The 576716-nt window shown below is 39.6% G+C and overlaps 3 protein-coding genes, 3 long non-coding RNA genes and 2 pseudogenes across 31 annotated transcripts in view; 4 read left to right on the forward strand and 4 right to left on the reverse strand.

Moving 5' to 3' along the window:
* Window positions 1–5349: 5349 nt before the first annotated feature.
* On the forward strand, window positions 5350–79139 carry SOHLH2 (spermatogenesis and oogenesis specific basic helix-loop-helix 2). Of its 4 annotated transcripts, none has more exons than XM_035717720.2 (11): window positions 5350–5481; window positions 15418–15632; window positions 23994–24055; window positions 24132–24236; window positions 26016–26115; window positions 27785–27895; window positions 47641–47788; window positions 47938–48029; window positions 49101–49222; window positions 54089–54345; window positions 78431–78956. In XM_035717720.2, the coding sequence occupies exons 1-11, from the start codon at window positions 5434–5436 to the stop codon at window positions 78599–78601; spliced, it is 1431 nt and encodes a 476-aa protein (XP_035573613.1). In that variant the 5' UTR covers window positions 5350–5433; the 3' UTR covers window positions 78602–78956. The 4 variants fall into 4 exon arrangements, with proteins under 4 accessions (XP_035573613.1, XP_025318275.1, XP_035573635.1 ...); XM_025462490.3 differs by lacking the exon at window positions 78431–78956 and adding an exon at window positions 55776–56794; XM_049100838.1 differs by lacking the exons at window positions 5350–5481; window positions 78431–78956 and adding exons at window positions 14530–14684; window positions 55776–56794.
* Window positions 79140–101611: 22472 nt separating this feature from the next.
* Window positions 101612–442519, forward strand: DCLK1 (doublecortin like kinase 1). Of its 12 annotated transcripts, none has more exons than XM_025462498.3 (18): window positions 101904–102138; window positions 107097–107491; window positions 124299–124645; window positions 277928–278027; window positions 345974–346090; window positions 362170–362264; window positions 377081–377165; window positions 379990–380098; window positions 386683–386740; window positions 387222–387341; window positions 391345–391491; window positions 402771–402904; window positions 404648–404725; window positions 405101–405197; window positions 407624–407704; window positions 417821–417934; window positions 423387–423460; window positions 436848–442519. In XM_025462498.3, the coding sequence occupies exons 2-18, from the start codon at window positions 107116–107118 to the stop codon at window positions 436903–436905; spliced, it is 2190 nt and encodes a 729-aa protein (XP_025318283.1). In that variant the 5' UTR covers window positions 101904–102138; window positions 107097–107115; the 3' UTR covers window positions 436906–442519. The 12 variants fall into 12 exon arrangements, 11 of the variants coding, with proteins under 11 accessions (XP_025318279.1, XP_025318287.1, XP_025318288.1 ...); XM_025462496.3 differs by having other exon boundaries at window positions 101906–102138; window positions 377081–377168; XM_025462494.3 differs by lacking the exons at window positions 101904–102138; window positions 423387–423460 and adding an exon at window positions 101612–101742 and having other exon boundaries at window positions 377081–377168.
* On the reverse strand, window positions 145923–163930 carry LOC112669406 (uncharacterized). The gene is made up of 3 exons (XR_003142229.3): window positions 163582–163930; window positions 159691–159799; window positions 145923–146232 (listed from the first exon to the last, which is right to left on the reverse strand). It is a non-coding gene; the product is annotated as an uncharacterized LOC112669406 (long non-coding RNA).
* LOC112669405 (uncharacterized) lies at window positions 154267–239859 on the forward strand. Its single transcript, XR_007405721.1, has 5 exons — window positions 154267–155762; window positions 155909–156206; window positions 233086–233233; window positions 236698–236901; window positions 238557–239859. It is a non-coding gene; the product is annotated as an uncharacterized LOC112669405 (long non-coding RNA).
* On the reverse strand, window positions 248348–259629 carry LOC112669404 (uncharacterized). 2 transcript variants are annotated; one of them, XR_003142226.3, is made up of 4 exons: window positions 259521–259629; window positions 251468–251564; window positions 251151–251223; window positions 248348–249390 (listed from the first exon to the last, which is right to left on the reverse strand). It is a non-coding gene; the product is annotated as an uncharacterized LOC112669404 (long non-coding RNA). The 2 variants fall into 2 exon arrangements; XR_003142227.3 differs by lacking the exon at window positions 248348–249390 and adding an exon at window positions 249402–250741.
* On the forward strand, window positions 264703–267318 carry LOC112670079 (biogenesis of lysosome-related organelles complex 1 subunit 1-like; annotated as a pseudogene).
* A 27273-nt stretch (window positions 442520–469792) lies between the features above and the next one.
* LOC118349989 (40S ribosomal protein SA-like) lies at window positions 469793–470555 on the reverse strand (annotated as a pseudogene).
* Window positions 470556–515546: 44991 nt separating this feature from the next.
* The window catches only part of NBEA (neurobeachin), a 674158-nt gene continuing 612988 nt past the window's right edge, over window positions 515547–576716 (reverse strand). For 5 of the 11 annotated variants that reach the window (XM_049101416.1, XM_049101413.1, XM_049101411.1 and 2 more), the window contains 11 exons: window positions 560663–560830; window positions 543557–543619; window positions 543146–543235; window positions 540507–540699; window positions 538656–538727; window positions 536366–536521; window positions 535678–535848; window positions 522180–522281; window positions 520346–520542; window positions 519206–519357; window positions 515547–517407 (listed from right to left, as the gene is read on the reverse strand). In XM_049101416.1, coding sequence (XP_048957373.1) covers window positions 517317–517407; window positions 519206–519357; window positions 520346–520542; window positions 522180–522281; window positions 535678–535848; window positions 536366–536521; window positions 538656–538727; window positions 540507–540699; window positions 543146–543235; window positions 543557–543619; window positions 560663–560830 — 1455 coding nt within the window. In that variant the 3' untranslated portion in view covers window positions 515547–517316. The remainder of the gene's footprint in view (window positions 517408–519205; window positions 519358–520345; window positions 520543–522179; window positions 522282–535677; window positions 535849–536365; window positions 536522–538655; window positions 538728–540506; window positions 540700–543145; window positions 543236–543556; window positions 543620–560662; window positions 560831–576716) is intronic. The other 6 variants (XM_049101414.1, XM_049101417.1, XM_035721158.2 and 3 more) reach the window with 3 other exon arrangements.

Raw genomic sequence — 576716 nt, forward strand, 5'->3', positions numbered from 1 at the left:
AAAAGTCAAAAGCTTTTAGTCAAAGTTTATGGTTTCTTGGCTAATATAACTGCATCAAAATATTAGCCAGTTCCATGTATAATAATGGTAATTTCAGAGCATGATTCATTTCTTTGGCCTATATGTCTCTCTACCTAATGGCAGCTAATATGTCAGGGTGAATATTTAATACCCATAATCTAATCTTTGCCATAGGACTGTCTTAATGGCCTCCTGTTGCTAAGAACCCTTCTCTGTCTTATCTCTTGCTTTTTGGGTTCTAAAAGTATTGGCTTTTTGAACCCTTGAATGCCCTTCGATGCCCCAGATTTCAAGATTCTCAGACTCTATTTCTTTTCTTAATTTTTGCGAACTGGCTAATGATATCCTAAGCTCATCTTTCCTTCAAAGGCCGGCAGTAACATGCACCACAAACCGTGAGTAGTAGGTTTTTGTGATCTTTTCTTCGACCTACAGATTTGGTAAGCACTTGGTCTGCTCTGTGTAACAGGGAAGTCCAGTTCTTCTCTTTCACACATTGCCCTGCCTCCCACTACAGATCTGCTAAGTTAATGCCACATCACTTTCTTTATTTTGGCATTTTGTTAATACAGCACCCAAATCCAATTGATTCTGTATTATGTCTATAAGAAACAATTCCAGACTTGAGAGGCTTAGCATAAAGGTTTATTTCTCTCTCAGAGCATAATCCATTTAGGTGTTAGTAGCCAAGAAAATCTATCAGTGAGTAAGCTTTGTATCTTGGGAGAGAGAAAAGAGAATGGGAATGGGAGAAGCACATAAAAGATTTCAAAAATTATTGGTAGTCTGTTAGGCAGGGTCATAGGTATGTACACATTCACATACTTTCTATTGTACATCTCTAATATATGTACTCTTAGATCTGTACAAAATTTTCCATAATAAAAGATAAAAATTACTCCTGAGTTTTTTTTTTTTTAAAGATTTTATCTATTTATTCATGAGAGACACAGAGAGAGAGAGACAGAGACAGAGGCAGAAAGAGAAGAAGATTCCATGCAGGGAGCCCGATGCAGGACTCCACCCTGGGACTCCAGAATCACGCCCTGGGCCGAAGGCAGGCACTAAAAGCCACCCAGGGATCCCCTACTCCTGACTTTTAAATCATTAGTGTACATCTACATATTCACCAGGGAAGTGTGACCTACATGTTTTTTCTCCTTTGCCTTATCCCCTGCCTTCACATACAAATACATGCCCTCTCCTTTAAGACTCTCTGACCTGTTTGTGAAGAAGAAATTCCTCAAGACTTCAAATTGGTGGTCATGGCGAGCAAAGGCAAAATTAGTTACTTTGTAACTATGTGATCTGCTCAGGTAGCAGAGCCTTAATCAATTACCCTGATGGGAGCTGCTTCTCTAATGGCTCTGCTGTGGCACTGCCCTGGGAGGATGCTCTCCCAGATAATCAATAAGGCCAGCCTCTCTCTGAAATGTGTATTTCAGAACCCCCTCAACCAGAGTTACAGGTGTCACTTTGGTATAGTTCCACAGTCCCTGACAAAGACTTGTGGTTAAAATGAGGCATCTGCCTCATTTTAATTCAGTAAAACTAACTCCTGTTTTTGAAACAAATTGGTATATTGGATGATGAGGATACGGTCACCTCTTAGTACAGTGGATTGCAGGACATCACTGGAAGTTGCTGTTTTCTGACCTTTATTACTGCCTCCTTGCAATAGTTCCTAACTCATTGGGGGAAAACATGTATTTATTGACCACCCTTTATATACTAGATATGAAGTCTGATAAAACAACCTCTGCCTTAACATTCTAGTGAAACAGAGTTCTACTTATTGAGCAGAGGTGTAAAATGAAATTAGGAATTCTTTGAGACCTTTCCTGTTGTCTTCCCAGATTTTCCACAAAAGGAGAAAGTGAGTCAGGGTAGTGTGGGAGAGACCCCCCAAGCCCAGGCAAAGGAGAATGCTCAGGGTAGGCGGTTGTCAGAACTGAACCTGGCAGTTAGGGAAATTGAGCCAGAGGCAAGGAAGCAGGCATGTGAGCAGGAGAGGTTTGAGCTTCTCTGACACAGGGATCAAAGGACAGGTAAAATTTTTAGACTGAGGTCAGAATCAAAGAAGATCAGGGCAAAGATAAATTAGCAGCTGGGAAGGTTAGGAGGAAAAATCCAGGGGAGTTCCCAAATCAGTGACCTGCGCTCCCAGAGGTTTGCTGGCAAATACTGTTCTTTAGAGGTCGCTCAGGATGCATTAAGCCTTCAAATGATTCATCCCATTGGCCCTGCAGTGGACACTGTTGGGGGGAATCCCAGGACACTGTCAGGGAATAGAAACAAATCTAGTCAACTTGATTAACAGCTGAATCTAGAAAGCCAAATAGGGGCAAGATAATATGGGCCCTAATGACACACTGAGGAATGAGAATTTGATAAACATAGGAGCCCTTGCACATTTTTAAATATGGAAAGGAAGGGATTAAAACTGATCTTTCATCTTTCCTGTGCCACAACCAACATTATTTATCCTATTTCCAACTATAATACCAAGCTTGTTATTTTGGTGCAAATGATATTTTCCCTTCCTTCAAACTTTGTCTTTTTCTTTCCACTGTGAAATGAGTGGCATTATGAAATAGAGGACAATCATAGACAGCCAGAAAGACCTGAACCCAAGCCGACATATACCAGTCAGCCACTGAAGAAACTCGTGCATTCAGCTAAGTGCCTGCTATGAGCCAGGCCAAGGTGATAGCAGTGGGTAGTACAGATAAATTCTCTGTGAGAGGGGAGAAAGATAAGTAATATATATATATATATATATATATATATATATATATATATATATTCTATGTAACATAGAAAAGTGTTATAAAGAAAAATAGAGTAAGAGGTTAAATTCTGATAGAGAATGCTTAAGGAGGTGACTGACTTCATAACAAACATTTAGATGAAATGGAGCAATCTGAGAAGAAAACAGGTAAGAATATTCTAAGCAGAAGGAAGAACAAGGACAAAGTGTTGCTTTGCACTTACCTGGTATTCTCAGAAGAAGGCAGTGTGACTAGAGGTCTTGAAAGGTCATAAGAATGGTAAGAGATAAGGTTGGAGAGTTAGAGTCAGATGATAAAAAGTCTTGTTGGACATGGAAAAGAATTGGGATTTTTTTCCCCCGAGGGGATGATTTTGAGAAAGGGAGTTAATACTTCAGTTTATATTTTAAAAGATTATTCTGGCTATTATTTAATGGATTACCTGAAAGGAGGAGGGGGAAAATGGTACACATGGAAGCAAAAATCACCTTCCTCAGTTAACATTTTGAGAATATCCTTGGTTATAATTCTATGTTAGAACTTAATGTTTAGTCAGGTTAGGGTAGACTCCCGGATTTAACATTCCAAAGATAGCATAAGCATGGTGTTCAAAAGTGTGTGTATTTATTCACTTCCAGGTTTCAACACACAAAAAACGTGAGTTCAGTGCATTATTAAATGTAAAAAATTATTAGTAAAAATGATTGCAATTAGTTAAGTCTGGTTTTCAACTTCTGTGGTTATAGTCCTACTTACGAGAATATTGTTCAGCATCTTTGAAAGGGAAAGGCAATTAAGTAATCTCTGGGGTCTCGCGGAGTTCTAAATTTCTGTGTTTTTAAGAACCAGCCAGGTAAGCAATAATACTAGACATGGCTTTATATACATGAGTTCCTGTAAAATAGCTGGATGGAAAAATTCCAAACATTTAAGCATAGGTTCTTTACAAGAGCTCATTTGAATAGACCGTGTACAAACCTATTCAGCGTTGTATATATATATTGTGAAAAATACACAGTTGGAAGGGAAAATAATGTAAAGCATATATTATGAATGCTAATAACCTTAAATGAGCAGAAAACTTTTTTAAGAAACAATTTTGAGTTCAAGTTTTTATATATTCATGAAAGAGAGAGTGTGTGCAAGCAGTGGGGAGGGGCAGAGGGAGAGGAAGAGAATCTCAAGCAGACTCTATGCTGAGCGCAGATCTCAGCTCTGGCTGAGTATCAAATCCATGACCCTGAGATCATGACCTGAGCTGAAACCAAGAGTCGGACACTCAACCGACTGAGGTACCCAGGCACCCCTTGAGTGCAAGTTTTAAAATATATTTCTCTGTGTAGAGCAGTGCCTGGATTACCATATAGGGTGTAAGTGCTCAAAGCTGCCTCTGTTCACACCCCACCCAGTGCTTGGGCACGACTTCACTTTTGTCCAATATTGGTGAGCAAACTGCCTCAGAAATATTCATCTAAATACCCAATTCCTGATTAACTGGAAAAGCAATAAAGAGCCAAAATTCATGACTATTAAAATGTGTTATGCTTCCAAAAATATTGCAGAATGATTCCATCAGAAGCTTATCTGCACCTTTTTCTCCCATCAAAATCAGAGAACCATACTATTTTTGCACGCTCTTCTGGTCAAAATCAGGCCTTCAGAACACACAGCACCACCTGCTCAGGAAACCAAAGGCTTGCCAGAGACAGCAGGCCCTGGTGATTCAAGCAGAGCACGTTTGTATTATATGTTCAAGTGGGATGAAGAGTTTCGGGAAGTCCAAAGTGACAACCAGATATTATCCTCTGCCTCATCCTCACGCCCCCCACCTCCAGCTCACCCAACCCAACCCAACCCAACCCAATTTCTGGCAATGGAAAAATCAGAAAAGTAGTAAAGACCTACAGAGAAAGGATCCCCTACAGGCCCTGGCACTCAATGGCTCTCCATAAAACTAGGTCTAGCCAAGCCTGAATAAGGCGAGCTACGTAGCAGCAGCTCCCGGAAGACTTGGTGGCCGTCTGCCCCTCTCTTGGGAATACCGGGACGTTGTCGCATCACCGGACAAAATGGAATTAGTGATTTGACAAGAAAGCGTCGTAACAGCGCTCGCCTCCTCTAGCTTCTACATATATATTTGTCTGGGACAAGAATTAAAAAAAAAAAAAAACGCCTTTGCTCAACTCTAATATTCAAACTGAAAGATTTCCCGTAAGACACTCCAAAGATTTTCCGAGCAGCCCGAGGCGAGGCGCTGCTTCCGCTTCCTCCAGGCGAGGGTGGCGGTTCTGAGGGCGGCGCTGGGTCTGTCGCCGCGTGGGTGGGCAGCGTGCGGCTGACACGGTGCACCCCGGGCCCCGGACCCCAGGACCCCCCCCCCCCGGGGCCCCTCCCGCCCGGCCTGCGGGCCTCGGCAGAGCCGCCTGCAGCTCCCCGGCGCCCAGGCCGCGCGGCAGGGCCACTTTAAGGCGGGGGGGGGGGGGGGAGGGGGGGGGCGTGCGCGCCGCAGCCTCGGCCTCCAGCCGTCGGGGCGGGGGCGGGGGCGGGGGCGGGGGCGGCCGACGCGGCGGCGTGGCCGAGGCCGAGGCCGAGCTCCTCCTGCGGCGAGGCTGCCCCGGGACCGGCACGTGGGCAGCGGGCCATGGCGGCCCTAATTAGCTGCCCCGAGCGCGGCCAAGTCTCCGGCCAGGTAAGAGGCGGAGGGGAGGAGGAGGGGAGGCGGCTGCGTCCACGAGGGCGCGCGGGCCGGCCGGGGGCCCGTCGCCGCACAGGTCTCGCTCATTTCGGGGGCGCGAGGCGCTCGCTCGGGGAGGGCCGCCCCCGGGGCCGCCGGGCGGGATGCCCCGGGCGCGCCGAGCCCGGCTACACGGACGTGCCTGTCAGGCGCTTGACGCTCGTCGAACTCCGTTTTTCAGGGCAACCAACCATCCAGAGGGCTACCGGGAGTGAGACTTAGCAGGTATCAGGCCGGCATGTGAATGACGACAACTTCGGTGTTACTTTGAATATAGGAAAGTTTATTTAACATGCAAAAGTTTATTTTGGGCATTCTTGTCTCTGCACAGCTTGGCATGCTTTTTTCAGTTTGCTCACGGGCATGGGGGCCAAAAAGTCCTCGCGTGTCCTCCTCAGGCTTCCATGCACGCAGCGGGCGGTTGTGCCTGGAAACCGAAGCCGTCGGCGGGAAAAGGCATCTGCGCTCTTCACACGTCCTCCCACCCTCCCGGGATCTCAGAAAGCCCGCTGGCCTCTTTTGAAAGCACCTGATTTATCTTCCCCTTAGCAGAAGCACAAAATCATTTCCATGACGGTTTTAGATTTAAAAAAAAAAAAAGAAGAAGAAAAAGGTGATGACGAGCCTTCCTGTGAGGAGGAAGGGCCTCACCCACCCCAGAAAGCAAGACAAGATGGTGCTGGGCTCTCTTACTTCAGGGATCTTGATAGAGGAGAGGCAAACCTTTTGGGCTGCCTGAAAGCCGCTTGCCCTTAGAATGTTCTGCGTGCTTCAGTCTCCTCCCTCTTTAGTTAAGCACAAGCTTCCTGAAATTACCACTGTGGAGTGGACCAGTTTAATACAGTTTTCTTAATCATTTCAAAATGGAAGCACCCATTTAAATTCAAAGGAAAAATTGGTATGTGAGGGTACAGGATTAGGCAAAGCTGCACAAAATGGAACTCTGAATAAAATCTGATTATCTAGTAGTACCTAAATAATCGAGGCTTCCTAACCTTGGAAAGTCTGAAGCCCCAACTGAACCTTTTGTTTGCATTTGAAGAGCAGCCTGTTCAGTTTCTCCTGATAGAGCTGTTTAAATCCCTTGACTCCTGGGGAATCTAGAGGCCAGCAATTGCCCCGTGAGAGCATCAGCCCATGCAGCTGCTGCTGATTGTCAGCACTGCTCCTGGTGATAAGAATGACATAAATAACAACTCACTAAAATGTAGGAGTGATTTGCTTTAAGCACTTCAGCACCTGCTGTTACTAATTAAGGGTTTAGCCCGCTGCGGATTGCAAATGGAAATCCAGTGTTTTAAACACTGTAGAGACTGGGGTGCCCTGTGTGGTACTGTGATTTAGAAATCAAACTGAGTGGATAAAGAACCACTGGTGACGACGATGTGGAAATAGAAAAACTGCCCACACCTCAAAGATCTACACCAAGGTTTTAGTAGTGTTCATCCTCAGGTGGTGGAATTACAAATGCTTTTTATTTTTTCTTTAGGCTTCTTTTGAATTTTCCAGTCTTTCCCAGTGACTATGTATTGTTTTTGTTTAAAAAAACATAAAAGGTGCAGTACGCAATTCAAATAGAAAAAAAAAAAAAAACCCACCTAATGAAGTCATGCATCAGGTTGTGTTGCTCACAGGTGAAAATCTTGGACATCCTAAAAAGGCAGTTTCCCAAGGCAGAATATACTAGAAAGTTTTGTTCATTTTCCTTTTATTATTCCTGTCAGTAGATTCTTCTCATTACCTGTGTTCATGTTACACTGCCAACAAGATATTTTTAACTGAATATTCAGATTTAATTTGAATTATAAGCTATTCAGTTAATTTGTTACTTTGGGATAGTGGACTAGGGCAGTGTTGTAGTTTGTTGGTTAACATTCCACATGTGCTATGGCACCGATTTTTGTAGAGCAGAGAAGGAAGCCTTTGATGGTCAGTTCTTTGGAAGTCAGTTCTTTCCAGAGCTGCTTTATTTCATGCTCCCTGTGAAGTACCTCACACCACAGCACACAACTATAGACCCCTGTGCAAAACAGCCTGTTAGTGGTGTTGCACATCCTTTTCCCTTTCTGGATCTTTCCTCTTAGATTTCTCCTGGGGTACCTATGTCCTGCTCTTTGGAGTTTCCTCTTGACATCTCTTCATACTAGCTGAGATATTCTGGGGAAATTAGACCCTGGGCCTCTGAAGGGAATATTGCAGTCAGAAGCATCAGCGTTAGTAGGAAATTCAAGTTAGCAGTTGATTTCTGTTATTCATGGCTTACCTTTTCTCCTCTGTGGGCCTTATTTCCCCTTCTCTAGGGCTCAGAGCTCTAGGGCAAAGAGTCATTTGACTTAGAGCTGTTTTCAGTGCTTGTTTACCCCTCTAACTCCACTTCCTCTGTTCTCCATCAGATTGAATGGATATTTTCTGTGCACAGGTCTGGTGGTATTTGAGAAAACATGGCAATAACTACCAAACACAGGGCATTGTACTAGCATTGTAATGATCTTGGATTTAAGTATTATTGCCTTCCAGTTGAGGATCACAGTGTTTTACTGAAAGCCACTAGTAGGTGGCTGGACTTGGTAACAGAACCTGGTCTATGTGCCTGGAAAGCCTTTGCCCTCTTTGCATTGCATCCAGCCGTTAAGAAAGAATCAGTAGTAGCTCTGCTGGAATTGAGCCGTATACGTGTTTCTTCCTGTGTTCCAAAGACTGAAAGGTATATTGAGCAGCAGAAAAAAGGATTACTAGAATGTCAGCCCCATGAAGGCGGGGACATTGTTCACTTTGTATTCCCAACACAGCATCTGCCTTGCAGTAGGAGCTCAATAAATATTTGTGGAGAGAATAAATAGATTGCAATAATATTTAAGCAGATGCAAAGTGGCAGGATGTTTGAAAGGAAATCTTGGTAGTAGAAAGTTTTACAAGTTATTCATAGCCCAGGACCCCTTGGTTTATATATATTATTTTAGTGCAATTATTAATAACACCCCCTTTCATTCTCAAAAATGTCTCAGTTTGGAAGGCAAATGATCACTGTGTCTGTGGTAGATTAGTTTTAGATGGTCATAGGTTGCTTCAATTAACCAGGTTAATTAAAAAAAAAAACCTGTAATCGCTCCTTTTATGACCACTTGTTAATGACCATTTTAGTTTTTGGCATTTGATTCACAAGGGAATATATTGATATAGAAGAAATCCTGTGCTGCAATGGAGATTCACAATCTGAACTCAAAAGTACCACAGTAACTTTGATTCCCACACTGCTCCTAAAGTGCTATTGGAAATGAGAGATGTTTATAAAATGAAAAGGGAACACTCTAGAAAGATCCTGATACTCTATAGTGTAGAAATTCCAAAGTGTTATGCTGTCTTCTTAGAACATAGGGCATTTGAAGGAAATGGAAGGAAATAAGGCTGGTGACATGGGTTGATATTAAGCTATTGAAAGGCCATGCTAAGGAGTTTGAATTCTTACCTGTTTGAAACAGGGTTAGGGTTAGTGAGATTGGCACAAATCAATCCTCTGGTCCAATCCAGACCCCAGAGTAGGACATACTTAATTAAACATGTGCTGATGCCTTCAACAAGGAAATGGGGGGGGGGGGAGTGTGGGGCTGGGTGGGGGGGGCGCAGATATTCCAAATTAGAAGTCCAAGAGTGACCTAACCAAATGCAATATATAGTTCTTCCTGGGATCTTGGTTTGAACAAAGTAGCTGTTTTCTGGGAAAAAAAAAAATTTCACAGGAAAACTTGGAATTTAGAAAGCAGATGGGATCAAATTGCCACTAAAAGAAAAGAACAAGACCTGCAGCTTTAAAAAGGTCTAAAGAAGAGATGCAGAGGGAAAACAATTCTAGTGGTAGCCCAGACTGAATGTTAGAAGAAACTGATTGAAGTTGACCAGATGGTGCTCACCTGGTGAAGAATTAGCTGTATGCAAAGCACAGGTGGGTCCCTGGATTGCTTACCCCTTGGACTCTCCCAGTGCACACCTACTTCATCCTGAAGAGAATGAACTGTGTGTGGGATCCGGGTTCCTGGTGTTGGTAATTTCCAGACCGTTATCACTGACCAGGAGGAGTAAAGGAACGGCAGCTCTGCCCAGGAGGGAAATAAAATAAAGTGCTTGGCTTTCAGAGTAGTGCCTTCCATTATTATTTTGACAACTAGCTCCAGCCTCTCTGGTCTCTGGGTTTACTGCCACTGTCCTGACCACTCACACCAAACCCACAGTCGTGTCTTTGAAGGAAGCAGCCACTGGGGACACTACTTGTACATGTCAGCTTAGTCCTTGATTTGTGTTTATGTTTGAATAATCTAAATGTTTGATCTCCAGACATTAACAGAACTAGATGCAAATGCAGATACTAGACACAATTATTCCATAGACAGGGTATTAAGGGGACAGAAAAAACTTTTAAAATTCTAATTTGTATTCTCAGTGAGGATATCACATCCTAAAAACAGCCAGTTATGAGGAATTACCAAAAAAGGAAAATCTTAGAAGTAAGTGACCAAACACATTAAGTGAAGTCATAAAAATCTTTGGACAAGTGAGCTGATGATGTTATGAAAGGGACTCTCTTTGAGAGAAATGGAGACATGAAGAATCAATGGTGGATGTTCCGCATTTAGAGGAAAATTGCCAGGGAGGGATGAAAGCAGAGGGAATTGAAAAATTGAAGGAAACTTCCAGAGCCAAAGATCCACACTGAGTGCCAAGTAGGATGAGTAAGACTCATACCCAGACACACCCTAGAAAACCATCAGAACCCACAGCATAAAGGGAAAGGCACTGGAAGGAAAATAAAGCAGCTTATTCTTTTCATCAACAGCTGGATGCTAGACGAAAATGGACCAATAGCTTCAAGGTTCAGAGGCAAGGGATTTTTGACCTTGGAAGTATTTACCAGGTAAAACTAGCACTGAGCTGTGGGCCCTAATACCACTATTAAGTAATAGAAATAAGGAGTTTAATTCCCAAAGTCTTACAGGAGCAGCAGGAGGGGAGAAAGGAAAATTCGATCATCCTAACAAAAGGCATGGGAAAAAAGAAACAAAATTACCATTGATGGGAATCCTGAATCAACAAATGAAAGTAATAATACCGTTTCATATTAAGTTATAAATGTTTCGCAATTAACATTGATTACTACATGATCTTAGTTAATGTATATTAGTGCCATTAATGTAATTAATTAAATTCCTATGTTAAAAACAAAAATCACAGATTGTGAAAAGAAACCTAAAAATTCGGATATATGCTATTTACAAAATTTACACAAAATCAAAATGATATAGAAAGGATCAAAATAGCTTTGGAAAACTACTGTGTACCAGAAAAAAATTTCAAGTGGAAAGCATTAAAAAGCACAAGGAAGTATGTTTCAAATAGTTTTCTGTCCATATCAATTATCAATGTATGATATATATTTAAAATGTATGATATATGTTTAAAATGGGAAAATAAAATAAAATAAAATGGGCTATATAAACATTGTAGGTTATATGTAACATTGTAGTTTATATAACATATGTTATTATATAATAACATATAATCTAATGTGAATATGTGAACATGTATAATTATCATGAACTTTATATATATTGAACCCAAAATTAGATAGAGTCTATAGTTGGATAAATTGATAAATTCACAAACTATAATTAGGAAGGAAAGATTTTACCACATCTCATAAACTGAAAGGTCAAGTAGACCTAAAATAAGAAAGAAAACATTAAGTTCTGTCTAAAAAATACAGAATATATGCCCAGCAGAAAATACACATTATTTTCAAGTATCCATGGAACAAACATTAACAAAAATTGTTTACTATACCACAAGAAAATATCAACAAATTCTAAGGAGTAGTCATGTAGAATACATTCTCTGTTGGCAATACACTGAAATAAGAAATGACCAACTAGTCAATAGTCAAAAACAATTAAAACCCAAAACCCTAAACTCTTGAAAATTAAAAAGATTTTTATGTAGGTGTTTAATGTAACTCTTAGGTTAATATAGGAGTAGTAAGTGAAATTACAAACTAGCAATGAATGAACATAAACACAATATATATCAAGATCTGTGGGGGGTACATCAGTGCCATTTGGGGTACTGTACCATCCAAAAGCACTTTCTGCAGTGGTGACAATGTTCTATAATTAGGCTGTCTGATAGGACAACCACTTGCTATGTGGATATTGAGCACTTAAAATAAGGCTAGTGCAACTGAGGTGAATTTCAAGCTTTATTTTTGGTTAACATAAATTTAGATAGCCACATGCGGCTATCATGTTGGACCACACAGTTCTATAGTCTCTAATAAAGCATCACCAAGAAAAAGGAGATAAGAAATTTAATTATATATTAATCTTCAGTTAGAAAGCAAGAATAACAATGCAAGTAATAACATTATATACATTTAAAAACATATCCATTTGAAAAGAGATAAAATGGATTAAAAATTATATTTTAAAAATATAAATATAAAAATTATATTTTAAAAATATAAAAATTATATTTAAAAAAATATATGAACAAAATTCACTTAAGGTAGAAAATCTACATTTCTTGATAATCAATAAGGAACTGTAAAATGTACTCTAAAATCTATCTTCTCTAAAAGGCTTCAGGCCCAGATTCTGCAGACATGTTTATCTAAATTTCAAGAAGCAGATAATTCTGTTGTATAAAATATTCAAGACCATAGAATAATATTGAAACTTTCTGCTTCATTCTCCAAAGCTGGCATAACCCTGATGATACCCAAACCAGATAAGGCAATATGATAGAACAAAAAATGTATCCAGTTTCACTTAGGAACATAGATGGAAAAATCTAAAATGATACCAATGAATTTAGTCCATATATTATAGGCTTATCCCAGCAGGACAATTATGGCTTGACATTAGAAACTCTATTAATGGAATTTACTACCTAATAGAACATAGTATAAAGGAGAAAAAAATATGATCATGTTGATACTAAAACATTTGGTAAATTTCAGCACCCGTTTCTGATTTAAAATTCATTAACTTGGTAGAGGGTATTGACCAGAAACCTTCTGTATTATATTCAGTGGCAAAAACATATGAATTATTCCCACTAAACTCAGGAACAAGACAAGCATGCCCAATGTTACTCTTGCTATTTGCCATTGTTTTGAATGTTCTAGCCAGTGCTTTAAGATTAATAAGTAAAAAGTATATGTTATGGATATAGGGATAAAAAGACTAGTCAGTCTTATTAAGGATTTGGGGAAATGGTACTCATAAACACTGTTGGCAGGGAAATAAATTTTTCTAGCTTTTGGAGAAAACAATTTGGCAGTATCTAAGTTGAAAAACAAAAGCTTACCTTCTGATCTTATAGTTTTGCCTCTAGGACTAATGCCTATTTGTAGAAAGATTATTTACTTTTCTTTTAAAAATAAACAGCTTTATTGAGGCACAATTCACATACCGTGCAATTCTACTCATTTAAAGTGTACGATTCCAAAGGGGAAAGGAGAAAAAACGAGTGGGAGATATCAGAAAGGAAGACAGAACATGAGAGACTCCTAACTCTGGGAAACGAACTAGGGGTGGTGGAAGGGGAGGTGGGCGGGGGGTGGGGGTGACTGGGTGATGGGCACTGAGGGGGGCGCTTGATGGGATGAGCACTGGGTGTTATTCTATATGTTGGCAAATTGAACACCAATAAAAAATTATAAAAAAAGAGTGTACGATTCCATGGTTGCTATTATATTCACAGAATTGTGTTAGCATCATCAAGGTAAATTTTGGAACATCTTCCTCATCCCAAAAAGAAATTCTTAGGGGTCACTTCAACCTCAGTATCCCCTGGTAAGCACTAAAGTGCCTGTTGTCCCTACGAGTTTGTCTACTCTGGACATTTCATATAAATGGAGTCATGCACTATGTGGTCTTTTGAGACAGGCTCCTTTTACTGAGTATAAGGTTTTCAGGCTTCAACCGTGTTGAGAAATGTATCACCACCTCATTCCCTTTTTAAAATTGTGGTAATATATACATAACATACTATTTACCACTTTTGCTATTTCTCAGTGTGCAGTTCAGTGTTATTAATTATATTTATGATGCTATGCAACCTTCACTATCCATTTTCAGAACTTCTGAAAAATCATTCCAAAAAGCAACTCTGTCCCATTTAACACTAACTTCATTTTTTGTCTCCACCAGCCCATAGTAACCACTATTCTACTTCTGTCTCTTTGACTTTACCTACTCTAGGGACATAAAATATTAATGAAATAATTCAATATTTCTTCTTTTTTGTCTGTCTTATCTCAGCATGTTTTCAAGGTTCACCCATGTTGTAGCATGTATCAGAATTCCCTAACTTTTTAAGGCTGAGTAGTATTCCATTCTGTATACATTCCACATTTTTCTCTCTTTTTAAACATTAATCTCATTTATTTCTTTGATTCAATCCTGTCTGTTTTTCATAATTAGATCCTTCATAAATCATCCACAGTTATCTTCAATTTAATGAGACTAAAGATACATATGTACAAAGATATATTTACAAAGGTGTTCATTATAGCATTGTAAGAACAATGGTTTAATAAATTATCATCATAAATGAGGAACATTGGATCAAGATGACAGATGGGCACATGTTCTCCTTCCACTCCATATCCCACCAAATGATAGAAAACATATATTGAAGAGAATAAATCTATAACAGCCTGGAAAGTGAGGATGTTCCCAGTCAACTGGCATTTCTGAGGAGTATACACACACACACACACACACACACACACACACACACACACACACATATGACTGACATAGAAATCATGTGGAAGTGTGTAGACCAAACTATAGACAGTGGTTGCCTCTGAGGAGGGGATTAAATGGTTAAATGAAGACTCATCTCTTTTTTTCTAAACAAAAGAAGGAAGGAAATTAAAAGGCAGATAGAAATGAGAAGTGCCAAAGTTTTGCTTATTTTGAACTTGACCGATTTCTTGTACCTTAAATGTTCCTTCCAGCAACCCCTGGGAAAGCAGGCTGAAGGGGAGAGAAAACCCCATGATGGACCACCTTAACCAGCATGCCCTGCGGAGTTGTGTCTTTGGCAAGCTGCCTTTCTTGGCATTTCCAACTCTTTCACCCACTTCTTTGGCTTCAGCTCTGGTCAGCAACCAAATCTGTTTTCTCGCAAGGACCCTCTGTGGCCTGCCACTTCCAACTGTCCACTCTTTGCATGAATTCAAGCATGCCCCTTTGACAGTTTTGGTGGATTGTGTTCAATAACTGTAGAGAATAAAACATAGGAAAATAGAAGGTGAAGATGGAAATTATATTTTTCTTACTTGAAATGTCCTTGAAAATAACCCCAAAAGGAAATAAAGATGCTTTTTTGGGCTCTAAAATATTGGGGCTTGAATAGCACGTATTTTCCATCTAAAGAAAAGACTATGAGTGTCTCTTGGGATTTAGGAATTTAGATCTTACTCTGTTCTCTGGAATGTGCATTCATCAAAATAAATGGTTTGGGAGAGTCACCAGTTTGTTTTTCTCACTAGTAGGTGGATTTTTCAGCAGGATGAGTGACTGGGAAACGGGCCTTACAAATTCTATCTATTGTTCCTAGGATGAGAAAGAAACTGGTGGGAAAGTCACAGCAGAATAGCATTTGTAGGCAAAACTTTTAAAAATAGCATGACCTTCAGATCTATTTACCACCCTAGTACTGAAGACAAGAAATTAATAGTTCCCGTCTGTGAGCTCCTTAGAGTTGACCAGTCTACTTGCACAGTCAGTCATTGTGTTGTCACCTTTATTTATTGTATCCTCTGGTACATGACATCTCCTCGATGATCAGATACTAATTATGTGGTACTTCTGCTTTTTTCTTCTCTTTCAGGCAAAAATAGACCTCTTATTAGTTGGAGATGTCACTGTTCAGTACCTGGCAGATATTGCTCAGAAATCCTTTTCAAATATTGCAAAAGTCACCATAACCATGAGGGATGTGGAACAGGCAGCAGTACTTCTGGAGAACTGCCCATTTGATGTGGTTTTCCTGAAGATGACTTCTTTACCAACTGCCGAAGAGCTGGAAGCAGTTGAATTAATTAGGTGAACTTCAAAAACCTTGACTCTGTTATCTTTATAATAGTTTTTATTGAAACCCATTTCTATTTTTTTAAAAACCTTAAAAGAAGGTACTGTTTATGCTTTAATTTTTAAGATGAGATGTTTTCATGGGCAGAATAGGTGTACACATTGTTTTTATTGCCAGTTTGACATACTATTATAGGAATTATCATTTTAATTAAAAAGTAATTGATGTGGCTGAGAATGTGAGAATTGGTTGTAGAAATTTATTTAGTATATAGTACTTACCTTATTCTCATAGGTACTCCTTTTTAATAACTATGTCATTTAAAATGGCACATCTTTTCAGAGTTCATTAATTGTGATGGCAGATACTAAAGCAAGTGAGCACTTTTAGTTCTATGTCATGTTAGCAATGGACTAAAATTGTCTCTTTCAAAGATGTCCTAATGTGAAAGAGCCCTGAGGCTCTCTGAAGCTGTTGAGTCCTGATCAATATCACCTTCTAGATTTTTTGTTTCATCTTGTAGCTCCATAGACATTCTGTTTCTATTTGATCCACTCCATGCTAGAGATCTGGAGTGTCTGGTGGTGGGAGAGTTAGGTGCTTTTTTGGCGTGGCTATACGACCTGAGCTGAAATCAAGAGTTGGATGCTCAAGTAACTGAGCCATGCCAGTGCCTCCCATTTTGGATGTTTTTAAACAAAGTTAGGTCAAAACAAATGTGTTCCCCTTCTACAAGAAAATTTGATAGAGAAAGCGTAAGTGCAGATAATATTGAAATATATAAAGACTTATAATAATTACAAGACAGGACTTTCAAGACTAAAGGAGAATGTTCAGAGACAATATTATTATCCCTGAATGAAAAGGAGCAAGCATATTACATTATGGGAAAAGAAAAGTTGGAATGGGAAAAAGCCAAAGTGATGAGTTTCTTTAAAAAGAGAGATGGGTAGATGGATGCAGCTCCTGGGGTTTCTAAGAACAGGTGAACATCTGCATTTCTTTTGGCTTTCCACTGAGAATGTTAACCTTAATCAAACCAGGCAAACTACCTCAAAGTGGATTTCACTTCCAAGTTATGTTGTGAACTGTCCTCCTTCTGAAGATCTGCCTATTTTATTAACATATCTTTAAAAAACAACTCCTTTACAGAGTTCCCCTGGCTGGGACCTCATCATAATAATTGCATTTATTATAGTATTCCAACATGTTTACAACAGTGTTATGAGGGTGGTAGAGCAGGGTTTTGTCATCCCTACATGACAAACAACAAAGGGTGAAGTGATTTGCCTAAGCGCCACATGACTTATTTTTACAAAACTCAGACTTGAACTCTTTTTTCTCTTCATGTTCTTTGTATGCATTCAGTGTATGCCAAACTTCCTATGAACTAATATCATTTTGGAAGAGCAAAGGACAAATTAGTGTGGCTGATCTCTCCCTTCATTCCAAGAATAGGAGCCTAGCCAGGTCCCTCTGAATGTAGTAAAGGCTTTGTATTTTCTCAGCATTGAAGCTACATGTTGAACAGGATAAGATTAAAGTTCTATTTAAGAACAACTTTTATGTCTTGTTGCAATTATTAAAGGCTAGGTTGGAGAGAACTCCCTCCCTGATGCTCACCTGTGTGAGTTCTCCCCACTGGTGGTTTCTTTGCTCAGAATAACACAGCTAAAGACTTCTCAGCAAAGAAGAGAAGGTAGATGAAGTTACTAAATATACAGAAATGCACATGGTAGTTCTAATATTTTGCTATAAAAACATTTATTTGAAAAGAAAAGGAGGATCATTTGAAAACCCCTGGATGTGTTTTTCTTGTCTCTTGTTCTGTTTATGCCCAATATCTAGGACAGGTCTTGACTAGTAAAGTACTCAGTGTCTTGCTGTGGGTATGAGTGAATACCTGTGTGGATATGTGGGAGAAATGCCATCCGGGGCAGACAGTGCATTCTTTGCACAGCTTTTGTCTTCCTCCCTAAAAAGGGGATAGTTTCTTTGGAGAGTCTTTGCCTTTCATGATGCTGGCCTCAGAGGCTTAGCATATCTCTGGAATTCCCTTTCTTGCCCTCAGAACTGTTATGAGTTTATGACATGAATTATTTAAACTCTTGTGGAGCATGTTTATATTTTTGAAACTGTGTTTTTTTTTCTTAGAGCAATGAGTCTTGTGAACTTACTGCCCCATTTGTAAGGCATTTAAACCTTTATCATTCCTAAAGCACTGTATCTTTTGAGTTTGAGCTGACATTTAATGTGTAAACCAAAATGAAATGTCTTGTTTAGCTTTTCTTTTGCTGTATTTTAGATTTTTCCCTTTCAGATCCTTGTTGCTTTGTAATATCTCAAAATCTGGATGACCTTGCAAAATATGCAACTATTTATCTTTCATTTCTCTCTCTGGGTACTTTATACATTTCATCAGTTAATGGGGAGCTTAATATAGAGTAGAAATGTCCACACTTATTTGCAATATTAGAGCCCATAATTACAAATCTATATAAGACATGGATTTCTATTGAAGAATGAAGTATATAGCCTGCTAGCTATAATGTTAGACTTATTTTAGAATAAAATGTAAACAACCTATTTAAAAAGACTGACATTCTTGAGGATTATGGCACATCTGAGGGGCACCTGGGTTGCTCAGTTGGTTGAGCATTTGCCTTTGTTTCAGGTCATGATCCTGAGGTCTTGGGATGCAACCCCGTGTTGGGCTCCCTACTCAGCTGGGAGTCTGCTTCTCCCTTTCCCTCTGCTCCTCCTCCTGCTTGTGCTCTCTCTCAAATAAGTAACATCTTAAAAAAAGAATTCTGGCACATCTCAATTATAGGTTAACATTCTTAATAGTACTCCCCCATTTGATTTCATATTATGAATACATTTTTATTGAGCCTGATGAACTCAAAGCCTACCCATTGATAAAATATTGTAAGGTAGTTGAAGGGTTCATATGCTTGGCTTCAGAATTCCAAATTTGAACCACGCTCAAAGAGCAGATACTTGGGCAGCCCAGGTGGCTTGGCGGTTTAGCGCCTCCTTCAGCCCAGGGTATGATCCTGGAGACCCGGGATCAAGTCCCATGTCAGGTTCCCAGCATGGAGCCTGCTCCTCCCTCTGCCTGTATCTGTGCCTCTCTCTCTCTGTGTGTGTCTCTCATGAATAAATAAATAAAATCTTTTTTTAAAAAAAAAAGAGCAGATACTTGATAATTCAGATACATCCTAATACTTTATCTCCCAGAGGCAGGTATGGAAAATTAAAATATGTTTTAAATTCATCAATAATGTATGGATCCTGTCTAAAATTGTAATTTTTTTTTCCATTCCATGAAGTGTCTCTGCAGTTCTTAGAATTCTGTGATCCTTGTGAGCTCCGAGCAGTTCAGCAGTAGCAAAGGAATGCAGAATGTGGTTCCATCTGCCCTGGCTATAAATCAAGTTTGGATCTGATTTTATTTTTCCCATGTAGTTTCAATTGTCTGATCGTTAACTTATTAATTCACTAAGAAAACCTAATCTTGTGAGCTACAGGGATCCATGTAACAAGCTGTCTTTTTGTATCCCCAATTCTAAAACATCTTTGTCTTGACCATGCAGCTCAGTAAATATTATTACCCAATTGACATGACCTAGCTCCCTGAATGCTTGATGATAAACAAAATAACAACAAAATATTGAAGTAGTTATACTAAAAACATTATTCTATAAATTGATGGTTGACTCTAAATGTGGTGACCCTGACTTACGAGGTTCACAGCAGGAACTGTTCTGAAGAATAGCATGGAAACAGAGCACACCAACCTTCGCTATTAACCAGAATAAACTCTCAGAACTCAACTATATTTCATCACAGGTGCCCTATTAGGAGCAAGTGAACTTAGTGCTTTCACATATATAGTAAAGCTCTCAATTTTCTCATTGAAAATGGTTGTTTTAATTAAGTTATTAGCAAAAACCATTATTTGTTACAAGTCCCAGATAGGCCAGCCAGGTTAGTTTGGCTGCATTTGCCTCACAGATGGCATAAAGGATAGCTGTACTCAAGAAGGCTACCACCCAAAAGGGACACTGGCTTTTGTCCCTATAAGTCCTGTGACTCTAAAGGAAATTATTTTAGGAATTTCCCCTGGCTTCATAGAGACTTATAAGACACCACTGGTTCTCTTTTTTTTTTATTTTTATTTTTTTAATTTTTTTAAAATTTTTTTATTTATGATAGTCAGAGAGAGAGAGAGAGAGAGAGAGAGAGAGAGAAGCAGAGACACAGGCAGAGGGAGAAGCAGGCTCCATGCACCGGGAGCCTGACGTGGGATTCGATCCCGGGTCTCCAGGATCGCGCCCTGGGCCAAAGGCAGGCACCAAACCACTGCGCCACCCAGGGATCCCCCACTGGTCCTCTTATTAGATGATAGATTTCAGAGGCCATGGCTTTCTCGAGGTTCTTTAGTCAGCCGAGTATACAACTCAGCTCAAGTACTTTATATGATCTTTTTAACTTTTTTCAGCTACCAGGGACCAGACCTGGGGATAGGGGCTAGATTGGGCATCTGTACTGCTGCACCTTGAGCTTATTACTGCTTCCAGTTCCAGAGAATACTAGAGACAGGCATAGAAAAAGGGACACTAGAATATCAACATCCAGGCTTATATGTAGAGTATGGTCTTAAGAACCGTCATGACATTTAAATAGTGTGTTGTATGAAACATAAGGAGAAATGAATGCCTCCCCCCAAAGAATTGCAAATTTTTAAAACCCAAGAGATTTCAACTGAGAAGGTACTCAAGGTCTCAGAACCTGCAATTTGACTTTGGTATATGGAAGAAGTGCTATTAATTGGAGTGGATGAAAGATTTTTGCTTTATTTTAGTGTTGCTTGGTTTTAAGGGACATTCATTCATTAGGAAGAGAACTTTTTTTGGTGATCCTGGAAACTAGAAACTCTTAGCTTGTTGATCTGTACAGAATGTGAATGAACAGCTGGGCTCCAGACTGGTGTGTTGGATTCTGGGAATTCTATTGATTAGTGGAGCTCCCGTACAGCATCACAATTAGGGTTTTACTGGCAGGGGAAGTGTTTGGGTGGGTAATTGATTCTGTACAAATGACAAAAATCCAGCAATTCCAACTCTGATATAAAACTTGAAATTTGAATGTCATCATGAGGCATGTGAATACACATATCCAAATCTAACCTATTTTTGTGCCAATAACATCAGTTTGTAAAATAAAAAAATAGAATATTTTTAAAAGCAAAGACTCTGTTTTATTTAAAATTCTATAATGCTAGAGTATTTAAGCTTATAATTTATTCTTTGTGAGTCAGCAAAATATTTTTTATTCCAACAGTTTGGCTAAACCATCTTGTACGTTTCTTTCTGTGGTCCTATTTGTTCAGTCCATTTTCCCCTTCCACTTCTGTTTCCTCATCCAATTGTCATACCTCCATTATACCTCACTTAAAAGCATACATGAAATACTTACGCTGTGGCAGGGGATGTTCTTGTCACCCACTATGCCATCAAAACCTCCTACCACCAATATGCTCATGTGCCTTTCTTACCTCCATGTCCAGTCTGCCAGTTAATCCTTATCAATCCATGTATGCCTGTTTTGTTGGTAGTATTTCTGCCCAAGCTTCTCATTTCCTCATTCTCTTCTTTTTTCTGTTAGCCTAAACTCCTCAGAATTCATAGAGCAGAATCAAGCCTGAAGAAACCTCAGTTGTATGCATGTCACATGTTAGCAATATTCTGCTTGTTTGAAGTAATTAGTAAATATTCCGAGTTATTTATTTCTTTAAAGAAAGTTCTTCGTCATGGCTACTTTTCTCTACCATCAGTTCTTGCTGGCCTAACTGCAATACGGTCTCCCAAATCCACCCTTTGACATCACCCCCTGTCCATCCCATCATAGACAGAGTGGTCTTTCTAAGATGCAAATACAGTCATGTTAATAGCTTAATAGCTTCCCATTGTCCATTTTAATAAAATACCAAATCTTTAATTTGGCCTAAAGGCCTCTGTACCTTCTCTGGTCTTATGTGTCTCTTCCTCAGATGCTCTGTACCACTTTGGACTTCTTTGACTTTCTCAGACTTACCTGTTCTTTCTATTATAGGGCCTTTTCCTGCAGTCAGTTCTGTTTGTCCAGAATGTACTTTACTTCTTATCTGTTTCTGCTCTCCCACCCCCCCAATTCTACCTTTTGTATGATTAACCCCTAGTCAGCCACAGAGGCATTTCTGCCTAGAAGCCCGAGGCTGCAGAGTAAGGTCGTTCCACAGGTATAGACTTTCCTGGCCCTTGCGGCTTTCCTTCACAACACTAGGCACATATTTGGCTACTTAATTAATTATCTACAGTGATTTGTTCAATGTCTGATCCCCTCAAGAAACTATTAACTCCGTGAGAGCAGAGACCTGTCCATGATATCCCCTAGAGCCTAGCACAGAGTCTGGCACACAGTGGTTCTCGATATATGTGAGTCAGGTATATAAATTACATATACAGTTGAACCTTGAACAATGTGAGGGATATGGGCACCAATTCCCTGCACAGTTGAAAGTTCATGTATAACTTTTTTGCAGGGGATATTTTTTATTGTGATAAAATCACATAACACAAATTTTTACCATCTTGTCCATTTTTTAGTGTTCAGTTCAGTAATGTTAGGTGTATTCACATTGTTGCTGATATATGTTGTCATATATCTCCAGAACTTTTTCATCTTGCAAATCAGAAATTCTGTTCCTTTTAAACAACGCTTTTTTTTTGTCCCTCCCTGTATCCCCTGATAGCCACCATTTTACTTTCAGTTTCTATGAATTTGACTACTTTAAACACCTCATGTAAGTGGAATCATATAGTATTTACTTTTTTTTATAACTGGCTTATTTCACTTAACATAATGTCTTAAAGGTTCATCCATATTGGAGTATTTAACATATTTTCCTTTTTTAAGGCTGAATAATATATTCCATGTATGCATATAATACTGTGATGGTTAATTTTTATGTGTCAGCTTAATTGGGCCATGGGTGCTCAGACATTTGGCCAAACATTCCTCTGTAAGGACGTGTCTGAAATACTTTCACATCATGTTCATAGCAGCACTATTCACAATAGCCGAGAGGTAAAAGCAACCCAAATGTCCATAGAGAGATGAATGGATAACAAAGTGTGGCTATATTATTCTGGATTCTCAAGAAACAGAACCAATAGGATGGCTATCTATCTATCTGTCTATCTATGTATCATCTATTTGTCCATCTACCTAGAGGTAGAGAAGGAAAGAAGTTGATTTATTTTAAGGAAGTGCCTCATGCGCTATGGAAGCCAAGAAGTCCCAAGATCTGTATTTGGTGAGCCAGAGACCCAGGAGAGACAATGTGTAGTCAGTCGAATCTGAAGGTCTGAGAACCAGGAAAACTGATGGTATAAATTTCATTTGAAAAGCTGGCAGTCTCAAGACCCAAGAAGAGCCCATATTTCTGTCTGAGTCTGAAGGCTGGAAAAGGCCAAGGTCCTAGCTAAGTAGGTCAGGCTGGAGGAGTTCCTTCTTACTCAGACTTTTTGGTCTATTTAGGTCTTCAATTAATTAGATGGAACCCACCCACTTTAGGAATGGCAATCTATTTTACTCAGTATATCTCAATTAAAATGTAGTTCTCATCCATGTATAACTTTTCTTTAACAATTAAAATGGTGGCATTAATACAGAAGTTTAGTAAAAGTAGCATCTCAAATTTAGCTATGTTTAAAAAGACCACTTTTATTCTTGCTTAAAAAAGAGCCTAAATCTTATCCAGATTCCAGACCTAAGCACTAGTTTACAAGAAATATAAGAAAAAAAGAAATATTTAAAGAATGCTGTGGAGATGAAATCATTAAAATGCAGAATGTGAAAAATTCTGTAAGATAAATGACCCTTTTATTTATTTATTTATATATATATATATATATATATATATATATATATATATATAAAGAGTAAGATAAAAAGAACTAAAAACAGAGGAAAGGGAAAATTGAATCTTGATTTGTATAAACTAACAGTTTAAAAAAATCGTAAGATGAGGCAGCTGGCTGGCTGAGAGGAACATGCAACTCTTAATCTTGGGGTTGTGAGTTCAAACCCCATGTTGGAAAAAAAAACAAAAACAAAAAAACAACAACAAAGAAACAAACCCCATATTGGGTGTAGAGCTTACTTAAAGAAATAAAAACTTTAAAAAATAAATAAAAAGTAAAAAGGGATCCCCAATTTCTAAAGAAATAAAGAAAACCACTCTAGTTTAGTTCTTAGTAAGGTAAAATATCGAATCTCAATTTTTTAAATGATGATTTTGCTTCATTTTAACACTTTTTTCCTCTCAGATTTGGCAAGAAGAAAAATACACATTTGCTGTTTGTTTTTATAACCCCTGAAAATTTTAGAGGTATGTGCCTGCTGGACATATTGTTTTTTCTCCAAATAGAAATCATAAGGTCAATATTTAAAACAAAAATTCTTAGGTTGTGTTTCAGGGCATGGAGCTGACATTACTTTAAGTGAACCACTGACAATAGAGAAAATGAGTATTGTGGTAAAATACTGGAAAACCTATTTCTCAAATACCGGTGAGTGAAAACGAGATTTCCAAAGGTTTGAAAAGTTCTAATTAAATTCTACAAAAACTATATTTATACATTTTTAAGTTGGTTTTCCATTGATGCCTTTTATTTGCTAAAGGTTAACTGTATGCTGTGTACTGTAAAGAACATGTAATTACTATTAATTATAGTGGAAAGGGGAAAAAATGAAAATAAACATGTTCTCTACCTGTAACAAAAAAAATTTACAACTTCCAAAATTTAAAATGTGTTGCCCAAGGACAAATGCAGTGTTGTGGCAGGCACAGGGTGTTTCTTTTTAGTGCCCCAGGTGCTGCCATCATTTCTTATTCTTCAAAATGGAATTAATCGGGATTCCTGGATGGCTTTGGCCCAGGGCGTGATCCTGGAGTCCCGGGATCGAGTCTTGCATCGGGCTCCCAGCAGGAGCCTGCTTCTCCCTCTGCCTGTGTCTCTGCCTCTCTCCCTCTCTGTGTCTATCATGAATAAATTTTTTAAAAATGGAATTAACCATGTCGTGTCATTGTATGAGTGTCTAAAAGGCAGGGCCACTAATTTTGAATTATTTTATACTTTCTGCTTTGCAAAACATTTGCTCATAACTTAGTTTACTTAAGCTAATAGGATGGTTGTCCCTCTCTTTTAGATTTTTAGACACAGATAATTAGTGTCAATGCTTCCGTTAGATCTCACATTTCTAAACTCTTCACCTACATTGTATTATGTGTATCACCAGCATCTAAACACTTAAGCTGATTAAATTAACTTTAATTTGACTTATAAAAGGACAGACTCCAATTTCTTTTTTTTCTTTTTTTCTTTTTTCTTTTTTAATTTCTTTTTTCTTTTTTCTTTTATTAAATTTTCTTTTATTAATTTTCCAATTTCTGAAATTAAATTCTACTGGAGTCATTGTTGGTCAATGAGTATGGTTTTTCTAGGCCTGAGATACTGATGGAAACTTTTTAAAATTAAGATAATGTTTTTCTTAAAAGAGGCCTGAAAAACACTTTAAGGATTATCTTCTATAAACTCACACTCCAGATGATATAGGACACCCCTCCTTCTTTCGTGTGTGTGTGTGTATTTGTGTGTTTTTAACATTCAGGGAAGATTAGTGAGTCTGTTCTGTAACATTCCAATGACTCTCAACCACTACAGCTTCAGAGTTCTTTCTGGAAATGGCTAACGGGTGACCCAGATCCTCTTTGCAACCTCTCATTTGGCTCTTGGTGGAAATAGAGCAGCTGCTTATCACCACCTGTTTAACACCCTCCCTATTGGTCATAACCACGTCTGCTTCTGGTCATTTCATCTTTGCTTTGAGGATAAGCAGCTGCAAAAAAAAAAAAAAAAAAAAAAAAAAAAAAAAAAAAAGACAAAGAAAAGAGAAAAAAGCATCAGATGTCATATTTTGACAATACAGCTGCTTACTGCAGACCCATACATATTTTCTATCCTTGACATTTACCTATAAATAAGTTAATAAGTAAACTCATTTGAATGTGTTTTAAGCACACCTGCCACTAAGTTTAGAATCTAGTTGAAAGAGGATGTCCTGGAGTGAGCAATGTATATTTTCATTTTGTGTCCTAACTTGGGTGGTTTCATGTTTTACGAACTGAAATCTATAAATTGCTTTCTATTTTAAAAATATTGCTTTGTAAAATCTTTTGAGTAAAAAATGGCAACTGCTTTTTGATTAGGGCTTGTGTGTATGATTAACATTAACCCCCCTCCCCAGTGATTTTAGAATTAAAATAGTCCCTACTTTAAAACTTTCAGTTAAGAATGAATATTCTATGAAGCCCGAAGAACCTGGATTGCCCCTGCAGAAGTCCTGCAGTGAACAATTGGGATATTTTTCTACTGATCTATTTGCTTGGTTAGTTTTTGTTTTTGTTTTTGTTTTTACTTTTTCATAATAATAACTTTTACTATATAATTTCTGAAGAACTTATTGATTGTGGAACACTAGTTCAAGTGCTAGGGGTGATGCAAAAGGAAGAAGAGTCTGTGTTATAAAAGAGGAATGTGACTTTTTCTGTGTTTCAGTCCTGATCTGGGATGGAGGGTAGTGAATACTTGCAGAAGTATTCACTTCAATCTAAGGAAATACTTCATAACAATCGTAGTTGACCACAGGGACCAGGGTGAATTGCAAGGTAGTATGTTCCCAACACTGGATGTATTATAGTCTGGGTTATCATTAATCAAAGTTTAATAATAGCAATGGTATTCACACTTTTTGGAAACAGTAGAATCTTCTTCAAACAAAAATTTTACTTATAACCCCAGTATTTAAACAGATAAGAGTGGCCCAAGATGTTATCTACCTATTACTAAGCTTCTCACTGACGTCTTTTTTGAATTCATAAATCTATCCCCCCAATTACTGAAAACAACCCTTAAAAAAGGTCTCTTTGTCTCTGTCCCCATCTCTCCCTTCCTGAGATATTATAACTGGTATTCAAACCTCCATTGGATAAGCAGTTGTCTGGGGTCATACTTTTCTAATGCTGATGTTATCTGCTTATAAAAATTCAGTTTTTGTGAAAATTTTTTGTTCACTGTAAGCTGATTTCCAAGGAGATTTTAAATGGAGCATAGGGCTACAAAGAATGAATGTAGCTACCAAGGACATTGGTGATGATGATGAGAATTTTGAATAAGTCACTTCCGGAATTTGTAGAATGTGACCATCAAGTATTTGTAGAAATGTGACCATATACTATTTTGAAGGAAAAGACTTGGCAACCAATAAATGTGGTCAAACCAAAAATGTGCTCACTTAAGTAGTACAGAGATATTAATAGGTCTCTTAATCTTATTTAACATTTTAACCTGAAAGAAATTTATTGTATTAAACCTCATCTGAAATATAAGTTTGGGAAGGATTTTGGAAGGCTTTGTGATTTTCTTACATTACTTGCAACTTCTTTTTGAACCTTTCTTGTCTTGAATCTTTATTTTTCCTCAGAATCCTACCACTACAAGTAGAAATACATTTTCAAATCAAGTTGTAGACCTTGGAATAAAATGTGTTAGGTTATAAGTTTCTTAGGGAAATATTAAAAAAAAACATTCATTAAAATGCTTGGAGAAGCTTTAGATAAATGGTAGACCAGAAGATATCTAAATGGAAGGAACCTGACCTTTGCTGATCAAGTTGGAATAGTGTACTATGGCCCTTTAATCCTTTGTGTTTTTTTCTTGTAACACACTTTCAATACAGTCGTATAATTTGGAGTAGTCGTAATCAGTGAGGTCAGAATATTTTAATCCTGCTTGTGTCTGTTACTCTTTGTATATTTTAGAATTTTGATTAGTCATTGGATTTATGATGATCTTGATAATAAATTCTTTAGAGTCTTTGAAATAAAACATTCTGCACCAAATAAGTAAGGTAGTGAAGTGCTTTGATACTTACTGCACCTTTGCATGAAGCAAGGGACTTTGAGAAGTACCTTTGATTAGTATATTGGTGCTTATTGTTTAATATTGCCTGACAATTTTCCTCTTAAATCTGTGACATGATTTTCTCTTGTTTCTAGCTCTGAAGCTCTAAGAAATGACATTGGGCTCGAATTAAAGGCTCCAGTGCCAAATTCTGAGAAAAGCAAAAAGATTTCTCTTCTTCATTCAAGCAAGGAAAAGCTGAGAAGGTGAATTATGATACAGTCTGTCTTTAGTATAATCCCTTTTACTTTCATGAATTTCATAATTTTTTGTAGTACTGTTAAAAGTCTCCATGAAACTGGTAAATCTGGCAACTAAATGCATGCCACTCATTCATTCACTTATTTTTTCATTTAGCAAATAGCTGTATCTGATATGTGCCAAAATATGATTGGAGAACTAAGATTTAAAAAAATTCTTGCCTTCAAGACCTTAGTCTAGTGCTCAAATAGACTTTTAAATAGGCTATTACATAGAAAATTATGTTTTCATAAATGTCATGATAGAGAAGAGCACATAGTAAGCACACTGGGAAAGTCACCTAAGACAGAATGAGGGAGGTGGAAGGCTTTGTTGAGGACATGATAGCTAAATTGAGCTTTAAATGAAAAATGACTATTAATTTGTTTTAAAAGTCAGGGGAGGATGTTTCATGTAGCAGGAATGGCAGATACAGAGGCTGACAGTATAAGAAAGTTCAGTGAATTTATGAAACTGAAGGTGTATCCATGTACTTGGCTATAATGGCACAAGTGGGAAGAGGCAGGAGACGAGAAGTAGTAGGTAAGGGTGTTGCACGTCATGTTAAGGAATTTGAATTTGAATCTGAAACTGTTGGGGAAGCTCTGAAGGATTTTTGCAAAGGAGTGTTAATGATAAGATTTGTACCTAGAGTGAACACCCTAGCAGGATGTTAGTGAATTGAATCCAGAAGCCTGTGGAATCTGTCAGAAGAAGTGATGAATCCTTAATGATGGTTTTAGAAACAGGAAAAGGTAGAATAAACCAATTCCAGATATACTAAGTGGGTAGATTCAATGTAAGCTTGGATGCAGGAGGAGTCAAGTGTAACTTGCAAGTAGATGTTGCATCTACCAGCTGACTGGGAAGTCCGGTAGAATGGCAGTCTGGCAGTGTGAGGTGATTTTTGCATTTGTTGGGTGTGAACACTCCAGGTTTACATGGAGCTGCTCAGTCAGGAGTTGGCCTTTAGGTTCTAGAGAAAGATTTAGGCTACAAATATGGACTTAGAGTTTCAGGATACAGCATCTACTTAAAGCAGTGGATGTAGGGATGGATATGATGACTTTGTAGAGCATGTAGAGAAGAGATAAGTGGAAAAAGGAGGACCTTGGGAAAAGCCTATTTAAGGTACAGGCAGCAGAGAAGAAATTGGAGAAAAGAGAGATCCAGAAGCCAAGAGGGAGTGGAATTGAGAAGACCAGAGAGAAGAATTTCCTAAAGGAATGACTGTTCAAGAATATCACGTGACAGAGCAAGTAAGGGGAGAACTAATAATTAACAATTTATCTTAGGCAAAACCTAAATATCATTGGTCTTGGCAAAAACATTTTCATTAGCATGTAGGGAAGAAGCACCATTGTGGAAAGATGGAAAATGAAAGGTGGGAGCACAAATGAAAGTAAAGAGAAAATGAGGGTGTGTGTTATGTAAAAGGAGATATATAGAGTAAAATGAGAAATTTTGAAAAGATTGAGCCAGGCTTAAAAAAAAAAAAAAAAGATTGAGCCAGGCTTGAATAGGTTTATTTATATTCCAAAAGAAGTAGCTGGAAAAGATGTATTTATGGTATAAAAAATGAAACAAAAATTTATTCACTTGAAAACATGACTTTATGGATTAGCAATTTGAGTAGGGCTAACTGGGCAATTCTTTGTTGTTGTTGTTAAAGATTTTATTTATTCATGAGAGAGAGAGAGAGAGGCGGAGACACAGGCAGAGGGAGAAGCAGACTCCCCGCAGGGAACCCACTATGGGACTTGATCCTGGGACTCCAGGATTACGCCCTGAGCTGAAGGCAGATGGTCAACCACTGAGCCACCCAGAAAAGTGGGCAATTCTTTTGCCTACATGACATCAGCTGGGGTCGCTTGGTAGTATTCAGCTAGTACATGGTCTAGTCAGGACAGTCCAAGACATTATGTCTGGAGCCTCTGCAGAGATGGCTGGAAGTCTAAGCTCAGCTGAGGCTATCAATTGAAGCTTCTTCAGCATGGTAGTCTCAGGGTTGTCAGGCTTCTTACATGGTAGCCCAGGATTCCTAGAATGTTCCAAGAGACAGGGAGAGAAAGCCGCCACTGTCTTAAGGCCTGGGACAAGAAACTGGCTCAGTGCTATTTCTCCCATGTTCTACGGGTCACAGCAGTCACAGAACTATCCCGATCTGAAGGAAGGGTACATGGAACTCCACCTCTCAGTGGGTGGAATGTCAAATAATATGGAGAGGGAAGTTGATAATGGACTTGGCATCCCTAAGTAGATAGAAGCTTATGGAATCTAGAATCAGGTGGGAGGATACCTCTTCTACTGAGAATGGAGAGAAAGAGCTAAAGCCAAATGTGGATAAAGATGAATCTTTTCATGGGGGCCAGAAAGGAGGGAGAAGTTGAGTAATTTCTGCCAAATGACCTCCATTATCCACTAAAAACTAACCAGAGGGTAAATGGGTTTGAATTGGTGAGATGGGCTGGTGGATGGGCTAGTTTGACCCAAAAGACCTTCACTCACAGGTTTGCTGCTTTGGCTGAATGAAGGTAGTGTCTGCTGGCTGGTGCTAGCTAGCCCATAGATTTCACTGATCTGCACTGAATGAGAAAAATACAGTGCAATGAGTATTTTTATTTTTATTTTATTTTATTTTATTATTTTATTTTTTATTATTTTATTAAATTTTTATTTATTTATGATAGTCACCCAGAGAGAGAGAGAGAGGCAGAGACATAGGCAGAGGGAGAAGCAGGCTCCATGCAGCGAGCCTGACATGGGACTCGACCCTGGGTCTCCAGGATTGCGCCCTGGGCCAAAGGCAGGCGCCAAACCACTGCGCCACCCAGGGATCCCATCAATGAGTATTTTTAAAGCAGTATATTATACAATTTATATTCTAAGATTGTATTTTCCATATTTTATTTGGTGTTAAAATTATGATATTTCTAAACGGTTGCAATGAGAGGATATTGGGAGATGCTACCTCTCTTTCATTATTTTTCTTGTTGAGATCTAACATTAGAAGCCTTTTATTGGTCCTCCAAACTTCTGTGTTGAGTTTTTAAAATTTTAATGGTTGATGAAAACTAAAATCTGAGAATCCCTCAAAAAGATGCTTTGGAAGCTGTGTACCCCCATAGCATATTTAAAGAACTAGAAGTCTTAGTTTCCCAAAAAGGAAAGCTATAACCAGGCACCCCATCTTTCCCTTTAGTGATTTTCTTGAGACATAACAGAAAGTAAAGAATCTGTCCCTATTTTTTTTTTTCCTTTTCCTCCTCTTAACCCTTCTGAGTATACCTGTGAATCTTGAAATGGATGCTTCTACTCTGTTTCCCTTCCTCCTTCTCCCCCCAATCAGCTGCTTTACATATGCTTTTTTTTTCATTTTTTTAAATATTCTATTTATTTATTCATGAGAGACACACAGAGAGAAAGAGAGAGAAGCAGAGACACAGGCAGAGGGAGAAGCAGGCTCCCTGCAGGGAGCCTGACATGGGACTCAATCCCGGGTCTCCAAGATCACACCCTGGGCTGAAGGCGGTGCTAAACCACTGAGCCACCAGGCCTGCCCTCCATTTGGTTTTTTAGCAGCATGAAGTAACATGATGTTGACTAATGTTAAGGAGATAATGGTTCCGGCTAATGGTTTTGAATATTTTCATTTGAGAATTTCTTTTTAAAATGAATCTAATAACTGTGTTTTCTTTATCAGAACAGATTAAAAATTGGCTACCTAATTCTAATATTCTTGGGGAAATCCCATTTGTCATACATGTTTTAAATACATTACATATGTTTTTATCTTGTTGAGGTATACTTTTCAGACTGATGCCATCATTTTGTTTGTGTGTCCATGGATCTAAAATGATGGTGATTTAATAATTTTTGGGATGTCTACTCACTTGAAAAGACATGAATATGAGATAGTCTTTCACAAATGAAGGCTTAGAAATTCAAGGAAAGTAGAACCCCAGGAAGTTCTCAGAGGGTCCCAAGTCCTATCTGGCCAAAAGGCCTTCCTCTGTGAGACATATTTGTACAGAGGAGAGACCCAAGGACTTAATTTGGGCCGAGATCTTTGGCCTCGGATCCCTTACAGCTTCTCAGAATCACTCTTAACTGGGGGAGAATGAAACCAGGTTGGTTCTTTTCCTGACTTATTTGGATTGGATCATAACCAAGCTGGCAGCTGGCAGCTGGCTGCTGGCTACTATGTTAGATGATAAAGACAAAACATGCCCTTTGACCTGTTGTTGTCTATTGCTGTTCCTTACACAAAAGAAAAAGAAAAAGAAAAAGACACTATTAGGGGCACCTGAGTGGCTCAGTTGGTTAAGCATCTGCCTTGGCTCAGGTCATGATCCCAGGGTCCTGGGATCAGCCCCACGTCTGGGCTCCCTGCTCAGTGAGGAGCCTGCTTCTTCCTCCCTCTGGTGTTCCCCCTGCTTGTGTTCTCTCTCTCTCTTTCTGTGTCAAATAAATAAAATCTTTAAAAGAAAAGAAAAAAGAAAAAGACAAGACTCTGTGGTGTTTCTGGAGCCTGTTAATCCTACTTTGTTGAGCCAACAATGACCTCCTTCAAAGTTTCACTAAACATTTCCTCCTTATTTTTGTCTTCTGTCTTCTTTTAGTTAAAAAAAAAAAAATCATGGTATAATTAACATACAAGGAAATGCAATGAAGTTTCATACAATGATATCTTCAGTATATGTCTTTAAAATCTTTTTCATTAAGTTTTTTTTTTTTTTTTTTTGTCTACCTTTCTACTGGGTTTTTCTGGGGTTTTTTTCTTACTAATTTTTAGAAATTCATTGTATGTTCTGCTACTAGGCTTTTGCCAAATATCTATATTGCAAATATCTTCTCTCAGACCATGTGTGTTGATATATACCTATTTTTAGTTAATACATAAGACTTGAAAGAAATTCTGCTTGGAGAGGTCACTTTGAGTTGTGTCTCGCTCAAAGGACGAAACTTTACATAATCTATTTGCTCCACTATCACTTCAGGATACAGGTCTCCTATTTTCCTGCCTATCCTAACCTCAAGTTCCTAACCTTGATGTTAGAGCCAGAAAAATTTGAGAAGCAATGAATAAGGCTAGATCCATAATGTTTGCTAATACATTTCATAACCTTAGGAATATTAGAGAATTTAGGATAAAGAGTTCTACTTGATTGATGTCAGAAGATTAAATTGGTGTTTCTAAGAAGTCAGTTGCATGTATTTAAGTGTATGGTTTGATGCATTTTAAAGAGATGGTTTGTTACCCACTGCTCCTAAGAGGATGAGGTATTAGTCCTATTCAAGGGCTACATAAGGAAGCACCAGGGTTGGTCATGAGGGAGACAAATGCATACACCCATCTAAACCGCAACATTTCCGTTATATTAGAATGTTCCCCTGTGTATTAAGCATGTCTTTTTATTCTGATGGCTTATCATCGGGAAACTTCCTGACCATGGGGAGACTGCCCATCCCAGGGGTAGCCAATTTCTAGAGATAGTAAATGACTTGCCAGTGAGCATGCCTTGCATATGTGCAAACTGACCAACCCAGAGACTATCCGACACCCACCCCCTCTATCTGGCTCTTATGCTCCAGGCCAATATTCCCCTGCCCTTATCACCTCAAAATGATGTGCTACCATGCAACTTGGGACACCCCTACATCCCAGAGCCTGCTGAAATTATTCAAACTAGCCAGTCCAAAGCCTGCTTGTGCCTACATTGCCTGTTCCTTCTCTCAGAAACCACAGTAAAGGCTCTTGCCCTCATTTTCTTCTGACTCCTCCTGCCTCCTAACTGCCTCTGGTGCTTTACCATGTGGCCCTATGGGGTGTGAAGTGGCCCCCTCCTTTTGGGAACTGTCAGTAACCATCATTTAAAGGCAACCATCTCCTGATCTGTTGGCCTCACCGTACCTGAATGATCATAACACATGCAATTTAAATTTCCTCATGCTCTTTACTGGTCTATCCTTTCCCATCCTCTAGAGGCAGATACTATTCTGATTCCTATCACTATAGATTTGTTTTGCTTGTTCTAGAACTTTATGTAAATTGAACCATCAATATGTACACTTAGGTCTGGCTTCTTTCACCCAGCAAACATTTTAAATTCATTAACATTGTGTGTCTTAGTGGTTTGTTCCTTTTTACTGTTGAGGAATATTCCATTGTATAAACATACCATACTTCAGTTACTAATTCTCTGGGTTTTATCTATCAAGAATAAAGCTACTATGGGGGAGCCTGGCTGGCTCAGTCAGTAGAGCATGTGACTCTTGATCTCAGGGCTGTGAGTTCAAGCCCCATTTTGGGGTTAGAGCTTACTTTAAAAAAAAGAAGAAGAAGAAAGCTACTGCGAACATTCTTTTATATATATTTTGTGAACTTAGATTTCCATTTCTCTCAGAAAGAGTTGTGTACTGCAAGGTTGGTGTATGTTTCTCTTTTTAGGAGACCTCCAACCAGAAATCTAAAATAGCAGCACCATTTTGCACTCCCACTAGCAATATATGAGAGTATTAGTTGCTCCATATCCTCATCAACATTTGATATTTTTAGTCTTTTCCGTTTTAGTTGTTCTTGCAGTTGCACAGTGTGATCTGTGATTCTAAATTTGCATTTTCCTGGTGATTGATGAGGTTGAGCAGCTTTTCGTATGCTTTTGGCCATTTGTATCTCTTTTTTTATGAAGTCTGTTCAAACCTTTTGTCCATTAAAAAACTTTTGTTCACTTATGTTTTTGTTATTGAGTTGTAGGAGCTCTTTAATATTCTGGATTCAAATCCTTGGTCAGATTTATGTCTTGAAATATTTTCTTTTAGCTCAGTGTTCATTTTTGTGAACTGTTACCTCTTTTGTTGAGCAGAAGCTTTAAAAATTTTTGACAAAGTCCAATTTATCAATATTTTACAATATGTATTATACTTTCCTGTATTAGTAATCATTGCCTACTACTAAGTTGCAATACGTGTTGTCTATAAGATGTTTTATAGTTTTAGCTTCTATGATTATTTATCTTAATTTCTATGGGATGAAGTATTGATATTGTTTAATTTCAAACATTTCAGATTTTCAAGATTTTTGGAGAAAACATTCCATTCTTTAGTGAATTGCTTTGGTACTTTCATAAAAATCAATTACCAGAGGGAAGCCTGGGTGGCTTAGTGGTTGAGCATCTGCCTTCAGCTTGGGTCATGATCTTGCAGTATCAGGGTTGAGTCCCACATTGGGCTCCTTGCATGGAGCCTGCTTCTCCCTCTGCCTCTGTCTCTGCTTCTCTCTCTGTGTCTCTCTGATTTTTTTTAAAGATTTTATTTACTTATCCATGAGAGTCACCATATAATTATATATATAATTAATATATATAATATAAAAATATTCATAAGGTCACCATATAATTATGAGTGTATTTCTAGATTACCTGCTCTACTGATCTACTTCTCTATCTTCTTCACTTCAGTATTACATTGTAGCTTTACTATTCTCAGAATCAGATAAAGTTCTCCAGCTTGTTCTTCATTTTCAAGTTGCTTTGGATATTAAAAGGTCCTTTGAATTTTCATGTGAATATTAAAATAAGCTTGTCAATTTCTTCCTTTAAAAAATCCTGCTAAGATATTGATTAGGATTGTGTTGAATAAGTAGATCAGTTTGAGGAAAAATTGGTGTTTTCCATTTCGGTCAGTATTGATTCTGGCCATCCATCTCCATTTTTAAAAAGTCTTTATTTCAACAGTTTTGTAGTTTATTAAGTTTCTGAATGTTTTAGCAGGTTTTAAAATTTTTTGTTGTAAGCAATTTTTTATTCATATATCCACAATTTTCATATTTTCAATAGCTTTATCTATTCATCACTTCTAGTCATTTTTTGTGGATTTCTCACATACACAATTATGTTATCTGTGAATAAAGACATTTTTTTCCCCAATCTTTGTGGCTTTTATTTCTGTTTCTTGCCTAATGCCCTGACTAGGTTCACCAGCTTTTTGAATTAGAAGTGATGCAAGTAGCATCCTTGCCTTGTTTATGATCTTGCAGGGAAAGTGTTAAGTCTTTTCATTACTGATGTTGTAGGCTCTTTTTATACATGCCTTTTATCAGCTTAAGAAAGTTTTCTTCTATTCCTACTTCAAGTGTCATCATGAATGGATGTAAAATTTTGTCAGTGTGTTTTCATTATTTATTAAGATGATTATACAGTGTTCTCTTTTCTGTTAATGTACTGGTTATACTGATTATTTTAAAATGCTCTACTCTGTCTTGATGTATTCTCTTATTTGTTGCTAGATTTGGTTTGCTAATATTTCATTAACAATTTTTGTATCATGTTCATGAGGGTTATTGGTCTCTAATTTTCTTATGTCTTTATTGGATTTTGGTATCAAGGAGATGCTGACCTCATAAAATGAAATAGAAAGTCTTTCTTCCTCTTCTGTTTTCTGAAAGAGTTATGTAAGATTGATATGTTTTATAGAATTCAACAGTAAAGTTATTTAGGCTTGGAATTTTCTCTGTGGGAAGTCTTAATTAAAAATTAAATTTCTTTAATAATTGTAAGACTAGATTTTCTGTGTTTTTCTTCTCAGTTGGTTTAATTTATGTCTTTCAAGAAATTTGTTTAATCCAAGGTGTTAAATTTATTGAATGACTTTTTGTTCATGATATTCTCTTATAATCTTTTTAATGTCTGCAGATCTCTGATGATATTCCTTCTTCCATTTCTGGAATTGATAATTTGTGTTTTAGTTCTTCTTGATCAGTCTAACAAGTGGTTTATTAGTTTTACTGGCTTTTTTCAGTGAGCAAAATTTTTATTCATTGATTTTTTTTGTAGTATTTGCCCATTTTATATTTGGTTCCACTCTGTCATTTCCTTTTTCTTCTCTATTGTGCTCTTTTTTCTATTTTCTTAGGTAAGAAACTTAAATCATTGATTTTAACCTTCCTTCCTTCCTTCTTTCCTTCCTTTTTTCCTTCCTTCCTCCCTCCCTCCTCATCCTAAAGATTTATTTATTTTAGAGAGAGAGAGTAAGCAGGTAAGGAAGGGGAAGAGGGAGAAGGAAAGGGGAAAATCTTCAGGCAGACATCTTGATGAGTGTAGAGCCCAACACAGGGCTCAATACCACAACCCTGAGATCATGACCTCATGACCAAAACCAAGAGTCAGCCACTTAACTGACTGGGAAAAAAAAAGTTTGCAAAACATATATAAAAGAATGTTTATGATAATTAAGCAATTTTTATTCATATATCCAAAATTTTCATAACTAGCATCTATCTAGACTTATTTAACCAACTGAGCCACCCAGGTACCCCACCTTTTCTTCTTTTCTAATAAAAGCATTTAAAACTATAAATTTCCTTTATAAAAGTTTTTTCTTATCAGTGCTTTAAATGCATTTCATAAATTTTGACATATTAGATTTTCACTATTATTTGGTTCAAAATACTTCTCTTTCTCATTATCCCTTGTAATTTTTTCCTTGACCACTGATTATTTAGAGTGTGTAACTTGTGTAACTTTAATTTCCAAATGTTGGAGATTTTCCAGATATGATTTATGATTTAATTACATTATCATCTGAGAGTATATTTGGTCAGGTTTCTATCCTTTGATATTTTCTGAGATTTGTTTTATGGCCCAAAGTATGGTTGCCCTTGATGAGTATTCCACATGCACTTGAAGAGAATATGTATTCTGCTGTTTGGGAGTATAGTGTTCTAAATATTAATAAGGTAGAATCGGTTAGTAGTGTTTTTCATATGTATTCTGTATCCTTATTGATTTTCCTGAGAGTTAAAATCTTGAGTGATGACTATAGATTGCTTTATTTTTTACTTCATTCCTGTCAGTTTTTGGTTCATGTATTTTGAAATTGTTGGTTGCCTGTCTTTTTTTTTAATTTTTTTTAAATTTTTATTTATTTATGATAGTTACAGAGAGAGAGAGAGGCAGAGACACAGGCAGAGGGAGAAGCAGGCTCCATGCACCAGGAGCCCAATGTGGGATTCGATCCCGGGTCTCCAGTATCGCGCCCTGGGCCAAAGGCAGGCGCCAAACCTCTGCGCCACCCAGGGATCCCTGTCTTTTTTTTTTTTTTTAAGATTTTATTTATTTATTTGAGAGAGAGAGAGAAAGAGCACATTCAGACATATGAGTGGAGGGAGAGGCAGGAGGCAGAGGGTGAAGCAGACTCCCTGCTGAGCATGGAGCCAATGCTGGGCTCCATCTCAGGACCCTGAGATCATGACCTGAGCCAAAGCCATACACTTAAACTACTGAACCACCCAGGCACCCCAGTTGCCTGTCTTCTTAATGAACTGACTGTTTATCATTAGGAAATAATAAGCGCAAATTATCTATACTAATACTTCATCTTAAAATCCACTTTTATATTCATATAGCTTTTTTATGAAAGCATGGTTTTTCTTTAACCTAAATATGTCTTTATACTTAAAGAATATCTCATGTAAACAGCATGTAGATGAATCTTATTTTCCTTTTAAATTTGCCCATTCTGACAATCTCTACTGTTCAATTGGAATATTTATTTTATTTACATATAATTACTGTTAAGTTTGATTTTAGGGACATGATTTTTCTGTTTTCACTAGCTCTATTTTCCTTTCCGTTTTTCTCCTCCATTGCCTGCCTTCTTTGGGATTAATCAAGTATGTTTTAGCATTGCTTTTTATCTCCTATATTGGCTTTTGAGCTGAAGTTATCATTTTTTAGTGGTTCCTCCAGGGTTATAGCATGCATCCTTAACTTACATAGTCTACTTTGATATTATGATACTTAATATACAATAGCATATTTCCACTTACCTTCTATTTTTGTTATAGTTGTCATTTTACTTTTACATATATTATCAATCCCACATTTTTATTATTTTTGCTAAATTGTAAGCTATTCTTCCAGTTATGTTTTGCTATGTAACAAATTGCCCTAAAACTTGGTAGGTTAAAACAACAGCCTATTTATCATATATTACAATTTTATGGATCATAAATTTGAGTATCATCAATTTGATTCTGTGATTCTTCTCCACATGGTGTTTAGTGTGGTAAGTGTTTAGCTGGTAAATGGCCTGTCCAGAGAACTCAGTATCTACAGAGATATTCTCTTGGTGGAGGGTGGTTGAGATGGGTTGCTCTCTTTCCCTGTAGTCCCAGCACCTCTCCACATGGTTTCTCCAGCCAGCCAGCCAGACATCTTGCCTCAAAGCTCAGGGTTTAATGAGACCAACACTGAAGCTATGTCTTCTTAAATGCTAGTCCTAGAACTGTTGGTAGTCACTTCTCCAGGTATCTTTGGATTAAAGCAGGCACAAGCCATCAGAGATTCAGAGGGAGAGGAAATTGATCCTACAACTTTATTGAAGATAAATATTTTTCAGTCATTTTAACCTATAACTATTGTTTTATCTTTTAGCTCAAATTTTAGATTTTTTTTTTTAGTAAGACAGTATCTTCACCATTTGCAAGATTATTTCTGAGTTGCAAAAATTCTTTCTTCATGTTTTTTCTGTATTACCATGTTTTTCCCCTGTATTCTCCCATTCAGTCTTGGCTGCCACAACCAGACAGGTAGAAAGTGTGAGAATACTTTGTTCTTGCATCTGAAGTAGAAACCTCAGCAGCAGACATAACTGCTCCAGATCTGTCAGAGGCCTACTTTTGGTTTTTAAGATATTAATAAATTAGAAATAAATCAGCCTTTTATGTATGCCACCATACGTGTTATGTCTGATACTCATCACTTATTTGTGTAAATCATATTTCCATCAAGTATTACTTCCTCAAAGTAAATAATGAAATAAGCTATTTTTACATAAAGGACAAATTGGAGATTTTGATACCAGCTGACCTGCAGGGTGAGAAAACTAAACGATATTCTTTAGGTTAAATGGAAATGATAGCAAATGAAAAGTTGAATCTTTAGGAAGGGCTAATAGAATCAGAAATGATAAATATGGGAGTAAATATTAGAAAACAGACAGTTTTCCTCTATGTTTAGCTAAAATGCATCAGACTGTTATAAGTGAAAATTATTATGTTGTGGGACTGGTAATACTGTTCACTCTTCAACAAAACAAAGGTTAGGGACACTGATACCCATGCAGTCAAAAAATTGTGTATAACTTTTGACACCCCCAAAACTTAACTACTAATAGTCTACTAGTGACCAGAAGCCTTACTCATAATATAGACAGTTGATTAACATGTAGTTTTATTATATACTGTATTTTTACAATAAAGAAAGTGTTATTAATAAAATCATAAGGAAGATAAAATACATTTATAGTACTATACTGTATTTATTGAAAAAAATCTGTTTATAAATGGACCCATGCAGTTCAAACCTATGTTGTTCAGGGATCAACTGTATATGTAGATGTAGTACATATGACAACTATAGCATGAAGGATGAGTGGGGCAAAGGTACTTACATCATTGCAGAATTTATGTATTTTATATAATGTCATAAAATTTTAACTCTAAATAGACTGTGAAAAGTTAGATATATAGTGTAATCCCTGAAGCAACACTAAAGAGATATGCATAAGGCATAGCTTTGAAGCCAATAAACAAATTAAAATTGAATTTTAAAAATTATCTAAAAGAAGATAAGATAGGAAGAACAAAAAAGCCAAAGAAACTACAGGGGAAAAAAAAAAAAACATAAAACAGTAGATCTTTATCCACCTGTATCCAACTTCTAGCACAGATTGTCTGAATGAATAGAAACAAACAAACAAAAAAAAACCCCAAGATTTATCTATCTGTTGTCTCTAGAGACCACTATAAATATAAAGACACAGTAAGGTAAATAAATAGAAAAATATATACTGTGAAACATATGTATAAGACTAGACTGGCTACATTAATACCAAATAAAGTAGACTTCAAGACAACCAGTATCACTTGAAATAAAGATTAGCTTTTCATAATGATGAAAGAATTGATTTATCAGAATGATACAACAATCACAAATAGTATATGAACTATGTATTTGAAGCAATAATTCACAGAATTAAAGATACAAATATCAGCAAGCATTATTGGAGATTTTACATCCCTCTCTCAGCAGTTAATTAGACAACAAAGATCAGTAAGATATAGATGTGAACAGTATTAACCACCTTGATCTGGTAGATATTTATAGAACATTATATACAGCAACGGCAGCAGAATACGCTTTCTTTTCAAAGACACATGGTACATTCACTTAGATAAATTGTATGCTGGGGGGTATAAAACATTTCAATACATTTAAAAGAGTTGAATTCACAAAGAGTATGTTCCCTGACCACAGTGAAGTTAAATTAGAAATCAATAAGAATTAGATATAAAGGAAAACCTCAAATATTTGAAAACATAAAAACATACTTCTAAATAATCCATGGGTAAAAGAACAATATCACAAGAAAAATTAGCAAATATTGCAAACTGAATGATGGTGAGAAAAGAATATTTCAAAATTTGTGAACTGTCAGCTAAAGCAAAGCTATGGAAAACACTATGGCTTTAAATGTTTATATTAGAAAAGGCAAAAGGTCTAAAAATCAATGACCTAAGAGTCCATTTTAAGGAGCTAAAAAAAAGTAGAGTAAATTAAATCCTAAGTAAATGAGGGGAAATCCCTGGGTGGCTCAGTGGTTTAGCGCCTGCCTTTGGCCCAGGGTGTGATCCTGGAGTCCTGGGATCGAGTCCCACGTCAGGCTCCCTGCATGGAGCCTGCTTCTCCCTCTGCCTGTGTCTCTGCCTCTCTTTCCTGTGTCTTTCATGAATAAATAAATAAAATCTTAAAAAAAAAACAAAGTAAATAGAAAATGGGGAAATCAGGCAGATGAGGTGAGAGACTTTTACCAATATCTTGAATGAAAAGTGAGAGACTTTTACCAATATCTTGAATGAGGAATTATTGCTATATATCCTGTAAACATTTAAATATAAAAAGGGTATATTTTTGAAGAATTTTATGCCAGTAAGCTCAGCCAGTTAGACAACATGGACACATTTTTGAAAAACACAATTTACCAACACTGACATCAGATGAAGCAGAAAATCTGAATAGCCCTATATAGTAAAGAAATTGAACTTGTTATTAAAAACCTTACCAAAGAGAAAACATTAAGCTTAGGTGGTTTTACTGATGAATTCTGTCAAACATTTAAAGAAGTAATATCAACCTTAAGTTCTTACAGAAAATGGAAAAGAGGAAATAATTCCTAACCCATTTCATGAGGCCAGCATAACCCTAAACCTAATGAAGATATTATTTAAAAAAATAAAACTACAGACCAATATCGCTCATGAATAGGGACATAAAAATGCTTAACATAATTTTAGCAAATCAAATCAAGTAATATATGAAGATGTAATACATCATGACCACACCAGATATATCCTAGAAAAGCAAAGCTGATATAACATTCAAAACATCAATCAATGTAATTCACATTACACAGAATAAAGGAGAAAAAACATATGATTAACAGATTCTGAAAAATTACTTGACTACATTCAGTACTCTTTCAAGTTTAAAAAACAAAACAAAACAATCTTTAAATCATACATGGAAGAAAACCTTCTCAGTCTATTAAAGGGCATCTATGAAAACCGATGGCTAGTATTGTACTTAATGATGAAAATCTGACCATGTTCCTTAGATCTGGAAAAAGTAAGGAGTGTACATTTGTACTACTTCTATTCATCATGGACAAAAATGTCCTAGCCATTGCAGTTAGGTAAGAAAAAGAAAAGCATACAGATTAAAAAGGAAGAAGCAAAGCTTTCTTATAGATGGCATGAATATTGTGTGAAAAGTGCAAGGACGCCTACAAAACAACCCTATACAACCAAAAGATTAATATAGCAAGGTTGCAGGATATAAGGTCAATGTATAAAATTTAATTGTATTTTTATACATGAGTAGCAAACAATTAGAAAATGAAAATTAGGACACCTCCGTGTCTCAGTTAGTTAAGCATCTGACTCCTGGTTTTGGCTCAGGTCATGATCTTAGGGCATTGGGCTCTCTGCTCAGGTCATGATCTTAGAGCATTGGGCTCTCTGCTCAGTGTGAAGTCTGTTCGAAATTCTTTCTCCTGCCCCCTACTTGCATTCTTTCTCCTCTCTCTCAAAGAAATAAAATCTTAAAAAAAAAAAAAAAGAATATGCAAATTAAAGATAATTACCTTTTTTAAAAGATTTATTTATGTATTCATGAAAGACAGAAAGAGGCAGAGACATAGGCAGAGGGAGAACCAGGCTCCCTGCAGGCCAATGTGGGACTCTATCCTGAAACTCCGGGATCATGCCCTGAGCCAAAGGCAGATGCTCAACCGCTGAGCCACCCAGGATCCCAAAAATAATTACTTTTACAACAGAGTAAAAAAAGCCTTGTAATACTTAGGAAAAAATATGCAAAAGACACATAGGATCTATACATTGATCACTCAAAATATTTCTGTGAAAACTAAAGAAAACCTAAATCATGCATTATACCATAACTACAAATTGAAAGAATCATTATTGTTAAGATAGTAGTTCTCACTGAATTGAAATATAACTTTATTTGAATATGAATCATAAATCCAGTAGGGATTTTTTTGGGTAAAAATTGATAATCTGATTTAAAAATGGAAAAGACCTAGAATATAAAAGGACTTAGAATAAGGCAATCTTGAAAAACTACAACAAAATTGGAAGAAACTATCTGACCTCAAGACTTAATATACAGCTACAATAATCAGTATGTTACTATCATAAAGGTTGACCAATAGATCGATGGAACAGAGTATCCTAATACTGGGCCCACACATTTGTGTTCACTTGATTTTCAATAAATCACCAGAGCAAACTTATTGGGAAACAAATCTTTTCTATAAATGGTCTTTGAATATCTGGATATCTAAATGGAAAACAATGAACTTTGACCCCTTACTCATACCATATAAAAATTAATTCAATATGGAGCATAGACAGATCTATATTATAAAACTAAAACTATAAAGCTTCTAGAATAGCACTGTTTAGTAGAACTTTCTGCAGTGTTAGGAATGTCCTCATTTGCATCCATTGTCTAATGAAGTAGCTGCTAGTCATTATGTAGTTGTTGAGTTTTTGAAATCTGTCTATTGTAACAGGAAGTTAATTTTAAATTTTATTTAACTTTAGTTTATATTTAGATAGACTAATGGCTATATATGTCTATGTAGACCGGTCTAATGGGCTATATTGGACAGGACAGCTCTAGAAGAAAGCATAGGAAAATGTCTTCATAAGCTGAGGGTGGGCACCTGTTCCTTAGACCTAGAAAACAATAACTATAAAAGAAAGAATAGGTGAATTCGACTCATCAAAAATGAAAACTTTTGCTATCAAAACATACTAGTAAGAGAGCAAATCGGCAAAATATAGATGGGGAGAACACATTTGCAAAACAAATATGCTGACAAAATTCTGGTATTACAAGATACAGTGAAATGATAGGACACTTGCACCCCAACGTTCATAGCAGAGTGTCCACAATAGCCAAACTGTGGAAGAAGCCACATTGTCCTTCGACAGATGAATAGATAAAGAAGATGTGGTATGTGTCCACACACAATGGAATATTACTGAAGCATCAGAAAGGATGAATACCTACCATTTGCTTTGACATGGATGGAATGGAAGGTACTATGCTGAGTGAAATAAGTCAGTTGGAGAAAAACAATTATAATATGGTTTCGCTCATATGTAGAATATAAGAAATAGTGAAAGGGACCTTAGGGGAAGAGGGGGAAACTGAGTGGGGAAAAGTCAGAGAGGAAGACAAACCGTGAGACCCTGACTCTGGGAAACAAAAAAAGGGTTGCAGAAGGGGAGGTGGGTGGTGGGATGGGGTAACTGGATGACAGGCATTAAGGAGGGCACATGATAAAATGAGCCCTGGGTGTTACACTGTATGCTAGCAAATTGAATTTAAATAAAAATGTAAAATAAAAAATAATAAAATTCTGGTATTACAGATAATAAAGAACCCCTAAAGATCAATACCAAAAAGATCTGCAGTTCAGTTAAAATGGAGATAAAAATACTTGAACAGACACTTCACAAAGGAAGATATGCAAGTGACCAACAAGCACCAAAAAAAATGCTTAACATAATTTGTTATAGAAATGCAAATTAAAGTATGAGGTACTACCATATATACCTCAGAAAGGCCAAAATGCTAAAATTAAAACTGCTGACAATATTAAATGTTGTCAAGGATTTGAAACAACGGGAACTCTCATACACTGATGGTGGGAGTGTACAATCATACTATTTTGGGCAAAGTACTACCAGTTTCTTATATATTTATAAAATTAACCCATTAATTCTATTCTTAGATATGTTCCCAGAGAAATAAAAACATGCATTCACAAAAAGATTTACAGAATGATCTAGCAGTTTTATTCATAATGACCAAAAACTGGAAACAGTGGAAGTGTTTATCAGTAAGAGAATGGATAAATAAACTGTGGCATATTTATACTATGGAATACTATTACTCAATAAAAAGGAACAGATTACTGATAATGAACAAATCTCAAAAATATTGTGCTTAGTGAAAGAAATCTTATATCAAATGGCATATGCTAAAAAAAAAAAAAAAAAAAAAAAACAAAAAAAAAAAACAAATGGCATATGCTATAAGTTTTGACTTATATGAAGTTCAGAGACAGGCAAAACTAATATGAGATGGAAAAATATCAGAAATGTCCCTTTTGATAAGATTGGGAAGGAATATAAGGAACTCTCAGGAGTTGTGATAATGTTAATTAGGGTTTTTGTTACATAGTTTTTTGCATTTGTCAAAACTCAACCTTTAAGATGTGTATATTTGTTTTATGTAACTTTTATTTGAAAAAAATAATTAACTTTCTAGCTAATATGTTTAAGAGTTTAGTGTCTTAAGTTTACAATTTACTTTGAAATGCTTCAGTATAATGAAATGGATCACTGTACGGCCAGTGGGATGATTCATATGTGACAAAGCATGTTCATTGTATATTCTAGGTAGGTGCAGTATATATATGTTCTCTTTATAAATCCTTCTTTCAGCTTTTAAGCATTAATATCTTAAATTCTTTCAGTCTTTCTGTGTCTTTGAACATTTTCCTAATAAATGTTGGAAAAAAAAGTAATATGATTTTTTAGTGTAAAAGTGACTTGTACCCAGCAAAAATATTTGGGAAATATAAAAAAATGAAAAGCCCAACCATCCAGAAATAACTATTACTTTATGGTTTTGCTTTCAAGTCTTTTTATGTGCTTTATTTTTACTTTAATGTCTGTGATCATATTTTATATATTTCCTTATGTTTTATACTTATATCCTATAAAATATTCTGTTTTTCCCGAGTAAGGTTTATAGCATATCATTTCCCCTGCCAGATAGTATTCTACTGAGTTAGTATACTATAGATTACTTAAGTACCCATCTATTTTGTGTGTTTAGGGTTTTTTTTATGTCTTACTGATATACCACTATAATGGATATTGTTTCGCAGAAAGTTTGTTCTGTTTTAGGCCCTTGTAAGTGGAAGTACCACATCAAAGGGTATGAAAAATTTCAAAAAGAAAAAGAAAAAAAGAAAAAAAAATTTCAAAGCTCTTCATACACATTTGTCAAATTGTTGACCTTTTTTCTAGAATAGTCCCTGAGATACCTCTATAGAACCCTAAAAGAGGTTGCTCAAAGTTTAGTTAAGACACCACTGACCTAGAATATTTGAGTTATTCACAGGCTATATATCAAATTGCATTTTCTTTAAGATTTTTTTCTGAGAGAGAGTGAGAGCATAAAAAAGGGAGGAAGACACAGAACTCCTAGAAGACTACCTATTTTTTAATGGATTTTTTTTTTTTTCCATTTTGAGGCCACAGATTCCTGCTGGTAATTGGCAGAACCACCATTTGACTACGTGTGTGTGTGTGTGTGTGTGTGTGTGTGTGTGTGTGTGTGAAGGTAATGAACAAATCTGTTCAGCACAAAACAGGTGTTTAATAATGTTGGTTAAATGAATGCATGCATAAATGAAGGTACCAAAGGCTTAGATTTACATTTCCTGTGCATTTCCTCTCAGAACTGTGAAAGACTTAGGTTATCAGGCTGATACTAGCCTGAATGATGTTCTCATTTGCATATTGGTTTTTTGTTTCATTCTCATATCTACCTCATGAAGAAAGCAACTTTCTGATTTTTCTTTGGCTCAGAACACAGAGTTACATGTAAAGCCCATGTAATTACAAGATACTAACTGATCTGTTTTTGGAAGTGTGGTCCAGGTCACAGTGACATGAATTGTCTCTTGTTTTTGGTCTCCTAGGCTCTAGTGTGAATCACAAAAGCACTTATGTGTAGCATACCTCTCTATCCTCTGAGGGAGGTTTCCACAGGCAGGGTCATCCTCCACACTGCAGCAGGCCAGGGGCAAGGGAACTGGGGCTACCGTCACCGCAAACATTGTGCTTGACAGCAGTGTGAGCTGATGCCCTAGGCAGCTTTGTGGTTCCAGGGCCTGGGGAAGCTGCTGGCTTATGGGGACATGGCCTTTCTGTGAAAGAGACTAGATGGGAAGGGAGGTAGTTCCTCTGAAAACAAACCCAACAGGAAGGATTGTTTGTCCTTGTGTATAAGGAAGAAAATGAGACTATCCTTTCTCTGCTTAGAGAACGAATCAAGTATTGCTGTGAGCAGCTGCGTACTCTGTTACCATATATAAAGGGGAGAAAGAATGACACGGCTTCTATTCTTGAGGCAACCGTTGATTATGTGAAGTACATCCGGGAGAAAATCCCTCCAGCTATTATGGGCCAGGTATCTGACTCCAAGCCCTTGAATTTTATCCTCATATATAGTGCTTTAAAGCCATAGTTTTATTTTTTATAATTGGAAATATATGTGTGTTTGTATATATGAAAAAATATCTGTATCTAAAAAGAGATTTCTCTCTCTCTCTCTCTTAGATTACGGAGGTACTTCAGAGCAATAGGAGGTTTTGTAAGAAACAGCAAATGTCCATCCAGCTGTCCTTTCCAGGCACAATCATGGCACAAAGGTATGATGAGGGCTCTTGTGCATTGGAAGTTGGCTTGTTACTTTCCTCTGATGCTAATGCTAGAAGTATTGTAGACAGACACTGAACCCACCTGTAATGAAAACTCAGGTATTTCATTAAGAATCAGTGAGCTTGGGAAGCCCCGATGGCTCAGCGGTTTAGCACCGCCTTCAATCCAGGACATGATCCTGGAGACCCGGGATCGAGCCCCACATCGGGCTCCCTGCATGGAGCCTGCTTCTCCCTCTGCCTGTGTCTCTGCCTCTGTGTATGTGTGTGTGTCTCTCATGAATAAATAAATAAAAATCTTAAAAAAAAAAAAAAGAATCAGTGAGCTTGGGGTACCTAGGTGGCTCAGTCATTTAAATATCCAGATCTTGATTTCAGCTCAAATCATGATCTCAGAGTGATGAGACCAAGCCCTGCATTGGGATCTGCCCTGGCCATGGAGCCTGCTTGAGATTCTCTCTCTCTGCCCCTCTAAGCGCCCCCCTCACCATGCATACACACATGTGCAAGCACTCTCTCTGTCTCAAAATCAGTGAACTCTTCCCATTGCCAATGTGTGTCATTTAGTCACAGAGATAAAATATATAATATTCTCAGTCCCATGATCCTTTCATCATTTGACTCACTTCTATTTCTTCTCTTAAAAATTCCAAAGATCTTAAAGTAATGTTTTATCTGTAGTGATGATCATGACTGGCAGACCCACAGGGGCAGGATGCATTCTAGCATTCCTCTGTTATAGGAGGTCATGGGCCCTGGAGCAGTCCAGACCTGTTTTAGTTGGGGGTTTTTGAAGAATATGCTAATACAAAATGTGACATGCCAAATGAATGTCCCTTATTTAATATTATTAGAATACATAAGCAAGGAAAAACTATAAAGCAAATCATTCCTCCATACCTGAAATTATCATCATGAATCCTATTCAAACCATTTGTTCTTATGCCTAAATCATCCATAGTTTAGGCTCTGTGGACTTGAGTGATAGTAGAACAACTGAACTCAGCAGTGTGCATGTTGTCTTCCTTGAGAATTGTATAAAGTGTTTTTTTGTCATTTAAGGGAAAATGGTGTGTTGACAAGCACTTATTCACCTATGAGAGGGATCAGATTCCTGGCTAATAAGTGCTTGAATGTGTACTCTGTTCCTGCCTCAGGGGGCTCCTTGGATGAACCTGTAAGAGGTGAGTTCCACCTGATAACCTGTGTGGTTGTAGTATGCTAGGGTTACTTGGATGTCCTATGCACTCCTGTGTTCCTGTACATTCACTGCTGTAGCCGGGGAAAGGAGTAGGGCTAGAAGGTTATACCATGAGTCCTTTTGGTGTTGCCTGTTTCAGGTACACAAGATGGCCACAGGCATTCATATGGTGTTATCTCAGAAATTGAGCTCAAAATTGACCATTGTTACTGGAAAGCTCATCATCTTTTTATGGAGGAGTAATTGACATATAACATTATATTAGCTTCAGGTATACAAGATGACGATTTGTTATTTATATACAGTGTGAAATGATCACTGCAGTAAGTCTGCTTAACATCTGTCAACAAGATTATAATATTCTTTTTCTTGTGATGAGAACTTTTAAGATCTAGTCCCTCAGCAACTTTCAAATATATAGTATAGTATTATTGATTGTAATCACCATGCTGTACATTATATCCACATGACTTTTCTATTTTGTACCAGGAAGTTTTATACCTGGTTGAAGTATATACCAGTTTGACTGGTTTCACCCATTTCATCCCCCAAGCCCCATCTCTGGAAACCACCAGTTTGTTCTGTGTATCTCTGAGCTTGATTTTTATGTGCTTATTTTTTGAGATTCTGTATATAAATGAGATCATACAGTATTCCTCTTTCTCTAACTTATTTCACAAAGCATAATGCCCTTAAGGTCCATCTATATTGTCATAAATGGCAAGATTCCATTCTTTTTTATGGCTGAATAATATTTCAGTGTGTGTGTGTTTATAGATCTATATCTATCACATTTTCTTTACCCATTTATCTATCAATGGATACTAGGTTCTTGGCACTTGTCAATGATGCTGCAATGAACAAAGAGGTGCCTATATCTTTTTGAGTTAGTATTTTTATATTCTTTGGATAAATACCCAGAAATAGGATTGCTGGATCATATAGTAACACTATTTTAATTTTTTTGAGGAACCTCCATATTGTTTTCCAGTGGCTACATCAATTTACATCCCCACCAACAGTTCACAAGTATATATATCCTTACCAACACTTATTATCTCTTATCTTTTTGATAATAGCCATTCTAATGGGTGTGAGGTAATATCTCATTGTGGTTTTGATTTACATTTCCTTGATGATTAATGATGTTGAGTATCTTAGCCATTAGCCACTTTATGTCTTCTTTGGAAAAATGCCTATTTAGATGCTCTATCCATGTTTAAATCAGTTTGTTTCTTTGATATTGACTTATAGGAGTTCTTTATGTATTTTGGATATTAACCCCTTACCAGATATATGACTTGCAAATGTTTTCTCCCATCCCATAGGTTTCCTTTTCATTTGATTGATGGTTTCCTTTGCTGTGCAGAAGATTTTTGGCTTGATATTACAGTCCCACTTGTCTATTTTTGCTTTTGTTGCCTTTCCTTTTGGTGTCAAATCCACAAAATCATGAAGACCAAGACCACTGGTCTCCAAGACCAGTGTCAAGAGGCTTACTCCCTGTTTTCTTCTAGGAGTTTTATGGTTTCAGGTTTTTTTTTTTTGGTTTCAGGTTTTATGTTTAGTCTTCAATCTATTTTGAGTTAATTTTTGTGTATGGTGTAAGATAGGCATCCAGGCCCTTTTGCATATTACTGATCGATGATAAGCACATTGGTGACTTTGTTACATGAATAGAATCTAAAGGAAAGGGAAGTACTCAAATTAATTGAGTACTAACTATGTACTGAGCATTTAGCATATTGACTATTTACCTCCTTCACATCTTTGCTAACATGTCACCTCCTCAGTGAGTCTCAACCACTCAATTAAAACTGCATACTCCTTTCCAGCATCACATAGTGCATGAGACTTCTTATATACTTTCTCTACTCTATTTTTTTCCTAGCACGTATTTCCTTCTAATATTCTTTACTTGGATATGGTCATTTTTTTAATTAAAATTATTTATTTATTTATTTATTTATTTTTATAGATCTTATTTACTTACTCATGAGAGATACGGAGTGGGGGGGCGGGAATCAGGCTCCCTACAAGGAGCCCCATGCGGGGCTCAATCCCAGATCCCAGGATCACACCCTGAGCCAAAGGCAGATGCTTAACCACTGAGCCACCCAGGTGTCCCACTTGGATATTTCTTATTGCCTGTCTTCTCCCATTGGAATAACAATTCTGTGAAGACAGGGAAATTTTTTTTTTTGCCTGTTCTGTTCATTGCTGTATTTCTTCTACCTAGAGCAATGACTAGCATACAGTCTGTACTCAAGAAACCTTCCCTATATGCATATTCCTTGTGGAACAAGTATTTACCAACTGGGAGGCATGCCCATGTACTTGTAGAAATAAGAAGATAGAAAAATGCAGAGCCAGAGTAAAAGAACACTGCTACCAGCTTGTGACTTTTCTATTCTGAAGGTTATTCTTCACTGAGAGCCCAGTAAGGTACCAAGCTGCTAATCTTCATGTTGGTTGCTAGGTGACAGGACACGCTTACATCTGTCTTCCGTGCCCAGGTCTGAGGTCACTCTTGTGCTGACTTCTTTGAAAGGATTCCACTTGTTTACTTCACCTCCCCTTATCTGGGAATGTTCTTTCCATGCTGTGCCTGGGGAACTCCCTTAGTTCTCAGCTTAAATGTCCCTCCTTGAAAAATGGGGGCACGAGGATAAAGATGCTTCCTTGTTCTTACGAAGCTGGCAAATTAGTAGCAGAGAAAGTTACAAAAGCAAATATGATTCCTGTGGTACTTTGAATGCTATAGTAGAGGCACTGTGCATGATATGTGGACGTAGTCAAAGCCATAGGAACAAATGATGTTACTAGGGATGCTGACTAAAGTCAAAAGAGAAAGAGACCAAAAATAGAATATAGCTCTCCTTGTTCTAAAATCAAATTAAGCTTCAGGGTGTTTTATTAGTTAATTTAGACTTCTTTCCTGACTTAGGGGAGAAGGGAGAAGAAGAAAGGAAAAAGTAGCCATGAGCCATGATTAATCTACTTCAAGGAGTGGTGGCTGAATATCACCCAGAATGATTATGTCACCTTGGATTAAATTAGCAAGAGGTCAGGCCCCAGGCATATGCCTGTCAGTGTTACCTCTTGGACATCCAGTGCTTACTTCTGCGTTCTCACTATTTATGTTCTGCAGAAACTCTGAAGCACTGTTTTCCTGGTGCTAAGTTCAGGCCTCTCTGTGCCCCAGCGTCTCTCAGTTTTCATCACCTAAAGCAGCTGCTCCCATGAAGACACAGATATGCTAGGACCATAGACTTTACGCCATGTTCAACTTGGAGAAGACCTTGAAGGTCGTTGAGTCAGACCCTCCAATTTGAATTTTATTTATACATGGTTTTCTATTTGGAAAGCAATATTAGTCCTTCATGAGCCCAGCTATCACTGTTCATTTTTAATATATTTCCTTCAAGTCTTTTTCTGGGTATATTTTTCTACAATAGTACTCACATTGGACATCCCGACTTTATTGCCTTCTTCTTGTACTTAACATCATGTTATATATACTTTAATTTTTTATTTTGTAGCCCTTATCACCATTTTAATTAATTTAGTGGTTTATCAAATAAATTCTAGAAAAGTCTTCTTAATGATCTTCCAGTTGCTACTTTTAGTGTTTGTAGTTTTGTGGGGAGAGTGATTCTATCTATAATATAGGAGATATTTCCCTATACATAGATTTTTCTATATTTTGGACTTTTCCTTGGGCTAGATACCTGAAAGTGTGTAAGGAATGAGTTCCAGAATGTCAGCACATAATATAGCTCATAATGCAGGTTGCCAAATTGTTTTTGAAAGAGTCCTGGAACAGTTAAAATCAGTTAAGTCTTCCAAAGTCACTTTTACCACCTAGGTCAGTAAATTGAAGGCTGGATAAGTGAAATGACCTCGTGATGTCACCAGGTGTCTGTTAATGTCTGACTTGTAACACAGAAGCACTGATCTAATTCAGTGTTTAGATTTTATTAGGTTCCCTTACCTGTTTTTTTCCATAAATCTCTGTACATATTTGCCAAAATGATTTTTCACAAATATGCTAGATACATTTGTATGTAAAATAGACAAAAATGTCTTTACTTTCATTATTATTAATATCCAAAAGAAAATAAGTAGGTATTCACAGTGTTACTTCAGATTCAGATTGGTAACATTCATAACATATTTTTAAATCTTTTCATGCATTGTAGTTACCGTATAGAATATAGATATATAATTATACAACCCACTTCGTTGAAAGAAAATCAGCCAAACTTTGTGACTGACTAGAGTTCTATTTTCCAACATTCTTCCTTGCTTTGTAGGGGTCATAGGGATAGCCACAATTTTCATTATGGTGAAAGCCACACACACATACATACACACACAGGCACAGATATCTGATGCTTCTCTAGACTCTGTCTTTTGGGGCACCTGGGTGGCTCAGTGGATGAGCATCTGCCTTTGGCTCAGGTCATGATCCCAGGGTCCTGGGATTGAGTCGTGCATCAGGCTCCCTGCAGGGAGCCTGCTTCTCCCTCTGCCTATGTCTCTGCCTCTCTCTCTCTCTTTATCTCAAATAAATAAATAAATAAATAAATAAATAAATAAATAAATATTTAAAAAAATAAAATAAACTCTGTCTTTTGATGACATAGTAACACTGATTTATAGTATGTGTGTTGCACTAGCTGCCACTGCTAAAAAGTTGACTATTTTTCCATCAGCATTGGAATATATGAGTAGTATAAATTTATAACATGAGGAAATGAAATCGAGGACAATTGATTTCAATACAGTAATTCCAAGTTACAGAGTTGTGAATACTGATGGGTATTTGTTTTCTATTTTCTTAAAGGTCAGTCCAGCTCTACTTCAGAGAATGCAATTGGTGATATGTATAAAACTCGAATTCCCAGCAAAGCTCTCTCTCTTAATTCTTTCCATGCTGTCAGATACTATTCTAAAGTCATCCCTTCCTATGATGCAGCTGCCATAACAAATCAGAACATTTCAGTTCATTTTCCATCAGCTGTTCCTAAAGTCTCAAAGTTTCTTCCTCAGCACTGCAATTCTGTGCTGGGCCAGACGTGCACAACACATCCCAACTGTCTGGTAAGTCCTCTGGGATCTTCAATCAGATTGGATTCTTTCATTCCAGCCATTAGGGTCCTCTAGCTTGCATTTCATTGTTAGTAGTCTGATCAGAAGTCTTTTAGATTGGGACCAGATGCATTTAATGCAGGCTCTCACTCCCCATACTGCAGGGCTGGTATTTAGATATCCAGAATTAGTAAATCTGGATGTGGCACTGCTAAGTGTGACCATTAGTGGCCAAGTGGGACCTGATTTCCTCCAGAGCCCCTCCAGCCCCTCTGCTTCTATGATGCCACATCCCATTTCACCAGCCTCCCCCTCAACTGGCCCCCTAACTGGCTGCTTCTTTATCTCTTTGGCTGGGAGTAGTCAATCATACTAAATGAAAATCTGATCTTCCAACATGAATTGGGCTGATTTCAGATTCTAGATGTCCTCGTATCACAGATATTTATGGAGCATCCATTCTGTTCTAGCATTGTGGTAAGCACCAAGAATATAGTGTATAGAAAGATGTGATCCCTGCCTTAGTGTGATAGGGATGCAGACATAGAAGCAAGCAATTGTGATGCCCCCTGGGGCATGTAGAAGGAGCACTCTAGTATATGTAGTATAATCTAGAAATATACTATCTAAGCTGAGATCTGAAGAATAAGAATTAGCCAAGTAGAGCTATTGGGAGTAAGGAGGGCAAAAGGATTCTAGGCAGATGAATAGGTACATATAAACAATGTTATTTTTTTAAAAAAATGTTTCAAGTTTTTATTTAAATCCTTGTTATATAAACAATGGTATCTTTATTTTTTGGAAGAATTATCCCATTTTAGGAGAAGATCCAAACCAGCCTGGCCTTTTTAAATAGACTTCTGATAACCATAATATAGTTACTAATACTTTTGCATATTAATAATAGCTAACATGTTTTGAGCACTCAATAAGTAATGTGCTAAATGCTATGTGTACTTAATGTGGATGATCTAATGAATCCTTGAAACAATCCTTTGAGGTAGGTGCTATTATTATTTTCCATACGACATCTTTAAAATGGGAATAATAATGACCTTCCCAAAAAACATTTATGAGAAAAATATTTTAAAGATAATTACAAAGAAATTTTGAAATATAAATTATCTACATTTATAATACTGTTGCTAATGATCATCAGTATACCAACAGTAAAACCAGGGTAAATGAAAAAGATTGAAACTTTTTTTCAAGTGTAGACCTATACTTCTGTGTGTAGTTTTTTTGTTGGAGAATTGTTGTAAGACAACAGTTACTTTTAATAATAATGAAAATACATATTTTAATGGACTTATTCACCTGAAGATTCCACATGATTTTATAAATCATTTCATATTGCTTTAGGACATAGAAACTATATTTGTGACATTATGAGTAAGAACAGGCCAGGATTCAATTAATGTGATTTTCTTTCCCCTTTGCAGCAACAGTTTTGGGCATATTAATAGCACATGTTTGAAATTCACACTCTAGACCACCTGTTGGTTGCAGTTTGACAATACAGGAAGAATGGAAAAGACTGATCTTGAAAGCTACACCCAGAGACCTAATATCAAAAGAGTTTGCACTCTGTGGCTTCTGATAAATGTGCTAAAAGCTTCTGCAGATAGATAGCAAAAGTGCTAGCCATCCGCTTTCACTTATCTTCATATATACTTGTATCTCCCCCAGCCAGAGCACCACAAAAACAAATGGCCTGGTGACCTGGACTTTTTTTTTTTTTTCAAAAAAGATTCCACAATTTATGATCCACTATAAGGAAGGTCCAGATTAGAGAGGTACTTTGATGCTCCAGCATGAGTGTAGATGTTGCAATCTGATTCTTATTTTTAGTATCACTGTGAATTACTGTCTCTCATTTCTAGGTGGTATCTTTCTAGATTTGACATTTTAGAGAGCTTCCTTTGTTATTCACTATTCAAACTAAGATATCTTAGTTTGAGAGAGGTGTTTATCTCCTTACTTGACTCCTAATGAATAAATTAATGTGTTTGTTTTTGCATTTGATAATCCCTTGAGTGAAATGATAGCTAATAGGTAGATTTTTCTTTCTGGATCTTCATTTACAGCCTAATAGATCTTTCTTTGTTTTTTACCTTCTCCTCCCTACTGGTATTAGAAAAGACTGCCGAAAGTTAGGGGAGAAAAATATTTGTTTTATATTTCACTGAAATGTTCTTATGCATTATATAAGTTTTATTGTTAAAGAAAATATTCAGTTTTGACCCTGAAAATGGTAATCTATCTTTGTTTTGTTTAATAAATATGTGTTCCCTCTTTTAGTAGTACAATGTAGGGAATTTAATTTTACTTTTTGAAAAGTAAGATTAGGCATAGCCTAATTTTTATGTTAAATTGTATAATTTTTCTTTGAGGATGCCATGATGATGGAACCTGTAGATGTTTGACAAACTTTATAAAGGAACTAAAAGTTTCCAATTAAGATTCTATGCTTATTATTACAAATGTGTGCTTGACTGTTTATATGCTTGTTTTTAGGAGTGATTGCTTAGACATTGTAAGAAAACCTGTTGAGGTATTTTGGGCACTTGAGACCACTTCCTATGTTCACAACTGGTCTTTGTTGTTACTGGGACTTTTACTTTGCATCAGAATTTCCTTAGGTGCACATGTGGATCATGAGAGACAGCCTGTGGCTGGGAAGTCAGCAGAAGACCTCAAGAGTCCTGGCTCCTTGCTGTTCTCAGACCCCCTTTTCCTTTCAATATGAAGAGCAAGGCTACTAGATTGATTGTTAAAGCTCTGTTTTTTCCAGTGCTGCTTCCCATGATCCTGAACTTCATGCAGGTGTCCAAGTTTGTTTCTAAATTATGCTCTTCCAAGTAAGTTCAACTCTCAGCCAAGGAAAAAGAAACAGTTGGGCTTTAGCCCATTAAAAAAAAAAAAAAAAAAAGCAGGACTTTCCCTTGTAGAATCAAGTTGGCTGGTCATGAGACAGTTGAAGTACTACTTTTGCAATGAAAAAGGTGCAAGAAGTTTGCCTAGAAAAAGTGACAGCTTGCAGGCTTCACACTGGTGATACAGCAGACACTGGCCCTGTCTGAACAAGGAGTAAGGGTGGAAACAAACATTTATTGAGCCCTTCCTGTGGCCAGAGAAATTATTAGACTTTTTCCCAAGAGAAAGACTAAGGTTTTAGTCTTGATCACTTCTATATTTTCAACATCAGCCATCTTGCTGGTTGGATGAATGGACGGATGCACAGGTGCTTGGATGTGGAGCCAAGAGGTGTAGGGTGTGAGTTTGAGTAATGACTATGATAGAGGAAAGCAAGAGACATAGTCAAGTACTTAGGAACCCATGTGAAGTAAAGATAGATGGAAGAATGAAAGTTAATGTGTAGCCATCAGTATAGTTTTCATTAATGGTTTATCAATCTGATTAGACGTATTTCCTTCCCCTCTCTTCAAATATATGAATTAGATGGTCTCCCAGCATGGCAGAAATGACAGTAATTGGTAATGTTTATAAACACAACTTTCGTATGTTTAAAGGAGAACACTCAAATATTGAATAATTCAAGAATTATTCGGTCACTTATTAATTTGTTCAGCAATTATTTCTTTGAGAGGTACTGTCTTAAATGCTGGAGATACAACTATAAATGAGGCATAGTCTTTTTTACCTTCTATATCCAGGAGCATGGAGTCTACTGGAAGAGACAGGTAAAACATATTTATGGTGGAGTTTGGTGAATGCTGTGACAGGGGAGAATATGAGTACTACTGGGGTCCTAGAAGCATCATGCATCTATTCAGGAAACTCACAGGAGGCTTTCAAGGATAGTGGCATCTCAGATAACCTCATCTCTGAAATTAGTGAAAAAGTACTTGCCTCCTAATGTTATGAAGGTTAAGTGAGATGTGTGTAGAAACCCCTAAAATGTGCCCTGGAACATACAAAGCATTCAATACCTGTATGTGATAATCGTGGTGATAATAATTAAGCTGAGATTTTAAGAATCCAGAGGCATAGCTGTAGCCAGATGGTGGAGATGTGGGGACCAGTGAGGAAGATGAGTTTTCAGGCAGTGAGAACTGCATTTGCAAAGGTACCAAGGAAAGGACTGCATAGAACAAATGGGGGAGTAAAGGAAATTCCACAGAGCTATTCATGGAGTTCAGGTGTGGGATGGAGAAAGACTGGAGCAAAGAGACAGCCAAGGGCCATGTGATATTGCCTTGATTGAACTTATCATGGTGCTCATTGCTGTCATAATATTGATGTAGTCAGATTTGCATTTTAGGATCACCACTCTGGTTTCCAGTGAATTAAAGGCAAAATGAATTGAAGGGGGCTAAAACCAATTAGGGAAAGGAGGTAGCTATTTTGGTAATCCAGGCAAGAGATAGCCAGAAATAAGTCATTGGCAGTGGGAATGAAGAGAAGTAGATAAATCTGGCTAATGTTAAGGGGACAGAGTTAGCAAGACTTAGTAGATGATTCAGTATGGGGATTGTGAAGAAGTAAAGCTAACAAACACATGGGTTTCTGGCTTTGGTAGCTGGACAGATAGTATTAAATGACCACTAAGGGAACACAGGGAAAGAGCATTTGGAGGTCTGGTACTGGAAGATGACAGTTTTATGTGGGGACATGCTGTGTATAGGATATCCAAGAGGCATTCAGATTTGTGTAGCACAGGTGGGAGATCTGGATGAGAGGTAATATGGTTTGGGGAGTCATCACCCTGGGGTAGAGGGAATGTTAAAGTTGGGTGCTTACTTAGATCAAACATTAGATGGTAGATTGGCCCAGATGATTCATAAGGGCCTTCTAACCCTGCAATTCTAGTATAATTCATCATAAGGAGTCACTTGGGCAGGCTCATAGTGTCTCATGACATTGTAAATTACCAGAGGTTCGAGATATTTTGGTAAAACCCTCAAAGGCAAAGAGTACAACTTGCCAGTGGCAACTGTATTTGTTTGCTGGTTGCTTTTTGAATTGTGGGAAGTTTCTCTGAATCTCTAGTTTCTGAAAAATTAAAAACTTAGGCAGTACTGGTTCTATTTCTAATGTGACAAAATAGTAACAAACTGCTGAGGCAAGCAGTGCCTACCCCTCTTTATGGGGCATCAGTTTCACTTTGGTCACCTCCCATCTAACTTGCCTCACTTATTGAAGTGACTTGCCTAGTCTGTGTAGGTGTTCTAGTGTGACTCCTATATAGGGAAATCACTTTGGGGAAGAGATGGGGGCAGCCTGTTAAAATACAGATTCCCAGGCCATACCCTACAGGGTCAAATTGGTAGACTTGGCTGGGCTAATACTTGGGAATCCACATTTTAACATGGCCAGATATGTTGCAGGTATCTGATTATCCTACTTAAAAACCCAGTGCATATAGAGGCGCCCGGGTAGCTTAGTTGGTTAAGCATCGACTTGATTTCAGCTCAGGTCATGATCTCAGGATGGTGAGATTGAATCTCATACTGGGCTCTGCATTCGTCAGGGAGCTTACTTGGGATTCTCTCTCTCCCTCTGATTGCACCCCCCCCCCACTACCACTAATGCATACTTTCTCAAAACAAAACAAAAACCAATGCATATAAATGGATGCAGATGCCTTAGAGGACATGAAAACAGAGAGTAAAACCGTACATCACTGACTTCCAAACCTGGCAGTGCGTCATACACACTTGTGGATTTATGAAAACTATATATAACAGAACTCCTATCCCAGAGATTCTGATACCATATTTCTAGAATGGGGCCTGGTACCCTGCATAGAATGATTAGGCAGCCAGGTCTGGGAGCCACTGTTAGATTTATCACATGCATGTTAAGGGCAGATGTCAAGAGGTGAAGCACAAGGAGAATAGCTCTTCTGAACTGGACAAGTCAGCACTGAGAGGATAATTACTTCTAGACTAGGTGATTGAGAAAGATTTTGCTGAGGAAGCGGGTTTCAGAAATTGCTTTGGTCGGTCAGAAAGAGAATTAAGTAAAAACATTTTTATGCCCTAAGTATAGTTGTGGGAAAACTCAAAGGTTCGAGAGTAGACCAGAGGGTTTTTAAAGCATGACTAAAAAGAGTAAAAACCCAAAAAAGGAGGGTAGGGTTTTGATCCCTTTAGTTCATATTAATGGCAATGGAAACTGCTTATGTGAAGGCAGGTGCTTTCTCATTATTATTAAATCTTTCATGTTTTATAAAATTACTCTAAAGGTACTGTTAAAAGTAGAACACCACTTTTGCAAAACAATGAACATTGGAAAACGTCATTTCTTTGAATACTCGACATTGACATAACAAAATCTTGAGGCCAGAACCTGTCAATTTTCTGTGCAACTCTTGGGCACACTATTGATTTTCCCCTTTCCTTCTGCCTGTTACATGGGATAAGAAAACAGGAAGCCAACAGATCACCTTGGTTAATCGGGTATCAAGAGCTTGTTTCATCACTGTGGAAATATGACACTCTTATGGAAGACAGTGAAACTTCTTATCTCTGTATTTTTCAAGATTCTTTTTACATCTCAGAATAATGTTCTTTCTGAAAACAAAAAACAGGAAGACACACACACATGACCACATTACTTATGTGTATGCTGCTGAATTTAACTCATCAGACTCCAGAAAAAAAAGGTTTTTTTCATATTTTCCTGGAAGCAAAGATTTCTCAAAGTCAGATTATAAACAAGGTGGGCTTGGGGATCCCTGGGTGGCTCAGCGGTTTAGCGCCGGCCTTTGGCCCAGGGCGCGATCCTGGAGTCCCGAGATCGAGTCCCACGTCGGGCTCCCGGCATGGAGCCTGTTTCTCCCTCCTCCTGTGTCTCTGCCTCTCTCTCTATAAAATAAATAAATATTTAAAAAAAAATAAAAATAAACAAGGTGGGCTTGAGCACTGCTGGGAGAAACTTCAGGGAAACAGACTTCAAAAATACATAGATAAACTTGTTCTGAAAAGTCTGCTGAACCATATATCCTAAGAAGTCCCTGCAAACGTATATTCCTTTCCACTTATTTCTTCTCCAAATAGTATTAAGGCTAATGTGAGGGTGTTGGGAAGGGGTGTGTTTTATCAAACACTGAATTCTGTCTCCTTTCATCTTGTCTCAGGCTGTTTTCTTGTGTCTTTCAAAATAACAGCCAAAATCTTTAAAAATTCTAAGGCTTAGGCCTTGTAAGACCCCATGCCACTTTTAAACCCCAACAATAGGTCTCAGTACTGCAAGCACTGTGAAAAGTCCTTGCCAGTTATTTCCCTCCACAGACCTGAAGTTGAGCTCAGTTTTGGACTACAAGCTACTAGAAAATAGGAAATCTTTCCCATAGCCATGTGCATGTTAGGGTAGGTACACAGAAACAAGAATAAACATTGATTTTCCCCCCTACTGCTTTGGTCTCATACTGCTTTTCTCATGTTGTGGTATTCTAATACTCTTAAACCTGTTGTTTATAAAGCATTGAAGGATAAAAAGACTTGTAGGATTTAATTCCCTTTCAGAAGGGAATATTATTTTTTAAAAATATTTTTGGAAAAAAATATTTTGGGGTGTTTTTTTGGCTTTTTAAAAATATTTTAAATTTTATTTACTATAATCAAAAAAGAAGGCCAGTGTGATTGAAACATTGGTTTTCTCTCCTTGTGGAGCACTCTAAACCTTACTCTTTTATGACATATAATTGGCAAAATAATTACTTTAAATATCTTGCTAAAAAAACACTCCAGACTTTTTCCCAGAATAATAGGAAGTTCAATTCTTTTATAAGGTTAGTGAGTCCAGACCTGGACAAAAATGCCTCTAAGTTTTCGATAGAGTCAAAGGAAGGGGGATCCCTGGGTGGCGCAGCGGTTTGGCGCCTGCCTTTGGCCCAGGGCGCGATCCTGGAGACCCGGGATCGAATCCCACGTCGGGCTCCTGATGCATGGAGCCTGCTTCTCCCTCTGCCTGTGTCTCTGCCTCTCTCTCTCTCTCTCTCTCTTTCTCTGTGTGACTACCATAAATAAATAAAAATTAAAAAAATAAAAACAAAGGAAGGGTTAAGGAGCGAGATACCAATTAAGTTATTTCTTTTTCTTTAGAAGTAAAAAATGTTTGAAAAATTTGAATATGAATGGATTATCTTGGCATTAAAAAAAGCCGTTATAAAGGGTTAATCCTAATCTTAAGTAACTGAGAAATGACTGCAGGGTTTGCTCTGAGCTCAAAATACTCCCTTACTTTGAGTCATGTGAAAAGAATTTTTTTTTTTTTAATTTATGATAGTCACACAGAGAGAGAGAGAGAGGCAGAGACATAGGCAGAGGGAGAAGCAGGCTCCATGCACCGGGAGCCCGACGTGGGATTCGATCCCGAGTCTCCAAGATCGTGCCCTGGGCAAAAGGCAGGTGCTAAACCGCTGCGCCACCCAGGGATCCCATCATGTGAAAAGAATTGTATATGGAGAAGGGGATTCCTTTCTTGACCATTATTGCCCTCACTCTCTGTAGCAAGAGCTGAGTTTCAATATAAATATTATTACTGGCCACAAGACTTCCCAGCTCCTTTTTAAAAACCTAGCCACAGACCCTGACTGGCAGAGAGTGTGTTTGTACTTAGTATCACTATCAATTCTCCCTAAAATGGAAAACCTACAACAAAGGATGCAATAAAATGCTGCTCCCAGGGTGGCATTGTGTCAGTCCAAGGGGCAGTTACAGGGAGATCTTGTTGAAGGGTTTGTACTTACAACCTTGGCTCTGGTCCAGCTATGGCTGGGAAAAATACTCCCAGTTCTCCAGCTTTTCAGCAAATGATGTAAATTCACTCTACAAAAAGGCACATCCTCTGGCATTGTTTGGTGGAGGTGAACTTGAAGGTGCCTGTATGAGTGGTTTGCTTGTTGAGGCTCAAAATAGTTTGCAAAAAGAGAGTACCTAGCCAGGTTAGCTGCATTAGAGAAATTGAGTTAAAATATTAAATCTCAGCCACTAGAATTGGCTTTGTGTCATTTGGGTATTTTCTTCAAATGCTAATGGAAGCTCAAGAATACTAATCAGATCCCATTGGCAAGCAAGCTAGTCACAGCAGGCTTCCAACTGAAAATTATTTTTCACTGTCTACACATGTATCCTGCTACCCCTTAAAGGCAAAGCAAACCCATTGGTGATTGTGTTCCTTCTATGGCCAGTCTAGGCTTCCCACAGTATGTCCCTAATACGACTTGCTCTATTACATTCCCTGGCCCTTAACTCTTTGTCAGCAATGCCTAATGCTCTTTTCTGTTCAGCAGTGGGTGACTGCCTTACACATGAGCCCCTAAGCTTCCCAGAGTAGTCTTGGGAAAATCATGAGGTTAGAGGTCAGAGTGGCTTGATTGAAGCCTAGTTCCACCACTTATTAGCAGCATAAATTTGAGCTAATTATTTACTTAGTTACACCTGTTTCCTCTTCTATGAAACAGGGGTGACAATATTCACTTAGCTGATCAGGCTCTGAGAACTGAAGATCATACTTATAAAGTTCTTGGCATGCAGTAGATCCTCCCTAAGTAGTAGTTGCTATTATTTTGCTGAAGAGTTTTTGCTTCCCTTCCTACAGCCTCTCTGCTCATGAGGACACTCTACACAGGAGGAAAAAGAATCACAATTCTCAATATCATTTCATGCCACTCTTACAGCTTTGTAGGACCCTAAACAGTGAGGGTTTCTTTCAGAAGCTGTCTCCCTTCCTCTGTGACTAGCCAGAAAGCAGAACAACACTTATATTTGGTACCCTCATCCCCATCCCCCACCACTTTCCACACCTCCCACCAGAGTCAGGCTGAAGCATTTTTGTAGCAGGGAGGGAATAAGCAATTTGGATTCTCCACCTGACTCTAAGGTTAATAAGGAGCCTACTCCTGGGTTTTTTTTTTCCCCATACTCCTGAGTTATTAATCTCCATGTCTAGGGTTTCTTTTGCACCATCATAGGCCAGCTTTAGGGGCTCATTTATGTGAGAGGCAGCATGGCATATTTGATCCCCAGTTCCATTGCTTCTCTCTTTATTCAGGGTTCATGAGTACTCAGTTTCTCTGAGCCTCATTCTTATCATCTAAGGCACTAATACCTAACTTGCAAGTTTGTTCCCAGGATTAGAGAAAATGCACATAATATATCCTCATTGAAGATAGCACCTTTCCCATAGTAGGAGCTCAATAAATAATTGCTGATTATACTTTTTTACTCTTTATTTTTGGATAAGCTTTGCTCTGTCCCTTCTTTGCTGAAAGTATGCAGTATCCCACTGGTCATTTCCCCTCATAATTTCTGCTTTCTTGCCTTTATTTATTTAGACCCACAGACACCATCAAACAACACTAATCATTGGTACCATTTTGATCTTTTCAAAGACTCATTTGTTTTATAAACCTAACTTAGGTTTATAAAATTCAAACAACATTGTATAACAGAGTAAAAATCTCTTTCTTCTGAAATCCCGTTCTCTCTGGAGGTAACCATTCTTAACAGATTGGTATGTTTCCTTCTAGATTTTCTTTTATGCACACAAAAACATATGAATTATGCATGTGGAGAGACATTTAGATTTCAAACAAAATTAGAATCATATAGTATTGTTCTGCATTCATTTTTTCCCCTCCTTGTTTATGGGCATTTTCCATACTGTTATGTCAAGACTTCATTCTTTTAAATAGCTGTGTTCTATTTTAAGAATATCTCAAAATATAGTTTCCCAATGACAGAGATTTATTTTTTCTTCAGTTTTAAGTTTTCTTTACAAACTATTATAATTATATCTTTGCATGGTTATGAAAATGTATCTGTGTGATATCTTTAGCCAAGAAATACTTATTGAGTACCCTCCACATGAAGCTTAATTTCTGAGGGGGAATACCTTAAATAAATAAATTTAAAATGTTATATTAGCTAGTCATGAGCTGTGAGTGCACATACATGCGTGTGGGGAGGGGGCAGAGGGAGAGGAAGAAAGAATACTAAGTAGGTTCCATGCCCAGCATGGAGCCCCATATATGGCTTGATCTCATGACCCCAGCATCATCCCCTGAGCCAAAATCAAGAGTCAGATGCCCAACTGACTGCACCGCATAGATGCCCCCAAATTTTCTTTTAAAAATATCATTCAGGGGGGAAAAAAAGAACCAGGGAATGTTGGCTCGGTAAGGAGGGTGGGAAGGGCACTGTAAAGAGGATGATTGGATTGGAGTATGGATAAAAAAAATAATTGGCACCACAGCACTAGACAGAGTGTTGAGATGTAAGGATAAAGTAGGGGGTAGGATCAGATGTAGTGGTTAGAGAATGGGATATTCAGCATCATGCATATGGAGTGGGTGCTCTTATTAGTGTAACCTTTGGAGTGTTTTTTCTCATTCGTGAGAAAGTAATCATACAGGGTTATTGAGAGAACACATACACCAGTAACCCCAGCCAGGCCTCATTTATCCAATACTATGAGCAATGTCCACGATAGCCAAACTGTGGAAGGAGCCTCGGTGTCCATCGAAAGATGAATGGATAAAGAAGATGTGGTTTATGTATACAATGGAATATTACTCAGCCATTAGAAACGACAAATACCCACCATTTGCTTCGACATGGATGGAACTGGAGGGTATTATGCTGAGTGAAATGAGTCAATCGGAGAAGGACAAACATTATATGTTCTCATTCGTTTGGGGAATATAAATAATAGTGAAAGGGAATAGAAGGGAAGGGAGAAGAAATGGGTAGGAAATATCGGACAGGGAGACAGAACATAAAGACTCCTAACTCTGGGAAACGAACTCGGGGTGGTGGAAGGGGAGGAGGGGGGGTGGGGGTGAATGGGTGACAGGTACTGAGGGGGGCACTTAACGGGATGAGCACTGGGTGTTATTCTGTATGTTGGCAAATTGAACACCAATAAAAATTAATTTGTTATTTAAAAAAATACTATGAGCTGTTGAGAATCATATTTTGGGATATGAACACTCCAGAAAACAAATACTCAAATACAAAACAAATTTATGTTTTATTTTAGTAATTTTGATAGAATTCTTTCTAATGGCCAGTAAACTGAATAGCTTAGATCTTATCACTAAGATAAGACTGTACTTGAAGAGAATATGTGCACAGAGAAAAGTACAAGAGAGTGAGAGAGATTATGTGAGCACTTTAAAGAAATGCCAATGTTTTCAGAGATCAACCATTTCCCAGGAATTAGATTTTATAAGGTAATAAATTTCTATTTTTATAGCAGATGTAGGAAGGAGACTCTGGTTATTTGCTGATTAGTTGTTTTATTTCCAGTCAATAGCAATATGTAGGAAACGAAAGAAACAGAAACACTGTAAGAGGCCCAGATTAATGTAACCCCAGATACAGAGTTCAGGAATACGAAGTAAGTGCCAAGTACTTGATGTGCTGAGAAAGACGGATAAGTCTTTAGATTGATAGAATGTGACTGGATCCAGATGAGTCCTCCTCTTGAGTTGAATGGTAAGTATGTTTAAAATGGGAGGATAAAGTTAGCATTTCAAGTCTGTTAAGGGAAAGTCGATTATTCCAGAAACAGTGATAGCTATTTGGGAGAAAAGATAGAAGCAGTAAAGCTGTATTCCTACCACATTCAACATTATTAATTCCTAATATATTAAAGAGTTAGGAATTAAAAATCAAAACCAAAACAATTATTAAAACAGATGTTTTTGTAAACTTGAAGTTTTCAATTAATATAACTGGCAAATGACTTGTTTCTTTAGTATAAAAAGAGCTCTTTAAATCAAAAAGGAGAGACGCCTGGGTGGCTTCGCCGTTGGGTGCCTGCCTTCGGCTGGCTCGGGTCGTGATTCCGGAATCTGGGAAGGAGTCCCGGATCGGGCTCCCTGAGAGGCGCCCGCTTCTCCCTCCACCTGTGTCTCTCTTTCTCTCAGTCTGTGTCTCTCATGAATAAATAAACAAATATTTAAAAAAGAATCAATAAGGAAAAGACAAGCAACCAGAAAGAAAAATGGGCAAAGTTAATATTTTCATGCAGAAGCATATGGAAAACAAATGTATGGGAAGAGGTTTATGATAATCATTGATCAGTAAAAACATGAGCTATTGTCCCACTACTAGATCTGGCAAAAGTTACAAACTTTAGCTCCGTGTTGGCAATAGAGTGGGGAAAAACTCATATGTGGAGAGGAGTTTAAATTTGCATCACCTTTTTGGCAATGTTGGTTAAGATTTTAAATGTATGTATTTTAATTCCACAATCCCATACCTAGGAATTCATTATAAGTTCAAGATCTCCCCCAGAGGTGACATAAGGGCCATAAAGACAGCTGTCACCTTTCTTTTTCCCTCCAATCACAGCACAATCTGCCCCACCACTAAAAGTGAAACCAATCCCCAAAGAGCCAATAATTAGAAACAATTGCCCGTCAAAGGCCACATGGACTAATTAGTCCCATGCCTATTTAATTGTCTCCACCAGAAGAAGTCTTAAGGTTCTCGTGTTACTCTACCATCATTGTAGCTCTTGACATTTCCTATTTGGACCCAATCTCCCACCCCACCTTGAGCCCAAACTCTCTGGAATACAGTCATCAGCAAAATCCTTTGTACCATACTCTTTTCTAGACCTTTCCCTATATCCCCATCCTAGGAACTCTCCAGTATTAAAGAGGGAGAGGGGACAATTGCTAGAGGAATGTCCTTAGTAGTCAAGAGGGGATGAGTGTCCCTATATACAGAGTAGATCTCGTAGTACAATAAACATGCTTTAATATCTCCCATTTAAAAAGAAAAAACTCCAAAGAGCACCTGGCTGGCTTAGTTGGTAGAATATGCAAATCTTGATCTTAGGGACATGAGTTCAAGCCACATAGGGCAAAGATTCTACTTAAAAAGTGAACAAACAAAAATCTTTTGACTCCACTTCCTTCCCCACACTCCAACTGTCCACCCATAGTCACGTCCTTCCAGTTACCACTCCATTTCTCCAGTCTCTTTTAAAGCTTCTTGAGAGAATTGTTTTATGCTTGCCTTCTTCATCACCTCTCATTCTCTCTCTCTAAACATTTTTACTGAAGTATAATTAACCTCCTGGAAGGTGCACTAATAGTAGGTATGCAACTCAATGAATTATCATAAAGTGAACATACCCTGTACCAACACCTGTGTTAAGAAATAGAACAGTCTACAACCCAGAAAACTTATTCCCTCTTCTACTTACTATACACCCCCTCTTCTCCCAAAATAACTATCATTACTTTTAACACAGCACATCATTTTGCCTGTTTTGAAAAATTGCTTTGGAATAATATGTATTTCTTTGTGCATATTTTCTTTTGTGCATTATTATGTTTGTGAGATTTATTCCAAGTTGTGGTGTGTATCAGGGGCTAGATCATATAGGACCTAGCAGGGCCTGAAGATTTATTTTCTGAATGTAATAAAGCCCTTGGAAGGTTTTAAGAGAGGAGCAACAGGATATGATTTTTGCACTAAAAGTCTCATTCAGCTACTACCTTGAGAATAGATTGAGCTGGAGAGTGAGGATGAAAATGAAAGCAGAGAGATTGGTTAGGAAACTGCTTCAACAATCCGATCACATTATTCTCCAGCTCTAAAAAGAAGAGCATTTCAGGTCAGTCCCTCAGTGGAGCTAAACAAAGCAATAATAAACCAAGCTCAGTGTTGGACTGCAATAATTAGGCCAGCTATCACAGTTTAGGCCCAGAAAATAATTAACACCTTCACAACAAAAATAGCCTTTGGAAACAACTGTAATTTTAAAAATTAAAATAGGATGATTTATGGCTGAGAATAAAATAGAAGCTTCAGTATTCTGAAAATTTGTGTCTTAAAAGCAAAATTTTTGTGTTCATCAAACACAAAAAACATACTCAAGGCCAGGAAACCAAACTAATTTCAGCTCCAAGGGAAAAGGACAGGATGATAATGCTCATCAAAAACTGATTGATAAGCAGTGTTAAATCTATAGATTGCCTGGACATACATATGGAGATACAATAACATACTATCCAGCATTTTGCATTACTGTTTACAATAATTCTTGTTATGCTTAGCACTTGTGGCAAAGGACAAAAACAAAGGACAAAAACTTGGTAACAAGTGTTTTTATTTTTATTTTTTTATTTTTTTTAACAAGTGTTTTTAAATGATTTGGTTGAAACCAAGGATTATGTGTGGTTGGGTTTTCATCTATGACTGTACATTTGGTCTTGGTCCTGAGAGTTCTCAACTTTTGAAATGAAAATTTTAATGTTTTTACTCAGATCCAAATATTTTTTCTGTGTTGGTTTTCATAGCACCCTGGATAGGAAATCAGGCTGAAACCTGATGGATTTTATATCTGGGAATATGACAGATCCCAGTTTAAGTCATACACAAAAATCAACTCAAAATGGATTAAAGACTGAAACCATAAAACTCCTAGAAGAAGACATAGGTGGTAAGCTCCTTGACATTGGTCCTGGTACTTTTTGGATTTGACACCTAAAACAAAGGCAACAAAAGCAAAAAATCAACAAGTGGGACTATATAAAACTAAAAAGCTTCAGTGAAGGAAACCAGCAAAATGAAAAGGAAGCCTATGGAATGAGAGAAAATATTTGCAAACACATATCCTATAAGGGTCTAATATCCAAAATATAGAAAGAGCTCATACAACTCAATAGCAAAAACTAAGGGGGGGAAAAACAATTAAAAAATGGGCAAAGAATCTAAATAGACATTTTCCCAAAGAAGTCATACAAATGGCCAACAGATACACTAAAAGACACTCAACACTGCTAATCACCAGGGAAATGCACATCAAAACTATAATGAGCTATCACCTCACACCTGTTAAGATGCCTTTATCAAAAGACCAGAGATAGCAAATGCTGGCAAGAATGTGGAGAAAAGGGAACCCTCATGCACTATTGGTGGGAATGTAAACTGGTACAGCCACTGTGGGAAATGGTATGGAGGTTCTTCCAAAATTTAAGAATAGAACTATATAATTCAGCAATCCCATTTCTGAATATGTGTCTAAAGGAAACAAAATCATTATCTTGAAGAGATGTGTGTGTGTATATATAATAAATTTATATATACATAAATATATATTTATATACACCCTAATATATTTATATATATATATAAAATATTTAGTCTTTAAAAAGATTTTATTTATTTGAGAGAGATAGGGAGAGAAGGCAAGGGAGGAGCAGAAGGAGAGGAACTGTGCTGAGCACAGAGTCTGATGTGGAGCTTGATCCTACAATCACAAGATCTGAGCTGAAATCAAGAGTTGGATACTTGGGCAGCCCTGGTGGCTCAGTGGTTAAGCACCTGCCTTCAGCCCCGGGCGTGATCCTGGAGACCTGGGATCAAGTCCCACGTTGGGCTCTCTGCATGGAGCCTGCTTCTCACTCTGCCTCTCTCTTTCTCTGTGTCTCTCATGAATAAATAAATAAATAAAATATTTAAATAAAAAAGAGTTGGATACTTAACTGCCTGAGACACCCAGGCATCCCAAATTATTTAGTCTTAAAAAAGAAATCCTGTCATTTGCAACAATATGGATGAGCCTAGAGGGCATTATGCTAAGTGAAATATGCCAGACAAAAAAAAGATGCTACTGTATGATATATGTGAAATATAAAAAAAGAGAAAAAACCTCATAAAAATAGTAAAAATGTGGTTTCCAGGGGCTAGGATATAAGGAAATGGGGAAAGGTCGGTAAAAGGTTACAAACGTTTAGTTATAAGATGAATAAGGTCTGACATAGTGACCAATAGTTGATAACACTGTGTTGTATAATTGAAATTCGCTAAGAGATTAGAACTTGTATGTTCTTACCAAAAAGAGGGGCGTTGACAGAGAGAGACACACACACATGTAAAGATAAATAAATCTAGGAACATGACAAATAATACTAGAACATTGCTGTATGCAACTGTAATTTCTTCAAGGCACTGATGCATTTTTTTTTGTGGGGAAAGCTGTTTCATATAATATCAACATTATATAAGATTAGCATTCTATTTATATAATTTGATAAATAAATCTCACTTATTTACCAGTTAAAGATCTATTGGTAATGCATTTAGCTTACTTTATTTTCAACTTCTTTCCACTTCGTAGAAATGCTCCTCTATGTAGCAAAATTCTTCAAAAGGATTTATACTTTGTGTCTCCAATCTCTCTAATTCTCTCTTAAACCCATGCTACAGGGGTTTGACCCCAGTATGGGCTTTTTAAAAAAAATAATTTATTTGTGAGAGAGTGGCTGGGGGGGCAGTGTGCAGAGGGAGAGAATCTCAAGCATACTCCCTGCTGACCTCGGAGCTGGACTTGGGGCTCGAACTCATGACCCCAAGATCATGACCTAAGCCAAAAGTATGAGCTGGACACTCAACCTATTGAGCCACCCAGGCATCCCAGGTTTTTTTTTTCAGGTAACTCAAAACCTGAATATTGCTCTCCCTATATCAACTGCTCAGAATCTTTATTTTTTCTACCAATCAACTGAAGACCATGCTTTTGTGTATATCTTCTGACCAAAAAAGAGGAATCAAATGACACTCTGAAGCCAGGTTAAACATGAAGCCAATAGTGCAAAAGCTTTGGAGTCAGACAAACCTCCATCATTTATGAGGGGGTTACTACCAGCAGGTTGCCTTACCCCTCTACACTGGTCTCATTTGTGAAAATGAAGAGTTAATAGAGCCTGGTCATGGGAAAATTCAGTGAGAAAACGGGCCTGGCACACAGTCACCATTACGTGTTAGCTGCTATGATTATTGCTGTTGATGCTATTATTGTTCCCATCTGAGGCCAGTGGGGGCAAATGAGTTTTGTGTCAATGGATACCCACACCCACCCCAAATCCTACTGGGAAGCAGCTGCCTCTACTTCTTTTTCAGGCTGCTTTGTTGGACTTCCCGCCTGCTGCAGGCACCAATCAATAACATGGATGGAGCCCTGTGTGTGAGATGAGGCAGGGGGAGGGGGTTTGTAAGAGAGGGAGATGATCACTGAAAAAGTAACAGCAGATCTATAAACCCAGCACCCCATGGGTGCAGGAAACGCTAGCATTTAATTGGCCTTTCTCCATTTACATCTGGAGTCTCTAATGAAATGTTAAGCTTTGTAAAGACAGAGAATGTGTCCTTTCTTTCTTGAGTCCCTCCACACAGCTGATTTTAGATAGCTAAGTCAACAGCCTTTAGTCTTTTTTCTATTGATTCACACAATGGATGTCATTTACAAGAGTACTCAGGTTCACAGGGATGCTCAAGATTTTGTGACATTCCCAACATACCAGCCACCTGTAATTCCTCTTAATCCCATCCAGAATGCAAGGGAGAGTGACAAATATAGGAATCCACTTTAGCTCCAAATCACTTTTCCAAAAATGAGTATTTTTCATGTCTATCTTTATTGTTCATAAAGATTTACTAATTTACTTTGACACCTCACACTAACCATCACCATTTTGACAAGCAACTTTCTGGATGCAATAGGATTAAACAGGCTAAGGAGCTAGCTATGAAGAGGTGGGAAGAGAAGAGTATGGGAATGTTTATCAGTGCTTCCCTGCAAATGTTACGGGGCTTTTCTTTTCAACTTGACCCTCCTGCAGGAGCAGAAAGTTTCTTGCAAAAGGGGCTTAAAGGACTTTTCCTTTCTCTTCAGCAGATCACAACCTGCATAGAAAATAGGAATTTGTTGCTCAGATGGGGGCAGTGATTTCAATGGCTGGTGTCCAAGATAAAAAAGAATAATCTCAATGTTTATATGATACCAACATCTGAAAATAATGTTTGGCAAATATTCTTGCATGATGGGAGAATGAGAAAGGCACAAAATTATTACAAGAGGGGGAGACTTGCTGTATCAGGTCAAAGAAGATGGCCAAGAGGGTTGAGGCCCAATTAACAATTGTGTGAAAAGACACTGGATCATAGAGAGGGTTGTGGGTTAAAGCAAAGCAGAAGCTGAACTCCTGTTTATCCCAACCAGCCCTCTTCCTCCCTCTTTGTGAATGAGCCAGAAAACTTTTGAGTCATCCTTGATTCCTCTTTCTCTCAGACCCTCCATCTGATTGATGAGCAAATGCTGTCTGCTCAAGTTTTAAAATGTTACCGGAACCCGACCACGTCACACCATCTCCTCTGTAACTGTTCTCAACCAAGTCACCAATATTTCCCACCTCGGTTATTGCAACAGCCTACTAACCAGTCTCTCTGCTTCCCTCCTTGCCCCTTACAATCTGTGTTTTTTTTTTTTTTTCCCCCACACAGTAACCAGAATGATCTTTTTAATATTTAAATCAGATGTCATTCCTTTACAGACCTCCAGTGGCCTCTCATCTTGTCCATTGAAAGCCAAAGGCTTTGCCTTGGGTCTGAGAGACCTTAGATGACCTTGACCCTTGCAACCTTTCTCACATCATCTCAGACAACTCTTGCCTCAGACAACTCACTCTGCCAATCCCAGTGGTCACTTTGGTGTTCCTTGAACAAGCCTACCTCAGGCACTTCGCACTTGCAACTCTTTCTACAAATTATTTTCTTCCAGAAATTTGCTTGGCTAACATTTCATTCAGGTCACTGCTCAAAGCCTTTATCACCAAAGAGACTTTGCCCTTCTGTATGGGCACCTGCCTCAGCAGTCAATATTGGTGAGCAAATTAGTAGTGTTGACCTGTGCAAAATTTCTAGAAGTTTATTTATATGTTTTGTTTTAAGGACCTCAAATGGAAAGCTTCTGTATCAGAGATTAGTTAAGTTCATTTTTTTTTGTTTATTATCCTCAGCGCTTTGTTGCTTTTCCATTAAAAACTCCTTCTTTACTTATTTTAGAGAATGGTAATTTGGGGACTTTTGGAATTTAAATCCATTTTTAAACACAGGTATGTATTTTTGTAACTTGTTTTTCACACTGCCACTGATTGTGTTTCATCCAGCCTTAGTTCAGAGACCCTTAATTACAGAAACCACAGGGAAGCACATGACGAGGCTAATTGTATTGATGAGAAGGAAAATATCAAATTAATAGACCTAATGCTTGGAATCTAAGATACTTATGAAGGGCTTTTTTCCCCCCGCTTCTTCAAAATATAGGTAGGTATAATGTTATGTGGAGTCGGGAAAGTCATAACTCATTTTGACATTTTTTTTAAAGATTTCGCTTATTTATTCATGAGACACACACACACAGAGATAGAGAGAGAGGCAGAGACATAGGCAGAGGGAGAAGCAGGCTCCAATGCAGGGTGCCCAATGTAGGACTCGACCCCGGGACTCCAGGATCACACCCTGGGCTGAAGGTGGCGCTAAACTGCTCAGCCACCCAGGGATCCCTCATTTTGACAGTTTATTTATTTATTTATTTATTTATTTATTTATTTATTTTTTTCATTTTGACAGTTTAAACCCCCAAAGCTACTTATTTATGAGGCTTTGGGTATTTTGTATTTACCTAATTCAATCACATGGTGACAGTTATGCTTGGGTGTGGATCCCTGCAATCCCTGCATGGAAATAGGCATCCCCTTATTGTGTTCACACAGACCTTTTGCATCTCAAGGGGGATTAGCAGCTGCTGTAGAGTCTGATAAGCCCAGTTCTGAGAAGGGAACCCTAAAGAGACCCTGGTATGGTTGGAGGGAAGGCCCAGCAGTGATTTCCATTTGGGGAGCCTGGGCTAGAGCACAGCACGCCTTCATTAGAGGACCTTCCCACCAACCAGGCTGTAGATCCCTCACCAGCCTTCTGGCAATGCTCCATGCTCAGGGCTGGGGGAGGATGACCAGGCTTATATGGCTGCCACTGGCAGCATTCTCCTACTCTAGGGAGACCCCATGATGACCCCTGCCCTAGGGCCTGACAGCTGGGGGCCCAGCACCTCCCACCCCCGCTGTCACTCTTAAGTGGTCAGTGATTAGTAATCAGCTCCAACATCCATGTGGGAGGTGCCCGACCCACCTTCACATGCAGCCTGTGAACCAGTGCCTGGAAATTTCCTTCACAGTCTGCTTTTGCATCTAGAAACGCAAGGTTATTAAAGTAATATGTTTGACTCCTACCCCTGGGGCTGGGGAAAGTGACCACCAATTTCAGGGAAGAGTTATTTCTTTCTCTGCCACCCTAGTTGTAGTGACATTCTCTTAGTTCTGTTTTCCTGACCAGGAAGATAAGGAAAGAAGTACAGCTGTACCAGCTGATTATAGCCAGACTGGGGAGGCATCCATGCTAGTTACCGCCAAAACTCTGCGTGACCTGGGGCCAGTAATCCTCAGCTTCTTTAATTGTGAAATAAAGCATTTAAATAAGTTGTTTAAATTTTAGTTGCTTTCTGAGCATTAATCAGACTCCAAAAATTGAGGCATTTTCTCCCACTGAGGTCAGATATAGCAATTCCATCTGCTGTTTCCTTATGGCAATATTTTTATCAGTGTCAGGTAAGGGACAATTGACCAATTTGCCAGGTATCGATTTTGGTAAAAATTTTTATATTCTTTTTTCTTTCTTTTTTTTTTAGCTTTGATGAGGTATAATCGACAAGTAAAATTATAATATATTTAAAGTGTACAATGATATACATAAACATTTTGAAATCATTCCCACAATCCAGTGAACACGTCTATCACCTCACATATTTACCTTTTTGTGTGTGAGAGAACACTTTTCTTCTCTTTTAACAAATTTTAGGTGTACAGCACAGTGTAATCAACTATAGCCATTATTAGATCCTGAACTTTATTCATCCTACAGCTGAAAGTTGTGTGCTTTTACCAACCTTTCCCCATTTCCCTCACCTCCTACCCCCTGCCAATCACCATTCTACTCTCTGTTCTATGAGCTTGACATTTTTAGGTTTCACATATAAGTCATAATATGAAGTAGTTGTCTTTTTCTGGTTTGTTTCGCTTAGAATAATGCCCTCAATGTTCATTCATGTTGTTGCAAGTGACAGAATTTCCTTCTTTTTTAAGACTGAATAGTATTCCTCTGTGTGTGTGTGTGTGTGTGTACGTACACACATTTGCTTCATCCCTTCATCTTTGTCCACAGACACTTGGATTGTTTCCATACCTTGGCTATCATGAATAACGCTATAATGAACATGAGCATATAGATACTTCCTTGAGATAATGGTTTTGTTTCCTTTGGATACCTATCCAGAGATAGGATGAATTCTATAGTAGATCTATTTTTAACTTTTAAGGAACCTCCATTTTTTCCCCACATTCCCACCAAGAGTGCATGAAGGTTCCCTTTTCTCTACATTCTTGCCAGCATTTATCTCTTTTGTCTTTTTGATAACACATATCCTAACGGTTGTGAGGTAATAGCTCATTGTGGTTTTGATTTGTATTTCCCTGATGATTATCAACATTGAGCATCTTTTCATGTACCTATTGGCCATTTGCATGACTTCTTTGGAAAAATGTCTATTCAGGTTCTTTGCCCATTTTAAATTGGGTTACTTATTTTTTTCTATTGAATTATATGAGTTTGTATATTTTGGATACTAAACTCTTATTGATATGTAGTTTGCAAATATTTTCTCATATTCCATAGGTTGCATTTTCATTTTGTTGATGGTATTCTATGCTATACAGAAGCTTTTTAGTTTGATATACTCCTACTTGTTGATTTTTGCTTTTGTTGCCTTTGCTTTAGGTGTCAAATCCAGGAAGTCATTACCAAAACCAATGTTAAGGAGATTACTACCTATGTTCTCTTCTAGAGGTGTTACAATTTCAGGTCTATGTTCAAGTCTTTAGTGAATTTTGAGTTGACTTTGTTATTGGGTAAGATAGACACCCAGTTTCATTTGTTTATATGTGGATATTGAGTTTTCCCAAAATCATTTGAAAAGACTATTCTTTCCCCACTGTGTATTCTTGGGGCCTTTGCCAAAAAAATTAATTGATTTTATATGCTTGAATTTATTTTATGACAGCACCAGCTTGTTCTGATTACTATAGCTTTGTAATATGGTTTGAGATCAGGAAGTTTGCTTTGCCTAAAGTTCAGGGTCTTTTGTGGTTCCATACAAATTTCAGGATTATTTGTCTTATTTCTGTGACAAATGTCATTGAAATTTTGATAGGGTTGCATTGAATCTGTAGATCACTTGGGTAGTATGGACACATTGTAAATGGAACTAGTTTCTTAATTTCTCTAGTAGTTTGTTATCAGTGAATGGAAATGCATATTGATATTGGTTTTAAATCCTGCAACTTCACTGAATTTGTTTATTATTCCAACAGTTTTTTTTGGTGAAGTCTCTCCAGTTTTCTATATATAGTATCATGACATCTGCAGATAAAGACAATTTTACCTCTTCCTTTTCAATTTGGATGACTTTTATTCTTATTTTTATTTTCCTAATTGTTCTGGGTAGGACTTCCAGTACTGTTAAATAAAAGTGGCAAGAGTAAATATCCTTGTCTTTTTCCTGATCTTAGAGGAAAAGCTTTCAGTTTTTCATCATTAAGTGTGATGTTATCTGTGGTCTTGTTATACATGGCCTTTACTATGTTGAGGTATATTTAATTTGTTGAGAGTTTTTATCATGAATCTGTATTGAATTTTGTCAAATGCTTTTTCTGCATCTGTTGAGATAATTATATGATTTGTATCTTTCATTTTGTTAATGTGTTATCACGTTGATTGATTTGTGAATGTTGAGTCATCCTTACATACCAGGAATGAATCCCACTTGATCACAGTGTATGATCCTTCTAATATACTATTGAATTTTGGTTTTCTAATGTTTTATTGAATACTTTTGCATTTACTGTCTTGATTTTTCATATTGCGTTAGAGTTTCCCAGCTCACTCAGCCTTGGGACAGAAGAGGAGAGTTAATAGTCATCGTGGGGTTTGGTTCTATTTAGTTACATTGAACCTTTCCCAAGCAAGGTCTCAGGGCTCATGTGCTTTGTTCCTACTGCAACTCTGCCTCCATCCCTGGCTTCTTGGTACTTATTCAGGCCAGGCCCCAGAGGCAAGAGTGCTTAGCGTCTGCATAAATATTTTGCCTTTCCCATTTGCTCTTAGGATAGTCTCCATCTTATTCTTTCGTTTGTTCATTTCATTAATTTCAGAAACCCCAGAATCTGATCCTTGCCTTCCTCCATCAAATTGGAAGAAGCTCAAGCCTCCTCCAAGGTGTTTCCTGCAAAGCGACTCACACAATTGCTTTTTTGAGTCAAGCCTCAGGGAAGATCCCTGATTCCTTCATCAGTACCTCCATCCCCTGTGAACAGTCCATCTAATAGCTTACCATATTCCACAACATCTCTTTAAGTTCCCTCAGCATCTGGAAGGTTGGCCTCCTGGAAGAGACATTGATTTGGGACCCATAGACTAGACGGAGTTCCAGCTTTTCTAAATAAAACTTTGTGACTGGACACATTCCTGGTCTGAAACTTAGTCTGCTCATCTGTAAAATGGGAGTCATAAGAGTTTTATAGGAATCGAATAAAATAACGTGTGACAAAGTAGTCTATGGATTATTTAAAGCATTATACACTGGTTTTTGTTTGTGCTTATTTTTGTTTGTTTTCATGTAGTAGAGTGTGGTAACTAGAAGCACAACTTCTGTTAGACTTCTGTTTGAAGCCAGGCTTTACTATTCACTGATTTTGTAACTATGGATAAGTGACTTTAACCCCTTTTTGACCCAGCTTTAACATCTATTAAATGGAGATAATAATATCTGTATTTTAGAATTATTGAAATATTAAGTGAGATCATTTTGTTAAGTACTTACTATAGTTTTTAATATATCATAATAAATAATAGTTGCTTTTTTATGCCTTCATTATAAGAATATTACTGATTCTGAGGATGTTTTTGGCCTCAAAAATGGGTCCTTTAGACTTTTAATGTACCTCCTTTTGTTATCCATATCAGAATTCTTATCTTTAGAAATAAATGCATATAAATCTGTCTCACTTAATTTCAAATACTTTTGAAAGTATTTGAAACTATAGAAAGTATTGAAAGTATAGAAAATACTTTTTTTAAGATTTTATTTATTTATTTGAGAGAGAGAGAGCACAGAGTAAGAGGCAGAAGCAGACTCCCCCTTCCCCCCTCCCCACTGAGCAGAGAGTCTGATGAAAGGGCTTGATCCCAAGACTCTGGGATCATGACTGAGCCAAAGGCAGATGCTTAACCCACTGAGGCACCCCCAAAATATTTTTTCAGTAGTTTGAAAATACATAAAAATACAGTGCCCTAGCTTCTTAGCAGCTGAGATTATTTAATTTGACTATTCGTTCTTAAATTCAATCAAGATTTCACTAGGAAACTCATGGAAAAATCAATCCTCAGAGACTGGTGTTCTAAGGGAAGGTCTTTCTTGTGGGAATAGTGGACCCGAAGTAACTATTTTGAGAAAAGAGTTGAGCAAATGAAACTAACGAGCTTTTGCCTAAGCCCTTTTGCCAATACACCAAAAGGCTTCATAATTAGGTAAGTGTGTGTGTCAAGGTTGTTTACGGAACTTCTTGGGGGAAATGTAGTCCTGCAGTGGGATGGGACCTTTAGGAGATGCTCTCCTGGGGCATGTCTTTTGTGTCCACAAGTGGCCCTTCTGAGGAAAATGAGACTCTGACCATGAAGTATTTGCTTCTGGAATAGAAAACTGTAGTTACTTTTGCTCATGCATCTGTGGTTAGCTGAAAGATTGCTGGGGGCTGGCTGCTGTAGCACCACCTCAACCGGGAAAACTTAGTCTCTGCTCCATGTGACTTCTTCAGCAGGCTTGTTTTCTGGGCATTTGCAGGAAGCAAGAGAATAAGTGAAAGGTGTGCTTATGTTTGGGGCTCTGATTTCAAAGTCTCTTTTGCTGCATTCTGTTGGCAATAGCAACAGAATGGAAAGCCAGCCTAGATAGAAGAGGAGAGCAAATAGACCACTTCTTGATGAGAGGAACTGCAAAATCACATTGGGAAAGGAGAAACAACGTATCACAGCCATTTTTGCAATCAACCACATATGGTAGAACTGCTATGTTGCTCTCTAGATAAGCTGTAGTAATTTTTCTTCCCTCTTGCTGTATGTGAGAGTTTCTGTTCCCCATACATTCTTGGCAACAACTTGCTAGGATGCAGTCAATTTTTTTATCAGTCTGATAACAAAAGCTAACTGGTATCACATTGCTATTTGATTTTAATTTCCTTATTGCTAGTGAGGTTGAGCATATCTTCATATATTTATTAGCAATTTGGATTTATTCTGAGAATCACCAGATCATATCCTGCTAATTTTTATATTTGTTTGATTTGTTTTGCTTGAGTTTTATGAATCCTTTCACATTCTAATTCTTTAAATGCCATGTCATTGAAAATTTCTCCCTTTTCATTTGTCCTTTTAACTTTGCCTCTCATGTCATCTGCCATAGGCAAAAATGTTGTATGTTTATGCAGTAAAATATGCCAGTGTTTTCCTTTATGAGTTGTGCTTTTTGTGACTTAAGTCACTCTCAATTTTAAGACCTTTAATATATTACTCTATTTCTTTCTAAAAATAATTTTAAAATTTGCATTTTATATTCAGTTCCCTAATATATCTGGGATTTATTTCTGTATATTGTATAAAGGCAACGATCTAATTTTACTTTCACTTTACCAATATTCTCAATCCACTTTTTGAAGAGTGCATCTTTCTCCCACTGGTTTTTGATGCCATCCCTGTCACATACCAAGACTCCCTATGTGAGTGGGACTGTTCCTAGATTCTGAAAGTTCCATTGACTTATTTGTCAGCTGTGACGCAAACAATGTGCTGTTTTATTTATGATAATTTGACTATGGAATAGTTTCTTTTTTTTTTAAAGATTTATTTAATTTATTTATGATAGTCACACACAGAGAGAGAGAGAGAGAGAGAGAGAGGCAGAGACATATGCAGAGGGAGAAGCTCCCCATGCACCAGGAGCCCGACGTGGGATTTGATCCCGGGGCTCCAGGATTGCGCCCTGGGCCAAAGGCAGGCGCTAAACCGCTGCGCCACCCAGGGATCCCTATGGAATAGTTTCTAATAAACAAGAATACTTTCTATTCTTTTTCAAGATTGCTCAGCTATTTGTATATCTATACTTTTCCATATGAATTCTATATATCCCAGCATTTAAAAAATCTACTTTACCTTTGACTTTTCTATTCTGAAATACAGTGGGCATACATCCAGCAAATGGTGGTTTTCACTGGACACATAGAGTTTATTCCTCCCAAATTCATAGTCATTCCTTGTCAAGGGGACCTGTGCTCAGTGGGAAAAGGCTGGAATTATATTCTGCTATACCACCTCTCATCCTGATAGAGCCATTTCTGTTTTTCAATATTCCTACTTGCTGAATAATGCTATTAATGTAGAATCTTAAAAACACTAGGAATGGTTCTTTAAAAGATAGATAATTACTATAAATCCTATTTCTAATTAGAGCCCTAGTACTTTTTGAGTTCATATATAATTCCTCATCTCAGATGTCTCAGAATTTAGCCTTTTCACTTAGTCATTCAGCAAATATTTACTTAGGCTCTATTACATGGCTTGTTATTGTTTTAGGTTCAAGGGTAGAATAGCTTACACAGCAGTTCTTTAGGAAAGAAGAGACAAGATTATTTAATTTTATATGTGAAGGAACTAAATCACAGAAAAAACTAAATCACAGAAAAAAAATCTGTTAAACTAATTTGATTCAATACAAATTGCTTTGGCTGAGTGCTGACAAAAGTTCCATCTCAGACTATAGGGCAATGTGTTAGGCACTCAGGGATGGGAGTGTAGAAGATGAAGAAGAAACATCTTCCCTTCAACGTGGTCTCATCCAGTGTGACACCTTACAGTCGATATGTAGACATTACCTTGAATCCATAGAAGACCACTCACCTCCCTTCTGGGTGGATTTTGATTTCTTCCTCAAGCAGATAGACTCTAAATTGGTTTTTGAAGAATGGAGTATCATTGTCTGATTTCCAAGGAGATTATCATGTGAGACATATTGAGGGCCAGAGGAGATATTGGAACAAAAAGTACCTTAGGGAAAATACACATTAAAATACACATTAAAAGGAAAAGAGGATGTAGGGCCAACTGGAATGGAGCAAGTATTTAGAATAAGTTCTCCTTTACTTTTAGGTTAGTAAAAGTGAATGGATTAGGAGACCTGACATAAATTAAAATCATGTGCTGGCTCTCAGTGCTTTCTCATTACAATGCTAATTTCTTTCTAGAAGTAACTCCAGTGTAATCTCTTCTTCAACACCTTTTATAATTCACCACCTAGACTTAACCATTCTTCCATTTATGCCTGCTGTACTCTATGCATTTTTAACTCACAGCATCCATAATTGTCAACATACTCATTGATGTGATATCTCCCTGAGAACATAGACTGTATCTTTTAGGCTTTGTGTCTTGGCAACTAGCACAGTGCCTAATGTTGAATGAATTTTTGTTGACCAACTCACCAATTAATCCCTATTTTCTACGTATCCCTATTTCTGCGTATTTAATGCATCTTATGAGGTAGTAATCTGTAACACTGATGCAACACTTTGGTCACAGAATCTTGTGATTATGTGGGTGGTGATGCAGAGCATGATGTCATTCTGAAAAGAAAGCTCTAGAGAGTAGATTTGGCCAACAGTGCACAGAGAATGGTCTTTGAGCCACATGTCTCAAACTAGTCTAGGCTTTGTTGAAATTTATAGGAGATATTTTCTTAGTAATTGGACATTTTCTTCCTAAACTCATATACTTACCTTGTTCTATAACTTCAAACTCAAGTAACTCAAAGTTGTTTAAAAAAAGGTCTAAGAATACCAAATAAGTCTGGTTTTTCCTATATTTAGATTTTCTTCTGTTTTTAGATTAAACATTCCTTCTGCATTTCCCAGATACTCTTTATGACATTTGTCTTGAACTTTGAATGAATGATCATTTTGACATAGATGATGTGACACAGCTACGAAAGTCATTAACTATATTTTCCTTTAGTAAAGGGAAGTTGATTTTGTCAACTTGATAAGCACTCACTAAGAACTTGCCATGAGTCAAGTGCTATTTGAAGGAAGAGGAAGTATATTGAGATTAAAATTTTTTGAAATATACCCTTCAAAGAGCACACTACAGTTCTGTTGGAGAATCAAGACCAAGCTCAGAAAGCTGCAAATAAGACAAAATAAAAGCATAAGGCACTGGGTAGCTCAGAATATAAGTGCTAGAAGTGGGGTGAAAGGATCTTGAGAGGAGGTAGGACAGATTCATGGGCTTTCGAGTCAAATAAATCTTGTTATGAATCCTAGTTCTGCTATTACTAAGTAGACATGTAACCTAGGGCAAGTGACATAACCTATAAACCTCATTTTACTCATTTGTAAAGCTGGGCTACTATCTACCTCAAAGTTATTACAAATAAAGAATAGGATAGTATATGTAAAGCACAAGTGTCTGATACATCAGGGGGCTCAATAAGTAAAAGCTACTTTTATAAATAAGAAAATTACAGATTCTACATTCAACTACAGTCACCAGAAACATAGTTAATAGTGATAATACAAAAATAAAAATAAGGGACGCCTGGGTGGCTCTGTGGTTGAGCATCAGCCTTTGGCTCAGGTCGTGATCCCGGGGTCCCGGGATCAAGTCCCACATCGGGCTCCCTGTGAGGAGCCTGGTTCTCCCTCTGCCTGTGTCTCTGCCTCTCTGTGTGTCTCTTATGAATAAATAAATAAAATCTTTTAAAAAAATTCTTTAAAAAAGTAAATAAAAAATAAAAATTAAAATTAAAAAAATAGTGATAATAATAATAAGTAATAGTGAACCCCCATGTGCCCAGCATTCTGTTAAGTACTCTCTGCATTTTCTCATGTAATGCTTATAACAACTGTATGATAAGTATTATCACTTTACTTTTAGAAAAGGGAAAAACCTAAGGGGAGTTGCTTACATTTTAAAAAATTTCACAACTAGTAAATTTGACTTTTAAACAGGTCCTAGGTCTAATTGACACTGGACAAGTTTAATCTTCATTCAGGATCAGAATTTGTTATCTGAGATTTGAATGCTGTTGCTAATCTGTACATACTTAGTCAATCTTTGGACTTCAGTTCCCTTCTCAGTTTGAGTAAAATTTAACAAAACCAAAGGCCTGTTTTATAAAGTCAGATTCATAATGAATGCCAGTCTGCTCTTGGACTCTTACTGGAAATTGAGGATAACCTGGTAGCTTGATACTATTGCTAATCTCAGTTTACTGATTAGGACCTTAGGAACAAAAGCAGGCCATATTATGTTAAGACCTCCTCTGGAGACTAGCCATGATCAATACTTATATTAGCCTCCAGAGAGAAAACATTTCCAAGCAGACACATGTGGAAAATTGGGAGTGGGGTGTGAGGTACCTGCTAGGCTAAGAATGAGATTAAAAAAATGTAAGAAAAACGAGATACACCATCACCCCACTTCCTATCAATATTAAAGAAAGTGCACTTTACAGACAGAGGACTAGTAACTCTGTCCAAAAAGTGCTTTAAGATAGAAAAATATCAAATCAACATGAAGCTACTGTAAAAAGAAAATAAAATCAAACATTTCATCTAATAAGTATTGTTCTCCAGAAACTAACAATGAAGCAGTAGGATACCATAACACTGTACTCTAAACTGAACTAAATAGTCTCTAATAAGCATTTTGAGATATTAAAAATACCCCCAATCAAAACTTATAAAACTAAAAACAAAAATGGACAAAACAAACAGTGGGAAGAAATGCAATAAAAGATGCTCAAGCTCTGAAAGAAATCCCACAGATTATTAGGGACTAAGAGAGAGCAGAGTTGAATGGAAATCTAATGAAGATATTTAGGCAGGAAAACAACAAAGAAAATGAAAATGAGGTAAAAAGATGTAAAAAAAAAAAAAAAAGGAGAACCTGGGTTGCTCAGTCAGCTGAGCATCCAACTCTTGGTTTTAGGTCAGGTCATGATCTCCTGGGTCATGGGATGGAACTCTGTGTTGGGCTCCATGCTCAGCAGGGAGACTGCTTGAGATTCCTCCCCACACACATCTGCTTGCTCTCGTTCTCTCTCTCTCTCTCTCTGTCTCAAATAAATAAATCTTTAAAAAAAAATTAAAATTTAAGGGAAAAGTGGTAGAAGTAAACAACAGGCAAAGAAGGTCTGATACATATATAATGGAGCCCCTAACAAAATAATGGAACACAACTAATGTTTAAAAGTATAATATAAGAAATCCTAATGAAGATAAGAGAAAACAAGTCTACTTAGTGAAAAGGTTTAGCAGGTACCTGGAAAGATTAACTGTGATAAATAACCCTAGAAAAATAAAAGAAAAACCCTCAGGACCTCCAGAACAAAAGATCACATTACCTATAAAAGTAAGAAAATTAGGCTAGCATCAGATTTATCAAGAGCCATATACAAAGAAAAGAAATAGTGGAACAAGGTTTTCAAGAAACTCAAGGAAGTAAAATGTGAGCCAAGGATTTTTTTTTTTTAAATCCTGCCAAGATGTTCTTCAAGTACCAAGACTAAAAAACCAAAACAAAAACAGTTTTGCACATGCAACAGCTCAAAGAATACAAAGAAGTACTTTCTGAACAATCTGCTCAGGATGAATTCATCCAACCAATGGAGAACTGGGGAGACTTGGCAGAAGATGTCAAGAATTTAAGTTATTTAAGTGTAAAGCGAATATTAAAGCAAAGATGGGGACATTGGTGGAAGAATAATATAAAGGTGATATAGTCTGATGACGTAGAAAGAATGTAACTAAAAAATGAAAGAAGATAAAAGTGAGATCATTGACTGACTCTTTTAATTGGTGAGACCTGAAGGATATGATTTTAAACTGACAAACCTGTAAGAGGTTAAAGAAGGAAAAAAGGAGATTAATGGCACTATAAGTGGTAAACACACAAAACACTCACTAGAAGAAAAATGCAAATCTTCTTAAAAACCAAAACAAATCAGGCAAGGAAGACACGCCAAATAAAAATTAAAGCAACATAAATCCGGGATCCCTGGGTGGCACAGTGGTTTGGCGCCTGCCTTTGGCCCAGGGCGCAATCCTGGAGTCCTGGGATCGAGTCCCACGTCGGGCTCCTGGTGCATGGAGCCTGCTTCTCCCTCTGCCTATGTCTCTGCCTCTCTCTCTCTCTCTCTCTCTGTGTGTGTGTGACTATCATAAATAAATAAAAAATTTTTTAAAAAAGCAACGTAAATGCAACATACTAATACACATAAAATGATTTAGCATAATTGAGCCTACACAAATCTGATATAAATAAATGTGAATGGGTTTTAACTCACCCATCAAAAGAGAATAATTTCAAGTAAGCTCCTAAAGCAAAACCCAACTCTATGCTGTTTACAAGGAGCATAGCTAAAGCACCTCTACTTTAAGCCAAGTTAGTCTCTGGGCTAGTGTAGACCTCACTCATTATGCTGGTCCCCTGCAGAACTGCTCAGGCTGCAGTGTGCCTTGCTGCATGATCCCCAAATGTACTGAAAGATGCTGGAAAAAATATCTTGTGTGATTTAAAATGTTTTAGCCCATGGTCTTTATTATAGAGCCCTGTGGGAAAAATTCCTGCTCAGCTCTTATTTTAAGAACAATTTTATGTCTTTTGAGTATTGTGTTAGTTTTTAGTTTTAAAAGCATGACTCTCGGGATCCCTGGGTGGCGCAGCGGTTTGGCGCCTGCCTTTGGCCCAGGGCGCGATCCTGGAGACCCGGGATCGAATCCCACGTCGGGCTCCCGGTGCATGGAGCCTGCTTCTCCCTCTGCCTATGTCTCTGCCTCTCTCTCTCTCTCTCTGTGACTATCATAAATAAATAAAAATAAAAAAAAAATAAAAGCATGACTCTCAGAATGCTTGGCAACAAGTTTTATCTTAATTGGAAACAAGTGCATATGTCATTAGTTTTGTTTTTTCAACCTTATTCTACTCTATTTTATGTGCTCATCTTTATTTTTCTTGTATAATTTCCAGCTCTTTTATAATCTTATTATATTATCTTTTTTAAGCTGCCTTAAATACTTTATGGAAAGGATGCAGCATAAAAGAATAAATAAATGAAATGTTTCAAATGTTACTTGCTATTACAAATATTGAAAAGATTAGGTTGTTTGGGAAGGAAATACAGATTTTCTGCCTTAAAAGAGATCTGTGGCATACCAGTCCCCTCATCCAGGCAGTGGGGAGTGAGAGGTCTTCTGAGGTCGCTAGGAGGCTCTAAGATGCTTCTCGCTATTTCATGAACTACCTCCATCAGTACTTTGGCTTTGCAAACACTTGTTTTGTCCTCCCTGTTGACTTTTATGAGTGGAAGGCTCACACTGAGGCAAGTTTTTCTATACTCTCATTAGTTTGTTTCTTGTTTGGGGAGAATATATTAAGATCCTTAGTATTATAACGCTTTTTCTCAAAGGGCTTCTATTTAATAAACTTGAAAAAAATTATATTTTTAGCCTCCACTGTGTTTTCTTCTTGTGCTTTTTCCTCTTTTAAATTTATAAAGAGAAAGTCCAGTGCTATAAAGTATTTATATTTAAAATATACTTTACTTAAGTATTTATATATATGAATTTTGATTTTTTTAAATACTTTTAACTACTTTTTCTATACTTGTATCCTTCTGTAAGGTGACATTGGCCCTTTCTACTCATTTTCTACCAGCGGCCAGGTCAAGTTGTGTAGCATTGATTCTTATTTAATGGGAAGATGCATAGGCAAAAAAGAGAGAAAGAGAATAACAGGACACATTGTAAAGACTTCAAGGATATGAAGACTAACACATAGCAAGAGAAAATATATTACTTCATTATTCAATAGACACTTAATTGACCACCTACTATGTTGCAGTCACTGACTAACTCCTCTGGGGAGAAAGTGTCAAGAAAACATAGCAACATAGTTTTTGACTTTACAAATATTGGCAGGGAAGACAACAAGCAGGTTTGCAAGAAGGCAAGTAAATAATAATATAGTAAGCATTGTGATATGGTAGAGCACGTGGTATGGTAGCACACCAGAGGGCTCCTAGCCCAGACTTGGGTCAGAAAGTCTTTCTGGTGGAAGTAACATCCAGGATGAGGACTTGAGAATGAGTAAGCAAAAGAAAGAAAAGAAGGAAGGAAAGAAGGAGCAAGCAGGAGAGAGGAAATAAGATGAGGGAGGGGAGGAAGAAAGGAAAGAAGGAAGGAAGGAAAAAGAAAATAGAAAAAAGGAAAGTGAAAAGAAAGTTTCAAGCATAGAAAACAAATTATTGTTAAGAAAAAGCTTGACATGGGGCACCTGGGTGACTCCATCAGTCAAGCCTCTGACTCTTGATTTTGGCTCAGGTCATTATCTCAGGATTTTGAGATCGAGCCCTGTGTCAGGCTCCATGCTGAATGTAGAGCCTGCCTAAGATTCTCTCCCTCACAACCTCCCCTGCACCCCTATAGCACCACTTGTGCATGGTGTTTATCTCCTAAGAATAAAAAGAAAGGAAAGAAAAGAAGAAAAAGAAGAATCAGAGAATTGAAGGTACAAAGACAGCTCAATGAACTATTTTCAAAAATTGATGGGTTATTCCCAGAAGTAGAGACTCATGAATTCTTTCATCCCCAGTGGATTGATGGAAGAGAAGCCATAGATCATGAAGAAATAAAAATCAGCTAACTGAACTTTTATTTAACTATAAATAAATATTTATTTATTGTGGTATAATTGACAGTACATATTTAAAGTGCACAATCTGATAAACTTTGACAAATGTATATACCTGTGTAATCATCACCACAATCAAAATAATAAATATATCCACTGCCCACAAGTATTCCCCTGCCCCTTGATGATTTCTCCTTCCTGCCCCACATCCCATCTCAAGGCAACCATTGAATCACTAAGGAATAGTTGCACTTTTTAGAGTTTATATGAATGGAATTCTGTAGTAATTATTCTTTTTATAAATCTGGATTTTTAAAAAACTCAGCATAATTATTTTGAGATTTACCTGTGTTTTATGTAACATATTCCATTCCTTTTTGTTGCTAAGTAGTATTCTACTGTATGGATGTACCAAAATATATTGATCATTTGCTAACTGATGGACATTTGGCTTGTTTCCAGTTTTAGACTATTACAAATAAAGATGATGCAAACATTCTTGTCCAAGTATTTTTATGGAAATATACTTTCATTTCTCCTGAGTAATTAGGAATAGAATGGCTGGATCATATGGTAGGGTATGTGTTCACTTTTTTAGAACGTGGCCAAAGTATTTTCTGAGGTGGTTGTGCCATTTTACTTTCTCTCAGAAGTAAATGAGTCCCAATCTCTCTATATCCTTATCAACATCTGATAAGTCTAGTCTTTTAATTTTAGCCATAGTAATGGATTTTAGTGATATCTTTTTGGCTCGGTTTACATTTACTTCACAATTAATGATTTTGACCTTATTTGCCATCAATATATTGTCTTTGTGTTCATTAAAATCCTTTCCCCACTTTTTAATTAGTTTGCCTTCTTATTGAATTTTTAGAGTTTATCTATTCTGTATTCAAGTCCTTCATCAGAAATATGATATACAAATGATTTTTCAAACCAATGTCCTTATCTTTTCATTCTTTTAATTTTTAATATCTTAATAATTTTTCCATTTGTCTTAGTACCTTTAATTTTGATGAAATATATTTTTTCTTTTGTTTATGGATTGTGCTTTTGGCATTGCATCTAAGACACATTTGCCTGGCCCAAGGTCACTGAGATTTCTCTTGTTTTCTTCTAGAGGTACTATATTTTTAGGTTTTACGGTTTGTAAATGACTTATTCTATCTATTTTTATTTGAGTATGATTAACATCCAGTATTAGTTTCAGATATACAATATAATGATTCAACAATTCTATACATTATTACTCTCTGCTTATCCCAATAAGTTTACTCTTACTCTCTTTCATCTATTTCATCTGTCTTCCACCCAACTCTGCTCTGTTAATCACCAGAAGCAGATAGACTATTGCAATTTATATGGCTTTGTGTAGAGTGGCATAAAGGCTATACATAAGTCCCAAATGTAGCATTTAGAATTCTTAGATCCACTTTTTACCTACCACTATGATGAATCATATCATTTCAACAATAGCTAATATTAGGAAAAAAGAAAATAAAAAATAATCTGATTTCTGGGTGTTGGTAATATTTTTACAAATACAGTAATTATTGTAGGACAAATTCTCTTGATGCATCATCTACTTACATGAGTTCTGTTCCTAATGTGAGTTACATTATGTTACTCTACCCTTCAGTACATTTCTTATTTATTTCCCCACAACTTGCTTTTTATTCATCTTCCCTGAAATGCATTTGTCTTCTCTAGGCACTTTCTAGGCTTAATGGTATGGTAGAAGAAGCTCTGAATTTTGAGACAGATTTGCCTCCAAATTTTTATTCTCCCACCTTATAATTAAGAGAACTTTTGGAAACTTATTTTATCTGTCAGTGAACATAATTTTCTTAAGAAGTAAGAATGGAGCTGAAAGCTTATGTCAAAAAGTTGTTGTGAGGATTAAATGAAGCAATACGTAAAGTGGCTGCCATAGAGTAGACCCTCAGCAAATGTTTATTCTTCTTTTTCATTATGCAATAATATAATATAGTAATATAATATGCTGATCTGAAGTTATGATACAATACATTTAGGAGGTTAGATCTATTTTTCTAATAACCCTTTTATCACTAAATTTCAATGTTTTTGTTTATTTTAAACTTTTAAACCAACAGTTCATACTTAAAAGGTAAACTCCTGAGATGGGTCCTGATACTTGTAAATATAGACTTTAATATATAAGTAGATAGATTTGGAGCCAATACAGTTCACTCTTTTGGTGAATTGTGCCTTCCTGATAATATGTGCACAATTCTATTGATATGAAAAAATCAGGGGAAACATAACATTTACCTTTATATATGTCCTGTAATTGGGGAAGGAGGGTGAAGTCGAAATAAAAGATACGCCTTTTTAAAAAAAATGCATTTGACTATAGTTGACACATGATATTACATTGGTTTCAGGTGTACAACATAGTGATTCAACATCTCTGTACATCATGCTATGCTCACCACAAGTGTACCTACCATCTGTCAGTATACAACACTATTATGGTATCATTTACTATATTCCCTATAGTATGCCTTTTATTCCCATGACTTACTTATTCCATAACTAGAAGCCTGTATCTCCCACTCCTCATCACCTATTTGCTCACCCCCCACCACCACCCTTCCCTCTGGCCATCCTCAGTTTGTTCTCTGTATTTATAGATCTGATTTTGGTCTTAGTTTGTTGGTTTATTCTTTTTTTTTTTTTTTTTTAGATTTCACATATGAGTGAAATCATACGGTATTTGTTTTTCTTGGTCTGACTTATTTCACTTAGCATAATACCACCTAGGCCCATTAATGTTGTCACAAAGGCCTTACAAAGTACATATCCGTAAGGGGTTAATATCCAAAATAAGTAAAGAACTCACACAACTCAACACCTAAAAAAAACAAACTACAATTTAAAAAATGGGCAGAGGACCTGAATAGACATTCTTCCAAAGAAGATATACAAGTGGCCAACAGATGCATGAAAATATGCTCAATATCACTAATCATCAAGGAAATATAACGCAAAACCACAATGAGATATCACCTCACATATGTCAGAATGGCTAAAATAAAAAAGATAAGAAATAACAAGTGTAGGCAAGGATGTGGAGAAAAAGAATTCTCATGCACTGTGGGTGGGAATGCAAATTGGTACAGCTGCTTTAGAAAACTATACAGAGGTTCTTCAAAAAATAAAAATACATGATCCAGGAATTCTACTATACTATTTACTCAAAGATAATGAAAACATTAATTTCTATTATATTTTCTAAGAATTGATCTCATCTAAGCTTTAGAGTGTGTTGGTATAAAATTGTTTTAATATGCTCTTATTTTAAATACCTGCAGCATCTGAAGTTATGTCCACTTTTTATTCCTATTACTACAAATTTTAACCTTCCTTATTTTATTGTTACTTTATATTGCCAAAGGTTTATCTATTTTATTAGTATTTTTAAGGAACCAACTTTTGTCTTTGGTGATTCTCTGAATTTTATCTTTGTTTTCTGTAACATTAAGTCAGCTCTGTATTAGTTTTCTATTGCTGTGTGACAAATGACCACAAACTTAGCAACTTGAGCAATACCCATTTATTATCCTAATCTGGACATGGTTTAGCTGGATCGTCTGCTCAGGGGCCCCCAGGCTGAAATGAAGGTGTTGGCTGGGGCGATGATTCTCATCTGAAACCTGGGATTTTTTTCCGAGCTCACTGGTTTTAACAGAATTTGTGGTTCCATGACAGTGGTCCCCCTCATTTTCTTGCTAGCTCGTGATGGGACCATTCTCAGCTTCTAACAACCAAACACAGTTCTTTGCCATGTGGCCCCCATAGGCTGTTCACAGCTTGGGTACTTGCTTTATTTCAGATCAGCAGGAGAACCCCTGCTAGAGTTTTGAATCTCTTTGACTTCTGTCTCAGGCCTCTAGATCCTCTTTTAGAAGGATTCACCCAATTAGGTGATACCAACCCATAAGCAACAATAGAGGATTAGGTTGAATGTGTCCACAAGGACAGAAATCTTGAAGTTCTTATATTTATTTTTAAAAGAAACACTTATGTTAGTTTTATTCTGTTTACCACTTCTGAAATTTGATGATTAGTTCATTAGTTTTCTAAAGGATTTTTCAAAATCCATTATAATTTCCTCTTTGCGCAATGCATTATTAAAAGTATATTTGAAATTTTTTGAATGTATGGGTTTTTAAATTTATTTCCCTTTAATTATTAATTTCTTCCTTAATTTCATTGTAGGAGAGAAAATATTGACTGTGTGATGTCAATACTAGAAAACTTGTTGAAATTTTTTTCATTTTCTTATTATATTGCTGTCAATGTCTTCCTTATATTGTTGAGGTCATGTTATTTTGTGCATACCTACTCATAACCATTGTATGTTTTTGATCAATTAAATCTTTTATCGCTATGTAAGACCTCCTCATTATTAGAACTCTAGTGTTTGTGTGGTATAGTTTTTCTATCCTTATATTTAAAATTAAAAAAAATTTTATTGTGTCATAGTTTAGATGTCTCTTATCAACATATATACACCTGGATTTAAAAAATCAAGTCTAGCAACTTGGCCTGCTAATTGGAGTTCTCAGCACAGTTATATTTTTGTTATTACTGGCATATTTGGGCTAATTCCTGCATCTTATTTTATGCCTTCTATTTGCTCTACTGTTCTATGTTTTTTTTAAGTTCTCCTTCCCTATCTTATTTTACATTAGTTAGAAAAATAATAGAATTATTTTAGAGTAAGATTATTAATAATTATTAGTAACAATTATTATTTTGGAAGTTACACATCCTAATCTATTTTTTATGATTCAAGATACGTAAGCATTCATGTTTAATCTGTTAACACATAAATTTAATCAACATTTTGGTTCTCCTTTGAAACTCAAAACATTTAAAATTTTAACCACCTCCCAAACATTAAATTCTATTTCCATCATTTTGCAACTTCACATTATTTTTATTCACTTAGTGTTATTTTCTTTGCTATTCATTTCTTATACCACCTGAATGAATTTTTTATTCTAGAAATACATTTATTTTAGAATTGAAGTGAAATTTATAGATGGTAACCACTTTCATTTTTAGTTTCTCTGAAAAATATCTTTGTACCACTCATTCTTTTTTTTTTAATAATTTATTTATTTGAGAGAGTATGAGCAGGGGTGGTGGGGAGAGGCAGAGGGAGGGGGAGCCTGACGCAGGGCTGATCTGGGATCATTACCTGAACCAAAGGTAGAAGCTTAACCTACCAAGCCCACCAAGTGCCCCTATACCACTCTTATTCTTGAGAATGATTTTCTTTGGTTTTCAGTTGTATTGATAATTATCTTGTCTTGGCACCTTGAAGATGTCGTTCCTCTGTTCTCTGGCTTCCATTTCATTCCCTCCTGGACAAAGCTGGTCCTCATTATTTGCAGTAGTTTTGTTCTATGAAGTTGCTGTAAACACTGAAATAGCAAATACTGAACTATTGTTCCTAGAAGTAATATAGAGTTAGGTTCCTGTGAGCTTCTGGTCACAACATTTTCATCAAAGATCAATATATAACCTTGTTTTTATGTGTTCATATATATTGTTGATTCATTAACATTGAATTCACAGCCGGCAGCACTATAACCCACGACTGAAGGAAGCTTATCTAAACACGTTTGTCAGGCACATCACAACCTTCTTGCACTTCAGGACACTAAGATTGCACTTCAGCACCAAGCTTGGGAGGCATTTTCAACAGAAAAATCACCAACAAAAAAGCACATCCAGAAACATCTAGGACTTTTCAGACCTGAGCTCAGACAACAGTGATTGTCCTTTTATCAAATATGCTCATAGACTGAATAACTTCATCCATAAAATCAAAGAATCTCTGGCAACTTTTGAATGTATTCCAAGTTGCACTTTATTTTGTTTTATATTTGTGGAAGTAGATTCTGAAAGGTATCTTCCAAACAAAGAGAAACTTATTAATTTCTGCTGTTGATAACCTTCTAGGTGAAAAAAATCAAGGATATATATATATATATATATATATATATATATATATATATATATATTCCTCTAAAATTTTTTCATGCATATGTACACATACAAAATATAGTCTTAAATAGAAAGAAAAGTGGTATTTTAATATATATAATGTTTTGGAACTTTTTTTCATTTAACAGTCAGCTCAAAATGTATCACAAATCTAAATACACTAATCTAGTGTACATGCATGTGACACTAGACACAATCCTACCCTTATTTGTTCTAACAAAACATGAGGCCAAATGATTGATTACATTGTTTTTTTCTGTTTGTTTTAAATATTTATTTATTTGAGAGAGAGGGAGACAGAGCATGAGCAGGGATAAGGAGACAGAGGGAGAGGGAGAAGCAGACTCCTGGCTGAGCAGGGAGCCCAATGAGGGGCTCCATCCCAGGACCCTGAGATCATAACCCGAGCTGAAGGGAGACATGTAACCAACTGAGCCACCCAGGCACCTGAAAACGTTGTTGTTGTTGTTTTCTTTAAATCAGTTAGCATGATTCAAGTAACAAATACACAGAAGGGAAAGGAAGCAGAACTGGCTTTATCCTGAGCCCAGCAAGTTTCCACAGAGTTTCAGTGTTCACAGCTTCCCAAGGCAGAAGGACTGGTAGCAAAGCCTAGAACATACTCAATAGGAAAAGGAAACCCTGTGACCTCAAAAGGCTGCACTCTCTACAAAAGAGTACCTGTCTCAAAATTTGGTGTTAGGTAGAGAAGAAAAATACTCTAAGAATTTAGATACACAAGCTGGGATTCATGGAGGTTACCTGTCTAAATGTATACTATCCTGGTGGCTCAAAAAACCAAGTATTCAACTCAGTTTAAATGGTCTCCCAGGGAGTGCCTGAGTGGCTCATTGGTTGAGCATCTGCCTTCTGGGGTCCTGGGATCGAGTCCCACATCAGGCCCCCTGCAGGGAGCCTGCTTCTCCCCCTGCCTGTGTACCTGCCTCTCTGAGTCTCTCATGAATAAATAAATAAAATCTTAAAAAAAAAAAAAAGTGTCTCCCAAGTCTAAAAAGTCCTCGATGTTTCTGGTTCGGTTGTTCTGCTACATTCCCAGAGTACTTACATAACTATTGTGATTTCTTAAGTAGGTGTGTCCCTTAGAATCAGTGAGAGATCTCAGGAAATGAGAATCAGCTAAGTGGTATATTTTAATATAAGTGTGCCTTAATGAATATAAAAAGGGAATCATTTACTTTTGAAACTTCTGGATGAATGTGGCAAACTAAAATTCTAGTCAAATGCATTTTATTAATAAGTAAAAGTCACCATTTTAAGGTTAATTTTAGGATCCTTAAGTAAAATTTTCCTTTTGTTGGGGACAGGAGGTGCTGGCTCCTCCAAGCCTTGGAGCAATGATAGAATGTACATATATACACTTTAAAATTATTTTTCTGAAATGACTGTATCAAAAATAGCCTATAATTTTAAATTTTTTTCACTTGGAGATGCTGCATTTAATCTAAGGATTTAAAAAGACGCCAAGGATTTAGATACCTTAATAAGCTCAGATTCACATCACAAGAGAAACATAGTAAATATGTAACAGCCGGAAATTTCCCTCCCACCCACTGTTAGTCCCTGCCACCCTTTCCAACTGAGTCCTTGAAAGTGAAATTGTTCTTATTCCCCTGTGCTTCTCCAATATGCTCCAACAGCAGTCAGGAAACTCAGAGGAGGTTTTAAACATGCAATTCTGGCCAGTTTTCTGCTCAAACCTTTCAGTGATTTCCCTTCTCTCTTCGGACAAGGTCCACATTCCTTAATATGGCTCATGGACCCTGGAAACTGAAGCCCTGGCACCTGCCCACCTTCGTAGCCCACCTCTCTCCATTCTGCTGCAGCCACCCCGCCCATCTCTTGCTCCTAGAACAAGCTACCTCCCACTCAGTCTTCACAGGGTTATTTTTTTCTCCTTGGAATCATACTCTTCCACTCTGTTGCCTGGCTAGCTTAAGGCTAGCTTAAATGTTACTTCCTCAGGGAAGCTTTCTCTGAAGCTCTTTGTTCTCTTCCTTCCCAGTACTTAGCCATTTTGAAATTAAATAATTATCTGTGTAAGTATGTGTTTAACACCTCTCTCCCCAAAGGCCATCAATGCTATGGGCAGAGAATACTTGTAATTCTACCTCATGACTGCATTACTGCCACCTAGCACAGTGCTTTGCACATTGGAGAAACTCCAAAATTATTTATTGGATGAATGGATGAATGAATGAAAAAATGGGGTGCAAGTCAAGGATACAATCTTAGACCTAAAAACACGAATTTTAGCTATCACTGGATCTCTAGGTATTTATTTGCTGTAGAGAACATGTTTAACCTCTATAATAACCAAATACGTTGAGAGAGTCATTTGCCATCAGTGATCAATCTGGAGAGACATCTTGGGCAGTGAGCTGACGGAGCCTGCTGTGACCATGTTCCTGTTGAAAGCTTTTATCAGCAACTCAGATGAGGATGTTGGTGTACTGTTAATGAGACTGACAAAAAAAAAAGCTGGAGTGAGTGACATCATGTGTCCAAAAGGGACTCACTCCACAGGTTAGAAAGGTGGATCAAATAACAACAGGCAATTTAATAAGGGAAAATACAGATCATTGGACCTAGGTACCCCAAATCTAATTGAGCAAATACAAGAGAAAGGACCTTAAGAGCAAAACACGTGAAGTGCATGGACATTTTAACTGACTGCATGAGTCAGACGTGTGGCGTGCCTGCCAGAGATGCTGATTTGATGTTAGGCTCCTTTAATAGAAGCAGTGTGTGGAGAATGATCGAAGTCATGGAACTTCCCCCATCAGACCACCCTTGCGGTGCCATATCCAGTTCTGATATGCAGATGTTGGGGGCGGGGGTACAGACTGCTGCACACTACTGATACTTCCAAACCGTGTCACAGGAGAAAGAGTCGAAGGGCTGGGGATTCCTAGTTAATGAGGAGTAGAATTTGGTAGAATATATAGGGTTGTCAAGTAAAAGGCAAGGCCATTAGATTTATTCTCTTGTATATTGGAAGAGACACCCGGGGCCACCAGGGAAGTTACAGGGAAGTGTATCTCAGTTTAATGTGAGGAGCTGCCCAGCAAGGAGGTGTGCTCTGTTGGTTCCCCCTCTACTAAAGGAAATTACACTTCAAGAATTACACAGGAAAGTGCGAAATGAGCTGTGGGAAGCTCTCTCTGTCAGCTTAAGGGGGCCATCTCAAGGGAGAGTCCCTCCCTCTCTAGTGCATGTCTAGAACCTTGTGTAGTTTGGCCCTTTGGCATATTTGAAGTGCCAAACCAGAGAGAAATGTCCAGTTAAAAAATTGTAGAGATCTCATCCATTGTGTCTAGAATTTCCTGATCTAGCCTAACTCTAGAGAATAATCTATTTCTCTTTATTTTTGTCACATGGCCCACCATTAGAAGCAACAGAGTGGAGGCTGAAAGACCACTTGTTATAGAGGGAATTTGTGCCTGGGTAAAAATTGGACGAGCTGCTGTTAAGGTCCCTCATCACTGAGTTTCTGTTTTTCCAGTAGAAGGCAGAAGTAAGAGCTCTGTAGTTAGGGGGGAATTAAGAAAAGATGGGGGAAATGGCATAAAGAGCCTTTACCATATGTGATGAAATACAAGGAAACTTAGAATGATGATCATATTCTATAAGGCTGTTTTTCACAATTGTGGTGGTCAATAAATATGCTTAGGTACCCCACCCCAGGAGCACTGCAAGCCCTTGACCCCAGAAGACTGCAGAGAGATCATGGATGAGACACAGGAAGTTCCCCTTCTAGAGAGAAAAACAAAGTGCATCTCTTCCTGCTCATATCCCATTTTCTGTTATTCTCTTTGAATCTACTTGATGGAATTTATTTTCTATGAAGGGGTCAATAAAAGGTAACTGAAAAAGGATACATGGTCAACTAAAAATTATTTTTCTTTAGTTCTCTTTCTCTTCCTCTCTTCCTTGGCTTGGACCTGAAAACTTACTTTCAGGAAAACAAACAAACAAACAAACAAACAAAACACATGTAGCTAAGATTGTCCATCAACCTGTGTCAGAGGGTGGCATGCGAATATTCTCATGAAAAGTTTAGCTCAGAATACACACATTTGATGATATCCATCACTAAAGGAAGCAAAGAGTTGTTCTCTCTGTTATGAAATAAATTCATTGATTAAAAGACTGCATTTTCCAAAAGAGTACACTTCAGACTAGAATTTGATATTGCTAAGCATACAGCCATAGCAATAGGAAAACTGACTTGAATTTTAAAACATAGGGATTTCAGAAATGCAGCCGGGCTTGACATTTATTAGCTGCCTATTTGCAAATAACGTAACTCGCCTATGCCTAAATTCCTTCATCTGTAAGGTAAGAATAATGATACGTACCTTGAATAGTTCTTACAAGTGTGAAATAAAATGTACAGAGGCCCTGGCACAGCAAAAAAGCAAGCACTCAGTTAATAGGAGTCACTGACAGAGCTGGGGCCACACCATGGTCAGTCTTGCGGGATACAGAGCTGCGGCTGCCGGGAGCTGCAATTGGAGTGCACAGCTTAAATAGCATTAGCTTTGGGGAGTTGGAGAGAGATCTCCCTTAACTTCAGATCTTCACCAGGGAAGGACACATTAATTCCAGTCACTTCTTTGATGGATACCCTGATAATATAAAGGAAGTAACATCAGTTATTGAAAATGACTTGAATTAGGAGTTTTCTGGTTAAGTTTCATTAAACTTCCTACAAGTAACTTATGCACTTCTGTAATTACTTCTGTCTGGTCACTGGGTGTCACTTGGTACCAGCCTGCTGTTCTGAAGAAATGATGTGACCACAGTGTAGTAGGCAGTGGGTACTATTAGTGTACCCATCTATTATCAGTGCCCTTGCTTCCCTGAAAGAGCCAATGATGTTCAAGTACATCTAAGTGAGAGCAGTTTGAGAGAGTCAAACTCAAAGGTGACTTTTTGTTTTTGTTTTTTTTTGTTTTTTTTTTTTTTGGTGGGTTTTTTTTTTTTTTTTTAAACGTGTTATGTGCATGTCCCAGATAGGCCAGCTAGGAAAGAGGTAATATATGGTTGAATTATCTAAAGTGCTTAAGAAATGACCCTGATGGCATATCCACAAGGGCTAGGAAACAGAATTTATTTCTTGGTTTGGCATTTTGGCAGAAATTACTTGGCATTTGTCACTTGAAATATAAACAGAAGTTCTGATTTCTGTTCTCAAGAAAATACACTTGTCTCCTTACTTTCTCTGTGCTTACCCCTTGGTCCTCATTTTGTGTTAGAATTTGACAGGATAGGCTCAGTACTATGCATTTAGTTAATTTGGTGAGTTCACATACTCTCAATCCTCAGTTATTGAATAGTTCAAAGATGAATATTGCTGCAACTTGTTGAATATGCAACATACATCTTGAGTGGCATTTTATAACAAATGGTGATAATTTACTATTTACATAATACTTTGAAAGCATTTCAGATTAGCTTTTTATAAAAAAAAAAGATTTTTATTTATTTATTTATGAGAGAGAGAGAGAGGCAGAGACACAGGCAGAAAAAGAAGCAGGCCCCATGCAGGGAGCCTGACTGGTACTCCAGGATCACACCCTGGGCTGAAGGCAGGTGCTCAACTGCTGAGCCACCTGGGGGTCCCCAGATTAGCTGTTATTAATAATAAGTAGTTAAATATGTAAGTGAGCTTAGTGGGCAAGAGAAAAATAAAAATTTGATTTTTCCATGAAAAGGTTGAAACTCGGGAAGATAGAAAAATACACATGTGTATTTGTCTGTGTATACATATGTGGGACAAATACATGTCCCAAGAGACCTGACCGAAGGAAAATAATTGGACCAAAATTTAGGCTGCCCAGTGACCCTGGCTAAGGTTTCACTGGGGTCAGCGACCTGCTCCCACTCCCAGGGCTTTTGCGCAAAGACTGGAAGCTGTCAGCAGGCTGGGTTCTGAGAACATTCCTGCCCCGGGAAGGAAGGCTTGTGGTGAGCTCATGGGGCTTTCCAGCGCTGACCGCCTGCCTTGGCAACCAGGAGTAGCGAAACCTGGCCTTGAAGTTATCAAGCGCCTCTTCTAACATATCCGGCTCTAAGCAGAGGTCACTATTTGAAGGGTGACTCAAGTCCTGGGGTCAAGTGGAGATGACTGGAGGGGTCTACGAACAGATCCGGTCCTTCCAATAAGGGGACTGAGGGTAACATTAGAGTGTGTAGATTGGGAGGGTCCGTGGTTGGTTCTTCCTGGAGGAACTGCCTGGATGCCTCGTGGACCAGAGTGATGAGGGTGGATTACACTGGCTTCCATAATCCCGGGAAACGGGTTAAATCATGAGGTCTCATAAAGTGTGTGTGTGTGTGTGTGTGTGTGTGTGTGTGTGTGTGTGTGTGTCGGGGGGATACCGTGCAAGGGAGGAGGAAGTCATCGTTTCCCTGGTCCCCCCTGAGGGAGGAGGGCTCTCCGTGGCGCCGCCTCTCCTCCCCATCTCGCACTTCTCGTGGCTCAGACCGGGCCCCATCCACGTTCTCTGGCTCCGTCCCAGGCCCCCATCCGATCTCCCCCTCTGTCCAGACAACCACTCGTGCGGGACGGGGAGCTTCGGGGTTCGTTCCGGCCAGCTGCGCCGAGGTCGCTGCGGTCAGAGCGGGCGCGGGGAGGAGGAGGACCCCGGGCGCAGCCGTGGTGGGTGCGCCCTGCCAAGAAGGGCGGGGGCGCCGGAGCGCGCACGCGGAGGAGGGGAGGGAGGGGAGGGGAGGGGAGGGGAGGGGCGCGGGGAGCGGGTGGGGCGTGCGAGCGAGGGAGCCACGAGCGGAGGGAGCGCGCCCGCCGCCGCCGCCGCCCTCCTCCGGAGAGAGGCTGGAGTGAGGCTGTGCGAAGCGCCGCATTTCAATGAGAGCCGGCGGAGCCACCTCCCCGCGCTAGCGGCTGCAGCCCAGACGCCCGCGCCCCCGGCTGCTGCAGCCCGGCCTCGGCCCCGCCGCCCCGCCGCCCCGGCCGCGCCCCAGCCCGCGAGCACAGCACCAGGAGGCCGCCCCGAGCGCGGCCACGAAGACCCCGGCGGCGTCTCTCCGCGGACCGGTGCGTGGTTGGCCTCCGCTGGGAAGGGAGCTGCGGGCAGGGCCGCCGGGGACCCGCCGGGGGCTCGCGGCGCCCGCTTCTCCCGCAGCCGGCGGGCGCCGAGGAAGCCCGGGGCGTGGAGGGCAGGGCGGGCGCCCCTCGGCCGCCGCCGCCTCCCCGCCCGCCGTTCCTCGAAGGGCGCTGCCGGCCCTGGCCAGGCTGGCCTCGGCCGGGGCGGCGCGTGCGGGCGGCTCCGGGGCTGCTGGCACCTGCCTCTTTTGTCTGGTGCCACCGGCCTCGAACGGGAGCAGGGCGCGCGCCCCCCGCCCCCCGCCAGGCTGCTCGCCGCGTTGTTAGTGGAGGTGGAGCCCGGGGCGGAGGAGCTGGGCGAGGTGCTTGTCGTTGTCAGAACTGGCCACGGGGCGAGGACCCAGACTGCGCCTAGAAGGAGTGGCCGAGCCAGGCCTCTTATTGTGTGCGCTTCCCCGTGCGCCCGGGAGGGTGTGTGCCTGAAGATGGGGCGATCTGTGGTGGGGGCGGCCGCCGTGCGGGTGTTGCAAGTACATTTGCAGGGGCTCAAGTTCCTTCGGGGGCAGCGAGGCTGCCTCAGGTACAGATTGGTACCTGCAGTGCTCAAAGCGTGCGGAGAGGAAATGGCATTTTGCTCCTAGTGGGAGCGCATGCACAGCCCTGCATTGCCCCACAAAAGAGGCTGCTTTTGAAAACCAGGGTTGCGCGGAATCACTGCTGGATTCGGAGAGGAAATGCTTGTAAGAGGTAGAGCAAATGAAAGGTTTCATTCAAAGCGGCTCCCTCTCCGCACCTGTGACTGTGTGTCCACATTATGGTGCACACGCATTCAGCGGCCACACTGCAGGGTGTTCCGTGAATACGCTTTATGAATGTTCCCAAATAGATCACCTTTCCTCTGGAAAGGAAAGTAGGACAGTCTTTTGAGTATGAAATGTCATATGAAGGAGGGTCAGAAGGAATTTTAAGAGGGGTTATACATAGGAACATTATAAAAGATTGACACACATCCTGTGACGTGTCCAAGGTGGTGCATGCACTCTGAAGAGGTGTGTGTGTGTGTGTGTGTGTGTGCATGCTTCTTATTCCACGCCTGCCCATCCACGGGCATCCTGATCCCACTGGCAAAATATGTTTTGAGACTTTCAGGTCCAGCATCTAGTTAGATGTGGTCCTCTTTATGCCAAATTATTCTGTGTGTGTGTGTGTGTGTGTGTGTGTGTGCGCGCGCTCGCGCGTGCACGCGCGCACGCGCATGTATAAATCTCTGAAACAGGAACTCGTATCCTTATCTAGAGAAGGATGAACAGAGGTTCCTCAAAATGGTGAGAAATTCCACAGAAGACAATTAAGGATACTGATTTCTTGACATGGCAGTGTTTATAGAAAAATCTCTGGTAAGAGCCAGGCCCCCTTCTTCCCTTCCCAAGTGTCTATAATCTCTTCGGTTAGGGTGATGTGGTTACCTTCTCGGTACCATGATGCATGTGTGGCTCAGACCCCTAGCCACCAATGGTCTGTAAATGTGTGTCTCTGTGCTTTAGCGGTTTCCTGTGCAGAAAGCAAGAACCTGTGAATCTTCTTCAGGAGCTCGTGGTTCGAATGTATGACTAAGCCTACTGAAGAGCTGGGCCAGCCAAAGCAAGAGAAGGAACACCTATTTTGATGTTGCACATAATTGTTGGAACATTAGGGTGTATGGTGTGGTTTTTGACATTCATTTAGTGGTAGCTATAGCTTGGAAAATGATTTCACTTTGAGTGTGGTTTTTCTTTGTCACCAACATCATTGTTGACTTTTGGGCAGGCTCAGTGAAGAGAAGTAAAAGATGTACATGTCCTGGTTGAACATATGATCAAGTTGGAGGAAATACACAAATAAAACAAAATCAACTTTTGCCTATATTAAAATTGACTTTTTTTTCATTTGGCATAGAACTCTTGGTTCGAAAAGCCTGATTCCTCTAGGGAATTCCAACAGTTGCTAAATTATTTGGCTTTTGCTGATTGTGAATCGATAAAAGCCCTTCAGACTACATCAGCACTCTCTGGTGACACAATTGTGCCATCCTTTCCTATGGTCCTGCTTGTTGTCTCTTGGTTTATATAGATTTGGGAGGAAACCCCTAGGGTTGGAAGATTGATTACTGCCTTTAAAAGTAAAACGGGAGCTTCAAAAGCCAACCTGGCCTTTATAATATGCGAAGTTTGATGAGCTTAGTGAATTGCCATGAGTACTCCTCCCCCCCCCATCCCTTTTAGAAGACAAAAGAGCTTATTTCAAGAGGAGATGGATTTTTTAAAGTGGGAGCAGTTATGATACCAAGAGCAAAATTTTGGTGTCATTACTCAGTTTATAACTGCCTGAAGAACTGGATATCAAATGATCTCTGTTTTGAAGTGTTACCCAACTTCAAAATCAATGAAACTGGTTCAAATCTACCTATGTGTGGTATAACTTTTTCTGAAAATGCAAATTTAGACTATTATGACTTAGTAAGAGACATGAGGTAATTTTCGTGTTTGGAGGAAAAAATACACTAAACTAATAATCAGCCCAGGTTTGAATTGTACTCTGGCCCCCAGCAAGGTCAGCAGTAGAATAATGAGCAGGTGAAGATATTAGCCCCGGCACAGTCTGCAAATGGAACCTTCTGCAGTTAAGTGGTCTCCCCAGGTCACAGGGCTAGTTCAGAGTGAGGGCTTTAAAAACCCCTGTTTTCATGGGTGAAGGGGTCTAGAGGGTCTCAGGGGGTCTGGCCTCGAAGGCACAGTACATGGGGCAGAAAGGAGGGAGTGCCAACTTCAGAGTCATTTAGAGACAACTTAGGTTCAAATCCCAACTCCCTCAGTTAAGACTCCAGGACCCTGGATATAGCTCATACTTGCCTTCTGTCATGATACTATTACTGACCTCACTGCATTGTCCTGAGGTTTAGAAGGCAATTTTTAGCATCTAATACAACAGTTAATTGCTGAATACTAGTGTCAGGCACATCATAGACATTCAATAAACATGAGCTTTTTCCACTTCATTTCAGGGGTACACAATCTCTAGCACTGCTTTTAAACATGAATTTTTAGCCACTTTGATGGGACCAGACGTTAGTTAGTTAGGTCAAGGAAGTTAGTTAGTTAGTTAGTTAGTTAGTTAGAAGTCAAGTTAGTTAGTTAGGTCAAGGAAAGGTTGGGGAGGCTTGGCAGTACTTTTGGTGAGTTTGGACTGAGCTTCAGAAAGGCAACATCATTCATGTGGTGGGATTTGGGTGGCACTCATAAGATTCTTGCCCCAGATTTTCCATTTCCCTTATACTGTATTTCAACATGCCTGAAATTTTGTCATCAAAACGTCTTTCCTTTGAATGTTTTTAGATTGTCCTGTTAAAAATCCGATTCCCTTCAAGGGTCAACATCACAAGGCATTACCACCTAACCCCTTAGCAAGGATGAATAGACCCCACGGGTAGCTTGCTGATGACAGGGCTCCATAGAAAGTAAAATGGGGGCCCTGGGGGTGCAGGCATACCTTTCAGAAGGTTGTGAGATGAAAATCAGGCAGATTCATGAGGAACTTTCCTTACCAGAAGGGGGGAGATTCAATTCTTACTAGTTCTTTTTTTTTTTTTTTTTAATTCTTACTAGTTCTTTCTGTGACAGAGTCAAGAACAGAAAAGCAAGTTTTATTTATAAAAAACATGAATACTTATAACGTGCTAGACACTCTACCAAGTGTTTCGTGTATTAATACTCAATATTAATTATGAGGTACGTATGATTTGTATCCCTATGTGTAGTTGAGGAAGCGAGGCTTTAAAGATATTGATTCAGACTTGGTCCTGTGCTAGTTGTGTAACCCTGGGAAATATACTTGATCAACATCTCTAAGCCTCGATCCCCCGACTCGTGAAGTTAGAGTGGAAGGAAGGGCAGAGTCCTCCCAAGAAGTGACTTATCCTTTCTGCTCTTTTTCCTCTTCCTCCTCACCCTTTCTCTGCTTTTTTTTTTTTTTTTTCTTTTTAAACCCAGTGTATCCAGGGCAGCCCCGGTGGCGCAGCGGTTTAGCGCCGCCTGCAGCCCGGGGTGTGATTCTGGAGACCCGGGATCGAGTCCCACGTGGGGCTCCCGGTGCATGGAGCCTGCTTCTCTCTCTGCCTGTGTCTCTGCCTCTCTTTCGCTCTCTCTGAATAAGTAAATAAATAAATCTTAAAAAAAAAAAAACCCCAGTGTATCCAAAGCACTAAATATAAGCAAGTGAGTTATGATAAAATCCCTTTAAAAAAAAACTGCTGTTGAATATGGGAATACGTTGGAAAATCTTGAGTTGGTAGAACTTGGGGATTCCAGTGTGCTGTCTGTCTGAGCGCCTTCGCTCATTTGAAACCTGACTGTTGAGTGCGGACACCCTCTTCTGGGTTCCCGGCCCCCCCGCTCGCATCGTCAGCCCTCAGCCCCGTGGTACCCTGCAGTCTTCTCTTCGCCTGCCACGGAGCGAGCGCGCTGCAGGGAGGTCTGGGCTTTGAGTCCAGCAAACCTGCGTGGGAGGTCTTGGTCAAACATTTCTCAGTTGTATGACTTGGAGAAATTTAGGAGAAATTTTTCTGTGCCTTGTTTTGTTCATCAGTAAGTAAGGATAACACTACGTTGAAAGATTTGTTGTGATTTAGAAATAACAGCTGTTCAAAGCCAGATACGCCTCATACGGTGTAGGTGGTCACTACGTAGGAGCCATTTCTACCCAAACTGGGGTTAATTAATAAGCAGGGGTTGCCTCTTCTGTCTCTTTGCTGTCTTCCTTCTCTTTCAACTAGACAACTCATATTAAATATATCATCAATTACAGCAGTATTTCTACCAGCTGCTCTTGAGCTGAGTCTTTCAAATCATGATCTTAAAATAACATCAGTATGTCTCTCTCTCTCTCTCTCTCTCTTTTCCTTCTGTGCCATGTAGGTTCCACTTTAACTCCATCATGTCCTTCGGCAGAGACATGGAGCTGGAGCACTTTGATGAGCGGGATAAGGCTCAGAGATACAGCAGAGGGTCGCGGGTGAATGGGCTGCCCAGCCCAACGCACAGCGCCCACTGCAGCTTCTACCGAACCCGCACACTGCAGACCCTCAGTTCTGAGAAGAAGGCCAAGAAAGTTCGTTTCTATCGAAACGGAGATAGATACTTCAAAGGGATTGTGTATGCCATCTCCCCCGACCGCTTCCGATCATTTGAGGCCCTGCTGGCTGATTTGACCCGAACTCTGTCGGATAACGTGAATTTGCCCCAGGGAGTGAGAACAATCTACACCATTGATGGACTCAAGAAGATTTCCAGCCTGGACCAACTGGTGGAAGGTGAGCGCTAACTCCCAGGTGACCCTAGAGGATGCATTCTCGTGTTTCTACATTGTTCTAGGCACCTGCGCTTGATTGATCTCTAAGAGGTAGCATCCAGCCTGTGCCTGTGATCCTTATTGTTCACATTTTGGGAGTTCACTTTGTTTACTGTAGTTTAAAATGAAAAAAAGAAAAAAAACAACAACCCACTAATGGTATTAGGTCGGCCATCTTACAATAATGGACTGAGGGGAAAAATGGTCTTAATTCTCCAACATTCTCTGTTCCTTTTGTCATTCTCATGCTACATTTTCAAAGTCCCTTTTTATATCTGGAATCACATTGTTCATATTCATTTCTAGATGCAAATGAATTTCTGTTGTTATGATGTCTGAAATTACTTGAACTGAAAATAACTAATGGATCGTGAAATTTTTGAGTGTAAAGGAGCCTTATATAGGCATCAAACCCATTAATTCTGTCACTAGAGACTGAGGCCCAGAAAATTCGAGTGACACGTCTGTGGTTACATGGTAAGGTAGTGTTGATACTGGACTAAAAATTAGGTTTTCTGGCATTTCTTTCCAATATGGTTTCTCCTCTTAAGTTTAAAGGATTGTTGTCTTTCTGTGGAACTTGAAGTACAAAGGATTTAATCTGTTCAGCTTACTGGTTTTCAAAGTCGAATCTGTGTTATTGATCATTATCTGTTTTAGATATTTCACGTGAAGTGGAACGGTTTGAGTCATGGATGAGGCCTAGTGTCTCGAGTAGCAGCGTAGGTAGACTTGCTTCAGCACCAACTCCAAGTGAACAGCACAGAGAGCCTCTAGTGACCTTAGAAATCATAAGCAAAGTAAAATGACTTGAAGAGAGATAATGGGTAAAATTCATGCTAAGGTGTAAAGGAGGTTGGCTGATCCTCTTTGGGGTGTAGGAGTTTCTAAGTCTGGTGCTAAGGTTATGAAGTAGCTCTCAGTGCAGAGGAGCATGGTAAAAGAAGTTTAGAGTTTTGAAAGTGTTTGACTTCACCCTGAGTTCATATTTACTCTAGACGTATTGCCAGGCCCTGTTGTCTTACTGGGTCCTGGAGGAATGCCAACCATGTAATGTCCTCCCTCTCTCCTGCAGGTAGCAGGAAGCATCCCTTTCAGGATCCCATGGAGTGTGGGGTTCCTCTGCCCTGACCACACACAGGCCAGCCCTCTTGTCCTCCTCTCGAACCAGAGTTTGTACGTGATTCAAGGCCAAGGGAGTCTCGTGTCTTTCTCCCATTTTCCTTCCCTTTATCCCTTGGCAGGGATGCCAGTCCGGTCACAGTATGACTGGACTTGAGAGGGTGTGGAGAGCCTGGGTTTGGTGTGTTGACTATGTGGGAATTCACATCTCTTTTCAAAGACTCGTCACCCTGCCAAGATGCCTGTAGACTTGGCCTTTTTCCTTCTGTTCAGATGTTGGCACTTTCAGTAAATTAAAGGGGAAGAACAAACATGAAATAGCATCAGCTTTGATTTTGGTGCTCTGTCCTTTTCCTGACCTTGGAAAATACAGGGATAAAGAAAACATTTGGTGGGCTATTCTCAGGGATCTGAATAAGATGAAATGCAAAGTCAGGTGCATGATCATCACCAAACCATCCCTTGGAGGACTGATGGTAGTATAGACAGAATATGCCAGGATATCAACTCACATTGTCAGGCAGCCAGCCTTGGCTCCTCACTCTGTCCTAGAGTCACTTGTGTGGCATCTATGCAGTAGGGTGGTGTACTTCAGTCAGTTGTCCACCCAGAACTGCTCTTTACCGAGAAGTGGCCAGAGGTATTCCCTCGGTTCCTGTCCACAAGGGAGAGGGCAGGGCGTGAGGCGTGGGAAACAACAGTTCTTTACATACAAGGACCAGCAAAATCATGGCATACTTGCCACCGTCTTCTTTGTTAGTTTTTAAACACAAAAGAATGCCTGCTCTAAGAGACTGCTGTCCTGGGATAATAGTGGTAGCTCACAGTTATGGAGCATGTGTCTTGTATATACGAATACATTTAATTCACACAATGACCCTAGCAGCTGGGTACTGTTAACATCCACATACCATGATGAGAAATATGAGGCACGGTGTGTTAAGTGATCTGCTCAAAGTCACACACCAAGAAATAGAAGTTAGGATTTGAACCCAGGAAGGCTGGTACCAGAGCTTGAGCTCATACCTGCCACTGATAAGATACCAAGTGGGGTATTCTTAGTGGCTTTTAAATGAAATATTGTATGAGATTATTCTTGAAAACAAATGTTTTTAACTTTGACTTAATTCCAGGAATTACAGCTACTGCACCTAGAAGCGTTTACCTTAATATTTTCATTTACCTCCAAATGGTTTTCTCTCCAGTCAATATAAAGCTGTTGCATATTGACTATTCTGATGTTAAAAAAATGACTTTTTGGAAAAAAAATTTTTTTCTGATTGAATGAATGATAACTTTAGTATAGTGTATAAGTTCACATATTGGCTGCGTTTTTTTTTTTTTTAAATCCAGTTTAAACAGTTTTTTTTCCTCATTTATAATTCTGACAGCATGCAGCTGCACTTAGTGTTGAAGTAGCTGGAAATTCATTTAGATTGGCCTCTTTGTCAATTACATTTTTGCTTAGTCTGTTAAAATGCAAACGGTTGCTTCATATTCATCATTAGGTTCATATCTCTCACTTTACATACTAATTTTATGTAAACGTCAATGCATGTTATTAGCTTCTCGTTTCCCCTTCCAATATGCTGATGTTTGAGTTTTAAATTAAATCCTTTTAGTGGATGCAGTGACAAGTGTATTTGACTTGCGATTGTTTTTTTTTTAAGCTTGTTCTTTCTCACTTACCACAGACTAAAAATTCTGAATTACAATGACATATGTGAGTTTATTTATAACAGTCTCATGGTCACTTGCACTGTTTTGTTATTATTATCCACAGATTATTATGCCTAAATTTGGTTTAAGCACATTGACAGAGATGGCTCTTTGCCTCAAGTATAAATGTATGAGTGAGTGTGTATGTGTATGTGTACATATAACTGTATGTCTTTATGCATCTGTGTATAAACACACACACATGCACACGCATATGTAAGAGCAGACATTGGATAGCAGTTTTCATTTTTTGCTTTCAAAATGGCCTTAATACACTAGGAAAGCCAGATAATTAATAAGGAAAGTTGAATTGCAGTCCTATTTCTGCAAGTGGTTCACCTTGAGACTTGGCCTCATTTTACCAATATTGCCTCTTTTCCCCCAATTTTACGTTCTTTATGTTCCATTATAAGTGTGTAAATGTTGTGAAGGTAAATGAAGGAATAATATTTAAAACCTTTGAACTCTTAGGAGAAAGGTATAGTATGAATCCCAAGCATTGATTGATTGATTTTTTTCTTTATCAGATGCTCAAGCATCAGTAACATTGCGTTGGGGGTGAGCCATCCATGCTCCCTACTTTTTTTTTTTAAAGATTTTTATTTATTTATTCATAGAGACACAGAGAGAGAATGAGGGGGCAGAGACACAGGCAGAGGGAGAAGCAGGCTCCATGCAGAGAGCCCGATGTGGGACTCGATCCAGGATCTCCAGGATCACGCCCTGGGCTGCAGGCAGCGCTAAACCGCTGCGCCACCGGGACTGCCCCATGCTCCCTCCTTTTAAATAGTCTTTATTTTTAGTGTAGTTTTAGGTTCAGAGCAAAATTGAGCCGAAGGTACAGAGATTTCCCATATATTCCCTTCCTCAACACATGAATACCCTCTCCTATTGTCATCAGTGTGGTGGGGCGTTATAATTGATGAATCTACATTGACACATCATTATCACCAAAAGTCCATAATTTACATTAGGGTTCACTCTTGGTGTTGTATGTTTTGTGGGTTTTGACAGCGATGTAAAGACACGTAGGCACCATTGCAGTATCATCCAGAATACTTTCACTGCCCTAAAAATCCTCTGTGCTCTGTCTTTTCATCCCTCCCTAAGCCCTGGTAACCATTAGTATATTTGGTGTCTTCAATAGGCATTCTTTTAACATCTTGTGTGAATGTGGATAGAAGAGGGCCAGGGCATTTCCTGTAGACGTTAACATAAATACTATTCGGATATGTTGTCTTCTGGATATAAATAAGTTAATTTGCACATCAATTCTTTTTTTTTAAGATTTTATTTATTCATGAGAGACACAGAGAGAGAAAAGAGAGAGAGGCAGAGACACAGGCAGAGGGGGAAGCAGGCTCCATGCAGGGAGCCCGATGTGGGACTCGATCCCGGGACTCCAGGATCACACCCTGGGCCAAAGGCATCAGATGCTCAACCACTGAGCCACCCAGGTGTCCCTGCACATCAATTCTGTACGTATTAGAAATGAGTCCCCTTCTTTCTCAGCTCTCACGCACCTTGACCCCTCACTTCATGGACGCTGTCTGACTCTGGAGCTGGAGTGTCAGGGCTGTTCCCAAGTCTCTGAAAAGAGTCAGCCTCTCAGGAGCAAGCCCACACTTTACCCCACAGTTAGGGAAGCTCTAACCACTACTTCCGGTCACCCAGCTCTCCTGGCAATTTTTCTTTCCCTTGATATGGTGTCATTGATATCTTTCTCTAATTCACTAGCTTCTTCTATGCCTCTCTCTGCTATATGAAGATTTTTAAATTAATTCTGGATGGCTCTAAAGCATACTCTCTCGAAAATCCCCCTCCAGCAAACAGTTTTACTAGTGTTGTTGTTGTTTTTGTTTTTGAGTATCGTCTCAGAGGTACCAGTGCATATTGAGGATGTACATATCATTTGCCCAGAGGGTAACTTACTGTATTCACAGTTCCGTACCTTGCTTTGTGCACCTAACAATACATATTATACATCTAGGAATGCTGTGTCCTTTTTACTGACTTCATAGTATTCCTTTATACAAATGTACCCTAATTTATTTGGCTAGTCTTTTATTGAGGAGCTTTTATTCGTAGGTTATGACCAATCCTTTATTAGACACAATTTTGCAGTAAATATCTTTGGATTTTAGTTTTCTACCCATGTAGGAGAGCCTTTGTAGGACAAATTCCTAGAAGTAATACTTCAGAATAAAGAGCTATAAGTGTTAAACTCTTACGAGCTATTGCAAATCTTCAAATCTTCATAGATGTAGGACCAGTTTACACTCCCATCAGTAACATACGAGACTGGCTGTTTTCCTGTGTCCTCAAGACAATGTTTTATCTAATATTTTGCTACTTGCCCACCGATTATGAAAAGAAAGGCATATGTCTCCTCATAGTTTTAATTTTCATCTTTTTATATAATTTAAAATGCCTTTGCATTTCTATTTCTATGTGTTGTTTCTTCATAGATTTTGACTTTTTTTTTTTTTTAACCAGGTTGGGGTCTTTTTAAATTAACTCGTAGGATTTTTTTTTCTTTTAAAGATATTAGCCCTTTGGGATATTAATTGAAAGTATTTTTCGGGCAGCCCCGGTGGCACAGCGGTTTAGCGGTTTAGCGCCACCTGCATCCCGGGGTGTGATCCGGGTCTCCAGGATCACACCCCGGGATAGAGTCCCACGTCGGGCTTCCTGCATGGAGCCTGCTTCTCCCTCTGCCTCTCTCCCTCTCTCTCTCTCTCTCTCTCTCTCTCTGAATAAAAAAAAAATCATTAAAAAATAAAATAAAATAAAATATTTTTTTAAAAAAGAAAGTATTTTTCCTGGATTGTCCTTGATTTAGTGATGTTGGTCATTATGTTTTTTGCCATGCAGATTGACAAAAATGGAAATAATCGAATGTATCAGCCTTTTCATTTATGGCATGATTTTCATGCTTCTTCGGTTGTACTCTAATGATAAAGCTGTTTCCTTCATTTTCTTCTACTATTTTTATGTTTTCATTTCAAAAAATATGCTAATGGCTGTCATATTAGTACAGTGTGTGATATAGGGGTTCAATTTAACCTTTTTCTAGGCTGCATCCTCATTTAAAAAACTTTTTATTTTGAAATTAATGTGGACTTACTAGAAGTGTCATAAAGATAAAGAGTTCTCATGTGTCCTTCTCAGAACAGAATAGCATACATAACCATGGTACAATGATCAAAAATGAAAGTTATCTTTGGAACAATGCTAACCTAAACCATAGGCTTTTTCCAACTTTCACCCATTTTTTCAGCTTTCACCAATATTTTCAAAAACAGGTTTCAGCATCATACGTCGCGTTCAGCTGTCACATCTTCTTCATCCCTGCCAAGCAGTGACCATTCTTCCATCTTTCCTTGTCTCTGATGACTTGGCCATTTTGAAGATTACTGGTTACTTATTTTGTAGAATGCCCTTCAATTTGGATGTAGCTGATGATTAGATTAAAGTTATGCATTTGTGTCAAGAATTCCGCAGAAAGGATGCTGTGTTTCTTGCAATGCATCGTTTTGGGGTATAGGATGTTGCTGTGTCTCATTACTGGTGAGATTAATTATGACCAGTTGGTGAGGATGATGTCTGTCTGCCAGTCACCTTGACTCTGAAGTTACTACAGTTTGAGGCTATGTGAATATCTTTTTTTCCTCCAACTTTTGTCCATGAATTTTGGCATAACAGCAGTTGTTACGGTGCTGTTCAAATGGTGAATTTCTGTTTCCCTCTTTGTTTGTCTCACCCTTAAACATAGATGTCCTCTGCTTTCTTTTTTTTTTTTTTTAAGACCTTATTTATTTATTCATAGAGACACACAGAGAGAGAGAGAGAGAGAGAGAGAGAGAGAGAGAGAGAGGCAGAGACACAGGCAGAGGGAGAAGCAGGCTCCATGCATAGAGCCTGACGTGGGACTTGATCCAGGGTCTCCAGGATCACACCCTGGGCTGTAGGCGGCGCTAAACCGCTGTGCCACTGAGGCTGCCCTGTCCTCTACTTTCCTGTCTTTGCATCTACTGTGATGTCACCACCTCTTATTTTAACTACTCTTTTAAGGCCCATTTCTTCCAAATAGTAAGAAAACTAATCTTCTTCACTTCTATCAACTGGATCTATTTAACTGATACTCTAGTCCTTAGTCCTTTCAAACTCAACCTGCATAAATATGACCTTGTCCTTTTCCACTCCCCAGAACTCATTCCTCTTCTCATATTCTGGATCTTGTTAAATGGTGTCACCATCTAACTTAGCATCCCCCTTGACCTCTCTTTCTCTTCACCTGTCAAATCCAAGCTGTCACTGAACTCTGTTGATCCTGCTTAAGACATTTCTTCAACTTGTCTTCTTCACCATCAGGGTATTCAAGTTCTCATCACTGTTTTAACAATATTACAATTTTTACTGCAGGGGCGAAAAATTTTTAGATAGTGAGCATTGTAGAAAATTTGAAAGATGCAAAACCGTTTTAAAAAAGTAAATAATAATTCTTCATACTCCTACCACTTGAGTCTTGTAGTCTCTTCCCTGCACTATTGCAACAGACTCATAAGCTAAAAATACATATCTTAGTTTCTCTTTTGCAATTTGTTTTTCTCTTCTTTATGGAATCTGTATTTGTCCCTGCTTTTCCATTCCATAGCTTCTCTTAAGTCAGATCATTTAGGACACACATGTGTCCCAGGCAGTAATCTTTAAACCACTTTTCCTGCCTATAAACCTGGCCATAGACAAACCACTTTGTGCCATACCTTTGCTTCATAATGGCTCTCCACTTAGTTATAGAACACAACCCACAGTCTTTAAGGGATTTCTTCTCAGTGACCCTGCTCCTGACCCTTCCCTCTGTCCGTGTCTCCTATTACCCATTGATACACTTGGCAGTGAGCTCGGCTGCGGTCTTTGCTTGCGTTCTCTTATCTCCAGGGTTCCCTTCTCTCCTGCAACGGTGGTAAGATGGTGCTCTCCTGAGGGTACACAATGTTATGGTTAAGTTATGGCTCTGGATTCAGATCATTTGCATTGAATCCTGGCTCCACCTTTGCCTATCTCTCTGACCCTCATTGTGCCCTGTGATAAGTGGTGTGTTACTACTTAGCTCATAGGGTTGTGTTGAAGATTATAGGTTAAATAGCATGGGTTAGAACAAGATCTGCTACATAGCAGACATTCATTCACATGACCTCTTCTGCCAATGGCATCTCCATGCTCATCCTTCAGCCTATAGATACATAAATCTCCCACAATCTAAAAAATTCTTGCCTTGGTCTTTCTGATCTCTCAAACTCAGAGGTCTTCTGATAAGAAATATCTGCATCTGCTGTCTATATTTGCTCAGCTTCCAATCATACTTCAACTCCTTGATTAGCATCATGACACTGTAATATACTTCTTTATTTTATATCAAAGTCTCTGGGAGTCAGGGAGCCACTGGGGTCCTCACCACCTAACATAATGATTGTAGGTACTCAATAAATATTATGAGAAGAAAGAGGAAAGATAATGAATGAATGGATCAGTGAGTGAATGAGAGCCGGCATCACTACCCAACTGAAGTGGCCATTATAGGACCACATGTGGCCTTTTAGTGTCCAGACCTGTGATCTCTTAGGAATCCTTATTCTCGATGTTATCCCCGGAGCATTGGATGCTGATGTCTGGATCTTTTACATCACACATTCACCACCTTTCGGTCCATGGCTCCAGGCACCTGATTTCTCTTCATTCTCTTCAGTGGCTCCTCCATCTCTGGGCACCCTTTAGAGACCAGTGTTGCCCTGGATTTCTTCTTGTGCAGCTGGGCGTGGTCTCCCAGAGTGTTCTGTTTCTGCAGCTGCCGTGTGCATCGCCCTCCAAACTCCAGGCTTATATTTCTAAGTGCTTGCTGGAAATCTCCAACTAGTTGGCTCCTAGGAACTTCAAATTTAGTATGTGCACAACCAAATTAATTTCTTTCCTTACCATTAAATCCAAACTTGATTCCCTTCTTATTTTACTTATTGTGGTATATGGGAAGTCCACCAAAATGAAAGTTCTAATGTCATCATTTCATTTTCATCATTTTGACTCAGATTCCCTTGGGTCCTGCATCCAGACAGTTGCCACCTCTACCATCGAGGCAACTGATTTTATCTGCCAACTACTCTTCGGAGGACCCACTCCTCTCTTCCCCTAGTGCAGATGCGTCAAGTCCGTCTCCTCTCCTATCCTGTTGTGGTAGCTTTCTCCACTTCTCTCTTCCCATGTCCTACCTTGAGCATCCCCTTTACACTGAAGCCAGTGTGAGCTTTCTGAAACCTGGGTCCGATCATGCATAAAAACTTTGACCTTGTTTCCTACTACAGTATTACTCTAACTTGTTTGTCCATGGAACCTTTTTTTTTTATTATTATTTTTAATTTATTTATGATAGTCACAGAGAGAGGGAGAGAAAGAGAGACAGGCAGAGGGAGAAGCAGGCTCCATGCACCAGGAGCCCGATGTGGGATTCGATCCCGGATCTCCAGGATCGCGCCCTGGGCCAAAGGCAGGCGCCAAACCGCTGCGCCACCCAGGGATCCCTATGGAACCATTTTTATTTTATTTTTTTGAGAAAGATGTACTAATATCTCACAGACTATCTCCTTACTGTACTGTGTAGTAGAACATCTTATTATCTTATTTTTATCTGAAATGCTGTCCTCTTTCTTTTCTGCTAGTGAAAAATCTTACCCTCACTTCCAAGGCCAGTGTGAATCCCATTTCTTCTTTATCGATTGCTCAGCGGGAAGTGGGAAGTGATTTCTTTCTCTTCTGAGTTAGGGTTGCCTGGACCACTTATTTAGCAATTATCACTTACTGCCTTGTGTGAAATCCTTTCATATACACATCTTGCTTTCTAAGCTCTTTTGAAGACAAGTTCATGACTTAGGATTCTTTTCACTCTCCAGACTGGCAAATTCAGATTTTGTATTTACCATTGAAGATTTAGGAGGGTGTATTTAATTTTTAGTTTTCATGGCTAACACTGTACATACTTTTTGTAATTTTGTTATTTGTTATTCTGTTAGTTCTTAAGAGAAGTTCTTAATGATGAGAATATAAAATTTCATGATTCCAAATAAGTTGCTTTCAAAAAAGGTTGTTATCAATTTATAACATCCTTAGTAGTATTTTCTATTTTCTATGTGTTTTGTTTTTATCGTTTGTCATATATTTTAGTATCTTGTATTTTTGTAAATTATAATAAGCTTTGCACATTATAGTAACCCATTGTTCTGTATAGATCTTCAGTCTGTTTTCCCATTTTAGTTTTAGTTTCTCTACTTTTCAATTATATCACTTTTAAATGTAAAATTTTAGCTCTCTCAATTTTTTTCTTTATGTTATTTTTCTGTTGCTTTAGGTTTAAGAACTTGACATTTTCCACAGGCCTGACATACACATTCAAATTTTATTTTCTGTAAGCTTATTTTTATGTGCTATTATATTATGAAAGACTTCCATGGAAGAATGACCCAGAGTACTTTGAGGAATCTTTTCTCTTGACTCTAATGGCACTATCAAAATCATCTTCTTAAATCAGTGCCTTTTAGATAGATTATGAAATGTTGCTGCGTGTATATGAGATAAGATCATAAAATATAATATCCAGAAGGCACTTTATATTTTATTCTGTAAATAATGTCTTCATGTAGTTTTAGTCAGTGTATTTTCAGAGGTGTCAATATATATTTGAGTTTTTCCCAGATTTTACTATAATTCACAATAGTAAAGTTTAATTGCTAGAATTTTTTTTAATTGCTAGAAATTTTTAATGAGAAATTTTATTCTCTGGAAAAATAAAATTTTTATAGGTATCTCTAACTTAAGATATTTTTGAATATGCCACATTTGGAACCTAAAGAACTCCTAGAGGGGATAGCAACCAGAGATTAGGCCATTTTCAGACTGAGGTCAAGTGATACTACATATGATATTTACAGGTCCCACCATGAACCAGTGAAAACGTTCCAGCAGTAAGGGGAAATAGAGCAAACTTCTAGAATCTCCTAATATGGGGTCTTGTGGAGGCATACCTTCTAACTCATTCATCACAGGCCTGGTCAACCAGGAAACTGCTACCACATTGCTGGAAGTTTTTAGTAGTGACTTAGATAATTTCTTTTAAATGGAAATCCTTTAATTTCATAATGGAAGCTGATGGCCAAGTAGAATTAATTCTACAGATTTTTAAATAATGAACTTTGTTAGAGAACATTTATTTCCATACTTTATTTTTTTATTTCCATACTTTAAATAACAGCAATATAGTTAGTTTACAAATGCATATGTGATTTTTTTGAAAACAAAACAAAATATAGAACCTTAAATATCTTAAAAATAATCTAATATGCTTGCACAGAAATCATTCCATTTCCCCAAGATCCCAAAAAATGCCTAAAGCTTTCAGGGAAGAAATTGGGATATTCTCTTTATTTCCTTACTTTTTTTTTCTTTTAACTATATCATTTTCTTTATCTTTATCTCTAGTTAAAAGCAAATATTAGTTTTTTGGCTCTGTAAATGCCATAGCAATTCAGACAGATGCTGCTTCTGCAACTCTTGCTATTTGTTGGGGTGTCTTGGACACCCAGAATATTAAATTTCAAGTTGAGGATCAGTCTTTTTTTAAAATATTTTATTTTTTTAAAGATTTTATTTATTTATTCATAGAGACACAGAGAAAGAGAGAGGCAGAAACACAGGCAGAGGGAGAAGCAGGCTCCATGCAGGGAACCTGATGTGAGACTCCATCCCAGGGTCTCCAGGATCACACCCTGGGCTGCAGGCGGCGCTAAACCACTGCGCCACCAGGGCTGCCCTAAAGATTTTATTTATTTATTCATGAGAGATACAGAGAGAGAGGCAGAGACATTGGCAGACGGAGAAGCAGGCTTCCTGCGGGGGAACCTAATGTGGGCTTGATCCCGAACTCTGGGATCACCCCCTGCGCCAAAGGCAGACACTCAACCACTGAGCCACTGCCCTGAGGATCAGTCTTAACACAAAGATTTTGGCCTTGAATAAACTGGAACAAAACTAACAGTATGATAACCAACCAGCAAATCATTATGTTTGGTAATTCCCAGCTCAATGTGTAAATAGATTGTTATACTGTTTCCTTTAAACCGTGTATGATCTTTGCCTTCTTTGCATTCTTGGTTAAGCTTCACCTATAGTAAATAATCCCAAACTTTCAAAGCAAATTTGGGGTTATAAAATTCTAGTCACTAATTCCACTCTGTATGTGGGGTTTTCACCATACATCCACCAGTCAAATCCAGGTTGTCACCTGTGCTTGTGATGGATTGGATAATATAAGAAGTTCCCATGACTGCCTCCTTTGGTTCAATTAATTTGCTAGAGTGGCTCACAGAACTCCTTCTTTACTGGATAACCAGTTTATTACAAATTTTATAATTTAGGAACAGCCAGATGGAAGAGATAAAAAGGGCAAGGATTGGGGATAGGGCTTGGAGCTTCCATGCTCTCTCTGAGCTCACCACTCCCACTGAATTTTCATGTGTTCAACAGCTAGAAGCTCTCTGAACCCTGTCCCTTAGGGATTTTTTTACGGACGCTTCATTACATAGGCACGATTGATTAAATCACTGGATTTAACTAGTATTCTTTATCTCCTCCCCAAGATCGGGGAGGTGGGACTGCAATTTCCTACCCTCTCATCACTCAGTTGGTTCTCCTGGCCTATGGCCCACATCCTTAGGTGTTTTCTCAGTCTCCTCAGTAACATGAACTAAGATGTGGTTGAAAGGGGCTTGAGTATGCATGTCAAGATGTCTTTATTGCTCTAATTACTTAGGAAGTTCCAAAGGTTTTAGCATTCCTGTGCCAGAAATAGTTTGAAGACCAAGTATATATTTTTTACTACAAATCACAACATCAGACCGTTTTGCTCAAATATACTTTGGTTTTTTTAAATTAACTTTTATTTTATTGTTGCAATATAAATCACACCATAAAACTTTGGGATGATTTAGTGTGTATAAGAAGTTTATTATAGTAATTCTAAGTTTTACTTTATTTTTTATTTTTTCAATGACCTTTAATACCCTTTCCTCTGTCAGGGCTTGACTGCAACTAATTGATGTTCTCTAATAAAAAATATAATAAATCTCTTAAGTCTTGGCCCCATTTAGGGAGAGATTAAACACTGGATACCGAGCTATTTGATCAAATTAAGACTATGTGTTCTTTCCATTCAGAACAATTACATTTGCTGGTTTTTAGTTGTCAAAGATATCAGCACATTAATTGAAGAGTTGTTTCCTAACAAAATCAGAGACTAAATCAACTTTGAGTTAAGATAAGGCAGGATCTTTAATAGTGGGTAGAAATTCAGAATGATTATTAAAAGAAAGTTGTCAAAATATGGGTCAAATAAGTCTTTAATGTAAATCTATTTGCATAATTTAATAGAAGCTTTTTAGCGTAAGGAAACCCATCTTGTCTTATTGAATTCGTGGAGTGTCATAGATTCAAAATGGCAGTACTGAGTGGTGTGTGATCTTGGGTTTGGTGGCCAGCTCTGCCACCAAAGTGCTGAAAGTGCTGGTACTTTTCCTTATACCACAAGTTCACTCTCTCTTTTTTTTTTTTTTTTTTTTTTTTAAGTTCACTCTTTATTGGAGTCTCACACCCTTCCCCAAGATTCTGTTGCAATTTTTGAATCTGGTAAACCAGGCAGAGGAGCCACAAAGTACCAGCACAGATTTAACCTAAGTTTCTTCCCATCATTGTTGCTTGAACCACATCAGCATTATCTTGTCAAAGCTGTCATGCTTAAAGGTTTTTTCAGTGTTCTTTAAGAAGATATAAAAAAAGTGTTTATTTTCTTTTTCAACAAATCCACTCCACATTGTTAATATGAGTACTTTACAGTTTCTCCCTTTTCTAATTATATATATATATGTATATATATGTGTATATATATGTATATATATGTGTATATATATATATTTAAAGTTAAAAATTTTCTTTGTTGTTGGAGTGTAAACCACTCATTTTGTTTTGATATCAATTATTAGCTTAGCATATAGACTTACAAATAATCAGACCCTTGCATATCTCTGATTAGCACGGAATTCTGACAGACTGGTTTTGCCTGTTCTATTTGGGCTGTGTGTGCCTAGTTAAGCAACATTTCCGGGGATCCTTTTATTGAGATGGACCCAAAATGACGTCTGTTGGTAACTAGTTAGAAACAATGAACACTTTATAATGTAAGACCTACTCACTGATTTCTAGTAATTTTGTTTTTAAGTTTTCCTTTCAGGCTTATTGCACAATCAGGGTAATGCAGCCTTAGAGGGGGTTTTCACTTGTGTAGCAGTTTTGTATTTGAGATTACTCTGGCCTATTTTCTAATTTGATCTTCACAAAAACCTGGTGAGATTAGTGGCCACTGGAATAGACTACGTCTGATGGATGAATAAACTACCACTGAGAAGACTAAGGGACTTGCCCAAGGTCACATGCTTGGAGAGGCCAGAGCTCAGACTTCCATTTCTCTCATGGTCTCTCCACAAAGCCCTCAGAAGCACCATTGTTGTTGTGACCTCCATGCATATATTTTTGATATCTATATAAATCATGAGAAAAGCATAGTTGGGACCAGTAATAATCTACGAGGTGAACAGAAAAGGAGTTTACTACATTTACTTTTTGTACACATTAGAGTGAATTCTAGAAGCATGTACAGAGTAAATGTTTGATAACATGTATAACTGTGCTTTTCTATTTTTAAAACCCTGGTTCAGTTATTTTTACGTGAATACTGTGGCCTTGGACGCTTGGACTATTAATTTAAAAATAGGACAAGGATTTAGATAAAAGTAAATGGGCTGTGTAGGATTAGTCCTAGGTCACTTTACCTGCAATTATGAAAGCTTTTTCTCATTTAACTATTCCCTGTTACAAAGACTTACTAACCCACAGAAAAACCATTATAAAACTCTTCAAAATGTGTTGACCTAACTTTATGAAATATATATAGATGGGATCATTTATTTTATGATTTATCATCACCTGGTACATGTGTTACTTTCTTTTTTGTGTGAGCCACATCTTCTTAATAGTCTGATATTTTCATTAGATGATTCTCTGTTAAGGAGTCATTTTTTAAAAATCTGATTTAATTAATTATTTTTTTCTTTTTTTTTAAAATTGGCTTTTTTTGGGTATAATTGACAGAATTTTAAGATGTTTAAAGCATACTTCATGTCGATTTGATATATTTGTATATTGTGAAAGATTCCCCCCATCTGGTTAATTAGCACATTCATTAACTCATATATTTATCTTTTTTTGCGAGAACATTTAAGTTCTACTCTCATAGCAAACTTCAGTTATACCACAGTGTTATAACCTATCATCACCATGTTATTCATTACAGCCTCAAGCCTTATTCATCTTATGTAACTACATCTATTTTAGAGTCAGTTTCTGAAGCTAGTTTATAAGTTAACCATTCTCAAAACCTTTTATCTATAAACAGATATGAATTGGCTTCCTACTGTATGTGGATCACTGGGTTTGGCCCAGTGTTGACAGGAGGAAAGGTAGCCTGGTTATGTTGCCGGACTCAGGTCGTGGGACCCAGGAACAGTAGGAACGAGGCTGGACCCAGTAGTTAAAAGCACAGGCAAGGTTTTATTGGGGGCACCAGCTGCAGCTGAAGGGACACACAGTCGGGACAAAGGTCTCAGACTGACTCCCTGAACAACAGCCAGCAAAGGTTTTACAGCAGCCTTGTTAGGGAAGGAGCCCTATTTAAGCCTGTAAGGGAGGGAACTACGCAGAACTGGGTACACAGGTGCAGTTGACAGACCAACCTGATTCAAACATCATGTTTCATTTGCATGTTAAGTCTCCACCTCCGGATGTGAGTTTTAGCATTGTAATGAGGGAAAGGTAACTTGGTCACACCATGGTCCATCTGCGCAGCCCTGATTTAGGGATTAAACTCGAACTAGTCTGGGGGGTTTGGGTGGCCAGTGCTCTCTCCAGGCAGTCATTATTGCTTGAAGGGTAGTTTGGTTTCCTTCAGAGAATGCTATACCCCTTGGGTCTTTTACCTGATTAAGAGACAAACTGGAGAGAAGAGCTTAAGGAATAATGTGGGACCTAGGTTGGTGGGTTCAGCAGGTGAGCAGCAGAGGTCAATTCTTGGAGTCTAGCTGGTGATGGTTATTTTGCTTGCTTCTGGAGTTTTACTTGATTTTACAAAATGTTCAGCACACACTCCCATCAAACCAATAAATTACATAGCCTTTTTTTTTTTTTTTTTAGATTTTAAAATTTAAGTATAGTTGACACACAGTGTTATATTAGCTTCAGGTATACAACATAGTGATTCAACTCTATACATTATGCTGTGCTCACCATCACTGTAGCTACTACCATTTATCATCAGTGCAATGAATTATAGAGCTATTTTAAGAAGCTGTTTTCTGATCCACTTTTTTTTCCAGTTATGTTATTTACATTATTACTACATGTAGGTACCTCTGATTTTGAAGTTTTTTTGCAAATATAAATACACCCAAATCCCAGAGGATACTGTTTTTTGAATCCAATTTATTTCTGAGGTCTATTCACTATCAGTATTTCTGCCAGAAAAAGCCTTTGGAAAATGAAGAAAGGGAAGAATGATGATTTTTTTTTTCTCCTCTGGAATATCAGTTTATTGTTGACAGAGCCAGATTAGGAGTAAAAAAAATTCTTTCTTTTCATTAAGTGTTAATCATGCTTCCTTTGTTTAAAAAGTCCCAACTAGCTCACACTTCTAGTATAAAAGGAAGAAACCAAAAGACTAGGAAAAAGGAAATGCATTTGCCTTAGTGTAAACTTAAATACATTTCTCTCTTTCTCAGGAGAGAGCTATGTGTGTGGCTCAATAGAGCCCTTCAAGAAACTGGAGTACACCAAGAATGTGAATCCCAACTGGTCGGTGAATGTCAAGACCACCTCTGCTTCCCGGGCCGTGTCCTCACTGGCTACTGCCAAAGGGAGCCCTTCGGAGGTGCGGGAGAATAAGGATTTCATTCGGCCCAAGCTGGTCACCATTATCAGAAGTGGGGTGAAGCCACGAAAAGCTGTCAGGATTCTGCTGAACAAGAAAACCGCACATTCCTTTGAGCAGGTTCTCACTGACATAACTGATGCGATCAAGCTGGACTCGGGAGTGGTAAAGCGCCTGTATACCCTAGATGGGAAACAGGTAAGACAGGGTTGTGGGAGGATTTTGACTTTACAGGAAAGAACCAGGGAGTTGGGGAATCTATGTGGTTTTGTGGGAGTGGGTGGGTAGGGGAGGAAATCTGACACATGCATTTTACTGCAGTTGAGGGAGTTGGATCATTTGGTCAACAAATATATAACTGGTGGCCTCAAACCAGACCAAGGATGGAGGTAGACAAGATTAATCATAGGAATCAAGTAGATTACCTTGCTCTAATGCTTAAAAGATTACTCAGAGATTTCTGTTTTCTTTTTTCAGTTATTAATTGCTTAACATAAAGGTGCTTTTCTACCATCTGTTTCAATTTTTTTTTTTTTTGTAGTGCTATCTTATAGCCTTGAGTGTGGGTGGCTGAGATAGATGTAAGCTCTGATCATTAGAGAAAAACCTCATTTCCTTTCTTTGGCCTAAATAATACTCTGTGTCTCAGTAATGTTCACTAGTGAGATTTTTTGAATTTTATAGATTTTTAAGTACATATCAAAGGAATGAAATATTTCCAACTAAATGGCTTTAAGAGGCATATTCTGAAATATATACATGTATTGAAAATATAATTGCAGAATTAACGGAAGAGGGGGGTGTTTCTTTAGCTATGGAATGGACATCAGTTGACTTGGATGAGAGGACATCTAAATGTGAGTTGCTCAGGTGAACTTCAAGGGAAGTCTTGCATAGACTTTTGTAAAAGCTTGCCAGAACTGAATAGTGAGCTGAATATATATATATACTTACTGGTCATTCAGAGTTTATCAGCATCTTTTTGTTTAAGATGATAGTTTTTAGCATACTATCTTTGCTTCAAATTTAGTGTTTAATATGGTTTTTAAAAAATTATCTTGAGAGATAATTTGTATGTAGAGTGCATATTATAAATAAAAACTAGATTCATATATTAATGGTTAATCTTTTAAAAAATAAAAGGTTAATCTTTATTAAATAGAAGTCAAGTTCTTGAAGGGTAACACACATTCAAATTTTATGAATTAGAAATAGATGCAATTACTAGAAAGAGTGTTAGTCATGAAAGAATTTCTCCCATAGGGATCCATTCAAATGCTCTAAATTACAAAATTCATTAGGAAAGAAGGATTATCTGCCAGTTGTTCATTTATATTCACCAGTCTTCTGCTTGTCTCATAAAACTTGTCCCCTTTAAGTGTAATATGGATAAGAATTCTGAGGGATGAAATTCTCAATCTTCTAGATCTAAGAGGGGATAGCCTGAATGTCATTGGTCAAAAAATCCTTGCTAGCTTGTGAATTATAGCAACATAACATGGCAGGGCTCACATTTAAACATTTGAGACCTTCAGTGTTTCCTTTGGTAGTGAGTCACTCAACCATTTTGTAGTTCTGCATTTTTGTATGTTGGATTTTCCCAAGATGAGAGCTTACCTATTTTTACAAAAAGTACAATGTACAACAACAAATACAAATTGATATATCTTCTTCCTCCCCCTTCACTTCAGAATTTTGGGGATTCCTAATTGGGTGATTCTGAAAATGAGCTTTAACACGTTAGCTAAACTCTGCCATTAACTCATCATTTGTTTATTCCAAGAATGAATTCCTAGATTAAGTACTCTGATGTTCTCAATAGTTTTCTTCCTTTTAGGAATTTACTAGTGTAAATTTTATAGTGTATTTTATAATTGCTGTTTTTGCTGTTGTTTACATGTAAATAATACAATGTATTGGGAAAGAATCCAAAGTTTAGTGTCAGAAGACCAGGATTCAAATCTTGTTTTGGCCAGAATATTTGTGTTTTTAGCAAATCACTTGGCTGAGCCTCATACTCATTGGTAAAACATGGATAAAATGATCACCTCTGTTTCATAGAGTGCTTGTAGGAACAACTATAATATGTGAAAGCAATTTTGAACTATAATAATAATGATCACAGCTTTATTTGCATTATTCTAAATGTTTTACATACATTAATATGTTTAATCCTCATAGCAACTCACTTACTATCCCTGTTTAACAGAGGAAGGTGTTAAAGCACAGAACTTGTTTAAAAAAATATGTCCAGGGATCCCTGGGTGGCGCAGCGGTTTAGCGCCTGCCTTTGGCCCAGGGCGTGATCCTGGAGACCCGGGATCGAATCCCACGTCGGGCTCCCGGTGCATGGGGCCTGCTTCTCCCTCTGCCTGTGTCTCTGCCTCTCTCTCATTCTCTCTGTGTGTGACTATCATAAATAAAAAAAAAAATTAAAAAAAAAAAAAAACATGTCCAAGACCACACAGATATAAATGGCAGAGTTGGGATTTGAGCCTGTCTCTCTCCAGAGCTTGTACTCTTAACCACTGTATCACAGAAGATTATATTTAAACACTAAAGGGATGTATATGCACTGAGAAAGAATTTTCCAGTGAGGAATTTGTCCAGGGAATATCATATGAAAGTTTTCTGCTATGTATTTTTTTTCCTGCAGTCATTCTACTGATAGTTTTATCTAGCTTTGTGAGTGTGTGTGTGTGTGTGTGTGTGTAGCATTCAATTTGCTGCTGTGGCATTTCCTCTGTTGTGGCATGTTCTCTTCATAGCAGGAATGATGAAAAGCTGCAGAGGAATTGGAAGATAGAGTGGAAAGAATATAAAGACTTTTTGCTTGGGTTCCCAATAGGAACAAAGATGCTTTCTTTCTCATGGACCCCAGGTGCCTTTAGAATCATTTCTGCTCGTGGGAGAAGTCTGCCCCCGTGAAAGGTTTGTTAGAGTAGAATGCTTTGACAGCCTTGGCAGGGAACAAGGCCTGATAAGCCTCTGAGAATTGAACCACCTTCCTCCAAGCCTTCCTGTGGCATGATGCTCTGCCCTGGCAGAGTGGCACCCCACGCCGCCACCATTTTACCCTGCCCACTGTGACACTGGGGTCCACATGCTGTCAGCAGGACATTATCCTCAAGATCACTTGTCTCACCTCTTTCTTATTTGTTTTAATAGTGTTTACAGCCCTCATATCAACTCAAAAAACGGTATGGGAAATCCAATGCCCAAAAAAGCTTTTAAAGGTAAATTTTTTTTTTGTATTGAGGAAATAAAATTTTTTTAAAAATTAATAGGTTGAGAGCTTTGAGTAAATGAGTAGAGAGCAAGCGACACATAAAGCAGGGATGGCTTTTCAGATTGCCTTCAGGCAGCTTGAGGATTTGTTCATGGGATGGAGATGGTGACTGTTTTTTTTGACAACGGAACAGTGACAAATGAACAGTGAGAGCACATGTGTACTGTTACATATGTCACCCAGAGATGGGCGCTGGAGGGCGTAGACCACATGCCATTCTCACGTGTTCCTCCTACCATTCAGCTTGGTTGCTCAGCTGCCTTTGGGTGTGCTTTGAACCTTAACCAAGAGTTCATTATACAGTGTTTTTTTTTTTTTTTTTTGATTTTTAGGCCCAGAAAAGGAAATACTGCACCATATAGAAGATATTTTGCAAGAAGTTTCAGTTTCCCCAGATGCCTGTTGAGGCTCATGTGCAGCCTACTTGAGAGCAAACCCCTTCTAATCATTTCAACTCCATTCTTCATTCAGGGGCATTGAAGCTTCGGTAAAAGGTTGCCCCAGCCATGCCTCCTCCTCCTCCTCACACCGTTCAGGGGGCCTCTGCTCACTGTGTGATCAGGCACTTCTGTGTGTGAGGCTGGGAGGTTAAGGAAATACTTGCCTTGTCTTGATTTCACTGATGCATTATTTATCTGGGCCTTGAATAAGGGTCCCCCAAAAAGAAAAGAGGGCAATTTTTAGCTGAAGGTAATAATTACATTCCTTTTTCCATATCTGAAAGGAGCTTTTGCAGGGTGTGAGGGTCTTTTCTTCTTGCCCCAGTACAGGCACTGGATGTTGGGATTTTTTGTGGATTATTCAATACTCACTGCCAAGCAGCTACCTGGAGAGGCCATTTAGGGTGTGATGGTTTTTTTAAGTGATTGAAATAAACCCAAAAGGTACAAGATTTGCTACCAAAGATACTTGTATGTCTCCTGGCTCCTTTTTTGGAACAGCAAATCTGGCTGTCTTGAGCTGTTAAATCTTCTAAATCTATGATTACTAAATCCTTGCTTAGAAATATAAACAATAGAAAATCTTAGAATAGCTAGTGCCTAAGCAGGCAATTTATACTGTAGAAATCACAGATAAGACACTTCCCAATGACCTCCCCTTCCCCACTGAAATATAGCAATGATAAACTCAATTGCTCTTTAAGTAGGAAAGATATGCACATCCCCATGGTATCTACTTCTCAATATTGAAGATCTATACAAAATAACAGCATACATTAGTAGCAGAGGAGAAACTCACTCAAGGATGTTATATTTTTATCTTAACAGACATTTCACATAGGTCATACACTTTGTAAGATCCACCACTGCTAGCATGCTAGAGTAAGCAAACAGCTTATTATCTTTCTAATACAGAAAACACCAGGAATCAGTGAGCTAAAGTAAAGATATTCATAAACTGATTTAGACTGGTAAACTGTGAGAACAGACATCATAACTGCTGCTTTACTGTTTGGGTGACTAGAACAAAATACCATGGATTGGATGGCTTATATACAACAAAAATCTATTTTTCACAATTCTGGAGACTGGAGTCCAATATCAGGGTGCCAGTAGACTTGGTCTGGTAGATTCCACTTCCTGGTTCATAAACCATGCCTTTTGCAGTACCTTCACATGGCAGAAGGGACTATCCTTAGGCTCTTGGTCTCTTTTATAAGGGTACGAATCCCATACCTGAGAGCTTTGCCCACATGTCCTAATCACCTCCCAAAGGCCCCACCTCTTAATACCAACCCCTTAGGGGTTAGATCTCATTATATGAATTTTGGGGGGGATATAAACATTCCAGCTGTAGTGCTATGTAAAGGGAATCGCAGTACCCGTCAATCAGTTATTCAGTTACTACCTTGTCTTCTCTGTATCTTTTGATCATTGAATCCCCTTATCTTATAAACACAAAGCTGGAAAGATGCTTGTAAATGAGTCTTAATAATTTCAGCCATTTATTTTAGGTAATTGGTATATGAGCTTACTGGAATTCAGAATATGGTAATATGATCAATAGGAATCTATCAGATATCACAAGATGGTCTTTGATTTTTTCCTTTTTTGAAAAAAAGATTATTTGACAGAGGGAGAGAGAAAGTGGGTGCACAGTTGTGTGGGAGTTGGGGGAAGGTCAGAGGAGTGGGAGAGAATCTCAAGCAGACTCCCCACTGAGCACAGAGCCCAATGTGGAGCTTGATCTCTGCAGGGCGTGAGATGATGATCTGGGCTGAAAACCGAGTCTGTGGCTTAACTGACTAAGCCACCCAGGCACTGCTCCTGTTTTGATTTTTAATACCTATTTCTAAACTGAAGTAAGAATGATTTGGTTTAATCTTGAGTTTTAGAGACCTTAGAAGAATTCTCCTCACAAGTTAAAACAAAGTGGTACATGTTGCTGCTCATCTTCCTTGGATATAGCAATTAATGAGCATAGAAAACATGGAAGTCAGATATGTTCAAATGAAAAGGAGAGAATTTAGGATGTGTTAGGATTTGGTTGGACTAGTAAAATTTTCGGTAGCTGTTGCTAATAGTGGCTTTTCTCTCTCTCTCTCTCTCTCTCTCTCTCTCTCTCTCTCTTTTTCTTTTAAAGCAAACTTCTCTGACAGCTCTAATTAACTTCTACAAGTATATTTAAAGCCTTCATTCTTGGTAAATTTTTTTTTACTGTATGATTTGCTGTATTATCTATGTTGTGAAGGTGACTGTAACACCTTTTAGTTTTGTTTGCAATTGATATAAAAATACTGTTGATACAAATAATTCAGTTTACATTTTAAAATGTCAAATTAAAATTTCCTGCAAAAGCTCAGAGCACATGTTAAACTATCCTCATGATTGGTTAAAGCTCTGAAATGATGGAAAGTCTTAGCTGTTTTCAAAGTAATTATGATACTTCACTTAGAGAATTAAAATGTTTGGGACAGAGTGGGCTATTTTAGGTTTTACACCTTATGTTGATATTCAGGATTTATAAGCTACACCTGTTCTTATGTAGATATTAATTTCCCCAAATGGAGAAGAGTTAAGTCCTTTTGTTCCAGTCTGAGCAACTCTGATAATGTAATTAATCATGCGTTCCTGTAGTGATGTATATTTTAAGGCTTAGTCTCAGCAAGTCAATTTTCTGTAAATTGAACACTAATTTGCTATAAAATGCATTGTAAGTTCCCCTGTGTCCTACTCTAGATGTGTTCTCTGAGCCCTCTCTCTAATATACTGAGGATCCTTGGGGCACTTACAGGACTCTGGGGTTGGGGTCATCTCCTAATAGTAACTTCTGTTTTGCAAAGGCCGAGAGCCCTGATTTGGCCTGTGAGTCTCCTGTGCCCCAAGGGAGCATGCTGGAATGATGTAAAGAACTTGGACTTCAGAGTCAGCTGGGCCTGCACTCAGATTTCTGAGAAATCTCTCTTGATCTAGTTTCTTTTTTTCTTTCTTTCTTTCTTTCTTTCTTTCTTTCTTTCTTTCTTTCTTTCTTTCTTTCTTTCTTTTTTTCTTTCTTTCTTTCTTTCTTTCTTTCTTTTTCTCTTTCTTTCTTTCTTTCTTTCTTTCTTTCTTTCTTTCTTTCTTTCTTTCTTTCTTTCATCTAGTTTCTTGTTCAGGCCTGAAAAATTAACTTAGTTCCCCATTTAAATGATTATTTAGATTCAGAAATTCTGTATATCAAACCTACTTGTAATGAGGAAATTTGCTTAGGTGTGCTGTAATTTAAGCATAGGTATGTGAAGTAACATCATATAGATGAAGAACACTAGTTTTTATAGACGAGTTTCAAACACCTAGTTGTGTGATCTCTACCCTAGACACAGTGAACTATATTCTTCCATTGGAAAGAGTTAAGTCTCTGATATTCAGTTTTCTTATCTGTACAATGGGAATAACAACAATCCTGCTTTATTAGTTGTCCTGAGGATTAAATGACATGACAATCCGCATGACAAAACAGCCCTGTGGAAGATACTGAATTATCAATATTTACTATATCTGAAAAGCTCAGGGTAAATTATTTTTGAAAAATAAATTATGGGCAGCCTGGGTGGCTTAGCGGTTTAGCGCTGCCTTCAGCCCAGGGCCTGATCCTGGAGACCCGGGATCGAGTCCCACGTCAGGCTCCCTGCATGGAGCCTGCTTCTCCCCCTGCCTGTGTCTCTGCCTCTCTCTCTCTCTGTGTCTCTCATGAATGAATAAATAAAATCTTTTAAAAAAATAAAAATAAATTATATTTTAAATGTGTTGAGGAACTATTTAAAATGACCTTTTGGGGTGCTTGTGTGGCTCATTTGGTTGTGTCCAGCTCTTGATCTCAGCTCAGGTCTTGAATTATATTTTAAATGTGTTGAGGAACTATTTAAAATGACCTTTTGGGGTGCTTGTGTGGCTCATTTGGTTGTGTCCAGCTCTTGATCTCAGCTCAGGTCTTGATCTCAGAGTCAGAGGTTTGGGTCCACACTGAACATGGCATCTACTTTTAAAAAAGGATGAAATTATCTTTTAGTAATGACTAATCATACCTACGTCCGTAAATGTGGCTTTTCACATGAAAATACTTCAGAGTATAATGAGAACAGCATGGGATTTGAGATAAAATTCTTGTAAGATCAAATTCTGATCAAATTCATTAGCTATGTGGCCTTTTGCAAGTCAGTAACATTCTCTGAATTTGTTTCCTCTTTAAAATGGTAATGACAATGTATACTTCATAATATTCATGGGTTAATAATTAAGAAAATATGTAGAGGCCCCTGCATGCTCAGACAATTAAACATCCAGCTCTTGGTATCAGCTCAGGTCATGATCTCGGGGTTGTGAGATTGAGCCCCGTGTTGGGCTCCACACTCAACAGGGAGTCTGCTGGAGATTCTCTCCCTCTGCGCCTCCTGCTCCATAAATAAATAAATCTTTAAAAAGAAAAAATGTATATATGGGCCCTGGCTTGGCTTATGATAGGCCCTCTATAAATATTAGTCCTCTTCCTTCTGCTTTCCTAGTCCAGGCTTTCTTAAAAGTATGGGACATTTATAGTTGCATAATTTTGTCACCGTAGAATTGAACATCTTGCATTGTTTCCAATGTAGTAATAGTTCTAAAACTACTAATGACTATTTTTATCATTCCATTTATTGTCAGTCAGTTGTGAATGTAACCTGGATATTCTCTTTTTTTAAAAAAGAAGATTTTATTTATTTATTCATGAGAGACACACACAGAGAGGCAGAGATAGAGAGGGAGAAGCAGGCTTCTTGCAGGGAGCCTGATGCAGGACTCGATCCCCAGATCCAGGATCATGCCCTGAGCTGGAGGCAGACACTCAACCGCTGAACCACCCAGGGGTCCCTGGATATTCTTTTCTTTACTTGTTTCTTCAGTTGTTATTCCTTAAGGTATCTGTCTTATTGGTGACCCCTTATGACAATATAGTGATACTAACATTATTATTACTATCATTAGTTGAACACCTGTGTGTCTGGTGCTCTGGACTAGTTGCTATATGCATATGTATCTCACTGAACCATCGTACAGCTCTGCAAAAAGCAAGAACCTTCTCATTTGTCAAGATTCAGTTCAAAGGTGGCCTTGTCTGTGAAACATTTCTTGACTTGCCTTTGTAGAACTGGCAGCCCCCTCTCTTTCGGAGAGGAACAGCCCCCTCTCTTTCGGAGAGGAACTCCATTCTTGTCCATTGTAGATAGCCCTACAGGTCTTGATTATGCTGGCCTGTTGACTATTATGGTGCCATGTCTTCCCCTTTAGAATTTAGAGGTTGAGGCTAGGGAAGGTTGTCTTCTTGGCCTTTGAATCTTGAGGGCCTGACCTGGTAAATGCTTGTTCAATAAATGACTGAATGGATGATTGACCAGTTGGCCCACGCGCTATGCACTTGGCATTAGTGCACTGCTTCCAATGTCCTGTGAAGTGCGACATGGTCATATAGGAACTCTGTGGTCACCCTGGAGGTGACCTGTGGTTGTGTGTCTGTCGACAATGATGGTGCTCTCTACAGTGGAAGAGATTGTGAGTAAGGTTCCTCACCATGGTGCTTGTTTTCTAGCTCAGACTCCTGCTTCATTAAAGATGCTAGGGTAATTAAAAAAATTCATCTGCCAATTTTAGAGCATTTCTTCTATTGAAAGAACTTTTGTTCTGTGGGAAAACAATATTCTGTTAGAAACTTTTACTGTCTGAGTCAGGAGAATTGCTCTAAATTTCCTGACATTGCTTCAGCCATTCAGTGAGTAAAGAAAAGAGCTAATCAATATGTCCTATGGATTTAAAAATTGGTGACAGACCAGTAAAAGACTCACATGAATAGCATCCGGCCCAATTATTTCAGAAATGCAAACCTACAGTATTCAAGGGTGTTTGTGGTGGTTGAGGACAATATGTTACAGCAGATTTTTCTGATTAGTTTAAATCCTTGAAACTAAATTATGTGAAAGGCAGTTTCAGAAATTAAATGGAACTTAAAATATCCAATTTAAAACCTGAACAATTTTGTAAACAACATGCCACAGAAACAAAAGGACAGATGGGAGATTTATGTTTTAATTGAATTTTTCTATTATAGCATTAATATAGATCATTGTAAAGAATTTTGAGGCAAATCAGAAAATATTAAGGTAAAATGACCCATGGTCTCATTGATGAGGTGGCACTCATTGACATATTGGCTTTATTTCATATTGGCTTTTAAAACAAATTCTGATCCTACTCTGTATATAATTTGGTTTCTTGCTTGTAATTTCACATGATACTATGTACATTCATGTAGGGAAATGTCTTGAAATTATTAAGCCATTTCCCCTCTAATTTTGTTGTAAGATCCTTGGAAGGCAAGTTGTCTAATATGCTCTCCCCTCTAGTAACTTATCTGCAGAACTTCTGTGTTCTGACCTATGGCTGAAAATAATAGTGTTCTAAAGTCAAACTGGAAAGCACACAAGGACTCATGAGATGTTGTTCAATTAATCAGTTACTGGAGGTTTAAAGTATCTCAGAATTCATCCATCCTGTCTAGAAACCTCTTGGAAAAAGACCATAGACATTTTCCAAAACCTATCCTGATGAAATAAAGTCTAGTATTCTTCCATAAATACCAGATAACTTAGGCCTATTAGGTCAATGGGAGCACAGTCACCATCCTTTATGAGTCTTCCCTGGAGGTAAAAACACAAGGTAATTTTCTTTCCATGCCAAAACATTTCTGCTTTGTCTTATAACCATGCGTGCGCTTCTGCAAGACAGAAACATCCTAGGGAAAGAAGAAAATGCTTTATTGACTTCTATTTTCTTGACTACCCTTGTGAGATGCTTAATATTTATTAAAAGACATTTCCTTTTTGAAGTTTTTATTTAAATTCCAGTTGGTTAACACACAGTGCAATATTAGTTTCAGGTGTACAATATAGTAATTCATCACTTCCATACGACACCTTGTGCTCATCACAGCAAGTGTGCTCCTTAATCCTCATCACCTATTTCACCCATTCTCCCCCCCTCCCCCAGTCACCATGGGTATGTTCTCCATGGTTAAAAAATCTGTTTCTTGGTTTGCCTCTCTTTCTCTCTCTCTCTCTCTCTCTTTCTTTTTTTCCCCCCTTGGCTTGTTTATTTTGTTTCTTAAATTCCGCACATGATTCTTGATTTTAACTTGTGGCTCAGAGTCTGATACGTAGAATTAGAGAATGTTAGGGCCAGGACTGCCCCTGACAAGGGATTATTCTGCTTTTTCTTTTTCTCTACTTGGAAGACCATAAACTAAACTTACCTTGACAGGTAGTAAGATAAAATCAATATTTTATTTTTAGAAAATCTCTTAGAAAGAAAATAACTCAAGGTAAGCATTATCTTAAAAAAAAAAGGTAGACATTTAATGTATTTTCAAAATAGTAGCATGGGAACTCGTGTGCTTTCAAATTAACAGTATGGGAACTGATAACTAGTTATACAACAGAAACAAATTGTAAAAAGTCCTGCTGTGTGCTCAGGTGAATGCTTCAGCCATATTCTTAACAGCCTTGCTCCCAAGGGTGGTCTGAGGACAGCGGCAGTAATGCCACCAGAGAGTTTGTAGAAATGCAGACTCTCAGGCCCCACCCTTGACCTACTGAATCAGAACATGCCTTTTAACAAGACCCTCATGTGATCCACTGTCACATTAAAGATGAGGAAGCACTGCTTATGCATTTAAGCATCATGACTGGAACATTAATCCAAAGACCTAAGGATGGTATTGGCTATTTACCAGGCTATTTCTTGGTAGACAGAATTACATTAATTTTAGCTTATTTAGCAGTTTTATTTGCATGCTCTGAACATCAGTGTTAACATAAACTGGCAAGATATGGTCACCATCCATGATATTTTGGAAAGCAGCCAGTCCATTAGTATGAAATGTGTGCCCACTGCAATCTAGCTGCCTGTGTGTGGAGGATGGATAACTTCCTATATGGAGAATAAATGAAAGTTAAGGGATTCAGGGAAGGCTGAGCAATTATTGTGGAAAAGCTGATCCTGATGAGAGATTAATGTACATGGTTGCCACAGAGTCCATATGCATGCTGTTAGAAGTTATCTGTTTGCTCCCTTCAATAGGCTGCACAGATTTAATATTTTCCTCATGGTTTTTCTAACTATATTCCATGGGGATGATTGGAAGTCATTAAAACTTTTCCTGAGAGTTGATTTTAGATCTCCAACTGTTGACAGGCAGAGTCCCTATGCATGGGAAGACTCTCAACATGGAAGATGTCCAGAAGAACATGGAGACATTTTTAATATGTGTAGAGAATGGAGGGGTGACTTTTGAAAATACTTTCCGGCTAGCAGGCCTAGCTATTTAATGGCGAAGAGTCTTATGTATCACAGACTCAGCTGCTGAGAACAACAATGGGTGGGATAAATTGGTGTGAAGTAATCACCTAGCAATCAAAATTGTAGTAGTTTTCTTATAATTCAGCCTTGGGGGTTAAGAGATTGAGATGTACCCTACTTAATTCAGCTGTCAGCTGGCAAGGACTGCAAACCACTTAGGCAGATATGGTTTTGCAAACAGCCACACGATACCCAGTGACCCCATCAACAGAGACTTCTTTGAATGGGAAGGTCAGCTCTATCTCTGGGGTTAGGGCTCCAAATTGGGGGAAAAAGTAAGCTCTGGAAAGAAATGGAGTCTCTATACAGAGAACCAATAGAAAGTTCATTTTTGTCAGTGGCTGATGCAATGGCTCTGGGAAAAATAAAATTACATATTTCTCAAGACTTTTCTGGAATTGGTATGCTGTGAAAGGAATAGCATGGGTATGTTGACCATTTTGTTTTTTAGTAACATCATTATTTTCTTCTATAGCAAAAATTCCTTTTCTCCTTTAGCTACATTTCATGACAAATTGGTAGACCTAACCACTCTGTATTTAAAAAAATACATCTTTGAAGGTGCCTGGGGGGCTCAGTTGGTGAGCATCTGACTCGATTTCAGCTTGGGTCACGGTCTCTGGGTAGTGAGATTGAGCCCTGCGTCAGGCTCCGTGCTCACCGTGGAGTCAGCTTGAGATTCTCTCTTTCTCACTCCCTCTGCCTCTCCGCCCCTCCCACAACCTCCCCTTCCCTCCCCCCATCTCTCTCTTTCTCAAAATCTTTTAAAAAGTTAAAAATACATCTGTTTATTAAATTCTTGTTGCAGTTTGACTACAGTTATTAATTAACCTTAAAGGAAAAGAGAAGATCCCATGGCATGTACTCATGCCTCTGTGATACTCTCAGGTAGAGGAAATCTAATCTCATACGTGAATTTATTGTGTAGTGTCCATTGTTAATGGTGGTCAAAGAAGCAAAGACCTGTGGCAGAGTTTGTTAGGTGAACAGGTTATTTACAGAGTAATCTTTGATTTTGCAAAATTGGATCAAGTTTCACGTGGGTTCGGTTTGAGATGGTCATGTTTTAACGTTTTATTTTAAGTGACTTCTAATATTAAGAATGTGCGTGTTCTCCTAGATTTGTAAGATCAGTAGACATCTGTTGAGCGTGGGCTCTGGGCCAGGTGTTGGGAATATCACAGTTTTCTTTTACTGGGTAGTGGGAACACTTAGAAGATTTTCTTATAATGAGACCGTAAGAGGTGGAGTTGGACTTTCTGGCTTCACTGCTGGAGAAACTTGCATTTTCATATTTGTGTGTTCACGTAAGTAGGAGATGATTGATAGAGTTAATTTTACTTGAAGACATCGTTGTATTGTTTGGAAATGTGACTATCAAAAACCACTCTTAAGTAATGCTGCCTTTATATTTTAAATAACTGAAGGATATGCTCTATTTTATACCTTAAATGATACTTCTTTTTTTTTAACCCTGTGAAAGCAGGAATCTTTATTTTATTTTATTTTTAAAGATTTTATTTATTTATTCATGAGAAACACAGAGGGAGAGAGAGGGAGATGCAGAGACACAGGCAGAGGGAGAAGCAGGCTCCATGCAGGGAGCCTGACGTGGGACTTGATCCCAGGTCTCCAGGATCAGGCCCTGGGCTGAAGGCGGCGCTAAACCGCTGAGCCACTGGGGCTGCCCTTAAATGATACTTCTAGTGCATTCAGATTATAAATAATATTAGAAGCCTACTTTTGTGAACCAGCATCCTAGTAAACAGCTTTACATTTAAATTAGTTCCTGTGCTCAGAGCTTATGGCATATTTTTAAGAGCCTTGAAAATAGGTAACGTATTAGCCCTCAGTTTTACCAGCCCATTCTTTCCTAGTAATGTGTACTGGCTGTCAGTTCTGTAAAATCACTATTTCTTGTATCAGTCAAAGTGAGAGGGAAGTTATTGTGAAGGCTATATAAGTTCATCAAGATGTCTCTGAACTTGACTTAGAGGGATTTTACATGTGCATGCATACATTTTGGGGCATAAGAGGATAAGGGGAAGAACTAGGGGAAAGGTTAATATGTTTTGAGAATCAGCAACAGTAATAATACTGTTCTCAAGGTTTTAAAATAACCCTTTTCAAAAGGAAAATGAGGCCTTACCCTTTGTATTTACATTATTATGTATTTCTCTCTCTGACACTTTTCTCATCTAGAAGGACCTCGCTGTAAGTGACCCCACTGTAAATGGATTCTGTTCATCTGACTTCTTTTTTCCTGTTTGCCTTATAATTTGGTTTAACACCAGCTGAAGAAAGTGTGTTAGACCAGTTCTGGGATGTAGCACTAGCTCTGGGCCAGCAGATGAGCAATGTCACATTGTGTAATGAATCAGAAGTTGGAAGATATTTTCTTTCAAAACAGCTGGAAATAATTGGCATGAACATTGCTGAGTAATTGGCCTTCCAGTAAGGTATGGGCCTGGAAATGTCCCTGGATGTGAGGCTTTGTAGAAAAGAGAATAAAATTATCTGTACATTGAACCTAACTTGGAGATAATAACATCAACAAGAACAGAACAGCAGTCAGCATTCCTTGAATGTTTATGCCAGGCCCTCACTAAATGTTTCCTTTTTCCCATTTCAACAAAATTGTGCGACAGACACCATTGTTATCTCCATTTTACAGGTGCAGGAACCAGAGAAGGCGAAGTAACGAGCCTACCCATGTGGTTAGTTCGTGATTGAGGCCAACCTATACTTTTAACCACGGTGCCATACCTGGCTTTATACAGGTGTTTTGAAAATGTTTTGAGTATATAAAATTCACATGTATACATTTTTTCCTAAGAATTCTCATGATTCATTGCTGTTTTATCTACTTTACTCATTGGGATTTAAAAATACTTCCTTTCTGAAATTACCAAATTCTAGTGATCTGTCAATATGAAAACTTGAGTGGTTTGCCAAAAGAGTAGTAAATGTTGAGAAAGCTACTGAAATGTCTTGCTTCGATTTCTTCTGTTTTTCCTCCTATTTTGATTGTTGGTTATGAAATCAATCCATTTCCTGTAATTAAAAAAAATATAAGAATCTTTTTTTAAGTTCTCATAAAGATTTCTATTCCCAACAATGGAAAAACAACATTCTTAATGTAACTTATCACCAAGAAGTACAGCTATGTCATACAAGGGGAATATTGTTGAATTTTTAAACATGTCAAATTTAAAGATTTTATTTATTTATTTGACAGACCGAGAGAGAGAGTACCAGCAGGGGGAAAGGCAGAGGGAGATACTGAGCAAGGAGCCCAATTTGGGGCTCAGTTCCAGGACCCTGAGATCATGACCTGAGCCCAAGGCAGACACTTAACTGACTGAGCCACTCAGATGCCCTACACATGTCAACTTTAAGAAGTATTTATAGCTTAAGGTATAATTTCTGTACCATAACATTTATCCATTGTAAGTGTACTTTTCAATTATTTTAAGAAATTTCGAGAGCAGTGAAGCCATCACCACAATCCAGTGTTAGGATGTCTTCACTATAAAAGTTTCCTCATATGTCCACAGACAGTCGTTCCTCGCTCTCACCCCCAGCCCAGCAACCACTGATCAGCTTTTAAATTGCCTCAGCTTTTGTGTATTGACCTCATCTTTCAGTATAGAAAGATTTATAAAAAAAAAAAGACTCTTTTTTTTCACCTTTGAAGTCATATATATAATTATGGATTTCCTAAGTACAGCATTCTTTAACCTTTTACTGTGATCTTCATCCTCTGCAGCTCAGTGTGAATAGCACTGGGTCTCACCAAGGTTTTATAAGTAACTTAGAGCAGAGAAGATTATGCAGCCAGTTTTAGCACAGTGAACCACTTATTATCTTTGCACTCTTTGCACATATGGCATTTCTGAATTAATTCCAAACTTAGGCAACTAAGAGGAAAAACATTGACTGTTCATGGCAGGATGGAATAATACTTATTGTCCTCTCATGCCCCGTGGGTGCTCCTCCGAGGCCTGCTCTGCACTCCTGCATGCTGCATGCTCCATTTGGCAGTACTTTGCTGCAGTCCAAAATACCATTTATAGGCTGATTAGATTTCAAATTATATTAACATATTTCAAGCTGTATATCTTCTTGCTTTTCATAGTTAAAATATGTTTTCCATGTGCTTTGTCTGTTTCCTGGGTGAGCTCCAATTATTTTGTAATCTTTGTCTTCCCCTTTGTGGCGGTTTTCCCACTTGTCCTTTCATCGCTTTACTATTCAAGATCTTTGAGAGCTTTTTTTTATTACCTAGCTCTCTCTTCTCAACGAAAGAGACTTCATTGTGAATTCCAGTATCCTGCTGTACAGTAAAGCTGCACCTGGGAGGGCTGCGGGGCGGGATTCTGTTCATCAAACCATCATCGAATGCCTTTGCAATTCACTGTTCAGGTGCCGCTGGCTTTTGTATATTCACTATAGTATCTAATGTTTATCACATATATTTATATCATATATCCTTTTTATTGCTGTTCAAGGCCATCTCTAAACCCAAAACAAGACTTAGTCTCCCCTGTGAGGCTTCTCAGAAGGTGGGAAAGAGAAGCTGGCCACCTGCCAAGATCCAAAGGCCCTGAGCTCATTTCTAGGCACCATTTTGAGGTTGATGAGATGTTCAGATTGCTATCCAGGGTTTCCTGGTGATCTGTCCACCCAGAGAACCAAAGGATTTATGATGGTGGGTAGATACGTTGGAGAGGATCATGTATAGAAAACTCTTTACAATTGGTTTACAGTCTTTAAGGTACCCTCTTTTTTTGGCTAGTTCTCTTAACATAAGTAAGGTGAATGATCTTTATTATAATTCTTTTAGCTAAAGCTAACAACAAAGAATAGCAATAACAAAATGAAAAAAGATGGACTAATTCCAATGTTTTCAAGCAATCCAAAACCCTCTATCTTTAACTGAAGTGGTCTTATTTCGTCTACAACAGTGGCTCTCAATTTGAAGGATCACATCCTCCTTTGAGAGGCTTATAACTGCAATGACCTGAGAAACCTAGCCCCAAGAGAATTGCACTTCCCAAGTGAGGTGGCATTTAAATATTATATTATGCACTTAATAGTGCTCAGTCTTTTATTTTTGTATCATTTTGGGGGGATTTATATGTCTTTGATATTTATTGATCCAGTGATATAATTTAAATCCTATTTTAGATCACTTTTAATTTCTTTGCATTTAGTAGTGATTTTCTTAATACAACTAGGAGATTGAGCCTAGAGAGATGAGAGGGTAAATTGTGCCACCTGTATTCTTTCATGCCTTTGATGACCTAAAGAAATTTCTGGTTCTTGACAAAACATTTCCTATTCATGGAGGGATTATGAGTTCAGTCAGGCAGGGATTTGCTTTCTTTCACTTGCTTCTTTATCAAAACAAAAAGTCTCATGCTTCTGTACAAAGAAGACACAAGCAGAGGGTCCTTCTTCATACATACCATGTCCTCTTTGTTTTTTCTTCTCTATTTTTCTCCTCTCCTTAATTTTTTCCTTTCCTTTGAGCCTCTAGTTTGTGTCAGATCCTCTCATTTTTGTTCTTATCTAATTCTTCCACTTCTAGGAAATCGCATTTCTGGCTTCAAATTGTACTTTCTTTTACAACAGATGCTCACCAGGGCTCTTCATCATTTTGTTCTGGACAACGCATTTTCGGAGTGGTTAAGTGCTTCCCAGCTGATGGTTCTGGAAGTCCTTAGGGGGCCCATGAAAGTGTTTCAGTAATTGTGTTTGTTTAAATATATTTTAAAACCTGCAAACATATTTGCTGCTTAAAAACTTTACCTTAAAAAGGAATCCATTTTAGAGCGTCCAAGTGTATGTCAAATAGCCTTGCATAGCAGTTCGCGGAAGTCAAGTGAGAGTCCCCATGACCTGTTTCTGAGTTGGTCTCTGATTCAGTGAAACACCACCAGTCAATAGCATGGTTTTGACCATTATATGACTTTAGACTGGCTTTATTCTAAACCATATAGTGTGAAATTTAGATTCATAATGGACTATTGGTTAAATATAGGAAGTTAATACAGAGCAGAATATAAAGTGATGATACCACTTTTTAAATAGGGACTCATGGTGTTTCTAAGTACTTGACAAAATGTCATGAGACTTTTATCCAATTTAGTTTTTATTTACAAAGGTTAAAACTATTGACGTTGACCATTACTAAACAGGGTGGTATTTTTTGGTACAAAATATAAATCAGGTCACAAAGGCAGGTCTTTGTTTTTGGGGTTTTTCTGTAACGGATATTTTAATTTGCCTACATTTTTTGTCTACATTTGGATATAGAGCTGATTCTAATATCAAATAAGATATATCATTTTTGTGATCAATTATGTATTTGCCTTATAAATTAAAATCACTTGGAAACATGTAACAAAAGTTGATTGGGAAGAACAAACTTTGTCTTCATATTTCATAAATATTCTTTTGTCATTCCTTATTTACATTAAGACATTTCATCTAAATAACCATCATTCAAAAGCATCAAAATTATATAACAATTTTTTAGGGCGTTCAAGTAATCAAATAGTTCTAGAAAGAGATTCTTGGGGAAAAAAGGATGGGTACCTGGTAATGTATTATAGAGGGTGATTGAATGTCAGGAAGCTAACAGTACCTTGGGAATATTTTGAACCTTGGTGTCTCCCACATGGTACTTTGGTTTTATCAGATGTTTGGTAAATGTTTATTCATTAAAGGAATTTACATTTAACATGTGGTACTTTAATCATACAGTAATGTTTTCATTTAAAAAATGGAAGTCATACTACAATATATGGAAAGTTAACTAGGTGGCTTGTAGCTGATATGGGAACCCTCAACTTCAAGATTCATGGTAGCAAAATACCCTTTCACTGGTCCAAGACCTAGTGCTGCTAAATGAGGTGTTGGTTTTTATACACATGGCGACTTCTGTCAACCTAAGTAAAAAATATGCCTACTTTATTATTCCAGGAGACTTAAAAATGTATTTATTTATTATTTATTTATTTATTTATTCATGACACACACACACACACACAGAGGCAGAGACACAGGCAGAGGGAGAAGCAGGCTCCATGCAGGGAGCCTGACGTGGGACTGATCCTGGGACTCCAGGATCACGCCCTCGGCTGAAGGTGGCGCTAAACTGCTGGGCCACCGGGGCTGCCCTCCAGGAGTCTTCTTAAATACTTTGCCAATCTGTCCCAAATAAGATACCTTGCTAACATTTTAAAAATCAACTATGTGGACACTCCTGCCTCTACAGTTTTCAAGTAATAGTAAAGTGAACCAATTACATATTTAGGTTTTGATATAGAAGTTAACAGTACCTTCCTATCTATAGCCACCTTTTTCTTTGACTTGTCTTATTTTCAATCTCTTTTACTCAGTTCATGCCTATTTTGTGTGGTTTGGACTCCTGACCAGTGTTCATAGGGTGTTTAAAAGGTAGATTTTATAGAATTTGGGGGCTGATTAGATGTGGGCAAGGAGAGGGAAAAGCAAAGGAAAGAAAGGCATTTCAGATGAATGAAGGCTCTGGCTGTAGGATGGAGATAGGTGGTATTAAAAGTTAAATAATAGAGGAGAGCCCAGGTGTCTCAGTGGTTTAGTGCCGCCTTCAGCCCAGGGTGTGATCCTGGAGACCCAGGATCAAGTCCCACGTCAGGCTCCCTGCATGGAGCCTGCTTCTCTCTCTGCCTGTCTCTGCCTTTCTCTCTCTCTGTGTCTCTCATGAATAAATAAATAAAATATTTTAAAAAAATAAAAGTTAAATAATAGAATATGCATAAGAACTGCTGACACATATTCAGCAATTTGCTGTGTGCTAGGGACTGTTACATGCATTGCTAAATTAAATTTCACACTAATCTTATGAGGTAAGTTATATTTTTTTCTCATTTACAGATGAGGAAACTGAGCTTCAGATGGGTTTGTTATACATTCAATGTAACACAGCTACAAGATAATCTAAAAGACAAAACTCTTACATACTCTTGCCTTCCAGTGGGAAAAATGAAGCAGGTTTGGAATTGTGTATAGTCAACAGTGTCACATGCTGCCAAGTAATTAAGCAAAATAAAGTCTGCAGAATATTGGCAAGAAGCACAGATAGAGGACATTCTAGGCAAAAGGAACAGCATATGGTAAAGGCCTGGGGTAAGAAAGCAAGGGGATTGGCCCAGAATGATGATGGATGTATTGGATTTGGGGAGGGTTGATATTAAGTACAGGAAATAGGAAGATAAATAAATAGGTGGAAAGTGATAGTGGTGCAGGGAGGAATGGATAGGTAGTGGTGAGAATGGGAATGGGGATCCGGGTTAATAAGACGTGGCAACTTTCTTAATGTCTACGTTGACTGCTTCATCATATGGAACATATCACAATAGGAAAGGTGGCTGTTTTCTTTATGTGCCTCAATTCATGTTTTACATATATTTGTACCTGGGGTATGTTGCAACTAAAGAAGTTTTCTAGTTTAACTTTGTAAACATAAGAGAAGCAAACAGATGTTTCTCTGAAGTTTGGGCTGTTGGCATTTTCCATTTTTATGGCCAAATGTACATTAAAAGTGGAAGATGAGGGCAGCCCAGGTGGCTCAGTGGTTTAGCGCTGCCTTCAGCCCAGGGTGTGATCCTGGAGACCTTGGGATCCAGTCCCACGTCAGGCTCCCTGCATGGAGCCTGCTTCTCCCTCTGCCTGTGTCTGTTCCTCTCTCTGTGTGTCTCTCATGAATAAATACATAAAATCTTTTAAAAAATTAAAAAAAATAAAAGTGGAAGATGAGGCAGCTGTCACGTAAGAAGACGTTCGTTATGTGCCAGTCATGATGGATGCAAAGATGAGTAAGATATGGCTCCTCCTTCAAGGGGGGGGTGCTTCTCCCATCTCTTGCCATTTCTTCATGCACACCCTAAGTCCCAGTTCTCAGAAAGCTCACAATTTCTAACCCCAATTGTCTGTGGAGCCCCAATCCCACTTCCTGAGATGCGCCCCCAACCCTGGTTTTCTTGGTGACTCCTCTCTTAAGACAAGCTCCTCCAGTGCCTTTAGACATCTCTGTAAATAGACAATGAGCAGCCTCATCGGGGATAGGTCCAACGTCTCCAGCTGTGAAAATTTTCGTCCAGAAAGCCCTGAATGTCCAGACCCAAAGAGAAGTATTTTCCTTTTTGTCTCTGTCCTTCCCCAGACCAATAAAGGCTGAATGCCTTTCTTTCCCACATTGGTAAACCTACAACTGTTATGTCAGCCCATTCTGAAGTCAACACTGCCTTATAGTAGTACATTGTAGGGCATCACAGTTTATCAAGATAAAGTACATACATTTTTTTTTATAGCAGTAGGTTGTCAATATGATGTTCATTCTCACAATGCATGTGGCACATTTGGGGACTATGGTAATTGAAAAAAACACATTCTGGATTACTAAAATTTGTTAATCCTCTCCAGTTTGACCGCAGTAATGATTAATCAGCAGTAGAGTAAAAAGCTTTCGTTCTTTCATGTTGATAAGTGGTGAGCAAAGTGTCATCAGCCTTTCCCAATAGCTATTGTTGGAGTAGTCTTGTACCAGAGGAAATAAGATTTTGTCTTGTTTCATATTTTAACTGTAGGAGAGAAAAAAAACACAAATCGTGTTAGGTGTTATTGGTGTGCGGCAAGAACCAATGCCTCAGAAACAGAAAGGGAGTCAGAGAAACCAAGTGACCAGAACTGCCAGTTATAGGTTTCTTTGTAAAGAGAAAAAGAAAGAAAAGAAAGAAAAGAAAAGAAAAGAAAAAAAGAAAAAAGGTGCCTTTGCCAGAGAATTGCTGTCGGAAGAGGTGGGTGATGGGAAACTTGAAGCAAAAAGGAACATTTTGCAAACGGACAGCCTGGCGCTCCTGTTGGAAGGCAGTCCTGTGGAGAAGGTCGCAAGGGAATGGAATAATTGGAGAGTGTTGCACAGGGAAGAAACATATACAGACTGACTTGGAACATGATTCTTTTTCCAATAGTAATTAGAGTTATATCAGCTGTACCACGAATGCTGGGGAAAGGCCTGTGTTTCTATCCGAGGCTACCAGGTCAATGGTCCCGGGAAATTGGGCCTGTTTCTCTTGGGTCACCCGACTATTTATAATGTGGGTTTTTTCAGTCAAGTAGGGAGGAGTTTACATCTTGATTCATAAATAATATGAGATTACGAAGAGGAGGAGTGATTTGAAGTGGACTAGACAAGAGGCCTATTGAAGATTGTATTAGAAAAAAATCTGTAAAATCTACTCTAATTCATATTAATGATTCTGGTAAAAGCCATTTAAACTGATTTCAGACTTTTTGCACTAATGGTGATAAGTAAATTGAGAACATTTTTCAAACATAAAGACTAAAAATTTTATTTCTTTTATTGGTTATTGGTATTTCATCTGTTTCTTTAAAAGTATTCATAAGAATGTAAAATCCATATGAACATGGGAATAGAGATTAGAATTGAGAAGGAATATAATAATGTGCTGAGGAAATGGTTGCACTAGAAAGCTGATCTAAAAGAGTTCGCATCCTCCAGTTGTTAAGAGCAAAGACACAAATGGAAATGTGGTTGTCATGGGGCTTATTAGCCACAGAATAAAGTAGTTGGGTTTGTCAAGAGATGCAGATATTTTCCTGGCGCTAGTGTTAAGATTCCACTCCCTGGAGAATTTCCATCCAGGTACCCCTGGGAACCCTCCTACAACGTGCAGACCCCCTGGCTTTCTCTCCCCGCCTCAGACACCACCTGTGCCCCCTGCTGCCCTGCTCTCGTACAGGGCGCAGTTCACCATTTCACCACCTGCTTTCCCAGGTTGTGGTTCTCTGCCCTGTCTCACTTCTTCCCCAGTGTGGAAAAGAGCCTGTCCTTTCATTCCCCACAGCAGAGCTGAGGCCAAATTAGTATTTAACAAAGCTTTCTGGAAGCTTTCTACATGAAAGAAAGGTGTGGGGAAAGCCTTCAAATGGGACCTTCCATGGGAGTGCGCCTGGAGTCCGGAGCCAAGTTCCTGACTGGCCTGGCGGGAGCACCTGCTCACCTGCCCAAAGTGGGAGTGCCCTCCGTCTGTCTGCCCATTCATCCTGGGATGCGGGGCCCCTGCTTGCAGACCCTCTCCTGCCAATTAGAAGGAAATTTCCCTAAAAGCAAGTGCTGTGTGCAGAGCCATGCCTCAACTGACAACCTTTAGTTGCTGTGAGGGCTGCTCACTCCTTCCAGTCTCAAACCCTCTTCCAGGATGGAACATTGGCTTTACTTTTGCACAGCCACAGGCCCTTCAAGTGTTTTCCACCAGACGTCAGTGATTGATCTCCAAAGGTGAATTTGAACCTTTAATTCTGAAGAAACACCTAACTTTATCATTTTCCTGCATCACATTAAAAAAAAAATTCAGACCCAGCCAAAGCATCCTATATGCACTGACATCCTGGTCCTGCCCAAGGGCAACCCTAAAAGTTTTGCTAAAAACAAAAAACCACAGGTTGTGTCTCTTGCTGTCTGATCTCTAACCACCTTCATTGCTTTCTCCTTATTCTCCGGGGGAGCTTTGTCCTTGGCCCTGTTCAGGCCCTGGGAGAAGGGTGTGTCTACAGTGTCCTGGGTGTGGACACTGATGTGCTAATATTAAGTATCCACTTCAGCCTGCCTACCCCAGCCAAGCCCTTCTCCTGTTGAAAGAGAGTCAGGACAAGAGAGGAGCAAATGTCAGCCTCCAGAAGGCTTCTCAGTGGAACAGAGGCATCCATATCCACGGAGCGTCTCTTGGGTGCTGGCAGTCCACATGGCCTGGTCTTCCAGACACATTTTTACACATCTGTATCTGTCATTAGGCTACAGATTTCTTACAGTCAGAGGATGGGTCTTCTCGTGCTTCTGTGCCCATGAATGCTTGCCTCTGGGGGATGCTCAGAAATCGATTACCGAATTATTACCTAACACCATTAGCTAACACTGTTAATTGCAAAAATGGGTGAAGAAATCACGGGACCCCTTACAAGAGCTTATCTTCTGTGTGGCAGCACCTGTGCTGGAAGATCAGTGCCCTATTTTTTTTAATATTTAATTTATTTATTCATGAGAGACATAGAGAGGCAGAGACATAGGCAGAGGGAGAAGCAGGGTCCCTGCAGGGAGACCGATGTGGGACTCAATCCCGAGACCCCAGAACCACTCCCTGAGCTCAAGGCAGACGCTCCACCACTGAGCCACCCAGGCTTCCCGATACATGCCCTACTTTGTTGCAAACTTTGCAATCCCATTTGGGCAGATATGCAAAAAGTCTCTATCACTTTACAGTGTTTTAAAAGCTGTCCAGAAAACAGTTTATTTCCAGCTGAAGTGTGAAGCATTGAAATCTTTTTGTGCAGACTTGTCTGGGGATGGATTCTGTCTCCCCTGTGCTTTGTCCCAACACCCGAGGTGTCCTGGAACTCAGGGGATCTTGGGCTGTATGGAGGTGAACTCCAGAGGGCCAGTGCAAGTAATGTTTTAAGTCATAGAAACAGCTCCTGAGCTGACTTGGTCTGTTGAAGAAGCTAATTAAATAATGCTAATAACTGACAAACAGTGATGTCAGATGGGTAAACATCTGACTGTTGAGTTGAATGAGGAACGAAAACAAAACAAACCCACAGCTAGGGGATCTAGTTGTAGCTGGTGAAGGATGAGAGTTTTCTACCTAATGTAGAGTGATCATAGTAATTTCTTATTGAAAGTGTCTGCCCTTGTCCCGAGTGCCACAGATTTGGTTTGTGTAGAGATTTTTTTTTTTTTAAGTATTTCTTCACAAAAGTATCTTACTACTGGGTAACTAACTGAAAAGTCAGTAACGTGCAGATGAAACATTTCTATTTTGGGTTCCTGTCTATTCAGCATTGCCAAAGCACCAAGAGGATAGGCATCCAAAGAAAGAATGAGGGGGCAGCTTCAGGAGTTAGCGCCAAGCGCTTGTGGGAAGCACATTGTGTCCGTCTCATTTTTGGTTTGCCCTTTCCAAGGGCTTCTGTAGCAGCTAGCCAGCTTACTGTGCTAATTTTTTTTAAAAATATTTTATATATTTATTCATGAGAGACACACACAGAGAGAGGCAGAGGGTGAAGGAGAGGGAGAAGCAGGCTCCCTGCGGGGAGCCGGACGCGGGACTCGATCCAAGGTCTCCAGGATCAGGCCCTGGGCTGAAGGCAGTGCTAAACCACTGAGCCACCCGCGATGCCCTGCTTACTGTGCTTAATGGCAGACTGTAGCTTTCTTGGTTTATCCCAACTGTCATTTCACTTGATTATATTAGGGATATTGGGAGACGTCCCCCCAGTTAGACAACAGGGTGCAGTGTCCATTTCTGATGGGCGGCAGGAGGGTGAATTGTGGCAAACATGAGCAGTCACGGGAATTTCATAGTTGAAGCTTGACAGATAATTATAGATGGACACTTACCTCTGGGAATGGTGGTACAGAGCAGTGTCTAACCTTTGTTTCCCATTAGTAATTTTTACCTTTACTAAAGCAGTTTGCAGAATATGTACAATATGATTTCCTTCATAATTATAATAAAAAACCCTAGGATGTATATCCATATGGAATGAGGTTCAGAAACCACAACAAATGGAAAAGATGTTACCTCTGAGAAAGTGCACTGAAGTCTATAAAGAATTCATTTGTTTTGCATCATTTGATTTGTTCATAAAATACATGTATTTTAAGTATAAAGATAAAAGGTAAAGATCTCCAAAAGCAACATTTAGAGCACAGAGGCTTTTGTTTCAGACTTTTCCTAGGGAGAGAAATCAGTATACTTTGTATACATAGTTTTGAGGTTAAAAATCACCATTTTAAAATATTGGTAACAAGTGTTGCTTTGGGGGCCCCCAGGCATATTTATAGTATCTAAGTCTATCTAAAAGTGGATACTTAAAGAAAACATCAGTTATTAGTAATTTCTCTTTGACATTAAGGTGATAAGAAGACATTTGTTTTCCTTGACAGGTGGTATATCAAGGTAGTCAAGTCTTACCTTGATTTATAGAATCTCATGACTTTTTTTGAGAATAGAATGGTAATTTGATTTGATTTTTGATGGGAAAGTGGTATATGTAGATCTATCCTAAGAGTAGTTTTTTTTTTCTTAAGAGTAGTTTTTTAAAAAATTAAACTAGATGCCATATAACCAATAGTAGTAAAGACTTGCATTGGCTTATTGCTTTCACATCAGTTTTTACACCTTGTTTGGTTTACATTTTTCTTAATCTGACACACAGATCCCTTGTTCTAATAGGGATTTAGTGGAAGCATAGATAATCGCAGAGTGATTGTCTCTCACAAGTGTAATTAACTTCTTGTAAAGTAGAGTTCTGTAGGACAAATCTTGAAATAGAGTAACTATTTCCAGATCTGGGCTTTTATCCCCAGTCTTTGTAAATTCCTCCCACCTCTATGCTGTCAGCTTAGTGATTCTTAATAAGACTTCCAGAACCTCAAGTTGTTTTCTTGCCTATTCTTTTTAACCATTTCTTTCAGCAGACTATATATAAGAATTTTAAAAATATTCCTGCAAGATTTGATTCCTGTGTGATCTCAGTGATGTATATCAGCTATTTGAAAAAATCAAACAACCAGCTGTTGTCCTTTGGAGTCCAATTTTTAAATCCAAGAATCATGAACTGTAAGGGAGGAAAGGAGATGGAAGAAGATGTTCCTAGCTACTATCTGGTGATTCTTGTGTGTAGTTTTTTCCCTCATACTTTTCATTCTGCCAGGGAAAATCACTCATCAATGCTTACCAACATTTATGCATAAATTTTTGAAAGCCTCAGGAATTATTTGACTTTTATTTTGTGACAGTCCATTCCCAAGTGTCTGTTTACCTTAATCTATTTTTAATGTCAAGAGACAAATTTAGTTTTCCTTTTGATAAAAACAGTTGCTTGAGAAAGAAGAGTCTCAATTTGACCTGTCTCTGTGCTTTTCTAGCACATTCTAATTAGGTACAAAAATAACAACAAAGAAATTTAGAGAAATCTAGGAGGAAATGAGTCTGTTGACTAGGAGGCAACGAATATATCTCACTAATCCTGTGCTTAATAGAATGTATAAAGCATCTTAAAGAAACAAGTTTCCCATCTCTCTCTTTAAAAGACCAAGAGTAGGGTTAAAAAGCCAGGATACTAAATACCATAGTGGATGGCACATAGTGGGTGCTTCATAAATATTTGTTGAATCGGGGGGAAAAGGAATGAGAAGACACAAGGGAAAATACTATTCCTAGAGGAGTTTTGTCGATCATCTACTTGTTACATGGTGATATTGCAGATTGGCTAGAATGTGAATAACACAGTTGTCTGTTTCTTAGAATCTGTTCCATGTTCAGTCTTGTTGAGTCTCATTTCTGAAGTTGTAGTACTTATGTTTTAATTACTGCATGGTTGTTAATTGGTAATATAGGCAATAGACATTTTATTATAGCCATTTAAGTTTTCATTATCATCACAGATAGTAAGTGCCTCTCTATTCCATAAGCTGATATGTCAGGCTAGGGACTGGAGTTGAACTGACAAGGGGCCCAGCAGAGTATTTAATCATAAGATGGGAGAAAACTTGCAGAGACTTCATGGACACTTGAAGAGCACACTAGAATTTTTCAGTATATTTTAGATAATGTTCTTACCCTTTGAGGTCACTTAAAGGCTCTGACAGAGACCATTTAGGGGTAGAACGTCCACCATCTTGGTCTGTTACAATAACCTAGCCTTTTCCTTCTTAAATAAGATGCTTCCTTATGGCCAACTGAAGAATGGATTGTTCATTCTTTCAACTAGCCTTCCATAAAATCTTTCTAGATACCAGTTTGGAATGTGTGGGTACATTGTTGAACACTGAACAGGTGGTTGGGGAATTCAACTGAGATTATAGATATTCTTATGCTCAAAAGATTTTTAAAGAAACAAATTTTGTGGTCAGAGCCCATTCCCTATAACTTTGACTCATGAAGAGTTGGGTTTCTAAGGCAACTGTTGTCTAACTGTGGCCATCTACTTGTATTCTCTCCTGTCCAAATGGGAGCAAGGAAGCAAAGTAAGAGATGCTGAAGAAAAAATGCTAGATGGGTAGCTGGGGTTCATCTGGCTCAGGTTTTTATCCTGTCCAGTGCATGGATTTGACTCTTTTCATATGAAAATATTTTAGTAACTTTAGTGCTTCTGCCAACTTCCATTACAGTGAGGTTTGAAAACTATACTCTCTTAAAGTGGTCTAACTAAGAACTGTAATTGTTCAGCTGATGTTCTAGGAGAGGGGGCACTTGATGACACCATCAGGATTTCTTGATGCAGGGAGTCTGGGGAACATGGCTTGTCTCTATGCACTTTTCAGAGAATTTAATTGACAAATGACATATCTTAATGAGTGCTAAAATAGCAATGCTGGAGATAAGATTATCTACAGAGGGCAGATTGAAGCTTCTTCACCCTCATTAACTAATGCTTATCCAGTACCTGCTGTTGGTCGGATGCTAGCAGTTCTCTTTAAATCATTTTGATTGGATAACATTGTTGTTCCTTACTCCAGATGATTGGAGCAAATGGAATGTTAAAGGAAAACCAAGTTTTCTCTGAGGAATGCCTGTCAAAGTCAGTCTCTGCTTAATTTCTTTTTTAAAAAAATTCCATTCATTTATTAATGAGAAACACAGAGACAGGCAGAGACATCGGCAGAGGGAGAAGCAGGCTCCCTGCAAGGACCCCGATGCTGGACTCAATCCTGGTACCCTGGGATCTTGACCTGAGCTGAAGGCAGATGCTCAACCTGAGTCACCCAGGCATCCTTCTGCTTAATTTCTACAACCTTTCGGTTTAAGTTGAATGAGTGTTATTTTTCCTGGAAGAAGTGAAAGCATATTCAAGCAATAGTTTGATGCTATCCTTTGTACAATGTAAGACCTCTGTGTTCTTGTGTAGTGGGAATGGGAACAGGTGCTTTCTACCCATGTATAGGTTAGAATTCTAGAACAATGAAACTTGCCAAGAATGCCATTTCTGTGAAGTGAGGTCCTACTTTTTAAGGCCACATTTTCTGCATGTGACTTTTAAATTGGAACTAGGAAAATTTGCATTTCAAAGCCACCCATTAGCCGTGTATACTTTTGAACTATCGGTGGTCTTCTTAAGTAGATTTCAGCATACTTAATTTTCTTTTTAATATGTGACTTCAAAATTTTTCTGCTCCATTTGATCTTTTTATAATCTGGCCAAAAAGTTATTTAATAAAGCACTGAGTAATGATTGTGTTTTCAAAATTCACATTGTTTCTGTAAGGCTTTAAGATATTAACTATATTCATGAGGTGTTAGGAAAAAAGGAATAATTTGAAGGAAAATATATTTGAGTCATATTAAGTGTTGATTTCATTATGTTAACAATTATTTAATTCTGTTTTTCCATTAAAAGTTGCTTTCATTTTAACCATTTCATTAATGTTACACTGAATTTTTATATGCATTGAGATAATTATTTTGTGACATAAGTGATACAAAGCTTCTATCAAAAGTCTGTGAATTTAAAGCAGAATTTCTTGATGCTGCACTATGGACATTTTGGGCCAGGTAAGTCTTTGTTTCAGGGGACTGCCCTGTACTTTGTAGGATGTTTGCCAGTGTTCACAATCTCTGCTTGTTGTAAGAAAAGAAAAGGAAATTTGTAAACTCCTCCCTGTGGCTATGCCAGCTGGTGCTGAAATCTTGCGCTTTTTGGGAAATACTTTTTTATCTTGTATCGAAAAATGCAGCTTTTATATGGGTACCCACAGGATTAGTATAAGAAAGACGTATCAATGAACTCTCATATGATTTAAGACAAAGTAAAGTCATTATATGAAAACTTAAAGCAGAAGGAAGTGAAGGATGTAAAGCTGAAGAATCTAATCCTACCAAAGGATGGTTTGGTCATTTTAGAAAGAAGTTTGGCTTAAAAGATGTCAAGACAATGAGAGAGGCGGCTTCTTCAGACCAAGAGCAACAGAAGAGTTCCCAGACATTGTTAAGAAAATCAGTGAATAGAAAGGATGTCTGCCTGAACAGTTTTTAATGTGAATGAAAGTCTCTTATTCTGGAAAAAAATGCCACAAATGGTACTTATTAGTAAATAAAAAGAAGCAAGCACCAGGATTTGAGTCCAGAAGGGACAGGCTAGCTCTAGTGTTTTGTGCCAGTGCAGTCAGGTTTATGATCATCACTGCTCTTACTTACAAAGCTTCTAGCGCCTCAGCCTTGAAGGGAAAAGATAAACACCAGCTGCCAGTCTTTTGGTTGTACAATGAGAGAGCCTGGACAACAGGAACTCTTTCTAGATTGGTTCCATTGATGCTTTGTCCCTGAAGTCAGGAAATACTCTGCCAGTAAGGAACTGCCTTTTGTAGTTCCTTTGATATTGGACAATGCCCCTGACCCCACAGAACTCCGTAAGTTTAACACTTGCGGGTGTCATCAAAGTGGTCTACTTGCCCCCAAACATAGTGTCTCTAATCCAGCCTGTAGGTCAGGGGGTCTAACGACCTTTAAGGCTCATTACACACTGTGCTCTGTGGAAAGGATTGTCAGCACTGTGGAACAGAAAGAACGCAGCAGACAGAACTTCATGAAAGTCTGGGAAGATTACACCATTGAGGACGCCATGGTTGTTATAGAAAAAGCTGTGAGAGCCATCAAGCCTGAAACAATAAATTCCTGCTGGGGAGAACTGTGTCCGGATGTTGTGCAGGACTTTGCAGGATTTATGACAGAGCCAATCAAGGAAATCATGAAAGAGATTGTGGATATAGCAGCAAAGATGGGGGAGGGGTGAAGGGTTTCAAGATATCTTGAAGAAATTCAAATGCTAATAGACATCACATCAGAGGGATGAACAGAAGGCCACACTTGATGGAGATGAACCAATGCCAGACGATGAAGAAGAAGACGCAGAAGGAGCAGAGCCAAAAAACAAATTGACATTAGAGCAATCTGGCAGAAGGGTTCTGATGACTGAAGACCGTTTTCAACTTCTTTTATGACATAGACCCTTCTATGATATAGACACTGAAACGGAAGTCAGCGGCAGAAGATGGATTGGTACCACATAGAAACATTCTCAGAAAAATCAAGTAAGTCAGAGAGAAATTATGGCATATTTCCATAAAGTTACATTGAGTGTGCCTGCCCGCCCCCCGCCTCCCCTTCTGCCTCCACTTTCCCACCTCTGCCTCCCAAGACAGCAAGACTAGCTCTTCCTCTTCCTCTTCCTCCTCAGCCTACTAACAATGGGCCTATTAACATGACGATGACAAAGATGAAGACCTTTATGATGATCCTTTCTACTTAATAATAATCATCATGCTGTACAGTTAATAAACTTCTCTGTTGTGGATGTGTGTGTTTTCATGCAAACATCTAATAACTGTGTTTCTTGAGACAAAAATGAGACATTTTTGTGTCATCATCATCATCATCATTGCCTAAGTATTCATCATGTAGAACATTGTGTGCAAGACTTGTATGGAAGTAGACAGCCTATCATTACACATGTGAATGATATTTAATCATATAAGGTGAGTGATATTTAATATAAACTAATAATGTATTAGTTTTCTTACTGTTTCAAAATTTTGCTACATTACCATACGGTATGCCTCTCTCCTAACTGGAGAGACTGCGTATCAACCTATCTTCACAGGTAAGTGGTTTTTGAAAAAATGTAACAATGTTTACAACTATATTGTGAATTTGACTATAATACTGTATGCCATAAAAATTTTATAACAGGGATCCCTGGGTGGCGCAGTGGTTTGGCGCCTGCCTTTGGCCCAGGGCGCGATCCTGGAGACCTGGGATCGAATCCCACGTCGGGCTTCCGGTGCATGGAGCCTGCTTCTCCCTCTGCCTATGTCTCTGCCTCTCTCTCTCTCTCTCTCTCTGTGTGACTATCATAAATAAATAAAAATTAAAAAAAATTTTATAACAATTCATTAGTGTATAGGTTAGGCTACCATGAGGCAATCATATTGATAACACAAGGCTATCATAAGCAAACATAGTCTTGCTTCTTCACTATCAGGGCACAAATTGTTATACCTGTAAATAAATACAAATTTTTTTCATATTATCTTTTCAGTTTTTGATGACCAATGCTAGTAATATATATGTCTATAGCATATCATATAAGACAATATTGATGTAGGTACTGACAGGTGACTCATCTTGTAATCAGGCAATATAAAGTATTGATAAATATTGTACAACGCTGTGTTTTTTCTTCCTTATGATTTTCTTAATAACATACTCTTTTCTCTAGCTTACCTTATTGTAAGAATACAATATACAATACATATACAAAATATGTGCTAATTGGTAGTTTATATAATCAGTAAGGCTTTTGGTCGACTGTAGACTAAGTATAGTTAAGTTTTGGGGGAGTCAAAAGTTATATGAAGATTTTTTTGACTCTGTGAGGGGTCAGTGCCCCTAACCCTCACATTGCTCAAGGGTCAACTGTAGTTGAATTTTAGACTACTAGAGGAAACGGACACATCGGTTTTAAAATGTTATTGATCTTGATGACTATTTCCTTATAATTTCCTAGATCCAGGTAGGAGAATCCAAGGTGGACTAGAAGCTTCTTGTTTCATTCCTAATTTCCAGATTTTGATTTTTGACATTAACAAATGTTAATTTGTTAACATTTGTTTGATTTTTGACATTTCCATCTTGATCTTCCTGCTTTGATCTTCATCGATGCCATATTCTCTTGGTTTTTATGTTGTTCCTTTGATCTGTTTGCTTTCCTTTCTGTCTCTCCACCCTACCACTAGTTATCCCCCACAGGCTAGTTAGTCCTGGTCTTCCTTTTCCTTCTTCCTTCTTCATTAACTCTCAGTCACGTGAAATACAGGCCCATGATCCCTTTTCTGCTAGTCAATCCCCCAAAACTGTGGAAACAGGAATTTTGTCATTACTTATCTGTTGGCAAAACTTGACCCCAGTTGTGAGGCTATTTTGTGGTCCTATTTCTCCCATCCAGTGTGGATGTATATACATCTCACTGCAGACTTATTAATATGCTGATCATAGGAAACTGCTTCAGATGCCACTGGCAGGGACAAGTGATGTGTGATATGTGTACTGTACTCTTTTTCTAAAATCTGAAAAACTCAGAGTTCCCAAATGATCCGGGCCCCCCAAACATTGAATAAAGTGTGACTATATTATTTTCATGTGGAATATCACAAATCAGTAGCTTTTAATGCACTCTCTCTTGTTTTTTGGCACCAGATCTCACTAAACTAATTTTGGACCATATCCTTTGAATGAGTAAAAGGGAAATTTTTGTCAATAGGTCCATTAACAAATGTGCACCGGATGACATGGAATAGTACCAGATAAGCAACCTACTAGAGATGTGTGACTCATTTAAATGATTAAGAATTGATATTCATAAAAAGAAGAAAGATATTTTATTCACCAAAGAGTAAGATTGCAAGTCAGAGCTTGCCACAAGCATCTTACACCTGAAAAAGCTAAGATAGTCATTCATTCTACTGATAACTGTAGGCTTATTTTTAGTTTTAGAATCCAATAAGAAGTTCTATTTTAACTGACTCCTTTCTTCAGAGCTACTTAAAAAAAAGCAAAAACAAAAAACAAAGCTACTTAAACTTGTGCCCTATTTTATATAATTTCAATATCTGGAAATCCAGATGAGGTCATAAGGAAAATCAGTGATTACTTATTTTACAAAAGCATTCATTCTAATCTTCCTTTAAATAGTAAGCTTCCTACTATTGAGATATAATTGATATAACATTGTATTAGTTTTAGGTGTACAACATAATAATTTGACAAATGGATATATTGTGAAATGATGACCATAATAAGTCTTGTTAACATCCATCACCACATATTGTTATAATTGTTATTCTTGTGATGAGAACTTTTAACGTTTACTCCATTAGCACCTTTCAAATGTATAATACAGTATTGTTGACAGTAGTCATCATGGTGTACATTACATTCCCAGGACTGATTTATTTTATAACTGGAAGTTTGTACCTTTTGACCTCCTTGACCCATTTCACCCACCCCCATCCCTCATTAATGATCTCTTGCTTTCCTTTTGTGTAACTCCAGCTATAGATGGAACCTTTTTTTAATGCTTGAAATAATGCATTTAAAATTATGGCAATTCATTTTCCTTGTTTCAAGAAACAATATTCCTCTTGTTGTTGGTGCTAAGTACTACTGTCCACAAAACTTTGGATTGTTGTAATGTCTCCTTTTCTCTTTTCTCAATTTCTCAGCCTTTCATGTACAAGTTTCTTTTCATTTCCATTATCATGATCAGTGATTTTAGTCTTGAGCTGCCACATCAGCCTCTGTGGTGCTTTTCTACATTAAGGAACTGTTGGGAGCCCACAGTGGCGGTAACATCACAACCGCCCACACGTGGCCTTAGCTCTAGCAATGGGGCACCTGGACTCCTCTGCTCCAGCAAGACACATACACCCTTCAATGTCATGTGTTTGGTTGCCGTATCCTGCTTTTTGTTTACTTTCTCTCACTGAACGGAAGTGCTCCTTTTTCTCAGAATCAGTGTCCATCATGCCCTGCAGTTTTATCTTCTCCAAACAGCCCTCCCTAAGTGATGAGTCACCATTTATAGAGGGATGCATTCTTGAAGACCCAGTAAAATGGCAGAGTCATAAAATTTAAGCCTGATTTTTCTTGTACGCATAAATTGACAACCTTATTAATGTTTTATGTCAAAATATTTAAGTCTATATAAAATAAGGACATTCGAGGGCGCCTAGGTGGCTCAGCTGCTTACGCGTCCAACTCTTGATTTGGCCCAAGTCATGATCTCACGGTCTTGAGATCAAGCCCCATGTTGGGCTCCATGCTTAATGGAGAGTCTGCTTCTTTCCTTCTCCCTCTTCTTTTGCCCCTCTCCCTGCTCACACTTGTGCACTCTCTCTCTCTCAAATCAGTCAACCTTTAAAAAAAAAATAAGGCTATTTGAGAACTCTACCAAAAACTAACCTGACTTTGTGTTTCCATCAGCGCTTTGCTTGTAGTTTGTGGTGTTTTATATCCACTCACTCCACTACTCAGATAATTCATTTATGCACAGCTCATCTCTCCAAACACCCTGCAAAAGTTTTAGTATATTCAACTTGTACATCACTTTTAATAATAATTTGATAAAATACCATGGTTTTCTTAAGGCTGACATGAAAAACTAGTAGGAGGATTTCTACCCTTTAAGAACTTGAGCCAGGGGGATCCCTGGGTGGCGCAGCGGTTTAGCGCCTGCCTTTGGCCCAGGGCGCGATCCTGGAGACCCGGGATCGAGTCCCACGTCGGGCTCCCAGTGCATGGGGCCTGCTTCTCCCTCTGCCTGTGTCTCTGCCTCTCTCTCTCTCTCTCTGTGAGACTATCATAAATAAATAAAAATTTAAAAAAAAGAATAAGATTAAAAAAAAAAAAAGAACTTGAGCCAACTAGTGCAAACATTGCCAGCTTGGAGGGGGTTCAGTTGCAACAGCAAGCCTCAGTCCTGTAAACATTGTTTAGATGCTTTTAACACATTTTGGCCTGTGTGCTAAAGAAGACATAATTGGTAGGCTTATTTTCTTAGTCAGTTAGGACTGCTATAACAAAATACCATCAAGTAGGTGGCTGAAACAACAGACATTTATTCTCCTACTTCTAGAGGCTGGAAAGTGCAAGATCAAGGAGCCAGCGGATTTCGTGTCTGGTGAAGGCCTTCTTGTCCTGTAGATGTTCACCGTCTCACTGTATGGCAGAAAGGATGCTCCAGGCTCTCTTTCTCTTCCTATAATGTACTAATCCCAGCATGGAACTTTACCCTCATGATTTCCTCTAAACCTAATTGTCTCCCAAAGGCTCCACCTCCAAGTACCACCACAATGGGAATTAGGGCTTCAACATATGAATTTTGGGGAAGCAGACATTCAGTCCACAGTACTTATATTACTAAGGTATGGGTTAGTGAAAGAATCAGATGATTATGATCTACAAAAATGATGGGTCACAAAAAAATCATATTAATGTTCATGATACCGCAAGCTCTCCATTTATGTCCTCAATACCAGTTATATAAGTATTGGTCAGGGCAATAGCTTGGCATTAATTTATGGGGAAATGACATGAATTTTGTTAACCAGAATGGGTCAACCATGTATTATGACTTGCTAAGGCAAATCCAGAGGGGACATATGCAGCAGAGTGTGTGGCCCTAGGGGGTTGACTGTCTCACTGCATTCTTCCAAGTGTTGAGTCTGTGTTTACAGTGCTGACTGCTTCTGGTTCTTCTTCTACTTTCTTCCATTATGCCTTCTTCATGGTTTTAATATAGCATTTTTAAAAATATTATTTCTTCCTACTTACATGTCTTTCACTCTAACAGACTTTCAGTTGCCTGAGGACAAGAACTGTCTATTCACTCCTGCTTTCTCCAGCACTAGCAGAGTGGTTGGTAATTAATCATTCCCTCTTAGTACATACACAGTTATGTCTCAGTGATCCACTTCCAGGGGATGTTGGCAAGCCAGTGTGCATCCACTGGGGGGCGAGTAGATTGCCGAAAATTCTTGAATCCAAATTACATAGGAAGTAATTGGTGAATTGGGATCACTTGTCTGGAAAATAATTATGTGTACTCAATATGTTACAATTTGGGGAACAAAGAACGTGAGATACAGAAAGGTCATAAAGCATAGTGATTAAGAGTTAATAGCAGTGTGACTCTAGGCAAGTCTACATGTATTCACTGTAAAATGGGACAGAACATAGTGAGTATAGTTGAGAAGCACTCAGCACTTGGAGAAAGCCTGGTATCAAGTGTTCAGTAAATGGCACCACTTTCTCTACTACTCTATTTGCTTTTTCTCTTTCCCCACTTTCTCTTTTCCCCTTCTTTGTATCCCTCAATAGGAGGATTATTATAACTGTTTTATAGGCAAGGAAGGTAAAGTTAGAAGGGTTAAATGATTTGTTTGAGATTTCTTAGGAAGATGTGAAAGAAGGAACTATAGTCTAACTGTTGGTTCATTCTTTTTTTTTTTTTTAATTTTTATTTATTTATTTTTTAGAGAGGGAGAGGGTCAGAGAGAATCCCAAACAGGCTTCACTTGCATGGAGCCTGCTGCAGGGCTCCATCTCACCACCCTGAGATCATGATCTGAGCTGAAATCAAAAGTTGGATTTTAAGACTAAGCCACCCAGGTGCCCCAGTCCATTCTTTCTTGGACTGGATGACCTCATCTTCAGACATCTGAGAGAGCATCATGTAGAAAGATGGAGACAATTTAGAGCATGTTGCTTTGAACGGTAGAGCTGAAACTGATGCATAGATGTTACCCAGGTGAAGTATAGGGTGGCAGGTACAATCTGAATTTCTAACCACCAGAGCTGCTGTTGGAATCAGGAATTTCCTATTGTTAGGAAAGTGTGCATGCAGTAGCTGGAGAAGCAGAATACTAGTCAACAGGGCTGAAAGGACGTAATTTACCCATTGGGTCAGAGATGTCCCTAAGTCTCTTCTTAATTTAAACCTATACTCTTATGTCTTTCTCCTGTCCTTGCATCTGTAGTGGTACTGTGCGGATGACAAGGAATCAGCAAATCATTGAATTAATGTAATTTCGGTACTGATACAAGAACCAGGGTCTTTTTATATTTGCCAGGGAGAATCAGGTTTGAAAAATTCTTCTGTTAAACTATGTGGAGGAAGAATTCTCAGAACTATATGATAAGAATGGCACACAATAGCAGAAATGGAAGGAGAAGTCAAGTGCAATCAGAGCTTTTCAGGAACTTAGCAAATGGCTACTTGCATTAATTCTCAGATTGTTTTTGAAAGTTGAGCCATCTGCAGTTTTCAGGCACTGGTTCCATTCAATAAGGAAGACTAGGGAAGTAAAGATGATATACAAAAATAAGGTACGTGACTATTGTGAATGTGCTCACAAATACTAGTGTCAGCTCCACCTATATCAATCAGACTACAGAAATCTGACATCCTTTACGATACTGAATTGGTAACCCTATGTCAGTCACCATTTTTTAAAAAAAATTTAAAAATCTTTGAGACAGAGAAGGAGAGAGCACAAGTCAGGGGAAGGGGCAGAGGGAGAGGGAGAAGCAGACTCCCCGCTGAGCCAGGAGCCTGACGTGGGGCTGATCTCAGGACCCTAAGATTAGGACCTGAGCCGAAGGCAGACAGTAAACTGACTGAGCCACCCAGGCACACTGCCAGTCAGCATTTCTTTGCATAAATTTCAAAACATAATTTTCTCCCTGTTAAACACTTTGTTTTTCCATGCAGCAAGTTCTATTCATTCTATTTCCTCAAGAAAAAGAAAGTAGTCTTACGGATTAAAAATGTGATAGCGGTAAAAAAATACAAAATATATTGAAAGAAGGTCGGTCAAGTCAGTAAGCCAGCACTGGCATTTATTAAGTGCCTATACTGTGCTTCGGCTATTATTCATCCAATTTCATTTAATTCTTATTAATTCCATCCACATTTTATGTCTGAGAATTTGAGGCTCACAGGTTAAATAACTCAAGCCTTTGCAATAAAGAAGGGCTGATCTATCTTAAGAGGCAGACAATAGAGAGAAATTTTTCATGAAAATGGTTCATTCATTTGCCTTTATAAAATTGTTTGGGAGCTATTTTTTTTTTTTTGGGAGCTCTAAGTTATATGGCAGTTGGTGACATGTGACATATGCTTGATTTCCCAGAATAGTCAGATGTAGCTTATAAATAATGCCTATGTTTATTGGTTTCATCCTCACTCATATTTCCTCTCATTCTGTGCTCCCATATACTACTCCCTGCATGAGAAAAATGTGTTATTCAGAAAGCCATAGTAGTTGTGTACAAGAAGTAATGGAAACAAACCTGACAGTATATCTCCTTGTTTTATACAGGAATGAAGTCTTTAGTAGAATTCTGCTTGTGATCTGGAAGGAATTTATATTTTGCAGAGATTCTAAAGATATTCTTTACCTTCAAAAACCATCTGCTTTTTTAAAACACAAATTTTTAATGCTAATTCTCATTTGAATTCTAAAAATGTATTTCCCACCCTTTTTCAGAAAGAATCAGTGGATGGGAGTAATGTGGTATAAATTGATCTTTTTTCCCTTAAAGATTTAAAAATAAAATATTTGTGCCATTCCACTGGTAGGAACTCAGCAGCAATGATAAGAATAGAGTTACCTTCTGTGTCTAATATTGCCTTTACAGTTGCTTTGTTTCCTAGTTTTATAAATTGAGCTTTCTGGTTTCCGTGGAAACTCAATTGTCGACATGGGTTGCTAAGGAGCAGCCTTTGCTGCACAAAGCATAAGGAGCTGTGAGTCTGTTACCGAGTGACTTCATTCTTGGCAGTGACAGGCAGTGGGAATCTTAGTACTTGTTCAAGTTAGGCCTCCATCTTTATTTTCAGCCTGAAGGATTCCGAAGGATTTTCCTGACTTTCCTTAGCCTGGCAGTTACACTTAGGTATAGGTGCTTATGGAAACTGACAATTGTGTGGTGTTTCACAGCATCTAAGTTCTCATCTCTGTGTCTCATCAATCACTTGATGTCAATGACTTATTCAACAAAAGAGAATCTATTGCTGCAGTTACAAGACACCAAATAAGCTGTACAGTCTTCTTTCTTAAATTTAATGTTGGGCTCTCATGAAAGGAAGCCAGCTGTTCATCTTTGTAGGTCATTGTGGAAGTATGATACTGATATTCGATTGTGTATGATCTACACTTTCTAATATTCCGGTTGGAAGTGGTATGAATTATAGTGCATGTACCACAATCAAATGGCTTTCCCAATTAAAAAAATAACCTGGAAACTTTAACCAACCTTTTTCTATATTGGTGTACAACATATATTGTAGTTTTTATAGAAATAATTTCTTAACTTAGCTCATATGGATTTTTGACTATGATTTTATAAGCTATTTTAGGCATAGTAATTCAGGTGCATATCTGTCTATTATGGTCCACGGGCCTATTTCATGGGTGTGTGTTGCATTAGGTCATCAGTGATGTGTGAGTTTTTGAGGTCAGAAGTAGCAAAGTCCTTATTTTTAAAATAGGTGCTAAGGACAAGTGCAAGCTCTATTTCCATATCTCAGGTGTGAGTCAGCCAGAGCCATTGTCCTTTGCTGTCAGGCCTGGAGGGCTGATTTGGGTTATGGCAGGTGGTGATACAGTTAAACCCTGACTGAGTACCATTCACTCTCTTTGCTTGGTTTGGATTGATAGAATTCTATAAATTCCTTATATTGTATTAATTATCTATTGGAGATCCTCAAATACAAGCAGGTTATTTTGTGGCCCCAAATAATTGAGACTATTGTGTCTCAATGGACACATTAGTTACCCTTTCAGCCTCATGTTCATCATCTATAGTGTTGGGCAAATAATAATATCTTGTATTTACTGTAGGTTATCATAGGACTAAGTGAGATAATATATGTGAAATGTTTAGTTAGAGATCTAGGCCAAAGGAGGTCCTTAAAAATAGTATCTGTTTTCCAGAAGAGGCAAATGTATAAAGTTAGATAGTAGATTAGTGGTTGCCTGGGGCTGGAGTTGGGAGCAGAGAATGGCTGCTTAATGGCATGAGGAGTTTTTCCATGCTGATATAAGTGTTCTAGAACTGGATTATGGTAATGGTTGCACACCGTATGTATATATTGACACTAAAAATCATCATACACTTACAATGGTTGAATTTTATGACTAAAAATCATTGAACTCTACAATTAAAATGGGTCAATTTTATAATGTGTAAATTGTACCTTAATAAAGCTGTTTATAAAAGTAGTAGCTATAAGAAATAGCAGATCTTTTATTCCCCTTCGTTTTCTTACTTGTTGCTTAAGTTGAAATTATTTAAACATAATTTAAATGGAGATGGTAGGTACATTAATCTTTGAATGAATTTTAATGTGTGCATATATAAAAAGGAATTTGAGTATGTTTGTATTTCTCCAACTATGCTAATCCTAAGGTGAGAAACAATTAAAGCATTTTAAGTTGACCAAACTCTTATTAACTTTTAAAATAAGTCATCTCGGGCAGCCTGGGTGGCTCAGCGGTTTAGCGCCGCCTTCTGCCCAGGGCGTGGTCCTGGAGAACCGGGATCGAGTCCCACGTCAGGCTCCCTGCATGAGAGGGAGCCTTCTCCCTCTGCCTGTGTCTCTGCCTCTCTCTCTGTGTCTCTCATAAATAAATAAAATATTTAAAAATAATTAAAAAATTAAAAATAATTTTAAAAATGAGTCCTCTCGATAAGGCAAGATACTTCCTGGTGTGAACGGATAAGTAGGTGTGTCTGTGAATGATATCCTCACCCAGTGGAGGATCTTTGCTGTGCCATAATATGTTTCTCACAGGCTGTCTTTGGGGTATTAGTAATGTCCTAGAGAATGTTATCTAAGCCATGATATGCCAGAACATGTAATGATGAGCATGGATAATAATGAAATTTTATTGTACGTATACATATTATGACACAACAGAACATAATTACTTTTGTGATTATATTACAGAATTTCTAGTTATCTAGAAAACTTGACTTTTCATGACTGTGTGAGGGTAGCAAAATAATTACTGTATTTTTATAACTGACTCAGATCGAATCCTTTTAAAGCAATAGAGCTGCTAGTTGCAGAGTATATCACTGTTATTCTGCTACTGAGACTTGTGTTCATTCAACTGGGTTGTATGTATTAATTCAGTGCAACCCTTTTATTGAGTGCCTAATATGTGTTAGTGATTTTCTACATATTGTTGGTAGATCTATGAATAAGATAGAAACTCAGCTTTAAATGTACTCAGTTTTAAAACCTCTGCTAGTCATACAAGTGGAGATACTGAATGGGTGGTTGATTCGTCTGAAATTCAGGAGGGAGATGTGGGCTGAAGATATAAATTAGGAAGAGTTAGCACATAATATTTAAAGCCATGAAACTGGATGAGCTCACCAAGGAAAAGAGAGTCACCCAAGAAGAGTTCCAAGGAACAACCTTAATTTTGCAGTGCTCCAAAAACAACAGATGAAGGAGAAGATAAGACATCATATACAGGATTGAGGGGGGTGACCAGGTAGATGAGGGGATCAGCAGATTCTGGAAGCTGAGTGAAGGCAGTACGCAGGAGGGCAGTGATACCTGGACATGCTGGCAATGGGACATATTCTGGAAGGAATGGGAAGGAAGCTGGTGAAGGAAGTAGGGTAATATGAGTGGCTTTAATCAGATATTTGACTCTGTAAACATTGAGCATTTGGTCTACATGGACTAACAGATAATAATTTCTTCGTAATGCCTATCTTGATAACACATAATCACTAGTATTTTTTGAGTTTCAATTTGCAAGTTGTCAGTTTCTACAATAAAATTCAAGTTGTCCTGATGTATGTGAATTAATTAATGTGAATATTCACGACAACCAAAAAGCTGTATAATCTAGTGGTTAAGTCCATTCACCTTATGTCATTCAGCCTGGGATTGGAGTCTCTGTTCTGCTCCCTCTTGGCTGTGTGAGCCAGGAAAGTTTTCTAGTTGTTCTCAGCCTTGGCTACCTCATCTGTAAATTTGGGGTGGCAGAAATTCTTACTTTGTAGAGTTTTGTGAATTTACATGAAATAATACAGTTAAAGTGCTTAGGCCCACAGCAGCACCTGTATAAATTTCCCAATGAAGGTTAGCTGTTACTATAGCTATTAATCTATATTTTGACATGAAGTAATGTAATGAAAGTAGAGAGAACACAGGATTTGGAACTGGCTATCCTTTGGTTTCATTACACACCATCCGAGCATGTCACTTCACATTGTTGAATTTGTTTCCTTATGACTGAAATGGCAATAATAGTGACAATCATGTTGATGATGTTATTTAGGGAATTAACTGATACGTTTATAAACATGTGGTATCTTACAAAGTGCTGTACAAATATTAATTTCACTAATTTAAAATGAGATTGTTTTTTCAATGTATTAGACCTCTTACATTAGATTTATATATTAAGAAAGAATAAATCTCAACACACTTCTGCAGTTTTAAGTGTTTAATTTCAAGGGAGACTTGGGTTCCAAAGAGAATGAATCTATACAATGGCAATGTAAGAAAATATTTTAACATTATTTTTGGTAAAAAAATTTTGAAATGTTAAAGATGTTACAAAAGGGAAGAATAGGCCTCCCTATAAAGATAGAGAAAAATGATACATAATAGCTGGTAAAAAAACAAAGATATGGGAAGCGAGGTCAGCCAATCATCTAAGAAACCTTCCAAGTGAGAATAAGCTAATGGGAAAAAAAAGAGTTTGTATGGCCTTGTTTGGTAAGAATCTGTCCCAATCTAATACAAATTCTCTGATTGGAAGCTGAAGTGACTCAAATCACTTTTGACCCTTCTTGGTCATTTTTCAAGGATGTTGAACTGCTAATATTAGTGTTGTTACCACAAGTTCATATTTATGTAGCACTCAAATCTTTCCAAAAACACTTTCTTGGGCTTTGTTGCCTGTAATTCTCAGAACCACCTCATGAGATCAGTTTTGAAATTAGTATCCATTTTAAGAAGAAACAAACTGGTTTCTGTGGGAGATGACTTTATTGTCTTTGGGTCAGAGCTGGGACTGAAGCCACCTGAAGAAGTTAGTCACCTAAAGACTTAATGTTTCTCCTTTTCAGGTTCTTTGCAACAAATGGGAATTGTAAAATTCTGAGCTTTCTTGGATACCCAAGGATTTAATTTTTCTTAATAACACAAGTCTCGAGTCAAAATTACATCTAAACTCACTCTCTTTTCACCAGACACAGTTGGTCCTCAAGAACTCTTTCTTTGTTGACTAGCTGATTGCAGTATTCTGTTGGAGCCCAGGTGATAGTTCTAGTTCATTGCTGCTGATACTCAGCACTTATTTTAAAGGAATAACACCAAATTCTAGCATTTAAATCCTTTTAGATCGTAAGTCTTGCAAGTCACTGTAGAAAATACACAAGTTAAATACTATCACTACTCTGAGAGTGATAGAGAACATCCCGTTACTCATGTTCTTAGAAAGAAGACAGTGAGATGATAATTCTAAAGCAACATTCACATAAGCATTGAAGTTGTGACACAACCTGAGTGAATGCAAGATCAGGGTGGGAACAGTTGGATTGTGGAAGGACAGGAGACTGAAACTATTTCTTGGAAGGCAGGGGGTACAAAGTTGATGGGTAGAGAGGAAGGGAAAGGGTGTTTCAGGAAAAGGGAACCGGGAAAACAGTGGTGCCAAGTGAGAGTGGGAAGGGGAGGTAAAGGCCGTCTTGGTGGAGGTCATGCAAGAGTCATTTCCTCTTACTTTCCTAGTGACTCAGTGTCACCTCAAGAGCAAGCTCTGTGGCTTTCATGAAGCCTAATAACTTGGAGGTTTGGGGTGAAAACCAAAATACATTTTAATAAATTAAGTCATGTTCTCATTGAAGAAAGAGTCTTGGATAGCATTCTTGATTTCTTCATTTCTTGTTTTTGTTTCTGTTGCGTATTGGCTGAGTTATGTAGCTTAATTTGAACTCAGTTTAATATTATTTGGGTTCAGGAAGAGGATTGTGTTATAGAAGAATCAAAATCCCTTGAAGCTTTTTCCTCCATTTTAATTATGGTTCAAAATAACATTTTCCAAGAATGATTTTCTGGACCCCAGTTTTCCAACAGAACTTTGTGCTTGGTCTCTTTCTCCATCATTGCTCAATTCTTGTAGTACCTTAGTTTCTTATAACAAATGGAAATTAATGCTAAGTATCTCATGTAAGTAAGAGGATGAAATTATTATAATGTCATGCATGTCATGTCATGCACAGGGTGCAAATCGTGTACCGTAGAAGGTGCTTTAGACTACCCGAAATTGATATAAAACTTTTACTTGACTACTGTATTTGACTATACTACCCTAAAGTGATATTATATTATGTTATTAAATATAAATCAGTTAGAAGCTATACTTTTATTTGATTGATATCTTTGGAAATAGTAACATACATTTTATTATTTTTTTCCTTTTATTTTAGCTTATCTTCATATAATCCTGAAGTTTTTAGTTCATCCAACCTAGGTAGTATGTTTTGAAAGACCATGTACTTCATAGCACCCATTATTCATGCTCTTAGGAAGAGGATTTGAAATACCCTGTTTTGAGACTAGTGAAATGAATTATTTTCTCCTGCATCTTTTAGAAAAGCACTCTAGAAGGTTATTGTAGAGAACACTTAATTTGAATTATTGTGTCTTAGGCCCTGTCATGAGTTTCTATTAAAGCTTTCTTTGTTAACTATTTATTAAATATTGGAGATTTCTTTGTAAAAGAACTATGAAAGTTTGTATAAAAGACTACTCTGCCAAGATTTAGACAAAGAAGAAGCTTAAGAGTAGAATTTTTTAAAAATCCAAGGATTTGATTTTTGGCCTGTAAAAACTGTATTATATGAGTTTTACATAGAAGTCATTCAAAGCTGAGTTTAAGATTTATTTAGAGCGGCTTATATTCACTGAATACCAAACCGTTCTTCTTATTGTGGCTTTGTTTAAAGAGGTTAAGATTGATTTACATGGCCTCTTATTTATAACCTGAGACCAAGATAGTATAGTCAGCCAAAATGATGTACAGTGTCAAAAGCATTTGAATTAGACAGAGAAATTCATCTTTGTTGCCCAGCATGAAACTAACCAGGTCATCTATTGCCAAAATAATAGGAACATTATGCTTTTATAGTCTTAGCACATCTGGATGTGTTTTTTATACCGTAAATTTTCAAAAATCCCAATATAAAATGCTGGAATCCAAACTTGGTATTGTGGATTTTTTTAAATGTTCATCAATTTGGTCATCTTTTCTATGTTCTTCTGAATACTTAAAATTTTTCCTATACTCTAAAAATATGAACATTTTTATGTATGTATGTAGTTCTTTTGTGCTCCCTAAAGTTCATATCTGTAACTTTTTGTTTCCCACTAAAGCATTTGCCCAGCACCCCTACATCTGACTGAAGAACAAAACTAATTTTGAGGAGTGAGGTGGGGTGGAGCTCATTTTGTAGAGTGGTGTTGAATGAAATAGAAGAGAATGTTTCATGCTGTCATCTCTGGGGGCAGAAAGGATAGCCTAAGAGAAGCAGATTGGAAATCTAATGGAAAGACAGAGCCCTGGCATTTTGGCTGCCCTACAGGAAATGGAGTTGTGGTGTGGTACCAGGACCACATTCTTCAAAGTTATTAGCCTTACTTGCTGAATTATGCCAAAAAGGAAGAGAGAGAGAGAGAGGGAGGGAGGGGAAAGGGAAAGAAGGAATGAAAGGTTATGAAGGAAGGAGAAAGAAAGGGAAAGAAAGGAAGAAGGGAAGGAGGAAGGAAAAAAAGAGGGAAGAAGGAAGGAAGAAGGAAGGATGGATGGGAGGAAGGAAAAAGAAGAGAAAAGAAAAGAAATCTGTTATTAGCACAGATTCTTTCCAGACCTCCCAATTTATGATGGAAGAAGGTGTAGGTGCCTGATTTATTGGGCCATGCTGAGCTCATTCAGAGAGGAATGTACTAGTGGTTACTTCAAAGGCTAGTACAGTATCTTGTTTCTTATTATGACAAGATGTGTTTGGGAAAGTAGTGCCATTTACTCCCCATTTCACAGTCCAGGAGAAGAATGTTCCCAGTGATTGACAAAGCAGCTACAGCTATGGATTCTAGTATTCTGGGTCCATTCTGATCCAGAATGCCCTCATGGGAAGAACTATAACTTGGGTGAGAAAGCCCTGTATTGACCTCAGGCCCCCACCTTACCCACTGCTTTATTGTGGAAAAGGACTTGACCTTTCTAACCCTTAGGTGCCTCGTCTGATGGAAATGCTATATGTATGTGTTCAGCATACTTCAGGAGGTTATTTGAGGTGCAGATAACACCACATGTATTGTAACCCTTGGCAAATTGTAAATTGTTACTCAAATGAGAAGTTATGTTGTTGTTGTTGTTGTTGTTGTTGTTATTCTGCTATCTGGGACTTGCTTTTTTAGTGTTTTTTCTTTTCCTGAGCAGATACAGCGTTTGGTAATAGAGGAAAAACTTCAAAACAGCCATAATTATATACCTTAGACCTTTACTATTGCTATTAGCATTTTGATATAGTCATATATAAATGATTAAGAGTGTATATAGATATCCTTCTATATATTCAATTTGATATCCTCTGTTTCTTTTACATAATGTAATGGCATATGTATTTTCCTGTGTTACACTATAAATTCAATTGTTATTTAATTTTTGGAGGTTCAGGGGGTTGAGTCTCTACATCAGTCATTAAAGGGTTGTCTTCTCAAATCCTTCTTCCTTTCATATTTTCGTTTTCCTTTTACATAGGAAGAACAACCCAAGTTGTAGGAATGAATACTAGCTAGCATTTATTGCATGCTTATTCTATGCCCAGCACATATTTAACATATAAAGCTGTTTTAATCATCACAAGAACCCTAAGATAGGTGCTGTTATAATCCCCATTGTAAAGATGAATAAACTGAGGCACACAGCTGTTAAGTTAAGACCACCTAGTGAATGAGTTTTGAAGCTAGGATTGTTTTGTTTTCATTTTTTAAATATTTTATGTTTTTATATGAAAGAGAGCAAGAGAGAGCACAAGCAGAGGGAAAGGGAGAAGCAGATTTCCCACTACGGGGGAATAATCAAGTAAGTTACCTACCCTGTAGGTCATGTTTTAAAAGTGTAATCATCTGTTTAATGGATTTATGAAATTCTCTCCCGATGCAGGACTCAATCCCAGGACCCCGAGATCACGACCTGAGCTGAAGGCAGATGCTCAACCACTGAGCCATCCAGGGGTCCCTGAAGCTAGGGTTTAAACTTAGATATCTTCTCTGAGGAGTCCTAGGCATTATGTGACACAGGTAGCTGAGAAACATGACCTATATTTTGTTCAACTATTACACATTTATAATCTGTCTAAGGTCAGGAATCCCAGAGATATTTTTTACAGAAGAGTAAATGTTTGGAGAACATATCCAGCATTATTTAGAAAAGTGGATGAATCATTAGGACCATTGCCTTTCCTGATTTAATCACCTTTGAAGGAAGGTAATGATCTCAAAGTAATGGTGTTACAATCCTGTTTTTACTTGAGACTAAAATTCTGATGATTGGAGTTAGGTACTGCTATTATGCAATAAATACAAAAATTTTACACAGAATTTTCATTTTTCATTACTTTCTCTCTCTCTCTCTCTTTTTTTTTTTTTGTACAATAGATGCTGTTATTCCTTGTCCAGAGTAAGGATGAAGTTACCCCTTTCCTTCACTGTTTTCTGCCTTCTCATAAAGTTCAGTGGACCTTTGTCTCATCTACAGCCCGATGGCATTAGTGTTAAGCAAGAGCAATTTTATGGTGGACAATTTGCTATATATGTCTCCTTCTGGCCATTTGTTCAACTGCAATATACTCAGTGATGCTTACAAAGCTTTGTAGGTTTTCAGATGAGCAGCTGCATTATTTTACCTTATTTACTAAATCCAGTGAATGCTTTCAGTCAGTCTTGTTTACAGCAGGAATGTGGTATATGAGTAGTATTCATTAAATAGTACAGGACTGGGGCACCTGGGTGGCTCAGTGGTTGAGCATCTGCCTTCGTCTCAGGTCATGATCGTGGGTTCCTGGGATTGAGTCCCACATCGGGCTCCCTACAGGGAGCCTGCTTCTCCCTCTGCCCGTGTCTCTGCCCCTCTCTCTGTGTCTCTCATGAATAAATAAATAAAATCTTTAATAAAACAAGCAAACAGATAGTGCAGGACCCACATTCTCTTCCTTTTTTTGTGAGAACCATTTGGCATACCTTTATTACTTTTCATTTTACTTGATTATTACAGATTGATTATAGCTGTCAGAGTGTCAAAACCTAACCTGTAAGTCATGTTTTAAAAGTGTAATCATCTGTTTAATGGATTTATGAAACTCTTTGTGGGGATTTCTTGTAACAACAACCACTAATCATTTCACTTTTTCATGCAATGAAGATTTACTGCTTGTATTTTGTGCCAAGATGAGTGCTACGAACTGAATCTATGTTAATGAATGAACCTACAATTTGGAAGCCTTTCAAAAAGGTGGAATTTCTAACTAGACACTCTGAAAACACACCAGATATTATTTTCCAGTGAGAGAACAGTTCTCTTTAGCTCTTCCCACGTTTTTTTTCAAATGGGGTACTGACAGCTCTTCCTCTTACGGTGAAAAGAAACAAACCCTCTATACTGACCGTTTCTCTAATTCCCATTTAGCAAAGGGTGGGCATTTTGGCAAGTATGGTAACTTTTGAAATATCCAGCATACCTATACTCTTCTTAGACCTCCTTGCCCCTTTCCCAAGTGACCTATGCCACATCTTCTCCAAAAATAAGAGTCTCAAGGGCATTCAAGTTGCTGGGAAGCAGAGTAACTATGCATAATTTGTCTTTCACATATTTCAAAAATGGTCAGAGCCGAACTGAAGCCATGATCCAGTGATATAACTTTCCCAGAGGTAGAGAAGTCATTTGAAAGCAAAAATATTCTGAATTAGGTTTTTCCTTTCTTTTCTGCCCTTTGTAATGTCTCTGGGACATCTGGGGGCACTGAACGTCCAGCTTGAGAAGGTGTCATGTAGAACCTTCCAAGGTATCTAAGAATCAAATCTAAATGTACTTTGCAGTATCCTGGTGACATTGAAGGACTTTTGTGTTAGAAGTTAATAATTTTTATCTTAGCTTAGATGATGGAAATCGTGATCAATATCAAAATCATTTTGTTTCCATATGCGCATGTTGCTGTATTGGCTCCAGGCAAGTCAAATTAAACAGATACTGTTCTTACAACACTACTGGCAGCATTGTTACAGACAGGCAGCCAAAGGACATCAGATACAGACATCAGCAAACAAATGCATGAATGAAGACCTTGCATTGTTTGTGGTCATCTGAGGAAATATACTCAAGTGTACAGATAACAGTTGGGCCAAGGTTACTGATCTTTTGACATTAGGAGATGTCAGAATGACCTGAACGTATTATGAAATTGGAATGTCAAATTTGAATGATGGTTTGTGTCTTCAACTTTTATTTAAGGTAGACCAAGTCTGGTTTCAAAGAAGTTTCCACATGGACTCCTATTGATGGCCAGTACTCTTCTCTGTTGCTTTTTAGTCTGAGCCATTAGAGTTTGCATTTGCCATTATCACTGTCAACAGTGCCATCGTCATTGCTATTATTTGGGTGTCTTTATGTATCAGGCAGGCATTTTATGTAATTATCTCTAATTCTCACAGAAGCTCTGCTGTAAGGTGTTATTATTTCCATTTTAACAATCAAGCAATAGGTTTAATTTTCAAAAGGATATATTAAGTAATAGTTGAGATCCCAATTGTCGGGACCCAGCACCCATGCCCCTCTCATTCCAACACAGATGGGGCTTCCTCATGTTTCTCTGTATTGTTCTCTCCTGGTTTTGTGTTTGTTTGTGAATCCAGTCTCTTCCTCTGTGAGTTCAGAAATTATTCACTAATTGAGTCATTTAGCAGTGATTTATTGAGTACTATTCTCAGCATTGACAATAGAGCAATAAGCAAGACAGCAAGTCCTTGACACCACTATGGGTATCCACATTCCAGTGGATGCCAGGCAACACCCAGTTAGACATAGGAAGGTTTGGTCAAGGAGGCATGATTTAGGGTTGTTTGAATCTTTCTATATAGATCATTGGTGAGTGAAATTTAAAGACAATTCTGTAATCCCTGCAGCTTCTTCTAATTAAGTACAGTGTTTCTTAAACATCAAAGCCACCAGATAAATAAGCATGGTTGAAAGAATTGGGGTGTTTCCAGACAAGAATGACATTTTAAGATGACAGGGAGCTCAACCAAAGTACAGATCACAACCAGGACTCAAACAGAATTGTACCTGACAGAAGCATTCCAAATTTAGACAAAGTTCTCAGAGGGCTGCTTAAATAGATGAAAAGTCTGAAAAATAGGACTTTAGGGATTCCAAGGCATTGTGGTGACTTAAATGGTATTTTATGGAAGATGACACATTGATGAGGGACTTTGAAATTTACTATGGTATGATTTAGTGCCAAAAAAATCTCTGGCTGCCACTTAGTTTTGAGTAGATACTAGATTACTGTATTAAATGTTTGGTTGTTTGGAATATTGCTGTGTTGGGCTTCCTGTCAAGCACTAAATCGAACCAGACATTCACATATCGTCACTTCACTTCTATCTGCGTTGTGGCATTTAAACTAGAAATTGTCTCTGCTAGTTCTTCCAGATACAATATTCTTATTAAGTGTCCTGTGGACTGGTAGGATTATTTGTCAGTCACTCTATAGGTGGAAGGAGAGACAGAGAGACAGTAGCTAAAAAAAAAAAAAAAAAAGGCATCCAAGTGGAAATTTTGGAGACTTGGGACTTTAAAATATTTTGCTTATAGTTTAAGTGCTTTCTCAGCCATCAGAGTGCATGGTGTGAACAACTAGCTATTCTAATTTCAGAGTAAGCATTCGTCTTTAGATGCCTCTTTACTTATTATTATTAAAAAAAAACATGTAACAGGGTACTTCTTTTTTTTAATGTGCTAGGACTTACATTAAGATTGAATCTTGCAACTGGCCATAGGTGAGAAGAAATTCCCACTCAGTTGAAGAAAAGGAGGAACTAGTTTGCTGTTGCTGTACCCTGGTGACCTCAGTTTTAGGAATTCTATCCAGCCTCATGGCCCTACATGCCCTCCTTGAACTCCACTCCATTTCCATCCTTACATGCTTTCTCTTGGTCTCCTGAAAGATTTCTTCTCTGAGATCTTGACTCTGTCATAATCAGTCCCATTGCTTCCACTCCTGTATGGTTTTGTACGACTCCACACCTGATTTCTAAGCCTGTGTTGCATTTTTCACAGCTGATGTAATGAATGCTTCCTTATCTAGTCTGTGGACCATTTCCTCCAGTCCTTGCAGTCACTGTGTCCTGGTGTTTGCTGGACACAAAGTAAATACTTTGGGTATTTTCTGCCTGCATTCTTGGCTTTCTGAGCTATGGCCACAGTTGGATATTTCTCCAATTGGCATGAATATCCAGAAGTCTATATTTCATACTCACGGAGAGCTCAATAATTATGATAATGGGGTTGATAAAACAAGAAAAAGTATGCTTTCTGGTTACTGTACCACCAAAAGTGGGAATTTGTATTTAAAAGGTAATCAACTGTGGGCCTTTGACGGAATGACCTGAGACAGAATAAATAGTAAATGGATGAATATGTCATTAATTAGTAGACATTTTATTATTAAAATCCTGGAATTTACCAGAAACACATGTTAATGTATAGATACCTCATGTAAATTGAATATTGCTATTCTATCTCTAGAGAGAATTTTAAAATTAAGTCTTGTGTTTGTATATCTTTCCTTTGAAGCTAGCAGCTGGCCACTGGGGTCTAGTGGAAAAAACAGTTTCCTGGAGGGATGAAGACCTTGATTTTATTTCCAGTCCCACTGTGATGATTTCACAGAAAACTGGCTTATAAACTGCTTTTGGCTTTGTGGGAGGAAGGTATTATTTAAATGCCAAGTTTCTAACATTAAGATTTCTCTGTGCAGCAATAAAGTGTGTATTTGTATTACTGTGTGAAGGGAGAATGGATGAGAAAGTGGAGTAGTGCCATAGGGAATTAGAAGGAGAGAATGTTCCCAGTTTTCATCTTCACCTGACTTAAAGAATATTTCTATACAAATGACCCGTGTACAATGGCATCATTCTGAGGTGTAACCCCTAATTTTATTTGGTTTCTTATCAGCACATGGAGCCATATGCCAGGCAACACCCAGTTAGACACCCACCCCCAGTTTTAATCATGATCTTGCAAAACATGATTTGCCATCTAGTTTGGGGAGATCATTCCAACAATTCTAAACCCACAGGGTGGTCTTCCTATGCAACAGAGTTTTGGGGGTGGAAAATGTTTTAGAAAAGTAATGGAATCCATCAGATATTACCATTATTGCCATGGGTGCTAATGAGAAATCCACTAGATTTCCCAGTCATTTATACCGTGTCCCTGAGAAAAATAAAGGAGACAGGATTTAGAGAATTCCAACCCTGTATCTTTGGTTGACTGAATTAAATGTTAGCCTGGAGGTCAGATTCAGCATAAAGCAAAATCAAATGCTCAATCAAGTTCTCTCAGCCTTCCCTATCAATGAGACCTTCATTCGTCTAAGCCTCACGTCCTTATATGATTCTTCTTCTTTTTCTCCAAATAGCCACTCATGTACCAAGCTATGGGACCGACTTTATATATACTCCTTAAGTTTCTCCTGGCTGTCATCACCCCATTTTAGTCATTTCTCATATCTCTGGACCTCTAACATCCTCAGTCTATGTCTAGGATTGCTTCACTCTTTCTTGATTCATGCCTCACTCCAAACTAATTTCATATATTAGCTTCACATTTCTTAATTTGCCTTCTGGTTTTATCTTTCTCTCAGCCTTTTTTTTTTTTTTTGGCACCAAAATTTTTATTTACCCTCCTTCCCACTCTTTTTGAACATTATAAACAATTAAACATTATAAACCAAACTAACCTTTTTGATCCAGGGTTGTGATAAGAACCATCATGTTACAAAGAGGTGACCAGATCTATGTCTGCTTTTATGATTCTCTGGCCCTTCTCAACCTCTGGCTGTCACTTCTCTTGTCCTTTCTGGCTCTCCCTTAACAGTCTAATCTAACCTCTGTAAAATAGAAACTGAAAGTACTAACCTCATTGTTCTGTGAAACCTCTTCAAGAGAATGCCCAACACTAAGCCAGGCTCTCTGGGGCATTCAAACTCTCAGAAGTTCCTCCCTTCCTTTTGATACCTGACACTGCCTTTGGCACTGATCTCTAGTTTTTAGCTCTACTAAAACTCATCCTTCTTGCACAGCTCTGCTCTTGGTAACTCTGTGAGAAGTTCACTGTCTCAGTCCCTCTGGCTCCTAGAACCCTGTCCCACTCGACATTTGTGGCCAGTATTGCAAAGAGTTTGGCTCTGTCCCCTGAATGGGAACTGGACTTTATTGCCATTCACAGAGATGCCCCTACCCCATGTGTGCTTGTATAAATTCTACTCTTTAAAAACCTAGTTCAAATCCCATCTGCTCCATTAAGTTTCTCAGTACCATCAGCTCACAGGTTTCCTCTTTCCTCTGAAGGCTTTCTAGAACACTTATGAACCATCCTATTCTACTGATACTTACTGCTACTGCTTAGGATGTGTCTAGGTAGAAGGACAAAATGAAGTGACTATTTTAAGTCTTGTGTTTCTTTTACACCCCCATCCCCCAATTTGTAAACATCTGGAGGGCAGAAGGCCTGCTCTGTGTCTTCACATTCTATACAGCCCTTATCACAAGGCTGTACTTTTAACAGACAGATATGCATGACTGACTGACTCTTTAAACACTTCTCAAAGCCAAGTGATCATAGGAAGAAAGATAAGCTCAGCCTGAATAGTGAACTTTGAAATCCCTTTTTCTCCTCATACTTTATTCTGCAAACTAAAAGCCTGTGCTGGCTCAAGAACATGGCTTTAGTTCATTCCAAAAATCCAGTATTGTATTATTGAATAAATTCAATCTAATCCTCATCTGAACTCTGCATGGGCTAAAAGTACAAATAGTTTTTCATGGATGCCCCACGTAAAGCAAGGCCTGACCAAAGATTTAAATCTCTTTAAAGCAAAAAATGTTGTGGCTCACTTTCCCTTTACCAGGGGCTTTACAGTGGAATTTTTATGCCTTACTTACCAACCTGATTAAATAATTGAGACCTGCCTGAAATAATGTTCATTTCCAATGTGTATTGTTTATATCCATAAATAAATGTATATAGCATTTAAGTAAGCAATGCATATGACATTCATTTAAATAACCAATCGCTAATATTCAGAATTCACACCTCTGGAACTTCTTTAACCTCACCTATAATATATATATGTTATATATATATTTTTATATTTTTATAATATAATATATATATGTGTATACACATATATAGAAAGTGGAGCTTGGAGTGAAGTTACTCCTGTAAAAGAGTAAATCTTTTTGAAGTGAAGGAAAGGGGTGGGAAGAGTTATGTTGCTGTCCATGGTTCTGACTCACGTTGGAAAGAAGATTGATTTGGCAAACACACCACTGATAGTAGTTACAGAGTAATAAGAATGGTGATGATGGTGATAAAAGACAATAAGAGAGAACGATCTTAAGACACTATTAAAATTTTATTTTATTTTATTTTATTTTATTTTATTTTATTTATTTATTTTTTTTTTACTATTAAAATTTTAAACATTGACCATAAACATTGACCATATCTCACATGTATGTATTTGAGTGTGTGTTTGTGTGAATACACACACGTACTTAGAGGTCAACCCATGGAAGTGATTCTAAAGTAGTATATTTTGATTCTCAAGGTTTGAATAATATGCTGCCATTTATATGCATACATACATACACATATGTAAGAATATGTGCACATACATTTGTTATATATTTTGAGTGCACTTCAATGTTTGAATGATATAACTTTATTACTTATTCAACAGTTAATTAGCGACAATAATGAGTTAATGAGTTCATGAGCGACACAGAGAGAGAGAGAGCGTCAGAGACACAGGCAGAGGGAGAAACAGGCTCCATGCAGGGAGCCCCACGTGGGACTCGATCCCGGGTCCCCAGGATCACACCCTGGGCTGCTGGCGGCACCAAACCGCTGTGCCACTGGGGCTGCCCACCTTCTTATATTTTGAATATTTCCTGTTTTTAAAATTCTATGATAAACTAGAACTGTTTTAAACTAGAAATGAAATACCTTTGACTTGACTTTAACTACAGTGTGGTCTGCCAAGCTCTACAGAAGTTAGAATGAAGTGAGTTAGTCCTATAGTTGACACAAAGGGATAACATGTGACAGGATTTTATGATTGTGTGGTGTCTGAATTTGTTAGACCTGATATAAGTCTGATATAAGTAGAAGAGCTAAATCAAACACTAGTATATTGGTGGTTTTGGGAACTTGTGAAACACTGAGAAAATTGTACCCCCCCCTTATTATCATTCAATTCCAAAGGAAAAGAAAAAGTAAATGCTAGTAAAAAATATACACTGAGTTCATACCTTAGTTTGTTGAAAGAAAGGCTGATTAGGAACAACCAGCATGGGACAACCAATTTTCTCCTGCTGATTTTCTAATAGGGCCCAATGGCTGGGATACAACTAGAGTTTGAACATGATAAAAGTAGCAGTAGAGCGCAGACAAATAAAGTCCATGATACCTCAAATCTGACTGAAATTTCAAAGCCTCTTCTGCTAGTGCATCAGGCTTGCTATGTCAGAGCCTGAGTCATTATTTCTCCATTTTCTCATCTCCAGCCTGGACCCTCCTCCTTGAGCCTCTATGTCTGATGGTTTCTTCTGACCATCCAAGCTTAAAGGCTTCAATTCCTCTCAAACCTTCTTGGTGTTTGCCTTTCAAGTAGTCCTGGTGGCCAGTTTTGTGAAATCTGTCATGTCTACCCCTTCTCATGAGTCCTACCACATTTCCTATGGCTCTAGCCATTATAACTCTTACAGAGATGAGTAGCCTCTTGCCTGGTCCCCACAGCAGGGAATATAGTGTGGCAGTAGAAATTCTTGGGCTACAACCAGATTCCAAGGTTCATATCCCCATCCCACTATTCATTAGTAAGAGTCTCTTCTAGCTTCAATGTCCTCAGCTCCCAAGTAGACATAACAATAGTAGTTATCTCATTTTTTTCAGGTCTATTTTCACGCTCACCTCCTCTGAGAGGTCTTCTCTGACTCTAAACTAGCATTCCCATCACTCTGTCCCTTTGCTTCATTTCATTTTGCTTTATAACATTTATGACCACTGGATATTCTATCAACCCTTTGGTTGGTTGTCTGTCTTTATTAACCCCTAGAATGTGAGTTCCACAAACACAGGAATCTTGCCTATGATTTTGTTCATGGTTATAGCTAAATGCCTAAAGAATTCTCAGGAAATAGTAGATACTCAATAATTACATGTTGAATGAGTGAATAAATAAATATAGAGTCTATTGTAAGGGTTGAGACCATGTATCAAAGTGCATTACCCAGAGAGTATGAGCTTTCACAATCCTCATTATCATTTTCTCCTCTAGGTGATCCTAAGCCATCTTGATCATTTAATCTTACCAAACATTGCTCTGCTTAAAGTCCATCACTGACTGACCTCCCCTTGCCCTCTCCAAAGTTGGATGAGTGTTCTTCAGCTCAGAGTTCAACTTTCATGATAACAAGGACTCTGCTATGCTGTGTGATTCTGAGATTTTACCCTACTTACAAGCTAACAAGTTAGCCTGCGGCAGTTTCATAGAGACTGGCTGAAGACATGAGTCTTCTGAGTCAGAGAGGCAAGGACTTTGTTATTCCCATCACAGCAAGCAACATGAGCTTCATGTTCTCATTAGTTTCCACACCAGTTCCATGGAAGTGATGTGGAATGGTCCAGATGAAAGCTGTGTGTGCAGTGGCATTGTGTCGCTGCTGAGAAATCCCAAGATTAAAAATTCCCTCAATCTCATCACTTCTCAGCCTTTTTGCTAAGATCAAGTGAAAAATCCCCTCAATCTTATAATAGGGCTGCTACCAAATCCTTGTCCCAGAGAGAGAGAACACATTTAATATGCAGATTGGGAAGCAAATCTGCCCTCAACCCCATAAGAAATCACCTATATCTTCCAAGGCTGTTTTCCTATATACATATTTTTGGAAAGATAGTTTAGGACTAAGCAGATGGGTAGAAATGTCATGGAGAATAGCTCCCCATTTCTCCCTTTCTGTACTTCTCTTCCATGACTCTCAAATTTCTATTACACCAAACTGCAGCACATGCCATTTTTTTTGGTATTATATGGTTTCCTTGCTTTATGCCTCTGTGTATACTTTTCCTTCTAAGTTCTCCCAGGTAAAACCTAGTCTCCTCTTTAAGATCCATCTATTCTCCTAATACATGCATAGCCTGCCTATTTGCTTTCTGAAGGTCTGTGTGTAACGAGCACCTTGACAGGCCTTTCTCTTACTTAAAATAGAAGCCTTCCCCTGCCCAGCAACATGATCCTCTTTATCATTATTGTTCTGTGACGTATATTTCCTTGTTTGTAATCTGTCTTCCCCATCAAGAATCTAAGCTCCTTGAAAATAAAGACTTTGAACGTTTGATATTCTACTACAGCTTCAGCACCAACCCCCAACCAAAAAGTACCTGACATTTAGTAGATGGTAAATAACTGTTGGTTGATTCATGCAGTTGGTTTTGTATTTTATTTTCTCCATGGCTTTTTCCAGGTTTGCTAAGTGGAATGTGATCTTTCTGTCCACTCAACTTTAACTTTACCTTACTTATTCTTCTCCGTGATGATGATCCTTTTCTGCTTCTCATTGCAGATATTCTCCATCAAACTGTCAATTTGTTGAGGACCAAGCCTTTCTCTTGTTCTGGTAGCTTCTTAGTCCTTTTAATATAGGACTAAGATATAACACAGTCCTTTTAATGTAGTAGACGCTCAGTAAATATGCATGGTATTTCATTGTAAGTGAGGAGACCAAGTAGCCCAAAATATAGCATTCTTTTTTATCCTGGTTTACTTTGCTATGTGTCTTGGGTAATTGGAGTACACTCTCTAATAGAAGTTAGGGGAAATAACTGATTTCAATTGGTAGAAACTAAGGGAAAAAGATTTTAGCTAAATATAAAATAAATGGAATTTTCCAAAGGTAGTGACTGCCTCAGAGCCACCTGAATACCCCTGATTATGCTCAGTCCTTAGAACTCAGGCTCAGTGATTACTTAGCAGAAGATTGACAGCAGATTCAAGTACACAATGGGGTGTGTGGAGTGAGATATGGCTTGACTAGGGGGTTCAAGGAAGTCCTGTCCACAATTTAGATTCTGTGACTTCTGTGTGCATATAATTTACCCATCCATCAAGTAAGAATATGGAGCAGCATGTTCTGAGCCTGAGGTACAGTTTATTTCCATCCTTTAGGTGGGCCTTCAATTCTTTTGTCTTTTAAATCGTACAACATTCTGAATATATCTCTTAAACTTCTCTCTTTTTATTTCAGTATTTGTTTACATGTCTGTCTTTCTAGGAAACCATGTACCCCTTGTGAAAGCCATGTCCTATTTAAATCCCTATTCCTCCTATCTGACCCAGAGTCTTCGTTGAGGTTCATTGGATTTTCATAGAAAGAATGAATAACCATTCTGAAGTTGGCACTTTCTCTATCATTGATACTCAAGTTTTGGAGTTCTATTTTTGCTATCCTGACTTGGTGAGTGACTCAGAAATATTGCCTTTCTTTCCCAGATATTATCCCCACTACTTTTGCTCTTCTAAAACGAATTCATCGTTGAATCACTCTAGGATGATGATGGTTTTGTTTTCTTCTAATAATAATGCCTTTCAAAGAGAAGGATAGTTCTGCTGTCAGATCAAACAAGGACATTCAATAAAAGGAAATATCTTAAAAGGCTATGAGTGGTAGGGGGGATATTTACAAAATTAATTAGGGGGGTATTTAGCAAGTTGCACTGGCTACCTTGAAAGTGTAGGAATGGAATAGCAGGTGGAATTGTATGCTGAATCACCTAGGAGACTCAAGCTCCCTGAGAACAGCAACCTTTAATTCTGTGGAGGTAATGGAACTTTCATTAAAGAATTTTCCTCTTATGTAGGATGGGTCTTTTTTTCCCTTAAACAGATTAATTCCCTTCTAAGGTTCCTTTTTAATAAAATTAATCTGTAAACAAAGCTCTCCAGATGGCTATCACTATAATAAGCAAAGTATTGAAATTCAGAAAGCTGCAATTGAGAAAAAGGGGGCATTGTACTTTTAGTCTAAAGAAAGATGAAGGTGAACAATACCTTAGTGTTCATTCTCAACATTACTTTGATTTTTCACTTCAATAAAGGAAGCTCTCTTTCTTCTGCTCATATCTGAGTAATTTCAGAGGAAAAAACATGTGCTGGATGAGATTTGGTGAATGAATGAACAAAATGAAAAGAACAGTGAATTTCAAAAAAAAAATTGTCATAATTATTAACAAATAAGACTATTCTTGAGCGATGCCTGGGTGGCTCAGCGATTGAGTGTCCGCCTTCGGCTCAGGGCATGATGCTGAGGTCCTGGGATCGAGTCCCACATCGGGCTCCCTGCGTGGAGCCTGCTTCTCCCTCTGCCTGTCTCTCTCTCTCTCTCTTTCTCATGAATAAATAAATAAAATCTTTTTTTTTTTAAAAAGAGACTGCATTTGAGATTAGGGATGGAGTTTGATAAACTAGACAGAGGCTTTTATGACCTAAACTGGCAAGAATCAAGTGAGACAAATGTTACCGATGTGTTGTTAAAGAAAAAGACCTTTACCCATCCATAGAGGGAAATAACTTTTTGTTACCCGAAGCTGTGGATATGGTTGAGCAGTAAGGTTAGTTATCTGTGGTTAGTTATCCAAGTGGGGTGATTGGTGAGGTTTGGCAATTGAGGAATCACCAATGCTTTTCATTCTGATGTGTTGAAGAACAGAGGATTCCCTGGAGACCCTGATAACCAGATAGGAAAAAAAAAATGAATCCTTCAAGATTATGCAAACACAAGCTAGAAGGATTAGTGTATAAGGAGAGGATATTATGTTTCCCCATTTTCTAAATTTTTGAAGTATCTGTTTACTTATTTTATAGCAAATGATATAAAAGGAAATAACTGGTACTTTCTCATTAAACACAGGTGGTGTTTTGGGTGGAGTGAAATGTATTTCCACCTCTGTAGCCTCATCCTGAGTTAACTGAGGTATCGTTGTGGATGACTCGCGAAATGTCATTGTGCTCACAGGCAAAATCTAGATGCTTAACGTTCTGTGTTTTTTATATGATCCCCTTGGCACTGCTCACTCTGACTGGTTCTTACCTGGTTCACTAGACTGCCAGACAGCAGGTTATCTGTCCTCCATCATCCTTGAATCCTCAGAACCTGATATGGTTCTTAACAGGCAGAAGACACTCAGTAAATGTAGAAATGAACTGATTGGGTTTAATCACAAAGGACACTGGTCAAGATGGTGTGGACCAGGGCAAATCCCATAATTTGAAGGACAACTCAAACCTCATGCATAATGGAGGAAGGGATTAACTTAATCCTTGGATATAAAGGGAAAGCACATTTAAAAGACAAATGAAATAATGGAGTCTAATCCTCACATGTCAAGACGTTCTGAATGTGTAGATTTCATGGCAGATAAAGGAATTGGCATTGGGATTCTTAAATGTTAAGAACGAAATTATGATTTTGGCATTTTCTGAGGTTGACTGGTCATTACTCAATGGTTTAGAAAGAGTGTCAAAATTAAAATAAATTCTCCCTGATTCTCACTGTTGAATTTAACTTCTGCTCCATCATTGCTGTTGTTAAAGTCCACCAAGAATTTAATTTCCATCAGTGAATGTCAGATTGCTATGCCTCTGTTGAGTCTTCTATTCTTTGATGTGCTTATTTAACTTGTACTCTCTCAAGTAGCTTTTTTAGGATAGGAAGATATTTCAGGTTGACTAAGAAATCCTACTTTACTCCTCAGACTTAATTATTTAAAAGTTATCATTAAAGAATCAACTACTAATGGGCCAAACAAGTCTAATGATTATACCAGACATGGTAAATTTTTATTCAGTGATATGGTGAGAGTTGAACGATATTTTAAACACAATAAGCACCAATTATGTGGTGCAGCTGGCTTGTACCAGCTTGCTAGAGCTGATGGTTAAAATTTCAAGAATTTTCTGAGCTAGTTGTTAAACATTTGGTAGCTTGAAATTGGCCATAGATTTCACAGTGGGAATATTTACATCATGGATATCAGCAGTGACCACAAATCAAGACCCTTCACCCATCTATCCTCACCCAGAAACCCAGTTGTTAAACATTTACCAGCCCTCCATTGGTAGTAAGTCCCATTTTTATTAAATAATTTTTAAATCAAGCATAATATGTTAGAGTGCTTATTCTTTATTTTCATTATGACAACTCTAATTATTGCCACATTTGCTATTTTTCCATAACCAGTTTCTTTAAGAGACTAGCTTATAGATTTTTTTGAAAAATACTTTTAAAAACCACAAGTATGGTTGTAAAGAAAATTCAATTAGAAAACTGAATAATTTAGCAGATATTTTATTTTTATAAATTTATTTTTTATTGGTGTTCAATTTGCCAACATATAGAATAACACCCAGTGCTCATCCCATCAAGTGCACCCCCTCAGTGCCCATCACCCAGTCACCCCTACCCCCGCCCACCTCCCCTTCTACCACCCCTAGTTCGTTTCCCAGAATTAGGAGTTTCTCATGTTCTGTCTCCCTTTCTGATATTTCCCACTCATTTTTTCTCCTTTCCCCTTTATTCCCTTTCACTATTTTTTATATTCCCCAAAATATTACTCAGCCATTAGAAACGACAAATACCCACCATTTGCTTCGACGTGGATGGAACTGGAGGGTATTATGCTGAGTGAAATAAGTCAATCGGAGAAGGACAAACATTAGCAGATCTTTTAAAGCATCATTAGCTTAAGATAAAATTATCAAGAATAAAATCTGGTACATAAAAAATAGTTTACAAGGGCAATAGATGATTAAGGTAGAAAAATATGAATTTTGATTTAATTTTTTCAATAGTAATTGACAAAGAGTTCTGTTAGACCACATGAGAGTCAGGGAACTATGTTAGGGGAATGGAGCACTAGAAAGCAGAATGGACAAAGAATTGGAAAGTTTATTTTAGAAAATAATACTTTAATGGAAGGGATCTAGCAACAATCAGATTTTCACCGTGCCTCAAATGTCTCCTGAAAGTTTGCTAGATGCTTTCAGATATGCATCTCCTCTTTCAAGTCATTGGGTTTGGGCATAGATTGGCAAATTCTTAGAAAACAATCAGAATATGCTCATGTTTCGTAAGCAGCCACACTTGCCCCAGTCAGGTGCAGTACAAACCAATCTAAAATAATTCAGTCTTTTCAGTCCAGTGTCTTATAATCAGACAGCCCAGAAAACAATGGCTTCCTTTTTGTACAGTGCTTTGTTATATATTCTTAGACTTACTATTGTCTTTGGAAAGTGGTGTGGAGGAGGGTAAGAGGCAAAGTGCATGGAAGCTATGAGATAGTGTTTAAAGGGAGAGAGGAGAAGCAGAATGGCGTAAGACGAGAAGATAGAGTCAATAATGATGGGTAGGAAGTAATAGGTGAATCCACTCCCAACCCTGTGACCAGCCCAGTGACCCTGCTGAACAGATTTACAAAGCCGGAGCTATATCCATAGCAGAAGGAGACAGAGAATGGAATTCTGAGAACTTTGAAGTGATCTCTCACAGGTGCTGTGACCCCTGGCTTACAAATGCTCAAGAATAATAAAGTTGTAAACTTTGTGAGGGCTCTTGATCATCTCAAACAAAGAAAGAGAGAAATTGACTTTGCTAAGAGCACACAGCTCTACACAAAGTCTACTTTTATACCCTGGAAATTATTTTTGAGTTGAATGAAACACTGTCAAATGGCTCTTACAGGCTCTGAAGTTCACTACTGTGAGGGAAATACACGATGGAGAATATACAGTTTTTATCCACAGGGGAATATTCAGAGTCAGAAAGTCAAAATGTTCTCTATATGCCATAACCATGCAAAGGGAAATATAAACAGAATTACCCCACATAAAATAATACTGTCTTCAAGTATATATTAAGATGTATGATAGTTGTTGATTCCCTAAGCAATGTAAAAAAAATGTTTTCATTTTTTTTAGTTGTTTGTTTCTTGGACTAAAATGTCAGTTATTCTCAAGAATTTGATCAATAAACGCTTTTTCCCTGGCTAATGGTTTCCAGTTTCAGCCCCTGTCCAGTGCTGAATATATAACAGTTGGCTCCAGCTTGGCTATCATGGAATATTTAGCCAGAGAGAAGCATGAGTTTAGCAGTGAGGCATGGAGTTTAGCTGTCCATGCAAAATGCCTGTGATCTGGCAGCCCCCTCCCTAGGCAGATGCAATTGCCTTCTCATTCTGAGAGCTGATTTTTCTGCATTTAAACTTGAGTCTCGCTTTACTACCACTGCGGGCCTTTTTATGACATTTATGGGTTTGGAGTTTCAAGTTTCAATTTCATTCTGTTGGTCTGGTTTCATTAGTCCCAGTCCTTCTCCCTGAAGTTAGTTATTTTATATTTTAAGTCAGGAGTTACTAAAAATAGAAAATGAAAAATCATTAACTTGAAAGGAATGGGGTCATAGCACACTCCCCTGAGGGCTGTGAGTCTTGGATTTCTGTTGAAAGATTTGATGCTGCCACTTTGTTGGATGTCCCACTTAATTTTCTTTGCTATCACTTGTCCGTCATGTCCCCTGTGCTGGCAAAGCCATCAGATTTCAGAGCAAAGGGTTAATGAAATTTCGAACTACTGATTTACTTTTTGGCTTCTTAGAGGATGTGATTTATGGATCTGGGCATTGCCACAAAGTCATGGAAGTATTTTAAGGGACGTGCTAGATTTAGCATTGTCTGTTAAACTGTAGTCATAAAATTATCATTGTTCAGGCACTCTTTGGCTGTGTATGTTATAATTTGCATTAATTTAAACACTATTGAATGATGAGAGAACCATAAAGAGCCATTAAAATTACTTCAGCAATTTGCATTGTGACATTCAAATTAGTCACATGTTTCTAACTCAATGTTAGGCCACAAAAAATTTTGTGTTGCTGTTCCAAGCTTACCAGGCAAGGAGGGAAATGTTAGAAAAGTAAGTAAATATTCACACCAGCCAGTTCTGATAACTTCTTTTACTGAACCGACATTGAGGTTTTTGTGATGACATTTGTGGACTCTTGTTATTTAATTATAAACTTACGGTTTGTTTAAAAATGCCACATTACAAAATGGAAGCTAGTCATCTCTCCTAAAAGTGGGCCATGAATTAACTAAACAGTGCTCAGACAGCTGAAATCTCAATTTACTTAAATATACATTTACTGGGCTCCTTTATTAATAAGCATTGCATTTGACTCTTAGGAACACTTATTGGATGGGAAAAAAGTTTAAAGCTAAAATATGCAAAGTCAGATTTTGGCTGAGAAGATTGGTACTTTATTCTCATTAGTATCTATTTTGTTCATTAATTTTTTTGGTTTTTAAATTTTGAAAAAAATTTATAAAAAATGTATATGTATGCTGAAGTACTTAAGGGAAGCATACTGATGTCTGCAATTTACCTTGAAATGCATCCAAAAAGAAGATGAATTTTTGACCAACAAAACAATGCATAGATGAATAGATATTCATGAGACAGGTATGACAAAATGCCAACAGCAGAATCTGGATGTTGTATATCCAGTTGCCTAGTTTCCTGTGTACCTATCCACATGCTTCTGAGATATGTTAAACATTAATCAATGATTTCCTTGTGCTTAAATGCATCAGAGTAGCCACTAATTACATTTCTTTTGGAAGCATTTCTTGGAAGCCTCCATTCTCCTATTCATTATTGCATTGAACTTCGGCATTCTGCACAATAGCATTCCCTTCATCATTTTCTTGGGGCCCTCCTTTTGACCTTTCACCTGCTTTATAGTGAAATGGGATGTTAATCAAACTTAACTACCTAAATATTAAGCATGGCTATGTTACTCCATTTGAATTTTTTAAAGGTTTTATTTATTTATTTTAGAGAGGGAGGGGCAAGGAGGGGCAGACGGAAAGAGAGTCCCCAAGCAGACTCTGTGCTGAGTGCAGAGCTTGACTCAGGGCTGGATCCCAGGACCCTGAGATCATGACCTTAACCTGAAATTAAGAGTCGGATGCTCAACTGACTGAGCCACCCAGGCACCCCTCTCCTTCTGAATTTTAAATTGATCCCAAATTTAATATGAATTAAATATATGCTTTTATGGAAGAAAGTAAATAATATCAATTATTAAATATTAAACACATTAAATATATTTGGATATTTTCTCACCAGAACTCATTGGGAGAAAAAGTTAATGAAGATGGAATAGAATAAACAAAAAATTTGACTTCATTTAAAATGAATGACTTTGGGTTTCTTTATGATCCCCTTTCCTTCTTAAAGATGCAAAATGCAAGAGGCACAATTTATATGTAGTGGTGCCATTAGATGCCTGTTTTATAAGGGAATTCATTGAAAGCCTCTGGCTTAGTGCTATTTTCCACAATATTTGGTTTTCTTATAGACTTGCTGCTATTTCTGCCCTTTAGTAAACCCTGATCACAATACTCTTATTTGAACATTCTTTCTCTTCAGTGTTTTATAGAGGGGTTGGGAGCCACCTTACCTTTATCAGTTCTTGATAAAGCTAAATGCATGTATAGAATGATGCATAGTACTTTTAGTGGGAGGTAGAGACTGTTCACTGAGGGTGGGTAATTGTGACTTTCTAAGGCTAAGGGATGGTGGTTACAAATCTGGCCACTGGTTTCTCAACCAACTTAATAAGCAAATATCCTTTCTTTAAATCAGATTACAACAATAAAGGGAAACCTGAAAGTAATTTTATGCATACTTTATTATGTAGATAGACATAATTTAACATTTATGTTTGGAAATTTTGGATGTGTTTGGAAATAGCCTGTGATACAGTCACACAAATAACGATCTTTGGTAAGTCTATAAAACTGGACAAAGTACCAGATGTTCTGTGTGGCCCATGCTTACTTTGTATGTCACTATCCCGTTTGGAAATGCACACCTGAGCCACTGAAGCAAAGCTCTAGCTTTGCACTTTGTTCACAGTCCCTGTCTGTCTAGTCTTCAATTCAGTTTGTTCCAGTAACAAAAGGAGCAGAGTAGCCAAGGCGACGTTTCCCTTGCTTTAATTTTTGAAAGTAGAGAAAGAAGAGGAGAGAAAATAATAAAAATCTTTATAGATGGAGTCATTTCTGAGTGTATTTATATTCTTACATTCTTTCTAGCACATACTTCTTTTTTTTTTTTTTTTTTTTTTATTGGTGTTCAGTTTACTAACGTACAGAATAATACCCAGTGCCCGTCACCCATTCACTCCCACCCCCCGCCCTCCTCCCCTTCTACCACCCCTAGTTCGTTTCCCAGAGTTAGCAGTCTTTACGTTCTGTCTCCCTTTCTGATATTTCCCACACATTTCTTCTAGCACATACTTCTTTTCTTAAAGATAGTTTATCTCATTAGAAGCTAAAATATGAAATGTTCCAACATGTAGATTTATATAAAATTTATTATAGTAAATGGGTGTAAGTATAGGGGTGTGTGTGGGGGGGAGGAGATAAGCACTACGAATAAACTTAATGGCTGGAGAGATTAAACATAGTGTCCAAAATGCCTGGGAACCTAGAGTAAAAGATAATCCTATTTTAAATATTCTGGCATCTAGAATAAAATAAAACAGCTTAATATATAAGATCTTCTTTTTCTTTTTAAAGTACAATGGATATGACAAAACAGTCTAACTGTATTACAAATGTGTGGAACAACCATACTGCAGGCAAGGGAGAGGTGCTGACCTAAGTGATGTTAGGAGTGAGTAGAGTCTGTAAGACTGAAGACAAAAGAAATAGTGTATCAACGCTGTCCTGTAGCTGATAAAGCTATTTCCTATGGGAGGATGGGTTAAGAAATCTGATATGGTGGGATGCCTGGGTGGCTCAATGGTTGAGTGTCTGCCTTTGGCTCAGGTCGTGATCCCAGGGTCCTAATTTGAATCCCACGTTGGGCCCCCTGCGGGGAGCCTGCTTCTGCCTCTGCCTATGTCTCATGAATAAATAAATAAAACCTTTTTAAAAAAAGAGAGAGAGAATTCTGATAGGGCTACACGTATATAGTGGAATTGAACAATTAGGTAAATGGATGGCAGATGATAAGAGCCAGGTTTCTCACTGTTGGAGTAAAATTTTACAGATAAGCAAGGGGAGAAGGCTAAAGTGAACCGAGGATTTATGGATTAGAGTTGGTATGACTCATGTTGAGCTTAATATACAGATATGACATAGAGGAATATTTATAGATATGTGTATTTACATGGGATAGTAGACACATATATTTTCTTGATCTATCAGACAAGAAGGACTGGAAGCAGCAACACCCCAGTAACAGTGAGTACCTCTACTGCCCATTCTTGGTTTTTAATACCATTGTCCAGTAAAAGGAACCAGGGATCCTTGGAGAGATGGCTGATTCTAGGACTGGAGCAGAATGTACACAAGATGAATTTGGAGCATCTTGTAGTGCCATAAAGTGAGTAAGTGCCTTAAAAACAAAATAACCACAATGTCAGAAGAACACAGAAGCCAAATGAAAGAGCTCCCAAAGGCCAAATTGGACAAACTTGAGTGATACATTGAATAAAGTAGTATTGGATTATAACCGAAAGTATAAAGCAAATATCTGTGAGTGCATACTGATATAAGTGACTGAATAAATTAAAAGCAGAGAGGAGACAAATCTTCCATGCAAAAGGATTCTAAAAAAAACTCACGTGGATATTCTGCTCTCAGAGAGATGGAGCATAACTCCCCAGACCTTAAGTGTGGTCTGCACATAGTAATTTGCATTTAAAGAGGACAGTATTGAAAGGAGAATAAAAGATTAACTTTACAGTTGAGAAGCTTGTCAAACACTATCTCAGCCAGGTGACCAAGGTCAACATCGAAGTGGTAAGTCATGTTGATAGTATGTATTCTTAATATAATGTGATAAGAACTCAATGGTTGTGGTCTTCCTCCCTACCAAAACCCATTCCCTAGTTTCTACACGAGAAAAACATCAGGCAAATCCCATTTGAGGAATATTCTACAAATATCTGGCTGGTTTACCTTGAAACTGTCAAGGTCATCAAAAACAAGGAAAGTCTAATTAACTGCCATATCCAAGAGAAGCCTTAAAGAGACATAATGACTAAGTATAATGTGGTATCATGAAGAAGATCTTAGAAAAGAAAAAGTAGATAAGGTAAAAAGTAAGGAAATCTGAATAAAGTCTAGACTTTAGTTAAAGAAGTTTGGTTAACTTTAACTTAACTAGTATTCATTGTAATACTAATGCAAGACCTAATACTAGTACTAATGCAACACTACTATAGAATATTAATAATAGGGGAAGCTGGGAATGAATATACAGGAACTCTGTATTATCTTTGCATTATTTTCTATAAATCTAAAACTGTTCTAAAAATGAAGTGGTTTTTTTTTTTTTAAAGATTTTATTTATTTGTTAGAGAGAGAGAGAGTGAAGCTGGGAGAGCAGCAAAGGGAGATGGAGAAGCAGGAGCCCCGCCGAACAGGGAGCCCAATGGAGGGCTGATCCCAGGACCCCGAGGTCATGACCTGAGCAGAAGGCAGATTCTCAACCGACTGAGCCATCTAGGTGCCCCTGAAAGTTTATTTTTTTTAAATGTATGTGTTTGGATATTTATAGCAAAAGTCAAACTAATAAACAATGGTATGCATGTTTAGTTTACATCTGAGATTCTCTCATTTAAAACTAGATAAGTTTGGATTGCCTGGGAACTCAGTTGGTTGAGTGTCTGACTCTTGATTTTGGCTCATGTCATGATCTTAAGGTTGTGGTATTTAGACTCAGGTTGGACGGTTGGACTCCATGCTCAGTGTGGAGTCTACTTGGGATTCTCTCTCTCTCTCTCTCTTTCTCTCTCTCTCTGTGCTTCTCCCCCTCTCTCTCAAATCAATTTTTAAAAACTTAAGAAATAAAACTAGAAAAAGCCATTAACAAATATTGAGGGAAACCTCATCTAAAAAATCCTATAGACTCCAATAGATGGAAATCCCTTCTAGATATTCACTTTTCCAAAGATTCTTTTAGTACAATAGATATAGTGATTTAAGTATTGTCATTTCACTGAACCAAGGGGCTGGAAGAGTATTGGGTTTTATGAAATTAACTTTGGTGCCTGAACCTAACTGATAATCTGATAAATATAAAGAAAAGGAAAATTATTTGTGTTATATAAATGTTACTTAGTAGAGCCACCTCAATTTTAAATTTAGGGCAATCATATACGCATTATTAGACACTGAGTTCAGAAGCATTTTGCCAGTAAATGATTTACTTTATGCAGCAATATATAAATGGCTCTCAGGCATACCTTGAGAATTTTGTGATAAAATTAGGTCTTTGTTTAATTGAGTCACAGATCATTTTTTGGGCTTGTAGCTTGTTTTGAAGCTGGAAGGGCAGTGTATTTGTGTGTGCACATGTGTGTGTACACACATACATGCTAACCTTTACTATGCCACATTGTAAATACAACAGTTTACCAAGAAAAATGACAGAAATTTACATTTAAAAGGAATTTTAAAAAGACCATGTTTGCTCCCTAGTTTAGCTTTAGAAGAAAGCAGTGCCGAAAAAAAAATCACCAATGTTCTCGCATTTTGAAGAGTGTGAATTTTATTCACCAATTTGCTTTTTATACCAGAGGCCAGCTGCTGCTTTTTGGAAAAGTGAAACATTTCAACCAGAATTGTCTGTATCTCAGTATAGTTCTAATGGCAGAAGAAATCCTACCAGATTATGTCCTTTGATTTTCACAGATTTTATTCAGAAGATCTGGCAATGGGGTTGCAGTTTCACACTTCAGAAATACATGGTTAGCCAGGAGTTATTTCTGTAATTTTTTTAAAGCCTTAATGTTTTTTGAGATTCTCTGTGTTCCTAAATCAATTCCCTAGTCATTCCTTACCTGAAGTGAGATATTTGTATCTTTTTTAACTAAGTCACTTTTAAAGTTGAAAACTGCATTTGCTAGAACCAAAGACCAAAAAGCCAGCTGAACATCTGAAAGAGTCCTCCTTTCGTAGGCACCTTGACTAATGACTCTAAGTCTTGTAAAATGCCTTCCTTCTTCATGGAGTATGGGATATGAATTGTAAGATGTTAGACATAAATTCAGCCCACAGGAAGTTACTTTCTAAAATGGATGATAGAGATCCTTGGCTCTGGAGTCAGAGAAACTTCATTCAAGTTTCAAACCTGCCACTTCCTAGCTACAGGGACTTGGGCACCTTCTTAACTTCTCTACACTTCAGTCTTCTTATCTGGAGGGGAAAAGAAAAAACAGTATACATTGCACATGATTGCTTTTTAGTATTAAGTGAGGTAGCTCTCTGCTGTGCTTCTCGTAGTACACAGGAAAAATTAAGTGTCAGTGATTTTCATTACCATGCTGGCATTTATGGGAAATGTACCAGGACCTACCTGAATAGTGCCACCAAGTATATGGCTTCTAAAAAGATCAATTGTGTATAAGTTGCTTAAAAATGCCTACCAGAAAAGCCTCTGGGATTATATGTTTGATTAAAAGAAAAAAATATTGGTGCCAAGAAATGCCAGTGTTTCTTTGGTTCTTGATTTAAAAGAAAGCTCTGCTCCAGAGGCCTTCAGTATTCCATTTTTCACTTCTCTTCCCCAATCAGAACTAGGCTCTGGAGCTCTTGCCACTGTGTTTGGATCTCAGGATTCTCTGCCTTGTGCCAGGAAGCCCCTATTCCTTTAACCACTAAGCAAACAGACTCAACCATCCCATGGTCCTGGAACAAACTTCAGAGGGTAAGAGTGGACCTGTGCACATTGCCCACCATCTTGGCTCTTGCTCCTCTGTGCAGAAAGCCCTCCTCTACCTCTCTGAGCCACATTTCTCCCTAAGGGCCCAGCTTATTAGCTAGGTAACTTTAGGCAAGCCACTCAGCTTCCTCCTTCATAAGAGAAAACTGCAAAAGATAATGTTTATGATCTCTTGCCTCTGTCATTCTCTCAGATTCAGTAAATTATTGGACTTCTTTTAAGTAAAAATAAATGGCATGGTCAACTATCTTCATAAAGGCCTTCCTTCTTCATGAAACCATCCTGTCTCTGCCATCCCAAGCTACAGGTCACTCTATCTTAAAATTCTGACTCGGTGATACACAGTTTTGTATTTTCTGTGTATGTTTTGTTTCTCTAGTTGTTTTAGGAGCATAAGTTTTATTTCCTCAGCAACACTAGAAGTTCTTTACGGGAAGGGATAACACTCTATTTTTTTTATCTCCCTAAGGAGCCTTTCCAAAATGACATTCAAAATGAACTTATTCATTAAAATTATAATTCTATATAGTATGTAATGTTTAACATATATGAAATCTGAAAACGTGAATGAAATATGATTCTATACACACATCATTTTTGGTTCAAAAACACATAAAAAGGAGTCATTGTTATTAAAATCTGTAGCAGATGGTGTTACAGTGTTTTGTAGAAAATCAAGATATTATTAGGTTTGCCATTCAAGAATTTCAAAAACATTATACCCATGGAAATAGTATCTAGTTGGACAATATTATTATCATTATAAGTGTCAGCATATAGCCAAGGAGAGAAGTGATCCATATTCTTGGTTTAACACTTTTATGTAGTACATAACTCAAATTGCCCTAAAATCTGTGCTGACCATAGTTGACTACTGCTTTTCTAGGAATTAAAATGATACATAAAAATAGTGCTGTAAGTAGCAACCTGATTTCTTTTTGCAACAAAATGATAAAAGCACAGACTGAATGTTAAATAAACGATTAGATTCAAGCTTTAAGTTATTTGGAGCCCCCAATAGTACTTAGTAGCCCTATCAATAAGAAATACTAGGAGAGACAGCACAGGAAAATTAAAAAGACATTAGTTATCAAATATTTTATGTAAGCAAGAAGACTTTAGGTTTCTGTTCTAAGTTAAATTTTCAATTTTGGGAGGTCAGGACAGACCTGAAAAGATAGTCAAAATATGATTCTATAAACATTGTGTAATAGAGGTTATGGAAAAGAGGTGAAGGGGGCAGTATGAATAAAAAATGGGAAAGGGAGAGAAGGACGGAAACCCAGAGAGAGGCAGAGACAGAGAGACAGAAACAGAGGTAGGTAGAAAGAGAGGGGAAAGAAAGCCAAAGATGGACACACTGAGAAAGAAATGAGTGAAGGTGGACGGAATGGGGAAACAATGAGCTAGATTCCCACAGTACCGGGGAAAGAGGCAGAGACAGAGGACAGCTAGCTTTGGTGGACAGAAGTGGTTAAAGATGGCAGAGTTTTGTGGTGCCCCTTGACATTTGGCTGATATTTTCATATTTTCCTATACTTGCACCTTAGCAATACCTTTTATTTTAAGTGGCAAGTGGTGATGATTTGCTGGAACTCACTGTCCCTGGCCCTTGTTAAATATATAGAAATTTTGTGAGCTGGTCATTAAATTTTTAGTAGTTTGGAATCAGCCAAGGTGGGAAAATTTACACCTTGGAAATCGGCAAATGAAAGCTTTTTTTTTTCTTGGAGAGCCAGTTTATCAGCATACCCATGAGAAGAGGACTTGGCTCAATAAAATTTACATGAAACTCATTTTATTTTCCTGCTCCTTTGTATTGTGTGATTGATGTCATAACTTACATCCTTCCAAATTTAGGGAATAGAATTGATCATTGGGACAACTTTACAACTTAAAACAGTATACAAATCCAAAACTTAAACATCTACAGTTAGGATTGACATTAGAGGCGTACTTATCATCACTTCCAGGAGATCATCTCAAGGAAAACTGGATAAATTCAGAAGAACTTATTTTCAGAAATAAAAGCAAAAGAACAGGGACCCCTGGGTGGCTCAAAGATTGGGCATCTGCCTTTGGCTCAGAGCATGATCCTGGAGTCTCGAGATCGAGTCCTGCATCAGGCTCCCTACATGGAGCCTGCTTCTCCCTCTGCCTATGTCTCTGCCTCTATCTCTCTCTGTGTCTCTCATGAATAAATAAATAAAATCTTTAAAAACAAAGCAGAAAACCAAAAGTACAAGAGAAATATATTGTATAAGAGTTTTTCATATTTATTTTGATGTGAGGATATGTTTAGTACCTTGGTTGTGGTGATGGGTGATGGTGCATCATGGGTGTATCCATAATCCAAACTTGTGAAGATATGTACATTAAATGTATGCAATTTTTTGTGTATAAATTGTACTTCAGTAAAGCTAAAAAAAAGACTTATTCACTTTTAAATCAAACTCAGAATGCTAATGTTGGTAGGCATTAACTTAAAAATTCTGATATAATTATTGTTGATTCTGGGATGCCTGGGTGGCTCAGCGATTGAGCATCTGCCTTTGCCTCGGTGTGATCCCAGGGTCCGGGATCGAGTCTCAGATTCGGCTCTCTGTGAGGAGCCTACTTCTCCCTCTGCCTATGTTTCTGCTTCTGTCTCTATGTGTCTCTCATGAATAAATAAATAAAATGTTTTTAAAAATTATTGTTGATTCCATTTGGGGGAAAGCCCCCAAGAAGTCTTCCATTTGTTCATTCTTATAGTTACATTAATATACATGCTACTTCTTTCTAGACTAGAGTTTATTTCAAATTTTTTATACTTATGACTTCAATGATAACATTTTGAGTTGGCTTTAATATATCTTGTTAGTAGACATGCCTGGATCAGTACCTTCACCTTCTGGCTCTCTGCTTTTTTCCATGATGTGTCACATAGATTTAAAGGATAATTAGTTTGCTCATTTGTTCGTTAAGCTTATATTATTTTCAGGAAATGTTCAAAATATGTTATATTTGATAAAATCTTATATTTTAAAATAGAGCTAATAGCTATTGACTGCTAACTCTGTCAGGCTCTGGCAGGCACTTTATTTGTTTTGTCTTTAAAATTTTCACAGCAATCCCATATGGTAGGTATTATTACTCCCTCTTCCACTTTCAAAAGTTAAAAGTTTCAAAGCAAGTTACTTGCTTAGTTAGCTTCACAGCCACAGTAAGTCTAAGTGGCTTAAATTCTAAAGCTTAAATTCTTTGCACTATACCAGGCTGCCTCCCATATATTATGTGATCTTAATCTTCCTAATACCTTGTGAAGAATACTACAGAGCAGGTATTATCACTATTCTACAGATTAAGTTTTTACAAAGGCTTAGAGGCAACAAGTGACTTAAAATCAGAAAGCTAGAAAGGCCTTCTGACTTCTCTTCCGGTGCTGCTCCCCACATGGCCAAAATTACAAGAGCAATAACAAAATTAAAACGAGGTCATCATATCTAAATGTGAAACTTCAGTAGGACATTATTTCAAACTCATAAAAGCTTCTTCTGGATTGAATACAAACCACATATAAATGTCTTCAAATGGTTCATATTTCAAAAGCAAGTGTATAGGCCAAGAAAGAAGTCTTTAGTTGCTGTTTGCCTGCTTCAGTCAGACTATGTTTGGCACAAAGTGTGTTGTGTTCATCAATCCTGTTGTTTCTGGGAAGTTCTCTGTTCTCAACCATCTACATCTCCCTATTACTGGGACCCCACCACCGCCTTAGGAAAATGAGACATTTCATTTTTTTTTTATTACAAGGGATTATTTTTAGGGAGTTGAAAAGAATTCTGTCACCCAAGGAACTTTTGGTCACCCAAATTCACACCTTGCATTTGTGACAAAAGGAAGTAGAACGAATAGAGACAAAAATGCAGAAAACAACAAGGGTATTTGCTAAGAGGACATCCTCCCAATGGGGCTGAATTGAGAGGAGCCCCTTCCCTGCCTTCCTTTCCTGGCATGGATCAAAGGGTCACTGGACACTGGGAAAGGGGACTGTTTTTCCCAGGGAGCATGATGGGGCCAAGTTGGAATCCCTTTGCCTAGCTGATGGAGGGATTTGTTGCAAAAGCAGTTATGAGAGCCAAGCTCAGTGTCATGGTATGAATCTTCAGGTTTACTTTGTTTCAGACTATAAAAATAGAAATTGATACTTGGACTTAACTGATTTTTAGCAACAGTACCTAATTTCGAGTTGACAGTGCACTGTGGGATTCTGAGCCACCCAGAACAGTGCAAGAAAGATTAATTGGTGGTTTAGAAGGGGCCTGCCTCCAGAGACCTGTCCCCTGCCTTTTGTTCTTTTCTACTTCTGCCTGTCATGTTGGGCTGCACATCCAACCTCATCCTCAGGCTGTAACCCCTCATGTCTAACAGGTGGACCCGGCAGTGAGCCAACAGGGTGGTTCTTTCAGAAAGGAGGAGCAGCCAGGCTGTGCAGAAGCCACATGCAAAAGTGTTCATTACCCTGGGTGAGATGACAGCCACAAATTTCAACAACAAAAGATTGCAGGGGACACCAAAAGATCATGTGATACAGTTTCATACTACCCAGTTAACAGCAACCCACCATTAAATGATCATCTATTTATGTCACTCTAAATAACATCATAGTGACAAAATTCATTTTTGCAACTTAACAAATGATACTCTTAACTATCTAGTAAGAGTAAGGAGACTCCTTATGTTATCAAATTTATTATTGGGAAATAACTTAGGGTCTAATGGCAATGAAATCGTAGGTCTGATTTTTATTAAAAAATAGATTTGATCATGAGGATGTGTGTGTGTGCGTGTGTGAATGTATGCGTATACACGTATATATAATACATATTTTATGAACAGGTAATTCATGTATATAATATACATACACATATACACACATGTATCTAAGTGAGCCCTGATTCTTTTGAAACCCTCACCACTGCAGAATTCAAACTTCTTGCAGCCATGTTATAGAAAAGCAAAATAATTTTGAAGGTCCTCATTTTTTGTGGTCAATATCAGAGCCCATCCTCGAGCCTCACAAGACAATTACTCTTCTGTATTTTTATTCCTTTAGCTTAAATAGAATTATCCAGTTCGATCACACATATTATTTGCTAATTTGATTTTGGCTGTTTTCCAAAGTCAAATCCAGATTTAAAACCTGATGACTCAGCACTCTTTAGGGTTTTGAGAAATGAGCCCAGGCTAGGAAAGCTTAAAACTCCAGAGATGAGATTTAAGCAATCACAGTGGTGTCAGGGCAAGTGTAGAGGTGACTGTTTTGTAAACATCATAGCCTATTTGTATTCATAAGTTGTTTAGAAATAAGTCCTATGGATTTTGAGTTGTGCAGAACCCAGAGTAATATTCTTTCTTCAAGGTGCTAAGGGAACAGTATCTCCAAAGACATGGAGGTCTGAAATAGCAAGGTACAATCAGGGTATTCTAAGAGGATTGGTGTGGTGAGGTCTCATGGATGAATGAATAGGATGAGCTGATTAGGTGGTCAGGTTTCCAGGGACCCGTACTCTACCACAAGCAGAGAATTTAAGAAAAGTGTAAAGAATTGTTATTAAGCACAGCAGTCTGACTTCCTTTAAGTCTGAAGTGTAGCAGGCTGGCGGCCTGATCTGGTTATTGTAGATAAGGGGTGGTTTCCTGGGCAGGCTGCTGCAGGCTCAGAGTCAGAGTTCTGTTCTTATATATGCTCTGGCAAATGTCTGTTCATATATTTCAGTCTCCCACTGGGTCTCTCTGTCCCTTTTCATTGCATTCTGTTTTCATATTGGGGAAATAATTGTCTGAATGCCTCCTCTATGCCAGGCATTGTCATGGCTTACACAAATTGTTAAATTTCATGTCATCCCCATAATAACCTGGGATACAAAAATGATTAACCCAGTTCTAAAGATGTAGTTCAGAAATGTTAAGTAACTTGCTCAACATAACACAGCTCACACTACCCCGAACTAAGGCATTGACCCAGATCTACAAATGCAGAGGCCAGGAACTCTTTAATGAATTAGAGGTGGTTGAGGATGGGATGCATTCAAAGGAGGTGTCATCCCTTCAAAAGCTTGGAAGTATTTTTAAATTTATTTATTCATGAGAGACACCGAGAGAGACAGACAGACAGACAGACACAGACAGAGGGAGAAGCAGGCTCCACGCAGGGAGCCTGATGTGGGACTCGATCCCAGGACTCCAAGATCACACCCTGAGCCAAAGGCAGATGCTTAACCACTGAGCCGCCCAGGCATCCCAAAAGCTTGGAAATATTGACTGAAGTAGAGTGTTAAACAATCACTGGATTTATTTATTTATTTTTAAAGATTTTATTTATTTATTCATGAGAGACACACAGAGAAAGGCAGAGACATAGGCAGAGGGAGAAGCAGGCTCCCTGCAGGGAGCCCAGCAAGGAAGGAACTCGATCCCAGGACCCGGGGATCACAATCTGAGCCAAAGGCAGATGCTCAACCACTGAGCCACCCAGGTGCCCCAATCACTGGATTTAAAAACTTATTTAGCATCTCATTCAGATCAAAAGAATGCACTTGTCTAAACCATACTTTCAAACTCTCAGAGTTCATTCAGACACTTAAGAGTTATAAAGTGACCCAACAGTGTTTTACTTTGTTTCTGTTTCCTGTTTCTTTCAAACAAAGGAAATCTGGATAGTGCTTAATCTTGACAGGAATAGTATCCTCGTGTGTTTACACTTAGGGTGCACAAAATACCTCTCTGAAAGGAAATGTTAAATTCCAAAGCTACCTTTTCATCAGAGAAAAGCTTCCCTTTTTTCCACTCTAAAGCTTTCCAATCCTTCAGCCTGCCCTGACGTTTCTCCCAAAATACAAGTGACAACTGGCTGACATTTTTTCTATAGCAAGCCCAGGATAAATGGCCTATGCTTTTCTCATCTGGTTGGTCTTCCTTTAGTTTCACACTGTACTCTGCTGCCTGGGCGCTGACATCCATTAAATAGCCACACAAATAAATGTGTAACTGTCAATATGAGTGATGTTGTGAAAGCCACAAAACTGGTACTGTTTGAGGGTGCAGTTGAGAGTCTTGACCTGTGTAGGGAGGTGAGGGAGGGCGTGATATGCTATGATACTCCAAAGAGCTGAGCTGCAGCAGGGGTAGGCGTCAACAGGGTGGACAGAAGGCCAGCATTTCCCAAGCCAAGGGAACAGCATGTGTGAAGGCAAGAGGAAGCAAAGCAAATAGAGGGAACAGAGAAGTGCAGTGTGGGTGGAGCAGGGTGAGCAGGGGGCTGTCAGGTGCAGCTGATGATGGGTCAAGGCCAGATAATAGGAGCCCCCGTGAAGGAGCAAAGGGAAACCAGGAGCATTTAAGTTCATGAGTGATGTGGTCAGTTCGGCATTTTAAAAGACCAACCTGGAGTTCCACTGGGGTTCTTTGGAGTATCATACCAAAATATCTGTTTTGAACTTAACCAAACATTAAATAATAATTCCACCATGCAGTTGGAATTTAGAGAAATCAAATCAGAATTGCATGTGGTTAATCCATTACAAATAGCCACTAAGCTATTTCTATAGTCCACAAAGAAATGCAAATTACATCTCATAATAATCTAAGAAAACCTGGAATATTGAAAATAAGTCTTTAAAAACATAATTTAAAACTGGGACACCTGGGTGGCTCAGTCCATTAAGCGTCTGACTCTTAATTTCCACCCAGGTTGTGATCTCAGGGTCCTGAGATTAAGCCCTGCTTTGGGCTCTGCCCTCCGCGGGGAGTCTGCTTGAGATTCTCACTTTCCCTCTCCCTCTGTCTTCCCTTACCCCCCTGCACTCTCTCTCTAAAATAATGAATAAATCTTTAATAAATAAATAAAAATAAAAACAAAATTTAAAAATCAAGTGTGTATCCGTATTACCATGATCCTCAATAAAAGATAGTTGATTGTCCCAATCCAATGCATTAGGTAAAGAGATATTTTTCTTCACATATAGAAATTTGTGGGACTTTAGGAGCAGTTGGTGGTTCAGTCAGTTTGGGCTCAGGTCATAATCTCAGGGTCCTGAGATTGAACCCCACGGGACTCTGCACTCAACATGCAGTCTGCTTGAGGTTCTCCCACCATCCCCCTCCCTGCCGGTCTTCTCTTCCCCTTGCTTACATACACTTTATCTCTAAAATGAATAAATAAAAATTTTTTTAAAAAAGGTAATTTGTGGTACTTTAAATATTTAACTCACCTGCTCTACATGGGCCCTAGAACTGCAGTAATTATCCTGGAAGGTCAGCAGTTGACACATTCATCCCAATGGGCACATGTTGAAGCTGTCAAATTTCTGCAGTCATCCAAAGCTCTGTAATATTTCTGAGGTCATGCCTTAGCAATGCATGTCCAATCTCATTACACTTAATGTTATCACAGAGAATGATGGTGAGGTGAAAAATCTCACTGTGTGAAAATAGTTTGAAGTTGTAGATAGTAACCCTATTATTTTTACTGGTATTTGAAAGCATAAAATTAGGAAACCAGTATAAGAATTTTCATACCTCTTAAAGTTCTTTCATAAGTAGATTTGATTTTAATATAAGTATAGCTTATTTTGAGTTAATGGAGCAAGCTTATATATTTTCTCTAACATTATATTAATACAGTATAAGGAAATATATTATTTCTGACAGTCAAGTGAATTGTCCTAGTTTGTATAATGCCCAAGAAGCTGTTGAGTAAGGATGTTCCTACTCATATTGAATTCTGAGTAGTTTCGTTTCCAAGGGAACTAATTCGTTGTTAGGAAAAGATGCACCCAAAGCAATGCAAAAATATTTACCAAAAGTAATCAAATCTATTATAAAATGTGACTTTAAATATTCCTCACAGTCCTAAAGTAGCAATTAAAAGAGGTTTAAATTTCTTGCAGAATTGACTCCATTTAATAAACTCATGATAAAATGTATGTCAAACAAACATTTATTGGTGCAAAGTAAATGATTCACCTTTAGGATGTATCCATAGTTTTGAAAGTTAACATCTTATGTCTAGTAGTGATCTGCTAATGAAGAATTGGTTGTAGACTTTTGCTTTCTTTACCAATAAATATGTTATTGTGTATAATGAAATCTCATTTGTCTCAAATTTCTGGAATTGTATGTGGGCTTGAGTTATAATTTGTTTTGTGTTATGTTATAGAAAGTCTTTGTTAATGTAAAGTTCTCAACATATTTGAAGACATTTTTTTGCATGGCTAGTATTCGGTATTTATGGCTCTAGGCATATTTAAAAAGAGAGAGAGAGAGAGTGAGAGCTGACAAATGTCAAGTTATTTCTAACTTGGTAATGCCGAACCAGCACATTATTTCCTTTCCAGTGGCAGAAGCGTCAGAGAACTCTCAGAATACCTAGTTCACAAGCACAATCTAATAGACTTCATGTTTTATTTGTAATCATATATGTAATAGGAACAGATGTGTAGGTAACATGATAGTTTCATTTAAATGTGCTTAAATTTAGACACATATGACAATCAAACAGAATTGGTGGGAATCTACAATTCATTCTTCTTCCTCTTTGCACTGCTACCACCCTAACTCAGGCCCTAATCACTTCTGATTTAGATTTTTAAACTGTAAGAATTGTCTTCATTCTCCCCCATGTTACTCCCTGAGTGATTTTTTGAAAATAGAGATTAGATCATGTCACTTTTGATTTTTAAAAACAATTCAGTTTTTCTTCAGAGCAACATCAAAAGTTCTTAATCATGGTGTTAAAGCTTGTCCCCACTTATCTTTCTCTACCGCTTCCTTTATCATCCTTAGCATGAGCTATGCTGTAGCTTGCCCAAATATGCCTTACACTTTTGCCTCTTCTGGACATTTCATATAAATGGAGCTATGCAGTATGTGGCCTTTTGGGTCCTTTAGCATAATATTTTCACAGTTCATGTTATGTTATGGTCTATATCTATACTATATCTATACTTCATTTTTATGGCTAAATAATATTCTGTTGAATAAATTCACCTCATTTTGTTTACTCATTAATCAGTTGATGGATATTTGGATTGATTTTACTTTTTTGTCTATTAGAAATTATCTTACTGTGAATGTCCATCTGCATGTTTTTGTATGGCCATGTATTTTAAATTCTCTTGAGAATCTACCTTCATTCTTTTGCATGTGGATATCCAGTTGTCCCAGAACCAGTTGTTGAAAAGACTATTCTTTCCCCCCCCCACTGGATTGTCTTGAGACCCTTATAAAAAAGCAATTGACCCCAAATGTATGAGTCTATTTTCAGACTCTCAATTCTAATCCATTGATCTAGATGTCTCTCCGTATGTCTGTACTATACTGTCTTGATTGCTATAGCTTCATAGTAAATTTAGAAATTTAGAAGTCTGAGTCTCTAATTTTTATTCCCATTTTTCAAGATATTTTAGCTATTCTAGGTTCGGTGTGTTTCCATAAGAATTTTAAAATCAGTTTAAATTTTCTGCAAAAAAAGGGGGGGCGGAGAGAGACAGGGATTGTGTTGTATCTGCAAATCAGTTTGCCATCTTAGCTATAGTAAGTCTTCAAATCCATGAACATAACATGTCTTTCCACTTATGTAGGTCTTCCTTAATTTCTTTCAATTATGTTTTATAATGTTCATTGTATACATTTTGCACTTTTTTGGTTACTTCTGCTTGGTTTTGGATTTTTTTGTGAGATTGTCTTCCTAAATTAATTTTTAGATTGTTTATTGCTAGTTTAGCGGAATACGGCTAATTTTTGACTTAGGATTTTCTAAGTACAAAGTCATGTCATCTACAAATAGAGATAGTTTCTTCCATTCCAATCTGGATGCCCTTCATATCTTTTTGTTTTCTAATTAGCCTGGCTGGAACCTCCATTCAAACAACTAAATAGAAATGGCAAGACCAGACATCTTTGTTGTGTTCGTCATCTTAGTGGGAAGGCTATTAGTTTTCCTTTAATAACTTCTTAGTAGAATTTTTGAGATGCTCCTTTATTAGGTTAAGTCTCTTCTAGTCTTTTTTTCTTTAACACTTATTGTGAAAGGGTGTTAGATTCTGTCAAATGCTTTTTCCCTACATATATTGAAATGGTCTGATGGGTTTTTTCCCTTATTCTATTAATATGGTATTATATGGATTGATATTTGGGAGTTAAACCAATCTTGCATTCCTGGGCATAATGGCACTTGGCCATGGTATACAGTCCTTTTTATATGTTGCTGGATTCAGTTTGCTAGTATTTTGTTGGCATTATTGTATTTATATTCACAAGAGATTATAATTTGTAGTTTTCTTGTATTATCTATGTCCTGCTTTGTGATCACGGTAGTAACTGGCCTCATAGAATGAGTTGGGAAGTGTTCTCTCCTCTTCTATTTTTTTTTTAAAGAGTTTGTGAAGGACTGATGTTAATTCTCTAAATGTTTGGTAGAATTCACTAGAGAAACCATGTGGTCCTGAGATTTCCTTTGGGGAAGGTTTTTTTTTTTTAATTACTAATTAATATCTTATTATAGGTCTTATCAGAATTTCTATTCATTTGGTAGTTTGGTTTGTAGAAATTTGTGCATTTCATCTTTTATTGGAATATAACTGTTTTTAGTATTCCCTTATAATCTCTTTTATTTCTGCAAGGCTGGAAATGGTGACTTAGAAATTTGAGGTTTCTTATTTTCTTGAAAAGTCTAACTAGAGGTTTATCAATTATATTGATCTTTTCAAAGAATCAACTTGGTTTCATTTTCTCACTTAGAATCAACTTGGTTTCATTTTCTACATTTTAGAAAATTCTATTTCAGTTATATCCACTCTGATTTTTATTATTGCTCCCTTTTTGCTTTAGGTGTATTTTGCTCTTTTTTCCATTTTCTTTAAGTTAATGGTTAGGTCATTGATTTGAAATCTTTTTCTTTTCAAAGGTAGGCTTTTATGGCTATGATTTTTCCCTAAGTACTGATTTAGCTCCATCCCATAGATTTGTGTTGCATTATCATTTCCATTCATCTTGAACTATTTTCTAATTTCCTTTGTGATTTCATCTTTGACTCTTTGATTATTTAGAAATGAATTCTTTAATTTCCACATGTATGTAAATTTGCAAATTTCCTTCTTTATTAATTTTTAAGTATCATTCCAATGTCATCAGAGAAACTACCTTGTATGATTTCAATCCTTTTAAACTTGTTGAGGCTTATTTTATGGCCTAGATATAGTCTATCCTGGAGAATATTCCATGTCCATATATGTTTATTCTTCTTTTGTTGGGTGGAATGTACAGTTAGGTACATGTCTGTTAGGTCTAACTTTTATAGTGTCCGAGGTTTCCATTTCCTTTTTTATTTTCTGCCTACTTCTATCCATTATTGAATGTGGAGTATTGAAATCTCCAAGATTATTGTTGAATTGTCCATTTCTCCCTTCGATTCTGTTCATATGTGCTTCCTTTAGTTTGGAGCTCTAATGGTAGGTGCATGTATGTTTATAATTGGCATACCTTCTTGGTGGACTGACTCTTTTATCATTATAAAATATCATTCTTTGGCTCTAGGAACAACTTTTCTCTTAAAGCTTATTTTATCTGATATTAGCAGGGCCAATCCAGCTTTCTTTTGGTTACTGTTGGCATATTGTATCCTTTCTTATTCTTTTACCTTCAATTTTTTAAATGTCTTTGACCCTAAAATGTATCTCTTGTAGACGGGATATAATTGGATCAATTTTTGTTATTAATCATTCTGCCCATCTCTGCTTTTGGATTGTTTTGTCCATTTACATTTAATGTAATTACTGATAAAGTAGTATTGTGTATACTATTTTTAAATACATATATTGTCCCTTTTTGGTTCTATTAATCCACTACTGCCTTCTTTTGTGTGAAATAGATATTTTCTAGTATATCATTTTAATTTCCTCATTGTTTTTTTAACTATATTTTTAGTTATTTTTCTAGTAGGTGCCCCAAAGAATACACGTAAAACAATCTAGTTTGGTATTATGCCAACTTAATTTGAATACTGTACAGAAATTTTGCTTTGGCTAGATCTCTTTTCCCTTTTCATGCCTTTGTGTGATTATTGTCATGCAAATGACACCTTTATGCATATTAACCTCATCAAGACAATTTTATGATTATTGCTTATGCAGTTGTATTGGAATCAGGTAGAAGAAGAGTGTTACAAAAATACATTTATAACTATTTTTTATATTTATCTACTTTGATATTTAACTATGTACCTTCTAACCTTTGCTGGTACTCCTTATTTCTTCATGTGGATTTGAGTTAATGTCTTATGTCCTTTAATTTCAGCCTGAAGGACTCCTTTAGTATTTCTTTTAAAGCATGGTGATATATTCTCTCAATTTTTGTTTATCTCTTTTTGTTTTTGGAGGGTAGTTTGCCAGATATAGAATTCTTAGTTGACTGTCTTTTTCAGCACTCTGAATGTGTCATCCCACTGCCGTATGGTCTCCATTGTTTCTGATGAGATGTTAATCTTATTTTGGATCACTATTACACGATCAGTCACTTTTTTCTTGTTGCTTTCAATTCTCTCTTTGGGTTTGGCTTCTGACAATTTGATTGTGATCTATCAGGATGCTGAACTTCTTGATTTTATTCTAGTTGGGATTCCTTGAGTTTCTTGGATGTGCAAATCCAAGCTTTTCATCAATTTTGGGGATTTTTAGCCATTATTTTTTCAAATATTCTTTCTGCCCTTATCTCCCTCTTTTTCTCAGGCTCCTGTTAGGTGTATGTCGGTATGCTTGCTACATCCTCAGGTTGATGAGACTACTCTTTTTGTTTCATTCCTTTTTCCTTTCTGTTCTTTAGACTGGATCTTCTCAATTGACCTGGGGACCATTGATTGGGAATAGGGCAAGAAAAATGCCAGAAAGCTCTCAGTTCTTACCAAGAATCAGCCATTTTTTCAAACAAATGACCCTTAATCCTGCAAGCCTTTGGTAGATTTCTAGGCTTCTGGGAAAAAGCTTATTCTGATCATTTTTGTTATTGTTTTTCTTTGTTCTGGAGGAGTCATTCCAGAAGTGCGTCCCCACCATATACTTACTTAACTCAGTGCCTCTTCTCATGATTCTCTCAACCTAAAGATTATGGTCATCTGTTCTGTAAGTTATTCAGTAATTATCTATTGAGTAATACTACAAACCACAGATTGGCTGCTGAGGATTACAATGTGTCTTTCACTGGCTTTTCAAACTAGGTACTCCTTACATTAATTATTTTCATAGTTGCCCTTATACATTATTAAGAAAGAGGAGGCACTGAATAAGAGGAATGTGAAGAAATAGGTAGAAAAAGAAAATCTCTAGGGTAATAAAGACATAATTTCTACATGAAATTTCATTAACTGTGTTTGGAATTTTGAGAACTGCTGCCAGGTGCTTGAGTGCTTTAGAGCTATGAAGAAGACATGCAATGTGAACAAAGAAGTGAGACCATTATTATATAAATTTAATGCATAGATGCATACATTAGTGATGCATATATACTGTATAATAAAGCAAAAAAATAGGTTGACTTAATATTTTTGATAAAGCTTGGGATACTTACCTGTTAATCTGTCAGTTTCACTTTTTCAGCCCTAGAATTTGAGACTAGAAAAAGAAATATTTCAGTAGAAAGCTTCAAAGCTTAAGATGACAGTGGCCAAGATATTTGAAAACTTGAGTTCTGTTTACTGCATGGGTCTAGATCTTGAGAATACAGAACGGTTTGTTTTTAATCACGGAAATCATCTTATCAGTTCTTCTGATAGCAGGAAGAACACAATCTGAGAAGGTAAAGAATCAGCTTAATTAAACTTTTGGAGAAAATGACAGAAAGAATTAATTCAGAAGGTATCTTTGACATTAATCATGGAAACATGCAGCTCAGTTTTCTTGGAGCACTTAAAAAAAACCAAAGTGAGAATAAATTTACATACCAATTAGATAAGAAGTTACTACATATACTTCAAGATAAATTTAAAATCTAGAAACAAGCAATCGGTACTATAATGTTCTAGAACATACTCATTTGAATATGTGCTGTCTGCATTTTTAGTGGAAGGAAATGCATTCAGTCAATGGCATATGTTATCAATATTTTAAGAACTAAGCTGAACCTGGAGAGGATTATGCAAGTATGCAAGTTCACTTATAATTTATATGAGAGTAAATTAAAGATGAATAAGAAAAAAATATTTCAGTGGGAAAGGGATAAAACTTTAGAAAATTGTCCAATATGGATAGCTTGTTTTTTCCTTTAAAACACATATTTTTCAATAAGTAATTCCACATGAGAAAGCTTTTACATATAGCCTTATAAAAATGTCTGTGGTAAATTAGCATAATTGAAATTAAAATTGAAAAGATCTGGTTGTGTATAAAAGGAAAGTGTAAATTTTGATACATGAAATTTGTGCAACCATGTAAAAAATAAACCTTTAACAGATTCTATTTGAGATTATTAAATATGATTAATGACTTTTATAAATAGTCATAGAAAATAATTTTTAAATATTTATTTATTTATTTTACAGGAGGAGACAGAGCACATGAGCATGGGGAGGGGCAAAGGGAGAGGGAGAGAGAGAGAAAGAGACTCCCTGCTGAGTGTGGAGTCAGATCCTATGACCCCAAGATCATGACCTGAGCCCAAATCAAGAGTTGGTCATTCAACCGACTGAGCTAACCAAGTGCCCCCAATGGGAAAATGTTTTAAACTGATATCTTAGGAATGCTTAAAATATTCCACAAGAAAGAGAAGTTCCACTTTGTTTAATTACTAGGTTGGGAAAGCTGTTCATAGAGGAGGGAGTAGAATCACTGGGCTCTTTAGGATTACTTTTAATAATAACCCTTTGATTTTTTGATGATGACTTGTTAACTCATGTGACTCTGGAAAGCATGATAGCAAAAGAGGAATGCAAATTAGCATTAAAATATAGCTAAATCAAATGTAAAATATATTAATTTTCAGTGTATTATAGATAAGTTCAATTTGTCAACCTGTTTTTTTTAAAGATTTTTAAAATTTACTTATTTGAGAAAGAGAGGAGAGAACAAGCAGAGGGAGGGGCAGAAGAAGAAGAAGAAGCAGGCTCCCTCTGGGGAGTCTCATGGAGAGCTCAATCTCAAAACCCTCAGATCATGACCTGAGCCTAAAGCAGATGCTTAACCCACTGAGCCACCCAGGGGCCCCGTCAACCTGTTTTACAGAAAAGACATATAGCAGTTTGCATGATGGTATCTATGAGGCTGAATTATATTAAATGCATGAAACAATAATTTGGCCACATCAGTTTTAGCCATTTAGCATGAAATATGAATTTTACTCAAAACTAATCTGGTTGTTACTATTATTATCTGTTGGGAAGGCATCTGAAAAAATAAACTGACAATGCTCTAGATCTTTCCTTCCTTCTTACTAGTTGCTATGAAGACATTACCCAAATAAATACATGAAAAGTATTCAGTGTATTAACTAAACATTCTGATTTCTAAACCCATTTATACATTGATTTTCACAAGTGTGCCAGAATTTATATGGTAATGAGGGTCAGTCTTCTAACCTATTGATATTGTTCATTTCTAGTCTGATAAATGCAATGAAGTCCTAAACTAGGCAGTGAGAAAGATGGAAGGGACAATTGGAACAAAAACACTTAGAAAGTAGAATTTTAAAAAATATCAAGAAAAAGTAGAATCAGCTGCTTTGGGAACAATTAGCTGTGAGAGGCTGAGAGTAAGGACTAAATCCCAGGTAAGCCCCAGATTGGTAGCATTGGCTCACAGGTAAATGCTAAGCCTTTTAGAGAGTGTGGGTGGCTTTAAAGTGAGCAGGTCATTAGAGGGAGATTTGTGACAGTCTTGGCGTTAGGCATGTTGAGATTATAAAATCATAGAAGCTCTGGGTTGGAAGAATACTTAAAGTTTATCTAATCCAATAACTTGTGGTCATACTGGCAGCTTAATATAATGAATATTTAATGCCCTGTTTCCAAAGTTCTGTGCCAGGCACTGGAATCCACCCTGGGGAGGAGGGAGCTGTGTGATTTGAGGGTTTCATTTAGTAAAGTGCTAGTTAATTGGGATTTTACTGTAAAACAATTTTGGATGATCTTTCCTTCCTTCTTATAGCACTGAGATTTTGTCAGTAAAGAAGGAATCATACATAGGGAGTCACTAGCTCTTCAGCTAAATAGGAAATCTTTAGAAAACATAGGCCTCAAACACTCTGCAGATGAGAGGTGGCATTTCATATTCCTAAAGAAATTTGGAGGATGTTGGCATAATTAATCCCTATAAATGTATAGAGTATCTGTTAGATGCTGAAGGCTGGGAATGTATTGGTGAATGAAACAAACATAATAACTGGCCCATGGATCAGACACAATCAAATAAAGAAATTGTGTGTGTGTGTGTGTGTGTGTGTGTGTGTGTGTGTAGAAGGAGGGTGGGGGAGAGAATAATTGAACATTAGAACTGCTAGAGAGAAGTGATGTTTAAGCCAAGATCTGAGAGATAAGATGAAGCTGCCCACAGATTCCTGTGTGGGGCATTCTTCTGTGGGTTACTGAAATGGGCCAAGGTTGAAAACTTGTGAGTTTTACTTGAAAGAACCATTCTGATGAGTCTGCAATTTAAATTTGAGCATCCATTTTCTTTTTAAAATATAAATGAACATGCTGTTATACTGAATAATTTGATTTGTTCTGAGTAATACTTGTTCTTACTGGAAGACTTAATTTCTTTTTGCAGGATAGTAAAAGAGAATTATGGTCAGTTTATTTCTGACTTAACTGATGCCTTTTTTCCCCCAACAAGTCCAAGAGATTGCAAATGCTTTGATAACATTTCTCCTGAAAGATAAATTTTTGGAAAATGGTTAATCAGGATTGGTCTTTTATCTCTAATAGATTCATCAGACATTCATAGATTCAGCTTACAAGCCTACGTTGCAAGCATTTCAGGTGTGACAAAATATGGTAAACAGCTTATCAGCTGTAATTTAAAATTATAAATGCAACAAAATAGTTGCTCTCTGCATAGCTCTGAAGAAGAGTGCAAAACAAGCTCTGTTTGAATTGAGAAGTCTTTCATTTTTTTTTAATTTTTATTTATTTATGATAGTCACACACAGAGAGAGAGAGAGAGAGAGAGAGAGGCAGAGACATAGGCAGAGGGAGAAGCAGGCTCCATGCACCGGGAGCCCGACGTGGGATTCGATCCCGGGTCTCCAGGATCGCGCCCTGGGCCAAAGGCAGGCGCCAAACCGCTGCGCCACCCAGGGATCCCTGAGAAGTCTTTCAAATGGCAAAAATCAAAGCCATTCATTCTTTCAAACATGCATTTTGTTTATATGACCTTGAGCTCTCTATGAAATACTGACAAGATGGTTACTGTTAAAAACAGTATCCTGTTAGTGGTTAGGTGATTGGAAATGATCAGAATTGCAAGTTAAGTATAATTGGAAATATATTAGCTCATAAGAAGAATCCTAACTACATATGTGGGTTTTCATAAAATAATGATGATTTTATTAATTACTCATGAAGGATTGCCTGTATAGTATAGATATTCAAGGTTTATAAATGACACACAAGCAATTATCCTCAGTTTCCTGGAAGTAAAAGACAAGTGAAAATACACTGAATATGACACAGTTTAAGTATTTTTTTAAATTTATTTATGATAGTCACAGAGAGAGAGAGAGAGGCAGAGACATAGGCAGAGGGAGAAGCAGGCTCCATGCACCGGGAGCCCGATGTGGGATTCGATCCCGGGTCTCCAGGATCGCGCCCTGGGCCAAAGGCAGGCGCCAAACCACTGCGCCACCCAGGGATCCCCAGTTTAAGTATTTTATTGTATTTTATCATATGCCAAAGTGATTGGATGTGCAAATCTGTTTTATTAGTTATTTGAAGGTAGAAATTGCTTATAGTTATATTTCACTATTTTTTTCCTTTTGCTCTTTCTCTCTTTTTTTTTTTTTAATTTTTATTTATTTATGATAGTCACAGAGAGAGAGAGAGAGAGGCAGAGACACAGGCAGAGGGAGAAGCAGGCTCCATGCACCGGGAGCCTGATGTGGGACTCGATCCTGGGTCTCCAGGATCGCGCCCTGGGCCAAAGGCAGGCGCCAAACCGCTGCGCCACCCAGGGATCCCTGCTCTTTCTCTCTTTAAGAAGTTCTTTACCTGTGAATAGAATGGATTCATAAAGTTTTTTAAAGGGAGCCTGGCTTTAGAGAATAGAATATATTTGATATTCTTCCAATACAGAATATATTCCAGTTCCTTTTGTGAAGATCATCTGCCTTTGTTTACCACTCTTTAAAAAAAGATTTGTCTTAGAGATAGATAGAGAAGGGGGAAAAAATAAAAAAGAGAGAGAGAGAAGGGGGGGAGCAGAGGGAGGGAGAGAGAGAAAATCCCTAGCAGACTTCATGCCCAGAGCAGTGCCCAACGTGGGGCTCAGTCTCATGACCTGAGATTTTGACTTGAGCTGAAATCAAGAGTCAGATGCTCAACTGAGGCCTTCCTGCCACTCTTCTTTAAGACTATTTAAGTCCTTTTTTTATGCAATGTCCATCTCTACTCACAATTCCATAACGTTAGAAGGATTTACAGAAGGAATATAGCTGAGATTTTGCTAGGAACATGCAGAGCTTGGATAAAGATTTGCAAATTCAAGATTGTGTTGTTCTACCTTAAAGGGTGTGCTAGTACAGCCTTCCCCCACTCATAATACTCTAAAACGTTCAAATTGCATTTGCTGGTTGAAGCTTCTGCCTGTGAAATAATAATAAAAACAATAATAATCTCCATCAAGCTTCACTGATAAGGCATTCTTGGGATTCATGGATTTGGTGTTTATAATCTCAGGTGTTTGGATCTTTTCCCAAAGGTCCTTGATTTATAGGAATTCAAAATTTCTTTGAGGTGCACCTGAAATGGTGAGCAGTCAGCCCACACTTTTGCTAGGCTGACACATGCCATTCATTTGACGTATGAGCCTCACTGGACACCAGGCATTATTCTCTTTTTAGGTAAGGTTGCTCTCCCTAAGTGGTAAAAATTTGATTTCTTTGTGTTATCTTCTCGAGTGAAATAAAAATCACTGTGAAAGTTGAAAAGAATTGTTATGAATATAAGCAGAGGAAGCAGCAATTCAGACATTTCCATAATATTTACAAAAATTTAAGGGTGAAAGGTACTGAGACATATTCTTTCAAATGTACGTTATCTTATCTGATTCTCATAATATTATCATTATTCCACTTTACAAGTGGAGAAACTAAAGCTAAGAGATTATAAATCACTTGACTGGGCTCAGCTAGCTTTTATGGACCAAGCCCAGGTCCTTGGTCCCAAAATTCCTATTTGTTTACCTTCCACAATTGCTTCTTGGATCCATGTCACTTCAGATACAAGGTTCAGATACTTGCAAGAGGTCGCAAGTCAGTGTCTCAGACAACAAAATCCAGTAATATTTTTCTCTTCGGAAGCATCTGCTTTTGGGGTTCTGATCTTTTCTTTGCCCTCTCCCTGGGAGCCCTGCCCTCCAGTGTCCTAAAACCTGAGAAGCTGCAAAGCATCTTTTGCACAGCAGGGAAAGACGGTTTCACCATAGGGCCATGAATTGTTAAAACATAAATGTAAACATATATACAAATTTGGTAATGTTATGTAATAGTGTATCATGTTTCTTGCTTTATTTGACATAGTTTTCCATGCATCTACGATTTTTGTGGTCCATCCTTGTTCTATTTGCTTGTTTAAACCAGAGCTTTCCATAGAATTTCTCTAAATTGAGGAATTTTCATCCCCCTATCCCCCACCTTTACTGGACACCCTGCTCCTTGGTACTGCTCCCTGGAAGATGCGCTTGCCTTTTGAGCTTTCTTCCTTATCCTTTACCCATGGTTTCTCTAAAAAGTTTCTGCGTCATTCAAACCTCCTTTCGCTCCTCCAGCATCACAAGTTGGACCATGCTGTTGGTCCTTCATTTCTACTCTTCGCTACAACTTAACTTTTGCAGGTATAGCTTTTGCCATTAAATAGTGTATTTTCTCACATCCTTTATAATGTTTTCAAAAGATACTTAAAAATGTTAGTAGGTATCCTTACAAAAGCATCATTTTAGTGTTTTATTATTGTTTCTACTTTGACCTTTAAAAGAAAGTTGCTAATAGTTAGATGTATACTTTCTGAGATGCAAGGTTAAGTACTGAATTTTTAATGTATGTGATCATCATTATCACCGTGTCCTGGTCTCTGCAATAGGAGGAATAATATTTGATGACAGGCTTTTGTGAGTTCTTTTTGCACGTATATTTATATTTATTATTCTTTACATTGAAGACTATTGTGCATGTGAGTCAGGATGGTGAAGGGGTATAAGGCACAGCGTTCAAGATAGATCTCCTTTGTCACAGTATTTGGTACTCTTTCATATACTTAACTCTTAGTCAGCACTACTAATTTATAATCTAATAAAATCAGCTACCGTTCAAACTTCTTGTTTAGGGTTTATGACTTATACGATATCTAATTTAGCATCTCTAAATCAAAGTAGCTTTTGAAATTTATATTCTGTGAAAGAATCATATGTGGTGGTATTTCACTTAGTTCCATTGGGTTTAACAGACTCTTTTTATTAGTTTTATGCTACTTTTCAATACTTCTGTGCCACAGACTTCTTCATCTGTAAAAGTATTAATACTTAATAGAGTTGTTATGACCATCAAATTAGATACAGTGAGTATAGCATTTGGCATAGAGTAGACAATAAATAGTAGCTGTATAGGCACCTGGGTGGCTTGGTGGATTAAGCATCTGACCCTTGATCTCAGCTCAGGGCTTGATCTCAGAGTTGTGAGTTCAAGCTCTGAGTTAATTTCCATGCTGGGCATGGAGGAAAGAAAGAAAGAGAAGAGAAAAGAGAAGAGAAGAGAAGAGAAAAGAAGAGAAGAGAAGAGAAGAGAAGAGAAGAGAAGAAAGAAAAGAAAAGAGAAAAGAAAAGAAAGAAGAAAGAAAAGAAAGGAAAGGAAAGGAAAAAGGAAAGGAAGGAAAGAAAAGGAAAGGAAGACGAAAGGAAAGGAGGAAGAAAAGAAAGACAAGAGAAAGGCGAAAAAGGGAAACAAAAAGGAAAGGAAAGAAAGAAAGAAAGAAAAGAAAGAAGAAAGAAAAAGACAAGAAAGCAAAGAAAGAAAGAGAGAAAGAAAGAAGAAAGAAGAAAGACGAAAGAGAGGAAAAAAAGAAGAAGAAAGAAAGAGGAAGGAAGAAAGAAAAGAAAAAGAAAAAAAGAACGAAGAAGGGTAGAAAGAAAAAAGACGCGAAGAAAGGAAGACGAAGACGAAAAGAAAGAAAAAGAAGAAAGAAACGAAAGAGAAAGAAAAGAACGAAAGAAAGAAAGAAAGAAGAAAAAGAAGAAGAAAGAAAGAAAGAAAAGGAAGGAAGAAAAGAAGAAGGAAGAAAAGAAGAAAGAAGGAAGGAAGGGAGAAAGAAAGAGGGAGAGAGAAGGAATGAAGGAAGGAAAGAAAGAAGAAAGAAAGAAAGAAAAGAAAGAAAAAGGAAAGAAGGAAAGAAAGGAAAGAAAGAGAAAGAAAGAAAGAAAGAAAGAGAAAGAAAGAAAGAAAGAAAGAAGGAAAGAAGGAAAAAGGAAAGGAAGAGAAAAGAAAGGAAGGAAGGAAGAGAAAGAGAGGTAGCTGTTATTACTGTTTAAAACTTATAAGCAGTTTTGTTCATTTCTGACAGTATTCTATGTTCTTTTAAGAAAACATGAAGTTTGGTATTCTTGCTGTATCTTCTCTATCTCCCTATTTGTTACCCCCTGTTCTTTATTCTTTTATCTATTCAACGCATATATTTTAGCACTTATTTTGTACCAGGTCCTGTTTTAGGCTATGGAGAGACAGCAGTGAACAATAAAAGCCCCTGCTTTCATAGAGATAATATTGTAGAACCAATGTTTATAGGTTTTTGGCATTTTAATAAAAAAAACCTGTGTAACATGCAAGGAATGTGGAAGCCCAAAGATAATAAAATAATCGTCTGACCATATGTTGAATTATTGGAAAAAGCTCAAAAAGTAATCTTGCTTTTTAAAGGATCAGGTGACATAGCTTCACTTGAAGTAATCAAGGAAGGACTTGTATTAAGGCAAAACATCAGAGAAGTGTATTACCTTGTTGTTGCTATTGTCAATTACATGATTTTTCATAGGTAAACCTTATTTTTTGGGCTTCTTTTTAGAATTATTAATATCATTTTAAAAATTAGCAAGGATGGGGATCCCTGGGTGGCTCAGCGGTTTGGCATCTGCCTTCAGGTCGGGGCGTGATCCTGGAGTCTCAGGATGGAGTCCCACATCGGGCTTCCTGCATGGAGCCTGCTTTTCCCTCTGCCTGTGTTTCTGCTTCTCTGTCTCTCTATCTGTGTCTCTCGTGAATAAATGAGTAGAATCTTTTAAAAAAATTAGTAAGGAATAATTGGGAAATAAAAAGGTTTTTTAGAACAAACAAAATCCTCTATAATATACTTAACACAAAGACATAAAATTTGATTATTCATTACTCGTTAATAAGAACTTTTTAATTTTGATTGATTGATGTCCATTTTACTTTTCCATGTATTTTCTGTGATAAGACATACATTTTTATGAAAATGTATTAGGTAAAGTGGAAAAAATGAAGTTAATATGAAAATATCTATTAAAGGATGTTGGTGTCCAAGCTCTCCATCTTTTCCATCTGTCATTCATCTGGACATAACCAGAGCTTATTAAAAAGAATTAAATATACCATATGTACCACACCAGCGGTTCTCAACCAGGATGATTGTATCCCCCAGAGAACACTTGGCAATGTCTGGACACACTTTTGATTGTCACAGCTGGGAGGGGGCAGGGTGCCACTGGCATCTGGTGTATAGAAATTGGAGATACTGCTAAACATCCAACAATGCGTAGGATCATTCTCTCTTCTTCTCTGCTCTTCCCCCCTCAAATTTAATTCCTGCATAATTAACATATAGTATTACATTAGTTGCAGGTATATAGTGTAGTAATTCAACAATTCTATCCATTACTCAATGCTCATCATAAGTATATTTTTTATTGAGAGAGAGAAAGAGAGAGAGAGAGAGTGAGTAGTGGGGAGAGGGAAGAGCAGGGGGAGAAAGAGAAACTCCCCAATGTGAGGCTCAATTTCATAACCCTGAGATCATCACCTGAGCCAAAATCAAGAGTTGGATGCTTAACCAACTGAGCTGCCGAGGCACCCCCATAAGTATACTCAAACCCTATCTCCTACTTCACCCATTCCCCTACTCTCCTTCCCTCTGATAACCATCAGTTTATTCTCTATTGTTAAGGGTCTGTTTTTTGTTTGTTCCTTTTTTCTTTGTTTTGTTTCTTAAATTCCACATGAGTGAAACCATAGGATAATTGTCTTTCTCTGACTGACTTACTTCACTTAAAGACTGTAATTTTTAATTTCAAAGCAATATGTGCTCATTATTAGATAAAATTAGAAACATTAGAAAATACAGATAATTACATTTTCTTAAAAATTTTTATTTATTTATTTATTTAGAGGGAGAGCGTGAGTGAGGGGAGGGGCAGAGGGAGAGGGAGAGGGGTAGAGAAGAAACTCCTTGCTGAGAATGGAGCGTGACACGGGGCTTGATCCTACGACCCAGAGATCATGACCTGAGCCAAAGTCAAAGGTGGATGGTCAACTGCAACACCCAGGAGCCCCCAGATAATTACATTTTAAAATTCATAACTACTTACACAAAATCTCTATTTTACCCTTTCACAATTTTCAGTGCATCACATATCTTTTTTTAAAATAGAATCATAGTGTGTATATTGTTTTGTGACTTTTTCATGTGTCAATATATTTTGTAGTTCTTTATGCCAGCAATCACTGTAAAAAACATAATTTTTATAGGCTTTAGATTTTTGTATGGATCTAAATTAATTTGGTTTGTTAATATCATATTTGTTACCTACTGAATTTATTTCCAGGTCTTTTCATTCTTACAAGCAATCTTGCTGTGAATTCTGGTCTCATAGTAAATATTTTGTATATGTTCAAAGATTTCCTTCCAACAAATTATCAGAAGTTAAATTGGACAGGCTTCCATGGTTCTTGTCATGTATCACAAAATTGCTTTTCACAGAGATTTTTAACATATTTTCCCAGCAATGTAAGAGAATATGTCTCTCCTCATCCTTGATTTTGGGGAATGGCAAACATATATACAGAATGGGAACTGAAGTTTTCATTATTCTTTTCCCATCCTGTGGTTTTTCTTCATGGCTGTCTGTGGCAAGGTCATTTTCTGCTCTCTAGTCTCTCAGGTTTAATAACTCTGGGAACATTCAGAGCCTGGAAAATTGATCTCATGGTCACCAAGTCACATCAGATTGATTAGAATCCGTTTGGCATCAGAATGTTCATTCAATAGTTTATGCAACTGCTTTTCCAATATTAGATTGGATTGATTAGAAAATCTGGGCAGATAGTTGAGAAGAGGACCCAGTGCTGTCCAGCCTAACCTCACTGGCCCACACCCACCAGCTTTGGTCACAAGGTGAGCTGACCAGGAGAGGGTGAAGGGGCAGAGGCACAGCAGGGGTCTGTCAAGCAGGGACCCGTATCCCTGGAGGATACAGCTAAAGCTTCTCTTAGAATTGGAGTTGTTCTTTCTTACATCTCTTAAGAACTGTGGATCTTTTAGAATTCAGTATTTATTCATTTAATTTCCCACAGGATTTATTTATTTATTTATCTTTTAAGATTTTGTTATTTATTCATGAGACATACACACACAGAGGCAGAGACACAGGCAGAGAGAGAAGTAGGCTCCATGCAGGGAGCCCGATGGTAGACTTGATCCTGGGACTCCAGGATCACACCCTGGGCCAAAGGCAGGTGCCAAACCGCTGAGCCACCCGGGGATCCCTTCCCACAGGATTTAAAACAATAGACAATGAAATCATGAAGTTATAGCCACTAGGATGGTAGATTGTTGAACAGGGCAACAATCCTGGAAGAACACGTATGTGTGCACATATAGCCATGTGCACAGACACACATGCACACAAACATACACATGTGTGCACACACACATTTGCAAATGAGTCAAAATATGGCATTTTTATACTGGTCTCAATATTTATTTTGCCATTCTTAATCCTCCAGCAAGTATCATTTTCCCTGTATACCCCAATATAAAACTAAACGTGAATTTTTCTCTACTTGTTTATTGCTTAAAGTGTTTCATTGGAAAAATTTTAATGTGGCATCAGCATTTCTAGTAACTTTTCAAATCTTAATAAGTTTTCATTTCTTCAAAGGAATATGTTGGTTCTTCACTGAAAAATAAGCTTAAGGAGGCCTGGGTGGCTCAGTCAGTTAAGTGTCTGCCTTGGGCTCAGGTTGTGATCTCAGGGTCCTGAGATCAAGCTCCAACTTGGGCTCCCTGCGCCATGGGGGGTCTGTTTCTCCCTCTACCCCTCTTCCTGCTCATGTGCTCTCTCTTTCTCTCAAATAAATAAATAAAATCTTTTTAAAAAATAAGCTTAGCTCTACAGATTATTTTGGAATGTGTTTCAAACTCATTTTATTCTCCAGAACATATTATTCTAGCAAACATTTGTTGCTGGGTTTTACTAGAGAAATCCTGTGACTTAAGTTGGATGATGCCAAATTGAAATTCAAGACTATTTTAAAAGTTTAAAGGTTGTCAGCACATTTAATCAACTATATTGTACATGTTTGGGAAAAAATATTTGTTATCTCTCTTGCTAAAAAAAAAGGATGAATCTCGAAAAGACCAAAAAGCCTGTGCTTATATATTTTGGTTCTTGCCTAAACTAACCTTGAGTTGTCCATTGCGAAGAATAAAAATTGGATATTTCTTTTCACACATTATATCTGGCCCCGTGAATACAGCTTTTGTCTTGTAAGAGATTTTTTTTTCTCCAAACTCATCATACTTCTAAAAAGGGATAAGGTAGATAATCAAAGCTAAACTAGTTCTTTGTACAACAACAAAAAGGCAAGAGTGCATCCAACTTCATCTAGCTAATACTGAAAAGAAACCAAGCAAAGCTCCCAATTAGTGTGATCTGTACAATGATGTGCTTCTTTCCCAGTTAATTAAGAGGGATTCAATAAGATCCAGACCATAGGTTCTGACCTTTCATCTTCCAAGAAAAAAATTAACCCAGCAAATCAAAACAAACTAAAAGGAAGGCTTTGTTGAGAGATTCTCCAGGGTGATGAATCTTATATTTTTTTATCCTGTTTTCTCAAAACAGTTCTGTGTCTTGTAACTTTGACATTTGTAGAGAACACAGCATATTCCATGTCACACATCTTTTCCATTTAAAGCCCAAATTCAATGAGATGCCTTTTTGCAAAGGAGGAATGCATTACCAGTGATCCATGCTGTTGGAACCATATAGTCTTAGAATATCAGAGACAGGGAGGACCAAACAGAGAGACTGAGGCTCAGGGAAGTGATGTGACCAGCACAATATCCCATTAAGCAAGAAGGTACTGGAACCTAATCTTCTGATTTCTGTTATACCCGGTTCTTTCCACTAAACTCTTAATTTAATGATGCTGAAAGAATCTTTGTCTGTTCAATGTTTCTTTCAACATTGTGTTTTGTCCTACTAGGAAAGCATCACCCATGTATACCTTTTATAGCAATGTATAGGATACGTAGCTACTGTTTTGAAGATAAATGGTTATGTGAATAAACTTCATATTTGCTCATTCAGTTAACAAATATGTACTGAATGCCATCTGTGTGCTAAATGCTGGCAATATCAAATCACATCCCAGATGATCTCTGCACTTATATATAGAAAAAAGATATTTTATAGGGCAAAAAAGGTTTTTTTTCTATAAACACAATATGCTTAACATGGTGTGATTTTTCTAGATAGCTTCATTTTATTTATAATGTCTAGACTTCTCAAGGTGTTGTTTCAAATCACCTTTAATTTTATCTATCTATCTATCTATCTATCTATCTATCTATCTATCTATCTATTAGAGAGGGGAGGGGCAGAGGGAGAGAAAGAATCTTAAGCAAGCTCCACGCTCAGCACTGGAGTTTGACACAGGGCTTGATCTCACCACCCTAAGATCATGACCTGAGCCCAAGTCAAGAGCTGGACGCTTAATCCAACTGAGCCCCCCAGGTGTCCCTCAAAAACCCTTTTGAGGGTTTTATTTATTTATTTTTTAAAGATTTTATTTATTTATTTATTTATTTATTTATTTATTTATTTATTTATTAAAGATTTTATTTATTTATTCATAGACACAGAGAGAGAGAGGCAGAGACACAGGCAGAGGGAAAAGCAGGCTCCATGCAGGGAGCCCGATGTGGGACTCGATGTGGGACTCTATGTGGGACTCTATGTGGGACTCGATCTTGGGTCTCCAGGATCACACCTCAGGCTGCAAAAAACCTTTTAAAGACTTGGAAGTTGGGGCAGCCCAGGCGGCTCAGCGGTTTAGCACCGCCTTCAGCCCAGGTTGTGATCCTGGAGACCCAGGATCCAGTCCCTGGAGACCCAGGATTGAGTCCCACGTCAGGCTCCCTGCATGGAGCCTGCTTCTCCCTCTGCCTATGTCTCTGCCTCTCTCTCTCTATTTCTGTTTGTGTATGTGTGTGTCTCATGAATTAATAAAAAAATCTTTAGAAAAATAAAATAAAGACTTGGAAATTAAGTCACCTCCAGTACTTCCAATAATGGTATAGAATGGTATATAAATGGAATATAATGCTAATTTATATAGTGATATTTAAAAATTAGTTCTTTTCAGATATCAGTATATGGCATCCTTCTTTTAGTGCATGCAGTTTTGTACACATGAAAGTTCTGACAAATCAAATAGGCATCAGCTACAGAGCTTGTCCCCTGCAGTGTCTGGTAGCTGCCAACGTATGGCTCAGTCAGAGGCCTGGCTTCCTTCATCTTCACCCCTGGGACACCCATCAGTTGGGACAGAGTCTATACTAGGTCTAAAGAAAGCTGACTTGTTTCTGCCCTCAAGTCATGAACTCTGGGAGTTCCAGGCCAAAAGAAAAGTGTCCGTAGAGTGTAAGTGTCCAGTGAGGGCTTTAAGAGGAGGGAGTCAGCACTGGGGTGAGGGCTATATATGGGGTTTAAGACTGGCTTGAGGGTTAAGTGGAAGAACTGAGGGAAGAGAGTGGGCTAGACTCCTGGAATGGAGGGATGGTAACCAAGTTTAGGAGTGAAGTGGGGAAAGACCTTGCTTGACTTGAGGCTAACAATTATTTCAAGTAGCTGGCTGCTCTTCCCAACATCACTGTCTCAGATGTAAAAGCTTTGCTCCCTGGAGCTTAAGACATTTGGGGAGTAGATTGGGAGCTTTCTGCAATTATTACCATTGCTTTTGTAAGCAAGTCAGCACTTTTGTAAGGAACAGTCTGGAATTAGCTCTGACTGGAGGCCCTGAGCCCCCGAGAATCATTATCATTCCAGAGGGCTTTCAAAGAGGCCTTCTGCCAATTTCTTCAAGAAGAGTTTGGTGCTGGGACGTAATAAGACATGAGGTACCATTCACAAGGAGAAAGGAGCCTAGTTTATTTTAATACTACTGTTTTTTTAAATTCCAGCTCAGAATGGTTCTCTGTTTATAACAAGAAAAACAAAGCCAGAGAGGATGATAGTCAAAGGCATTGGGCTAAAGGTTCCGTCTCCCTGACAATGGGGAAAAGGCCTTGCTCGGTCAGGTGGAAGGAAGGCAATTTTGTGTGAGGCCTGAGATTAAAGGAAGTGTTTTTCTATTTCAAAAGTGTTCTGGAAGAGGGCAGCCCCGGTGGCCCAGCGGTTTAGCGCTGCCTTCAGCCTAGGATGTGATCCTGGGGACCCAGGATCAAGTCCCACGTCAGGCTCCCTGCTTCTCCCTCTGCCTGTGTCTCTGCCTCTGTGTGTGTGTCTCTCATGGATAAATAAATCTTAAAAAAAAAAAATGTGTTCTGGAAGGGAGAGAGACAGAGAAGAGAAGGAAAACAAGTTGAGGCCACTGATACCACCACTGACTTTGACCCCACAAAACAGTTTTGACTTTTGGGGAGACAAGAGGCTCAGGTCCAGCTCAGCACACATATGAGCATAATGACTAGGCTCTCTGTTATGCTGAGTGACTGTGATGTCCACAAACAAGTCTACTAGTGGTAGCAGAGATTTACTCAGGGAAATTTAAAAACCATGCCAGAAAATCAAAATCCTTTATAACCATGAAAATTTGTGCTTATCTTGTTCCCATATATTTTGGATTTTACTGCCCAGAAAGTGGTAAATGTCCAGTACACTTTAGTAGTAAAACCTTTACTAATTGCAGCTTCATTTAATGCAACTCTTTCTGCAATTTTCATTTCATCTGGAAATGTTTCAGTGTATCTCTAAAAGTCATAGGCACCTTTTTCTTCTAAAGCATGACCACAAAATTTAAAAATCTCTCAATTTGTGCATTACACATTTAATTAAAAATCAGTGATTTTTTTAAAGAACTTCATGAAAGATTTTCTTACAAAGCTAGATAATGTAGGGCCACTGAGTGGCTCAAAGGTTGAGCATCTGCCTTTGACTTAGGTCATCGATCCGATCCCTCCGATCCCGCATCGGGCTCCCTGCAGGGAGTCTGCTTCTCCCTCAGCCTATGTCTCTGCCTCTTTCTCTGTGTCTCTCATGAATAAAATAAAATATTAAAAGAAAATGAAGCTCAGTAATGTACCGTTTATTTACAAACATTAAGTATAAGCTCTCTCAGGCCCTATTCTGTATAACTGGTGGCAGGGGTGAAGCCCCTGACTGTGTAATTACTTAGTCATGACGGAGCACACTGAAGTTTTTAAACCCTCTATGGTTCTATTTTGTCATTTTTAAATGTTCTTAATTTGATACAAGCCTCATAAGATACTTAACATACTAAAAATATACCTATGTTCACCTTACTTCAGATATTTATTTAATGTCTATAATGTGCATGTACTAACCGAGTTTCGGTAGGAAGAAGGGAAATTGTAATCTAAAGGATAAAAAGAGAGGGAAGAATTTTTTTGGTTGCCCAGGAAAGATCAAGGAAGATCTTTCTTTGACCCCTAGATATTCAGTAGAATCTTTGTCACAAAATGCTTGGGGGGAAGGCAGACAGCCTCCTGAAGGCATCAAGAATGCAGAGCAGAAGTCTGGGAGAGTGACGTGCGGGAAGAAATGGGGCAGGGAGCACTTTAAATTGTCCTGTGGTGGGGAGCTAGGCTCAGCCCAAATTCAACTAGCTGCTTGGACAGAAGGCTACTAGCTGATGAGGGTGCAGGAAAAGTGGTGCCAGAAGGAAGCTTGAATTTTAGAGGTCGAGAGGTGGAATGCAGATGAGCAGAATGGACAGTGTGCCCTGAGGGTTTGGTGGTAAATGGAAGGAAGCTGAAGGGGCAGGGCAGGTTGAGGGTAGAACCCTTCTTTAGGAGAAAGGAGAAGTAAGTAAGTTCACTGTCTGGAGAAGAGAAAGAAAAAAGAAAGAGGTCTTCTAGTGAAAGATAAAGGGACATCTAAGGCACAGACTAAGGATTTCACTTTAGGAAGGTGAGGGACATATCATTTTTCAAAATCAGAAGGAGGGAGAAAAGGATAGGTTACAATCCCAGGAAATTTCAGGAGGAGAGAGGGCAAATTTATGAAGGTTAAGCTGAATCTTCAGACTTACCTCTTGTGATTAGGTAACAGCTGCTGTCATGGTTATTTTTACATGTCAACTTCACTGGCTCAGATGCCCAAATAGCTGATGTTTCTGGAAGAGATTAGCATTTAGGTTGGTAGACTGAGAGAGATCTGCTTTCACCAGTGTGGACAGGCATCATCCAATCCATGGGGTCCCTGAATGGAACAAAAACGTGAAGGAAGAGTGAATTCTCTCTCTCTTCTTGAGCTGGGAGATCATTTTCTCCTACTCTCAGACACTGGAGCTCCTGGCTTTTGGGCATCCTGACTTAGGACTTAACACGTGTGGCTCCCTGACTCTCAGGCCTCTGGACTCAGATTGAATTATACCATTGGCTTTCCTGGTTCTCCAGCTTGCACATGGCAGATCATGGAACTTCTTGGCCTCTGTAACCACATGAGCCAGCTCCTATAATAAATCTCCTCTGACATATCTATGCATACACCTATACATATACATACACATACACGTATACATATACATATACATATACATATACATATACATATACATATACATATACATATTTTTTGTTGTTTTGAAGAACCCTAATACAGCTACTGAAAAGTAATTTGTTGTGGCTCAGAAACGAAGACTATAGGTGCCGGGCTGAGGTGCGATTTGGTTCACAGATTTGTAGGACAGAGAACAGATCCAATTTGAGTTTCTGACAGTAAAAATTTTTCCAGCCAGAAATTCAAGGTGATGGCATTTACCCAGAATTTGAGATTATGAAAAAAAGATTAAGTAATTGAGGGATTCTCCAGTTTCAGGGGAAAGTAGGATTAAAAAGGCCAATCATGGGTCCAGACAGAAGCCATGATAAGAATGAAGGACCAGTGGGCAGGATTGAAGGAGGGTGGGTGGAAATATGGAAACCTGTGATCAAAGAGGAACTCAGAGTTTGGTATGCAGAAAGTCTAATGATTAGAATGGTTGAAGTGGGGCATCCCAGGTGGCTCAGCGGTTTAGCACCGCCTTCAGCCCAGGGTGTGATCCTGGAGACCCAGGATCGAGTCCCACATCAGGCTCCCTGCCTGGAGCCTGCTTCTCCCTCTGCCTGTGTCTGTGCCTCTGTGTGTGTGTGTGTCCCTCATGAATAAATAAATAAAATCTTAAAAAAAAATAGAATGGTTGAAGTGGAGTGAAAGGAGGAGTGGTAGAATTGAGAGGGCTAGAGAACCAGAACATGAGGAGAAAGAAGAGCCACCGGTGTGGGTATGAGGTGGCCCGCAGTCATATCAGGCCTAAGTAGAGGGGAGGGCTGACCACTTACTAAAGGCTTCTCATTTTAGGATATTAAAAATCAATCTGTTCTCTTTCTCTTTTTTTAAAGATATATTTATTTGTTTCAGAGAGAGAGAGGTATGGGGGGCAGAGGGTGAAGGACAGAGAAACTCAGACAGACTCTCTGCTGAACGCAGAGCCCGACTCAGGGCTTAATCTCAAGACCCTGAGATCATGACCTGAGCCAAAATCAATAGTTGGACACTTAATTGACTGAGCCACCCAGGTGCCCCAAGTCAATCTGTTTTCAAAAGCACTTCTACTTGAATAATTATTTATAAAAGTATTCAGTATTTTAATATTGTGTCATATTTTCAAATCTATCTTGACATTTTTCCTCTAAGACTCCTACAATTTCATACAATTTTTAATTTTATTTCAATTTTATTTAACCTTAGGGCACTTGAATAGGCTACAAAAATGCACAGAGAGGCAGTAACCAAAGTCAGTGCTGAGGACAGTACATCAAAAGAAGAATTTACTGAGTGATGCTACCAGAACAATGGTCTGAATTAGGGATTGGAACAAGGGAAACTGTTGATCATCTTTAGCAAGAGAATAGGCTGGTTGTATTTTTAAATTTATTTGTTATTACTAATTTTAAGATTTTATTTATTTATTTGAGAAAGACAGCTTGACAGAGAGAACTAGCATGAGTGGGAGTGGGGTGTGGGGGAGGGCAGAGGGGTCATCTGCTGGGAGCCCAACATGGCAGATGTTTAACTGACTGAGCCACCCAGGCACCCCTAGACTCATTGTATTTTAGATAAGGTTTTAGTAACAAAGCTTGTAGCAACAATGCTGAACTTCAGACTGTAGCATCAAGCTATCCAGAACATCTCAGACTTGCTCATTTGATTAGTTGAATTATTTCTTTATAATGGAACAAAGCACTTGACAGTAATTGATCTATGAGAGGCATACTTTGATTTTTGTTTGCCTTTTTTAAAAAAAAATCTGATTTAAAGACTATGTCATTGTAAGCCTTCTGACTTAATAACCTTATTTGAAAATTTCTGTGTTAAAAAGAATGTTTTTACTACAAACCAGTCATTTTCAGTTTAGTCAGAAAACCTAATTAGGCCAACACTACCTCATGACTAGTGATATTAAAAACTATTGATAGATATAAACATGGGATTGGCTGTGGAACTGTTTTGCTTTGTCAGAGTAAAATCAACTCTTGAAATTAGAGCCATGTTTGTTCCATTCACACTGGAAAAAGTCAGGAAAGTGAAAATGTCCTTTACCCCCAAATCAAGTTTTCAACTTTCTGCTCTACCATGATTTTTTTATCCCTTAAAATGGAACAGAAGAGAATTGTCTTCATCAATAAAGAGAAGATATTGTCTTCATCAATAATGCATCTCATATTCCCTCATCATTAAGAGGAACCCGATGTAGACAATATGCGTTCATACTTCATGGAGAGGATCATGAGATCAGCTATCCTTGGATTTGCATTTGTATATGGATGAGTCTGATCTTGGAATTAATTTCACATCAGAGATGTAACCTCAGGAGAGAGAAGCCACTCTGGAAACGGATTGGGTTTTTCCATCCGACCTTTTATTCATTCACTGCTTCATTAAACTCCTTTCCTAGCTAAGAAGAAACTATTTTCCTGCAAGCAAATGCAAGGAAGTGGCTAAGGGGTTTTAAAGAATTTAACTGCATGCAGGAATCACAGGGTTAGAAAAAAAAAAAAAAAGCTCTAAGTACAGTTGTATATAACTTTGTGGCCAAGAAATTAAATGCTCAGTATTAAATATGCAAAAATAAAGTTATGCTATCCAAATAGATGAAAGCAAGATGTGTACAGAGGAGATACAGAGTGGATAATAACCCTTCAGATAAGTGGTGTATTAGGGTTCCCCAGAAAAACAGAATCAATGGGATAAATATATATATAGAGAAAGAGATTTACTTTAAGGAGTTGGATCATATGCTTATGGAGGCTGGCAAGTTCAGAATCTTCAGGTTGGGCCAGCAGGCTTGAGACTCGGAGCCAGTGCTACAGTTCAAGTGGAAGGCTGGTGGCTGGCAGAGTTCTCTGTTACCTGGGGAGGTCAGTCTTAGTCTATTCAAGCCTTCAACTGATTGGATAAGGCCCACCTGTATTAGAGAGCCCAATGTTTTGCTCAGTTGCCAACGTAAATATTAATCTCATCCAAAACCTCCATCACAGAAACATCAGAAACTTCCAGAATGGTGTGAGCATGTATCTAGGCACCATGGCCCAGCGAAGTTGACGTGTGAAATTAACCATTTTAGGTGAGATTAGATAGCATTGCACACAGTGCTATTTAAACTGGCACAACTGAATTTCAAGGAAGAGAAGTCTTCATCTATTTCTCCTACTTAGAGCACTGATTACTTTATTTAAAGTAGATCAAAAATACTGTTGGCCTTAAGAAAAAGTCTAATTTAGAAGATCTTTTAGGCAAACTGTTTTGGGTGGTTGCTCATGTTTGAAACATTTCTGCTAGGTTTGCATTTATAATACCAGTGAGGAAACAAAGGTTTATGGAAAATATGTATGATCTCATACCTAGGTTAATTTATATTCTTTCAGGTTGTCTGTCACAGCATGCCACTAAAAATAAGCAATCTTTTTCTACCCACGTGGGATTTAGTCAGAAAAGCCAGTGTATTTTGTCTAATGATTTAGAAAGAAGGGAAATTTTTATTGCAAATGATAATTTCCTGTTAATCAGTGATGATCTGGAAGAGCCTTTCAGACTATTCCTCAGTGTTTGGCCTCAGTAAAAATAAAGGAGACAAAGGAATGTTTACATAAAACAAAAATGTTATCATTCTGATTTTGTTAATAGAGTTACCAGATTAGTTTCCTCCTCTTTGCTCCTTAAATTCTTTTAATTCCTCTCAGGATATTTTGATGTGTGTCTCATTAAAGATTGTCCCATATTAATTAGGCTGTTGAAATGTATAGCATTAGTACACTTGTGGTGAGCACTGAATAATGTATAGAATTGTTTTTTTTTAAAGATTTTATTTATTTATTCATGAGAGAGAGAGAGAGAGAGAGAGAGAGAGGCTGAGCCACCCAGGTGTCCCTAATGTCTAGAATTGTTGAATCACTATATTGTACGCCTGAAACTAATATAACACTGTACGTTAACTATACTGGAATTGACATTAAAAACTTAATAAAAAATAAAACAGTCGACTTAAAAAAAAATAGAAAGAGATTCCTTAAAAAAAAAGAAACAGGGCAGCCTGGGTAGCTCGGCGGTTTGGCGCCACCTTCGGCCCAGGGCGTGATCCTGGAGACCCAGGATCGAATCCCTTGTCGGGCTCCCTGCATGGAGCCTACTTCTCCCTCTGCCTGTGTCTCTGCCTCTCTCTCTCTCTCTCTCTGTGTGTGTGTGTCTCTCATGAATAAATAAATAAAATTTTAGAAAAAGAAACAAAGAAAATGTATAGCATTAGATTTACTAGTAAAATGAACTTAATTCACTCAAACTTTCAGTAATTTCTCTCATTCAATCCTTTTAGATACAGACACTTTTTTATCTTTCCAAGGTGATACTGGGAAAACAGGAAATATCAGTGATTTGATGTAACAAAGAAAACCCTTGTTACTGTACATAGAAGCTCTGTCCATTTTCTTGATCTTATTCTATTGGAGCAGAGGTTTGAAAAGGTAAGGAACAAACCCTATGACTACCAAGGTACCTTTGAAAATACCTGGAAAAAAATTGCTCAGCACATATGCTATTTGATGGAAATCCCCAAATTGCTCCTTATAGCTTTCTGAATTTGTGGCAGATCTGCGTTTTCAAATTGAATATGCTACAGTTACAACCGGTATGCTTTTGAACGGGTCTTAATAATGGGCCATTTTTTACTGCTGTCCTCTGTGCTTTTCTTTGCTGATTTATGTCAACGACTTTAAATGCATTGTGGTATTTGGGCAGTGGGTAAGATAGTAATGCCATCACATGCTGGTTGCTTAATGATGCAATTGCTTGAAAATTTTAAAGCCCATAATAGCTTCAGGTCAGGTTCAGAAGCTCATGTACAGTGCCAGACATTTGAAAACTGAAGCAGAGCCTGAACTCTGCCAAAATCAATGCCACATTTGTCAAGCCTGGTCTTAGGCAAAAGCTGCTGGAAGCCTCTCATTCATCTGAGCCAATCATTGATAATGAAGCTTGAAGGAACATGAAATATCTTTTCTAAAGGAACAGACAACTCTCCAGTTGGCTGCCTTCTTTTATTTTTAGTATAATTACCAGGAGCAAACTGTCTTGCAAAATTGGTAACTTATATTAGCTTAGAGCCTGTATCTTTGCAAGCTGATGCAAAGATGTTTTATTAGTTAAGAATATGTGGCTTGAAGTCAGCTGAGCATTAATCTTTCAAGATTTTTCTTGTGGGCCATAATGTGATTGACGATGGTATGGTGTGGGAAGCTTACAGAAAGAAAAGCAGCTTCAGAAGAACCACTTCCCTGCTTTCATGCATGCAATTTGTCTAATTTGCTTGACTCGTGCCACAAACATCCATCGATGCACAGGTTTCTGTGACCTGGAATGTTCCAGAAGAGCTGTGTAGCTGGAATACCTCAGCCAAGGATGGTGCTGGAAGTGTAAGATGTGGTTCATTCCAAAATGACCTCAAACTATCCCTACCGAATGGCTTAGGGGTTTTGTTGTTGTTGTTTTGGAAGCTGCATGCTCCTTTCCCCCTCTTTCTTCTTTTCAAAGGGCTCATGGTACTGGTTCCAACATCTCAAAAGGATGTCTGGCAGATGAGAGAAAAAAACTTGAAAGTAGTCTGAATGCTAGAACTGACAAGTGAGCTGGCCCCTTTCCCCCATTCTTCCTGCCTTTCATATTCCACAGTCAACTCTTAAAAGACTTCAGCATTGAAAAGAGAAAATGGAATATGGTAACCCTAAGACTAAGACATTTCCTAGTGCCTTTCTCGTGCATGTTCAGAGAAAGCAATTGATCTCAGGTGCTGCGATGCTTGCCCACGATGCAGTCAGCTCAAGTCCAAATGATACCTCTCTGAGGCATCATGTGATAGGACTTCTGATTAGGTTGTGACAATTATCATTGCCATTATCAAAAAAACATTGGATTCATTCCTCGTGTATATAGGACTTGGTAATTTATAACAGGTTCACTTTCCGTTCTTCCTCACCACAACCTGGCAATTATTGTCATCATCACCATCCCCACTGTATAGATGTGGAATCTGAGGAGGGGACCTTATGTCCCTTTCCCAAGGTGTCACAGTTGGTAAGTGACAAATCTAAGACAAGCCATTCCAGATCCTGTACTTTTCCTGTTCTTCATATTGCCTCCTGTCTGCTGAGCAGACTTGGGTGCTGTTGAGAGGAGAAAATTATAAGGTCCCTGCACTTGCTGAGCTTAAGATCTACTTGGAGAGAGGCAGAATAGAGACACGGAGGAGGCCAGGCAGGGTAATGGGCTCTGCTAAGTGCTGAGCCCACCTTGTTCTTTGCTGCAGGAATGTCATATAGGAGAGGTACTGAAGGCCGGGGACAGAAGAGAGAGGTTTAAGGAGCAATGAGATTTGAGTTGGGTCTTATAAGGAGAATCAGCCTCAGATAAGATGGAGCCGGAGCAGCCTGAGCAGTGGGATCACTGTTGCAGGTTCATAGGTTTGGTGAAAGCTGAGCAGGCCCTTTTGTTGGACTCACATGTTATGTAAAGTAATTAGAAGTAATTAGAAACAGCATAAGGGCCAGAATGGGAAAGATCTGGAAAGTCTGGGTTTGCACTTCATCCGTTAAATGAAATGAAGACACTGAGGGTTTTAGAGCAGCAGATTCATGCGTATAATTGATTAGACTGGAGACCATATGTGAGGGAGTATTAGTGCAGCTCATAAGGAGGGGGATTTGAAATGAGGAGTGGATGATCAAGTGCTGCAAAGGAAAAATTGATGAGATTTTTGGGGAAAAGAAGAAACATAGAGTGATAATATAGTTTGTTGTCCAACCTGGGACCTGTTTTCCAGGACATGTGCTTAAACTGGTCAGGATCCTGCGGAAACCAGCATAAAGCAGGATCATCCCAGGTAAACTGGACCCATGCGCATACTGGGCAAGAAAGATGGTAAGGTTTTGAGATCGGAGCAGTTGTTCTGGAGATAAGGAAAGTCAGCAATGAGACTTAAGTTTGTGGAAATGCCAATGGTCTTGGATTTAAAGCTTTGGGATGACAGTGGGATGTCAGTTGTAGATTTCCAGTAGAAAGTAGAAATGTAAAAACATTGTCTGTATATCCTTCTGGTTTCACCTTCCATTCCTCCTTGATCTAGAGCATTTTCTCTTAAAGCAAGAGAAGTCAGAAATGGTGGCTTTTTCCTGGTGCTGCCAACATGTTACATTGCAATCCATGTTAGAAACTTGAGCCTGGATATACTGTCAGGAACTCATCATCTACTCAAGTCTTTGGATTGCTAACACAAGGCCATGCACATTTTCCCACATCAAAGGGGCTTATTTGTCTCCAAAGTGGGTTCAGACAGCTTTGAGTTTCTAAAGAGCAGAACTGAATGTTGACTGTCTACCCGTTGGCAGTTAAGGTTCTTGGGAGGAACAAGTGTGAACTAGAAAGCTAAGCTAAGCTGTGGGAACCAAGTTATTGTCTGATTTACTTGCGGATCAGAAAGGATTTGTTCATTGGTTATCAGTTGCCTTGGTACTTCTCAGAGTGACAATGAAACCAACATACATTCAGGCCAGTGAACTTCTAAAGCACAATTTCGTGATTAGAAGTGTCGTTGGTTTTGTTGTAGGTTTTTTTTTCTGTGTGTGTGTGGTTGTGACATTTTAGGTGATTTATGTGGCATTTTCCAGGAAGGCATTTAAAAAGCTTCATCAATGCCAATGTTTATGATCTTCTTAGGTTTTTTTCTAGATAGATGAGTCACTTGTTACATGAGGGTAGGGCAGGGAAGTAGTTTCAAGCTCACACAAAGTTCTTGAACCAGACCTAGATTTGCCAAGGAGAGGATCTGTCCTCCCCACCTTCAGGAACCCAGTTCACAAGGAAAACAGAGCAGTCACATTGGAGAAATTTGAAAATGCCATTCTCCATAGTCAGTGTCGTTATTTTTTTTCTCCAGGCCTACTTTGTAGACATTATCTATTTGAAGAGAATCCTTCAAATTCGAAATAACTTGGTTGGACTATTCAGAAGGATCTACGCCTCCCTCCCTCAGATTTCCAGCCTTGAGTATCTGTTTAAAAACCAGTAAATGAGAATTAACCACAGCTATGCCCATGAAGGCTCGCCTGGAATTCAAGATGAATTTAATCGGGAGTGGTCAGTGAGTATAGACAGCTCTACTCAGGTGCTGTGTGGAATCCAGATATGTCCAGGCTTGGCCTTAAGTAATTCACATTTGCTTGGGATTACAGAATCCATATCAAGGAACCAGTGGGAGCTCAGGTGTCTATTACCCTGAGAGCCCCTGTCTCTGAATATATTACAAGTTCAGAGAAGGGTAAAAACCTGTGATTGGAATAGCCAAGAAGAGCCTGAGCCCAGCAGGAGAAAGTGGACAGAGGAACCACTAGAGGCCCAGCAGGCAGGGTGGAGAGCAGACCAAGAGAGCCAAAGACAGTTGATGTTCAAGGGGGAACAGAAAAGCATCCCTCTGTGGGACACGACATATTCCCATGTCCTGGGAAATATGAAGGCTTTTTGCAGGCTGCTGGTGACATTCCCACCTTAGCCAGGTGTGAGAGGTGCCTTCTCGCTCAGTAAGAAAAGGGGCCCATTTCCTTTCCTACCTGTTGCCAAATTCTTTCTGTGGTCTTCCAGAACTTTAATGCACATTGCTGCAGTTTAAACCCCCCTTTATTACCCAGAAACAGTCCCTGGTTTTGATTTATTGAAAGAGCTGCTGAGCTCTGGAAAATCTTGGGCTGCTTTTAAAAGCCCATGTAGCCTTTAGCACTCTCCTGGGCAGGATGTGGAAAGGATTTTTCCAGAAGAGAAAAAGTAGTGGCTGTGGGTCTGTAATGTTTAAAATACAGGTGATGGAGTAGATGCTATAATTTTTTTAGTTTCATGTTAGAAAATATGTTACTAACACGCAGTGTTAGGTTTTTAAAATTTTGTGTTTTCGTATTTAGTATTAGTACAGACTGTACTCTGATATTAAGCCTATTTTTATATATTTGAGGACAATTAAAACACGGTTTTGAAAGGGAGACATTGTTGGGAATTTGGACCTCAGGCCAGGAATGTGTTTTCTGTGCTTATTTCAGCCTCTTTACAAGTATGCTGCCTTCAGATAAGATTTTCATATTTTATTAGATATACATAGAAGAAAATGATTAAGACTGGCTGCCCCAGAGTTCTACTTTCTTAAAAAAAAAAAAAAGAAGTAATTTTTGATGGCATCTTTCCCCTTTCCAAGTACAATGATTATATCTGGTACCTATCCACTCTTAGTTTATCACATGTCAGCTCTTCTTTCAAGATTAAAGATTTTCTTCAAAGGTGAAAAATATAAGGGTCGTGTTTTGAAATTCCAAAGTGTTACTCTTTTTTTTTTAATTTTTATTTATTTATGATAGTCACACAGAGAGAGATAGAGAGAGAGAGAGAGAGACAGAGACAGAGACAGATAGGCAGAGGGAGAAGCAGGCTCCATGCACCGGGAGCCCGACGTGGGATTCGATCCCGGGTCTCCAGGATCGCGCCCTGGGCCAAAGGCAGGCGCTAAAGCACTGTGCCACCCAGGGATCCCTCAAAGTGTTACTCTTTTACAAAAATTAAGTTCCCATAAACTTTTCCAGTAAACATATGTTGTAAGGGAGTGAGGGGGTGGGGGGGCAAAGAATTCACTCCGGAAGAAGAGCACACCCTCAGCTTAGGAGACAGTGAATATGGGATGGATCCCTTATCGCATTATCCTCTAAGTGATGGAGTAATGTGTAAAGTTCCTAATTTACCATTTGTTGCGTATCTTAGCTTACACGATGGAGGATGTGACTGCAGGCAACAGAGGGCTGGTGTGTAATTTCCGATGGCCCTTTAAATTCTGGACTTGGCTTCCCTCCTGGCCGTGTGCTGCCGCTGACCTGCGTGTAGTTCTGGGCGGCCACGCTGAAGAAGGTCTCCTGAAATGTTCTGGGCTGCAGCCATTTCCTTACTGCAGATGAATAATGAATGAGCTGTGGTGAAAGCTAATGGTTCAAGATAAAAATCAGAAGCTCACTGCGAAGTGGGTAATGTTCCTTTGTCATCTCCATGGAAACTGCTATTTATCAAGACATGCTAGTATTTCAGAAGATGGTAAGGAGTAACCAGTTTCTGTAACTCTGGGTCAGGTGTTGAAGGATAGATTTCGAAACCACAGATGGAGTCCAGAATGAGTAAAGAAAAAGCCATCGGCATGCAATGGGGAAGCACTGTCAGGCCATTCTTTTAGATTTTCATAAATGGTAAAATAAATATTAAGCTGTAAGATGTGAATCAAAAAATGAGTTAATACTTTTTTCCCCCCAAGAACTTTGACTTGGCTACTGGGTGGGCTACAGAGTGAACGAGTGTCAGACATCTTCCAGGTGGCTCTTCGGGGATGCAGCAGGGAGGATTGGCACCTGTGTCAGGAATGCTGAGAGCAGCTGGCTGCACAGCACTGGTACAAAACAGTCCCCTGGCCTCGTGCATGAGTGACGCATTGCCCGTGGCCTGGGTGTGTTGTCCCCACTGCAGGCACTGATGTTAGACTGCTACTCTCACACCGGGGGCTAGTCTGATGCTGTGACTCAGCCAGTGTGTGGGGCAGGCTGGCTTAGCCGAGCCCTGAGGACAGTGGTGCCCTATCACTGATAGATGGAGAGAGGACGGGAGACCAGGGACTCCCCTGCAGTGGGGGTGCTCCTTGGGCCTAGTAGAAAAGAAGTGGGAAACAATGCAATAAGAAATCTGGAATTGTTCAGACGTGAGTAATATATTAGAAAAGTGGCTCTGCACACTAAGCTTTTGGTCTTTGGAGCACATAGCATTGGGTTACCTAAAATCTAAGGAAAAAGAACCAAATTTTATAGACTTTGATTTCATCTCGCCCCCCCCCCCCCCGCAACACACACACACACATACACACACACTTTTGGACTCATTGCTCAGGGTGAGTGAGGTGTTGACACACAGGGAACTTCTTTCCATCTGGTATGTGAAAAACCAGGGCAGTGATCCTCCTCAGGGTCATTTTAAGTATGAAAGGAGACAATGTGTGCAAAAGGGTTTAGCCCAGAGTCTAGCATCAGACTGCTATGAGTTAAAAAACAAAAGCATCTGCATAGGTCTCTACTTCCTTAGAAAGGGGGGTAGCAGAAGCAGCTCAGTTTAGTGTAGGAAGCAGCTGGACCAGACAGACTCTGCAGGAACTCACTTTGTGGAGGGAGGAGTGGTGGTGGTGCTTTGACCCTGGTCTCTCAGCGACCCGTCCAAGTCCTTCTGCGGGGCTTGGCCCAGCTGCCCAGTGTCTGGCCACCTGGAGATCTGTGTTTTTGTGGACGTGGCAGGGGCTGTTGGCTGGCCATGTGCATGCATGCCACTGCCTCTATGGACAGGTCACCATCACTATTTCGTTCTGAGCCAGTCCCCGGCTCTAACCTTTCTCTGCTCAGTTAATGTGAGCACCGGAAAGGCAAATAATTTTAAGGTTTTTCTACATAAAATATCATAGGAAAATGGAGCTTTCAAAAACCATGAAACGTTGTTAGTGCAAATGTAAAAGACTTTTTAAAAATGATTACCCAGACTATCTTGAGGCAGCAGAACTTGCCTTCCTACCATGTTTTCCTTTACTCTGTAGGTGTCTCCCCTCTGACCATGTGTCCTGTGCTCAGCACACACTGAACCTGTATTTACTGGCTGGTTTACGTACTGAAAAACCAAGAGGCAGGTCTACTTATAAATGCAACCTGTTGCTAGGGAAAGATCTTGGTCTTGGTCTGCTATTAACATCACAAGGGTCCCAGTGGTACCTGTATTTCTTCAGCACCTCCTCCCCCAACCTCTGGTCCTTTACTCATAGAAGGACAGTAGTGATCCACACAAGAAACCATCCCATGAAGCCAATCTCAGCCAAATGATAAAAAATTGCCTTTTTTTGTGAAAGAAGTTACCAATTCTGCTTCTCTGGTATGTGCTTATGACTTTAGCTGGCTATTCAGATCTGATTAAAAGTCTGTATATAGGCTGAGATATAGCAATGAAAGCCAAATGCATACCTGTGAAAAGGTCTAACGGGAATAAACTACAGAAGGAGAGAAGGGGTCCCTTGCTCAGCAGAGTTCAGGAATAAATCAACTTCCTGGCCCTCCCTTGCCTCCTCTTGTAAAGTGGGAATCATGTACTTTATCCAGCTTCAGAGTACAGCTAGACCTTATGAACCCTTGATATCTTCTCCAGCTCTCTGACAATGATCCTTCAGATTCTTTTTACTTCTCTTTATTTTTTTTAAGTTTTTTTTTTTTATTTATTTGGCAGAGAGAGTGTGCACAAGTAGGCACAGCAGCAGGCAGAGGGAGAGGGAGAAGCAGGGTCCCTACCGAGCAGAGAGCCCAATGTGAGGCTCAATCCCAGGACCCTGGGATCATGACTGGAGTGGAAGGCAGACACTTAGCCAACTGAGCCACCCAAGTGCTCCCTTTTACTTATCTTTAAACCTAGGCATAAATATGAATACTAATGCTTCTGTGCTGAGGATGTGAATTTCTTTCTGATATCTATTTTTTTCCATTGCAGTAGATTATTTGGGGGTCAACTATGCATTTTAAAATGAACTCTTAATTTTCTGCTAGTTGACATTGCCACATGGCCAGAGGGGAGGAAGATTCTGCAAAGGGAAGAACGGATGGCCTGACAAGGCAGCATGGATTCCAGGTGGCCCTTCACAGCCAGCCTGCCTTTGAGACTGCCGCCACCAAGTCCCTGACCCCCAGGGGCCAAGGCTGCCATGCCCTCTCCTTGCAGTAACCACTTTACTGGTGGCTAGGGAGCTGTCAATTACCTTTTAGTCACTTATCACTTTGCTAATTGCAGAATAAACACCCTGAAGTCAGCTTTCTTTTACAGCCTCCTCTACTTCCCTGGTATTTATGTGTTAGCTTCTTTAGCATTACATTTCACTTATCATTTCCTAAAGACTATCTCTTCTCCCCTTTTTGTATTTTAAGTGTCTCAATTTTTTTTTTTTTTTTTTAAGCAGAGAACAGGGATCAGTGTCAGGTTTTCTAAAGGGATTGCTGGTGCCACACCTGCTATTGTTGATACTCATAACCTAAAAATCCCTAAGGATGGCTAATCCTCCTTTCAGGAGGCATTGTTTCCAAGGAGAACTGGCTTATTGGCTTTCCACACCTCTCTGAAGGAACAATGGTGGAGAAAGACAACATGAAAGGGAAGTCAGCTGGCAGCAGGGCTAAATGAATCTGTATTCAGAAAGATTTCCAGATTTCCCTAATTGCTGTTTTTATTCGCAGAACTTCTATTTTAAGCACACACACTCACATGTGGATTGACAGGCACTAGCCCCAGTAATGGCTGTGTCTGTCTGTAGTGCCTGCAAGTGCTTGTTTCCATGGTGATGGATGGCACTGCAGAGGCTGGATCATGGTGCTGCTGGGACCAGGGTGCTGACACACAGGGAGGTTTCTTGTCTCTGTGTGTGTGTGTGTGTGTGTGTGTGTGCGTGTGTGCTGGGGGCGGTTGGGTGTTGTCAAGTGAGAGAGCCAAACAAGGAAGGGGCTGGGAAAGCATGATAGGTGGTGGGGGCGTTCACTGAGTAGAGTGGGTGGGGGGAGGGGTGGGGGGGAGGGATGAGGTAAGGTGACACCTGGATCAGGGGAATTCTAGAAAAAAAAGAAAAAAGTGATACAGATGGAAAAAGCAAAAGCAAATGGAGAATGCAGAGCATTTTCCCCTTCCTTTGAAAGGGTTATGGTGGCAGAATTATCCTACGTGAAGATGGAAAAGAGAAAAACCGAATTTAGCAACCAGAGGAAGGCAGTGCAGGTGGTTTGAGTGTCTGTATTTCTGGAACTCCAGAGTCGATGGTTTGCTGTTGCTAACAGTGCAACAGGGAGAGGTGGGAAGCTGCTCTCTCACTCACTGCAGGATTAGGGGGACACATGAAGCCATTACTTCACCACGCCAACACTGTGGGACAAACAGCTGCCAAGGTAGAGAGCACCCAGAGCCGTCTCACCCTGGTCTGAGTGAATGACATGATGGCTTCATCTAGATCTCACACGGAGTATGACTGTTAATCACAGAACTTGAAAGGATATCCAAAGAATGACATTATATTAGCATTTATTTTGTGAACATTGACTGAAGCCATATCTTCAGCTAAAAGACAGACATCCACCTAGGGAACAGCAGCCAAAAGGGAACCTTCTGGGATTATTTGGCTGGTCTCTTGTTGATCTTTGAGCACCTGTTGACAACCAGTTGTGGACCAGAAGTTTTCACATAATGCTGAGATCTGCATCTCAGATCTAGGTGTAAGTGGTATCCATCCCATTTTACAGTTGAGAATATAGAGGCTCAAAGAGGTTGAGCTTTTTGCCCACAGTCAAGGAAGTCAAATCAAAAACCAAGATTTCCAGATTACAGTTCATTGTTGTTTCCTGTATTTGCTACTTCTTCTTTCCAAATCCCTAACTTTCTGATGGGAAGATTCAGGCTAAGGAATCTCCACTGACTCACCTTCGTTCCACTTATAGGTTAGGTAATGGAAGGCCTAAGAGGTGGTAACCAGGCCAAGCATGGTTTTGGCTTGGCCCCTTGGCAGTGGTATTTTCCAGGGATGAACTCTCAACCAACCTTAGAAAACAAATTCTGGAGAAGGATCTTCCCCTGTATCTCTAGACTTTTTAAGACTTTTGGACCCTACCGAAACCTTGACAGATAAAACATATGAAAAAGCCACTCACCCTAATGAATGGACTTTGGAAACCAAACACCTCTGAATCATTTGAATCTCCCCCTAAGCACGTGATTAGCATTTAGATTTTTGAAAAATTATATTCCAAGTTTGAAGACTGATGAAAAAGCATTCACTTGTGTTGAGTCATGTATAGTGATCTTTGTTCGGTTTTGTTCATATTCACATTGTGCTTTCATTGTGGGCTCATTCTAAGTTTAAAAATTAATGGAACTTTATGAACTCTGACTTCACCAAGCTGGAATTCACTTAAATTGGTTGTCCTTATGTGGGAGGTCAGATTCCTGGTTCCTTCTTTCCCTTGTGAGAAATACTCATAGGGACCTGGGACCCACCCTAAAACTCTTCCATTCAAACCTGACATCCTTCTATGTGGTGGGTAGAATCTGGAAACCATAAGTGATTTAAATCTTAAATGTGTGATGCATTTCTGTAACTATTAAGTACTAAATCAGGGCTTTTTCCTAGAATTTCAATCCTGGAAGAGGTTGTTTGGTGTTTGTTTTGTTTTTGTTTAAGATTTCTTTATTTATTTTAGAGAGAGAGAAAGAACACGAGCAAGGAGAGGGGTCAGAGAAAGAGAGAATCCTCAAGCAGACTCCTCACTGAGTGTGGAGCCCAATGTAGGCCTCCATCCCAGGACCCTAAGATCATGACCTGAGGCAAAATCAAGATTCAGCCTCTTAACCAACTGAGCCACCCAGGCACTCCAGCCTTGGAAAGTTTTAAAAGGTCCACTTCATATCCACAAGGATGGCTCCTATCAAAGAAAACAATAGAAAATAACACGTGTTGGTGAGAACATGGAGAAATTAGAGCCCTTTTGTACTGTCGGTGGGAATACAATATGGGGCAGCTGTTATAGAAAACAGTATGACAATTGCTCAAAAAATTAAAAATTGTTTTGATACTAAAATTCATTCACTTAATTAAATTTATTCCAATCTTAGCCAGCTGTGACCAGAGAAACTCCCGTTTCAAAGATTCATTCTCCACAAACCTTCTATAACTTTCTCTTTTCTCGACAAGATGCATCTCCATTCCTCATGCTTTCTTTAACCCAAAACACATATCCTTTTTTTTCCTTGTACACAGAGATATTTCCCTTATTATTTCTAGTAGCTTTAAGTATATATTAGAATTTTAACCCTAAATCCCTTAATTTTTAGTGAAAATAAAGAATTATGAACTGTCTTTTATATTAGCATTCCATAGCTTGACAAATGTAAAAATACTTTTTAGGAATTGATTTTCTCATAGTAAATTTTTCAGTATGGCACAGAACACATTCGCTAATGGACACAAACATCTTTAGTTCCTATGTAAAAGGAAGCCCGTATTCAGTAATTAATATTTTAGTATTCAATCTAATTTGGAGAAATGGTCTAGATATTTAATGACTATCCATCATTTGATTTAACTTAGCAAAACTTTAAGGCTTCAATTTACCAAAAATATTTGGGGAAACTTTTTAAAGTTTCATTTCTTTTATTCTATTACATCTATTTAGTTTACTTTTAATAATTATGTTTAGATGCCCCACAAAAACTTCATGAGACATCAAAGTCAACCATTATTCTAAGTTGTTTTTCTGACTGTCAGATTTTGTTAAGGGACAACATGAGCTTATTTGACTGATAAGCCCAGGCAGAGTAAACTTTGTGTGTCTGCATTACATTTAATGCTCGTCACTCTGAAGACAGGGCCTGTTTTAACAAAGCCAAACTTAAACTGGCTTTTATTCACCAAAGATTATCCCAGATCACGTGAACCTGAAAAGTGGTTGAGTTAGTTTCTGTTATATTTTTGAGAATTTTTATGAATACTTAATTTATATAAGTGCTTGATTTTCTTTAAGCCAATTAAATAGAGCTCTTCTACAAATTGATTTTGGCAATACTACCCAGAGATAGAAAATACAACACATTTGTAACACACACACACAGACTGACAGATGTAAGCAGACTTTATAGCTACCATACACTTAAGATTTCCCATTAGTCCAGATTCCAAATGACCTTTCCCCCTGTTTTTCTTCTGTTAAGAATTAGTTCTCTAAAGTTTTTACTTTAATGCTTACAGTCTCAAAGTCACAGAGAAGAATGCAAGTTACAAGCCTTTTTAAGATAAATAGGGGAGTTTTGGAGATTGGTAAAAAGGAATTAGGTGAACTTTGAACTGTCTCTAGAGCTGCATTTTTAGTTTTGCCAACATTTGTAAGATGAGGACAGTTGCTCTTAATTCCTCAAAGAGTTGGTTTGCAACATAAAGACATCATAGGTGGATCCATCCATAAATCCTTTTATTTAGAAGATTTTTCTTTCCTTCTGGGTCCATTTAGCTTAGAAGCCCTAAAAAACATTCCCATCAGGCCTTGAATATCAGTTTCCAGTTGGGCCAAATTTCTGTTCACAAAGTCATTAAATCCTTTCAAATATCTTTTAAGGTTTCAGCCAGAACTCACAGTAAATATTCCTGGCAGTCTTTAAAAAACTCCATGGCCCTAAGAGGCATCCTCTAAGAGATTGTAAAGGTCATCACCTTCCCAAAATCCAGATTCACTCCCAAAGATAGTCAAGGGAAAGAACTGACTGTATGTTCCAGGCAAACGGAAAGCTAAGCCAAGCTCTTAGAACACAAAACAGGAAAGAAAGAAGGCAGTAACTATCCCTGAGAGATAAAGGTTCAGTAACCAGTGGGTCTGGTTATGGAAAGGAAGGAGCAGCATGAAATTTTATTTTTCTTTCCTAACTGGGCACTATGGGTAGAGGTTTGGGAGAGCTAACTCTGGTAAGAATTCTCACCCATCACTGTCTTCTGTTAGTCTTTTCAGGACCCCCTCTACAGACTCTAATTTTAATTTCAGCTTCCCTTAACAGCTTAAAGGAATAGCATAGCAGTTTACCAGAAAATCCCTCAGAATTTCAACTCTAGGAGGGGCCCTCCTTTGAAAGTATATACATAGGTGTTTGTGAGGCATTAAGTTGGTAATTTTTGTTTATGGTCATGTAGAGGCAATTCAGAGAGAGGATTAGTAGGATGAGTACTTGAATAAAGGGGAATAGGAGGGAGCAGTAAGAGTCATGTCCATCTTATAGTCTCTTAATTTAGGTACCTCTTATCTTTAATTTTTCATTATCTTTTTGCAATGTAACTTTCATGAAGCTCTTTTTGGAATTCTGAAGGTTTTTGGAAGCCTCTGCATACGTATTAAAATAGGTATCCCATTCTGTTTATTTAATTTGGGAATGCTTACTTTTAACTGCACTTCTTAAATGATCTTATCTAACTGGAACCTTCCTTCTACTGGCCATTGTCATTCCAGTGAGGGCTAGCAGCAGGGTGAGACCCAAGCTGCCAACAGAGTTCAACTCACATTTCTGTCCAGTCCACATATTTGTCTGGCCATATGTTGGAACTCCTAATCTGACTGTTACCAATACAAATTCTCAGGACAAAGAAGAAGCTGAGTAAGATTTTGCTGTTTTTGTAAATATTTATAGCTTCTAGGACCATAGTTCTTAGATATAAAATAAGCGTGTATACCAGAAATGCGGTACCAGAAAGTGATACAATTAACTCTTTAGATTTTAAGGATATTTCTTTTAGCCAAGCCTTTGGTCCTGTTGGAATCAAGCTAATACTTAAGAGTGGTATGTTCCTGGGTTGGGAATTATGCAGTGTTTTACAGAGTACCTCATCACACAGAAATTTTCTTGAGGTTGGTGGTTGACCTATTGACAGTCTAACCCATTCTGTGACCAACTTATCCTAACACAGGAGTCTTTGGGTTAGGTAATGAATGTTGTAACAACTTTTTTTTAAAGATGTGTTTATTTATTTTAGAGAAAGAGCACATGAGTATGCAAGTGGGGGAACGAGCAGAAGGAGAAAGAGAATCTCAAGCAGACTCCCCGTAGAGCATGGAGCCCAATGCTGGGCTTGATCTCATGACTCTAAGATCATGACCTGAGTCGAAACCAAGAGTCAGACGCTCAACGAACTGAGCCACCCAGGTGCCCCTGCCCCAACAGCTTTTAAATGCTCAACCTGTGCCCATCAATTTTTTAGGTTTTTTACTTCTGAGGTTCTCATTACCTAACCCAAAGACTCCTGTGTTAGGATGAGTTGGTCGCAGAATGGGTTAGATTGACACTAGGTCAACCTCAAACACATGTGCCTTAACACATCAGCAGTAACCAGTTACTGTGGCCTGGCCAAGAAAAGGCCCTGTGCTTACTCCAAAAATTCCTAACATGGAACCTGGGACTACAGAATGGATTGAACCAGCAGACCTCAACAACTGGGGACTACAGACTGACTCTAAACAAATGAGGAGCTGCAGCTGCCACTAGCAGTTCCCAATGTGGAATCTGGGGAAGGATTCCAAAGAAATGGGGAACTGCAGCCAGTAGTTCCTAATATGGAATCTCAGGGATGGAATTCCCAATCAAATGAAGAACTGTGGCCCATAGCACTAGCAGCTCACAATGGGAAGCCAGTCATTCTAAACAAATAGGGGCTGACTGGAAAGCCAGTTAGATTGGGAGCTTGAGGGATCCTGGGTGGCGCAGCGGTTTAGCACCTGCCTTTGGCTCAGGGCTCGATCCTGGAGACCCGGGATCAAATCCCACGTCGGGGTCCCGGTGCATGGAGCCTGCTTCTCCCTCTGCCTATGTCTCTGCCTCTCTCTCTCTCTGTGTGTGTGTGACTATCGTAAATAAATAAAAATTAAAAAAAAATAGATTGGGAGCTTGACACAAAGAGATCAGAGTTTACAACCAAGAGGAACTTACCCATGGCCCTCAGAAATAGCAAGAGAGGCAGAACTCAAAAAGGCATTTGCAGATACTATGCTATGCCTGTGTTTCTTGTTGCCCCAAGGGCCATCCCAATTTTGCTCCAAATCCCACTGCTGCCACCAAACCTATTAAAAAACAGGAATTCACCTGAGTAAATTTGAGGATTTAGTTAACTTTATTCAGTGATTCATGAATCAGGCAGCATCCTATCCAGCAAGTAGAAAAGAGCCCCAAGGAGCTATACAAAATAGAAGACTTTTCTGGGCAGAAGAGAGAAGGAAGAAGCAAAGAGTGGATTATGTCATCTTCCTTCAGGGGATGGGAAGGATCTATGTGGCAGATTACCTCATTGGTGCTTGCTGAAAAATTCCAGACTGACTAATTTAGACTACATTCCTATGGAAAGTTGAAACTATAGTTAGGTTAGGTATTAAGCCCTAGTTTTGTGACCTGAGCTGTAGTACAAATGACTCCATTTTGAGTTTTTTTGTTTCTTTTTAACAGCTACAATATAGATGAACCTTGTAAACATTATGCTAAGTGAAATAAGCCAGTCACAAAAAGACAAATATTTTTCCCCCACTTATATGAGGTATCTAGTGTATTCAAGTTCCAGGAGACAGAAAGTAGAACAGAGGTCACCAGGGTCAGGGGAGAGTGGGGAGTCATTGTTTAATGGAAACAGGGTTTCAGTTTTGCAAGATGAGAAGTTCTGGAGATGAATCACGGTGATGGTTGCACAACAGTATGGATGTATTTAGCACTACCAACTGTACCCTTGAGAAAGGTTATGATGATAAATTTACATTATGTGTCTTTCACCAGAATTAAAAAATATATATATGTGAAGAGGTTTCTCCTATGAGTCCTAAGTATATGCGATTTCATTATATTCCCAATGGCAAACTTTCGGTTATGATAGGGTTTACCAGCATGACAAAAGAACCAGTGTGCTCCGAGCCAGCTGACTCGCTGCCAGAGTTGCTCAGAGAATCGTCCACATCTCATAGAAGAGGAAACAACTGCCCACATGTGGGTGCCTCTGTGGAGACAAAGGTCATTTTCAGCCATACTGCAGGGTAACATGTTGCAGAAACTTGCAGCTCTCCAGCTGTTAAGATTTGAATGAGGTAAATGACCATGATTGGCCTTTCACTGCCAGCATTTGTTCCCAGTGAATCATCATTTGACCGAGGAGCCAGCTCAGCAGCTTTTTGGGGAAAAAAATCAGCCCATTCCCTTTCAACCCCAACTGCTCTGAGTCAGTACTTTGGCACTGGGAGTGGAAAGCAGTAGAAATGGGTGGGCCTGTAGGGATCTAACAGGAAAGGATAACTCTGGGAACAATATCACTTATGCACGGGCTATTACGCATCTGTCAGGCAAGGGCAGTGGCTGGCTGTTCACCAGCTCTCCGCCCCTCACCCGCTGGCAGATTCTCTGGGTGTCTTATTTCTGAACCCCCTGTGAGGATCACCTGGCATCCTTTGACTTCCAGGAAGCTTCAGGGATTAGCCTTAGGCCTCCTAGATCATGGGATGAATTATCTGGCTTTTAACAGTCATTGGACAGCCTCTTGGCACTTAGTTTACAGCCCTTGGACTGCTGCTTTTTCATGGGTGAGCCTGTCTCTCAGCTGGATTGTAGTCCTCCAGGCCAGAGACATGGCTTTCCCCTCTTTGTGGCCTCTTTGTTTAGCAAAGATTGGGCATTGGGGACACTTCCATAAATTACTAAACGCTAGAGGGCTCGGAGTCCTCATTTAGAAACAGGTATAACTGCCATGTAAAGAAGGCAGTGTTATAAGGCTTAGACAAGACAGTGTGCATAAAGCTTTTAGTACTGTGCCTTGCCATCAATAAATGATGGTTAGGACTCTTACAGTATTATATGTCATAGGTGTGTATGGTGTTTGGGGGTTAACCTGACTTTACAACTCTTTTAGAAGACAATTTTATTCCTCTTCTAATTCATACCATTTTCGCTTTGTAATCACTTTGCATGAAATGGGGGCATTTAAAGGATTTAAAAAAAAAAAAAAAAAAAAGCCGGCACAGAAGTCTGATGTAATAGCGCAGGTTGAGATTTGACTTTCCTGGGGTTCTAGTGACACCATGTGGACAAATATGTTATATATGTCGATCGTTCTTTCAGCGGTTTTCAAATTACATTGCATTGTTAAATGGCAAATTAGTTTGCTATGTATCATTTCTAATTTCTTCCTTCTTAATAATAACCTTGTTTTAAAGAGTATGGTTAAAAATGGGAAATTGATTACGGAAGGATTGTATGTAGACTTAACTAAAGAGAGGAAGGGCATGATGAATCGTACAAAGCAGAAAATCAATTCTTAGATAGGCAAGTGCTTTCTTCATATCATGCCAACACAGTATCTGAAACAGATATTGATTTATTACAAATCATTAGTAACAAGTCATTAAGATTTCATCCAGGGCCCATGGCATTCTACTTCATATTATGTACCCCAGTCCACCAATGGAGCTGGCGCTCAAGCACTCACAGAACTGTTGGCAGTGCAGTTGGCCCACCGTGTAGGGTAGGTTAGCCCTATTCCCAAAGTTGTATCTAAATTCCTTCTTCCCGCCTTCACTTTCCTTATGGGGAAGAAAAATGAACACCTCTCTGTCTCTTCTACACTCCTAGGATGCCATGTGGGTTTGGAGTTAGTCGCTGAGCATAGAACTGTACTCATGTGCTTATTATTGCTTTAGTTACTGAGGAGCAGACCCGTTTGGGTGAACTGGATTTTTCTAAACCCACTCCTTCTCAACCTCTTTTTACCTTGTCTGTGCCCACGCCTGGCTCTGTGTTCCAACCTCATGGGTATTTTCTCTCCCTTGTTACTCAAGGTGCCCTGGAGAAGTGACAAGAGATAGGTCATCAGAACACTCGTGGTGATCTGTATTAAATGCATGCATTTCTAAACTTTCATCAGCAATTTTAATATTCAGTAATCAGAGCAATATGCTCAAGTTGTGAGTGTTTTGTGACACTCCTCCAATGAAGTGGGGTTTATCAGAAAGCAGTCCTCATATACATGAATTCTTTGCTTGCTCTCAGGGAACTTATTTGAAGTGGGCCGTGAGTGGCTAACATACCTTTCGTGCCTGCTAGTCCCCAGTGAAGGAGTGCAGAAGTTGTACAAAGGGAAAACTTGTCCAAGCAGCTCAACACTCTGAGGAAGACCATAATCAACTGGAATTTACAAAGAATATGGCTTTGCATCTGGTCTCTTGGTATACATGAAGTAGTTTATATATTCAGAACAGCTAATAGAATTTGAATTCATATATATTTAGGAAATAGTGTCTTATATTTGTCATTTTGTAAAGAGCTGGAGAAAGTGTGAATTCTGCAAGTGAAACTTTCAGAGTGTTACCGACACAATTCTTTAAAGAGTAATATCCAGATTGTACTAAGGATCCTTCTACAGCTGGGTTAATTGTTTTAGGACATTGCACTGATGATTTGGTCTGCTCACTGGAACCGCCTGAAAGAGTTGTTTTGTACAGTTTCCAACAAAGCCTCATTCCTAACCTAAGAAAAGTTGAGGTCCCGGGACAGCCTTTCTTATTACCATTCACGGAATTTTGCCTCAAGCTCATGGCTAAAGGTTCATCCATAACAGTGTGCAGAAGTGTCTCTGAGGTTGTGAGGGAGAGGAGGTAAACGTTATGCCAGACTTGGAAAAATGCTGACAGAGGAGAGGTGTTCCAGAACTTCCTTTTGGTTTCTGACTGCTGCCACCACCCACCGGCTTAATGTATCTGTGCAGTCCTTCCTTACCCACTGGGCCCCTCCTGTCATCCTTGGATTGACCTGAACTGGGCAGGACAGCTCCTCCCTCCCTCACTGCAGCCTCCAAGCCTACCCCTTCACACTGTTCCAAAGAGAACCTTTTCTGTGTCCTCATCCTTTTGGAGTTTGGGGAAACAATTAGGTTAATTGGATAACAACTCATGCTGTAGGGTGCCACAGGGGCTCCCTGTAAGGCTGTCTCCTGTCTGTGTCATTGACAAGACAGTGTCCCAGTTAGTCTACCAGTACCACTCTGGTTGGGGAAACTTGGGGTGGAGTTATGTGGTCCCCTACAAGTTGCAGGAAGGAGCACTTTGGGTTTGAGGCTAATGTCCATTGTGAAAGTTTCCAAGTCACATCAAGTAAATGGCCACTGACTTTCAGAGTAGATAGGGAGGGCTTCCTGCCCTGGTGAGTTGGCACAAGGAGAGTGAGAAAGATTAGCCCAAATGACATTAGATGCTGGGTTTCCACTTAGCCCTTGTATGAAATCCATAAAGTGGCTTCAGTTGAGTTAGGCCAGAGCAGTGGAAAGCAAGAGAAGAAACATAGGCAGATCTGTGTGATGCTCAAACTCAGGATTTCAAAAAACAAACTCACCCTCTTGCTTATGGGTCACAGACCTCCTTTCCCTTTCTTTCCCATTTCAGAACCATTTTTTTAGAAGATTTTATTTATTTATTCATGAGAGACAGGGAGAGAGAGACAGAGACAGAGACACAGGCAGAGATACAGGCAGAGGGAGAAGCAGGCTCCATGCAGGGAGCCCGACGTGGGACTCAATCCCGGGACACCAGGATCACACCCTGGGCCGAAGGCAGGTGCCAAACCGCTGAGCCACCCAGGGATCCCCCAGAACCATTTTATACTAAGCAATAGTGTCAGAGCTGTGGTACAAAATGGGGTCAGGGTAGAAGTGACAGACAGCCAGTTCAGGAGGTGTCCCTGGCTTTACCTTTGAGTTTGTTGACGAGATAGGCTCCCTGACACTCCTTCACATACAGTGTGAAGCGAGACTTGTCTAGAAATGGTGAGTAGATATCTTGATGTGACATCCCTGAAACTCTGCACCCTGTGTCTATGGCATGCCAGGCTGGCACCGTGATAAGCTGGATGACATAGGACAGTGGGGTCTCCAGCCCCATGTAGGTCAGAACCCTTGTCTCCCCAGTCATCTCTGGCTCTCCACCATGGCTCGTATGTGTTTTTTCCTGTGTATGCCTCACTCACCCTGATCTCTGATACCTTTGTCCGCTGCCCAGTCCACACCATAAGCCCCATCTGCCCTCTTTGCTCCTGTTCATGGCTGGGAAATAGTTAATGGTGGAGACTGATGCTTTTCAAAGATGTGGTTTTCAACCAGAGTTGACTTGAAATATGCCCTTAACCAGTCTTTGGTCATGGAACACTTCATAAGGATTGAGACCCCTGGAGTCAGACTGATGTGATCATACACAGGTTCTGTGTCCTTGCAGACATTCCACAACGTCTCCCTCACCTCCTTGCTGCGGACCAAGGATGGCAATGACACCTGCCTCCTAGGGCTGTTGATTTAAATTAGTTAATTACGCTAAAGTTCTTATCTCCATGCCTGGTGTATTCGTGAGCTTGGGCAACGGAACAAAGTACCAGAGACTGGGAATTTATTTATTTTTATTTATTTATCTGAGAGAGAGAGTGTGAGCAAGAGAGAGCATGAACAGGGGAAGGGGCAGAGGGAGAGGGAGAAACAAGCTCCCCTCTGAGCAGGGAGTCTGATGTGGGGCTTGATCCCAAGACCCCAGGATCATGACCTGAGCCGAAGGCAAACACTTAACTAACAGCCACCCAGGCACCCCGAGACTAAGAATTTATATTCTCATAGTTGTGGAGGCTAGAAGTCCCAGATTAAGGCGTTGGCAGGGTTGGTCTCTTCTGAGACCCCTCTTCTTGGCTAGAAGATGGTTGTCTTGTCTCTCTGTCTATACAAGATCTTCCCTCTGTCTGTCTGTCCAAATTTACTCTTCTCATAAGAACACAAGTCAGATTGGATTAGAGTCCACCCTAATGACCTTATTTTAAGCACCTTCTCTTTGTCAAGCTTTGGGTGAAGTGTGGGGGACACAAAGATGCCTATTCACAGTCCAAGACATAGAAGGAGAGAGGTCTGTGCTCTGACAGAGAAGAGCCTGGTGAGCCCTGTAGGAGACATGGGCACATCCAGTCCAATCAGGGAGTGGCAGAGGTGTTGGGGAGAACTTTCCAGAAGAGATTCTTGTGTCTAGAAGGATTAGGTGGGTCCTGAGCATGAGGGGAGTTCTTTTCTGCAAGCAAGTGGACTTGGATTCCTCTGCGTGGGCAGAGTTTTCTTTCTTCCCATTTAATCCTCAGCTCACTGGACTGTGCATGTGCCATTCCATTGAAGGGATATTCGTGGGGTCACAGTGGACCCAACTATGTAATCCAGGGGATTTGTTGCATTTTTGTCTTGCTTGACCATATCTCCTTCTAGCATCTCTTCTCCCTTGGCACCACACCCATCTGGCTGTCCTCAACCCTTTCACATCTTTCTTTTTCTGTGTTCTTCGTGGATATTTTGGGAGCTGATGTGGGCAAGTGGATTAGTAATGATATTACCAAAAGGTGGGGAAGAGCAGGCACTGGGTGGTGGGAAAACTCATGCATTTGTTCAGTTTGGGGACTGTGAGTTCCATGACTGATGATGTTTCATGGACAGAAGAGAGAGGGAAGGGGTCAGACCTACAGGAGAAGGTGGAAGGTTATCAATATACAGGATGTATTTGAACCACCACTCAGCCTCCTTTTACTTTGTCCCTTATGCCTAATTCACCACATAGTTCTTTTGTTTTTGCACTCTGGCCATCTTTTAAAGCTTCTTTCTCATTTCCATCTTCACAGCAGTATTCATCATTGCTTCTTTCCCAAATCTGTTTCAGTGGTGCCCCCTCCCAACTTCCCACCCCTGTCTCCCTGATGCCTTTCTAACATGCTGCAGGCTGCTGGTCACTTCTTTGTGTTTGGCAACCTACAGTGACTCCACAATCCACACCATATTAAGGAAGAATGCCTCTCCTAGTCTTTCATGAACCTTTATAATCTGGCCCCATCCTAATTATGTGCTTGTAAATTCCTTAGGAATATTTATTGAGCACTCTGTGTGTAGCTCTGAACATAAGGCCTTCCTCTCTTTCTCTCTCTGTCTTCTGCCTTCCTTGTTTCTCTCACTCCCTGTCTAAACACACACACACACACACACAAGCTAAGCACTTAGTAGGCAGTCAGTACATATCCAAGGGTTGATGGATTTGTGTAATTGAGAATCGATATGGAGGAAGAATTTGCTGAAAAGTGTTTGGGAAGCACATAAAAATCTTAAGGGAAGGAAAGGGGAGAGAAATGTGGGCAGGAGTGGGCTAGAGCTGTGCTGGTGTCGAACCAAGTAGAGAGCAAAGACTGTAGAAATACTTGAGCAGTGGGAAAGAGATAGGAATCCAAGTCTGTGGTCAGCAGTCTGTGGATGAGAATTTTAATAATGTGGATGAAAAAGAAGAAGCTCCTGGGAGTGCAGTAAGGAAGAACTGAAAGGATTTAGTCTAGACATTGAAAGGAAGTCCAAGGTAGGACTATTATTAGAAGATAGGAGTAGTTTGTACCTTGATCGCTGTCCTGCCAAATGGAAACAAAACCCAAGGATGGGATTTCGTCCCTGCATTGTGTTAGCAGCTCCAGAACCCAGCATTGGGCCCCTGGGAGGGTTCCCTCATTGTGAAGTCTTGATCAAAGCACACGTCTCCTCCTGTCTCCTCACCTGTCATGGGACTTTCACCAAGCTCTGAGCCTCTGCTTCACTGTCATGTCATTCAGCAAGTGCATGTGTACGTATTGTTCCTAATGGTAGAGCTCCCATCTGGGGTCCAGGGAACCCCCTTTGGATTCTTTCTCTCTCTCTTAGTGCTCCAGCTACATGGAATCAGTTGATTATTCTCTGCCTGCCTCATTTGTAGCACAACAATGGTGCATAGGGTGGAAATCCTATCACTTCATTTGGCTCTCTGAGCTACATGATGCCAAACAGCTGGATTTGACCCACTTTTTAACTGAACTGAGTGTATTCCTGGCGCTTTTGCTTTGCTTTACCAGGTATATTTCCTTAGTGAGAATATAAATTTTTTCTCCATGACTTGGGCCCTCTTTCCTTGTAGTTCCATTTCCGTGGTCTGGAAGGTTCCTATACTGCCCAGTCTGATCTCTGCTCTTTCACTGCCCTGTATGTGGCCTGAGGCCCATCAGTGACATTGGGGGCCCTGAAATGGTGCTACCCTTCTTGCTTCCCTCCTTTGCCCGTTCTCCTCTAGCCAAAATATCTGTGAAATTAACCACGTGTATCCTTTGGAGAAAAATTAGAAGCAGGATTGTCTAGGAAATTCCCACCTTTCAAAAAATGCAAATACCATTAGAGGCCTGTTCACACCCTAAAGAAAAGTAAACGGCCTTCAAATATGGGAATGTGGGTCATTTTAATCTGATGTTGCTCTCAACTAATTTCTGGCAGAGTCCATGGGTGAAAATTCTCTTTATTCACCAGGAAGATGAGCAAAACTTAGGAAAGCTAAGCAGTTTTAAAGAAAACAAAAATGAGGAGCTTGGTCCCCTGAAGGAAAAGAGAAAGGAGGTCTTTAGGTGAGGGATGGGAGGAGAGGTGGGAGGAAGGATGGAAAGAAGATGGGGATGGGAGGAGGAGGGGAGGGAGTTGGAGAGAAAATGGGGGATGGGAGGAGGGGAGAGAGGAGGAATGGGAAGAAGATGGGTGAGACAGGTCTCAAACTGATTTTGCTTGTGTCACACCTGAGTGAGTGTGTGTTGGGTGGAGGCAAACACTTCTGCAGCAAAGAGGGACCCCAGTGAGGAGATATGCAGGCTTTGGTGCACAGACTGTGTCTGCCATCTGGGGCTGCTGCCCTACATTACCACAAACTTGGCTTAAAACAAGAGAAATTCATTCTCTTGCAAATTAGAGGCCAGAAGTCTGAAATCAAGATGGCAATAGGGCCGCGCTTTCTCCAAAGGCTCTAGAAGAGAATTCTTCTTGCCTCTTCCAGGTTCTGGTGACTGTAAGCATTCCTTGGCTTGTGGCCACATCACTCCCCTCTCTGCCTCTGTCTTCCTTTGCCCTCCCCTCTCTGTCTTCTCTTCTGTCACTTATAAGGATATCTGTCACTGGACTCAGTTAATTCAGAGGGATCTAATTTCGAGAGATCCATAAGGTGTCTAAATAGTGTCATATGAACAGTCTGGGGGTTAGGACTGGGACATATCTTTTGGGGGGCCACCATTCAACCCACTACACATGCCACACCAACGTGATCATGGCTTCAGATACTCAGATTATGTGTCCCAAATGTTGATTCCGAAACTAGTCTCCTTACAGGTGTAGGAGAGGTGAAACTTGCTTGAAGCACTGGTCTCCTGTTACATGGTGGGATGATTTCCCCAGTTTCATTTTCTGTTAACTTGCACTGTTTTACTGTAGACCCAGAGAGATTTAACCTGGAGCGTTTGCTTTGTTTTGAACTGGTGAGGACTGTTTTGTTTCTTGTTGGCTGACTGGTTGGTTAAGATGGCCGGTGGAAGAAGGTCAGGGTTTAGAGAGTCTGTACCATTTTGAAAAAAAACCTTTTCGGCAGGATCCACGGAAGGGCAATTATTTGCAGAGATGTCCTCTGGGCTTGATGTAAGGTGGTGTTTTTCCCTTTTCTTATTTTACTCTTATTCTGCCTTAGAAAGGAAGGCCAAGAATATGTAATCTATTGAAGAAATAATGTATGAATCAGAAATCCGATGTGGCACTACCCCCATTTGCAACCCACCTGTGTGAGAGAAGCATTTCAGCTGTCCCCTATTATAATTGACTTTCAGAGCAGGTCTAATAGATCGACAGCCTTGTGGGCCATAGTATAATGCCCTCATTTTATGTTCAGTGTGGTCAGCTATTACTGTTAATTTGACTTTCTACCAAATACTGTAGATGATGGTTATTGTAAACAGGAGCAGCCTTATCTGGTGTTCAGGGAAGGGAAGCAAGAGGAAAATCTGCCAGAGGAAGCTGTTTGAACAAAGGTGCTCTTTTGTAGACGGCTTAGGGCCCCAAGCTCCCCCCAGGGGAGCTATATCCCTACTTCTTTCCTTTCACACTGACCCCTTCCAGCCCAGTGGTGGGGGAACCTCCATGAGAACTGTGGAAGGTGTTCATCAAATTTATTGCCTGGTGCCTTAAAAAGGGAAGGATGCTTTTGCTTTTGAGATTTAAACAGAAGTGTTTCATTCCCTCCAACTGGGAGTAAATATTTCACAAAACTTTAACAACTATGATCTTTGTATTAGGACTTACTCTGAGCTATGACTATGGTTCTGGAATTGTTTTTGAGGTCAAGGTTTTACATTCTTCAGAATTTTCTTGCCCATATCTGAGAGCAATGTTGCATTATCACTCAATTTTCATATGGTTAGGTATTTGCTCTGTCAAGTTATATCATTTAGACTTGTGGAAATTGTAAGCATCTGTTTTCCTTCTTTTTTCAGACTCATATTTTAATGTAAGATGACTCATCTCTTAGAGAAGTGTAGGGAGGTACAGATCAAGTTACGACTTAACTGCTCACCCACCTTGGCCAAGACCAGAGGTCATGTGGTTTAGCAGACTTCCAAAGTAGCATGTGGGTGCACAGCTTTCTGGTTCTGTTTATTAGAGATCACACTTGAAAAAAAATACTCAGACTATTATTCATATGTCTTAATAATTTTGAAAGTGTCGATTATTGATCCAAGATTGTGCCCACTAAAATTTTCCTTTTATGGGTCTCTGATGGCAGAACTGAAATACAGTTTGACTAAACATGAAACAAAAACTTATAGTACAAAAATTATTTATGAGAGGGACACCTGGGTGGCTCAGCAGTTGCACATCTGCCTTTGGTTCAGGGCGTGATCCCAGAATCTGGGATCGAGTCCCACATCGGGCTCCTTGAGGGAGGCCTGCTCCCTCCTCTGCCTGTGTCTCTGCCTCTTTCTCTGTGTGTGTGTGTGTGTGTGTGTGTCTCATGAATAAATAAATAGAAATATTCTTTAAAATTATTTATGAGAGAAAGAGAGAGAATAGTGAGTGCGGAGAAGGGGTGAGGACGGAAAGAACCTGTCTCGAAGTAGGTCCAAACTTATGTCCAACTCTCTACCTCCTGGCTGGCCTTCAGTTACCCATCCTGAAAAGTCCTCGAGCCCACCCCAGGGTGAGTGGCAATCCATTCTGGAGCCCTTGTTTTTTAAAAAAAAAACAAAAACAAAAAACAAGGCTCAAACCTCAGAGAAGTGGTTGTGGTCCTCTGTGCCTAAGGGTCCTTCAGTGAGCTGGTCAACCAGCTGATCCCAGCCCTGCCCAACATGGTTCCTTAGCAACATGATGCACAAGAAATTGACATTATCCAGGAATCCACAGTAAACTCTGAACCTTTTAGAGAATCTGTGACTAGAAGAAGCTGTATAATTGCATGGCCGTGGGGAGTTGGAGTTGACTCAGGGACAGCCAGAATTAGCTCTGGGCCATGAAGTGTCTTCTCACCTCCTTCCAAATTGTCCTCACTTTACCTTGTTGCCTGGGAACCTTTCATGGTGAAATATGTGCTTAGCTTCATAAGCTTCCTTTTCTAAAAGTACTGACACTGGAGGGGATTGAGGGGCAGGAGAACAGGAACATTCACATTTAGGAGAGATGTTTCCAGTCAGTTTTCTTCCCTCCCTTCTTAATTGAGAGGTGACAGAGGGAAGGCCCAGGAATATCACGTGGGCTGAGCCAGGGCAATGGGAGTGCTGCTAGGCCAACAGGCACTGGAAGAGAGGTATGGGTGGCCAGGGGTTGACAGAGCCTATAAAAGAAGAGCCTCTCAGCTGCGCGTGTCAGAGCTTTGTAAGCCCCAGCTCCAGAAGATGAGGAAGGTTCTGTAGATCTCTGTCCTCTCCTAGAGGATTACTTTCCTATCCCCAGAGCATGGATCGGTTCTTGTGGTGAATTCACAGACTTGGATTCTAAGGGGCTTTGAGGTGACCCTGATGCCTCCATGAAAATGTGATCTGTTGTTTAGCAGGGCTGCAGCTCAGAGTATGCCATCAGGGTATGCAGGGTATGCCTAATGTTCACTTAATTGTCCAGTATCGTAAGATGCCAGGAGCAGTATCCCACCCACGTTAGCTCATGCAACTTGGAGCTTATTAAGACACTGAGAAATCACTTAGAACACAACTCTGGAGTTGTGGGCTGGCACCAGGGGTCTGGCACTGAGAACTAGTCACAGAAATCACACTCTGTGTTTTCTCTCTGCTCTTCTCTCCTCCCCACTTCCCTGCCCACACTCCTCTCCCATATCGCCTCCCCTTCCCATTCTTTCCCTCTTCCCATTCTTGTGTTCATTCTCCTCCCTTCCATCTCCACTCCTGGGTTACAGGTGCTATGGATCAGCCCTGTGATTCAGCACCTCGGTGGTCACATTCTGAATTAAGGAGATGCTGACACCAGGGTTGGAAAGCTGTAGAATTAGATAAAACAACACAGTGCCCTTGATCACACTGGAAACTCAGTCAAGGCTGCCTCCTGTCCTTCCTGTAAGACCTTTGAGGGAGAAAAGCACAAGTAAGTCCTTGCTGGACGTAACCACTATTTTGTCCAACACGAGAGTGTACTAATGTTTTCTTGGAAGCCAATATTTTCTTATTTTGGTAAAATACACATAACATAAAATTCACAGTTTTAACCATTTTTAAGTGTACAGTTTAGTGACATTAAGTACTTTCACATGATTATGTAACCAGCACCACCACCCATCTTGAGAACTTTTTCATCTTCTCCAACCGAAATTCTGTACCCATTAAACAGTAGCTGTGTATTCCCTTCTCCCAACCTCTGGAACTGCCACCATTCTACTTTCTACCTCTAGGAATTTGACTATTCTGGTTACCTCATATAAGTGGAACCATACGATCTTTAGGATTTTGTAACTGGTTTATTTTACTTAGCATAATGTCTTCAAGGCTCATCCACGTTGTAGCACGTGACAGTCTTCCCTCTCTAAGACTGATTATACTCCACTGTATCGATATACCACATTTGTTTGTTCATTCTTTTGTTGGTGGACACTTGGGTTACTTCTGCCTTTTGACTGCTGTGAATAATGGGTGTGTCCATAAGTGTACAAATATCTTGTCAAGTCTCTACTTTCACTTCTTTTGAGTAGACACCCAGAAGTGGAATTGCTGATCATATGGTAATTCTATGTTTGAATGTGGGGAGAACCTCCATACTGTTTTCCACCAGGGCTGTACCATTCTACATTCCCACAGGTAATGCACCCCTAAAAGTGGACAGGGCCTAAAAAAACAGGAATTAAGTGTGGATTGATTCTCAGTGGCTTCCAGTTGGTCCTTACAGAAAAAGAAAACAACATGGTTTTTTAACTAGTCCTTAGCTGCTCACAAATGAACTTTTTTCTTCAAGGGAGGACATTTTAAGGTTTCAGTGAATAGGATTCTTTTTCTGTGCTTTGCACAGCAACTGGTAAACCAAGATATATATATATATATATATATGTGTATATATATATATATACACATATATATATATTACCCACTAAGATATGGTAAACTAATGTATCTATATATACTAAGATATATATGTGTATATATATATATATATATATATATATATATATATATATATATACATGTCCACAAACATATATATGTGTGTGTGTGTGTGTGTGTGTGTGTGTATATATATTTAAATGTTGGGCAGCCCGGGTGGCTCAGCAGTTTGGCGCTGCCTTCAGCCCAGGGCGTGATCCTGGCTCCCCGCATGGAGCCTGCTCCTCCCTCTGCCTGTGTCTCTGCCTCTCTCTCTCTGCATGTGTGTGTGAAAAATAAATAAAATCTTAAAAATATATATATATATATTTATATATATATATATATATAAACGTTGATCATCACTTACAACCAAATGAATAAAATTTGGTTAGAGAAGAGCATGTCAGTATCACATGGAATTAGGGCCATGTATACCCAGTACAGAAACTCCAGGTGCTGGTGTTAATTCAATTAAATTTGAGTCAGAGTAAAGAAATAGTGCCACTGGGATCCCTGGGTGGCTCAGTGGTTTAGCACCTGCCTTCGGCCTGGGGCGTGATCCTGGAGACCGGGGATCGAGTCCCGTGTCAGGCTCCCTGCGTGGAGCCTGCTTCTCCCTCTGCCTGTCTCTCTCTCTCTGTCTCTTCTCATGAATAAATAAATAAAATCTTAAAAAAAAAAAATAGTGGCACTGCTGGATCAACTGGTCATACAGATACAAACGGCCAGCACTCACCTAGCCTGGATCATTGGCTTGAGCAGAGTAGCAAGGTATTGGCATCTACAGGAATATTCCTACAATGCTCGCTAGAAGACAGTTGTGTGTATTTATTTTTAAAAATTTTTAGCACCATGAATGACACATTCGTGAAATAACCTACCCTGTGTTGAGGAGACTGCTAGATTTAGAATGATTAACGAACTGCACTGGTAACCTAAGACCTGGTATGTGATATAAAGGAACTTGCTGATTTCATATCAAAGTAACCAGAGTTGTGACTTATATTAGAGGTTAACACATTTTCTCTGGAAAATAGTCAGATAGAAGATACCTTACGCTTTCTGAGCCATTTGGTTTCTGAGATAGCTACTGATTCCACCATCGTAGCGCAAAATCAGCCATAGACTATAGGGAAGCCAGTGAGCTTGCCTATGTTCCAATAAAACTTTATTCATGAACACCTAACTCTGAAATGCGCCTAACACAAAATGTTATTCTTCTTTTGATTTTTTTTTTCAATTCCTTTAAAATGAAAAAACCATTCTTAGTTCCTGGACTCTATAAAAACAGGCAGCTGGGACAGATTTGCCCATAAGTCTCAGTTTACAAAAACCCCTTGGAAGTCATAAGAATGTTTATTTTTGATGCTCACTTTTTTGTAGGTTTAGAAAAACTTGGATGCAAAAAAACATTAAAAAGTATGTTCTGGCAAGTCATTAATGAAGATTTAAACTTATGATATGAAGACAAATATTTCCAGCCACATGCCTCAGTGTAATTTGGTTAGCTGCATTTAATAGCTTCAAGGAGGCAGAGATTTAGGTAGCAAAGTGAACGTGCCAAATAGGAGAGCAATGTGGAGAGTTTTAAAACTGTGGCACTGTCTATGAATTCTTAAATCATGCATTCATACAATTTGTATGTGCATTTCCTCTTTTATAAAATGTTTGCTCCTGGAATTCTTATAGTTTCATTGTTAGTGAAAGTGGTTTCTTTCTTTTTTTTTTTTCACAACCCTATATTATAAATTCTCAAAACCTGCCACTTCACAGCATTATTCCTTTGAATGTCTTTAATTCTGTAATTTTACACGTCCCCTTATATTCTAAATTTAATTCATTTTCAGAAGTTCTGTATGGAAAAGGGCCCGTAATAATTCATGATTATTCCCAATTATCTTTTTATAATTTAATACAAGAGGATTTTACTGCATTTTAAAAAGTATCTCTTAATTTAAAAAAAAGACTGTTTTCCCAAGTTTAACTTTATAAAATAGTAGCCATAATTTAACTATTTCATGGTTCTAGAAGTATTTTCATATCTTAAAAAAATAAAGGATTTTCCCAAGATGTTATAATCCTGCAGTGATAATTTAACTATTTCATGGTTCTAGAAACACTTGGAACATTGAAGTTTTAAGGTTATCATTGACTAGAATATGCCAAATATTTAGTAATAACCTTTCACTTCTCAGCGTAAAATCAGTGCTTTACAATCACAGTCTTCATATTCATAAAACATGCCCCAAACAAAGCTTTCTATTGATATTCTACCTTACCAGAGCATTAGATAAGAGCATATAATAAATTGTAAAATCAATGATATTTTCATTGTTACCCACTAGTCTAACTATAGAGGCCCCTCAATGTGGTAATAAACATGAATTTAATCTTTAGGACCTTGGGCCTGGTAGACTCGTGATAAACATTCATTTGCCTCCCCAGTTTGTCTATTGCGTGTGGTCCTTTCTAAGTCATGAATTGACAGAGCTAAAAGAGGTATTGCTGCCACTCATTTAGTATAATCCCTCTTTAGAGAAAACAAGAGGGCACTCAAGAGACATCAGGATCTCACAAGAGTGATTTTGAGTCAAGATTATGACAATCCAGTTCTGATTCCCTGTAGTCTAGGGTCCTGCCTGTTACCCACTTGTTCTTGGGGAATTTTCAGGACTAGTTCTTTCCCTGCTTCTATTTTAGAAGTCAAGGAGACATCCCATAAAGGCTTTTCTGCTCTTAATACTCTACCCTGTATATATTTTGTAAAATAACTGGCCAACCACGAACAAAGCAGAAAAGACAAAGAGAAAATAAGAGTCTAGATAACCCAGAGTCTGCACAACTCTCCTACAATGAAGAATTGGTCGTTATGGCGTAAAAGCTAACTGGCATAAATGGCAGTTAAAAATAAAAATCATGGAATAAAAATCATGTGTTTGCCTTTCTTTCAGGTTAGTACAACATCTATAATATTTGAATAAAGTGTTCTAGGCTTCAGAATTTGTCTCTAAAATGCTCTAGAACTTAACAATAGGACAATGAAGCCACTAACAGCTGATGCTACTAAAAAAATCCTCAGGTTAAAGTTTAACAAGAATGTTATGCTTTGAACCTTCCTTCTTAATCCTTTTGGTTAAAACGAGATGAATGTGTTTCATGGAAAATTTTTATGTTACTCCATATCTTTGGGTGCATGAAGGATATACACCTGTATTGTTTTGCTAGAGCTGCTGTAACAAAGTACCACAAAGTGGGGTGATTAAACAACTGGAATTTATTGTCTCATAATTCTGGAGGCCAGAAGTCTAAAATCAGGTTAATGAAGGATTAACAGGATTGACTGATTAGCAGGATTGATTCTTTCTGAGGGCTGTGAAGGAGAATCTGTCCCATGCCTGCTTCTGGTTTCTGGTGCTTTGCTGGCAATCTTTGGCATTCTTTGACCTCTAGAAGCATCACCCTGATCTCTGCCTTCATCATCACATGATGTGCTTCCTGTGTGCATGTCCATCTCCAAACATCCCCTTCTTATAAGGCCAACAGATTAGATTAGAGGCCCACCCCATTCCAGCATGACCTCGTCTTAACTAATTATGTCTGCAAAGACCATAATTTCCAAATAAGGTCACATTTTGAGGTACTGGGAATTAGGATTCCGACATATGAGTTTGGGGGGGAGGCACAGCTTAAACCATAGCAACACCCCTCACTGAAATACTGTTATAAAACAGTTACTCTCTTCTCTATAAAGGTTCATACAGAGACATTTCTTGAGCTCAAAAAATATTGTTAACAGTTCATATGTTTGGACACTGAAGGGCAGTATAACACTACAAATAATACAAGAAGTTTCCAGCCCAGTTACTGTAGAAATTAAATTATGATGCTTTATAGTAGCATGGTTGTTGTATATGGTGATTTTAACCTTATTTATATCAATGAGACCTAATAATGGGGGAGATTTCAAACCTGAAGTTGTCTAAATGACACACAAGGAGAGAAGCTCAATGTTGAGATTCCCGTTGAACGGTTATGCCTCTTTTATGGTTTTAAAGCTGTAAGTGGCTGCTCATCATGGCAGTTCATACTTAGATTTCATTTCCCTTAACATCAAGGAAATTGTGATTGGCATGGACAAATGTTTCAGCATGGAGGGGATGTTTAGTCATCTACTTGTCAGGCACTTGAAAAGAATAAGATTTTTTCAGGGGATGTAAGGAGATAGCTTATATTAATAGAGTTATTGCGTTGTATTCTTCACATATGAAAGAAAAATGGATAATACACGGAAAGAAAATGTTATTTTCATGCACTTTGATTAGTGTTGATTGCAATTCTAATGTCTTACGGTTGTCTAAAGTCTGACAGCAGTAAGATGGAATAATTTTCATCAGAAAGGCAGTGCAGGAGAAGACAAACAGGAAACTGCTGATTTATTCTGCCTTCCATTCTGTGATCATTGACTTTTCTGAGTGTGATCTTGGAAGTTTATGCTTCAGCAACATTAACTTAAGGCCTTTCATTACTGTTTTTTGCCTTTCATTACTAAACAGTTCCTCTCCCTGACACCCGTCGATACATTATCTCAACAAATTCTTTCTGCCATCCTGGGAGGTGGATACAATATTATCTTCATTCTCTCTATGAAGAAAAGGAGGTTTCCAATTGATTCACCCAGTTGGTAATTAATGGAATTAAGTTTTAAACGTGACTTTCTCTGATTCCAGTGCTACTATGCAAAACTTTTCAAGGCCACTATTGCCATTGAGAGCTTTATTGTATGCGGTCTATATTGGTGCATTGTTGAATGAAAGCTAGAACATTAGAGAATGTAAACATGAGTGTTCTTGTCCAAATATTGAGAGAATCTCCCTGTGCTAGGTAGATGTCCCCTGTAAAAATGAGCCTAACCCTTTATATGCCCTTAAAGATATTCTGAGTTAATAATCATCACACATTGAGAGAAGGCCAGCAGTAATATTAGACAAGTTTGTGAAAGGAAGGAAGAATCATGTCAAATTACTCCTGACTTGTGAGAAACCTAGTAAGTAAAAACTAGCCATTAGATGTTATTTGTGAGCCGCCGCCGCCGTGCTGTGGCGCCTGCTGAGGGAGCACCAGGCCAAGCAGAGGGGACGCAAGAAGCTGCAGGAGAAGAGGAGGCGGGAGGCCATCCCCGCAGCGACCTGCCTCACCGAAGCGCTGCTGCATCACCTCAGTGTGGGTGTGGCCCAGGCTCCATGAACCAGAGAAGCTGGACCACGAGGCGAAGACCCTACACGTCTAGGCTGCCCAGTTTGCCAAGCAGACAGGCCAGTGGGTCGGGATGGTGGAGAACTTCAATCAGGCACTCAAGGAAATCGGGGATGTGGAGAACTGGGCTCGGAGCATCGAGCTGGACATGCGCACCATTGCCACCGCCCTGGAATATGTGTACAAAGGGCAGCTGCAGGCCGCCCCCTCCTAGCCCCTCTTCCATTCCCCTTCCCCCCACCCCATCCCTCCTACCTGGGGGAAGCTGATAGGCCAAGAATAAAACACAACCCCCCCCCTTCCAAGAAAGAAGTTATTCGTGAAAATGCTTGAGTTTCTCCTCTCACTCTGATGTGCTAGGCCCCAAATCGATTTCCCTAGATGGTTGAGTTTTATTTACTCTGCTCCCTTCCAACGAGTGCTAACATTTCTAATAATTTTTAGTAGCCATGGTTGTTTTTCATAATTGGGCAGAGCAGATGTGATAAAAAAGAAAATTACTGCTTATGATTGATTTTCATTTTTTTTAAGAAGAGACCTTTCATTTTTATGATGAAGCCAGTAGCTATTAAAACCACCATTAGACCTTGTAGACAGGAGTTGCCATAAGGGGTGGGAGAGAGAAGTGAACTGTGCTTCTGCTCTTTATTACAGGGAGTTAATTTGGTTCCGTCTCTACTGAGCTGGTAACATTTGCTCTGAAATTTCATGTTACTGATTCTCCATGCTATTTCACTCCTCTTCTCTCCCGGGAAGGGGAAAGGGAGGGTAGAAGAGAGGAAGGACACAAAAAACAAGTTCAGTCGACAAATCTACCCTTTTCCCAGGACACCTGTATAAGCAAGCACATGTGTTGGGTCTTGACCATGTCCTACCCTATGTTCAGAAATTCTAGCAATCGGGGTCTGTTGGGAAGCCTCATTGCCTTCCTTGCGACTTTGGCACAGCCATGGTGACCCGCCTTGTGCACATTAACCATTGCTAATGGCCACTTAGTGGGAAATTCTGCCCCAGAGATTGCAAACTGCCTGCCCATGGGTCGAATCCAGGACACAGGTGTGTTTTATTTGGAGTGCACAGTGCTTTTTTTAAGAAAGAAAAAATAAAAGAATTTATTGCCAACTTTCAAAAATCAGGGACTTTTAAATGAAAATCTGATTTCACTTTTTCTTAAAAACTCAATCAGTCTAGCAGCCCTGGCCTTACTTTGATGCATGACAAGTATCAAGGTGCTGCCCTTAGGAGAAGGGAGGGTTCTAGTTTATTATTACCAGTTTCCTATTGTCTGCCTATGTTAATTACCATTTATCACCCCATTTGCACTGTGTTTTATTATGCCTGGCCCACTTCACTGTTTGTATTACCTTCCAGGCCTCTGTAAGCATTTGAAGTCCTTATGCTTTATACACATAGCTCATGCATTGTGGGGAAATGGCAACCAGACCTGTTATTCACTCAACTCTAAATTTAGATTAAAAAAGAATTATGGAAACTCTAATATACATGGTATAAGATGAAGACAAAGAAGAAATACTGGCCTAGAGTGTTTTGGTCACCATATATAATTTTCTAAAAGACCATTGAGTAAGGAATATCTCCAAGTATGTATTCATGGTTGTACACACATTATCAACATTTATTTATAAAAACCATATTTTAAACCAAGCCTTCATTTTGGACTGTAAAATTTTTTATCTTACCACTGCCAATCTCTGTCTCTCAGCCTTTTCTTAGCTGTGCTTGAATCTTAATACAACTATGAAAAAATGGTATCTTATTCAAACTATTCCAGAGAATGTTTTTATTGGCAATTTTAAAAGCTGACTTACTCTGAAGGACATTTTTGGAAGGAGTACTTTACTCCAGTAATATTTTTAATGCTATATAAATGTTTTTATTAGCTACATTTGAGTTTGGGTAAAAAAAGAAAAAAGCAATTTTTCACTTAATAGTTTTAGAATGTAATTTTAGGTTGCATTTGTACTAAATACTACTGGAATCATTATTCTCAATTAGAAATGGTTAACCATCTTATGAGTAGAACACTGACCAATACTGAACCCACACAAGACAAAAGGCTCTGTCCTCAGCTTATTTAAGGAGGGGGGGAAAAACTTCCAAAACTGTATGAGAGCTCCGACCATGGAGGTGGTGATGTTGATGATGGCAGTGGTGCTGATGGTTAGGAGACAATGCTGATGCTCATGGTAGTGATGGTGATAATAGTAACAATCATTTTGGTGATTTTAGCTTTACGGTATTATCATTAGAAAACATCATTTGGGGCACCTGGGTGGCTCAATGGTTGAGCATCTGCCTTTGGCTCAAGGCGTGATCCCGGAGTCCTGGGATCAAGTTCCACATCAGGCTCCCTGCGAGGAACCTGCTTCTCCCTCTGCCTACGTCTCTGCCTTCTCTCTGGGTCTCTCGTGAATAAATAAATAAAATCTTTTTAAAAAAACAAAAAACATCATTTACTTGAGACTAGTTTGAATCAAATTAAAAATCTCTTTTAATGTTAAGCCATTTATCGAGGCAAGTAGATTAGAAATAGAAGTAGAAATATTTAAAGCAACCAATTCCATACTTCAATATCAAGCAACATTTACTAATGTTCCTGGCAGACACATACTTCCATAGCTTTAGGAATATCATTTGTTTGCCTGCAACCTTAAGCAACAAGCCAGTATGCAAGAATATAAAAGACAGAAGGATTGTCTTTATGGTTTTAGCCCTCACACAGATACCAATTCTTTGGATTGTGATTTTTCTTATGAAACGTTTTAAAAATCAGGATTCACTAAAGGGTCCTTGTGAGGAATCAGTATAATGATGTGAGTCAAGTGTCTTTGGGCGTGGCACATTGTGGATCTTGGCACTGGCCTTAGGGTCGTTCGAAAATCTCAGAAGGGAAATTCACAGCACTGTGATTCACTGGTCACATGCAAGTTGAGTAAGAGTTAACCAAATGGCAAGACAGCAACTGGTTGCTCCAAATACATTTCCAGCTCCCGAACTAGAGAACTATATCTGGAGGGTGTTGGCCTGACACGGGTTTTATGGGTTTGGTTTATTTTTCTGGGTTTGAAGCCGAACTTTTGTAATGCACATGCTTTAGCTTTACTTGCATGCCAAGATCCCCAACACATGCCTCACATTAGCTAGTGTTTTAGTGACTCCTTTTCTTTAAGAATATGTTCTGTTAGAGTATATTCCACAATACACTGCCCTAGCTGCTGTTCATGTAGACTAGTAGCTGAGAACACCACCAAGGAATGAATATACTATCAATTTCATAATTGTTGGGTTTTTTTAATTGACTCAGCAAAAAAAAAAAAAAAGTGTCTTAGAGCTTCAAACTTGTGAAAAGTAGTTTGAGGATCTTTATTTTCCTCTCTGTGTTATTATTATTTGAGTAATTTACTTCTTTTCTTAATGGCTTTATCTTTCTCTGGGTAAGAACCAGAGTTTCTTTAAGGGATTTTTCTTTATCAGAAATTTATTTATATAAGTTTATCATCAAAGAAATGAAAAAGTGATAAACAATGGAGGATGTGTTTTTTACTGACAATAATATAACACATTCCTGATATTTGGCAATAAGACAAATTATAGGCATATTATTGAATCAGAAATGTATAGAGTTACATGATTATAGAACAGAAAAATTCACAGTGGTTGAGTTATAATATCATGTGCATAACAACGCTCACTGCTAAGAGTGGAGAAAAAAGCCAAGTATGGAATGAAATTGGAAAAGAAACCTTATCAAAATTAGGTTTTGGCGGGATGAGGAGGCCCACATGTGCCAAGTTTTAGCTGAAAACTAATTATAATGGTCACATTATGAATTGTGCAGAAAGAAGAAGGTTATTGATTCTGATGCTTTAGATGCACAGGTGATTGGGTTTTTTTAAACACGGGTATAAGCATTTCTTTTTGGTAAACAGCATCTCCTTAAAACTGAACCTTTCCGAGGTGCCTGGGTGGCTCAGTGGTTGAGCATCTACCTTTGGCTCAGGGCATGATCCCAAGGTGCTAAGATCAAGTCTGCATCAGATTCCAAGCAGGGAGCCTGCTTCTCCCTCTGCCTATGTCTCTGCCTCTCGCTGTGTGTTTCTCATGAATAAATAAACAAAATCTTAAAAAAAAAAAAAAGACCTGAACCTTTCAGTATGTCCCCTGTAACTGGTATCAAGAAGAATGAGAAATTATAAATAAGTATTTTAAAAAGAAAAGAAAATTAAAACAGAAAAGATATGCCATACTCAGTGATTCCAATAAATGGACTGAGTTTCATGGCTTTTACTTTTGTGATCGTAATTTCACTTCAAATATGTTAGGTAGGTGATAGTAAAATATTTTAGTGTTTCACGCAAGGAGAGGCACCTTAGAGGGACACAATGACTCGCATGCGGGCTTTAAAAAAAAATGAGGCCATGGCTGCAGAGATATCCCATTGTTGGTAGAGGGCGCTCCTGTAAAAGAAAAGATAAGGACTGCTCCGTGATGTCAGTGTCACCATGGAGATCTCATTCCAGTGAGGCGGAATGGATTCCACAGTCCTGCTCTTGGAAATGTGTAAATAGCAGATGCTTTTATTGCCTTTGTTTGAATGTCTGTCGGTGCAGCGCAACTCAAGCCGGAAGCTCAGAGGAGAGGAAGTCCATATTTGTCTATAGTGGTTTTTTTCACTCCCTGGAAGCAGCTCAGCCTCCCGGGACCAGTGTGTATGGTGACAAGTTAATGGAAAAGATATAAATCCAGATTTCACATAAAAAGAGTCAAAACCGAATATGTTTTCCTAGGATCAAAGAAATAATTCAAATTTCCTTGTAAAAAAAATTTGTTAAGACACTTTTTGCTATAAACAATCTATAATATATGTGATAACTATTATTAAAATGAGTTTATTAACTGAAATTTATAATACACAAATGTAAGGGCACATTTTTCTGTACTTTGGATAGATTTGTTTTCCTGTAGCTTGGTAATTAAGAGCCTGCTTTTGAACGGTTTCAAATTTCTACACAAGTTGAATCTGGCTAAATTGTTTTTTTAATCTGTACAATGGATACAAATACCATCTAACTACTGTAAATAGAGTCTGTTTCTTTTATAGCAGAGAGGGTTCAATGCAATAATATATATTGAGGATTACATGTAAAAATATTTTATTTATTTTTTTGAGAGAGAGCAGGAGTGGGGGAGAGGCAGAAAGAGAGAGAGGGGGGGAGAGAGAGAGAGAGAGAGAGAAGTAGACTCCCCACTGAGTGCAGAGACCAAGGTGGGGCTGGAGGTGGGGCTCTATCCCAGGACTCTGAGGTCATGACCTGAGCCAAAGTCAAGACACTTAAGCCACTAAGCCACCCAGGCTCCAAGAGAACTCTTGTTGCTATCATACCAAGAAAATTTTTCATCTTTTCTTTATATCTTTATCATATAAATTACTGTGGTAAAACATTGTAGCACCAATGTAGAAGCTGATAACGGAGAGAATTTAAAGAACTTGTTCCAAGTTTATACAATGTTTATGTCAAATCTAGGTTCAAAACCCAAGTGTCCTGATTCTCATTCAAGGGCTTTTCCAGCACATCTGGCAATTATAGGCACCTATATTTTTTAAGGTACAGTGAGTGTGGCATTATGCTAAGCACCGTCAGAGATAAAGTCTGATGCAATAAATGCAATGTCATTATTTGGGGTTAGAGTTTCATATAATAACCAAAGCACCAGGTAAGAACTGAAAATTAATTGATGGTATATTAAGCATTGTATGCCATAAACTGATTACCTCCTTTATGAATTGCATATGGGATACGTAGAGTTTCTTTTCTAGTGTAAGGACATTTTGACAGAGGACAGTTTTCTCAGAGGAATACAAATCTCTGGGTCCCACAAAACTAAAAGTCGTGACAGATCCCAAGGGGTCCTGAGTTCAGACAGTGGTTCATAGAACCAGACCTGTGTTCTATGATGATCATACTAATTAATGACATTCACAGCATCATTTCAGTGGAAGCTTGATGGAAATCAGAAGCATGCACCATATACAGCATCATGCTAGCAACTTCTACCAGCTTTGCACCATATTCCTGAGTATAACTCCAAGTATGCTTTTCACAAAAACAATTATACTAGTAGAATCCCTATTCTCCAGGTGAGAAGGGGCACCCATATGCTGTATTTTATCCAAGTTCACTTAGAAAGGAAGCCTGTTGCTATAGTGCCCAGGAGCTACCTACTTTGTTTTATTTGTTTTATTTTTTATTTTTTATTTTTTTTATTTTTTTATTCATTTATATTAGGTATACATTTGGCTTATAAGTATAAGCCATTTTTACTTGGAAGTAAAAATGCATTTGAGCTAATAAAAATAAAATGTATTGAGGACTTATTCTCTTTTGATTCAGTCTTAACTCATCTACTCTTTGAAGCAACCAGTATACAATAAACGTGTTTGATATGAGGCACAAAGAAATGAACATCTAAGTGGCAGAGTTGGGTTAATTCAGAACCTGGGCTTTGATGACAGGGTGGGCTCTTCAGAAATTGTGCTACAGCAGGTATCTCTGTGGTACTGAGGAATACTGCCCTACAGGAGGCACTATATCTACCCTGACCAAATGTAGGATCTCTAGAAATAGGATGTGTTTTAAGATAGCTACCTGGGATTTCCTGACTTGCCTAAGTCAGAGGTGATTACAGTGCAAAGACTGCAACTCAGCCACCCAACTCCAGCCTCATGACATAAGCCACTTGTAGGTAATGCAGTTTACTTTTTGCTGAATTACTGATACACAATGTGTTAGGAATTCTTTGGAGTGTAAGTCTATGCACTATGTGCTGGAAAAGAAGAGATGAAGGATTAGGGTAGTTGTAATCTCAAGGGCTAATACAGTGGGTAGTAAATAATATGTATTTAATAAACATTTATTGAATGATGACTAGGGATTCAGGGAAGGGGTAAATCACTTTGGATTGGAGTGGATAGAGAAGGTAAGGCTTGAATCTTCAACTGAGCCTTGAGTCATAGGAGAGATTTGAACAGGCAGAGTTAGGTAAGAGGGGGTATCAAATGAAAAAAAAAGTCATACAAAAACCCATGCAAGTAGGAAAGAAGTCCTTTTCTGAGAAGAATATGTAAAGTAGATAAATTAGAATGTGTTTTGGGTTAGAGCATAGTCCTTGTATTTGTCCTTATATCTATTCATCCATCCATCCATCCATCCATCCATCCAAACATCTGATCATCCATCCATCCATCCATCCATCCATTCATCCATCCATCCAAACATCTGATCACCCATCCCTTCATCCATCCAAACATCCAGTCATCCATTAATCCATCCAACCATCCAAGAAATGCTTATTAAGTATCAGGTACATGGCATGACTACTGTAGACTTGAAAAGTAGGTTGGAACCGGATGGAATGCCAGACTCAGAAGATAAACTTTAATTTGATGATGGTAAACCATTGATGTTTTTCTGAGTCATAGAGTTTTTGAAAGTTTAAAAGAAAGAATAGATTAGCAGAATTAAACAGGATGGATTGGGGATAAAGGAGGTAAGAGTGAGAAATCCACCCGAGGGAAATGCCAAGGTGCACAGGTAGGAGGATAAACTCAGGACTTATGTGGTAAGAGGAAGGAGGACAGGAAAAGGCCCAGGTCTGAAAGATGTTAATCCATACATGGAATTTGTTTTTTTTTAAACTTGTTATCACACTGAATTTTGAGAACCTCAAATTTTAAAAGGAGTAACACTGTATAGATATATAAAATCAGATCTTTGTGCAAAACATTGGTAATCTTTTGATATTAGAATGTCCAGTAATGCCTAAAGGAAAATTCTCACACTGTATTGGCCTACAGAAGAGGGTTATACATCTTTCGTTACTCTTTCTTTTTTAGATGGAATACATTACAGCCACCTCTAGATTAATGATAGAGAGTGAAAGCATGGATAATTGAAGTGCACAGATTATCCTAAATCCATCTTTATCATAATCTTGTGTTTAAGCCTCCTTTTCTATCAAATCTTTTACCAAGGCTTCTAACAAGGAGCAATTTTATAAATTTGAATTTGATCTACTGACCATACACCTTCTGTGGTGGGAGGTTGTGAGCAGGGAAATGGCTAAATGATGCCAGAGCAAAGAGCACAGAAGATATTACAGTTTCTAATAGTTCAACAAATTCTTTGGTTTTAGTCACTGAAGATTGAGAGGTAAATGAATACATGTTGCTTGGCACCGAAATGACTTTTCCCGGTCTTTTTGTGCTGGGTGATGACAGTTTTTCTTTAACAATCGCTGCATTCCTTTTATGTTCTTGGAATCATGGAGTTGGAAACAACATCAAAAGTTCATCATGTTTCATTTCCCACTTGCCAACAGAATTAAACCTAAACTGTCCAAGCTGGATCATTGGCTCTTCTGTTCTTTGAGTCTCAGGCTTAAAGGATGGTCATGGGCATATGATGGAAGGAGGTTAGTTAGCTGGCAACCCCCTTATCCAGTGCTGTAGTTTTGATGATAGTTATCTGCCTGCTTAGCAAGAGCGTAAAACATTCACACACCGATGAATGTGATCTGGTTTGCAATCTGATGCTTTAGAATACAAATGATGGGAATATGTGGAATGAAAGGACAATTTCCTTTGGAAAAGAACATTTTTTATGTAGTAGAGATTTGTCATCATAATGTTTGCCACACAGCTTAGCACACAGTAGGCCCATCATAAATGTTTATCAGCTAGAGAAATCTGGCTGCCCAGGAGAGTGGGTAACATTACTTTCCATTGTGTGTTGTTTCCCTGAGTTTTTTTCACCCCTGGCCGCCAGTACAGAGCCAAAGGGAACCCTGTCACACATTAGTCCATAGGATACTATGTGAAGAGGAGAGTTCCAGAATCAAATAAGTTTGGGAAATAATGTATTTTCTATCTCCTATTTGGAGTAGTGGTGTACATTAGCCCATTAAGGGTTTTTGCAAGGACCAGAAATAAAAAAACTTGTTTATATTGAATGAACTCAGTATTTACCAAATCTATTTGGCCATAAGCCTCCCCTTCCTCCTCTCACCCACACCCCCTGCACAAAATGTTTTAACCATTCACACTAGGAAATATTGCCTTTTGAGGTTAATTATTCACATTTTTGCCTGAGGGAGAGACCATGTTTTTTTCACTTTTGTGTGTATATGCTCTATGCTAACTGGCATATAGTAGGCTCAATAAAGACTTCGGTGTGTATAATGAAAATGACCTATATGGGGTTGACATCAATTGCTGATCACAAAGGCTGGGTGGGGTGCTTGTCATGAAGATCAAGATGAACAGGGTCACAGTTGGGATCAGACAGAAAGGGAGGAGTGAAATGGAGTGGGTTCTGGATTCAAAGGGCCTGTTTTTAATCCAAGTAGAAGACTAGAGCTTCTTATACCACTCATGAAGATCTTTAGTCTGTTTTCCTTGATAATTACAATGTCCTTCTTAAGTAACCTATATTTTTAAGCTTTTTAAAAATATGTCATGGATGTAACTCACTTATAATTAATGTTTATCATCAAACTATTATGGAAATGTCATTCTTAAAATTTCAGCCAAGCAATTATTTGGAAATGAGAGCTTATTTGGAAAAACTATCTGACAGCTACACATCATTGTCTTTGGGGTCTCTAAGTAATGCTCTGTTCTCCCAACTTACTACTGTAAGCTTTACAGTACTGTCGATGTGTCAGGGCAGTGCTACCAAGCTTTGACAGAGAGCAGAATCTGAGATGCCCTGCAGATGACTGCAAAAGAAAATAAAGGTAGGAACTCATAGTAAATCCAGGCCAAAAGGATCTAACTCTCCAGGGGGGTTTGTCTGTGGGCCTCAGATATTCAAAGGAAAATGCTATTAAAAAGTCTATTTTAGCAGCTCTGAATGGGTACCTTCAATTGTCCACTTCATAATGTGCTCCGAGCAAAAGAAATTGAAAATGGATAGAAATCAGCAGTGTTCCCTGTGCTTTCTGTTGGCATCATACATATTGTAAACAAAATATTGCACCACACATCCAAAGACAGTAAGTAGTATGCTTGAAATTATTCCTTTTGACCACAGGTACTTGAAAGACAACATTTAGCTCTCTTAAAGTTCTTATTGGAGAATAAGTTGAATAAATATCAAAAGGTTGTTTTAAAACTTTTCTTTTGCATAACTACAAGAAACTGGACAGCACAGGAGTTTTAAAGTTTGGCATGACTTGAGTTGGTGAGCATACTGTTGCCCCGTCTCTGAATCTTAGAAATAAGATCGTTCCTTTTATGAGAACTTTCACTTTTGTTTCAACTAGAGGTAGAATGGGTCTAAAGGAGATCCTTAAATGCATATTATGATACAGATAATTTTTTTCAATAGTTACCCCAAACAGTGATCACCGCGTGTATACTATATTTGTTCTTAAAATCTTATGCTGGCTTTTATTGCTCTCGAGGAATATTACATTCAAATGAATAAAGGGGTGTTCCTTTCCCACATGTCGCTGCATCCACTGTATTGTGAAAAATAAAGGGTTCTTACCTCATAGCCTATTGACATGTCAAGTAATAAATGTGACAGTTACCGGTTCTACTTTCCTTATCCCGTCTTCCTGCACAACTGAAATGTAACATGTTTCTTACTAGTAACAGATGCTGGAAACCTTCTTTTGAAATTCCTCTAGAGAAAGCTGTCCTGTTGATTCCATTAGACGTGGGAAGTGGCTTTATGCAGATGTCTACTTGCAGGGATGCAATGTTGTAATTGCTGTTCTGCTGACCCCTTGCTGAGTGCCATGCTTTTCTCTTGTAGGTGATGTGCCTTCAGGACTTTTTTGGTGACGATGACATTTTTATTGCATGTGGACCGGAGAAGTTCCGTTACCAGGATGATTTCTTGCTAGATGAAAGTGGTAAGGAAAAAAAAAAGTTCAAAACCAGGGGAAATTTGAGGCAGCTTTCCAAAATGAGCTGCACCAGGCCAAGATTATGTCAACCCCAAAGCTACCAAATCAGTTTCAGATCCTCACCCAGCATGTCTTTTCCATATCTCGAATTTCTTTGATTTTTTTTATATAGAAAACAGATGAAATGATAATTGGAAAGGTTAAATCATTCAGAAGAGAAAATCACCAATGGCTAATTTATAATCATTTAATAACTAAATTGATGCTTTATAGAAAACCAAAATGCAGATTTCCAAGATGCACATTTTTAATTATCTATTTTTGTCAACATAGGTAGTTGAGAGATTTGTAATCATAAAGTTATTGAGTGTGTTTCTAGGTAGAGCTTTCACTAGCTTCCTCTGGTTCCTAACTAGGACAGTGGCCTGGCATCCTTTTTCCTTGAACTACTACAGAATTTGTATGTCTATATTAGCATCTGTAAGGGACCAAAAAAGAGGAAGGTGGTGTCCTTTGATTCAAATGGAAATGTGATTGTTTGTAATAGATAAAGAAGAGACAGTCCATTAAGAGGGAAAGATGTGTCTCAGGAAGTTAATGCAAAAGGTTGTGACTTCAAGAATGATTTTTTTCTGATGCTGTAAGTCATTTCAGAACCTTAACAGCATCACAGTAAAGATTATTGCACTGACAAAAGAGACCTCTCCTTAATCATATTACATCTAACTTAATTAGGGAAATATTACATATTTATGGACAATTCAGACACCAGATAGTTGGAAATGCTTTTTGAAGTGGTAATGAATTTTCTGCTTAAATGCATACAGAAACAACTTGGTGAGCTTTAGACGAAGTGGATGGGAAATACTTAAGCACTAACAAGATAGGGTAAGGGATGAGAGGTAGGGGTCATGCTCTCCCACTGCTGATGCACATTCACATACAGTGTCTATATTAATACACATATATGCATATCATCTCTGTGCATTTAAATGTAGTATAATTATTTCATCATTTAAAAATGACTTAGAATATATAGGGAGGGATAAGAATTAGAGATTTGCCCCTGAGTTCTAAGAACTTCAAATTCCCAATGAAAGTACATATATGATATGATATGTTAGACAGATAGATAGACAGATAGATAATATGACAGAAGTGTCATTTGAAGAGATTTAAGTTATTTTGGTTCAAAGAAACTAACTGGAAAGTATCTCCTTCTCTCTAAATAAGTTCTCTCTAAATACATTCCATCTGTATCTCTGGTTGATGTGCCCTTTGGGGGCAAAGATTTATATAAATATACCATGCACAGGGTGCCCTCAGGGAGGATTGTCCCCCACCCACCCCTTCCTTCTACAAGGTGAGAAAGCTTTGCTGTAACATAGAACAAGAGAATGTTAGGAGTCAGGCGGTGGAACTGACAGCACAGTTTTGAGAAAAATAAACTGCCTTGACTTTCAATTTAAAGAAAATAGCTGCTTCTGGTAGAATAGTCTGAAAGAACAGATGCGTTCTGAAATGAATGTTTCGTTTGTTGCTTTGATAGAAAACAACCTGTCAAATTCCAACTGGAATACACTTCAGTTTCAAATCAGCGTTGTTGACCTGGGAGCTGTCAAGGTCTCTATTCAGCCTCCAGTTGGATTTGGGGTCTCTCTCCAACCTAACCCCTCCTGGTGAGCCCTCTGTCCTGGGCTTTCCCTCCCTTACACTGTGCTCTCACACCAGACCATTCCCATCCCATTCCCCTGTGACAGTGGGCAGACAAGCTTTCTGGAAAGTACAACAGAAAAATACCGGAAAATCCATCGTGATTTATCTTTCGAAACCTTTCTCATTAAAAAGAATGCTGGCTAAAAAATAAAAATAAAAAATAAATAAATAAATAAATAAATAAATAAATAAATAAAAGAATGCTGGCAGATAGGTAGATAGATATCTATCTACATACATGCATAATCATACATCAAAACACCACGCCCATCATTTATGGTTTGGCACTTTGAAAGACCACTTCAAACTATTTCAGTAAGAAAGTGAGAACTTCACATTCTTACCTCTGATGAATATACCCTAACCGTTTTGTGGTGTGAAATCCATTTGCTGAGTAACAGTATCTTCCCCCATCCTAAGAGAAACACGCGGATTGGGGGAAGGGGTAGAAAAAGAATCTAAATTGAGATTTTACTTCCTTGGATGAACTTACTCTGAGACTAAATTCACACATTGACAACTGCAATTTCCCTGTTGCTTGTACAGCATGTTCTAGTGCTAATGTATTAAAATTTGAATCTTTTTTTAAGTGCTCTGAGATGATTTATCCCAGCTTATCTGTACTTGCTAAATGGTATTTGCACATTGAGGCTTCATTTGGCCTGTTCCATAGTAGCTTCCTAAAAGGAGTATCAGCAGGGGGTACAGACATCTTTAGAATTAATACTCAAGCAGAGCTGGGCTTGATTTAATGGCATCAAGAAGTGGCCTTTTGCCACAAGGCAGCACTTTTATTTTATCTTTCAAAATTAACCCAGCTCCTGGTGTGCTCAGGATTAGCAATAATACATCCCCCTAATTATTGCTGGGAAAGCTCCTGGAGACCGCTCGTAAGGTCTCTCCAATGAGGAATCCTGCCATTATAGACTTATATTTCATGAGCTACATTGGAGCCGGATCAATATTAGAAACTGTGAGGGAGCATCCTTCTTCCCCTAAATTTTCACATGGGAAGAAAAACCAAAAAAAAAAAAAAAAAAGCCTTCCTTTTTCCATCTTAAAATGTAACCCATTTTAGCAATATCGTCATCAATCAGTGGAATCTTAGCACCTTCGAAAAATGGTGGATACAGCACTATATATAGAGACAGACAGGCCAACAGCTCCTTCCCCTGCATGGGCTGCTGTCTCATTTAGAACGATGAAGCATAGGCAAGGGAAATGCCAAATTGGAGACAAGAAGCTTAACATAGTTTTGCTTATATATTGATGATAAGCTGACAAATCGGTGGTTTTTGTTGTCATTAAAAAGTGACAGGATTTTGTGGAGAAATACCCACCTCACACCTGGGCAGGGGAACAGTTAGCTCCTTGGTGATGAGCCTGTCCTGGGGTATCACTTTCTGTCTGTCCCCCAGCCTCAAGCCAACACCCCCAAACTTGCTTGGCTGGTCTCTTCACCCATTTACCTCACCCCTGCTGGACCTGCCACCTGCTCAGGAATCTAGGTATATCTCTCCCACTCTCTTTTTACCAAGTCCTGAGTACTCTTGATTCTGATGTTAATAGGCATTACTTCAAACTTACAAATTTTTACATAGATGTTGTATTAGTTTCCTAAGGCTGCTGTAACAAAGCACCATAAATTAGTGTTGGTGGCTTCCAACAAGGGAAATTGATTCTCTAATAGTTCTGGAGGCCAAAAGTCCAAATTCCAGGTACAGGAAAATCCATGCTCCCTCCAAAGGCTCTGGGTAAGAATCCTTAAGCTATAATCCTAGTTCCTGGTGATTGTTGGCAGTCCTTGGAATCCTTTGGCTTACCGCAGCATTACTCAAGTCTCTGCCTCCAACCTCATGAGGCCTTCTCTGTGTGTCCAAATTGTCCTCTTCTTGTAAGGACACCAGTTTTGGATTAAGGTCCATCCTAATCCAGTATGACTTCATTTTAACATGGTTACATCTGCAAAGACCCTATTTCCAAATAAGGTTCTTCTCAGGTGCTAGGGTTAGGACTTCAGTATATCTTTTGTGAGAACATAATTCAACCCACAAAAAGATGTTTGAAGCTGTCTGGATTTTATTTGAACTTGAGTTACAAGTAAACTCATTTTTGTTTGTTTTGACCTGTCTTTCAATTTGTACAATTACAGCTTTATATTAATTAGTAGAATACATAGACAACATAGCTGTGACAAGACTGGCCCCTCGTCTGACCTTTCATAGGTAGGGTCACTCACCTGGTAGGTCAGAAGAATGCTGTGAGATCATGTGAGCAGTCCGTTGGTGCATTTGACAGAACCTCTCTTGAAATCCTTTTGACTAAGATAAAAATATATGGTCTGAAGGACATAAGTCATTGTGTTTTTAATTGCTAGAACTGTCTTGTCCAAGAGGTATTGATTTATACATTGATGTCAGTGTGTGGAGGAAATCTCTATTAGAGTTGGCCCATAAGGTCACGCTGATGGAAGGGACTATGTGCTGAAAGTCATGCCAATAGGGTTCTGATGTGGGTTCTGTATAGTTTAGTGTGGCTAGAAATGTCCATTTGAGAACACTGATGGTGTGTGGATGAAATCATCTGGTAGGAAAACAAGGATCCATAAGGATTTTAGCAGAATGAATTGGATCCAAGAAGATAAGATTGAATTGGTATTAACAAAAAGTAGTGCTTTAGGTATTTTTTTTTTTAATTTAAAAGAAAGCCAGTGCTACAATATTAGTTTGGAGTGATGTAGTTTTAACAGTAGAACACGCGAAGATTTTAGTTGCACGTTTCTTGTAAGATATGGCTCATTTGCTGTATGGATTGTAGGCATGTCATATATTATAAAACCTTTCAGCCCCTCTGACTGAACATGGCAAATGTTGACTGAAACAAAAAGTTAAAATTAAAAACGTTCTTCAAAATTCACAAACGACTGTAGAACTCTAATAAGTATAGCATAGAAGAATAGACAACATTTAAATAATTGGCCTTTCACATGATTTTTGTAAGTTGGTAGCATTCATACTTTCAAAGTTATGAAACTTTAAAACTGCACTAAGACTTTTAGGATACCGTGTTTGTGTGTGAGTGTGAGTGTGTGTGTGTGTGTGTGTCCGTGTGCATGCATGTGTGTGCATAATGTCCTATTTCTGGGGAATGCCAGTCCGGCTTCTCTCTGTACTAGACACACCTGTCTGGAGTGTGGTGTTCTTCCTGGGTATATGACTCTAGTAGGAACATCCTTGGCTTCTCTTATGGGCCCCCTGGTGTTGGGTGCCCAGAATCCACTTGGTAAACTTTTCTAGAAATACTCCATCATGACTGCTTTCCGGGGATCCATGTCCTGAATGAGATGAGATAGAAGCTGCATTAGACACCATTCCCCAAGCACTGATCCCTGAGTGTTTTTCCCAACTCTGGGTGGTAAGAAAATGGAGTTAGAACCTAGAATAGTAGAAACAGACTGGTGTAGGGTTAGAAGACAGGTGTAGTCCAAGCTCCATGGCCTACTTGCTGTGTGGTCTTTGTATCTCCAAGCCTGTTTCCTATTCTGTGAAACACCTTTTTTTCCTGAGTTGTAATGGACCTCAAATAAGATAATAAATGTCAAAGCACGTTCAAAACTGTGTTCCTTATTACTTAGTGAATGATGTTAGTGAATGACACCTCGGCTGAAATATCCCTCATAGTGGATTGCAGCTGGACTCAGCCACGTAGATTCATTTGCCCTTAATTGGAGGCAAATGTCACCAAGATTTGGTTTGGGTGCTCTTTAGAACCAAAAGGCAATTATTATCTATTACTTTCTTCCTACTCTCAACTTTTATTCCTGTGGTGGAGGTAAGAGGGAATGAAAGGACCTTTGAAAATATCCATTCTTTTCTGGAGGGAATCTCTGGAAGATTAAACCAAACTACATTTAGAACCAGTCAGACTTTTCAAATAGATAATGTTCAGAGATCCCAGCATGAACGTCCACATCAATTTTGATGGCCTGCCATCCTGTCCTGGGGCTGGTGATGTTGGGAAACCACAAGGTCATTGTGAACACCAGGAATATGCTGAGTCTGGAAAGAGACCAGGCCTCCTCACAGAGTAGATTTTGAGCTACTGCTAACAAAATTCATTCATTCTTTCATGCTTCCATTCATTTATTCAATAGACCAAGCTAACTTAGCATGTGCCAGGTAGTATGTTTAGGCACAAACAACTATCAGCCTTGACACTTACATGAAATGTGACACATCATATGACTTTTAATATCGTTTATGTCTAAAGATGTCAAAGAATCTCTGGTACTCAACTCTGACTCAAAATATTGCTTGATACTCATTGCTGTAGTGTATTTTATTCCTTTGGAAAAATATTGTGGGAAATGACTAATGGGGTCACAACATCCTGACTTCTCTTTATAGATTTAAATTTTAATTGAATTATGTGACCAGTTTAAATTGAATCTGTGGGCACATTTCTTTGAGATGCATAGTACTTCATGCTGGAATATTTTATTGTTTCAATAAATGTTAATTCTAGGAACGTATAGTTCGTATTTTTAAAAAATCAAAACAAAACCTGATGGCTGTCAACATTTCATTGTCCTGCAGAAATCTAGTATAATCTTGACTGCATTGATTTACAGAATGCAGCCTGATGCTTGAACTAGAGGGTTTTAAGGGTTTTGTTTGTTTTGAGTTCCAAAGAGTACATTGGTAATGTGCTTTGCTCTTGTCAGCAAGTTCCCATTCACCTGTTAGCAGTGGTAAAACTAGAGGGGTTCTGAGACTTTCTCCACCATAGCTACACTTCAACTCATGCATAAATACAAAGTCCCCAGAACATAGTGATATTTTCAAATTTCATAGCTGCCAAGCTATGGAGACATATAGAGTATTATGCTTTGGAGACAAGCTCTAACTCCAGCCCAAGCTAGTTCCTTTGCAACGAATAGATGATTTTCTACTTAGGAAGGCAAGTCATTGCATAACACATGCAGTCTTCCCTTTACACTTTCTCTTCTGGTCCTCACGGCTTCTATTTATTGCATTCAGTCACAGTGATACCTGAATCGTTAATGTGGAAATACCCTACACGTTTAACATTGACAATGAGTGCGCACACAAGGAGTCTTGGAGGCCACCAGCCCACTGCCTTGTCTAGTGCAGGTGACCCTCGCATAGCATTGAGACAGCTGCTCATCCATCCACAGCTAGAACCCTCTGTTCTGCAGTTTACAACTATGTCTGAAGGCCACTGTGCGCCAACACTGATTTTTTTAATAAGTTCTTTCTTACTGGGGCCTCAAATTAATCTCTCCCTAGCTTGTACACAGAGGTCCTGGTTCTGTCCTTCAGGGTAATAAAACCAGTGGGTTTTATTTTTTCTGCCTTCACTTGCAGAAGATGAGCTTGTGTTGTAGACCACTGGGATGATCAAAGTGGTTCACTGTAAACTATTTTATTTGCCTTTCCTCCTAAACCAAAATGTCTCCGTATCTACTCCCCCCCCCCCCCCCACGTGCCTTGTTTCAAAGGAAGAAGAGCCTCTAGTTCTTTTAAGGGCAAATGCAAAGTTCTTGATTTTGTCTTCCCTCTTCTTTGTGACCTTGCCTTATCAGTGTTCCTTTCCTCTTCTCCTTGTGAATCTGTTATTTTACCCTATCTTCGCTGTCTCTTTCTCCTCAACCTGCAGCCACAACTGAATTTCTCCTCTCCTCAAACAGCCTTTAGTCATCTCTAACATCTTATCAAACCACAGTGCCCTTTCTCTGCCAAACAGCTTTAAAAGGCAAAATTACAAAAAAAAAAAAAAAAACCTAAACTACTGTCCTTGAGGCCTCCATGTCCTCGTCCTGATTCACTTTTTAAACATAAGAATGTGTTAAGGGGAGTCTTTTTCATTAAAAAATTATCTTCTACTAACTTTTTAAAATTACATAGTAGTGCAAATTTTTCTTTTGCCACTGTATGATGCTGAGGCACAAATCTTGAGACTTTTCTCTTCTCTCCCAAGATACTAAAAAGTATTATGGACTCTTCTAGCTACAAATCACCATCTCAGTCCTGAAATGAAAATATCTAGCCCCATTCAATAGTCATTCAAAATTGGAATTCTTTTTCCATACCCACCCAGGGCCCAAAGTAATAAGTCCTTTCTCTGAAAGAAAGGGGTCGGGTTCTCCTTTTGTACTTACCTCCTCCCTATTGTTTTTGATCCTTTCAGGGCTGGAGTACAAAAGAGTGGCGAAGAGCAGGGTGATGAGAAAGGCGAGTTGAGGAGTCCTTACATGACCACACTATTGTAAGATGGCTTCAGGCTGTCAGGGCTAGCAGATGTTATATTAAGCCAACTCTGCTTATGGGTGTTTTTAGGGTTCTTCAGGGACTCTCATTGGGAACATTCCACTCTTCTTTTTTGATGTGGTCAGTTCAGTTTCTTCCAGTTTTGGGTGTTCTCCCTCAGTTCTTGTTTGCCAAAGCTCTCCCTGTTGGCCTCAGATGATCCTCTTGGGAAGAATTTAAATGAGCCACATGCCAACTCACACTCTCAGATCCATCAATACACTCACACGTCCTTTCCCTCCCAACAAAAGGCCACCCAATGCAATCAAGCCTCCTTTACTCTGCTGCCAGTAGTTCTCCAGGGAAAGCCAAACACTCCAACACCAGTGTGTTATTCCCCTCCATCTGCAGATGATGCTGGCCAGTATTTTCAGATCTCCCAGTGAAGCCCTAACTGAGATGAAGAGAAGTATCTCCCCTCCTTTGGAATGAGGGAATTCATAGAAAAACTCTCTCTAAAGAAGTCCTTCTCACAAATTCTCTTTCTCTCTGATAACATTAAGCATTTTCTACCTTTGAAATGGCTAAGAAAACTAAGGTATGTCATTGGTTTATATCTACTCTGAAATTTCTAGCAGGTGATCAGTCTTACAATTCACTTCGGTAGCTGATACACATCCCCTTACAGTCTGGGTGAAAATCCATTTTGAATCCTGTTTCATTTGTGACTGCCTTCCACTCCTACCACATATACAATAGTTCCATAAACAAGGATAACCTTCAAATCACTGTATCCAATGCCCTTTTTTTCTTTTTCCTCCCCAACTTCTTTGTGTCTGAGGATATCCTCCTTGAAATCCTCCTCTTGTCCTTCATGGTGTTTTGCTGTTCTGGTCTTCTGCCTACCTTCTTGACTGTTCCTGAGCTGCTTTCACGTTTGTTTTTCCATGTATCCCTTAATAATTGTTCCCGAAGATTCATTCTTCAACCCTTTTTTCTACTTAATTACTTTCAATTCCTAGCCAAGTTCATCTACCTTAATGTTTTCAGCAATGATGGTTATGGTAGACAGTGATGGTGACAAATGGCAACCAGATGGTATGCAATAAGCAAAGTCTTTGAAGTATGTATAATTTTCCCAATTTTACAATTAAGGAAATTAAAGCTTTGATGGTAAATAATTTGTCCAAGGCCACACAGCTAGTTAGTGCAGGAGGCAGAGTTCAAACCCAAGTTTGTTTATGTTTGACAATATACTCTAAGTACACCTCTTCTCAGATCTCCATCTCTGACCCTGATTCCTCTCGTGGACTCCAGAACCGTATTTCCAACATGCTGGTATGGATTTCCTTATGGTTATTCCACAGCCACTTGAAATCCAGTGTTATCCCACAACTGACCTCATCATCTTCCGAGTCAACTTTGTCCTTCTGTGTCTCCTGTATTAGTTCGTGGCATCAACATTCTCCTTTAACACATGGAGTTGTCGTTTACTTGCTCCTCACCTTTTTACTCCTCGTATCCCATGTTTTATCACCTGCTTTCAATGCCACCACCATTATTTTAGGCCATTGCCTCATAATCTCTTGCTTAGACTCTTAACAGTGACGTTTTAATTTGTTTTCCTGGTTTCAGTCTTCAATTGTATAATCATGTGTTTGTACATAGGTTGATTTTCCTGTATTCACTTGACTCCTTCACTTGATGCCCAGAGACTCCTTGGCATGTCATTCTAGGTTTGTTGTATCTTTCCAGCCTTCTCATTGCTTTATCCCTCCTTTGTACTCCACCCACACAGTATTATTTGCTGGTCTCCCAAAAGCCATTTATTTTCAGTATCTCCATCCCTGCCATACCCATCAACCTGGAATGTTCTTCTTCCTTTTCCCCATCACTACCCAGCAAACTCCCTTTTGCCCTTTGAAATCCAGTTGAAAAGTTGCCTTCCCCTATCTTGGTGGTTTCCTTCAATTACTGAGTTCTCATTCTTTTTACAGATATTTATCTCATTTAATCCTCAGAAAAACTCTGCAGTGTTGCTTTACAAATAAAGAACCCCAAGTTAAAACGAGTTAAGAAACTGCTTAAGGTCATATCCCCAGTGTCCTCTGTATCACTAATTTCTGTATCCCACAGCACTTATGACAGTGCTCTGAATGTCGTAGAAGCCCAAGATATGTTAGCTGAGTCAGTAGATACAGAAGGGATCTCCTCCACCTGTCAGCCTTGTAGACGCTTGAAGAATGAGGCTCTACACTTCCCAAGAGCTGGTTTATCCAGATCTTTTAGGAAGATTTCTTCAACTGTTTCTCTTAAGACCACCCTACGCTCCTGATTACTTTTCTCTGAATACTTTGGTCAGCAATATCCTCCTCAAAATAAACCCAGAGCTGAATGCAGTACTCCTGGAAGGCTTCAAATAGCATAGAGAATATAAACTTATTTAATAAAGGCATCAAATGTGTTCAAATGCAGCCAAAATGTAATCATGGTTTCTTTAAGCACCAGCCAAGCCATATGGGCTCATGGTTAGCTTGCGATCACCTGAACTCTCTGGGGCTCTCTGATGTGATGTCAAGCCACATTCTACTTGTTTCATTGCATAGCTGAACCTCCATCCAGCACTTTAATTTGTATTCGTGCCAGAGAGCACCTTAGTCATTTTAGTCATTAATTCTGGCCACTTTAGAGCCTTAGGCATCCAAATTCTGCCTGAGGATAAATAATTGCAGAGGACAGAGTTGAAATAAGATCTCTCTGATTTCCAGGTCCTTACTCTTCCCAACTAAGTTATGCTACTAGGGACCTCTCTAGCTAAAGACCAGTAGCATAGCTGCCTAAAAGCTCTCAGGCCAAAAGAAAAAGAAAGGAAAAGCTATAATAATCTCTTTGTGTGTCCTCAGGGACGGCAAAGGCAGGGCAGCCTCAGGCCCAATGTCCAGCTTTGGCTGGGCTAGTCTCTTTCTGCAGCAGGGGAGCAGTGCCATAGAGGAGGACAACACATGTTCTTTTGTCCTATGCACTGATCTGCCCATGCCCCCGAATACAGGAGGGTACAGATAGGACCTTCCTCTTACCGTGAGGCCACAAGGCATATGCACTGAGGTTTGTGTGACTCTGCGATCTGCCTGTTCAATTCCCCATACCAAGCACAAGTTAAGAGCCTACTATGTGGCAGGCATTCTTGGGGTTTACACAAAGAAGTCCTGGAAAGTTAAATATCTACTCAGGGAAAGCCAATGAAGTGAATATTATTGTGGAAAAAGACTTGATGTGAAGGTAATTCCAAAATCTAGTTCCAAATTTGAGTAATAATTTGGTATGTGGGTGGCTAAAGGTTGTCTCTCTAGATTTCCATTATCGTAAGTGTTCTGAGTAACTAAAATAAAATAGATACTGATGTTATATGATTCTCTGCTGCCTAAAACTAAATTTTTTTTTTGAGATAGCTCTGGAAAAATAAACAAACGGATAAAGCTTTTAGTAAAAAAAAAAAAAAAAAAGATTGTGTGGGTGACTTAGCTTCATGTTTCAATAGGCAGAATCACTGTGAAATCCTAAGTCCAACTTTTCTTGGAGACCTAAAACAGATCTTAATAAGAATTTGTCTGAATTCATGTGAATCTTAATCAAATAATCAGAACAAAGCCAAACAAAAGCAGCAGCCTTATCAAGGAGTGCAGGCAATGGAATTGAAAGAAGCCACATCTTGTAAGCTTAGTGGAGGGTAGTGAGTAAAGGCAAACTGCTGTCAGGAGATCGGGGTGAAACTGGCATCATCCTGATCAAAGACAGAATCAAGCTCTGCAGTTAGTTTCACTGTGAAGGTGCACTAGGGCCAGCTGATTCAGTCAATGCCTTTTGTTTGCTTGCAGGGCATCCCACCGATATGATAGCTGGGACATCTCACTGGTAGGACCACAGAGCTCCTGCCCAACTATTGAAAACTGAGGTTATTAAGCTTTTGACTTTATTAGCTCTGGAGAACACAAAATTTCTTCTTTTATAGATTTGCCTCTCAACCTTTGTGTCACCTTAGCTAAACTTATGTCTTAATACCTTTTTTTTTGTGTTCATTTCATACTTAATAGCCTTTCAATAGAATTATTCTAAGGATAATATTAGAAGTCAGAAGATAATTTACATTATGATTAGTTTTAAAAAACCTATGGGAAAATCAGTACTGTTGTTCCTTCTTCCTTAAGTGAGATATAAAATCTTCCCATATGGAATGGGTTTTTGAAATGTGGAAATCAGGGTAGCTTAATATATTACGTAGCAGAGTTTATAGACGATTAGCATGAATTCAATTTATTGTATCACTTATAATACACGTGTGTGTGTGCATATAAGTATAGATTCTACCCAATTTGGCTAATATTTGGTGAATACTATGTGCCAGGCATTGTTCTGAGCACCACACATTTAACAGTGAACCAAAGATAGGAAAATTCTTGCCCACGTGAAGCTTATTAGGAAAGGAAGATATTTAATAAGCAGAATCATAAGCAAATTACATAATGTATCAGAAAATAAGTGGTAGGAAGGAGAATGAAGTAGGGAAGAAAGGGGGTGGGTGGGATGTGGGGAGGGGGGTGGCGGTGCAGTTGTAAGGTAGTTGGAAGAGACTTCAGTAAGAAGGTAGCATTTGAGCAAAGGCTTGAAGGAGGTGATGGAGCCAGCTGTGAAGATCCCAGAGGAAGAGTGTTCCAGGCTAAGGTAACAGTGCAAGCAGCCTTAGGTGGGCAGGTGCCTGATGTACACCCTAATAGAGCTCTATAGTGGCAGGTGGGCTGTAGCGCTGCACTGCAACTCTGACACTAACTACCTCGAGTTAGCACATACTTCCCGGGTTAAGGGCATAGTCCCCAGCAAGACCACCCGAATTTCAGATGCTAGCTGCCAATTCAGGGGTCCCCAGGCCACTCACACTTCTAACCAACTGGCTAAAATTCAGAGGTTACCACCACACTCCCCTCAGGTTTAATAGTCTGGTAGAATAACTCACAGAACTCAGGACATTGCTGTGCTTTGGCAATGATTATAATTTTATTATAAAAGATACAACCAGGACCAGCCAAATGAAGGGACACAGAGGGCAAGATATGGGAGGATCCCAGAGGGAGAGCTTCCATGCTGTATCCCTGAGGAATCAGGACACGTCACCCTCCTGGCACTGTAATGTGTTCACCAACCAGGAAGCTCCACTGAGTTCGATATACAGATTTTATTGGGGATTCATTACTATAAACCTGGTTGACTCATTCAGTCTGTAGCTCTCCCACTCGTAGGAGGTCATGTGGTTATCATGCAGCTCAGAGCCCACCCCACCTCCCATCACATAGTTGGTTGGTTTGATATGACCAACCCCCCATCTTGGGTCATCTCATTAGCTTAAACTCAGATGTGACTCAGGGGACCTGCCATAAATGACATGGATATTCCTATCACTTGGGAAATTCCAAGGGCTTAGAAGCTACCTCCTAGGAACCCAGGAAGAAAACAAACACATTTTTTAAATTATTTTTTTAAAGATTTTATTTATTTATTTGTGAGAGAGAGAGAGGGAGGGGGGAAAAGAGAGAGAAAGAGAGAGCACATGAGGAGGGGGAGGGGAAAAGGTAGAGGGAGAAGCAGATTCCCTGCTAAGTGAAGAGCCCGATACAGAGCTCGATCTCAGACACATTTTTTTTTTTTAAATTTTTATTTATTTGTGATAGTCACAGAGAGAGAGAGAGAATGAGGCAGAGACACAGGCAGAGGGAGAAGCAGGCTCCATGCACCGGGAGCCCGACGTGGGATTCGATCCCGGGTCTCCAGGATCGCGCCCTGGGCCAAAGGCAGGCGCCAAACCGCTGCGCCACCCAGGGATCCCTCAGACACATTTTTCTGTACAACACGGACCCTGTCAAGATCTCAGAAAACATCATGCTAATTAGGTAATGATAACCATACTAACCACTTATAATGAGGAGAAAACAAAGTAACAAAAACAATGAACTTTGATAAGTTTTTTTGATACGTTTTTTTGATAAGACCTGGACCTTTGCACACAGAGAAAGGCAAAATGACTAGCTCCAATCCAGAAGGGACAGACTGACCCCTCTCACTTGACCCTTCCATCTCAAAAGGCAATTTCTGTATAAGGATCATAGAAATGTTTTAATAACTGTGTGGATAGTCAGCTTTTGGTGAAACGTGCTAATTGAGAGGGACTTGTGGCATGAATCATCTAAAAATGTGCATAGTACAAAAATCTCTTTCATCTTCTTGTTGAGTGTACTTGGTATTTCACACTGTGTACATTCCCTTCAGATAGATCATTTGGGAACTGGATTACTTTTGCTCAGTAAAATTCCTAGTTGTTAGGGTTGAAAGAACTTCAGGGAGTGTCTTGTTCAGTTCTTCCATTTCATATGTGAGGAAGCAGAGGGGAGTTAAGTTGACTGCCCTAAGTCAACCAGCATGCTAGTGTTAGAGCTGAGAGAGTCTCGAAGCCAGGTTGCTGATGTCCAGTCCTGGGTTTCTAGTGTGTGAAGTTGCATCAGTTCATCAGTCAGTGCAAAGCCTTGGCCTAAAATGCATCTTCAAGAGAATACCACCCTTGGAGAAGGAGGGTCCTGCTCTTATCACCTGAGTAATCCTGAACAAAGTACTAACCCTCCCTAAGTCAGTTGTCCACTGGCAAAATGGAGACAAAAGTAGTACCAATCAGAACAAGTTGCCAGGAGGATTAAATGAGATGATGTGGGTGAAAATCACATGCAAAGCTGTAATGTAATGGACAAATGTTACGATGTGGTATCACCATTATTCTGGGGGTGCTTAGAAACCCTCATCTCTTGATTAAAGTGGAACAGATTTTAGATCTTTATTTTGAACTATTTAAAAATATTTATCTGAACAATATATTAGTGAATATGAGAGATGCCAATTTATGATTAAAAAACTTTCACCACAAGTGGCTAACTCACGCAAAGAGGCTGTCCATGGTAGGCAGCAGCACTTTAATAAATGAGATTGAAAAACCACATGAGGTCCGTGTAGCAACCCAAAGAGGAAGACTCAGACTTCAAGCATGTGATGATGCACTCTTGAGGAGGAGAAGACTTGAGGTTCCCTGACATTAAGATTAGGTTTGCAAGTATTTCTTCCCCTCTGGCTAAGAGACTGTTACTTTTTTCAGCTCTCTTTCCCAGCTCCAGATACCTCGCTTTATAAAGAAACTGCAAGTTTAGGTCAAGCATACTATTCTTTAGGTTTCAGTGTGGAAGACACTGACACAGAATAGGGCTGCATAGCTTGGGGTTCATGCATTGTCATATTTGCTGTGGTATCTGCCTGCTTTGTTCTCTGCACATGTACAGTTAAAGCCCATGTACATAAGCTGATCTGCCAGCAAATATAACAGAATGATGAGAACTATCCAAACAATATCAACAGCGAAAAACATACAAAAAAATATTTTTGATTTAATGATTAAAAAACCAATATACTTTTAATAAAAAAAATGCACTGAACGTGGATATGTGCTACTTAAAATATGTTTTAAAGTGGAATTAAACTTTTTCTTCACCTATTTTGCAACCCAAGAATGGTATTCCATCAAACTGAGAGATATCGTTATTTTTAAAATACCCTTAGGATGTTTCTTTTTATTTGGACTGCTCCTATAAGCTAGTTAATATATGGTGTTGTTTCTGCAGCTTTGCCTTAACATTGTGAGAGCATTAGCATATTTTATATAGTCTTTTAAATCTGCTGCAGCTAATTATATAATTTCTCATCTTTGGTTTGAAGCCAGCAGCAGGACTCCATTTGAATTATTTAGAGTGATGTTAATTCTCTTGCTTAACTATCTCTTCTCTCACAGTTTGCAAAAGAAGCTGGGCCTAAGATGCCTGCAGTAGGGTCATTTTGGAAAAATTCTAGCTGGTCTCTCTCAGCCACTCCCCGGTCTAGCAGACTTCCAAGGAGCACAGAAGGAGAAAGGGCCAGCCTGTAGCACGTTAACTAATCTATGAGGTTGCTAGTTAGGGCAAGGTAAACTTTGATTCTAAAATTACTTGCTCACTTTTAGTTTGTGGTGATGAATTTTTAGCAACAAGCACTCAATTGTAGTGGATGGTTCTAAAAAATATTGTCCAAAGGTGCCTGGGTGGCTCAGTTGGTTAAGTGTCTACCTTCAGCTCAGGTCATATCATCTCAGGATAGAGCCCCAGGATAGGCTTCCTGCTCAGTGGGGAGTCTGCTTCTCCCTCTCCCTCTACCCCGCCCCCTTCCTCATCCTCCCTCTCTCTCATCCTCTCTCTCTCTCACAAATAAATAAAGCCTTTAAAAAAAATTGTCTAGGGCAGCCCTGGTGGCTCGGTGGTTTAGGGCTGCCTTCAGCCCAGGGCATGATCCTGGAGACCCAGGATCGAGTCCCACATCAGGCTCCCTGCATGGAGCCTGCTTCTGCCTCTGCCTATGTCTCTGCCTCTCTGTGTGTGTGTGTCTTATGAATAAATAAATAAAATCTTTTAAAAAATTGTCTAAATTGGGATCCCTGGGTGGCGCAGCGGTTTGGCGCCTGCCTTTGGCCCAGTGCGCGATCCTGGAGACCTGGGATCGAGTCCCACGTCGGGCTCCCGGTGCATGGAGCCTGCTTCTCCTTCTGCCTGTGCCTCTGCCTCTCTCTCTCTCTGTGTGACTAGCATAAATAAATAAATAAAATTCTTTAAAAAAAAAAAAATTGTCTAAATTGAGGGTAAGCATCTTTGTCTGTAAAGAGCCAGACAGCAAATACTTTAGGCTTGATAAACCGTACGGGTTTTTTTTTGTTGTTGTTGTTGCATCTTTTTGTCTCTACTGTTATAGTGTGAAAGTAGCACATAAACACCTGAGTGTGGCTGTATTCTAAGAAAAGTTTGTAAGAACAGGCTGGATTTCGTTTGCAGGCTGTAGTTTGCTGAACCCTGGTCTGAAATCATTGATTTTTAATCTTCTGGGGAATATGCTCCATCATGAGAATTAAATGAGAGGTATGGACCCTAGTCTAGAAAAATCAGCATTTCCTGCCAAGTGTACACACACCCACACACAATTCACATGTATGAACCTTCAATACCAAGAAGTTACACATCCCCAAAATTCATATATGGATCAAGGTCAAGAACTCTTGATCTAGTTGGTGTTTTCCTGACCAAGAGCCTTTGTAGTGATGTGCTGGATACTCTGGAATCCAGCCATTCCTCAAATAAAGAAATTAAAAAAAAAAAGAAAGATTTTGCTTCTACTTACCTCCCATCAGAAGATCTAGACTTTGAATGGACTCTACAGTTTCTATGAAAACATAGAAGTCCTGCATTAGAAGGACCAGTGGCATGCACTGTAGAGCTTTAAGGAGAAGAAGTTGTGGACACATTGGAAAGATAGGTAGACTTGGGAAAAGACGAGGGGTCAGAGACAGTCAACTTGTTACACTTCAGTAAAGAGTGGGTGACTTGGATTTGGGTCTGTACTTTTAGATATGGCTGCAAAACCCACCTCCATATGACCCCTCTTGCGCTGTCCTGGCTTACCTTGTTCTTTCTTTTTGTTAGAACAGGTGTTAGTTTATTATCTACATTTGTTCTGCTTTTTAAAATTTTTCTCTCATTGTCTTCTGGGTGTCAGTGTCAAGATTCCCTGAATTTATTGTGCTATTCTTAAAGGCAAGAGGCTAGGATTTTTTATTTGTTTGTTTGTTTTTTAAGTTTTTTATATATATATATATTTTAGTTTTCCAGCATGGGACTTGAAGTTTTATTTTTTTTTTAGTTCTCTAGTGTGGCACTTGAACTCAAGATTCCAACAATCTTGAGATCAGGAGTTGCATGCTTTTCTGACTGAGCCAGCCAGGCACCCCCAGGGGCTACTATTTTATACTGTCTTGTATACTCACTATTGTCTTTGTGCCTCACCTCCCCTTCCCTGGTTTCCCCTCTACACCCAACTTCCCAGACATACCAGACCCTTGTTCTGCCTGTGGCCTCTGTATGCTGGTCCATGCTGTTCTCTTGTTCTCTCTTCCCCCTCCCACTCTACCTGGTTAATTTTTGGTCATTCTTGAAGAGTCAGGGCAGTGTTACCACCTCTGAGGAATCTCCTGGAACCTCCCCAACCTCAACATGGCACTCGTGGCTGTCTCTTGTGTTACTATGGCACTTGATGCTTCGAAGTGTGTGACTGGGTCTCACTGGATTATAATTGTTTGCATCCCTGTTGGTCTACTTGAAGAGTCCATGAGCAGTAACACAGCCCGGGCACTCACTGTCTGAGAGTAAATTTGCTTGACAGACAAATGGTGGGTCCTCAGTAAGCAAGTACTTACTGGTTGACGGTAACTACAAGGTAGGAAGAAGGGAAATAGGACAATAAAAGAGAAGGAAATTGATGAGTTTCAAGTAAATTTATTTTCTAAGTATTTTCTAAGACCATCCCGTCAACATTTCTCTTTTTTTGACTTAGTGGTAATTATAAAAAGAAATGTGTTAGATCAAATAGCATGCAGATGAGGCTGTGCTCTCCTGTTGAATGAACATCCTTGGGGCAATGTCGGCCCTTTTCTCCACAGACACTCCCCACACAAGGGCTCCCATGTCCTGGCGCCCTGGTGATGTTGCTATAAACTAAAGTGGTACAGCTTCCTAAAGGAGACAGGAGGTGAGATTTGGGAATCAGTTTTCCAGAAGTGATAGCTATGGGGTGGTGATTTGTTCACTATCAGTGGCAGGTGGCCCAAGCACTGGCACGACTACTGGGATGACTACTAGGGCTGGCTGTGCAGGGGTCTCCCTACTTGAATCTACTTGGCTTCAAAGGGACAGAATCTAGGACCAGCTCACGTGATATTCTAACATCGGCATTACCAGACTACCACCAGGATCAGATGAATACAAAGCCCTAGTGTCAGTTTACAAACAGGTGGGCTTGGGTGTGTATCTTGATACTCCCAGTGTCCTCCCAGGTCAAAGGCTGGTGTCTAAATGCATCGGCTCTGGATTAGCTGGTTTCAATCCCAGCCCCAAGCCATACTAGCTTAACAACTCTGTGAATCAGTTTCCCCCTCCGTAAGTTATGGCTAACAATAGTCTGTACTTCATAGGCTTTTTGTGAGACTTAAATGCACCATATAAAGAACGATGCCACGTCAAAAGAACACTCAATAAATGTTTATTACTATGAATGCTGTGTAAACTTGCATTTGGTACCTCTAGAGGCCCGCTTCTTAGCAGGACACTATAGTAGCAAATGCAGTGGACAGAGGGTATCCTGATAGAGCACCGCAGCTATGCCAGTTGGCTGCTGAACCCACAAGCGGGTGAATACTAGACACACAGACCTTTAGGAACGCGCCGCTCCGAGGGTCTCTTCTCCGAGGGTCTCTTCTCCGAGGGTCTCTTCTGCCTTCCGGGGCATCCTTCACAGGACTGGCACCCTTCGGGACAGGTGTAGAAGACTTCTAACCATTGACGCCCTCCTAATTAAGGAATTGCAACATAAAGAGATAGATATACAGCATCGAAACACCGTGGCTACCATTACTGCTAATAATAAAGCAGCTGTTGCCCTTTACTGACTGAATATCGTGCTAGGCAGTAAATATTCATATTTATCTATGGTATTTTTAATTTCCTCAGGAAGAACAGAGATGAGGAATTTGAGGGTCAGAGAAACAATAAAACCTCCGCGACAACACACAGTACGTGGTGGAACTGGGATGTGACCCCAGATCTGCCTGCCCCCGCACCGTAACACGTTGTCTTCGCCATGGGGCCATTTCTTACTGGGATCAATTATAGCTCTCAGGGATTTAAAAATTGGCCACGATATTCATTGCGTGGCTTTTAATTAATATAAAAGTGTAGCTTCCATTTAATTATTGTTCTTTTTGCTTCTGATGATCAAAGGGAACAGAGAGACCTGACATACACCTCACTGGCCTTTTCCAAAACATAATCCAAGGCTGTGCTTCCTGCTCACAGCCTGACTCAGTGGTGAATCAAGGGGCTGAGCCAGCCTGTGTGTCCTTTACGTTTGTGCCACCAGCTTTATCGCTTGTCTTCTAGCCTCTCTGCCCCCCACTGCTCTCTCGTAAGAGTCCTGACACCCACAGCCTCCACCGTCTCCTCCTCCATTATGTTTCTCAGGCCCAGGGCAGCCCACCAAGCCCCGGCTGCCGTCCTGGTGACTCAGATGCCCTTTAAACAGCTCAGGGGAAAGGTCGTGAAATTGTCAACATGGGGGCGTCGTGAACTTGGCTCTGGAGCTCGGTTAGGAGTCTGGGTTCTTTTCTAAACCAGACTGGAGTGTGACTTCCTGAAGGTCCTTTGACCTGGTTTCTAAGGTCCTTCCGGGCCGTCCTTGTATGTTCACATTTCTTTTCGACCTTAGTGTAGAACTTTGGGGGATCTCTCAAGCTGCCTTCTGTTCCTCCAGTCTTTTGCAGCCTTTCAATGGGTTAATATACTGACCAATTGACCTAGTTACTTCTGCTAAGTTCCTGATTCTTAGCAGTTATTCCGCTCCTTTAAGGAGCCAGTGCAGAAGCCGAGTCATTTTCAGGCACAAGGGAGAGATGACCGGGCTTTCCATTTCTGAGGTCTGATGCTAGAGCTCCACTCCTGTGTGTTGGTCCCGGGAGGCAGCTGTATGGTCAGGTGTGAAGCAGCTGGTGGACTAAGACAAGCCTGAGGTGGCCTGGGATGACAATGGGCTTTGAAGTCACTTGGGCCATTTGCAGTTGTATGCATCTTTGGGAAGGTAACTAATAGCTCAGAGCCCATTTCTTCATGGAGTTTTTATGAGGATTAAAAAAGGTAACACACACCAGGCATTTGGCATAGTCCTTGATCTGTATCAATGCCTAATAAATGTCAAATACCTTCCCTCTTCTTCTATACTCTTCCAGTGTTCAAGTTCCATGCTGTATTAATAACAACAGAAAGCATGCAGTTATATGTTCTTTACAACTTGGGAAGGGCTTTTATGTGTGCGACCTCCTACAGTCCTCACCAGAACCTGGTATAGAGATGTAGGAGGAAGGGCAAAGTTAGTTACACTGTACAGCTAAAGAAACAGATTCTCAACCCAGATCTGACTTCAAGTCAGTGCTCCATTCTTTGTGTAACAGCCAGTTGATGTATACTTACTGATCATCTGCTGTATGTTCAACTCTGAGCTTAGTACTATGCAGAGGGGTTGGAGGACATGGTCCTTCTCCCCAGGAGATCTTGGGTGACTTAGGTGGGGTGGTGATAGGCAGAAGATATGTGAAACAAGAAATATTTATGTATGCAAGGCTGTGAAAGTACAGTACATAGTGTTTACTTTTTAAAATGTGATTCCTTTTTCCTGACACTTTTTTCATAAGGTTCTTAAGAGAAGCAGAATTTGAAAGTGAGGCTTGATTCAGCTCAAGTCATAATCGGAAAAAAAAAACAAACAACAATAAAAAAAACTCCCACTGTGTGTTTCTAGGGCAGAGCAGGGTTTCTAGCCTTGATACATTTTTTTTGTTGTTGGATAGAGTTCATCTTCATTAAGGAGGTCGTATGAAACATTCAGGGTGGTGGGCACAATATTCCTCTCTGTTTATACCTCTGACCCAAAATATTAAGTACCAAAAATCAGTTTGTAGTCCAGAAATCTGGTGCTGTCATTAATACCATTTTCTCCCAGTTCCAGAAGTGGCAACTCTAACCCTGCCCTGTCATCTGGCCTTCCCTCTGCTTCACTAGCTCCTTCCCACAGGTACCAGCCCCATCCCTGTATCTTCCCAAGTGTCTTTAATTCTTCTTTCATTCTCTGAGTCCCAGCAGGAACCTCTCAAGTGATCTTTATTCTTCTCTTCATTCATTCATTCAACAAGTATCTTTTGAGCACTCCTTTGAGCCAGGCACTGTTCTGGGTGCTGCCACCATATGTAAAACAGACATGGTCTTTGCCTGAGGGAACATAAAGTCTAGTGTGAGGGATGGACATTAAAAGAATAACTCTAGGAATAATGTGCACTATGATAAAGGAAATACAAGGGCCAGGAGACAGTGTGGAGCTAATGTCAGGGTTTAGGAAAGACTTCTCTGAGGATGTGGAAGGAAAGCTGAAATCTGAAGGAGGAGTAGGTGTCAGCGAGGTCACCAAGGTGGATGAGTCAGTGAGCGTGTGGGTGTGGCATGGTGTTGGGGAGTGCCGAGGGGCAACATTGAGTGTTTTCAGGAGGAGAGAAAGCATGTTTCAATACTAGAATTGAGGAATGGAAGGAAATCCAGAATGGCTGGAGTGGAGAGAGGAAGAGAAAAAGTGGCAGGAAATGAGTTTGGGGCCAGGCTGTGGTGTATCTTCTAAAACCATTTTAATGACATGGAACATCCTTGGAACAATAGTAACCAGGGCATGACATGCATGACCCAATTCACATTTTTAAAAGATCTCTCTGGAAGCAGAGTGGATGAAGAATGGATGGAGGGACCCAAGAGTGAATGCAGGATACTATCAGTCAGATGACACTTAAGATTGTCATTGTGGGGATGTTGGTGACCTTTCTTGGGTTGTTGGCAGGGGGATGGAAAGCAGTGCACAGAATTAAGAAGCATGCAAAAGCACAAGTGAGTGGTCATGGTGACTTACTGAATGTAAGGAATCAGGGATAGAAGGGTCAGGAACAACTGGAAGTTCCTATGCTTGGGTGCCTCTTGGATGGTGGCACTGTTCACTACTACTGGTTGCATAGGAGAAGTGAGAAGTAGATACACTCCAGCTTTGTCTGTGTGGGAGACATTGGGTTGAGGTACCCCGAGAACAGGTGTCCCTCTTCCTACCACTCCCCCTCCCCAGTTCCTTCTACACACAGATTAGTGGCCCTCAAACTCCATCTTGACCACATCATCCCCTTTTAGGGACCTTTCAATGAACCACTGTTTGTAGAACTGTGGTCATCCTCTTTGCCCTCCATTGTCCAAAGCTTGTCTCTCATGAGCCCCCCTCTATAAAGTTCATTGGGTTCCTCCACAGCTCCCATGCATTATCCTCCACGTTACTCATATGTCTTCCAATTCCTAATTCAGTCTCCTCAGACATACTCCTTCCAGCTCTCCCAGACTATTTACTTCAAGCTTTTTATTCTTGCTATTCATTTTGGAACACTCTACCCAACATCCCTGCTATTTTCTCCTTTTATGGATTCTGTTTTTCTTATTTACTTAGGAAATCCAAATCAGAAATTATAATGTGCCTCATGCCTACCTCCTTCCACAGTGCTCTGTGCATAGTTATCCTCCAAATATATAAGGGCATGGACATACAAAGGGCAGGTCTATGGAGTGAAAGATGGAGCAGGTTGATAGAGAAGAGAAGGTTGATAGAAGATATGTAGATGTGGACATAGTTATAGATGTGGACATAGTTATAGATACATATTGCTGTATCTATACACATGGACACATAGATCCAAGGATAAGGGGTTAATCATTTATTTGGTGTATAATAACAGAGAGAGAAAACATAAAGTTTGAAACGGGGAGATGACACATGGAATGTAGTAATTTATAAAAATTAATCTGGCTCTTCCATATGGGTAGGTTTGAAGGGGAAAACAATTGCTAGTGATTAATGAGTTCTTTTTATCCACCAGGCTCTCTGCTGAGCATTTCACATGGATGAACCACCCTATGAGAGTGGTACTATCATCATCCTCATTTTACAGAGCACGAGTTCAAAGTTAGAGAAGGTAAACTATTCATTGGTGGAGCCAAGATGCAAAATTAGGCTGCCTAACTGAAAAGCCCATTCTCTTAACTACTACACTACAGTGTCTTCTGGAAGAAGAGGAAAAAGAGAGGAGTCCAAGTGTGTGCTGGGAATGGAGAGTGCTTTTCAAACTGATTCTGGGATCGCTAGGGTTCTAGGAAGAGTCTCTGAGCCTGCAGTGAAGAGGAGCCTTCCCCTTCAGCCAAAGCATCCCCACTGGCATCTGTCTTAACATTGGGGATCTAAGCAGGATTTGAAGAAAGGATCCCTTGCTTAAAAAAAAAAAAAAAAGTTGAAAATCACTAGTATTTCAATTGTTTGGCTTGTCAAGGGAGCTAAAGAACTGGTACCAGGCACTGCCTAAGATCCTATAAGCCTGTCAAAGCCTTCCTGAATGAAAGGAAAGGATATTTATTATTCCCAAAGAAATGAATCCACTAGCTCTAACTTTTAAATTAAGGCATTTTTAAAAAACTTAAATCAGCAACAGAAGTTGTTTACTTGTTTTTGAAACTCTTGGGAAAGAAAATTTCTTTTTGGCTCTTTTGACAAATTATAAGTCAACTAATTAAATAGGAGTATTTTTTGAGTCTTACAACTGCCTGTGAAGTAGGTATGGCCAGCCATTAGTTAGCCAATTTTGCCAAGCCAATACTAGACACAGAAAGGCCAGGCAGTTTGCTCAAACTCGTTGCTTATTCACTGCTCTAATTCCTGTGCCTAGCACGTAGTAGTTGCCCAACAAGTGTTTGGTGAATTCACTGAACACAGAAGTGAGTGACAGAGTTGGAATCCAAGCCCTTCAAAATTGAGACTTGGGGCCCCTGTTAAGTGTCTGACTCTTGATTTCAGCTCAGGTCATGATCTTAGGATCATGGGATCCAGCCCCATGTTAGGCTCCGTGCTGGTCTTGGAGCCTGCTTAAGATTCTCTTTCTCTCTCCCTCTGCCCGTCCCCACCACCTCCCAACCCCACTCTTGCGCTCTGTCTCTCTCTAAAAAACAAAACAAAACAAAAATTGAGTCTAGTTTTATTATCCCACCCTGTCTAAAGTATGACAAGAGTCTAGTCTATGGGAAGTTACCACTGTGAGTATAAATATAACAGTGGAAATCAATTAATATTTTGTGTTTCATCTATCAATTTAATATCTAGAATGCCCCTTTTTGGGGACACCTGGGGGGCTCTGTTGGTTAACTGTCCAACTCTTAATTTTGGCTCAGGTCATGATCTCAGCAGGGTCGTGGGATGGAGCCCTGTGTCAGGCTCTGTACTCAGCATGGAGACTGTTTGTCTCTCTCTCTCTGTTCCTTCTCTCCCTTGGTCACGTTTCTCTCTTCATCTCTAAAATAAATAAATAAAATCTTAAATTAAAAAAACAATAACAATGCTCTCTCCTTCTGTCTCACGAGCTTGACAAATCTCCCCCTACACTTCCTCACTCTTCTGCATTTCAGGTTGGAATCTGTACAATCTCCTAGACAATGTGTCTGCCAGATATTAACTCTTACTGCTGCCACCTATAACAATGAAATGTTTCTTTGATTATAAACCATGATGCAATTTATAGAGTGAACTTTATCTTGATTTGGGGGAAAGAGGCTACTTATTACAAAATATTCAATGCATTTTTAGAAAGAAAAATTAAGATGTTATATATGAGTTCTATGAGGCTATAGAATGGATTCATTCTTTTTGCTAGTCACTTGAAATTATTACATTTTAGTATGCCTGTTAGGAATAAGCATAGCATTTGACTGTAAAAATGTTTGGAGAAGAGAATAAAGATCCATGGCAGGATTTGGACATGGTCTCTATTTGTTTTCTGGTCTGTCTGGCTTTAAGGAGCGTGAGCTGGCAGGCTCATGAGCTGGCTACACTACCTCACGCTCTGGAAATCTCAAATTCCAAAATGTATGTCAGGCCAGTTGGGCAGTCTCCAGCCATCTAGAGAACACCTCTCAACTGGAGACTCCCCATAAAAAATCTATGCTAATCTCTGCTGAAAACATTCTCAGGATAACTAATTACTTTTAAAATGCCATGTTACCATGGTACATGAAACATATGGGTGGAGGGTCATGTAGTTGGGATTCAAATTAAGTCTCCAGGTTGTAAGTTTTCATTTTCTTATTGTTTTTAGTTTGTGCTTAATTTGAAACACAATGAGAAAACCATCCTACCGGGCTTGGCTTGCTTACTCTTTTGCCTTTCCTCCTCCTGGTAGTTTTGCCTTCTACCTCCTAAATTCCTACTGGTGTTCTGTTTTAAAGGCAGGGTGGGGATTGTTTGAAAGCTTTCACATGGGAAGGGACACTGGATCTGATCCCTGTGAAATGCCACTGACCACAGGAAACATGAACCACAGGTGATCCAAGAGCCACAACCACAACAAACAGAGAAAACCAAACAAAAACTCTACCTCAATACCCAGTGTAGCTGTTTTAGTTATAGGCGATCCAAGGATCATTTTTCTAAAAGTAGAGATAGGTGAATATTCACCATCATTCGTATACACACATACAGAATTTAATCTTAGTTTTATACTTTGGCTATTAAGGAAAGGCATCTAGAGGGTTGTAGAAGAAAAGAAGGAGGGAAGCATAACTGAAGAAGAGGTGAAAGAGGTAAAAGGAAAAAGGAAAGGGTAGGATTGGATGATGAAGCTAAGATTTATTGGCCATCTACTCTATGTCCCTTGCTAAATATAGGCAGGCTGGGCATCTTATTGGAGGGGGAAGGACTACCAAGACTCGGGGTGGGGAGATGAGCTTAACCAGTGGAGAGAAGGGAAGAACTTGAGAGGGGAAGAGAGCTACCTGGAGGAACCAGTAGTCTCTGGAAGTTCCAAGTCGTGTAATCCACTCTTTAGATCTACTGAGTGTCCCACTCTGGGTAACCGAGTGGCTGGATTTCATGATTGCTGGATTTCAAATGCAGAAGTTATTTATGGTGTGTGTGTTTTATGGATGTTTTGTTTTTCTTTTGCTCTTGGGATACTCAGGGTTTTGCTTCTTGGTGTTCTGGAAGTTTGATGTGGCTTTCCCTGTAGTTGTCAGTTAATTCACCAACTGGGACCTGAAGCCGATAGGCACCTCATCCCTCCCGAGTCTGAAGTTTAGATGTGAGTAAGGAGTACAATGACTCATAACCCTCTGCCTCCCATCCGTAAAAGTCAAATTCTCTCGATTTGCTGGCTTTTTTGTTTTAAAACACTTCTTATTTCCTTCAAGATGGTTTTCATTGTTGACCTAGAACTATTCAATTTCTGTGACTTTGAAAAAAGAAAAAGAACGGATCTTTCCTTTTCTTCAGTCTTCAGAATTATGATATGTTCTAAGGATTAATGAATTAATTGCTTTAAAATCGTATTATGATACTATTATACTTAGGCTTAACTTATTATTATATTTTCTCATTCATTTCTCATGAATAGAGCTTTAAATTCCTCATGGGAAATTTTGGGTACAATTAGTAGAGATTCCAGAACATAATGCAACCATAAATGTTTCTTTTCAATATTTATATGCTACTTAGTGCCTTGTAAAACAATTCCTAAAATCACTGGGTCTCTCCAATTATCTTTACCTTTCAAGTAATCTCTTTCCTATTTATATTTGATTGAATTATGAGATTTTACTATTTGCCAGGGACTAAACTGGATGCTGGGGATATAATAATTAATAAGCTATTAGGGATTCCTGGGTGGCTCAGATGGTTAAGCATCTGACTCTTGATTTCGGCTCAAGTCATGATCTCAGAGTCCTGAGATCTCAGCCCTACTTTGGGCTCTGCTGTGTGTGGAGCCAGCTTAAAGACTCTTCCCTCTCCTTGTGTCCTTCCCTCCTGTTCACACCTTTTCTCTAAAACAAACAAACAAACAAAGAGCTGTGATCCTTGCCCTCAAAGAATTCCTGTGGTCTTTTTTGTTGTCATTGCTTGTTTGTTTGTTTTGCTTATGAGATAATTAATGATCAACTCTGAATTTGTCAACCTCAGAAAATATCAGGTTAATATTTTCATTAACAATCATTTTGCTGCCATATCTTTTTCTTCTATAAAAATCCCTTCCTCTTATCTAAATTGACATTACCGACTTGGAATAAAAATAATCCAGACTAGAATCAAAGGAAAATTAATCCTTTTCTCTGGTCAGTGCTGTGATCAGCTGAATGCACTGGTCACCTGCCAATCATACAAAGTTCTAGCCAACGTATTCCTTTATTATGTCATATTTCTAAAACCTTGTTTTCCTATAAGCATGAGCTTTAACTTTTTCAGCATTTCTGAAATTCTCTCACACACAGTATCACAGGTTTTGCTGGGTAAAACCACTGAGCAACAATTTATAAAGAGAATTATATTTATCTTGTTTTTGCTTCACATTGTGAAGAGAGTCTGGGCTGCCAGAGTTTTAAGACAAGGGGAAAAAAAGTGATTTTGTGGGCAAATTAAAACGGTGATAGCAAAGGAGTTATGCATATAACCTTTTTCTGTGTATCTCCATTAAAAATCATTTATTTGAGAAGATGGTTAGGAAGAAAAAAAATGAAAAAAGTATTTTAAAATTCTTATGAAACAAAGGTGTTAATGGCAGTGCCAGAATTCATAACTGGATGCAATTTCAAAAAAGTATTTATTCAGATATGAAGTCAAAGGCAAATATATATTTTTTTAAGATTTTATTTATTTATTTGAAAGAGCATGCTTACATGGGGAGGAGGAGCAGAGACAGAGGGAGAAGTAGACTCTGCTGAGCAGGGAGACCTTTGGACTTGGGGGGTGTGGAGGAGCTTTATTCCAAGACCCTAAGATCAGGACCTGAGCCTAAAGCAGATGCTTAACCACTGAGCCATCCAGGTGCCCCAAGGGGAAATAACTTAACATACGAATACTGTATACTAAGGAACAATACATTTTATATAGGCTCTAGTGAAAGAATGTATAGTCTTCTTTTTTCCTGCTAAGTATCCAGGGAAAATATCGTGGGACCTTGCTTTGAGGATGTTTTAGGGATCCACTTGGGTTTTATTTTTCAGCTGAGTCCGACCTAACACCAGGCCTTTCAGGCAGACATTAGTAAAAGCCATGTGGCCTCTATCAGGACATTTTCACATCTCCCTGCATGGTACACAGAGCACTTCCCTGGTATAAGTCATATACTTACTTTCCCAGCTCATCACAGTCAGAAACCCCTTCTGCCCAGCTCTATCCATGCTGATTACGGTGAGGAGGATGCCAAGACATCCAGGAACACTTTGGGAAGTACGGGTCCCCCTGGAGTAGGTTTTATTATGGGACAGACACTGAGGGAAATCTATTTCATTGCATTTCCACAAGCATCCTGGAGGCGGATTCGATGATCCTCATTTGTTCACATGGGGAGTGTGGTTGACAAGGCGAGGGGCCTGTCCAAAGATGCCATGGCTGTGACAGGACTCCTGGAGTGTGCCATTGACTGTCATACCATCTTACTCTCCTAAAAAAAACCGTCAGCCCTCTACAGAAGCTAGAACTGTTTTAACCTTTTCAGTTCACTGGATCCTCTTGTTAGTTAAGGTGTGTTTGATGAACTCTGAGATGATGATCTGTATGGCCCTAACACATCTCCTGTCTGGTTAATATCGACACAAGGAACTGTTCAAATCCAATCCATATTCTGGTAGTAGCTCTCCTTCAGAATGCACGGGGCAGCTAAAATTGAGAAATTAATGATCTGTGTGGCAGAGGTACCAGTCCCAGAGACCCCTCACCCTCTGCTTCAGGCACAAATACTGCAACAGTAGGGCCATTCTAGAGTCTGCCCTAGCAAATGTGACCTCAGGTGTCTGATCCTCCCATGTCTGATGCTTGGGCTCTAGGGCAACCTTATAGATACCCACCATCTTCTCTCAAAGAGCAGATATGCCACTGTGATCCCATGGGTGGGCCTGGCAGTGGTGACAGACATCCTGGAGAGGTGAGGCCATTGCGTGGAACAACTTACCTTTCTCTTAGATACAAGAGTTTAGCTCAGGAAGGGTGGCCACTGCTGGGAAAATCTAGCAGTCTCTATAGATCTCTGTTCTAAAATTTGAAACCACTGATGATTTTTCAAAAGTTAAATTTGAGGGGCAGCCCGGTGGCTCAGCGGTTTAGCACCGCCTTCGGCCCAGGGCATGATCCTGGAGACCCGGGATCGAGTCTCACGTCAGGCTCCCTGCATAGAGCCTGCTTCTCCCTCTGCCTGTGTCTCTGCCTCTCTCTCTCTCTCTCTCTCTCTCGAATAAATAAATAAAAATCTTAAAAAAAAAAGTTAAATTTGAAAAATTTTATCAATTCTTATATCTCCCCATTGGCAGATTATGAATCAATGTCTTTGTTAATTGTAAAAAAAAAAAAAAAAATGGTTTTTTAAATTTCTAAAAAAAAAAAAAAAAGACATAGCACTTTTGTGTGAACTATACACAAAATACACTTCTTCTTTTCACTACCTCCTCTACCCACCCCCTCCGGACCCCATCAGCAATTTATGGCCTATTTCCTAGAGGTTGGTTTATTGCCACATTAGGGTCTTCACTGCACCTTCTGTGCCCGGATGCAACCACAATGGCCCCCCTAGAATGTCCCCACAGTGCTAATTTTTTTCTATAGATCTGTCCAAGAGCGATCTGAGGGATTGGGAAGGGCTTAGGTCCTTCAAGAAATGGTCTGTTTTGGTATGCTTGAGTGGTTCAGTGGTTGAGCCTCTGCCTTTGGCTCAGGACGTGATCCTGGGGTCCTGGGATCCAGGCCCGCATCAGGCTTCCTTCCTGCAGGGAGCCTGCTTCTCCCTCTGCCTATGTCTCTGCCTTTCTCTTTGTCTCTCATGAATAAATAAATAAAATCTTTAAAAAAAAAAAAAGAAAAGAAATGGTCTGTTTTAAGGAAGGGATATCCACCCTTCCTATTTCAGGTTTAGAAGGAAAAAAGGGGAAAAAGGAAACAAGTATTTAGATTACTTTGGGGATACTCTCCATTTTTGTTAGGCACAAAATCAATAATTCCCTTTCAAATGGCTACTGACTGGACAAAAACATTGTGTATACTCAGGCTGAGTGTACCTCTGTTTTGTCAAATTCTTTTGTCTTCTGTGCTCTTTCATTATCTCCTCTAAAGAGGCAGATCACAGATCACAGATTAGTTTTAAAAGAAGTAACAATGTCTTGATTTCTGTAGAGTAATTTTATCACTGTACTGCCTATTGGTGCCTTTCAGTTATTATTGCTGGTTTCTATAGCATGTAATTTGCATCTGAAGGTAGCTTACAGACAGGTAAGGAAATTGCAGGGCACCCATCCAGTTTTGTCATAGTAAACCAAACTCTATTAGGGGAGCTGGGACCATGTACTGGGTCAGTAGCTCTCTGTGAACTCTGAAAATAGCATCTGGAGAAGACAAGAAAGGAGAAGCATATGGGGGCAGATGTCTACCAAGGCAGAGGAAGCGGAATGACAGGTGGTACAGGGCAGCAGTGTTCCCAGAGAGGAAGGTGCTGGTTGCTGGAAGTTTCTCCATGTGGAGCTGTGGATGCAAGCTTGTTTCTGGTGGGAATGGGCAATTCTCATTCCCAGAGGGGATTTTGTTTTCTTTTAAGGAGTACTAAAGTTCTTGAAGTTAAAGAGCAGACTAGTTTTCACCCAAAATGCCTCGTTGCCCTCTGAATCTCTCAGTACTCACCTCCTTCCTTACCCTGGATTTTGAAATCTCTGCCAGATGCCTTCCTATAAAGCCTTTAGCATCCTTAACCTTTGAGGAAAAATAAATAAATAACAATAACAATTAATAGCTGGAGTTAATTGAAGGTTTACAGTGTGTCAGGCATTGCTTCATTATACACATGATCTCATAAAACCCACCCCAAATGCTGTACGTTGGTATTATCCTGCTTTGCAGATGAGGAAATCTTAGAGAAGCAGGTAAGTTGCTTGAGGTCACACAATGGAGAGCCAGGTTTCCCCACAGGCCTGCCTGACTCCAGAGCTCATGCTTTTAACATGTGGGGAGCAAGGGCAGGGGGAGGGGTATGGCTTTCACAGATATTGTGTCTTCAGTTTCATATGCAAATATTCACTTCTAATACCCTCTTTGGACAGAGATGAGGTTGACAGTATTAAAAAAAAAATCAAGGATACCTGGGTGGTTCAGTGGTTGAGCATCTGCCTTTGGCTTAGGACGGTCACGAGGTCCTGGGATCGAGTCCCATATCCAGCTCCCCACAGGGAGCCTACTTCGCCCTCTTCCTGTTTCTCTGCCTCTCTTGCGTGTCTCTCATGAATAAATTAGTAAAATCTGAAAAAAAAAATGCAACTGAGTAAATTTGAAGTTCTAATTTGCTTTATTCACAAACTGAGCAGCATCCTATCTAGCAAGGAGAAGGAAGCTCTGAGGAATTATACAAAATGGAAGGTTTTTATAGGAAGGAGGGTGGGGCAAAGAGTTATTAGTAAAAGGCCTTATTTCAGGCAAGGTCAGTTTTCCTCAGGAGGAAGAGCAGGGGGTCTTATCCTGCAGATTACCTCATCTTTTGAGGCATGGAGAGGGCTCTATGGCACGTTACCACACTGAGGCTAATCCGAAAATTTCTTCTGACTGACAGTTAAGGTGACATTTCTGGGGGGAAAGTTGGAAATGCTATTAGTATTAAGCCCCAGTTGGGTGCCTTGGCCTAAATGACACCATTTTGAGCCTATGGTTTTCTTTTTAACCAGAAGCTATAGGTTTAAATAGGAGCAGTAGCATTCATGAGTTTGTATTCCAGCCCCCCCTCCATGAGGCCAGTCTTGGCAGGACAGCTAGCAGCAGAGGCTCAGACCCAGGAGATGCCGGCAGCCAGGTTGTCCATCCCTTGATCTCATTTCCTTTCCTATAGCATAAAATAGCCGCTACTGTATGATAGTGAAAATGTGTTGCCTCGTGCTGACACAATAGAGCATTTATATTAGGAATGTTCATAACAACTTAGGAGCCCCAGTCTGTTTGCTGAGATATCTATGCAAACTTCTGTAAACAGGTTCCTTTTTCCTTCAAATACTTTGAAGAGGTAATGTATTTTTTACTGCGAAAGCTTTAGGGTTTCTTGTTCAAGAAAATCTGTGCGTCTGAGTATCTATCTCTCAGCACAAAGTTGTAAGAAAAAAAAAGCCCTTTCTTTGCTAACTCAACAATAGGAATTGATTACTTACATCATGCCCCCACAAATTATATGACCACAAGAAAGGACAAATTGAGAAGCCTATTGTCTAACCTAGTTTATAATTAGCATAATCCATATTCTTTTTCTTTGTCCTTCACCCAACATTTTCTCCTGCCTGATTTGAATAATAAAATGGCCTGTCTTGTTTGGATGATAAGAAATTTCTTATCTTCTCCTGAGAAATGATAGATAGTATTGGCTGCGATTTCCTAATTCCTATGCCTTATTCAAAATGTCTTAGATCTTTTATACTAATACCTATAACACATTTTATTTCCTTCCATAATTTATCTGTTCTGTATTCTCCATCTCCTACTAATTCAGACCTCATCAGGAAAAGAGAAACAAAGCTTATTCTAACCATTATTCTTTCTTGAGTTGTATTAGAATGTCAACACAGTTCTATTTTAAGATCCTAAGCTCAAAAGCTCATTTTTAAGGGTGAGAATCTGTCTAGACTACAATCTCAAAGCAGCCCTAGAATGTCGGGAAAAAATTTAATGTTCTTAGAAATGTTATTTTTAAACTTAAAAGATAATTTAAATAATAATATTAATTATTAAACCTGATAACTCCTACCTCTAAATAGGTGATCACTAAAACTTTGTTTTTAGGCTATTCTTTTGAAGATTTAAAACAAAATTGTTTTTCTGGAGAAATGACATTAAAAGTAATGATAAAGGTTTCAGGCTAATTCACAAAAGGCTGTTTAACCTACACTGACCCTGGGCCCTGGTTTCCTCTGAGCCCTGGCCTGCGGGGGACCTGGGGCAAGGGGCGAGGCAAAAGTCTTTCTGGTGTCCACAAAACCTCCCCATACACCCTAGTTTAGGCTTCTGTGACTTCCCTCTTTGATCATTCTTCAGGCCATTGCCAAATCAATCTTTCCTACAGCCCAGACCTGGTTATGTCACTATCTACTAAAAAAATCTTCCCAAGGACAACAGTACTGAGACAGGACTTCAGAGTCCTGCACATTCTGCTCTCCACCCACACTTCTAGACTTTATCAGTAATTTCCATCCCGCAACTAGCACATGCTCTATGCTCATATCAAACTGAGAGCCACCCTCAGTTTGCCAGGTAGAATTCAGGGTTTCATTCTTGTCCTTCAATTCTGCCTCTTGCTCATTCCTGTCCTTCAAAATTTAGCACAAATGCAGCATCTGTGAAGTCTTTCCAAACCTTGAAGTCAGAAGTAGTCATTCTGTCCTCAGAAATCTCTTAGCCCTTTAAATGTATTTCTTATGCACTGCTTTCATTCAATTTTATAATTATTCAACAAACAGCACAAGATTTTGCTGTTACTGTTATTCCTTGATTTTTAAAAGTGCTTTATTTGACCAACTAATAAAATGAAAAGGAGAAAACATCTGCTTCCTGAATTTACTCCAGTGACTTTGTCTATCATGAATTCTACTTATGAAGGTGAAGATAGGAATTCATGCTGTGTGGTTGCAATGGTGATTCTGTTTTCTCTGGACCATTAGGTAATTGGGTTGAGTGGAATGGTCCTAGAAGCTAGCAATGATGGTGGCTTAGGATGGAAAAGAACAATGAAACACATTTGTGTGTATTTGTTTCAATTTTTAGGTAAAAGTACTCTCTGGGAGAGTTAAACCTCATTTGCGCTGTGCTTTATTCAGTTAGTCAAATGATACTTTGCTGGAATTTGTAATGGGAAGTGGGACTTCTGACTGGGATAGGTATCAGTTAGGAAATCTCGCCATTGACAGGCTTCAAGACAAGAGAATGAATGAGCTCACCTAAGTGGAAAATCCAGATGGCCCTCAGGATAGATTTGAGCCAGAGGTTTATGAGGTCTCAGGATTATGGCTTGATTTCTTTGAAAAGCTTTTGATTTTGTTGTCCTCTGTATTCCATCTTTTACCTCATGGGAATAAGATGACCACCCAGAGGTCCCAGGGCTTTTGCAGGTTCCCAGCTCTGGTGAAGGAAGAAGAAGGGGGGAAGCTTCTCTTTCATCAGCTATTGAACAGAATCCCCGAGCTTCTCTCTGATTGCACTAAATTATATTACATGTCTACCTCCACGGTATGCAGGAAGAAAATGATGATTGGCTTCGGCTAATCAAGGCCTGCACCTGGATTGGGGGTGGGGGGTGGTATTGATCCTCCACAAACAATACAGATACTGATGTGGTGAGGACAGTGTCTGTCCACCCTAGGCTGGCTTGGAGGCCAGAACTGTCTCAGGGCAGCATGAAGTCATTGTACCTATGAATTCCCCAACAGGAACAGGACAAGGCAGGGAGTAAGCAAGGGGCTCATTTATCTTTAACAACCTCTGTTCTGCTCTGTGCCAGGCACTAGTCTAGGTGCTGGAGTTGTGAGGTGAAAACACAAACCAGGTTCCTACCCTCACAGAACTTACAATCTATTGGAAAGGGAAATAAATGAAGTGAACGAGAGAATTTCAGATTGTAACTCATGCCGTGAAGGAATTGACAGGATGCCTTACAGAGATAGGTGGTGAGGGACTCTAGGAAGGATGCTTAGATTTCAGAAAGAAGATGAGAAGGGCAAAAAACCAAACTTTGCCTCTTTACAGTTTTACTGAGGGCACTGGCTGGCTTCCTGTCCTATGGAGGCTGCCAGTGCCCAAGCAGAGGTGTCCAGATCAATCTGGAAAGGCATAAAGGAAGCTTTTCCCCATCTCAGCTGGTCTTCACAGTTCCTGTTAACCCAGATTAGCCATTCTGGCTCTCTGAGGGTCTCTTCTTTCCTGGCCCACCCTTTCTTTCTAAATGCAGAAGTAGAAGGAGAGCTGAAACCATTGCCCTCACCCAGCCAGTATTCAGACACTTTCTCATTTCCTTTGAACACGCAATGTTCAATAGAGACCCCTGTTGAACAGGACCTTTAGAAGAGTTCTCTACTAGAACTATGCTGATTGACATTTCCTCACTACTGGAATGTTACATGATATTTTGAGCTGCTCGAAATGCTATTTGCAAAGTATTTGTTTTAGGATAGCCATAGTTTTGTTATTTGTTATTTGTACCCTCAGCATGTAGACACACAACTTTAAGCTTTTCAAAAATATATGTAATTGAGAAGTCTTTCTTGGATTTATATGTAACAATAAACATATAAGACCCTGTTTGATATTTGCTTCACTGGTAGTGAAACTAACCATATGAAGAATTCTTGAGATCTGGTATTGGTAGGTTCATCCATAAATTTGAAAGGAGTTATAAATAAATAAATAAATAAATAAATAAATAAATAAAAATTTGAAGGGAGTTTTGTTTTTTTATTTTTGGCAAATGGATCCTAGTGATTTTATGCTTTTGTATGGAAATTATATTGTTTGTGGTTTAGTAGGTTGTTCCAAGACCATATTTGAATCGTTGGTATTTTCTTAGGCCATGTATCAAACTTGGCTTTGGAGGGGGTGGACAGTCTCCTTCTAAAACATTTGTGTGTGAGTGTAGCCTTAACATTTTTTAGACTGAAAATAGTTCTGAGAGCACTAACTACAATATCTTGTTTCTTAGAAAATATTAAAAACTGTTTGTCTGACATTAGCCGTATGGTGACATATAGAATCATTATAATTTGATTTTGCAACTTGACCAAAGCATTCATAAAGTGGATGGCAGTGAAATGGGAATAAACAAGCTAAAGAAAAAAATAATAATCATCATAAAATAAAAAATAAACACACACACACAAAACCAAAAAATAACAACAAAAAACAACCAAAATGAGACATATTAAATGCCAACTAATAGAAAACACATTTGTTTTAAGGTTAGAAAATTTTTCAACAAGTTAAATCAAGGCTTCCATAAGCAGTATTCCTGCCTCTGAGTTAGAATCAGACATTTTCCATTGCATTCTTGCCAAGTGTGTGTGACATAATGTAGTTATATGACATCAGAGAGCTTAAAAAGAATTTTTAATCTTCTGCTGAAGGACAACTGATAGAAGCAATTCATCAAAACTCCTTTTAAGTAAAAACATCTTGTGATTAAGCATTTAAAGTTTAATACTTAATTTAGTTTGCAAAGTTTTACAAGAATTGTTTACAGGAATTTAGTTTGCAGCGTTTTATAGGTGCCAAAAAAGAACGTTTCTTTTCCTGCTCCCCCTTCCCATTTAAATGGAACCTGGCACAAAAGAATTCAAATTTTTATTATTTGGTGATTATTTAAATTATAAGAGAATGTTCTTCTTGCCTTATAAAATGATTCACAGCAGTGTCTTTTAAATCAAGACTTTGGAGGGGCACCTGGCTGGCCCAGTTGGTTGTGTGACCAACTCTTGATTTCGATTCAGTTCAGGATCACAGGGTAGTGAAATCACCCTGCCTCCAGCTCCATGCGCAGCAGAGAGTACGCTGGAGGTTCTCTCTCTCCCTCTCCCACTGCCCCTCCCCACTGCTCATGTGTGTTCTTCCTCTCTCTCTCTCCCTGTCTCTCTCTTAAAGCATCTCTACTCTATCATCTATTCCTCCTGTTGGATAGATAGCCTGGTGCACTGCAGGACACAGAGAAGTTCATTCAGGGGACCTCTCTGGAGCCTTGTCTTCAAAAGGATTCTGAGGCCATATCCAAACTCTGAGACCATAAAATCAATTTGTTTGCAGTGATAAAGAAACAGAGAGGATCAGTACATCTGCCTCAAGTTTGTAGCAACTAATGTAGTGAATAAAGCCCTAGATTTTGGAATTAAGGAGACCTGGGTTTCATCCACGGCTGCAAAACCTACCAACCATGAGATTGTGGGCGAGTCATTTATCTTCACTGGGATTTAGTTTCCTTATGTTAAATAGTGATCATAGATTAACTTCAAATGAATTGAATCGAATTAAACTGAACTAGCATTTATTAAACACTTCCTGTGCGTAAAGCAATCTAAATTTGTTGTTGATGGTTACAAGGAGCAAATAACAGCTATTACCCTCTAAAGTATCATACAAAATGTAAATGGTTCTATGGTGTGCAATGTCTTAGGCTCTCATTACCTTTCTCTTGAGCAGTTAGCTCCCTCATTATTCTCCACACAAACACTTCCTCAAAAAAAAAAAAAAAATTGTTCTGTAGGATACAGAGAGGCATTGATCATGCTGTCCTCCAGTTCCCAAGCCTTCTGCAGCAACCGTCATTCCACTCCTGGCAGTGATTTGGCCTTGTTTTCTCGTCTCTTATCCACACATCCTCCTTCATGGCCACAGTGAGCAGTTGGTGGAGCCTGAGGAGAAGGATATTGGCAGCCTGCGTTGAGGGGCTGGGCTCAGGGTAAATAGGAGAAGGCTAAGAGAAGGCAGAGTGGGGAGCCAAGAGAAGCTCCACTTTTAACTGCCAATCCGCTGATCTCTCTTTCTTCCAGAGCTCTGTCCCATTTCCACCTCCACTACCACCCCATCTCTGCTGTCTTCTCCTGATTAGGTCTCCTGTGTTTTATCTTTCAGTTTTCATCTCTCTACTGAAAGCATAATATGGAACTCAAGTATATTTTTATAATCTGCTGTGTTTACTGAATTAATTTTATGTCTTCTGTTCTTAATTTTAAAAGCAAAGGAGAATATTTCCTTATTTCTGGTTTATTTCTCACTCTCTCAACACCTACCCTAAAAAAATAAATAAATAAAACACACTTTGTTGAGTTTTTCCTTTTGCTGAGTTTAATTTTTTCCTGTGGCTTGATAATTTTCATCAAAGAAACAGTTCCCTATCCTTGTCTCAAATAGTGAATTTGACTAGTGCATTTAAATTATGACTACATTAACAGGATTTTTTATTTGTGTACATCTTTCCACATTGTATAAAGCAGTAGCTCTTGACAAGGAACAGTTTTGCCTTCCAGGGGACATTTGGCAATATACAGAGACATGTTTGCTTGTCATTACTAGGGATGGGAGGGAGTGCTACTGGTATTTGCTGGATAGAGGCTAGGGATGCTGCTAACCATCCTACAATATGCAAGGCAGCCCCCACAATAAAGAATTATCTGTCCCAAACTATTATTTGTGCCAAGGAGAAACACTGTTATAAATTAGGATAAGCCTATGTGGTGCTCAGACTGAAAACTTGGTGAATAATTTCTATAAAGTGTTTATTTAGTTCAAACTAAAATGTCTTAAAGCTAAAAGAATCAACTTATGCTTCCCCTGTAACATTTCCTTAGTCATATTTGTATTCAAATTATCTAGATTTTTCCATTGCTGATGTTCAGTGATTTCTTCTTCCAATTCTTCTCTTCAATTTTTCCACAATGTCATATTCTAATTAACGAAGAAAAAAATATTTAGTCAATGTATTTAGTACTATTTGTTACAGAATATGTATGATTTTAGAGAAAGCTGGGGGTATTTTTGATGGTTTCTTCATGTATATTTTTTAAAAATACCTGTTAAATGTTCTTTAGGAATTTGATTATAAAACTTCTCAGATATTTACTTCAGTATATCCATTTTTCCCCTCTTAAAACCTCTGAGGTTTATTTCATATGTAAACAACCTGTGATATAGAACAGCCAGCATATCTTTTACCAATAGCCTCCTCCTTGTCCTTATTTATAAATGCCAGTTTTCTTAAATTATTATTACTTAAAATATTCATTTGATTCCGTCCTCACCTTGTCATTTCTTACAAGCTTCCAAGATTTTAAGTTATGGACCAGTGATCATACCAAAAGAACGATAAATTATGAAGGCTAACTATACATTAGCAGAGTTCAATGTTGTAGTTAAAATGTGCACAAGTTAATCTGATGTGTAGTTAATGATTTACATATTCATCACAATGTTGCCTGGTAATTAGGCATGTGGTAAGCAGTTCAGAGAAATTACTATAATTAGTATTCCTTCTACATGGCCAAACTACATTTTTGTAAGGGTTTTTTTTCCCCCTGTTTGCTTAGTTATTTTTCCAGTGGCTATAATCAATGTCAGTGTTGACATTCTCCTGCATATAGTAGTACTGTGGAACTGTGTATACTTGTTGTACACTTTAGTTGTCTTCTCTCTCTCTTACACACACACACATCACTTTTTCTCATTCAGACATACATGAAAGACTAACATACTCAAGCTGCTCCCTTTCTTGTATTATTTTCCTGGGGCTTGAGAAAATTGGGAATAAGGAAATGTTTGGGAGATGACACTAGCCACTCCTCTGTTTATCATAATTTTTGATAATATGAATGAATTCATCATTTTTGTTTAAGAAAAAAAGTCATAAAAAATAGAAGAAAAATGGCATGAACTAGAGCCCAAGACAGACTTAGGTGCCAGTGATTGCTTGTGTGTGTCTCCCCTAAGCAGGGCCTCATTTTCTGCCTGTAACTTAGAGAGGTAAAACATCATGTTCTAAAGCACAGAGATTCAAAGCCGTAACTAGACTGTGGCACACAAACAAAATGGCACCATTGGTCATACATACCAACCAAGAACTATCTTGTGCTTATTTTATCCATTCATGCTTGTAGTGTGTGTAGGTTGGCTGGGTCCAAGGACCAGAGGAAGTCCCACAGGACCAGCCAGGAGGGCCATTGGCTTTGCACAGGATGGGAATCAAATGTGAGCTGAGAGGAAGTGAGAGCAGAGTTTATTGAATACAGAGAAAGTGCAGGTGCAGAGTTTCTGGAAAACTCAGAAAGAAAAGGAGATTTGAGTCTTGTTTTTGCTTGGGAGCTAGGGTTTTTGTTGAGCACGGTGGTCTGATGTATATGTCCTCTCAGGCATCCAGGAACTAATTAGAACAAAATGAGTGTCTAGGTGTCCTCCCTAAGTCACTTAGGCCCTGGAGCCAAGGATCTTGATGAATCATTGGTCTGGAAAATGTAGATGACAGCCCTACCTAGTTATTCCTTTAGATATTATCTTTGTGCTGGAAGACTCCAAAGAAATCATTAACTCCTTGCTCCTTATAAGGAGGACATACATTATTTGTACTGTAAGGCATGTGGAAGGTGGAGGTGCAGGTCCTAGCAAGAATAGAGGTGGCAAAAAAAGCCATCCTTCATAGGATTCCTTCATTTTCCCTCTCTTACCTGGACATGAAGTTTTAGAATTATACTCTACAGTTCCTTTTAAACCAACCAGATTAGTCTAAATTTTTTTCTTCACTGTTGTTTCAAATATGCTAAAATGGTGAGACTACAGCCAGTTTTGATTCTTATTATCTATGAAATTTTTAATTCTCATTATTTACGATTGATATCTTTATAGTATAGGAAATGCTTACTGCTAATGTGTCCTCTCATTAGTAAGAGCAAGTTTTGCAGACATTTCTATTTACACATACAAGACTTAAGTCTTAAGTATCTTCTTAAGGACTTGGGGTAATGAGAAATATGTTTCATTTCTTTTGCAAAGCCTTTCCTGGAAAACCAGGCAGGGACCACTGTTTAGCTGACAGTTGAAGATACTGTCCATTGTGGCCTACTTTCCTAGGAAAAGACATTTATAGGCATTCTGTAGTTCCAGGAAATAATCTTGTATCTATAATTGGAACTTATTTAGGCTTTCCCAGACTTTAAGTGTGAGTTAAAAGGTGACCTTTAGAAGCAATAATGGAAGGGAATAAAAGAAAACCACATTAAAAGAACAGGGTTAACCAGGCATATCTGCCTCACTTTGGTGCCTTGTGCTATTTGGATCATACATGTTGGATCCAGGTTATTTAATGTTTTCATATATATTTGAAGACCTCTACAATATAATGATCTTGGGATGCCTGGGTGACTCAGTCAGTGGAGCAGCTGACTCTTGGTTTCAACTCAGATCATGATCTTAGGGTCCTGGGATCGAGCCCCATGTCCCTATGTCAGGCTCCATGCTCAGTGGGAAGTCTGTGGATTCTCTCTCTCCTTCTCCCTCTGCCCCTTCCCCAGTTCCCTCCCTTTCTCATAAATAAATAAATAAATAAATAAATAAATAAATAAATAAATAAATCTTAAAAAAAATAATGCCTGTTGCTCATGGAGGTGGCCTCTCAATTCTGAATGAAATGTAATTATTATGAACGAAAATTAAGAAAAAATTAAAATGTTTAAGCTACACTAAGCCAATCATCTAAGTACTTAAATGTCAAATAGTTTTATCAGTTACACTCTCCTGTATCAGGTGTGTATGTTTTTGGTAGTGTTTCCTGAATCAAGTTCATTGTTGTTCTCAGTTTTGTTTTGTTTTTAAGTAAGTGATTTGGAATTTTTATGTTTCACTTACATGGGAGGGGAAGACTTAGCCCACTACCTATCCTCACCACCAATGGCATCCTCCAACTAACTAATTCTAAGAATTGGTTGATGTAGTACTTTTAAAATGTGTTTAGTTCTCATTTTCTTCCCATGGTTTCCCAAGGTTTAGTAGCCTTTGATAGAAAAAAAAAAAAAAAAGTTGTCCTGGAATGTGCATTATTGTGACTCTGCTTGCCATAGTCCCAGTAATATTGTCAAATACTTACTGCACACATCAGTTTATTGATCCCTTTGATATTCACTGAGCTCCTGAAAAGTCATATTGACTTTTTCCTCACCCACTATCCAATCCAGCTAGCTTTACTCACACTTGGTCCCTGCCCTCCATTCTTCACATGTAGGCTGGGTCAAGGCAGTCCTCATTTCTCCTGGCATTGGGGAAGCACCTTGGCTGGTTTCCTTGCTTTCAGCCTTGCACTTTTCACATCTCTCCTTCACATGCCTTTAATGTACTCTCTAAAATGCAGACCTAATCAAGTCACTCTCATGCCTTAAAATGCAGTACTTTAATAGATCAAGGACCTTCCTTACTGCCCCTTCCCCATCCTCTAAGGATAAAGTCATTGCTCCTTTAAGTGGTCCCCCAAACCTTAAATCATCTGGCCTCTACCTGCCTCTCCACATTCCCCTTCCTTCATTCTACTGTTCTACTGAACGACTCAGTAATGAATGGCTTTAGATCTCCACTCTGTGCTGCCTTAGACCTGCTCTGCCCTTGACTTTGTGTTCTCTAGCCTGGGATACATTATCCTCTCTTCACCTAGTTTATGTCTACAGGTTCTTCACATTTTACCTCAAGTTTGCCCTCTTCTGTGAGTCTTTAACCCACACCCAGATGGAATATGTCCCTCTTCTGAGCTTCCAAGCTCCTAGACACACCTCTGTCTTCTATCCTTGCACTCTTACCACCTCATGTGGAAATGATCTGTGTGTAGATTTGTTTTCACCTCTAGTTGAAAAGTTCACCTAAGCTAAGGACCATACCCTCTTCATTCTCTTCATTTTGACATGCTAGTGCTGAACTCTTATGAGATGTAAGAGAATTTTCCCGTGGAGCTTTACTAGATTCCTTGATAAGAAGAACGTTGCTATCTTCTATATAGTTTCTTTCTTTCCTTTTTTAAAAGATTTATTTAGAGAGAGAGAGCGCACACATGAGTGGGGGGAGGGACAGAGGGAGAGAAGAATAATCCAAGCAGACTCCCCACTGAGCTCAGAGCCTGATGCTGAGCTTCATCTCATGACCCTCAGATTATGACAAGAGCCAAAATCAAGAGTGGGACACTTACATGACTGAGCCACCCAGGAATCCCTATTTTCTATATGCTTTCAAAGAAAACAGATCTTCACTTGTTTTTTTTTTCTTTTAAATTCTAGTAGCATATTAAAATTGGTTCACTCACTTTTACTTTTCTTTATTGTTGCTACATACAGTTTAACCAAAGCCTCTCAGAGACCTATGAGTTCTAAAGCAGATTTCACCAATTTTCTACCCAGTTTCAAAATAGATATTTAAAATATTTCTTTCCCTTGGGGGAATATATATGTTTAACATCTCGTCTCTGAAGTTCTTCTGAATGATGATGTCAAAGTAGTACACTGTAGCTGTATTCTTCTAAGAATGGAAGTAATGGAATGTGGTTAATTAAGTTACGGAGGAAAGAGCACTTTTTGTTAAGAAAGCTTTAGGTTTGTGTGAATTAGAAAAAAAACATTCATGAGAAGGTCAAGCAACCACTGACAGTAACCTATAATCTTGGCAGTGCTTTGGAATTAAGTGTCTTTGTGGTATTTGTAGAATTTTTTTAAAAGATTTTATTAATTTGAGAGAAAGAGAGAGTATGAGAGCATGAGCAGAGAGGAGGGGCAGAGGGAGAGGGAGATTCCTCACTGAGCAGGGAGCCCAACACAGGGTTTGATCCCAGGAACCTGGAATCATAACCTGAGCTGAAGGTTTATCTTCAAGTTTATGCAGTGTCAGCAATCCCTGATTTTTTGGTATACTATATGGATACCAAATTATAAAGACCACTGTAAAATAGTTATATTTTCTCATAAAATAGATGCTATCTCATGTTCCTCTCTAAAGCCTTGACATAAAATAGTTCATAGAAATAGCTAACCACATGCTATAAATGTGAAGATGTGACTAACCATCTCTGATATCATTTAAAGAGGACAGCCTACCCAAAGGAAATGAGAATAAGGGTAGTGTGTACCTTGATTATAGAGAAGACTTAAAATAGATACAGCTTAGAAAAATACACCCATGTGGTGACTTAAAGGGAGCCAATCTAAAACTAAATACTGTCCTCACAAACCATGAAACATCCAACCACAATTGGTCTTCTATTGTTAAATTTATAAAGGCATATTAAGGATGATTCTGAATGACCAAAACATATTTAAAAATCCACCCAAAGAGGGGCACCTGGGTGGCTCAGTGGTTGAGCATCTGCTTTCAGCTCAGGTCATGATCCAAGGGTCCTGGGATCGAGTTCCACATCGGGCTCCCTGTTAGGGAGCTCCCTGTTAGGGAGCCCTCTTCTCCCTCTGCCTATTCTTTGCCTCTCTCTGTATCTCTCATGAATAAATAAATAAAATCTTAAAAACAAATCCACCCAAAGAATTTTCATCTGAAGTTATTTTCCTTCCTATAGGAAAAATATGCATTCAAGAAATACCTGAATATGATTGCCATTTTAGTCACACTCCAGTCTGGAATCGCTCTTTATGCTAATCATCCTCACAGCATCTAAAGATTTGAAAATGAAGGCTGTTGTCTGGTAGAGTTTGGAGATGAAACATGGCTGGGATCTGAGCTCTTGGGCATCTTCTCTCCTTTGTCATCTCTGCTCCTCGTGAGTGCCCATGTCAGTGGCAGGCTTAAGATCCAGGAAGAATCACAAAGGAAAAATAGAAGAATACGAGCAGCAGGACCACAGGGCTTTCCACAACCTTATTTTCCAGCTCCCGGCCCTCCCCTGAGCACTTTCCTGTGCAGTCCCTTTGAACTTCCCCCCACTTTCCTGTACATTTTGGTCCCTCTTCCCTTCTCCATGCTGCTTCCTCTTTTTCGTAAGGAAGACTCACAGGATGCTACTTCCAGGCTCAGCTCAAAGATCAGAATGCCCGGCAGAGGCATTCTCCAAGCCCACTAGCTTTCTTCTCCCCTGGCCCTCAGGCTGGAGGAGCCCTGCCCCTCCCTGCTAGGACAGCAGGACACTCTGGGGCTCCCACATCAGAGTGCACTAATTTCAAGTTCTGGCTCTGATACATGTGTCTGTGTGGCCCTGGGTCCTTTGCCAGGCAAAGCCTTCATTTCATCTATATAACCAAATCATACTTAATTCTACACTACATCATAGTGTAGAATGAAATCATGCGTATAAGAGAATGAGCATCGTGCCTGGCACAGCGGAAGTGCTCAGTGTGTGGAAACTGTTAATGACTTTGTCAAAGGTGATCATGTATGCACCATTCTTTAAGGAAAGAGACGGGATTTTATTCTTTGAATATCTATGGTGTCTGGCACACAGACACTTGAGAAATGTTTACCAAGTGGTAATTCATTCAATTAATGAATAAGTTTAGAATGGTGGCTGTGAATGAACAGCAAGAAAATTTCATATCATTCTGGAAAAGCTGCTTCCCGCCTTCACCTCCTACCCCTTTGCCTGCTGGAGTTCCTGTGGGCCGCTGGTAGTTTGGACCCCTTGAGAGAAACCACCAAATTAGAGTAGAAGTCCTTGTTTTGAGTCTCTTGTATTCACTGAGCATTTATTAAACAAATACTGTTGAGCTTTTCTTTTGTGTGCAGGCACAACTGTACATCTGAAAGCAGAGTTTCACTTTTATACTGCCAAAAAGGAATCCATTTGGGCTTGTATGTTGTTATATAGGGAGCTGTATCCATGCACAATCATGCTTTAACATACTCCAATTATGCCTTTCTCCTGCTGAGATATTAGGGGCTTTCCATTTATCTTTCTAGCCAAGAAAAATTTCCTTGAATCATCCAGAGTTACTTACCTTATGTCTAAATCTCCAAATGAACAGGTGAATATCCTGAGATGTTTAGTAGGAAGGGCTACCAGACAATGTCACATGTGTGGTACAGGGAAGTGAGATATGGTCAAAGCAGAAACTGCTAGTGTTAGTAAGATAGTGACTGTCCCTTTATCATAGAAAAGCACTTTTACATGGTAAGGACAGACTAAAGGTCTTCATGGACACTGAATTCCTTGAGGTCCTCACCAAAGGGAGGACCCTTTGTGGGAACCTCCAGAATACTTGATAAATTTTATTGTTTGATCACTTTTTTTTATTAGTACCCAAAAGGGTACTAACTTGGCATCTGGCTGACTAACATTTTCCTAGGTTATAAGGCCTCACAGATATATTAATAAATGGGATCAAAAACCTTGACAGTGTTCCCCAGTTATGTGTATTAAGGATGATTCCACTGAATTAAATTAGTTTTAGAGATCTTTGCTCATTTCTGACTCACTTCAGATTTGTGCAAAGAGAGAAAGGCAGTTTACCTTGAGTTTTGACTCATACTTATAATGATTAAGAGTCCTTGAAAGCTGCTGGAAATAATGTAATAATGCCTATAGTTTTATTCTTCATATTGCATTTTAATGAAAGATCCTAACGAAAGATATATAAAAAGCAAAAAAGTCTACCACTGAATAATCAGTGCAGGTATTTAAAGTGAGAGGTGAGATTCTCCAAGAAGTAGTGATTGTATAACGTGTCTTGTTACACTCCCTTTAGTAAGATGAGGGCACATTGGGGCATAAAATTCCCTTATGATATGTATGTCCCAGCTGGTACTAGCCAAGATACATTTCCTTGAATCATCCGAAACTATTCTGCTAAAATCTACACTGTGGCGTGATATGTTATAAATCATCTATGTTGAAGTAAAATGGTCTAATACCAGGAATCAGAAGAATAACAAAAACGTGGAAGAGAAGGTTGGCAAGTCCCCATCTATCTGCCCTGCCCCTCACCCTATCCAGAAAACCCAAAAAGGGAAAGAGGGCAAATGAGAATAAACAAAGAGAGAAGGGCGTCTCCACAAAGCTGAGCCCCCTGAAAACCTGCTTTCTAAGGAGACTATTTCCTAGCGCGGGCAGAAGATGCTACAGGCAATGTGGGGGCAAACCACAGTAATTTATTTTGCACACAGCTATACTCAAAACACACCACGATTTATTCCTTTATAACAGCTTTATTGGGATAGAATTCACACACCATACAACTCACCTACCGACCAGTGCACCAACCAGTGCACAATTCACTAGTTTTTAGTATATTCATAGCATTGCACAACCATCACTGTGATCAAGTTTAGATTTTCATCACTCCAGCAATAAACCCCATACCCTTTAGCAATCCCACCATTCATTTTTACTCAAGCACAAGGAGAAAAATTCTGTATTTATATACCTGGATTTATAATATAGTCATTTTATTTTTACAAGAGTCATGTTATAATTGGGGATAAAGCAACTTGAGAATTACTTAGCTAATCCAGTTTAGGTTTTTTTGTAAACATTTTTATGATTTTTAAAAATTTTCTAAAATTCAACATTTTATGCTGTTTCTGGAGATAGAACTCTATAGTCTACCTGAATCCTTATTGATCATTTACAGAACCTATTGTGTCACCCATCTAATGAGAACGTTCTTTGGAAATACTTTGTGACCTTTTGTTTAAATATCATATTGAGTAGGTTCCTTTTATTTTTATTTATTTGTTTATTTTTAAAGATTTTATTTATTTATTCATGAGAGACATAGAGAGAGAGAGGCAGAGACAGGCAGAGGGAGAAGCAGGCTCCATGCAGGGAGCCTGACATGGGACTCAATCCCGGGTTTCCAGGATCACGCCCTGGACGGAAGGCGGCGCTAAACCGCTGAGCCACTGGGGCTACCCAAGTAGGTTCCTTTTAATAATTAATTCCCAGAACCTGTAGAACAGAAGTTTAGCCAATCAGAATGCAATACAATTCTATGACAGGGGCTCCTGGATGGCTCAGTCAGTTGAGTGCCTGACTCTTGCTTTAGGCTCAGGTCATGATCTCAGGGTAGTGGGATCCGGACCTGTGTGGCTCTGCACTCAGTATGGAATCTGCTCAAAATTCTTTCCCTCTCCTTCCTTCCCCTTCCCCCAACTCACATGTTTTCTCTTTCTAAAATAAATAGATAAATAAAAATCTTTTTTAAAAAATCTACATGGCAAAACATTATACAGATTTCAAGTTAGGAGATAAAAAATGCTGTGTGTAAAATGTGTCTTATAAAGGACTAAATTTTGTAACACAGAGAGTATATGCTGATCAATAAAGAAAAGGACAAACAGAAAAGCCCAAATGACAAAATTTTCAAGAAGTTGCAAAATATAAATTAACACAACAGTGTAATGCCATTTTTACTCAACATGTAAAGAACGTGTTGTATGGGCACCTGGGTGGCTCAGTCCTTAAGCATCTGCCTTCTGCTCAGGTCATGATCCCAGGGTCCTGCTCAATGGGGATCCTGCTTCTCCCTCTCCCTCTGCCCCTCCTTCTTCCCCTCCTTCCCTCTCTCTTTCTCTTTCAAATAAATAAATATTAATAAAAAAAGAATGTGTTGTGAAAGCAAGAGGAAAATCATTCTCATACAAAGTTGATGAGAATGTGGATAGTGCCAAACAGCTCTAATTTATACAAATTTTAAACGCTCATTTGTCTTTTATCATTGATCCAGCAACTGTCTCTAGAAATTTTGTGTACACAAGTTTATATGTAAAGTTTATTGCAGTTTATATATAACCACAAAAATCTAAAGAAAAACTAAAAGCTATTAACAGAGGTCTGGCTAAATAAATTAAGATATATCCATTTAATGTAATACTGCACTGTCACTAATAAATATTAAGCCTATTTAAATGGGCCAATATAGAAAGTTGCACAATATGTATTATTAAGTGGAGAAAAAAATCAAAATATCAATATTATATATTATATTCTGTTTGAATAAAAAGAACACATATACACATATATGTTCACATATGCATCTTTGTGCATGCTTATATATGCGCTGACATTTTATGACAGACTCCCAAGAAATTATCACTGATTATCTTCTGGGTGCTAAACTAAATGGGGAAGTAGGGAAGAGACATTTTTACATTATACCTTTCTTTATTGTTTGGATTTGTTCTAATAAAACCTAAACTTTGTAAAATTTAAGAGCATTTTTACATTTAAAAATCAGTGCTCATATATTACAAAAAATTGAAAATGCAGAAAAACCTTCTTAAAAATGTAGTCCCTTGACCTAGGGAGGAAAAACACCATTAAAACTCTTCATAAATATCCTTTGAAACATTTATTTTCATACACATGCACTGTGTATGATTTGATACATTTGATAATCCACTTTTTTCATGACATATATTCTATGTGGACACATAGAATATTCTATGTCATGAAATACTATTTTATAGTACATTTTAAATAAATGTATCCTTAGTAATTGTCTGGTTGTGATAGCCTGTTTGGGCATTTTCTCTTAATTTCCCTTCATATATAGAAAGAAAAAAGGTTGGGAGAAAACAGTAATCAAGATGTAAAAATAAAAATATTATAGGCGAGGAATGAACAATGACTCTGAAAATCAAAAGCCATATTCCTTATTTTATTTTATTTTATTTTATTTATTTTATTTTATTTTATTTTATTTTATTATTTTCTCATGAGAGACACAGAAAGAGAGGCAGAGACATAGGGAGAGAGAGAAGTAGGCTCCCTGTAGGGAGCCTGATGCAGGACTCTATCCCAGGACTCCAGGATCATGACCTGAGCCAAAGGCAGACACTCAACCACTGAGCCACCTAGGTGCCCCAAGCAAAATTTCTTCTTAAAAAATAATATGTATCGGGATCCCTGGGTGGCGCAGCGGTTTGGCGCCTGCCTTTGGCCCAGGGCGCGATCCTGGAGACCCGGGATCGAATCCCACATCGGGCTCTCGGTGCATGGAGCCTGCTTCTCCCTCTGCCTATGTCTCTGCCTCTCTCTCTTTCTCTCTCTGTGACTATCATAAATAAATAAAAAAAAAAATTAAAAAAAAAATAATATGTATCACCAAATCTTTGGGGGGAAGAAAAAGATGAGGAAATGAAACAGAATCCCAAGATGTCTTATGCTGTATTCCTAACAAAACTGACAAAAAGGAACTTAAATAATTTTTTTAAAATGAAAAAAATCAATAAATCTTCAGCTGTATCCAAACAAAGAAAGAAGTCTAGTTTATAAACTTTAAAAAGTGGTTGCTAAGTAAGGGCATGGAAAATCCTAGTATGTCCCAGCATGACTTAGCTCCTAACTTCTAATTTGAGATTTACTGCTTTCTTTTAACTTTTTTGCTTTGTTTGGATTTTTACAATGGGTATATATCATCTCTATAAAAACAATAAGTCCATTTAAAACATTTTGATAGGTATTTTCAAAGAAGAAGAAGAAAAGTCTTCATTAAATGTTTATATTTGGCACGTATGAATATGCTTTCCTCCCTAAGTGAGACCCAGTGGACCTCATGTAGACTCCTGTGGTTACCAAGAGACCATCGTGTTCAATATTGTCTCTCTTAGCCTAAATGATGTTTAGGACTCTTTGGTTTTTGTTGGGTACATGATGTGCCAGGAAGGCTGAGGAGAATAAGATGACTTTTCTGTTTTCTAACAGAGAATAGGCTTTTAGCAACTATTTAAATACATTTCTGCTAATATTTTCAGAAAAGAATAAAACCCTCTCTATGTGAAATTGAATGTCTTTAAATATCTCTTGACACTTTTTCTTTGTTTTTGGAAATAAAGGACCAAATTTACCATAAAAATACAAGTTTACCTTAGCTCAACATCTCCGTTTACTGGGTAAATATTTGAAGATGATAAGTCTAGCCATGAAAAGAAGTTATCTACTGAAGTCATTCAGTGAATTACTCTACCAGAGATAACTACCGTGAGGATTACAGTAATGACTCATTTGTTTGATGGCTGAGGGCCAAGAGCAAATAGAATGTCATCTGATTTCAGACAGCTTCCCTGCAAGTCAACTATATTATCTCCCTTCTACCCAGACCCTTTTCACTGAAAGACCACAATCCCTCCAAAATCCTATATACTGTCATATCAGATGGCTGTCTTCCTATGACTACAAAATTTATTAGCCTTGAAATACTATAACCCAGGGACTTACATAAGTACTGCACAGGGAATTCGTTTCAAGCCACATTTGACCCCTTGTTTTAAAGGTGATCTTCAAATAGGTTTAAGGGAAATAAATCAGATTTTCAACCCATAGTCTGCTTTCTCCTAATAAAAAAAGAAAAGAGGCTTTAAATGTTTCTAACCTTTTTCTTCTTTTCTTCACTTTGGCACAGAAGATTAATCACATCTACCCAGAGATGTAATTTAATGTCTGTCATTTGGAATAGAAGAGAAAATAGATAAATGGCTCATGAAGAGAGTACTTTAAAATTAAACTATACAACCAAAGATTTTATTAGGCTGCTAATCCATCCTGCTGATGGGGAGGATACTTCTCATTAAAAAGTCAAGTAACAAGGAAACATGAGAAACAGGATAATAAATATTACACTCTTTGGCAAAAGTGAGGAAAGGAAATTTTAAGTTTTCAGAGTATGAGAGAATTACCCATAAGAATTAATTCACCCTTAAAATGTCCCTCTCACATTGCATAAATGTGAAAGAATTTGGAAAGAAGAAATTGTTCAGAAGTTTGTCTTATCTAGGAAAACTTTGTCATTCATAACTTTACATTCCCTATTTATGGGTGGGCATACTTTCCAGCAAAGGTTTCTATTTGTATCTGATATAACTCTGTGCTTAACAAAAAACCTAGCTACAAGACTTAAGTGATTAAATTATGCTCATGAGATCAGTTCCTAGATAATGGCCTTCCTCAGGTTTTCATTGAATAAAAACCGGGAATTTTGTTTTAAAGATAATATTTATGGCTACTCTCCCCAAATTCCCATTTTCTTATTCTTCCCTACACACAGTATCTTTTGTGATCTGTGAGCAGCCCAGATCATGCAGCCAGAAATCTAGTGATCAGCGTAACAGGTCACAGAAATGATGGCAAATATCTTATCTACTTGTACAACATTTTAATTGTTCCATCCAAAACTCAAAGACCCATATGAGCTGCTAAAAATGCAGATCTGGGAATAGCTGGGATATTCACCAGGATTGCCCATTTCACATTGGTTTAGCCATTTTCAGGTGTTCACCTCCCTGCCTTGTCCATTCGGACAGGTCATCTGTGGTTCTTGGACAACCTGTGATGTCCCCCAAGACTTTAACATGTCACATGATTAGCTGTGTGTGACAAGTGTGTCACCTAAGAAATTGCTGACTGTAGAATAGCAGGATTTATCTTCTGAGGCAAGCTCACTCTGTCAAAGGTATAAGCAATCCAGAAACATTTCTTCTTTCCAATTGTATTGCAAGGTAATATTTGGGGACTCACCATCCAGCTGGAAACACAGTTACTTTCTCAGCATGGGCAGTAGTAGGGCTGAGGGGAGGTGGTTAACCTGGAGAAGTTTAGAATACATTATTGATCTTAGGAAGCGAAATTTATATCTGACTTGCATTTAACCTGTGAAACTTTGTCTCTGGCTTTTCAAATTTCTTTATCCTATTTAATCTTCAAAAGAAATAAACTGACTTGCTGTTTTTCCTGGAGCAGTAGAATAGTCAGGAACACTAAGTCTAGAAAAGTGGTCCTAATGTGGGTGTTGTCTGGTTCACGTACTGAGTTATTTTAAAAAGGAAAAGAATTTATTTCATCCCTGTTTCCTGGGTTCTTTCATGCCGCTACCTTCAAAGAGTACCCTAGAAATCCATAGGCATAATAGATTCACAGAAAATGAATTTATATGCAGCACTTAATTTAATTTTTCGAATGGATCTCCCTGGTGGCACTCTTCAGAGACTTTTAGAAAAGAAGTATTGCTTGTGTGGCACCAAGGGGGAACTCTTACTAAAATCTTTTTTTCTTCAGGATAGGTACTTCCGTAATATGCCAAGAAGTCACTAATTCTAAAGCCTGTTCATAGTTAGAACAATAGATAAACCATTATGGAAAAACATGATTGGCTGCCATACTTTTATGTATTTTCTTGGAAGGAAATGAAAACTTTCTTAAGAACCTATTTAGCCTTTAGATAATATGCCTCCAGAACTACTACTACTTCTACTACTAGTTCTTCTCCTCCTCCTCCTCCTCCTCCTCCTCCTCCTCCTCCTTCTTCTTCTTCAGATTTTTTTTTTATTTATTTGAGAGTAATGACAGAAAGAGAGAAAGCTCACCCACGAGTAGGAGGGAGAAGCAGACAGCCAGCTGGGAGCCAGACATGGTGTTCTGTCCCAGGACTCTGAGATCATGGCTTGACCCAAGGCAGATGCTTAACCAACTGAGCCACCTAGGCGCCCCTGTCTAGGGAACTTCTAGCATTTTAATCCCCTCCTGTAAGTGGTACTATTATTTTAGGTACAGAACACCTTTATGCTATCTCCATAGTAATTATTTATGGTGGAAAAACAATCACAAGTTGTTTGCAAAGTTTTATTTCTTTAGACTATAGAACCATTACTTTATCATTACTTCTGCATTCTAAGGCTCTGATTATTTTAATTTTGATTATGGGGTCACAAACCAGTAGCGGAATTATATATTAAAACATGAATTTGAAGAGTTTAGGGAGGGGTATGGCTGATTCAATTCCTGACTTTTTGTGCTCTGCCAAATGTACACATTTGTGTTACCCGTTTCTTCCCTGAAGTAGCTAAGTTTTATCAACTCCTGTGATTGTCCCTATTCCTTGAAGGCAAAACCTTTAAATTAAATTCCATCCCAATGAGATTTTGCTCAGAAGTAGATTTGCATTACCATTCTTGAGTATTACTCAATCCTTTTATAACCACATAAGTTCAGCTTATCATTTGTCATGACGTTCTGATTATTTTCTTCTATACCAGGGTTGGAATGTTTATTCCTGTCCTATAGTTACGGTTTTTTGTTTTTTTTTTTTTTCGCCTTCAGCTTCCCTATTGAATTTTTATTTTTTTTCCTCCTTGAGATGACAGAGCTGGCTCAAAGATGATTTTGGTAGGAGAATTATCATATATACATATGGTCCAAAATATATATATATTTTTTATTGGAGTTCAATTTGCCAACATATAGTATAATACCCAATGCTCATCCCATCAAGTGCCCCCCTCAGTGTCCGTCACTCAGTCACCCCATCCCCCTGCCCACCTCCCCTTCTACTACCCCTTATTCGTTTCCCAGAGTTAGGAGTCTCTCATGTCTATCACCCTCTCTGATTTTTCCTACCCATTTTCCCTCCTTTCCCCTATAATCCCTTTCTCTATTTTTTATATTCCCTGTATGAGTGAAACCATATAATGATTGTCCTTCTCCGATTGACTTACTTCACTCAGCATAATACCCTCCAGCTCCATCCACGTCCACTCCTGATCAAAACTCTTCAGAGTGTAGGGATAGAGGGAACTTTCCTCACCATCTTAAAAGCCATCTATGAAAAGCCCACAGCAAATATCATTCTCAATGGGGAAACACTGAGAGCCTTCCCCCTAAGATCAGGAACACGACAGGGATGCCCACTCTCACCACTGCTATTCAACATAGTACTGGAAGTCCTAGCCTCAGCACTCAGACAACAAAAGGAAATTAAAGGCATTCAAGTTGGCAAAGAAGAAGTCAAACTCTCCCTTTTTGCAGATGACATGATACTGTACATAGAAAACCCAAAAGACTCCACCCCACGATTGCTAGAACTCATACAGCAATTCGGCAGTGTGGCAGGATACAAAATCAGTGCCCAGAAATCAGTGGCATTTCTCTACCCTGACAATGAGACTGAAGAAAGAGAAATTAAGGAGTCAATCCCATTTATAATTGCACCCAAAAGCATAAGGTACCTAGAAATAAACCTAACCAAAGAGGTAAAGGATCTATACCCTAAAAACTACAGAACACTTCTGAAAGAAATTGAGGAACACACAAAGAGATGGAAAAACTATATCATGCTCATGGATTGGAAGAATTAATATTGTGAAAATGTCTATGCTACCCAGGGCAATTTACACATTCAGTGCAATCCCTATCAAAATACCATGGACTTTCTTCAGAGAGTTGGAACAAATAATCTTAAGATTTGTGTAGAATCAGAAAAGACCCCGAATAGCCAGGGGAATATTGAAAAAGAAAACCAGAGCCCGGGGCATCACAATGTCAGATTTCAAGTTGTACTACAAAGCTGTGGTCATCAAGACAGTGTGGTACTGGCACAAAAACAGACACATAGATCAATGGAACAGAATAGAGAACCCAGAAATGGGCCCTCAACTCTATGGAGAATTATCTCCTCAGGTCTTGTCTTTACCTTCAGACACAAAAGCATGACTCCCAAATCTCATTTACTCAATGTGGAGTCAGGTTTGGTTGTCTTTTCTCAGGATGAGACTCCGATGATTTCTCTTCAAATGCAGGTATACCCCTTCCTGGTAGACAATCTCTATTTCCAATCAAGCTTGATGTCCTGAACATCTAGATGAGGGTCAGTGACTTTCTGGAAACTTGTTTTGTATATAAGCTCCTCCCCCTATCAAGAACCTGGGTCCTCTCCTTTAATTGACCAGGTGATAAACTGGATAGCTCAGGCCCACCTTGCACAGCGGTACTTAATTGTAGCATAGATATTTTCCTTGAGCTGTGTGCCTCCCAGCAAAGCAGTTCTAAACCTCTCTAGGTATAAGAAACCATCCAGGAAACACATTAAAAATATAAATTCCTAGATTGTTGGTCTAGGGGAAGGGGTTTGGGAAATTGAATATTTACCAATAACCCTCAAGTGATTCTTATCATTAAGGAAGTCAAGAAACACTCTTTTTAAATATTGCTCTCAGTAAGTTGTTGGGGTCTGTCATTTATTCCTTTCTAGAGCGACTAACTCCTATTTATTACCATCTTATGGCCCTGTTTCTTAAATTATTGTTTGAGTATTAGAATCACAGTCAGCTAAGGTGCTTGCTCAAGATCTATTTCAATCCTATGGGGTTGGAACCTCTGGGGACCTGGGCCCAGAAACCTTTTTCACATGCTCCCTCAGATCAGAGTCACTGACTTAAGGGTACCTCTCCATAGCATTAGCTTTAATGTGAATACAAATTACTAGGAACACTGGTAAAATGCATATTCTGATTCAGTAGGTCTGGAGTGGAATTTAAGATCCTACAAGCTCCCAGGTGATGCTGAGGCTGCTGGTCCATGGACCACATCAGCACAAGGAGGAAGGAATGTTCCTAAACAGAACCCAAACTATTGGACAGCACAGAGCCTGTGAGTTTGTTTCAATGGGAGAAGAGCAGACCCCATTGTCATCTAAATGGTTCTAGTCCTAATCCCATTAAGGGGGCATGTGGCAATTCAGAATAAAACCTTATCCTTTGTGAATGACATACCTGGCTTTCTCAACTGTCATTACTTTGTGTTGTCCACCAGCTCCACACCTTCATCTTTCCCAGTGAGGCCCCTTCCAGACCTCCTGACCATGAAGCACTCAGACCTGTGCTAGACCATTGAACCAAAGATGTACATTATCCTTGCTTCTGCATGGCTGAGATAAAGCCAGGCATAGAGGAGCCTTCCCAAAGAGAGAGCTAAAACTATCAAGTTTAATTTCAATTTATAGTTCTATGCTCTTTTTTGGCAGGGGAGCTTCTTTTATATCCTTTTCTTTTCCCTAGGAGTTCATACCCATTTTCTAGCTTTCAGTTCTTGAGTAATTTATCTGTTTCTTATTTCTTATCTCTCTTTCAGATCCTTTCTATTTTGTAGCTAACAAGAACCAGGTGGTCATGAGTTGCTAATAAATGTGAATTCTTATTCTTTTTCCAAAGTCTGCTTTCAGCTAGGTCTCAGTATGATAGTTTATTGTTTTTGAACATGTGAGTTGGGACCAAATCTAAAGTGGGACAGATACCTGTTGCTTTTTCAAGATTGATTTGTCTTGCTAATTCATCTCATTCTGTTAGTTTTATCCTTCTTTCCAAATGCCACATTGTACAATTACTTCAAACTCTGAGCCTCTGGATTTCCTTTAGCAATTTTCTTATCTGTATACCAGAGAATGGCAAAAGCTTTCTGGTCTGTGGATCCACACCATCAGGATCACCAGGGGATTTTGTTAATGCCCCAGGTCCCACTTCCGTGATTCTAATTGAATAGGTCAAGGGAAGGACAAGGATTTGTAAAGAGCTGGAGAGTCTGTCCTTTATCCTGCAGGAGGACCATAGGCCTTGGTAAACACTCGCTCCCCCCTGCCCTTTGGCATGTGATGCCACTGCATGTACAGACCCCTCATTAGGACTCAGCAGTACACCCACCAAAGATCATGTAGGCTGAGATTGTCCTGTCCACCCCACACCCCATCTGGTGCATCCTTGAGTTTTGTGGACTCCATCTTTGCATCATACCCCAAGTTAGTCTGTTCTGTCCATTTCCATTTCCTTCACCATAGCTCAAGCCAGCATCTTTTCTCACCTATATTAGCCCCTTTGAAACCCTTTCTCTACGTAACAGCCAGGGTGACCTTGTAGACTCACAAATAAGATGGCTTTGCCTAAAACCCTTCTATGACTCCCCATCTTGCATAAAGTACAATCCAAACCTCTCTCTTAGTCTTCTCAATCCTGACTTGATTGATCTCTTCCCTGCCTCCCTTTGTTTCCTCTAATCTGCACATGGCTGGCTCTTTCTTGTGTTCAGAGCTCACCTTCAATGTCCTCTACTCCCAGACACCTTCCCTGACCACCAGTAGAGAAAAACCACTCACTCAGCCACTCACTGTCACATCACCCTTTCAATTCTTGGCAAAGCACTTATAAAACTAGCGCTTGTCCTTGATTTTTTTGTTTTGTTTAAGATTTTATCTATTTTTCATGAAAGACACAGGGAGAGAGACAGAGACATAGGCAGAGGGAGAAGCAGTGGGACTCGATCTCAGGACTCCGGGATCATGACCTGAGCCAAAGGCAGATGCTCAAATGAATGAATTTAATCTGAGCAGGAAGTATGAGCAGAAGTTAGCCAGGTGAGGTAGTAGTATGGCCAACTTGATTCTTATGCTGGGAAATGAAGGTTTTAATGCCCAGAGGTAGGAAGATATTTAGTGCATGTAAGAAACTGAAATATTGTACCCAAAGGAAAGATGAGACAGAGGCTGAGGTAGACAGGAATCTTATGGAGTGTGCCAAGGATGTTCTCAAAAAGCAGCAAGGAGTCACGGAAAGGTTTTTGGCAGGGGAATAACAAGAGATTTTCTGCAAAAAATTCTCAAGAAATGCTTGTCCTGAAGTTGTGTCACACCTGCTGCAGTAGATTGACTAATGACCACCCAAAGATATCAACTCTTAAGTGTTACCTTATTTGGAAAAAGCAGCTTTGCAGATATAATTAGGCTAAGGATCTGGAGATGAGGAGACTACTTTGGATTATTCAGGAGGTCCCGAACACAAACGTCCTCATATGAGCCAGGCAAAAGGAGATAAAACAGGCACACAGAGCAGATGTTCATGCAGGGATGGAAGCATAGATGTCAGTGGTGTGGCCACAAGTCAAGGAATGCCCGGAGCTACCAGAACCTGGAAGAGGCAAGAAATGAATTTTTCCCTAGAGAGCCTTTGGAGGGACTGTGGCCCTGCAACACCTTGATTTTGGTCTTCTGGTCTCCAGCATCTTGAGTGAATACATTTTGGTCACTTTAAGTCACCACGTTTGCAGCAATTTGTTATAGCAGCCTTCGTAAATTAACACACGCACTTTGCAAAAAAGGAGAAATAGAAATAGAAATTCAGATGATGTGCGCTGTCACACATGGGAACCCACCCCATCAGTGTAGGCCCAGAGTGTGAGACTGGAGATGTTCGTTCATCTGCTGTTTCTGCAGTCAGCCTTTTCCCCTTGTGAATGTTCTCATGACTCTAATGGATGAAGGTAAGCCTGTTTCATACGACATGATGCTTGACTCAAGCCAGCTACTTTATTTGAGGCTAAAAGGGAGAGCTGTGTGTGTTATAGAAACAAAGACCAACCAACCAAACAAGATCATGCTAAGGCTATTTATTTTTTGCTAGAGCAAAGGAGTCAGCCGCCATCATTTGCATTTTGGCAGAGACTTAGAGCAGGCAGAGGAGTGGGAGAGCTTTATAAACGGCGAAAAGGGAAGGCTTCAGGTGTGGGCTGATTGTTGGTGTGGGGAAGCTGTGGGTGGGCTAGCTGTGTGATTGGCTGGGGTACATATTTAGCTTTCTCTGGTTTTAAGTTGGAAACAAGGACAAAAATTAGGGGAAGCTGTCATCTATTAATCAAGTCTTGGCCATGTTGGGCTGATTGTTATAGCAGTTACTGGTTAGCTTCCTGGGTCGTTACTAGGGAACGCAATCTGACTTGTGGCTAGTCTGACTTACAGCAGGCTGGCTTCCTGGCTGGTGAGCATAGATGAGGCTTGGCTTGCTTGCTGAAGTAGTGGGTCAGAGTTCTGTTGTTCTGCATGGTCCAGCCATTGTCCATTTGCATACTCAGTCACTCAGTGTTCAGTGAAGACCAAGAAGGCATCCCTCTTGAGCCAGATGACATGCATGTGTCTATCAACAGGAACACATTGGGAGAAAGGCCTTCAGTGTCTGTGATTTGTTCAAACCTCCCACCAAAGGCACACAGGTTTCTGATGAGAAGCTCAGAGCGAGCCAAGGGGTGCTTCTCAATTTTAGTAACTGCTTTACTTTCAAAAAGATGAAGATTGTTAGTGGAGTTGTATGGGCTAATGAAGAGGCAGCAGATCCTGGGCAAATGCTGAGGATTGTCAGAAAAAAAAAAAAAAAAAAAAAAAAAAAAGGCTGCCCTCAGGGACAAGTTTAAAGCTTATGATGTTGGGCTTTTATGGGAAAACAAGCTTACCAACTACAGGTATATTTTAGACTTCCAGAAAGACAAGATCTTGACTTCATATTGGCAAAAGGGTATATGATTATGGCGTTTTGAGGCAATTCTGCCTGGCTTGACAAATAGGGTTACATATTCCCAGGCTCAGTAGGGAAGAAAGGTATCTGCCTGGGTACTTGGCCTCAAACTAACATGGCCCGGGTAGCATTATTTGGGGCTGGGCTCCAAAAGTTTCATTGCAAGGTCAGGTGGTCCCTGGAAGGGAAATGATGACTTGGAGAGCAGCTATTTGGGCGATGTTCCTGGCACTTCTCTATTACTGAGATTTGTATAGCACAGAAGGCTGTGCCGCCATAACCTCCTCCATTCAACGAACTCTCAAGTGAGAAACCCCCAGTGTTTCAAGGCCCCGTGTCTCCCCATGCTCTCAGAGATGGGTGAAGCAATCGACGCTGATCCAATTTTAGCAGACAATTGGAAGACCTTCAGTGTGGCCAGTTGCATCATCTGCACTGTAGTGAATGCATAGAAGACTGAAACTATCAATTCATGTTGGCCACAGCTGTAGAAAGAATGTGCAAAATGCACTGTTTCAGGGACCCAGGCAGGTGGTTAGTGATGGCTTCATAACACCCTCAAGGAGGAACTTAAGAATGGATGGAAGACCATGGGAAACGTGGCCTGATGAAGAGATCTAGTAGTGGTTCTCAGCCAGGCATCACTGACATGAGGGACAAAGGAAATAACAGAATCCGTTTTAGGAAATGAGGACCGGACAGAACAAGGCATGGAGCAGCTTTTCTTGCCTAGTGTCTGGAGGTCGCCCTCCTTTCTCCCTCCTCCAGGGCTGAACCGCAAGGACTGCCTGACCAGCAGGCTGGGACCATACGGACAAGAACACTCATGGGTGACAGAAATAAGATAGCAGGAACCTGGGTTACCAGGCTAATGTCTTAGAGCAAAACTGCTCCCCACCCCAGACCTCCATATACGTCTACGTTGTTATAAAGGGAAAATTAACTTTTATTTGACTGTTAGGAGAAAGGAAAGTATTTAGAGAAGAGAATCATTCTGAGTGGTGACTCTTGTGACATTAGTACAGAAAATCCCAGTGCCCTAAAGTCTTCTGCAGAGGTTACATAAAGGAGTCTCAGCCAATGAGTGCTTCCAGAGCTGGTTGGTGTTAGCTTCACAGCCAGCAGCCCTGGCTGTGGGAACACGTGTGCGCCATCTGGAGTGCTCAGCTGAGTGTTCTGAAAAGCTGTGGTGGGCCAGTCTAGGTGCTGGGTTTAGACACGCGTAGCTGTATTTTTAGAAGGTACTTTAAAAATCTCAATTTCTGGGACTTTACTCTCCAGCTAAGCGACTCCAACCAATGCCTTCACTTTCAGCTCAGTCTGCTACATACTTCGTTTTTGAAAAACCACGTCTCAGAGTGTTTCAATCTCGACTGCTTTTATTCTAGACATGCTGCATATGGAGCTTAGGGAAGTAACACTGGTTCCCAACCCCACAGCCAGTAGGGATGGGAATTTCACTGTCAAAGTGTCAGGATTGACTCAGAATGCAGGTGGCACAGGAATGATAGAATGGGCTTCAGTCTTTGCTGGGGAGATGCAGACTGACCCTTCCTGCAAGGAGCCTGTATTTGGATATCCTGTGATGCTACTGTGAAGTGCAAAAATCATCATGTTTCTATCAGAAGTAAACCTTAGTTGCCAGACATAACCAAGAATGCTCTGTTCAGTTCACCAGTGCTGACAATCCGGAGACTAAGCAGGATGATGAAGGCTTCAAAACCATGAGACAGATGTGGTGAATCCTCCAAGCACCAGAGGTGCTCCAGAGAAAGCTGGACAGCCACTTCTAGAGACAGGAGAAGATACTCATGAATTGAGGAGAGTTGATTTGGTAACCGCTGATAACCTTGGCATTCTCAGAGGGCTCCTTCCAACTGAGGGCATATGAACATGTAAGAGCGACGTGGTAGAGAGTTAGAGACAGAATCCCAAGTTCTCTCTCGGTCGTTGAGTTTGTGTCATTTTTATAAAAAGTCTCTAGAACTGAATGTGCTTCCTGACTCCCTTTTGCATATAATCAAAGAGAGGGATGCTATTCCATTTGGAGGTTTTGTGCTTTTGCCAAGTTGAGAGGAAGCTTATCTTTGTAATCAGGGTGGGGAGGAAAGCACAAAGCCTCTACTGCTCGTGATGGATTCTTCCAGATGAACTTGCTCATCTCCTTAACAGTTCTGAACAACTGAATTTCGAGCAGGTATCAATTGAGAGGCCTCTGCTTGACGGTGCTTTTATTCTGGTTGGTTTTGAAAAGAGAGTAAAGGAGCAGAAACATACCTTGTTTAAAGAATATTCTCTAGCCAGCATGCAGCATATCACTAAGGCTGTCTAGGCACGTGGGGCTTCCCCTTTGCTCTTCAAGGTTCTCCAGAAGGCACAAGTGGGTCCCTCTGAAGGTACTAATGTCCCTGCTGTGTGAACTCAGGTGAGGTGTTAGTGCCTGTGGTGGCATTCTGCCATCATTTCTCTTCTCTAGCACCTTCCACAACACTACAGCCTACCTACCAACTGTTTCTGAGTGGGGGGAGAATCTGCATAAGTGGAGGTTCTCATGCCACTGGGAACATGGCCAAAGAATTTGTTCCTGTTTTAGTCTCTTCCCTATACATCGGCATCTGGGTTGTCTTTCTAAATTTGTCCATTACAGAAGGCTCATTTCTTGAATTGGGGTCCAGGGTGAAGGTGGGAAATATTCTAATTCCTATCTGACCAAATCTTGAGGACATCTGTAAGGCAAACATTCGTAGAGACCATATGGAGAATGATACTTTCCTTCACAGAATTGTGAGTATAGGGACTTTCCAAAGCAGAGATTTAATTAAATCTGGTTTGCTTGCTGTGGTAGCTTCACTCACCAGACACCCATTTAATGTGCTTGATCTGATTTTCTATACTTTGGGTAGACTTCAACCTTTAGTAGCAAGAGAAATTACTATCTGGAAGCTTCAAGTGGCTTACCTGCAATCCTTCAATATTGTCTTTCTTTTCTTTTTTTAAGATTTATTTATTTATTTATTTATTTATTTATTTATTTATTTATTTATTGAGAGAGAGAGCACAAGCAAGTGTGAGGGGCAGAGTGAGAGGGAGAGAGAATCTCAAGCAGACTTCATAGTGAGCATGGAGTCTGACATGGGGCTGGATCTCACGAGCCTGAGACATAGTGTCTGACACTTAACCCACTGTGCCACCCAGGCGCCCCCAATATGGTCTTTCCAAGGAGTGTCTGTTCTGTCCATTATCTCCGCTGCCAAAGGAAATGCATCCCTCATAATACAAGGGTGCCAAAAATATCAGAATGAAGTGATTACCCTCCCAAAACAAATGGCCCCACAAGAGAGGGAGAATGGAGGGTGCTGTTTTTTTCCTTGCCAGAGGCTATGAAATTGTCTTTTGTGAGAACAAATAAGGGTTTCTGTTTTACTAGCCATTTAGATCATATTATTTATGATGTTTCTAAGTTGTGGTTCTAAGCTGACAAAGATTTTGGTGTTCTCTCTAAAGTAATGAAGCATTTGTCCTTCTTCACTGCATTTTTCACCATTATAAAACACCATTCCCATTTAAACTAATTAAAATACTTAAAATTTAAACTTTAATGGGAAAGATGGTTGGAGTCTTTTGGTTTGTTGGTTTTTTTTTTTTCCTAATTTATGGCTTGGAGCTGCAATTTTCTTCAGTTGCTTTTATTTTGACCCTAGGAAAAAAGCAGTTGCTGTCATTGTTTTGTTTCTGTTTTCTGTTATTCAGCCCTAGCCTTTCAGAATTATTCTAATCCCTTATATGACTCATGAAGCTTCACTATTATCCTGAAGGCAAGAGGTACAAGATTTGTAATATTTGTAATTATCTTTCAGACTCCATGACCCCCAGCCTAATACTTCACTATAACTCCACTTCTGAAAGAGCATTTATTGTTTTGTTCTGTTCTGTTTCCTGATACGATAGGCATCTTGATAGAGTTGTAGCTCTAGTATCTTCATTTTTACCTCAATGTCGATATGGGAACTGGTTGTTTGCAATGCTTCCCACTATCCACCATCACTTACTTGTCTCTCTGCCCCAACCATGGGCACTGATAGAAATTTTTCATCCTTTATTCACAGTAGGACAGCTTGCGTAAGTGACAACATCAGATCCTGGGATCATGAGGAAGCCACCAATTCAAGACTAGGGTTCTAATAGAAGTCATTTAGCCTTACTGAGACCCAGTTTCCTTCTCTATAAAATGAGAAACTGGATGAAGTCAGTGAATAGTAAGAGTTCACACAAGTGGTAAGAAGATCAGTAGCAGGCAGCCTGGGTGGCTCAGCAGTTTAGCGTCACCTTCGGCCCAGGGCATGATCCTGGAGACCTGGGAATGAGTCCCCCGTCAGGCTCCCTGTATGGAGCCTGCTTCTCCCTCTGCCTGTGTCTCTGCCTCTCTCTCTCTCTCTCTCTCTCTCTCTCTCTCTGTGTGTGTGTGTGTGTGTGTGTGTCTCATGAATAAATGAATAAATAATCTTTAAAAAAAAAAAAGAATCAGTAGCAATTTGGGCCAATATTTATGGAGGAACTTTACACACTTTTTCACATGCCAGGACTGGTTAGTACCAAGTGGAGTAGGAGGTGAGGGGGCAGACTAACAAATGGATACTTTTGATAGATTAATGATATGGTGAGAACTAGGTTCAAGAGAAGCAAGAGCAGCTCTAGAAGCATGGCATGAGCCCATGAGTTCTTTTCAGTACTTCAAAAATCAAACAAAACGCCCACGTTGGCTCTGATAAGACTGAGCTACCTAATATCTTTATGGTAGCTGGAAAATGTCAACTTAGTGTAGTAAGATTGGTTCAGTTTTGCTGATCCCAGAGCCCTGGTTGGTAGTTGGAGCCATAACTAGCAATTCTGGCACCTGTGGCAACCAGCACACGACAAACCCTAAAATCAACTTTTTAATTCATGTTGCGACTCACAGATGGGTGTTATTACCAATGTGCACCATCTGGTAGCTTCTTATTTTAACTTTTCATTCTTGCTCACTAGATACTGAGCTTTTTAAATTATTATTTTAAATTTAGTGACCCCTAAACATTCATGATCTGAGACAAAAAGTCCTGGTCATCCTGCCCTCGTTATAGTCCTGATTTTGAGTTAAAATGAACAATGTATTATTATTCAAAACAATTTGTTTCATACCAAGGTTTTTTCAAACATGAGTTTCATGACATAAAAATTAGCAAAAGAACCCTCAGTTTCAACAATGATTTCGTTCAAATTACTGCTGGCTAGAAGACTCCATACTGCACTACCAGGTGGTATTTTGAGTCCCAAAACTTTGTATTTTCTTCATTATGCCTGCCATGCTCAGCACTTGGCACACAGTGGACACATGATGGAAGTTTAACTGGAAGCATGCCAGTGGACCAGCAACATTGCAGCCATCCAATCTGGTTGCTAATATATTTCCAAAAGGCCAGGCCAGTATCCAAGGCTAGGACAAATTCCAGGATTTGTTGTCTGTTACATGGACAGAGCCTTGAGCTAATTGGATGTCCTCTTCACATGTCCCAAAATCTGTTTTGTGAATTAAACCTCTGTAGACACACCTGTGGACACTGTCACCCCATGAGAATAATTTTTGAGGTTCTGGTTGTATCTTTTATTGTATTTCTTGCTAACTTCTGTCATTTAATTTTTGCTGATCTCTCTCTCTCTCTCTCTCTCTCTCTCTCTCTCTCTCCCTCTATAAGAAATAGAAGTCTATTTCAGGACCATCTGGCTAGGCTAGAGCAGCCAACAGTGGCCCAAGTAACTACCAGGGAAGCCTGGATATGCTCAGTAATGCCCTGAATCATTTTCTCTCTGCTTTTGGCGAAAAGACCACATAACTAATACCTCAAGGTGGAATTTCTTTCCTCTTCTTTTTCTTCCTGAAATCCTTCCTCTTCTTTTTTGCCTCACTACCCCCTATAGTTCAATGCATAAGGCTCTCCAGGACACATTCTCCCCTATCTCCTATGTACAGCCTTCCAACATTTGTATTTTATGTACACTTACATGCCTTCTATATTAAACAATATGAACTACTTTGTTGGTCTGGGAAAAATAGGAAAAGATGTTTATATAAAGCCATTCAGAATGTATAAAGGAGAGAAAAACATGTTTTGAGTTCATAAAATTAGAAATTTCATGAGTAGGGAAGAAAATTTCAAATTCAAGCATCAGAAATAGATCTGGAATTATTATGATTTCTTTGTTATTGAAATATAAAATGGCAAAAAATGCATAAGGGAAAAGCTAATCAGTAGATTTCAATTTTAGACTACTATACCTAAAAAGAATACCACATTTAAAGCTAACATCCTTCAACAACTACCTACAAAGATAAATATTTATAATGTGGTAGATAAAAGGAAAGAACTTTAATACAGAATGCATTCTTACAAACCAATAAGAAAAAGAACATGCAAATTGCAAAGGGCCAAAGGACATGAGCAAATAATAGCAAAAGAATACAAATGGCTAATAAGCATCTGGGAAAAAATATAGAACTTTATTGGTAATCAAGGCAATTCAGATTTAAGGCAATGAAGTCTGATATTGTGTAGAAATTAAAGATTTTTTGAGAAGATAGAACCTAACCTTAGTGAGGGGTCAGGCTATGAGTACTCTCATACTCTGATGGAAGTACAATTTGGGTCAGCCTCTCTGGAGGGCAGTTCGTCAAAAGCTTTTCAAAAGTGCATCTCTTTAGAATCAAAATCCTACTTTCTTCAACAGAATTTTTTAAGCACTTGCAATGTGCCCCCTGGTTTCCAGTAACTAGAAACTAAATTTTATTTGCAGAGGTTAAATCTTTCCTAAAGAAATAATCAGATAAATGCACACTTATTTAGAAGGGTGTTTTTTAGCATAATTACTTATGATAGTGAAATGTTGAACCCAAGTTTAATGTTAAATTTCATGAACACAAACACCAAAGATTTAAATCTAATAAAAGCAAATTGTTTTTCATCCTCAGGCCTAGAAGCGTCCTATAAACACTGTTGTGTGGTGGCACACACTCACACGGTGCCCTTGTAGCAGGGTAAAGTCATCTCCACCAATTTGACCTCTTTTGAGCCAATGGTGTCATTTCTTAACATATGGCAAAAACAAACAAAAAACATCGCTAGCACTGCAAGGAATCCCTAAGACCAATAAATTGGGACCTGATGGGTAGAATCCTCGATCACTGCCTATCTTGGTTTATGAGATTGACCTTTGGTCTAACATTTTTCTTGGAAGAAAGAACAATTTATCCTGAAAGAAATACATAAACACAAATAACACACAAGGCGGGTGGAGAGAACCAACAAGCTAAGCTATTTACTAAGCTATTACTCCTCATCTATCCAAAATATTACTGTAAACAAGGTAAACTAGAAGGCTTAGGGTATTATTTACTTCGATGTCTAAGACGCCCGCCCACCGTACCCTTTCCTCATTGTTTTTTGGCTTTTGTTATAGATAAGCACTGGGTTGGCAGGAAGTAGATGCGGCTGAGGGTGGCCATATATATCTATTTCCAGGTTTTCTATGCATTTTGAATGGTTTGTGCCATGCTCCTATAATGATGTGTGGTTGTTGTTCTTTCTCCAGAATGTCGAGTGGTGAAGTCCACTTCTTACACCAAAATAGCTTCATCATCCCGCAGGAGCGCCACCAAGAGCCCGGGGCCTTCCAGGCGCAGCAAATCCCCTGCATCAACCAGCTCAGGTAAAGCACCACAGGAGATGAAGAAACTGTCTTGTTTCTGACGCATGATGAGCAGAGGGTGTGTGAAGCCCAGAGCATGAGGTTTTTAAGATAGGGTAGATTCCGGTTTACAATTTTAGAACAAGTTGGAGTGGTGTGGAACAGATTTGCTAGAGTCTAGCATGTTAGCTTAAAGGAAAAGCATCAAGCTTGGGAAAACTTACTTAGCAAAGACTCAGGAAACCCAAATTTGTCCACAAATAGAAGTATACTACCGACTTGCGTCATTTCTACCACCAAAATCAATTTTTCACGCTAAGAGCAAACTCCCCTCCCCCTCAACTCCAAAAGCCTCTGTTGAAGCATTTCTTCTACTTGGCACTGGCTTATGAGGAGTTTCCAATTTGTATTTGCTGAACTTCCATAAAACACATGTTTTACTCTGGGCCCCAGACTGGCTCTGGAGCTAAAAGCAGTAAGAATAAGAGCCTGGAGCAGGAAAAACTGTGTTGACTCTGGGTCAGTGTCCTGCCTCTCAGGGGCTCTATGCTGGTGCTATAGCAGGATGTGTACTCAACAAATGACTGTCTCAACCCTGCATCTTCCTTCTTTGGTGTTAAAAATAAAATGAGTCAGAAGGTATATGTTTGGTTTGGTTTGGTTTTTGGTTCTTTCTTTTTAGTTTCAGGAATAAGGTCTATTTCACTCCTGAAGGGAATTATTTATTAAATAATATAAATTGTTGAATGGGAATTATTAACTGATATGTACATCAAGGTGATTGTCCCTAATTTCATGAAGACAGAGGAAGCTCTTATGAATAGAGACAAAGACCCTTTGTGGCTACATGGAGGCCGTGTACTTGCCAGCGTGAGCCAAGAGACATGTGCAGAGATCTCTAAGCTGGAGCAACAAGGCCTGTCTCTGGCATCATTCGCCAGCTATTAAACTACAGTGTAAGTTATAACCTCCATACTTAAAAAGAGAGAGGTGCTCCGATCTGTTTTTCCTAATAAAAAAATAAAACTATGACCTCCAAAGGAAGTCTTGGAAAAAGAAACTCTTAGTAAGCTGGGTAGCTAGAGCACCTAGCTCATCTTGGTTCTCTCTGAATTACCTTCTCCCTGGGCTTTTATTGTTCACAGCAAATCCCTAGTCTCCAAAGATCTTCTTTGATGTTCAAAGGGTGGCAATAATGGGCGGCCACTGCCCCCTTCTCACAGCATACCCCACATCATAACCAGTCAAGGAATAAGTCTCAGATCATGGTTAGCCCTTGAGATGCAGCTTGTTTGCTTCTCCTAGTTTAAGGGTAGACTGAGAACTCTTTCCTTAATATGACATAGCTCACCCAGATTGAATGGAACCCTGAAATGAGACTTTGCTAATGAGTGAGGTATTGAGACTCAAAGTGTAGAGTGCATGAATGTTACTTGGGAACTCAGTAAAGTTTGTCATTCTGACTGCTGCCCCCATGCCTCAGATTCTGATACATAGGCCATAAACCTATGTTTTAGCAAGTATTCTAAGCAATTTTAATCAGATGATCTATGTATGTACCATACTATGAAACGCAGGGGTTAAGGAAGTGGCTCCCCAAATGTGGTTCCCTGGACCATCAGTAGCACCATCATCTGAGCATGTTAAAAATGCAGTCTTGATGAGGCCCTCTGCAGACCCACTGAGTCAGCAACCCAGGAATTTAGGGCCCAGCAGTCTGGGTTTTCACAAGCCCTCCAGATGATTCCGATGCTCACCCAAGTTTGAGAACTAATGAATGATAGATAATAAAAGGGAAATAAATATAGGGAGTCATTTGACTGCATAATCTGGTAAAAGATATGACTTGCTCATCTTCATTTATTGGTATGACAGAGATGACTTCCTTTCTATGCCTCTACTTGTCCATCTTTAACCTTGTACCATAGCAATGTCCATCTTTAACCTTGTACCATGAAGTATAGACCAAGGTTTTAATGACCCACCTTCAGAGAGCCTATTACCTGGGCCAAGAGAGAATTTCTGTCTGAAGATCATCCCTTCCCTGGAAACAGATATTGGGGAAAGTCTTTCTCTTTAAGAGAGATACCACCTGTACACAGAGATATAGACTTCTACCAAATGGCAGAGAGGTGCATGTATAACTCCCCTTGGAGACCTTAGCTTGTTCATTAATCAGCCAGCAGGTGAAACCTGAGCTCTTTAGAACATGTTCAGTCTTGACCAAAGAAAATTGCTCATTTTCTCTGAGCAAACCTGGGCTGTCAAATGAACCCCCATGGAGCAGAAAGGAAGAACAAGATCATGGGCCTAGTCAGCCTGTCGCTCCTAAAATCTTGGCCATTTGGTATAATCATGGAAAGTTGTAAAGGAGAAAGAAGCCCCGCATTAACGGAAATATTAGCAATACTGTAAAAAACAACAATATTACAAAACAAAATCAGTCCCCAATCTAAAACACTCCGACATTGACGAATTTTTAATATTTTCTCTCTTCTTTCTTAGTATATACCAGGTGTAGTGGGGGAGATATCTAATAATGGGTGATTAACCAAATTCTTATGTTTTTTTTTTTTACGGGATAACTATTTCAACAGAATCAATATACATAATTTAAGCATGATAGCTGGTGACTTTTTGTTGTTCTTGTTTTTAACAGTTTTTAAAATGTTGATTTAGTAGTTGTTTTTTTTTTAATTGAAGTAGAGTTGACACACAATGTTGCATTTGTTTCAGGTGTACAACATAGTGATTTGACAAGTCTGTACATTATGCTGTGCTCTCCACAAGGGTAGCTCCCGTCTCTCACCATAGAATGCTATTATAATGCCATTGACTACATTTCCTATGCTGTGCATTCTATGTCCATGGCTTATTCACCCCATAACTGGAAGTCTGAATCTCCCACTCTCCTTCACCCATAGTGCCCATCCCCCACATCTCTCCCTCTAGCAACCATCCATCTGTTTTTTATATTTATGGGCCCCCTCTGCTTTTTCTTTCTTTGTTTATTCGTTTAACAGGTTTTATTTTTAAGACCTGTAGGCAGGCAGTTAAGTGCTCCTGGGTTTGGGCAGGAATTTCTTTTTCTTTTTTTTCTTTTGTCCTTATAAGTCAAGGAAGGGGGATAAGTTGGATTATCATGCACATGTCAAAGAATGGAATCATGAGATCTGGAGTAGTTACTGTCTGCTACTAAGTTTGCTACTATAGATGCAGAATAAGTGTCCTGTTTTCTGTCTGCTTATGGCAGCCAGATTGAAGGAGGGAATACAAGAGAAAAACATGGAGAGAGAATTTTTGCAACTCAGAAATAACTGCATAAATAGTGAAAAACCTGTTTTACTCCAAAAATGAATCTAAAAATTTGAGTTTGAAAAAAGGAATTGTGAATCTAATTTTAAAAAGATAATTATGAATACAGGAAATCATTTCACTTGAGAATTAACGTAACATAATCACTACTCAGCATCTTGAAGATTATATAAATCTTACAAATATAATACATCTAATATATCTACTTGTAATCTTATAAATATAAATGAATGTATCATTTACTAAAAGTAATTTCAGAAACTAAAAAGCAGACAGGCAAATGTAATGAATATATTTGTATTTGTCACTGCCAACATTTGTAACTATTCTTTTTAGAAGTTTAAAATGGATAGAATGAATTACTTCAAAATCAGTAGATTTTTTTCAAACAAGCATTTCTCTTTACTTTTGTTTCCCTGAGCCCTTTCAACTCTAGTTAAAATCTGGTTGATTTGACTGGCACTAACTTGGAATTTGTGGTAAGTGTGCCATGGCAGGTAGTATCTTTTCCATAAAGTGGAATCTGAATCCATTCTAAAATTAAACTTCATCAAGGTGTTTTTAACTTCTAGGTCAAAATTAATTAAATGGTACTGATCACATTTTGTTTAACATGAGACCTTTATGCATATAAAATTTTGCCTTTTGATCTAGAAAGCACTTTATGCAACCATTTCTTGGTTGTATAACAGCTTATAATATGCAATGACTATCTCTTGATTCTGACTTGCTACCAAACCCTATCACCTTCCTCTGGATGATTCTAACTTAGAGAAGGTCTACAGAGCTGCAATACCCCATCACAAATCTGTGGATTATGTCAGTGTTCCCAAGACCACTCTCTTTCCCTAGTATCTAAGCTCAGAGTTTAGGAAGTCCCGTGATATTTCCATTTCTTTTCTGGGCAAATGCAGCTGCTGGGTGTCAGGGGAGTGCCTGCCTTGGGCCCCTGCACTGTGCTCACCTAAGACTCTTGGCTTCACCCAAGTATGGCTTTTATACCCAGTGGAAAGGAGCACTGAATTATCGCTACATTAACTGCATCACCATTTTCCTAAGATGGCCTGTTCACTGTTCTTCAGAAATCATAAAGACTAGAATGTGAATAATTTTACTTTCATACCTCTTAAGGGTTGATGTTGCCCCAGACCCAATTGCCACCACAAACCTGTCTTTTTAACATTAAAGAACCTTTGCTTCTACCCTTAAAGTATTAACTTAAAGTTTGAAATAATTTCTATTTCATTTGTTCAATTTCTACCTCCAATATTCACCTTTCTATGTTATACAGAGATTAGAGCTTAGTATAAAGTTAAGATATGGTCAGTTTTCTCTTTTGTGTTTTAAGATTTTATTTATTTATTCATAAGAGACACAGAGAGAGGCAGAGACATAGGCAGAGGGAGAAGCAGGCTCCTCCTGGGGCGCCTGATACGGAACTCAATCTCAAGACTCCGGGTTCATGCCCTGAGCCAAAGGTAGACGTGTCCCAAGATTTGCTCAGTTTTCGTGCCATTCTGATGTTCATGATAATACTGTTAACTGTATTTAAATGACATCAGAGTTTACATACGATCTTTATGTCTTTGATCGTTTTTGATTCTCCTAACCATCTCCCAGCTACAGTCAAGACATGATAGTATTATTTGTTATGTAATAATATACACTATTTTGTTTTGTTTTGTTTTTTAAAGTTTTTTTTTTTTTTTTTTTTTTTTTTTTTTTTTATGATAGTCACAGAGAGAGAGAGAGAGAGAGGCAGAGACACAGGCAGAGGGAGAAGCAGGCTCCATGCACCGGGAGCCCGATGTGGGATTTGATCCCGGGTCTCCAGGATCGCGCCCTGGGCCAAAGGCAGGTGCCAAACCACTGCGCCAACCAGGGATCCCTAATATAGACTATTTTTGGAAATGAGGAAGCAGTGAGGGCTGGGGGAACTGCCTGGCCTAGAGTGACTGAGTTAATAGTGGCAGCTCAGGGCTGGCACCTGGGGCTCCCAGTGCTCCAGACAAGGTAGGCTGGCCATCCTGGATATCTGTTTCTTCACCTCTGTTTATTAGAGATTTGATCTCCAGAAAATAACTAATACAGTACCTAGTTCAATGTTGCAATTTACAACAGCATAACACTTTGCAATAGAAGCCTAAATATTAGTCCCAGGACCAGCATTCCAGGAGGTGAAATGATTCACTCCAGCTTCATGATGTATGGTTAAGTGGTAAACAGAAACTTTCCTTTGTAAGTCAGTGTTAGAACAAGAATGGGAAACCTCTATAAATCTTCTCTTCGTCCCTTACTCATTCTTCTTCTTGGAACTAAAGGAAGTTAGAGGTGATTTATGAATGTAAGGTGTTCATTTACACATTCAGAAATATCAAGTGCAGGTCTGCTAGTGTCAGGTGTTAGCTAGGCACTAATAAGGCAGAGATGAAAGAAACAGCCTCTATTCTCAAGAAGTACACAGGTCAAGCCCCCTAAATAATTTAGAGATAACATAATTCATATACTTGTTGAATTATTATTAATCTCCTTAACAGAGAGTTGGAAAAGGCAATTGGAACTACAAGAAAAGAGAAACCAGGAGCCTTACTAACACACACAAAGAATAATGAGTCCCTAGACAATTGTGCACTGAGACTTTGACTGCATTTATCACTAAGAAATGGGAAATGTGGTTTTTAGTTGCTTCTTAAAGAAACAAGAATATATAAGACTATCATAAAGAGTGTTTAATATGGGTTGAATCTTTATTCATGTGTGTTTATCTTTGGAACACAGACGTCTCATAAAATGTGTAATTTAAAAGTGAAATTCTTTTAAACGAATTCCTTTTTCTGCACAAGGAAGTTATAACAAAATATCTCTAAAATAAAAGAATAATATGCAACTAATTTTATTTCAGTAAGAATGATGTTTAGTTTTGCTTTATATTGTTTTCTTAATGTTAAAAATGTAAGAAAACCACATTTACCTATCCTGAATTTTCATTGCTATAGTCCATCTTAAAATTTACAGATTTCAAAATTTTGACCTCTTCATTGATCACTTTAGAAGAACTTCGGGGCTTTTTGTTTGCTTTAGAGTTTTTACTCCCATTGAAATGGATGGCCAACTTTTTATCGTAAAATAACACCTACTTAGACTGTCTCTTTAGAAGCTATGGGAAACATAACGGAGCCCCAGCAGGTGCCATCACTTCAAGCATGAGCTAATGGACTTTCTTGACTTTATAAATTTGTGGTCTAAGGTAGGAACCCTCCTGACAACAACCATTCATTCATCTAATATGCATAGAGATTCCATCATTGACCAGCAATGCTGAGTGCTGGAGGTGCAAGGGTAAAGATTTGACAGAGGATAAAGCTGGGTGACTTAGTTAATGACCTCTTACCATGGCTAAAGCACCATTCTGTCCTCCCCTGCTTCACACTCGTATGTGACTCTGGAAATCCTGCAGTTTTCTTATTTATGCTATTCAAATTTTCCCTTTTTATGGTTATATAAACATATTTTATGCAACATATGCAGATAAGACAGGAATTAAAGCTGGGGAAGCAAAGAGAATTTTAATCAGCTTTCTAGTCCAATATGTCAGCTTTTTAGATTTACATCAGACACCTTCAAAGGCAAATTGTTAGCTTTTTTTTTTTTTATTTTTTTTAGCTCAGTCTTTTCCTATAATATAGATTTCAGCCTTATACATTCTTTGGAGGATCTTGGCTGCTTTGGGGTTCCAAGGGAATTCTTGAAAACAAAGTGCACCAGGAAGATCAAGGGGGCTGATGATTCATCTCTTGTGTTTTTGGAATTTTCTGCTGCATGTGAAGTTCAGTCCTCTTTCCATTCTCTTTCCCTGTACCGATCAATTCCTGGTAGTGCTTCCTTACCCTCAGCAGATGAGTATCTCCAAAGGTACTTTTCAGAGCTTTGAACCATGATCTTGACCCATTCTCTGTAGGGGGCAGGCAGCAACCCTACATCAACTGCCTTTATGAACTCCTCACTGTAAATGCCCCATGTTAACTAAATAAATATTCCCTGAACATCTGCCATGTTCCAGTCATATCTTAGGTCCCAAGGATATGAAGATGATTAAAGCACCGTTCTTGTCTTCATGTTGCTTATATTCTTGCCTTCAAGTTGATATATATATATATATCACTTACTGTAATACTGTAGAAAGTGCCATGACAGCCCAGAGGAGGAAAGGATTAGATCTCATTCATGGAGTCAGAGAAAATTTCCAAGAGAAAAGAACTTAACAAATTGAAGGATCCTGCCAGGATAAGAAGGACCAGGAGGGCATCACCACTTGAAGAAACAATATGAAGTAAGGCACAATATGAAGTATATGGCATATATTTTTTAAAGATTTTATTTATTTATTCATGAGAATACACAGAGAGGAGAGAGCGAGAGGCAGAGACACAGGCAGAGGGAGAAGCAGGCTCCATGCAGGGAGCCTGACGTGCCCTGATCCCGGGTCTCCAGGATCACGCCCTGGGCTGAAGGCGGTGATAAACCGCTGAGCCACCTGGGTTGCCCAAAGTATATGGCATATTTAAGGTTGCTAGTCTGATAAAAGCACATGATAGATTGGAGGAAAGGGTTCGAGAGGATGGTGGTAGCCACGTTGATGTTGATCATTGCAAAGGCTTATGAAGGTGTGTTTTTGTTATAGGTATTAGGGGGTGAATAAGAATTTAAGCTAAGACCATGATTTGATTTTTATTTGAATTTTAGAGACAATGGTGCAGTAGTAGAGAGGGTGACTACACATGAGGGGCCAAGAGCCATGGAACTCTATGAGGCTATTGCAGTCATGCTGGAAAGAAATTGTCGGATAGAATTTAAACAATAATGTTAGGAATAGGGTAGACTTTGAAAAGGAAATGAACCAGGAATTTAACTGGATATGAGCCCAGAAGAGGAGAGAGGAATCAGAGACCAGGAGCATGTTTGAAGGTTGAAGAGGAATGGTAGGTGAATACATTTCAGGTATGTGGAGTGTGAGTTGCTTTAGAAAAACATCAGTAGGCAATTAGGAATTAGTAACTGTGTTTAAGTCAGATTTGAGCCAATGATGCATATCTGGGAGACCCTGCATATAGTAGTGATTTAAATAATAGAAATATAGGATGTCTTTCCCTCCACCCCAATGAAAGGTTTGTAGAATAAGGATGGGCATGGCAGCATGGTGACCATCTACAATTAAGGGTTCTCCTGCAATACCCTGTGGGGTGGGGGCAAAGCACCCCATGGGGACCAGAGGATCTTCAGAGCCCTTTTGTCTCAGGACCCTCATCCACACTGGGCTTTACATGTCCAGTTCCCTCAGAGAAGGGCTCTGAGATCCCAGCTGACACATTTTCATAATTTTAATTTATATTATTTTAAAGATTCTTTTGTTTATTTGAGAGAGCGAGAGAGCATGTGAGCAGGAGACAGGGTAGAAGGAGAAGGAGAGAGAAGCAGCCTCCCTGCTGAGTACAGAGCTCTTGTGGCGATCAATCCTAGGACTCTGAGATCATGACCTGAATTGAAATCAAGAGCCAGATAGATGCTCAACTTACTGAGCCACCCAGGCAGCCCACATTTTCATAATTTTAAATCAAAGGTCTCCAGGTGATCCTATTTCATTGTTGAATTAGATTTTTTTCCCCTTTTACCCTGAAATCATCTTTGACTCGTTCCCCCCACCCCCCATTCAGTTTATCACCTGTCTTCCTGGCTCCCCTTCCCAGTGCTGCTCTAGAACTCCAGTTTCTCACAGGCTACAGAAACTGCTTGCTAGGTGGCCTCTTCCCTGCCTTTTTCCTCTGTCCCTTACATCTGCCCTGCACTCTGATGTCAGACTTGTCCTTACTTCTGCCTGCCAAAAAAGAGTCCAAACTCCTTCTTCTCAGATGAAGAACAATCTTGATTTGGCCACGGTCTTCCTTTCCAGCCCTATCTCCCACTTTTCCTTTGGACTCATGCTTCATCCTGTGAACCAATTTAAATTACTAGCAGATACCCCTTGGGCTTTTCCACTTGATACCTTTCTGAGTCTTAAGAGCCTTCTTTTGCCCCTTCAGCTGTCAAAAGGGCACACACGCCGTTGGCCCAGATGACTCTGTGCAACCTCACAATGTAGGTAGGATCTTCTGATCACCTCACTATCTAGGGTCTTCTGCACCTCTGCGATCCAGTGACAATTGATTTGGCTCCTGGCCTATAGGAGACACATGATTTCACCCTCCTAGGTTTTAAGGTTTCTGAAAGCAGGAGTTTTTTGTTTTTGCTTTTGTTTTTGTTTTTTTTTACACATTCTATAGTGCTTAGTGCTTAAAAGTTCATGATAACTACTGGGTAAATTGGCCAGATGAGTGAATTGAGAAATACTAGGATCTGTTCAAGTTGCCTAGATTTCCTGGTGTTCAAGGGTCTTTTTGTACATATTTATTAAAAAAATTTAATTCACAGGTCACTTCCTACATCCCCACAGTTTCATTATTCTCAGCAGACAGTCCCTTTGAATTGAATCCATTATTTTAGTTTAAGAAGGAAATGTAGGGGTGCCTGGGTAGTGCAGGCGGTTAAGCAACTGACTCTTGGTTTCCCGCTCAGGTCATGATCAAGCCTTGAGTTGAGCTCTGCACCCTCCTCTCCAGGCTTGCTCGCTTTCTCTCTCTCTCTCTCTTAAAAAAATATGATCCATTTCACCTATGAGTTGAGCATCTGTGAAGACAGAATTAGGAAAAAGCATCTTTCCCTAAGTCTTCCCATCCCCCACCCCATTAGATAGGTGTCTGTTTTCTCTTGGCCTCATTTGACTCCCTCTGCTTTTTGTTTCTCCTCCTCCCTCCTCCTCCTCCCTTCTCCTCTTCTTCCCTCCTCCTTCTACTCCCTCCTCCTCCTCCCTCTTCCTCCTCCCTTCTCCTTTCCCCTCCTCCTCCTTCTTTTTCTTCTTCTTCTTCTTCTTCTTCTTCTTCTTCTTCTTCTTCTTCCTCTTCCTCTTCCTCTTCCTCTTCCTCTTCTTCTTCTTCTTCCAAATAATGTAGCAAACAATGGACAAAGGCTAAGAAAAGAGATTTTAGAGTATCTACAGCCTCCTCCCATTATCAGGGGATGAAAGTCTAAGGCAAGCAGTTAGATCTCTTCAACAACACTCCTGAATCCCTACTCTCTAAATACACAGCCGGACCCCATATGTTTGCAAACGTGTTCTCTCCTCTTAACCCTGCAAGAGCAGTGTTAGAGATACATGAGCCACCTTAAGTGCAGAAAGGAAATCAGGAAAAGACAAGGTAGATTTTCATGTCTAAAAAGTTCCCTTGTAATTAGTTAATCTTGCTTGGAGATTGCTCTGATTTTGAGACCAGTTTGAGACATTTAAACATTTAGCTTCCACATGTGGTCCGAGACTTTTAAAAATGAGACTATAAGGAGAAGAAACCCTTTAAGGCATTACTGAGTTAATATACACGTGAGTCTAGTCATTTAAAAGAAGCAAGGAAAAAAAAAATAAAAGGAGCAAGGAATGAGTAAAAATAAGTGAAGTATTTCTGAATTCTAGAGTTTTTTAGTCACTTCCATATTCAATTATAAGTTTTGGGACATAGGGACCAATAGAGTCAGACATGTAGTAAGTATGTGGTGTACATTGTGTGTGCTGATTACAGAGACCTGAATTATGGCTTCAGTGAGTAAAATGGGGCAGGATCATTTATCTGAAATGATAAAGAGAAAGGTGAGGCTGGATCCTGCGTGAGGAGTAATATCCTGTGACCAGCTCATGCTGTTGTGTCCCTGATGGGCTTAGATGATGACTCGGCTGGATGGAGGCAGGGCACAAAGTAAGGTGGGTAAAGTCAGCTCCACAGATGTCATACACAGCTCTTGGGTGGCTGGTTGTGTGATTGATCCTCATAGGATCTGTGAACAATCCAGCCTAAAGTTTAGCATTTGTCATTCAGGAGGTAACAAGAAGACCAAGGGATACAGGATTAAAGGAAAATGAACCCAGATAGATCTGAGTAAAGGAAACCTTAATGGGTTCAAGGCAGTGGATCTGATGAGTACTTCAGTAATTCAAATGTAGCCATCTTCACATTGAAATAATTAATCGTTAGACCTGCTTGGCCACTTAAAAGCAATCTTTTTTTTTTTTAAGATTTTATTTATTCATTTGAGACACAGAGAGAGAGTCAGCATGAGAGAGAGAGATCAGGAGTGGGGTAGAAGGGCAGAGGGAGAAGCTGACTCCCGTCTAAGCAGGGACACCCTGATATGGGGCCCTGGGATCATGACCTGAGCCCAAGGCAGACCTCTGCTTAACCACCTGAGCCACCCAGATGCCCCATATACCACTCTTTTTTAAAAAAAAATATTTACTTATTATTTGAGAGAGAGCACAAGCAGGGGGAGCAGCAGAGGGAGAAGGAGATGCAGACTCTCTGCTGAACAGGGAGCCAGATACAGGACTCGATCCCAGGACCTCAGGATCATGACCCAGGTACCCTAAAAACAACCATATTGAGTTTAATTTTTCCCATTCGAAATATAGAATCCTTTATTTTTTTAGAAAGATTTTATTTATTTATTCATGAGAAACACAGAGAGAGAGAGGCAGAGACACAGCAGAGGGAGAAGCAGGCTCCATGCAGGAGCCTGACCTGGGACTCTATCCCAGGTCTCCAGGATCACATCCTGGGCTGAGGGGGGGCTAAACCGCTGAGCCACCCGGGCTGCCCTATAGAGAATCCTTTAATAAAATAATACTTTACTCTGTAAAATGATGCCATTTGTCATTTGAATTTTAATAAGATCTACTAAATAGGTGACAAAGCCCATTTTATTGGCATTCAGAGACTTCTGGTATTACAGGATAAAAACAACTGAACTCAATACATGTGTCAGACTTACTTCTGAAATAAAATTATGTATTCCAGCAGTGATTCAACAATAAACTATGTGGTATTGTCTGGATGTCAAGAACCATTTTAAGAAGTTGCTAATGCTTCTTTTAGGTGGCCAAGAGGAAGAATCTGAATAGAACTCTGACCCTAAGAATTCAGACTGTTCCCAACTTTCAAGCAGGTTGTGTTCCAAAAATGTTTGATTGTAAATGGCTTGTTTGGCACTTGAGCTACATCTCTCAGGAGAGGTGGCAACACAAATGGAAGTCCTGAGTCCAGTGGCTTTTTTTTTTTTAAAGAATTTATTTATTTATTCATGAGAGACACACAGAGAGAGGCAGAGACATAAGCAGAGACAAATCCCAGGGCCCTGGGATCACAACCAAGCCAAAGGCAGATGCTCAACCACCGAGCCACCCAGGTGCCCCAAGTCCACTGGCTTTAAATGAAGGAGGTGCCCCAGTGATAAAGAAGGAAATCCAGAGGTCTGAAGACAGGAGACAAAAGTTCTAGACGGGTCCTGAGGCATCAGGACAGGCCTCTCACAGGAAAGAAGTACAGTTCTTTGAGAAGACATAAATGAAATCTTTCCAACTGTTCATCTTTGGGCAAGTTATTTCATCTTAAATAGGAAAAATTATATCTACCTATACTGCAGAATTGATGTTAAATAAGTTGTTTCAGTCTGACATGTCCAAATTCTTTATGTCCTTCCAAACCTACTCCCTCCCTCTCTTCTTGCCTCAATCCTCTTCAACCACTCAGTTACCATATCCTATAGTTTTGTACCTCTAAAATCTTGCCTGAATGTTTCCATTTACCTCTCCCCCTTCCGCACCCTCATTGACCCAGCTACACCATTTCTCTGACCACAGGACTTGTAAATGTGCCATACTCCCTCCTGCCTAGACATCCTCCTTAGGTATATCTCCGAGCCCATTATTATTGTTCTCCCTTAATCCATTCTTGACGGGCAGAAGCTCTTGAGAGCTTTTAAAAATACAAATCTGATCTCCTGGCTCTGGCTTAAAATCATTCAAGAGCTTGTCATTGCCCTTTGGATAAAAATCAAATTCCATAACATGAATGTTAAATCCCTGTATTATGGGACCCCTACCAACTCCTCCATCTTCATTTGTAAGACTTTTTCCCTCCAGCTCCATTTACCTGCCAGGCCAACTTCTTTAGGTCTTTTCAATGCACCACACTGCTCCCTCCCTCCCCAGGCCAAGCCACAAAACAGGTGCACCTCCCCCTATCCCGCCAACACTTTTCCTTCATTGAGCCCTATCCTCTATCACCTGCAAAATCCTATTAACACTTAGGTTGGATTTCCTTACCCTTTCTGTAGGGTGTAGGGTGACTTTGATCCCATAGTTTATTAGGATTTCAGAGGCAACAGCCAAAACATCCCTCCTCAAAATACTTTATTGTGATTAATAGTTCAGTTATCTGATTTCCCTGCAGGCTAGCAGGCTGGAGCCTTAGGCAATGTGGTGGTGAAAAGTACAGATTCTAGATTCTCTTGGTTAGATTTGGGGCTCTTGTCTCCATATTTGCTGGTCAAGCTGCTTATCATTTAATGCTTCAGTTTCCTCTTCGGTAAATTAATATTGCCTGCCTCATAGTTACTGTGAGTATTAAATGAGCTTATATATATACATATATGTGTATATATATATATGTAAACTATATATGTGTATATGTATACACATAAGCTCATTAGTGCACATGTAAAAGGCTTAAGTGCATTAACTGATCCATAGAAAATAATTCTTTGATAAACTGGGATGCACATAGAATGGGCACTTACTAAATGCAAACATGTTGCAGTTTTGCTTTTTAAAAAGGCTAAGGCTGTCATACTGGAGTCCACTTTCTCTTTTTCTTTGTTTTCCGTTAGCTTTATAAAATTTGTGGATCAAAAGTCAAAAATGTCAATACTCAGCTTGCTTCCCCGTTTACTTTCTCCCCCCAGTCTGGGTAGCATTTAGGTGTGATATAGAGATGCAAAGTGGAGAAGTGGACCAAGAAAATATTACTGTCATAGAACCTGTCTTTCTGTCAACTCAGAGGGATCTCTTGGCTTGGTAGTTGTAGGTTCTGCCTCTGCCTGCAGTTCCTTGGTTCTCTCTCGCCTGTGTCTGAGCCCTTCGCACAGAGGCCAAGGGCTGGCAGTCCGGCAAGAAAGAGGAGGCCTGAGCATCTCGCTTTCAACAAAGACAGGACTGTAGACTTGAATGCAAGCAAATTAAAACATTCTCAGCACTTCCTACTTCAATCTGCCCCCCCCACCCCCAAAATTGTTATTTGTTGTTGTTTAGAAGGCGTCACGGAATACATTTCAAAGGCCAGAACTACACAGTAGTGCAGCCTGGGTTCTGTGACATTTTTTTTTAAAGGTCTTTAGAGAAGATGACAAAACAGGGAGCTTCCCACTCTCGTGGGCACTAAGTTTCTGTGCAGACGTTGTTGGTGAAAAACCAATAAACACTGTCCCAGGCCACTGAATTTTGTGAGGGCGTCCTTATTACCAGGTAGTCACCAGGTTTTAGAAGTTATTGTCATTTTGATTTTCGGGTGAGTCACTGGGCCTCTTGCCCCCCAGGCACTTCATTATGATTCAGAACAAAGCCGGAGAGGGCTCTGGCTTCCGGGACTTACTGGTGTCGGGGGTGGGGGTTGCGGTGGCTCTGCTTTGGCATGAGGCTTAATTGACACCTTTGATGTAGCCTAAGACAGAACCCGCACCTCCCACTGCTGCTTGGAAGACGTCAGCCTTACGCAGAAAAGGCATCTGCTGATGAATCCTGAATCTCATTCAGCCTGCTCGGGGAGCAGCCTTAGCCATCCTTAACTAATCCAACCGCTTCCCAATTCCGCGGGTGCTGGGCTTAGTGCTGAGAAGGGATTTCGTCTCTTGCTATTGCCAGGTTAAACACTCAGACTGTGTCCATGTTAGAACTCATAGAAGGTAAGTTAAATGTATTCTTGCTCTCCTTCATGGAAAATGTTTATTGTTGCTAATTCTCCTTCGTGGACTGTGGTTGTAAAACATGAGAAGATGTTGTCATGTGTGTGGGTAATAGAGTGGCAACCTTATATATCTTCTTATGAAGAAGTCCTGTGTCCAGAGTGTTTTGTCAGTTCTGGAGGTGATGTTACTCAGAGAAAGGAATTGCTTACTTGAGTTCTGTGGCTTTGACTGCATTTAGTGATAATGTCGTCTGAAAGTCTTCAGAGTCCGGGAGAATTCCAGTGATTTTAAACCTATCAGAAAGCAGCTTTCATTTTCAAGTAGCAATGAAGACAGACTGTAAGGAGTTCCTGAGTGTGTGCCAATTAGTTTGTCCTGCTGAAGGCAGGTCCTTCAGAGTTAGGCCAGAGGGATATGTAGGGGACAAGTGGATGCAGGAGCTTCTAGAAGGGAGTTGTTAACTGTAAAAAGATAGGGGTCTCTTTTAACAAGACACTGAGAAAATCACTTGGGAGCCGTGGAAATATATACTCCTACTGGGTGGTTCTGGGAAGCTAAACTACAGAACGAAGGATGAATCCCATTGAAAATGTCTCGGGACCTTCACCACATGGCTAAAACTATGGGCACAGTTAAAGGCACTGTTAATACATTCATCAGGAAAGTTATCAAAAGTACATTTTTCAGAATGTTCATGTAGCCTGATGGCTATATTTAACACAGGATTAGCAAGACAGTGAATTTCTGCGAAGATTATCCGCTGAAGCTGTTTTTTAGGACTACATAGAAAGGGTCCTGGAATTTTAGCAAAAATCGCTCTATAACTGCTTGTTTCTTTGCGAAGATGATTTGTCATGAAAAATTTTTAACAAGCCATTTTCTTTTTCTCTCTGATTCTTTGCTTCCAGTTAATGGAACCCCTGGTAGTCAGCTGTCTACTCCGCGCTCGGGCAAGTCGCCAAGCCCATCACCCACCAGCCCGGGAAGCCTGCGGAAGCAGAGGGTAAGGATCTTAAAAGCAAGCTCCTTGTTTAAGACCTGCCTGAGCTCCCGGTGCAGAGTGACCCAGGTGCCAGCTCCCAAGAGCACTGCTTGTCTCTAAGTAATAACCAGGTGAGGGCAGGTGGGCTATGGCTGTGGCCTCTCTTAGCTAGAACTCAGGGCTCTTGTTTTCTCTGAGTTTGTCCGAATCTTGACTCTGAGAAGAATTAACAGTTGCTGCCTCACTTTTAAATACCCCACCTCTTTTTGTTCTGAATGGACCAAGACTTTATTGGCACTGGTTTGGAAGCTTCCTTAGTTGTAATGAGGTTATTAGATCTCATTGCTGACCATCAGCCTTCCTTAAGAAGGAAAAGGAAAATGGGGGTTATGGTGGGGGATTGCTTTATGGCACAGAATGGTGGTCCAGAGCCGCTTAGGGTCTGTGGCACCGAGGATGGATACATGTGACATGTGTTTTTGTGAATGAAACCCACATCAAGTGCCTTCTTTTTCATCACTATGTGCATTTTGGTGGGTTTTTTGTTGTTGGTGTTTTTTTTTTTTTTTTTTTTTTTTTTTAGCTTCTTGTGTAATACTAGAGAAGTATACTGAGCTTAGAAACCAAGTCAAAAAGTTACTGGAAACAGCGTTAGCTTCTCCATGCTCAGGAAGGGGGAAGAACTACTGTTCTTATCCTCTCAAAACCTGTACTGTCTGTCTTTTCTAGTAATACTACAGCAGGAATAAAAGGGGTGGGAAAGGGAAGAGAAGAAGGTGCTGAGGAGGGAAGCGAGAGCCTTTTACTGTCCTGATTTCATGAGCGAGGTGGAGAGGAATATGTGCTCTTAGGAGGCTTTATGATGGTGCTTACTGTACATTTTAATAATAAGCCAGGGCTCCTTGGAGGCTTCTGAACTCAAAGACTAGATTCTTAGTTTGGTTTATTATGCTTTAAAATGAAACTTCTGAGTTCCATAACTTTAAACTGCTTCCAAGATGGAAGCTCTTCCCTTCAAGCTTCCTGCAAGGTTGTATCCGCATGCCCCCATCTAAAAGCAGGGGGCTGGGGACTCCATCAGACCCGGGTCCCTTTGGTACCTGGCCCACCACGTGTCAGCTTATGCTGTCTTTCTCCATGGAGCCTCCTGGCATCAGGTGTAGCTGGTTTAGATTATTTGATGAGGCCTGGGTTTGGCACCAACTCCTCCACTAAAAGGCTTCCAGTCTGCTATCCTGAGTCTCAGTTGGAAAAACAAGGCAAAACAAGAAAGAGGCTCCTTCCAGATAGGAAATCCAATAATTCTGTTCCATCTGAGTGTTTTCACTATGGGTTTCTTGTTGGCCACAACAAGAAGTCTAATTTTTTGCATTTTATTTTTTAAGATTTTATTTATTTATTCATGAGAGACAGAGAGAGAGAGGCAGAGACACAGACAGAGGGAGAAGCAGGCTCCATGCAGGGAGCTTGACGTGGGACTCAATCTGGGGACTCCAGGATCAAGCCCTGGGCTGAAGGAGGTGCTAAACCGCTGAGCCACCCCGGCTGCCCTAATTTTGCATTTTAAAGTACAGGAATCAGTAGTGAACTTCTAAAAGAAGAATTGGCCAAATTCATATGATCCCCTAAGTGTCTATACTTGAGTTGGGGAAGGTGTAGTAGGGTGTTTCATTTCTGGAAAAGTTACCCCCTTCTATAGGAGCAGTCATATATAGCACAGATAGTTCTCTTTGAGAGAATAGTCTCTATTTTGAAGTGTATACTTTGGAGAATACACCTGGCATAGTAATCCCCCTTCATCCTTTGAACAAATTAAACTCAGATTCAGGCTTTAGCTCATACTTAGTTGCTAAGACTAAATTATGGTGACTGAGAATCCCTGCCATAGATTTGAGCTTCTCTCCCTGTTTGCGTATCATTGAGGCCTCCATGGGTGAGAATATAAAGTGCTTTGCCCAACTGTCCCTTCATTGGCGGAATGAGGGTAGATTTTGCTTCTTCTGCCCTCTGTATTCTCTGCATCACTATAATTTTGTCCCAATGAAGCAGAAAATTTCTCTCCAGTGACTAGCAGCTGTGTGGCCAATGGCTTCTATAATTAACATTACCAGCACTTGGGAAATGATTATAAAGGGTAGCTCTCTTGTAGATTCTTCACTGCATCATTTAAACTACCAGTGCCAGCATCTACTTGAGAGGGAAAATAATCCCATTTGTTTCAGGGAGACAGAGGCTTATGGTCATCTGAAAACATTTATTAAGCACATGTTGTAAGCAGAGCACTGGATAATTCAGAGATGGTTCAGTTTCCAGGCTTTTAAATTTAGGCCGTAAATGAACATCCTCCATCCATGTACCATGTCAATGCATGGAGACATTCCCAGATGCTTTAGCCAGAGAAGCTTTCATCTTGGTGTGGAGGCAACTGCATCAAATAACCCCTCCCAGTTAAAACGGGCCTAGCATATCCCTAAAAACTGATCCTGTTTCAAATTTGGTTAATGTTCTTCTCAAATGGTTGGCTATACTCCTATGCAGGAAATACTGAAATAAGTAAAAGATGGTAAGTGCTAAAAGAAGATACTTCAAAGAATAAATTAACTCTTTTTATTACAAATTGGAAAACAGTAGCTAGTTCTATTTTTCCTTCTGTGTTGCCTAGCAACATGGCCAGGAAAATGAGTTGGCTGTGCCCCCCAACACACTCAGACACACACACACACACACACACACACACACTTACACTGCCTACCTCGTTTAAAAAAATAGGAATGTATTTCTTTAATTTTTAAAGGAATCTTGATACATTTGACCACTTTCTTCACAGTCAGGAAAAATCTATATTCCTATTTATGTTAATTATGATGATTTAATCAGCTTTTTCCTTCCTTTGAAATCATATTTTTATGTTACAGCTCTTGGTATTTTAGAATAGTCATATGCAATAAGAGTCTGCATGCCAGTTAGTTTTCTTCATAAAAGCATTGGTGGCAATGTACCAAACAACCTCCCTATTTTTTCAAAACACTATTATTTAAATTGCTGTCTAGAAGCATTTAACTGATCACAGAAGCAGATATTATAGGATCTTTTCTATCCATGAACTTCGTTTTGGTCTTATTTCTTAATACATCAGGAAGAAATGTACTGTGCTGTGTAGGTTGAATGAAGCTCCCCATTATACTCCCACAGGGCTGACTTGTGTAGATTATCTGATCAGTCAGATGATGTGAGATGTGGGTGGTACAAAATAGAAAAGAAGCCAGAATTCTAGACTGTCTGCAGATCTGAGCCGGTTGCCTGGCTACCAACTGAGAGATCTCCTAGCAGAAAAGGCTGGAGGGAGGAAGTAAAGAGGTGATTGGCGAGTGGTTGGAGAACCGGAAGACCATTGGGAAGGGAAGGGGAGGTCAAGCGTGCATTTTTTCTGTTATCTAAATATAAAATTTTGAAAAGGCAGTTTTTATTGGGTTTATGCGATACGCAGTGCAACAACATTGGGTTGCTGCTCTGTGACCAGAATTTGCTAAATGCCATCTGGGGTTCCTGACAGATTATTTTGTGAGGTAAGCACATTCCTTGTCTACCCAGAATGGGAAGGAAATGTTCAAGGAGGAATTGCCTAGACACATAGTAGTGGAGTTGGCATCCATAGACCTCAGGATTTATAAAACTCAACAGGACACAGAAAGGGATAGCTCAGAAGCAGTTCAAGCCAGTTAGGCAAAATAAGCACTATTTTTGTCTGTTTCAATGGTCTCTCAGTTATTATCTTTCCTCTTACCCAAAACTGAAGACTCTAAAAGGTCTGATGACATTAGAAACCAAGGATGCTCATTCATTAGTGCTCCACTCCTAAGAGAGCCACAGGGCACCCAAGAAAGCCAAGTAAACAAATCTATACCGCCCTTCATCTTACAGGACCTGTATCGCCCCCTCTCTTCGGATGATTTGGATTCAGTAGGAGACTCAGTGTAAAAGAGACAATGGAGCAATGTATATGGTTTGTGATTCGGTGAAGGTGTTTCACATTTCCTAAGAAAAGTCTAACAGCAAAATACACAAAAGAGTTTTGCATACCTTGAAATTATGAACTCAAATTATATAAAAGTAAATACACAGGAATTTTATATTCATCACGTTAATCCTTGAAGATATATATATATATATATTTCCTACATTGATTTGGTTGGGGAGCTCCATTGCTGAGGTTTTTTTTGCAAGGCCTGGCTTTAGATGAATTTCATATATGGACCCAATATTGAGTGTAAGAACGAGCTAATGATTGAGCAATATAAGGCAATAATTTCTGCCGATGAGGTTTTCATTTAATCATAAGTAGACATATAGATACAGTTTTCCTATACTCTTGGTCAAGGGAATTAAAATGGTACTAGCAGACATTTTTTTCTTAAAGTTATATTCTTTTTAAAGTTTGGATTGCTGATTTTTTAAAGATACTTTATTGCAAAATAATAAAAATATTCAAGTTTTTTTTTTTCTTCCTGGCCAGTAGACATGGCTACTTACCATTTTATGGGTTAAAATATCTGAGAAAAAACACTTGTGTCAAGGACACAGCTCATGAAGACTCTAAAATTAGGCATTAGGAACTTTACTTGCTTTTGTTGTCAAGTAAATTTTTTTAAACTTACCTTTCATTGGAAGCAACATAAAGATAGCTTACACAATATACCAACATGAAGAACTTGTTCAGTGGCATTGCGATAAATTACATAATTCCTCCCTATAACCATATATGTAATTTTTCAAATGTGAAAAGGCTGAAACTACAAAACTTTTTTTTTTTTTTTTAACACACAGACCTAAAAAAAATGTGTCTGGATTTCTTCTAAGAAGAAACAATTTAAAAGAAAAATTCTCTTAAATGGTGCTATGCAAATCAGACCCCAAATATCCAAATTGCCATTCAGAAAAGTCCTGATGTTGTAGAAATTTTCGTATGCAAAACTCCTTTTGTGTTAAACCCAGTAAATCTATGATTATAACCCACTGTTTAACATTAACTTACTAATTCTGCTCTTCTGGTCTTCTGTTTTAAAAATCATAGTCAGCTTTGCTTAAACATAAAATAATTATTTTAAAATCTGAATGTTAAAAATTAATTTTACGTGTATGGTCTATTGTATGTAAGCCATACCCTAGTGATCATTTAGTTTTACTAGTTCAAACACTAACAATTTAAGACTTGTGAAGCATGGTTTTGATATTCTACAGGCTTGACATATCTCAGTAGGTGATAAATTAAAATTGTATGATGCCATTTGGAGGCCTTTCATTGACTTCTTTTCAAATTTTACTTGAAAACTGAATTTAAAAACAAAATGTTTGATTCAAGATGGAGAGAAATTCAGTTGTCACATACCGTTTTAAATGGCATCAATTTATCTCCTTGATAAATTGCTCAACTATCAAATTTTACCATCTGGTTTATAGTTACATATGTTACCATCTCACTTTTCAAGTGAATAAAACATTTCAACCAAAAGAAGAAAAAAAAAGAGAAAAGAGTCCAGGCAATCTAACAGCATCTGAAAACTTAGCCTTATAATAATTAGTGCCTCATTATCCTGTCTGTTGGAGAGAAAGACACTTCTCTGGCAGGTTATTCGAACCACAAACTGAATCATTCCATCTTGAAAGAACATTTCATAATAATACCTGTTCCAGACTTCAGGTTTTAAAACTGTTTCCAATAGAAATGAACAGAGACTCCTGCTGAGATCAAAAGGCTGCTTTGTTTTAGCTGAAACAGTAAACATCTGTGAAGTTGCCTATGCTGGTGTCTGTTCTAGTTATGTCTTTGTAAAATGCATTACTTAATACAGTTGAGTCCATAAAAGATTAGTATGTATTTGACTGAACTGTCAAAAATGCAAAGAAAGCAGTGGAACAGTTAACTTAAATCTGGTGGGGTCAGATGGTCCAGAACAAAAATAAATTCCAAAAATTTTAACTTCTCTGCACTGTCAATCTTAGGGACAAGTATTGCTTAGAAAGGCCCAATAAATGCTATTGTTCTGGATAAGTGGCAGATATTGCCAATTGATATGAAGCTCATGGCTTTGTTTAGACATGGCAAAAAGAAACTGTACTTGTACTAATTGCCGATAGATATCATGGCCAGCTTTCCATTCAGGCAGTTCCAAAGGAAATGCTGTTCCCCAGCATTTAATCTTTTGAACATATGACTTTTATTAAAGCACTGTTCAGAGGCAATATATATCATTTACTTTTTGAAACGAAAGCCCCTCAGAGATTGAAACAACACACCATTTATAGACTTTGAGATCTCTTTCTATGCAGAGCGTAATTCCATTATACTAAAGCAAAAATTAAAAAAAAAAAAACTCTTAGCAACAAACCAGCAGTTCTCAGTTCATTGGTAGAATCAAATTGATGATTTATAGGCACTTAAAATTTACTTATGTACAGAATTATTTTTTAAAAATTAGGCATTGAACTTTAAAATTGTTCTACTGAGCAGGAGAGAGCTCCAGCAAAAGCCATCCATTTTCGTCCTTATGGTAAACCTTAAGTGTGCTATAAAGACATTGTGCTCGAGTTAAAAGTTTGACATTTCTTCATTTGCCCTCGCTTTTTTTCCCTTAGACATCATAGAAAAAGAAAGGATAAGGATTTCCCTGCTTTCAGCATTTTAGAAATGTAAAACAATAGTCTATCAAGTATGAAGTTCAGTGTGTACTCAGAAGACTGGTTCTGAAGCCATGTGGTTGATTTCTTCTTTGTCCTAAGGGGGAAAGATCCACAATGTTTATATACTGTCATAGGCTTTTAAGACATTTCAGGCTCACCCATCTGTACACATCCCTGTGCTCTTACATTGACTCATCTAAATATTAATATCTTCAAAAACCATTTGAAGCAACATTTATATATGGTATGTGTTCCCCACATTGCATCCTCTATAATCTATACATGATTAGGCTAGCTTTTTGTTTTTATTTCTTTCCCCATTTAAAAACAATGAAGCCTGAAAGGCACATTTCTTAATGAAAATAGAGAACAGTATTCTTGAAAAAATAATCCCATATATTTGAGCTATTGGGCTACTAAATTTTTCATATGTGGCCATATATCTATACAGGTGTGTGGGTGTCTATGTAAATTTTCAGGGCTCAGTGTGTATATGGGTGTGCTTATGTACGCATTTGTGTATGTTTGTAGACCATAAATAGTAAAATATGGTGACACAGCCTTATGAGTTACTGGCTTTTGTGGAATTGTATGTAAAAACTTCATGTCATAAATTGTTAAATGTGACGTGTTAGGGCATTTTTAAGTTCAAAAGCAGTATGCTAAATTAGTATGCTTAACTAGTAAGGCAAGATGGTTCCAGTAGATGTATTGATTTATTTAACAAACAAAAAAATTGGAATCCAGTTATACAGAAAAAAACGTGAATTCAAACAAATTCAATATTGTGTTAATTATTAAATATAAGCACACATTAATGTTTATATTGTTACGTCTTGACATTCAATTATCAAAATGAATGAATCCTATCACTGTGGTTTTCTCTAATGTGTATGTATTGATGAGATGTATTGATTGTCAATCAATAGTCACTAAAAAGTGAAATAATGATATATAGAGTTGTGGTAGCTGAAACATAAAGATAAAACAATCCAAACTATGTTTGATTTGAAGTAAGTTGTTAACAAAGCCAGATAACCTGTAAGGCAATTTTGTATGTTCTTTCAAAACACTATTCTAACTGCTGACATATTTTCAGTAGTAACCTTCCTGTAATTGCTATATGTGTGTATATATCTATATTAATGTATACACACTTGAAAATGTTAATTGAATGAATTTGTTATATATGCATACATTTGCCCATTTATACATGTTTGCATTAGCCTTGCTAGCATCTTTAATTATGCATGAGAGTGAAAACTGTATTTGTTTGAGATATCCCATAAGAGTGTAGTGTAAAAATTAGAGATATATTGAATTCAATATACAAGTTGCCTGATGCAGTGTTATACTGCCAGCTGAAAAATATTTGTAATTTTGTGTCTGTAACGCATGTGGAAAAGATAGGAAATCTGAAGTGCTAGCTGTAATTTTCAAGAGTGCATGATATATAGTGTCTTTAAAATGTGGTTCATTTTGGTAAGGATGATGGATAAATTCCAAGATAGTATAAATGGTGCATGTAATACATGGGTGTTTGTATTATATATGGCCACAAAAAGGTTTTGAAGCCAGGATAGTAGGCATCTAAAAGGTCACAGGCAAAGAACTATGAAAGCTAATTTTCTTGTGATGTGTATTTTTTTAGTTTATATTCATCAACAAGCAAGAAATTATTTGTTCTAAGGACTTTTACTTCAAAATACACTATGAATGTTGTAAATTTGGATGAAATTTTTACAAAGAGGTGACATACTTTCTGCATACACTTGAGTTGCTTGGATGTATATTCTCTTAAAAAGAGCATTTGGTGTTAAAATGTTTTAAACAGCAATATAATTTAAAAATCCATTAACTGAGGCCCTCAGCAGAGTTTTATAGAACTATGAGATGTTTCATTTAACTACCCACTTTTGGAAGTTCCATCACTTTGTGTTGTGGTTTCATTGTAAAATGTTATAGCTTGTATTTCCCACTGGACCATGTTACTCCCCTCAAAGTTAACTTTGTGACACTTACCACCTTAGAATAACTATGTAATAAACAGGAAAAAACACCTATGTTGTTCAGTGAGTTTCTTTCAGAAAACTTATAAGAAGACATTGACATTGAAATGACTGTGAGGAGTAATGGTTGCTTTCATAATTATGTTTATGGCTTTCTTGTGATGTAATTAGTGTCAGTGAATTGATACTTGAGATACTGCAGAATGGCATTCCTTGCCATCTAAAGTATAAAATACTGGCAATATGACAAAATAAGGGGATCTGATGAAGAATTCTGTTTTGGCTGCTTATATTAAAATCATTGTGCTTTCCTCTTAGGGTTGTTTTAATGGTGAATTTGTCAGGCAAATGGTCAACTGATTGAAAAAAAATTGACATGCACTTTTTAGACATACGAGCTGTCTCCTGAGTTTGAAGACTTTTTTTCCCAAGGTCTTCTAATTGTAGAGTGAGGGAGATGATCATGTGGATATATGTATGTGGGTGTGTATACAAGTTATTTTAAGTCACTGAATAAATGAATATGTAAAATAAATATATAATAAAAGAAATAGTGATGATAATAAAATGCTTGATTACCCAACTTCAATCTAGAACAAAAAAAAAAAAACACACTTTCATTCATAATGTGGTATAAAGGAATATAGAAAATTCTACTGGCTTAGTTAGAAAAATATTTTTCTTAAAATTATTATAGAAGTCCAAAATTCTAGTTTTTAAATCTAATGTTTTTGTTAGGTTCATTTTAATCTTAAAATTAGAGTTGCTTTAGTTGGTTCTTTTTATTATTTTCATGATAACGTAAATGTAACCAGTGCCCAAAGCAATATGGCACAACTAGAAGGAATGTTTACAAATTTATAAAATTCCAAATTGTATATATACTTTCTTAATATAATAGAGTTTAAAATAAAGTATAGTGGGTGACAAAAATTGTAGTGAACTCCCTTCATCACAGACTAGGAATCTCATTTGAGAAGTAAATCACGGAGGGAATTATTTTATCAAGAGGTGATAACCTAGATGACTTTCTGGTTCCCTTCCAAACTATGATTTCATGAAGAAATAAGAAGAAACATTGTGCCTCCCCCCTCCCTAAGACGACAGCCTTTTCAGGACAAATGGTTCAGATTTTGAATTTATAGATCTTGGCCTAGGTGAGTATAGAGACTGGACACAAGAGCCAAGAGGGCTGCCTGATAAAACAAAGTTGTAACTAAATACATTTATTTTTGAAATCTTGGCTCCTGTGGGTAGCTTCACTAACACAGATTTAATACCAGTATTCCCATTTTCATTTTTCCTTCCTCTGAGTAAACCAATTTCATGAATAACTGTTCTCCAGTTTTTTTAAAAACTTTGACCAAATCTCTATAATAATATTTTACGTTTTTCAATATTGATTCTTGTTATGCACATGATTACCTATCCCATAAACTGTATTTATGCTAAACATGCTCTGAAGAATGCAGATAGATGAATTTTTTTTTTGATAGAGGAATTTGGAAAAAAGGAATTCCCCTTGCCTTGTTTCATGTAATAGAATCTTATTAGTTATTACAGATTGATGTGACCAACTTATTATTGTTCATACACACTTGGAAAGCAAATGAATGGTTTTTTATACACACTTAGAATCCTCAGGTTTCAAGCTTTCAACAGCAAGAGTATGATTTAATTTTTTTTTTTTATTAAAGGAGGTCATCTTTAGAGATTCTGTAGACTTCAAATCAAGAATACCAAGACAGGAGTTTGAATTTGTTAAATATTTCCTGATTTCGTTTCCTTTCCAAAGTTGATCCACTTGATTTTTAAATAATTCTTCTCCTTCTTCTTCTTCTTCTTCTTCTTCTTCTTCTTCTTCTTCTTCTTCTTTTTACAATTTTTCAAGTTAATATTAACTAATAGTTGTATACCAAGGCAGGACGTGAAGTGGAAGTAAATAATTATCCAGTCAAAGCTAAAGTTATCTGGTGAGATTTTTCTACCTTGAATGGATCAGTGGATTAATTGGATATTTTTGAAAACTTTATTCAGTGTGATCCTCATGATCCTCAGTTGAGTGACACCATTAATACAAATGGCAGGGGTAACTAGTGCCATTATATTTAAAATGAACTGTTTTTAACTACATAGTCATCAAATACATCTTGATAAAATGTGGTTAGAGCTGTTATGTCAGCTTTCTCACTTATTTCACAAAGTGTGATATGTTCTCCATCTGTTATATGATCCCAAGCTAAATAGCCACACTTAGGATGTGTTCTTACTTAGGGCGGTACTTTTATGAAGGTGTGTCATAAAAGCATCCAGGTGCCAGCAACCTGCCCACCTGGTTCCCATTAAATCTGCTTGGAGGTGATAACATTTCAAATGTCACAGTGTCTCTTAGAGCAACTAATTGCGTTAAATTCTAAAAAAAGTATATGTTCTGTACTACACATCCAGATGCCTTAGAATTAGCAAACTAAAGCAAACACCATTATGCATACTATAAAATGGTTTATCTGTTCAGAAAAAACAAATAAGCAAACTGATTTCACTTGTAAGCGTGAAAAAATATAAGCAGGCTTTTCGGCTTCTGTTGGTCTAAATAAAGGCTGATTAATCTCTTTGGGTTAATTCTAAAGAGCAAGAATTTACACATTTTCCCTTTACTACACTCAAAATCTTTCAATCAGACTTATGAGCAGTAATAAAAGTGTTCCAACACTGTCTAAATTAGTATATTTAGGATTAGTAACTAGCATACACAAAGAGCCATGTTGTTTACTGAATCACTTCAACTGGCAGAACAAAAACGTCAGGTGGCAGAATCAGAATTAAGAAAAATAATAGTTTGTAAGGATATCAATGTAATAAAGATAACATTTAACATGAATAAACAGGGAGTCTTAGACTTGATCCAAAGCACCAAACTCCCAAATACAGACTAGCAAGACCTGATATAACCGTGAGCTCAGTGTTAGGCTAAAAAGTTACAGTACTATTGCTAAGCCAATGTGATCTTAAAGTGCATTGATATTCCACTCACAAGCTCCAAAGCTCTGTCCTCTGCTCTGTGCTGGTCAGGGTACACCTAAATATTACATTTGTTTTGAGCACTGGCATTAACAAGAAATATTGAGAACTGGAGTTTATCCACAGGAGAGTGGAAGGGGTCATGAAACCGTGTAGTATGATGAACAATCAAAAAAACGGGAAATATACAAATGGAAGAAGAGAAGGTACTAAAGGGGTCCAGAAGCTATTTCCAAATTCCTGAAGCACTGTCATGAATTAGACCTGCACTGGGTAGCTCCAGAGGTGAGAGCTAAGATCAATAAGTCAAAAATGTAGGACATTATTTCAATATAAGGAAGAACTTTGTCTCCAATGAACAAAGGACCACTGAAAAATGTGTTCTGTAGTGGAGGTGTTTGGACAGAGGCCATTTGACTAAATGGCTAGGATTTTTGTAGTGAGGATTTATGGACGGAAGTACAGTGGAATAAGTAATATGTAAGGTCTCCTTCAATCCCTGAAATTTTTTGAATCCATGAATAACCATTGTCTTAGAAAAGTGTACAATGTTAACTATTTTACTTCTTTGGGAAAGAGAAAAGAGAACACCATTAGGAATCTAATATATTTATTTTACTCTATTGATCATAATAAAAAAAGGAGAACTTTCCACTCTGTGTTCTCTATCTGCAAGTAAACTCCCTTTAATTTTTTTTTTTTAATTTTCTCTTAGTTGTCTGTTACCCTCAGCATGAAGTTTTAAATTATTTGGGGTAGATTTTCAAACCTAAAGTTGAAAATAAGCAATTCTAAACGTAAGTAAATTTGTGGTAATCCTCTCTCTCTCTCTCTTTTTTTAAACAGAACCTAAAAACCTTGAGGGGTTTTTGTCCATAAGGCAGAGGGAACACAGCTGGCCTCAGATGTTAGGTGGCACTGTTAAAAATGCTATTTGTTAGTTGATAAGGCACTTGAGTGAATAATATCCAGTAAGTTTCTGAACATTACAGTTCAGAACTGTAATGTGCATACAGAGATGTTTTCATATACTTTGGGTCAGCGTCCTATTTTGAGTATCTGAAGTTCTTATTAAAAGAACAAGCTTTTGGAATTGAGTACATAATCGTGGACATCTTTGCTAGGAAACACGCTACTAGTCTATTAATTTGAGTGCTTGATGAAAGAATGTGTCTTTGTATTCTAAAATTTAAAACACCATATGACAAGACAGCACCTGCCACCCTGAACCACAATGTACACACTTGTGAGGATGTTGGAAGAAATTCAAGAATCAGAAAGCCCAGAGGAGAAGGTCTACATTTTAGACATTTACCAACTGCTTTTCTTCTTGGAACCACACTATGTCTACAGCAAAAGCAATGGACACAGGATAAAAGATCTCACTTTCTGGAAAACACACCCCTTCCCCTCAAATGTGGTAATGGTTATTTTCACCAGATATCGACATTATAAATCTGCCTTGTCTAAGCCTTGTATTCCAATATTACAAATACAAGGTTTTCACAAACAGACATCCATAAAAGTCAGCAGAGCATGACTTAGAAGCTCATACATTTACAGTACCTTCGACAGAGTCGGTTATGACCACATAGTGTCACTTCAAGAGAAAACTGTTGCAAGGTTACAGTCTGAATCCCACTTTCTAGCCAGATATAGGATAAATGTGTGCTGCTCGTCACAAAGGGAGGCTGGATGAGAAAGGCTGAAAAAAACCACTCAAGTCACCAGACTGATTGGTGGAAGGAAAATAAAGGACACACCACACAAACTGTGTTTTATTCAGCAGTGTACTAGAGTAACCACCGAACTTCTAGGATGTCCTGTTAAGGGAGCAGATGCATCACTGCTGTGAATCTAGCTTTTACCCCAATGTCAACTGTCAGCTTTGATGAACTCATCCAGTGAAACATGCTTATCTTAGCCACACCTAGGAAAACAGGAAGTGGACTCAAATGGCCCTGCAATGATTTCAGTAACATTTCCCAACGATAGTTTTGGTGAAAACTAAAATCTGCTTTTTCTATACAAGATACTATTGGGGGTAAAGAAATTATGTAAGACTTTCTCTTCCTTCCTACTTTGTGTACTGTTAAGGCTGGATGGAATGGGGAGGAGGTTGAAGGGAAACAGGTAAGCAGAGGAAAAATAGGTCAACTTTGCTTCTCACCACCTCTTCATTATTAATTCAACTACAGATGCTCTTTCCCTTCTCTCTGCTCCACAGACAGCCAGCACCATGAGCCAATGCCGCCCCCTCAACCGCCTCCTGCTCCCATCAGGCCAACAAAGTGGATAAACCCAGGGAAACAGAAGGAAGATCTTTTAGGACAAGCTGTGTTCACTGTTTAGAAATAGCATTGAAATATGCAAATTGTTTTCTCAAGGAATAGATGCAGAGATGGCAAGGTTCATCGTTACACTACTTCCCCATAGCTGATCATAGTACTAAATATTTGCTATTGTTTTGTCCTCTGAGCTTTGAAGTATAGTTGTTATCCTATCTGCAGTCATTGGTCTTGGTTCAAAATACGCCCAAAATACAAGGGAATCACCAGGCTTAGGCTTTATTCTTGTCTTTGCCTCAGACTTACTTTATGACATTTAACGTATTGATAACCTACTTAGTGCTTGTGTCTTTATCTCAAAGTGGAATTAACAAACCCACTCTGTAGCCTTTCTCCAAGAATGTGGTAAGCCTCAATTTTTTTTTTTAGGATATTCCATAAACAAACTGAAGAGAATTTTTTTTCCTATGGTAAGAACAGAAAAAAATTTGGATATCAGAGTGGCGCCATATTTGAGGCCTGTTTGCAGATAGACTGGAAAAGTGAGGTGAGATGCTTAAAATCTGACAAACCTAAACAGGGAGCTAAGGGATGCTGACTGATCTTGAGAAAAAGGACTAAAAGCCATGGAACATCCAAATTTAGAATGATTAACCAATAATAGATGGTTAATAGGGCGGGAAAGATAAGTAATCTAATTGAATAGCCTAAGAACCTCCCCTTTCGAGTGTTAAGACCAAATCCTCCCCGGTGATGGGTGCAAGATCCTGGGCTGGGCATCGCACCTGCAGACTGGCAGTCTGACCGAGTATTTTTATTTTTTGTTTCTGTTCCCTTACAGAGCTCCCAGCATGGAGGCTCCTCTACTTCCCTTGCATCCACCAAAGTCTGCAGCTCAATGGATGAGAACGATGGACCCGGAGAAGGTGGTGAGCTCGGGAGTTGGTGTCTTAGGAGAAGGCTTAGCTTGGGGGCGGGGGTGGGGTGGGGGGGGTGGGGACAGATTGGCTAAATTTCTTCAGGAAACTGTAACTTTTCAAGCATTATGAAACAGAAGCCTAAAGCAGCTCCTAGGGATAGGATTGCATATGGTTTCCCCCAGGGATCTCATCTACTCTATGGGAACAGGAAGAGCAAATTAGCCTAATTGGGAGATATTTCACATCCTTGGAAGGCGTAAGTATTCTAAGAAGCCAGCTAGTGCGTACTTTGAAAATAAAAGGAAGTAATTGTTGCTTGTGTTTTCCCGAATTCTGTTCACTTTCAGTACATTCAAGACAGTGCCCTCTCTTGATTGACTGTTACAGATGTACTCTAACATAAGCGAACCGAGTATGTGAAAATATGGCTTTACTAAGAGAATTACTTGATAGCCATTGCAAAAAATATTCTTTGTGCCTTAGGCTATTTCATTTTAGAATTTCTCTGTGATGTGATCAAAGGCCCTGGATTCCAGAACTGATTTTTTCACTAACTCACTGGGTTGTTTTGTTTTGTTTTTCCAATTTTTTTTTGAGAGGGAGAAGATGGGTGGTTGAGGGGGAGAGGTGGAGAGAGAATCTTAAGTAGGCTCCACCCCCAGCACAGAGCCTGATAAGTGTTCAATCTCATGACCCTGAGATCATGACTGAGCTGAAATCAAGAGTCGGACGCCTAACTGGGCCACTCAGGCTCCCCTCACTAGACTGTTTTGAATAACCCTCTTCATCTCTCTACATCTTAGTTCCTCTCCTATAAAATTGTATAAGACTAATATATACCTGTTTCTCCCTGGGGGTCATTTTCAGCCTCAAATCAATTATGAGAAAGTACTTAGGAAAGTGTAAGACTGATATAATCAAGCCATTGTTCAAGAATCAGCATCTCTTACTTGTTTGAAACATGATTTAATTTTCAAAAAAAGTACCTTTTATTATGTCAAGTGAAATAAGTGATACACACATGAATTATTTCCTGACTACCATGCAGTATCATATTTTTTTATATTTCCAGAAGTATGAAATTCAGCCATCTAGAAGTCTTTTTGTTCCACTGTGTTATATTTACCTAATGAAATGAAATGGTCCTTGGCTAAGACTTGGCACAGCCTTCTTAGTCAAAGCCTAAAGGATACATTTTTATCCATAGGGGGGGAAAAAATCCCAAGCCATGTGCTCCAGATGGGTGCCTCACTGATGCTCCCAGTGGAGGGAAGGATGAAGTACCTCCTTCCATTTCCCATCTGGAGTCAGCCTTGCTTCTGACAGCCAAGGATGGTTATTTTTATTATCCATGTAGTAAAGAGCCTTAAGACCGTGTCATCTGAGTGATGTTTTATAAATTCGGTGCTTTGCAGTGGATTTGAAAATTCTCCAACGATCTCCTCTAATTCCCATGGAGTAGACAAAAATCCCCAGGCTGAGTCTCTGAAACCAGAGGCTTCTCTGGTTGTGAGATGGTGGGGATTAGGGAGGGGGGTGTCAATTAGCATCAGCTCTCACTTTATTCTGGAGACCACTGTGATAGCTTCTGGTGGGTAAAGACTAAAATGTCACCTATAAAGAGGTAAAGAGGCTGCACAAAATGCCGAAGGTAAAAGTAGTAGCAGCAAATGTCCCACTTTTGTACACCACTTTCCAGAAATTCCTTCCACCCTAGGATCCAGAGTGGTGCAGACTGAGCATGATCAGAACCAGAATAAGAGTCCTAAAGCAGATGTGTGATAATTGTGAGTTTCCATTTGTTCTTCCCCGATGTTGCAGACTCCTGGAGAATACAAAATCACCAAGAAAGCCTGTGCACAACCTAAGGTTTTAATTTTATTTTGAGAAGAAATGTTTAGTCTCAGTTTATGATTAAAGGTCAGAATAGGAGCACATTTAGAAAGCACACTAGGCCTCCATCACATTTTGTATTCAGGTTGCCTGAGGGAGAGCTAGGATTTATAACTTTAAAGCATGTAAATTTTAGAGCCCAGCTATAAAAAGCTTTTTACACCCCAAAGATGTTAAAGGTTATCCAGTATATTTATGTGACCTAAGTGTGGCTTATTTAGTTTTATGGCCTTAGATATTTAAAGCATTATTAGGCATTTGTAAAATATTTCAAAATGCATTTTAAGGGGGAAAATGTGTTGTGTTAGTGGCACTAACATAATTGAAACTACAAAACTGTTCTGTTCACAGACATAATAAATATTGCAATTTTAACTCAACATCTGCTATGCAGGTTGCTGGTGAGAACATTTGTCTAAAATCTGCTCATTGATACTAGGCAGGCCGGGCAATCGGGGCTTAGTTCATAAGGAATTTTACGGAGATCTCCGTTTCAGGATGTAGTAAAGCTAAGTGTCCAAACAGCAGGCATGTGTCATGCTTGTCCAATGTCAAGCAGCCCAGGGTCCCCTATAACCTCCACTTTCCTCCTGAGCCATACCTAGGAATGTCATTTCTCTGAAGACGGTGGGTAGTCAGTCAGTAAACACTATTGATCAAATTGGCATGAAACGCAAGGAGCGAAAGTGTCAGCCACTCTTCCGTCCGTGGAAGCGGACGCCATACAGTCTGCCTTTCCTTTTGGTTTATCATTCGTCTTAGGAAGAACTGTTGAGTATACAATGTCAGCAGAGGGGGGGTGTGCCTCACTGTATAGAAAGTGACATATCGATTCTCAATCAGTTCCAGTCTATTAGATGATACTTCTAAATGTCTTTCTGGGGCAACATCTGTATTCCCTTTCCTACCAATAAAAATGTACTAATGATTCTTTCAGAAGTGTCGGAGGAAGGCTTCCAGATTCCGGCCACAATAACAGAACGATATAAAGTCGGAAGGACAATAGGGGATGGAAATTTTGCTGTTGTCAAGGAATGTGTAGAAAGGTGAGAAGGATATCATTTGCATCAAACTTTAAAGGAAACATTTGGCGTTATGTTTTCCAAGATTGTGTCTTTATTTGCCGTCTGTGGCACATATGGAATAGGTTACTGTCTCAACTCCAGATGTAAAAAAATTTTTTTTTAAAGAAGGAAAAGCCCATCTAACAACAGATTTGAAAAATGTAGTGATTCCCGGGACAATCTATAAATTAAGGACTTTGATTTTTCCTTTTTAATGTACTCAGCAAAACTTTGCCAGATCTTTCAGGTGAGCCCTTTCATTTTGTTTAAAAAAAAAAAAAAAAAAAAGTATTGAATGGTTTTTTTTCTCTACACTTTTTTGAGGCATCTTCTAGAGGTCAGAACATTCTTGTATATGGTGTATACTAATGTACTATCATCAAATTAAATATAGTAACCTTGAAAAGCTTTAAAATGAGTATATACTGATCCCAACAAAAATGGTTTAATACATTAAAATGTTTCAAAATGAATGAGCTTGGTACTCTTGTGGGCGAAGGGCAAGAGGTTTGGAGTAAAAGGTGTATCTCTGAGATCCTGATACCTAATCAAAGACAGTGGCTGGTGGCTCCTAGATAAAGTGACAACTAATAAAGTCACAGCCCAGATTATGGCGGCCTCAAACCCCAAGCCCAGTGTTCTATTTGGACTTCATTTCTTGAACAGATTTTTGCTTTACAGGGACCTGGTCTGCCAGCAGCTCCTTCTCAGAGCTGGTGAACAGAGTGTGGAAAAGTTAGGGGAAACCCTGCTTTGTTCTTGAGGAAGTGCACATGCGCTTCCTGGGGACTGGCTTCCCTGTCACTTCTCTCTGCCCATGGTGAGGCTGGGCTCCTACTAGACAGCACTGTCTGAAAATAATGCTCCTTCACTCTACTCTACCTCTCAGAGAGGATGCCTTGGACTATAAGCTTTAGTCTTGGCAAGATCCAGAACTTGTTCTTCTCTAAGGGCTTTGATTTAGAAGCACAAGATTTGTGCCATGTTAGAGTTGGAAGTCTGCACAGGGCCTCAGGCATCACCAGGGTCCTCACTTGGGTCAGTGTCCACTGATTTGCTCCCCTACCCCCTTTGCCACTCTTAGGAAGATGCTTCCTCCACGAAGGCAGCAGAGCCCTCGTTAAGACACCTTTGTGCATTAAATCTCTAACTTCGCTCAACCGCAGCATACCAGCTGGGCTAGGATATTCCCCCCAGGGCCAGCAAGCCACTGTAGCAGCCACTCTGTGAAGGAGGGGCATGGAATAAGTAGTATAAGAAAACCTCTTATTAGTTACTGTTAGGCTACTTTTTCCCCCCTCTGCCCTCAGTCACCCCACTGCCACCAGAGTTTGACCATGTGTTACATCACTGCCAAATATAGAAAGTTCTCCATTACTTTTGTAGGCCTCACACCTCCAAAACCAGGAACAACCACTGTTCACTGAGCATAAACTACAGACAAAGCCCTTATGATTTTTCATGTAATTGCCGTAATAATCCCATAATACCAATATTGTCTTTGTTTTATATAAAGCATACAAAGAATGCTGTTAGAGAAGTTAAATGCCCAAGGTCGCTCTGCTAGTAGGTACTTAATAAGGCATAGGTCCAAAACCCACACTTTTGACCACTTCACTCCCTCCAACAAGGAGTCTCTCATGAGAATGTAGCTTAGCTGATCTAAAGTCACACATACCACATTTGTCTCTGTACAAAAAAGATAAAAGTTAAATCAGGAGAGCCACTCGTAAGGCAAAGGGTGGAAGTGTGTGTGTGTGTGTGTGTGTGTGTGTGTGTGTGTGTATGTTTATATAATTTTATATTTCATTTCTACTTTTACTGATAGTAGATTCAACTCTTTTTAACTTTTTTTCCCATTGTGGCAGAAAAATCCCATTTTTAGCAGATTGCCATGCCCTTCCTATGTGGGGTATCTGGTTATCCGCCAGTGTTTGTCCTCTGTTCAGCCTGGTGTGGCAGCCATGTGCTGTTTCTCCTAGCTTGCTCAGAGATCATGATGGCATCTTAGTCTAACAGTTACTGGTCTTCCCACAAGAGAAATTTCTCATGTCTCTATCCAGAATAAATTTCTTTCTTTCTAGCTTGGATTGTGTTCATTTTGCATGAGTTCTCATCTTGGGTTTCATTGTATAAGCCTTTAGAGTCTAAACACCGATTGCCCCCAAAAGTTTCAGTGTTCTGCTCCTGCTGAATGAGGACATATGGCATGTGCCCTCTCTCCCTGGAGGCATCATGAAACATTCTCTTAATATTTTCCAGAGGTCCAAGAAAATAAAAGTGAGCTAAGAATGTTGTAAATGGCACACATTGCTTGCGGGGACATCCTGCCATACTTTGAAGGATGCATATGTATTAACAAGAGCAAGTATGTCCTCCTCTGTTAGTGATATGCTGTCACAGGGAAGGCTTTCCTACAACAATGGACACAATAATAGTGTTGCATAGGCCTTGTGTTCCACGGCCCTGTCCCAGCATATCCTTTAGCAGTGGTTGCCCCGTCCACTTAGATTTCTGTCTGTTCCCCTGTAGCAGTTTTGCCAGCGGCCTCAGGAGTCCCTAGGACATACCAGAGGAGGTTGGTGAACTGAGACTTGCTCTATTCTGAAGCTGTTTTATGGAATACTTGAGGTCCCAAAGAGAACTCAGAGAACTGAAGAGACCCCTGAGGGCTCAGAGCATGAGTACAGGGCGCAATGAAGTGCCTTTCATCTTTGGCTTTCGGGGCTCTTCATGGGCTAATTACCTACAAGCCAAGGGTATAAGAGGTGCAGCTATGAGTAGGGCCAGTGTCTCCAGGGGCTTCTGGTCCTCCTCTCCACCTGCACTGCTTGCATTTTTTAGCAGTGTATGCATCAGAATTGTATTAAGGTTCTAGCTGCTCATGATTCCCTCTCTCCTTGCCTCCCCTATAAGCCCAAGGAACTGTGCAAGGAAACCATTGGCTTGAGCAGCGCATATAGGTGGGCTCAAACCCATCTGAACGGACAGGGACTTCAAGGCCACAATAATGGGTTGCATCTTCCTAGAAGGTCTTCAGAAATCTCAAGAACCTCCAAAACCTTGGACCTAAAGTCTGAAGCCATTTCCTTCTGAAGTGTGATTTGGAGGATGAGTCAGGGTGAAGCTTAGCTGTTTCTCAGCTAGCTGACAGTACTCTTCCTTCCCTTCTTCCTGAGGATGCTCTGGCACTGGGCTTGTGCTCAAGTTCAAAATCAGACTCTACTCCAGAGATGTCTGATAAGACATTCTGGAATGCCTCAATTCTCTGCTATCCGCAATTACCCTCTTCGGAAGAGGCTGAGATGGGCTTCCTTATGATTATGTGGCAAAGGAAGGGTGGTGCTTACTAACCCTTCTTTGTTGGGGTGGGGGGTCCTAACTGCCAACATTCTCTGGAATTTCCACAACTCAACCAACATGCTCGGAGCCTTTGGCTAGTTCAGGCTTACACTGGACATATTTGGGACTATAGAGAGGGACAAGACCCCCAGTCTCTTTGCTTGAGAACCTAATCCATAATGGATGGGTTGCCATGAAATCCATCAAATTCTACAATGGAAATGCTGTTTTTACTTTTCCACAGAACTTTAGTGCCTTGAAAACCTAGCACCACCCCCATAACAGCAACAACAAAAAGCACATTAGTCCAGAGCATCCCAATCAATAAGTGTTCTGCTGCCCCCCGCCGTCCCCATCCCAGGGTGAGGGAAGGGGGCTGGGTAGCAGACTGGCCCTGGGTTGAGAATCACTAAACAAGACTGCTTTCTCCAAACCATTATTTTTTAGCACAAACATTAAAAAATTAGATTTAGTTCAAATTCATAAAATTTGGAAATTTCTCTCTTAATAGTTCAAGCTCTAACCTTGGGTCAATCTTAATAGGAAGGAGACCTTACAAATTGAGTTCTTATATAGAAGGAAAAAGCAAACAAAGATTGTCCTGTTGCTGCTACTGCTGCTGCCACTGCCTTTGCTGTGACATTCAAAGCTCCGTGATTCTGTGCAAGGTCAAGAATGTAATTTCAGGAACGAGCAAATGGGTTATAGTTTCACTAGCAATCCTGGTGTCTGGTGTTCTCACCACAACAAGCTGTAGGCTACTTGGGACAAGGACCAGGTTTTGCTCATCTGTCTGAAATGCCCAGGTTTTGTTCACCTCTGTAGCCACCAAAGAACCCTGCTTGTAATCACTCACTGAAGAATTACACAGGCACAGTGGTCCTCAGAGTTAGGGTCCGCAGGAAGGCAAATACTTGGTTTAAGGTTTTATTTCTTGCCAAGTGTTTTCATTTACCAATTTAGAGCAAGAAGTTAAGTTTTTATACTTATGGTATACATTTAGTACTAACAGCTGTTTTCAGGTTTATTTTCCAGACTCAGCCACTTTCCTATAAACATATAATAATTAAGGATTTTATTAGGACTTTATGGTTCTGCCTTCAAGGAATCAAGAAAGAAAACTTGCAGTATTAATTTTGGTGGTCCTCTACAGGGCTCACCATCTGATATAAAATACGGGTCAATCTAACTGAGTTTTGGATCTTCTTTTTTTTTTTTTTTTTTTTTTTTAATTTTATTTATTTATTTATTTATTTTTTGAGTTTTGGATCTTCTTACGTAAGGTTCTGGGTACTGAACCCATTAAGTCCCTTTTCCCAGTAAGCCCTGAGGCCACTGCAGCCCAGGCTTGCCCATATTTGTCCTTCAGTCCTAGGTTTAGGACATAACCTAATTGGCCTGGTGTCCTGGAAGCCAGCAACACACCCACTTGACCCTTGGAGATTCTACTCCTTGTCCGTCTGGCTGTTGAGGGAACTCAGCCTTCCTGGTTCCACACTAGCCCTTTACTTTGAGTCCTGTAATTTTACTTATTCCAGAGAAACAGGATCAAATGGTAACATGGGAAATGACAAAACTAATAAATCCCCCTCTTTTCTCACCAACACCATCCCTTTGTGGAGGCACAGAATGGAAGTGTCACCTCCACCCCAGCTCACAGGCCCTGCCTGCGATTGCTGGCTTTTATCACAGTGGTCAGTCCAATAATCTAGTTTTCTCTGTCATCAAATGAAATGTTTTAAACCAGATATGAGAGTGTCAGGGATTCAATTCTCAGATTTGTTTTATTTTTTATTTTTATTTTTTAATATTTTATTTATTTATTTGAGAGTGAGAGCCAGAGAGAGAGCATGAGGGGAAGGAAAGGGAGGGGCAGAGGCAGAAGCAGACTCTCCACTAAGCAGGGAGGCCAATGTGGGGCTCGATCCCAGGATCCTGGGATCATGACTTGAGCCAAAGGCAGATGCTTAGCCAACTGAGCCACACAGACACCCTTCAGATTTGTTTTATTATAGTTTTTTAGTGACTCATGAAAAGCAGAATCCAGAAATTATTCAGCTTTTAGTTTTCCTCTTGATTAGACGTTTTCAAATTTGCAAACAAACGCCTCAGAAACCTCTTAAGAAGAGACTACTTAAAGGGACCCTGGTCCTTTTATGAGGTGAAGAATCCTCTTGCATGTGCATGACTTCACTCTTTCATTTGTCCACGCAGGGGCCTGGAAGTATAGTGGGAGAAGCACTTTTAGCAAATGATATGAGTGGTGTCTAAAATGCCCTTGAGAAACACTGCTAATATCTGGCCTCTTAATTTATGGGCAAATTACTCTTGCTCTAAACATGTAACTAGGAAATCCCCCCTTGATTATTCATACTGAAGATTTTATTTTTATTTATTTTTATTTTTTTCATACTGAAGATTTTAAAACCCTATTTAAAACTTTTGTTCTTAATCAATCCGACTCCCACTGTATTCATTTGCATCCCTCAAGATGGCTTTTACCTATGGGTAAGAAGCTAAGCTGTTCTGGTTTCCTATCAGAAATGAAATGGCAATGCTTGTAAAATAGTGGCTTCCTATGATTATTAAGTATACATCTTTCGACAATAGAGCTGTTGTTTTTGGCACTACAGTGTCTTAGAAATGTTAACACAATTTAGGAAGCTATTTAAAGGTGCCTATATGACTAAGCCCTCCCTCCCACACCCATCACAGAGGAAGGTCAGAGTTGGCTGGGCTGTATATGAAGCAGAGTCCTTAAGAACAAGAGTCCTGGGTTTGTTTGTTTTTTTTAAGATTTATTTATTTGAGAGAGAGAGAGCAAGGGAGGAGGGGCAGAGGGGGAGAGAGAATCCTAAAGCAGACTCCCTACTGAGCTCAAAGCCTGATGTGAGGCTCCATCTCAGGACCCTGAAATCATGACCTGAATTGTAATCAAGAGCTGGTAGCTTAACCTACTGAGCCACTCAGGCACCCCGATGGTGGTGGTTTTATTGCAAAAATGGTAACAAACAGCTCAAGATGTTTCTATCCTAGCATATTTGTTGTCTGTACACTTGGTCCACCCCTTAAGATTTACATATTTCTTTGAAAAAAGGAATCTTTTAAAAACTATTCACACCAGTTTGATGCAAGATATATGGGCTAATAAATTAATCCTTAACAAAATGACTCAACAGATTTGAAATTGAGTTTATTTTTTACAAATAACTTTCTCTTTGCAGGTCAACCGCTAGGGAGTATGCTCTGAAAATTATCAAGAAAAGCAAATGTCGAGGCAAAGTATGTATAAGGCATATTGTTATGAAAATAGGGGGTTGCTGGGGTAGAAACACGAAGATCAGTTCCCAAATAAACATAAGGTCACCCCAAGAATTGCATTTTGGTGGAATAGAATGTTATATATTTATTGGAACATAACTTTATCCTATAAATATTCTTGCAATAAAAGTTAATTGGAATGATTTTATTTCTGTTCCATTATCGTTGTTTGCCTCTTTACTTTCTTCATTTACTTTTGCAATGTAAGTTTCATTCCATCCTTCTATATGCAATTATACTTATCCTGATAGGCTGCAAGCATCATCTGAGGACCTTCAACATCTTTTGGCAGTTCTAGGCTGAGTATCTCAATCTAGGATATACTCATTCTCTTTTGCCAAAGCATATCTCCTTTGATCCTCAGTATAGTTTCACTCATTGAAGTTAGCTCCTCATGTATTTTGATGTGTATATTGATTGAGGTAACTTTTCTCTTCAACAGGAGCACATGATCCAGAATGAGGTGTCTATTTTAAGAAGAGTGAAACATCCCAATATTGTTCTTCTGATCGAAGAGATGGATGTGCCAACAGAACTGTATCTTGTCATGGAATTAGTAAAGGTGTGTATCTTAGAAAAAGAATAAACCCACAAGGTACCACACTTTCCTATCTGATCGAGCTCTTTATTTTCTATTTTATCTCCTTTATTTCCGTCTACCAATGTTTAGTCTTTCATGTCCATGTATTGGCATAACAGTTAAGAGTATTAACACTAGAGTTATACCGCAAGAATTCAAGTCCCAACCTTGACATATAGCTTTCTGACGTTGGGTATACTTCTCTGTACCTCTGTCTCCTCAAAGGTAAAATGAGAAGATTAATAGTACATACTAGGAGTGTTATGGTGAAGATAAGAAAGGTGGCTTTCACCATGTTCGTTCTTTCTTTTTTCTTTCTTTTTTTTTTTTTTTTTTTTTTTGTGAGGGGAAGGGCAGGAGAGGAAGAGAGTGAATCTTAAGCCCAATGTGGAACTTGATCTCATGGTTCTGAGATTATGACCTGAGGCAAAGTCAAGAGTCTGATACTCAACTGACTGAGCACCCTCCACTATGTATTTTCTAATACACAGAAAGTATTTGGTACCAATATGATCATTGTTGTTAAGATTGTAGTAGAAATTGTGTACTTTTTCACGAACCACATCCAAAGGTATCAACCATTCTTATTAAAAAAAAAAAAAAAAAGAAAGGAAAAGCTTTAAACTTTTAGTCACCAACGTCATAGAAAAATCACAGTAGAAAATATTCTGCTGCCTTTCAGTAGATGTTACAACCTCATCTTGTTACGTAAAATTACATTTGTATTTTATTAAATCATAGAATATGGATAGAAATGGCCATATATTGATAATGGCTGAATCTAAGTGAAAGGTGACTCTCCTGTTCCCTCTACTTCCATATTTAAAATTTTCAGTAACTAAAAGCTTTTACAAATTTAGTGTCTAGTGTTCATGAAGTGCTGTTTTTCTCAAGCCTTTTTCCTATTATGTTAATCTAACTGAAGGTGTAACTAATTTCTACTTTAGTTGTAAAATGTCGTAAATTAGTCACACCACCCTCTGCATCAACTGTGTGCACCCATCAGTGAGTGCCTGGGGCTCCGGGAACCATGTTTGGAATCACACGCCCCAGCTGGTGGCAGGAATCAGCACTGTGGAATGTGGCATTTCCTTCTGTAAAGACTTAAGACAAAGACAGCATGTAATAAACTAATCTGTTACTATGTAGAAAAATGCTCATTTGAGGGCCCTTTAAGCTTTTATTATTCAGAGTTGCTTTACTCTAGATCTGTTGGCTTTTTTTTTTTTTTTAGGGGTTATTTGTATTTGCAGATGAAGCCTGCTTTTTCCTACTTTATGTTAGGATTTGTTTCTTTCAGAGAAGTGGGACTTGTTGATTTGTAGTGAAACAAAGGTATTGCCTCATTTGAGACCGAGGGAGATAAAAATGGTAAACTATTATTTCAACAAAGAAAGGTTGATTTCAGTTATTTGGAAGATTTTCATATTGGTGCTTTATTGCCATGTAGAGTTTGGTAATCACCCATATTGTAAAATATACTTTCTCTAGGTCCAAGGATAATATTTTTACAATGATTTTAATTTTCAAAGCAACAAATTCAAACCATTCCTGTTGCCCTTCTGTACGCTGTTAAAAACTGATTAGCCTCCTTTTATTGGCTGATTCTTGAAGAGTTAAGACAAACAAATTTGAAGCTGAGAAATGAAAGCTTAAGAGTTCAGAATGCATTTTGGTGGGAAAGCCTAGGCTGTCACTGAGATGCTTAGTCAGGTGACAATAGCTCAGTTACCACTGGGAGGCTTCACTTCACTTAACAGCCTTTTGCAAATTCCCTCTGGGAATTTGACCAGGATAGCCCAACAAGGCCAGAGAGTGTCTGCATAGTCCAGCATCGGGACTTCTCAATTGTACCACCAGATCACACCCTTACATTTAGGCTGCTCCACAACTGCTGTGAGGCCAGATCTGGAAGCATCCTGAGAAGTGAAGGCCAACCCCAGGCTTGAGTTGAAAGGCTCCCATAAACATTTCCCCGGAGAATTGTAGCTAGGGCCATACTTGTCATGAGTCTGATGGTGTGCCAAAGAGTGCCTGTGGCTTTAGGATAAACAAGGCCTGTATTCTAGAAAATAGTGAAGTAACAGTAATTACAAGTGAAATTCCATAATTAATAAGAACAAGACTTTAGACTTCTGCCTACAGATATGTGCCCATGCAAATTGCAAATGTGTTCAGAGGAAGGGATTCAGAGGCTGTGGCCAGGCCCTAACTGATCAGCAGGAGAGAGACAAAGGCACCAGATGGGACATTCTAGGAAGGGGGTTCTAAGAAGGACAGGCTTGGAACGCAGGGTGATTTGGGCATGTTTTAATGATGGGGGAAGAATATCCTCCCTGGAGCATAAAGTCGACAAACTGGTCTAGCTAGTGGCAGGAGATGCAATGAGACAGGTTGGAATTAGGAGGGCACCCGAACATGGAGAGCCATGGGAAAGGAATGCCAACTTTTTGAAGAGAGAAGGAGAAGGCCAACATACCAGGTGGGAAGGTAACAGTCAGTTCCTTGGATGCTTCAAATAAAGAGCCTGGGAGGCAGTGCAGGTTGTGAGGCCACATGGAGCCCCCAGGGATAGTGCAGCAATAGCTCTTAACCAGGAGAAGAGCTGTGTATGTGACATGCCTTACAGGAAGGACTGGCTGACTGCGTCGTTGAGGATGCAGAGGAAGCAAGCTCACAGGATGCCTGAAGCTTACCTAGATGACTAGGACAACTGTGGAGTCATCGCAGGATCATCATACACAGCCATGCACACATCTCACTACATCAGGGTGCTGTTCACATAGCCACACTGAAAATCCTGCCTCCTGGAGGCATGGAAACAACCTGTAAACCTGCATTTGGCAGCCTTACCTTTGAGAGAAAGAGAAAGCTGAGAAAGTGTTCATTTTGACACAAATGTAGGTGCTCAGGTTGGGAACTGTCAAGGCTGAATGGGCTGTGGGAGCAGCCTCCTGAGTGGAGGCTGGTACAGGGGAACAGAGGATAGGCCAGCTCGTGAAATTCAAAAATCATCAGCCTGTAAGGCCTATATTTTGCTTTTGCTATTTAAAAACAAAAAATGAAATCCCTTACCACATTAGGCAATAGATGAACACAGTTGGCTCCTGTGCTCAGCTATTTGGTGCATTGTGTGCAAGAATGATGCAAACGTTGTTAGTAAATCAGACCCAAATTTCTGAAAGGGTTTCAAATAAATAGAACTAAAATTGGAGCCTAAAAGCATTCTATTTCTCCAAATAACAATATGTTAGCAAGGAACAAGGGAAACAAAAGTTCAGATTATTCATCTGAACAAAATGGTCCTAGAAAACTTTCTTTGAAATTTCTCCACCCTCCTATCTCCTCCTCTCTTTCTCTCTCATCATTGAAATGACAGTTTCTGTCCTTTTCTCTGCTCCTTACAAAGAAGCACATTATTGAAAAAGAAAACATTACACCCACTCCAAGAGAGCTAAATCTAGAGAATGAAGCGAATGGAGTGTGTGTGTGTGTGTGTGTGTGCGCGCACGCGCGCGTACTTCATAAGGCAGCAGAACATTTTGTTAAGGATGTGATCTGCAGTATTACCTGTTTCTCATTCTGAGAGCTTTGGGATTATGACTTTGAACTTCTGCTGGCAGTTAGTATGAGGCAGGTGGTACATGCTGCCAGGGCACCCAGGGGTCACAGGCCTCTGCCCTGGAGACCTGGCTCCGCCTCTCCTCCCTGGTTGGGGCTGTGGAAACCACTGCACATTGGATGGCAGAGAATCCTCACCTGCTCCTTTGAGCTATGGAGGAGATGCCATACTGCTTTCACAGTGGGGAAAGAAATCACCATAGGAAGTCTGTGGGCCTTTGCAATGGAAGTGGCAGGGAAAGCCCTAGGAGCCCAAAGATCCTGCATGCTTCTCCATCTCCTTGATAATCTGTCAGTTACCTCTCCAGGAGGCACCATTGGATCATCTGCTAACGTGCTGCTCCACCTGCTGTTCTCTTCTCAGGGAGGAGACCTCTTTGATGCCATTACTTCAACTAACAAATACACTGAACGAGACGCCAGTGGGATGCTGTACAATCTGGCCAGCGCCATCAAATACCTGCACAGCCTGAACATCGTCCACCGGGACATTAAGCCAGAGAATCTACTGGTAAGAGGAATTCTAACCTCAAGCATCCTGAGTTCTAAGCACTCATAAGTGAATATGAATACTTCTTTTTTTTTCCTTTCCTATATTCTTTTCTTTCTTATATTTCTTTTTTGAAAAGAAATATACTTTAAAGGCTAGTTTCTAGCTGGACTTGAGCTGGAAACTAACCTTTTTAAGTGTATTTCTAAGGGTTCCTGGGCTGTTGGGAGTACTTGACTAATAATTAGCATATAAAAACCTCAGACAGCCTTGGGGGAATAGAGCTTGGGAAATCCAGGGCTGTGGTTGACACCTTGGGCTAGACCAAGAGAGTCATGAGGAGTATTTACATGTATATTAATGTATCTACAGCACTTTGATGTTAAAGGTTTTTACTTAGTGGACACCTGGGTGGTTCAGTAGTTGAGCCTCTGCCTTTGGCTCACATCATGATCCCAGGGTCCTGGGACCGAGTCCTGCTTTGGGTTCCCCACAAGGAGCCTGCTTCTCCCTCTGCCTATGTCTCTGCCCCTCTCTTTGTGTCTCTCATGAATAATCTTTTTAAATTAAAAAATCTTAAATCTTTTTTTAAAAAGTTTTTACTTAGAAAAAAAAGGAAGCCCCCCCAAATTTAGTTTTCAATAATATGATCTAAAGGCTAAGACAATACATCATGAGTTTTAAAGACACCCTTCAGCATAAAAATAATCATAACACTGGTTTTAAAAATCAGAGACATGGGCAGCCCCGGTGGCTCAGCTGTTTAGCACTGCCTTCAGTCCAGGGTGTGAGCCTGGAGGCCCGGGATCGAGTCCCACGTCGGGCTCCCTGCATGGAGCCTGCTTCTCCCTTTGTCTGTGTCTCTGCCTCTCTCTCTGTGTCTCTCATGAATAAATAAATAAAATCTTTAAAAAAAAATCAGAGACATCCCTATCCCCTTCTATAATTATTTGTTTTACTTTTCTGAACTCCATGTCTCTGGGGCAACACTGAGAGTTCTTGAAGCAAACAAACGAGAGTCCTTTCCTAGTCCAGACGTTAAAGGGACAGTATTGGAAATAATTGAGAAGACAGAAACTGGGCATCGGCGAGCTGTCACTGGTGAATATGGGAGTAACATAAATTTTGCTGGCTTTCCATGCTGGAATTTTAATGAAACCTATTCATTTTCTAAACTCCCCCCACCTAAATAAATAAATAAATAAATAAATAAAAAACTCCCCCAACCCACCCACCCCAACTAAGATGCTAGTTCTTTAACTTTCATTACCCAGGCCCAAGAGTCATGTATTATATATTACTGTTAGTTTGTCCATCTCTTCAGAAATCTGGGAATTGAGGATTCTCTCTCTAAAGCAGTGCTTCTCCAAGGGTGGTCCAAGACTCCCTGCATCTGAACTACTCCCAGATGCCTTTTAAAAATGCAAATTTCTGAGCCTCCCTGCAGCCCTAGCAAATCAGAATCTGGTGACTGGTGACAGGGTACAGATCTTCGTGGAAACAAGCTCCCCCACATGACCCAAATGAGCATTTGAGTGTAGAAGCAGATGAGCAACTCAACTCCCACTACACAGAAAGGGCTGGTGACATCTGCTAAGATGGCCACCTACCCATGAGTTTGCCCTGCGCTTTACCCTCATCCCATTTAATCCTCACAACGGACAAATGGGGTAAATTCTATTACTGTCCCATTTCACAGGTTAAGGAAACTGAGTGCCTAGAAGTTAAAAGACCTGCATAAAGCCATTATAAGTCATATGTGGAAGAACTCCTATCTCAGCCTAGCCCTGCCCTACTCCAGAGTCCAAGATTTTAACCTCTAGACGACATGAAGCTGTGCATGAGGGAGGTTTATTGCATGCTTGCTTTGTGCCAAATGTGGTGCCAGGGAACAGAGAGACAGATGCCTTCATGGAGTTGAGATTCAAGTAGGAAAAAGAGGCATTCAAGAAATAAATACACATGCAGTTAGTTCACCGTAATTACGTTCATAAACTTGGAGCTACTGGCTAATGAAGGCAGCTGAGGTCAAGTGCCGGAGTTCTGACTTAATTGCCCCTCAAATTCCACATCTCCGCAGTCGCCAGAACATTCTCTTCTGCATAGTTGCCTCCGTAACCTGCAGCAATTTTCTCTTGTCTGCATTCATTACTCCTCTGTCCTGAATTATGTAGGATCATCTCATGGGAACAGACTCACAATTAGCCTTTGTTTAAAAACTTCTCTAAGTCCCAAAAATTCAGTGATTGAAAAATTAAAGTTTCATTTCCCCCCACCCACCCACCCTTTGCAGTTTAGTTTTGTGTGACACTGCTCACTTGCTTCTCACCAGAGCATTATCTATTTCTGTAAATGCCATACATGATTACTTAGCAGGGTACTTTTTCTAAAATTACAATTTGCAGGACACTTTGAAAATACTGTGCTCGTTCTAACATATTTTACTTTTTTAAATTACTGAAAAAGAAAAAAGTTCACTCTTTTTTTCCTTTCTTTTCCAATGCAGGGATGTGAAATACACACACACCACTGAAGTCATTTGCAATATAGGTCTGATATATATGTATATGAACTAAAGTAATTCTGCTTCTCCAGTTTAGTACTTTCTTACTCTAGGGAAGTAATAAGAGTTGGTGAGTTTTACAGGGATAAATCTATTAAAAAATAGGTAGAAGAATAGAAAAATTGAACAAAATTAGGACATCACTAACTGAACTTGCGACTTCTGTTAATTTCACGTTCTGTTGACCTTTATGTGGAAATAAGAGCAAATCGTCATGGGAGGCACATTCACATACTGAGGATTTATAGTCAGATGCACCAAAGTTCAAAACCAAGTGCTTCACTCTTCCACTGGCTGGTCTTATGACCTTGAACAAGTTTCTTAACTCCTTTGAGCCTCCTTTAAGGGGATTTTATAAAGATAAAAAGATAACATGGAACTATTAGCTTCATTCTTTTTTATTCCCGTTTTATTTGTAATAAAAATTAAATTATTCCTAAAAATAAAACTGTTTCACAACAAATTATATGTTATAGAAATCATCTTGCATCTTTTTTGACATTGCTTTTAAAATTTTACTATCTACCCATGCATGGATTTGCCATCTCCTGGCAAAATGTAGAGCTAGAGACTATTTTTGAAAAATGCTATGACAAATTTAAAGATTTCGAGTCCATTTTTTTTACTGCCAAATAAATAAACTTACCAAATAAAAAGGCCTCACTCCACACTTTGCATTACTCTTTTATTAAGGAACCTCAAAAAAGCCTAAATTGTTAGATTACTAATAAGATTCTTGCCAGCTAAGTGTTTAATGTTTGTTATAACTAGCAAAGAATTATTTTTTAAGTGTCAAATTCAGCAATAGATTTTATTTTATACAGTACCATAATTATGGAACTTCCAGAATTTTTTATTTTTAATCCTTATAGAGATATATAAAAATGTTGTAGCTTGGCCTTAGGGATCTATATTGACCTATTCAAGTCTATGTATTTGTTAGGTCAAGGTCTTTTAATGAGAGAACATGATTTGATTTACAGTGGTGTTTCCAGCCACATTTGGTGTGAAAATGAGAATTGACCCAATATAAGTACCCCCTATAGTTTTATTATTGTATCATTCCTAATTTTTTGTTTTGTTTGTTTTCTTTTGTTTTTGTTTTCACAAGTTAATCATCTCAATGATCTTACATGGTTCTTTTTGCTGTCAGTTCTGGAGCTTAATGATCCAGTTCTGGAGTGACCAGTGGGATGGGAGGGTGGATGAGATGAAAGAGTGAGTGAATGAGTGACACTTCTTCACAGACTAGAGGACAGACCCAACATGAGAGGTCCAAGCCATTCTTCAACTCATTCATTACACTGAGGACTCACATGGGCCTCAGTCTAAATGCCACGGAGTGGGGATAGTGCAGTGTTTCCCCAGCTATACTTGTGCACAGGACCTGTGTGTGTGTGTGTGTGTGTGTGTGTGTGAAGATAGTATATAACTAAAAGAGACATTTTGCTTTTTAAAAAACAAACAAAACCACCAGAACTGTCCTCCTGGGATCAACCGCCTTCAGTTTGCAGGAGTCACCACTAGATGGCAAGCTTGCACCCTTGGCAGGAAAAATTCTCAATAACAGCCTGAGTTTCTTCCAAGGAGTTGGGAGGGTCTTTTATTTTTTATTTTATTTTATTTTTTTAAGATTTTTTATTTATTCACGAGAGACACAGAGAGAGAGGCAGAGACACAGGCAGAGGAAGAAGCAGGCTCCCTGTGGGGAGCCTGATGCGGAACCAGATTCTAGGACTCCAGGATTATGCCCTGAGCCAAAGGCAGATACTTAACCCCTGAGCCACACTGGTGCCCCTGGGAGGGCCTTTTAAAATGTATATACAGATGCCACCTCCTTAGGAAAATCAAAGTATCTAATGGCAAAAATATAACTTAGAAGATGAGTTTTTGTTAGATTCCAGAAATAAACAGCCATTTTCTTGAAATATAAAAGTTTATGTTCAAAAACCATTTTCCTTCTCAACTCCCCAGCTCTGGGAGAAAGCAGTTTCTCAGAAAATCTGCCTATCAGTACCAGAAATTTCCTTTTAGAAACTGTCTATCCAGGTATTTGTACCTGCTTCTGGCTGCCCATCAAAATGGCATGCCTAGCACATGAGCCTCTGTTTCACTAATTGGATTATACGTAACAGTAAGGTATCGTGTTCTTTCCAAGTGTTGATATGCTCCAGCTCCTCTTGGTTTCCAGTTCAAGCCAGCCCCAAGCCCACAAAATGGCAGATTTCCTTCTGCCTTAATCCCATGACCCTTAATCTCCAAATAAATCCATTTTATGGTAAGATAGCTAACTACACTGGTACACAAGGCAAGTGCCACAGATAGAGTGCATCTAGAAGACCTAGGCAAAAGCACAGTTGAGTAGATTTGCAGTCAGTCCACTGTCATATGATCTTGAGCCAGCAGAGTTTGACTGATGATTGGGGGATCCAGGAGAAAGGAGCCCGAGGCCTCTCAGGACTCTGTCACTAGCCCTGCCCCAACTGCCCTGCGTTATTATTGATGTGAAATGAAGACCTGTTGTGGCAAATGACAGAATTGGCCTTTATTACATGTAGCCATTGTCATTGAAAATGACCAAGCAGAACCTGAATGATCATTTTTATAGGTGTTTAGGAAAAAAAAAATTCTGCTCTCCTAATTTGGATAAAAGTTAAGGGAAAAATAGAAGTAAGACAACATTTTCCCAAAACATCATTTAGTATAAGAATATACCAGCTACTTTACTAGCACATTTGCTGAGGGCCTTCTTCCAAGGACCTGTGATTGCACGTGAGAAAACACAGGAAATAAAAGTGTAGTGTGTTGCCTTGGTTGGCCTGGGTCTGTCTGCTCCACTACTCATCCCTTCTGTCATTAGGGACTGAAATAGTATCACTCATCTCATTTAAAATGACATGGCCTTACTGGACTAGCAAAGATTAATAATAAGAACATATAGTATTGGAAAGGTTATTAGGATACCAATTATCTCACATGTGTTGGTGCAAGAGTAACTTCAGAGAAGCTTTCTGAAAGGTAATTTGCTAATAAATAATTGAAACCTTAAATAGTATGAGTATCCCATGATCAAGTAATACTACTTCTGCAAATGTAACCTAAAGAGAAAAAAATCAGATCTCTATCCATATGTAGGGTTGTTCATCTCAGTGGTTTTTATTTTATTTTATTTTTTGAGTCTCAGTGGTTTTTAGTATGAAAAAAATATATACATATATTTGGAAACAACTTAGGGCACTAATTAGTTAAATAATGGCATGATGAGGGGGAAGGAGGACATTCTGGTTAAAATCTTGGACTCGGATGTTACCTAAGCTTAGGTTCTGGTTCTCCCACTTATTTGCTGTGCAAACATTGAACAACAGTGCAACATCTCTGAGATTCAATTTTGTCATCTGCAAAATATCAGTAAGATGACTTAATAGGTTGTTGTGAAGATCAGATAGGATAAAGAGCATGAACTCCTCAACACAATGCCCGACATATCCCGTGTGCTCAGTAAATAGCAGTGGTAGTAGCTGTTGGGATTATTACTGATGGTACATCCATGCAATGGAATATCCAGGAGCCACTGAAAATCGTGATGTAGATACATGCTTATTCACTCAGGATATATTGTCCAGTGGCAAAAGAAAAGCAGGAAAGAGAGGTAAAGAAAGGGCTGGAAGTTTATATCCCAAAATGTTAATGATGGTTATTTCTAGGTGTCAAGATTATGGGTGAGCTTAATTCCTTTCCCTCTGTAATTACCTGTCTTTTCTAATTTCCCTACAACGACATATTGGATATTGCTTGTGTGACAAAAATGTAATACGAGTTTTAAAAATTGCAATGACATTAAGTTCCCACAGTTTTAACAAGGGGGTATGTATGTGCAATGGCTCACAGAATCCAGACGTGCCTGTTGCACGGATCTCACTGCAGCTATGTAGAACTCCCCTTTAGATAGTTTGATGACTCTTTTAAAGTGAGGATGAGAATCGGGCTTTCTGGAGTTTCCACTCATCCTCATTCTTCCCAAGATATCTCTAGAGTTAATACTTTAGGAGCTATTTTATTTTTCCCTCTGATATCGTTACCCCTCTTCTGACTTCTTTTTTTCCTGTTCTGACATCTATGCGATCTTTATTATTTGTTTGATTTCATAAAGATTTTTACATGTTTGATTTCATAAAGATTTTTACATTACAATAATTTTTTCCAGGAGGTTTAATTTTAAAGTATGTGGACCATAAAGTGCATTTTGTAAAATAATTTCCTGCATTAATGTTGTTTTACTTCACTTCTTAAAGATTAAAGGCTTAAGTTTAATTCATTTTCCTTAGAAAGGACTGTAAAGGCCATATATCGTGGCTGGAAGAAAATCAGTGTCTTTTTTAAAGGGACACCATATTTGTTAAAAAGTAAATTGACTTTTTTTCATGACTGTCAATTTCATGCCACCTTTGTTCAATTCTATTTGATGAGAAATTTTTTTAGTACCTATTGGGCTCCCCTTGAAAAATATTTCCATGGATACTAATGATTCATTAGCCAGCATTTCAGCAGGGTTATCTTTGAATTCACAGCAACATTGAGAATTATGTTTGTTCCAACACATCTGTTATATTAGTCAGCTTTTAGTTCTCTATTATGGGAATCTCAGAAACCATTTGCCTGGGTTCAGGTTATCTGTGAATTTTCATATTATTTTATGGCCACCAGCTGCATTTTATGACTATATATTAAATTTTTTATTTTTTTCAAATAACTTTTCCAAATGGTCTCAGTTTCTAATCCAAAGGAAATCAGGCCTATGCCCAAACATCTACTGTTCAGTAAGTTACAGCTACTGCAAAACCCAAAATAAACGAAAGAGAAACAAAAAGAAAACTCTTCCTCAAAAAGGAAAAACCCTGTATAAAATGCCAGTGTGCCTAAAACCTAATACCTGACCTTTCACTGTATTGTATCTTGGTGGGACATGCCTTCAGCTTTTAATTGGGACTTTTTTCATAATTGTTGCCATTTAACACATTTAGTCTGTCAAATCATGGGATGTCTTTATAGCCGTATAATAAACCCTAGAGAACAACTTCTCTGACTGTAGCCATCTGCAATGATCACAAGAGTAGCTTACAAAATACTGACAATCTTTATGGTAATAGGATACATATGGCAGCCCACAATTATGTGTAGCTGCATTCAATTAGTGTTGTACAATTACACAGTTTTATTGCTTAGTTAAAACAGTGAAAGCACTACATACTGGTAATTTGCACTAATCCCCGTCTCTTTAATAGCCTCTCAGTGTTTAAAATGTGGGGGAACATCTATAGTATTTAAAGGGCTTGGGATGAACATTAAATTATATCTCATGTTGTGAATACTCATTGATTGACAATCAATGTATTCCCAGCTCACTTGTGGGTCATGTTTTATGGAGGCTTTAAAATACAGTTATAGCAAAAAGTTCTTTTGTGCAGCAGAACTCCACTTGCTGGATTGGGCTGCCCAAGCCTGTGCTTGCAGCCTGTTAATGTCCCTCCTGGAAGATGTTCAGGATGAGGAGACATGCAGAGGACCAAAGGTCAGCATCGATTCAGGGAGCGCTATAAGCCAAGGACTCCACATTTTAAATGTGAACTTGTTAGAAGCGTTTCCAATTCCTAACTTTTAATTAAAAACTTAGTTCAAAGTAAATTTATAGCTGCCATTTGGGAAAATACTTTCTGGAGATGGCTTTTTGAGTGTGTGTGTGTGTGTGTGTGTGTGTGCAGACGTGCACACACACACACACGCCTGGGCTCACGCACGCCTGTATGTTTGAAACAGATGTGTTTAGCAATCTGTGATTTTAACAGAATTTAAATTACATTTTTAAATGGCCTCCTCCGTGCCCCTCTGTAACTGGCTTGGTAAAAGATAAGGGTGAGCCCTGCGCAGGTTGTAGCAAGCGCTAATGGGGAACCTCAGTTGTGAAGTGGGCTTATTATATTGCTTAGGAAAGGTGCTCTCCCATTGGAGGAGAGGAACACTGGAATATATTCTTCTGTATCCTTCTCTCAAAGTGTTGACAGAGGAAAACCCAAGGCAACCTTGTTTCCTGCCCTGCCTGACAGTAAGTTAAACAGAATTCCAAACCAAAGGCCTGGACATTTATTCACCTGCAAAAACATTTTGCTGAAGCATTTCTAATGTCGTTGTGTCTAGAAATGTTTTCAATTACATGGATTAGGGCTTTGTCTCTCGTATTGTCTATCATAAGCATCAAGTTAACTTCTTTATGTTCATGAAAATTCTATGTTTTTTCAAAGCAAAAACGTTGTGGAAGTGTCAGAGATAAAAAGAACATTAAAATGATAGATTCTGTGTGTTTTATTTAATACTGTTGGTTTATTTAAAAGAGTCATTACTTTTATGTAATCCTAATTTTCTTAGTTTAGATAAGATATTTTTTCGTGCTTTTTTCCCCTTAGTTATTGAAACTTTGAACTTTGTTGCTCAGTATATTAAATATAACTGGCATATGGCTGCATATGAGATGGAATTCCTATTAAGTAAGATGTAGAGGCTCAAAAATAAAACCTTTGCTAGGTGTAGGAGAAATACATGTTCATATTCAGAACCAAAATGTGACTTATGACTGGATCTGCCAACATCTTCTTTCATCCAACTTTTGAATAAAGTTAGGTGATAATAGATAGTATGTTTAGAGAAAAACCACAAAATTCCTGTGTAAATGGAGTTGTGTAAATTGAAATCTGCACAAACTCATAAAACACGAACTATGGATGTTTGGACCTAACAGAACATCAAAGTGAGAGTTTATTTTGCATTTTAGAAAGGTTATTGCTAACAAAATGGAATTAGGGAAGTAAACAATTCTCTCTTCGGGAAATAAACTAGATGATCTTCTAGATGTTTCCATCTCAGGTTTCTGTTCATGAAAAACATTTGCTTGTCACTTGGATGACCAGAATGGCTGAGGTGCTCAGACTATGATTTAGAAATTTCTTTTGCCAGAGAACATTTAGGCTGGGAATGAGATTGTGTTTTGCAGCTCTAATGCCTCGGAGTCCCTCACTCAGACTTACTCCCACTGCTGGGCTGGAGAGCTGCTTTGTTAAAGGAGAGAGGATAGTGTCCGTCCCACATGACAACTGGGCAAAGCCACATCAATGAAGGACACACAGCTGTCTTTGCCCTAACAGCCTAAATGCAGGTGACCCCGCAAGCCTCTGGACACCTGCCCAAGAGCCTAAACTAGATGCAGGTCAAGCCCTTAAGGAGAAGACTCCATGTTCTGAGTGTGAAGAAAGGTAAAAGAATATATATATATATATTATTTTTTTGCCCAGAAAAGACACAGTCTCTCCAGAAGGAAAGATCTGACTCCCTGCCCCTGCCAAAACAGTTAGATCCAAATGACCATTGCTGATACTGCCACTTAGCTGGCCAAACATCTGCACTTTATGCTGCAGCGAACTGAGAAGTTAATCTACTTTTTCCAAAGAAAGGGTGACGTGGAGTGTGAACAGTAGTGGCGCTCCTGATGTGTGGAGATGTGTCTTGCTGTGCAAGAGGTTCAGGCTGTTGTATCAAGTTCAGATGATCACAAGGCAGCAACAGAAGAACATGCAGGCTTCAGCTTGCTAGCTGGATTATTTTGATGTACATGGAAAACTTCACTATTTCCTCAAGGCATCTCCTGGTGACTGCCTTTGCTGGGAATACTAGCTTTTTACTGTGGTTTTATCTTATTGATTCCAATGGAGGACACTGAATTAGAATCCTGAATGCCCTTTGATCTTTTCTTTGAAATAGTAGAAGTTGTTTGGGATACTTTTTAGAGCAGACCCATTTGGTTTGATCATGGGCTGGAATTAAAGTGGTATAAATACTTGCCTATGGTCACATGCATCCTTTTCTTGATTTGTTGGGTGAAGGACTGGAGATTTTTACTGCCTTAATAAGGAAACCTGGACAGAATGCTGACTCTGCACCTGATAAATCTTTCTAAATTGCCTCAGGTGAAATGAAATGTTAATATCCCTTTCAATTATTAATAAAAAAAATGTAAATAGGTTTTGTTGGAAATGTGGGCCACTGAATATAAAGTATTTTAATATACATGTAGTTTTTTTGTTCAATTACTAAAAAACTATATTTTTAAAGCTTCTTACATATTAAAACAGAGAGGTAATTATTTTCATAAATTGGAGGTACTGCACTAGAGACTTTCTATGTTTCATTGTATTACACAAATCAATTTTAATTGTAGAAAACATTAAATACAGATAAGCCAAAAGAAAAAATCTCCCATAATCCTCCACCCAGAGACAGACACACTAACATTGTGTTCTTTCAGACATTTTTCTTTGCATGTATTTTTTCTTTAATACACATTTTATGCAAACCAGTCTGAAATCTGTCCTTAGTTCCCCCAAATAATTTATTTCAATAAATATAAACCCACATCACCACATTAATGGTCCTGTAGCATCCCACTATATCAACGTACTGTCATTTATTATTGAATTTCCATTTGCTGGCTGTTCACCATGTTTCCAATTCTGCAGTAATCTTTAAAAAAAGATATTCTTGTATGTATATCATTGCATAACTGCCTGTTTTCTTTTTTTTTTCACTTTGTGATAAATACCTTAAATTTAAGCCTCAAAGCCCCTCATTTCTTCAAAAAAGAGCTTTTGAGCTCTTGGTCATAAGGCGAGTTCACTCTTTCCTTTTACTTTAGGTATATGAACACCAAGATGGTAGCAAATCGCTGAAGCTGGGTGACTTTGGTCTGGCCACCATTGTCGATGGCCCCCTGTACACAGTCTGTGGCACCCCAACATATGTGGCTCCAGAAATCATCGCGGAGACTGGGTAAAAGCTTCCATTGGTTTATTGGAGTGCTGTGCTTGCCAAAGAACTAGTCTGCTTCAAGAACAGGAGAAAACAGCTCTGTCCCATCAAGACAGAATTAGCTATCAGATTTCTTTCACTTTTTTTTTTCTAAACTTTAAAGTGAGAGCCATTTTCTCTGTTTCTCCAATCAAGTTGCCAATTACGGCAATCTTGTTCAAGGCTTCCATGCGGCCTTTGTTAAAGGTGGAACAGCAGTTATTAACCCCAGAGTAAGAAATGTTCGGACTAACAGAGAAACATATAGCGATGGTAATTAACTCGCTTTTGGATAAAAGAAACAGACACTGCTGTGTGTGGTGATTACAGTCTCCTGTGGTTTTTTTCTCTCAGCTGTCCTTATTCTCCTGTCCCACTCTCATTTGGCTCTCTTGGCGGTCCATTGATTGTGCAGTACAAACACCCTTAGGCATCAGAGGGCCACTGGGAGTTTTCAGGTTTCTGTGTGCAGCAGTATTAGATGAATGAAAATCTCTAGAATGGGGGGAGAAGGTGAGTGGGCTAACATTTACGAAGTACCTACTGTCTGCCAGGCCTTAAGGTCCTTTACTTGATTTTTACTCTCTCAGTAGATGGTATGATTCCCATTTTGTACATGAATAATCTCACTGCGATGGCTGGGTATCATGGAAGCTCATGAGTAGATAGTGGTTGAATCAGCATTTGAGCTCAAGGCTGTGTGAACAAAGGGCTCCTTCCGGATACAGCTCTATTTCTTACCAAGGGTCAGAGGCAAAGTTCTGAAGCACTACCCCCCGCCCCCCCGCAGAAGGACTGGGGAAGGGTAGTACAGCAAGGGGAGATGGCCCTACTTTTCCCCCTCAATTAGTAGCACCAACCCAGACCTAGGAGTCTAGGTGGTATATTTCACTGAGACCTGTTGGAGATAGTTTTTCTGCTTGACCATAGACCAGAAAGGCAGAGAAACAGAATAGATGAGAAGGGAATGCCAATCAGGAAATCCCGAAGTGGGATGTGGGGTGATAAGGACTTTTTTATTTGTCAAATTTGAGTGATTTGGGAGCCCACACCTGTAACCTTGTCTGACATTCCTCAGAGGGTGCTGCCTTCAGCATAGCTACACTTTCTGGTTTATTATGTGAATACTCTGACAGTCTGCTGTGAGGGAGGGCCCAGGGTAGCAAGAGGATTGAATTGGGCTCTTGGAGACCCTGGTTGGAACCCAGCTCTGCCACCATCTTGAGCAAAACTACTTACCCCTCTGATTCTTGGTTTTCTCCTCTATGAAATAGGTGATAGTACTTATCTATGTAATGTAAAGAGTGGTTGGAAAAACAGCATAAGATATTGTATGTCAGTGCTTCACAAATCAAAAAATGTCCTATTCGTAATTATTATTTCTAAAATCAGAGACTTCATTTCAAGGGTCCATCACTATCTTAAAATTGATCTGACTTGAATTGATAACCTTTTTGATGAAACTTCTCACTGATACTTAGATATGATCTTTAGCCATGCTTTACTTCAATTTTTATTCATTTGTCTTAGTCTCTCTCTCTCTTTTATTACTCTTCCCTTGAATTCTGTTTAGCCAGTGGGTTTTAGTTTAGTGTTTGCTGTTGAGTTTTTAAATTTTGTTTCATTTGGTTTTTGGATTAGGATAGAAGAGTCATCTATTTTACCATGCCCCATAATTTGTCCTGGCCTGACTTTTGCTAACTCTAACATCACTTACTTTTCCAGATATGGCCTCAAGGTGGACATCTGGGCAGCTGGTGTAATCACTTACATCCTGCTGTGCGGTTTCCCTCCATTCCGTGGGTATGGGCAGTAATCTTTTATTCAGCACCGACAAAGCATTTCTGCATTCTCTGAGTGATCCATTCTCCTTTCTTGCACAAAGGAGCCTGAAGCAGGAAAGGAACATAATAAGAACTTCACTTCCAGCACCTGTTATTTTTTCTATGTTGTACATGCTCATTTACATGCCTTCCATAAATCTTCCTCATATAATTTAAAAACTCATTCTTTCCTAATTGTCCAAAACAGTTCCATATTGACATTTTGAATTGCTTAAAAACACACATTTTACACATTTATGGGGAAAGGAAGGGCTCTAATGCATAAGAATGAAGAGACATACCCTGAGTTGACATTTTAGTGCTGTTTTTTCCTTGTTGTTGTTCACCTGAACAGAAGTGGTGACGACCAGGAGGTGCTTTTCGATCAGATTTTGATGGGACAAGTGGACTTTCCTTCTCCGTACTGGGATAACGTTTCTGACTCGGCAAAGGTAGGTTTCCAGTGCCTTTCCTTTTCCTTACAGCCGGTGTGTATTAATGCAATTATTAATTTTGATTCGTTTTATGCAAAAAGACCTAATGATATTTTAAATGCGATTTCTGTCCATTTTGGTTATAATTACTAGGTTTTCCAAGAGATCAGGATCATCAAATCATCTGTTTGTAGCCATCCCAAGTGCCTCTGTTTCCCCGGCCTTCTCACTTGCTGTTGCCACTCCAGTTATATTACTATAGCCTCTTGCTACACCTGGCCCATACCAGGCCGCCTTAGATTTCAGCATAGCTTGTGGCTTTACCTTGCTCGGGTCTCGACTCAATTTCATCCTCTCAGGGGAAGCTTCCCAGACCACCTTCTTTTCAACTGCAGCTCTTTAACCTACCTAGCTCACCTTATCTTCCTCACTTGCTTTATTTTTCTCTATAGCACTTACACCCACATGTCCATCTGGTATACCATCTAATTACATTTATCTATCTACCTTTCTAGATGGGTAGATACAGACAGGTGGATACATCTTATGTTGTTTATTTTCTTTATTTATTTTTATTTTTATTTTTTTATTTTCTGATTCTCCCCTCTAAAGCACACATTTCATCAAGACCAGGAATTTTGTGTATTTGGTTTATTGGTGTATCATCAATGCCTGTGCAGTGACCAATATATAACTGGTGTTTAACATGTATTATAATGAATGAATAAGAGAAAAAGAAAACTGTAAAAATCTCACATGGAGATACTAGTGGAACTTAAAAAAGAAAACTTTTTGGGGCACCTGGATGGCTCAGCAGTATAGAGTGTCTTCCTTCAGCTCAGGGCATGATCCTGGAGTCCTAGGATTGAGTCCCACATTGAGCTCCATGCATAGAGCCTGCTTCTCCTCTGCCTGTGTCTCTGCCCTTCTCTGTGTCTCTCATGAATAAATAAATAAAATCTTAAAAAAAAAGAAAGAAAACTTTTTAAATGTTTCCTTAAACTTACATCTCTAAGCATTGACTTAAATTTTTAAAAAAATGATGTTGAGAAATAATTGACTCTTGATTATTCAGCATCCCTTTACCTTCTCCATTCCTGAGTGTGAGTTCAATTTAAAATCTGACTTTTTCTGCCTGGCCACTTTCCATGGAAAATGATCCACATTGGGTCCAAAGCTTTCATTTTCTTCAGCTGTCCAGGACCTCTAGCTACCTCTAGGCCTAGGAAAATGTAGAGGAGTTGAGAGAAGTGTCAGAAGAAAGGCAGCAGGGTGAAAGGAGATGGGGTGGTCCTATCATATTGTGGGGTAGAGGTGTATTTGCCTGTGAGCAATCTCTTCAGGAACCTATCTACCTCAGTGCTATCATCACATAATAAGAGGGCTCAAAGTCATTGACACACAGGACCATCTCCTTCCCATACCCCCATGTACCCTGGCAAAGGGCATCACAGAACACAGTTGCTCTAATAAGTTCTGGCCCAGGTTGAAAAGGGAATGAATGCCTTCTTGCACAAAGGAGTCTGAAGTGGGAGAAGAACATAATGAGAACTTTAAGGAAGAATCTCTACATCAGTGGAAATAAATCATCTCCATCATGGAATGATACTCAGACCCCGTGAATGTAAGGACCTGGATAACACATATCTAACCATTTTGTTACATGGGAACTTCTAATCCAAAGTGGACACATGTAAGACAGACTCATCATTAAAACTCAATCTGTGCTTTCCTGGTCCCAATCATTTTGAGCTCATAGGAAGTCTCATTAATCTCAGCACCAATCTCAGGCACTCATCTGCCTCTTAATAGTTCCATTTTATTGGCATTGATTGATGTGGAAATTTTTGAAGCAAGTTTAACAGATTTATTTTTTTTAGTTTTATCTTTTTAATTTATTTTTAAAATATTTTATTTAAATTCAATTTGCCAACATATAGTATAACACCCAGTGCTCATCCCATCAAGTGCCTTCCTTAGTGCCCGTCACCCAGTTACCCCATCCCTCCACCCACCTCCCCTTCTGCAACCCTTTCTTTGTTTCCCAGAGCTAGGAGTCTCTCATGGTTTATCTTCCTCTCTAATTTTTCCATGTAACAGATTTCTATATTAAACTTAGAAATCTGCTAATAAAGCACAAAATTCTAGACAGAGAAAGGGATATTAATTCTTTAACTTGTGTAACTGATTTCTTCTCTACTAACTACACTTTAATGAAATTTATTCTAATATTCCTTTCTTTCTTTTTTTTCTTTCAATTCTAAGCAATTGATTTATAATTCTAAGTATTCACCTTTCCTTTGACTTCTAAAGGTGTGGCTGTGGGTAAGTTGAGTTGATATATTTAAGATTTAGAGCTTTTCCAAACTAAAAGAGTATGGCTGCACGCTCAGATTTTTGCCATAAAAATTAGACAAACGGGATCAAACATTTGCCTTCCACAGGAGCTCATCACCATGATGTTGTTGGTCGACGTGGATCAGCGATTTTCGGCTGTGCAGGTCCTTGAGCATCCCTGGGTTAATGTAAGTGACTTCCTCCTTTCCCTGTACTGACTCCTAACATTCCCTTTTAAAATTGCAGATTTCCTCATGATGCTGTCTCCTTTGTCAACTGTTGTGTTTGTGTTTGTTCCTCCCTCTCAAACATGCCAAAATGGTTAGGGGGTCTCAGAGGGCCTCTGATGTAGCTGTGCCGATGTGCACTCTCATGGTCCCTGGAACAGAGCATTTCATTTGATTCAGATGGGACTACCTTCTGACTGGGGAGGTGCATGCACATGGATGCTACCCTCTGTCCCCCATCCTGCATTCTGAATACATCAATAAGAGCAGATTTTCTGAGTCAGTACTGCTTTTGCGTTATTCCTACCAAAAATACAGTTGACCCAAGGGTCTCCACATAAGGCTTGAGGTACTCTGGCACAGGACTTCTCAATCTTGAATATGCTCAGAAGTTACCTGAGGATCTTAATAAAATGCAGATTTTAATGCAGTAGATGTGAGGCTCTGAATTTCTAAAAGTTCCCAGATGCTGCTGCTGCTGCTACTTGAGTACTAGAGTCTCATAATACATGGTACATGTTTATGAATGTTGAATATGAATGTGCATAGATATACAGCGAAGGTTTGTTTAAATATTTTCATAGAGCAGAGCTTCCCCATTGATGTACAAATATGTAAAGACATTAATACCCTCAGCCGTTGGGATAGTCAGGCAGGGCAGCTAGAGTCTGGGAGTGATCATCTCCAGCCTCAAAACCTTTTCATTTACCCCAGGTTGCTAAACAAAAACTATCCTTTTCTAGGAAGTGAGAAAAGTTAGGAAACATCTCATGTAAGCCTAATAATCAGTGTTCAAGATAGGCAGAGTGGGTATTATTATACCCATTTTACAGATGCAGAGACTGAGGCTATGGCAAGTGACTTGCCCGAAGTAGCAAAGTTTATCATGGAGCCAAAATTTGCAGCTAGGTATCCTCACTCCAAGTCCATTTGCTTTAAATTCCTATGCACCACATTATATCTACCTGTCCTTTGTTATATGTGAAAGCACCACGAATATTGCAAAAGAATGCATGTATATATCATATCGTTATAATGACTGTTCATACAAGTTAGCAATGTCTCCAAAGTAACTTACCTAGGTCATGGCACCTTTCCCTTAGATATGCTGGGAGAAAGAGGCACAGACCAGCTGCATGCAGCCTTTATTGGTGGCAGCAGTTGGTTCTGATTGATCTACATGCTGCTTAAAAGCCCATGATCTACAAATTGTCAAACTGCATGGTAGCACTAGAATCAGTGAGATTATGACCACATAGAATAAGCCAGAAAATCTGAGTTTGAAACATGGCCTTTGAAGGCTCACAAAGAGCCATAAAGGAAAGAGATTGCATAGGTTGCAAATAGCCATTTTAGATTTTTAAATACATTCTCATCAGAGGACCACTGCCTGCCAAGTCCACCCTCTGGAAGCTCTGATACAACCAGTCACAGGACAGTGGGGGAAGGGCTACCCCAGCTAGCCTCTGTGTAGGAACAGGGGTCCTATACAGGATATATACTAGAGGAGGAGATCAGAGCTCCATCCTGAAGGAGGCTGGAAAGGAGATGTCCGGCAGAGCCAGCTCCAGCAGGATATGCATATTAGTTTTAAGATAACTTTGTGGATGTGAGCAAGTTTGTCTATATATTTGAGGGGACTGTAATGCAATTGAAAACAGCCATAACCTGATTCCAAACCAAATAACCCTATATCCATATATATCCCAACTCTGTGGGATAAAGAAACAAAATTAGGAAGGTTTTGGCTTTTACTTTTGAAAAACTAGGTTGCTCCTAGGATCCTCCTTAGAAGGCATGTACATGTATCAGCAGTAACTTTCTGCCTTCTCAACCTGCTTTGTACACATTTTTACACATGGTCTCACTTTTCTGGTAATTAGGCTCCACCACTCCCTCTAAAACATGGACTTCTGCTGTCATTTTAGTTTTCCCTCTCAGATTCCCTAAAGACATTTCCTAAAAGCAGGGATAAACACTTAAGGAATTATCTAGGAGATTTAAAACTAAAATATACCCTTTATATAATTCTAACGGATCTTAGATTCTAAGGGAAAAAATATTGATGTATATTGATGTTAGCAGAAACTTAAAAAAAAAAAACAAAAAACCCGAAATGTATGAAATGATTGCTTAACTTTTGAAATTTTATTTATGTAGTAACTAAATCAGAAAAATGATTATTGTCTCAAAAACATAAATGAAAAACCACATATAAGCTTTCACAGCCAGCATTTAGTATTTGTCAAGGTCTCCAAGTGCAACAAATGAACAACCAACCAATCAAAATAAATAAATTAGGCATTTAAACGGAAGTCCATTTAACAAGACATTTTGCATTTGGCGATCAAATTATCTGATCACTGCTGAGGACTCTACCTAAGGGGGAAAGAGGTAATAATAATTATCTGAGCCCTGAGGAAGTCATCAGAGAGCATTTCCTGACTCTCATTTGTCCTAATTTTGTCTGTTGCTCATATAGTGACCTTTTCAACTTGGTGCCCTTGGAATTGAAAGGGGAGTCTCTTATGAAACATAGAGTAGAACAATAGAATCAGAAAACCTAGTCAACTAAAATCACTTGTTTTAACCTTACTCCAGACTCATTTTTTCATTCATTCTGGGTGGGAATCCCACCGTGCTCCTTAGTGTTCTGGGCCTCTGCTATGTTATCGAAAGAGTCATGAGCAAGGTGTCTCAGTGGATTGCTCTAGCAAACCAGATGGACAAAGCAGCATCAGTGTGCAGCCAGGTGTCTAGCAGAGGAATGTGGGCTTCCAGAAGGAGCATCAACTCACCCTCCTGTTGTAACCTTGGGACAGTCATTTCACTCCTTTGAACCTGTTTTTGTGTCTGTGAACTAAAGATAATAGAATCAGCCTCTTGAGTTGTAATGAGGATGTAGAAAGGAATATATATTTGAAGGGTCTGAGAGGATAGTCTTTAAGCACAAGTACTGTGTACTTGATAGATATGTAGAGAGTTTGGGTCTGAGACAGGCAACGACTCTGTCATCTGTTGCTATGTGCTGATGAAATATAAACTTTGATGGATGTTGGTGTATAAGAAGTTTGATTAAGAAGGAGAACCTTCTCATCTCCCGAAAAATTCCATTAGTGTATCCCCAGCTCCATATAGATAGGGTGTGCATTATCTGCTCTGTTGTCTTCTTTAGTATCACACCTGTTACCTCTACCATGGCTGCAGGATACCAACAGGAATTGTTTTGGCTTAAGTTGATATACCTTAGTACTCATCTGGTGGAGAACCACAGAATTTAGGGACATAGGAGGCTGAAAAAGGCATTAATACATCTTGATCATTCCAGACATTGGGAAGAAGGTGGAGTCACTTTCCCCCAAACAACACTTTGTTAATAGGAAAGATAGGTTAGTGGTAAACGTAATTGACATAAACATAATTGACATAGCACCCAAAATTCTTAAATAGGGTTAAATATCACCATTATAATATCCCAAAAGTATTACTATTATTATATTTTTATTTTCAAAGTGTTGACCTACTGTATCCCATGTTATTCACCTGATACTAGGGTAAAGGTCCATCTGAATGCTACAATTCTATCAGTTTATGTTTTACTTCCAGTTATTTTTCTGATTTTATTGATGAGGAAACTGAGCCTCAGAGAAGTCTCTAGCATAAAGCTCAATGGAGTTTCTAGAACAAGGTCTTATGCCTGGATTTTGTCCCTAGAGATTCCGATTTAATTGGTCTGCACCAGCATCTAGGCAGGCATCATGAATTTTAAAAGGTCCCAGGCCATTAGAGTGTGAAACCAAGATTGAGAACCTCTGTCCTGGTGGGAAGGATTGGTTTAAATAAGTCAAATGTAGGTAGTTAGCCAATTCAAGACTTCCTATCACCTCCCTGGCCTTTAAATTTTATTTTATTTCATTTTTCTCGCCAATCTACTCTTTTTAAGGAGATGCTACTAAAATAAATAAATAAATAAATAAATACATAAATACATAAGTAAATGAGTAAATAAGTAAATAAATAATAAATAAATATTACTAAGCCAAGATATTCAAAAAGAATAAAGAAAAAGAGAAGACAAAATAAGAGCCTGGATAATCTACCAAGATATTCCATGCTAACAAAAAGCAGCTCTTGGGGCACCTGGGTGGCTCAGCCAGTTAAGCATCTGCCTTCCGCTCAGGTCATGATCCAGGGTCCTGGGATCAAACCCCACATTGGGCTCCTTGCTTAGCAGGGAGGCTGCTTCTCCTTCTGCCTTCTGCTCCCCCTGCTTATGCTCTCTCTCTCTCTCTCTGTGTCAAATAAATAAACAAAATCTTTTTTAAAAAAATAAAAATAAAAAAGCAGTTCTCCCCACACAAAACTTTATATGCATTTATCTTGTGCTGTCAGAATTTGTTAGAAATTAAGAGAATCCTCAGTGATACTGTAATGATAAACAAAACACCTATTTATATTCATAAATTATAAATGATGAAATGGAATTCCATTTTCTATTTGGGCATCTTACCCTCTCCTTTCTCCAAGCTAGAGCTTAATTTACTTCACATTTTCTCCTCCAGTACAGTGTGAATTGTAGATATAGAGGATGCATAGGCCCAAGCTGAACAGAGTCAAAGGTGCTGGGTGCCATACAGCTGGAGATGGTTAACAAGAGTCAAAAGGCCAAACCCTGGGGTGCAAAATGGAGCTGCTATTGAAGACTGCTCTAATGTACTTGAGAGATTTTTTAAAACTAAATCAGGATATTCTGGTAGTAAACTGCTCAAGACTGTCATACTTCTCATAAATTCACATATTATTATTAATAATAGAGTCGGATAATGAATTGACTGAAAACCAGATCCATGAGTCAAAAACAAAAATCCATGAGGGGAGGAGGAGGCATGACCCCTGGAATGGTTTCCCTGAGGAAAGACGGGAATTCACTCCACTGAGTGACTTCACATCCAAGCCTTCACATCCCTCCCCACAGCTGCTCCCCAACATCCGCTGGAGAAATGGAGACCAGGAGGCTAGATCTCCTACAGACAGCTGTGAGAGTTCATTTTCCATTTTGCAAACTAATTTTGTTCTTGTCAGTTGCAATGCTCTGCCAAGTGGTGGATGGGAATTTCTAAATCAAAAACCACTAACCTCAAACCACAACCAGCCCATGTCAAACTTCAGAAACTACTCCCAGAAACTACATACCAGAACGTATGGTAATAATACTATAACTATTTGTAACATACTGCCAGGTTTGTCACGTTTAGAAAACTCATAGCACATTTTTGGCACACAATCTATTCAGAATAATGGTGATAAAGATGTATATATAAAAATGTATGTTTTTAATGGCCCTATTTATTTTATTGATGCAAGACAGTAAGTTAGCTAAATCTCCATCATCAATCTGTATGCCTCAGGTACAGATTAGGTCCCTGCAAAACCAATTGTTTGTCTTTTAATCCAATTATGCTCAAAGCCTTCAAAATTTATATAGAAATTCTGCAGACTTTTAGTTGCTGTGAGGTGTGTGTGTGTGTGTGTGTGCACATGTGTGCGCATGCATGCAGACACTCACATGCCCACCCTCTCTACCTTCTCTGAGACACCTTATTTCATTTGGGGAAAAAAAACTGAAATGTTTTAAGATTTATGAAGTCAGAAGCGTCTCTGACACCTTGTGCAGGTTGTTTCAGGACTTTCATTGCTTCAACATGAACTAATAACCCAAGGGAAGCTGAAACCTTCACTAGAATTTAAAGTTGGAAGCTTGAACCCTTAGGACCCAACATCTAAAAGAGTTGCTAAGAGTCTTGACAGGAGATCAGGACCAGGACAGAGCAGGGAAATAATAATCAGGTCCCTTCTGAGGGTGGTGAGAAAGCAAACTTATCTCAGAAATTGGCAGGAGGAAGAAAAGTCAGAAAAAGGAAAGTTCTGGCTAAGATGGAACCCCTACTGGGGAATTGAGGAGATGGCAGGATGGGTGCAGCCCGAGATTAATCGCCCTCAGTAAGTCAGGAAGGGCTGCTCCTATGGAATCTTTACTATTTGTTCTCTATCTGCACCAAGCCTGTTCAACATTGCCTGTGTGGATCATAGGACCCCGCAGTGACCCAGTGCAGCTTCACGTCCTCCTGTGTCAGCCAGGCCCTCTGCTGCTGCCTCTTCTACACAGGATTCCAGAGCTGTAGTAGGTCACATTGCCACATCCTAGATGAATAGACAACCAGTCTCGCCTTGACATAAAAGTCAACCACATTCCCCTGGACCCCTGAAGTGTTCAGGATCCTTTTACTGCCCTCTATGCAAATGCTCCCCATGCTCCACTGAGGCCTGCATGGATATTCTCTGTTTTTTTTTTCAGCCCCTAATTCAATCTTTCTTTCTCCTTAGCATTGTCCCACCTTTATCATGAGAGAGAGGACTCATGGAATCCTATGATTTAACCCGAGGGAGCCCTTTTGTAACTGATGCCATGCTAATGAATGCCCTGGATGGATGCAGGGTGGTGCTGTGGAAAGAATACTTTCAGATCTGGTTCAGTCCCCGTCCGACTCAACCACTTTCTAGCTGTGTGACTTTGAGCAAATTACTCAGCCTTGCTGAGTCTCAGGTTGCTCATCCTCAAAATGGTCCTAGTAATGCATAACATAGAGGATAATCTGAGGATTAAGGGGCTCGTATATGTAAGTCACTCGCTGAGAGCCACATAGCAGTTAACACTTGGGTCATCTTTCTTTCCCTGCCTTTCTCTTTTATCTTTGCTCCCCTCTACCCTCAAACTCCTCGGGCCTCACCCTTTCTTTCCTTACTTCATCTTGCCCCGGGTGAACCTGCACCTCCCCAGGGTGAACTGCCTCATTTCCCTTCCATCCCTGCCCTTCACTCTGATTAGCTCCAGTCTTGTGTCTTCCAGCTCATCCTTTTCAGCAGCTTCTGATCCTGAGACTACAGATACGCCCAAGATGTTTTTGTCCTAAAGAGAAAACCCTTCCTTCAACCTACTTCCCAGTTTTGTTTTTCTAATTTGTTTATAAGCTAAAACTCAAACAAATCACTTTGCCTGTGCTAGCCTGGAACTCTATTAAGACATAATTACACATATATGCATAATCTTGGGGGTGAGGCCCAATGGGGAACCCCTGTATTAGGCTGCTTCTTTTCCCTCAGGCAGAGCTCCAATCTGTGTCAGATACATGACACTAATACTTGGAAGACTCTCAGTAAATGCATGTATCATCCCTCATCAAATGTTCAAATGCTCTCAGAACTCTAACTCAGATTCCAGAGGCCTATTGTTTCGTCCACCATTAAAAAAGCAGTTCACATATACCACTGAATTCACCCTTGTGTTTAAAGTTCCAGATTGCATAATTCTAATTCTTTCTGAGCGAGGGTAGTTAGTCTTCCACCCTTCCTACCCTTACACCCCTCTTATTAAAAAGCATTGGTTTTATTCCAAGTGGAGACTAAGGTTTCTATCTCTGGTCCTTTGTGGCCAGTTTTTTCCTGTTTTTCTCAGTGTTCTCCATCATTATTCTCCTACATACTCTTAACTATAGATAAACTGGTTAACTCATTGTTTGGCAAACAGGCCTTGAGGTTCCCCACTTGTTCATATCCGTACACCAAAACATCCATTCCCTCCGCTCTTAAGCGTCAGTTGCTCCTCATCATTGAAGACCAGGCTGGATTCCATCTTCCTCATGAAGTCTGCTGTGTTCACAACTGAAGATATGTCCTGTCCTCTGAACTCCTTCCATGTTTCTAGCTGAGCCATGAGGTTACATGCCTTATGACAGCTCTTTCTTATCTTGTTGATCTGCTTTATTATTTGATATTGTGTACATACTTTGTCTCTCAATTAGCCTACAAGGTTCTTGTGGGCAGGGACCTTTTTTCTCTTATCCCTGCCATCCTCGACATAGCCCGGGACAGAGTAAGTACTTCATATGTCCCTGTGTATGTCCCTTCCCCAAGTATGATCCCACTGATAACCTAACTGACCTTCTCCTTCTTTCTTTCTTTCTTTCTTTCTTTCTTTCTTTCTTTCTTTCTTTCTTTCTTTCTTTCTTTTCTTTCTTTCTTTCTTTCTTTCTTTTCTTTTCTTTCTTTCTTTCTTTCTTTCTTTCTTTCTTTCTTTCTTTCTTTCTCTTTCTTTCTTAGATTTATTTACTCATGAGAGACAGAGAGAGGGGCAGAGCATAGGCAGAAGGAAAAGCAGACTTCCTGAAGAAAGCCCGATGTGGGTCTCGATCCTAGGACTCCGGGATCATGCCCTGAGCTGAAGGCAGATGCTCAACCAGTGAGCTACTCAGGCGTCCCATCCTTCACTTTATTTCTGAGTCTTTTTACAATGCAGATTTTTAAGAAGTTTTTGAATTCTCTCTGCAATCAATGGAAAGCATCCTTCCTCCAGATTTGATTTCAGATGTGACTTAATAAGCATAATAGTGGATTCTTCTAGTCATTAATAAGTCAGTCCAAGAATATCGCAAATTGATATTTGTGTGAGCAGGGTGCTGAACCAAGTGCTTATATTAAGGATTACAGAAAATGTGGAAGATGTGGTGCCAAAGGCAAGAGTTCAGAGTAGATAATATATTATGTATATATAGATATAGATATGTTATATCTATGTCTGTCTCTGTATATATAAAACTCTAAACTCTCTCTATGAATTCACATATATAAGCTATATATATATATAGAATCACCTAACACCAAAAAGAATGTAAATAATGCAGATATATATATATGTATAAAATGAAAAAGTATTAAGAGTTTACAGAAGAACCATTATAATGAATTACACTTAGTAGAGGAAAAAATGTTTTGGAACAGGTGATTTAGACCCATGTTTTGAAGAACAAGAGAGGCCACAGGCCTATAAGAGCAAAGCCCATGCCTAGTTTTGCTTGCCATCTTTCCCCACCTCTTGATATAGTACCTGGTCCACTATAAACATGCAGTCAATAGTGACTGAATAAATGAATAGCCAAATGCTGAAAGAAGGAAAGCCTAGATTATGTAAAAGAGTAAGCATGTAATGCGAGGGAAGTAGCAATTTATTTTCCTGTGTGGAGCCAAGAAATAACATGCAAAATGATGGAAAGGAAAGAGAGAAGGAAAATGATGAATGGCGTTGAAGTCTTGCCAGGAATTTGGGTTTTAACAGATAGTAACAAACACTTTATTATCCCTTCATTCATTTATTCCACAAATATGTATTAAGCATCTACCGTGTGCCAAAGCACTGTGCTGAGGGTTCTGTAGTGAACAAAATGTACTCTGTCTTCATGGATCGGGCAGCCTTTTCAACATGAGCTAGTAAGTGGTGGCACATAGTTACGGCTCTGGTTATTGTTATCTAACGGTATTTAGCAAAGGGGAGCAGCCTGACTAGCTTCCATCATAGACAGCTCCGGCAGAGAGCAGAAGCATTCGTTAAAATAAGCCTCAGTATGAAGTATGTCAGAATCACAGATGACTTGAAGGCAGTAAGGAGGATTTAAAACTTAAGGAAGAACTTTTTGCCTGGAAGGTTGTCTGGGATTATAGAATGGTCAATTGAGTAACAGTGGAACCAGACAGAGTTTATTTACGGGCCCTCGCATGACTCCAGGACTGTCAGATTCCTCGTTTTGGGGTCTGAATGATGGGCTAAGAGGATAAAACTCTTGGCTCAGAAAAGAAAAAGAAGATGATGTTTATGATTTTTTTTTTTTTTTTTGGTTTTTCAGATTTAACTTGCCCTTTGACATATGTCCCTAGAGCCATGGCTGAGATCAATTTTATTAGAAACCAACACCAGAAATAAAAACTTTTATTTAGGAACAGAACTCTGGGGGTCAGATGATACAGCAAATTAATTTAAGGGCGGATGTGGAAACGAATGAGACCTCAGAGCAATACTTTCAACAACAATGTTTAATGAGAAGACATTGGTTACTTTATTTCTGTAATCTTAGGAGTTCTAAGATCACCACTTGTAACTAGATCTTGGCTTCATTTTCCATTTACCTCATTTTTTTCTTTTTCTCCTTTTTTTCATTTCTTTTCTTTTCTTTCTTTTTTCTTTTCTAGGATGACGGCCTCCCAGAAAATGAACATCAGCTGTCAGTAGCTGGAAAGATAAAGAAGCATTTCAACACAGGCCCCAAGCCGAATAGCACAGCAGCCGGAGTTTCTGTCATAGCAGTAAGCATCTGAAATATCCACCTATAACTTTTTAAAAGCAATCCACCTAAGAGACAGGCATTACTCAGGAGATTCCACCCAGAGACAGCAGAATGGGTCATTTCTTTAGACAGCTCAACCATCTAATGCACTGGGGGAGGTTTGGGGCTTATATGTATTATGTGTTTTTGCTGAACATTTCCCTAGGAATCGCATCATTATCCAACACCTCCAGGGTGTCTTGCAGTATATATTAATTTCATGATTTATTTTTTAAAGCAGTAAACCTCCCCCACAGTGGACTCTGTGCCAATGCAAACTTTGGGGCTCTGAGAAAAAGAGTTCATAGTGTCCTTTTGCCAAGGCCTGGAAGAAGAGGGAAGCTAGAGAGACAACACCGCAGAGAGAGATCGGAACACTATAGATCTTTGTACAAGACCCATATGAAAGCCAAAACATAGCAGAAGGCTTGCACAGTAAGATTTTCAGCGAAATTGAGTTGTTGTGAACACCCAAAGAAATAATGGTGTCTTGCTCCTTAGAAATTCCTGTTTTTGAAGTTGAAAGTCTTTTTCCATTTACCATTTTACTGATGTGGCTGCACAAGGAATTTTTTTTCTGTTCTATACATGCAGACATACACTATATGCAATTTGATAGCAGCTCTAGGCAAAGATTAAATTGGGCAGAGAAATAATGAAACCTTATACTTCCTGGTGTCATATTCTAGAGTAAATATATTCAAGTCCCCGATTACTTGAGTTTTTAATAATTTCCTCTTTTTTTAGAGTATGTAAATTTTAACAGCATATTCAATGTGGAATCGCTTGAGCTGTTTTTCTTTTCTCAAGAAAGAACTTAGACACTGCAGTATCGAATTTTAAAAAGTATATATGCTGCGAAACAGTACCTTATGCTCATGAGCAATACTGAATGTTTCACCACTTCTTCGGGTGTTTTATTCTCTTTTCCTTTTTTTTTTTTCTTTTTTTGGTTGTACTAGAGCTCCAGATAAATGAAAGACAAATAAGTGACATATTTGATACAATTCATCCCAGATCTGGGTTACTAACTATTTGATATGAGCTTCCAGAATTTGCAGGTGGTACAAATGTATATACACTTTCTTGTACTGTTTGCATTTCATGTTTTTTGACTGAACCCTTTCAACATGAGTTATGAGTGAATAACTGGCTCATGAGCCCACTCACGGTGTTGAATAGAATGTAGACTCTTTCAGATGCTACTCAGTGCTGCTGAGGGTTTTAAACTGCCAGTTGTTCTTTTCGCCCTCTCTCTTTAGTTTGTTCTAAGGAAATGCAGTGTAGAAGTACATTGTCCATGTCTTTATAGATGTCAGTGTTCTTTGTTATCAGCTAATATTCAGCCAGTAATTTTTTGGAATTAACAATCTTATGGTGATTCTCAACTAAACCTGACCTTCTCTACTCTGTTTTCATCATTCATTCAAGATATGTCTATTCCAAAATGTTCAGTTCCACAATTTTCTTTTGGAATGGACTGCCAGCACGCTTTTCCATGAAAAAGACTGCTTTCCTGCTTCTGCTGAGGGCTTACAGCTGCTAGAAAGGGTGCTTTTCCACCTTTGTCATTTTGTTTTTATTTTCGTTATTCTTGGTCTTTTATTTTAATTGGTCTTTGGTTAAGTTTGCCTTGGTTGCTCAATAATGGTTTGTTCACAGTATTCTGGGAGTCTTATAATGATTAAGGGCAAGAACTTCAGGGCAATTTTTTCCAATGGATAGACAACACAGATTTGAGAAGAAATCCTACTTTAATCAAACTGGGATAAGTTTCAAAACCTAATCCATCTGAGTTTATTAAAACTTTATCTAAGTAGATCTCAGAAAACCCCAACTAGTATTTGAAGATCAAGGTCTACCGATTTTTCCCCACTGAATATCATGATTGGACTATCCTGAATACAATTCCATGTTGGTTTCTCGGTTCATCACTAACATGTTTCCATGGAAACTGTACAAACTAGCAATATACTTATAAATTGTGAAATGGACTGTGTATGGCTGAGTTACACATTAGTTGTGTGCTTATTGAATCTTCTTTATTCACTACAAAGATAAAGAAAAATATCAAATTAACTCAGACTCAAAATAATTAACTATTTGGAGAAATATCTGGAAAAGTGTCTGTCCACTCTAAAGCACAATTCACATTAGTATCGCTAGTATTTCAAGCATTAAAGAGAGCGCAACTATAAATTTCAAGGGTTGTATCAGGAGAATCTGGCCTGCCATGATTACGCATTTATGCATCCTCTCCAGAATGCTTTTCTCTCATAAATATGCACACCCTCCATTAGAACCTGGGAGAGGTCACCAGTGGCAGGACAGGGCTGGAGATTAAAAGTTGGCCAGTTTGGCTGCTTTCATGACTAACTTTCAGAATAGCATTGGATAAGTCAATTTATACTCCACACCAGTTTTCTCATTTTTAAAGGCCAAAGACTAAGTCTCAGGGGACTATCACAAGAGGAGGGAACCCTGGCATTAAATGATTAAATGATTACATGACAGTTGACCCTTGAGCAACACCAGCTTGAACTGCACAGGTCCACTTAGATGTGGATTTTTAAAAAATAAGTACATACAAGACTCGAGTGTATTTTCTCTTATGATTTTCTTAATGACATGTTCTTTTCTCCAGTGTGCTTTATTTATACAGTATGTAATACTTATCCAAAATATGTGTTAATCGATTGTTTATGTTATCAATAAGGCTTCCTCCAGCTAGCAGTAGGCTCTCAGTAGTTCAGTTTGGCGGGAGTCAAAGTTATACATGGATTTTCGACTGTGCTGGAGGTCAGCATTCCTAACCCTCTCATTGTCCCAGAGCCAACTGTATTCCAATTCAAATGAAGGTTTTCCTGCAAAAGAATGATATTCTGCTGTGAGACAGAATATGAGCAGTAGGTAGAAAGAATTTCCTTTATAGATGGTACATTCTGTAAACACCATTTGACAATTTAATAATGCAATATAATTATTAATTCACCTTCAGGAAAAATTCCTTTATAATTAATATAATTTTGTAATGGCTTCTATTGATGTAGAAAAAACTGACTGCAGCATAAATTTCATTCAAACAGAATTTTTTCCCATGGACATGCATGCTCTCCCCAGAGGCTGTAAAATAATGCATTGTATTTTAAACTGCCTCTGTATTTCCAACTGATTGGTTGGAAATTATATATACCCTTTAAAATGAAAAATTCTACTATTAAGACTGTTGTGTTAATCAGCTTGTATTTTTCAGGAAATCAACAATTAAATCATTAGCCTATAGCTGGCACTTCTCCTTCCTTAGTTAGAAACCTAACTACCCACTGGAGATCAGCAATGCTTAGAAAGGAATTCATGGCACTTCTTTCCTAGAGTGACAGAGGAAATAGAGCATACTGTCATAACAAGCAGGATCTCGTCACAGAAGTAATATGTGACATGAGCGTCTCTTAGCCTGCGCTCACGGTTCTGAAGCTCAGTGTTCTTTGTTTCTGTTGTCATTTTTTCCTTCTCTGCTTTCCACGCCCTACATCATTAAGACCAAAGAAAGGACAAATGATAACTTTGTATTAAGGTTGCAAGAGGTCCTCCAGTTGGCCAGGAGAGTAATTACCAGTAGGAGGCTCACCAGGATCATCCAGCCCTTCTAAAAGGAGAAAGGGTGTTCCGACACTGAGGTCAGGCAACATGATTAGGTGGGAGCCCACTGCAGTCCTTGGAACTGCAACACTGCCTCTCAGAAAGACTCCATTGTCCCTTTACTACCTTTTGCAGTAGTTGGGGGATAAACGCGCGTGTGCCCGCGCACACACACACACACACACACAGGCAAAACAGAACAGAGAAAGGGAAACAAAAGGTTATTAAAATGCAATTTATAGACATAAAATGGAATTAGAGATGACATTTTAACGGTGGACTTCTTGGGAGCTGAGGGAGGGAGGGAGGCGTTATTAGATTTGCTCAGCTTGATGAAGAACCGATGACTAAGATGTCAGTTCCAATTTATTTTTCCTCATTTAATTCTGTTTATTATTTTAACTGATAATTTTCCTAATGCTTTAAAGTTCTTCTTTTGCATTTTGCTCATGCAAATAGAGCACTTTAGTCTAATTGAACAAATCCATACTAATCAGTGTGCAAATAACTGTGATTCTGGGAAGCTGAGTTGTACATGAAAGCCAGTAGCACTAGCACATCCCCGTGTGTCCTGTTATGGGACACTTTGCCTGTAGATGGCAACAGAGGACTAGTTACTAAGTAGCCAACTCCAAGGACTGAAACAGAAGCGTGGGACTTCATATGACTCCCTAACAGCAAGGATACTTGGATTTTTTTTTTCCCCTAAATGAAACGAAATGCACTTTTTTTTCCCTTTAGGATTAAAATCTCACATTGCTGTTCCGTGAACACTAGGATAGCCTAGTTTGTAATCAGAACACCAAATCCTCCAAACAGTTTTTAGTTTGAATGCCTGGTTCGCCGGCATGGCATGTATTTGCAGTGCCTTTGTGAATTCAGAAGTAGGAACTGTCAGCAGGGCACCAGTACCACACTTGAAAGCACTCATGAGCGTCTCTCTAAAGAAAAGCATGCAAGTTGCATCCTTTCATGGGCGGAATCGGGGGAGTGGGCATATAGCATGATTACTGTTTTCCAATTTGGGGACTGAATCTTTCATTCCTAGGTAGCCAAAGGCTAACATCTTATTCCAGGATGAACAACTTTGAGAACTTACCCTGTCTTCTATTTATTGTACCTTTTGTTAATCATAAGCACTTAACTGTACATATGTATTTTTAATATACAGTGAAAACTCTTTCCTTTTATTTTCTATATTTTCAGGGAGAAAACTTACTGACTGTTTTATATCTTTTTAGTTCAGAAATGTAATTAAGATTCACCTTTAAGAGTAGCTCTGCTTTTGAAGATTAACGCTTAAAGAAAGAAATCCAAACTGCTGTGACTTGTGAGGGTTCTTTTCATCTTTTATTTCATATTTATGAAGCCCTCAAATTTAAGCCTGATGGGGTAGGATGGGGAGGAGGGAGTCCAATCTGCTTTCTCTTAGGTGGCTAAAACTGATTTCAGTACTTTATTTAATTGTAAAGCATTTTCCATTCTATGGCATATGAAGAGGTGTTTATATCTTTTGAAATTGAGAGGACATTATTAAATGTGCATTCAAAACCTTGTCTGACAAATTAGATCTATTCTAACAAATTGGCCTCCGAGATATTCATGAGGGATTAGTGTCTTTTCTTGCCTTTTTATTTTCAATGTGCAGATTTAGGATATTAGCTAGTCACCCTACAGAAGAGGCATCGTAACTATATCTCAATATATAGTCAATGAAGAACAGCTTGGTCTGGAGTCGTAATTCTCTAGCACAATGTCGATCCACTGAGTTGCCCCCATTTCTCTCTGCTCAGCTGGACCACGGGTTTACCATCAAGAGATCAGGGTCTTTGGACTACTACCAACAACCAGGAATGTATTGGATAAGGTATGAGATGGTGCAGCTCAACAGTCAGTGTTTCCATGGCAACGTGCTGGCAGTCTCCATTAACCAGTTCCTTCAGTGGATAAACATGCTTTTGATTTGTTATCCAGTCCATATGCTGCTTTATCAGTTTCATTTTAATCTTGATTGAGATGCCACACCCCCTCATTCCTTTTTTTCACCCATTATTCACACTGACATTTGCCAGCTTTCTTTCCATTGCACATGCTCAGTATCAATTTTCCTTACAGTTAAAAGGACAGTATATTTAGCATTAATGCCAAAGCCTTTTCCTGATGTTGCTAATTAAAACAATGATTTCTGGTGCTCTTCTGTCCCTTAACAAATGGAAGAACAATAGTGCCTTCGCGTATGTTCTATAGAAGTATATACTGTCATTTTAAAGTCATCAAGCCCAACCTTGACCTTACTAGATGGATGAAACAATGCATTTACACGTTAGCAATAGAAGCTCCTCCAAGTACAATGAGCTATAGAATGCATTGTGTGTGTTGGTAAGCTTGTGTTTTCAAATTCTCCACCTTTTTGTTTTGTTTTGTTTTCGTTTTATTGTTACCTCCCTCCCCCCGGAAATCCCTTTATGTACTAGCTATTGCATGAATTTATTTTACAGTATTTTGTAACTGTCAGATTACTTAGCTGGCTTATCTGCAGAAGCAAAAGGGACTGTGTATGGGAGGTATCGATTTTTTTTTAACTGGGTTAAGAATTCTATCCAATCATTTTCTATTCTAGTCAACTGCCCTGGCATTTTCTTCAAGGGGCATTGTTTGTGTCTCTTAAAGTTATCCACAGGCAGGATGGTTTTTGATGATTTGAAAAATTTACTCTGAGAAGTCCCAGGGAACTTTTCTCCTCCATGTTAATGTTTCTGAAATGATCTCCTGGTAAAGCTCCACATCTTCGTGTTTGCTCAGAAAAATTTCCTTGGTTTTGATATTTGTTTCCCCCAAATGATGAAGCCTCACTGCAGTTATGTGGTAGCTACCTGATTTTTTTTCATAGATTGGCCTACTAAATTTTACAAAAAGAGAAGTGTATATATATATATGTGTGTGTGTGTATATATATATGTATACATATACATATATGTAATACATAATTTTAACCCCCAATTAATTATTCCTAATTTTTATTTCTATACTCAAAACAAAGGACTTAAGGAAGCAGTAAAGGGCACACTTTGACAAATTATTCAATATATTAAAATCATGATAATTTCCAAGTCTATTTAAAGCCAGAAAACTTCTAAACTTAAGTGAAATGTTTTACAATCAGTTTTACACAGAAGCCTGTTTGTATCTTCTAGACTGATAAGCATGCAGGTGGTGCAACAGAACCTTTTTATTTACTTAAGTAAATTAACTTTATAAGCATAACAAGACCTTTGTTTTATTTTTAACCTTTTTGGAGGAGGGATTAATCGTGATTTGCCTTTATGCAGACTCTTCTTTTGGCTTTTTAATGTAAGAAATGGTCCATCCGTCTTTTACTTTGCACTGAAAAATAATCTGCATTCAGAAGGGTGCAGCTATCACGAATGCACGTCTCAATGAATTCTCACGAATGGAACACGCCCCTGTAAGGAGCCCGCAGATCAGATCGGGCACAGAACATTTCTAGCACCTCCAGAGATCCCCTCCTGACCTCAGGGCCCTTCCAGGAGGGTCACATAGGCCCAAGGGTAAACCCTGACCCAGACTCTATCAACGTTAATTAGCTTTGCCTGGTTTTGTACTTTGTATAAATCGAATCACACCATGCTCCGCCCTTTTTTTTGTTGTTGTTATTGTATGCCCCCTAACCTCAGGCATAGTAGTCAAATATATATGAGTAAAGTTGATATACAATTAAAAATATGCATCAAATATGTCTAATTACAGTTGTGCGTATCCGTTTAACAAAAATTGCACATAAATTAAATCTAATTTCAAAAAGAGAGCTGCAGACAATTACATTGCTAAATTTGTGGGATTAAGGGTGGGAGCAAAATGCCAAGTAAACACAATAATTAATAAACGTAGCCAAGTATAAAAAGGCCATTTGACTAAAATCCTAGTGATGGTTCCCATCAGCAGACAAAATGACAAGTTCCTGAATAATGGGCAGGAGCAGATGGGAGATAATCTCTTTTTTCTTCCACACATAAACTGCTCTGTTTTCCAGCTGGGGGCAGTAACAACAATGTTTATAGTTAATGTTGTAGTAAACAGCACACCCAGTACGTAAAGTTAAATTGGAGAACGGATGCTAAAAACTCATCGGCATATATGCTTAATTAGGAAGTTTTATAATGCCATTTAGCCTCAGAACGAACACACTCTCCTCCCTGATTGCAAATGCTTGCCTTTTATCTCCACGGAAGTGGGAGCATTTGTCTAACTGTGGTGGCAGCCAACTTCCAACATAAACAATCATTACAGGCAAATATCCCCGATCCCAATTGTTGTGTTTACAAGTGCTCATGGCTGTTTTCACTACTCTGAGCAGAACACTTGAGAGTTGTGGTTGCTTTTTGTAAAGCAGCTCACTTCAGCCATAGGCTGGAAAAAGCATCTCTTCAGGGTGCCCAGAATTGTCATGTCCCTCTTTAATAGGCTTTATGGTGTTGGTGGAGAAATGGTGGGGGCCCATTTCCCTCTTTCTCCTTCATTCTCTTGCCTCTTAACAGAGAGTTCCTCTCAGGCTGTAGCTAGGGGAGTAGCCTCCTGCTTGGCTTATTATTCCAGGAGACCTGGCTCCTGTCACTTTGAGTCCAGAGGGGACACTCCCCCAGGAGTGAGCTGCCTGGGCCATTCCACTCCCTCGTGGCTTTACTGCGAGCCACTGGAACGCACTTACATCCCATTACATTCTCCCCCCGCTGAAGATGCATCCTTATCCAAAGGGGATGTGGTCACACATATCCTGTGCCTCTCCCAAGTGAAGCTGTCCCTGTGGCAGGTGCTATGGCACACGGAGAAGAATCCTGCATCTTCTGTACGCAGAATGAGGCAACAGGCAGAATGGAGTAACCCAATTAAATAAAACAAATATCACAAGACAGAAGCTAAAAATGCTAAATAAGATAAAATGCGGAGATGAGCCAGGACAAAAGAGTGGTTGAGTTCCCAGGCATGATGGGATTAAAATGTGCATATTGGATTCAAGCACCGTCCTGAAACAGTGAGTAATGAGGCAGAGCGGTGGCAGTCGTGCGCAGTCTTTGCAAGGCTATTAAATGTTGTCATGCTCGGCTATGATAAAAAGAATGGGGTCAGTTAAATGCTTCTGGCTTGGTGCAGGTTTGAAAGGAGAGTTCCTATGAAAGCCAGAGAGGAACCCCAGCATGGTGTCAGAAGGGCTCCCAGGCCAGCCCCAGCCAACAGCCAAATGTCTACAGCAAGTTCCATGCATTGCAGGTTGTTTCACTGCAAGTTGCCTTGGCCTTGCTCTGCCATTGAGAAAGCTCTCCCTGATGAGTGTCAGAGCACTGCCAGAAGGACGAACAGATGCCTCTGTTCCAGCAAGGTATTAACCACCCTCGTCCACGCCAGCCCTGAGACTCCCTCTGTAACAAGAGTTGAACACATAGGAAAGGCGTAGATTTAACTTCAAAACCACCCAAACTGTGATTACAGAGAAAAAGGTCAGGGAAGTAGGAAGTTTGGTTTTGCAACCTTTGCAACCTTTAACCTTGTTAAAAAGTGAAGCCCAGAGACTCAAAAGATGGGCAATACCCGGCACGGTAGTTCCACGGATGGTATTGAGAGAAGTACGGAAAGAATGAAGCATCTGGGTTATTTCACCAAGTCAGACAGGTTGCTTACTGTTGGGGATTTTGTTCCTTATTATTTTCAAAGACCCCTTTAGAGAGGATGCCAACCATATCTATCTTTTAAAAATACAACATACTTGTTATTGAAGTGAGAAGTTGCCATGGCATTCCAAGACTTACTGATCGGGTATAAATGGAAGTGAGATTTTATACTTCTCCCCCACCCTCAGTGATTCAATATTGATAAAAAATTTAGTGGTATTACATTTATTTTTGACCTTGCTTCAGAATCTCTTTTCCTCTTTTTGATTTTAAAAAAAATCTGCACTCTTCTCCGTATTTATTCCTGCCATACTTTAACTCCAGATGCTCTCAGTGATGTTCACTGATATGATATAGATTTTATTTGGTGCAAGCATGTAGGAAAGAATTGTCGTGAGGAACTTAATCATAACTATTGGCACACTGTTACTCTATTAAGAAAGAGCATAAGTCGATCTGCTGAAGTCAGACAATTCTCAAATCCATGTCAGCCACATGACACTTGTAGAAAGCAAAAAGTCTTGAAAATTGAGATGAACTGAACTCGGTTAAAGATTGGCACCATAGCATGTGGGAAGTTTGTGATTTTGCTGTCGGGAAGCCCTGGTTTGAGATCCAGCCTGTTGTACTTCCTGCAATGTGACCTTAAGCAAGTTACATGTTTTTCTCTGATTTTCAATTTCCCCATCTATAAACACTAGGAGAGTATTACCAACCTCCCAAATCTGTGGTGAGGATTAAATGAACTGCCTATGCCAAAGTGCCTTCACAGACCCCAACCCAGAGGAAGAACTCAGAAAAGACTGCTTGACTCACAGGCTCTCCTTCACTTCCAGGAGAAAATCATCCACTCCACACAGACAGATTTTCCTGAGAAAACTGATCTCACTGCAGATCAAAGCATTTGTTATTAAACTTGAACATAAACAGGAGTTCATCCCCATCAGAGCATCTTTTTTGATGCTCTGATGGGAATAAACCCCTGAGTAGTTTATATGTTGTATTATTTATGAGCATTTGTGGCATTAAAGTTTACTTAAGGTAGTATATTACCAAATATCCTAGTGAAGTGTAAGTTTTGAATGCTATCCTGTAGGGCAGTGATTGGCAAACCACAGTCAAAGGGTCAAGTCTAGCCCATTGTCTATTTCTGTAAAGAAAGTTTTCTTGGAACACATTCATTTATAAATTGCCTATTGTTGTTTTTCCCAGACAGTGGCAGAGTTGAGTAGTTGGGTCAAAGAATCCTGTGGCCTGCAAAGGCTAAAACATTAACTATTTGGCCTTTCAAGGAAAAGTTTTTCGACTCCTATTCTCAGGAGAAATGTTTCCAAAATAAAAGGTACCATCTTGTTAAAATCTGTATCTCTACCATCTACTGGAATGCCTGGCACATAGTAGGCCTTCAATAAATATTTGTTAAATTAATGCATAAATTATTGAACTGAATAATCAGGGAACCCTTAATATAGAGGAACCTTAATTTTGAGTATAAAAGTGTTTTTGAAGGATTTGGAGTAAATTACAGTTTGGACAATCAAATTACACATGAGATGTTCTAGAATAGCATTCCATTTATAGCAATCCAGGAGTAAGTCTCTAAAGCTAAAAAGTTATTTTTTGTAAAAAAAAAAAAAAAAAGGAATTACCCCTAACTTAACCTGCTTAGTAAATTCTAAATTTTCGTAGATTTTCATAAGATTAATTATGGCTGTGGTTGTGCTTTAGGTTACTAGTATGATGAAGGAAAAACAAGATGGTAGCTCAGTTTAGCTTCTATTGTAAGGAAACTAGCGTCTGTAGAGCAGAGGAAGCACATGAATTTTATCCTCTAGAAGCCTAAGCTCAGCAAGTGGCTATAATTTTAACCCTCTGGTGGGAGGCCATCAGAAACCCATTGTAGACAGCAAAGACAATTTGGGATTCCATTAGGAACGGAGCAGCAGGAAGAGCCTGTGTTTGTAGAAGTGATGGAGAAGCATGGGGGCAGCTCTGCCCCGGGAGGTAAGGAAAGCATTTAGGAGAGTCACACCTAGAAAGTAGCTTAGAAGGCTACTAGGTTTCATTCCATGAGACATTCTTTTTGCCATTTTAACAATCTTAACTTCAGGGAAATACCATGTCATAGATCCAGATATGTGGTGCAGTTCCTGGCACGACCCCAAAAGGATATTAAAGCAAAACAAAACAATTCGTAATAAGTATGACAGTAAGCCAAATAAAATAAGGAGGATGGATATCTCAATCGATTTGCCAGTTTAATTTTACTAGCATACAAAATATTTCCAGAGTGGCAAGCAAATCGTAACTCAGTCCCTACAGAGTGAGGGCAAGCAAGGGAAAGGGGTCCTGAGATTAATGCCCAACAGCTGCATCCTCAGTTCAGTCTCCTTGGTGGTATGAATAATGGATGGGCTAAAAAGCAAAATGCACAATAATGTTCTTTTATTAATGAAATGAAGACTACTTGTGATGGCTAGCAATAAATTAAGAAAAGCAAAAACGGAAAAGCAGTCAACGTTTGCCTCTGAAAAATGCAGTTACTTAAATCCAATAATTACTGCCATGACAGAAAACATTGCCTCACAACTTAAATGAGGTGCATCTCTTGCAAGTCCTGCACATATACTGCAGAACAGAATTATTTTTGATCCATAGACTGCAAGGCCTATTGTTGGCTAGGAGATAAACATAACCCCATTAGAGTAGATTAATGGTGATATTAAGCATATTCATAGTGTATCTTAGGTGCAAGTTTCCCTAGGGATCACGTACTGTACCTCCCCTTCAGTCTATGGACCAAGAAACTGGGGCTCAGTGTGCTGAAGAAACATGTCCAAGGATACATAATCAGCTGAGCTAGGACAAAAAACTAGGTCTCCTGGTTAACCCCTACTGCTGCTTCCAGGGGGGTTGAGTGGGAGCCACCAGGCAAGACAAATATTGCAGACATGTGGGTGCTGCACACTAGGAGAAACAAAGCTGAGGTTCTAGTTCATTCTTGATGCATTCCTGACTTTCCTTCCTCATCTTGTATTTTCCCTTCAACATCGCATAGATAGGCTAGATGGGTATGTCCTCCATATTTATGCTAATTTCCAAATGTAAGGTCAGAAATAAAGACTTAAAATATCTGAGTGCTCTTTGGAGGATAGTATCATTTCATTGTAATAGAAGAGGCCACTGATCGAATTCATTAGATGTCTCTATTGTTGGACTGTGTTTCCTCAGTAGGACACAAGAATTCAGCAAGGAAAGAGAACAATGTGCTATTCCATAATTTTAAAAAGGCATTGCTGTAAAACTATATGTAATTCAACTGATAATTTATTTCCCCCCGTCAAAAAGCATCCCAAACATCATTTTTCCTCCAAAGTGCTGCATTACAAATTTAAATTCTGCACCCTTTCAACCATTTCTGAAAGTCTGTGTTCCTCTTTATCAATTACCCAAATTCCCAGTATCAAGAAAATAGGGTCTCTTCTTCCTAATGCCTATCTTCATAAGGGAAAGTCGTCCCAGGCAAGCATTGTCTTTCATTCATGCATGCCTGGTATTACAGCAAGCTCCGAAACCTGATGGTAATTAATTTCTCTAAGATTTCCAACTACTGTGTGTGCACCCAGCTGAGTTGCCAGGTAACTGGCATTATTTTAACAATCCTCAGTTTTTACACTTGATCCAGCAGCTCCTATGGACACTGTGATCCCCAAGAGCTTACAGTCTGAGATAGGAACATACAGAGTTTCTTCTGTGTAGGACAGGTTTATATTAGTTTCTCCTTATCATTTTCTTTGGTCAATTATTTGTACTGTATACCAGGATCCCTCCCCCAGTACACTATTATTTAACTGTAACTAAGTACACAGGAGAGCTGTCATTACTGGGTACATATTTTAAGTAACTAGATTAGAGCTTCATCTTTGGTTACTGCTGGTCAACTCCAGAATCTCAAGAGATTTCTTGCTCACCTCTAACCTGTGGTAATTAGCACCAAAATGTGATAATGCAGGCTTCAGATTCTCTTACAAGTTCTTAACGAAGTGATAACTTACTGAGGAAACACTTGGGAATTTGATTGCAAGTTCATTCATATTGGTTCTAACAAACCTACAAACCATGTGCAAAAGAACTAATAAAATAATAAATTTGTTAGGATTTATTACCTTATCTAAGGATAAGTCTTAAATTTTAATGGAACATAAAGGCTATACTTGAGGATGACTTTCCCTTATGAAGATAGGCATTAGGAAGAAGAGACCCTATTTTCTTGATATTGGGAATTTGGGTAATTGATAAAGAGGAATGCAGACTTTCAGAAATGGTTGAAAGGGTGCAGAATTTAAATTTGTAATGCAGCACTTTAGAGGAAAAATGATGTTTGGGGTGCTTTTTGATGGGGGGAAATAAATTATCAGTTGAATTACATATAGTTTTACAGCAATGCCTTTTTAAAATTATGGAATAGCACATTCTTCTCTTTCCTTGCTGAATTCTTCTGTCCTGAACTACAAGTGGGGAATACAGAATTCAAGTGTAAAATTGGAAATGTACATACTTTAGAGGCAAGTTCATTTTATAGCCACAATTAAAATTCTAAAAAAATATGATATGAGAGTGCTTCCTGTGCTGAGAATTTCACAATAAATGGTTGTTGAATAGATAAGTATATGAGTTTAAGGACTATTAATTTAATGTGATGTAACCATTTGGTCACATATCCTTAAATATTGACTTGTGATACCTTTAAGTTCTTACTCTTTTGTATTATACAGTTGGTTTGGGTTCTCATTTTTTTGTTATTCAGAAAGTACACAATCATCTGAAATGGTTTAATTCTATATTAATTAAGAAATATTTAATATGTCTCTAATATGTGTGACACAGTCTGCTAGGCATTCTGGAAAATGCAAAGAAGTTTCAGTTTCTACCATTGAGGAGCTCTCATGGTATTTGGGACATATGTATAGACAGATAATTAGGAAGCAAATGTGCAAAAAGTGCCAAAAGTTTGGTTAAGACAATACTTGCCTGAGGAATTTAGAAAGAGAAAGTGTGATGCAGGAGGTGAAATTTGATCAAACCTTGGAACGTAGATAAGTTTGAGTGGACAGGAAGGAAGAGAAGTATTTCAGGGCAGCCCCCGTGGCGCAGCGGTTTAGCGCCATCTGCAGCCCAGGGCGTAATCCTGGGGACCCTGGATCGAGTCCCACATCAGGCTCTCTGTATGATGCCTGCTTCTCCCTCTGCCTGTGTCTTTGCCCCCCTCTCTCTCTCACTCTGTCTCTATGAATAAATAAAAATAAAATCTTAAAAAAAAAAAGTATTTCAGATAAGTGAGCACCTTGAGCCAAGATGTAGGGCAAGAATGAAGTGTACTCAGAGACATATCAGTTAGGACTTTTTTGATTGTAGGCAACAAACACCCAAACCAAACTGGCTTAAGCAAAAAGGAAATTTATTATGTCATCTAATCTGAAAGGTTCCAGGGTTGGGTCTGGCTTCAGTGACGGATTGATTCAGCACTCAGTCATGGCCTGGTTTCCTTCCATCCCTCTACTCTGCCTCCCTATCTTGGCCTTAGTCTGGAGCTGCATATGGTACCAGGATATGGGAAGCAACTCCAAGCCTACCATTCTTCCAAAATCGGGATTCATTATAAATATGAAGTCCTTGTGAAAATCTCCTTGTGTCCTGTTAATTGGGTTGGATGCCCATCCTGAACCCATCATGGATATTGGGGAATGCAGTAAGCTCACACTTGCTTCTGGGTCATAAGCCCATCCTTGCCCCACTCTCAAAGATGAGAATATGGTCATCCTGACAGGAACCACGTAGTACAGGAATGGGGCATGTCCAAAGGAAAACTGAGGTATGGTTAACTGTAAACAGAGTGAATGGATGCTGTGTAAGAAAATCAAGTGTCTGCTAATGGAGAATAAGTCTACAGGTCATTTTGAGTAATTACAGGAACTAGACACTGGAAGTTTTTCCTGTAAGCATGTTGTGAATGTTAGGACAAGGAGTTGGGCTTTACGAGGAATGGTAAATAAATTGGACCTGCGGATAATTGACCTGTCAGCTGTGTGCAGGATGGATTGGGGGTTGGGTGCTCAAGAGGGAGATAACGTGACCTCTGTTGTACTTTCCCATATTTCAAAAGCTGCAATATTTGCAGAGTATCTGTTGTGTGCTTGTGAACTATGGAGAATACAGAGAGGATGCCCAAGACTCGATCTTGCCCTTCAAAGAGTCTACAGGGTGGCAGAGAAGACAATGAATTGGAGGCAGTTGTGGTGTAGGCAGGGTGCACAGTGATAGCAAGACTAGGTTTCATGGAACACAGAGAAGGAAGACACTCTTAAAAGGAACCATAGTTATGGAGCTGGAAGCCAAGTGAGCAGGAACCCAAGGAAGAGAGGTCTATAGACAGTGACCCCCTCTGGAACATCTTTGAGAGCAAGTCAGTTGGAGACCCAATCATTAGTTGTGTGGCCTTTGAGAATCTGGGTAGGTAGGAAACTGCCTCTCTGTTATCAGACAGGCCTCTCTTGGAGTTTACAGACTCAGAATGGGATTGTACTCACAGTGGAGCCTGGCTTGCTGTCTCTGAAAGAGAGGGGTTCTCTGGCCATCAGCCTGGGAAAGCCCTGGTCTTTGGGTATTTGGTGTTGCCTGTGGTCAGTGTCTTCTCTCCAGCTCACTCTGGTTGGGAACAACAGAGTGAGCTACTGGTATATGGTGGCTCCATTTTATTCTATTTCAATAGACTTCAGAATAAATGGGAAGAAATTGCTTGGGCCTTCTGCAGGAGGAGAACTGAGTTCCCTTCCTACTTAGCAGTGCAATTCAAGCAAGTCTTGGCACATGCCTGGGCCTCAGTTTCCCTGCCATTCAGGCAAATCTCTGCACATGCCTGGGCCTCAGTTTCCCTGCTTGTAAAGGCAAAGCCTTGGACAAAGAATGCCTTAAAAATTCTCTATGCCTATAAATCCTACAGAAACAACCATCACACCCTTATTCCATGACATGTGATCATGACATGATCTATTTCCAAAAATAACTGAAGTTACTGGTTAGTGGCACAACTGAAAGCACTGGAGCATTTGAGCACCAGGGTTCATCCACAAAGGGGGCAAACATTTAGAAAGTTGCTAACTAGAGAAAGTGGCAGGAGTGGTGAGAACTGACCTGTCAAAGGGCAAGGGCAAGTGTTGTCCAGAGAGAAGTAAGTAAGGGAGAGAATGTGGTTGCCCTTATAAGGATCTGGAGAAATGAAAGTGAAAATAAGGGGAATGGAACCATCCAAGCCTGGGCTCAACATTGAGTGCCACCAGCCCCTGCATAAACCAGCTTGCAGTATTTATAGAGACAGGGCCCATTTCAGTGGCTGCAGCCAAGAGCATGACTTGCAGTAATTGAGTAGATTATGGGGAGACAGTAAATATGGAGAAGGTGCCAAGGAGAGGAAGGAGGAAGGGAAAGTGCTCTAAGTTCGGATGCGAGCTTTGTTTTGCATGTTTTCCTCTGACCTGCAGCTCCTTAATTTTAAAACTGTATCTTACATCCAATGATAAAGGGAAAAAACAAACAAACACCTTCCATTTCTGAGCATTTCAGCCATTTAAAAAGCATTTGCACATCCTTTTTTACCTACAGCAACTCTAGGACAGCGGGAAGGGGTTATTACTATTCCTTATTTAACTGGGAGCTTAGTAAATAGTTCAGCCGGTGATGGACAGAGCAGTCAGAATTCCTGACTACAATCCCAGTGTGCTTTTCTTCCCCACCCTAGAAAGCCTCAGTCCATGGTTCAATATTTAGTCCAATGCCAATGACTTTTTCTTTCTCAAGAAGGTAGAAATAGAAATATTTTTTTATGACCAAGAGGAGAGTTTATATTACTCTTGGATTAAATACAGAATGGTTTTTTATGTAAGTCAGACTAAATAGACGCCTGTTTTTTTACAAACATTCAACTTTACACAAACAGAACATTTTCAGTTTGCTTTGAAAGCAAAATACCATGTGTCGTAACTCTACAGTGTTTTAAATAAAGTTAGGAATTTGGGTTTATAACGCTGAAAATATCACAAAATCCGAGGGTAGAAGACCAAGAATTCTATATGTATATGTGTCCTCTAAAATTCTGCAAGTGGAAGAGTCAAAGGTAGACCTGTCAACAAACCAGTTATTGAATCTCTGTATTAACTGCCTAGTGAAAGGAGAAGTGAATTATTAAGGTTTATCTCCCTCATTGATTTGTAACATTGTTCTTCAGTATGCCGAGAGTTTTTAAAGCAGAGCAGTTCAGCCTAACAAAGCCATTTACTGTACTGGTTCTACACATTGGCACTCTTTTTCTCTTTATTACTTCATTTTGGAACTTTGATTGGCCTATTTCAGATCTAAGATTGCTCTAATGCTATACTGCAATTGTACGAGGGGCTTAGTTTTCACTTTGTTCTCAGAACCAGGCTGGCTATAAATTTATCTCCGTTCTTTGAAGAAGCTAACAGTAAATTTTCAAGAGGAAAAATGGTGGTATATATCCCTACAGAGGAAAAGTAATCTCTTAAAAGCAGAATAACCTCCAGGCTACATCCTTTTAAAGAGAGACTTTCAAACAAGGACGCCTTCAACTTTTATATGTCTTCTATATTTTTCTTCAGGCTTTGTACCTACTCTTCTGCTCTCTGTGTAAGGTTTCTCTGTAATGACCCCATTCCTCCCCACACCCATTAAATCTGTAATGAAGTCATGCCGTTCCCAATTCTGATGTCATAATAACTTCCAGAGCTACAGCTGGGTAGCACATCCTGGAGATCATCTGAGGTTTCATCAGGAAAATGAGGCATAGAGACCCACAGTTGAAATACCTACAAAGTTGGGTCTCCATTCCATAAATTACCGTGTACCCTGGTGAAAATGAACTTTGTAAAGTTAAATCCAGGGGAAGGTTTCCATTCGGCTTAATTGCATTCGAAGCAGTTTGAATTACAGGGGTTGGTTTCATTCAAGTTAAACCAGTCCTTCCCAGAGACTGAGCCATACTCCCTCATCAACAGATAATAAGATAATTGCGAATGAGGAGGTGCTAAAATAACGGGATGAGCTTGTGGCTCTGTTTCCATGTCTGACAACCTCATCACCTTTCATCTTTATTATACAGCCACCTGGAGCTGAATGTTGATGAATGAGGACGCCTGGCGTCCTCACATGTCAGACACACACGCCTGGGGCTCCCATTCACCAGGGGCTCTCTAGCTCGCCTGGGAGCTACCAGAAGGAATAGATGTGGAGCTTGGGGAAGGCTGGGGAGAGGTTGAACCCACGACATCATCCATCCTGCCTGTGCCTTCTGATGTCATGACCAGGTGCTCTTAAGAGCTGCATTGGGAGGGAGCAGAAAGCTCCCCAACTGTGGTGACTGTCGTCAACAAAAGTGAGCCATAATGGACAGTTAAGCTGGCCAGCCTATTTTTCAGACCTCAGAAAGTTCCAGAAAGTGTTTCTTTCACCACTTCCTTCAGCCTAATTGTCCTCTTTCTCATTTTATGCCCCTGCTAGACCACCGCTCTTGATAAGGAGAGGCAGGTTTTCCGACGAAGACGCAACCAGGATGTGAGAAGCCGGTACAAGGCCCAGCCAGCTCCACCTGAACTCAACTCGGAATCGGAAGACTACTCCCCAAGCTCATCTGAGACTGTTCGCTCCCCGAATTCGCCCTTTTAATAAGACCCTTTTACTCAAAGTCCTGGCTTAACCCTTTGAGACTCTGAGATTTTTTTCCAAATTAATGTAAAACAGTTTCATCTGATCTATCTAGCACTCAATGCTTGAATGGCAAAACAGAAAGTGTGTTTTCTGGTATCTTTGTAGCGATTTCTCTTTGCTGAGTGAGATGACCACATGTTGTTTGCGAAGAAGGCAACTTGCTGCTAATAGGGTCCTCAAAGGGTTAAGGCTAATTTGCAACTTTTTTAAACATAGAAACAATGAATGTGTTCTTCAGTCAAACTAGGATCTGCAGTATGTAATATAGCACATGTTAACCCTCTGAGTGCATAGGATTTTATGGAGACCCCTGGAGAGTTTTTCAGGCCTTTGGATGTATACACACACATTTCTTGATTTTGCTGCAGATCAAGGGATGTTACTAGATGCTGAGATGTCCAGACAAGAAGGACATCTAGAACGATATCTTGCTTGTCATTTTTTTTTGTGGGTTTAGAATATAGCAGGCTTAAAACTTAGACATAAGACCTCTCTTTCTTCTTCACAATCCCATTATGAAAGGGACTTTTTTCATTGAGAGGTATGACTTTCAGTTGCTGTGAGTCCTGCGTCCCGAGTGGAGGCAGTTGGGTCTGGCCGACAGCCTGACCCAGGACGTAGATGGCGACACCCCCCCACCCCCCCCCCGCCCACCACCATATCACCTCCACATGAAGATGGGCTGGTGATACCCCAGAAATGCTGCTTCCAAATCAGCTGCTACTAGTGCCAGCACAGACCCTCGGGAGTCACCATGCCCTGTCCTGTGCGTGGTGAGTGAGGGACTGCCTGCTCAGTATGAGACGTCTACAGGAAAGCAAAAACAACTGGTGGAAAAGAGCAATAAATTGCCAGGTGCTCTATAGGGCTGGGATTTCAAACCGAAAGAGGAAACAAGGCCCCATTCTTTTTCTCACCTGCTTTGCGAGCGCTGCAGTCTTCAGCGTGAAATTCACGTAGGGTATAAGATCCATCCAGAGGAGTGCTGGGGCACAGGAGCCTAGAGCCAAGTGCTTTGCAAGGTGGCCAAGGAGAAAGTACAAGGGGAGGCACACTCCAGAATGTTCTAAGAATGGGTTTTAATAAACTATTGGTAAGAGAATTCCATGGGCACCTTTAGGCTTACCTATTTACAGTCTCCCAGGAAGAACCGGATGGAAGACCTGAAAGATACCCCTGAGAATAAAACCTCTGTTCCCTGAGATGACCTTTTTATACCACTGTCTTTAGCTGTCTAGAGAGATATGTTGTTTTTTTTCCCTTTGGGCCAAGTTCTGTCTAAGACCTGTGTTTTCACTCCTGTTACCAAACCTTTCTGCCTAGCCCTATATCCCCAGTAAGTTTCTTCTAGAACGTGTTCCATTTCAGCATGGGGGCCCACAGCCTCCAGTGTGTCACTGTAATGCGTAGAGAAGAGGCTGGCCATGGCATCTTGGAGGCCAGGGTCCAACTCAAATGTCCTGCTAAGGTTTGCTCAGCTCTATGACCCAGGAAACAACCAGTGAGTGATGTCTCATGAGATTTGCAACTGGATGGCTAAATAGCACTTACTATCTCTGTTCTGAATATACTTCAGTATCTGAAAGTCTTGAAATTCGTATAGTCGGTTCTTTATTTTCAAACACGTTGGTCTTCAATTGCTGCTTTTCACTCTTCAACTTATAAACTATAGTCGGTGTTAACATACATTTTAAAAATCACAACACGTCGTGACTTTGCAACAGAGTTTCCCCAGTTTTTTTTGCTTTTCCACATTTTGGTTTATCTCTTTGGTCCATGTTGTCCTGTCATATAAACAGTAGATCATTTATTGAGAGTTTTCTCCCCTTTTAGAGAGTTCTGAAACGATAGCACACAGCATCAGAAAGTAGCACAAGGCAGTTGGGTTTTTTTGGGGGGTGCGGGGAGGAGAACACAGAACACCAGGAAGGGTGTTGATGTGTAGGTAGATTCCATATTAGTAAAATACCTTGAACTGGTCAGAGGTCACTGCTTTCTCTAGAACTATAAAGCAAAGCACTATTCTAAGATTAAGGAGTAGCTATATAGCTTGGCCTCAACTTTAAATGCGTGAATATGAAGAATCCTATGGACAGAGACCTACCTGCAGAAGTTTGTCACTTTCATTTCTTTGTCCAAATTACTGTTTTTCCGGTGGGCATTACATATATTGCTATAGCCTCTATGTACAGAACTTACAGTGCATGGATCAGGCCTTTTTCTGTCCAAGTCTAGGGGGACTGTGGATCCTGTAAAGCTGTGGAGTGTTTCCACACTGCAGAGGAGTAGCTTGGAGGAATGCGGGGCCCATTCAGCATAGGGATCCTAGCGTATCACTGTAGAATTTGAGTGATCTATGCTGCATAAACAGTGGAATGTGACCTGTCAAGTAGAAATATTGAGTAATCAGATGGAATGCAATCTTCAGCATTAAGCTATTGAGATTCTGAATGTCAGAGATGTACTCAGAGGGTTAACAGACAAGCACAAGGCATGCTGATTACATTGGTGTATCCAGACTGCTTTGCTTTTAGCCAGTGCTTTCAAATTTTTTTCACGACATTCTTGGGATAGTTCAAGTTTGAAATAATTAAGTGGTGGTGTTCTTTAAGGAATTTCTATAACCAAATTGATCTTATTTTTTATTTCACTTTATCATAGAATAAATATGTATCATTATGGCAGTGTATCTCTGTAATTATCGATTTAATCATTGCCACAGTGTTTCCATATATTTTTTTTCTAAGTATTTACTATAGCTCTTATGGTGGTGGCCTGGTGATGGGGACTGTCTTTCATTTATTGATACATGACCAACCAGATGGTATTTTCAAGGGAATTTTTAGATACATCTTTTTAGTTGGGTAGTAGACTAACTAAAGAAGAACTCCATGACTTGCATCGTGTAAATCATCTTGGTAGATGAGAACTGTTCCTATTGATGAAGACATTGTAGCAGAAATCATTTTATTCGTCATAATCAATGAATATGTGATTTGCTCCACATCATTAGAAGGAAAAGTAAGATTTCAGTCATTGAAAATGTTTTTACTGTAGCCCTCATCTAACTAACACGTGGTGCATATTAAAATAAGCAGAGAAAAAAATACAAATAAACTGCTGAAAACACTCAGTGTTTTGTATTCAGTGAGACCTTCCTGCAATACTCAGTACCCCCATGGGTGGTGGTTAACAGGCCCGTCAGATATTATTGAAAGAAAGCAATATATCCATGAATGAAGGCTAAAATTGCAATCCTTTACCCTTTGAGGCATATTTCAGTTGGAAAAAGAAAAGAAAAGAAAAATTGGTTTAGCTTAGAGGGTCATGGAGCTACCGTATGACCAAGGCTCACACACATTAAATCACAGTTGTTTGCTGGCCAACGGTGCCCATTAGACGACTCTGTACCCCACGCTGAAGTACGATTGTGCTTGAGGGACAGCTTTCCTAATATTATTGTGTTGCCTGCTAGCCCTTCTCAGGGTAAGGATCTGTCAGCATTTCCAAGATAAACTTCTGTTTTCAAAGGTTTTTAATTTGACCATAAAAAGGTGCCCCAGGCTAAAGTTTGCTATATAGGGCCTGTTCACTTCCTTTTCTGCCTAATTCTCCCTAGAAAAGGGCAGCAACAACAACAAATTTGGCATGTCCCCTTCACTATAATTGCAGAATTGTGGAAAGCACCAAGAAGCAAGATGGTGGTTTCAACGTAATGATTCATTTGGATGTGGGTTTAAAAAAACACTAATGAGTCACCTGGCATTTATTGTAGATAACATATCTTTTCTATAATTTGTAAATTGCTATTTTTTAAACTGCTACATGATTATGATTATGATTTTTTTTTTCCCAAAGATCTTTAGGAAACTTGACGTTTTCAGTTCAAAAGTTAACCTTTCCTGGATGTTATCTGCCATTTCCCTTAGGAGTTTGGGAAAAATACTCTCAGACCTACCCTTACTTTGCATGTTGTGATAGAGGGTCAGATATAGGCTTCTTCTGAAGATGCAGATTTCTTTATTCAATCATTAGGTTTCAGGAAGCCATTCTTATCTGTTGGGGAAAATAGTGATTAAAAGCACTTCCAGAATTAACATTTTGTCAATTCAAATATGGTAAGAGCATAAATCAACACACTTTATACTTTTTTTGGTTTTTCAAAAGCAAATAAATCAACACAACTTGAAGATACTAAACATCTGATTACTGCAAATGTGCTTTAAAATTGGCTCAATGGTGCTTATACATAAAACAGTAACAAATGGGGTTCCTAGGACTGTCAGAAGGAATCTTTAATTTGTATGTAATTACATACTCGAGGAGGAGGTGCTTTTAAGCCTGTCTTTTATTTTTTAATCATCTCAAATATGCAACCATCCATCCAGTAACATTAAGGGTCGTAAACTGGTGGGAAACAGGAAATTCAACGTAGAGGCTTAGAATGCCTCTGGTTAGGGTGGATTTTTTCGGTTTTGTTGTTGTTGTTGATAGGCTTCAACACTGAGGCTGCCGTGATCATTTTTCAGTGATCAAGCTTCTAACTGGCAGGTGTTTTGATCATGAGGTTTGCAGTATCTTGCCCTAAAGGAAGAGCGATCGCTATAATTAAACCATACCTGTAAATTTCTTCAGCATTCTTTTTTGGTCAACTGAAAAGAGACCCTTAATGTTGCTTTACTGTAAAATTGTATATTTTTGTCTGTGATATACTTTATTGATTTAAAGTAAATAATAGTTCTAAAAGCCTTCACTGTCGGTATTAAGAGAAAGTAGGATTTTAAAAGTGATGATAAAGATGCTATAATGTCAATTCATTCCAGTCCAATCAAATGTGGTAAGAAAAAGACCTTGAATAGTTCTCTAGGGACAATTTCTCACTTGCCATTGACATTAATCTTTGATGTATGCTCAGAAAAAATAAAAAGAAATTGAAACTGGTCCAAGGTTAGAGTCATAGCCTTGATAACTATTTTTTTAATTTTATTAGGAAATTAATAATAGCCTTTTTCATTCTGGCTGAAAGAAAATTATTAAAGGATTAGTTGGGTGTGAAATTAAATAGTATTTTGCTCATGCATACTAAAAAGGTGGGCTAGGTACTTGATGTGTTTAAACAAGTTTCTGAAAGGTTTCAATTTGGTGCAAGAAAAAAATTCAATGTTTCCTTTGAAAATACTGAATTTATCAATTGCTGCATGGATCAGATGGCATAGGTTAATCTTTGATTTTCAGAATCTTAATGAAATAACTTTTGAACGATTTGTATCCACGATTAAAGCTGGAATGAGATCCGATTTTTCCCCTAATCTCTCAGTTTAAGCTAATAAATGTAGGTTAATGTGGAATGAAATCATCTGTGATATATTATGTTTATTTATCTCAACTGAGCTTTTTTGATGTTGCCTGTTTTTATGTAAAACATGTTCTTAAAGTTAATAAAACAATAGTACTTGGTGTATGAACTACTATGTAATACCCTAGCTGCAGCGTCCACTCCTTGATTCTCTTTGCCATAATGGAGTAAAATTTCATTTTAGTTCAATTCATAATTGACACATTCAGTCCACGAAGGAATAACCCAGCTGTGTTCTTGGGGGGAATTCTCTCTATGCAAGGCTTTAAAAATTAGTCATGCGGTCAGAGAATAGCTTTCCCACATGTCCCCCACAGCAGAGTGTATATTTCATGGGCATAATTCAAAAACAACTATTTCAAAAATGTCCCTTTTCATATATTACCTTCCTGCCTGGGCCAGTGACTTGGATAAACACAAAGAAATCAAATACCATTCAGCCCTATTCTATCCTGCAACCTATGCACAGAAGCTCTCCTGAGAAGAGTGTTGTTTTATCCACTGACCTGTAATCAGCTGCCATTTTTATAGCAGTTCCCCATTAGGCATTTCACATGCAATATTGACCATCGAGAACATTGCAAAACTGTACAATGGAATCAAATTCTTTCCTGTGTTAGTTTTTCAATGCTACGAGATTGAAAAGCCGGCCAGCAAAAGTGACTTGCAGATTCCCTGGTGTCCTGTGAAGGCGCAGAACATCTCCAAAATGGGCCCTGATGCGGAAGCCTCAAAAGGCAAGGACTCTCGGATGGAAGATGATAAAACTGCCACAGGAGGAAACTGGGAAAGAACGGCCTCTCGGGACTCCAAAGGATTGGTAGTTGGAAAGGTAGGGCTTCTCTGCAGAAAAGGAAGTTTATGCAAAATGGAGGTAAACGGGTAACAAGAGACTGGCAAAGAAGCATCTTGGGCCATTTCTTCTAACCTCTCCTTAAACAGAAGGAAAGCTTTGCTGTGTCCTAGGAGGTAGCCCATTCCACCGAGGGAAGACGAGGAACCCCGCCCAGCCAGCTGGACCAGCCAAATTCAGGCTGGCCATCAGCTCTGTGACAGATGTCCCTGCCAGCTTGCCTGCACATCCAAATCATTCATTCAAATGTTTCTTGAGTAAGTGCCAACCACATGGAAGGCACTTCGTTTGGGCTTAGAAAAGAAAAGGGAAACTCTGCTGTCCATTTTTGGTTTTACTACAGATCAGAAGACTTTTTAAGGCAAGAAAAAAGTCTCCAGCTGGAAGGGTTGCCATTTATTCTGAGGCTTCTGGGTCCAGAGGTCAGATAACGTAGATGGATGCACCCTTGCCCAGTGAGATTTTTGGATTTTCATGGCAACTTGGATTTTCTCGCTTGAAGATACGTGTTTACCATCTGCCTGTTCAGCGGTGCACACAGCCTGTGGTACTTTTGGCTTTGCTCCTGGCCTCTGAGGTAGAGGGCCTCCCAGAGTCCTCTCTGCCATCTGTAATTAGCATGAGATTTTAAACCTTGTCATAGGCTAATACTGAACCGTGTCTGTTTATTCAACAAGCCTTGCCAAGGACCCACTGTAGGTGATATGTTGTGCAGGCTAAGACGAATAAGTCACAATTCCTGTTTTTAAGGCTCTCCAATCTAGTGAGAAATCTTCTACTTTGGATGTCCCTGGATTGGGGAGACTGATTTATCACTCACAGATGGTGGAACACAAGTTTGTCAGGGGCGCAGCATCCCTACCAGCCCTCGACCGACACTCTCAGCATGTGTAGCCTGTGGCTGTCTGTAAGCCAAGCATCAGTCACATGCAAATACATTTGCGGCCTGCTCTATTACAACAATTCACAATGCCACCCTTAGAAAACCTCTAGAAGAAGGGAAAAAAGGAAGGAGAGTAAAGATAAGAGCGAGAAGGAGGGAGGAAAGGAAGGAGGACATGAAGGTTGCTGAGCTCAAAGGTGCCTCAGTCTTACAACCTGGTGGATTATCTGGAGAGTTAAAAAAAAGAAAACGAAAAAGAAAAATATTAATATTAATGTCTCCCAGCGTGCTCCTCAAAACCAGTTTCAGGAGATGCTGTCTGTGGGAATCACAGAACATACGTTGGTGTAGATACAGTATGGCTTTTGCCTCTTCCACATTCCTTAGCCAAGTGAATGGTCCCCGGTGATAGGGTGCATAATAGTAAGATCTCATCCATGGCACCATCCCTGCATTTCTGCAGGAAGCAGGAGGTGGGGCTCTTCCCAAGGATGTTCTAATTCCCATCTTGTGCTGTCCATTCTCTTCTTGACTTTCAAGATCCCCTTGGAGGACCCATTCCTCACCACCTGGAAGAACATTCCCTGAACCTCTATTGCTAACAGAAATTTCAGCCTAAGAGATCCCCCTCCCCCATCTGCCTTCCAGGGCAGGTCATCTCCCATCATTAGCAAATGCCTATCAGGTGCCAAGCCCTCTGCTGGATCTTAAGTCACAAGGTAAAACACATAACTACTGTTTCTGCCGTGCTTGAGGTCCTGTGTATGAAACAAGTAAATAGAGAGGTATCATCCAGAACGATCAGGGCTGTGACAGAGAAAAGCATGGGACGCTTTGGGAGCACTCTGCAGTTCATCTGTGATGGGGAGGATTCAGAGGAGGATTCCTGGAGAAGACACCCCAGAGCGAGGGCCTGAAGCATAAGTAGGAGTCAGCCAAGAGAAGGAGGAAGACACTCCAAGCCATGAGAACATACATAGAGAACATGGAGAAGCTCAGAATTGGTGAGACAGAGGCCTAGAGTCTGCCCAGTGAGGCCAGGGGACAGCTCAGGGATCTGGGTCTCACAGACCATCAGCTGTCATGCCAGAGACAGGGCAGGGACTGGCACATATCCTCATTGTGTGTGGTAAGTAAACTTAAAAATGAGACAGTTCCAGATACAGATCCCCAGGACTTGGCTAAGGAGGAAGTAAGGCAGGGCAGATGGCTCTCTAGGGGATGTTAAAGACACTTTCATAGCTAATATGGATCCTAATTACCCCCTCACAGCAATAGCAGAGGGCAACCTCCCTTTGCCAACAGAAGAGCTGGTCCCACATTAATCCTTTCCTATAAGGAATAGAATCTCCACCTCACAAAGCTTATCAGTTCACTGCTCACAGGGAAAAATCATTTTTCTCTCCTATGTTGCTCACTTCTGAAAAAAAAAAAAAAGAAGGAAAGAAAGAAAAGAGAAATTCACTGACCCTGAAAATAGCACTCTCTCTCCTTCTTCCTGGACAAATCCACATTGTCACCTCTCCCTACAGCAGGGTGATAATTAATGTTCCACCCAAGAGAGGTTTTGTTATTCCACCAGAATTACCTATTAATTTGCTGGATCCTTCTGATTAAGTAGTGAACTTGTCATTGCTGGCAGGTTATTCAGAATGTGAAATACCCTTTCACTTTCAACAGGTAAATCAAGGCCCCAAACAACGCACACATTTTCAATTTCCTCTCTCATCATGGTGCCCATTGTTCTCACCATCGTGGATGTCCCGTTTTTTAATAACATTTTCCAAATCCTGCTCTCCTGCCGAGTAAACCATTTTTGCTTCATCAATAGCTTCTATTGTTTCTACTTTCCTTGTTGTGGAGGTTTAACAGGTCACGGTGGTTTCTTAAATTGGAAAACTGAAAATTTCCTGCTCGAGGCTGGGAGGGAAGCCTCATTTACACACTTGTATCCTCTGATTTGCTCAAGGTACTTCTCCTTCCTCACGGTTTTGTGGGTTCTCCTCATTTGCCCATACCTGACTGTGCTTTTCTGCAAAAGTGCTAACAGATTATGCCTGTCTTAGTATTGCTGCTTCTCACAACAGACCCTCTCTCAACACCCTTGCACTGGAATATCTGATGAAAATACACCAAGGGAGAGAAAAGGAAGGAGGCAGAAATCAGCCAGGCAGCCCGAGTCTCTAGAATGCCCAGAGTTGCATTCATAAAAGTGGGGAAAACAAAGATCCACAGCCTGGCTGACCCAACTGCCAGAGGGTATTTACAGATGAACCTTGGATCTCTTCAGTATCAGCTGAGCAGAGCCCCTGGGACTTGCTCTCAACCAGATCCCAGTGGGCAGCAATGGTGCTTACAGGAGCAGAGGATGCCCTTGGGCCTAAGGGGACACTCCTGTTAGTCACTCTCGGGATCATCCTGCTCAGCTCTAGCCCCAACCTGTCAGCGGTGCTTGCTCTCAAGTATGAGAGGAAGGCCAGGTTTCGTGGCCAAATCAGGCCTCCCATCACAGGCTCCTGGCCCCTCCCGGTCCCCAGCTCCCCCCGTTAGGGTTTTAGCAAAAACAGCCCTGATATGACATGGCTTGTACCTGCTCAGTCCCAGGCTCCAACCTGCTCTCCTCCCCAGGGGCCCATCTACCACTGAAACCCATGTGGCTTCCCCACCATAAATGCACACGGTTTCACTTCTCCTTAATGTGGTCCTAAATCCAGACTGGCCTCTGGGCAACTCTGGCCTTGGCCTCCATGCCTCTTCCAGTCTGGAGACTTGGGAATCATTTCCAAGAAGGTTAGCTTTCACGAGAGAGGCTGTGTGCCCCCATTAGAGAAACAGATAGCATTGCGAGGTATTCAAAAGCACAGTTGGTGGGAAGGCTGTTTGCCGTTTCCTGGGCTGCGGGGCACGAATATGTCCTGAGAAATGTCCCAACTGCAGCACCTCATCAGGAATCCCATGTGAGCCACAGAGCCTGCGACGTAGAGGTGGAGCTTTTCCGTTCTAACTTCTATCACATCAGTATTTAGCTTCAGAGCGCAGACCTGCGCCACGCTGCTTCCGGGCTGCGAGGCAGCAAGCTCCTTTGCCAGCTCCTTTGCCGACCCCACGGCCTCAGGGGCACGAGTGCCATTACCAGAGTTCCCAGCGGTGTTATTAACTAGTTACCCTCAAAGAATGTGGATGCGGGCGGCGGCACGGAGAGGGAGAGTGTATGGGGTGTGTGTGTGCAGTGTGTGTATACATGTGTGTGTATGTGGCATATGTGTGTATGGGGTGTGTGTGCTTACGTGTGTGTGTGTGGCATCTTTGTAGGCCCTTACGGATGCATGTGTGTATGTGTGTGGTGTATATGATGTATATATATATGTATGTATATGTATAGGCGTATATGTATGTGGTAAATATGTATGTATGTGTGCATGTGTATGTGGTATGTGTATATATATGTGGTATGTGGGGTGTATATATGTGCGTACATGTGTATGTGGTATGTAGATGCGTATATGTGTGGTGTCTGTGGCATATATATATGTATATGGTTGCATATGTGTGGCACATATACATATATGTGTGCGTGTGTGTATTTGTGTGTGGTGTACATGTGCACGTGTGTATAATGTGTATGTTTCTACGTGTGCATGTGTGTTTGTATCTATGTGTGCATATGTGTGGTATATACATGTGCACACATGCACATGGTTTCTGTGTGCATGCAAAGGGGAATGGTAATTAAAAAACGTGAGTCCGCATCACGCAGTGCAGCAAGCTTCCTGCTGGAGACAGCTTAATGATCTAAATGTTCGCCACCTTATTGCCCTCCACAAAGACGATCCTTGCTCTCCCACCGCGTCAGTCTTGGTACCTTCTGTAACACGGGACCTAGTTCCTGGCCGGACCTGGCCCCCAGAGCTCGCTTTACTCTCCTACACTGTCTTCCACGTCATCGTCCGCCACAAGCACGGGAGGCAGCTGCAGTAACTTTAGATTTGAGTAGTCAGCCTCAAAAGTCCTGCCGTAAATCAGGAAGGCACAATCTGGCACTTGGAAATGAGTCGCTCCTCTCTTTAATACAAGTTACTATATTTCAGTCCAGGGTGAGAGTTTCCTGCCTCCTGGCCTTCCCCTGGAGCTGATGCTCTTCACAGATATCCGATGTGAAAGGCTGCCTGCTGGCTATTGGCATCTTAAAAATGTTTACATGTGAAATCACCAGACCATTATCTTTCCTCCACGCGAGGCCCAGCTTTAACAATCTGCCAGTTGCCCTTGCTATTGACTTTCTTTCTTCCTGTTGGTTTGGCTGACACTAGTGTGCCTGCTGGGAATGTTCCCGGGTCCCTGGAGAGCAGAGGGAGCCTGCCATGCCCCTTGCCTGCTGCTGGGGTCGCGGGAGGGAACGGACCACATTTGTAAGTATAAGCAGGGACTCATTCTGTGCAGCAGATGAAAACTGAGGGAAGGAATTTGAAATTCCCCTTCTTCTGAGAAAACCCGCATACCTCCATTTGAGTTCAGCCACACCTGAGAAGCTGTGCCTGACAAGGAAGTGCAGTTTCCAAAGAGCAATGCACCCTAAAAGCCAGATTGCAGAGGGAGTGGGGAGTGAGGAGCAGGGCAGCCCCCCTTGGACTGCTCAAGACAGCACCAATCTCATTGGATTCTGGAGCCATGCACATGGTGACCTGCGGAGGGATGAGTATAGGATAAGGACATAGAGCCAGGCAGTTATAGCTAACTCTTTAGAGAGCTGCAGCTGAGAATTGAAAGCCAGAAATAAAAATGTGGCTAAAAGGGAATGAGTTAATGGTGTTCTCTTTTTTTTTTAAATCCAGAGAAACACTTATGTATTAAAAAGCAGAGCAGGCAGGTACATTGAGAGAAAGGAATGACTGTAAAAGGAGTGGAGGCAGCTGGGTGGCTCAGCAGTTGAGCGTCTGCCTTTAGCTCAGGGCATGATCCTGGGCCCCTGGGATCGAGTCCCACATCAGGCTCCAGTGAGGGAGCCTGCTTCTCCCTCTGCCTGTGTCTCTGCCTGTCTCTCATGAATAAGTAAATAAAATCTTTTTTTCAAAAGAAAAAGCCCAGGAAGCTTCAACGTCATTCCTCATTAGGACAATGCAAACTCAAATATCCATGAGATGCCGCTTCACACTCAGTGGGATGACTAAATAAAAAAGGCAGACACCAACAAGTGTTGGAGGGCATCTGAAGAAGTTAAAACCCTCACACATTGCTTGTGGGATTTGAAAATGGGGCATCCACTTTGAAAAGTAGTGTGGCAGTTCTTTAGACTGTGATAGAGCTACCATATAACCCAGCAATTCTACTCCTACGTATATATGCCCAAGAGAATTGAAAACATACGCTCACACAAAAACCTGTATGCAAACGTTCACAGCAGAATTATCCATCATTGCCAAAAAGTGGAATAATTCAAATGTGAGTAACTGACGAATGTATAAACAAAATACGGTACGTCCATACCATCAGTAGCATTCTGCTGTCATAGGAGATGAAGCACTGATTTGCACTACAACACAGATGAGCCTTGAAAATGTCACATTAAGAGAAAGAAGCTACTTACAAAAGGCCCCATAATGTATGAGTCCATTTATATGAAATAACCAGAATAGGCAAATCCAAGGATTAGGGGGAGCTGGTAGCCGGGAGTGACTGCTAGAAGGTATGAGGTTTCTTTTGGAAACGATGAATGTGTTCTAAAATGATACAGTGGTAAAAGTCACACAACTCTGAAGATACTAGAAACTCCTGAATTGCACACTTTAGGAGGGTGCCTTCTATGAGATGCAAAGTGAGACAGAGCAGCTACTGATTTGAGTGAGGGAACTTGTGCACAGCTGATGACTGTTGCTCCAGCTCGGCGACACTGTTCAGCCCCGGAGGGGCAGGGGACAACCAGCATGGAAATGCCACTACACTCAGCGAAAGCCATGATAGTCTAGAAAAGTGGTTATTTTTCAAAACTAAGACTTTTTTAAAGATTTTATTTATTTATTCATGAGAGACACACAGAGGGAGGCAGAGACACAGGCAGAGGGAGAAGCAGGCTCCCTGCAAGGAGCCCGATGTGAGACTCGATCCCAGGACCCCAGGATCACAACCTGAGCCAAAGGCAGATGCTCAACTGAGGAGCCACCCAGGTACCCCTCAAAATTAAGACTTCTATGTCCCTGTTTTCTCTCTCCTTCTTCATCTGCTGCCGCCTGTGCCCCTCCATTCCCCCAACACCCCCTCCTCCACCCAGTCAAGTTCTAATCATCCTGCAAGACCCACCAGTGCATCTCCATTTGGTGAACTCTTTGCCAACCACTCCCACCCTCACCCCCCAGTAATTAAACTGGGGCATTTGTGCTTTCTGCACCACTGTACTATTTCATACTATTTACTGTTTAAAACTCACTCTGCTATAGGGCAAATATGTTTTTGCATGCCTGTCTCTCCTTTTTGAAAGGCCAGTTCTCTCACTTCCTCTCATCTACATTTTTCTCTGTAGCATTTAGCACTGCACCTAAAAAGAAGAGGTGCTTAACAAATGTTTGGGGACAAAAGGATGGAGGGATGGAAGCAAGAAGAATGCCTTAAGAAGCAACTGGACTGGGAGCACAGTGGTTGAGTGTCCAATCACTGTGCTGTACACTTGAAATGAATGTAACATTGTGTGTCAACTATATTTCAATTTAAAAAAAAGTACTCTAGCTTTTACATTAAATTACATAAAGAAATTATAATTATTGTGCCTATATACTGACTAAAGTCCACCAATGATGAACATTCATCAACAGTGAACAAATAGATTGTGGGGGTGTCAGCCCTACCACCCTCTTCCACCTAAGGGTTGTTTACCTTGTTAGTCTAAACCTGGCTTTTATTAGTTATGTAGAAGGGATGTTCAAGAAATACATACTAACCCTGAGTATAAAATAAATAAATAAATAAATATTATTTATTATTATGATAATCATATATGATATGATTATGATGATATGAGATGATGATAGATAGATAGATAGATAGATAGATAGATAGATAGATAGATACAGGCAGGATTTTGATTCTCCAACCAACAGGCACCATTTCGATGTGCTAATAGCTGCAAGTAACTGGAGTGACCAGTTAGCACTAAAGAGAGGTATTAACTAAATTTCAGCATATGTGGAACTGAAAAAGCAGATCAGGAAAAGTTTTGGGGTAACAATAATTTCTATAGACCCATGCCCTAAAGTGGGAAGTTGTTCAGAGTTGATATTTTTCCCATGGCAGTGAAAATGCTTGTATCATTAACCTTAGAACTTCCAGATGCCATAAAAATAAAAATACTTAGCCCACAATGTGGCAGTGAGGAGGTATATCTCCCTAAGGGTAGTGGCTAGATGAGTTACAGTTTTATTGTTGCAAGGTGTAAGTACAACCCAAATGATTTTTTGACTAAAGAAATGCATGTTCATTGTTGAAAATTGTACATTATGTGTAAACAAAAAGGGGAAAATCATCTGTAATTCTACCACCGGGAGATAAGTACTATGAGGATGTCAGCAATTATGCTTCTGATCTTTAAAAAAATAGAATTATCCCATATTTACATACATTCAAGACATTTAACTAATATTTATTGAGGCTTCTAAGTGGAAGAGATGCATATATCAGTAAAACAAGAGACAAACATCCCTCCCTCTTGAAGCTTATATTTTACTTGGAGGGAAATACACTATCAACATAATAAGAAAATTATTCTGTATTTCGTTGAATTTCAGGCACCATTGGTATCAGTTATTATTGCCTAATAAAAGACATCAAAGCAAAAGACATTATTTAAGTCACTAGTCTGTGGGTCACTTGTTTGGGCTCAGCTGGGTGGTTCTTATGACCTCTTCTGAGATTACTCCTCTAATTCACAATTAGCTCCCTAGGAGCTGGCCAGCTCTGCTTTCAGCATTTTCTGTCTGTCAGTTGGGACAGTAGAGGCAACTGGGCCATTTGTCTGTCATCCATCAGACTAGCTTGGGGTTGTTCATATGACAGAAGCAGAATTCCAGGGCTTCTTAAGAACCAGGCTCAGAACTGGCCCCTCCTGCCACAGTATATATCTATCAAAGCCAGCTAGCATAGCAGGCAAGTAGGGAAATTGAGGGACTACAAAATAAAAGAGGGGAGGGGATAAAAAGAAGGGAATAATCACAAAAGTTTCTGCAAACAATCCATCATACATCAACTGTAACATGCACCATCATCCTATACACTACTCTAAAAGAGAAAAGTGGGGCACCTGATTGGCTCAGTCAGTGGATCATGTGACTCTTGATCTCAGGATCATGAGTTCAAGCCCCACGTTGGGTGTAGTTTACTTAGGAAAATTAAAAAATAAAAGAGAAAAGCTGCCCATAAGTTGGAAGACATAGTGATTGTCAGTTGTATCTCAGTATCAGCAATGTTAACTATAGAAATCATAACACCTCATAAGTCAATGAAAAACGGCAATTAGAAAGTCATAAGTCTATGGGAAAAATAGAGAACCATGAAAGGTGATTGGGAGGGATATAACAAAAAAAAAAAAAAAATGGGGAGGCAAGGTGCAGTTTTGAGTAAGGCAGTCAAGGTGACCCAGAAGGTCTGAGCAAAGACTGGAAGCAGCTGAGGGAGGAGTTACGAAGGTATCTGTGAACAGCCAGTAGATAAGGCCTGAAGCAAGAGTTTGCCTGGTGTGTTGGAGAAATGAGAAGTGTGTTGTGGTGGAGGTAATGAGGGAAGAGTGAGGTGTGGAGGACTTTGTAGGATACTTTATGTGTTGGACTCCTAGTGAGCTGGGAAGCTATGAGCCTAGCTCTAATGCCTTACAAGGGTCACTGTGCCTCTGTGTTGAGAGCTTGTGAGGTATAACAGCAAGAAGACCAGAGGAAAGACTGTTGTACCCAACCAGCTGAGAGATGATGGTGGCTTGCACTAGAACAATAGCAGTGATTCTGGTGAGGCTCAGATTCTAGGTACACTTTGAAGGTAGGGGTCAAAAAATTTCCTGAGAGATTGGATGCAGGCTGTGACAATCAAGGATGATTCCAAAGTTTTGTTCCAAGCAAATGGAGGGAGTTGCCATTTGCCATGGTAGTGGTTATAGGTAAAGCCTATTGGGCAAATGGGTGGACATCAGGACCTCATATTTTTTAAATAATCAAGATTAATTTTTGTCTATTAAATATCCAAGTATATTTTAACCTTTTCTCAATTAAAAAGCCATGTATATCGTGCCTGTCATCCGGTATTCTTTTACATCTTTTTAAATAATTGCACTATTCCTTTCATGGGTATATCGTGATCTTTTTCATTATCCCTTACTGATAAACAATTAGGCATTTCCAATATTTTATGACCACAAACAAGACTTCAGTGAATATCCTCAGAGTAAAATCTTTGTGCAGATCAATCATTTTCTTAGTTTAAATTTCTCAAACTGGAATTGCTGGTATGGAGCATTTACATATGTTTAATATGTTTGATATATGTGGTAAAATTTCTCTCCAGAAAAGTACCAACTTATCTTCCCACCACCACAATGAGTGACTGTTTTCTTGCATTCAGGTGCATTTTTAAATTCAGAGATTCGGATCAGAGAAAATATTTCATGAGATCAAAATAATTTTACTCTAAATCCAACAAACATTTATGGAACACCTACTATCTTCCAGATGTATTTTCTATACCTCCCCAGTCACAGCCTCACTGAATGCTCACAAATGTGGTAAATAGCTATTATAAAAAAATCAGAAAAAAAAAAAATCAGCCCAGAGATGCCTGGGTGGTTCAGTAGTTGAGCGTCTGCCTTTGGCTCAGGAAGGCCAGTGCGTAAAAACATCAGGATATGAATCACAGATCCAATAGCTTGTGTACGCACGCTGATGGGCAGCCACAAACCTAAATGTACTTGTATCTACTGAGAGTCACAGAACACCCTTGTGGGGGTAGGTTGAGGACACACCATCACACAAAACGTCAGAGTGCGAATAATAAGGAGAATATCAAGGCAGGAGAAAAGGATCATTTTGGGCGCATGGACAAGTAAGTGTTGTTGAACCAGAAAGAAAAGAGCAGTTCAGGGAGCTAAGAAGAAAGCCTAAATACTCCCTCAAAGAAAAGAAACAAGAGCTTAGAGGCATGTTGATTGCATTGTCTTCCCATAATTGTATAGAAGAGAAGAAACAGAACAGTTGGCCAGAAAATACACATTATGCCGTGAAAGGATACGATGATGTTACTCAGGCCATAGACACTGGGTCAATGAGGCGAGGTGATTAAATTGCCAAGGCCTAATCCCCCAGCTGGGAGGAATCCAAGAGGAAGAAGGAGGTGGGTCTGGAGGCATGAAAATAAAGCGTTACCCTTATAGTAAAGGCATTTTCAGAAGGCCTTCCAAGGGCAAATGGTAACAACGAGATGATAAGAGCAATATTGCATTGCACACTGCCAAGCATTTCACACCTAGAAAAATGTTACAGACTGGGCCAGAGGAGGATGAGAGGAGAGAGAGGAGGATGAGACGAGCTATCGTGTGGTAAAGGTGAAGGAAAGAGTAACCTGAGGGAGGCAGGTCGAGATAATAAAATCCACTCTGCCCCATCAGATGCCTGGTAAGTTGCAGGTGCAGGCCAGGCTGGCTAAGAACAGGCTCTGCCCGACAGTCCTCTCCTACCGGAGTCTCACCTCTCCCCTGCGCATCCTCAGCATTTCCAGAGAAGTGTGGATGTAAGTTCCTCCTGCCTCCCCCTTCTCACTGGACACGAGGTCCTCCTGTGTGGATATACGGATGCCTTTGGGCCTTGACCTTGTGAGTTCCTTCATCCTTTCTGGTGGTAACGCTCAGCCTTGAATCTCAGGTATTTAAGTCGCCGTAGCCCAGCAGAAGGCCCATGTGGCAACAGCTATTGATGTTGTTTTGTTTTTTTTTTTTAATTGAAGTGACATTCACATAGCATAAAATGAACCCCCTTAAAGTGTACAATTCGGTGGCATTGAGTACATTCATAATGTTGTGCAACCACCTCCCTCCTCTAATTGTAGAACGGCAGCGAGCTTTTGCTGGGCTTAGTCACTGCTGTCTTGAGGCCTCACTATGTGCTTTAGATAGGTTCGTGTACTAATGGGTGATAACTTAATGCAGGGGTACAATGCCTGCACTTAGAGTGTGAGCTGGACACTGTTCTCAGCTCTGTTGAAACACACTTGGCATTTGTTCACGTTTTGCTAATATTTTCCAGAGGCTTAACATTGAGGCATGCCTTATAAGTGAGGGAGCGAAAGGTAGAACAGGGGCGCCTGGATGGCTCAGTCAGTTAAGCGTCTGCCGTCGGCTCAGATGATGATCCTGGAGTCCCAGGATGGAGTCCCATATCTGGCTCCCTGCTCCAGGGGTGTCTCCCTCTGCCCCTCCCCGAATCATGCTTTTAGCTCTCTCAAATAAACAAATAAAATCTTTTTTTTAAAAAAAGGTAGAACAAAACATCACTATAGTTCATTCTTTTTTTTTTTTAAAGCTTAAAACAAAAAGGAAGACCAATTATTTGAATGCTTTCTAGTGTATTCTAAACCCCTGAAAGTAGGGACCGTCTTATTTGTCTTTATATTCCTAATACCCAGTACAGCAGTGTTCATGCTATTGGGTCGGTTCATATCCACATACCTGTGTATACTGTACTTCCTCAACATTTCAGGAAAACTCTACTCTCATGTGGTTGGTTTCATCTTTTGGTTTGGAGATTTTTTTTCCCCTTAAAAAATGATCTCTCTTAAAAGAGGAGTAAGAAGAAATACTACCAGGGAAAAAAATGGTTTAGATTTTTCTCTTAGAGGACCCAAGAGAAAATTTAATGTCCCTAATTTACATGTGAGTCTAGAGAGAAATAAAGTCTGGTGACCTGGAGAACATACTCCATCTGCCCATATGAAGCAAAACTCCCTGGAAAATAAAAGCCTATGTCTCCCTTCCCACTGAGTGGAGAGGAAGAGGAAGAGGAATTCAGGTTGCTGAGTGCAACCCCTGAGAGAGAAAGCCTCTTCCAATACATTCCCACCTGCAAGCATCTCACTTGGTTGGGGGGCTTATAATCAGCAGCCCTGTCAATGTTATGCCACACACGACAAAACCGAGGCCAAGTCAGGTCAAGGACTCAGGACTAAGAAGAGTCTAAGAGTGCTTTGTACCCAGCCCTCCTGCCTGTCCACATTTCTCCAAGTACGTTCGTTCATCTGTTCAGCCTGCTAAGGCAACACCGCGGACTGGGTTGCTGAAAACAGAAATTTATTTTCTCAGAGTAAAAATAAATAAGTTTATTTTTCAGAAAATGTCATTTTTGGACTTCCTGGAAAATCCAAAATCAAGTTGCTAGCAGGTTGATTTGTGGTGAGAGCTCTCCTCTTGAGTGGCAGATGTGTGCTAACAGGGCCTTTCCTCTGGGCATGCTCCCAGAGCAGGGTAGAGTAAGAGCAGGGGGAAGGAAAATGCCAGCTGCCTGTGTCTCTACCACAACTACACTAATCCTATGTGATCAGGGCCCCACTCTGTGACCTTATGTCACCTAATTACTTCCTTAGAGGCCATCTCCAAAGGCAGCCATACTGAGGGTTAAAGTTCCAACAGGAATTTGGAGGGGAGGCCACAAATGTTCATTCAGTCCATGACACAGAGCATGCAGCTTATCAGAATAGTTACTCTTTTAAAAAGCAAACAAGAATCCACATTTTAGACCACAGAATGAATATTTTCCAGTGTAGCACAGTCATGTAGTTTCAGTTTTCCCCCAGGGGAGTAGCTCAACACAATGGGCTTTGTTTGCACTTGGGTTTTAGTTTGGTTTTCTTTGCTTTTGCTTTAGTTGTGTTTTGTTTTGTTTTAAACCACAGCACACATGTATTAGATGGGTCCTGTGGCCTTTTGTCCTGATAAGGCAGAGGCACAGAATCAATATCCTCTCAAGGCCCCTTCCACCAAATTTGAAGCCAAATGCCAAAGTGCAGACACCAATCCCAAGCTTGCAATTGTCAGAGTGAGATCTGTCGAGTGTGGCTGCTGCTATGAGTGAGGGGACTTCCACTCATCAGCTCCAGAGTGAGGGACAGGGAAAGGGGACACTGGAATACCAATGCACAAGGCCAGTAGGCTGAGAGCTGACAGCAGGCTTCCAGCTCACCAAAAGATAATCCTGATCTGACCATGGGCCTGCCCATTTAACCTTCCTCATTGTGGTCATTGTGCAAAGCTGGTGTGGTTCTTATTTTGGCAAATAAAAATCTGGTAATAAATAACGGGATGATGAAGAGAAGAGCTGCGTTTATGCTCACATGTATGTGAAAAAGGAAACAGAGTAACCCCATCTCCCAGCTGAATGCTTTTTGCCAGGTCACCCTCCCACACTAGAACTATCTGGAATCGCCCTTCCTAGTTGTTCTATGAGTCTCTGTCTCTTAAATACTAAGCACACATTTGGAAGGAAGGATCAACAAGTGCTCCCTTCGGTGGAGTAATCCTGTGCAACTTCCTCAGAATACTGGATCCGTGTCACAAACATTTCCACACACCCCTGTCCCAGGAGCTGTTTCTACCTCTGGACACAAACTCAGAATGTTACTCCCAGATCTGAGGATGATTTTCAAACAGTGGAATGCCAAATGCATGACTGAATTCAGTCTCCCTTTTCCCCATGGTCTCCTCAACCTTAGAAAGAAAAGTCTTTTTCTTAGCCCTTTGCAACAATGGTAACATCTTTACACCAAGGTAAATGCTTCTTATACAGAGTAAATCATTCTGACCCAACATGAAAAGTGCACAATGATGTAAAGCCACTGACTTGAAGACTAGAAATTGAGGAGACATTTTTACAAAGGACTTTTAAGCAGGGCAGTTAATAAGAAACTGTAAACCTGGAAGGTATGAGATAGAGTTGAATACAAGTCATAAGAATATGTACTCTATAGTCACATAGACCTGAGTTCAAGGCCAAACTCCGCGACTTACCAGCTACAAGAACTTGGGCAAATTATTTAAATTCCCAACTTCAGATTCCTCTTTGGTAAAAGCGACATAATAATCCCCCTTTGCAAGGCTGCTGAGGATTCAGTAAAGTCATGTGATGGTTTCCTTAGCCCACCCTGCATAGAGCTGTCAGAAATATAAGTGCCTAGGTTCCTAAAGTGAATGAGTTGAAAAATTCACTCTCCCCAGCCCCAGAATTTATGTCCACGTGAAAACTCAGAATGTGACTCTATTTAGAAAAAGGATCTTTGCAGATATAATTAAGGCAACGATCAAGATGAGATCATCCCAAATTAGAGTAGACCCCAAATCTAATGAAAGTTCCTTATAAGAGACTGAGAAGACATAGAGAAACATAGGAAATAAGTGAAGATGAAGGGAGAAATTGGAGTGACATGTCTACAAGCCAAGATATGTCCAGAATTACCACCAGAAGCTGGGATACCTAGGATCAGCATAGAAGGGATTATTCCTGGGGTATCTGAGTGGCTCAGTTGGTTGGGCATCTGCCTTCAGTTCGAGTCATGATCCCAACGTCTGGGATTGGCCCTGTGTTGAGTTCCCTAATCAGTCAGGAATCTGCTTCTACTTCTCCCCTTGTCCGTCCCCTCTGCTTGTGTTCTCTCACTCTCGCTCTCTCAAAATAAATAAATAAAAATATTTAAAAAGAAGAAGAAAAAGGAGAAGAAGAAAGAAGAAGAAAAGAAGAAGAAGAAGAAGAAGAAGAAGAAGAAGAAGAAGAAGAAGAAGAAGAAGAAGAAGAAGAAGAGAGGATTATTCTTGTGAGCCTCTAAAAGGAACCAACCCTGCTGATGCCTTGATCTTGGACTTCCAGCCTCTGGAAAAATACATCTCCATTGTTTTAAGTCTCCATGTTCCTGGAAATTTGTTACAGCAGCCCTAGGAAACCCAGAGACCCTGATTTAATTATAATTTTTAAATATGTACAAGGTACTTGCCGTGTGCCAACAATAGGTTCTAGCTCTGCGATGGCAACAATACAGTAGCCACTAGCCACGTGTGACTATTGAGCACTTCAAATATGGCCAGTGTGGATTGAGATATGCTCTAAGTGTAAAATGCACATTGGATTTAAAAGCTCTGGTACAAAAAAAAAAAGTAAAATGTCTCATTAACAACTTTATATTGACTACATGTTGAAATAATATTTTAAATATATTTAAATGATAATAGTTTGGATATATACATTAAAATGAATTTCACTTGTTTCCTCTCATTTTTGAAATGTAGCTACTAAGAACATATTTTAAATTATATGTGTGACCAAAATTATATTTCTCTTCAACAGTGCCATTCTAGGCTTTGGGAATACACTGATGAGCAAAATCCCTGCACTCAGGGGCCTCACGTTCTCGCACTTTCCCCTGGGTCAGGACAGTGGAGGGTGGTCAAGGAAGACTTCCCTACAGGATATATGCTGCACCTGACAGGGCCTATGGGACATTTTCTGAGCACCTGCTGCCTTGAGTTCCCAAACCCTCTGGGTGACACCCTTCAGTAGGGACATTCACCTCATTACAGGAACCATTCTCCCTTAACAGCCCTAGGATCAGACCCAAACAAGACATCAGTCACTAATTCTGATTTCCTTTCTGTTTCCTGCTGGTGGGATGGGTGCCTGGGAACAGAGTAGGTGCAAGTGGCATCACTTGTAAACTGCAGGGCCTGCTTTGATCTCAAACAGAAAAAAATTGAGGACAGAGTGATTTGCCCACTTGATTTGCTTACTAGTTGCATGAAAATCTTAAGAAAAGAAAGAAAACAGGTAGTTTTTATGTTTTAGCATTGTTTCGTCAATTGCACTCTCGGAAGTATCCAAAAGAAGTATTACTTCAAATGTGAGGTTAACCAGGATAAATCATGGGAATATTGTAAGGCAAGTCTATCATCTGCAAGGATAGATCATTTTACTTCTTCCTTTCCGTTCTGGTACTTTTGATTACCCTTTCTTGACTAGTATCCCTGGCTAGAACCTCCAGTACTTGCTGGATACATATTTAGACCAGGTGCTGTGTGGTGTTCTATGCACTTCATTTCATTTCATTAAATTCTCCAAAACAGGGATCCCTGGGTGGCGCAGTGGTTTAGCGCCTGCCTTTGGCCCAGGGTTCGATCCTGGAGACCCGGGATCGAATCCCACGTCAGGCTCCCGGTGCATGGAGCCTGCTTCTCCCTCTGCCTGTGTCTCTGCCTCTCTCTCTCTCTCTCTGTGACTATCATAAATAAATAAAAAAATTTAAAAAAAAATTAAAAAAAAAAAATTCTCCAAAACAATCCTATGAAGTAAGTGGCACTATCAACCATGCTTTATGGACCAGCTAACTTGGCCTTTGAAGGGCTAAACGACCTACTGAGGTTACCAACCAAATCAGGTTTCCTACTCGGGTTACCTAGTCAGCAACTCAACCTGGGATTTGAACCTGCATCTGTTGGATTCCACAGCCCAGGGTCTTAAATTACACTTGCCAGATTGCCAAACCGAAGCTTACTCTCAGTTAGGAAGGGACCCTTCTGACCCTTCCAGTGGAGACAGGGCAGGAGGGCCCCAAATGCCTTTCAAGATGAACCACAGGCCCAGACTGTTGGGTTGCCAAGACAGTACTTCAAGATTGACCATTCCAGGTCTCAATAATCATGACATGCTCCACCCTCTGCATGCCATGAGTATCGAGGAGTAGTAGTATTCCTAAGAACAAAGGAGGAAATGGGAGGAGAAGAAGGAAAACTCCACAGAGAGGAGGAGCTGAGGACAGGGCTGGTTCCCTAAAGATGTCTGATGCAGTAAGACAAAGGGGTGTAGACACATAGAGTGACTACTTTCTTTTCGCATCATCCTGACTGAGTCCTAATAGCAGAGGACTGTTGTGAGGGGCTTTGTCCCTAAGAGTTATAAGAAGATCATAAATGCCCCATGTAGCTAAATCCCAGTAATCAATACTTCTATGGTAGGAAAGGTAACACATATGCACCGAGCGTCTACTCTTACACACGAGTCACTCAATCCTTTCAGTAGCCCTAGGAGGGAAGCAGCTTTAGCAAAGCACTTTAAAGAAGGAGCAGCTAAGGGTCAGAGACCTAAGTCTATTTTCTGCCCAAGTCACATAGTTAGCAAGTGGTAAAGCAAGCTTGGCTGACGTCCCCACTCTTACCCTGAGCTTTAAGATTGGGGCCTCCAACTCCCCAGAGAAAGAGGAAATGTCAGTCCTCACAGTACGATGCAGGACAGTTGTCTTCAAACTGAAGAACACATATCCCCTGGACCCCTGCAACCAAGTCTTTCCATCTGATACCTGCATGTGGATAATTTCAAGGAACTCTCTGACTCCTCCAGTTCCATGAATTCTCGCTGTTAAAAATTAATTGAGAACGAGCCTATGTATTTTCCCTTTGCTATTTCATCTGCCACAATATTCCTTCTTCTATTTTTATAAGAAACTCAAAGGGGGATCCCTGGGTGGCTCAACGGTTTGGCCCCTGCCTTCCGCCGCCCAGGGTGTGATCCTGGAGTCCCGGGATCGAGTCCCACGTCGGGCTCCCTGCATGGAGCCTGCTTCTCCCTCTGCCTGTATGCCTCTATGTCTCTCATGAATAAATAAATAAAATCTTTAAAAAAGAAAAGAAAAGAAAAGGAAACTCAAAGCCAAAAAGACACAACCACAACAAAATCGTCCTCTGCTGTATTGTTCCAGGTTTAAAAATCTCTGGGGCACCAAACAATGGAACAAGTCAAAAGGCTATAAATGTCCCCATCACCATCTCATTAAGACATATGTCCAGTAAAAATGTTTACTTGTATGTTTATTCTTATTTTTATTTATTTTTATTTTTTTAAAGAATTTTATTTATTTATTTTTTAAAAGAAGATTTATTTATTTATTCATGAAAGATACAGAGAGACACAGAGAGAGGCAGAGACACAGGCAGAGGGAGAAGCAGACTCCATGTAGGGAGCCCGACATGGGACTCAATCCAGGGTCTCCAGGATCATGCCCTGGGCCCAAGACAGACGCCAAACCGCTGAGCCACCCAGGGATTCCCTATTCTTATTTTTAAAAATTTGTGAAATCTTTATTTGGTTATGATCAATTGTTTATTAAGAATTATAATAATACCTCTATCTAGAATAAAAAAATTAAGCCTATAAACTTAAAAATAAACAGATACACACACATCTGTATCTATCACAGAAACATGAGAAAGAGTATTCCTAAAAGACAAGCACACAGAGGCACCTGGGTGGCTCAGTGGTTGAGTATCTGCCTTTGACTCAGGTCATGATCCCAGAGTCCTGGGATGGAGTCCCACGTTGGGCTCCCTGAGGGGAGCCTGCTTCTCCCTCTGCCTGTGTCTCTGCCTCTCTTCCTGTGTCTCTCATGAATAAGTAAATAAAATCTTTAAAAAAAAAGGACAAGCACACAAATTTAATGCCATCTGATGGTTCTTAAAGGAAGCTAGAAGGGAAATACGAGGAAAGAGAAGTGTTTGCAGTTCTGTTTAAAATGGATATTGGAGGCTATTAAATTATCTAATTGGACAGATTTTCAAGAGTTCATTACAATTAAATCTTGAATTGTCAAATTTTACAATATGCCAGAAGTTACATTCTTGGCTGTTACATAAGTTTACGATCAAGAAGTCTAGAGATCATTGCTTTAGCATATTCTTATTCTCGGAAAACTGGTCATCTATGAAAAATATCTGATTGCCTGTTAACCATACACACCCTTCCCTTCGGTGTTCTGCAAAGAGTGTGGAGAGAGAAGGGGGCAAGTGACCTCATCTTTCCCGAGACCACACTGGAAGTACCCCACCCACTGACAAAAAGAGCACCCGGGCTGGGCTGTGGGGCCCCAGCCACGGCTGCGTTGTGCTCTTCCCAGGTGGCTTTGGAGCCTAATCCCTTTAAGGCTGGGGATGCAGTCATTGTGTCCTTGCTTTTTTTTTTTTTTTTTTTTTCTAACCATTGTTGGTGACCAGGTTCACTACAGAGCACCTTGCAAATAATAATGCCGCACAGGTGTATGGCAATGGATTCCCCTCTGACTATTTGCAAAGATCTTTGAAGGACCCAATACTCCTTGAATGCGGAGCCTTCTCTTTATTATTCTACTCCATTAGGCGTGTTTTCTTTTGTTCTCTACAAGCACTGAGCTTTAACTTCTGGAATATTGAATTTCATTTGCTTCTCTCCTTCCCAAGGCTACTGAAATTGCTTGCTATCTCAACTGTTTACCCCACCCCCTGTTCTTCTGGTCATGGTGAATTTGGATCTGTAGAAGCCTTGTATCGGCGTCAATTATTTTTTTTTTAATAAAAGATAATATTGGTCTTGGCACCAGGGCTTGTCAGAAATGCTCCCTTTTGCTTTCCCTGAATGAATGACTTGCTCCTAATTATAGAGCTCTTTTCTGTTGCTTTCTCAGGCTGAGTTCAGTCTGGTGTGAACATCTTTTCCTTGGCCTTTCTGGTTCATGCTCTGGGCGTTATGTGGAATGATCACATGCCTTGTCACTTCTTCTTGTCCAATTCTGAGGACATGCTAGAAATACTTGTTTTGATAAATCTACTGAGCCCGGCTCTTCATTAGTCTACTGTTAGCATGGGGCTCCCAGGTGGCTGGTCAGCTTGGATTTTGGCAGAGGACCCAGGATTTCCCCTGGGACCACGTTAGGCACCTGTTAGAATCAGCCTCTTGTTTGGGTGGGGGACACGGGCATTCTAGGAGGCAGGGCAGCACACTGACAGCACCAGAGGCCTGGCCTGGGACCCTGCTGGCTGCTCCACATGCCAACCGCACGATCTCAGGGCCAGACCTCCCTGAACCTCAACATCCCCATTTGGAAAACGGGAAGCATAACTCCTACCTCATGAGACTTAATCAAGACAATGCTTGTAAAATACCCGATTTAGTGTCTGATACCTAGTAAGTGCCCAACACTTGGCAGCTCGCATTCTGAGAGTGCATCCAGCAGAAGAGTCATGACTTAAAAGGGTTCCCATTCCATTTAGTGAAAACTATTAATGTAACTCTTTCCTCAACCAGATGCCATGACCTCATATTTCACTAATGTCACTTTTTGTTATATTTAAAATTCTCAACTGGAGGCTTTTATATCCTCCTTTTCTCTAACTTGCATAATGAGTTTCTGTGGAACTCAAAAATTAAAGTAGCATTTGCTTTCTTTTAACTGCTCTAAGCAAAATCATTTGTTTCATTTCTGCAATTTGAGTCTCCCTTTCAAAGGCTCGATTTTGCCGATTCCCCCTGGGGTTTCCTTTCATCAGCGCGTTCCCAGAGTCCCCCTGCCTTTTAGAAATCACAGGATGCACTGGTCATCGTGCGCATATTCAATTTTCCAAGAGGCGGCTGAGCTTTCTCAGCCTCTGAGATTGGCTCTTCTCAGCTTTCAGCTTTAGTTTCTCTCAGCCTGAGGACCCTTTGGATTCAGGCCTAAGAACATAGTCACACAATGTCAGAGTATTAGCATTAAGTGGGCGATGTCCCTCTTCCTGCCTCTCGGCCTCATTTAGAAAAACACGAGAAAATAAATCTAATCCCTCACGGTTCCCTTGCACAGCACCACAGCCGGAATGTTATATGATTTCAAATTACTTATTAGAAATATTCCTATGGGTATCATGTTGAGGATTACTTTTCCAAGGTTATTATAGTGCCTGTATCGTTAGGAAAATGAGGTGTAATTCTACCTGCTATCTCATTCCAAAGGCTTCCTCTACCTTTGGACAAAAACCAACTTCCAAGTCAGGGAGTGGGACATTTATCTTCTGTTTCACCCTCGCTTCCCGTCACATTTTGGATGACAAGCTGAGGGTGGGAAAAAAGGGCTTTCTCAAACCATTTGCTTCTAATAATAGAGTGCAGGCTTATCTCTTCTTTCAAAAGAGCTGATGTGACACCCAGAGGGAGCTTAGTGATAGAAAAGGCCAGCGCTGAGAGTGGAATTGTTCAAAGTTGTGCACTTGTGCTCATTTGTGAGCGGAAAACAAGGCAAATGCTTGTGGAACTAATTCGAGGCAAGGCAATGCAACTGCTGGTGCCAGGGGGCTGCAGTCACAGAGACTTGATGGCAAGGGACCTAGCGAATCCCTGGGTGACCTTGAGCAAGTCACTTCACTTCCCAGAGTCAGAATAGCCTTCCTCCCATCTGTGGTTTGTGGGACTGCCGCACGTGTACGTGTATCAATTATCTGCATTTGAGTTTACCTGAGGCAAATCTTTCAAGTTCATTGACAGCCCTCACCATTTAATTATTTTCCAAGTTGACAGCTCCCTCGTTCTGCAAGAAACACTAACATGTTAATTCCTTACTTTCCTGACATGTAGGCCTCTTTAGTTCTCGCTTGCTCTACCTCATCGCTGCTGGGAAGCCCCTTGCAACATAAATTACACTCCCATTCTTGCTCCAGGGACATTTGAAAGGGCAGTACAGCTTTGCCTAAAACCTTTCAGAGCCTAAGAGACAGCCCAGTTTTCCACCCAGGTTTTATTGAGGTATAAACAAGAGAGGAGATGGGCAAGGATATCTCTCTCTAGCACCTTCTGAGTCAGTCTTCAAAGCAAGATTCCTTGCTTTGCTGGAAGGGAATGTTCACAGAATTTTAAAGCTCTGCTTTTGAAGAGAAACACAAACCCATTTCCAAACCAAATACCAATGAGTTTTGAATAGCCTTCTCTTCTCCTGGTGCAGAAAACTGACTGCATTGCATTGACTTCATTTGCATTCACACATTTTTGTCCTTTGAATTTGAAAGATGTAATTGTTCTCTGGCTCTGCAAACAGGCTGATTTTGACCTGTCCAAAACTAAGAAATCATCCTTGAAAAGCTTTTGGAGAACCTGAAGAGATCAACCACATTTGTTTTACTCTCATGACTAAGTCTCCTCAGCTAAAACAAAGTAAGGACATTATGCAATTATTTAGAAGAAATTTTGGGACCTTTGGGACAGTCAATCATATAATTCAGGCAAAAGTGGATTTGGGGCCTTGACATTTGCAGATAATTGTGCAACCCTCAGCTGTGTGAGCTGGTCCTGGGAGAGCTCACACCTTCGATTTGCCCCTTTTTTCCCATTCTGCTTCACTTTGTGCCTCTTGATTAGCAATAAAATGAATAAATCACACAGAGCCTGTCTGGCTTTTATGAAATACGCTAAGAGAAACGAATACAAAAACTGTAAAATACCAAACCAAAGGTGTCCTCCCCAACCTTATTTCTCATTTAAAAAAAAAGAGAGAGAGAGAGAGAGAGGGAGAAAGACTCGTTCAGCAAACATGAGCTTCGAAACTAAGGCACAGCCCAGATGTTATTAAGTATAAATATTTATAAGACCCATAAAGATCCTGGCTAAGCTCAATTTTGCCTTAATGTGGCAAATGTTTCAAATTCGGCTCCTTCGCTGTTTGAAGCCTTTAGAAGGCAGGATACAGTAGAAAACGCATTACTGCTGGGGAGAGCCAGGGAGTTTCTCTTTTATGTTTTATGACCAGTTTTTCATTGAGGGGTATTGCTTTTCTCAGGAATCACTTCTCAAAGTCTGTCTTTTCCAAGAAGACGAAAGAGGTATGTTTGCTGTGGCCACGAATTCAAGGGCACTGAGTGAGGCCCCCACATGGTGAATCGTGCATCTTCCATGTGAACAGGTGGAGGAAAGCCAGGTTCTTTGTTTGCTCCCCATTTCGGTTATCATGAAACATAACAGCAAGATCCTAAAAGCCTCAGTGTAGTCACCCGTTCAGTGGGTATGATAGGCATAGAGGCTATGATTCTGTGACGAAACAGTTTAACAGTTTGAACTTCATGATGGTTGCGGCTCCAGATTCTTGAACAGGGCTTGGTGTACAAAATCATTATGATTTTTAATCTATTTGTTTTATGGTCAGAAAAATCATCCGCCCTCATGTCTTGTCCATCTATGAAGCACGCAGTGCCTTGCTCTCTAAAATCCTTTTGGTTAAACACGTGATGTCAAGATAACACAACCACCTGCTGCAAAAAGATTTATTACTTAATAGGATGATTCATCTGTGTATGGGGGTGAAAAGAACCCCTTAGAGTAAGCCCTAATCTGTGAAGTAATTCCTACTTCATTGAGAAAGTCCTGATGCTCTTTCAGCCAACCACCAGCAGCGGGGGTCAGGACCCCATCTCCCCACTCTTATGATAGGAGGCTTTCCTGTTTCTGGGAGCTCAGGAAGGGAGGCCCAAGGCCCTTCCCCAGCACCTGGCCTCCGCAGTTTCTCGACAAGTTCTCCAGGCATGTCCACACCAGCTCCACCCAGTTCCCTACCTCCATTCTCAATGTTCAGCTCTTTCTGGCTCTTGAACTTGGCAATTAATGTTGACCCTGGGTGCACTAATCTCCCCTGTGGAAGCCTTCATCTGCTGGACATATCTGGCAAATGCTCCGTGGTGCTTACCTGGATTCCTGATTAATGTAGATGTAAAGATTTTATCAAGGCTCCTGGCGGCTGGACTTCAAGATGTAATCACAAAATCAATCCACATAGACTAACTGGGCATAGACTCACTAAGAAGACATCCCACAATGTCAGGCACTTAATTAAGGCACTCTGGCTCCCCTGCCCCACATTGATTCTTTTCTTTGCCTAACAGGTGATGCTGCTCCTCTTAGGTGGACATGCCCCTCTCTGCTAGAGACCACCCTGCTTTCGGAGCCTTGCAGTTTATAGGAAGACCACCAGGGGGCAGCTGTGCATCATCCCCCACTCCCCAGGGAATGGACCAGCAAGGACCCACAAGATCCCTCTTGCAGTGGCAACCCCCCCCGCCCCCCAATCAAACTTCAAGAGGCAGCTCACAGGGCCTGTAACATCTGCTCCGCCGCATTTTGTTTGCTGAGCCCCATGATTCTTCTCTTAGCTTCGGGCATCTACTGAAGATATACAGAGACTCCTCTCTAACCCTCTCTGGGCACTTGAGTGGACAGTAGAGCAGAGGGATTGCCTGACCCCTGGGCTTTCAGCCTCCTGTTCTGGCCTTAGCATCTGGGAACACGGGCCAGGTTGGCTTGCTGGATATCGACGTTTCCTACTGGAAATTTGAAGACTTCAGAAATCGAGGTTATTAACAACGTAAGCACCTTGTGAAAAGTAGTGCAGATCCGAGATTATCAATTTACTGCCACTAGACGATCTAGAGCTGAGTCTGTCAAGCCATTGCCTGGCTTTGATTTGTCAGGCTCATCTGGCGTGATTTTAGCACATTATCATTTAATTCTGCAAATATTTGCCAGGCATTGTGCTGGGGATATATTCGTCATGCTCCAGTAATTTACAGACTAGTGAGGGAAGAAAGTCAAGTCAACAGGCCATTATGAAACAGGGCGTTTTGGCAAGAGCTTAGGGTCAAGAGCTTCCAAAATCAGGCACTCTCCAACTTAGTCCTGGAGGATGAGTCACCTAGCCAGTCCTTTGTGGCATCTGAGTAGCCCTGGGCCAGAACCAGGATCTGGCTATAGAGGAGCAATTCTCGTCCCCTGTAGCAACAAGGGACAGTCAGGTTCTGGAGAAGCTCAGACTTTCATTTATTCATTCGGCATTTCCTAGAGTACCTACTACATGCCAGGCAGCAAAACAAGTCTAAAATAAGCCAGGCTGGGCAGCATTCTCATCACATAGGGAGCCTACTCACCCAGTGGTGCCCACATTAGACACCAAAATCCTGAGTCCCAGTAGTCAAGTAGAAGCCACCCAGTCCTGGCCTAAGAGACAAAGCATCCCTCTTCCTCTGGGTCCAGGCCATTGGCTATCCTGGAGTTTTGTCTCTACTGGGGCTGGCATCTTTGACATGGCTCCCCGCTACTGTAGCTAGAGTGAGTCTCATCCACAAAGTCAGTGATCTACAAAATACAAATTTTTAAATTTTTTCATGACTTTATTTCTATTTCGAGTTCCTGTTCCACCTGATGGTCAGAATCAGGTTTTACATTTGTTCTGGATTTCCTTTCTCCACTTTTCCTGGAGTAGTGCTGAAGTTCCATGAACTTGGTTACATTGAGGCAGGAGGGTTTGGGGGTAGGGGTAGGGAATTTAGTCCTTGAGTCATCTGTCTGGTCTGAGGTGTCAGCTGAGCCTGTCCACACAGCCTCTCAGGTCGAGGCTATTTTCACTGATGAGAGACATAGAAATAAGCTCTTTCTGCTGCTCCCATGGGGTCCAGGCACACCTGAAAGCTCTCTTTGGGGTCTTGACTTTTAAGACTGTCCAGGAAAACTATCAGGGCCTCCTCTGAGGTGGGCATCCTCTGAGGCAGCCACCCTGGGACTCCATTCCTATTCCTTGGGAGCATTGTTTTAAGAAGCTAGAAGGGGAAATCCTTTATCATTCTTGAGGTTTTTCTCTCAGAGAAATTTCCTGTACCTTTAGGTCTGCTTTGGAAGCACGAAACAATACTCTATGGGTTTAGGCTTCAGAAAACCAAGGTAGGAGGCAGTTATTCCTTCTACCTTCTACTTTTTTTTTTTTTTCTTAAAGAAAGTGCTTATTTTCCTTCAACTTTATTTCCATTTTCTGTTTAAGAGTCTGTGAAAGAACAGACTCTGAACAGTTCATACCCTTCCAGTGGCCTGAGCAGTGGAGGCTGCAGACCAGCCTTCAGTGGTAGGCTGAACACTTCGGGCTGCAGTAGGGAACTACTAGACAGGCACAAGAGGGCACTTGTGCCATCGGACTAGCCTGTGACCTTGGGTTCAGTAGCAGTAAACCCAGGATCTGGAACAGTCCATTTGCCCTGAAATTCCTCCTTGGCCCTGGCCTTCTCAGCAGCAGCCTGCCCTTCCTTAATCTTTTCAGGATCCCTGTAGAAATAGACATCAGGCCATGACCACTCATGGGTGTTCAAAAAAGACAGTGCCATGCACACATTAAACTTCTCCAGCCAGCACCCAGCACATCAGACCCACTGAGTGAACTCCCTTGATGTTGCATGGATGGCAATGTCTGCAGAGCACCAAGAAGAGTCCGCATCATACAGAGCAATGGGAGGCAGGTTAACCTAAGGAGCCTGTATTGAGAGGCTAAGGAAGGCTGGACCTAGTCGGTGAGGGTTCCAGGAGTGAAGCGGCCAGAAGTAGGAGCAGATCCCACAGCAGCAGCAAAGCTCAGCACAGCCTGCTGGCCAGTAGTCCTGGAGGATGTGACAACTGACATCAGCTGGGTTTTCAATGGCAACAGAGGCTCAAGCTGGGAGCAGAAACTTCTATTTATGACATACATGCCATCTCTCTTCTTTTTGTAGACATATTCATCTATTTGGAGGTCAAAGTTGGTGCCATCTAGGTGGACATCCTCCCTCTTTCGGTTGTAAGACATAAAGGGCTCCAGACATTGTGAAAGATTCCCTTTATGTTATCAGGGGCACCCAGAGCAACACTATATGGACCCCTCTCTGGGTACTGCAAAAAGGTATCTTCTACACCTTGTGGCTGTGTGGTCTACCTGGCCCCAGGAGAAGCAGAATGAGGGGAGATAAGGGAAGAAGGAGGATTACCAGGAGAGAGATTTTAAAAAACAGGTAATATGTCCACTAAAATATCAAAGATGTTATTGTACCACATCAAGGCATTTTTAATCCCTGCATAGACAAAGTTCCAAGTTCATTTTAAGAACAGTGTTTCATCTATTGGCTCTGTGTGGCTCCAATGTGCTCTGCAAAAAGGTTGCTTCCAGATTTATTTCTGCTCCCCCAAACCTATGCCTGTCTCTCTGATGGTAAGTCTCCCAGCACCAAGGCAACAGAGGGTTAGATATAATATAGCCTGTTGGAAAGGCCTCAATGCCAGAGAAATTTGGGCTAACCAGATCCCTACAACCCTCATCTCCCCCAACACTTCTCTGGGTAAATCAATCACCACACATTTGTAGGCTACAGTTATTTGGGAATGTCACTATGCAGCTATCTCACCACGCAGCCCCCCATCCCCACAATAAAGAGAATTGACTAGTAGCAAACAGTAGAGACTCTTAAGGATAGAGAACACACTAGGGGTTGATGGAGGGAGTTGGGTGAGGGATGGGCTAGATGGGGAATGGGCATTAAAGAGGGCACTTGTTGGGGATTCCGGGTGGCTCAGCTGTTTGGCACCTGCCTTTGTCCCAGGGCATGATCCTGGAGTCCCGGGATCAAGTTCCGCATCGGGCTCCCTACATGGAGCCTGCTTCTCCTTTGTCTGTGTCTCTGCCTCTCTCTCTATCTGTGTCTCTCATGAATAAATAAATAAAATCTTTAAAAAAAAAAAAAAAGAGGGCACTTGTGATGAGTACTGGATGTTATTTTATTTATTTTTTATAAACATTTTATTTATTTATTCATGAGAAACACAGAGATAGGGTGGCAGAGACACAGGCAGAGGAAGAAGCAGGCTCCATGCAGGGACTCCCATGCGGGACTCGATCCCAGGACTCGAGGATCACGCCCCGAGCCAAAGGCAGGCGCTAAACCGCCCAGGGATCCCATCGCTAGATGTTATATGTAAGTGATGAATCACTGAATTCTACTTCTGAAACCGATATTGCACTGTATGTTAACTAACTAGAATCTAAATACAAAGTTGAGGGCAGCCCCGGTGGTCCAGCGGTTTAGCGCCGCCTTCGGCCCAGGGCGTGATCCTGGAGACCTGGAATCGAGTCCCACATCGGGCTCCCTGCATGAGCCTGCTTCTCTCTGTCTCTGCCTCTCTCTCTCTCTCTGTGGGTCTCTCATGAATAAATAAATAAAAACTGTTTAAAAAATTAAATACAAAGTTGAAAAGCACAAAAACAGAACAAAAGAGAATTGACTATGCTTGGGGCACCTGGGTAGCTCAGTAGTTGAGCATCTGCCTTTGGTTCAGATAGTGATCCCGGGGTCCTGGGGCCGAGTCTCACATCCAGCTCCCCACAGGGAGTCTGTTTCTCCCTCTGCCTATGTCTCTGCCTCTCTCCGTGTGTCTCTCATGAATAAATAAATAAAATCTTAAAAAAAAAAAAAAAGAATTGACTAGGCTCTGAGGAAAACAAGGATCAAAGTCACAGATAGGCCTGCCCTCAAAGAGCTTACAGTGCAGGAGAAAAGGACACATAACATGTGTTCTGATGTAAAAAAAAGAAGTTCAGTTTTGAACTTGATCGGCAGAAATTTCTGGAGCTAAAGATGGAACCCGTAAGATATAGATAATAACTCGACATTGATAGGGGACAAGATCATTTCTACCAAGAAGAGTTACTATAATGAGCACTCCATGTCCCAGGCCATGTGATATCCTATGTTTTCATATACATTATCTCTTTTAATGAGGTGGTTGTTGTTATTATTATTATCCCATATCAAAAGTAAGAAAACTTTGCAAAAATTAAAGAACTTGCCCAAGGCCTTGGAGCTTAAGTGGGGATGATGAGGGTCAAGGTCAAACTGAAGGACTCAGAATCCATGCTCCTAACCAGGGTGCCGCACGTCTTGACCAGACAACAGTTTTCCTTCTGTGTCTCCACCGTTCATTCTGCTGTGAACAACTGAGAGAAGCAGCGCCAGCAACATCATTTGTGGCTCAAGATCTTCTCCATAGCACCACGCACACCTGGCCTGCAGTTAGCGTCATTGACTGCCTGACTTTTTAAATCTCCACAATTGTGGTGTGGCTGTGAAATGTTACCTGAGACATGAACTTAATTCCACAAATTTGCATTGAATATCTAAAGCAGGCAGGTGTGAGGGTGGGATTCAAAGATAAGTAAGACATGATCTCTAGCCTGAGGAAATTTCTGACATGTGTGGGAGGAAGTGGGAGAGCAAGGAATAGAAAAACAACTCAAACCAGCTCTGTGCCATAGTGCAGGCACTGGGAATCTTCTGGGCCCCCAGCCAGGTCACAAAGACACGACCACCCGTGAGCAGCCTTGGGCAGCCTCGATCCAGGACTGACTTCTCCATCAGGCACAGCAAGAAGAGTGCCTGGGACCCGTAATATTATAAGGGGTCCTGAAAATGTCTTTATTTTTCTTTTAAATCAGAAAAACAATACATTTGATAATAGAAATGACCTCAGCCTGGATTATATACTTGTCTTATGCCAACACAGACATTTAAAATTTTTTATTTATCTATCTAATTATTTATTTCGTTTTTTTTTTTTAATTTTATTTATTTATTTGAGGGGGAGAGCAGAAAGCACAAGCAGGAAGTAGGAGGAGAGAGGAGCAGAGGACTCCCACTGAGTAGGGAGCCCAACGTGGGCCTCCATCCCAGGACTCTGGGGATCATGACCTTACCCAAAGGCAGATGCTTAAGCTTAACCAGACTGAGCCCCCCACCCCCCGTGCCCCTATTTATTTATTTATTTATTTAACTATTTACTTGTTTATTTGCTTACTTACTTATATGGAGGTAGGAGCTCATGAAAGCAAAAGTGCCCACAGCCCATGAAAGTCACGGCTCTGCTGTGGTGGCCAAATTAGATGTTCAATGCATACTGGATTTTATAAGGTACCAAGAACTGTACTTGGCTCTGAAACTTGGGGTAAAGTTTTATCAATGATCATACCATCTCAAGGTCCAACACTGAGAAGAAAACAAAGTTGGAACCATGAAATTTTGTCCTTATAAGACCGATGAAAGAAAGAAAGATCTAAACACCAGCATCCGGGGGATCCCTGGGTGGCTCAGCAGTTTGGCGCCTGCCTTTGGCCCAGGGAGCAATCCTGGAGTCCCGGGATCGAGTCCCACGTCGGGTTTCCGGCATGGAGCCTGCTTCTCCCTCCTCCTGTATCTCTGCGCCTCTCTCTCTCTCTCTCTCTCTATGTCTATCATAAATAAATAAGTAAATCTTTTTAAAAGAATAAATAAACACCAGCATCCCCTTCTTGGATCCCAAATAGCATCACTTTGTGTCCCAAATCCTAGAATTATTTGGAATCAGTTGCTAAGAATGGGGCCCCATCTCTCTCCCTGCCCTAAGGGAGGATGCAAAGTGCCAAGAGCAAAAGCCACATCTGGAAACTCGTACATTTGATCCACACTGGTGGCTGAGAAAGGGAAGCTACCCCATCCCACCTGCTCCAATTCTGCTGCTTGTCAGTGGGCACAGGAGGCCTTGCTGGCTTCTGACTGGGGAGTCAGACTCAGAGGAGGCACCAAAGCTGGAGTCCAGAGCACTGGGTGGTCTGAGGAGGAGGTGACCATGGAGAGGGGGATGCACTCTCTGCCAGGCCACTGGTACCAGAGGTGCTGGAAAGGTAGGGCAGTCAGTGGAACCCAGAGAGCACGGGCTGCCCCAGAGGGGTCCTGATCCCCAAGCTCCTTGGAGGATGGCCCTGGGTGTTAAGCTTCTTTCAAAGCACCACCAGTACTTGATGGAATCCGGGTGAGGGCAGTTAGACGACATCTGTGAAGGGTAAGATGAGACAGTGACTCATGCTTGCAAATACTGACTGATTCCACCTCATACCTGAAGCACAAAGTGACATTTCTCACCCTTTCCCCAAATAAATCTTTCCTGCACTGCATTCTCGGTGGACCTCAAGGCCTGTCAAGGACTTGGCCCTGAGCTCATTGTAACCACAGTAGATTGCCAAGTTTTGCAGATGTTTGCACTGACTGCTTTATGTTTTGCAATATTCTAGAGCTGTTCCCAAGTGACGTTTATCCATTCACCAAGTTAATGCTTAATAAGAATGATCTACAAAAGTTGACAGCTCCAAGAGATGAGGAGGAGAACCACCTCCAAGGAGAGGGGATTAGCTGAATGAATGAATGAATGAATGATTGAATGAATGCAGTGCTGTTACCTATACCTTGAGGTGCAGAAAAGCAGCAGTTCCTAGGGAAAAAAGAGGACAAGTGTTTATTTATGGACACACGGGGCATGTTTCTTTTTTTTCAGAAGTGCTATGAGACCCCAACTGGGCTGGGAATGCTCCTGCTGAACCAAAGCAGCAGAGTGGAGATGAATGTGAAGATGAGCTGTGTGTGAACTCTACAAGGTGGGCTTTTCTGGAAACATGTATCAGTTCCATAGCCAAAGAGGGGTTAGTTCTCAGGGCAAGAAAAATTGGATTCACTTTGAAGGAAGCAGAATCATCCCCAGCTCCAAGACTTGAAACACAACCTGTTTGACTCTATAGCATCTCATTGAAAGTTTGAAAAATCCTGCGGGTGTCCATATCAATATCTCCACAGAAAGGTAGAGTGTTAAAGGGTTTCCTAAAGGTCAACCAACAATTTAGTGGCTGATCTGGGATTAAAGGACTGGTCTCTGTTCCTTCCCAGCATTTGAGTGATGTATAAAATGTTAACTGTGCTTTATTGCTGTGATGCGCTGCATGTTTCACATGTGTCTCTAAACCTCGCCTTGATGCTATAGGAGTGGTATTATTTTTTTTAATATTTTATTTATTTATTCATGAGAGAGAAAGAGAGGGAGAGAGAAGTAAGCTCCACGCAGGGAGCCCGATGTGAGATCCGATCCCGGGACCCAGGATCACGCCCTGGGCCAAAGGCAGGTGCCAAACCGCTGAGCCACTCAGGGATCCCCTAGGAGTGGTATTATTATCTTCTTTGCATGATGGCAAAATTCACGCTCTGGAAGAGATTTTGCACCAGACCTGGGGTCACAACCTGTTCAACAAAAATATGAGGGCTCCGTTTTGTGCTAAGCCTGGGGCTTCTCAGATACAAAGCAAAGCAAGTATAATCAAGAAGAAGAAATTACTGAAAGGCCTCAGTCAAAGTAAATTGTATTTTAAAGAATTTTTTTTTTAAGGCAAAATAATCATTTGGTGCACTGTGGGTTTTTTGTGCTAACAGGCTGAATTCCATGTAGAAATGGGAGAAGAGCCGTAATTGCTTGGAAGGATTGCAGATGTACCCAGACTCATTTTATTAATTAAGCAGGCCTGGATGCTAATTCAGTTGCTATGCACCAGAGCTCCCGGGAAATGCATGCAGAGGCAGAACCTTGAAGGAGATTTATATATAATGCAGGTGGGAATTTTAGAAGAGGAGAGGAGGAATGTGGTTGCACAACCATGTTATACAGCACAGAATCAAGTTTCTTAATAGTGTCCATGGACTGTGCTAACCCCGGCTCCACGCCAGCTGGATGGAGGACATGTAGAGGGATGTGGACAATTATAATAGTAAATATAATAGTAAGAAACTATGTTATTTTTTTAAGATTTTATTTATTTACTCACGAGAGACACAGAGAGAGACAGAGACACAGGCAGAGGGAGAAGCAGGCTCCCTGCAGGGGGCCTGATGTGGGACTTGATCCCAGGACCCTGAGATTACGCCCTGAGCCAAAGGCAGATGCTTAACCACTGAGACACCCAGGTGCCGCTAAGAAACTGTTTTTTAAAAACCACAATTCCGGACCTACCCTCTGTGTAGGAAGCCCAGCCTGCCTCAGTTTCCCTCCCCCAGTAATGACTGGGCCGGGGCCTCCCGCAGGCTTGCTGTCTGGCGGTGGCACCAGCTCCCCGCTGCCCCAGTTCTCCCGGAGCCGCCGCGCTGCTGCTGCAGAGGCCTGCCCGGGCCTGCGGCTGGAGGCCGCCCCGGCTGCCCGCCCCCTTGCCCCGGCTGCCCCCCCGCTGCCCCCGGCTGCTCCCCGCTGCCCATCCCGGCCGCTCCGGAGACTGGCCTCAGGGGCAAACTCGGCTTCGCGTGGCCTCCTCTGGTCCAGAGGTCACAGAAGCTCCACGCGGCTTCGGCTTGGGAGATTTTAATGCAACAGCCCTTCTAGTTATTTGCATTGCTGCCTGCGTCGCCCCGGGCCAGGCCCCAGTGCGCAGCGCGGGCTGCGGCTCCGCGGGGACAGCCTCCCTGCCGCCCGCAGCAATTCCTGACCCTCCCCTCCGGTTTTCTCCGGCACCTCTGAATCCCGGTGAATGTGGTTCAGCTTCTACCCTGTGATACTCACTAAAACTAAACACCCCCCCCCCCCACGTGGGAGATTCCACCAGAAGGAGAACAAAGGTCAGTGTGGTCATGTGGAATCTGATTAGCACAAAGCTGCAGAAACGCTCGGGTGGATTAAATGGTTCCCAAGTCACCGGGCCCCTTGGGCGGCGGGAACTGTTCCTGCCTGGTGGAATATGGGTCACTTCACTTTGCTTGCCCAGAGGGATGGGTTTAGCACCCACATTTCAAGTTGGGTTCTCCTATTGTTATTTAAAAATTATGTATATTTAAGAATGCCACTATTGCTTGAATTTAAAAGGAGAAAGGTTTTTTTTTTTTTTTTTAAGTTCATTACATTGGGATAGAGAAGAAAATGATGCTTTTCAAAAAACCAGGATTACTAAGGTATAATGAACATACGTCCTCTTCACTGTACACTCGGGTGACAAATACACACAGTTGGGTATTAGCCACAATCAAGGTTCCAGTCCTTTCCCCCCAGAAGTTCCCGGTGTCCCCTGACACACCCACAACCTATACCCCAGCCCTGCACAACCATCGGTCTGTTTTCTGTCCTCGCAGTTTTACCTTTTCTAGAATGTCATTTAAATGGAGTCATACACGGTATGTAGTGCTTGGCGTCTGGTTTATTTCAGCCAGCACAATGCCTTTGTGATTCATCCACATTGCTCTGTGTACCAGCGCTTCATTCCTTTTCACTGCTGAGCAGCCTCCCTTACGTGGACGCTCTGCAGTTAGTATGTACATTCACCAGTAGATGAATATTTACGTTGTTTCCAGTTTTTAGCTGCAATGAACATTTGTTTACAAGTCTTGGTGAAAACATATGTTTTCACTTATCTGGAGTAAATACCTACGAGTGGGACTGCTGGGCCATTTGGCAAGTATATGCAGAAGATTTTTTGAAGATGAGGGGAGTCTGAGAATGTTGCTGCCCCAGTTCTTATACGGGGAGCAACATAACAAGGCGAGGGATTTTAAGAAGCATTAGCTCAGCCCTGGGCTCTGTCCTGCCTTCCAAGGCCTGAGGTTAGTAAATTACTGCTTTGTTGGTCTGGACAATACGGATGGGGCGGGTGTCTTTAGGGGGCTCCACCACTTATCTATGGCGTGACCTTGGGCAAGTACTTAAGCTCTCTATGCTTTTTTTTCTTCCACTTTAAAATGAGCATAGCACCTACTTTGCAGAGATGGTGTGAGGATTTTCTAAACTATGCCCAGTAAAGAGCATCACACAATGCCTGCCACATAGCGGGTACTCAATAAACACCACCAATTTAAAGCCTAGGGGGAAATCAGAGCTAGAATTTAAACTGAAAGAGATCATAGTGGAGATCATTTGTCTTTCTCAATGGTTCTGGTATTTTGAATCCAATATGCTCACCAGATGCCATGAAGAATACACTTATTCATTCAACACATATTGAGTGCCTGTTGAGTACCACGTGAGGAAAACAGGCCCATTCCCGTCATTCTTATGGAGCTCACCGTCTAGTAGGAGAGTACAGGCAGTGTGTGTAATTACAAACTTTAATGAGTGCCACCAAAGAAAAGAGGCCAGGGGAGAGTGTACCACAGTGCGGGCACTGCCAGCCTCACAGTGCACTGGAATACCTCTTTAGTATTTCTTTCTTCCCTTTTTTTTTTTTTTTTAAGATTTTATTTATTTACTCATGAGAGACAGAGAGAGAGAGAGAGAGAGAGAGGCAGAAACATAGGCAGAGGGAGAAGCAGGCTGCCTGCGGGGAGCCTGATGTGGGACTGGATCCTAGGACCCCGGGATCACGCCCTGAGCCAAAGGCAGATGCTCAACCACTGAGCCACCCAGGTGCCCCCCCACCCCATAACACTTTAGCATTTCTAACTCAGCTCCATTATTGCCTATGCTTAAGAGGAAGGGAATAGCAGTCCATCCTGATGTCTTTCATTCATTTCCCCTTTATTCATTATTCATTAGCAAACGTTTGCCTGATGCCCTTTAGGATTAGGCTGCTGTCCTGGGCTCCAAGGACTCACGCACACAAGAGTAAGACATGCTTCTCCTGCTGGAGGGTTTACGACAACGTAGAGGATGAGACCAGGATGCATGCACAGTGATAGCACCTCTTCCTGCTGGGACTGCTCCATGAAAAGGATCATGAAACTTTGATGAGTCCATGTGAGAGGCAGCTAATCACTATTTCCGCTGACCCAGATTTAGCAACAGGATGATGCCGCAGGGACTGAAGGTACAAACCTGCTGCTTTGTTTGAAAGGGACCAACAGACGTGGTGGGGGGCCCTTCTCCTCAGGGCCCAAGGGAGAAGTTAAAGCCCCCTGAGGAGGAGGTGGTGGAGCAATGCAAGACCCACCATCAGTCCCCTCTCTGAAGCCAGATGGTGCTCGCCAGAGACTTCCAGAGGAAACTGAGTGTGAACAAGCAGCAGTGCTGCTGTGGAGATATGTAACATGTCTTGGAAAATAACAACTGTTTCAGAAAATTGGAAAGGCATTAACATGCTGAGAAGCCAATCCTGATGCAGGAACCAGGACCTGCTTGGCAGTCACAGGGACTAACAGATTTGCCCTTCTCTTGGGTCTCAGCCCAGCCCAGGCAAAGGCATCGACTGGCCAAGCTATAGAGTTAATGCCACCTATATGTTCCATTTTCGTCCTTACTGAGGTTTTCAGTTGCACCTACTGAGTGCATCTGAGTGCTAGGCACAACGATCAGCCCTATGGGTAGATATGGGTTACATTGGTTTTTCAATGCCCTCAATTCCTTTGGATACCTCTTCCTCACCACTACCCTCCCCCCCCAATCATGTGATGCCATGGAGCTATCCATCACAGGTTCATACCTTCCTAGTTGGGACATGGCCAGGACATTCAGGATCCATCATTCTATTCCTTTCTCTGGTGGCCAAGATTGGTCTTGGAGTGGTCATGTAACCCAACCTGGACTGGTTGCAGACTTTTTCTGCAGATGTGATAGCGTTGTGGTGAACTACTATACTGAACCACGTATCCTAAAATTTCCTTTCCAGTATGTTTTCAGACAGGTCAGGCTATAAGAGACATTCTTTTGAGAGATGTGAAGGACAGAAGGGAAGCAGTAGCCATTTTGTAGCATATACATGCCTTCTCCCTGTTATTCACTCAAACACTAATTTGGGTGCTGCTATAAAGGGATTTTGCAGATGTAATTAAAGCCCCTGATCTGTTGACTTTAGGTTGAGGACACTATCCTGAGTTGGCCTAATTTAATCAGTTGGGAGTCCTTAAAAAAAGGTTTAGGCCTTCCCTGGACAATGGCTTGTACTCATGCCTGTTGCATCCAGCCCGCTTCTGAATTTCCACTCTAAGGGTCTGCTCTCTGGATTTCTTATGTGCTTAGCCAGCCAATTCCTCATGATAAATCTCAAGGGGTGTGTGTGTGTGTGTGTGTGTGTGTGTCTGTGTGTGTGTGTGTACTAATGATTCTGCTCCCCTGGTTGAACTCTGACCAGTACAACAAAAGACAGGGTTTTATGTTTGGATTATTATTGTGCTCTGCTAGTTGTTCCAAGCATCTATTTCCTTCTCCTGTTATACTAGGACTTGTGATTTTTTAGCTAGGCTCACTGCCACCCTGAGTTTCAAAAGTCAAAAGGTAGATATTGATGCAAGAAAAGTAAGACAAATAGCCACAGAAACATTTGTACACTGATATTTATAGCAGTTTTTTTTAAATATGGCTAAGAACTAGAAAAAACAAAATTGTGCATCAAGTTGTAAATGAATAAATGGATCATGTACATCCATATAATGGGATATTACCCAGTAATAAAAAGGAAAAATAACCATCCACAAAGCAACATGGATGAATCTCAAAAGCATTCGAAAGCTAAGTGAAAGAAACCAGTCACAAAGGCCACATATTTGCAAATCATATATCTGATAAGAAAACTTGCAAATCATATATCTGATAAGAAAACTGCATCCAGAATATCTACATAACTCTTACTATGCAAAAATAAAGACATGTAACCTAATGGAAAAGTAGGTCCAATAAAATCTGAAGATGATCAACAGCAATAGTCATTAGAAAATGCAACTTAAAGCCACAATGAGATATTATTTGTAGCCCCACTAGGATGGCTAAAATTAACAACAACAACAACAACAACAAAAAGACAGACAATAACAGGTGTTGGCAAGGATGCTGAGATCCTGAGAATGGAACTTCTGGGAGATGAATACCTTTATGAGATCTTTTATACTTCAGAAGAGGAGCCACTCTGGAGAAGTCCACAGGCAGCTGCTTTAGGTGCTGCTAAGTGGTAAAGGAGGATGAACTGACCAGGTCGTCAATGCCCCCATAATAGCCCCACTGGCTGCACCACACCACCGTGACTTGCAGGCTTGGGTAGAGAGGTAGGGAGAAGAGCTTGAAGGAGTCATAGGAGTGAGGCAGGCTCTTTAGGAAGACCTGGATGTATTTCTGGGTACAAAAGACTTCCCCAGGGAGTGCAGTGCAGTGGGAAGAGGCCGAGAGCCCAGGAGGATGGGGTGGGCGATGAGGATGAGGGCCTATGGTCCTTTCCCTGAGCTACAACCCTTTCTCCTCTTTCTCCAGTTAAAATGAATAACAGGCATCTTTGCTCAGGATATTAGAAAACTTAGTTTCTCAGGCTAAGAGCCCTTTGGGATGATAGTAATAATTGTAACTGGTTTATTGGGGGTATAACTCATTGGATGGAAGCATGAAATAGTTTTATTCTTTCCAATAACTGGTCCTTGATAAAGTCCGTGTTGAACTCTCCTTTCTAACTAAAGATAAGGTGCCCTCATCACACCAATCTGACCACATCCCATTAGTTTCCATCACTTTTGGCTACTAAAACAGTTCCATATTGGCATTTAAAGCTTAGTTTTTATGATTAAAATGTCCTCTTTCTTGAACTAGGGCTATCACTGCTTTGAGAGGAGGAGGCAGTGTGATCTGGCTCTGAGACTCCTTCCAGTAAGAGCTGGCTTCCAGACTGTTGTGCAGGAAGGAGGTAGAGTCTCCCTAGGTGACTGTCATGGTGGCATGTGCCCCTGGCCTTGCATGGCTCAGTCTGGTTCCATCTGCTCTGCAGGCAGCCTCATCTGAGGTGATTACCTCCACATAGGCAGTGTGGGGGTTCTTGGAGAAATATTCAGAAAATCTCCATCCCTGAAAATAGTTCAGCTCCACCAGCAATGCCTATCTCCAGCCCCCCCCTCCAGATGTGGTGATTCGTTGTCCTTGAAATGTCCCTGGTTCTCAAGCCTTTAATAAACATTGTGCTCCTTCCTGGCCATAGAAACCACTGGGCTCCTCTTCCATAACCTACAACAGCCATGAATGTTCACTTCATAGCCCAGGTTGGGATTCCTAAGGAGCAGTGGTGTCAGATAAAATATGCCCAATATATTAGAAAATTATTCATCGTTCTTCTGAAATTCAAATTTACCTGGGCATCCCCGTAGCTTTATTTGCTAAATCTGGCAACTGCAATAGAAGCAAACTCTGAGGTGGAGATTTGCATGCAGAAAGTTCATGGGGGAGTGCTCTGGGGATTGATGCCTGTGGGGGAGCAAAGCCAGCAGAAGTGGGCAGAGAAAAAGTTGAACTGAGATGCAGTCACAACAAAGACCTCAACCCACCCTCCAGGGAGCTCTGGAGCTGGGTAGATCCTTCAAAATTGCCGCACATTGAGGGAAGGGTGGCTGGGGCTTTACACCCCCCAAATGAGCCATCACTGGATGTGGGCCGAGCCTGGAAGGTGTCACCTTGGGCAGGGCAGTGCTCTTCAGCAAGGTCAAATGTGGCATGAGCGGTTCAGCCGAGAGCTGTAAGCCCCCAGCCAGTCCAGCACGTAGAAGCCACCCCTGCTGTCAGGAGGAAACCAGGCGCCGTAGCAACTCACTGCACAGAGGTTTCAGCTCCCTCAAAGGGCACCTACACCTCGCGGCAGAAGAATTCGGGTTCTCACGGGGGCAAAGGGCAAGAAGCCGCAGGAAGAAAAACCGCGCTGCGCGGACGGGCTAGTCTGTGAGGCGGCCCAGGCCCTTCCCAGGCGCACCAGGGATGTAGACGCGCACAACTGGGTTTAAGCGCGTAACGTGTCTGCACAGTTTGACGACCTCTGCAGATTTCCCGGGGGGCTCCGTCAGACTCCTTTGCCGTTAACGGGGGTGCGCCGGGGCTCGGGAGCTGGAAGCGGGGCGCTGACCCCCGACGCCCGGGCGCCCCCGCCGGCTTCAGCTACGGTCTCCCAGGCGCCCCCTCCCCCTCGCTCCTGGGATGCCCCGCTCCGCTGCCTGCACCCTGCGGCCTCGGCAGCCCCAGCCTGGCCGCACCCGGCCTCGTCATCACCCCACGGCCCTCGCAGGCGGCCGCGCCTCAGCCTTTCGGACCCCTTTACCTGGGACCCACGCACCCACCTAGGGCGTCGCACTGGGGGGCTGCTGGGGCAACGCCCGCAAGACTGCGGTGCAGAGTCAGAGAGGACCCCCGCCCCCCCCCGGGGTTGGCTGTCCTTCCAAAGCCACCCGGTGGCCCTGGTCTCCCGACAGCTCCCCCTCACTCCTCCAAGTTCCAGTTCCTCCTGCCAGCCCCTCCTCCTCCTCCCGGCAGGTGAGCCCCCAGCTCACGCACACTCTGCGTTCTCGCCTGTCCCCCCTGGCCTCAGATGAGGATGCGGCCCTCCCGGTCGGAGAGTCCTCCTTCCATCTGGACTCGCAGTCCTCCCTCTTCCCATATCTTCAGTCTCCTGCTACAGTGGTTTCCTCTCTTACCAAATCACTTCCTTTCTGCTGGCTCTGTCTAGTCTCATGTATAAACGTACTTAAGATCCTACACGACTTTATTTTTTTTTATTTTTTTTTATTTTTTTATTTTTTTGATCCTACACGACTTTAAAAGAAATTACCCACTGCCCCTAAACCTCCAAGAAGTATCACCAGGTCCTTGTCCTGTTGGCACTCAAATTACCGGAGAATAAGCTATGGGTAAACTTCCACTGCCACATGCTCCACTTACAATTCAAGCCTCAGAAACATGCCACCTGGGCAGCCCTGGTGGCTCAGCAGTTTAGCGCTGCCTTCAGCCCAGGGTGTGATCCTGGAGAGCCGGGATCAAGTCCCATGTCAGATTCCCTGCATGGAACCTGCTTCTGTCTGTCTCTCTGCCTCTCTCTCTATGTGTCTTTCATGAATAAATAAAATCTTAAAAACAAAACAAAACAAAACAAAAAGAATGTGAAGTATTAAAAAAAAAAAAAAGAAGAAAAGAAAAGAAACATGCCACCTGCTCCAACCCCTTCCCTGCAATGCCTACCTACATTGTGACCCATTTCAATCTTACTAGACCTCACTCCAGTTCTTGGTTCTGTTGACGGTTTTCTCCTTGAAACTCTTCTCAGGCTGCTCTTCCTCAGCTTCCCGTGGGCGTCTGATACCTTGGTGTTGTAAGGGTTCTCTTCTCGATCGTTCTCTTCTCTCTCGTCCTCGTTGCTTCTCTCTCTGGTCATGCTCAAGTGGTTTAATCCCTTCTGAGCAGGCCCATGACTCCCAAAGCATTATCTTCCCCAGCCAGCCATCTCCTGGGGGCTCCAACCAGATCTGAAGCTGCCTCCTAGGCTCTTCCCTGAATTTCCTGGGTGGAAAGAGGGAATCCTCAACCCTTCACAGCTAAACCCACAGAGTTTCTCTAGACAGGTCTGCATGCTAAGTGCACGTACCTCTTTCTACCAATAGGTTTATAACCAGAAACCTAAGAAATATATTTGATTCTTCCTTCTTTCTCCTTCTGTATCCAGTCTGGAAAGAAAATGAGTATACAAGACACTTGGCAACCACCTCTGAGGGCAAACAAGATTAAACTTTGAGTTTCTTAGGCAGTATTCTTATGAGTTTGCATCTGAGCACTCATTAGCAAGATTTGTTCATTCCTTTATTCTTTCCCTCACCTGTTTATTCAGCCACAAACCAGAGCTGAGTGTCTTCCAGGGCCAGTACTGTGCTCGGCATGGTCCAGAGTGGGGGATGAGAAGTGACTGCTAATGGGTACATGGTTTCTTTTCAGAGTAATGAAAAAAAAATTACTTTTTTTAATTTTTAAAAAATTTATGCATGAGAGACACAGAGAGGCAGAGACATAGACAGAGAAAGAAGCAGGCTCCCCAAGAGGAGCCTGATGTGGAACTCGATCTCAGGACTCCAGGATCACACCCTGAGCCGGAGCAGATGCTCAACCACTGAGCAACCCAGGCGTCCCATGAAAAATATTTTAAAATTAGATTGTAATGATGCTTGCACAAACCTGTGCATTTCATAGAAAACATTGAGTTGTATATGTGTGGATCAAGCCCCAGCCTGACTTGGGGCTTGATCCCAGGACCCTGGGATCATGACCCAAACCAAAGGCAGATGCTCAACCAACTGAGCCACCCAGGTGCCCCACACTGAGTGTTTTTATAATGAAGGAGTGTTGGATTTTGTCAAATGTTTTGTCTGTCTATCGAAATGATCATGTGTTTTCTGTTCTTTATTCTATTAATATGATTTACTACATAGATTTTTTTTTTTATATGCTGAGCCAACTTTCCATTGCCAGAATAAATTCCACTTGGTCATGGTATATAATCCTGTATACATGTTGCTGGATTTAGTTTACTAGTACTTTGTTAGGGTTTTTGCATCTGTATGGAAAAGGGATATTGGTCTGAGTTGGTTTTCTTTTTGACTTATGATGTCTTTGGCTAGATGTGGTATCAGGGTAATTCTGTGACATTCTTGCCAAAAATGCATAACTGGAACTCAATATGAGCATATCAGACATACCTAAATTAAGAATGACTCTGCAAATCAACTGGCTAGCACTCTTCAAAAGTCTGAAGGCCATGAAAGAAAAGGGAAGCCAGAAAAAAATGGGCTATACTAAAGGCAACTAAGTAGACATGACAAGTAAATGTAAGATGTACTACTAGATGAGAGACTGGAACACACAAATGACATCAGTGGGACAATTATTGAAACTTGATGTAGGCATGTAGATTAGATAATAACATTGGATCAATGTTATTTTCCTGACTTTGGTAACTGTACTATTTCCTGTAAAATGTTAACATTTGGGGAATTCTTTTATTAGTTTCCCAACTTTCTTATGTCTGAAATTATTACAAAATGAGGAGTTAAAGATTACCCCCCAAATTTGTAAGTGTATGTGTATGAGATGCCATTGGTTCAATGAGGTGGAGAATGTTTGAGAGCCAGGGAAGCATGAACACCAAGGCTTGGTGTCTAGTATTTCCGCACCTGTAAGTGGCTGAGTGTTTCTGGAACCCAGAGTGTGAGAAAGGGGATGGGACCAGTGGCAGAGAGGATATCCTGAAGGCTATGGGAAGTCATGAGTCTCTGGACAGAGATGCAATCAGATGAGCTTTTTGACAGATGATTTGACCAGCAGGGATGGATAGGTAATAATGTAGGAGACAAGGGGGAAGCAAAAGCGAGGAAGCGATAGAAATGGAAAAAAATACAAAGATTCTTTGTGAACTTGCCCAATGGCATTATAGTCTCCATGGTTTTATTGTAGATTTTTTAAAAAAAGATCTAATATTGGAAGGGCACCTGGTTGGCTCAGTCGGTTAAGCATCTGATTCTTGATTTAAGCTCAGGTCATGATCTTAGGATCTTGATCTTAAGATTGAGTCCCAAATTGAGCTCCACACTTAGCATGGAATCTGCTTGTCCTTCTCCCTCCTCCTGCTTGCATGCTCACTTTCTCTCTGTTTCAAATAAATTAAATCTTTTCAAAAATTTAAAACAAAAAAATTTTTATTAAAAAAATCTAATATTGGAAAGAAAGAAAAGTTAGAATGATGTCTGTATCTACAACAATAACAGTCTTCAACCCCCAATTTGATCTCAGAGAACCGAGGAATGTGCTTAGGTGGGAATTAAAATGAAATGTGGACCTTAAATGAAGGGAGGGCAAAGAGGAGTTTCTTCATCATGCTAAAGAGATCTGGCTAAAGGGTCTGGAGATCCAATCTTTAAGAGGTATAGTTTCTTTCTTTGGGGTTGGAGGATTCCCACACTGGCCTCCAGGAGAGACGAGAAAATTTCTGTCAATGGAAAGTTGAAGCAAACTGCATGATGACTTTGAGGAAAACAATTTTGACCAGAGAGCTAAGAAGCTAAAAGGGAATGACAATCTGTAATGGGAAGTGGGGACAGGGAGGAAGAGAAGAAGCGGGGTGGCTGTCACCTTTCCAGCCAGTTCCTTAGAGCTGTAGGGACACCAGCCACTTTATCGGGGTCTCTGGTATACTTGCAAAAAGGGAGGGGAAGGTTGAAATAAGCTCACATACATTCTGCCATATTAGAAATGTTTACATCCGAGAATTATTTTTTTCACCAGCGTTATTCCAAGATTGTATTAGATGACATTGACAAGTTGGCAGCAGTGAGTTGTGGGGTAAACTGGATGCTAATATGGGACCTTTTTTTTTTTTTTTCCTCTGGGGGGAAAATAAAAGAACTGGCAAAAGGAAGGCAGTTCTAAAAAGAGGATTTCCACAGGTTGGCAGTTACGGATTCTAGCCCCTGGCCAGGGGAGGTGGGGAGGCGGGGGCCAGTGTGACCCTGAGGCCAGTCAATCCACTTGGGTCATAAGGAATTGGTAGCTGGCAGCCCAGTGATCACACCTTGACTCTATTGAATCCTTTTTGGTACAGAATGTTCTAGGAAACCCTGCAGTCAAGTACTGAGTGATGAGGACATGATCCAGGTGCAGGGCACAGGCAGGAGGCAGTGAGAGCCTACACGGCTTGGTGGGTGGAGCCCCTGCACCTGACTTTTGATTGAGTGGTGGGTAAGTGAGACTCAAAGGGCATGATCAGTGGTACCAAATCCTTCTGCCAGGAGACATGGAGACTAAAAGATATCCAACAGATGTCTTACTGAGCAGTGCTTGAAGACTGTATAGGGTTCCTGTGGCTGCTATAACAAACTGCCACAAACTTGGTGCCTTAAAACAACACACATTGATTTTCTTATAGTTCTGGAGGTCAGAGGTCCAAAATCAGTCTCTTTGCAGTAGAGGCAAAGTGTCAGCAGGGCTGGGTCCTCTGGAGGCACTAGCAGGGAAATCTCTCGCTTGCCTCTTGCAGTTTCTAGAGGCTGCTCATGTTACATGGCTAGTGATGAAATTGGCCACTCTGGTGTTGGCTTCCACTATCACAGTGCCTTTTCCTCTTCTGTGTCAAATTTCTTTCTGTCCAGCTTTTATAAAGATACTGGTGCTTTTAGGGTCCATCCAGATAATCCAGAATAACCTAACCTCCCAATCCCAAGATCTTTAACTGAATCACGTCTTCAAAGTCCCCTTTGCCATGTGAGGTCACATCCACCAATTCCAGGGATTAGGATGTGAATGTCTTTGGGGGCCATTACTCAGCTTCCCACAAAGATCTTGGTGAGAACAGTTTCCTCACAGCAGAGGAAACAGGGGTGTAGCAGCAGAATGTAGAGGGCCGATATTGGCTGGGACCCTGGCTGGATGACTCATTTGAGACTGTGTGGGAGATATAGAGGTGGGAAAAGCCAACACCTGGGAATGGACTAAAGAATAGGAGTCTGCAGGGGAGAGGAGAAATTAGAAGTCACAAAAGATGACTCTTGATTTTTGGTTCAGGTTATGATCTCAAGGTCCTGGGATTGAGCCCTGCATGGAGCCCTACTCCCATGTCCAGCCCCACCTCAGGCTCCGCACTAGGTGGGGAGTCTGAGGATTGTCTTTCTTCTTCTCCCTCGGCTCCTCCCCTTCCTTATGAGTGCGCTCTCTCTCTCTCAAATAAATAAATAAATCTTAAAAAAAAAACAAAAAACAAAACAGAGGAGTCACAAAAGGCAGAGGAGAATAGGAGAGAATACGTTGGGAAGTTTGGTGAGGAGAGAGATTCTAGAAAGGAGAGGTCAACATCAGCAAGCACCACGGAGAGGACAAGAGATGGATGGTAAAGTCTCCTCTACCTTGGCAATCAGAGGTTATCGTCGGCAAACTGCCGGGGCAGGGGCAGTTGCAGGGTCTGGTATAGGAGCTGAAGATGTGAAGACAGGGACATCGATTATTTTTGAAGAGCTTGATTAACATGAAAATAGGAGCAGGGGATCCCTGGATGGCTCAGTGGTTCAGCGCCTGCCTTTGGCCCAGGGCGTGATCCTGGAGCCCCGGGATTGAGTCCTGCATCAGGCTCCCTGCATGGAGCCTGCTTCTCCCTCTGCCTGTGTCTCTGCCTCTCTCTCTCTCTGTGTCTCTCATGAATGAATGAATGAAATCTTTTAAAAAAAAAAGACAAAATAAAATGGGAGCAAAAACCACAGTCTGGGGATAAGGATGAAGACCTCCAGACTGTTGGGAATGTAGGCAACACCAAAGCATGTGAGAACACTGCCCACCCTCTCCAGCCTTCTGAGCTAACAAAGACATTGATGGATAAGTTATGGTTCTGAATGACTCTACCCTAACCGTGAAGATACTCTACTGCTTGGTTTCCTTCCTTCCTTCCTTCCTTCATCTTTCTTCCTTCCTTCCTTCCTTCCTTCCTTCCTTCCTTCCTTCCTTCCTTCCTTCCTTCCTTTCTTTCTTTCTTTCTTTCTTTCTTTCTTTCTTTCTTCTTTCTTTCTTTCTTTCTTCTTTCTTTCTTTCTTTCTTTCTTTCTTTCTTTCTTTTTCCCTTCCTTCCCCTTCCTTCCTTCCTTCCTTCCTTCCTTCCTCCTTCCTTCCTTCCTTCCTTCCTTCCTTCCTTCCTTCTTTCCTTCCTGAGATATTAGGAAACAGCACATGTGCAAGCCTGACCCTCCAGAGACAGGATGAGATGATACTCTTTTCTCTGGGGAAAGAAGCTGTTAAGTCAGGAAAGAGCTATTTTGAGACTAAAAACTCATAGCCATGCCACTACATGGGCAAAACACCTTTCTTTCTCCTTCTGAACTACCTTTTCTTTTAATTGGCAAGGTCGTAGCAGATGTTTGAAATGCAACTTCACTCATTCATCTGGAGGAATCACAATAATTTGATGTTGCTGTCCTGGGTTCAGCTTTCAGTGTGCCTTTTAAAAACTAAAACAACTCTCATTTTTGTTTGTTTGTTTGTTTTTGTTTTTTAGTTTTAGTTTTACAGTCCTTTCTCTTTTTCCCCAAGGCTCATCTCTCTGGTTCTTGGAAAGGTCTTCCATGGGTTATGGTGGTTTGTATTGTACCTTTCTCCTGCTTCTTTGCTCTCTACTCCTTTCACCTCAGCCCCTCCCACCCACACTCCTGCCACCTTGCTGCCTTCTATTGTCTCCCATTTGGATAGAGAGAAGCTGCTCCCTGGTATCTGAAACAGTCTTCTGAGCCAAAGCTCAAAACACCCCAGGAGGGCTCTAGAGTCCCTGCCTGCACTGCACAGGGGTAGGGAAGCCCTAGGCCAGCCAGGGCTCATACCCAACACAGACAAGGTGACAATCCTCAACTGCCCAGAGGCTGCAGAATCCCAGAAACACATTTGGGTCTGTCTTGGTGAAAGAAAATGATACTCCTGCGGCAGGTGGTACTGTTTTGGGGAACGTTTTAATGTGCAATTTAGAGTGCACATTTTACACACAGCTCAGACAGAAATAATCAGGTTAATGTGTGTCTGCACTGTCATGTGGTCAGGCTGTAGGTGAGAGCAGATTTACACAGTGAAATCAAAAGGAAATAGCAGGAGCCGTCTTCTGCTACATTCCATGTCAATAAATGGTCACGCGATGGAGGGCTCCCAACATGACTCTCTGCTCCCTTTTATTCCTTCCCAGAAAGTTCTTGAGTTTGAAAGAAAATTAGTTTCCAAGGTGCTTGAGTGCATTTGATAAATACGGATTTTTATTAACATGTAAACAAAAGCTACATAAACAGACGCCTGACAGCAAGGGAGACGTAAGCTCAGTGTCGGGGAGACTTTCTTAAAATGAAGTGTAAGGAAATGTATAGGAATTCCTGAGCAGATGTTTTGATTCAAGAAGACATCCTGCTTCTCTGATGTCTGCTACAGAAGATGGTCAAACCGAAGAGCTTAATTTCTGTGGCGTTGGGCACTGGTCATTGTGTGTTTTGTTCAGGGCAAAGGGGGTTGTTTTCTGGGGGGCTAAGATGTTAGGGGAACAACAGGCTAGACTGTCAGCACGTTTGTCAGAAAGTTCAACCTTCAAATGGAAGAATTGCATCGAGGGCTATTTTTTAAGCAAAAACTCCATTGAAAGTATCTGCCTGCAAACACATCAAGAAGTAGAAGTTCTCTCAGTCAAGCCATGATGCAGATCTGCCCACAGGGTAATATTCAAAATATGTGTGTGTCACTCTTTGGCTCCCTAAGGAAATGAATCAGTGCAGACTTTGCAAAAGCAGCTGTATTGAGGCTGCAAGTCACCTCGGCCACAGCCTTCAGAGTTGGAGAAAAGAACTTTCGAGATTAAAGGGTAGCATTTTCCCTCTGAAATGGAATAATTGTGATGTGGGATTTGCTCCCCCCCCCCCCACCCAAGTTTTGAAGAAAAACAATGTTCTTCCTGCTGTGATGAATTTATTCGGGAGGTTTGAAAGCAAAGCTGAGTCCCGAGAGGAGGAGGACCCTGAGTCAAGAGGGTGAAGGCCAGGTTTTCAGCACATGTGTTCTCATTTATCAAGGGGCGGCGCTCGGTGTGAAGGGGGAAAATACCCAGGGTGAAAAGATTCAAGGGGATCAAATTATTTTTCCATTTGTCTCAGAAGGAAGGGAAGAGAGGGAATAAAAGAGGGAAGGAAAATCATTTCATTATGTGGTAATCAAATGCAATGTGGGCTGGTCAGCGAGTGGCGACTTTATTTTTCAGAGAAGCTCACTCTGGGGTGTCCCGAGCCTCCCATGGTGAGGCTGTGTCTGTGGAATTTGAAAACAGGAGGAGACAAGAACAGAAGTTGCAGGGATGTCTACACTTGTCATGTCTCACATGACCTGGTGGCTACAGTCCCTTCCTCGCCCCACCTGGATGAATCGGCTGGAGGCAGAAGAGGGAGAGGAAAGCGGCCAAGTTGCACACGGGCTGCAAGCGAGGCATTTCACATGCATTCTGTGCCCCCACTAAGCCTGCAGCGTGGATACTATTGGCCCTCGGGTCGAGCGGAGCGAACAGTTTCCGCAGCCTGTGGGCCCTGCTCCGAGTGCCACCGGAGGAAGGAGGGGACCGGCCGCTGTCCGAGTGGAGGTCTTTGCAGCGGCCCCACACGGTCATGTGAGCTGCAGGTTTGGAGGTCCGTTTGGCACCGCAAGACAAGGGCCCCACCAATCTGCCTCCACCTCTTAAGCCCTTTTAAGCAGGGAAATCAAAGGGTAAGTGAGTGCACTCACGGGGGAGTGAAGACGCGCACCGCAGGACTTGCAGGACTTAGCCGGAAGCTGTGCCTCCAGGACCTGTGGCGGGGGCAGAGTGGCGCCAGGGTCGGGCTCTCTAACTCACCTCGGTTACACGGGTAGGGAGGGCCGGGGTTCAGCACCCACGGGGGATGGGCCCGGGGTCCTGCCCGCCAGCTGGTCGGTTGCTTCGCCTGCTGAAGGACGCAGCTGTGGTGGGAAAAGCCTGGGTCCCGAAGCTATTCAGCCCTCCTGTTCCCACACCCTTATCACCCCAACATAGAGAAGGCCACCCCGCACCTCCCAAAGGCCTTTGTCTCAAGTCCTCCCAAGAGCGAGGGCCGCTCGTGAGATTCCTGATGGTGCATGACGTTCCGGATTGAGCTTCACCTTGCCCTGGCACGTGGGCCGGCGGCCTGTGCTCTGGACTCAGGCTCCCCAGGCTATGAGGAGGGAGGGATAGAGCCCCAAGCTGAGGCTGCTGCACAGTTTTGAAATGCAGGTCTCCCACTTTTCTTTTATGTTTAAATGTGGGCCTATTGTTTTCTTCAGATAATAATAAATAGAGTTAGGAATGAGGAAGACACATAGGGAAAGAGGAAGGAAGGGCAGGTGGCAGTCATGTCAAGTAAAATTCTCCAAACTCAGTTCCACGGGGGCATAGACACGGTTCTGTGGCAGTTGTATTTTTCTCCGTGAGAGTGAGAAGAGCAGATCAGACACCAGGAGGCCTCATGGTGGGGAGCAAGCATGGCCCCACAGGCCAGTTCCAGCCTCTGCCAAGGGGCCAGCTCCGGTGATATGAGGAGTGGATGGGGCAGATTTTGAAAAGAAATCAAGAGCATCCTGAAATGCAATCTCCAAGGGACTGGGGAGATGAGATCCTTGGTGTGAAGGCTCAGGGCCTGTGGTCCTTCCTGATGTGTGGGAGCCCAGGCTCAGGACTCTGGTCACAAATGTAATTGCCCTGTCCCTTCTACCCAGCCAGTGCAGAGGAAGGTGACTTCTGTTCACAGGCCCACAATAGTCAGGAGGTGTCCCTGACCTGCAGCAAATGGCTCCAAACCACAGGTTTGTTTTGTCTAGAACTTTCTCCTTGAAGTAGCAGAAAGAAATGTTTGGAAAGAAGAGGCAATGAGAGTAACAGCTTGTGACCAAACTTAGGCACATGTCACAGCCAGTTAGACAAAGGGCACCTGGAAACCATGCAGTCAGGTTAGGGGTGATCCCTGCAGTCCTACTCACAGACAAAACAGCCCACCCCTGTTCAAAGACAGACTCTCTCCCAAGGACGACAGTGTGTGAACTGCCTAAGAATACAATGGGTCTCAGAAGAGTTAAGGTGCTCCAGGCCACAGGAAGATCAGGGTGCAGTAGAACATGTGCACCCCAGCATCAGGATGATGGAGCCCCACAATTCAGTTCCGTATGTGAAAAACATGGTAGATCGAAAAAGAGACAGGCCTGAGTACAAATCTATAGCCTCTGTCACCTTACTGGTTAGGTGACCTCCAGAATTTTAGCCAGTGGTTCCCCATCTATGAAGATAGAAATAGTAACCCCTGCCTCTGGGATTGATGTATGGATTAAATGAGACAGCATATACAATTACTTAAATAGTCATCACCTTGCAATTATTAATATCATTATGCAGATGGGAGTCAACTAAGGAAGATTCATAAAGGCAGCAGCCTTGCTCAGAGTCCGTCAGAGGAAGGTCTAGGATTTGAGCTCTAGGTCTACTGTGGTAGCAGCTTCCAAGATGGCGCCAATGATTCCTACCTCCCTGAGGTCACATCTTGCGTATTCTCCTCACGTGTTGTATCCCTAGGTACTGCAGAAGTTACAGTATGTCATAGGATTAGGTTGTAAGAGTTTGTGGCTCAGACTCAGTGGAATGTGGTGCCAGGAGAGGGTGGAGGAAACTGGGAGGTTCCTCAAAGGTGCAAAGTTTCAGTTATACAAGGTGAATAAATTCTGGAGATCTAACAAACAAGATGGTGATGATGGTTAACAGTATTACATTGTATGTTTGAAATTTGCTAAGAGAGTAGATCTTAGGTGTTCTCACCACACATATACATACAAGGTAACGATGTTGGATATTGTTATTCATTGTGGTGATTATTTTATAATATTTACATATATCAGCATATCAATTTGCACACCTTAAATACGTACAGTTTTAATTTGTCAATCATCGTTTAATAAAGCTGGAAAAAAGAGTCTGTGGCTTCCATCTTGGCTCTGTCTTGGTCACTCGCTCTGGGGAGAAGCCAGTCCCCATGTCCTGAGGATGCTCAGGTGGCCCACAGAGGCCCACACGGTAGTGAGATGTTCATGTCCAGCAAGGAACTGAAGCCTGCCAGCAGGCATTTAGATAATTTTCATATTTTATTTTAGGCAGCCTCAGCCAATGTCTTGCCCAAAACCCAGCAGAGCTGCTCCTAATTTCTATCCTATAGAAACTGTGAGAGAATAAACTATAAAGTTTGGGGTAGTTCATAATATAGAAATAGATTAATACATCTGTCTTTACATTACATCATTCAATATTATTTTTCATTTATTATTTTTTTCATTGAACATTAAATGAGTACCTGATACATGCCAGGGTTTGAGCTAGGGGATCCAAAAAAGACAGAATCCCTAGAGGGCTTGCAGGCAGCATGAGTGGGAGTGAGAAAGGACAAAGGAAGACTTATTTATTATTTATTTATTTATTTATTTATTTATTTATTTTTTATGATAGTCACACAGAGAGGAGAGGCAGAGACATAGGCGGAGGGAGAAGCAGGCTCCATGCACCAGGAGCCCGACGTGGGATTCGATCCCGGGTCCCCAGGATCGTGCCCTGGGCCAAAGGCAGGCGCCAAGCTGCTGCGCCACCCAGGGATCCCAGGAAGACTTTTTTAAAAAAAAAAAATCTTACTTATTTATTTGTGAGAGAGAAAGAAAAAACAGGAGCAGGGAAGAAGGGGCAGAGAGAGGAGCAGATTCCTCTCTAAGCAGGGAGGTCCATGTGGGGCTCTGTCCCAGGACACTGAGATCACGACCTGAGTCGAAGGCAGACGCTGAACCAACTGAACCACATAGATGCCCCAAAGGAAGACTTAAAAAGGCAACTGAAAGAAAGCCTAAAATGAGGAGTGGGTAATAGGTGTAGGGATGAAGGGCACTTCTGGAGAGAGGAAGCCAACTAAGGGGGTCGGGGGCAGAGTGACTCAGAGCCATTAGGTGTGAGTGTGAAGGTGAGGGAGGGGGAGAGAGGAGTCTGAAGAGATCTACTCTTGCACACCAAATATGTCAAATTACCAAGCCCCAGAGCTGCCTGGAACAACAGAAGCCAGCTGGAACCACAAGATGGTAATTCTCATCACATTTCTAAGAGATGAGCCGAGAACCACCGCACATAAAGGCTGTAATAGTGTCCTGGGGCAGCAGTAATAAAGTACCACAGACTTGGGGGGCTTTGCCATCTCGCAGTCTGGAAGCCACAAGTCTGAGATCAAGGCATCAGCAGGTTTCGTTGCTTCTGAGCGCCACGAGGGAGAATCTATTCCACGCCTCTTGCCAACTTCTGGTGGTTTGCTGGTGATCTTTGGTGTTCCTTGACTTGTAGAAACATCACTCTGATCTCTGCTTCCATCTTCACATTGTATTCTACCTGTATTTGTGGCCAAATTTCCTCTTTTTATGAGAACACCAGTGATACTGGATTAGGACCCATGTTAATGACCTCATCTTAACTGGATTACCTCTGTAAAGACTATTTCTTAAATAAGGTCACTAGGTTAGGACTTCAACATATCCTTTTTTGGGAATGGGGGAACACACAATTCAACCCATAACAGGGACACTGCAGAGTATAAGGATGAGTAGATGGAAGTCTTTTAGAATGACCCAGAAGTCCATGGATAATTACACAGTTCCCAGATGGCCTTTACAACTCACCCTGGGCGGTTAAGGAATCAGGAACTAAGCAATTGCACTGGTAGTAGGTTAAGAAGCCAACCTATTCTTTTCATGTTGGGGCAGGCAAGAAAACCACCCACCCTCAGCGCCATGGGTGTAGTGTTCTTCAGTAAGCAGGGAACTTAGTTTAGTAAAACTAGTTTGCTAAAGGAGATGTAACAAAATGCCAACAAAAGACTGTGTGACTTAAACGACAGAAATCTCTCTTCTCACAGTTCTAGAGGCTGGAAGTCCAAGATCAAGGTGTCAGCAGGGCTGGTTTCTCCTGGGGTCTCTCTCCTTGGCTTGCAAAAATCTCCCTTCTTACTGTGTCCTCACATAGCCTTTCTTTGGCAGAAACATACAACTAGTTCTACTCTTCTTGTAAGGACCAGTCCTGTTGGATTAAGGCTCACTAACAGCCTCATTTTAATTCAGTTATCTCTTTAAAGACCTTATCTCCAAATATGGATACATTCTCAGATGCTGGGGGTCAAGACTTGAGCCAATGAATTTTGGGCAGACACCATTCACACTATGATGAGCAGCTCTAGAGGAAGTCACTGTTCTGACATAGAGGAACAAGCCCTGTAGTTTTAAGTTTGGTCTTTAAGATGAGCAGATGAATAGCTTTCCCCTGAGGAGCTATAGAGCATCTCCCAGAGGGACCTGTCTTAATCCAGTCCATCCTCAAATATCTCCTCACCTTTTAAAGTCCTATCCCACCCAGGCCCCTCACCTTTTGGTGTGTGGATCCTGTCTCTTCTCTAAGGTTCTGCTTCAGGTCTGTGGGGATGGCTCTCAGAAGGCTGTTCTCCCCTCACCCCTCAGGGTGGAGTGGCTGCCGTTCCCCTAGGGCCAAGCAAAGAGAACTTCTGTTTTGACTCTTCATTTTCTCACATTTTCCCTTTAAGCATAGTCTGTCTTATATCTCTTTCTTATTTTTGTTTCTAACCCCCTCTGTTCCTCTTCAATGTAATTTTAAAGTGAAAACACATGGCCTCAAAACCAGGTCTCTCCATTTACTCAGCTGCACCTACTTATTCAATTTAAACTGGAAGGCTAGTTTACAAACTTTCAAAAATAAGTCTTGGGCCAGTGTGGAGAACTGTATAAACACAGGTCTAATTTCATTTCTACTTGTTTCGTGTTTTTTTTTTTTCCCCTCTCTCTCTTGCAAATGACCTTCCTAGTATAAAAGCCAGAACATATGCATGCACGCACACATACACACTTTTTCTTTCTGGAAGTTCCTCCTTGATTTCTAATTCTGTAACAAAATAAACAGGTCTTGAGCAGAAAAAGAGAGTTTTACAGAGATGATTTCCAGCAAACTGTCAATTAACATTAGTGACATCATTCAACACAATATCAGTTTAAAGGGTTTCAGGATAGAGTGTTTGTTAGAAAAATGACGGAGTAAGTGAATTCTGCTTTCTTTCCATGAAAGACACACATGCACTAGTTTATCTAACTGCTAATCCTAATCCCTTTTCACTTTTGGAAGGAAAAGGAAGGCAGTTTTGGATAATAGGGCAAAGGATAGCATTTCTGGTAGTCCAGCTATTCAGATTTTGGTATAAGGGAACCACGATGAGAAAATTAACTAAACTTGAAATACTCTGGAAATAGATTCATGTTGTTTTATCCCAAAATGATCGATATTATAGCCATGTAAGTTCCCTGTTTGACCCTACCCAACCATAGCATTTTGATTATACCCTTCTGAAACACATAGAATGATCAAAAAGAGTCATAGTGAAGTAGAGTGTATTATTTATCTCCCATTTGTGCAGCTCAGGATCACACATTTTTACATAATGTCTTAAGTGACCCTCACAAAGACCCTGTGAAAGAACTTTCTCCCAAGACTGCTTTAGCAGATAAGTGGTAGAAGATTCAAAACCCTATCCTGTAAAGGTAAAGGCAAAGTGTCTCAGGTGGGGGGTTATACAAGTCTGAGGTATTTTGTCATATTCTCCAGTGTCACAAATGACTCTCCGTAAAGCAATATTTTTATTATAGAATGAATAATGTCCTCCCAAAATTCAGATGTTACAGCCCTAACTCCCAGCACCTCAGAACTTTATTTGGGGATAGAATCTGTAAGTAGATAATGAAGTTAATGAGGTCATAAGAGTGCAGCCCTGATCCAATAGGACTGGTGTCCTTATAGGAATGGGAAGAGACAACAGAGATCTCCCCACCCCCACCCCACCTCTGAGTACAAAGAAAGGAAAGTCATGTGAAGACACAGCAAGAATGTAGCCATCTACAAGCTGGGAAGAGAGGCCTCACCAGAACGGATCCCCAAGGCTCCGTGATATTCCTTGATATTAGACTTCTAGGTTCCAGAACTTAAAAAAAAAAAAAAAATAATTTCTGTTGTTTAAACCACTTAATCTGTGGTATTTTGTTCTGGCAGCCTGAACAGCCTAACATGGTTTCATTCATGAATCTTGGTTGGAGGCTGCTTCCCTAGTTTTATCCCATTTAGAGAACCAAACTCTAGTCCTTAATAGTGCTATGAATTTCTCTCTAGGCAGGGGCACCTGGGTGGCTCAGTAGCTGAGCATCTACCTTCAGCCCAGGGGGTGATCCCGGGTCCTGGGATTGAGTCCCACATCCAGCTCCCCATGGAGAGCCTGCTTCTCCCTCTGCCTATGTCTCTGCCCCACCCCCTCTCTCTTTTTGTCTCATGAATAAATAAATAAAATCTTAAAAAAAAAATTCTCTCTGGGCAGAGGCCCCTATGATAAAACCTGGAGAATTTCTTGAATTTAGGACTTCATGGAAGAAATCAATGATAGAGACCCATGCTTGGAAATGAGAGCCATGATCACACAATGTGAAAAGTACTATACAACAAACATAAAAAGTCATAAAATTAACTTCTATTTCTTGCCTGATTGAAAAACCAGTGAAACTCTTGGCACGTACGACTTAGGGAGTTACTCTGATGAGACTCAAGTGCAACTTCTCTTCACTCTCTATGAGGGTCCCCCACTCTTGTCCTGGTCCAGCCCATATCAGAATGGCTCACTTATATATCGGATGTTCTTTCCTTGCAGAAAAATTTGATTCATAGATGTGTTATTATTAGGGTTCTTTTTCAGGATATCATCTTACCAACAATATTTCTAAGGAAATTTCCACCTTACTATATTTTCTGCTAAACGCTTGAAACTGAGCATCCACTATTTCCTTCTCAGTCAGCCTGGCAATTCCTGTTCTTGCCATCTGATATCCTGCTTTACTTCATTGGGTCTTCAGCCCAAAAGCAACTCCTGATGGGAGTCTCTGAAAGCAGAACTCCTATCTGAGCCAAAGCCCTCCCTGTGTGATATAACTGCACATCCCTTCAGCTGCAGGCATTCTTAGATGTTTTTAAAAGCCATTGTGTGCCCGTTTGCTATAAGCCACCCCCTGATGAAGTCCAGAAAGATAGGTCTTCATTATTAATCCTGAATGCTTTCCAAACAGCTGCGGAAAATGTAAGCCAAGCCTACTGATGCTGAGTCATTGAGTGCTTTCCTTTCCCTAGTCCTGTAAGGACCTTCTCTTTGTGTACACGGTCTCAGTCTCTGGGTTTGGTAACAATCAGAAATAAAAACAAGCATGAGACGGTCATAGATAATACAATGGCAAGTACAACACTCAAGAAGCCTCTTGTGAGTTCGTTACATTTTTTTTTTTTTTTTTGCCTAAGTCAAACTTTCAATGTACAATAGATGGCAAGTGGAAGCCCAAACTTTGCCTTTTTTCAACTATCAGAGTGGAATTGGGGATATGGTGGAGTGTGATATAGTTTCAGTAACAGAGGTTGTGGAAAGAGAGATGATGCCCCCTGACAATTCTGAAGGCTCACTGATCCTGAGACAACTGTCCATCTGGGACCCATCACCTTTCCTCATTTGATCAGTCACAAAGTCCCAAGGATATAAATTTTGTATTTAAGCTATTTATTGGCTCACTTTCTTTTTATTTATTTATTATTTTTTTTAAAAGAGGAAAACAAGAGCAAGCTTTAATGCTATTCCTGTTGTTGCTCTATGCACCCGCGAAGAGGAGGGCAGCTCTGTAGCCCAAGGTAAGGGATTAGGGATCTTCATACCTCCAGGCAGGAAATGGCCTCCGCAGATGAAGATTCAGATGAAGTGCCTGGTCTGGCCAGTGAAAGGAACTGAGTGGCCCTGAACAGCCTCTCAGAGGACAATACAAGGAGCCTAGATTGCTTTATTACTGTTATAGATTGACTTGTGCATACCCCACCTCCGGCCCTCCAATACAGTCATATTCCTACGTTGAAGTCCTAACCCGCCCAGTACTCAGAATGTGACTGTATTTGGAATTAGGGCCTTTAAAGAGATAATTAGGGTTAAGTGAGGCCATGAGGGTGGGTCCTAATCCAATGACTAGTGTCCTGATAAGAAAAGGAGATTAGGACACAGACTTGCACAAAAGGAAGACAACCATCTGTAAGAGGACTCAGAGGAAACCAACCCTACAGACACCTTGACCTCAGACTCCTAGCCTCCAGAACTGTGAGAAAATAAATTTCTGTTGTTTAAATCCCCTGGTGTGTGGTGCTTTAGCATGGCAGCCCTAGCAAATCAATACAACCACCAATCATTGCCCTATCCACTTAACAGGATACCTCATCCAGGACTTGATTTCTACCTTTATGTTAACCCCACATATTAGATATTACTATTGTTGTTGTTTTATTCAATCAATGCCTGTTCACATTTACGCGTGTTTACTGTGTTCTGGCACAGGATTCTTTCTTGCATCTCATACTTTTCTCTCTGTGATTCTTTTTGTTCTGCTTGAAGAATTAAATTCCCTTATGAAAGTCTGTTATAATTATGTATTTGCTTATCTGAAAATGTCTTTATTTCATTCTCGAATGAGTTGTGCCTTGCACATATATTTCATTAGTTGTTTTCCTCCTAGTACTTAGAAAATGTTGTTCCATTGCTTTTCTTGTTGAGACGTCTACTTCCTGTCTGATTTTTATTGTCATGAAGGATGATATATCTTTTCTCTCTTGAGATCTTTTGTTTATGGCAATTCATTCCAGTTCCTCCTTTGGCAGATTCGCGTTTTTCATCAATTTTGAAAAATTCTCAATAGCTATCTCTTAGAAAATATTGTTTTCCTCTCATTCTTTGGAACTTCAACTGGCCATGTAGAACTTCTAATTCTACCTTACATCTTTCTATCTTGCATCATCCTAGCAGATTTCCTCAGATCTAAATTTCAGTTCATTAATTCTTTCTTCAGCTAAGTTGAATCTGCTGTATATACCCTATCCATTAAGCTTCCTATTTTACTAATTGCATTTTTTCTTTCCTTGAAGTTTGATTTTTTTTTTTTTGAAACCAGTTTGGTCTTTTGTTTTTTGTTTTTTGTTTTTTTTTTAATTTATTTTTTATTGGTGTTCAATTTACTAACATACAGAATAACACCCAGTGCCCGTCACCCATTCACTCCCACCCCCCGCCCTCCTCCCCTTCTACCACCCCTAGTTCGTTTCCCAGAGTTAGCAGTCTTTACGTTCTGTCTCCCTTTCTGATATTTCCCACACATTTCTTCTCCCTTCCCTTATTTTCCCTTTCACTATTATTTATATTCCCCAAATGAATGAGAACATATAATGTTTGTCCTTCTCTGACTGACTTACTTCACTCAGCATAATACCCTCCAGTTCCATCCACGTTGAAGCAAATGGTGGGTATTTGTCATTTCTAATAGCTGAGTAATATTCCATTGTATACATAAACCACATCTTCTTTATCCATTCATCTTTCGTTGGACACCGAGGCTCCTTCCACAGTTTGGCTATCGTGGCCATTGCTGCTAGAAACATCGGGGTGCAGGTGTCCCGGCGTTTCATTGCATTTGTATCTTTGGGGTAAATCCCCAACAGTGCAATTGCTGGGTCGTAGGGCAGGTATATTTTTAACTGTTTGAGGTACCTCCATACAGTTTTCCAGAGTGGCTGCACCAGTTCACATTCCCACCAACAGTGTAAGAGGGTTCCCTTTTCTCCGCATCCTCTCCAACATTTGTTGTTTCCTGCCTTGTTAATTTTCCCCATTCTCACTGATGTGAGGTGGTATCTCATTGTAGTTTTGATTTGTATTTCCCTGATGGCAAGTGATGCAGAACATTTTCTCATATGCATGTTGGCCATGTCTATGTCTTCCTCTGTGAGCAGTTTGGTCTTTTGGATAGCACATTTTTATGTTCATTCTCCTTTCCCCTTTTAGTGTTAAAAAAAATAACCATGAGCATTTCGGGATATAAAAATACATATTAAAAGATGTAGAACATATTAAACTATTTCAACCATTTTGATTTTGACAATTCAAATATCTGTAATATTTAGGAGTCTAATTCTACTGGTGATTGGTCCTTGTTTCTGGTGGGCATGTTCCCTTTGTGTGTGTGTGTGTGTGTGTGTGTGTGTGTGTGCTTAAATTCCATGCAAATTTAACCATAAGAAATTGCTTCAGATTGAGAGTCCATTTGTCCATTTCTCCAGGGGCAATTTGGTTTTATATTTTTGGTGTGCAGGGAAATACCAAACAAGGACCTCTTTGTATGTGTGTTTTTTTTTTTTTTTTTTAAGATTGATTATTTGTTTGAAAGGGGTAAGAGGAAAGGGAGAGGAAGAGAATCTCAGGCAGACTCCACACTGAGTGTAGAGCCCAACACAGGGCTCAATCTCACCACCTTGAGATCATAACCTGAGCTGAAGCCAAGAGTTAGATGCTCAACCAACTATGACACCCAGGTACCCCTAGAACCTCTTTGAATGGAAGCATCAGCTTGGGGCTTTCAGCATCACACAGGTAATGAGCTGGACTGTGATTATAAATTGCTCATGGAGACTTTTTTCCCTCTCTACACAGAGCCAAAGCAAGACAGAAAAGTTTCTTGGCTTTGTTTGTTTGTTTGTTTGTTTCCTGGTCATTTTAAGAATAGCCTTTCACTTAAAGAATAGAAATTCTGGGTTTATAGGGGTGAGTGCAGCTCTGTTCATGCTCTTTGCTTTGATTCATCCAAGCCTTAACCTTTTGTTCCCTATAGGCCCTTAAAAACTGGGGATTTGCAAATGACCTTTAGGTCATTTGAAGAATTTATGTTTCTGGATTCATGACTCAGCTTTGCTTTTGGCCTCTGGTGACCTCCCTTAGGTTTTTGTCAACTCCAATATTTTTAGATGTTTTGTAGTAGAATGGTTTTTAAATAGCTAAACCTCCATATTTCCAAAATAGAGTCTAAATGATTTGCTCTGATTTTTGCCAAAACTTTTACTTCTATTTGCTCTTTTGATTACGTACCTTTCTTTATAAAATAAAAGTATAATTTACCCAATTTTCCTAAAGGGTTACCCCAATATTCCTGTGCCAATAGTTCACATGCCTTTTCGTTTACTTACATACTTTTCTTCTCTAAACTTGTGCCAGTTTTCTCCTTAGAACTTTAGGTCTGGATTTCTCATTATACTATATGAGGAACAACTGGATCTCATTTCCAAACATTGGCCACTTCCTTACTTCCTTTTACATTATGAAGAAATCTGGCAAGGATAACGCAGCAACTATTTGCATTTTTCTTTGGCCTATCTATGGACCAAACATCAGTGCCATTATAAAATCTGGATTCTACTTCCAAAAATCAATATAGATACTCATGATCTCTTGACTTTGTAGACAGTTGTTTGAAGTTTTCTGAAACAGGGATTTGGGGGCTTGTTTTTACCTCCCTCATTTTCAATTTATAAATAAGCGGTCTGGACTCACTTTTAGATGAACTGATTGTAGGCTCCCTTGTCAGATTAAGTGGGAATGTGGTATTCTATTAATTAATGGTAAGGTTTTTGTTGTTGAGGCCCATTCTATAAGCAATAGATGCTGTCCAAGGAAAACTGAGACTCCTGGTATAGAGGAACCGTTTATTTTTTCCAACACTAATTTGTTCTGCTTTAAGGGGCAGAGCTAGGCGTATGGTTAGATGTTTCAATGAGGTAGATTTTTTTTTTTTTTTTTAATGATGAGAAGAGTAAGACAGCCTGATCTGTCCAGCCAAAGAGCCAGAGCTCTGTCTTCCCCATCCCTTTCAGGACCAGTTAGGAGGTTCCTATTGGGAAGCCCAGAGTCCAGGCTAGTGACAAGGATGGAAACAGACTTTTATAATCGGAAACACAGAGCTTGTTTCCATCTGTATTATAACATATTAGTGAAATTTAAGCATTAGGAAACAACTTCCCACCCCAACACAGGCAACCAGGTCTGTGACATTCATTTCAGAGTCCCTAGAGTAAAGCCACACATTCAGAGTTGGGGGACATGGCGGAGACTCTGCTGCCTGAATCCAAAGCATCATGGAATACTTCTGAAGTTCTGAGGGACTGAGGTAAGCACTATACAATATTTGCTTTCAAAATCATCCAGATTGGAATCGCCTCTTCTAAGCTGTGTGTGTAGCAGGTCCAGCTCCTGAGGAACACCTCAGCTTTGCCTGTGGTATACCCCATGTGACACCATGACACTGAACGAGTAGCACTTCCCCAAGCATGGGAATCATCTACTCTCCTCCGTTATATTTTGTCAGCTAAAATCCCTACTGTCAGGCCTCAGCTTCCTGCCAGGTCTTCCAGGAAGGCTGCCCCAGCCCCAGCCCTGGCAGGGATCCCCGCTCTGTGCTCCCTGCCCTCTTCCTTCAGCTATCCTGAGGTAGTGATCACAAAGTCTACTGGTTTCCAGCATTCTAGCTTATGTGATATTTAAGGACAGGGTTATGGAACTTTTGTTGGTATAATACCAACTTTCCAGAATTTTATTCTGAAGTCATATTCATTTATACCTTGATATGCAGTGGTGTAAAATAAAGACATGACATGTCAAGTTCAACAGAGGTTCAAGTGTGGAGAAAATGCTCTAATCACATCCCTCCTTGGTATCAAACCCTTTCCAAAAGATCTCTCTTTAATTCCCATCTTTTCTAATGATTATGAGTTTGTTCATCTCCTCAAGGCAGTTTTGGATTCCAATTTATTTCACTAGACTGGAGAATCACTTAGAATGAGGGCGGGGTGAAAAGTCAATGAAGCAAACAAGTGAGGGAGGCAGGGAAGGGATTAAGAGAGGGAGGGGAGGGGAAGGAGTTAGGGAAGGACAGGAGAGGGAGGAGTTTCTAAGTCTTCACCTGGAGCCACACTCTATCAAGCCCTCTTCCAGAGGTGGGTTCCTTCCTTTCCCTGCCTCTCATCCCCACCCCTCTCAGTTTTCCTTCTCAGCCAAAGCCAGTCCCCTAGGGCTCTATGTCTCCTGCCTAGGGACATTTATTTTAGCCTGGAACTTCTTCCCTGATGATTCTACATGAAGAAAGCAGTGGGGAAGAACTTTAGGCCTGGGCCCTAGGCCTCTCTTGGCAAAAGTAGAGACTAAGGACCAATTTGGAATATGGTTATTTAGCTACAGGTGCAATAGTTTGGATATAACTTACTTAAAAATAAAATAGCACTGCCATAGCTCCTTGGAGACTCCATGATATAACACCCTGGAATAAGAGCTGTATTGTCATTTTGCCCCTTTTACCATTACTAGTCCAGTTACACTTGTTATTGAAACGATAAGTGGCTCCTCCATCTCCCCACTGAACTGTCGCACCCTGACCTGAGGGTTTTGCTTATGCTCCGAACCCTTGGACCTCACACAAAACTAGTAGAGGCTTGAAACTATTTGTTACATGAATGAATAAGCTAACGAAAGGGCGGCCTTCACTCCCAGCAAAAATCCTGGGCAAGCTTCTAGACCTTCATTGGAGATCATGGTCCCCATTTCTTCTATTCATGATTTTCAAAAACGTCCAGATCTGCCCTCACCACCAAGTTGGGGGAGCACTGCCTCAGGCTCTGCTCTGGGAGGTCCTCTGCGGGGCAGGACTGTGTTTGCAGTGTGCCAGTGGAGATGAGATTTCCAGGAGGCCTCAAACCTTAGTCCTGCTAGTTGAGTGCTTCTGAGGTTTACCCTTACTGAGCTGCTTTTACATTAAATCCTTGGATTTTACCCAGTACCATTATAGAAAAAGTCAAATAAGAACCACATTTGCCTGTGCTACTGTAAAAGCAGTGCTCATTTGATTTCTCAGTGTCTCACATTCAAAGATGAATTAATTTCAGATTTTATGGTGAGGAATCCTCTATGTGTATACCTATCTCTCTGAGCCTTGGGTCTACTACGTGAAAATACAAATGATAACATCTCCTTACGTGGCCGTTGTTGGGAGGGTGAGAAATAATGCATTGAGGTCACAGCGGTGCAGGGCACCCGGTGGGCACTCGGTAGGGCTGTTAATAATGACTCAGTGCATTGCTGCTGCTGCTTCTCCCCTTCTGTTTTCGGCTGGCCCTGCCAGAAAGCTCACAAGGAATCTGATGTTCAGTCACAGCAGCGGCAGCCCTCCTGGTTAGCAAAGCTGCTTCTCTTCCAGGTTCTTATTGTTCTCTGTTTGTAAATCCCTGTGGTGTGGGCATGTGCTTTGTGCCTGTTATCATTCTCCCTCTTAGGCTTCTTTTAACCACTCCAGCTCTCTGAAGAAGCTACTGGTCTCCCGCTTCCTCCACAGAACAAGACAAAACACAGCAAAAGCAAGAAACCAGCACGCATGCAAAACCTCACCACAACCAGGTCCTCAGTGAGAACAAACACTGGGGCCCGTGCCAAGCTGGGCCACCCACTGGGCTGAGGACACTGCCTCACAACCTCCTGTCCTCCCCCACAATCCGTACATTGCAGATGACCTGTCTTCCTGCTTTCACTTTGGGCTTAGCCTCTGGGGAATCTTCCTTTTGTGCCAGCTTGGCACCTGCATTTGAACTGGAGCTTTTGTATTTGACCCAACTTTCTAGTTGTTCCACTTGGGAAGGGTGTTCAGGGAGGCTGGCTCGCTGCACAGCTTGAGACAGAGGAGGCTTTCCAATACTCCTATAAATCACTTTTCTTTCTTTCCGGATTTTATTTATTTATTTATTTATTTATTTATTTATTTATTTGAGAGAGAGACAGAGTTAGCAGAGTGAGCATCAGCTGTGGGGGAGGGGCAGAGGGAGAGGGAGAAGCAGGCTCCCCACTGAGCAGGGAGCCCAACGCGGGGCTCAATCCCAGGACTTCTGGATCACGACTTGAGGCAGTTGCTTAACTGACTGAGCCATGCAGGTGCCCTTCTCTTTCTGCTTTAATTAACCAGAGCTGGGTTTTCGCTTGCAAGAAGCCTGGCTGATGGAGAGGAGACTCCTTCTCCAAGGCTTTTGGGGGCTCCCTCTCCTGTGGGTGACCCTGGGGGAGAAGTGAGGGCAGAATTTGCACATGGAGCCAGGATTGGGAGTGCTCATGCCCCTTCCCCTGGCTCTGCATCACTCAGGATGGGATTGGGGGGCAGTGCAGGCAGGGGAGTCCTCACCGGAGCTGCAGGGGATTTTTGATGAAACATATGTTCTCTGGGGGCAAGGTTGAGCAGCGGCTCTCTGCTATCCCCTATAGATGTACATTTGGATCTAAGTGCCATTTAACCAGCTAGCTGGGGAGAAAGCGTTAGTTTGGTTCAGTTTACTTGAGCATGGTTTGCTTTGGTTTCATCCTGGGCGAGCATGGCACCCTTGCCCACGGCACCTTCAGCCTCTGGGCCTTGACACTGCTTCTTCCTGGATTTCCCTGTCTGCTCTGCATCTGAGGGCAAATGCCAGCTCTGAATCGGGTATTTTGGGATGTCAGGAAATGGCATTTCAAAGACATTTTGGACACCGACTTTGTTTGATCAAGAAAGACATGAAAAATGGTTGTTTACTGTTTCCTTAATTTCATTCCAAAGGAAGTGTTCAGCACACATGAAGGCAGAGTCTCAGAATCAGAATGCTTACGTGACTTCAGCTTTAGGACAAGCCTCCTCATTAGGTTTTATTTGTCTGATTTCACTTTAGACTAATGGTATCTTTGTCCTGGGCCTTTGAGTCATGCTTGGGGGAGTGTTGGTTTTATTTCAGGGGGTGATTCGAGGCCTACCCTCTCTTGTGCCCTCTGGGAGGTACTGACCAGTGTTGCCTGCAGCAGTGACAGGGGCAGTACCCACCCAGGGCCTCCCTCACCCCCCTCTTCATTTCCCTGCCCCCATGGAAGATGCCATCCAGCTTGCCCCATCTCTGGCTATATTGGGTTTTGGATGGAGAGTACGGGACCAGGGTGGGAACCCTGTCACTTTTACTGCAGGTGTGAATGACTGAGGCAGGGGTTGTGACCTCTCTGGCCATCAGCTTCCTTTTAAGGCAAAGAGGAAGGGCTGGAGGGGATCTTTTGGGGCCCCAGCCTTCCCCAGGCCTGGAGAACTTGAGGCTACTCTCTGCCTCAGACCTGTCTAACCCAGGGCCTCTGGCCTGCAGCAGCCAAAGCCCCTCTGCAGTTCCCAGGGGAATCTTGCTGCCAGAGGAGAGGAAAGTCTGTGCAGAGGTGTCCAAGCTTCTAACTGCAGCTTTCTTTACTAGGGTTTTGGCTCTAGAGGCAAAGAGGGAAAATATATCATTATCCAGGAGAATCATTGCTCAGAGAAGGCCCTGCTAAGAAGCCGGATCTCCCAGTGTGTTGAGTGGCTTCTTGTTTTTGTTTCTGTAACTGACTGTGAAGGGGCATTATAAAAACAAACAAACAAATCAGACCTAAACCAAACAAAATCTTTCTTTCTTACTAGGTGCTAAACAGAGCCGAAATCCAAATTTATGTCTGCACGTGGTGGTGGGAAGCTGCCAGCCTCAACCTCTTCCATGGAGGGTTCAGATTCCATCAACAAAGTTCTGACATCCACATGCAGAAGAATGAAACTAGACCACTCTCTTTCACCATACACAAAGATAAACTCAAAATGGATGAAAGATCTAAATGTGAGACAAGATTCCATCAAAATCCTAGAGAAGAACACAGGCAACACCCTTTTTGAACTCGGCCATAGTAACTTCTTGCAAGATACATCCACGAAGGCAAAAGAAACAAAAGCAAAAATGAACTATTGGGACTTCATCAAGATAAGAAGCTTTTGCACAGCAAAGGATACAGTCAACAAAACTCAAAGACAACCTACAGAACCTACAACAACCTACAGACAACCTACAGAATGGGAGAATATATTTGCAAATGACATATCAGATAAAGGGCTAGTTTCCAAGATCTATAAAGAACTTATTAAACTCAACACCAAAGAAACAAACAATCCAATCATGAAATGGGCAAAGGACATGAACAGAAATCTCACAGAGGAAGACATAGACATGGCCAACATGCATATGAGAAAATGTTCTGCATCACTTGCCATCAGGGAAATACAAATGAAAACTACAATGAGATACCACCTCACACCAGTGAGAATGGGGAAAATTAACAAGGCAGGAAACAACAAATGTTGGAGAGGATGCGGAGAAAAGGGAACCCTCTTACACTGTTGGTGGGAATGTGAACTGGTGCAGCCACTCTGGAAAACTGTGTGGAGGTTCCTCAAACAGTTAAAAATATACCTGCCCTACGACCCAGCAATTGCACTGTTGGGGATTTACCCCAAAGATACAAATGCAATGAAACGCCGGGACACCTGCACCCCGATGTTTCTAGCAGCAATGGCCACGATAGCCAAACTGTGGAAGGAGCCTCGGTGTCCAACGAAAGATGAATGGATAAAGAAGATGTGGTTTATGTATACAATGGAATATTACTCAGCTATTAGAAATGACAAATACCCACCATTTGCTTCAACGTGGATGGAACTGGAGGGTATTATGCTGAGTGAAGTAAGTCAGTCGGAGAAGGACAAACATTATATGTTCTCATTCATTTGGGGAATATAAATAATAGTGAAAGGGAAAATAAGGGAAGGGAGAAGAAATGGGTGGGAAATATCAGAAAGGGAGACAGAACGTAAAGACTGCTAACTCTGGGAAACGAACTAGGGGTGGTAGAAGGGGAGGAGGGCGGGGGGTGGGAGTGAATGGGTGACGGGCACTGGGTGTTATTCTGTATGTTAGTAAATTGAACACCAATAAAAAAATAAATTAAAAAAAATAATAATAAAAAAAAAATAAAAGTCAGAAATGTCAGGGGTATAAAAAAAAAAAAAAAAAAAAAAACAAAGTTCTACCCCCCCACCCCCACCCCATGAGTCTTGCCCCAGGTCATAAGAGCACTTGACTTGGTGCCTGCAGGCTTCCTCGGTCAGCAGTGATGCCGCACAGTTCTGTGGCGATTCATGATCTGCAAAGCATACATCCTCCGCAAGGGCTCTATCTCTCGTACCCCTGAAACGCCTGGCCTCAGAAACATTTGGTCACCTGCCCCAGATCACAGAGCTGGTAAGCAGCAGAACTGGGTCTCAGACCCAAGTCTCCAAATCCCAAGTTTATTATTATTTTTCCCTGCATGACTCATGCAGTTACTTATTCCTTGGTTTATTCATTCATTCTCTCAACATTTTCAAGGGCATAGCATGTAGGTTCACAATCCAGGGGGAAAGACAGACACATAAATGACAGTGGCAAAACAGTTTCGTGCTAAATGTCCTGGACAGCAAAAGGAAAAATCCAACAGTTGAGCTGTCTTGCAGTGAGGGGAGATATGTGTCAGTGAGCAGTGAGAGGACAGGAGATGGGGCCAGATGGAGAGGGGTGTGGAAGCAATCCTGCGCACAGAGATGGGCACCAGCTGTGAGGGGAAGGGAGCTTTCTGGAGGAGATGGCACTGGAACCATGGCCGTCATTAGCAGAAAAAAGTGTTCATCAAGACAGGGCAGCCAAGATGGCAGACCTACAGACCTCTGGAGAAAGCTGCTGCTGCTGGTCACTGCTCTGGCTTTGGGACAAGCTTAGGCCTGACAAATTCAGAGTGGTCACAAGAGTCAGTGTGTTTAGATTTTTAAAGTATTCTCTCTACTCAAGTGTAACATACAGGCAGAAAAGTACACAAGTAATGACTGAACATACAGCTCAATGAATATTTACAAAGTGAAGGCCCCTGGGTAGCACATCCCACTCATGAGAGAGGACCCAGAGCCCCGAGATAGAATGCCCACCCCCCAGATTCCCTCTCCATGGCCCTTACCAGTTACGGTCTCTGGTTGAAAGTAGCCACTGTTCTGATTTATAGCGGCATGGGGCAGTTTCACAAGGTGTAGTCTACTTTAGGCAGACTCCAGCATGTACTCTTTTGTGGATGGATTTTTCTAGTCATCATCCATGTTTGGTTATTAGGAACAAAGTTACTAAGGGCACTTTTCCCCCAGATCCTCTTGATGGAAAAATGAAGGCCTGTCATTTGGATTTTTACCTAAACGTGGGATTGCCGGATCCTACTATAGGCTGGGAGTATGCTTAGTTTTACTACTAAATGTGTTCTGTGTCACATTTTTTTTTTCAGCAGAGATAGGGAGCTGGGGGGCAGGGAAATGTGTTAGTCAAGACTGCTTTTATTTGATCTCAAGCACCAAAAATACAGCTTTGATCAATTAAAGTGGGGAGGGGTAGATGTTTCTTGGTTATTGAGTAAAGCAGGGTCCAGAATTGGGCCACCTGTAAGAATGAGGGCAATATAGGTCCTCATGGGCTTGTGGCTGGCAGACGAGTGCACATGATCTTTCATTTCTCATGGCTTTCTCTATGTAACAGAGAGCGTGGTTGCTAGCAATCACTGGTTTCTTTGTGACAGATAAGTGACACCAAAGGAGAAGACTTCTCTCCTTCACTTCAGAATATACACATTTCAAAGAAGGCTCTGGGAGGCCATCGCTGGCCCAATCATTGGAGTCACCAGAATAGGGGAGATATGGTTGCACAGACCTGAGTCCAGGAGGTCCCAAGGATGGGGTTCCAGTAAATCACATTACAGGAAGAGGAGGAGAAGTACCTCCTCCCCTCCAATGCACACAAGACAAAGGGAAAGGCTGCCAAACAGATGAAATGAAACATGTTCCCTAGACTGTGGAAGGCGATGACCATCTGAAGTCTACTGAGGGCCAGGTGCTCGACTAGGTGTTTGACATATGTTATGAAATTTGATCGTCAGAAACAACATGTAATTTAGATGTGATTATGCCCATTTTAACTGATGAGGGAACTCATGGTTTACTTCCAGAGTGAGGAGCCAGTCAGTGCTTGAATTGACCAGAATACCAGGAAAAGTGCTTACCCCAAATCGTCTGTCAACCTTCCCTTTTTTCCAACTGGATGAATATAGGTAAAATGCAGGAATCTAAAATGTATTCCTTCTTTTATAGCTACGGAAATTGCTATTATCAGTGATTCCTTGAGCCCTGATGGAAAAAGCCCATGACAATGGTGGTGACTGGAGCATGATACTCTCTGGAAAGCCCACAGAGCAGTGCAGGGAAAGGTAGGCCAAGCAGTGGGGAGAGGTAGGCTGGCAGGCTTTTGAGCATCCTAGCCAACTTTGTCACTTTACCCAGGGTTCTGGTATTTATCGGTTATCCATATATTCAGCAAGTCTATGTTTATTGACGGTCTATATAAATCCAACACTGTCCTAAAGAAACAAGATAAAAGAGTGCCATTGCCCAAGAAGCTCACAGCCACTAGGGAGGAGAGTCAAGTGACCCATCACAATATACCACTCAGTGCTGTGAGAGGGACATATCAGGTATGAGAAAGTTAACTCAGCAGGTAGGGAAGGCCTCACAGAGGAGGAAGCACCTGAGCTCAATCCATAAGAAAAAGAAAAAGTGGTATGATGTTGTCATTTACTTGAAAATATCCACTATAAACATTGTGCTAGTATCTGCTAATTTATACTGCATTCTAAGGGGTGGTCAGTTGCTCTGATCAGAAATCTCTACTCCGGGTCATTTAATCAGAAAGGTCTCAATATAAGTCAGGGCCCAGAACTCCAGCTTCCTTATTCCAAAAGAAACCAGAAGCTTTTATTATGTCAAAATAGTGAATGCTAAAATGGCTTTTCAGTGGGGGAAATTATTGCTTTCTTAATTAGCATAAGGGATTCTATAAATGATCTCTCATTGATGAAATTTGTGGTATTTAGTATATATGAATTCAATATGCACTGGCTGCAGTATTTTATTTTATTTTATTTTTAAATTTCTTTATTTATTCATGAGAGACAGAGAGAGGCAGAGACACAGGCAGAGGGAGAAGCAGGCTCCATGCAGGGAACCTGATGTGGGACTCGATCCCTGGTCTCCGGGATCACGCCCTGAGTCGAAGGCAGATGCTCAACCACTGAGCTACCCAGGCATCCCTGGATGCAGTATTTTAGAGACCTTTCCTACCTCTCCACCACCAGGTGTAAGAGTCCACTGAAGCCATTAGTCTATACCCTTAGTTTGGGTGCCCAAGGCTGAGACCTAAATGTTTGGATTGGAAGATTCTGATGGGATCACAAGGCAGAGGGGATGCTACTTCTAGAATGTTGCTACTTCTAGATGCTACTTCTAGTGTCTGAAAGCAGACACTAATGGTTGTCAGATCATCTAAAAAGGCACTGGAATTCACCAAGCTCCCAGGGTTCTGATTGGTCTTGTACTTGCCTGCTAAATTATGTTTGGTGAAAGGGTCGTCTGGGAGGCTCAGCCAGTTGAGCATGTGACTCTTGATCTCAGCTCAGGTCTTGATCTCAGGGTCATGAGTTCCAGCCCCACACGGGGCTCCATGTTGGTGAAAAGGTATCACAACATGTGGCAGCAATTGGTCCTAGGAATCTTTTGCATCTTAATATAGTAAGCGTGTGGAGTCTGGGTACCACCTGCACCTGCCAAAAGACTGTACGCTACCAAACTGGTTTAGGTCAATTTGCAACAAGTTTGACCAGATAGTGCTGGCAAAGAGGCCCTCTCGGGTGGAAAAACACTAGGGCCATAGCACAGAGAATTTTCAGGGACTTGTAAATAGGTGGATTCCCCTGAGGTACGGGGTGCCGGGGGAAGGAGAATGAGAATGTTTCCCTCCTGAAGGATTTCTGTGCTCAGTTCCTGAGTGAGGCTTTCATCCCTCACATTAGTGTTGTTGAAAATGGGCCCAAGGATGATCTGCATGGAATCACCTGGGAGGGATGGGGCCTAGATTCTACTCTGCAGCCACGTCTTCCCCCACCAGAGTTTAAGAACATGGAAAGCCACTGTAGGCTGCTCAGCAGTGGGATGACTGGGTGGATGATTGGGGTGGTGGTGAACCAGAGCTTCTGGCAGCAGAGTGAGGTGTGTTGGGAAGGTCTGAATGGTCAGGTTTTAGTGACAGTTCGGAAGATGGTTCTAGAAGCGGGGAGTTGTTTTAAAGAGCTGCTGGTAGCCAGCCTGAGTGACTGATGGGCTGCCAGAAGGCTGGTTTGAGGGAGGCAGCTGGACTTATGACCGACATGACTGGCTTGGGGACCAGGTGAAAAGTGATAGGAGCAAGGCTTTCTCAGGCTGCTGTTGGTTGTCCTTTTGGTCTCCATTATGCAGATGGAAGCTTGCTTGTGGTCCAGTCACTCCTTGGGCCTGTTGGGCTGCTACCCGACTGCCTCTGCTAACCCAGGGTGACTGAGCCCTCTTAGCACTGCCCCGGCCTGCTGGCAGCTGCTCTGCTCGTGCCGGTCACTCTGTCCCTGCCTGCGTCATGCCTGGCCCATGATAAATTCTAGAAAGCATGATTCAAATGAGAACAGCATTATTTGGTAACATTCATGTAAAGAGCAATTATATTCTTCGCCATCACATGCATTTAGTTCCCTTCAAATAAAAGAAAAATAACCCAAAAAAGTGGATTATGTAGAAGAAATGACAGGGCTGTTTCCCTCTGGTCACTGTTGCCCCCAAATCCCTGCCAGATGGTCAAGCAGAGCAGCTCATGTTTCAGCAAATTACGGAACCTCATTAGGACTCTATTTCATGTTTTTAGATGCCGTAGGCCTTTATATGAGGTGATGCTGATTCCTTAAACTTGTATGACAACATAATGAATGCATGTTAGTGAAGTGTCCAATGAAATGTGAAACAATCAGTGAATTCTTTGCATATTTTATTTTTCTTTTTTTGATTTCCAACTCACACACATCTGGCATATTTTACATCTTTGCAATAAAACATGGTTACAATAGCTTAAGGAATTTATATATCCAAAATATTTCACCATGATCTCAAGATGAAATGAACTTGTCTTCCAGATGTTCGGTATCCTCCCAATTCTAAGCTACAAACTCAAGATATTGCTTACAGCCTGGTGATGAATAACTTAATCATTACGCTGATCCCCCAGAATTTCAGAATATCATAAATACAAACAACAATGAAGAAGGAATTCAGTGCTAAAACTTACTAATACAAGGTGGATGACAAAGAAGTAATCACGTCAATAAATAATGATATGTTTCTGGTGCAAAGTGCCAATACAAAGAACCCATTATCTTGTTGTATCTTTTTAAATAAATGACTGCAAGTGAGTATAAATTCTGAGAAAATTACATTCCTGGAACATGCCTCATAGCCCTACCGACACAATATGTACATCTATGACGATACAGCCACCAAATATACAAAGAAGAAACATGAATAAGTGTATATACCCCTGGGTGTGTAACTTGATCAGTACAAGGTATGGAAAATCATTTGATACCCATCAGTTTATATCATAAAAAGATGAAGTGCCTTAGGCTAAGAGTGTGGCTTTAGGTGAGAATTGCACAAGAACCTAAAGGAATAACCTCAGTTATTGTTAGAATAAAGTCTGACCCGTTATTAAAGAAACTAAGCTATTCGAGAACCGAAGAGAAAAAACCAAAACAAAATCAAACCAAACTAAAAATAGTTAGCATCAGATTCTCTTCCCCTAATGTACACACACTAAGCCAGCAGGATGACTCTGGAAGAGATGTCCAGGAGTTGGGAAGTCATTACTATGGAACTAACGATCATGACTCCTATTTATACAATAAAAACCAAGACCTCATCCCTAAGCCCCCTTTCTGCTGTGTCTTCAAATTATGAAGGGTAGGGCTGAATTTTCTTTGTATAAAGTAGCAAAAATGGCAAATAATGGCTTAGTATCCAAATGCTTTATGAGCAAATTTCACTTAGAAGGGATGAATGTAGATTAAAAAGTGCAAACCATATTTTGGTGAATATGTCCAAAATTACTGAGCCCAAATTCAACCCTTTCATACGAGCTGTGTCCTTGGACATATCTTTCTGTTTCATAGTGTGAATGCACCTGTTCCATCAAGACATCAGGATTAAAGAACATGCAAGTTGTAACTCCACAATAAAATTAAGAAACGTTTTGTTCTTTATACAAGGTTTTACTTTTACAAAAGTATCCCTTTAAATAAGATGCATCTGATGTACAAAGTATCAAACGTGTTTTTTTTTTTTTTTTTTCTCAGCTTGAAAAGAGGCTGGAAATGGGATGCAGGTTAGGTTCAAAGCTTAAACTTTGTAACAACTGGACACAAGGTTCCTCAGAATTGTCAAAAGTCTCTTGTGACGCGTCCTATTACCTTTTCTCAATAAACAACAATATATGAAATAATTACCAAAACATCTCCTAATTCATATAATTTACATGATATAAGCTTGCTTGGTAGCAGCTGGTGTTCAGTCGTGAAAAAACACACAAAGTAAAGTGGCTGCTGACTACAATGTACAGCTATTGCTGGGTGTGATGGAATGTACAAACGGAGGTCGATGTAGACGAGTTTTTTCCACCAGAGATATTGCCTTTCCATGCAGCACTTGTGCTCTCAGCTTTAACTTGGCTTTTGGGTCTTCGTTTTTCTTCAGTATCTGTTCTGATGCTCATAATGCCACCGATTAAAATCTATATTAAACGCTACGATGCTACCAGAAGCCATACCAGTGATCAGAGTCCTGGAAAAGCAGAGACAGTGGTTAAGAGTGATGTAAAATCACTGATGCATTTGCTACTTTTCTACTAGACAGTATCATGCGTTCTGAGTTCCCCAAGTGTTAGTTTTGTGTTCACTGACACAGGATTGTAACCTGTTCTTGGTTCTCCTGGGAGAACTTGAACCAATCCTGCTCAGATCCGGACTGCCAGACCGAGTGTTGTGTAGCTTTTGATCAGATAGTTCCTCAGATAGACACTTTATGGGTAAGCATCCTCAATACGTGCATGTAACTTATGTGCGTGTGCTACTGCTCTAACATATCAGGGACATTATAAAACACAAAAATAATGGAAATGAGGGATGAGATTGAGCTAGAAATAGGAACTTCATCAGTTTCTTTCTTCCTCCTCTTTGGAGACCCCTGACATTAATGTGACTCTGCAGATGCTCCCCGTCTACCCTCTCTTCTGATGCCTAGTGAATTAAGCTTCTCTTGCCCTCCTCACTCTTCAAGAAAAGTCAATCACTTCCTTCTCCTGACATGCCATCCCTACTTCCCTCCCATACAATGATGATTATTATTTGGGCACTGAGGAGTCACTAATCTTAGTACTTGGTGGTGCGTCATCTATGATGGTGGTAGGTAGTGAATGTTTGCAACATGAATGAGTAAGAATGTCAGGGAGAATGTTTCAACTTGATTTCACTACTTGGTATCAAATACTTTAGAAATGCTCATGTATCTATACGTAATTACATAATAAAGCATTCCCATTTATTCATGAATACTGACTACAGCATTCTGGAATACTCTTAAAATCACCTGCTTACATTTTCTTTAAAAACAGGCTGGGCAGCAGATCAAAAAATATCCCTTTCTCAAGCTCTTAATCATGTTACTTCTCTTGATGACTTCAGTACCATTTTACTAGATTGTGCAGATGCTTTGTTAAATTTGTGATATAAGCCTTAGTATTGATAATATTTTGAAACCCATACTTTAATAAAGAATATACATGTAGATGAAAAAAGTTGGTTAATACACTTTTCTTATTTCTGTTAAATATACAGCAAAAAAGGAGAAATTATATACCACATTAAGATTACAGAGTTTAAGATTTTTTTGAATCTAGAAATTTTAGACTTTATATTCCAAGTATCCTTTTCATTTTACAATAAACACCTTGTCCTGTTGCCAACTGAGGCACAAGGGAAAATTATTAATTAATTCTCATATCAGTTCTTTAAAAAAAGATTATAAAGTTTTAGGGGAATATATAAAATATAAAAAAATAACACAAATGAGAAATGTGTGAATAAGAAAGTGGGAGGGAGGGATTGTCTCAGTAACAGGTGAGTGTTTTATATCTTTTAAAACAGAGGCCAGCTCTGCTGAGAGTTGCTGGCTACAAGGATGCCTCAAGCTGAAACACACCTGTGCTGAGAAACATGTGTCTTCTTCCCAGAATGGAAGCCAGGGGGGCTCTGTCTGAGGCTAGGTGAGGCCCTTGGAACAGAGACGTTGGTGGGAATAATTCTGTTTGGAGCAGTGTCTGGATGTGCCTATTCTTCAAAAGACCCATTTCTTCCTTTATGCAACCCTGTTATCCCCGCCGATTATTCTCTTTCTGTTTTCTTCCTACCAGAATCCTTTCTTATAGCACTTACTCCCCTTCTCAACTTATCCTTTTCTGTGCTAGTCTTTCTTCCATCTGGATGCTGGAATCTTATTCACAGCACATTTCACCCTTGGTAGAATGTAAAGAAGTTTCAGTGACAGTTCTCAAGTGATTACGTTTCCCCTTGGCGTGGCTCACCTCTGGTCATGGGATAAGTCCATTGCTCTAATGCCAGCATCACATCCAGGGTAAATGTATAGCTGCTTGAAGTCACAGGCCTGCCAGACCTCCACCACACCATTGTCCCCTCCGGTCACCAGGTTCTGGCCATCACTACTCAGGAGAATGGCCTTCAGAAAAGGCAGAAAAACAACAATTTCTCTGTTTTTCCCAGATGGTCAATGGTCATTACCCAAAAGCACTCAACACAGTTCCCTCATAATTATTATCTGCTTTTAGCCATTTGTCCAAGTTGCCTAAAGTCCACTCCACAGAATTTCCAATGTGGAATTCATCAGAGTTCTTACATAAACAAAGGATCTTATTAAAACCAATTAAGGTTACAAAATAACAGAAGTCCCAAAGAGAATATTATCAATCTAATCCAGGAAGAATTTGAGAATTAAGTAACATGATGTTTTGTTAAGTCCTGAATAGTAACAATGTCAAGATTTTCAGAACAAATGGCAGAAGCATATTTCAAAAACGGTTTTTAATAATGATAAACCAACAATCAAAATTCATTTATGAGTGAAGGGCAGTCTGGTACATGTAATTTTGGTCTAGGGTTCTAACAGTAACATTCTTTGACAAGAAACTCACTTTTAATGTCAGATGATGCAGAACTGTTTATAAAGGAGCTGAAGAAAGACCTCCTTAGGGGTCTGACTTCTAATCAAACAAAAGCTATCATCTCTAAATCCACTGAGTTAACTACTTGGGATTAAATGAACTTTGGGTTTGTTCAAAGCATCAATCTACATGAAGTTACATGCTTTTAAAACCAGCACACATTTGGAGCACCTGGGTGGCTCAGTTGGTTAAGCTTCTGCCTTTGGCTCAGGTCAGGATCTCAGGGTCCCACCCACCCCCTCCCTCCCCTAGTTGAGCCCCCCCCTTGAGACTCCCCCTCCACTGCTCAGTGAGGAGTCTGCTTCTCCCTCTCCTTCTGCCCCCCCACCATACTCTCTCTCTCAAATAAATAGAATCTAAAACAAACAAAACACAGCACACATTTATCTGGATACCAGGGAAATTCTATTACGAATCCTTTAATGTAAGGTAGCCGATCGGTCTCGTGGCTTCAGTCCCTGTTAAGCACTGAACATGCAGATTTACCCTGGTTGAATCATTGATCTCCATTTGAGCCAAAAGTTTCCCGTTAATGCTGAAATTGCTGAATCGCCCTCGTTCATAGTATATGATACAGTGGCCTTCACTAGAGACGGAAATCAAGCGGGGGAACAAGCAGTTTTCTGGTCCTTCTAGGGCTCGCAGCAAATCTCCAGTGATGGTGTGGACAAGGCAAGGGCCCTCTGCAGAAGGAGGACAGCCAGGGCTGGAGTCATTCATGATGACAAGTCACATATGAGCTCTCACAAACCCACAAACCCTACCTCGGTACGTACACTCAGATTTGTTCAAAGAAGGCAGAGAAGAAAAGAGGTACGCTAGCAGGAGCCAAGAACTGGTGTTTTATTTAAACAAATCAAATACAGGAAGCTGTTACCACATACAGATCTCCCCAACTTTTTATCTAGGGAAATATCTGGTCTTTTCCTTCATGAGATAATATTCTCATGAGATAATACACAAACACTTTTTGTCTGTCAACATGATCAGTGAGGCAAGAGTGCAAAACTAGTATGGGGAGTAGTGACTTATTTTGCTCTGATTTTTCTCCCCTGGCAGAAATCTTGTTGATAAGATAAAAGTTTCACTAGCCAAGTTGATAGAAAAAATAACTTGGTTAATATAGTTTGATATTACTTGCCCCTCAACAAAACAACCTCATGAAAACAATGAATTACATTTTTATTTTCCAGTTGACTCCAGTAGATACATATTTTACAAAACACTTAGCATTATAAGGCTAGACCTAATTTTTTTTCCTGATTTCTAAAATGATAGAGAATACAGAAAATCAGGGAGAAAAATAACATAGCAATCACAATATCACCCATCATCTCTAGAAAGTGTTGTTTTTTTCCCCCATACCTGTCTTTTTTTTTTCCTTTTCACTTTACAAGATAGGATATTACACAAATTGCTACTTTAAAAAATATTTAGAAAAGGATATTTATTGAAAATATTCTATGTGTTCATAGGGTTATTTACTCTTAGACACAAAAGTGAAAAAAACACAGTCCCTAACCTTCAGATATTATATCCATTCTTCATAAAGCAGCCAGGACAAGCTCCTGAAAACCAAATCTGATCATCGCATCACTTTGCTTAAAAAACCTTCAGTGGCTTTCCAGTACGCTTGAAATAAAATACACATGGCAATCAATCCCTGTGCCACGGGCCCTCCCTCCTGTCAACTTTCTCTCTCCCTAACTCCACCGCAACAGCATCCCCTCAGCCCCTCTGCTTTTCTTGCAGTTTCTCCCAAGTATGAGGCTCCTTCCTGCCCCAGACCCTCCCATGGAGAATTGGGTGTCTGATCCGGAAGTAGAATCCAAGTTTCCTGATTTTTCCTGAAACAATTCCACAAAAAGCAAAACCTCCAGGTACTCATGTGTCCTTTCCCACCAACCTCTACAAGCCTAGGGCCTTATAAAGGAAGGGGCTTCTTGAGGGAGGTGGGTCCAAGGCTATGACTGAGAAGCAACCTGACTGCCCCCACCCCCAGATTCCCTACTACCTCACAGATACCTCCCCCCATCTTTTATGTGTTATTTTTAATAGTTGCATCGCAGGAACATGCTATAGTTTAATTTACCAGTGTCCTGGCTAGAATGCTGGTGGCCACAAAATACTACATGACATTTTACATATATTTTATATTAATACTAGTGAATATTACTAATAAAATGAAACAGTTGCAAGGAACTCAGAGGATTACATTGTCTATAGAGAGCCTGCTAAAGGAAAGACATCATAAATCATGGTTCACTTGAGAAAATAGTACAGTTTTTAAAGACCTAAAATGAAAGAAATGCCTTCTGACCTTTAGCACCACTGATAACAAGTCCAAGTTCTGCACAGACGGAAACACAGACAACTTCATGGTCATGGCCTGTGAGGACAGCTCTGGGTGCAGGATAGTCACCTGCAAGGAAACCGGAGCAGTGAGTTAGCACAGACCAATGCTAGAAATGAAGAGCTACACCATTAACTCAGACATTTAAAATAATAATCATTAATATTTATTGAGTGCACTTACTAGATGTGTGACCATGAGCCAGTGCCTTAACCTGTTTCCTCACCTTTAAACTACTACTACTGTAAACCCACTCTGTGGGTCATTTAGATGACTGAGTACCTTAACAGATGTGACGTGCCTACAACATCATGACAGTGTGATAGCTATTCTTTTCCTGACCATTGTTATGAAACTGACACCAAGCCTGCCAAGGTATTTATATGTATTATCTCATTTAATTATGGCAATATTCCTATGAGGCAGGTACTGTTGTTATCCCTATTTTATAGCCAAGAAACCCAAGGCTTTGCAAGGTTATTCAACTTGTACAATTTCATACAGCTAGCAAACACTGGACTGAGCCCAGAGCCATCTAATTTTGAAAACCATGCTCTTACCCATTTAAAAACATTCCTTAAAATCTCCAACAAAACAGGCTGAGGTGCTTTGATTTTGAGTGAGAGGAAGGTAGGGAAGGAAAGAGATGACCATCTTAAATTTCCACTTGACTTAATGTTAAATCGAACCTAGCTAAAAAGTCCAGCTGTGTTACAGGACACAAACATTTTCACTGCTAAGTGCTTTCCCAATCATTAAGTGAATGATTGGCATTCTTCTAGGCAGGCTAGGAGCTGGGACCGTAAAGAGGTGTAAGGCATAACCTGGAACTCTTGAGAACTCATCAAACAACTTCGGCCTTCCCCAGGCTTGCCATTGGACACACTCCACTATACCAAGTGTGAGGAAGAACAGATTATATGCAGAGTATATGCAGTAGGGATCAAAAGACCTCCATACGAAGAGAACATCAGAATATTAGGTGAGTAACCTGCACAAAGACAGCGTGGGAAGGATCAGCAAAGTTAAGAGGGCATCATGCTGAAGCTTGCCTTATTGCGGCAAACTGTTTGGAAAAGCCAGTCTGGGACAGAAATGAGGGGTCTCTACAGGCTTCGGTGCAGATCGTAAAAGAAAAGGAAACAATAGCAAGTCACAGAGGCACTGCAGAAGGTGAATGGGCTATGGTGCCAACCTGGGCAGGGTTCTCACAGGTTCCTTTGGTGGATAGGAAAAGCCAGTATTGGCCATCCTGGGCATATGTGAGGACCTCTAAGAGACTCATTGAGGTGAAATGCTATTGAAGGTTGAAGGTTGTGATCAGAAAGGAGGATGTGAAACACTTAGTAACAATACAGTTTGGACCTGAATCAGCCCATCAGATTCAACAAATATTTTATCAATGCCTTGTAACACCCCACTATTTCTATTTCTCATTAATATAACACTAATTAATGTCTTATGTTGCCTATTTCCTTCTGTTTTTATTTTTAAACAGTTCTAGCTGACTCCTAGTGTATGACAGTTTTATCTGGATGTCTGGTTTAGCTGACTCTACAGTACTATCTTAGCAAACCGTCAGTAGGATACATAAATATGCCTCTGTGCATATAGTACGAATGTATTATTTCATCTTAAGTTATCAGGATTATTGGCCATTACTTTTTCTCCTTGAAAAGTCATGTAGGAACTTGGTGTTTATTTGAGATTTTATTTGAGATTTTATTTATTTGAGATTTTATTTGAGATTTATTTATTTTGAGATTTTATTTGAGAGAGACAGACAGAGATTGAGAGCAAGCACAAGCAAGGGGAGTAGCAGGCTGAGGAAGAGGGAGAAGCAGGAGGGAGCTCAAAGTGGGGCCCAATCCCCAGATCCTTGGGATCAAGACCTGAGCCGAAGGCAGATGCTTAACTGAGTCACCCAGGCTCCCTCTGTAGATGTTTTCTTGGGAGTGAAAAGTTCTATGAAAATTTTAAATTTCAGATTTATACTTTGAGGATACTCTAAACATATTTGTTAACCAGTTATAAAGACGAGCTCTCTCTTTGCTGTCAAAAATTTATGCTGCGGCAATTTAAAATTGACTTATGCTTTAACAATTAAGATGAACTAATTAATTCAGTGTTTCTCAAACTTGTTCATGGGGTCCGAGAACACATTCCTCAGAGTCAGGGTTTTTTTTTTTTGGGGGGGGGGGCAAGTTAATTATAATTTTGTTCTATTTCGTATTTTGTATTTACATTCAATTTGCCATCAAGTGCCCTCCTTAATTTTGTTCTCTTTAAAAGGGATCAGTGTAATAGTTAAGTTTGAGGAACACTGTAGATTAATTTTTTTCCTCCAAGGTCACTGATTCTTTTCATGTTGGTAGCTTCTACAAAGCTATCTGATCTTCTTTTGCTTTTAGACATAATTAAAAATTAGTTACATATTAAATATTTATAACATATGTATAAAATTAAGAGAATAAAATAAATTCACTTGTACTCATTTCCTAGCTTAAGAAATATAAAACAGTACTCAGTAACTTTGGTTCTCCTTTTCTTATACCTTAGACTTATGCTTTTTTATTTATCTATAAATTTTTTTTGAGAGACAGAGAGAGTGTGTGTACACGCATGTGAGCGGGGACCTGGGGGGGGGTGCAGAGGGAGAGTGAATTTCATCAGGCTCCACGCTCACTGTGGATCCCGACTGGAGCTCAATCCTATGATCATGGCCTGAGCTGAAACCAAGAGTCAGAGGCTTAACTGACTGAGTTACCCAAGCATCCCAAACAAATGCCTTTTTAAGAAAAAGTTCTGTATTTTTCTTTTATTCATTCTGCTTCACCTGGTTGTTGAGCTTGTGATCTTTTCTCACATTGCTTGAGTTCCTTGCATGCTGGCCTGTTTTTTTCTGTCAATCCTACTCTGGGTAGGGTGCCCCCAGCCCCAATTCTTTTCTCCCAGAGAACCACCCTGTGCTTTGGGGTGGACACTGCTCTGATGGCTCCCACCTGGCTGCGATGCCTGGTCTTCACTGTGGAGGGGGCAGGGTGGGGGCAGCGAATGTTCACCGGCTGGCAATTGTGCCTGCCTCCCTGGATCACCCCTCCCTTGGCACCAGCAGCATGAGAAGCTGCACTGGTGCTTTGATTCTATGCCCCACAGAGGCTGGAGGGAAGGCAACAATAGGCCTGGGAAAATGGGAGGGAAGAGCATAACTAAGATGCCTATACTGCGAGACGCACAATGTGCTTCCTCTGGTTTGCCAACACCTCCTCCTTTAGACCCAATCATCCTCTTATCTCTCCAGGAATTGCTCAGTTTCCTGTGACCTTCCCCAGATCCATCAGTTTCCATTTTGCTTTTGGGGCCTCTCTTTGCTGGAATATGGGAGAAGCAGGGCGGCAGCCCGTGTGTCATCTTCTAAGTTTTTGTATACCACTATGATGGTTTTGAATATTGACAAAGTATCCATTTATATTTGTCGGCAATCCTGGATTTGTCTGAAATATATTTATAAAATAATGCTCTAAAGATGCCTTGAGTTCCCTGGTAAAATGAAAATGAAGATTTTCTGTGTAATGTGATCCTTAATTTTCCTAATTATTTTATGTCAGAGAGACTGGTGAATTAAAAAAAATTATGAAATTATATGCTTAATAAAATTTACATTAAGTAAAGAGTTTTCTAAACTTTTTCCCTTATATGCTACAGAAAAAAAGTAAAAAGCTATCTAGTCCTCTTGCAGGGAATTGAAAAACATGTATAAAACTACTCCTTATGTATGTAATCTATTTTCTATTAGGAAATAAGCCTTTCCAAGGCTTGCATTTGATTTAGAAAGTCAAAAAAATTTTTTTCATTACCATCTCCCCAGATCATTTGAATAAACCATGGAGACTGTTAAGGGGATATTGTTCAGGGCCCCTGAAAGCACTGTTTTCCTCTTTAAACTAGAGAAAAGTAAATAAAATGTTATTCAGGGGTTTTTGAGTTGGGAAACCAGCAGCAAGAGGAAGCATATTTCCCTGCCAGGGACATTTCATTGCCAGGGACAGATGTCACACACCCCAACAATCATTCAAAATCTTGGGACTATCCTGTCACTGTCACATCACAACTGATGGATGTGGCTGGGGGTTAAAGGGCCTGTGCACAGGGAGGTGGAGGTGAACGCTCCCCACCCTGTGTCCCCCCCTTCAACACAGCGCCATCGCCCTCATCTCCTCAACAGAGGAGCTCTCCATGTGATGGAATTACCATGGACGATAAAGAGCAAACATGCCCTATTTTGAGATTGCTTATAGGCAAGCCATTTGGAAACTCCAAATATAAAAGGCTTATTATAAACAGATTCCATCTCATTTTTAAGCAAAAGTCATTTCAATATTTTAAAAATGGATGACAAAAACAGTACAAAGATATTAGATGCTGTTACTCACATGGAAGAGAACTTTTTCAGTGAAATGGTCTCTGGCCTTAGAGAAATGATCAAAGTAAGGATATTCATGGTTCTTATGATTTTAAACCTTATTCTACTTAGTACCTTATTCTACTTAGTAGTCCTTATTCTATTAGGACTACTAATATGCAGTGGGAAGCTTTGGTTCCTCTGCATGAAGATCTAAATAAAAACAGCAGAGTTTGTACAATCTATGACCCTCAATGCAGTTCTGCTGGAATCAGAAGATGAACGTCTTGATGATATATGATGTTCAGACTTTATCTACACCCTTTGTTAGCTCCCTGCAGAATCCCCGTGGAAAGGATTTTCATTCATGTTTATACCTACATAAAAATAGGATGGCTTGAAATCCTAGAATATGTATTTTAATCACTACTGCGATTTCAAGATTTATGTTAAAAAACTGTCAGACAATTGTTAAGATTAGCTCAGAAGACCTGTGTCCAAGAGGAGTCCCTTATTGAGACTCTGCATCCTCAGCCACTTGCAGGTCTGGCCCAAGTATCAAGAATGCCTGGGCCCGCATTTTCCACAGGCCACAGGTGACCCATATAAAAATATCCCCAGGGCTGGAAAATGACCCATGATGTGGTTTCGTTTTATTATATTAATCTATTACTCACAGAATACTCACTGAAAAATAGAAGATAGCTATTCATTCACTCTATGTTCTTTCTCTCTTGCAGAGAGGACACAAACAACCTCTGAGCACTGCTGTGGCAGGATGAATCTCCTCCCTTAAAGTCCTGAACCTGGATCTAGGTCAAGGTACATTACTGTCCTGCCATTACCTTCCCCAAACAGTCAACAGTATAATCCAAGGAAGTAGAGTTTTGCATAAATGCCCAGAGACACCCCTAACCCTCCTGGTATGGATCTGAAGCTCTCTGATCACAAGAACCTATTAGTCAACTCTTGTGTTTTTTTTTTTTTTTTTTTTTAATAAATATTTCTTTTGACTCAAGCCAAAGAACCCTGCAGCCTTAGTTCCATAAAGGGACAGGAAGAGCACTGACCAAGTGGCATTCAGCCCCTTTCTTAGTCATGGACCCTACAAAGTCTCCTAATATTAGGCTGAGGGGATGGGAGGCTGAGAAGAGAATGTTACATTACGGACATCACTTTTGAAAGTCCTAGGAGTTAGGAATTGTTCACATATAACTATGCTTCCTCTGATACATTTAATAAGCCCTAGCTAAGATCCCTAGTTCTGAGAAGTGAGGCAAGCATATGTATAAGTTAAAAATATCTCTGGGCTGTTTGTCCAGGCTTCTTTCATCCAGTACAATACACTGGTTAGTGGTGGTCATGGAGCTGGGCACCAGGACACCCAAAGTAGGAGAAGGCTGGATGCAAACAAAGAGAGGGATATGATTTGGCAGATGTTTAATGACAGGTCGTAGCTGGCAGGAGGGTCAGTGTCCAGAGCTGAAGCTCACACAATGGGAGCCCAAGGAAGGGATGTGTGCACAGCTAGAGCCTCCTTTTCAATGGGCTTCTTGTTTCATAGTTTGCATAGTGCTTATACAACATCAGTTAAAAGACTTATTTTTAAAAAAGCGAAATTGGAATGGCATAATAATGTCTTCTGCATTTTACTCGAATATCTGTAGATTTGATCTGAAAAGATGAACAGTAAATTCTCTTCCAAAGTTTCCTATTGCTATGATTTTAAAAACGTCATATGTATGTATCAACAAACCTTTCTACAAAGCACCTTATATCTGGCAGAAACAAAAACCACACACTTTAAAAGCAAATTGGATTTTGAGCTGGGGTCCCAGTGTATTTTAGGTGTCTGCTGAAGAGACAACAATGTTGACTTGCTCCTCTTGTGACTATCTTTTTGGAAGCTACAGCACGTAATGAGAAATGTCAAGTCCCAAGATCAATGAAATTTTGGGCTCCAGGGATTCAACAGGAATAGCATTGATCCTTTTAAAGAACACCAGTCAGAGATGGGTTGTAATATATTGCAAAGAGGGGCTCAGGAGGATAAGCGGCCAAGTCCAAGATACCTACCTGACAAAAATTCAATCAGCTTTTAGCACAAATTGCCTGCTCTGCTCTCCTTTTTTTCATGCAGTAGGCTGCTTCCAATTAAAGTGCGCAAATTAATTTTTATCACTTCCAAATTAGTTTCAGAATTTGTGCAAAAGAGTGTTTCAGATGAAAGCATCTGTCCCTCACATCTCTGCAATTCTGTTATCTAGTCAGGGACCTATTTAAATCTCCAAGAAAATTTTCTATATTCAAAGTCCTGAGTTTGAAAGAGTAACACTGGATATTGGTATATAAAATATATGAATAAAACAGCTGTAATCCAACTGTAACCTATAGTAGGTAGCACCTGCTTATTTCTTTTATGGTCTGAAACTCTTTGTAATAATCTGCTTGTAAATGTTCATTGTCTTTGTGCCAAATTCATTAAAACTATAAAAATAATTAGGAAAAGACTATTTCTGAGATATCTGAATTAGTCACAGTAATATATTTGATTCAATGAAACCATAAACTCTTTCTGCACCTACCTAAAAAAATCCACAAACATTAGTTATATTTTCTCTGTGGTACCAAGAGAGCTATCCATTAAAAAAGAATAATGACAATGCAAAAGAGACATAAATATATTAGAGAGCCACTTGAATTAATGTTGAGAAAGTGAATAAATGAATCCTATCATTATATGTACTGAATAAATATGAGTCAGCCTCTGACATACAAAGCAATTCAATGTCCACACCAAGACCAATTCTAATAGCTACTGGCATATTATATTTCACACTAGGACTTCCCCCCTTCAAGTCTAGGTTAATATATACAACTCCTAAAAACATAAGGGCATTGTGTTACACACTTTAAAATGAATTTACACATAACCAGCTTTTTGGTCTTGAGTAGCAATGCATTATAAGATAGAAAACACATATAGCCTGATTCTCTGACCTGTGAATTGGTAGCTAGAATAGATTAAACTGGGACAGGAAAAAAAAATCTTTTTCTTTCAGGTTGTGAGTTTTCTGATGGCAAGGACTATTCTGTGTCAACACCCATGGCTGATCCCTGATGTGACAGTCAATTCAGGGTGTGCTGTGACTGCCTTTACAAAAAGAGTGAATTGACCAATATATATGTGGTCCAGGTTGGCTATTTCAACAGATTAAGTAAGTCATAAATCAGTCAAGTCTAACGAATACTATATATGACTAATTATTAATTTTTTACCATTATAATCGTCCATATGGTAAAAAGCTGACACCAGTTTTTTTTTTTTAAGATTTTATTTATTTATTCCTAAGAGACACAGAGAGAAGTGGAGACATAGGCAGAGGGAGAAGCAGGCTCCTCACACAGAGCCCAATGTGGGACTCGATCCCCGGACCAGGATTACACCCTGAGCCAAAGGCAGATGCTCAACACTGAGCCAGCCAGGCATCCCATGACACCATTTTTTTCTCCCCATGACACCAGTTTTTAACATAATTTTTATTTTGTACCCAAGATGTAAGACTGAACATTTTGTAGTATGGTACCAAACATTATCTGAAAGCAATTTGTGATTCATGTAATAAATACTCAATGTGTTCAGTACAGTCAGGTGGAAAAAGCAGTTTGGTGATTAGTATAATATATGTTTTTGTAAACTCCAGAAGGCCAGAGACTTCAACTATCCAGCATTTTCAGCTACTAAGATGGGACCAGCACCTAGTAGGCATTCAATACATGCTTACTGCTTGCCTAATACTTTAGTGATCATTTTTTTCCCCTTAAGGATAATGAATGAAATAAAGCCATATGACATATGTTAATAATAAATGTCTAAGAAAGTCTTAATGGGGTTTTGTTAAATCAGTTAGGGTCAGAATGATGACAACAGTTCTGACCAAAAATAAATTCTTATAAATGGAGGCAGTAATAAAAAATATGTATTGATAATGTTCTTAATTTCTCAAGAATAATCTTGTCTTTACTGAAAGCTTAAATAAAATGCTGCATTTTAACAAATACAATAGCCACAATTTTATTCTTAAGGGTTAATATAAACATTTTTATTTATATAGCTCCTATTGTATGGAACTTTAAACACTCTAAATATTACTACATTTAATTTTTCTTGAAAAATCAGTGGACTAAACTGTTAACCATCTTTTTATTTAAAAGATTATTAGAGGGATCCCTGGGTGCAGCGGTTTGGCGCCTGCCTTTGGCCCAGGGCGCGATCCTGGAGACCCAGAATCGAGTCCCACATCAGGCTCCTGGTGCATGGAGCCTGCTTCTCCCTCTGCCTGTGTCTCTGCCTCTCTCTCTCTCTCTCTCTCTGTGACTATCATAAATAAATAAAATAAAATAAAATAAAATAAAATAAAATAAAATAAAATAAAATAAAAAGATTATTAGAAAATCACATAAATTAAGTACCTAACAGACAATTACTATAACTTAACATGAAAAATTCTTTACCTCATAGCGGTACGATTGCTTTTAAGAAATGAATCCTCTTTTTGGAAATACCATTTTCATCATTTTTAAGCTCCAGTTTGAAGATGTTAGTTAATGAGATTAAAAGCACTACTCTTTTTCTTAAAAAAAAAATTTTCATTATCTAAAAACTTCTAATTTTCATCAATTTAGATGGAAGACACTACACAGACCTGCTGCTTAATTAAACTTCTCTAATGATTACTACACTACTGTGAAAATGAAGATTTTTAAATATGCAAAAATAAATTTAGATCAAATATATGTAATAATGTAACATGCTTGAGAATAAGAAAGCCACCAATGGTAGATCAAGTGTCTTATACACATGTACATTCAAACACACATACACTAGAATTCTGCTAAAAATGAAGTTTGTTTTTTTAAGGATAGGATTTTAGAAAAGAGTAAAACAAGGGGGTTAACTTTTCAGTATTTAGAGTATGATATTTGTTATAATGTCGAATTGGTAGCTAATTATTTGAGCTGCCTGGAAATCAAGCAACACTGAATATTTTTTCCCCAAAACCAGCATCATATCTTAGTTCACAATTTAGAGCAGAGGCTGATATGCATCATGCACATACTTTCTCTTAGTATCTACGCTAAGAGAGAGTTACTCCACAATACACTTCAAGTTTCTACATCACTGTTCTTCAGTTCCAGCTATGGGCAGCAAGAACGAAAGATGACAATGTAATTTGGTCACCTAGTAATTTGGTCACCTAGTTCATTTCCCACTACCTTCATTCATATAAATATATATGAATCTGCATATATTTCATATTTCATTTTCTTCTCCACTATGATAGGGCCTTTGCTCCTATCAATCAAAAGTCTTTCCTCTTTTTGCAATATTCCTGTCAAAACGTGTAAGAGGTGGGAGTGGATGAGACTTGAAGGGTAGACAGATATACAACTGGGCTTCCATCCTCAGCTTTCTCACAGGCTGGAGTGAACAGACCAGGGGTGGCAATTTCCAGCCACGCAGTAACGTGGCATCTCGTCCACTTGTCATCTACTCTTAAAATATTTCAGTGGCAGATACACAGCATTCCTGGAAAATTCTTATCTCTGTCTTGTCATAAATATGACCCAAACTCATGTTTCACTTTGTTTCAGAGTACCGTGTATGCTGTGACCAATATATGAATTATAATCAGAATCACCCTGGTTTTAGTACTTGCCATCATCAACAATTTACAGACAGCATACCCTATTTTAAGGAAATATTTGCATTGAAACTATTGAAAGCTTGGTAATTAAAAATAGTGATTATTACTAGGCAATCTCTTATCTAGTTCTTCATTTAACAATATTTATTAAAAATCCTATTTGCTGTGTCACTAGGCCAGGAACTGGAAACTTAAAATGGAAAGGGAGAAATTCATGATCCATTTTAGTGTTTCCTCAGAACAGCATTTCCAAAGAATAATAGCTGTTCTGCTGTGAGCAAAAGATTGAATGGAAAAACATGTCTGAGAAGTTCTGGGTTAAATAAATTTCAACAGATTTATTTGTGCAAGTAAGACTTTGAGAACTTACCTAGAGAGTAGGAGTAAATGCAGTGTTTTCTAAAATTATTTTACTCTGCAGCCCCCATCCCCCATTTTTTTCCTACAGGGCATCTTAGGGAGCACTGTTGAAGAAAAATTACTTAGGAATCATCACAAGCAAAGAAATGGTCATATTGTTTTTGCTGTCCCAATGCTTAGTCTGAAGGGAGTACTCAATCATTGTTAAATGAATAAATGGAGATATTTACTAGACTGTATGGTAGAAAGTACTAAGTGTCCTCACTGAGGCACAAATCAAACCTTATGGAAATTCAGAGGAGGGAGAGAATATATTCAGTTGAGAGAAATTACACAAAGTTTAATGGACCAGGTGATACTGGAGGACATTTCTGAAGGATAGAGACATTTGGAGATATTCAGGGAGGATAGCCAACTACAAGGTCAAAGAGAGGGGACCTGGGACTTTCCCTCGTTGAAGATTAGAGTGGTTGCTCTTTTTTTTTTTTTTTTTTCAACTTTGAACATAGTGACATTCTAGCAAAGAATTTTTTTCCACTGAAAGCTTTCATATTTTAAAATCCTTACAACCCACATCAACAAGACAAAAAACAAGAACCATATGATCCTCTCAATAGATGCAGAGAAAGCATGTGACAAAATACAGCATCCATTCCTGATCAAAACTCTTCAGAGTGTAGGGATAGAGGAAACTTTCCTTACCATCTTAATGCCATCTACAAAAAGCCCACAGCAAATATCATTCTCAATGGGGAAGCACTGGGAGTCTTTCCCCTAAGATCAGGAACACGACAGGGATGTCCACTCTCACCACTCCTATTCGACATAGTACTAGAAGTCCTAGCCTCAGCAATCAGACAACAAAAGGAAATAAAAGGCATTCAAATTGGCAAAGAAGAAGCCAAACTCTCCCTCTTTGCAGATGACATGATACTGTAAATAGAAAACCCAAAGACTCCACCCCAAGGTTGCTAGAACTCATACAATTCGGCAGTGTGGCAGGATACAAAATCAATGCCCAGAAATCAGTGGCATTTCTCTACTCTGAGAATGCGACTGAAGAAAGAGAAATTAAGGAGTCAATCCCATTTACAATTGCACCCAAAAGCGTAAGATACCTAGGAATAAACCTAACCAAAGAGGTAAAGGATCTATACCCTAAAAACTACAGAACACTTCTGAAAGAAACTGAGGAAGACACAAAGAGATGGAAAACTATTCCATGCTCATGGATTGGCAGAATTAATATTGTGAAAATGTCAATGCTACCCAGGGCAATTTACACATTCAATGTAATCCCTATCAGAATACCATAGACTTTCTTCAGAGAGTTGGAAAAAATAATCTTAAGTTTTGTGTGGAATCAGAAAAGACCCCTGGTAGCCAAGGGAATACTGAAAAAGAAAACCAGAGCCCGGGGCATCACAATGCCGGATTTCAAGTTGTACTACAAAGCTGTGATCATCAAGACAGTGTGGTACTGGCACAAAAACAGACACATAGATCAACGGAACAAAAGAGAGAACCCAGAAATGGGCCCTCAACTCCATGGTCAACTGATATTTGACAAAGCAGGAAAGACTATCCACTAGAAAAAGGACAATCTCTTCAATAAATGGTGCTGGGAAAATTGGACAGCCACATGCAGAAGAATGAAACTAGACCATTCTATTACACCAGACACAAAGATAAACTCAAAATGGCGGAAAGATCTAAATGTGAGACAAGATTCCATCAAAATCCTAGAGAACACAGGCAACACCCTTTTTGAACTTGGCCACAGCAACTTCTTGCAAGATACATACATGAAGGCAAGAGAAACAAAAGCAAAAATGAATTATTGGGACTTAATCAACATAAAAATCTTGTGCACAGCAAAAGAAACAGTCAACAAAACTAAAAGACAACCTACAAAATGAGAGAAGATATTTGCAAATGACATATCAGATAAAGAGCTAGTATCCAAGATCTACAAAGAACTTATTAAACTCAACACCCAAGAAACAAACAATCCAATCACAAAATGGGCAAAAGACATGAACAGAAACTTCACCAAAGGAGACATAGACATGGCCAACAAACACATGAGAAAATGCTCCGCATCACTTGCCATCAGGAAAATACAAATCAAAACCACAATGAGATCCTACCTCACACCAGTGAGAATGGTGAAAATTAACAAGACAGGAAACCACAAATGTTGGAGAGGATGTGGAGAAAGGGGAACCCTCCTGCACTGTTGGTGGGAATGTGAACTGGTGCAGCCACTCTGGAAAACTGTGTGGAGGTTCCTCAAAGAATTAAAAATAGAACTACCCTACGACCCAGCAATTGCACTGTTGGGGATTTACCCCAAAGATACAGACGCAGTGAAAAAACAAGACACCTGCACCCCAATGTTTATAGCAGCAATGTCCACGATAGCCACACTGAGGAAGGAGCCTTGGTGTCCATCGATAGATGAATGGATAAAGAGAATGAGATTTTGTGGTCTATGTATACAATGGGATATTACCCAGCCATCAGAAAGTATGAATACCTGCCATTTGCTTCAACGTGGATGGATCTGGAGGGTGTTATCCTGAGTGAAGTAAGTCAATCAGAGAAGGACAAACATTATATGGTTTCACTCATACGGAGAATATAAAAAACAGTGAAAGGGATTATAGGGGAATGCAGAGAAAATGAGTGGGAAAAATCGGAGAGAGTGACAAAACATGAGAGACTCCTAACTCTGGGAAATAAACAAGGGGTAGTTGAAGGGGAGGTGGGTAGGGGATGGGGTGACTGGGGATGGGCACTGAGGGGGCCCTTGACGAGATGAGCACTGGGTGTTATACTATATGTTGGCAAATCGAACTCCAATAAAAAAATATACAAATAAAATAAAATAAAATCCTTACAACCCTAGGAAAAGTTGCTAGGAAACTATGAAAGACAAAATATATTTACATAAACTTGTAGTCTGATGGGACACTTTGAGACAAATACTCACTGCTGTTAGGGTTGTCTCCTATGATATGGTGTCGCCCACTCCAGTACCAGAGAAGCAGAGTGGCATCTCGAGACCCAGACACAATGTAGCAATCCCCACCTATGTAGGACTCAGACCTGGCCAAGCACGTGACCACATCCCAGTGGCCGAATACAATCTGAGTTAGTTTCCCTGAAACACAGAAATGGGAGGTTTAATTCATTTGCTATTGTTCTTTAAATGGCAATAAGCTTAACTTTATTTTACCAGATTTGTGAAAAGTGTATCTGTTAAACGTGGAAGCTTATAAGCTAATTCAAATTGAGCTACAGATGCTTTCTTGAGTTTCTTCTGAAAAATGATACAAGAATGTTACTTGGGATTTTCAAGGAAAATGACTTACAAACACCACAATCATGATTTTTATTCTTCAGGATTGGGGTCAGGCTAAGGGATGGTTTTAGTCTTTTACCAGACTTGATTTGGGGCAGAGACAGGACAATAGTCCCATTTGTCCTGTGAAATCAGGACTCATGCTAAGGTTTGGAACGAACAGAATTATAATGAGTTACTTACAATGTGAATATTTAATTTGAATCTTGGCACTCACGATGAAAATGCCTACGTTATTAAGTATGATTTTATTTTAAGGTCTGGGTGTAACAACAGGCATTTTGGAGAGATTAAGGTGTCTCATAGTTAGGCTTACCTGTTTCTGTAGAGTAAACTCTGAAGCTCTTATCCCAGAACCCACAGATAAGAATATAGCGATTATCTGCTGTGACCACAAAACAATGCGCATTGATTTGTATACTCTGGTCAACAAGGTCCGTGATTTGCCGTTTGTTCACACCAGAGTTATTGGCTAAACATACACAGAAAAAAAGAGTTTAAAGAAGGATTCCACAAGAGTTTCTTTCTTTTTTTTTTTTTTAGATCTTATTTATTTATTCATGAGAGACACAGAGAGAGAGAGGCAGAGACACAGGCAGAGGGAGAAGCAGGCTCCATGCAGGGCGCCTGATGTGGGATTCGATCCTGGGACTCCAGGATCATGCCCTGGGCCAAAGGCAGACACTCAACCTTTGAGCCACCCAGGCATCCCTCCACAAGAGTTTCATCAAGCACTAATGGAAGGAATATTTTTATGCTTCATTTATCTAGAAATGAGTTTTTAAGGCTCTCAGATTATTAACATTCTAACACATCCCCATGAGGAGTATCAGCTTAATTTTTAGTAGCAGTGGCTAGTTATGAACTACATTAGGTATCTAAAGGTTGTCAGAGATTTCAATTCCTTCTCCTCCAAAAATATGAAGAATTCAAATACTGAATTTAAAATAAAAATATTTAAATGGATTTAAATCTACCTAGGTTCACTATACACAGGTTCATTAATGTCCTACAAGTTCTATAATAAGGAGGAACAAATATTGTGTGAGGTATGGTATGTAAAAGAAAAAAAATCTTAATATTCGCCCCAATCTGTCATTTTCTGATGGCATTTACAATTCATGTGGAAAAAACAGGAGAGAGGTTTGAGCAAGGGATGTTGTTATGTGGGCAGCCCCACAGGGAGCTTTAGGTCAGCAGCTTTAAAGACCTGGATTGTCAACAAACAGAAGGCCTTTCCAGAATGGGCTGGCAGGGGAGGAGAGGAATAAAAAAGATGGGAGAGGGATTGGGGAGGAATGAGACAGGCAGAGAATCAATGGATAGCACTGGGATTGAATCTGAAAAAAGTGAGGAACTCGGAGACACCGTCTGATTTCCCTAGTGTCTGTCTGCATGCCAGCCTGTCCCGTACTCTGTGCTGTCCTTTCAGGCTAAATCCCTGGGCTGAATTCTTAAACAGGAGATGCACACATCACTCGCACTCCCTAACGCCAATTAGACTGAAGTGCAACTATTTGTGGATTCCCACTAATGCTATCATAATAATGGCTAGGGCGGTAAGCCAAAAATTATACAGAAAAAGGTAGCAAAAGAAAAGACAAAGGTTCTGAGTCACTTGAAAACTACATAACTGATCCTTCATTAATAAGAATAGAGCTAATTTTTCCATAGTTACATTCCAGCTGTATGTGACATTGTCGATGTCTCTTGGGTGAAGGAATAGCTGGACTAGACAATATTCCCAGTCCTACACCTTAGCTGTTCTCAAAGACATGTAACTGCTATTTTGTGTAGGGGTGTAAGTAACTAACTTGAATGACTGCCTTTTAACTTATTTCTGGGTTCAAAGATGAAGGGTGAATTAAGAAACATAAGAAAAGATATACCGTAACTTGTGTATGGCTTTATTTTTCATGCCATTTTCAAATTTTTTTTTTTTCCTAATTTAGTTCTCTACATGATCCCACAAAAAAGGCAGGACAAATATCCTGATCAACCATCTTGCAGCTAGGAAATTGAGGCCTAGAAACAGGAAGGGACTTGTTCTGGATCATATACTAATAAATGTGCATGTGATTAAAAGTATTTCCATCCTCTGTTGCAAAGAGTTACAGCTCATAAGTTTGCAATTCATATGAAATCCTTAATTTAAAAAAATCGGTCCTATTGGAAGGAGATTTCTAGAAAAGATGTCCTCTGTGTTAGTTTTCTTTCATGATTTTTTTGAGTCCTTATGTATTTCAAATATTTTATTTTATTTTTTATTTTTTATTTTTTTTAAATATTTTAAATAATATACAGTTGTTAAAGAATAGTTTAGGCTGAAAAAAAGGACAGTTTGGAATGATTTGCCTTGTTTAGAACCAACTTAAATTATCCAACTTAAAATATCAAGAAAATGCCACAAATAATCACTTTAATACCAAAAAATTTTTGAGATGGCATATTATGATATATATAGCTCTTTGGTGGTAATTTGATGTTATCTGCACATTAATTTTATGGCAGAAAAATGATCATTTGGATACCTTTTGTAATAAATAACTACATAGGAATCTGGACAGTCAGCATTCATGAAAATGTATTTCTTGTTGTTACCGTACCAATTAAGGGGTCCATTTCAATGGGAAGATGATGAGCTTGATCCAAGGAGTATCCTGGCGCTCCTCTGAGGCCTAAAGGTTAAACAGAAGGAGAAAACTACTGTAATATTCTCAGAAGGAAGGAATTTCCTAATAAGCAGTGTTTTATGATGATTGTATAAAAGGTATACTGCTTAAAAATTATTTGGCAAGTTGTTATAAGAATGATTGTCATTTACACATTTTTGTGGATACTCTCAATGAAATCATCACAATAGGGACTGCTGGTTTCCATGGAAGATGTACAAAGCTGGAAAGAGTGTTGTTTTCATCCTAACAAGAAAAGCCTGCATAAAATAGAAGATCATAACATTTCTTGAACCCCTCCAAGAGCTAAGATTTCTGGGCAACCAGTGAGCTTGAAATCTAAGAAAGGTTGTGTGCCTGCAAGCAAGGGTGGGTGTGAACGTGGCAGGGCTCACCTGGGCTGGGGCAGAGGGGATGATGGGGCTTCCGTCTTCATTCAATACATGGCAAATCATTTGAAGGTAAAAAATTGAGCCACACCAAAGATCTTAAGCTCAGGAAAAGCTACTATCAGAGGATTAATATTTAGGGCTTGATTGAGTTCATTAGTCATAATTTTTTACATGTGATTATATAACATATATAATACTTATGAATAATGCTAAATAAAAAATGAATATAGTTTTTTCTCAACACAAAGTATTTCTAGAGACTCAGACTTCTGTGAATAATAAAGTTGTATTTTTTTCTTAAGATGTTTGTTGCATGTTTCTGATCAAATGGAATTCCCTCAAGGTAATAGAATTATCTCAGTTGATAGTATCACCAATAAACATAGTGTATTTAGAAACTCTTACAAGATGAAGCTATGATATAAATGAGACTGTTTTTCAGAGCAGCACAGAAGTTGGTAGAATAGAAAAATTCAGGTGAATTTACCATGGCTTATCCATCTAGTCCTGGAGATAGTGAGGATCCTGGGGTTTCCAAGGATACTGAAAGGGGTGAATTTGGCCAACTAAATCATTTGGTCATATCCACTTCTGTAGATGTATCAATGTCTGATTTTTATAACAGAATTCTATCACTTCAAGATGTACTAGCTGGAACTTTTGGAAATGAGTTTAAAGAAAACACATATAAAATCACTGAACAATTTAGATTTTGTCTTTTCTCAAAGACTCTCAGCTCCACAAGGAGGGAGATGGTGCCTGTCTTGTTCACTGCTGTGCTCCCACTTGACACATAGTGGCCATTTAAATATTTGCTGAAGAAGTAAGTAAAGTGGAAGAAAGAGGATTTGTAACCACCCTCTAAGAAATCCAGATTCAAACTCACTTTTTTTTTTAAGATTTTATTTATTTATTCATGAGAGACACAGAAAGGGAGGCAGGTAAAGGGAGAAGCAGGCTCCCTGTGGGGAGCCTGATGTGGGACTAGATCCCAGGACCCTGGGATCAGGACCTGAACCGAAGGCAGACGCTCAACCGCTGAGCCACCCAGGTACCCCTCACTTTTGTTTAATATGGGCTAAAAGTGTTGTTGTTGTTTTTTTTCCTTGTGGGGCAGGCAGTAGTAGGGTGGGAGGACCTGAATTATTTGTAGACCTGCTTCAATTTATCAAATATTTATTGAATCCTTAACCATCAGCCAAGCATTCTGTGAGGCCCTCACGCAGAGCAGAGTGAACAAGAGACAAGACACATCTAGTTAGGTCTGGCAATTACTTGCTCTGCTGCTTCCTGCCAATAATTTGGAATACTAGCTAGCCCCCAGCACACTTACCTTAACTTCACTGCAGTTTTTAAGACCCCTTTGCTAAGCACCGTGCTTAGACACACATACCTACTGTATTGTGCCACCGATTCACTGCGAACAGTCGGCTGCAGGTCACGGTCACCACTGCGGGGATGGTCAGGTGGGGCAGGGTGTTGGCTGCCACGTGGGTCACTGGAGAATTTGAGGGAAACTTCAGGACCATGATCACATCCTGTTGCATCTGATCTTTAAACATGAGTGGACTCTGTGGAAGGAAACACTGTTGAATAGAAAGAGAAGAGAGCAGAAGAAAACAGAAGGGATAACACAGTTAGTGAAAGCTCTGGGGAGACAGACAGAGGTCAACACAGATGAGGCGAGCACGAGCAGAGAGCAAAGCAACCTGAACTTCCAACCCATGATGAGGATGGCACAGGGGAAAGGGCAAGGCCTCTGTGCAGTGACTGGCAGGTGACACGAGATCACTGATGAGTGGCCTCAGTGTAAGCCTTGCCAGACTGGTGTGAGGAGTGAGCTCACAGATCTGTCTTAGGATGTAGTGTCATTATTCAGTGTGGTGAAAGCATCAGTTTTGTGGAAGAATGAGTCAAGTCAGTCACGGAAACTGTTTACATGAACTAATTGATACTTCCATTTGTTAGCTGGTTCATCTGGGGTCATGGCTTCAATGTAAATAATAATAAAATATAATAAATATAATATAATAGCCTTCCCTGTCAGACCTCTGCACGCATCTTTGCTGTGGCACCACTGACTGGTTAAGGTTGAGGTCTTCTTCCTAGACTGTGCGCTTACCGAGGGCTAACCCTTTTCCTTCCTTTAATCTCTGTTTCAAAAGTCTAGCATGTGATCTGATAGAAAGCGACACTGTAAACGCTACTGTTCCAACACCATAAATAATACTGCATCGAAAACACAAAATGGGGGGATTCTGGAAATAACCACTATGTAGAGTTTGTGAATATTTTCAATTGTTTTCTATACATATGAATTGTCTACTCCATGCACTTAGAAGGCTGAGCTTTCCATTATGAGCATCTCCATGCCAATTTAGTCTCTAACAATTTTCCCCAGGAAAGCAATGAATCCTGACTGGGCATTTCTCCAGGATAATAATAATAATAATAATAATAATAATTATTATTATTATTATTAAACAGAGACAACTAACACGGGAATAAAACTCTTCTGCCAAAGCATTTCATAAAATAAAGTGTTAGAAATATTCTCTTAGACAGTTTATCAAAAATACTTCATCTCAAGGCTTGAGGTTCCAAGGCCACGTCCCCACGTCTACACCATGACTGCGTGTTCATGAGGAACTGTGTGCTTGGTGTCAACCTTTCTGCTTTGTCACATACAGAGACCCATTTCAATCAGAAGAGTTCATTAGAACTCTCTTGAGCCATTGTGGAGAGAAGAAACATATTTTCAAACAAACACATTTATTTATGTGTTTCACTAGCAGTTTGCTTATTGATTTGTTGAAGGTCTAGAGAATGCAGATCCTCTGTGTTACAGTGCTTAGCATCATATCTGATGCATAGAAGGGAACTTGATATGAATTTGTTAAGTAACTGAAAAAAACACATGAAAGGTCTGAACAGTGCTTCCACCACAATATAACAGCTTATAAGTTGTTCGCACATATATTAAGGACCATATTTCACAGCTCTTTACTCCAAACTTAAAGAGTTCTTGCTACCTTGATAACCGCCTAGAGAAATGGATGCATTTTAATTCCTTTTGTAGACACCTTTTTTACCTTTAAGCATTTTTCACTTCAGTAAAAAAATAATCAGTGAAAAACCACAGTTTAAAAATCAGTTTAAACCAGTTTTAAATTCCCACTAAAGAAGTTTCTCAGAAAAGTTACCTTCTTCAAATTGAAGAGAGAGGTGTTATATAATTTGCTAATAAACTGCAAAAAAGGGACTGCTTTGTTATGAAAAGGAGCTTTTAAAATTCAGATTAAAATGAAAAGAATTTTACCTTTTCCCTGGCAAAACTAGAATAAAAGTTTTAATATGAGGAGCTAGTGGAGCTGATGTCACCGGCTAACATTTCTTGAGAATGTATTGTGCACCAGGTGCTGGTCTGAGTGCTCTACAGTATTAAGTCATGAAATTCGCAGGGCAGGTGGTATTTTTGCCTTCGTGTAACAGATGCTGTAACATAGCAGACAGGTTAAATCCCTTGCCCAAGTCATTTGCTAGTGAGAGGCCAAGCTGATGCTTGACCCGACTGGCTCTGGAGCCCTTGTTCCTAACCCTCGGCCTCTCTGCAGTGCCTACAGAGTACCTGTATATTTCTGTCCTCTCCTTAAAACGAGCTACTCCCTCTGTTCCACCTTGCCCCAGAAGATTACATCGGGCAATATCATATTGTGTTGAGAGTATATTTTCATCCTACTTTAATCTAATTTTGGTGCCTACATGTGTATGGGTGAGTTTATGCAGAGGCCTACAGAGTCAGGGAAGACGGGCCCTTGTCGTGGATCCCAAATCAGGCTGGCGTAGCAGCACTCAGGGGTAAGAGCTGCTCTCCCCTCTCCTCTCCTCTGTATTTCAGCATATACTTACCCTGAAGAGCTACCCAATAAATCGAGAAGCCTTTAAAACTGCTGCTGAAACCACAATTTTATTTGACGTGCATCCAGGTACAAAGAAAGCAAAAACCTTTCCTTTGAGGCTGCTATGTCTTACCAGGTGCATGGCAGAGCTCCGAGGCGGATGTGGCTCGATAAGCAACTGAGACGGCGTCTGTCCAAAGTTCTGTATCTGTGCCTCCATGGCCTGCAGGGGAAGGAGAGGGACTGTCATAATCAATATGCATCAACGAGAGAGGTCAACACACTCCCCGACAATGCAAGTGTATCCCAAGTCAGCCATGAAAGAAGTCCAGAAAATTCAGTGGGTGTTCTCTCAGGGTGCAGAATCATCCAACTGTTAGTATTTTGCAGACAGGTTTTGCTTCTCTTTCTAAACGTGCTTCTGTTAACCAAGTCACTGTTCTTATTTAGAAGCTGCGGTTAAATGTGGAAATGTTAAACCTGTGAGTGCATGCATGCAGCTAAGGTCAAAGAACACTTCTAACACTAAATACAACATGTATACCTTGATAAAGTCCTGTGTAAGAAGAAACGTATGGGGATCTCTAATGAAATAAGCTTCTGGGATCTTAGGGGAGAAAGAATGATACATAAAGTCCGACAATGATATGAAATAAAATTCAGAAAATCATACAATCCAGTCAATACAGAGGGTAATCACAAGATTTCTGTTATGATTAACCACGGGCAAATTTTTGCTACAAAAATATATTTTAGCATGCCATGCTGTTTTAAGACGAATGTCGAGATATTATGTAATGTCTATAATGTATGAATTCATTTCTCTCAATTTTTTTTTGAAATTTTAGACATAACTAACCCAGGGAGGAAACAATTCTTTGGGCATCTTGAGCTATGCAATATTTTATTAAAGCCTGTGCAGACAGAAATATTAATGAGACTGTATGGCTTCCAATGAATAAAAATAATTTTGGATCTCAAACTGTCTGGACTGTATAATATGCCTTTTTCTGTGTGTACGTCAAAGACATAATCTTACAGGAGATTTATGTATTTCTTCTCTATATAAGTACCACAGGCAAAAAGATTTCAATATATTAAACTAGACTAACAGAAATATTTTTCCAAAATACTGTTAGCATGTAATTTAAGTCAACAAGGGGAAGCACAATATTTACAATGGTCATTACTCTGTTACCATGCTAATTTTTCCCCTAAAATTGTGTGCAATTTGGTTGCACATAAAGATGAAATACGAAACTCATTGCTGAGTGCTTAAGAGTGCAGGTAAGGTGGTAGATGGCTCTCGACGCTGCGCTGCCACTAATCGCATCACTATCTACAAATCTCATTTATAAAGTACTTAAATTTAACAATCTGTCCGCCTAGACTGCATTTCAAGAAAATGCTTATCAATAAAAATGTGGATTTTCAAATTTATTAGCAATATTAAACATGAATGCATCATTACCTGCCATATTTTAGCAATTGCATAAATGGGGCTTTGGTTCTTTTATTTGCAGAGGCAATAGGATGAATTATTAAATCTCTTTAAGAGCTGTCCAATTTTTATGTATCCATTTATTTGCATGGTGTCCACCCATACATGAAGTGTGACTGTTTAGGTAAATCGCACTCACATAGATACCATCATACTTTATCTCCCTGGTGCAAGATTTAGGATTATAAAAGAGGTATGAGACCATTTCTGGTTAGGTTCACATCATGAACAATAAACTCTTAAGAGTAACTTGAAAGAAGAAAAAAAAACCCCAGTGATTTCATTGTTAAAACTGCCCTGGCTTGAAAATGTCTGGTACCTCGCTTACTGTATCAGAACAGCTAAAGTTGCTCAAACAATAGGTACCTGGGCTTGTGCTCTGACTCCTCCAGAAAGGGGCTGGGCTGGCATAGGGAGACAGAGGTAAAATTAAATATAATTTAGCCTCTCTTGGTCAGTGTACCTCTACTTAGCAGGCAGCCTTTAAATGGCCACAGAAGGACCAAGTCCACAAACATGCTCTGCTTGACTTTAGTTTTGTTCTGAAAGGGCAGTATTAGAACTATACTAGAAAATCTCAGGATACTCACTTACTTTCCAGAAATCTACACAGTTCTCTTCAGGGGGACCACCTCTGATTCTTTTTGGACTGAGGCAGAGTACACACACGTATTTATTTTAAACGACTCTCAAGTGGCATCAAGATATACAGGAAGCTATGATCAAGTTAATATTGTGGTCTCATCCTCTCATTAAGACAGTACATTCCCTACATTTAACATTTATTTATTTGTTTTTAATAATTTAAGCTGAATCCATCTTCTTTGGGATCCACATCACATGCCTTCATGTTCTTATTCCAATATTTACCTTTTGGCTATCTTGTAATCCTGTCTAGCGGCAGTTCCTTAACCCTTGATTTAAAAATATACAGGTCGGGATGCCTGGGTAGCTCAGTGGTTGAGCGTCTGCCTTTGGCTCAGGTGGTGATCCTGGGGTCCTAGGATCGAGCCCCGTGTCGTGCTCCCCAGAGGGAGCCTGCTTCTTTCTCTGCCTGTATCTCTGCCTCTCTATGTCTCTCATGAATAAATAAATTAAAAAAAATATATACAGGTCTTTCTGTTCTTGAAAAAGCATGCTGCCTCCTCTAAGTTCTATTGCTCGTCATAACCAACATGTTTGGATAGGGAGTGAGCACCTACATATTTTCTTCACCTCTCCCCCATCCTGTTTTCTGTCCTCCCCCACTTTTAGAGAGTCATCAGTGTCTTCTGTCAAGAGGAAGGTACTTTGCATGGGAGGGTGCCCAGGGATATACACAACCCATTCTGGAATCTATGAAGCATAGCAGCTGAATGGTTGTTCCTCATTCTGAGAACTACTCCCTGACGTAGGAGAAAATGCATCCCCTTAATGTGAACCTTGGGCAGGGTTCTAAATCCTTCCCAGGGCCCTAAATAATAATCAATGTCCTCCATATTCTCATAGCACTTTTCCCTTTATCATGACATTCAACGCATAGTTCTTTACATAGGTCTGTTTGCTCAAACTGTTCATCATCTGCAGGTCAAGGCTGTGACTTAGTCTTAAGAGAGTCCAAAAACATTCGCTGACTATAGAAGTGGGGCAGTGGTGGGGCCTTTGTACAAAACTGAAAGGTAGCCCAGAAAAGGAAAATCAATAGTAAAGAACACATCAGAGTGCTTTACCTTTACAGTTCAATACTGCAAAAACAATCAGGTTAACAAACATTAAATGCCTAGTCTATGTCAAGGGATAAAGTATCAGATACCAGTCTGAGTCTGCCCTCAAGAAGTTTCAGCTCATGAGGACATAAGATGAGTGGCAATCAGGGCACACAGTAGGTCAAGAACCACGGCGGAGGCCAGCCTCAAGTGCAAGGGGGCCCAGGAGTGATGTCTACATCAGACACAGAGTGGAGCAGGGTACACACAGAGGACGTCTGCTAGGAAAGGGGCTTTGAGAAAAGGGACATGAGCTGAGGTCTGAATGTCACATAGGAATAGGCCAGTCAACAGCAAAAAAAGATAACCAGAAATGGCATTTAAAAAAATTCAACGTATTTCTCTTTTTCCATACATTGTTCTGCCTGGGTTGAAGAGACTTAATGCTAGCTTTATTTATTCGGAAAACATTATACTTATTGAGCACCTACTATGTACTGGGTACCATTTCAGATATTTGCGATACTCATCAAACAAAACAGAGATTTGGGCTCTTGTAGAAGTTGTATTCTAGCCAGGATGGCATAGGAGCTTATTATTTCGGCCAGATAGCACATGCCAGCATCCTTTGGGCTAGAATCCGCTCATAGGCATGGTTTCTATTTGAGCCAACATTTATAGGTCAGAAAATTTCATACAATAAATTGGATTTTTTGGCTTCTCTCAACAAAACAAAACAAAACAAAAAAACAGAAGAGGTGTTTCATCAGCATTTCTGCACAGCAACACTTGTCTGGTGCCAAGGCACAGGGGCTCTTTTGTAATGCCCATCACTCACAGGACCCAGGCATGCACTGCCTCTGGCCTGCTTCACAAGTTTCTTCCCTGTACAACTCCTAAAGACTTCTCGGAATTTGTTACTCCTTTTAAAATCTACTACCAAAACGTTAATTTGTATTACAAAAAAGCTATCGCTTTATATATCTACAGTAGTCCTGCCCTCATCCTTGGGGTATATGGTCCAAGATGCCAAAGAATGCCTGATACTGGATAGTACTGAACCCTATGTATGCTGTTTTTTCTTATACATATTTATGATAACGTTTAATTAATAAATTATGCATAGAGATTAACAGCAATAATTACTGATAAACTGGAACAATGATAATATACTACAATAAAAGTGATGTGAACGTGGTCTCTCTCAAAATACCTTATGGTACTGGACTCACCTTTCTCCTTATGATGACGGTGTAGATGGTAAAATGCCTCTGATGAGGGGCACCTGAGTGGCTCAGACAATGAAGCATCTGGCTTGGGCTAAGATCATGATCCCCGGGTCCTGGGATTGAGCCCCACATCGGGCTCCCTGCTCAGCAGGGAGCCTAGTTCTCTCTCTCCCTCTGCCCCATGCCCCCAATCATGTTCACTCTCTCAAATAAATAAGATCTTAAAAAAAAATGCCTAACTGATGAGATGAAGTGAGCCAGTGAGGTAGGCACTGTGACCTAACATTAAGCTACTGCAGACCTTCTGACACTAGGTCAGCATCACTGCTTCCATACCATCTTGACTGCAGGTAACTGAAACCGTAGAAAGCCAAAACAGTGGATATGGGGTGACTACTGCATTGCACTTTCCATGGAAGCAAGAATGAACTGATATTGTATGTGTGAACTCATGATTTTTATAATGTGTATAGCAAAAGAGTACAACTTGGGAAATAAATCTGTCAATCTAACTTCATCGAATTTTAAAATGTTATCCATTGTGAGAAGCGTCATTAATTTCTATACTATTAAGAAGTAAAAATGTTACTAATTAAACTATGATTCACTACTGATTATAAGACACACTGTAATTCGGAGTGCTGAGACAGAACCATGATAAGCATCTCAGAATCAGTTCATTATTGTAAATATTTTATGTTATTATAAATATACTTTTACATATAATAAGCAGTGATATAGAGTTTTAGATATTTCATATAAATCTAGCATACAGGGATCCCTGGGTGGCGCAGCGGTTTGGCGCCTGCCTTTGGCCCAGGGCGCGATCCTGGAGACCCGGGATCGAATCCCACGACGGGCTCCCGGTGCATGGAGCCTGCTTCTCCCTCTGCCTGTGTCTCTGCCTCTCTCTCTCTCTCTCTCTCTGTGTGACTATCATAAATAAATAAAAATAAAAATTAAAAAAAAAAAGAGTATACTATCTTTGAGGGTACTTTTATGATGAAACTCTTACATATCAAACTCAACTTTATCTCAAAAAATAATCATGTAAGGGATGCCACTTTATTTCATCAGGAATTGTTCAGATAGCAAAGATAAGTAAGTTAGTTTCTTAAGAGTTTTACATTTTAATTCTTATGTGGATGCTTACTTCTTCTAAAAATCATTTGGTTGAATATTGAGCAGTTCCCATGTACTTAGCATTTGCTCTCCCCAGCTAAGACCATCAAGAAATAGGCAGGTCATAAAATAAGAAAAAAAAGTATTTTTTTTTTTTAAACTTTGGAGGGAGTTGTAAAATATGGACGTTTTCGGGGTAAGTAGAGAAGTAAAGAAAAATGTGATCTAAGTTACGATTAGTAGGACAAAATAAGTAAACCTGAACAGTGACTTTCAGATTTCATACACACATAGGACACATAACTCAGTTTTATCTGCTTCTATGGACCATAAAGCTCCCCTTAGGGAAAGTTCCTGTTAGGGACAGTTTCCTGGTTTTTTTCCCCTCCCCATTCTCTTGATAGGCTCGTTTTGTAAAATCCTCCAGGTCCCACCTACTGAGTTATGAAATTACCCACATCTTCATTGAGCTCTCCTTTTTTCCTCACTTATTTTCAACAAGCTCTCTCTAGTCTTATGTTACTCAAAGGTCAGGGCTAGGTGTACGGCTGCATCATCTAGGCCCTGCCCCAAGGTGCCCAGTCGAGGGGCAAATGAGGGACAGCATCTACCTCAAATGCCAAAGGAAGGAGCACCTTTTATTATTCATCCTTTTAATGAGGGCATCTTTTTAAATTTGCACAAAGGGGCCATATGCATTAGCCATGGCTGTGACATGTACCTTATTCCTTTGACCTGTTGTACCTCTTCTTAGTTGCTTTTATCTGTCCCCCACGATATCCTACCTCCTTTATGAACACAGATATATTGCTGGGATGAAATCCTCAGAAGAGGAAGTAAATATGCTGTGGTTTATGTGCATTATGCTTATGCCTGTTAATATGAAAGATTTCATAGCTGAGGTAAAACTACATATGGCGACGGATAAGTGATAGTTCAGAATGATGTTCAAATCACCAATAAATTCAAAATACTCTAAAAGAAAGAAATTACTATTTAGATGAATAAGCATGCTTTCTCCCTCCACTTGTATTTACTATTTGGATAACTAGTGTATGCTAGATAGCACACACCTCCTCTGGTACCCAGGAGATAAAAAATTCTGGTTAATCTTGTCTTTTCCACAATATAGGTAAATGTAACCCACATACATTTCTCTCCTTTGGAATCTTTACAACTTCTAGTCTTTTTTGTAAATGTAATTTAGCATTGTCTTTCTGATGAAATGTCATAAGGTCTAAGTGCCACGAGAAAGACTGTGAGAAAGCACATATGGGAAGCTGTCAAATGACCGATTTCATCCATTTTGCTTGGTCTGTGCTATCTTTTAAAGTTGTTTTCCAGAAGAGTCAGCATTTTATAAAATATGATAGCTTGTGCTATCCACAATGCAATTATCAGATTATGTTGAAATTACTAGTCAATTATTGATCATTTTCAGAAAATTCAAGACAAAAATAGCAAAAGTGATTCCTTGGGAACACAGAAAAGGATTTCCTCAAAATTTCCTTAGGATCATATTATCTTATTTTATAGCTCATTATAGTAAGATTTTATTTTAATGCTTGAAAGTGGATATTCTTTTTTTACCAGAAAATACAACTTCAACAATTAAAAATATGCATGTGATTTATATTATCTTTCTGTTCTACCTCCAATTCTACCAATTCTATACCAAATAGGAAAAAAAAATTGGAATTTTGAGAAGTCTGAAATGATAAAAGAAAAGATTACTTAATAGCAGACTGTATTTTAACTGATATGCTTTTGCTTTTGGTTTATTGTTACAATAAAACAAGATCATATAAAGCATTACTTTTTAATGCTAGAAAAACAGGAGCAAAATAAATCAAGAAAATAATATCTCCACTTTATTTCTTGCTTTACAAACATTAAACTATATAAAAAATTAAAATGCTATTTTATATTCAACTGCTTCTAGTTTTTCATAGAAACTACACAATAGAAGACCAAACATGTTTCCTCTTAACAGTCAGCTGCATTAAGGCTAAGTCTATATGAGCAGAATTATTAGAATATTCAAGCAAATACTTAATAACTCAAGTAAAAAAGAACCACATTGGTTGTAACTATCAGACTATGTTAGACCATATTGAGGGAGAGGATTTTGATTTATTCATTTGCCTGCCTCAGTGCTTGGTTTTATTCTTTTAGTATAAAGCTAAAAAAAAAATAAAAATAAAAAGGAGAATTATCCTCTTGCTGACTCTGATTTCCTCCTCAGACTGATGAGTTATAATGATGACATTCCATATCTGACTTAACAAATAAATGCGAACAGTTAATGTGAAAAGCAAGCACCGTGTCCTTTGGAGAAAAACTGCTTTGCCCAGAACAGTTTTTCTTCACATTAGGTCAGGGCCACTGGTGGCAGGCTCACTTAATTTTTATATTTAAAAATAAATATAAGTCAACCCAGGTGGGAAAAGTACATGCATTTTAATGTGGCAGGTAGTGGCTGTTCTACCCTGGATGTCTTCAATAAATTTGCCTAAAGTCGTGACTAACTCAGGGGGAATACAGAGTGAGCTGGATCATCTTCCAGAGACTGCCATCACTGGTACTCTCTTGTTCCCTACCTTCCCACTCTTTTCGGCCAATGAGAGCTCAGAACAGGAGATGGGAAAGGGAGATAAAACTTATTGTATGATCCTTCCCTGCCAGGTCCCAGGTCAGCAGTGGCTGTGCTGCAGTCTTCTATCTAAGGCCACAGCTCCTGTTGGGTGACTGCTTTCCCAGGGTTACTTATCCTGGCAGTTTCCAGTAATGGCCCCTTCTCTGTGTAGGCCTTGGGGTGGTACCTAGATCTTAATCTGCAGATGCTTCACTTTCCCTTGTTCATCCACTTTATCCTGCCCATATCTTTGTAAAGAGGATCATTATTAAACGTCCTATTACCAATCACATTGTTAAAAAATTATGGTAAAAATACACAGAACATAAATTTACCACCTTAACAATTTTCCAAGTGTACAGTTCAGGAGTGTTATGTACATTCATAATGTTCTATGACCAGTCTCTACAACTCTTTTTAATCTTGCAAAACTGTTACCCATTAACAGCTCCCCATTTACTTATTCTCCCCATCCTCTGGAAATCAACCTTCTACTTTCTGTCCCTATGATTTTGACTATTCCAGGTACCTCATATAAGTGGAATCATATAGTATTTGTTTTCTGACTGGCTTATTTCACTTAGCATAAGGTCGTCAAGGTTCATTTTTGTTGTAGCAAATGCCAGAAGTTCCTTCCTTCTTAATGCTGCATAACATTCTATGGCATGTACATGTGCATGTACCACATTTTATGGATCCATTAATCTGCTGATGGACACGGGTTGCTTCTACCCTTTGCGTATTGTGAATAATGCTGCTATGAGCATGGGTGCACAAATATTTCTTCAAAATCTTGTCTTTAGTTCTTTTGAAATCTACCAAAGTAGAACTGCTAGATCATATGGCAGCCTTATTTTTAATTTTTCAAGGACCTCCATCCGGTCTTCCAGAGAAGACACTTTGCATTCCCACCACAGCACATAAGGCTTCTAATTTCTCCACATCCTCATCAACACTTGCTATTTTCTGTTTGTTGGATTGATAGTAGGTAACCTAACAGGTGTGAGGTGGTATACAATTGTGTTTTTGATTTGCATTTCCTTAACAACTATGATGTTAAGAATCTTTCCATGTGCTTGTTGGCCATTTGTATATCTTTTCTGGAGCCTTCATTATTCCTTTGAGAGGGTAATGTGCTGTGACAGATACAAACAGAATTGATATTCAGGTATATAAGAGAAATGATGGTTAATTTTTGCTTCATTCTCAAGTAAGACTGACCAAAATATGATTATATACAAGTAAGAGACATTTTTATTGAAGATTTAAAATATTTTGGGGATAAATATTATCATAAGCCTTTTGAGGGGGAGGCCACAGAGTCTCTTTGCAATCTATGCTCATCAATCCTTAAGAAGAGAACCAAAACACTATTTTCTGGATTAACTACCTGGAAGCAAGAGTTTTAGCAGATAATCTCTTAAAAAATATACATTTATTTATTTTTAGAGAGAGAGTGAGTGAGCACAAACAGGGGGAGAGGGAGAGGATTTCAAGCAGACTCCATGAGCCTGAGGTGGGGCTCAGTCTCAGGATCCTAAGATCATGACCTGTGCCAAAACCAAGAGTCAGTCACTTAACCAATTGAGCCACCTAGGCGCCCTAGCAGATGATGTCTTAAGAACTCTTCAGGTTTTTTGTTCTTTGCTCACTTTGGGTTGATCATTACATAGCGTGTAGGTAAAGGAGTCAACCCAGAAATGCTTAATGAAATGTGAGAAGAATCAGTACAATGTCCCTGCCAAATTCTTCCTGGTTGAATAAATTTATATAAAACAAACTCTATGCTCATTGATTCAGGCCATGAAGTTGGGGGAAGGTGGTGGTGGAGGAGGAATGAGAGACAAGTAGTAGTATTGGTGATGACCTTTTATCACCATACAAAATAAGTTCACTTGGAGTGTCTGATCTTGGAAAGAAAATAATGAAAATAACAAAAGCTGAAAAGATTTGCTTGGAAATGGAATGACATCAAGACAAAGGTTTATCAGGTGGTGGTATAAACATTACAAAAAAGAAATCATACACTTTTATTAGGCTAAATTCAAATTAAAAATAGTATTGCATGTATTTGGCAGAACAAAGTGATCTTCTTTGATTTTGACATAAATGGGAAACAGTAATCTATATATACTATATTGAGATTTCAAATGGCTTTAAATAGGTTCATTATCAATATGTTTAAAACCTTTAAAAATGAGCTCTTCACATCTAACTGAAATGCTTAGGTATTTAGATTGAGTAATATCTACTTCAACAAATTGAAGCATGCAATATGTTTTGAATAATTGTTAATTTATGCTAAGGTAACAACTGTGTAATATAACTGAAATCTATGTTAACAGAAGATAAGGAAATCCCTTCTAGCTATTTCTACTACAAACAGCAGGCTGCAATTTTCACCCTTCTTCCTTGTGTAAAATATGACTTTGGAGGCTTGTGAAAGCATGTGCTGTTAATTTCTGAAAATCAATAATTAGCACTTCTCAACAGTATGCAATAAAAATAACACAAAGACGAGAAAAAACACATCTCACATAAATGACACACATTCCACTTTGACTAGCTGCATTATTTATGCTTTTCTAGTGGACGATTGATGACCATGGACCAGCTAAGGACTGCAGTAATTATAGGGAGAAAAGATAAACCTAAATTAAAGATTTATTCACTAATCAAAATTAAATGTGTGTCATTAATTTTCTTGATACTAATTTCTATATAGAAACTTCATTCACTGATTCTTTGCAATGCAAGCCTTATCGCTGGAGATGAGGAACACATCACAGACACAGCTTAATCTATACTCTTGTTAGTTTTAGGGATCATAATATTCTTCTTGCTCCCCAAATGATTCTTTAAGCTTAAAAGAAAACCTAATGTGTGTTTCCACTCCCATAATTTCAAATGTAGGGGTTTTCTTTCTCTTTTATTATTTTCCTTTCAATTTTAATTCAGCTTTTGAATTTGCTAACATTTTAAACGTTAAAATGGTTTTAAGAAATCTTTATCAGCCATTTTGTTGATCATTTGTTGCAATTCATGTCTCAGAATAAATGCCCAGGAGAAAAACCCTGAACATTTCCCATATGAAGACAATTAGGCATCATGGCCCTTGTAAATGGACAACAGTGTGCTACAACCTACTCAAGCAATCCACAAGTGGGGCGTTGGTATGTCTTGTCAGATAGAAGAAATGAGTCAGAAATGGGGGAAGGAAAAGACATGGGATAATAAACTCACAGAAAGAATAAGCAATGACCAAAGGCCATCATTGCTGTCACTACAAACACCTTCATTTACACCATCAGGAGGAAAAGTGGGTTAATTTTTTCCTTATAAATTTTATGAGTTCATCTTTTAGGAAAGCCAGCATTGCAGCTGTTTTGGATAAAGACACATCTGTCTTGTTGGCTCTTGACAGCCTTATCATGTCAGGTTTCTGTAGTAGCAGGAATGGTTCAGCAAAAAAAAAAAAAAAATAATAAATAAATAAAGTGAAAACTGAAGGAATTTATTCTACTTCTTTTGGGCATATTCTCACTATAGCAGATCCAAAGAAATGTTTTGGTATCCCTGTCATATCAAAGAAAGAGATAAGTGAAGAAAATACAATCTAAGAATACCAAGAAATATTAGTAAAAAAAATCAGACTATAAATACCACACTTTTGGGGATACCTGGGTGGCTCAGTAGTTGAGCGGCTGCCTTCAGCTCAGGGTGAGATGCTGGGGTCCTGGGATCGAGTGCCACACTGGGCTCCCCATGGGGAGCATGCTTCTCTCTCTGTCTATGTCTCTGCCTCTCTCTGTGTCTCTCATGGATAAATAAAATGTTTTTAAAAAAATACTACACTTTTGCAGTATTATAATTTAGTATTTACTGTTTTAGTATTTCCAGCATAGATGAATGTGTATATATGCACAAATAAATAAATATTGCATGGCCCAAATGTTCTTTTTTTAAAAAAAATATTTATTTATTTATTCATAGACACACAGAGAGAGAGGGGCAGAGACACAGACAGAGGGAGAAGCAGGCTCCACGCAGGGAGCCCGATGTGGGACTCGATCCTGGGTCTCCAGGATCACACCCCAGGCTGCAGGCGGCACCAAACTGCTGCGCCACCAGGGCTGCCCTGCATGGCCCAAATGTTCTAATAGTTTGCACAGAAAAACAGCCTTTTATGTTAGGCTTGTGTTGATACCTCTCACTGTGGAAGAGAAATCGTTTAAGTCCTTTTTCAGTTTGGCAGTGTTGACTGTACATATGATGTATATATGGTATGTGTATACATCATATGTACATGTGATGTAGAGAAATGAATTATTAAAACAAAAGTTCTTCCAAGATACTTCATTTAATTATGCTCTTCGATAATAATAACCAATGTCTGTGTAGTGCTTTATGGTTTACAAAGTACCTTCCCATCTTTTATCACATGTTTCTCAAATCAGATCTATGAGTTAGGTATCAATTCTGTTATCATTTTATGTACCAGGGTATATAAAAGTTAAGTGACTCACTTAATATTACTCAAATTGTAATGACCGGCTATGATAAAACCTATTATCTGGTTCCCAACTTTCTATCATCTTTTATTGCCTACTGCATGCCATATAATCATACTTTAAGGCAGATAGGTTTGAGTAATTATATCCATGATTCTAAGAGTGATCAATTTTAGAACAGTTTTAGAATGAAATGTTTTTCACTCATTATAAGAGTATAGTAAAGAAAAAAAATCTGTGACATTTAATTTGTAATCTCTACTAACCAACTAACTAACCAAGTGAGTGGAGGGTCAGAAAGAGAGAGAGAATCTTAACCAGACTCCACAACCAGCGCTGAGCCTGACACGTGCCTGGATCATACAACCCTGTGATCATGACCTGAGCTGAAATCAAGAGTCAGATGCTTAATCAACTGAGCCACCCAGGCACAGTACTGAGAAAGATTTCTCAGAGCCATCTTAAAATTTCCTGTATAATTCCTGGAAGTTTTACAGAGTCAAGAGTTTTAAGAAATTCAAAAGTACAAACAAAATAGAAAAACCTTACAAGTTAAATTAGTAAAATGGGAATACACATCAGGTGTCCCTCATTTTTAAGAATCATTTTGAAAGTAAGAAGAATGTCATCCCTAAAACTAGTAAGTATTAGTAAATACTGTTCTTTATAAATTCCTAGAATGTAATGGGACTAAAGTAACCCTGACTTGAGAACCAGAAGACCTCACCTAAATCTGACTTGGATGCTACATAGATTGTGTCTTTGGAAAAATCATTTAATAAGAGCCTAGATTAATGGTTTTTAACCATTAATGTATGGATAATGTATGGGGATGTATGTGAAATGCCTGGAAAGGTTTTCGTTTTTGTTTTTCTTTTTTTTTTTTTTCCGTTTTTGTTTTTCAAAATAAACCTGCCTTGAACTCTAATGCCTGGATGTCCTGAGATGCCCATGGGATGGGAAATGGGACAGTGGATAGGGAGTTAGACAGGGTTAGATGAATAGGGTAGGTGTGTTTGAGAATAGTTGAGGGGTTGGGGATATAGTAGAAATTAGAGTTAAAAATCTGAAACTAGGTGAGAGGTACATGGCAGTTCATCACACAATTCTCTCTACCTTTACAGGAACTGGAGAAAAGCTTTCCAGATCTTTTATATGCCTTTAGTAGACAGTGCTTCTTAAACTTCAATGGCTCAGACAAGTCACTGGGAATCTCCTTAAGTGCATGTTCTGATTTAGTAAGTTGGGAAGGCCTGAGAATCTGAAGTTCTCACAAGTTCCCAGGTGATGGGGATACTGTTGGATTATGGACTACACTTGAGTGGACAGGAGTTAGAATACCATGGGACCAGATAATTACCAACTAGAATATTCTATTTCCTCAGCAGGTCAGAGGATGGAGTTTCTCAGCCATCATTTGGTAAGTAAAAAAACAAAGCAAATCACATCATTTTTATTAATATGTAAAAATGGTAAGAAAGAATATTCATTACTAGGCTTAAAATTACTGTTCAAATAGTCAGTTGAGCTCATCTATGAAATAATGTGTCTAGAAGATTATGATATAAGCCAAGACTTAAGACAACTTAAATAATATCTAATATCCAACAGATCTAGTGTTTACATATTAAGAAGAGCTTTGTACCAGAACTGTTCTGTCATGTTTCTGCCCAGAGGCTGTCATGATAAAGTTTATTATCAGTTACTGCTTTACAAGTATAAAATAAGTTAAGCTGTCATATTTTTCTCAGGCAAAGATCCTAAGCTGTCAAAGAATGTCAATTTTAAATCTGACATAGAGAAGAAAATTATCTGTTATTCTGACCTCTAATTTCTTGACATTTTAATGCCATAATTGCTGTGGTTAGTGCTGCTTCATGATTTCACCTGTCAAGGAAGAATGAATCAATAACCTTAAGCCATTTCTCAAATTTTAGCACTAACTTTCAAAATTCAAAGTTATAGGCAGATTGTGGGATATGTGTTGTGTTTATATATATAGATAGATAGATTTTACAAAAGGGATATATATCAATATTCATATATTAAATATTTATTGTTTAAATCAGTGTTTATTTTTAAAAAATTTTTTAAAAAAAGATTTTATTTATTTATTCATGAGAGACAGAGAGAGAGAGAGGCAGAGACACAGGCAGAGGGAGAAGCAGGTTCCCTGCAGGGAGTCCGATGTGGGACTCGATCCCAGGTCTCCAGGATCATGCCCTGGGCAGAAAGCAGGCGCTAAACCGTGGAGCCACCCAGGCATCCCCTAAATCCATGTTTAATTTAAGCATCAAAAAAATTATCTCCCTTAGGCCAGTTGGACTTTAGTATAAGATAACCACAGCCTTCCTTTGGTTTTATTTATGTGAAATGTAATGTAGTATTTAAAAAATACAAAGACAAACGTTATTGAATAAAAGAAATGCACCAAACTGGTAAGAGGGTTAATGTTTTGAACACTGCCTTTCCCAAGAGTTTATGTCCAACCATTTAGGTAGGTATTAACTTTCTCAAGGCATGGTATCATGGTGCAGACTGCTGGTATCTCAACATTGATGTTTTCATAAAAGATGTGGTGCCTCCCAGAGGGCCCTCCTCACAAGGGAAATGTATATGTAAGGGGATATAAATGGCTACCAAATAACGAATATACGAATAACACTTCATTCCCCTTAGCTACAGAGTTCTTTGGGTGACCATAGATGCTAAGCACTTTTCAGGTTGGCAAACATTGTCATGTATTATTCCTCCTTTGTGAAGACAGCAATTGAAGAGGGAGATCAAGTCTTGGCCAGCATTAGACAGTTCACGAAGAACTCACAGATTTTAGGGGGGTTCTCATCTGTTGCAGGTTCTTAAACGATACTGTAGTACATTTTTGGGATTATATTAGGTTTTGTGGAATAGAGGAGATAGGGGTGGGGAGTGAGGAGAACAGCTAACTCATAGCCCTTGATATCCATTAATCTGCTATGGCTACGACATAATAAGCAGTTCCCTTAGTGGTCTTAAGGAGATAAAGTATCTTCCTGAGCAGTCTTGAGTGGATGCAAGTCCACAGGGTCAGAGCAAATTTCTCTCTCTCTGCTGGTGTATGGTTGGGCCTCTGCTGGCTGGGAGAAGGAAGGTAACAGTGTTCTAGGTATGTGCTCCCTTAGCAAGTATTCTTGAGAACTGATGTCAGAGTTTTTGGGTCAGGAAAGTCCTATAATTTGATGATTAAGGCCCATACATAGTCCCTCCACACACATACTGTCCAAAGCAACAGTGTGATTTTTTAATAGAAGCTGGTATTTTTATAGAATTCAAATAATAAATACTATATCCACATAAAGAAAGTTACAATTCTAATTCCATTTTTTATTCCCACTTATCATTTTACTTACTCTCTCTTTTTTTTACTCTCATTTAAATATGAAAAATCTGCTATTTTTCTGTCAATTTTAATGCTGTCATGCACTTTTCTTACATTCAATATGCTTAAAATAGTTTATTTTGCCCGACAGGATTAACTTGGACAGATCTCTATAATGGATAAAATGTATGATAAGATAATTCAGGAGGAAAAAGGTTTATGGCATTTAAAAATAAAAAATCAACTTGGAGATGGTCTTGGAATAAAAGGATACACTACTCCAATTATATTTTTCTGATTCTACAGGTATTGGTTCTAAAAGAAGAATATAATTTTTAAGGTGTTTACAGAACTGGGCAAAGATGTAATGTGAAAAAATAAGTAAGCTCAGAATTACCTCCTATAAAATAATTTGATTACAGGGAGTAAGAAATCAGGGGAGTATAATGGTTTGCAGAGAAAATCCCCTTCTTTCACCACAGAATTTCCTAATATCTGGCTTCTCTCACTCATTCATTCTCTGTCTTTATTCCCTTCTCCCACCTTCAAGCACTAATTCATTTCTTCCCACATACAACGTGATATAACCCTTTACCTAATAACATTTTTACAATGTGTTCTCTGAATATTTAGCCCTAAGGGTCCAAGAGCACCAATCACGAGCCTCTTCCCTCTCCTCTTCTCTGCTTGAAGCCATACAAATGGAGCCAGTTTTGGTAGAGGTATGTAAGAAATAACTTTATGGAAGCAAATTTTTCTTAGAGAGCTCTATTTCCCAAATCTACAAGTTTTCCACCTCTAAAATTAAAAGTAAAAAAAATAAAACAAGCATTCCACTGATGGGAAATGTAGCCATGATTGCTTGTTTTGCACACAGCAGATGGCCACTATTGGGCGGAATGGAGGCTGGGATGTGGCTTCCTGGCAGCAACGCTCACCCAGCAGCTGTTGCTCCTTTACTCTTTCACCTATCTGAAGTCATTTTGTGCAGTGTGGAGGTGATTTAAATAATATTTTATATGAATACTTTCACTAAAAATACTTATGCACATACTAGAGCACCTAATTCCCAACTGTTAGCTATAAACTTTCAGGATAAGAATGTACAGGAATAAAAATACTCTACACTCATCTATTTCATTGATGTGTTTTGGAGAACATTCTGGAATAAAATACTATATGCTCAACTATTTTATCAATGCTTTTTTTTGAGCATTCTGTCTAGAAGTCTGTAATTTTGCATTTATTAAGAAAATACATACTGGCAGCTTATTTTAATGTGAATGATTCTTATTCAAATATTCAACTAGGTTTTCATTAATAACACACACAGGGCATTAAGCATTTTAATGAAGATGCTGAAATAAAACAAGTAAATGAAGGATACTGAAGTGCATTATCTGTGTCTACAATTCAAAAAAGAACACAGTGGTCTCATTACTTGGTTTTGAGATACAACATTCATTTTCCAACATTTGTTAAAAACCTGAGATATATGTTTTATAAAAATTTATGCTGAAAAGAAATTTATACAGAAAGAGATGGAAAGCCAAATTTGTGTCTCAGAGATGACAGAAATTTTTGGAATAATATGGGACTTAACACCTACCTCCCTGAGCACAGGATCAGTGATACTATCCAGGTTGACAGAGCCCTCATAGGTTAAGTAATGAAAAACATTCAGAGCACGGACTGCTTCTGGTCCTCGCTGTTTGTAGCCAAATATAAGGTCAATCCACTGATGCAGTTGGCAAGAAACAAATTCACTTTCCAGGGCCTGCAAGGAGTTAAAAAAGAAATAAGAGACCATACAAACTTAGCAAATCTCTCTTTTTCTTACTTTGAAATATTCTATACAAAGAAGTACAAATACTATGCTCTTTGCATTACTATATTTTTTTTTTTAAATTTTTTTTATTTATTTATGATAGTCACAGAGAGAGAGAGAGAGAGAGGCAGAGACACAGGCAGAGGGAGAAGCAGGCTCCATGCACCGGGAGCCCGACGTGGGATTCGATCCCGGGTCTCCAGGATCGCGCCCTGGGCCAAAGGCAGGCGCTAAACCGCTGCGCCACCCAGGGATCCCGCATTACTATATTTTTAATCTATGTATTAGATATCTTGTTCCTAGAAATGGCAAAATAATAAAACAATTAGACTATTAAAAACACAGGCCTGAATGAAAATTTACTTGCTCTAAAATGCTTAGCTTTCTTGTGGCTCCATTATGTATGGCATATGTTTTTAAAAATTAAATAGATTTCTTAAAAAGAAAACACGTTTAAAAGAAAAATAATTTGAAGTACCTGTCTTAATTTTACAAAAATTTCATTTTTCTATTCCTTATAAAAGATTTTATCTGTTTCTTTTTTTTTTTATTTTTTTTTTATGATAGTCACAGAGAGAGAGAGAGAGGCAGAGACATAGGCAGAGGGAGAAGCAGGCTCCACGCACCGGGAGCCCGACGTGGGATTCGATCCTGGGTCTCCAGGATCGCGCCCTGGGCCAAAGGCAGGCGCCAAACCACTGCACCACCCAGGGATCCCAGATTTTATCTGTTTCTTTGAGAGAGAGAGAGAGAGAGAGAGAGAGAGCAAGCATGAGCGGGAGAAGGCACAGAGGAAGAGGGAGAAGCAGACTCCCTGCTGAGCAGGGAGCCCCATGCAGGGCTGGATCCCAGAACCCTGAGATCATGACCCGAGCCCAAGCAGATGCTTAAGAGCCCCATGCAGGGCTGGATCCCAGAACCCTGAGATCATGACCCGAGCCCAAGCAGATGCTTAACTGACTGAGCCACCCAGGTGCCCCTTCATTTCTCATTTTTAAACATTAGTTTAAAATGAAACCATTTCATTAGAAACTTTGATATATGCTTATTTTCCTGCCTCACATCTTCAAATTTGCTTCTAACACTACTAAAATGGGATGCCTTCCTTTGGCTACAAATGAATTCTTGCTTTTATATAGTCTAGGAATCACTGGGCAATTTTAGATGTTTGCTAGCTAGTAGGAAATGAATGCAAATTAGTAATAGTCAATGAGCTTACTAAGCTTTCATAAAGAGGAAAAAAAAAAAAAAAAGAAGGCCTTTTCATTTCCTAAGAAGCCATCATAAGCTTCCTGGAGGTATCCTGACTTGTAGGCACAGGGTTCTGTTCATACCTGACATGAGCAGTGACAATCACTGTATGGTTCTCTATGCCTCTCACTTACCATATCCACTTGTCATCAATTTCTTATTGATTTTAAGAGCACACTGATTTCAGCAACATGAACAAAAACTGTAGACCTAGCTTCTTAAATTTCAACTAAGTGTAGCCATATTAAACAATTTTCTAAATTACAGCTGTAACTAGATATGTGAATGAAGTCATTCTCTGACTTCATGACCCTGATTTCTAAGGTGTTGACACCAATTTGGAATTCACTTAATTAATAAATAATTCTAAAATTAGCTCTCTGAGAATTCCATTTAATTTTTTTAATCTATAAAATATCTGAATACTTTTTAACTTTTCCTGTGATCACATTTTACTAGTTACTTTATTCCCCTCAACCTCTTCTTAATTTCTTTCTTTCAAAAGTTTTGGTATTTTACTTATACCAATTATTGTGACTGTTTCTCATTCAGAAATATAAACAATTAGACTTTATTAAAGGATAGTTTCTGTACCAAAACGAAAAAGAATTTATATATTCTGTATCTTAGTGGTATTGACATAATAGTTCAGATCAGAATACAGGGAAGGAGATTAAAAATTCTGTATTGGTTATGTCAATAATGTTGGTTTGGTCGATGTGTATAAATGATTCTGTAAGTGCAGTGTAACTAGTTAATAAAGAAAAAAGTCAGTCTAGTTATTTTTCAGTGCCTTGTACAATAAGGGATAAAAACCAAAAGGGATCCCTGGGTGGCACAGCGGTTTGGCGCCTGCCTTTGGCCCAGGGCGCGATCCTGGAGACCCGGGATCGAATCCCACGTCGGGCTCCCGGTGCATGGAGCCTGCTTCTCCCTCTGCCTGTGTCTCTGCCTCTCTCTCTCTCTCTCTCTGTGTGTGACTATCATAAATAAATAAAAAATTAAAAAAAAAAACAAAAACAAAAGATTGGGGGGAGGGGCAAGATGGCAGAAGAGCAGGGTCTCCAAATCACCTATCCCCACCAAATTACCTAGAAAATCTTCAAATTTTCCTGAAAATCTATGAATTCGGCCTGAGAATTAAAGAGAGAACACCTGGAATGCTACAGTGAGAAGAGTTCGCGCTTCTCTCAAGGTAGGAAGACGGGGAAAAAGAAATAAAGACACAAAAGGCCTCCAAGGGGGAGGGGCCCCGCGAGGAGCCGGGCTGAGGCCGGGGCGAGTGTCCCCAGGACAGGAGAGCCCCGTCCCGGAGACGCAGGAGCTGCACCGACCTTCCCGGGCGGAAAGGGGCTCGCGGGGAGTTGGAGCAGGACCCAGGAGGGCGGGGATGCCCTCGGGCTCCCGGGGACAGTAACAGGCACCTGCGCCCCGGGAGAGTGCGCCGAGCTCCCTAAGGGCTGCAGCGCGCACGGCGGGACCCGGAGCAGCTCGGGGGGCTCGGGGGCGGCTCTGCAGAGGGGGCTGCGGGGCCGGAGCACGAATCCACCAGCGCAGGCCCCGGAGCACAGGGCGCCGGGACACAGCCCAGGATCCGGCCTCCCCCCGGGACAGGAAGAGGCCGGGAGGGCCCAGGACAGCGAGGACGCTCCGGCCCGGATCTGAGCAGATCAGCGGCCCCGCCCGGAGCCTCCAGGCCCTGCAGACGGAGAGCTCCGGAGTTACTGGGGGAGCTGAATCCAGGGCTCCAGAGCTGGCCCCGCCACTGGGGCTGTTGCTCCTGGGGCCTCACGGGGTAAACAACCCCCACTGAGCCCTGCACCAGGCAGGGGCAGAGCAGCTCCCCCAAGTGCTCACACCTGAGAATCAGCACAACAGGCCCCTCCCCCAGAACACCAGCTAGACGGACAAGTTCCAGGGGAAGTCAAGGGACTCATAGTCCTTGTATAGTCCTTATACAGAATCAGAAGATACTCCCCCGTGGTTTTTTTTTTTTTTTTGTTTCGTTTTGTTTTGCTTTTTGATTTGTTTCCTTCCCCCACCTTTTTTTCCTTTCTTTCTTTTTCTTTCTCTTTTTCTCCTTTTTCTTTTTTTCTTCCTTTTTTCTTTTTCTCTTTTCTTTCCTTCTTTCTCTCCTCTCTTTTTCTCCTTTTCCCAATACAACTTGTTTTTGGCCACTCTGCACTTAGCAAAATGACTAGAAGGAAAACCTCACCTCAAAAGAAAGAATCAGAAACAGTCCTCTCTCCCACAGAGTTACAAAATCTGGATTACAATTCAATGTCAGAAAGCCAATTCAGAAGCACTATTATACAGCTACTGGTGGCTCTAGAAAAAAGCATAAAGGACTCAAGAGACTTCATGACTGCAGAATTTAGAGCTAATCAGGCAGAAATTAAAAATCAATTGAATGAGATGCAATCCAAACTAGAAGTCCTAACGACGAGGGTTAACGAGGTGGAAGAACGAATGAGTGACATAGAAGACAAGTTGATAGCAAAGAGGGAAACTGAGGAAAAAAGAGACAGACAATTAAAAGACCATGAAGACAGATTAAGGGAAATAAACGACGGCCTGAGGAAGAAAAACCTACATTTAATTGGTGTTCCCAAGGGCGCCAAAAGGGCCAGAGGGCCAGAATATGTATTTGAACAAATCCTAGCTGAAAACTTTCCTAATCTGGGAAGGGAAACAGGCATTCAGATCCAGGAAATAGAGAGATCCCCCCCTAAAATCAATAAAAACCGTTCAACACCTCGACATTTAATAGTGAAGCTTGCAAATTCCAAAGATAAAGAGAAGATCCTTAAAGCAGCAAGAAACAAGAAATCCCTGACTTTTATGGGGAGGAGTATTAGGATAACAGCAGACCTCTCCACTGAGACATGGCAGGCCAGAAAGGGCTGGCAGGATATATTCAGGGTCCTAAATGAGAAGAACATGCAACCAAGAATCCTTTATCCAGCAAGGCTCTCATTCAAAATGGAAGGAGAGATAAAGAGCTTCCAAGACAGGCAGGAACTGAAAGAATATGTGACCTCCAAACCAGCTCTGCAAGAAATTTTAAGGGGGACTCTTACAATTCCCCTTTAAGAAGAAGTTCAGTGGAACAATCCACAAAAACAAGGACTGAATAGATATCATGATGACACTAAACTCATATCTCTCAGTAGTTACTCTGAACGTGAACGGGCTTAATGACCCCATCAAAAGGCGCAGGGTTTCAGACTGGATAAAAAAGCAGGACCCATCTATTTGCTGTCTACAAGAGACTCATTTTAGACAGAAGGACACCTACAGCCTGAAAATAAAAGGTTGGAGAACCATTCACCATTCAAATGGTCCTCAAAAGAAAGCAGGGGTAGCCATCCTTATATCAGATAAACTAAAATTTACCCCGAAGATTGTAGTGAGAGATGAAGAGGGACACTATATCATACTTAAAGGATCTATCCAACAAGAGGACTTAACAATCCTCAATACATATGCCCCGAATGTGGGAGCTGCCAAATATATAAATCAATTAATAACCAAAGTGAAGAAATACTTAGATAATAATACACTTATACTTGGTGACTTCAATCTAGCTCTTTCTATACTCGATAGGTCTTCTAAGCACAACATCTCCAAAGAAACAGGAGCTTTAAATGATACACTGGACCAGATGGATTTCACAGATATCTACAGAACTTTACATCCAAACTCAACTGAATACACATTCTTCTCAAGTGCACATGGAACTTTCTCCAGAATAGACCACAACTGGGTCACAAATCGGGTCTGAACCGATACCAAAAGATTGGGATCGTCCCCTGCATATTCTCAGACCATAATGCCTTGAAATTAGAACTAAATCACAACAAGAAGTTTGGAAGGACCTCAAACACGTGGAGGTTAAGGACCATCCTGCTAAAAGATGAAAGGGTCAACCAGGAAATTAAGGAAGAATTAAAAAGATTCATGGAAACTAATGAGAATGAAGATACAACCATTCAAAATCTTTGGGATGCAGCAAAAGCAGTCCTAAGGGGGAAATACATCGCAATAAAATGCATCCATTCAAAAACTGGAAAGAACTCAAATACAAAAGCTAACCTTACACATAAAGGAGCTAGAGAAAAAACAGCAAATAGATCCTACACCCAGCAGAAGAAGAGAGTTAATAAAGATTCGAGCAGAACTCAATGAAATCGAGACCAGAAGAACTGTGGAACAGATCAACAGAACCAGGAATTGGTTCTTTGAAAGAATTAATAAGATAGATAAACCATTAGCCAGCCTTATTAAAAAGAAGAGAGAGAAGACTCAAATTAATAAAATCATGAATGAGAAAGGAGAGATCACTACCAACACCAAGGAAATACAAACGATTTTAAAAACATATTATGAACAGCTATACGCCAATAAATTAGGCAATCTAGGAGAAATGGACGCATTCCTGGAAAGCCACAAACTACCAAAACTGGAACAGGAAGAAAGAGAAAACCTGAACAGGCCAATAACCAGGGAGGAAATTGAAGCAGTCATCAAAAACCTCCCAAGACACAGGAGTCCAGGGCCAGATGGCTTTCCAGGGGAATTCTAGCAAACGTTTAAAGAAGAAACCATACCTATTCTCCTAAAGCTGTTTTGAAAGATAGAAAGAGATGGAGTACTTCCAAATTCGTTCTATGAGGCCAGCATCACCTTAATTCCAAAACCAAAGACCCCACCAAAAAGGAGAATTACAGACCAATATCCCTGATGAACATGGATGCAAAAATTCTCAACAAGATACTGGCCAATAGGATCCAACAGTACATTAAGAAAATTATTCACCATGACCAAGTAGGATTTATCCCTGGGACCCAAGGCTGGTTCAACACCCGTAAAACAATCAATGTGATTCATCATATCAGCAAGAGAAAAACCAAGAACCATATGATCCTCTCATTAGATGCAGAGAAAGCATTTGACAAAATACAGCATCCATTTCTGATCAAAACTCTTCAGAGTGTAGGGTTAGAGGGAAGATTCCTCAACATCTTAAAAGCCATCTACGAAAAGCCCACAGCAAATATCATTCTCAATGGGGAAGCACTGGGAGCCTTTCCCCTAAGATCAGGAACAAGACAGGGATGTCCACTCTCACCAATGCTATTCAACATAGTACTGGAAGTCCTAGCCTCAGCTATCAGACAACAAAAAGACATTAAAGGCATTCAAATTGGCAAAGAAGAAGTCAAACTCTCCCTCTTCGCCGATGACATGATACTCTACATAGAAAACCCAAGAGCCTCCACCCCAAGATTGCTAGAACTCATACAGCAATTCGGTAGCGTGGCAGGATACAAAATCAATGCCCAGAAATCAGTGGCATTTCTATACACTAACAATGAGACTGAATAAAGAGAAATTAAGGAGTCAATCCCATTTACAATTGCACCCAAAAGCATAAGATACCTAGGAATAAACCTCACCAAAGAGGTAAAGGATCTATACCCTAAAAACTATAGAACTCTTCTGAAAGAAATTGAGAAAGACACAAAGAGATTGAAAACTATTCCATGCTCATGGATTGGCAGAATTAATATTGTGAAAATGTCAGTGTTACCCAGGGCAATATACACATTTAATGCAATCCCTATCAAAATACCATGGACTTTCTTCAGAGAGTTAGAACAAATTATTTTAAGATTTGTGTGGAATCAGAAAAGACCCCGAATAGCCAGGGGAATTTTAAAAAAGAAAACCATATCTGGGGGCATCACAATGCCAGATTTCAGGTTGTACTACAAAGCTGTGGTCATCAAGACAGTGTGGTACTGGCACAAAAACAGACACATAGATCAGTGGAACAGAATAGAGAACCCAGAAGTGGACGCTGAACTTTATGGTCAACTAATATTCGATAAAGGAGGAAAGACTATCCATTGGAAGAAAGACAGTCTCTTCAATAAATGGTGCTGGGAAAATTGCACATCCACATGCAGAAGAATGAAACTAGACACTCTCTTTCACCATACACAAAGATAAACTCAAATGGATGAAAGATCTAAATGTGAGACAAGATTCCATCAAACTCCTACAGGAGAACACAGGCAACACCCTTTTTGAACTCAGCCACAGTAACTTCTTGCAAGATACATCCATGAAGGCAAAAGAAACAAAAGCAAAAATGAACTATTGGGACTTCATCAAGATAAGAAGCTTTTGCACAGCAAAGGATACAGTCAACAAAACTAAAAGACAACCTACAGAATGGGAGAAGATATTTGCAAATGACGTATCAGATAAAGGGCTAGTTTCCAAGATCTATAAAGAACTTCTTAAACTCAACACCAAAGAAACAAACAATCCAATCATGAAATGGGCAAAAGACATGAAGAGAAATCTCACAGAGGAAGACATAGACATGGCCAACATGCACATGAGAAAATGCTCTGCATCACTTGCCATCAGGGAAATACAAATCAAAACCACAATGAGATCCCACCTCACACCAGTGAGAATGGGGCAAATTAACAAGGCAGGAAACCACAAATGTTGGAGAGGATGTGGAGAAAAGGGAACCCTCTTCCACTGTTGGTGGGAATGTGAACTGGTGCAGCCACTCTGGAAAACTGTGTGGAGGTTCCTCAAAGAGTTAAAAATAGACCTGCCCTATGACCCAGCAATTGCACTGTTGGGGATTTACCCCAAAGATACAGATGCAATGAAACGCTGGGACACCTGCACCCCGATGTTTATAGCAGCAATGGCCACAATAGCCAAACTGTGGAAGGAGCCTCTGTGTCCATTGAAAGATGAATGGATAAAGAAGATGTGGTTTATGTATACAATGGAATATTACTCAGCAATGAGAAATGACAAATACCCACCATTTGCTTCAACGTGGATGGAACTGGAGGGTATTATGCTGAATGAAGTAAGTCAGTCGGAGAAGGACAAACATTATATGTTCTCATTCATTTGGGGAATATAAATAATAGTGGAAGGGAATCTAAGGGAAGGGGGAAGAATTGTGTGGGAAATATCAGAAAGGGAGACAGAACGTAAAGACTCCTAACTCTGGGAAACGAACTAGGGGTGGTAGAAGGGGAGGAGGGCGGGGGGTGGGAGTGAATGGGTGACGGGCACTGGGGGTTATTCTGTATGTTGGTAAATTGAACACCAATAAAAAATAAATAAAAAAAAAAGAATTAAAAAAAAAAAAGAAAAAAAACCCAAAAGATTATGGAGTACCTAATGTCCAAATGTATTCGTGGGAATTCAAAATAGTAGTGAAATCAGATATATTACATAAAGATTTTTAGGGGTGCCTGGTGGCTCAGTAAGTGGGGCTCAGTAAGTTTGGTTTTAGTTCAGGGCATGATCTCATGGGTCCTGGGTTCCAGCCCTGGGAGATGCTCCCTGCTGAAGCGGAGTCCGCTTGAAGATTCTATTCCTTTGCCCCTCCCCCTATTTGTGCAAGAATGCTTTTGCTCCCTCTCTCCCTTTTCTAAAATAAATAAATAAATCTTTAAAAAAATAAAGGAGGATTTTACCAACATCATCACATAATCAGTTTGCAGCAATCATTTCAAATAAATCTTATTGATATTACTACACATATTTGGAAAGGATTGATGAAATTTACTATTACTCTGTTAGAGTGAAATGATTATTGAATAAAATGCCTAATGCAGGTGTGAGAGGTGGAGGGAATCATGATTTTTGACTAATTTGAATTTAAAAATGGATTTGTTATCTTTATCTCCATCCTCTACTTTCATTTCTCTCCCCTACCAGAGGCAACATCTGTAACGTGGTTGATATTTCTCCTTTTGTTTGCATCTGTTTTTATAAAACATCACTCATTATTTGTGTATGTATTTTTTTTTAATTTTTATTTATTTATGATAGTCACAGAGAGAGAAAGAGAGAGAGGCAGAGACACAGGCAGAGGGAGAAGCAGGCTCCATGCACCGGAAGCCCGATGTGGGATTCGATCCCGGGTCTCCAGGATCGTGCCCTGGGCCAAAGGCAGGCGCTAAACCGCTGCACCACCCAGGGATCCCTGTATGTATTTTTGATTCATAAAAATGGTATCGTTATAGATTTCATTTAGTTTCTTACTTTTTCCACCTAGCATTGCTTTTGAAGATCAGCCTGCGTCGCTGTGTGTATAGGAAGTCCATTGCTTCTACTAACCACACAGAACTGCCCCCAGCAGTGAGCTCTAGACTGCCTCTAACTCCCTATGACAGAATGCTGTGATAAGTGTCTTCTCTTGAATCTCTTTTTGGATCTTTGTGAGAATTTGTTTGGGACTTATAATCTGGAGTAGGACTGCTGTGTCACTGTAGTGGATGTGTACAATGACTCAGCAGTAATTAGTGCCCAGATGCTCTTTAGGATGGCTGCCCCTGTCTCCACTCCCTCCAGCAGTGCATAGGGTTCTATGTGTTCACATCCTCATCAACTCTTAGTATTATCCAGGTTTCTAATTTAGCCAGTGTAATAGGTATGAAACAATACCTCATTGTTTTAATTTGTCTTCCTCTGATTAATAAGGAATTTGACATCTTTTAAAATACGGCCTTTTGGGTTTCCTCCTCTGTAAATTTCTTGTTTACATCCTGTCTTTATGCTGTTACTTTGCAAAAGTTCTTTGTATGTTTTAGGTAATAGTTCCTTGTTGGTTTTAAACATTGCAAATGTATTCTTCCAAATGTCATGTGTCTATGAACTTTTTATCCATGTTGTTCTTTGTTGACCAGAAATTCCTAATTTTGAGCGAATCAGATATTTTTTTCTCTTTATTTTTTATACTCTCGGGATTTTGTTTTGAAATTACAAAGATGACTTTCTATAATTTTGATGTATTTACTTTTCATATATTGATCTTTAATCCATCTAGAGTCTACTTTTACTTGTGTAAGTGGTATTAAATAGGGATTTAGTATTGTTTTTGTTTATATAGTCGATTTTTCCAATACCATCTATTAAACAAATACAACGTTCCTTAGTGGTATATGATGCCACCTTTAGTGTGTGTATTTCTGAAACAAAGATATGAAATTGCTAGTGTTTACAGATATGATAATCTACCTAGAAAAAACAATACAATCAGCAACCAACATATTAGAACTAATAAAAGGGTTGCAAGGTCCCTCTTTCTTTTTGTCTTTATTCCCTCCCTGTTTCCTCCTTTCCTTTCCCTTTTCTCTATCTATCTATCTATCTATCTATCTATCTATCTATCTATCTATTCATAGTCCATCCATCTATCCATCCATTCATCCATCTGGATATGTGTGAGTCTCCAGGTGTTTCCACTCTTTTTATTTCATTTGTTACCCTAATTTACCCTAATTATCTTTATTTCTCATATATCTTTATATATGGTGGATGTATTCTTCTTTTTCAGTCACTGCAGCTATTTCTGATCCTTATTCTTCCCTATAACTTTTACAATAAATGCACATAGATACATCAAAATAATTGTGATTGGGATTCAATAAATTTTTGGATTTATTTGGGAAAATTGATATTAAGTTTTCCCATCCAGAGTCCCAGAATATCTCTTTACTTATATTGATTTTCTGTATGTATTTTATTAGAGTTAAAAATTAATATTTTCTCCATAAAGGATGTGAGAATTCTTGGTTAATACCCTGACTGTCTGTAAGTTTTGTTGCAATTATAACATTTCCAAAATTATGTTTCATATATGGTTACTGATGATGTAAAAAAAAAAAAACACACTGATTTCTTCAAGCTGATTTTGTTTCTGGCAAGACTTATTAGCTATAACTGTAACTTCTTTATTTTTTCTTTATAGAATTGTTCTCAACTTTGATGATGACATTAAACAATAGTGTTATGATATGAAGCATCTGTCTTTTTTCTAATCTTAAATGATTATGAGTGTGTATATGTGTGCTACATCAATATTTTTTTATCAATATTAATCAATATTAATTTACATATATAATTATATGGGTTGTTAAATATTTTACTTAGAATTTTTGTATTTATACCTATACATGTAATGGCCCTATTTCTTTATCCTTTTTTCTCCCTTTAACAACTTTTGGAATCAAGATCACATTAGCCTCATGGATGGCTTGCCATGTTTTCTCCCACTACTTCCTGATAAATGACTTTATTATCTCTTGAAAATTTGAGAATATGGCCTTAGATAACTTGGAGATGGAAGATTTTACACCATTTAAATTTCTTTAAGGCTTTTAAGTCTCTATTTCTTTTGTCTCAATTTCAACATTTTATATATTTTCTCAGTATTTATTTCATTTCAGTTTAAAAAATTAGTTGTTTATAACATACTTTAATTCAATTGAAAAAATCTCTAAGTCAATAGTTATTTATTCTATCCTATTCTGTATGAGAGACAGTAGAGTGAATCAATTAATAATTAATTGTTTAAATAATTTTGCCTCAGGATTTTTGGGGAGGGGTCATAAAATTAAATGACAAAGAAACAGTAAGGGAGCAGATTCAACAGATAATGAATGTCTCATGGATTGTCTGTCTTGCTAGTCACTGTGCAGAGAGAAAAGAAAATCCACTTAGAACATATAAAAGCCAGTCCTGGTTTTGAATCAAATGTATACCTGATAATCGAATTTTAGATATCCCATCATGGAAGCATAAAGACCTATGTAAAGCTAAAGCCTGACACTGAGACTGAACTGTACTCTAAATAGTATCAATCTGTTACTAAATACATGTTACCTGCTTATTTGTTCTTTACAGAACTATGTTTTCTTATGCAATCCCATTTTGGACTCTGAAACAAGATTTTTTTTTTTTTGAAACAAGATTTTATTGCAAATACTTACAATGGAAAAATATCAGGAAATACTTGATTCCTAAGCTATTAGGGTTATAATGGTCTTAATAGCTCTCTTTACCCTCTACTTCCATATCTAAAAGTAGAAGCAATTGCGTTAAGCCTAGGTAAACCAATTCCCAATCCATAATTCTACCCTGGGGATCTGGGAGGAAGGAAATAAAGAGTGAGATTTAAACCAGAGAGGATATCTCTTAGATGGATAATAGTTACCTAATTCTAATTTCCATATTGTCCCATGGGTATTAGATGCTAGAGAATTCTTTCTCCAGCAGGTTTAGGATAAAGCATCGCTGAACTTATGAAAAAGGAAACCAGGCTAGTGGAATTAACTCTGAGGATAAAATATTTATTTCTCCTGAAATCTTTTTATTTAAGAATACTGAATTTCCATCTCCTCTTCTTGACTAGAGAAAGAATATTTCCAAGCTTTTTCTCCTATTGCCTCAAAAATCTGCTTCTGATATTGAAAAAATTCTCTGAAGAGAGTTGCATACAGTCAAGTAGACCATCAGAAATCATAGTGTTCCTTCTTCTGTAGGGGGCTTAAATTATTCTATTCCTTGATTGCTTACTGGATGTATAATAAAGGAATATAACTCCATTCCCACTGGCCTCACTCTGGTCTTAGCTCTTATTGCTTTCCACATGGACAACTGCAATAGACCTCAACCTCTTTCTCTAATCCAACCCGTCTTGCATGCATCCTGCTCGGGGGGACAGACTTCTGAAACCATCATGTTCCTATTGTCATCATCTAGTTCACATCTTTGAAGGTTCCTCTCAGCAAAACACATGAGGGTAAACTTTACCTGACTCCTAAGGCCTTTTACAAACCTTGACCCCACCCTACCCCACCAGTTCCTCGGACTTCAGGATATACATCCTTGGCTCCAAGTAGCACAGACAATTCACAGCCCAGACACAGAGCAGCCAGTACAACATTTGAGCCTCTGTTGCTCCTTTCTCCTTATTTGAAAGTATTTCATCCTCCTGCTTCTTTTTCAGGTCTTAGCCATCCTTCTTACTCAAGTTCAATGTTTGCTTCCTGAGTTCTCCGGGTCACACTCTATGAATTCTTCTATGAATTTCTATGGCACTTGAAATCAGTACCCTCCTGTTTAATGGAGCAAGATAATGTATACACATTTACTTGTGAAATTCGATTTGTATATAAACTGGGAAGTGCTATACAAACAAATGGGGTTATTACCAATTAGCACTTGTTTCAAACCTGCAATACTGTATCCTCAATTAGAATGTAAGTGTTTCTAAGATAGGGAACATATCTAGTGCTTCTCTTCCATTTTTCTTTTTTTTTAAGATTTTATTTATTTATTTATTCATGAGAGACAGAGAGAGAGAGAGAGAGAGAGAGAGAGAGAGAGAGGCAGAGACACAGGCAGAGGGAGAAGCAGGCTCCATGCAGGGAGCCTGATGTGGGACTAGACCCTGGGTCTCCAGGATCACACCCTGAGCTGAAGGTGGTGCTAAACCGCTGAGCCACGCGGGCTGCCCTCTTCCATTTTTCATAGCTCCTAACCTAGTATTAGATACTAAATATTTAATAAATATTATTGGTTAATTAATTAAGCAATGGAAAAGATGTGTTGGTAACAAGAAATGTCAGGAATGGGAAAGAAGCTCATGTACTCAGTCAGTGAATATTGACGGACCATCTGCTATGCACTGACACTATTCTAGATTTTAGGATTAGAGCAGTAAATAAAAGAAACCAAAATCCCTGCTTTTCAGCATTGTAGTGGGGGGAGATCGATACAGCCCCAGATAGTAAGATACAGAAGGTGGTAAGTGCTAAAGAAAAGAGAAAGGTAGAAAAGAAAGTTAAGGAGTATGGATGGATGGCAAGTGGACTGCCATTTTGGAGTAGGTGGTCAGAGAAGGCTTCTTTGAGTTTGTGACAATTAAGGACCACAATAAGGAAGTGAAATATAAACACATCTAGGAGAAGAGGATTTCAAACAGCCTCATTCACTCATTCATTTATCCCTCATTCATTCAATACAGAACATCTGTTATGTGCCAGAGAGTTACTCTAGGCCCCAGAGATAATATGACAAACAAGACAAAAGCTCTCATCTCCAGGAGTATGTCCCCTTGGTTTTTAGTTTTTTTTAGTATGTCCCCTTGAAATGCAAATAAACAATGTGAAAATACTCTCATCTCTCTCAAGCTCCAAAGTACTGACCATCCACCCTATGCTAGAAACTAGCCTTGGAGGATATTCAGATGAATAAGGATTCCATGTCCTCACAAAGATCACAGTCCAGTAGAAGAGAAACATGTCAACTTGGGCTTTTCCTCCTCCAACTCTAAGCTGACCATAGGCACTAAAGGTCCTTATTACATTTCTAGCAGAAGTTACTAAATATAATGATGCATCTCTGCTGCTCTTTCCATCACCACTCTACAAATGCTTCCCCTACCATTTACTTGCCTCTATAAGACAGAGAAATCAGAGGGAAAATGATCACAGCTAGGAAGCAGCAGAGAAAGACTGTTTATTGGTTGGAACTTTATTATTTTTTCTCTCTCTTTAAAAAAAACATTACTTAAGTTCAACTTTGTTAACATAATAATGTATTATTAGTTTCAGGGGTAGAATTTAGTGATTCATCAATTGCATATAACATCCAGTGCTCATCACATCAGGTGCCCTCCTTCATGCCCATCAGCCAGTTACCTCATTCCCCCTCCCACCTCCCTTCCAGCAACCTCCAGTGTGTTCCCTAGAGTTAAGAATCTCTTACGTATTGCCTCTCTGTTTTTATCTTCTTTTGTTTTTCCTCCCCTTCTTAAACTCCACGTGAGTGAAATAATATAATATTTGTCTTTCTGTCTTATTGTGCTTAGCATGATACCCTCTAGTTCCATCCACATCCTTGTAAATGGCAGAATATCATTCTTTTTGATGGATGAGTATTATTCATTGATTAGCTTCTTACTACCTTCACTGCTACCACCCTGGTCCAAGCCCCCGTCACCTCTCACAAAACCTGCTAACAGATTCATGCCTGACTATACTGTGCCTCAACAGTTCATTTCCAACACTGCAGCCAGAATGATCTCTTCAAAATGGAAGATCATGGCTTGCTTCTGCTCAAAGCACTGTGACAACTCTCTATTTCACTCAGAGCAAAGATGCAAAGTGTTTACCATGGCCTTTCAGGCCATATGTGACCTGGCCTCATTGCTGCTCAGTCTTCTACTAGGCGCCCCCAACGCTCTCTGCCCTAGCTCCATGGCTTCCTTGGGAAGCAGATCCCTGCCATGGGGCATTTGCTCCAGATGGTCCTTCTGCTGCAGAAAGTCTTTCCACAAGACAGCCACTTGGTTCACTCTCTCATCTCCTTCCAGTCTAAAGCAAATATTACTTTCACAATGAGGGGATCCTGACTTTCTACCCTGTATTCCTGATCCCCTTATCTTTCACTACTTTATTCCGTAGTATTGATTATTTTATAACATGTTACATATTTTACTTATTTATTTTCTATTTTACGGTCTGTTTCCCTTTGATCAAAAGTAAGCTGTATGAGGGCAGGGATCTTTGTCTGTTTCACTCCAAACAGATAAAACAGCACCCAGAACATTCAGTAACTACCTGTTGAACGCATGGATCAGAGCATCTATCGGCATTTGCTGTGACTGATGTTTACTTGTCAATGTTCCTAACTGGAGTGTGACCTCCTGAGGGCCATTCACTGTGGTGCTCATGCTTGTGTT

Source organism: Canis lupus, chromosome 25 (assembly GCF_003254725.2).
Source record: "Canis lupus dingo isolate Sandy chromosome 25, ASM325472v2, whole genome shotgun sequence".
Classification (NCBI taxonomy): domain Eukaryota; kingdom Metazoa; phylum Chordata; class Mammalia; order Carnivora; family Canidae; genus Canis; species Canis lupus.

Excerpts from the sequence above, each read along its gene's own strand:
- DCLK1 (XM_025462494.3), top strand. The coding sequence starts at position 107,116 with ATGTCCTTCGGCAGAGACATGGAGCTGGAGCACTTTGATGAGCGGGAT. Across the intron at positions 380,099-386,682 it reads GTCAAGGAATGTGTAGAAAG|GTCAACCGCTAGGGAGTATG; the intron begins GTGAGAAGGATA and ends TTCTCTTTGCAG. Across the intron at positions 417,935-436,847 it reads CCGGAGTTTCTGTCATAGCA|ACCACCGCTCTTGATAAGGA; the intron begins GTAAGCATCTGA and ends TGCCCCTGCTAG.
- SOHLH2 (XM_035717720.2), top strand. The coding sequence starts at position 5,434 with ATGGCGGCCCTAATTAGCTGCCCCGAGCGCGGCCAAGTCTCCGGCCAG. Across the intron at positions 15,633-23,993 it reads GAAGCAGTTGAATTAATTAG|ATTTGGCAAGAAGAAAAATA; the intron begins GTGAACTTCAAA and ends TTTTCCTCTCAG. Across the intron at positions 24,237-26,015 it reads AACCTATTTCTCAAATACCG|TTAAGAATGAATATTCTATG; the intron begins GTGAGTGAAAAC and ends TAAAACTTTCAG.